This window comes from Xiphophorus couchianus, chromosome 18, assembly GCF_001444195.1.
Source record: "Xiphophorus couchianus chromosome 18, X_couchianus-1.0, whole genome shotgun sequence".
NCBI classification, from domain to species: domain Eukaryota; kingdom Metazoa; phylum Chordata; class Actinopteri; order Cyprinodontiformes; family Poeciliidae; genus Xiphophorus; species Xiphophorus couchianus.
The window spans coordinates 8,563,683-9,140,398 of record NC_040245.1 but is presented as its reverse complement, the minus strand read 5'-3'; the positions used below and the strand labels follow the sequence as shown (position 1 = coordinate 9,140,398).

The 576,716-nt window shown below is 38.2% G+C and overlaps 9 protein-coding genes and 1 long non-coding RNA gene across 15 annotated transcripts; 6 read left to right on the top strand and 4 right to left on the bottom strand.

Annotated features, from left to right (window-relative positions):
- Positions 1–37,061: 37,061 nt before the first annotated feature.
- On the bottom strand, positions 37,062–53,068 carry pxylp1 (2-phosphoxylose phosphatase 1). Of its 4 annotated transcripts, none has more exons than XM_027998886.1 (6): positions 52,916–53,068; positions 51,021–51,155; positions 45,979–46,167; positions 44,529–44,655; positions 39,468–39,607; positions 37,062–38,831 (listed from the first exon to the last, which is right to left on the bottom strand). In XM_027998886.1, exons 2-6 carry the CDS (start codon positions 51,100–51,102, stop codon positions 37,798–37,800), a joined length of 1,572 nt encoding a protein of 523 aa, XP_027854687.1. In that variant the 5' UTR covers positions 51,103–51,155; positions 52,916–53,068; the 3' UTR covers positions 37,062–37,797. The 4 variants fall into 4 exon arrangements, with proteins under 4 accessions (XP_027854687.1, XP_027854688.1, XP_027854690.1 ...); XM_027998887.1 differs by lacking the exon at positions 52,916–53,068 and adding an exon at positions 52,672–52,869; XM_027998889.1 differs by lacking the exon at positions 52,916–53,068 and adding an exon at positions 49,415–49,615.
- A 9,680-nt stretch (positions 53,069–62,748) lies between these two features.
- LOC114161599 (solute carrier family 25 member 36-A) lies at positions 62,749–76,884 on the top strand. The gene is made up of 7 exons (XM_028044964.1): positions 62,749–63,197; positions 65,065–65,229; positions 66,873–66,950; positions 68,493–68,593; positions 70,367–70,433; positions 71,599–71,888; positions 71,976–76,884. The coding sequence occupies exons 1-7, from the start codon at positions 63,157–63,159 to the stop codon at positions 72,167–72,169; spliced, it is 936 nt and encodes a 311-aa protein (XP_027900765.1). The 5' UTR covers positions 62,749–63,156; the 3' UTR covers positions 72,170–76,884.
- An 8,725-nt stretch (positions 76,885–85,609) lies between these two features.
- On the top strand, positions 85,610–119,610 carry LOC114133372 (SPRY domain-containing SOCS box protein 4). 2 transcript variants are annotated; one of them, XM_027999211.1, is made up of 3 exons: positions 85,610–85,917; positions 105,522–106,407; positions 118,383–119,610. In XM_027999211.1, exons 2-3 carry the CDS (start codon positions 105,699–105,701, stop codon positions 118,508–118,510), a joined length of 837 nt encoding a protein of 278 aa, XP_027855012.1. In that variant the 5' UTR covers positions 85,610–85,917; positions 105,522–105,698; the 3' UTR covers positions 118,511–119,610. The 2 variants fall into 2 exon arrangements, with proteins under 2 accessions (XP_027855012.1, XP_027855013.1); XM_027999212.1 differs by lacking the exon at positions 85,610–85,917 and adding an exon at positions 98,491–98,652.
- Positions 119,611–134,224: 14,614 nt separating this feature from the next.
- LOC114133258 (calsyntenin-2) lies at positions 134,225–419,378 on the bottom strand. 2 transcript variants are annotated; one of them, XM_027999001.1, is made up of 17 exons: positions 418,901–419,378; positions 306,204–306,326; positions 248,815–249,010; positions 231,783–231,991; positions 226,096–226,245; positions 201,820–202,005; positions 193,293–193,550; positions 192,422–192,543; positions 168,150–168,312; positions 162,560–162,726; positions 157,866–158,014; positions 150,237–150,448; positions 145,823–145,993; positions 145,592–145,737; positions 143,621–143,744; positions 138,800–138,984; positions 134,225–137,646 (listed from the first exon to the last, which is right to left on the bottom strand). In XM_027999001.1, exons 1-17 carry the CDS (start codon positions 418,962–418,964, stop codon positions 137,437–137,439), a joined length of 2,835 nt encoding a protein of 944 aa, XP_027854802.1. In that variant the 5' UTR covers positions 418,965–419,378; the 3' UTR covers positions 134,225–137,436. The 2 variants fall into 2 exon arrangements, with proteins under 2 accessions (XP_027854802.1, XP_027854803.1); XM_027999002.1 differs by lacking the exons at positions 248,815–249,010; positions 306,204–306,326; positions 418,901–419,378 and adding an exon at positions 236,207–236,349.
- Positions 419,379–434,403: 15,025 nt separating this feature from the next.
- On the bottom strand, positions 434,404–436,553 carry LOC114161323 (lysophosphatidic acid receptor 4-like). Its single transcript, XM_028044542.1, has one exon. The coding sequence runs from the start codon at positions 436,380–436,382 to the stop codon at positions 435,528–435,530; it is 855 nt and encodes a 284-aa protein (XP_027900343.1). The 5' UTR covers positions 436,383–436,553; the 3' UTR covers positions 434,404–435,527.
- A 46,099-nt stretch (positions 436,554–482,652) lies between these two features.
- Positions 482,653–484,491, top strand: LOC114161396 (retinol-binding protein 2). Its single transcript, XM_028044649.1, has 4 exons — positions 482,653–482,808; positions 483,710–483,888; positions 483,979–484,080; positions 484,340–484,491. The coding sequence occupies exons 1-4, from the start codon at positions 482,736–482,738 to the stop codon at positions 484,391–484,393; spliced, it is 408 nt and encodes a 135-aa protein (XP_027900450.1). The 5' UTR covers positions 482,653–482,735; the 3' UTR covers positions 484,394–484,491.
- A 2,727-nt stretch (positions 484,492–487,218) lies between these two features.
- On the top strand, positions 487,219–497,694 carry LOC114133199 (COPI coat complex subunit beta 2). Its single transcript, XM_027998912.1, has 22 exons — positions 487,219–487,337; positions 487,766–487,903; positions 488,821–488,907; positions 489,041–489,167; positions 489,265–489,413; positions 489,511–489,657; positions 490,009–490,108; positions 490,183–490,325; positions 490,411–490,610; positions 490,910–491,020; positions 491,679–491,767; positions 492,029–492,135; positions 492,232–492,375; positions 492,493–492,623; positions 492,701–492,908; positions 493,155–493,265; positions 494,224–494,438; positions 494,522–494,614; positions 494,812–494,992; positions 495,322–495,393; positions 496,097–497,035; positions 497,127–497,694. Exons 1-22 carry the CDS (start codon positions 487,335–487,337, stop codon positions 497,202–497,204), a joined length of 3,573 nt encoding a protein of 1,190 aa, XP_027854713.1. The 5' UTR covers positions 487,219–487,334; the 3' UTR covers positions 497,205–497,694.
- Positions 497,695–497,725: 31 nt separating this feature from the next.
- On the bottom strand, positions 497,726–502,797 carry mrps22 (mitochondrial ribosomal protein S22). The gene is made up of 8 exons (XM_027998913.1): positions 502,665–502,797; positions 502,203–502,360; positions 501,966–502,130; positions 501,714–501,857; positions 501,338–501,421; positions 500,771–500,916; positions 499,849–499,957; positions 497,726–498,127 (listed from the first exon to the last, which is right to left on the bottom strand). The coding sequence occupies exons 1-8, from the start codon at positions 502,789–502,791 to the stop codon at positions 498,035–498,037; spliced, it is 1,026 nt and encodes a 341-aa protein (XP_027854714.1). The 5' UTR covers positions 502,792–502,797; the 3' UTR covers positions 497,726–498,034.
- Positions 502,798–502,803: 6 nt separating this feature from the next.
- On the top strand, positions 502,804–550,691 carry LOC114133201 (uncharacterized). The gene is made up of 3 exons (XR_003593120.1): positions 502,804–503,433; positions 512,208–512,433; positions 550,459–550,691. It is a non-coding gene; the product is annotated as an uncharacterized LOC114133201 (long non-coding RNA).
- Positions 550,692–564,703: 14,012 nt separating this feature from the next.
- Positions 564,704–566,566, top strand: foxl2a (forkhead box L2a). The gene has a single exon (XM_028044635.1). It carries the CDS (start codon positions 564,863–564,865, stop codon positions 565,772–565,774), a length of 912 nt encoding a protein of 303 aa, XP_027900436.1. The 5' UTR covers positions 564,704–564,862; the 3' UTR covers positions 565,775–566,566.
- The last annotated feature ends 10,150 nt before the right edge of the window (positions 566,567–576,716 follow it).

Below are 576,716 nucleotides of genomic sequence, written 5' to 3'. Positions count from 1 at the left end.
TATTCCTTAAAATTTATGCTAACATAAGTTTTCTTTTCCATCTTCATACCGGCAAACACTTTTCCACTCATGAAATATTTATTTTTTAAAGCTTGCATTTTAGTATCAAGCATGTATTTATTATAGCATAAATCTGATTACATCTCCTTTCCTCCCTTAGTGTCATCCCAACTATCTGGATCCGTATGTTTTCTTTACCTGTAGCCTTGATACAGATGCTGACATCTGTAGTATCCATACTTATTTCTGTAAGCACAGCTATAATTTACACATCACTTCTTCTGAGTAGGGAATGGTTTACTCTGGAGTCTGACGGAGATGGCACTGAATTCAAAAAATGAAAAATCACCCTCAAAAATTAGAACTCGGCAAGGAAATCAAAACTGAGCATCAAAACTTGGTAGTGTAAATGTACCACAAGGTACAATCCTCACTGCTGGCACTCTAGTACAACATTTATTTACAAGTGATGTGAGCTGAAATGCTGTGATGGCTTCTTAAATACTTCTGCAGGTATTCTCAGGCAGCCCTTCTTAGTGCTTATTCAACACCACAAGGCAACTCAAAAGTTACTTCCTTTATTTTCTCAAAATGAAAATGTAAAATCTAGATAGAAGTTCTCAACCTTGAAGGACCTGCCTTCAAATCCATTAACAGCTGACACGTCCTTATCTTACACCAACAGTCCCTGCAAGCCTACATGTTCTCCCTCTGCTATTTTCTTGTAGGTTTACTGTCAGTGAGTCCCGCCACCTCCTGCATTTATGTTGCAACAATGTTACTGTGTCCGAATAATGTCAGGCACACTGGACTCATTATATTTAATATGATTACGTTTGAAAATACACAAACAGTCAACCCTTGACAATCAGGCAGGCCCACTCGAAACAATCTGAGCGTTTATTTTTTTTTTTCCCAAAGCAGTGTTGGTGGATTTGACGTTTTCCACATGTGCCTGCCTGGAACACTGTTCCCAGCTCTGTGAAAAGTGGAAAAAACTTTGGATCACACCATGCATAGTAGCTGCTTCCAACTTTTCCTCCCCAGGCCTCTTCTCAGGAGACTGGAGCAAATCTCCACTCCCCCTAAAGCATGCACACACACACGCACACACACACAGTTAGACATGATGAAGGAGAAATCACTGCACATTTGTCTTGTTTGACGTCCAGCAGTGACTTAGTGAGCCATTCACAGTGTTTAGGTGTGACCGCATCACCATGACACCAATTCAAATCTTTATTCTTTTTTTATTTCTTCTCCTTTTCTTACCTCCTGCCCTCCTCTCACTTCATCCCTCACTTCAGCATGTCATAACTCCTACACTGTTATGTGGTAAGCTATGAAAAAAAAAAATCTTCTATTATCAGAGTGCCTGTTTCCTCTCATTTCCACACAAACGGCTTGTCGGCCAGTGGCGCAGTGCCGCGGCTAATGCCAGTCTTTGTCATTTTTTCCAGGTGGGTGATTTATGCGTGGCAATGAGCCCCCAAAGCGCCACCAAGCCGCTGTCGCCTCCTTTCTGCCAGGCTTGGCCTCCGCTGGGAAATAAATCCTCCTCAGACTCTGAGTCCGACGCCAGCAAACAAACTTTTACTCCACTTTTGTTCTCTTCACCACAAATAGAAATGGTGTTTTCCACTTTTACTTGAGCAATGGGTTTATTTCAGCTCGGTTATTTCATTTTAGTAAAGATAATTGAATGAGAAAAAAAAATCAGTTCATAAAACAGTTGACTGTCTTTTAAATTTGGTAGCTGGGACGAAGATTTATTCCAGAATTAAAACGGTGTTGGATGATGCTTCATGTCACTAACCCTATTAAATGTTTATGAGTTGATATTCAAAACCTTTTTTCTCTCTTTGACATTTTATTAATCCGTAAACTGAAAACAAAAATAATTAATTAAAAACTTGATACACTAACATTAAAATGACAAACTTCATGCTCTTCATGCACAAAAAAATAATTTTTTGTGTATTATAAGGATGAAGGGGAAGTTAATCATTTGTCTTAGCAAGTCATTTATGACTCTTCTGCAATGAGAAAGTGACAAAAAACAGCTCAATACTTTTAATGTGTATTTTATGAATAACACGTAATATAGGAGTATATTTATTAATATGGAAAATACTTCAAGATCAATTGTAGCAAATGTCAGAGGTTAAAGCTCAACTCCCCAGTCTACATGCTGAGTGACAAACAAAATTATTTTTGCACCTAGCCCTGCATTAAACATTAAATAAACTACAAAATCTGTTCATTCAGATTTTTTTTTTTGTCATAAAACAATTTTAGAACAATCTTAATTTTTCCTTCCATTCCATTACGACTATGCATGACTGTGTTGATCTGTTTGTACAGCTCATGTGCCTTGAAATTGCTGCTCGGGAATAAATAAAGTTATTTGAATTGAATTGAATCTGTCATTTAAAATCCCAATAAAATATATTGAAGTTGTAAACGGTGTGAAAAGGTTCACATGGATGGGATAGTTTTGTGAGGCACTAAAACTGAGCATGATGATATCACCCTAGTAACTGGCAACCTGTTTGCACCTGTTCTCCAGTGACGTCTGAAGATAGACGCCAGCCCCTTTTGTGACCCTGTAAGGATTAAGTGGGTATAGAAACTGGATTGATAGACACACAAGTGCTTCGCTGGATCCCTCTGGTTTTAAAGAGTCGGCTCAGTACCCAGTGGTTCCAGTTCCAGTCAACGTCCTGTTTTAATACACACGAGTGTAACCACACTTGAAATAAAGTCGGGGGTTGAGTGTGATTTGGCTTTTGTTTGCATAGCCTAAGTGTACTCTGCAGAGTTGTACTGTAGTTTTATGAACAAGCACTTAAACATCCGTCTCCAGCTGGCACACACATGTGCAAACACTAGCTAACCAGCTTGTACAGTGACATACATCTCTGTGCATGCTTGCTCCCACTAGCCAATCATATAAGGCTGCAACACAATCAATGCATTATGCATTTAGGCATAATAAATTGAATTGGCAAGGTGCATTGGTGCAGAGAGGCTTTTTAAAAACAACAGAGAGCTAAGACAAAGCTTATAAACATGTTGCAACAGTGCAAAAGAGTGTTGTTTTTTTGCATAATTCTGTCTTAATAAAAATTAGGACAGAATGAAGACAGCAAAAACAAAAAAAAGATAAAGAATTAAGGAGATTATTTGGATTATAATAGAACAAAATAATAGATGAGAGTGTTTGCGTGTGTTTGCATTTCTCTCTGTGGGACCAGATGAAGTATTCCTCAGAGTCCGTGGCAATCGACCAAAGCAGCACAGCTCCAATGATGGATACCACTGCACTAATCGCTCTTCCAATGCCTTCTGTTTCTCTCACACATACTTTGGTTCACGCTCACTCATTCATTTATCTGCCTTCTTCTTTATTTCATCCCTCACTTTGTCCTCCCTCCTCCCAGATGCTGCAGCACCCAAACAGAAACAAATCACAGGTTTAATGAAATTGAACTGGTAGAGACGCAAATCAGAGGGCAGCTTGCTTCCCGTCTCCTGACAGTTGTAGTGTCAGTGGCTCACCTCAGCCACCTTACTGACTTGTCAGCCCCCCGATGATCCACATGATCAACATTGCATTTTTGGCATCTAAAACAACTGCATCCAGGAGTACAGCTTGCAGATTGTTCTTAAGGCAGAATAAATCACTGAGCCACTGGCCTTTGCCTCCTATTAAGTGTAAAATTGGCACATACTCTGTCTGCATCTGAAGAAATTTGAATTTAACTTTTAGTTCCAAAAGAGCTTGAAACATTTTGGAGAATCTTTTCCACTGGCGTGCAGAAGGCAACAGACTGTACTTACGCCAGGATGTTTTTGCAATCAGTCGGTTTCATAAGTGTTTCCTTGCTGCACAAAGGCCCATAGTTCCTGCTGGACCCCTGGGTGTGGATTGGACATGCATGCTGACAGCAGAAATGTGAAGGGGGTGGGAAGAGCAGGGACTGACAGCGGGTGGGGTGGCAGTGGACTCCCTTCTGATACCCCGCTTTGTTTTGGACCCATTCGAAAGCTCTCGCTAGAACAAATATACACTTCTCAGAGTGTCTTGCTTTTTAAGACACCTTCCCCCTTCCTCTTTCTTGTTTTCTTCCCTCTCCCTCATCCCTCAGTCCTGAAACCCCCACAGTGAGCCTGTCACAAGTGCTGTTTTGATTCTACTTTTTTCAGGCTCCTCTGTTTGTTTTTCAAAATAAAAGGCTTATTGAGTACCGTGGTGAGCGTATATGTGAGGATGATTGTTTCTGCGCTCGTTGATACTTTAATGACCTGAGTTCCACTCTGACCAGCTGTCTCCACTCTGCATCAGCATTTAATCTGCACAAAGGGAACAAGACCACCCCCAGTGGGCTGCACCACACTCTCTCATGCACACGCACTCACCAGGTAATTACGAACCAAGGGACATAAGAGAACAGTCATCCTTTCCTCTCTCCCACCCACCTCCTCCCCATCTTTACCTCCCCAAGTCAATTCCCATGGTTGAACAGAGAAGCAATATATGTATGTGCGCTAGCGAGGCAGAGCCCATGGTTTAAAGCTAACTTTCTAAATTATGCGGTGCTGTAGAAGCTGAGCTGCAACTTAAAGAGCTGAGTTAGCAGTTGGGAGACAATGCACCTGAGGGAGACGGTAGAGAGAGAGATAAAAAATCAACCTCAAGAATTTCTTACAGAGAGCAGAGGAACTTCACTGCATAAGCCGGAGCATAACTGGTAAACAAAGTGCATGCATGGAGCACCAGGGTGATTTTTCTTGTCCTTCAGAATTTGTTTAGAGGTAGTTTTTTTTTATAAATAAAGAGATTCTGTTGGCATTTATCCTTCTTTTAGGTTGAAACAAATCTCCAAAATAGTATTTAAGCATATAATATCACTGAAAATAGAGTGCACTTGTGTGCAATATTCTCAGCTGTTTTGTGAAGCCCTCAGGGGATTGTTAATGTGTTGGTGACTCCCAAGATTAAGACTTGATGTCACCAAAATGAAGACATCAATATACCAATGTCTACCATATTGTGCTGTCACCAGCCACTTTGTGAGGTACACCTGTTCAGCTGCTTATCACAGTAGTAATTCAAATAACTACACATTAGAAACAAAGATGACTAGCATCTCTGAACTCAAACCATGAATTAGATTGAGTTACACAAGCAGAAGGCTATACCTGGTGGCATCCTGGCAGCTGAGAGCAAGAAACACACATTTACAAACACAGGCTGATGTATAATAGACAATAACAGATCAGAAAAATGTTCCCTGATTCAATGAGCCACAATTGCAGCTGCACCATAAAGATGTTCAGATCCATTCTGCTGGTGATTAGTTTTTTTAAACTTTGGACACTTTGGCACACTTTGGACCATTTCAACCATGTCACCTTCCTTAGTAATGTTGCCAGGCAAATAAAAACTAAACTGTTAATTCCAATAATCAAGCAAAAACAATATTTGAGTCAAATTTCTCTATGAATCTAATGAAGACAGCCATGGTTCATGTAAGGTTAGATAGTACGTCATCTGTTTTACCAGGGCCAGCATATCTGGGCCTGTTTAAAGATATTTGATAAATACAGCATAACAGCTTACTTACATTTCTATCCTTCTCAGCTTAAGAAAAGAAAGAAGTTGCCCCATTTTTTTGGTTCAGTGAAGATTTTTTTTTTCATTATTGCATAGCAGAGCATCTTATTTTTATTGATGAAGTAATTTTGTATCGAGTTTCAACTTCATCCGGCATCTCATTCTCACAATATTTCACAGCAACATGTCCTGGATGACACCATCAGTTGTGGGCAAGAGCTGCTAATCCACCTCATTTGCTTTTGCTGTTCGTCTTTAAATCTCTGTCTGGTCATGAAGCAAAAAGCCAGGCAGAAAGCCTCGTTTTCAACTTGTCTGAGATTTGAGGTCATAGTTCAGCTATGTGGTGTGGCCAGAGAATAAAAGAAAGGGAGTGTCAAAAATAAACAAAAAAATCCCCTACGCTGCTACAATATTTATTCTTTCATTAAGTTCACAGAATAGTTCTGTTGGAGCAGTGAAAAAAACATCCATGTAAAGGATATTGTTGACCTTTGCTTGGTCAAGCAGAGACAGCTTAGCACCCCGGTCATGTGTGGTTTCAGATACCGAGCAGGTGCTGTGTCTTTAAACAACCGTGGCAACTTCATGAGTCTCCAGCCTAGGATAGGGAAAAACAGAGACCGAAAAGCATACAAACACCTAACTGTACCTATGGGCAATTTAGATGAGCAAATTATGCAAGTGTTGTGTTTTTGGAGCTGGGTTACCTAGAGAAAACACACCCAAGCATCAGTGAGAACATCCAAGCTCCATGTAGAAGGACAGCTTCATTTGATCCAAACCCAGAGTCCTTTAGATGCAACACCACACACAGTACAATCAACTGCAGCACTGAGCAGATTCAGAACATGTGGAAATATTAAGACGACTGTACCCTTGTGATTTGCACAATATCAGATGAAATAATTTCCATTGCACCCAAAAAAATGTTTCGCACATTCTGTGGACATTTTAGCATCTAATTAGACGTTTGACTCTAACTAGCACTTTATTTTCACTCTGCTACCTGAGGCAACACTTTAGTTTAAACACCAGACTGTTTCCGTCTACCTGCTATGTTCTAATTTGTAATGAGTGCATAAATTCTGCACCAGGATCTATTATTAAAGTGAAATCACTGTGGCTTATTGGCTGACACCATGTGGCTCATAGCACAGTGGGGTTATGGTTATATGATCAGGCAGGAAATGCTGCATTCCATACACACAGCATGCACATGCACACCCCTGCAGTCTGTGGGTAGGGTATACCAGCCCCTGCACTGTGATCAGTTGGTGGTTAACAGCAGAGAATTGATAGCTTCCATGTTGAATGGGGCAAGTGTGTGTGTTTGTGTGTGTTAGATTGAGTCATTATTGATATCATGTGGCCTCCTGCCGCCCAGATCAATAGCTGTTTCTCTTCATAAAGTTGTTTTGACTGCATGGGCTTTATGAAACCCATTTATACACCAAGCGGCCCTCAATCATGTGTTAGTACAGCAACTGTACTAACACATGGTACATCACAGAAGAGCAAGCACCTCAGGGTTTTGCTCAAGAGCTAAGGGCACATCTTTGATGATGACAATGTCCAGGTTCTGGACAGAGACAACGGATGGTTTGAAAGAGGGGTGAAGGTATCCGTCTTTGAAAAAGGGTAAAACCGACACCGAACTAAGGAGCAGGATTGTGGTTTCAGCTTTCAGGCATCTACAACCCTATTTTAAAACTCATTCCAAAGAAATTACATAACTTTTCCCATCACGATTCAGGTGGCCAAGCACACAACGCACTCCAAACAAAAGACCCAAACCAGCCAGGTGAAGAACGACTGGGTCATTGATTTACATCGAACTGTGAATGATTCAATGATGATGGGCCTCCATTTGCTCAAAAAAGCAGGTTTCAGCTTTAAGCTGCTTAACTATGAGCCTCCTGACAAACTCCCCTAGATAGGTGTCAAAACACAATTGTGCAATTATTCCCATAATAAGACCCATATGTCCATGTAAAACAATAAGCCCCTCATCAAAGTGGGACCTGAGAGCCTGAAACAGAGAGAATTTCACTTGTGTTATTTCTCTGGTCAGGTTGATAAATAATCAATTTCAGTAAAGACCTGTTTCACTAATATCACATGAGAATAATGACTGATTGCTGCAACATCTGAAAACTGTAGCTCTACAGCTAAAATAACACTAAATTGGATACAAAGTCTACTCATAGCATTATTTGAAAACAGAGGCTATGAAGGCAATTCTCTCTCTGTCTCTCTGTGTGTCGGTCCGCTGGGCATTTCCCAGTACGCCAAATGACTTGTCTCTTTTGTTGCCTACATAATGATGCTTAGTTAAAAAGCAGGATTGCTTGCAAGACTACAAATTGCACATCTAAGATCAAAACATGCAGGTACTTCATTTTTAAAGAAAGTAAAAAAGTTGCTGGTATCTCTCACACAAGGCCCCGATTCATAGCTACCATGTGATTTTGAATTGTGAGAGCAATGGTGAAATGTTGTCTGAGTGACTACATACACTCAGATAATTAACAAATAATTATTTGTTAATTATTAACAAATAATTAACAAATTATTTGTTAATAATTAACAAATGATAACATGTCCATTTTGTGCAAAACTTATGCTAAAGTGTAAAAGATTGATCCTATATCTGTTTTCTTGGTGCTCTGGTGTAAATATTTGGTGACATGACAGCAATAAAAGACTAAAATTGGGGTAAAGGTATCTGTTTGGCCATGAAAGCAACTACCACATCTGTCTGAGACATTAGACCATGCTGACCAGTCATTCAGCCAAAGTGAGGAGATGGATTACCTTTGGCTCGGCCAGACCCAGTGTTGTTCATTCTGATTGCACCACATCCACCCAAACATGTGGTGCATCCCAGGATGATAAATGGATCTCAAGCTTAGATGTAAAACATTCTCTGGTTAAAAAGTACCAGCATTGATGTAATCAAAAGGTGTTGGCATATGGTCTTAATTTCGCTTCTTATTGATTTCATGCATCTTTCATCCGTAGTGGATGATCACCAGCAGCTCCAGCTATGCCTTGTACAAACATGGTTCTGGAAAAACCATCCATCACCTCTGCAAGCCCCTCTTTCCTGTAGTTATGATTGGAACAAAACAGAAAACGCCTGGGGAGCAAGCAGCACGAGAGGAGACCGAAGAGTTTAATTTGAGAGGGTCTGCTTTCCTGTGTTTCCCCGTCTGAGTGGGAAACTTGTGAAGGTGTGAGGGTGAAATCTTTCCTGGTCAATAGAGGTTAAACTCGTGCATAATAGCAACTTTTATTCTCAAAATATATTTTTTCTCCATTTCGCCATCGTTGCTTGTAGTTTTTTTGTTTCATTTACTTTGTGTTTACCAGCTTTCAGGCTCATTAACATGGAAATGGTCATAATGATTTGCCATTTCACTTAATGTGTTTTTTAGCTATTTGTCCATCAGGGCTTTGACTGATAGAGATAGAGGGAGGACTGCTCGTCCCTGCAGCCAGAGGGGACAAACTCTGGTCGAGGTTGATTGATCAGTCTAACTGTGGGCAAGATGGGGGCGGTTGGGTTTGTTGTTTTCACGCTGGGCTTGTCAAACTGACTGCCTTCAGCTACAGCAACCCAGGCTCCTGTCAGACAGTAAGGAGGCCACAATCAGATATTCGACAACTGAGGATGACACTGGTTACAGGCGAGAGTTCTTATCAAACTCCGTTATAGTCACACAGTTGCATCTCTTCCTTTCATTTCTATGACATAAGAACAAACACTGCTTTCACTAAATATTATTACAACATCCTATTAAAAGTAGCATTTCCCTAGTGGCATTACTGTTCTAAAATACATGTAATATTTTAGAACAGTGTTTCTAATGTTGTAGAAAGCAGCTTAACTTAAAAATTATGTTACAATTTCAGGAACAATATTTTTGTATATTATTTATGACAACACTTAAAGCTGTGCCTGCAGCCTATAGATTGATTATTTTTTTGAGAACTCTAATTAAAATGTTCTTTTATTCTAGTTCAGCTGCCATTGATGGTCATTGATTATTAATGCTAGAAGCAGAGTTGACCTTATAAGAGAGCAAACAGGCTAAGACTCAAGTGATTACAGATTGACATTTAAACTATCTTTACCATCTCATGTTATTAGTTTAACTAGAAGGAGTTCCTGATTCTCAGAGCCATATCTTTGGTCGGAGCTTTCCAAAAGGCAGTCAGAAGCTGAAAGCTCAAAAAATAAATAAAATTGAGTAACTTTCTTCAACTCTGCTCACCTGGCTTTCATGTAATCCACTGAAGGTCTTGCACTCTTTTGCTCTGTTGGCTGAATGAACTGTGAACATGTCTCAAAATACCATAGATAATGCAACTGGCATTTACATAGCTTCTTACATTATCATGCCTTTCTGATTTTCTAAACAACTCACTCATACTAAAATACCATGATATTGTTACCACAGCGTTCTATGTACTATTATTCACTAGCTAAAGTTTGGATTTTAGACTTTTGGACTGGTCAGGGTCGACCGAGCTGAAAATCATCCGATTACGGCCACCTGCTGGTTTCTTCACCAAGTTTGTGCAAACAAACAACAAATTTGACTTCGGTTTTACTTTGCTCTCAGTGAAGAGCATATAAAATATATTAAAAAGGCAAAAATACATGATAAACGTCTTTTCTGTCTTGTAAATATGCAAATACAGTGCTTTTTGCAAAAAATAATCACCTTTATATATGGATGTCTGAAGTTTTTATCATGTAAAAGTCCATACTTCTACTAAATCCTAGATAGCTGAATTTTCTATATTTGTATTATATCTTATGCTAGACAGATTTAAGCTTTCACACATCCATTATTTCTACTCATTTGGTGCAGTTAATTTAAAAAAAATCAAATAATTCTATTCAGTAGCAAGATAAAGGACAAATGTAGCAACTTGTGTCTATTGAAAAAGTTAGAAACGGCTGTGAGTGCAAACAAAGGTGGCAACGTTAAATTATTGAACTCTTGAAGTATGAAGTAATTCACGTCACATGTATGCATGGAAATGCTTTAAAAAGCTCAAATATTAAACAATAACATGGAGTCAACTGTGGTCAGCTCATTTTATGGCTTATCTTAGTAAAACGGGGAACATTTCACTGCAGCTGGTAAACAAAAAGTTTTTCAATCAAAATTCTTGAAGCCAACATCCAATCCACCTGTAAAAAGCTGAAGATAACAAAAGGTTGCATTTTACAACGGCACAGAGATTCTCAGCACTATAACTGCCTCATGAAGTGAAATCTGAAGGTTTTACTGCAGCTCTCAAAGCCCTACAAGAAAAATATCACAATGAATATGTGGACTGACCTCAATAGACCAGTACCAACCAGACAGCTTATCAGTGTCTCAGATTTAGAAGCACTTAGCAGGAAGAAAGAAAATTAATACTCCAAGAAAATGATAATATTTCTGGAAATATTAAGCATTTAGACTCTGTCAAATGGGTTTCTACAAAATAACTTCCCTCTTCTTTACCTAAATTTAATTTGTTCACCATTATTGTTGAAATAGTTAAGTGTCAGGATCTGTGTTTTTCTGTGTTTATTTAGAGTTTTCTGTGTCCTTGAGTCTCTTCGTTGTCCTGTCCTCCCCTTGATTGTTCCCAGGTGTGTCTCGTCTCTGTGATTACCCTCCCATGTATTTAACTCCACCTGTGTTCTTTGTTCCTCGTCGGGTCCTCGTCAAGGTTAGCTTCTTCGTCGTCTGTGTTTCCACGTGCCTGCTGTTCGTTGTTACTGGACTTATTACTTATTAAATCATCATAATTCCTCTGACCTGGGTCTCTGCCTCACCACTCTCACCACCCGCACTTCATGACAGTAGGACCCGACCAGACCGAACGGTGAGGCTGCGCAAAATGGACGCAGCTGGAGTGAGGTTCCCTCCCGAAAGGCGGAGCGGACCGAGGCGGAGATCCGGCAGGGAGGAGAGGGAGCTGACTGAAGCCCTCGCCGACCTGCAGCGGGAGCTATTCCGGGGGACAAGACTGGTGTTGGCACCCCCCGGATTCGGCCCCCGTCGATTCCTCCATCCGGGAAGTCAGCGACGTGAGCCGCCGGTGGACCCGGCCCCTCGTCGCCTTCCGGAGCTGTCACCTCCGCTGTCTGCCCGGAGACAGCGACGTGAGCCGCCGGCAGACCCGGCCCCTCGTCGCTTTCCGGAGCTACCACCTCCGCTGCCAGCTCGGAGACAGCGACGTGAGCCGCCGGCAGACCCGGCCCCTCGTCGCTTTCCGGAGCTACCACCTCCGCTGCCAGCTCGGAGACAGCGACGTGAGCCGCCGGTGCACCCGGCCCCTCGTCGCTTTCCGGACCCGCAGCCGGTTCCCAGGCTTCGCTGCGGCTCGCCCCCGCAGCCGGTTCCCAGGCTTCGCTGCGGCTCGCCCCCGCAGCCGGTTCCCAGGCTTCGCTGCGGCTCGCCCCCGCAGCCGTTTCCAAGGCTTCGCTCCGCCTCACCTCCAGCCGGCGCACCGGAGGCCGAATCAGCCGGCGTTCCAGCCGGCGCACCGGAGGCCGAATCAGCCGGCGTTCCAGCCGGCGCACCGGAGGCCGAATCAGCCGGCGTTCCAGCCGGCGCACCGGAGGCCGAATCAGCCGGCGTTCCTACCGAGACTCCCTGCGTTCCTACCGAGACTCCCTGCGTTCCGACCGAGACCCTGACCTCCAGCGTTCCGACCGAGACCCTGACCTCCAGCGCTCCGACCGAGACCCTACCTCGGGGGGCTCGTCATCGCCGTCTGTGGGCGGCCCCCGGGACTCCCCATTGCCACCTCCAGCGCCGCGGACGGCCGCTGGACCGCCTCCGGGGGTCCCGCCTCTGTGGTTCCCGCCTCCAGCGCCGCGGACGGCCGCCGGATCGCCTCCGTGGTTCCCGCCTCCAGCGCCGCGGACGGCCGCCGGATCGCCTCCGTGGTTCCCGCCTCCAGCGCCGCGGACGGCCGCCGGACCGCCTCCGTGGTTCCCGCCTCCAGCGCCGCGGACGGCCGCCGGACCGCCTCCGTGGTTCCCGCGGACGACCGTCAGACCACCTCTGTGGTTCCCGCCTCCTTTGCCTCCGCCCACCCTGTGGGTAGTTTTTTGTTTGTTTATGGACTCTTGGCCCTTCTTGTGTTTCCGCCCACGATGGTGGGTTGTTTTTTGTTTTTCTGGACTCTGGCCCCCCGTCCAGCGCCTCTCCGCCCACCCTTGTGTTTTTTTTTTTTGTGGGCGTCTGGTAGCCGCCCTTGAGGGGGGGGTACTGTCAGGATCTGTGTTTTTCTGTGTTTATTTAGAGTTTTCTGTGTCCTTGAGTCTCTTCGTTGTCCTGTCCTCCCCTTGATTGTTCCCAGGTGTGTCTCGTCTCTGTGATTACCCTCCCATGTATTTAACTCCACCTGTGTTCTTTGTTCCTCGTCGGGTCCTCGTCAAGGTTAGCTTCTTCGTCGTCTGTGTTTCCACGTGCCTGCTGTTCGTTGTTACTGGACTTATTACTTATTAAATCATCATAATTCCTCTGACCTGGGTCTCAAGCGTCTGCCTCACCACTCTCACCACCCGCACTTCATGACATTAAGAGCTCTTGATTCCACCATAGTATTATATTGTAGAAGATTATTGTTACAGACAACAACCTGACATTGTTTTCCATAATAAACATAAATTTTTGTCAAAGGAAAAATTAACTGTACCTCAAAGAGTGTTTGAGCCACTAAAGTCCACCTATATTTGGTTAAAGGTCAGCAAGTTGCCATTTTTGTAGCCATCAACCAGCTTCTGGCGTAATTTTGGTTGGGGACTTGACCTCTCTTTAACTGATTTGAATTGGGTGGATCCCGGGACGAGGCTCGTCATGAAGATTCAGCTTTGGACTTTGGAATAGCCAAATCTCCAGCTTAATGTGTATTTGGCATCACTGTCTTGTTGGAACTCCCTCAGATTTATCAAAGACCCATCAAGGCTCAATTCTACCATAAACCAATGAAAGATATTGGGACACCAGAGGGACGTCCACAGCCAAATGACTGTAGCATGAACATGGACTGATAGGGTACAAACCAAGAAAGATCATCCATCCATCCGTTATAATTCATTTATCCTGGATCAGGTCATGTAGATTTCCCTTTCTCCAACCACTTGGATAGGCTCCTCTCCGGGGGAATCTGAAGGTGTTCCCAGGTCAGACAAGAAACATATCCCCTCCAGCATTGTCCTGTGTCTTCCTCTGGGTCTTGGTATAATTTTTAATCTTAAAAAATCAAAAATGTGTTACGTTTAAACTTGTAAACCTATTTTTTATTATCTAACATTGTGTATCGCACATTTATTCCTCCGTGAAGAAACAATGGCTTGAATACATAAAATGAAAGTGATATCTGCGCAGATAATTAGAATATTTAGAACTCTGACCAGCACTGTAACGCCTTATTTCTCATTATTAGATGTAAGTGATTATGACTTTTGATTTGATTGCAGTTTCTGTTAATAGCTGGAGACTCCCGGGTAGCTTACACAACGATGCATGCATAGCCTCAAAAGGAACTAGACCTGTAAAATGTTACACTCCTGTCGAACCTGGGGAATACTTGAGAGTATTTAGCTACAGCTCAATCAGTGTAGCAGACCTATTGGAGGGAAGCCATATGGTCAACCTTGAGGCTAGACCGTGCTGCGTATCTTTAAAAAACACAAGTGAAATCTATTCTTCTCTACGCCTGCGGAGCCACGCCAATGACCATCCTCTAAATATGAGCCATGAAAATCGGTAAAGCTCATAAAACCTCCTGCGGGATATGTTTTTAGCAGCGTTCCAGTCTGAACGGCAGCCACCGCGGACAGGTTATCCATCCTGTGTTTGCAGAGGCTGCATTAGTGTAACAGGAGATGGTCGCTATCGCATTCCCCGCAGTCAAATCCTCGTCTACGGCCAAGGAGGGACAGCTGCCAAAGCTTCTCATCCAACGGTTGCTCATGTGTCCCGGGCCACGCATGACCGAATCAGTTATAAAAACTCGTAGGTAGACTGAGTCACCAGGCTGAAAAGCATTCCCTGTTAAATCACAGCAGGTTTTTGAAGGTTTCGTGTTTATGTGTGTGTATCTCCAGAGATTGCGAGGGGGGAAGGAATGATGAAGTGTGTCTGGTGCATCCATCCATAGATCAATGTGTATGTTCAAAGCAGAGTGAGCTTTAAAGAACACACAAACACAATTTTTCAGACATACACACTTTCATCTCTGAATCCCATCTGGGCTCTCGTGTCGAGCCGGCTGACAGATAAGGTCAGACACTTTGGACTTCGTATTTCTCAAAAGAAAAAAAAGACAACTTAGCAAACTGCAGCACTTGAACATGACTTAGAAGAATGTGTAAAATAAAAATAAAAAAAATCACCTTTTAAAGCGTCACAATGTCTCACTTTGTCCAGTTTGCGGCCTCTTGTTCCATATTTCTGTCTTTTCTCCTCTTCTGGAGCTTAATGAGGTGAGGAAAAGACTGGACGTGTAAGCTGTGTTTAAGAGTGTGCACATGTAGGGTGAAATTCAGCAACAGAGTGCTTGTTATGACAGGGTAACGAGTGAAACAAGCCAGAAGCAACTGCTCACAGAGACAAAGAATCATATCTGAGGCACTCCACTGGCACAAACTCACACCTCTGGACAGAAGAGGACTGAATCACATTCATGCTAAAACCACACAAGCATTTTCACACAAAAAGTAGACAGAAGGAGGAAATTAGAGCGTTTAATAATGAGAAAGCCAATCCTCTGGCTCTGAGCCCAACGGGTGTTACTGAGCTTTCCAGAGGGAATAAAAGAATCAGTGGGTTCCCCCCAAAAGAGAAGGGGAAATCTAATAGTGCAGCAGAACGTCTAAGAAAAGAACTTGAACCATACATTTTTGCTAACCGCTCCATGAGGACATATTTGAGTCTACATATCAGCACCTTGATACTCCGTGTGAAGGCAGCTAATTGTGAGCGACAAGGAGTTCCACTCATGCTAAACGAAAGGCAAGTCAGCACTCAATATCAATTAGGGCAAACCCTAAACAGGAGCCGATGAAGACATCCGTGGGAGCAGTATCGACAGTAGTTCTGATGACTCGTTACAGGCCCCCATCTGCAGAACGATCCAAAATGGCTACTGCACGCAGTACAAAGCAGTGGTCTAATTAAAGGGGAAGGATAAATAAACTCCCTCTGAGGTGAGACAGGACAGACTAACCAGAGCAGAACCCAACCCCCAACTTCTAAGGGCATCTTACAAGTTCAGTCTGACATCTAACATAATAGCTTCCTGTAGATTGCTCTTTGCATACCAACAAGGTTGTTAAAACTAACTAAGATCCCATGATGGAAACAAGACTCAGACATTTAGTAGCACAGACAGTATTCCTACACCCCCAAGTGCTACAAACACAGCAGCTTCACAGAGGCATATACCGATAGATGCATTGGTACTGACAGGCTGATCGTGAGTCAGACTGAAACTCGGCAGGTCAGTCTTTCGGAGAGCACCGGAGGAATGTCAGGCTAAATAAACAGGGTGTCTGCTGGAGAACTGAGCCAGCCCTCCCAACTCCTCAACATTCCCCACTGAAATGGACTGATGAGGCTAGCAGAGAATTGCACTTTACACTAAACAGCACGTAATATTTAGAAGTACATGTCAATAATCAGTGCAGGAATACATGATGCTTTCATTTTTGTAATCTAGGAATAAAATGCGCAATGTTCAGTTCCAGAAAGGCAGGAATGCACTGCTTTGCTTGTCTCTGTATATAGTACAGTTTTGAAGGTTATTCTATATTTTTAAAAAAATCTAAAAAATACATTGAAGACATCAGAATATATTAAGCCCAAGGGTGCAAGTTCCCTTTCATAAAGACGTTTCATAAAGAAGTGCCAACAGACATCCAGGTGTTGGTTTCAGTTAACACAAAGCATCAAACACCTCAGATGGCATTTACTCCCACAATCTTTTTTCACACTTTGAGTACTTCTTTATCTCTTGTGTTCTATGCATAGACCAAATACACCGCACTTGGTTAAAACCAACTACCAAATCTGCACAAATACCTCATAGCACCTAGGTAATGGTGAGAGTCATGATTTGGGATGATTTCAAAGGTACAAGATGTAGGCACATTACAGTCAATAGGTTAACCCTTTCATACAAAGCAGCTACATTTTGGCTTAGTTATTGAATAAGGGTCCCATTGTCACATCTTGTTGGATTCAGGTCAAATGTACCCCATTGCAGGGTATTCTGAAGAAGGATATATTAATGTCATGACATGTAAAACTTAGATCTTAAAGTTGAACTTTTTGGGGTTTTTTTATTTTTTGTTGAATTGTAAGTATAGCTTACTTATTTCTCTAGGGTACTTGCTGTTGGAATAGCAGCTGTTTGCTTTCCTTCAAAGAACTATAAAATTAACCTTAAAAACCAAAAATATGTCTACTATACTTCATAAATGTAAGGAAAATGCATTTGAGTATTTTCACAATTTCTTCACCCAAATTTTACATATAAATATTACAACAAAACCTTAAATCATCCTGTGGTTTCATGAAGGAATACAGCAGCTGCCATGTGAAAATATACAGTGGTCCATATGAGACACAACTCTGATACGTGGTCTGCAGGATATCTTAAGCCAGCCCAATAGTGTGGAATGAACGTGGCTAAGGAAATATGCAAACTCATTGTTGTCTTTCTACAACCTCTGTCTGCACATGAATCCTCATGTAGTCATATTTCACACACTTGTGTAATAGTGCTGGAGGTATGCGCATTATGGGACGCAGGGGTTATTAGTGTGTGTGTACCCCCCTGGTCATGGGGATCTCCGACTTTTTCTAAAACTGACTCCTTCATGACTGACTGCCCCCTTTTATGCTTCTGCTTTATGTCTCCTTGCCTTCTACTGACATATTTATGTAAAGTCAAGATAGATTACTTTCTGGAAACTTTTAGCCAAAAGCATGTCGAAGCTCAGAGCCAATACACGAGGAAAAATGAGGGAATTTGCCCAAGCAGCTGTAACAAAGATTCAGATTTGGATGTAGCTTCCAAACATGGTGAGTATTGGTGTCCTTCCAGCTGTTAAGTGCTCTGTAGGTGTCTAAATATGAAAAAAGTTTTACAACTATAGCCATTTGTAAAACTTGTGTTTTAACAGACAATCCCTGTAAAGACTGATAATCTACTGCTAAATTTGGTTTAGATAGCTTTGCACATACATGAAACGGATGCTTCAATTTAACCGCCCCCATCGCAAGCTAATTAAAAGCATCACATAATTTAAAAACAGTTAAAGTGAACATTTAGGATGTTTTTCTCACCTAATAGTCTGATAGATGATGGATTACGGACCAAAATTGCAACATTGAACTTTGTTTTGGTTGAACTTACCCAGAATACCCTGCGCTGTAGTCCGCTCCCTGCTTTAGGAGAGGTCTCCAATCTGTTTGGCATTCGCATAGCACATTTGAACCACTCCAGAGTTCTCTTCAACCGAACCGAGACTTAGGTCTGTTAGCATTTTTGAGCGTTTGATTCCACATTCACACCTCCCAAAACAAATCAAACTTTCTAGACCAGCAGACAAGAGTTTGATTAAAGCGGACCAAACAGGGCTGGAGTGAATGCACCCTTAGAAGGAGCTACTGAAAACTGAAAGTGGACTAAAAACTGGTGACTTTTATCTTTATTCCGTATCTTTGTCATAAAGTACAATTTCTGTGTTCTGCATTTGTTTGACAAAAATGTTTTCCAACATGAAAAGCAAATATTTCTCAAAACAATTTTTGCAAACAGCATGGATTACCTGAAAAGCCCACTTTCTTTCTCAAAATTCTTAGTTCATCTCTCAAAATTAAATATCTGTATCAACAAACACATCAGTGCTATCAAACGTGTACTGTGGACAGATGTTGTGTTGTAACCTATGGTTAAAGTTTTGATAAGTATTGTAAATGGTAATTATGGGACATCAATGGCAAGAGACTGGACCAGATATACATTTATGCTTTATTGTAATTTGTTGGCAGACAATGTCATTGTGATACAGAAAGCAGAGCACAAAAAATACTAAAGTAGCAATAGGAACATAAAACCATTACAGTGCAGTCTTCAAGTACTTTCCATCTCTACGTTGAGAAAAAAGAAATCCTCAATGAGGTTAAAAAATGAAGAGTAGAATGAGAGGAACTCCATCAGAATCCAGTTGTGGGTTGCAAATCATATCCTGATGATGATGGAGTGAAGGAAGCTGGCATATGTCCTCAGCCTCTTGTGCCCCTTCCTCTGTCACGGCATCTCTCCTCTTTCCCTTGTCACTCCATCCAAGTCCTTGTCTTTCCACGTTGTCACAAATGTAACATTGTGTTGTTCTCTGGCTATATACAAATGCCAGCTGATGGCTCAAGAGATGTACCTTTGAGCTATTCCAAAACACTGGTGGATCTTTGGTTGATCTAATGTGTCACACATTTACCTACATTGGAGAAACTCAGGATTCACCTTGGAGCAATTGACTAATTCAAGACAGATTCAGAAAAAAATATGATTGACATTATGACAACCTGTTCAGGTATTTTGCATATTAAGACTTATATCATAAAGTTGTGCTTAAAGGTTATGGGGGTCAAGACAATTCAACAGAGATCCATAAAACACACTTTGATCAACATGACAAAAGCAGAGAATTGTACATAATCACTTGTATTGTGGACCAAATCATTTGGAACTTGCTCAAAGGAATCAGAAACTGCTTATTTATGAGTATCAGCAACACGATGATTTGAAAATTGAGCAAGCAGTTTTAAGAGTTTCAATTCTGCTCTGAGAAATTCACCAAAACAATGGAGAAAACCTGTAAAGAATCGACATGTTCTTGACTTATAATGGCATTAGAACAATCTCATGGTTGTGTGTTGTGGTGAAAGTTTAACAGTTGCTACATAATTTAGTCATTCTAATATGATATTTGTGCCCTGCGACAGACTGGCGACCTGTCCAGGGCGTACCCCGCCTCTCGCCCGGAACGTAGCTGGAGATAGGCACCAGCAACCCTCCCGACCCCATTAGGGACAAGGGTGATCAGACAATGGATGGATGGATAATATGATATTTGGCTGATATTTATGTCACATGAAGACAGATGGTCACACTTGTGTGAAGGAGGAGTCAAAGCACCTGGCTTGTTTTCCAAACAGTTGGGTGGTATTCTGATCTTTTTTTTCCGCACTGTTCCCTCTAATATTTTGGGTAGTTCATTGCTAAAACCTCAAGATTTTTTTTACTGCTGAGTCTTACATCTAACACCAAGGTCATAAGGTGAGGCTCTCCAGAGGAAAGGAAAAGTAAGGAAAAAGTATCGGAACTAGAACTTTGTTGAAGCTGGCTGAATGCAAATCACCCCAGATACCGACTTCCACATTGAGTCATCACCTCCTGTTTGGCGGTGACACATATTCATGACACTAAACCCCAATATGGGGCAAGGCGGGTTGGATGGAAACACCCTGGAAGCGCAGATTCAGCAGCCTGGAATGAGCAGATAAGGCAAGTAAGTCTGCTAAAAGTGAACTATGGGAAGAGCTGACATGTAACCCATGTGTGCCTCTCTCAAGAGCCCCTGCGGGATAACTGCCCCGGGCTGCATCCCTCAAGGTGAGAGGGAGAATCCTAATGAAGCTGTGAGGACTCAATCAGTACCTGCTCAGGATGGGGCTGAGGAACGGGCGGTGGTGATGGTGGGGGGTGAATGGAGGCTGACATGAAGGAGTTGGCAAGAAGAGAAGAACACAAACTGAAGGCAATGATGGAGGGAGAGGGATACAAAGAAAGCAAGGAGTTGAATAAAGATAGCCAAATAGTAAGAGAGCTAGATAGAGGAGCTTGAGTCTAAAGCATTGATCGTGGTCACGACTGGCTGTCCTATTTGGTTAATCATCTATTTCTTATGTATGCCGAGATCAAGCTTTCCTTTGCCTCCTCCTCCTCCTCTTTTTTTTCCATCAGTGATGACTGAACCAACTAGATCTGCAACTTTCCCACAGTTGCAAGGCCAAACTTATAATTCCTGCCTCCAACTTCCATTGAGCCATTCCCCTAAGATCCAGTGACGTGCAGTCAGGGGAGGCAGGTGAGGCAGTGCCTCACCAGCCATCATGGAAAGAAAGAAAATATATAATCATAAAGTAATTTAAATTGTTATATTCATCCGGTGGTTTGTACTAAAAAATATTTATTTTTCATGTAGCTTCACCAATTTCGATTTTTATTTGTTCAAAATCGCTGAATTTTCTTATTTTCCCATTCAAATGCTTGGAAGCGATGCCGGTGAGGCAGCAGCGAGCTCTGCCTCACCTTGGATTGCGCAACCCCTGGCTCTGCGCTGGCTGCTAAGCGGAGAGAGCATGTTGCTGTACGGCGTCAATAAAATGGTTTAAACAAATTTAATATGTGAACTTATTTCCATTAATTTAGCTTATGTATATAATGTACAGTGCTTTTTGTCACCAACTGTGTTTGTGTAACGTGTTTCGTGTAATGAGCGATTATAAACGGCAGAGAACAGGTTCGAGGTGAGGCAGGCAGTTCTCTTGCCTCATGGCAGGGGGCGCTCAAGATCCCAGACGTTCGTCTTGTTCACTCCTCAACTGCCGAGTAAGTGACAGCGAGCTAGGCTAAACGATTCGGGAAGCAAGTCAAGTGCAGCGATAGATTATAATAGAGATAGTGATTTTTTTTCCTCTCGCTTATCCCGACTTTCGACATGGATGACTACATTACAACACTAAAAAAGTTTTCTCAAGTGGACTTTCAATCGAAGCAGGAGATAATAACCTTTATAAGTAAAGGTAAGACAGTAATAACATTTATTTTGTTTTGTTTTTTAAGGAAATGTGTGTTTTGTGAGCTACAGTTTGTATGTGTAAGGATGCAGAAGTGAAACATAACTTGTAAACTGCTGTCAATCTATGCATCTATTTGCAAATCTGATTCTGATGACGTCAGTGCCTCACCAGCTATGAACCTCACCGCACGTCACTGCTAAGATCAGCAGGTCTTCCCAGAGTTAAAGCATCAAGTCAATCAAATACACTCTCGTTTACACTGGTAATCTCCTTATTGGGAAAACTTATTGGGATAAAAGTAGTCTTGGTTAGTTGTGCCTACTTCATGAATTGATAAAAATTGCACCATTTATTACAAATACTAGAGGGTTGGGATGTTGGAATGATATGAAGCTAGGTGAAGGAATGATGTGGGACAATATGACCTCACTGTAAATACAGCAACTGAACCGGCAGAACCTGTCAGCTCAGCCTCAGTGGTGGGACAAAGGGAGAGAGAAACTGAATGAGAACGCCAATCAATAGAGAAAGGAGCTGTGAGATTAGAGCACAGACTGGATAAGAGGCGAAGACTGGCAGCAAGGTTAACAAAGATCCAGACACAGCCTAAAATCTGAAACTGTATGAAGCCAGAATAAAAAACAGAAATCATATCAGTTTCTAGTGCATGAGAAAATTGAAGCGGCAGCTATCGGCCTCCATGAATAACAGATTCTATCAAGACTCGATTGGGCTGAGGTACCTTGGGTGCACAAACATAAGAGCACACTCACACCACCTCTCACCTTACTGCTGCCCCCTTCACTCGAATAAGCCTTTTGATCCCTGCTGAACAGATACAAGTCCATAAACCCATGATCCTGTGTCACATTGTTACCAAGGTACTTAACCATCTGAGCCAAAGATAAATTGGGTGCAGAAGGTCTCTCTCTTATATATATATATGTGTGTGTGTGTGTGTGTGTGTGTGCTGGCGTGCGGGGGGGGGGGTGGGTGTGTGTCGGGTGGTGGTGGACAGAAGCTTATGAAATCTTTTACCATGCCTTTTAAAGTACTCACACTGCCTGAACTTTTTGACATTACAAGCACAAATTCAATCTATTTTACTGAGATTTTGTAATGTGAGTGTCTTTCAGTATTTATTTATCTTCATCTATCTGTCCATCAGCTCTAGCCAGTTTCTGCTGCTCAAGAGAATCCCCACAGCATGATGCTGACCCCACCATGTCTCGTGATTGTCTCATCCAAGCATCCAATCCTCATGTTTGCTATGTCCCCTGGACGGATTGGGACAGTCGCCAAATAAAACTTCTTAAGACTTTTTTCCTTATATTCTCCCACCAAGGCCAGTTTTGTGGAGTTCAGAACATGAATTATTGCAGCTTCTCCTGAAATACCGCTGACCTCATGACTGTTTGCTCCTTTTGCGCTTGGTTTGTCAATTTTATCTGAAGTCGTAGTCCTGTTTGATTTTCTGTAAGGACATACTATTCATTTCCAGATAATCCATTGAACACAGTTTATAATCAAACCTTGCTTAAGATTTCTCCGCAGCCTCTCCTTGACCTGTCCACTGTATTCCTTTGAATTATTGAGTAATTGAATTAAAATTACACATCACCGTTTTCAAATTTTTGTTTGTAAAGCGAATTCAAAAATCATTCATTATTTTCCTTTCACTTATCAAATGCTCTACTTTGTGTGAGTCTGTCACATGAAATCTCTATAAAATACATTGGAGCTTGCAGTTCTAAGGTTGTGAATACTTTTGCAGGCATAGTGGCAAATTCTCCTTAAATAAAGCTTATGATTTGGCTCATTTCTTTGAGATGAGGCACACATTTCCTATGTTTTTATCCATTCTGCATGCGTCTACATGAATATAACCAGATGTGCACTAAGAGGTGCCACTTTAGACTGTACTGGTCACAGTGCTTTGGCATGGATTGCAGCCTGTTAACACCCGACGCTACGGCGTTAAGCTCTGATGAGAGATGACACAGCTAATACGTGTTTATGTTCTGTCAGACAGCTTGCTCCGCGAAGGAGAGCATGTGTGCAAAGGAGAGAGAGGGCGTCTGAGACAGTAAAAGAGTATAAACGTTCTCTGTCCAAAAAATGTCAACTATTTAATTCGGCTCTCCTGAGAGCCAGGACATCTGTCAAACTTAGACTTCAGCTGTCTTCTGCTTCTCAAGCTTTCCAGAGTCCCTGTCTGCGTCTCTATAGAGTCTGCCCAGAACTGGGAAGTATTGGCTTACTCACTAATGTGTTAGTGTAATAAATTTCTTCAATGACAGCATCATCCTAGTGATCAACAAGAAGCATACTGTATTACCATCAGCCAAGTAATTAAATGTTTTTTTTTCTGTACTTTCATTTAGACTCAAATCAGAATGTATTTTCACAATTCTCAATGTAAACCCCAGCTTTGCTCCATACTAGGTTCTTCTCTAGTTTGTACTTTAATAACAACCTAGTTGTGGGATTATCTTTTCTTACTGTTTCTTATGTTGCCATATATTCTGGTATATTAAAATACATGTATTATGTGGGTCTGAAAGTGAAGAAATTAAGAAAGGTTTTTGAGACATCAAGACCTATGACACATTTGAAGTATTTTTGGTATTTTTTAAGTGTTCTGAATAGTGCATGTGAATTGGGATCAAGGTTGTGGAATGTACTGTTCTACTGTGCAGTTTTTCATGTTTAAGTCATTTAGCTGTTTTGAACATTTCAGTACACAAGACATCATAAATGCTCTATGAGTCCCCATAGGGTTTGAATATTAACCAGATTAATCAAAAGATTGGTCAAGCTGTATTAAAGTGTAGTAGTTGCTGCGGTACTCAATACATTCTGTGTATCTTTTTGGACGATTAGAAAACAAATTTTAAATACATTACTGCCACCTACTGGGCTGGAGTGGGCATTTGTATAATTTTTGTGTTATTTAACACAAAATTTATGTTTTGTAAGGAAGTTCCAGCCCTAAATAGAATTGAATAGAATATGTAAGATGTCAAATTTAAAATGTATAAAAATGTGACAGTTAAAGCAAATGCAGTTTGCTTAATATGATTAATATGGTTAATAATTAGTTGACATATGTACTATGTCCCATTACTTCGGGTACTGTGAAATCAGTTAGTCTAATTTGTCATTAAGTAACATGTAATTGATTTGATATTTCCCTCCCTGCAGTGTGGTCATATACATTTTTAATCTACATCAAGCAGAGTACCACGATTCCTTTAACTCAGCTATGTTTACATAGAGTCCAAATAATGTCGTGTTTCCATTATGAAGGCACCACGTGTGCAATGCTAGCACCTTCTTGTGTTTGGACATTTGCATTCAGCGTCACCTTCCTGTGCTCTTAATTCATCCGCAATATTACTGTGGGGTGTATGTTTTGTTAATGGTGTTATGTCAAACACCAGGGAGTTGTTATGATGGAGATGTAAACAGTCGGGGGCATCAGGGAGGAGGGGAGGTCGAGCCAAAGTTTGAGTGTGTGCAGAGAAAAACCTACCTGCATGTCTGAGTGCGAGGCTTATGACAGGCAGCTGAGTCACCAAGAGGAGACGACAGGGTCAGAACATTTCTGCCGAGAGATGGTGACTTCATTACCTCCTAAAAGATAGATGGAAACATCTGTCTGTGTCCTCTGCCACTCTGAGAGCGAACGTCTCTGCGGAGCAAACAGAGGAAGAGCTATTGAATCATACTTATCATAATACAGCATTTTTTTTGGCCTGACCTATAGTTGGGGCTCTGCAGGGTGTGCTTTGTTTGCTGAAGATATTGATTTTTTTTCTCATTGTCTCAACAACATTCCCAACTCTTTTAGTAGGAGCAGAGAAAACAAGAATGGATTTGTAATAACAATTCAAAATAGTGCTATAGATTTCTGCTGCAAGGCCCAGCTCACGGGTAGAATTGAGTCATTGATCTCATGCCCACAGTCCTTCTCATTGGCTTCAAAAGGAGAAAAGAGCATCAGGATTTATTCCAAGCCATGCAGAGATGAGTCAATAGTAACTCTCAGTACTGCACAATCTGTTTTTGGAATTTTATCTTTCATTTTTCATCATCATATGTTTCTATGGCAAAACCAAAACTAATTTTATACATTTTAATCAACACAGACTAGACCTTTTGTCTATACTCATTTATCCCTGCAGAGTCACATCAGGGACAGGTGGCTATTGCAGATATCTGTTCCTAAGAGCATTTAGCCCAGCAGTCATGTTTTTGGACTGGGAAAAGGAGCCAGAGCACCCAGAAAGAACCCCCACATGCACAGGGAAAATATTCAAGTTCACTGCTGAAAGATCCCAGGCTGAGATTCAAACCCCAAACCATTTTGTTGCTTGGCAACAGTGCTAACCTAACAACTGTGCCAGTAAATAGTAAACTACTCAGCGGGTAACAGTGTACTCATCCAACTGTTTTGTATGCGAGGTTGAGAGTCGCCGCAAACAGTTGCAATGATTCTCAGCAGCTAGACTACCATGCTCTGTGGCGTACTGACAGGCTTGCAGTCGCTGCCCTGATGGAGAAGCACAGTGGCTTCTCCATCAGTGGCTTCTCCAAACTTGATCATCTGACTTGTTAGTACCTATTTTGTTTGTAGGAAATGAAGGAATTTGTCACGAGAAATGTAATCAATTGGTATGCTTGTGAAATCTCAACCATTCACTGACAATCTGTGCAGAGTCTGCAAAGTAATGCATCTGAATATTCTGGTATATAATAGGTATGTAATATGATACAAACTTTGAAAGATAAAGGAGCAACTATGACTATTTTATTTGGTTTAATGTGTAAAAGTTGATTTATCAGAATGTTTTTCACCCATATTTGCTCTGCAAGAGATTTTTTTGTTTTTTGTTGATTAGGAATCATGCCTATAGCCCATGCAAGTTATCTCTGTTTGTAGGAATAATGTGGATATGGCTGCAGACTCTCAATCTCAATCCTCAAACTCAACTGCTGCTCTTCAGCACCAGCTGAGTTCTTCACCAGAAGACATCTATGCTTACAATTAGCATCCCGCTTAATTCATACATTCTAGTCAACTTACAATCTGGTCAACTGTAAAGCTTGTGTAATGTAAATTTCATCTTCTTTATCTGCCTACTAGAGGTCTTTGAGGATGTCCACTGGCAAGCCTAGTCCTTTAGGGTTTAGGGTTAGATAAAGGGGGTTATGGTTAAGGGTTGGGCAGTGACAACATGTTAGAGCACAACTGAACCACAACCTGAGAGTAGCCAAGTATTAGAAGGGTGTTTGCATTGGATACTATTCAGCTTTTCTACATGCAACAAGGTTTACCATGTATCTGATCCCATTAAACTTGACTTGTGCAAAAACGTTCAATTATTCAGAACAAATTGATATCAACAACAATCAAACTACACTTGTTTTGTGACAATTACTGGCTATGCCGGGAACGTTTCACTTTTCTCTGATGTGGCTTTTGACATGCAATATGCATCCAAAACACAATGAACAAAGATTCTGACATGAGAGACCTTTTGTTCTGTTTTCACACCAAAGTGGTCACAGAAAAACACATTGGAAGAAACACACACCTTGGTGTGGAACAGCCTTCCCACAGATGACTTTCTCACCAAAGACGCACTGAAACAAAACTTCACTTCTGCCACTGTGGGTGGACTGAGAAGGACAAATGCATCAGCTTCACAGCAGAAGTCCTGGAAACAAAGTTTCAGAAGGTTAGGGAAAGGTAAACATAAATCTGAAATGAAAAAACGTAAATTTTCAAATTTTGATTAAACCATGATTAATTCATAAGGTCTAGGCTTCATTTTTGAAGAAAATCTAAAGGACACTATACGTCCATACATAATTTATAAACTCCAAACTTTATGGAGAATTGAAAAAGTGAAAGTCTAATAGAGAGCAAAGTTAGACTGAAAAACGATAATGTACCATAATGTACCAGGATGAAGTAAGTCCTGCAAACTGCCCCTGTTGTGGGGTAAATTGTGCCACTGGTAACAATACATTGGGCTAAAATGTGGAATTGATTATTTAAGTAAAAATGTATATTAAGTACTTTCATTTTGCTATAATGTGTATGTAGGGGTTATATTTTCTTATGTAATGCAACCAAATTGATCACACTATGCCTTTAGGTTTAAAAGCAGAGCAATAATGTTTTTCTTATTTTTATTCATACAAACATAAATAATAAGGGTCTTTATTCAAAGATGGCAACGTTTTTTGCGTCTGCAGTGGAAGAACAGCACTAAATATAGCCTGGCACACTTTACAGATGGATCATGGTATGTTGGCTCTTCTCAGCAACAGTCTCTGCATTAGGCAGCTAATGAACCAGCTATCATATTTTGGCAGCTAAAACAAAGTGATCTCTCAATAGTCGTCTACTATTTTATAACACAAATGCAAGTTCTTCAAAGATAACTTAAACTGCAATCATCTAAAATGTATTATGAAACCACTGATGAAAAACAAGAGTATCTCGAGTTCAGACGTGGAGGGAAAGGTTGTTATTTTCTACTGGCCAAGACTGAAAGTCTGATCAGTGAAAAGGAAGTTTCTAAAGCTTCACTCTAGGGACTGTTTGACCGTGCCATAGTGGGAGAGAGCAGGCACCATTGCAGTACTTGAAGTCTGTAAACAATAAGTATTGTTTGCGCTTTCTTACTTGTCGCAGACACCTAGCAACCGATAAGATCTTTCTTATATACAGTGAGAAAATACAGAATATTAGAAGTTTGTAACATCGCTATGAGCTTTAACTTGTCGATTTTTATCTAGCACACAATTTTTGTTAAGTGGGCAAGTAAAAAAAACTGCATAAAGGAATAAAGTAGTTCATCTTCAAACTGTTACCAAAGGGATAGTTTAAAAAAATTAAAACAACCATCTTCTTGGTAGGTCTATCTTCTGAATTAGATTTGGGGTTGCAAGCTTGTGGTGCCGGTGAAATGCTTAGACAAATTCATCATAGCATGAGTGGAAGTAAATTTGGGCCTTTAAAGATGCATATGAAACATTCTTTATATTTTGGCAGAGAAATTGGTTAGTTTAGTGATACTCCATATATTTTCAACAGGGGTGATGTTGAGGCTTTGGGAATCTTAAGTAATATTAACTTGCTTTATCTATTTCAAAACTTATTTTGATTGTGTTGGAACACCCTTTTTTATGGATTTCAAGTATTTCAGAATGTTGAGAACAACCCAGGAATCACCAAGGGTAAATCCAGAACTGCAAACTACAGGAAGACATGTGCATTTGTCCACAGAGAAGAAATATGTACATTGTCATGGACTAAGAGTTTGCTGATCAAGAAATTAATTTTTAGTCTGCATCTTTAAGCTTATGAAATTCGCAGCTGCGCACACAAAGAATCAAAATGATATTCAGAGAAAAGAATGGTGATGGTTCCGTCATACAGAAAATCAAAACTGATTTTGAATTGGAAGGTAAATATTAACCTTCTGGTGGCCTTTCTGAGTTGTACCTCATCTTTCAGTAAAACAATAGACTCCCAGGCAGTGACTGCAATTTAACAACGCAATAGATCTTAAAATAATTTTTAGGCTTTCTGTTAAGCAGGTAATAGATTTTCAATAAGGTTAGGTGACCACTTAACCCCAAATTCCCTACTCATCTGTGTATGAATGTGTTTGTGAGGCTGAATGTGGCTCTGGTGTAAAGTGGTGTGAGTGGAGTGGAATAGCTCTTCATAAATTCAGTCCATTTACCATTTAAGGCCAAAGCTTCCTTTATTAGTCATGGCAGAGAATGTCTTTCAGCTCAGTTAGGACAAAACTGACATTTTATTTCTTGGCAGAGAGACATAAAAAGCATTTTACTGATAGTATTTTTGGATGTTTACCGGGAAACGTTCCAAGTTTAGACACTCTGAATCTGCTGTAGTTGTTATGCCAGGCCACTATATGGCACTGTGATTGGCACTGTGTTGTAACGCATCATGCAAGTAACATGCAATTAACTAATCTCTTATGAACCAAGTGCTAATGTTTTAACACATCTATATTCCTTTTTAGAAGTTGTATTAAACTGAACAGGTTACAGAGCACACTGCAAGATGCTATATGCTATTGTTTTTGTTATCTATTGGCTGTTTATTTGTAGATCAAATCCTCCAGCCCCATGTTCTGAGCACTTGCGCTTTTACACCTGCGGAAGAGCGACTCAATCATGCCAGATGCAGTTAAAAGTAGTTTAGAAAGGTGTAAGGAGCAAGTAGTTATATTCTAAAATATTGTCTTTCTTAGTTACATGATGCATAGCAATACACATGTACACAGAAACACATAGTGCCCATATTGGCGCCAACCAGGGGTGTGGTGGAACAGGTAGCGTCGCCTAAGGGTTGTATGCTGAATCCTCTAGGGGCCAATAGGGGGATTTTCTCCTTTGGTCAGGAACCTGCCCACAAAGAAAGGAAGTGGCTTTCTTCCACTAGATACAGCAACTCTGGAAGGACCCAGGGGAGAAATCGTTCGGCTCAACACCAGTGATGGATTAACTGCTATTCCCAAATTGTGTTTACCTAGGCACATACAAACCATAAGGAGGTGCATAAAATAGAAACAAAGTAGGATGTGGCAAAGGCAGAACAACAAACAAACCGTACTTCAATAAAAAAGTGTCAGAAAGTCTGAAGATGTGGAAGGCAGTGAGTCTTTGGAGTCATTACTCACTGTTGACTGTTGTCAAATGAAATTAACCCTTTCATCTGTTCAAGCCAAGCAGCCATAGAACAGTTCTCACTCTAGTGACAGCCGGGCTCGTTACGCCTTTCTTCTCTCTCTTTTCTTTGATGCAGTTCCAGTTCAACGAACAAACTCTCTGCGTCCTTTCATCAGCCAGTAGCGCTCCATAAAAGATGACTGGTGTGGTCTGAACAACAGCCGGCTCAGGCACACTAAGTACTGGGTCAGAGTCTGACACAAGACCATACACTCCAAATATGTAAAAAAACCCAGCTTTTTCTTTTTTCTTCACTTTCTAGAGCTGCTACTCTGAGAAGTTATTGGAGAGCTAAGGATCAATAAGTTAATGAATCAATCACTCTGCCGTTACAGAACCATTTTATACACAAGGGAGTTTAAGTAAATTTTAAGTGTAGGAAAAAAGTGAATGAACAAAAGGCAAGGCAATGAAATACACGGCTCTTTAAAAAGATCATTTTTAATTGAGACATCTTAGCTGTTCATTCTGACTGCTACTTTTAAACAAGTGTTAGACTTAAAACAGGAATAAATAACAGAAAGCCGAATTTATTACAGATTGGCAGGTCAGAGCATTTTACCTAAGAAAGGCTCTACTTTGAGCTTTTCCAGGAGGTATTTAAAATCTCACAGCAAAGAAATCCAAAGCTTTTATAGCCTGTATATGTGCCTGAGGAGATAGGTAAGAACATTTGTCTGTGTAACTCAGCATGACCTGGCCTTATCACCTATATGTACTGACATCTACAATCATAAAGCTTTCTATCATCTTTTTGTTATTCTTTTTCACAAATCTCTCTTCTATCATAGTTAATTTTTCGGTTTGTTTACTGTAGAATCTTGTACATTTGGTGGCGCACACTGATGTAGCAGGGATCATAGACAGGCCTGACCTATTTACCAAGAGCATTTACTCCTCCCTTCCTGCTCCTTCTCTCACTCCTCTGGTGTTGAGTTGCTGTGCCTTTGATTGTGTCTCTAATACTCCATGGTCTGGTATCCATGGGTTGGTCTGACTTGTACGCTCTACTTTTTTGTTGTCTCTGGGATGAGTGGAGCTCCTTTGCAGTTTGCATTCAATGGGGATTTAAAAGGAATCTAAGTAGCAAATTTACCACTTTCTGCAACATAAGAAAATGTGCAAAAGTCATGTGAAAATAATTTGCCTGGAACCTGCTGCCGCAAAGCATCTTCAAATCTGGCCACTTCCAGGTCCATGCTTCACAGTTGCTTTGTGATTGGTCTCCTGTATTTGTTTCATGTCATGTATGTCCTCTTTCCAAAATACTTCAGTGTTAGACTCAGTTGTTTAAAGAACAACATTCTGGATATTGGAACAGAACAGAAAAACTGAAGTCTTTGGGACTTCTTTTAGCATCTTGCGGTCTGCCTTAAATGTTTGGAATCTTCTCCATTTGCTCCATGGCAAATTTGTTTGGATTATTGCAATTTATTCCTCACCAAATTGTTTACTATTCTGATTTTTTTCTGTACACTAATACTAATAGTCCATACAGCAGATTCTTGCATCCAAATATGTTGGAAAAACTAACAGGCCTCATTTTTTCACATGACTCTATACACTCAGACTCACGTTTCCTCCTGGACACACGAGTACTAAATGTGTGCAAATACTGAAGATAGAGGAGGCAGACAGGCTAAGTGAGCAGCCGAGATGAGTGAGGGTAATAACGTCAAAAACATTAGCGGAGACAGGTAGGATACATCAGGCTGTACATCAGTGTTTCACAGAGTGATACATTCCCCCTTTTAAAGAAAATGTGCCCAAGCGGAAGGCAGACACACCTTAAGAGAAAGGGTTTACTGTGTGCAGAAAAAGGAAAAGTAAAGCGAAAAGCCCAACGTAAAGGGTGTGCATGTGATTGACGATCAACCCGAGGAGCTCTTGGTGGAGAAATGAGGCACCAATCACTAAACTCAATTAGTCCAGCCGTGTGCGCCTGTGTGGGGCAGAGCCTCTAGCCAGTCGCTTAACAGCGCAAAGAGGCTCATAAATCCTGATTATTTCAGCTAACAAGAACTTTCTCCCATCTCAGTAAATCATAGACAGGTAAGTGCACACGCAAGGATCATCAAACAACAGGCGTATTTAAAATATTCAAAGTACACACTGCTTCCTCTAGATGTGTGTGTATGTGTGAGAGACAGCTGCTCTGTTTGCTTACCTAAAGGGTTTAATACTGCCCCACATCTGAGAAAACACAGCGTTGCTGCAGTCTAGACAGGACACACACATGCACCAAAACCCAATTAGTTGACCCTAAGCTTAACAAGGCCCGTCTTCTTGGTTTTTGCTCACATATGGCTTTTCTGAGACTCACCTTCACTCCTCACAGGCAAAGTATATAACTTTTCCTGCTTGTGTTTCATAAAAGACATCTTTACCTGCATTAGAATACACTGACACTGTTGGAACTCTTACTGCAGTCATTCGCTCATCTTGTGCTCGTCATCTCTAAACATTTTTTAAAAATACACTTTTTGCTCATTAATAACAGTCTCCAAACACATAATATGTTCTATGATTTCCACAGTAATACTAGAAGTTCAGTGATTTGTCCCTTACGGAGCCTCCTAGGCGAATTGGGGCATTTTTACTTCTTTTATGTTACCTCGCAAAGGTTTTGCATTCCCACACAATATGTTTAAGTTCTCTCACAATAATATATTTATACTAGTCAGTTCATGCAGCATTTTGAATACTGAAAGTCTTTATGCTCCAGTATAAGGTTTTTGTAAGGCATGTATGTTAATATATTGTTTGGGAAATATAGCTGAGGTTTTATATCTTTTTTTCTTAGGATACAAACATACCGCAAACTTATTGTATGTGCAAAATGCAAAAGCTTAACAAGTTAGCTTCTTGAAGACATAAACAGAAAATTTCTGTAAGATGGAATGAAAAAAAGAAAAACTATTTGGACTATCTCAACGTCCTCTCATAATGACAGTTTTAGATAAGCTCCTCTCATCTGGGCCTTGCTGAACTCACATACAAAAGTTGACATAATTTTATCGTCAGTTTCTAATTGCTACTCATGCTTCCCACTGGTCAGTATTTATACTTTCTTTATGCAGCAAGGGGTTACTTTCATTCTTTTGAAAACCTCCTTATTTAACAAAATTGAATATCTTAAGAAAAAAATCTAACCAGGGGCCATAAGTTGTGGTTTTGGAAGTGAAGAAGTTCTACGGCTGATTCCAGGTTGTCTAACTCTAACCACAAGTTCTTCCCTATTACCATCTTCTGGCTTCTTGGCATTGACCACAACATCCCTCTCCTGCTGTGTGAGTTGTCAGTCATCATTCCTCACATATTTTGTCAAAGCATCAGCCAAATCCACACATGGATTTGTTGGGGAAGTCTTTTCCTAAGATTTTAAAGGCAGACTGGGTCAAGTGGACATTGTTTCAACAATAATTTGAAGCTGTGCCCCTTAAATCCACCTTGAACTGCCCATTCTCTTGTTCTCACACGTATGTATTCGCATTAAAAGTCTGGTACATAAACCGAAGCTTGAGGCGCTGTAAGAAAATCAAAGTTTAGGCAACTTGAAGCAGGAGGAAATTGCAGCTCCATCTCACATCAGAGCTGTTAGTGTTAGAGGTGCGTCAGGGACTGCAGGGAAAGACGTTAGTGAGAGGTGATGGGACAAGAGGGGGAGGAATCAAGCTGCTTGCTCCAAGCCTTAACTGCCTTGATATCATGGCATAGAATTGGAAATAGATCGGAAGTACAATCTGATGTAACAAGGCAAAATTGGGAAATACATTTACATAGACTTACGTGGATTGCCTTAACTTTTTTTTTTTTTTTAAGTCTTAGTGTGTGACATGCAGGTAAAGAAAAAAAACCTTGTTCATTTCACAAGCTGTGGACATGTTAATTTTAAAGACAACACTTGTAACACAATAAAATTTGGTGGTTGTAAAAGTGGTTTCACTTAGCTGGGACAATTTCTGGAAATGCCATATGGCTGTCTCCAACTGAAGACATGCAGAATGAAAAGTCTTTGCCCTTCAAATCTCATTTGAGATGTCTGCAGCATCAATTGAGGATCCTTTCATTCACCAGCAAGTTGCACCATACTCCCATACTGCCAGGACAAATACAACATCCATATACTGGAAATGTAATTTATCGAGCTGGTCTTGTTATTGCATTATTTCAGTCAATACACTCCTGATATGGAGGATTCTAAAACAGAAAAACGGAGGCTGAGCAAGCTGAAGCACTTTTGAAAATGAGCTTTACAATGGATATCTTGTCAGCATTGTATTACGCCCCTAATGATGATGACACATGACTTGTGTAGTGGTGGGAAAAAGGCACTCGGGGTTTTTACATTTATATAAATTTACAGTGTGCTGTGCCCCAGGAGCAATGTTGACAAAGTGGATAACTGATTAAATTAGACCAGATTACTCAAGGACTGTGGAACTAGTGTGCCATCTAGTGGCTTTAAAATGTAATGAGCACCTTCCATGTCTCCTTACACTGGAACACATTGGCATAGTGAGCACATAAGCTAGAATACCATCAGAAGGTTAATTAATTTCCACAATATAGCTCAAGAACTGACAGTGATCTACAATAAAGATTCATTTCGCACCCTGGTTTATATTCCAATAATTTATTTCTGTTTATTTTTCGGATAATTTTGTGGCTTACAGCTAATGCAAATGTAAAATTCCATCCATCCATCCATTTTCTGTTCACCCTTGTCCCTAATGGGGTCGGGAGGGTTGCTGGTGCCCATCTCCAGCTACGTTCCGGGCGAGAGGCGGGGTACACCCTGGACAGGTCGCCAGTCTGTCGCAGGGCAACACAGAGACATACAGGACAAACAACCATGCACACACACACTCACACCTAGGGAGAATTTAGAGAAACCAATTGACCTGACAGTCATTTTTTTGGACTGTGGGAGGAAGCCGGAGTACCCGGAGAGAACCCACGCATGCACAGGGAGAACATGCAAACTCCATGCAGAAAGACCCCGGCCGGGAATCGAACCCAGGACCTTCTTGCTGCAAGGCAACAGTGCTACCAACTGCGCCACTGTGCAGCCCCAAATGTAAAATTCTTCTCAGAAAAGTGTAATATAACATGAGATCGATAGAAACTTATTTTATTTACTCTAAAACGTTGAACATACCACACAGTGCGAATTGTAATGTACAATCAATAAATGGTTGGGGATCCCTTTGCATAACTTACAGCATCAGTGCAAATTGTATGGAATAGGTCGACCTGTGGCTCCGCTGTGGTGTTAATTAAGCCCAAGTTGTTGCAGCTCTTCTGTCTGGGGTCTTTCAGCTTTCTTTTAAAAATGCCTTACAGGTTCTCGGTGGAGATTAGATGGGTTTGCTGGCTGATCGAGCACAGTAACACCATGGTAACTGAGCCAGCCTTTGGTTCCTTTGGCAGAGCCAAGTGCTGCTGGAAAATGAAATCTGCAACTTTCTTAAGCTTGTCAACAGAAGAAAACCACACCTTGGCACAGGTAAGATTCTTTTAACGTGTCTGGTGAAGGAGTGGCTTAAGCACAGAGAACGTAACTGTTTTAGTTTTGGACATGTCCACATGTGGTGACGAGAAGCATCGGCTGTAGATGGACAACACATTTTGTGGATCTTGTCTAAATTCTTGAATGGGCTTTGCCCAGCAACTGTTGAAATGAATTGAATTGAAATTATTTGACTTTTATGAGACAATGCATATTAATCAATAGTCAATATTGCTGTAAATACCCCAGATTTAGCAAAATGTAATTTTTCACTCATAGTCCCATAAAACACAGCATACAAAAATTTAATTTTTAAGATATATAAATCAATTGTGTCTGTTCCTTGCCTACATTTCCCACCACTTTTTCCTTCCACTCAATTTTATATTACATTAGGTAGAAAACAACACTATGGGAACAGCCTCTTTATAAATGATCCCCAGTGGCTTAGCTTGTCAGACTGCCAAGCATGTCAGCAGACCTACCTGTTGTGCAAGTTAAAACAAATTTCTGTTTTTAGAAAGCTTTTTCTTTTGTGGTATTATAATTTTCTCATAAACTGAGTGTTCAATAGTTCATAATCATCAAATTGAACAGATATGCAGCACTTATTGTCCCTTTACACAAAGGAAATGTCATGTTTTTTTTTCTTTTTAAACTATACTGCATTTGTAAGAAAAATATATTTGTGGGTCAACCAGCAGAGTTGAAAATGTGGGTTGCAACTATAAAAAAAACTTGTCCATTCCTTTCAGCCAGTACCAAATGGATTTGTAGAGACAGTATGATGGTGTGGTGCAGCCTCTTCCTCAATATTAAAACCAGATTTCAGATATAGTGAGACGAGATCAGTGACTAGAAACACTCCTAAAGTACACTCCTGATCAACATTTTAAGACCAGTTGAAAAATGGCAAGAATTTATGTTTTGATCTCAAGAAAATTCAAAGTAGAGCTTCAAAATGCAAAAGGAAGTAATGGAAGAGAGAGAAAAAGAAGAAAAATCTGAGTAAGCATTTCAACAGCTGATCAAAAGTTTAAGAACACAGCATTTAAAAGTCCAAATCTTTTCAAAAATGTGGATTCAGTATCGTTTTCTGTTAGGTATCCACACTGTCATGATCTTCTGGTGGTAAAAGGCACAAAAGCTTTTTGAACACCAGAGCTGTTGTGGTTTGATGCAGTAAGATAGTCATCTTAAACAAGAAAAATACTTGCTCTAAAAATCTAATCAAGAACAAGACCGCAGAGAAAATACAACATTAATTTTAATGTGTACAAATGTCTGATCATAATACACCAATGTTAGATTCACAAACAACAAAAGTTTAAATAATTTTGGAATTTTATTAAATGATTGAAAAAAAACCCACTGAAAATGTACCAGTTATTGTTTAGAAGAATAACAAGAGCCACACTGATGTTCAGTTAAAACCAGAAATAAAAAAAAAACAAACCTACCATGTGTATAAGTGACAGAAACAAAAAGTGAGAACAAAAAGTGACTTTAGCTTTAGCCTTACTAAGATGAATGTTCTTTAAAAAGATTATTCATACAAAATGTTCCCAAGTAATTATTATTCCAGCCCAGTATGTGTATTTTCAACATTCCCTTCTCACTAGCCTTTATTTGGCCATGAAAATGTACAAAACCCTTTAGTTACAGAATAAAGTGCCGATCAGTTGTCCTTGAGGTATTTATCTTTTAGAGAAGGTCTCAGTAAACAAAAACGACACAAGAGCTGGTTCAGCAAAGGTTATAGGATGTTCAGAAATTTATCTCTTCTCAAAAATATCTCAAGTAAATGATTGTGTATTTTTGTCTCTTGTGAGTGGGAATGTTGAGAATGTGAAGGACCATATTCTGAAACATGCCAGATATGACGAGTGGCATGAAAGAGCACCTTCTCTCAAACTTAAGAATCTGGGGAATCACAACCACCTGACAGCTGGGTGTCCGTACCCTGTGACCTTGCTCTCAATCTGTCACCCTGAGAGCTTGTAGCATGCCTCCTTGTAGGAAGTAGCATTGACAATACTGAATATATCCTTCCTGACAAAGGTTAGGAAGTTTTTTAGAGGGCAGAGTGGTTGGTTGGTGTGGTGGTCGCTGGGATGACAGAAAGCAGTATGAAATGTCACATCCTCACCGTTGTACAGCACTCTGATGAACACTTCCCCATCTTTCCGATCTGACTTTGACCTCTCACTTTTTCCTGCTTTGTTTTTTGCCTGGCCTTGTGTTGTAGGCGGGCTTTTCCACATTTCAAAGACTATTCTTGCTGCAAAGCGAGGAAACTTGGCCTCCTCCAGTCCCAGGGCGCTAAGCAACGGCGCAATGGTGACATCATGACCTGAGGAGAAGGTGAAGACTTCCTCCCCACCCAGACGTGGCTGCCGGCCTTCCTCGTTGGCCCTAGCGACCCGCTCCATCTTGTTAGCAGTTCTGTTGAGGTACGGGTACATGGCCAGGATAGCGTATTTACGATAGGCCCCAAATCTTCTCCGATCTACCTCATCGTCCAGCTGCTGTTGCCGAATTACCGCAAACTGTGCCATAGTCAGGCATCCACCAGTACCACCATCTCCACTGGAAACACACGGGAAAGAAAGGCCGTGACACAGGTGGCAAAGCAGCGAGTCAATAGGGTTTGCAGCTCGGAGCTGGCGAGTGAGAACACCTAAAGTGCGTGCCATGTTAATGTAAGTCCTCTCCAGGTTGGAATCGGCCACTCTGAGGCGATACTGCCTCCTCTGCTCTTCCTCCAGGTACTTGCTCCTGGCAGGGCACTCGCATGCCGAGCCGCAGAACAATGTGCTCCACTGATGACGCACGGTCACCTTAGTCCAGTCGAAATCTGGGAGGAAGCCATAGAGAAAGGCCATTCCGCTTTGGAGGGTTCGGCTTTTTCCTGTAGTCTCCATCCAAACCTGGCGAGGCGACCAATCAGAGGGGAGCAGACTGTGGTGCTTGTAGGCACGTTGGAGGAGCTGTCCATTGCGAAGGTGCTGAACGACACCTGTTGAGAACAGCAAAGATTTGGATTTTAAGGAGAAAAGATTTCTACGGCATAACCAAAGACATTTATCCAGTTATTAGAGCTGTCAACATTAATGCGTTAACACGTGACAAATCTAAAAAGTTTAACAAATTAATATTACATAATGCAGATCAATCGCATTACCTATTATTTTGAGTTAGAAGCCTCTCTTCTGGAGAGGGCTATCTAGTTCACAGCAGCGTGTTACATGGTCTTATGCTGCGGTCAACAACGGAGAGTTGTAGACGTGAGTGAAAAGATGAACTCTGATGTTCTTACTTTAACAAAACACCACGAGACAGATACTACGTACATACTGGAACTGTGAATTATCCTTCCACTGAAGCACAAGTAGCTCATAGTTAAATTTTCTAACTTAACATTTGAAACAAATTTACTAACCCTTCATTATTATGACGAGCTGGAAAATGAGAACACTCTCATTCTTTAACATTTTTCAAGCTTACAAAGTCAAGCACAGTGATTAATCACAGTGCTCGAGTGTGATTAATCTGATTACATTTTTTAATTGATTGACACCACTACTAATTATGAACAGCAGCACAGAGGAAGTAACACATTGTGCTGAGATTTATAGCTGTCTGGTTTGAACACCTGTCTGCGTGAGTTCTCCCATCTCACAGACACTGTGGTTGGGGAGACGTGAAATGGAGCCCAGCTGTGCCTCCCAGTGGCCCCTGGCCCCCTGGCCCATGTGATTAATGAAGGAGGTTAGCAGAGGGTGAGAAGGCTGCCTGGGAAGACAAAGAAAAAAATGGCATCAAACGTGATTACTGCGATTACTGTCAGTCGCATGTATGATGAGGTTTATTTCACATATAGGAGTTCTGCTGCATGGTTTACTGCAATTGGGTTGTATTGAAATAAGTGTAGGTATGCTGACACTGACCCATTGCTTTTTTCATTGTGGTTGTCAAATCATATGATTAGGTTGAAAGATGCTTTTTGCAGTAAATAACTAAATCTGAATTAGCATATTAATAAGAATTATTGGTGATTTTAGATAATCAGTAAACCAGGAAAAACAGTTGAATGATGATTTCCAAACAACCTGGCTCTGAGTGAAAGTAGAATTTGCCTTCATGAATTAATAACTTTGATTAGCCGCATTATTTGGAGATGTAAAAGACTGCCAGTCTTAAAAAATAAAATATTAGTTGTTGCTATTATTTATTTGCTTTAGGAGCCTGTTCCATTTTCCAAAGAAGGACTAGTTGGTTTGGATATCTTTTTTTCCTTTAATAAATGTTATGACTTGAAAATAGTGCAGTATTTTACTAAGGTTATCTTTTATATTAAGATCTAATTATCTGTATTACCTTTGTCTCATTCAAACTAACAAATTAAAAGTGTATTATCTTTCTTGGTTAGACTTTGAATTGCTGTCTTGGTGTTAAAATGTAAGCAAATTAATAAAACTAAAATAACAAATATTATTTTAATAATTACTTGCAATAATAAATGCAGTAAAAAAATATGTTAAGTGCATTAAAATGATTAGTAGGTGGGGGAATGTGACCAGTTCCTATACCTACCAGCAGGTGTCTCTTTAACACAAGGATGTGAACTTCAACGGGACAGCTCGATGTGTGTGGGATAAAAATAAAAAAACTAAACATGTAGATAAAACGATGAATTTGTTGTCTCAGGGCACATGACAATAAACAAACACACACACACAAATCCCAGGATACACACATCATCATCCAGGAATGAGGAAAGCAAGAAGAGCAGTCGATTGTCCAGAAGATTAAAGAGGATTGAAGATTATAGATTAATATGAAAGAATCCGTGGGAGCTGCAGCTCAAGTCAACCAGATTAAAGGTGGGTGAACGCGCACGCACAGTTTCCATAGTGATCACAGAGACATTCAGGAACAAGCCATAAAAATAGATCAAATAAAACCTGCCATCATGTCTGACCTTACACAGTAAAGCCTAATCTGTCATCTACAGCCACCTGCTACATCAAAAAAGGACAATGAAAGCCTTTTTCTGCCGCCAGGTCATGTCAGTCATCACGTCACCACTCTGCATTGTTTGCATCATCATACTCTTATTCATTAGCACTATAATAAACACACTGCGGGCTGAGTGTGGATGTGCTGAGAAGAGCGACTTTCTGCCCTGTCAGCAGCAGATCCGACTGGCTTGAGGAGAACCGAACAATTCAGATTTAATTGGCTGCTCCGGGAGACTGGATGTCCGAGGATGGAGACGCCACAGTGGACAAAAAGCCTCTATTAGGTTCATTGTTGCCAGCTGAAGATTAGAGAGCCCAATTACATTAAGCAGGGATTATTATCACTGGATAGGATGGGAATAGATTAGTGAAGAGGAAGGAAGGGATGGGTGGAGAGATAAAAAAACAATAATGTGAACGGTGGGATTAACAGAGAGAGGCTGTGCTGGAAACGCAGAAGAATGAAATAGAATGTAGAACATATGTAGAGAATTTATAAAAAGACAAAAACATTGAGAAACTGATGGGAAAGAAGGGAAGGAAAGAGAGGAGATGCTCCCTGCAGATGGAAAGAGCTCAGTTAACCGCAGATGGAGACAGTGGGTCGGCAGACTGGTGCCAGAGCATTCAAACACACAAAATGTACAGCAACACACACACATAAACACACACATCTCCTGCTCCCTGTGATGAGCTCTCTGAGAGCATATGCCAGCTTGTGTGCTTGTAAACAGTTTGGTCAAAGAAAACAGAAGGAACTACCTACAACATCAGTTCTAGTCATACAATCATATGCATACACACACATTACTCTTTGTATTGGAATTAGTTGGCTTCATTGTGATGAAGCAGAAATTTCACAGCTCCAACTCTCAACATCTGCTTGTGGTGAAGCTTAGGGCTAATAGCTTTGAGGGATTTGGAGAATGTTTGGAAGGGGGAAGACCTCCACCCTCTCAAAACTTCAGTCTTCTGATTAATTTAAGTGCAACCCATAGAAACAACACATCATAAGTCGCAGAGTCATTAGCAAAGGGGAAATACACAACTAGAAAGCCTAAAAATACCAAAAGTGTGTACGATAATATACGGAAAACGTGACCATTCCATTGTTTTTCTGAAGCAAAAAAATGCAGAAACGGTTAGTGAGATTCAACGACATGAGCCCTTCTAACCCACTAAAAATAGCATGACTACTAGAAATGATTCTGGAAGAAATGGAAACATGGCTTTAAGAAAAGCCACAACCTAAAGCTGAGGGATGGCAATGCAACACAGGTTACTCCACAGCTACAGCATATATCTCCAGCAAAGTCTGTAGCCAGAACCATGACAAGATCAGAAACGTTGTTTGTGAGCATAAAGTTCTTCAGATAAGAAGACCTAGTGTCTTACCATGGTTTTTTAATTTTATATCTACTTTGTCTGAAAAACACCTCTGCTGAAATCCACAGATTGTTTGGTATGTAGTCCTATAGATGATAATTAGTTTCAGTTGTGACTCAGCTTTCTTAGTGTATGAGCCAAAGGAATGGTAACTCGTACTTGACTTCCCTTCTGTCCACACCTTGTAAAACATTTGTTTGAATTAACAATTCATGGCCAGAGATGTTGTTGTAAAAACTAACTGTCGATTGAATTGAGTGACATATGGTGTACTCAGAATAACACTTTGTCTTTCTGAGGACACCATATGTCATTAATTATAACCTTCACAAGTATGAAACTGATGAAATGTGTGTAGAAAAGTGAGACTTTCAGCTGCTTCCACACATTGCGCCTGTTTTACACAACCACTCCACACCTCACAAGTAAAGTCTTCTGACAGAGGTGTCAATGAAAATGTGAGTGTTTATGGAAGTGTCCACCACAGCAACAATGTTGGTCAGAAATGGAGCAGAATTTACATTTAACCAAATTTTGCCAAAATCTTTGATATTTTCGTATCAGGAAAATCCACATTTTTTATCTTTAATTGGGGAAATAGTGGCTATTACAGTATAGCATATAGTAATAGCTCCCAACGTTTAACTTGTCACACACTTGAGAAAACAGCCTAACTTCTGCTCTTAGAGCTTTGTGCTCTGGATGCCTCTTGATGGGATTTAAGAGCTAGTGTGGTATTTTAGATTGCAGGATGCATTTCTTGCAGAATTCACAGTGCTCCCTCTTGCTTTTGATTTTCTCTGGCTGGAACTGGTTCTGTTAGACATCCGGTCTCCTGCGCTACTAAAAAGCAGATAAAAAGAGTTCCCTCCCTGTCCGATTTCAACAATGCTCATAGTTATAGAGATGTGAAGCTAAATCAACTGACTGACATACAAAACACAGCTTTTGAATTCTTTTACGACCCTCTCCATGTCAAGATGGAGCAGTAGAAAGTTAGATCAAGTGAATGCAGGTTGTAGCATTCTAGCCTTTGGATTTACAGATAAAAGTCTCCTTGTGATTTGTCCAGATGTGCTGCTTTGTGCAAAATTAAGTCGCTAGCTAAATCTGAGCTCAGGTACACAGCGTCAAAAGAGGATTTGTCTCAGACAATCTGGTGACCATATGGTCTGATTTTCTGGATTTAGTTTCCCTTGTTTATTTATTTATTTTTAAATCATAATGTGCCTACTCTCATGCAGAGTTTGCTTTATTTGAATTGAATGGATTCCGAAAAACTAGCTGATTCTAGATATTCTAAGCTCAAATAGAAAGCAGAGCCGGCTTTTAATAACTGCTCATTACGAAATCTTATCTGACCCTCTTGAACCAGCAGAGTGAGTGTGCGCAGACACAAAGCGCTGCAGATACAAAATGAGAGTAGAGCTCAGTGAGTGGAAAAAGATAAGGGATTTTTTTTTAGCACTTTTGCTGCTTCCACCCACTTTCCCTCTCTGGGAGGCAGAAAGTGTGCGTCAATGGCTACACAATGATGCATGACATGTTTCTTAGCCTTCGTTTGTGTTTTTCCAACTGTAAAAAAGCGCAGATGTGCCATACCAAACTGTACCCACCCGCTGTTGATGACACATGCATTACGGCTGAGAAGCCAAGCAACTGTTACCAGTGTTGTGAGCAGAAATCCAGTTAATGCACCTCATTCAGGTTGTGATTTCAACTAAATTCAGCTGGAGCTTTTTGACAGGAGTTTTTATGGGAGAATATTAAAAGCTCTGATATATATTTGTGCCTCATGCTCTGCTGCTTTCACATAAAAAATGAAATTAGAAAAAAAAACTGTGCCTGAGAGTTAATTTTACTCACCTGAAGTAAAAAAAAACAACAAAAAACAATTGTTTGGGTCCAACTCGGCTCCACTCTCTGTGACAATCCTGTCTACCAACAAGGGTCTTTTTGTGCATTACTGGCATAACAAAGGCATTCTATGACTGAAAAAAATTATTTATACATGCTCTGGTAAAAAGTATCCAAACTACTTAGGAAGTGACAAATCATAAAATTTTCCATCTGAACTGGCCTTAGCTTGGGCTACTTTGCAAAGAAGTAGCTTCAGCGTCTAGATGTGAAAAACTGGTGCAGGAGTCGTCTTTCACACAAACGTGGATCAAATACATCATTGTAATGTCACAATATGTGAAATAGTTCAAGGGATGCGAACACTCGTGCAAAGCCGTACTGTATATTTACTATGTTGTAAGAGACATCACATACAAATTGTGATTGTATTCACTGTTATTGTGTACCTGCTGGCAGACAGGGTGCAGTCGATGCTGGGACGTCTGGTCTTTGGGATGGCGTAGAGAGGGTACCGGTCTCCATGGCGAATCATCACATGAACAGATAGCAGCTTGTAGTCTACGGGGCTGTGACCTGTGACAACACAAGTAGACTTTTTTTCTGCTGTCATTTATTTTCCAACACATGTTTTATTGCTGTTTAAAAGAAATAAAAATAGAATAGTGCTCATAATCTGTTGATCCCTTTATTCTCAATGAATTACAGGCAAACTCAGCACATTTTCTACTCTTTAATCTCGAGAGAAATTTTCTTTCATTTTAAGTTTTACTTTGCTGATAGGACCAAAAGGCTGAATACATAAAATAAAGGATGCCAAAAAAGACATAGAAGGCCGAGATATCCGCTGAAATCTGTCTGTATTTGGACAGATTTTCTGCTGCTGTGTGACAATCAGCATCAGCTGATTTGATATTAATTGGTGGCCTATAAAAAAAATTATCAGAACTAAAGTATTGAAAAGAGTGGTATGATTATTTTTACTCAAACAAGGCCTACTTTGTTAACAGAAAAATGGATGAAAGGAGAAATATACCAGGAATCTGAAGATATGATAAATGAAAATTTCTGACAATATGACAATAGACCCTAAAAACAAGGTGAAGGAAACTTTAAATTCTGAGAAAAAGGGTTAAAATTGCTAAAATGACCAAGTCAAGAGAGATGGGAATCAGGTTCACTGCGAGGAAAAGGAGAGAGAGAGAAGAAAAGTATCTAATAAATCTCTTTGAATGTGTTCAATACTTATTCCGTTTCATTTCATTATTTCCCTTGCAAAGACATATGTGAAGTCATACTTCACATATAATTTCATCGAATGTGTGAATTACTCGGGTGGCTGCCCACATCTGGTATGAATTTTATAACAATGGTCTCATTAGAAATATCTTGTACACATAATCATACATCTAATGAATACTGAAGCAGCATCCTGACATACACTCACAGAGTTGTTCCTGTGTATGTGTGCGGGGGTGTGTGTGTGTCTGAGTTTACAAGAGATTGAGAAGATATATTAAAAAAAGAGATTGTGTAAACAAAAGCAACATGTAGTGGAAAACAATGTGAAGAGTTATTTGTAGCGCTTATGCAACTTGTCTCCAGCACTGCAGGATCTCTTTCACTGACCCCAACCTAGATAAAAATGTCTCCACAATGTAAAAATATGGATGATGCAATTACCAGGAATTGACTTTACCAAATTTAACACATCCCTGGAGTTCTGACACACTAAAAGTGTACTGTGGCTGAATTATATAAAGTTTCCATATGATCTAGTTCTAATTCTGGCTTTAAAAACTAGCTGGTCTCAAGACTGAACATAAAAAGGAGTTTGCATTTCTCGGCATTCGGTGGTCTTTCATAAATCCTATAGTTATTTTTTATTTATGCATTTACCTTCCCAGGCTTGTTCGGTGTGGTTTGGGGTGTTGCAGTAGCTGTAGGCCTCAAAAACAGGATCAGGCTCTTGGTTGTGATGCACAGGAAAGACTCGCTTTCTGCTTTTCGCCTGAAGACCTCGGAAACCTCCATCTGCAGCCTGGACTGTTTGCTCATCCAGCATGGGAGAGGTGGGAATCAGGTTCACTGTGAGGAAGATGAGAGAGGGAGAAATAACAACGATAGAGAGAAAGCAAGATCAGAACATTTTCAGTTCATGCAATAGTATACCAGCATCAATCTGTGGTAAAAAGCCTGACGTTAAACTTGGTGGTCAGTACAGAGATTTTCAGGTAATGGGACAAAGAAGAAGATGGAAAAATAGAGCAGAGTAGCAAGAATTTTAAAAAAAAAGATGGACAAAGTAGCAGACAAACACAACTTTGTCACAGTTCCACCACATTTCACGTCCATGACAACAGTTGTGTCCCTCTTAAGACCTCACTGTTACCATGGTGTAAGAAAGACAGAGCTGCTATGGGAACTTAAACCAGCTTTTCCAAAGATCCAAGAAAAAGAAGCACAGCCCCAATGTCCCCTTTCGGAGAGCCGGAGGTCTAAATCCCACTTACATCACACACTCACACACACTTTAGACATTCAAGTTTCAAAGTAAATTATACGAAACTTGAATGTCTAAGTTTCATTCAATGTTGCTTCCGGCTACAAAAAGAACAGACACATTCCTGCTTTGATGGTGACCTAAATAGATTATGTAGTTCTGATTATTGCAACATTCAGGCACAAATCAGACTCTGAAAGAATAAGAACATTGTGTATGCTGTCAGAAAACTCCTCTGTCTTCTCACGAGCTTATAAATCTCAAGGATTTTGTGCTAACATTAATTTCTCTCTTGCCCTCATTTCTAACCAGGCATGGTCAGTGGTCTGGCTGTTTGCCCACTGTGCCAAAAGGGTGGGAAAATACACATAAACACATACAAAATTGTCTTTCACAAAAGGGATAGTTGACATCAAAGCACCAGACTGAAGACCAGTTTTGGTGGAGAGAAAAGGGAAAAACGTTAAATCAAGAAAATTAAAATGATTGAGTTTCTTGTAATTTATTGTGCAATTAATTGATTTATTGTTTATTGTGACAGGCGAGGTTAACCGACAGCAGTAATTGCACCTGGAATGAATAAGCATTTATGTCTGAGTTGTGGATGTAAAGAGTATCCTTCTCCTTTCTAAAGGTAGGTCTGATTGGTGCATCTATGTTACAGAGTGACTGCTGACCTAAAACCTGTTCTCTCCTTATTTCATGTATCCAAATTGAAATAAAAAAATGTGTTTATAGCAATATATCTAATGGCAGCAGTAGTAAAGAATAAAGCACATAATGCTTTATTTTTGTCAAGCAAAAGAAAAATAGTGATTCTGATGTTTTTGCTAAAGATAAGCACAGTTTCATGTTGCCTTCTTTAGCTAGTTTTAAAATAAAACTGACAAAGTCTACAGTATAAAGTAACGTTAACACTTCAATCTTAAAAGTAGCTGATACACTGGTACATACTTGTATGAGTATCAGTTCCTCACTGGCTACCTAAATCAAGTTATTGTGGTATACCAGAGCGAATAAATTACACACCACTGAAAATGGTCATCTAGGCACAGAAGTTTACCAAAACCCTGGAGCTACGCCATAAGACTTACAACCATATAGTTGTGAAAGTCAGCAAACAATAAAAAAAAAAGAGAAAAACTCTGTTAGAACACATCTGTATAAACTCACCAGAAACGATGCAAAAGAAGAAAAGAAAGTGCCCAGTAACACTGGAGACCATGCTGATAGCTGACTGCTGCAGACACACTGGAGCTCATTCACTACCATAACCTGTTCCCCATACGCAGCCACCTCCCAAGCCACCGTCCAAACACAGACCTCTGCAGACTGGCCAAACTTCTCCAGACCAGCTCTGCTACAGTCCCATACACAATGGGGCTTTTGTGATCTCATTCTCAGTTCGAATGGGAGCACAGGAAAGCTGAACAGCGCTAGCTGGAATACATACACATTCATGGGTCTACACAAAGTTTGGCTGCGCTATTTAGAACATCTCCTTCCATCACATTAGAAATGAAAAGGGGCTTAATTAGAAGGTTTTATCCAAAGGAAAAACAGAATTTGGGTGATGAGGGAGGGCTGGTCATTAGCATGTGAATACTTTATAACTAAACATGGTGAAAAGCTTAGATCCTACTTTTGAATAGGATCGGGCATGAAAAAAAAAACAACACACCAACAGAAAACTACTTGCTTTCTAACTACACCACAGCTGTAATTAGAGGGTAGGAAAGCTCTTTGATAAATGATCCAAGTGCACACCCAAAAGCTGAAACACTAAAACTAAAGGAATTGCAGGTGCAATTAAAGATGACTGTTTTTCTTAAATAAACAGCTCTACCTAACCTCATGTCTAGGGGTTCGTCAGTAAGGAGTAATCATGATTCAGGGCAGCTTTTAGTTTCACTTCAGCAACGAAATAAGGACTTGGTAGAAAGCACAAACAGCAGTATTCCAGCACATTCTGGAAAACGATGGAATTTAAAGATGGTCTGGATGTGTGTTTTCAGACTATTCCCTGTCACACTGTCCAACTGAGAATCTATCAGTAGGTCTTTCCATCAATCCATGAAGCTGGTTTGTCCAACCAACTGTAAAGTTTGTCCATCCATCCAGATTCTGGCATGTGCTGGACTGCCCTGAATGCCTCCCTGAAGCTAATGTTGATTCAATAAATGACACCAACATTAGTGACTGTAAAGCCATTTGATGTAAAAGGCTGACAAAAGCTAGTGTTTCCTAAGGGGTAACCATGGCAAAAGGAGGATGGAGGCAAGCCTTATTGATCTTTAAAGTAACTATTCTGCTCTTTTCTTTTAATTAGAAAAGAGAATAAATCAGCTTTTTTACTAACACTTTTTCTTGGTTATGAATTAAATCAGTATAATTAATACTTTTTTGTAGTATATATTTTTATATATTATCCCTCAACATAACATCATTGAAAATTATCACAGTAAAATAAATGAAGCGGGACAGTTTGCAAAAGACAAAACAAATCTGTCATTCCCAAAAGGTTTAGCCAAAACTGCAGTCAAGGTTTTACAAAATTAAGGTATAAAGAATCAATCAACATTTAATTTCGAATCATGTATTTCAAGTTTCATCAGCGTCTACATTTGAGATTTTGAAACAGGAGAGAACAAATTTAGTCCACATTGCTTTGAAATCTGTGAAATACGCCTTTGGTTTATTTGCTGAAACGAAGATTCAAATTAGATGCTAACTTCAGGGTGCTGGGGTGTACAAACGTTTCTTACAGCGTTTATAAGAAAAAGAATAATCAAAGACATTTAAAGTACATCTGAATTGCTCCATGTGAAATACATTTGTGCTTGTTCTGATCCTCTTGAAATGCCTTGCTTATCTTTTATTCCTGCCCAACTCTTCTGCAGAACGCGGCTCTGATTCCCTTCTTTTACTGATTCACTTCTTTGTCTTTCTCTTGTCCTGTTTTAGCCACTTTAACCACTGTGTGCTGCACCACTCCTCTCTGAGATGTCCATGTCCTTTTGTCATCCTTGTTCCCTGGAGGCAGATGGACAATCTTTTGATAGTAAAGACCATCAATAAGCAATAAACAGGTGATCAGACTTTTCCATTAAGTGCAGCGAGTCAAAGAGGAAAGAGCAGTGAAGAACGAGACAGACTGACGACACAACAGTCATTTATTAAACATGAAGAGAAAATCCCCTGTTTCTCTCCTGGGCTATTCCTGGATAATGGTTCAATTCTTCCTCATGTATAAATAAATTATGGCAACTATTTTCTCCCCTACAAAACTACCAAAATGAAATACGCAACAGGCATGATTAGCATAAGCCAAATGCACTGCAGGTGGCTGCAGTAAAAAGTGAAATGAATAAATGTCATTTGGGGCCGTTTTATAGGCAATATGATATATGATTTTATGAGCAGCTGGTGTTTATAAACACCAATCAGAAGTTGTAAATGTTGGAAAAGACCTGTCAAGGATTAACAAAACAGCATTTATAAAATACACTTATTCTATGTTAAACAGAGATAATGTGACAAACATCACCTTCATTTGTGTGCTTAAACTGTCATACTGCACTGGGAACCTTCATAGGAATAAAATGGAGTGATACAAACACTTCATATAACATACATTTTCAGTTGTATTATGATTGATGACGAAGTGTCATTATTACACATCAATTATGTTGGTTCAAAAGCAACTCTAAAAAGGTAGGTTTTAGTCCAGATTTAAAGAAATTCAGTATTTCAGCTGTTTTGCAAAAAAGCTGAAAAACATAACTGAATTTACAACAGCTGAAGAACTCAAACTCAGATTCTGAAGTCTAAAACAGCAGCTCTGAGTCACTAGATTCCATTTTGGTACTTCAAATAAACATAAGTAGCATGTGCCTAATAGCACGTCTGCCCTGGGAAAACCGCACATTTACTTGAAAACTTTGCTGAACTCTGAAGTATATAGGAAGGACAAAAGGTGAATTTCAACACAGAATGAATCCAAGTAACAATCATGATCTCTAAACTTTCTCTGCATCAACCACTACTTTTGTTAGACCTGCACATTTCCACCAGTGCACAGCAGTTCATCTACTTTTCCTTAGTGTTGGAGGTTTCCCAGCATTCAGTCAGCTCTACATTCATGCACCTTCTGTACAAAAAGACATAATTCTGTGCACCTCAATGTGCAAATAACGGAGATGGTGGGAGGGGAACAAAGCATCCAGAGAGGCCCACTGCTGGTGCTGGGTATTTATAGGAATTCTACAGGGAATTCTGCTTTGTTTTTGCATGAATGGAATGTCTAAAATAAAACAGCAATGAGAGGATATACATGAATGGTTATTCCAAACTCCAATAAAAAAAAAACGGGTTTATGACCACGGCTCCTGAGTAACAGAAAATGTATATTTATATAATGGCACACGGGTCAACTTACAGAACTGAAGGCTGAAACTGAGGACGGCCAGCACCGCCCCGCCCACCACCACCAGGAAGAGGAAGCGGTTACGAGCCAGCATCTTGGAACCGGTCGGCGTTTCTGTCCATCAGCCATCCAGACTACATCTCATCCCTATAAACACACAAACATAAAAAAAGAAGCGATAAAACTACATTTGATTTACAGCAGCTGTTTTTTTGTTGCACATGTGATAAATATGTGCAACAAAATGACTGGAATCTAAGAGTAAAGCCCGACTCTTTCACTTCACAATCCTTACAGACTTTCTTAACACCGAAACCAGCGATCATGTTAATACTCACACTCCCAAGTTACAATCCTATAACAGGCAAACATGCTCTGAGAACACAGAGTAAAACAAAGATAAATAAAAAGGGTGCATGTTTTTAAATGATTAAAAATGTCTTCATAAAGCGAGAAACTATTACTCCTGCTAAATATCAACCACTTACATAAACAATCCAGATAGTTGTTCAACATTGTGTATCAGATTAATTCCAACCAACTCAAATGGGTTGCATAGTCCATGCAATAGGTTGCATTTCCAGACTACTAAAATTAAGGCTACATAAAATACATATAAAAATAAATGTGCTATTTTATTAAAGTAATCATAAATACTGTATATACATACATATATACACACACATATATATAATTAATGTGACTTGTACCATTTCTTTCCACTTTAACCATTTAGAAACGTCTGCAGAAAAGGGCTAAAATTAGAAGCAAGTCTGGACTGAACTAACGAAGCGAAAAAGCCAGTGAGAGGCCTAGACCTTAAAGCCTACCATTACAGTAGGTGGTGTAGAAATGTGCCCAGCACTCAGTAGTGAAGCTACACCACCACAGAAAACCATAAATATGACCTTCCTGATTGGTTCCCTGAACACACTCGTCCACAGATTCAGGATATCAATGATCAAAAGCAGAAATAAAAGTTAATTTGTTTTAAGTTTCTTCTGTATGACTTAATAAACTCGTTAATTAACGAGAGACTGTTAAATTAACTTTCTGAATCACGCACGATAACAATCACTAGAGCACAGTGAAAAGATTATTACGAATTTATAATGAAGCGTAATGAACGGTCTGCGCACGAGCAAGAGAAAAAAAAACGGCCATCTCTTGAGGCAAAAAAAGTCAGGGAATTTTTTTTATAGAAACTGGAAAATACATCAGTAGCTTTCACACAGAAAGCGCAGCATTTTATGCGGATAATGTAGGAATGTTCTCCCTCTCTAGGGAATTCAAACAGTCCTTCAGACTGCGTGGAGTCTTTCCTTCACTTAAAGAAACACTGAAACTCGATATGGTTAACTGAGTCGATAAGCTGCCCTGAGAGCAGTCAGCTGGTTAACTAGTTAGCTAGCAGTTAGCTAGCTGACGTTCACTATACTTTGCTACATTAAGCGTAATGAACGTCACCCTCCGCTAAGGACGTTATCTTACTGAGCCGCAACAACAGAAGTCACAGACTTCCTTTCATGGTGAATCTACATTGAAGGAATGAACTCAGATTCCATTCTGATGAAGCTTTTATGTTTATTATCATTCTCGTCTGTACAGTCAGATTTTACCCCGCATACCACACTGACGTAGTCGAGCGTCGGACTTTACTTACCTGAATTATTTTATCGCACACGAACATTTCCGCCAACTTTGCTCATCGCTACTTGTTGCTTCCACCTAATATAAGTAGAAACTCTGCACCGACAAAAAGGCTTTGTGTTGTGGAGGAACAGAGCCAATTAAAAAAAAAAAAAGCCACATCAACAACCGTGCACACTGCAGCAGAACATGGTCAAAACACCAGAAGATAATAAAGCTCGAAAACACAAACTGACATCAATAATGGGTCTCTTTACCTGCAGATTGCAGTGACGGATCCTCACATAGTTACTCGGATAAGCACGACTGCTACTCAAATCCAGCGCTCCGGTTTCTCTGTTACACCTGACTGCCTGCGGAGAGCGGACAGCAGAATCAAAGTACAATGGATGGATGTAATGCAAAATGAGACTTCCGGGGGCGTCCTTTCAAAAGAAAAGAAGAGGCTTCATACTTTGACTGCCAAGAAGGAAGAGCTAAGAGTCCACTCTTAGTCAGAAGTGATCATTAAAATAAATAAATAAATAAATAAATGTAGTAAAAATGTACAAAAAAACCAGATTGTTTCTGGGGCTTTTAACTTATATCAGATCTGCCTGAAATTTCTTGAGTCACATTTGAGGTTATTTTCTAGTGCTCTGTAAACAAGAAGTTTAGATTATTTATTTCCATTATAAAACTAAATGAAGCAGTGCCCTTGAATAATGATTGTATCTGCTTTTATTTATTTTGAAAGTCAAAACCAGAATGATTGAATGAAAAATGTATTTAACTCTGATGTGGCAGTTCTAGTTTTTAATGGGTAATAAAGCTCTGGGAACTGAAAAGGGAGAAACTGCTTCTGTCCAGAAACGTATTATGAAGTGTTTCTGAGGTATTCATAGTCCACTGCTTTTAATTGTCAGATATTTTAATGTTGACCTTGAAAGTGTCTCTCAAGAGTAAACCACAGTAGGGTACATGTAGAAAAAATAAGGCCAAAGGATATGAATTTTATGTTTTAACTCCTGATCCCTTTAATTGTGTAAAAATAAAATGACATTGGGTCTTGACATCCAACTAAACTTTGTAATTATAGTTTAAATATAAAAACTATAAACAGTGTGCAAGTAAAATCATGTGCTGTGATCATCTTAGCAGTAAAGGATGCAGCACAGTTGTAAATGAATGTAACTGAAAACTAAGACTTTGAGGCTGACTCTTAGCGTTTATTTTGAAACACATTTTTTGGTTCTCCAGAAAGGCTCTAACTCTTTCTCTTTCTAACTTGACAACAGAGAGAATGAGCTCTTTTTATATAGTCTGCGGACTCTTGGCCAAGGCAAAAGCCCAACCTAACTACCCCATCTGCTGGACTATCTACAGCGATACATGTGTTGTCTTTTTAGTATTAATGTTTCAGATACTTTAATTTATTATATTTCACAATGGAAATATTTAATTATTTTATATTATTTCAAGCATTTTTGTTAATAATATATCAGATAAATAGTTTATTTCCCTTAATATAGGATGTTTTTTTTTTTTAAAGTGAATGAAACATTTTGACATTCTGTGCACAAAAAGCACAAAAGATGATTCTTTTCGGTAGATATTGAAAATTGTTGACCCCATTAGCATCACAGATCATACTGAGAGTCTTACCATGGTCTAGAGGCATCAGAAAATGATCTTTTTGGTTGCTATGAGCAGAGTTTTGCCTCTGCTAATGCCTGACGTAAAATTGTTGTCAGGGTTATCTTCTTTTAACTTTGCATTTGTATTGTTTTCAGACGTCTCACTTGGTCATTATGTTTTCCAACCAGAGAAATCAGTTTGTCTTATTTCCTTGTGTTCGTAGTACAATTCTTGCTCCAAGCAATAGGTCATCAGTGTATTCTTTATAAAGCTTGTAAAGCTTCAAGTTTCCATCATTGCAACAATGGCATTAACCGAAACATGAATCAGACAGAAATTTGTAAAGTATCTTTAGGGACAAGGCAAGATCTTCTCTATCCCAAGCACAAATGCCAGGAAAGCATGCATCCACTTTTTTATATACTGATCTAAACCTTGATCAGTGTCACAGGGGGAATTGGGAGGGCTGGTGCCTTTCTCCAATGGTCAGTTGATAGAAACAGACAACATCCTACTACAGAATTCTATACCATCAGACTCAACACAGACAAATAACCTAACAGCCATGTTTTTCTACTGGTGATGACTATTCTTCATCTGTGCAGCAAATAATTTACCCCAGCTGTTTTGTATCTCTGAATATTGTTTTTCTGTGTGGAAGGCTACAACCTTGGTAAGCTGGCGGCAATGTCCATCCAACAAATATGCTACATTGCCAGAAGAATTTGCTCTGCCATCCAAATCATTGAATTCAGACTGTGCAATCTCTGACGCCTAGGGATGCAGACTGCTTCTGTAACATTTGTTAAAGGATGGAGTGATCTAAGGAGCTCAGTAAATTCTGGCATGACACTAATAGAATTTAGCCAGCGCAAAAAGAAAATGTTGGGGATAAAAGCAACGTAACCCTGAAGAGGTGGGTCACATTAACAGCACAGACCGAGGTCAGTAGTGGTGGTATAAAGCACATTTCCACCATATGAGTGGAGCAGTGTTTATTGGATTGAATACTAATCTCTCACTGTCTGGCAGTCCAACAAAGAAGCCAGTTTGGCAGCTGCCAGGGAAATAACACTCGCCATACTGTATTTTGTCAAGATTAAAGTTCGTTGCAGAGAGGATTACAGTTTAGAGCTCTTTTTTTAGGCCCTAAATACATGAGAAAGTAACTATTAATGCTCCAGCTCATTTAGACATTTATGAAATGGTCAAACACACTCTAAAACTTAAAGCTTTTATAGCTGCAGAGGATGGGTCAGTATCACATTAAACCATATGGATTATGAGTGAGATGTCACTTCCAAAGTGAATACTTTGGGCAATAAAATGTTGATCAGATTTCCATTCATCTTTAGCCATTGAAGTCAATGTTAATTTAGAAATAAAATTCACACTGGATACAATTGTAAAAAATTAAACTCAGTGGTGTTTGCTGGAAAAACAAAAGTTGATAGTAGGCTACAATCATCAACGTAAAGCCGTGTTTGTAAATTTCATGTCATTTGGATGTTTTTTGGGCACAGCATGAGGGTGTTCATGTCTGCTCATGTTTGAATGAACACACACAACATATGTATCTTTATGTGGCTTTCTACCACAACAAACCAATGGAACATACATTTTCAATGCTGTCTTGTTGACATCCTGCATGTGTTTGCCTCTTTTGCCATTTTTATAATTGAAGGTATGGCCTATAACTTTCTTTAAAATATGTTTTGGCTTGTTGGAATGGGAATAAGTCTTGTGTTTGCATATGAGAGGGCCTGCCCTCAGTTCCAAGTTGATTTTTTTAATACTCTTTAAAATGTTATTCACACTTGTAATGTGGAGGTAATGAAACAGTAAGACTGTAACTGACTGTGTGCTACCATGATGTCTATTGTAGCTAACACACAAACCAAACTCCTTATACAATTGGGGCATTGATAAAGACTTGTCTCACGTGGAAAATGTTTGTATTCTTGGGTCATTGTTCAGGACATATGGTTCCTGCTTAAAATGGATAATGTCCCAGGCAAAAATTCCAGATGATTATTCAAAGAGCTGAGCTGTGTTTGCTTAGTATAGAAATGGGGGATGAGTGAAAAAAAAATGAACTCCTTGGCCTTAGCTGTAAGATAAGCACATGCACATGCTCCTCCAGAATTGATTATACAATGACTTTATGTTGCTTAACGGTTTCAGTTAGGGAGCCATTCCCAGGTGAATCTAAAAGAAACTGCATTTAAGACACCAGGTTCTTATGGGCAGATGAAAGAAATGGCTGTAAAATTAAAGTATCATTGAAATAAACTTAGTAGCTACTGCTGTATTTCTATTGTCTATAGAAAAGTAATTTAACAGCATGGACTTAGAGTGTGACCATCACAGTGTGAATCAGACTGAGGAATCTCCTGGGCTTTCAGTGGGTCATTGTCAACAGGCATCTTCCTTCTCTTCCACAGTAATATCTAGGGGTATGTCAGTCATGAGTGGAACTGCTTGAACGTGCAACCACTTATCTTGCCGTGCTCCCTTTAAATTCTACTCAGCACCAATGCAAGTCATGGGATAGAGATGAGGATGATGGCAACCTTGATTGGGAATAACATGCATGTGCTTGGGAGTGAGTCACTATTTTGCCACGTGAAAGTCTATAAAGTTAAGTATAGGAGACATGTCTGACTGTGTCTTTTATATAGTAAGACAGTAAGTGTGATCTGATGCTAATGTTTTGTTGATATATGATAGTCAGATAATATTTGATCATACTCAAGCCTTTGAACATAATAACCAACTTGAATATTGAGGATGGTTGAAGTTGGTGCATTTAACTGTGACCGATTCAGAATAGTTGAAAATAAAATACAAAGATTCTTTGGTGAAACTTATTTTATTGGAATTGGTAGGGAGGACTGCAAGGTAGCGCAGTTTGAAGTTATTGCCTTCCGCGAAGAAGATCATGGGTTCAAATCCAGGCCTGGGGTCCTTGTGCATAGAGTTTGCATGTTCTCTCTGTTCAGGCCTGACTTTTCTCCAGCACCACTATGTAAAAACATACCTGCTAGGTCAGTTAAACTCTGCAAGGTATGAGGTATGAGTGTGTGCATTCATGGGTGTTTGTCTTGTGTTGCTCTGTGATGGATGGGTAACCTGAGACAAACAGATAAAGACAAGAAAGGGAATTGTTAGGGACACCAATGATTGTGACACTGATCACTTTTAAAAATAAAACAATTTCTTAGCTTGGGACTTTTTAAAACAGAATAAATCCAATTAAATTAGAGTTGGATTTTTACTAGATTCATAAGTGTGATATTCTTCCATTTATGTAAAATATACATTAACTGATGTATTTTCACACTTCTAGGAGTGCAAATATTTATGAAGGCCATTGTTTAAGTTAGTGCAGATGTGAATCACAAGCCAGGCAAGCTGCAGAGCACATGCAATCACTTTCAGTTTACAAAATAAGGAATTCTGCATTTAACATGGTTTTCTTACTACTACTTTACATGAAGATTACATATGTTATAACTGTAACAAATGATTTTTCTCTAAATAAAAAATGGACATGGAAATATCTGTGAATCTAAATCTATTGTATAAAATAGTATTATATGCTTTTGTTTATTGTTGTTTTGTTTTACAATATGTTCCTAATATGAGTGAAAGAACAACCAATGTAGTCAACAAAAGGTAGAATTTCAGAAAAGCTGGAGAAATCTGACTCTAAACAGAAGCAAGCTGTGTCTCCTTAAAAGAAAAATATACAGTTTAAAAAGAAATGAGGAAGGATTTAAGACTTTTGCACAGTATTGCACATCCCAGTGCAATATTGCGAAGCAATGACTAAATGCCAGAGAACATGTGAGCACCTCTGTAATGACTGACCACTCTGTGGTCACATGTGTTAAACTTAAAGCTCTGAAAATACCAAAAAGACATTTTCCGAAGGGTTGATGGTGTCATGTTGGTTAGCAGTGTTGTCTCAAAGGTACAGGGTCTTTTTCTGGGTATTCGAACTTCCTACCACAGTCCATGTTCATGTCAGGTAAATTGCGTTTCCAAATTGTCCTCAAATGTGTGTTTGTGTTTGCACAGCTGTATGGGTTGTACCTCTCTCCTGTCCTGTCCTGTGCTGGCTCCACGCTCCAGCCTGCAGTTTTGAAAATTATTACCCAGCAACTGAAAATGAATGGGTGGGTGTTTCCTGAACCGATTGCACCTTATTGTTTTAATGTACTTAACAACAAAGTTAAAAGTTCAGTAGCCCAGACGGTCAAACAGTGGTTAATTATTGATATTGTGTTGACTGGATATACATGTTTCCAGAAACACTTCAGAGTCATGGAGAAGAGATTTTGCATTTGTAACCGACAGGATTAGCCAGGACAAGATAATCACAAAGGAAACACATTATAAATTGGTTGTGTAGTACCCATTAATTATTTTAGCTGTTAGATCAATTTGCTGCAGTTAAAAATCCTAAGTCTGAGTTAATATGTTTGCAAAATACCAAACTATACCTTGCATACTTTTATGGTGACACAGAGTTTGCATGGGATTACTTTAAACTAAGGGATTCCCCAAATCAGTTTGCTTTATAAGGCAGCACCATAATATGGATGTCACTCTGTTACCGGGTTTCTGAATGTCTGTTACAAATGTACAATTTTCCACATTTCTTTAAACAGCAGGAAAATCTTCTCAACAAAATCATGATGGCTGGTCTTTTATTTTAAAATAACAATAATAATAATAATAAAATAATAATAAAAACCCTTGTGACTTTACATATGCAAAGCCTTGGAAAAACTGTCCACAAAAATACATCTAAAAAGTGTGGTGTGAATTTGCGTTCACTTCCTTTTTACTCACTAATATACAGTATGTCCCAAGAGCCAGTTTCTCAGAGTAGAGCCGCTGCTCCTTCACATCGAGAGGAGCCAGTTGAGGTGGCTTGGGCATCTGGTCAGGATGCCTCCTGGACGCCTCCCTGGTGAGGTGTTCCGGGCACGTCCCACCGGGAGGAGGCCCCGGGGAAGACCCAGGACACGCTGGAGGGACTATGTCTCTCGGCTGGCCTGGGAACGCCTCGGGATTCCCCCGGAAGAGCTGGAAGAAGTGGCCGGGGAGAGGGAAGTCTGGGCCTCCCTTCTGAAGCTGCTACCCCCGCGACCCGACCTCGGATAAGCGGAAGAAGATGGATGGATGGATGGATATACAGTATGTCCATAAATACAATTTTATGTAATCAACTCTCTTTTCTATCCTTGAATGTAATTTAATCTCAGTATAACTACAGATGTAATCTTAGATTTTTTTTAGGGTATATTCTCATGAAAACCAAGGATCAGAGCAGACTGGGCAGAAATAGGGCTGTGAATAATAAAGCAGGATTAAGTTCTACATTTATATTTCAGGCTTTACATATTACACAGTTCTGTTCAGTCCATCATCTGGAAATAGAAAGAGGGTGACAGAACAACAAACCTACCAAGCCATGAATTTCCACAGCTCATGCCGGTAATTCTGTTGACAAGACAATTTCAGTATTGTCTTTGTAACGTGTAGTTCTGTGATGGACACAGCAAGTGTATGGAAGAAAATGCTCTGGTTGGATAACACCAAACCCTAACTTTTTGGCATACATACAAAATATGCCAAATATAATAGTGTGTTGTCTCCTATGAGGACAACACTAACCTCATGAGGGAACCTTGGTGGAATTATCATGTGGATGATTTTTCAGCAGAGACAGTCAAGCAGGAGTTAAGGGGAAGATGAATGAAGCAAAATCCAGGACAATCTTGGAGTAAATCGCTGCAAAAAACTTGAGATTGAGGGAAGTGGTTCATCTTCCAACAATACAACAGCTCTAAACATACAACAAGAGCTACAGTAGAATAAATTAGATGTATATGTTCAGAAAGTCCCAATCAATGTCTAATTCTTTCACTTCGGCAAAAAGGATTGTTTAAAGACACTTTTTGCTGAAATCAGCAGCAGCTTATTTGCTTAATACTGACATAACCCTAAAACAGCGTATTCTAGAAGCTCATTTTGGCAGAACTGATCAGGTGATTTCTCATCTGCAAATGATTGTTTGCAAAAAATGTAGTGAACATGTTCAGTGTAGCCCATGGACTTATTCTAACATGTACAAGAAAGCATAAAAGGTCATTTAAATCAGCATTTGTTCTTTTAGATTAATTCCTTCTTGTTCATAAACACATATTCTTTTTTGTGCACAAATGTTGGCTGCAAATCTTTTTAGCTGTGACTGCATTTGTCCTCAGAGGCCAACTAAAAGCCACAGAAGAATGTTTGCAGTCAAAGTTCAGACTAACATTTTATTTGTCCAGACCGTGGTAACCAAGATGATGGCCTCTGCATCAACAGCCAAAACAAACAGAACAAAAATACATTTTCTTCACATACGACCCTAGATCATGTTTGGGATATTTATTTTTGCTGCAGAAAGAAAAAAAAAGAGGTAAGAACAAACTGAAAAACAACTTTCACAATTTTAAAGGATTGTTTCCTGCAGTTCTTCACAGGTAGTATGAGAGAATACATTAAGCTTGGCACAAAAACCCACAGCAATGGTTGAATGGACATTTGATTCATAATGGACAAGGTAAACTGCAAGTACTTTAAATGAATAGTACTTTAAGTGAAACGTACTACAGACTTTAATGGTGGTCACAAGTATTTCAGTGGGCTGGACCGTTTTTTTTTTAACAATACCCTTGTTGAAGGGACTTTTACCTCAATATTAAGACTCCAATGCAATTTCTAACCATGTACCTAAGAAGACCCAGTCTGAAAACAAAGTAGATTATGTAATGATATTAATGGGGACCCACATGTACAGGATTCAATTTAATTAGCTTACTGTGAATTAGCATTACTAGAGCAGAGGTCATGCACTATAGAGTTTAGGAGATATGTAGAGGATATTGTTCAACATTGGGTAACATTGGATGTCCAGAAAACATAAAGGTCAGTAAGAAAATAAGAATGCAATTTTGTAGTAAAACTGACCACTCAAAGTAATTCTACAATAGCCCATATTCAAGCAGCACCCTCAGCAAAATGACATGGCGATAGGGTTGTAAGGCTACCTCCAAACAACCACTCTCCTACAGCACGACTCCGTCTCTAACTCTGCAAGGGTAAAGATTTGAGACCGTGCTTTGAAGGGGAAAATAAAATCTATTTAAAGACAATAGATTTTATATCTATAACAACAGTTATAGTTATATTGTTGTTTTTTTATTTACTGTATTAAACTGTTTAATAGAAATGCCTCATTTGGCCTATAAACTATATAAAAGACAGACAATGTTGTAAAAATAGAAAATGTATTGGTACTAAGTCTGTACTAAGTCTCGCAGTGCTTCCCTAACAAAATGAAGATAACCTGTAGATTATAAACTTTCCCCAGCAGCACCTTGTGCTGCTTCTGACTTCCATATTGTCTGGAAGTAATGTGATTACATGGGAAGTAGCAGCACATGATCTTAAGCAGTTAAAAGGCGTCTGTAATTATAAAATTAAAGGCAGTATGAGTTTTATTTTCCTGTCCCACTTTGGAAACCTCATGTTAAATGTGGAGTATACTTTAGTTGTCTTCTCTTTTTTCTCTCACAGTTGTCACCACAACCAGGATACACTGTCTAAAAAGAGCTACTGTATCAAAAATTTAGATCATGAACTCTATCTGGCAGTTGCAACCAATAGTTCCTTTCTTTCAGAAGAAAAATCATAACATGCAACCCATTTGAGTTATGTAACACATATGAGACCATATGAGTCCAGGGTGTACCTCGCCTCTCGCTCGTTGACCACTGGAAAAAGGCACCAGCACCCTGGCAATCCTACTAGGGATAAGAGTGTAAAGATAATGGATGGATGGATGAATGGAACATATTTGATGAATAATGAATTGCCAACTCAAACTGCATAAGGATTTTGTATCAGTTCTCTTCAGGAACTCAGATGAGAGTTCTGCATTTTATCTGAAAGTCCAAGGTTCAAATGTCTGATCATGCCAGTAATTAGTTGGCTATAAAAGGGTCACTATGCAAATATGTAAGATGTGTTTTACCGTGATTGTTAAAGAAATAGAGCAAAATGAATTCAAAGAATGGATATGTCTGCTTCAAGTCTGAGTAAAAGAGAGTAGAGCAAAACAATTTGTACAACTATTACAAATTACAGCATAAGAGATAATTTTGGCAAAATATTAAAACTCATCTTTAAAATATCATTAATCCAAAACCAGTGAAACGGTCAGATTTCCTGACTTAGATCTTTTCACCCAGTCTCTGGTCTCACCGCCTCTACAGCTCTGATGATCTCTGCCCTTCAAAATAAAGGTGGCTATCACGTGAAGGAGTAGTGACGGGGCGGGCCTTAGGCACCCCTCAGCCAATCACGTTCACTGTTTTGCGGCTTGCAATTCGATGATAAACATTGCGACCTGACCCGCTGAGCACACAGTCAGGCAAAACACGTCAACGTGGGGAGGTCAGACAGAGCGAATCCTCCCCTTTCTGCAAGTTGCAGTGTTAGACTTTAATTAATAGGCTACTTTACAGATATGAACACTTTGATGAAGTAGTGTCCTGTTTCGGAAGGTGGAGACGCTAAGCTTGTGCTCCGACATCCACCTTTATCACAGGAAACCTGTTAGCTTCGTTAGCTAACGCGAGCTAGCTCAGTTAGCTGTTACCTACTCTCGTTTTCTTGTACGCAGCTGACCTCGAACATAAGACAGGCGGACAGTGTAGCTGTTTTGTCATTTCGGGGTCGCTTACCCCGTGGCTTGACATCCGTGGCTCCCTTCGTTGCTGTGTGGCTCTCCGCGGACGGTTCTCGAATATGATACACAATGAGTCAAAGAGATACTTTAGTTCATCTGTTTGCTGGGGGGTGAGTATGTTCTACAGTCGTGTACGCCAGAAGCTAAGCTAGTTAGCTCTGTGCTAGCAGCTACCAGCTAGATGAAGCTTTTCAATAATTACGGTGGTATATAAATGTAAGTGGAATGTTATTAAAGGTAGTCCTGTAATTGTGTAGCTTAAACATCAGCCTGACAGATATGGGCTACAAAGGCTTGTCCCTGATCGTGTACCCGTACGAGCTGACACTTCAATGACAGTTACATATATGAATGAAATGGCTAGCTTGTGGTCACGCCTTCCGTTTTTGTTAACAATCAGTAAAAGCAATACTATTTCCTATGTTTTTTTGGTTTTTTTGACGTCACAATTTTTTCAGGTTTAATGTGCAGGTTTTGACACATCATACAGATGTGTCAAAACCTCTGCGTATTAGCCCTAATTGCATAAAAATATAAGAAAAATGGCATATAGAAGCCACATACCAACAGGAGTTGTGAGATATAAAGCAATATCTGAATGTCTCATTCTTTGCTAGATCCAGTTTAAGCATGGTAATGAAGATTTATTTACTTTGAGTTATTTAACCCCACTTTACATATTTTAGAAAATGTATAATATCGACATTTTGTTTGCGTATAGGCCGATAATTCAGCTCAGCTTGCTTTTACATATCGCAATTTCACAAGAAATATTCCAAAGTACGTTTGCAAAACAATAGGATTTAAACCATGTACAACTACAAAGACATATGTTATTAAATGCCATCTAATACAATTCACTCATATAGGCTAATTCAAATTCAGTTCGATGCTGTCAAATTTAATTCTACTTTTAATACAATCCAACTATATGCAGTTCATAATGCTACTGGTAATCTCTCAAAAGGAACCCAACTGTTTGCATATAACCACTGATATTGCAAAAGTCCCTTCGCCTAAGCAAGAACAGATCTTTTCAGGAAGAGACCTTTAGCAGAACCTGGTTCAGTGTGAACTTGTATGCAAATGCCATGACTTACTGGGAGTTGAGTCCAAAACAAAAAAGATGAGAGTAGAAAGTAACTTTGAGCACTTTGCCGTGCTTTCACTGCAGTTTTTTTCTGCTACTTTGTGGTTTTATTGTTATTTTATAAGCCTAGACCTCCTTTTTGATGTTAAACAGCTTTTCCCTTTAAATAAAATCTGCTTTGATTAAATCAAACCAGGAAAATTTGAGTAGTGAGATTGCAGTCATCTATGTTGTGTATATGCTAAATAACTCAATCTTGAGCTCATCCCCATATGCTTTCACTAGTGAGAAGTTGTACATCTTCAGTTTTCTACAGTAGTTTTATGTCCTTTGCCTGCCAAAGAGCTCTCTAACCGGACCCCCTCCGGCTGGTTTGTTACGGATTGAAAATTAACCAGTAATGAGAGATAACCCCACTTGATATTCCCTACTCTGGTCCTGCTTTGATTAGCTCAATCGTGTAGCACATGTACATATTGTTTTTGTCTTTTGTTATCAGTGTGTCTGAGATTAGGCTTTTTAGAAACAACTGAGCTGTTTTTTATGAATGCTTTGGTCCTGGTAGGAGATTCACTGAAAAAGAAAGTTAAGGGAGGGAATGTGAAGTAAGATTGTTTTCATACACGTGTAGATTCCTTTTTTTGCGTAGGCTTTATAAAGCTTTGCTTTTAAAAAATATGGGAATAACTAATTTATCATTTCATGTCTTTGTGTCTTGCTGACCTATCTGAATTTATTTTTCTATTTTAAACACAAATTTACAGTATTGTAAGATTATGTTTTTAGCAGAAAAACACTTGAAAAGGTGAATTTCAGAGTTTAAAAACGTGTGCATTTGATGTCATGATTTTTTTATATCTTGCTTGTCTTCTTTATTTTTGTACCAGATGTGGGGGCACTGTAGGAGCCATATTGACGTGTCCACTGGAAGTGGTGAAGACTCGTCTGCAGTCTTCCTCCATCACTCTCTATGTGTCTGAGGTCCAACTAAGTACCGTCAATGGGCCCAGCGTGACCCGTGTGTCTCCACCAGGCCCCCTGCACTGTCTAAAGTGAGTAGTCGAATAGTTTCTTTCCTTTTAGATTCATAAGTACAGAATATACTTTGTCTTCAAATGGAGATACCAAGTCTTTCAAATGCATTCTTCTCCTCTGATCAGTTTTATCAGGATACAACCACACATAATCATTTTGTAAGGATTTTATGTTATAGACCAGCACAATCTAGAGCACATTTGTAAAGAGGAATACAAATTAAAATCTGGAAGGTGTATTGTCCTCAGTCCTTTTTGAGTTAATATTTGGTAGACCCACCTTTTGGTTAAAACTAAATTTGCAAATCTTTTGGTTTATGTCTCTCAGCTTTGCACATTTACAGACTGAAACTTTTACCCATTGTTGGTTGCTGAATAGCTCAAACTCAATCAGATTGGACAGAGAGCAACTCATGAATTTTTTAATCTTTGTGTACATTCTCAAGCAGATGCGCATTATGCCACTTTAATTTTTTCTGAACTATAACTCTGGTTGTATAATTAGGGTTATTGTCCTAATGGAAAGTCAGTCTTGCTCCATTCTCAAGTCTTGCAGCATCTAACAGATTTTTTTTCAGAAATGCCCTTAGCAACATGCCAGAACAGCATCACCACATAATGATACAGCCACCACAATGCTTCTCTGTTGAGATGAGATGATCAGGGTGATGATAGAACTTCACGTTTCTTTAGTAAAAATATTTGTGTATAATTTTCTGTGGTTTAAAACTATGCTCTGCTTTGTGTTTTTCTATCAGCTAAAATCCCAGCAAACTATTGTTTGTTGTCATAGTGTAGAATGTGAAATGATGAAAGACCTATGAATCTTGCACCCATTAATGTGTACCTGCCTCTGCTATATTCGTAGGCCTTTTTTAGTCGGTAACCAAGCTTAAAGTGAGATGAATGCAACTTTTGTTATGTGAAACATTTGGCTCCGGCTTTTTCTTTACTCGCTCCTTGCACCACATTGTGGCTTTTGTTTTTGTTTACTGTGTCCAGGGTCCCCCAGGAAGTGGCCACAGTAACCACTTCCTGAAACCAAATGTTATGATCTCAGTGATTGGACAAACTGTTTAAAAAAACAAAAAAAACTGCTTAAGCTAGACGACAACAGAAACTATCATAAATTGAAAGTTGTTTACTGGAATCCTGAGATTACTGACAGAGCATGACTCAGCATGGCTGTTAAAGGGAAATAAGATCCAACATGTGTGAACAGAAACAACTCAAGTTCAGGGCAGAGCATAATGTTGGAGCTTATATTTGATAAATTATTGTCAGTTTATTATTGTATGTCCAAATGACCTTGACTGAGAATCCAAAAATGTCAGACTATTTTTATAATTGTGTTCCACTGACACATCTTAGGCTTTGCATGTAGGTCAAAGTTCCTCTGCCACTTGAATAGAGTTTGGTTTGGTGTCATGGCGGTGTGACAGCGGTAGCAAAAATAGCTTCAACGAATGCTATCACCAACATCGAACAACAAAATGTTCAACGTCATGAGTCAAAATGAAATATTTTAGACCAAAAACTGACTGTAACAGAATAGACTGGTTTTAATTTAGATTGTGCATAGTTGTTGGGAAATTTGTTCATTCTTTAACAATTATGTGATTGTAGAGATAAATATGTGTGTTTGTGTGTTTTGTACTCAGACTGATTTTGGAGAAAGAGGGACCTCGATCTCTCTTCAGAGGCTTGGGGCCAAACTTAGTGGGCGTGGCACCTTCCAGGTGAGCTCTCTTCTACTTTAATGGTCAACACAGCATCTATCTGAATAAATACCCTCAACAACATCAATTATTGCCCATCTTAAATTAAGACATGGAAACATTTTCTTTCAATATATTGCTTTGACAAATCCTGTTAGTATTATAATTCTGCCAGTACTTTCTTTCTTTTATTTCTTTGCCGTTTCGGTAGTTAAAGGAGTTCCATACGGTTCTGTGTTGGGAACTGTGATGTTTTGGAGTACAAAACTTCAGTCAAATATGACATGACTGAAGTTTTGTACTCCAAAACTTTGAGTGCAAATCTCAATCTTTCCTGTAGAAGCTCACTGTTGGTCAGTTACGTCCATTGGCACTGTTGGATTTGCTCATGTTAAGCTAACGCCTGTGTAAGCGCTGCATCACACAGAAAAATAAAAAAAACAAGTATGTTTCAATCACCATCTGTCCACTGTAACCCTTTGATTGGTTTATGATATATAGCAGAAATATATGTTAAACATTGTAAAACTTTTTAACAAATGTTTTCAAACACTGAAATATTAGATTAGCTGGAGGAGTTACTCCCACTCCCCTGATGGCTGAAAATAAAAGTCCATCAGTTGAATAAAACCAGAAAAAAATGCTTAATGACAAAGGTTTAATACATGAAGATAAATCAGACAGATAAAAATATCTTTTTTATTAGAAACTGCTTTATTATTTCTAGTTTGTAGCATGTAGTAGGCATGCACAGTTTTTCGTTAACGTGGACGGGTTTTGTACATTAGCTGTCATTATGAGCCACTCATAATGAGTGGTTACTTGTGTTGAGGTTACTCAACACAAGTAACCTTAAAAAACAAGATTTTTTAAGGTTACTTGGCAACAGAGACGCATTAACAGAGCATGGTCATTAAGGTGCCGTTCACCTTAATGGCTTTCTCAGCAGTTTGCGCATTGGAGACATGGCAACAACAGCTGGTGCGTAATTAGGAAACTCACAGACGGCGATTTACAGTGCGTTTCTCCACATTAATGAGAAGAGAAAAGTGAGGACTAATAACACAGAGCTGATGCTGAGGGGAACAGGTGGCACTGTTCGGAGTACATAGTGTTTGATTACATGAATGAATTCTGCTATCACTGCAAAAAAAAAAGTGAAGACACCTCCAAAGCAATACTTTAGATTATAACATGATGAATATGCATTGTTATTGATGTTGCAACGCACACAAACAGTTGTACTGAAAATGAAAAAACAAAAATAAGTGTGTGCCTTATTTTCTGAATGGCACACACTTATGCCTTATTTTCTGAATGGCATTTGTCTGAAGAGACGGTGAAAATTAATTCTGCTGTTGGTGTTTCATCTCATGAATTATTAAAAGTCACTAAGCAGATCCTGTCTGTGTATAATTAGGAACCTGACTTGCAGTTGGAGGCTTAAAGTAATTTGTTTTGTAGAGAAATAAAAAAAGGGAAAAAAAAGTGTCCTACTTAGCTTGTTTGACCTCATTCAGGTAAAACACCCACTGATCCAATTGTTGCTTTTCCTTCAAACAGAGCAATCTACTTTGCTGCTTACTCCACCGCCAAAGAGAAGCTGAACGCTGTGTTGGAACCGGACTCTACGCAAGTGCACATGCTGTCGGCTGGAATGGCAGGTAACCATGAGATCAGACTGACAGGGCAGTGCCGTGTCAAATTCAGCAACCAAGTGAGCAGCTTTTTTTTCAGCAAATGATTTCTGTGTGGTTTAGTGTCGGGTTGCTGTTAGTTACTATGGTGCTGCAAGATCAGACTTGAGTGCAGTTGCGGGGGTTGTGCTGCTATGTAGAGCTATAGAAGTAGTTTTCTGCTTTGGTTTTATAGTGCCTGAAGTAAAAGTAAGTTAAACAGCCAGATAATGACTTATGGAGAATATTCTGAATTCTTTTTCATGTTTTGTCATGTTACAAATTCAAACTTTTATTTTGGTGGATTTTATCAGATAGACCAACACAAAATTGTGTTGGTTTGTGATGTGAAAGGAAAATTGGAAATGGTTTTCAAAACAAATCAGAGTTGGGAGATCCAGCTACTTGGTAAACAACTTTGTGTTGGTCTTCTACGTAAAATACCTGAAAAATACAATAAAAGTTGTTGGGTGTACCAGAAGAAGAAGCACTGTATTTACTAAAACAATTTCTATTTCAACGGATAAAATAAAAAAATCGATACAGTAATACAGTTGTGTTTTGTCGGTTTCTGCTCTGAAGGACTCTAATCCTTCTGTAGAAAACAGATCTGTCAGTCACACAGTCAGACAGCTACAGCTTTGTGTGTGATACTGGGTGAAACAGAGAGTGGACTCCACTGATGCTTTTAGTGGACCGTAACTTTGGCCTTTTAAAAGGCTAGTCAAGGTCGGCATGTGTCAGTGGGTCTCCCTTTCAGTTTCACTCAACACATTCTTTAGTGTTTGCACTGTGAGAGCAGAACTGGATGAGGTGTCAGCAGTCTCAGCACAGTGCTTTCCTATGACATGGTCCATGAAAAGCTGCTTTAGATTAATAAAATTTAATTTATTTTTTTGACTCTGCTTCACATTTAGCTTAATCCGTACAGAACAGAACAGCATGACATTAAAGATGTACTGCAAAATTATTTTGATGGTAATAGAAATGTATGAACAAAGATTTCCAGAATAAACAAATGGCACCTAAATGATGGAGAAATATATTAGAGGGCTGAAAATTCAGAAGGTGACTTACACTGTTCAGCTGTCCCTGTTCCTCTCGTGTGATCTGTTTGAGGATGATAATTTTTTCTTAGTTGTTTTTTTTTCGGTTTGTGGTGGATTAATTCCTGTGTTTTTGTGGGGAATGGGGAGTCAAATGGTTGCATGCCGGTCATGTTGCTACACACAAGCCTGTGTCTGTTTTAGGCTTTTACTCTACCGTAGCTCTCCTCTCGCAAGGGCATGAGACCCCCGTACCACCAGGGGTCTCTAGCTGCATCTGTGAGGAGTTACTTGGGTCTGCGTGAGTACTCACCACAGATCTGTGCCTCTCTTTTTGTACCTGGTTCTTCTCTTTCTCTTTCAGTATTTTTGTCCTCTCCTCCCTTACTATGTTTTTATTTTTTTTGTTTCATTTGTAAAAGCTATTACAGCTAAATACAGCCTCCCTGACATGCTGTTACTCACACCTGATGGTCTATAAACAGGCTATATTTCCTTCTATAAGCTGCCTTTATAGAGCTTAGATTTATGTAGTTTTAAAACTAGTTTTCACCATTTTATTCTATTGCTGACATGGACACAGCTACAAGAACATTTACATATTGCTGTGATTTTACAGTATTGCTAAATATCACAAATGGCAGCTTAAAACATAGCTTATTGTATTTTAGAAGTTTCTGGTTGTGTAATCCTCCTGTTTTTTCTCCTTCCTTAGGTTTTACAGCCATCACTGCAACAAATCCAATATGGCTCATAAAAACGCGCTTACAGTTGGATGCAAGGTAAACATTATACTGAGATGGCAGATGTAGAAACTGCAGAATGACTTTGGTAGGAACACTAGCTGCTTTGATTTTGACTTGTGGGAATTCTCTGAATTGTTTTATTGATTTTAAGGAATGTAAAATTCTTTAAGGCTTTGCTGATTCTTGTTGGGGACAGCATTTGACTTATAAAACATGAGTGCGAAAAATATTTTTTCCTCTTTATGATTGTTTAAAATATTCAGGTTTTTTGTTCAAAATGACTATGCAAATCCTTAAACCACAAGTTTATTTACCATTTATAATAATCACTTCTGTGATTTAGGGCTGCACAGTGGCGCAGTTGGTAGCACTGTTGCCTTGCAGCAAGAAGGTCCTGGGTTCGATTCCCGGCCGGGGTCTTTCTGCATGGAGTTTGCATGTTCTCCCTGTGCATGCGTGGGTTCTCTCCGGGTTCTCCGGCTTCCTCCCACAGTCCAAAAACATGACTGTCAGGTTAATTGGTCTATCTAAATTCTCCCTAGGTGTGAGTGTGTGTGTGGTTGTTTGTCCTGTATGTCTCTGTGTTGCCCTGCGACAGACTGGCGACCTGTCCAGGGTGTACCCCGCCTCTCGCCTGGAACGTAGCTGGAGATAGGCACCAGCAACCCTCCCGACCCCATTAGGGACAAAGGGTGAACAGAAAATGGATGGATGGATGGACCTCTGTGATTTGTCACTTGTATATTGGGAACTGATTGTACCATGTTAAAAGAAGCTCATTAACAAGCATTAAACTTGCGTCTGTAATGGTACTTAATTAAACAAAATCTAATAGTAAGAGGAAAAGATCCTGGGGCTGAAATGATTAAGGCGATTTAGTAAATTGATAATTGAAATAATCATCAACTAATTTAGCAATCATTAACTAGAGTATACAGATTTAAAAATGGCCATTTGCTGGAAGAACACACTCACGGCAGTTTTTAATCAAAAACTGAACAAAAAATAAATGCATGCTTTTAAGATGGAGAAAAACCCAACTTTGTCTGTAAATATGTTAAGTCTGCTTGAAGTGATGCTCTCAGTATTTGCTTGTGCTTATTTTTGAGTCGCCTCTGCTGCCATATGCAAATCAAATGCCAGAGGATGCTTTGTGCTTTTCACATCATTCCACATCCCTCCTTTTTTATTATTATTTCAGGAATCGAGGGGAGCGGAGGATGAGTGCGTTGGAGTGCGTTCGTCGGGTGTACAAAGCAGACGGCTTTCGTGGATTCTACAGGGGAATGTCTGCATCCTATGCCGGCATCTCAGAGACTGTGATCCACTTTGTTATCTATGAAAACATTAAGCGGCGCCTCTTGGAGGCCAAAACGCCGCAGAACATGGACGAAGAAGAAGAGGCATCAAAAGATGCTTCGGACTTTGTCGGGATGATGCTTGCTGCTGCCACATCCAAGACTTGTGCCACAACTATTGCTTATCCTCATGGTGAGAGTTGGAGATCAATTATAAGCAGCTAAAGCTAAATTACGATCTTTTTTAAATTTTTACTTACCCAAATCATTTAATTTGCAGAGGTAATCCGCACCAGGCTACGAGAAGAGGGCACCAAATATCGTTCCTTCTTCCAGACTCTAGCCACAGTACCCAGAGAGGAGGGCTACCGCGCCCTGTATCGCGGCCTCGCCACCCACCTGGTACGCCAGATTCCTAACACCGCCATCATGATGTGCACCTATGAGCTGACTGTCTACCTCCTGAACGGTTAAAACCTCCCTACCCCTAAGAGAGTTTGTGTAACCCTAGCCCTGATCAGACATGGAGAGGAGAAAACAGCAGCACCTGCACATTAGTTAGCACTGCTAACAATCTGCTTGATGGAAATGGTTAGAGAAAGCACCTCGGTCTTTGTCTCAAAAGCAAGGCCTTGGAGTTTTGTTTTACAACCAAAGGAAAGGCACAAGGATACTCGCATTCACTCTGGAAGTTATTGTTTTGATTTCTGTTCTGCCCCTTGTTCAGGTTCAGAGTTCTGAAGTAGGAACCCGACAAGTTGTTGGCAACTCCTTTATAAATGTGAAAAAATAGCCTTAAAATGCATGTTTTATTGCAGCAACATAATCTCACTGAAAATGTGAACATTTTTAACCTGTCATGCGACTCCTTTTATTGATCTTCATAATTATTTTGAATAAAATCACTGGTGGCCCAATTATTGCCATTGCTGTTGGTAGCAAATAATCCAAATGTCTGTTTTGCCAGTAGGTGAGCATTTGGAGGTTAAATGTTGGAGCATACAAACAAAAAGTTGTTGGACCATTTCTGTTTTCACAATTACTGAAAATTGTCTAAGACCCTGTTCTCCTTTCAACTCACCCCAGCCTTTTCTATTGGGTTACATTTGAGGACAGGGGTGACATGGGAAAATATTTTTGTGTAAATTTGGTCATATGTTTTTGATCATTATTTTTCTCAGTGTTGTCAGCTTCTGATACAATGGACTCATTATTCCCAGTTCCTTTGGAGGAGAAATGAATCCTCATCACCTCATCAGATTCTCTTGTGTGCTTAACATTGGGCATAAAGTGCTCTCCTTCCTATTCATCTGTTCTTTTATGATACACAAATCTAACTCAGTCCAAACCAGAGAGTTCAAGTTCAGCAAACTCCCCATGTTTACATTTGTGATGGTATAACACAAATGGCTTTTTCCTTACATCGGCCCAAACAAATGGAGATCGGATCTAATGGCTGTTTTTGTGATCTGTTGACTTCCAACATCCAATTGTCAGAGATATTTTTAACATCCAGCTCACTGTGTGGTGTAGAAAAGCCAATTGTGACTCCTCGACCAGCCTATCTGCCAGAAGAGGTGTACCATGTCAGTAAAACATGTGATTGCATTATTGTTACTTACGTTAGTAGTGAAGTACCACAGGGTTCAGTGCTCGGACCAATTATTTTTACTATGGCATGGGATCATTTTCTTCTGTAATGATGATGATATTCGGCTATATTTATCCCAGGACAGTCTCCTTGTAAAGGAGATTTTGTTTTATCCTGGGTAAATTAAGGTTAAATAAAAATAAAATAAATCCCTCAGCTTTTAGTCACTAAAATATACACCAGATGTTGGCATCTGGGGCAGTAAAAGGCTTTTCAACTCACCAGATGTTTCACTGGCATCCAGAGTGAGAATCCACTGTGCCTGAACCATAATATCCTACCAAATATAAAGTAGAAGAATTCTTTCCAATTTTGATATTGGAAATAGTAAAATTGTATTGTGCAGCTCAGTTGTTGTGCCATCCGTGATTTTGTTCAGTTATTCCCTTGTGTGATTTTTTTATTTTATTTTTTGTCAACTGAATAAATTACAAGTTTATTTTTCATAGCAAGATTATGTTGCTGCAGTAAAATGATTTTACTCGCATATTTCTCACACCTCTTTACCAGGCAAGCCATCCAATTGACCTGCAGCCTTTAAATCAGTTCAAACTGCATAAAATGGAGTACAAAAAAATTGTTCAAAACCTGTTGTAGTTCTCGCGATGATTAAAGTAGCACATAGTACTCCCTGTATCCTTCAGAATCAAAGTGAGGTGGAACGACGAGAAAGAAAGATTGCCTGAGGGGCAAAGGAGGGAAAAGATGATGTGCCTCGTGTAAAATCGACCCGCAGACGGAGATGCACAGCAAACAAGTCGCACAAGTTTTCATTTGAAAGGTTTTCTGCGTTTCCAGTATTGGAGTTTCTATCAGAACAGACACGTTTACAGAGTTCATACAGTTTAAAATCAGCCGGTGCTTGGCAATGAAGTCTGTAGGCGCGGCTGACTTCTGAACCAGTGGGTGTTTGTGTTTTAAGTGAAAAGTCATCTGGCTACCGCAGAACTGAATCCAGTTCTCAAACTAACTGAATGTACATAAAGAAGAACCAAGAAAGGATATTATACTCACCCATGTTGTGAATTAAAAAGTTAATATAATTAACAAATTCTAACAAAATTTGTGATTTTTTATATATATATATATATATATATATATATATATACCCGCTTAGAAAAATATATATTACCTCTAAAATGTGATTGTGTTGCAGTTTTGAGCCCGTTGTTGGAACTTTTTAGTGCATTTTATCTAGGGGAGAGCAGACTTATCCCATTACTAGTTACAGTTATCTACATAGAAGGTATTGTTCAAATTGCACTTTTCCAGAACTTTCTCCAGAAGTCATAATTTTTATTTTTCCCCCCCTCAACTTTGTGGTGGAGACAGGCTTGTTTTACAGGTGAGGACAATCCTCTTGTGTTTACACCTGGACACCCATAGTGTTTAGCCAGCTAAGTGGAAGAAGTGGACAATAAAATGCTCGTCATAAACGCACATTCATTAAACTTTCTCATCTCTGTGTATGTTTTACTATTTATATGTGAAGCATTTCACTTTTATTTTTTGTTGTTTTCTGTGCATAAATGTTGTTTGCAGAGATCAAATTTATCTTCGTAGGAAAAACCAGATTTCTGATCTGACTTCATTTGTAATAATTAACCCCAAAGCGAACACCTGAGTGCAGCCTTCAACTTGGTCACCCATTGTTTTTCTGAGACTGTGAGAAATCATTTTAATACTATTTCCTTAAAAAAAATAATAAAAATTTATGTTGTACAAGGTAACTAATAACAAAAAAAAAATGTTGAAAGGAAATCCCTGCTATGGCCTACTTGCAGTAGTGTGCACACCATCACTAATGCCTCCTTTAGATCAGTTTCTGCATTTAGTTTTCTTTGGAGTTTGTCGGAAACTCACTCTTGTCTTCAGGTGACCGTGCGGTTCTCTGGACACTGCCTAAGGTGTCCAGAGGTTTGGTATGTTTCCAAACTTTGTCCTCAGATTTCTAGCAGTCACCTAAGGATTTTACATCTGAACTTGCTTTTTGAAATGTTCACAAATTTTCTCACCTTAACACAAACTGTTGTTGCATCTGAAGATGAGGTGCTCCTTACCATGATGCTCCCACCACCATGTTAGGGTGTAAATACGATGTTCTCTCGCTGACATACCGCATTTCTTCAAGAAGTAGGCTCAACTGGATAACAACACATTGGCCCACAAGGTTTTAGGAGACTCTAGGTAGGTCTGGGTGTTTTTTTAGGACAAAATAGTTCTGTCTTGCAGGGAAATACCACATGTAGAACACAACCAGTTGGTACTTCCTGTAGCTCTTTTACTATCACTTCAACCTCTCTCCAGCTTTCCTGGCCCATTTCTTTTCCTCAATTTTCTTAAAACATAAAGTTTTTTCAACCTCCCTGTTGTGCTTTATTTTTCTTAGTAATCGGGACTGTTCCCCCCCCCCCCCCCTTTTTGTTTCACATCTAATACCGTAGAACTAATTGTATGTGCTTCTCCTGACTGATACATTTATTCACTGAGATTATTGGTAATGTCTATGCAAGAGAAGCAAATGTCAGTAAAAATCTGCTGATAGAGCTGAACTTTATTTCAGGTCCTTCAGATAGAATGGGTGTCAGATGTGAACTGAAGAAGACTAAATGCTGGAACTGGAACTGAAATGTTGCCAACAGATGTGCAAAAGGGTCACTGCTGATTTGTACTCTCATTTCTCCCCCTGATTGTTTCCAGGTGAATAGTGTAGAGTAAAGTCAAGATATGTGGAAAACGTTTTAAAAATGATTTCTCAGTCTCAATTTTTTTTACATAGAAATACCTGGCTTTTTACACAGTAGTTTTGAGAGTTTCTCTATGTTCCAGACTCTGGTTTCCAGCTTCAGAACTGACCCTTGATATGACCCCACCCTGTTTTGTTCACTTTTATGATGAAAACAGCAAGGGGAAACCCTCTGTGTTCCTACGGTGAAGGACCATCAGTTAATGATTCCAGTTCCCAGGCCCCAGTTGCTGCTGGTCGTCAACATGTATCTATGGGACCCCCAGCCCTAACCAGAAATGATCCTTCCATTCAAATATGAAGTCAAATCTCAAGATCTTGACACTTTGTAATCCAATTTTTTTTCTTTTTCCGACATTTCAAGCTGTTCTATTAGGTATCTGTTGCCAACTTGTCATGTAGATACCAGTGAAGAGTTGTAGTTGGATGAACAGACCCCTTAAGTGTTCATAAGTAGACATTTCCTCCCTTGTGTCATTGTCTGTCTGAAGGATTTATTCAGCCCTCCTACTTGCCTTTGTGTGTCAGTGAGTTTGCCTCTGTGTATTTCTACATGAGTTACATAACAGTTCTCATTGGCTTGTATTTTGTATGGAAGAGACCATATAGAAGTGTGTGTTGAAAACCTGAAGATAGTGTTTTGTTGTTTCTGTTTTTGTTTTTTTTAAATAATTTGCTCTCACCCTTTAGTGTTTTTTCCATGTCAAAGATGAGCCTGCTGAGGCTCAGTCTATGCATTCTGGTTTTACCTGTTTTTGTAAGAGAAAATGACAATAAAATGAAAGAAGTGTATGTAACTTGTTTTTTTCTTCTTCTTCTTCCTCTTCCTGTTTGTTTTGCTTATGTTTTCAGTATTTTGACCTATGTACACTTGTAAAAATATCTGTAGGGTTTTAAAATAACTTTTTGGCATTTTTGTCAAATTATAAGCATACAAATAAGGATATGATTTAATTGACCAAGACAAAGTTGCATGAAAAGATCAACTTTTTTTTTTTTTATTGCGGTATTTGAGTCATTGAAGTAATGCTACTGTTGCTTGAGTATAATTTTTGTCTGCTCTGCCTCTGATTAAGAGTCAGAAAAGCAAAAATACACAACAACCCTACTGAATGAGTACCTGAAGAACAAACAAGGTAGTTTTGAGTAATTTGCTTCATCTGTTTCCAGGGCTGTTTTAATAACCATAGATCAAACCTTTATCAATGAGCTGATTTTCATCTCTCCTTTAACATCCACTAAAATGTTTTGTGAGAGTAAAGAGATGATGCAAATATTTCAAAAACCAAGGTAAACTGGATTTTATTGGACTCTGCCAAGGTACACTGAATGCAGCATGATTTGATGTTGGATTTAGGTTTGTTTGGCTTTACTTAGCTGGTGGGGATTTTAGACAAAAATAACTTCGGGAAGTTTCTTAAGAAATCAAAAGGAGCAAAACCAACAAATATTCACTTTCTCCCAAACCAAAGCACACTGGACCTTTTTAGGGAGCCTCCTCCGCTGACCAGTACAATGTAAATTACGGTTTAGCCCATCATTTCATTGGATATGACTAATAAAGTATTGATCCATCCATCCATTTTCTGTACACCCTTGTCCCTAGTGGGGTTGGGAGGAGTTCTGGTGCCTCTCTCCAGTTAACGTTCCGGGCGAGAGGCGGGGTTCACCCTGGACAGGTTGCCAGTCTGTCGAAGAATAATACATTGACTTGTAAACATAAATAGCCATTCAAAAAAATTTATAAGCCTTCTCCAGTATTGAGTAACCGTTTTATCAAAACAATCATTCTAAATATTTAAACAAACATACACTCAGGCTGATCTAAAGTTATGGGCAAACTTTGGTAATTTACAGACTAAAATTCCAAAATTAGAAATAAACCAGGCAGGAGAAACACTTTTTCAAAAAAAAAATATTTTTAACATAGGACTGTTTTTGTTTTACATCATTGTTCTACGTGCAGTAAAATAAAGGCTGTACTTACTCAATAAGTACTTCAAAAATAATAGTAAAAACTATGGTGTAGTAAAAATACTCTCTCAAATACCTTTTTACCAAAAATAGTTACTAAATGAAATATAACTTGTTACTACACATCTCTGCTTATTAGACTAGAAAAAAAGCTCAGATAGTTTTGGGTTAGTTTTTGTTTTCATGTTTTGTGTGATAGTTGTAAACACATTTCCTGCCAGCAGGTGGCAGTGTGGTCGGGCCCAGATGGCCTCTGTGACCTTCTCCAGTGAGACATTGGAGCTGGAACTGCAAAAAGACACCCTGCTGCTGTTGAAGTCCAAAACACATAAAATATCCATATAAAATACAACCACATCAAGCATTTTTTACTGTTACATACAAACATCGGAATCTTTCCACAAAAAAGGAGTAGCATGCTCTAACTGGGAATAAATACGGGTAAAAAGATACCAAAGGGAAGGTGAGATGGCTGAGAAACACACTTCCCTAATTCACAGCTTATTTCCTGGACCTGAACAGCAGCACCTTAGTGTCACATTTGCAGTTACAGAAGCAGACTGACTCACGCACCGCCTGGGTTTATTTTGTATGTGACTCAAAAGGGAGGAGTGTGCTTTCCCGAAAGTTTCTGCCATGAATGGCAGTATTCTTGGCATAACCGGAAGAGCCCAAGGGTGCTGGTGGTGTCTCACTTGTAAACCTAAAACTGGGGACAACATTGTAGGATGAAGCAAGAAGTGGGGAAGCCAGTGGATTTATTGCCAGTGGATTTATTGTCTTCCAAATGAAAAGTAAAAGATTAAACATGGTTTTCTGTGTTTAGTCTCTGATTTAGTCCTGAATGCAGCATCTTTAACATGATTTCAGGGTTTTTTTTCATGTTTTTTTGTGCGTAAGGACACAAATTGGTGCAGTATAAATAAAAAAAAGCACAATTATACCATCCATCTATACCTGCTCGTCATTGCAAGGTCATGAAGAAGCTAGTGCCTATTTCTAGGGACCATGGGATAAGAGGTGGGGTATAAACCCAGGACCTTCTTGCTGCAAGGCAATAGTGCTACCAATTCCATCACTGTGCAGCTACACAGTTGTACCAGGTTCTCAAAATTCTTATATAAATAGCAACTAGGAAACAAAGGCATGCATTTCTATTCAGCCTGCTGAGTCAATATAACAGCTGCACTTACAGCTGCAAGTCTTTGGGGTATGATTCTAGCAGGGTTGTTTTTCCCATTCTCTGTAAAACACCTCATACTCAGTCAGACCGGGCAGAGAGCATCTGGAAACATGAGTTTTCATGCCAACTCATGAACATGCTTTGATCTAAACCGGTGATCCAAAGCTGTCCTTGGGGGTCAATATCCAGCATGTTTGAGACCCGCAGAGTTAAGTGCACCTAAATTTAATAGTGTTATTTCTTGCACCACTGGGAGAGAGAACAAATTTCTATCTTTTTCTGTGCAGGCAGGCATTTAAACAGAAATCTAAACAAGTACAAGTACTGTACAGACCAAAATGATCCAACTACAAAACCAACTGACTACCAAAACACAAGTACCCACAATGGCACGGTTTTCCACAATGGCTTACATCCTTCCACTTTTTCATAAAAAACTGATTTTTAGATTGCATGTCTCATGGTACAGATTCGTCTACCTGCACCGTGGATCAAATAGAGTATGTTGAAGTTTTTGGGTTTGACACAACAGAACGTGGAGAGTTGAACCATGCAGATTAGGTACTAGTGGAAAAGGGTCATGCAGTACTTTTTCTAGGTACTTGATGAAAATGTGGGTATTCAGCTGAATCAGGTAATTTTTAAAGTCTTCCAGTCCTTTTAAACTTTTATTGCATCAAAAAGACTTTTTGCTTCATTTCCAGAGCCTGATAGCCTATGGGAATCATTTTTTGCTAAGATCCAGGCTTAAGAAGAAATCTCACTGGTCCTTAAAGGGACACTCAGAAGATTTATGAATGGCATTTTGAACGGCCCTTCACATAGAAGCACTTGGCAAAGTGTAGGACAAGAAATCCCCTCTAATAAAAGCTTTAAAAGTGAAGAAAATGCTACTCTTTCCTTCCTGCAAGTCAGCAGCAATCTCTGCTTATGCTGAGCTCCAGTTTCCTCAGAGGTCAGCGAACACATTCAAATAGCCTACAACCGTTTTTGGATAAGCAAGCACTTTAGCAATATTATATACTGGACAATACCGTATGTATTGTTTTTAATGAGACAAACTTACAGAAGTGCTAATAAAACATTTTTTACTCTGGAATATTCATAGTCCTGGATTGTCTCTTATACACTTGTCTGTTCATCTTAATATATGTACATGGTTTGGGATAAATTTAATCCTGTATTTGTTTCAAATTAAATGGTAAACATTACATATATTGCATGTATGAATAACCATTTGTAAAAATATAGTGATTACATTGTTGTATTTAAGACTTGCCATAAATATGAAGCCAGGACAAACTTTGTTCTGTGATATGGTTAGCTCTGCTGTCGGCTTGCTAAAATCATCTCTTTGCCAAAGCAAAGAGAGAATTTACTGGCACACTGGTGAACCATGACATCAGAGGTGTAAATTGCCCAACTAAACAATATTAGTGGTGTTGAGTGATGGAACTGGAAGTTGGCCCACTCAAACCAAACTCTGCTTTGTGTCCTGCATAATCTTGGGCTACCTCCAATAGCATCTTATATGGACAAGGATTTTGCTGAGAATCATCCTACTATCTACAAGTATTGTTTCTTTTAGTAGGAAAGTTATTTCTATAACTTATCTTCTGCAGCGCTGCAGGAAGAAGAACCCTGGTGTTACACTGACTGACGGCACTCCAGAATGCCTCCGGGAGGTACGGGCTGCAAAAAGGCAGCCCCTACCTCCTCTGTCTCCTCTGAAATAGCTCTTTCTTTTTTTTGGAGAGCAAATTATTTTTATTATTTTGGCCTTTTCTAACTGTACTGCTATGAACTTTAATATAAGGCATTCAGTCTGTTGAGGTTCTTCCGCTGCAGATTCTTTTTCTGTTCATTTCTGACATTTAATGACTTCGGCAGTTTTTGCACTACTTCACCCATTCAAATCTAAATCAGAATTGGCTGCTCTTTCAGGACATGATGCCTATGAATTCTTCTGTTTATATCTTTTAAAAAAGAAAACATTTTAAAGTAATTTATTCCTATAGAGTAGAAATAGAAAAGCTTTCAAATCATCAAACAGCTTGTGCTCTTTGAAGGCTCATTTCTTCCCCTTACATTCACCTAAAAGTGCCATTCAGTCTTTAAATAGGTCACAAGACAATGCTCTGTCATCACGTACTTGAGCTTTCAAATATATTTCACCATTTTTACGAGATCAAAGTTTAAATATCATGAGGCTTTTGATCAAATTCTGCCTAATGCTCATGACATCACAGACACGCCATTCAACTGAGGCTGTGCAACTCAAAATTACTGCAAACTAATTATGCCTGCTGCCAATTCTTTAACATTAGGTCAAATTTTCATAGATCAGAATGATTTAACTGTTGTCCTTTCCAATATACTGAGACTTTCAGCTAGCAGAGTCTTAAAGAATTTAAACTTCATAGCTCAAAAACAAGAAAATCTCATCCACTTCTTCAAGGACAACAATGTAAAAATCAGAGCAGGTACAGCAAGAACAAATGCATCATTGCTTTTAACTCACACCTGTGTCCACATTTCTGACCCTTTAATACAATAAAATCTGAGTTTGATCTATAATTAACCCAAAAAAGTATGGTCATTTTGGTTTAGTGGGTTTATCTATTTATTTTTTGCTTTGTACTTTGTAATTTTTCTAAGCAAAAAATTTTTTATCATTCCAAAGTCTGATTATTTTACCTCAAGTAGTTCCAAAATTGTGAAGATTTTTAGCAGAAAGCTAAAATTTTTCTAGCGTATGCACCCTCTAGGTCAGGGGTGGGCAACTCCAGGCCTCGAGGGCCGGCCTCCTGCAACTTTTAGATGTACCTCTACTTCAACACACCTGAGTCAAATAATGAGGTCATTAGCAGGACTCTGGAGAACTTGACTGCACTTAGGAGGTGATTCAGCTGTTGGATTCAAGCGTGTTGGATCAGGGAGACATCTAAGAGTTGCAGGACACCAGCCCTCGAGGACCAGGATTGCCCAAACCCTGCTCTAGATTTATGCCGCTCTGGACATATCGCCTATCTAAAACAAGGTGTTTATTTCAGCTTCATATAAAAACCAATAATCTATTCCACACTGTAAACAGTTCCCTTTCGTTAGAGACCCTCTGTGGAACATAAACAGGACTTTTCCTGTTAGCTGGCCTCTAATCAATTTATAGGAGACCCGTGGACTGGACTGGACGGTGATGGCCTTAACCCTCTGATGCATGACAAATTACAGTCTGCCATGAGTGGGACTTTTTGGACCCGTGTTTCAATCAATGTGTTTTTATGCTACTTTTGTCATTTTGATTCAAAATAATGTTTTGTATAATGCGTTGTGCTGTGTTTTATTTCACACAAGAATTATTTCATGTTTGAAATATTTTCATTTTTCACTTTTTTAAGCATTTTTAGAACAATTGGTAGAACATTTTAAAAACGAAATGACAACAGCAATTTTACCACAGTAAAGTTGGAACAATGTCAACGTTCATTGTGTGTGTGTGTGTGGGGGGGGAAGGGGTGTAGGTGTGTGTGTGTGTGTGTGTGTGTGTGTGTGTGTGTGTGTGTGTGTGTGCATGGGCGTGTGCGTGTGTGTGTTGATGAGAAACAAAGATTCCCATTAAATTCCATAGGAAATGAATGTGGGTCATTTTGGACCCACTTATGGAAGAATGGGGTAGTAATATAAAACATATTTCTTAAAATGTATAAAAGGTAAATAAAAAATTTGAATTGCATGATGTCAATAACATGTTTGTTGAGGAATACCTGGAATATGAAGTGATGAAAATTTTAATTACAAAGCTATTGCAAAAAGATAACATCACTGGGTCCAAAAGGACCCACTTATGCCGGGTGGAGGGTTAACATATCCAGCATCACGAGACCATAAGTCCAAAACAGAAAGCTGCTTTTTCAAGCCATTCTGCAGTGAGTCATTAAAAGTCTGGTTCGACATTTCGACATAAACTCACTTGCCAAGAGTTGTTGCAAAAGATCAATAGCACTCTTATTCCTGTCCATTAGGAGTGACCCTGCAGCCAGGAGATGCTTGGCTCAACACTGGAAGGACAAGGGGGGGAAGATGTATCTATCTATAAACTGTCACCACAAGCAGTAAAATGTTTGTTGCTCACTTTGAAACCATGTCTCAGTAAGATGGAGGCAGCTTCAGCTGCATATGACTAAGAGCTACAATGGAGTGCAGAATTTCTCAAGTTGTGTAAGGGCAAGTCTCATGCATATCTGTTGTGTGCTGAACAAAGCTCTGAGACGGTGAGGCAGCATGTATCTGCCTGCCTGTCAGCTTTTTGGGGGGGCGACTTCAAGGAAACTTGCCTCTGCTGTTCCTTACAGATTCCTCCCCACGTCCTCTGGCAGGCCTCTTTACATCAGATGTTTTCATTCCCTATCTTTCATTATGTCTTCTCTCTCACCGGCTGCTCCCATATCCCTCCCCTTCCTTGTCTTTTTCACAAAGTAACCCTGTTTGCCTGTTTCCTCACAGTTCCCACGTGTCTCTTCTGTATTTGTCTTTGGACTTCGTACAGAGTCTTTAAATGGTGAAGCAGAGGACCATCAGTATATCAGAATCACTCAGCCAATGAGTATATGCAAAGGAGTGATTGGTGGGATATTCTCTTGTGGATTTGTACGTGAAGAGATGTGAGTGAACAGAAATCTGAAAAAAGATAGCATTTTCTGCCAAGTAATGCTTTAGAAACTACAAAAATGAAATAAAAATGCTATGAGCTGAAAGACAAAAAATCTAATCTAATGTATAAATCAAATACAATATTCTTAAAGAAAGAAAAGTTGGGTTTAGTTGACAATTTAGTGGTGCCAAAATTGTAATAAAAAATAAATAAATAAAGAATGTGTGGGTTTCGCTGCTAAGCTTAGTAGGTGGGTAGCAACTATGATGAACTTGCCAAATCCTCTTTTTGCCAAAGCTAAACAGCTAATAGTGCTAATGGTATTTATTGGTTTGGAACTTCAAAGAAGCAAGGCATATCAGCGGTTTAATAATTTCTGCTTTTAAAAATCAGGGACTATTACGACTAACTATTAGATTCTCTCCACTCCAAAACTCCTGAATTGGTCTCTGTGAAATCCTGCTCTACTGGGATGAGCATTGACCTCTTAGGCGATAGTATGTACTTCCTAAAAGTGATATGAGATTTCTTCTAGTTGCAGATTCTCATCTGCTTTGATATTGCTTTATTGATGACAAGCCTTGAAAAACATGCTGCTTGACACAATCATAATGGCTCCACTAAAAACTGTGGGACATTGGTTGCAAATCTGCTCAACTCAGCTGTTCAGCCCAATTATCTGCATATTTGCTCATTGGCTAATGAATGCTCCCTGCAGAGATTAACAACTTTAAGTTAACATTGATATAAACTGCAGCTGTTTAATAAAGTTAAAACCTGAGCTCCCTATTTGGGTTTTAAATTAAATTGCTACTTCAAAGCATTTTTAAATTAATTTAGTCTGCATTTGATCACCTTTAGGTAAAAATTATGACATGCTCAGACTGATCAAATGTATAACTGAATACTCTACACTGAACATAGATTGCTAAAACTCTGCTTTAGATTAATGAAACTATTACTCCACTTGTAAGAACAGAATTGGATAGCCTTTTGCATCATTTCATGTCATTTTCACCACACTGACCACTTTAGACAAAGCCAAGCATGAAATAACACAAATACAGCCTGATCCAAGTTAGGCTGGACATATGCGCATAGATATAAAATAAAATGACAGTCCGTAGGAAGTTGTGTGTATTTATAGTGGCGGAAGACGTTGTGATTGATGGTTGGTAGTGTACTGCTAATAAATAAATAAACATTATATTTCGTTTAACTGAATTTAAATGAGGTGATTTTTAAGTTTAAAATTTTAGATTCACACATGAAAACCGAAGGAAAATATGGAAAAACGATCATAACAGATAAATTTCATAGGCAAGAATTTCATAAGCGCCAGAATATCTTGATTAGGCTCAGTATAAAACTATGTAAAGCATGAAAGCGCCTCCACCCTACCGCAGGTTAAACGCTAGCATCAAACAGGAAGCACTATAAACACTATACAAAAATAAAATCACCAAGTAATCATGTTTAAAAAGTACAGCACTTTTGAAAGTACAAACCATAAACACTACATAAAATTAATTTAAAAAATTACTATTTTAGCTTTATTCCTTTAAATTGCGAAACAATATTCTCTTTACTAAGCAGTATTCTTGCTACATCTATTTTGTCTGGAGGCATCGTGACCGGAAATGCATCATTATTGTGGCGAAATTAACGTCACTCACCTTTGCTTGATCCCGTGGCTCCAGCCAATCAGCGGCTGTCTGGGACACATGAGCGGCTATAATATATCCACAGAACAAGCTGCAGCCAGAAGGAAGAAAGAAAGAAAGCCGCTCTGTTCCCTCTTCACAGTCCTTTCACCTTCCCTGCCCCCTCCAAGAAACTGGACTACATTCAGCCATTTTTCACCGCTGTTTGTTACACTTTCCCGACATTTTGCGTGTTTGTGTCGAGTGCTCAGATTGTCTGAGGAGAGACGAAGTCGTGAGAGGGGATTTCTTCTGTCTCGACTCGCTTTTCTCGGAGACTCGTGTGGATGCGTTCGTTGGAAGGCTGCTCTATGGTAAGTTTGTGTTTCTCTTTTCTTCTCGGACGTTGTTAGTAAAGTCTAAAAGAGCTGTATATAACTGTAGCCGCTTGGCTTCACTTTGTGGACAACACAAATCTCTTCAAACACAAACTTTCCTCCGAGTGCCGATAAACTCTCTTCGCGTTCAACAATCAGTTCGATTCCCAAACCGTTTAGCTACAATAATGTGTCGTTGTGTTACTTCGTTGCTCTGTTACAGTGACTACAAGAAGAAACCAAGACATGGATATTTTTTTTTTGTAAGAGTTGGACAAGTTTTTCTATTGAAAGTGCGGTTCTGTTACGAATCTTACTTTAAAAACCGTCTAACCTGTTGAACTGTTGGCTCCGAAGGTGTCTGTCACTTTTACTTGAGTTGCTTGTTTCATGACCCAAACTGTCTGTAAAATATTTAATGTAATCGGAAAGAAGAAGAAAAAAAAAAAAATCAGCCGCATAAAGTTGATAACGGTGACAACTTCTCAAATGTCTGCAGAGAGATGGCGTCAGCATCAGACTACTGGAATTGACTCTGCTCCTCTTTTATGACTCCCATCTTACCACATCCATGCATTAACAACCCTTAGTCACTCGTGCATCGCACCACACTGCTGGGAACGTGTTTCAGTTTGTACAGCAGTAAGGCTGCGGGTCTCCGTTCACAGTCTGTCTGATTTAAGGCATGCCTGTTAGTGGAGGCTAAGTGCTCAGCCTTTGCCCACACCATCTGCTTTGCCCTGCTGGGCCCTGGCAGGCTGCTGTCCAGATCAAGTGTGATAAAGGATCGTGTGGGCCGACCAGCAGCAGATGGACTACATAGTTGGCTGATGTGGCAGCTTGGCTGACTGTTGTCATTGTTTGGTTTATTTTCATTTGGGGTTGTTGTAATAAACAAAAACTCCTCTCCTATAGCAAATTGTATGGAATGTTATTTACTGAGTCATGTTGTCATCACAGTTTGGACCAATAATATCATCAAAACTGAAAAAGACTGAATTTTTAACTCAAACTGTCTTGCCAGTGTAACATGGTAGCAGCGCATATGAATAATCAGGCCAACAATGTGTGCAAAAAATAATCATTTGACTTATGTATCAAGTTTTCAGTGTACAGACATAAAGCAGAAATGTATAAACTATGGAGGAAATAAAATTATCAAAGGAACAATACGTATATGTTTGCAGCCACATGTCCTTTCTTCTTCTTTTTTTTAAAGATAGGTAACTAGTTATTTTGACAGTGCAGAAGTGCTTTTCTTGTTTCACATCAGAACAGTTGACTACTCAAGCTGTAGTGTGTTCATCAGAGAGTCTGGGGGAAGAAATTGTCTGTGGTGACTGGTTTTTACATATAGTGCCGATCTGAGAATAAACATCTGTATCCAGGATGTGTGGGGTGTGCAGATAAGTTTGCTGCCCTTTTCCTGACCCCTGGACCTGTGCAAGTCCTGGATGGAGGGAAGGTCAGCCCTGACGATCTTGCATAATCTGAAGATGACCAGCAGCTCCAGTAGAAGGTTATACTTGTTTAGTTGTCGTAGGAAGTCTGGTCTTTGCTGGACCTTCTGCTGAACAATGTCTTGGTGAGGGCTAACTCAGATCACAAGATGAAGGGCTTCCTATGATCTGCTAGTGATCAATTTTAACAAAATGGATTTGATTTAGGAGTTTGAAACTGGTCATAACAAAGTAAAATTCAGATTCTGGTCACAAAGTGAAATGTTGGGTTATTGTTTTCTCTCATATTAACGGATCCTTTCTGTATTCCTTTCTAACCCTCATATTAATAAAAAAGTACAGCCAAGTAAGTATTGGCCATTAGCACCTCTTTTTTATATCTGCTCTGCCAGCAGGAACTCGGTATTGGTTAACCTCAGGCGTTAAACGCTGTGAAACTGGAGTTATTCAAAAGTTAGTTTGTGGTTTCTAACACCAAAATAGTGTAAGACGATGAACCATGTGTTTTACATATTTTAGCGAGTTTTGAATAATGCCAAATTCTTGCAATATTAAACCTTAATGTATTTATCTTCTTGCTGCTAAATCTCAGATGAATTAAACATTTTGCTCCTTTTACTACGTCCGCACGAACCTGAGCAACATTAACATGAGTGTGATCATTGACTTTGTTGTTGTAGATTGGTAAAGCTTCTGCCACTTATCTCGTATCTGAAAGTGATGCACAAGTTTTCAGTCGTTCCCTAATAATATTTCCCGCATGCACAATAATAGAGATGTACAGTTAAGAGCCCAGGCTGTACTCGGCACATCAGCTACTGCAGGCACAGAGTCCGATGCTGACTCAGTAGAATGTTAATGTTGTCAAATCCCATTAAGAGCAATGTGGTGCTGAGCAAAGCCCTGCGCTGGCTCTGCTGGACAGCAGGCCATTTAAACGGCCTCATGTTTGTTTTTGTATGAGAGAATTGAAACACTCCAGTGCCTCACCGTACACAAAACTGCTTTTATATCTCTGCCAAACACTTTTCATTGCTCATCAAAGTAGCTTCAACTAGTTTTTGTTTGTCTTTTAACAAACCAAAGTTTTTACTTGCTGATAGTTTACTGAGAGGCTTTGATACGATGCATGACTTTAACCTTTGACTTCTGCACAAAGGAATAGATTTTTGGTCTTTCATCGATGAATGCAAGTTAGGACACAGTACAAAACTTTAACACATTTATGGTAAAATGTTTCCTAACCTAAATGAGATGATGTCTGAAATAGGTTTGCACAAACTGCAATCACATGCAATTGAAACTGAATCAGTATCTGCAGAAGAACTGTTTGTCTACAGTCCAGAACCACTTTGGACAAAGCTAAGCTCGGCGTTGGGAACATATCGGGCTGTAGTAAAGGAGAGGTTCGCTGAGTGTCTTTACACACTGATTTTAATCTTTTAAGCAGATTAGTTTTCACAGAACTACTGTGAAAACATAAAGAAAAAGTTAGACATTTATTGGACTTTTTTGTTCAATAAATGTTTTAATTTCTCCTTGTAGCAAAGAAAACAAAAACTTGACAAGGTCTCGCAAACATTCTGGCATCTCTGCGGAAATGTTTGCAAAATGTCTAGTCTATTCCATCTATGACACTGATAAACAATCAAAATCCAGTTCTCCCTATACTCCACCAGGTAAGTTGCATAGAGTAAAAAGCTTGGTTGATCTACAACGCCTGGTGTCAAACTCCAGGCCTCAAGGGCCTGTGTCCTGCAGTTTTTAGATGTGCCACAAGTACAAGACACTGGAATGAAATGGCTTAATTACCTCTTCCTTGTGTAGATCAGTTCTCCAGAGTCCTGCTAATGACCTAATTATTCTATTCAGGTGTGGTGCAGCAGAGGCACATCTAAAAGTTGCAGGACACCGGCCCTTGAGGACTGGAGTTTGACACCCCTGATGCAGTATATGTGATCCCTGTTGCTGCTGTTGACTGAATTCTTAAGTTCTTTAGCAGATCGTGGAGGTTTGCTACAGTTTTAATGCTCACCAGAGAGAGAGAGAGAAGTTGAGGTTACTTTCATCTTTTAACTGTGAGAAGGATGTGGTGTAAAGTGCTCCTCCTGGAAGAATCTTCCACCCACATGTTTCTATACTCGTACACTAAAGGTTTACAGCATGGAGCTGGAAAATACTTTGAATGAAAATTACTCCTGACAATAATTCCCTCCTGTTTATTCCCAAATTGCTTTTTGTGTTCAGTAGCTGCGAAACGCTGTAATTTCCAGCCTCAGAGGCAGTAACGCACAACTCCTGTTGAGATGTTAATAATCCAATCCACTCTTTTGTTTTACTACGGTCTGCACAGTGTAAAGAATGTGACTATCTCATCACTTAACTCGTATCCCCATCATCCTTATTTTGTTTCCTGGCACAAAAGAAAGCCATGCAAAAAGATGTACCCAAACCTGGGGGTTAGCGTAAGGACAGTGTCTGCATGCACACCATTTAGAGCAGGGGTGCCCAAAGTTGGTACTCGAGGGCCGGCATCCTGCGTGTTTTAGTTCTCTCCATGGTTTCACACACCTGCATCAAATGATGGCTCGTTAGAAGGCCTAAGAAGAACATTGACATGCTGAAAAGATTGTTACTACCACCCGGGAGAGAACTAACGCACGCAGGATGCCCGCCCTCGAGGACCGACTTTGGGCACTCCTGATTTAGAGAATCAGCACAACTCCGCTGGTCCAGTATGCAGCTTTTTATTTCTGTGTATGCTTAAATATAGACTACACCTCAGTCGAACGTTGAAGCAGCTGTAAAATGACTATTGTTGAATCAAGTTTTTATTATGGCTGTCTCTGGTTTGTGGAGTAGCATTCATGGCGCAAACTTTCTTCTTCCTTTAGTCTGAAACTGAACCACAGAAGAATTGCTGAACACTGTAATTTTCCCTAAGTTAGTGCATTAAAGGTGTTTGTTCTGTGTGAGCTAAGGATTGGAAACTGCAACAAGATTTTTTTTTATACTGATAAGATGGAACTGATAAATGCATAGGGTTTGATTCAAAACACTTTATCTCAAAGGAAAATTAAATGTTTCAGCTCATGTCAAAGAGTCGTTGTGGATGCTAATGCGGTGGGCAGAGATGTGTTGGAGTCAGGGATGTTGCACCCCTTTGACTGATTCTGTCTGTGGTGTTCATGGAGGAGAGGGCCTCTACTTTGTAGTTTGGACATTTCTGGGTCGTATCTTTGCTGTTTTGGAGGTATTGTGGTTCTGTTGGCATCTTAAAGCCAGAGTCTTGAGTGTGCATTGGTGCGGTTTCCAGTCCAGGGGTGGAAACTTGCTGTTCTAAGTTCCTCCATGACAAATCTTCAGCTAAAATATGAAATATTTTTACATATTACATAGTAGTAGCTCAACAAATGTGAAAATATTAAAATGGATTTGTGTGCACAGAATTTGTTTTTCCCTTTTTGTTAGTTCGCAGAGATGTATGCACTCAAATCAGTCTTAACTACACAGCATTAAGTCTAAAACTGGGAGAAAGGTGAAGTGTCTATGTCACTAGGAAAAATATTTGCATTTTAACATCCTGTTGACTTAAGTATTTGTTGGATCAAGGTGTCATCTGCAGACATGTTTCAATCTCTAGGAGTGAAGAAAGATCTGAACCTGAAAGCTTCTGATCTATTGCTCACTTGGTTTTGACTCATCTCTAGTCAGTGGATACCGATCAGATGATTGTCTCAAATGTCCTTTGTCGGGTGGGTGGACTCTGTGTTAGAGATGTGATGAGGAGCTTTGTTATACAAGGTTGAGCTGAAAATACAGCTGCTACTCCTTCACATTGATAGGAGTCATAAGAGCAGCTCCCTCTGGAGGTCTACCTCTGAGAGAGAGACAGACTTCCAAACTCGCTGGAGGAACTGTATATCCCTTTTGGACTTGCCATCTCCTCAGGCAGATCTCTTACAAGCTGAAGACGATGGCTAGATCTATAAGGGCTGTTGTCTTGTCTTCGCTCTACTGGATATATTGGTTGGCAGTTTTTGAAAAAGAGTTTCAAAGATTTGGAGTTGATGCAGTGTACCTGAGGAGTTTCTCATCTTGGGATATCTTCATAGAAATATTTCCAAATAAAGTGGTTTTGTGAATTGTAGTAAATTAGCTCTGGTCTTTTGGTCCTCCTTTCATATTTGAAAAGTTCTTGACCTACCTCATGTCAATTTCTATGAACTAATACTCAAATTAGTACTTTTTATGTAACTGATGTTTCAAAGAAATTCTTTTGGTTCGATATGGCATTGTAGTAAATGTTGGCACAAAAAGATTGAATAAACTTTGACTCTTTTTAAGCCCAATTCTTTTCATAGTTTCACTTAGTCCCCTGCCAAGACCGTCTTCCTGTTACCTTGATGTAACTTGACCCATACACTTAGCTTTCCTCTTATTACAACTATCCATTCAGCCGAGCCATTGTTTCCCCATGCTGTAATGGCATGAATAATTGAATTGTCCCCTGTTCTGGTAGACGTCCACCACTGGGATCTTGTTGCTGCAGTGGCGTACAGCATCCTTCCCGTTTTCTTTCCAAGGTGTCGGTCGGTTCTTTCCAATGTGCTAAGGGTCATGTTGGTCATGTCCTCTACCGAGGGTGTCGAAAAAGAAAAAGATATTTGGAGATTTCTTGCACTGCCAGTTACCTAACTGTTCAGTTAGGGGTAGTACTAATGCTGTTGGGACTACTGGAGTTTGAAGAAGAGCATCTTTGTGAGATCAAAGCAACATGGAAAGCTAAAGACACTTTTCACTACAGTGGTTTCGTCTGATCCTTTATAAATTAGCTTCTTTAATTAAAAATCCATGAAGGTGACGACAGCAGCTGATTAGTTGCCCCTGTTCCTTCATGGCATGTTTGATCGTAGTTCATGATTTTTATTTTCTTAACGAGGCCACAAGCTTAAATATGAGGGTATACTAATTTAACTCCATCAATGACATGACATCCAAATTGCCTCTCGGGCAAGCTCCTTGTCATCAGAGCGTTTCTAGGCTGTTGTGCAGAATGTGTCAAGTCGTCTTTGACCGTGTCTGGATTGGCTGGTAGGTTCTGCTTTTAATTCACTGACTTTGAGATCAGACCACTATCTCCACACTTGGTCATACACAAAGCAATTTCATTTGCTGCCTGAATCTCTAAAAAAAAAAAAAAAAAGAAACTTGAATTTTGACTTCCTTATTTTTTTCATATCTTAAAAAATGTGATCTGTTTGCCAGAAGGGTGAAAGGAATTAATCTGTTGTCCTGCTAACTAAGTCAGCAGAAACTGTTTTGCATTCATCTGATCATTGCGAATACATGATCAGATGAGCTGATTACATTTGTGTCCCTTTTGAGTAATTTTTGGAACTGATGTCAAAGGATTGATCACCTTGCTTACAAAGAACAGTACTTCTATAGATGCATCAATCAAATGCGCAAACATTTTTCCTTTGCTGTAGAGCTGTAGCTTACGATTATTTCAGTAATCAATTATTTTGATGTTGGATCAAAACAATTGGCATGTTCTGCAAATGTATTTAATCACTTATGCTATATATATATTTATGTATATTTCTACACAAATATTTAAATTCCCTTTAGAAAAAAAACCCCAAACATTTTATGCCTAAAATGTAATGACATTCCTTTAGTGTACTATTGGTCATTTGTGGCAGAATGCATCTGCAGCTAAAACAATACTTCTAACATGTCTCAAGCTCAGCTGCTGTAGTCATGTGGTGATATCTTTTTTCTTTTTTATTTAATAATTGGACAGCAAAAGGTGTTTTGGCTTAATTGTTGCTTAAGCTATAAGAGTATGTAGCAATGTCGCATTTCATGATAAATTTGTGCACAATTGTGATGCAGAATTTTGATATTGCTGTCTTATCTAAGCTACTTTTACACCCTGTTAAAGAGGAAAAAAATTTGAGTAAAGGTCAAAACCTGAACAAAACAAATCTATTAAATCAATCACAGATCTGATTGGATCATGGCTAGTACAAAGGAAGTTGCAAGTAGATTTATTGCTTCCTTGTCTTTATAGAGAGTTTTAATCTCTTCAAAGCTTCTTTAGAAGAGTAAAAAGTTGTTTAACACAATTGTTTTACTGAATGGCTTTAGGAAACATTCAGAGCCATGTTCCAGTCGAGGTGTTTCTATTCTTGGTCATGTGACTAAGAATGTTTTTATAAGGTAATTTCACACCTCGCATTAAAAATAGGGGCATTATCAGGGGACACCCAGCATGGCTCTTTATTGGGATATTTAATGACCGTTATTTCAACCTAAACCCATTCAAAAGTGCCACTGACCACAGAAGCAATCAGTCACTAGAGACCGTGTTTGAATTGAAACGCATTGGGTCTGAAACGGTTGGCTGTCTGTGCCTTCCCTGAGGCTGTCTGCTGATAAATGGTTCACTCTCACTTCCCTCTAGCCTTCATCAACAACATTGGATCATTAAAAGCCACAGTTTTCCATATTCGCTAACCTCTGCTGTGCTTCCTCTTGGGAGCATCTTGATATGCAATACAAAATGCTTGTGAACCAAATTGGATTTGTGCCTTAGTTACTGCAAACTAATTGTCCTGTTAATGAGAAGTAGATGATAAAATGGCAAGGACATGAAAGAGATTTCACAAGAGATTCTCAGCAGAGGTAAACTTGTTTAGAAAGGATTGCTGTGCAGTTGGGGCATTAGGAAAAGAGGAGTTTAAATCTAGCAGCAATCTAACACTGGTTTAGAGCCAAAGCCAGACCCTTATTCAGAGGGTCCACGGCGTCCTGACATGAGTTTCTAAAGTTCATGCAGTCAAAAAATTCTAACTTTGTTCACCGTCAGGCATTACAATTATAACTGAACTGCTTTTCATTGTCACATTATAACATCCAAAGAAGTGCTCTTGTATTTTATGGCAAAACCTCAATTAGCACAAAATTGTGAGGAATAAAAACGACCGAAGGTTTCAACAAGTCTTAGTATGGCTGGTCACAGCTTGTGAACTTCATTAGAACAAGTTGGTACTTACTGCAGTCACAGCTCAAAGACTTTTGGGTTATGTCCATACACTCTTATGTTTATGGATTTATGGGGGATTTGGTAGACTTAAATCTGGATACTCAATCTCATCTTTACAGACTCAAACATAATGTTAACTATTCAGTTTAGCCAAATATTAATTGTGTCTACATTATGGATTTTCTTCTTTTTTTTTTTTTTTTTTTTTTACACATGGGCAACATTTCGATTGTGGTACTTCAGTCAAAAATGTACATAGATATCCACATATAAACTTTATTGAAAAGAAAACCCCAAATAAAGAATAAAATGCATTACGTCAACCTAATCTTTTGCAGTGTCAGTGTTTCCCATCATCAAACCAACAAAACATTGAGCTGCAATGTTTCTTGCTTCCTCATTGCTGCATCTATGGCTGCTAAATCACGGTTGTTCCACTTCAAAAGTTGACGTATGCATTCCTGACTGGGCTCAAGCTTAAACTCTACCCTTTGCTCATGTAATGACAACACAATCTGGTGTCAATGTTTTGCCCCTCAAGTGAGCATGAAAAACAGGGAAGACCTGCGCAGTGTTAGCCAACAAAGTTTAATAAGGCCAGGGCAGAACTGGTTTTTAAAGCCACTCCAGCAAAGAAGCAGCTTTAGGTTTAACAGGTGTGAGTACTTCTGCAAGGCACTGCACCCAGTACATAACTCCAATTTTAGGCATTTACTTCAGGCTTGTTGAGGATGTCTACATGCTTGTTCCCCTACTTTTTCATACCCGAATAGTTGAACCAACAGTATGAAAGCTTGGAATGTGTAGCTTCATATATCTGGTTAACTGACATAATTCACCACCCCCATCTTGTTGGACTATCAATCAATTTTACTTGATTGAATCTCGTGATTAAACACAACATTCTACTCGGGTATCATTAACATTTCCCTTCATTTCTTAACATTCCAGATATCACGAGCAACCTCCTTTACCTTGTGACTGACTAGCATAATCAAATGGATTCAGAAAATGACGTGTAATATTATTCTCCACCAACATTCAGTACACAAAGATCTATAGAGCTGCATCGTTGGTCAAAAAGTCACAAGCTCTTCTCTTTTCAGCTCAGGTCGTTCAAATGTAATCCGTCTCAAACATTCTGTGGCTGCCGATGTTCTGCAGAACTCCCACATAAGTAGTTTGGATTTTGTAACAGGGTGGACTTTCTCATCACCTCCTTGGTTTATGGTTAAAACATGCTAAAGAGAGTGCTTTACTTCATGTAATCTATTGGTCTTTGTAATCATATTTGTATCATTTGTGTCTCAACAAGGAGGTTAGTAGCTTCTAATCCATGTTTTTTGCAATGTGGCTCTTCGTAAAGAGATGAGCTGAGTTAGCCCCACTTCACCAGGTAATGACAGAAGAGCTGCAGCGAGCTGAAACTTTTCTTGTCTACCAATATCAGTAAACACTATTATAAATTCCATTTTGTTTGTTAAATTCTGCAATTCTGCCCTACAAGATTGGCAACCTGTCCAGGGTGTACCCTGCCTCTCACCCAAAACGTTCGCTGGATAGGCACCAGCACCCCTCTTGACCCCTCTTAGAGACAAGGGTGTATAGAAATGGATGGATGGAAATTCTGCAATTCTGTCTGCAAATCATTGGGCCCTAAGTTAGTGAAATGCCAGGATAAATTAGAAACTAGTCAATAACTAGTGTGGTCAGGTTTCAACATGTGCTTTCAAAGATTAGAATTTTTTTTTACATTTCACCAAAAATTGCTAGGAGTGGGATCCAAAGTTTTCAGGAATAAATTTAGGAAAATATGTTCTTTACATCATCAAAAAGATAAATACCACAAATTTCAGACTGATTTTTAGTTTGAAATTGAATCAAACAATTGAACCAAACAACAACAACCAACCAACAAAAATGTTCAATTCCTGTTTCAAACATTATGAAAACAGGAAATGAAGGTTGACAAACATCCTAATCCATCTACAGCTGACATACTACATTGCATATATCGGATTCACACCATCTGGGTCACATTACCAAATTTCAGGTTATTGTCTTATAAAAAAAACTACATAGTTTAATCAAGATGCCACAATAAAACTATATTTTATGGGTCACCTTGTGCCTCTTCATTTACAGGCACTGAGGAAATGGTACCATTAACATAATAAATGATATTTGGCAGAACATGTTAATGAGCTCAAGCAGAGGCAATGCTCCGACACAATGTCATGCATTATAAATGCAGTAAGCACTAAAGAACTGGTGGTTGTTCTAGGAAAACTGGGATTGTTTGGACCAAACTAAAATAGAGGCCAGGTTTCAGTGTTTCAAAAGTACTGCAGCATGGCAAAAAGATGAGATGCAAGAAGAGATGGACATTACTACAACCACAATACTGTTATAGAGATGCTGAGAAACATGCTGTTCTTAAAAGATTAAGTGTCTGCATTCAAAAATATTTTTACTGGAAATACAAGTTTTGTTTCAAAAAGTTTTATTTTTCATATGCAAGAATCAGTCGCTAAACCAGTGTTAGAAATACCACAGTCTTGCTGAAAAGCTAGCACTGGCTTCTAGTTTTAACACATAGTTGCCAAAGTTATTCTTCCTGGGTAAACTGAGATGCATAGACTGTAAACGGCCTCTTATCCTTTGCTAATGGGTGTGTCTGAGGAGCAGGAAGTAATTTGGACAAATGGGTCCATTATTGACCTTCGTCTGCCCTGACAACAGCAATCAGCCAGATGTATAAAGGGAGAATTTAATGTGCAATGACTGTGAAAATTATGTTTTTTCTTTTAAATGTCAGTTGTGATCCCATTATTTTTCCTGCTAAAGTTTACTAACCCTCACAATGATGGCTATTATAAAGCACTTTTTATGCTAAATGAATCTGATGTTTGTGTCAATCACAACCCCAATTTTTTTATTTGAGATCTATTAACAGATTCTGTCATGATAATGCAAACTCTTATTTTTCTATGTGACACTTGGTTTTATCTCTTACTATGTAAAACACAGTTTGCTATGTTTGAAGTTTCTCCTAATTGAGGAAATTCAGTGAAATAAACATGTCTTCACATTTCACAAAGCTGATGGAGATTTTAATTTTGTAAAGTCTAGTTTTTGATCAGTCCCATGCGGAAATGCAATAATGGTTTATAATTTGATTATTTATCACAGCATTCAGCAGTATTGGTGTATATTGCATGTCTTCCTAATTATAAGCAAGTGTAAGTGCTTCTATAAAGAAGGTTGTGCTGTTTAGTGCCAGACTTTGCTTGCACCCCGTTAAGCCAAGGCTAGGTTTATTGTTTACACTCTACACTTGCAGCTCTGGTGTGCAGATGTGAAACCCTTTGGGTATTTATTTTTAAACAGATCAATATCTTTGAAGATTTTTTTTTCTTGTTTGCTATACCAAAGTATTATTTTGACAACCCTAGGTCAGTATCTCATGTCAGACTCTTTTTAATTCTATAACCATAGGTGTAAAATAATGGCTCCATAATGACACTGAATGTAGCATTTTGTTCTGTTGTGATATCAAACACTGTTTATGGAACGATGTCAATTGCTCTCACATCACATGCTGCTATGATAGGTGTTCTCTCGCTGATTTCACTGCCTCAGAGGTGCTGGTGAGTTTTGATGGGTCTGCACTTTGTTGGACCTAATCCTGAGCAGCCCTGTGGGCTTTGTCCAGTTCAGCAAGTTGAGCTGAGCATTAATTAGCCAATCCTGGACAGCTCTGTGTGTGTGTTCACATGGTCTTCTCTTCTGAAGGAGCTCACTCAGGGTATCTGTGAGAGTGGGTGGTTTTTGGACCGCTTCGGTAAGACTTTGAGCGTGCTTCACACTAAGCCCTGCCTCTCTGTGTTTTCCAGCCCCCCTCCATTTCCTCCAGCAGCTGTTTCCCTCTTAGCTGGGAACTGAAGCCAAGGTTTTTTTTGTAGTTTTTTTTTTTTTTCTCCTTCCGTTCCTGCTAGTGACTCGCGTCACTCGCAGGAACTTGCTGTCTTCCCCACACAAACACACTCTTCTTGTCTGTCTCTGTCTTGTCCCACACTGTCCTGGCTGATGAGTGTGTTCTGACCTCCTTTTGGATGACACATTGAAGAGCAAGTATTCTCACTATTCTACTTGGCTGCTGTGATTACATTTGCATCGCTGTGTGAAAATCGCCTGACTTAAAGCGATGTCTTTATGGTAAGATGCCACTTCTGTGTCTTGTCCCTTTGTGTTTCTAGCAGATCTTTCTTTAAGAAGTGACAGGTTTCAAGATGTCTCGACAGTTGCGGCGTAATTGGTGTATGTCAGCTCTGAATAAGCGTTTTCTTGGACGTCAAGTCATGTGGTGGTTTTTAAATTTTGTATCACGACTTTTATCTCTCCTATTTTGGTCATTGGGTGACTGTTTGGTTTCTCCTCAACAGAACTTTTGATTGTTTTTGATTTCGGCACAATGTTTCACACACTCGTGTGTTGGTGTAGCTGGAGTTAACTATTTTTTTTTTTTTGGTTACGCTCTTGAGATAGAAACCTTTTTTCCCAGCCCTGGAACACCTGTGAGACTGAGTATAAGCTTCTAAGTTCTCACTGGAGGTTTGAGATTTAGTTGACTCACTTAAATTGGTCAATCCGATCAAATTATTGTAAGTCATTGTTTTTGCTCCCAGATACAATAACAAATTGAAGATTTAAATATCTGATCATGCCAAGTCTCATTTGCTACTTCATTGCTCTTAATAAAAAACTAGTCCCTGTCTATACTTTGTATCGTTAATCGCCAGTGAAAATAACATGCTACATTTAGTCTCTTGCACATTCTCCAAAAAATGGCTAACTCTGTTAGGAAAGCTGTATCTGACGTGAAACATTTAGCTACAGTTTTCAGTAAACTCTATCCTTTCTCCTGCAGAAGAGAATGCAGAACAGTCAGCTAAATCGTTTAACATCAGGATGCTTACTCTGTTTTGATATGACTTGTTCATTCAGCTCAGAATATTTCAATGTGGTTCAAATTGGAAAAGTTAGTCTTCTGCTTTATAAACTTGTGGCTTTGTTTTTGAAAAGCGTAAAATGCGATGAGTTTCTTGGCTGCTCTTTTTGCACCCTTTACTCACAAAAAGCTCTCTGTGGACATGAGCCTGGGCAGCATGTTGCATCAGACAGAGAGGGAGCAGCAGAGGCCAATACAGCCTCTTTTTCAATGTGAGCATTGTAAATGGTAAAGAACACCAAGCAATGGAAAAACCAACGCTCAATAGGTTACCTAACTGTTCATAACACATTCAAGTCAAACCAACCACAGAGATCTGGAGTTGAGTTTCATAGTGAACACAGATCAGACCTTGATTTGCTCCTCTGACATGTTGGCATAAAGTATTGAAAGACAGAGGGGGCTGATGGTGATTATATATAGTAAAATCCTTCCTGACCTGGAGTGTTTTACTTCAGCCACCTGAAGTGATTTTTGTAAATGACTCCATTTTTAAAAATGCCTCTTAGTTGATTATCTCTTGATTTAAAATCTTATTGCATATAAAGAATCTGGAAGTATGCCTTGGTTTTTCACTTTTTATTTGCAGCTGATTTGCCTTCCCACTTTGTGTCTCCACAAATTTGTATCTGAGAAACATCACCTGTTTTCGATTTGGTTTCCACAGACTCCCTCTCAGACTCGATGCTCTGTGTGAAGGCCATGTACTGCAATCTGCCAAATTCATTGCATACCCATTTCTGAGTGCTTCTCTGAGGGTTTAGTTGCAGTCAAACAGAATAAATAAGAGACGGAAAAACAGAAATTTCATTTTGCATCATCCACACCTGTGCTGCTCTGCTATTTTGAAAGTGTAGCAAAGCAGTATCATGCAGTGACTGCTGCATCTGAAAACCTTAAGCATAATGTTAGCTGGGATCCCTGCAGAAGATGGTTAATAAATATATTTGTTTTCTGTGTCCTGCCACTTTTAAAATATATCTAATATTAAATATACTATTAATAACCTCCTAGAGAGTTCTCTCAATTTCTATTCGTCTTTTGTTGTCTTTAAGGTTACCTTGGGCAAGAAGCAGGGTATTTACTGGCCAAGTGGCCAGTCCAACGGGGATCAAAAAGTCAAATCTATGCATGCACACACAGCAGCTTTGAAGTAAACAGTTTAACTTTCATGCATGATTCTGCTAATTGAAACGGAACTGCAGCACCCAGGAAAAACCCATATGTTCTCATTAGAACATTTCAACTCCATATAGAAGGAACCTTCATATTTAAAATAAAGACCTTCTTGATGGGAGCCGCAATCTTCATCACGTTAATTTTGCACCTGTAGATTAAATAAGTTCAGAAGAAACAACCGTTCCAGTCAACTATGAAGGTATTCAGACTGAAAATGCAAGTTGGGATAGATTTTTTTGTATAAGTGGTCTGTTTGGTTCATACTGGTGACATCTGCTTTTACTTGATAGCTCCCAGTTAGTGTTGAAAGGCAACATACAGAAATTTAATAAGCTCTCACTGAGTTCATGTTTCTGTCTAACCTCAACAATTTTACTGTTCTTACTTTAGTAATGTCTAATTTTATTCTGTAAAACTTTTAAGTTTGAATACAACTAAGAAATTTTTTATTCCAAACATAAATGAGTCATTATTCCCCCAAATTTGATTTTAAGTGTAGGACCTTGTTGGTAAGTATGTGAACCGGAGCACTCTGTGCCTCTCATGACCTTGGCTTTGCTGTTCAACTATAACTCAATGCCTTGCTACTGCATATGAACTCTTTGAGTTGTTTTCCTGTCTGTAATGCAATGCAGCCAGCTGTAGTGGTGTGCTCATTTCTTTTAGACTGGGAATTCAGAATTTCTGAGGTCCAACTACAAATAAAATGCACCATTAGACCCCAAATCTCAGAGGAGTTCAAAAGAAAGTTTCATGGATGCAAAGCAGGAAGAGCACAGGGAGGGTAGAAAGAAGTCCAAAACATTCCTTCCATCGACCATAATGTGCAAGGATCAGCTCCCCATCTCAGTCTCTCTGACCCGCTTTCTAAACATGCAACCAAGCAAAGATTTTAAAGTGTGGCAAAACAAAATTGGGTGAATTAGCAGTGCTTGCCAGGTGCTGTCATGAATGACATGTTACTGAGGAAAATAGTTTCTTGTCCTTGGATATTGAGCTCTCAGTAGGAATCCTAGTACAGCAACACTCTCCAGTCAGAGACTTCCTCAGATTTGTTGCAAGACTGACTGCTGCCAGCATCACCATCCGTAACTCTCTAAAGATACATGGATATGAGATACGACAGTTTCCCTTTGGGAGCAAGTATCTTTGAATTGCAATATTTTTGCACAGGACTGATTACTCCACAAATTTGGAAATGAGTAATTATTGGTATTCAGCATGTCGTGGGTGGTTGGTTAACAAATTATTTTAATTTCTAGTAATTTCAGTGGGGAAACATTTAACAATTGCTAATTGTAAAGGTCCAAACTGCCTGTAGCGGCAAATAAAATTTTTCTGCAGAGGTTCCACTCTGTTAATCATCATGGTAAACTGGCAGATATTTTAGGTTGAAGCAGCTGTATTTGTTTCGGAGTATGAACTCTGAAAACATTTCAGCTGGAGAGCTGAATTTTGTCTCTTCACATGCCACATGGTATTTCCTCATTCCATTTTTTTTTTTTTACTTTTCCTGTCGGGGCTTCTGCATCACCTATCCATCACCTGTCCAATCAGTGTATTTAGTTGACAAAATGCTCTAACTTTGGGGAATTTCACTTCCCTTTGAACACATTTGAAACAATATTCACCACCTTTGATCCCTCACAAGTTGACAGTTCAAACATGTGTAAAAATGATTCTGAGGTCTTTTATAATGTAGTGTACCTCGACCTGCTGTCTCAATTAATAGCAATTATAGTTACAACCAGGCTCTGAATGAAACCTTGTACCCATGTAGAAAAGAACTGATTAAATGAAGGTCACTGATTTAACAGATTCAGACACATAATGTAAAGTATAACATGTGATTATAGGCTTGAGGTTGGAGAGATGGAGGTTAAGTGAGCTTTCTAAGATACCTACACTGATTAAACCTGGCATGGTGAACATTGTTTTTGCTAATGGGTTATAATTAAAGTAACTTAATACTTTAATTATAATTAACATAATGTTATGTTATTGTTAACATATTGTTTAACAAAGTTGTAGTATTGTGTTTTTAAAAACTACTCTAGAAGTTTTCTCCACAGATGATGATGATCATATAGTCATTGCGTCTGTGTGCTTATGAGACGGGACTAGGCATGAGCAGAAACTGTGCTGTCCATCAAACAAGGATGATGTTGCTTTGATGGTTGACATTCACCAGCTGGAAAACCTGGTTTTTCTTTAAATGTCAGCATGTCAACATAGATGCCATCTAGTATCCCCAAAGAGTCCCCTGAGAGACTATCCACTTCTCTCTTCAATTTTACAACCTGTCTATATTGCAGGGTGAAAAAAAGTTTGATTCAAGGTTGATGTTGTGCTCTTTAATTTTTCTAGATTTTTAGTTTTTGTCCTTAGCCTAGGCTGAAAGTGAACAAATGCGCATTGACACAATAAGCTGCTTAAAATAACGGTGCATTTGAAAGGAGGCAACTCACACTTGGACAGTAAATACCCTCTACTGTAATGAGTAAGAACCACATAAGGCAAACTCTGAATACCCAACATAAGAATAGCTGTATGGACTGTCAGTCCTGACAGAAAAAAACTCTGACATGGTCTTCTGCAGTGTAAAGACATTTATAACCATGTTACAGGCTTGTTACATTTTTCAAAATGCCACGTTGGTTGTCTAATAACTGTGGTTGATTAGTTTCTGAATTATCGGTTGAGAAACTGAATATTTGATTTGTGTTCACTATGCATTTCTCTCTTCAGTAGAGAGAAATGCAGAAGTCGCTCTATGTGTTGCAGTCCAGTCATGAGACAAGGTCCAACAAATGATCCTCAGAGATTGTGATGTCTGAATATTCTGACTGCTGTTGTCCATTTGTCATAGTGGATTTCTTTTCTCTTTCCTGAATTGCTCTTCTGGTTTCACCTCTAAATTTTGAGATATCCTCAACCTAAAAGTTTTAATGTTTCAAAGCCTAGGGTATGGCCAATAAAGCTAGAAACTGTATTAATACTAGGGATTGATTGGGGATTTTCCCTAGCATTCAATTTCTATTTTGGGTTGACTTTTTTTATATATAGACAAGTTTATGGAATTCTGGGTGTTTTAGGAATGCTCTCTTTTTTTCTTTTTTTAAAGAAATGTCAAATCATCTTGGATAAAATGCTAAGTCTTTAATCTTGTTCTTTTCTGAGCATTTCAAGCAGTTGTGAAATGTCTTAACCTATTTAAATATTCTGCCATGGAGCTGTACACTGTCTATGGGAAAAGACTCAATCTTTTGAGAAAAGACTCAATCAAATCTGTTTATTCTACATTTCCTTTCTGCATTTTCCCCCACAGCCATGTCAAATTGAGGGTAGCGCTCAGCCCTACTTATAGCAGCATTTGCGAAAACCTTTGAGCTAAGTCTGCCAAACTGGGAGACGTGGGACTGTCTTAGGCAGGACATTTTTTGAAAGAGCAATGAATTTGCGTGCCACAGATTTTCCTGTTCAAAAGTAAATATCCTAATCTTAGGATCACTGTACTTTAAGCATGGTAGAAAATAATTTTATAAATGCAATACATTTTGGTTACAGATTTTCATAGTTTGAACCAAATTTAGCCCCTGGCTTTTTCATATCTGTGACTGCAAGTGGAAATCATTCACCATTTTAGTTTTTTAAGCAGAGCCATCAATAAATGTTAACTTTGAGGGATTTAAAATGATTGGGTTAATTCCAGTCACTGTACTTTCCCTGGAAGAACCATGTGGAGTTTCCTCTGAAACAGCAGGGGATTGTGAAACCCTAGAATGTTTGCAGAGCGGACAAGGAGTTCTGTTGGTGTAGCAGGTTTTAAGCAGCTTCATCTTATTAAACCACACTGCACTCTGCACGTTTGAAAGTACTCAGTGGCCTTTAGTCTTTTCTTAAAACTCAGCTTGATGTCTTTTTCTTATACAACATGTCTTAGCATTTGAAGTTCAAAGCTGTGCAGAGGCCTTAATGTTTAGATGAATTTGAAGCAATCGGTGTACAACCTAGTAGCTGAATAGTAACCAGGTATTTGCTGGTTTGAGAAAATTATACCAGCCTCGACTAAAAGTACTACTGCTTGTCTATTAATTATTCATTAATTGTGTCCCTCGTCAGCAAAGAAACAATTAATCCTAAAGTATTTTTTACTTATAACAATGATGTTTAATATTTTTAATTTAAAATGTATACTAATTGTTTTTGTTTTGCCTTTTGAGCAATTTCAGATATCCTGTCACTCTTGGGAAAAATTTTACTAAACACAAAGCAATGCCTAGGAACAGAGAGGATGTTGGCAGTAGGCTTTACATGGTCCAACAAATAAACATTAAATTAGTAGCTTCTGTTTAAGTCATTATTGCAAAAAATGTATCTTTTTGTTGTTTTGATTGTTATAGAGCAATATGTGTAACACAGATTTACTGGTTAGTCAGTAAATCTGAGAAGCCCTGTCTTCTCCAGTAAAGCTTGGAGTCAGATGCTCAACAGACAGACAACCTGACAGCTTATCAGTTGAAGTTTTAATGTGCTGTTACCTGAGCAAGAAAGACAAGTGGCGCTCCTTCAGTTTCCACGCCGTGACTGTGCAAAAATGTTTTTAAACAACCACAATGTTTTGTCTTGTAAACAAAGGTAAGTTAGACTAGTCAACTGACATTGTGCAACAGGAGGTGATGAAGGGTTGAAGCCAAGTTAGTATGTCAGTTAGCCTGCACAAACCCTAGCCACTCTATCACATTGTCAGTTATTAAAATTACTTAAAACTGTCTGAAGGAACATTTTCATTTTAGGCTAAAAACAATGCCTCTTTTAAGGGGAAACAACAAACTGTTTATTCTTGACTTACCAATTCAGAACAAAAAATTAGAATCATGTCTCTGTGTGTTTGCAGGGTTGTGGTCCCCTCAGGCTGAAGACTGTGTGTGCCTAGCAACATCTTTCCACACTGACCTCGCATCATCTCTGTGTGCCCATGAGGTAACGTACGGACCTACTGGCCCCTCATCACCACCCTTTGTCCATCCTTTTCCCTCCCCTCTTTTCCCTCCTCCCTTGAATCCCCTAAACCATGGGCCAGAAGATCTCTGGCAGCATCAAGTCAGTGGATGTACGTGGGGAGCCTTCGTATCGACCAGTCCGTCGTGAACTACGGGGTCCGGATTTCTGTCGGCCCCCCAGACTGGATTTGCTACTCGACATGCCACCAGCCACTGCTGAGACACAACTTCGCCATGCCTGGAACTCTGATGACCGATCGCTCAATGTCTTCGTCAAGGAGGACGACAAGCTGACTTTTCACAGGCACCCCGTGGCTCAGAGCACAGACTGCATTCGAGGAAAAGTTGGCTACACCCGTGGCCTACACGTGTGGAGGATTCACTGGCCGGCCAGACAGAGAGGCACCCATGCTGTAGTAGGGGTGGCTACTGCTGAAGCACCTTTACACTCTGTTGGTTACACGGCCCTAGTAGGCTCAGACTCTGAGTCCTGGGGGTGGGACCTCGGCCGAAACAGACTTTATCATGATGGAAAGAACAGACCTGGTAACTCTTCTGCACCCACGTACCCCAGTTTTCTGGAGCCAGATGAGTCGTTTGTTCTCCCAGACTGCCTCACAGTAATATTGGACATGGACGAAGGGACGCTAAGCTTTATGGTGGATGGACAATATCTAGGAGTGGCCTTCAGGGGCCTAAAGGGAAAGAGACTGTATCCTATCGTCAGTGCAGTCTGGGGGCACTGTGAAGTATCAATCCGCTACGTCAATGGACTAGATCGTAAGTAAAAGTGTTAACTGGATAAAGGTGTTTTTTTGTTGTAGTTTTTTTTTTATATACTGTATATTATTATTATTATTTATTTTTATTTTTTTATTACTGTTTTGGCAGTAAGTCGGACTCGTTTCCGGTGAGAGTTGGACTCCACCAGTGCTGCCCTTTGTCACCGATTCTATTCATTACTTTTATGGATGGAATTTCTAGGCGCAGCCAAGGTGCCTCAACACAGTTTTGGTGGCCTTAGGATAGCATCTCTGCTTTTTGCGGATGATGTGGTCCTGTTGGCTTCATCAGGTCGTGATGTACAGCTCTCGCTGGAGCTATTTGCAGATGAGTGTGAAGTGGCCGGGATGAGGATCAGTGCCTCCAAATCCAAGGCTTTTTCTTGAGCCGCAAAAGGGTAGAGTGGGGGTGTCCTGCCCCAAGTGGAGGAGTTCAAGTATCTCGGGATCTTGTTCACAAATGAGGGAAGAAGAGAGCGGCACATCGACAGGCGGATTGGCGCAGTGTCTGCAGTGAAGCAGGCACTGTACCGGTTCGTCGTGGTGAAGAGAGAGCCAAGTCAAAAAGCGAAGCTCTCGATTTACCGGTCGATCTACGTTCCCACCCTCATTTATGGTCATGAGCTTTCTTTTTTTAAACAGACATAAATGAATTACAAATTTATTTACTAATTCTGCACTAGTACAGCACACTTAAATCCACCAATAGTTTCACAAGCTTGTCAAACATGTAAAAACACAACTTTAATTTGTTCAGTCAGTTCAATTATGGTATCGCAACTTTAAAAGTAATCTAAACTCAAAATGACGAAGACAGTTGGTTGACTAACTTGGTCAAACATATAAAACAAACTGCAACAAATTTTCTTATGATCCAGAAAGTGCCATTAGAAATTCTAGGTATGATGTAAAATGAATAAAGCATGATGTCGCTCAGAGCAGAAAGTATAGAATTAGACTGATTAGATCTGCCTCATGGATTTAGCACATTTTCACTAATGCCTGATCTGCGTCAAGATCAATGCAGATGTTATTGGATCGGTGCTTCTTTAATTTATTTAAATTACATTTTTATTGTCACTTTTTAGCACCTTTTTTGCCAACACCTGATAACTTTAAGGCATGTATATTTCAGTTTCATATGTGACTCAGTGTAGTCACTCCACAAAAGAATGCATTACATCACATTGCACTTGTTTTCCTAATCTTTACTCCAAATAAGAAGTCCTGGGCCTTTTCCCATTTATAATTTCCCATACTTAAAGAGTTGAGCTAAAAAATGAATGATCTCAGATATCTGGCATTAGTGCTAGTTGTGAATCTGTATCTGGGCACTGCTCAAGTGCTGTTCTGTACTAGTACATGGTCACCCTGAACAGTCTGCATTAAGTTGGATGACTCACTGGAATCCAGCCTTGTACAGATCAACTGCAGTTGTTTCTTTTGCCTCATTGAACCTTCTTGTTCAGATTTACAGCCACCTGCTAAATAGCCTCCAGTGCCTTGCATGTTTTGTGTGGAAAGGAAATTCTTCTTGCATTGCAGAAAGTCTGTGTCAGCTTGACCTTTTCTGTGTTTTTCTTTCCCATGCTGCTCTTTTTCTCCCATTTTGTTTGCTCCAACTAGTGGAATTGTCAAAGTTTCGCAAGAGCAATCATTGTAAGTCTTGCCTCGCTGCATGGCTGTGCGCCACAAACCTGTGGTGGAGACGGCAGACAGTTAAGTACTGGAGGATGTCCTAGTGTGTCACTAAGATTAACGTCTGGAGTTGTTTGGCGGGAAGCCCTACATTGTAGGTTTACTCCCCCTCTTTTGCATATCGGCCAAACTCTTGTATTTGGTATTTCTGTTGACAGTGCTTTGCAAAGGTTTTCCTACCCTCTTTTGTGATGTTACAATCACAAACTTCAGTGCAATTTATATATTTTTGTGAGATCAACACAAAATAGTGGGGTTGTTGTAAACAAATATTTTAATAGAGTAATCCATCGATTATCCTTACGATTAAATGAGTAATCGGGGGAGGGGGGAAGATAAAATAAAACATTGGTAAATCGCCAGTCCAATTTTTCACATTTGAGCTAACAATAACTTTTCTGTAGTTTAGAAAATTAACCTGTAACAATAATGGCTCACTTTCCAAGTTGACCTGAAGAAAGTTATATAAAAATCTGAAATTATATTCAATTTAATAATAAAGAGGCAGGCTCACAAATGTGCTTAATAAAAAAAAAGGTCTATACTCCAGCTTTTGGTTTATGTATTCCTCTTCAGTGAGTTTAACAGACTATCACCTTGCCCAAACATTTATAGCTTTTTTATCCACATTAGCGACGGGATTTGACACCTTTGTCACACACAGAAACATCTACCAGCTACGTGCTGCCACGACGTTCTCCGCCACCCATTTGTTGAGACCGGGATGATATGAAATACATTTTCCAGTTAGTCCGTAAAGGTACAGCTACGTTAATTATCTAATGCGCAGCCGCCTGCAGTGTACAGTCTATCCACTCACCTGTATAAATACACCTGCAGTGCTCTTCACCGCCGTTCACTTTGAACCGCCACCAGGAAGCAGCTCCTGGAGGAGAAAAGACTACCGTACTCCAGGCATCGCGCCACTTATTTTAAGGATGCTTATTGGTCCCCTGAAAAACGACAAAGACCTGGACATTATGTTCAATCAATAAAATCCTCCCAGGCCGAACTTGAAAACTGGATGTTATGCTGCTAACACTTAGCTTTCGTCAACAACTCAGAAGGAAGTGAGAGCGCTGTGCAGCGCAAGTAATAACCCGGCCGGAACATGGTGCGCTAAATAATAAAACATAACTTAACGAAGCTTAGAGGCAGATAAATTTTCCTCGAGGAATTTTAATAATCGAGGTACCCGAATCACTCGAGGAATCGTTTCAGCCCATTTAATAGTCCCAACTATTAAATGAAACACGTTTTTCAAAGTTGTAGAAATAAAATGTAAAGTGCAAAATAATCAGCAGATGTAGTTTCCCTGTGTGGAAAGCCTCAGATGTTTTTAGAGAAAATTAGTGAACTAAATGAAATAGTATGGCACAGTATTGGAGATTGCACTGTTGAAGTCCATGGAGGCCTCTGCTGGTGTAATGGTGGCAGGCTGGGTCAAACCGGTTTACACCTGATTAAGGAGCGGGGACATCCTTGTCCTCCTTTTGCAAATGAATCCTGTTTGACCCAACTGTCATTGTGTTTTCTATCCTCCCACCTGCATTTTAACAATCTCTTTTCTTCCTTTTCAACACTAATCCTTTCTTTCAGTAATTAAAAAGCTAGTTGTGGTGGCAGGTTGCTGTGGAAACGGTTTAGCTGACTTTTGTGGCTTGATGGGCCTTTTAATTGATCTTTGGAAACCTGCTTTGTAGCTTTTTCAGCTACAAAGCAGGTCTTTGGATCACTACTGTTCACAACACATGATCATGATGGACTTGATCTAAAGGCATGCAGTACATGCCTTTAGATCAACTACTAAAACACTCATGCATGGCATGAGTGTTTTAGTAGTTGCCTCTGAAATTGTGGAGGTGTGCTGGATATGATTGTCATGGCAACTACAGACAGTTGTATTACTAAAAAAGATTCTATTCAGATTTTTCTTGGGTATTGAGTACTGTAGGTACTTCTGTTTTCTCAATATGACTTCATATGGAGCCATAATGCAGTCTGCAAAGTCAGACTTATTTTGAGTTTTTATCTTTACTTCAGGAGAGCAGTAATATTGCAGAATGGACATGTTTTGACAACAGTTTGGACCAGTAGCAGAATGTGTTGCAAGACCTTGACAGTGCTTGTTGGCAAACCTTTTCTTGCCAAATAGCCAGACATGTTTAAAGCCCACAGAATGAAGAAAAGTGTCATAATGAAAGCTTCGTGGTATAATGGAATTCAAAGTTGCCTCATCAAAACTTTCTGAAAAGATCAAAATTAGTTAACATTGTCTTGAAATGATTCAACATTCTTGGAGGATCCTCATGCTGAACAAAAGCCCCATCTGTCACAATTCAAAATTACTTCATCTCTCATTTCAGTAATTTTTGTAAAGGTCAGATGGCGGGAACAAACACTTTGCAATTTGATTTTCTTACACAATTAGCTGTAAAAATAATAATTTCATGGTAGATATTTGCATCTTTGAAGTGTAGTTTACTAGTTTTGCTGGGCAATAAAAAGATTACATTGAAGAACAGAAAACAGAAAATGTAAAAAAAAAAAGATAAAGCTGAAGTTTATAATTCAGACTGCCGATCCATGCAGTGTGATGGGGAGTTGGTGTCACTATTTTTTATAACATAAAGAAGATATTTGGTGTAAACTTGTTTTTTCTTCTTCTGGTTGACCAGGAAAAAAAAAGCAAGTATAAGTTAAGTTCTGCAGATGTGACTATTACATCATGATGCTAATTCAGAAAGTGACATTATTAATCCATGATGTCCTGTTGTTCTGTGATTTATTTTTTCAGTAATGGCTATAATTAACACTACAGTTTTTTAACTTGTTCAAGTTTGTGTTGAAACAGATGTTGCCCTATAAACAAGACTTTAAATTTTAAACAATTTTGTTATAATTTGTGGCGGTGGTGGGAGGAGTTCCTCCTGTAATTGGTGGGTTACTAGTCAGAGCCCCTCTCTGTTGTATTCTTGGGCAAGACATTTCACCTGCCTTGCCTGATGGTGGTGGTCAGTGTTTCACTTGTGGTGCCGGTGCATGACAGTCTCACCTCTGTTAGACTACCCCTGGGCAGCTGTGGCTACAGTGCAGCAGCTTACCAGCACTGTGTGAATGATTGAATGCATTGTGAAGAATTTTAGGGTCCTTTGGACTTAATCAAGCACTGTGGAAGTAATGGCTAGTTACCATTTTTACGATAATTAATTTCCAGTACAGGAAGAAAAATCCACTTTCTATCAGCTTGCAGCTACATCAGTGTGTGATTGGCATTGCTTTCTACCTTAGTCTTTCCCTAGTTGATATTCCAGCTCTGTGTGTTGGTGTTTCTCCGTCCCTCCTGGTTCTCTTATTTCCAACATCAGTGATCTGATTCTGTCAATTCCTGAATATATCTGGCATTCATTGTCCCCCTTTGACTAATTTGTGAAGAATTTTTTTTCATCTTAGGCGTTCCCACACCTTAAGGGTGATGCGTACACCTGAGATCTTAAAACTGGGTCAGATGGTCCCAATAGTGTTGCATTAATATAATGCATAAGCATGCCTGAAGGTCTGTACCTGACACTGCTGCCTCAGTGCATCTGTCTTAATGAGTTGAGACAGAAACACTGGGTAGGAGTTCTAAGTTGGATGTAACTGGGTTGTGCTGTCTCACACATTGAGCTACTGTCTGAGCGACGCCCACCTGACCTCTGTGACTCACTGAGCTCCATTTGTGAAAGTGAGAGGAATTGGAAGGAACTCTCACTACTCGGCTGCAAGTAATCTCACCTGACTGAGGACAGACAGACTGACGTCCCGCCATCACAGAGTCTATACTCCGTTCTTCTGCTTTGTTCTCAACGAGGTGCTAGGTGTGCTCGCCCACCAGCCTGCCTGGTCCAGTAGTGCATCAGACGTGCACCATCTCTTTTCTTAAAGCGCACTTTCCCACACTCAATCGTGTCTTTGGTGCCATAAAGCTGTCAGAAAGTCTCTCTGGCTGCTTCGGAAAAGATGTGAAGAGATGTGAGAAAGGGAAGCTTACAGATATTGACAGCCGCATGATGGATTGGTGGAAAGAGAGGGATGAAGGTGTGAAAAGGCCCACCAGTCAACCTAAGAATGAGCAAGGAGGAATTGTTAAGCCTGCCTTTTCGTTCTGCGTCAGGCAGGGGCTTCAGGTATAGAGAGAAAGTAAGTGGCTGAGAACGGATGATCTTCATTTCAATGTTCATCATGATATGGGCCCCAAAGAATAAGCTGTGATTAACATCCAGTTGCATCTGATTTAGAATATTATTGCAGCAATGATCTGTGGTGTGTGAAGTTGGAGTACATCAGAAATGTCAAATGCTTCCAGTTGACATTTCTATGTGGCATGTGCTTTATCTGCTCTGACATGTCTCGATTAAAAGCTTGTGGTCCAAACTGAGCCCAACGGAAATGACTTGTTAGCCACAACAGAGACCACTCACAGCACCACTACTCCGTCAGACCATTTGATGGAGCGTGCACCTCCCGTCGGTGCTCATCAATTTGTCTGACAGGGCCATTTGTCGCCCTAGGCAACCCTTACCATGGAGACCAGCTTGTGGTGGAGGCAGCAGTGATTGGATGGTTTTCAGTCTGTAGGATCATCACCACTCTGCCGCCCTCACGAGATCGCTGCCAAGTGACGCGAGTGTTTGTGGTAGCATCACCGCAAGCAACAATGATTCACCCCCAACGAGGAGACTGTGCATGGAGCGATAATTAACTTTGTTTCAACAGAGCAGGCATATGCAGCACTTCAGCTGTGCTACGTTAGTCAGAAACTTGTCCTATGCGAACAGAAATGTATCTGTTCCACTAGCAGAATGGAGAACGTCTCATCATTGGTGTCATATTTAACCACATATCTAAGACAGTTCTCAGATCTCTAGATTTCTAATGAACATGTGCATCTGTGACTTAACACAATTTTCTCATGAGGATGTGGTTGTCATGGAAACTTTCCATACGTTAGAGTTGTTTTAGCGATATTAACTTCCCAAACAGGATGACAGGGGGACAGTGTTCTCAGGATCTATTTGAGGACAAACTTGAGCCAGTTAATAGGTGTTAGCTGGAGTCTGAGTGATGGAGTTCTGCTTGTTCTTTTAGATTTTTGTAAAGATTTGGAGCAAAAATTGGGAAACCAGTTTTATCTGCTGTAACTGTATCCATTTATGGCTTCACCTACAGGGTGTCTGCACATCCTTAAAATGTCTCAAAAAAATTTATCTGAAAAATAAGAACTTAAAATGCCCTAAATGTTTTAAAAAAATATAAGTTGGCCTTAAATATGTTGGTCACAGGTCTTGTCATGGCAATACTCTTTAATCTCCCATTCTATGCAGGTTTTTCCCTGTGGGACATTCCATGCCATGTGAGAAGCATTGCCAAGAGCCACAAAAAGATCCCAGAAATTTATTTTGTCCATCTGTCGTGATATAGGTCTTAAATTGTATTTATAATGGTCCTGAAAAGGTCCTAAAGTCTAAAGTTTTCAGTTTCAATTTGTGATACCTGCATAAACCCTCACTTAATCTTTGTTCTTAAATCACATCCACGTGACTATTAATAATTACATTATCTTCAACACGTTCCTTCATGTTCATTGTGTAAATCTAAGCGTAATGAATCGAAATCCTTGCCTTCAAAGTTCCGTTAAACAAAGCGTGGCAAAAAGTTACTGAGTTCATCAGTGTGTACAAAGAAAACAACAAGGTTAAGCACAAAAACGATCAGAAATCAGCTTCTAGAGTCCTGTTCAGACTAGATTCCTGTCTAAACGTGGCCTTGAGAGAAGCTGCTGATCCCTCTCTGCTGACTGCAGCGTCCAGAGTTCCTGTAACAGGGACAGCAGTGATGGCTGAGGTCTCTTATTCCAGTCGGCTTCTATGCACTCTCCAGTTTGTGGTCGTCTTTCGGCCTTTTTATAGACTGTGGAGAGAAATAGTTTAGTCAGTCACAGAGGACTCGTGTTTGTGCTCATATTTTTAATTTTGTTTATAAAATATTTCTGCCTTAAACATTTAACTGTGCAGATGGACCTTTCTTAGGGCGCACATTTTGACTTGTCGCAGTAAGTGAAGCATGGATGCATTAATAATTTGCATCCTTCGTAATGGAGCATTTGCACATGTGGTTTCATGACTAACTGGGAAATGAAAGGACAGCTTAACAGCATGACGAACCGACTCATCCTTAATGTTACTGTTGTCACAAGGCAAAGCTATGTGCTGGAGTGAGAAGTTGCTATGGGGATGAAGTCAATCATGATGAGATGAAGTTAAAATGAAGGTCAGTTTCACAAAAAGGCAGCAAACCAGGCTTGCTTGGTTAAAATTCTCCAATTTAGATTTACTCTCAGGCTCTTATCCTTTGGAATAGTTAAAGAAACATGTTGCTCTGCTGCCTAAAGGCCAAAAGAGCCTTGTGGAGTTCAGTTCCCTGAAGGTTAACAAGCTTTTTTCAGTGGGCACTCACTTGGTCAGGTGTGTATTAACGTTTTCATGCATGTGTGATAGCCTGACCATGTCCTTCAAACTGTTTGTGAAACCGGTGCATCGGGGCTCTCCTCAGCCAGATGGTGCATCTAGGTGGTGACACTTGTTGCCGGTAAATGGGCAGCAGTTACAAGTCTGACATCCTGACATCACTTTCCTTTCAGATCCCGCTGGCACACATTATCCACGGCCGTGACGTTTTGATATGCTAGATATCGGAGCTTATTAGACAGAAAATGGTTCGCAAAGACGTGTTTTATTTTGTCACCAATCTTGCAACATCTCTATCATTTGACGCCATAAGTTCATTCAACACCAATTTTTTTTTCCATAGTTAACAATTGTTGAATTGTATTTTGCAACGGCACATTTCTATGTGTTATTTCTTATCAGTGTGTATCTGTGCTCTTCCGTTTGCCTGTCACTTTGCTGCTGATGCACTGACATTCCCCTACTGAGGGAAAAATAGATTATTCTGTTTGTATTTCATGCATGTATATTTTAATAGGATGCAGTATATTGTAGGGGGATTTTGGGAGATGGAGCGACACAAAGTAGTGCTTAGATGTAAAATGTAGCGTTGCCCAGTTAAAATCTGAAAAGTATTAGTAAGTATTCATCCCCCGAGTCAGCAGTTTGTAGAATATTTTGCTGCAATTACAGCTGTAAGCATTTAAGTCTACATCAGTGTTGAATATTTATATTCAAAGCTTCACAGAATAGTTTTATCTCAGTCGGATTGGATAGACTGTCTCTGAATATTCTACCCACAGATTTTCAGTTGGAATATATACGTGTATATATATATATACATATATATATATACAGTGGTGTGAAAAAGTGTTTGCCCCCTTCCTCATTTCCTGTTTTTCTGCATGTTTGTCACACTTAAGTGTTTCTGAACATCAAACCAATTTAAAAAATAGTCAAGGACAACACAAGTAAACACAAAATGCAATTTGTAAATGAAGGTGTTTAGTATTAAAGGAGAAAAACAATCCAAACCATCATGGCCCTGTGTGAAAAAGTGATTGCCCCCTACACCTAATAACTGGTTGGGCCACCTTTAGCAGCAACAACTGCAACCAAGCGTTTGCGATAACTTGCAATGAGTCTTTTACAGCGTTCTGCAGGAATTTTGGCCCACTCATCTTTGCAGAATTGTTCTAATTCAGTTACATTACAGGGTTTTCGAGCATGAACAGCCTTTTTAAGGTCATACCACAACATCTCAATAGGATTCAGGTCAGGACTTTGGCTAGGCCACTCCAAAGTCTTCATTTTGTTTTTCTTCAGCCATTCAGTGGTGGACTTGCTGGTGTGTTTAGGATCATTGTCCTGCTGCAGAACCCAAGTTCGTTTCAGCTTGAGTTCACGAACAGATGGTCGGACATTCTCCTTCAGGATCCTTTGGTAGACGGCAGAATTCATAGTTCCATTTATCACAGCAAGTCTTCCAGGTCCTGACGCAGCAAAACAGCCCCAGACCATCACACTACCACCACCATATTTTACTGTTGGTATAATGTTCTTTTACTGAAATGCAGTGTTCCTTTTACGCCAGACGTAATGGGACACACACCTTCCAAAGAGTTCCACTTTTGTCTCATCGGTCCACAGAATATTTTCCCAAAAGACTTGGGGATCATCAAGATGTGTTTTGGAAAAATTGAGACGAGCTCTAATGTTTTTTTTTTGCTCAGCAGTGGTTTTCTTCTTGGAACTCTGCCATGCAGGCCATTTTTGCCCAGTCTTTTTCTGATGGTGGAGGCATGGACGCTGACCTTAACTGAGGCAAGTGAGGCCTGCAGTTCTTTGGACGTTGTTGTGGGGTCTTTTGTGACCTCTTGGATGAGTCGTCGCTGCGCTCTTGGGGTGATTTTGGGCAGCCGGCCACTACTGGGAAGGTTCACCACTGTTCCATGTCTTCGCCATTTGTGGATAATGGCTCTCACTGTGGTTCGTTGGATTCCCAAAGCTTTGGAAATGGCTTTATAACCCTTTCCAGACTGATAGATCTTAATTACTGTCTTTCTCAATTGTTCCTGAATTTCTTTGAATCTCGGCATGATGTGTAGCTTTTAAGGATCTTTTGGTGGACTTTACTGTGTCAGGCAGCTCTTATTTAAGTAATGTCTTGATTGAAAACAGGTGTGGCAATAATCAGGCCTGGGTGTGGCTAGAGAAATTGAACTCGGGTGTTAAAAACCACAGTTATAATCTATTTTAACGAGGGGGGCAATCACTTTTTCACACAGGGCCATGATGGTTTGGATTGTTTTTCTCCTTTAATACTAAACACCTTCATTTACAAATTGCATTTTGTGTTTACTTGTGTTGTCCTTGACTATTTTTTAAATTGGTTTGATGTTCCGAAACACTTAAGTGTGACAAACATGCAAAAAAACAGGAAATGAGGAAGGGGGCAAACACTTTTTCACACCACTGTATATATATATATGTTTTTTGTTTTTTTTTGTAGTTTCCAGCAGGTTTTCTCTCAGGATTGCCTTGGATTCCCTCTCCAGTTACTCTCTTCCTGCTGCAGAAAAAAGCATGATGCTGCCACTTCCGTACATGAGTCTTGATGGTGTCTTTGGAGCGACTCAAACTGATTAGTGTTTTTCATGCGGGCTAAATATTCAGCTTCAGAGCATCTTCCGCCATTTGTTTGCATCGTCCCGTACCATGCATGGTTTGTGGTTAGCTGCAGATAAATATCTTTCTATAGATTTTTTTTTTCTTACCATTCTTCCAGAGATAAAAAAGGATTTTTGAACAGCATAACTGATTGCTGTCCTGTCGGCAGATTCTCTGACCTGAGCTGTGGATCTCTACAGCTCCTCCAATTACCACAGGCCTCTTGTGCGTTTCTAAAATAATTCTCTCCTTGCCCAGCCTGCCTGTCTGTAAGACTGAGTGATGGATTGATCAACACTCTGAGACAATCAGAGTTCAAGATTCTTTTAGAACCTGATATGCTTTCAATTTTTCCAGAACATTCCGCTTCACTATACAGTAAGGAGTGCCAAATTATAATAAATAAACTTATAAATTATTTCAGTTATTCCTGCATTTTCCAGCAAAAATATTAACCTTATTCGTAGCAAACAAACACTGTTTGAAGCAGCCAATCAGACACGCATGTCTATAATTTGATGAGTTTGATGGGTGGAGTTGACATTTAATTAAATCATGATATACTTCAGCACAGATTATTTACTAAAGCATAAATAAAAAAAAAATAATTAATACATTTATTTTAGGCACATAATACATTTAATAAACTATTTCTGCACTCTTCAGTCTCCATAGCTGTTCTCTTTGCTGTTTTGTTGTCTTTGCGTTTTGTTCGCTAACAAACCTTTTAGGTCTCTGAAGGACATCTGAATTTATACTGGGATTAAATTACACAGTAATGAACTCTTTGGTTTACCTGTGAAAAATGTTTACATTTATGGTTGTCATATATTTTTGCGAGGTTCCGTCTCATTTTTGTCATCTTACTTGATTAGATTTTTGTCCCTACATCTTGGTGGTTGAAGCTCCCTCTGTGAGCCATATGATGAACTCTCTGCATGGGTCCAGATCTCATTATGTAAATGTCTGAATGAGGCACTGTGGTGTGTGTGTGTGTGTGTAGGAAGTGTGTTATGTAGTCTAGCTGTGATCAGGGCTTTGTGGTACTGAACTGGACCCAGAGGGGGCTTCCAGTTCTGTTTGGACCCTAACTGCTGCTCTCTCCTGTCCCTCACAGCGGAGCCCCTTCCCCTCATGGACCTGTGCAGACGAGTAGCTCGACTCGCTCTGGGTCGGGAACGCATCCATCACATCGAGACGCTTCCGCTGCCGCAGACCCTGAAAAACTACCTCCAGTACCAGTGACTGCTCTCCTCTACATGCACATGAAGGATGCGGGGATCCAGGCGGCGAAACTCAGAGGCCCACCTGCTGCCTCCAAACTGGACTTAAGAAATCTGCTGATGTAACACAGCGACGTTGACCCGAAACAGGTGGTTAGGAAGTGCTAGAAGCGGGGGATTGTTTACACCTTTAGGATGTTTTCAGTATGGATGCCATCTCTTGGTTTTTAAGCTCTTTTTTTTCTTTTTAGTGGTTATATTCTCTGCCTTTTTTCACTTAGACATTACTAACGGAGCTGAGATGATTTGATTTGCATCAAGCTGACATAAAGAAGTCGAGCCCCAGTCGGCGCGGCCTTATGCAGTGTGGTTTACACCGGCAGTCTGCTCTGCACAGCCTCTTTGAGGACGCTTCCTCTCAGACATGTTGATATTTATATTTATGTTCCCAACAACACAGTGGGCTCCTGTGGGGACAAAACACTCCCTGCAAGCCATAGGAGAGAAAGAGAGAGAGAAGGTAAGGGAGAGTGCATTTTCACACATACTGTTCTATTTTTGTTAATGCACACACACAGATCACATATATACACATACAGCGTAGGGAAACGCAGCCTGCACTGTCTGTAGCAAGAACACCATGGCGTAGAACGTGGCACCTCCAAAGTGGTCTGAATGTTTAAAATCTGCTCTCCTGTCGGCGGTTCTCTCTCCATGCATCTCTGCCACTTCCTGCTAGTTTGAGATTTTTAGGTTTATTGAACTGGAAGGGCTGCAGATGCAGTTATCCTGCTCTCTCGCTCTTAAGCAGGAGATGAAGCTGTGTCTTCAACTGCTAATGTGCCTGCTCCGCCACAGTAAGCATTCAGATAAAAAGCACACTACATTCTGTCACAACACGACTTTTTTTTCTGCCACAAAGTTGGAAATGCTGCTTTTTTTTTTTTTTAACCCATATGTTTCACCATCTTACTGTTAGTTTTTTATCTCAGATTTACTTCTTTTTTTTTTAAATGAATTTTTAAATATGTCTGTGGGACATATCTCGCATGCATAGGTTTGAAGAATGTGCTACCATGAAAATGTTTTTAAATGTAAATAAAAATAAAACTGCTAAACAAACACTGGCTCTGTGGGATTTTATGTTGAATATTAGGGTTGGAGAAGATTTCTCTTTTTTGCAGCTGCTTTATTGCAGTCATTCTTCTGAACCCCAGCAATGATTAATATTGAAGCTTTGTGACATTGAAATTGATCTACTGGGAATGTTGTGCACTTGACGAGATGGATGTCATCATGAGAAAAAGACGATGTGGAAATGTTGAAGCAATATCTCGACAAATGAGCCAGAAATATGAAGCTGAGTAAAAACGAGTCTTTCAGGAATACGGCCACATTTTTTCTTTTTCTTTTTTTGCAGCGGCCATCACAATAAATTGTGGTCACGGGTATAAAGTTGTCATTATCCAAGGTGGTCTGTCAGCCTGACTTGCACAGCCGTTCTATCAGGAGGGATGGTCCAAAATTCAAACTGGACTAAGGTCATGCAGTTTAAAAGGCATATTCTACCAAATACAAAGGAAACATTATTAAAAAATATAAAAAGGCTCATTCTGGCCTTGAGCAAAAGAGTTTTAAAATGGGAATTCTACTGCAGCAAGAAGTTATTCAGCCTCAGTTGTAGTTAACTGCTGATGGAGAAATCATTGCTGCTGATCCTGGCTGTTTTGAGGCAGCATCAGAATCTACTGTCTGCATGACAGAAACAAAGATGAGCTCAGAACCTCCAGCACAAAATCCATAAATGTTAAAGTGCAGCTTCTGTTGGTAACACCTAATCACCCTGAGAGGCATCCTCTGCTTTTAGCTGAATGGGAGAGAATGGCAACTGCTAATGCAAGACAACTGATGGATGTGCATATTTAATGCTTCAATAAAAATGTCTAAAATGTGTTGAGGCAGACTTGAGTGATAACTGACTTGAGAAAGTGGTCATTAACACTCAGATGGAAGCGAAGGAATGAAATACAAGTTTCAGCAGACTAGATCAGCTTAAAACTCTCTTCTCCCATTGATCCTCAGCTGTAGAATGTCTCCCTCAGCATGCAGAGCTGCTCAATAATGCAAGTACCGGCCCTTTAAAGGATTATTGAACAGAGTCTGAAAGGTGAAGCGCACAACTTGTCTGATTTAGTTCGAAGTGACTCGACTTAATCCATATTTAGGTTCCTCCTGACATTGAACTTTCACTTTAAATTTACCATGCTGTCTTTCCTTCTGCCTCCACTTATTTTATTTTCTCCCACCACATAAGCTGCATCAGCACTCCTGTGATAGTTTTCTTAGGATTTGGCCTTTGCAGAAATCAAAAAATTTTCAAAAACAAAGGAAATAAAAAAAAAAGTATATTTTTAAGTTTTGATTCAATTAAGTGAAACATGCTCAGGATATCATTGATCAACATTTATTTGATGAAAACAAAAAAAAAGGGCAATGTTTTACAGCGCTGTATATGGACATGGTGATGAGGCTGTGGATGGAAACCGGCTGAGTGCTCCGAAAGAGGCAGAAATCCTAAATTTGAACTGGGAAATTCTGTCTGCTTTGCTTGGAAGCCCATTTAAAAGCTGGCATTTCCCATTTATTCACAGCATGTGGAATCCTCAGAGGACAAATAATCCTCAGAGTGTAAGTTATGCCTCTGATCCACTTCATGATCTGCAAAAGCTACAGATAAGCCCAGTAACATCAAAAATACATGATCTGTTCTTGTTCCTGGGATTTTATTTTTATGTTTTTGCTTCCACTTGTTCAACTTTAGAGACAGAATGATTGATTGGGGAGTTTGAACAACTTAATGCAACATTTTTCGCAGCGTGAAAACACTGCAAGAGATTATGGTAGAGTGTGGAATTGGGGAGATTTATTTACAGCAGCAAAGAGAGGATGTAAAACTGTCTTCCTGTGGTATCAAGGAGATGGATGGCTGGTGAGCTGCTCCAGCCCTGCAAGTCTGTCCTCAGGAAAGAATTAATGAAGTGGAAGCAACACGCAGGACGTAGTTCTCACTAGTATTGCTTCAACAAGCCTTACCACAAAAATCATCGATACACCAGTTAATTATATAGCTGCTAAACACAGAAGCAAAGTCCATGTAAATAAGTTGATCTTGCCTCTGTAATGTGCTGCAAACAATTTATATACGCTGGTTTGCTGGCACACACTATGTGTAGATATTCATAATATGTCAAAAGTGAAGAGACAACTTGTTTTCAGTTCAGTAAGTTTGGAATGTGGCAACAGCTTTAAACATCTGTAGTAGAAGTGATTGAACTAGATGGCAAAATATCAACAAAATCTGGCTCATTAAAAACCCTTATATATTTTTTCCTGCGAAGAGTTTTTGCGGCACTAGTGGCTCGTATTGTTTCTACAGTAGACAGACAGGAAGGAGGGTGAGGAGAAGACATGCGGCAAAGGTCGTCAGGACCGGGAGTCGAACCCGCGACGTCCACATCGAGGACTAAGGCCTCCAAACGTGGGGCGTGCTAACCCCCTGCGCCACCACAGCCACTGTGTAGTATGCAGGTTATTCAGTGCTGCATTCACTTGCAGTCAGACATTTGTTAATGAATTATTTAAACACTTGTTCAGACGGCACATGTGTTGTTTACATTAAACAGTGTAATTAAACGTGTTGATTTTTTTAACTCGTTTTTTCTGCAGTTTTCTTCAATGCAGGTCTTATTTCAAACTGGCGCAGAAAAGTGGCAATTTGATTAGTTGAAAGAACTGGCAAATAAAAATAAGGTGGAAAATCAGCCTTTCACATTTATCTGTATGGTTTTGCTTTCAGTCTCTGTTTTACAATTTTATTATTTTAACTTTTTCACACTGTTTATCTCCGTAAACATAAACTCTTCTGGCAAAAGCAAGGTGAAGAGTTATTTATTATATTTTGACAGTGCAACCACTTGTCTGAAGTCATGTTGGAAAGTCTCACAAGAACAAGTTTGTAAATGAAACATTCAGTATCAGCTGAAGTGGGATCCTGCTGGCCTGGATCCTTTGTGTGCCAGCTGAAACAATTGTGGGCTCTGACAGACAAATATAGCCATACATGTTCTAAAACAAGAACAGTGCATAGATCAGCAGAGCGCCTCATGGCAATCTGAATTTTCTCCAAACTATAATTTTAAGCTAAATTCCTTAGAGAGTGTCCTGTCTGTGGTGTCTCAGCTCAGGTGTCTCTGTTATCAGTGCTTTGCTGCTTTGTAATCGCAACTCGGTGAGAGTTTTCCTTAAAATGTGTCTGTAAACTTGATAAATCTTCTTTTACAGCTCAGACTTACCTCAGTCCAAACCTAAGAGCGGATGCAATCAAATACTTTAGACCTAAACAAAGTGTGGTTACAAGACTTCCATAATACGACCCCGAGTTTAGGAAATTCATTCAATATAAATCAGACATGATGAATCAGAGAATAAATGTGCTTGATCAGATTTAAAGTCAAAGATTTAAAGTTTGTTTACTTTTCATGCTTATGATTCTGATAAATAAAACAACATAAAGTGACATGTCACTGCCTGTCATTATTTTTATGGTTGTAAGAGTTTTGCCAGAGGTTATATTAAAGTGTCTGGAGTTAAAATGCTGATCCATTATGTATGTATAAGGTTACTGCTTCTCAAAGCAACATTTTAAGCATTTTAAGTAAAAGAATCACTACAGGAAACATCTGATTCTGACAACATTGATGTATTGTTATTGCCTCCCTATTAGATTCAGCGGCTCAGCCTCAGTGACGGCGCTCGCTGCAGCCAGCTTTCACAGCGCAGCTCCCAACATTCCTCGCATGGTTCTTGAACAGCCTGTTCCTCCAGTCTGGACACAGTGCTGATAACCAGACGAAAGTTGGCTCAAAATGAACAGAGATAGGAAAAGGGAAAGGAGGAGAGATGGCAGGTAGCCACTGAGTGGAGAGAAGATAGCGAAAAGAGAAAAAAAAAAAACAACCATCACAACATGATGGCGCAGAGAACAGAAACATGGGTAGCAGGGCTTTTTTTTCTGTTTTCCAAACAGCAGCCTAATGAGCTAATACGCAGTCTGAGCGTTCAATTCTAATTTCAGCAGCCCTGCTCCAGCATCTTAACGTCTATATTTAAGTGAGCATATGCATGAGTCACACTCACCTCAGCACCACACACCCCCAGCAGGAGAACTCAGTGCAAAGCCAAACAGCAACTGTTTCTTATCATCCCTTCATCTTTTCTCCCTCTGCTCTCTGCCATCACCACCCCCCTCTCTTCATCTTCTTCGTGTGTGTGTGTCTCTCGTTTTCTGTCAAACAAGCAGAGTATTGACTCCAGCAGGGTCACTTTTTCTTTCTTTTTTTTTTTCTTAAAAAAGAAAAAAGTAAACGAGAAGCAGAGCATGCTGCTGCAGAGTTCCCCGGTTTGAACTTGCTAACATGTTTCAGTCGGACCACCCGTGTGCCGTCTCAACCTTTCCTAAATGTTAACTGCTGCCTGCAAAGACAAAACACCTTTCTGCATCTGAGATGAAAAAAAAAAAAAAAAAAAAAGCCGATCCCCGGGTTCAGACACGCACAGAGATTTAATTGCAAGCCGCAGCCTTCAGGCACTATTATATTTGTGCATAGAAATCCGGTGTTTGTTCAGTGGTAGATTGATGATGAAATGCTAAAAACCAGAGGGTGACCTCATTGTTTCATCTGAACAAACACTGCAGCCCTTGTTGTCACTGACTGTGAGCCAAGGCTGTTTAATTCCTCTGTAGCTACACGTGCCCCAATGACGTCAAGCCACAAAGTGGTCTGCGCCCATCGGCCAGCGCTGGCTGCCCTGCACTGTGCCCTTTGCTTGTTGTGTAAATAGGAAAGCAGCCAATGAAAGCCAGGGATTTAGGTTTGAGGCCTTTCATGCTTCATCATCCTGATTTAGGTGACCATATCAAAAAAAACTAACTTTTCCACAATAAATTAAACATTGTTAAATGGAATTCAGTGGGTGTGAAGAACCACAAATGAATTGAATTGAAACGAACTGAAGGCTTTTCCCTCAGCAGGAAATTATTTTATATTTTATTTGAATCAAAGAAGGTGAGCATCAAGAAAGAATGCTTTTTTTTTTAACAAAATACAGTGACTTCGCTGCAAAATACACAAAATACAAAGTATTTTTGGTCTATTTTCTTGTGAAAATATTTCAATTCACTTGAAATAAGACAAAACTAACTTATAAGTAACTTTTAAGCAAAAACGGATCTTGAATTTTGAATTATTTGAAATAAATAATTCCTTTATGTTGATGAAAAAGTTCTAGTTTCATCGACAGATTGTTTCACTTATAAAATGGGAGAAATGTCTTGTAAGTGACATAATTTGCCAGCTGTACTACAGTATATTTTTTAAATCAATATTAAAGAATCACATACTTGAAACAGGCGGCTATATCTTACTGAAAAGTTAGTTTTGTCTTATTTCAAGTGTTTAATAGGTGTCTTATTTAGTGTTTTTGCAGTATTAAACTACACTTTGCCACATTTAAACTTTAGTTTATTTTTTTGTATGTTTAATGTGCCATAGCAACACAAATTAATGCAGGATTATAAATTGGCAGGAAAATGACGCATGGTTTTCATTAGAGAACAAGCAGCATCATGAAGACCAAGAAACAGGTCAGGGAGAAAAATGTTGCGAAATAAAAAGCAGGGTTGGGTTGTAAAACAAAATCCCAAGCTTAAGAACATCAATGCTCTTTTTAGTCAGCAGATGAATGGAAAGAGGACGACAGCACTTCTTTTTATTTCATTGAAAATGTTACCACATCACTTATTTTCACATATTACTTGGAGTTTCAAGGTCAATTAATTACAGAGAAAAAATGAGTTAAAAAAAAATCAACACATTTAATTGTACTGTTTAATGAAAGCTCTTCACTTTTAGATATTCCTTTGTGAATAAAACAGAGGAAACTATCTGACATTTTCTGGTTAGTTTGTCCCAAAATTCCAATAAAATACATTGACGTTTGTGGCTGTGATGTGACAATACATGAAACAGTAGGAATATGAATACTGCTGCAATGCACTCAATATTTGCTATACTGTTCATGCAGCAAGATTAAAACAAGTGAGCTATATTCCTTTATTTGTTTTATTCATTTTTTAAATGAACTATAGCAAGTAGTCAAATACACAGTTAAGCAGACAGAATGAATGTCAAAAGTGTTTTGTGTTTTCCTGATTTTGTACTGAAGTGTCACAGCTGCCACCATCTGGTTGAGTATTAGTACTGCAACATTCGGGATGGTCAAAACAACTGAAAAGTGAATCTTTTAATATAATAGTACGGATTCTGAGGCACTTTAACACTAAATCCATCTGTGTAATAGAATAAGCTCTCCAAGTCCTAAAACCGATTATTCAGGAAAGTTATTTTAATTGTGAGAATTTCCAAATTTCTTGAAAAAGAAAAAGAGAAATAATACTTTCAGTAAGTATAATACTTATACTTTCACTGCATTTATATTTAGGATATCTTACACAGTAACCCGATGACTTCTAAGGGTATTGAAGTAAAGGGGGCTGGAATATAAACGAATGCCTCACTTTTCAGACTTTTGTTTATTTTAAAAAATTGGTCAAAGCCACATTTCATTTTCCTTACACTTTTATTAGAATTCACTTTGCGACAATTGAAGAGGGATGGAAACTTTTGAAAGGCATTGTAAATCGCTTCTACGTATTAAACTGTTTATTTCATAGAAGCTTAAAATGAAACCATAGATGATCCAAACTAAATCTACCAATTTCCATTTCTCTCTTCTTTTCTGTTTTTTTTTCTCTTCTGTCTTCAGTTCTGCAGCCGGATGCATGTAAATAGATCCCTGTAAGAGTCCTCCGGGATGTCTCAGTTCCAAACATCGACGCCAAAATCTGAGGCGTATAAAAGAGGTGAGACACGCAGCTCCGACCAGACCTTTTCTCCAGGAGGAAAAGCGCAGCTGGAGTAACATTAATAATGCCTCAGTTAGCTGTAAATCTCTCAGTGAGGCATGGCAGTGAAGCAGCATGCACAACAGCAGGAGCCTCAGCCATCTGTACAAAAACTCATGCAAAAGGATGTGAAATCTTCCACTCTTGGAAACGTCTCCACCTCGGAAAGCAGTGATGTTTCAGTACGTTAAAGGCCGAGTACCTCTTCTTCTGTTCAGTGTCTTTCTCTTATTCCCATTTCAATTAGTTAAAAATGAAAAGTTGGATTTTATTTGTATATACAGTACAGACCAAAAGTTTGGACACACCTTTTAATTCAATGAGTTTCCTTTATTTTTATGACTATTGACATTGTAGATTCACACTGAAGGCATCAAAACTATGAATAACACATGTGGAAATATGAACTAAACAAAAAAATGTAAAACAACTGAAAATACCCCTTATATTCTAGTTTCTTCAAAGTAGCAACCTTTTGCTGTGATTACTGCTTTGCACACACTCTGCATTTTCTTGATGAGCTTCAAGAGGTAGTCACCTGAAATGGTTTTCACTTCATAGGTGTGCCCTGTCAGGTTAATAAGTGGGATTTATTGCCTTATAAATAGTCATGAACATAAAGAAAACCCATTGAATTAGAAGGTGTGTCCAAACTTTTGGTCTGTACTGTATATATACAGTATATATATATTTTTAACAAGTGTGCTGAAGTTGAAGCAGCCACCATATAACCTGTATGTGACGACCTTCCTTTTTGAGAGGCTCAGCTTGTTTTTCAGGCCCGACTCCCATGTTATCCCTGTAATTAGAGCAAAGTGGATTAAAGTGTACTTGACTGTGAAATGGCGTGTTGCTGCTGCCCACTGGAGTGTGAGGAACTGTAATTGTCGGACAGTACGCACCAGATGTGTGGAATCCCTTGTTTGAGTTTAAGAAGTGATTATGAAATCAAGTTTACATGCTGAATTTAGACTCATTCAGGAACGAGAGACAAACCATGTTCAGCAGACCAAGTGAAGCTCTGTGGCCATGAAAATATACAGTGGTGTGAAAAAGTGTTTACTTTCTTCTTGATTTGTTTTGCATAGTTTTACAGTTCAGTGTTTCAGAACATCAAACTACTTTAAATTCAAAGACAACACAACTAAATATTTTTTTTTTAAATGAAAGTGTCTATTGAGAGAGAAAAAAAATCCAAACCTACATGTCCTGTGTAAAATAAAGTGTACGTTAAAAGGCCTGGTACCTCTTCTTCTGTTCAGCATCCTGAACCCAATAACTGGTGGGTTGCTGTGGAGGAATTTTGGCCCACTCATCTTTACAGAATTGTTGTAATTTAGCTTTTTTAAAGCCATGCCACACCATAACAATAGGATTCAGGACATGAGTTTGACTAGGCCACTCCAATTTTGTCATTTTTCAGCCATTCAGATGTGGATTTACTGGTGTATTTTGGATCACTGTTCCGCTGCAGAAACCCAGTTGGTTTGAGCTTATTTTAGGATCTACTACAAGCCAGTAACAAGTACTACCATTTACATTATCACCATGACATACATGCTGTTTCAAAGCATCAAAGCATAAAGTAATAAAATCAGCTAGTAGATCATGACTCACTGTCAAACACAACTGTAATTAACAAAACTCTTGTCACGGTCTTTCAGCACCGCCATTAGTTCACCTTGTGTCACTTGCTTTATCAGTTTAGACTCTTGCTGGAAGTCATTCCAAGAAGAGGGGGCGGCAAATTTTAATGATCTCTTATCCAGATCTGTTCTAACTCTGGGAACACAAACGAAGAAAGGCCTGAGAATGTAGTATATATCTGTTGTGGGATCCAATCATAAAAGTATGTCAGGAAAGAGAGAACTAGTCCCAGTATGCATTTGTGCACAAAAGGAACATATGTGGTGTCTACAAACAGAAAGAGGAGATCGGCCGGTGGCTGCATGCACAATATATCTTGAGATATTGTTCAGGTGAATTCACACTCAACATTTCATCATAAGCCAAAAGAGGAAGGAATGTTATTGATCAGATTTGCCTGTAAAACAGGCCTTTTTTTTCCTGTAAAAGAAACCTGGTTAAGGTTTTATTTAGACAGAAGATTATTTATGTGGGCTGCACAGTGGCGCAGTTGGTAGCTGTTGCCTTGCAGCAAGAAGGTCCTGGGTTCGATTCCCGGCCGGGGTCTTTCTGCATGGAGTTTGCATGTTCTCCCTGTGCATGCGTGGGTTCTCTCCGGGTACTCCGGCTTCCTCCCACAGTCCAAAAACATGACTGTTAGGTTAATTGGTTTCTCTAAATTCTCCCTAGGGGTGAGTGTTGTGTGTGAATGGTTGTTTGTCCTGTATGTCTCTGTGTTGCCCTGCGACAGACTGGCGACCTGTCCAGGGTGTACCCCGCCTCCCGCCTGGAACGTAGCTGGAGATAGGCACCAGCAACCCTCCCGACCCCATTAGGGACAAGGGTGAACAGACAATGGATGGATGGATGGATGGATTATTTATGTGCTCCTTGGGACTCAGTGGTATCATTCACCACCTTGACAGCAGCTGCAGTTGTATTGTGCTGCTTCCTGACACCAGACTGACAGTCTGACAAAACATCCTTCAAATCTGAAAAAATCTATAACGGGGGTCTTCAGATCCAGCCCTCGAGGGCCGGTGTCCTGCAACTTTTAGATGCGTCCAGCTTCAACATGTCCGAGTCAAGTAATGAGGTCTCTGGAGAACTTGACTCCATACTGGGAAAGTAATTCAGCCATTTGATTCAGGTGTGTTAGACCAGTGACAACTGACTGCAAATGGCTTCCTCTAGTCCTCTGTCAAGCCACATTACTTCCCTGCATATTTTAAATACAGGGAATAAAACGAATCCTTGTGCTGAGGAGTTAACTCTCCTGTGGTGTCCCATGCAGATCTGAGGAAGAAGTATACATCTTCATGTCTGTGCTCTGCTGCAGTGTATTGACAATGAAAAAAAAAGGAAAAAGTTTCCCCTAATGAACCGTCACTCTCAGTTACCAAGCAGAGGTTGGTTATTTCTACTCAAACAGCACTTTATTAATCTTTTCAATGAGAAAATGAGAACAGCTGACACGTGTCACAAACGCTCATTGTCTGATTATTCCAGATTCATAGAGTCACTACTTTCTTATTCTTGAGATTTCTCACAAGCATTGGCTCGGCATTGTAGTTCAAAATTAGGATGATCAAACCTTGCATATATAGAAGCGTTCCACCCTAAACTATCTGGTACCTCTCGCATCTGTGAACTTTCCTTGAGTTCCAGCGTGAAAAAAATGCAATGAGCTTCACATGAATCCAACTACAGCTGCAAAAAGCAAAGTGAATATTCTTTTTAGGTTGTACAACCAAAGAGAAGCTACTTCCAAAGTTCCACAAACAGCATCCAAATGCGTTGGACCAGTAACTGTGTAACATTTCAAGTGAAAAGTAATGGTTCTTTTGCAAAAAATATGGTCTATTATTTGTTTTGAACTGCAATGTTGTTTTGGACAGTACTTTTTAACTCCTTTATGAATTTTAGTAAACAAAAGTGAACCAAAAGAAAAATAAAAAAATAGATGAGTAATACAATTACCTAAAGAGATCAGTTGATAATGAGAGCCAAATCTGCAGCTGTGTCGGAAGTGTTTTTCCATACTTTCACTTCTATTCACAGTGTATCTGTGGACAAAAAGCATCTCATTCACACTTTTAACTAAAACTACCCAGAAAAGAACAGCGGCTCTAATCATTCCCAAGCAGGACAGTACTACATGTACTCAGTAGGAACTGGAAGGATTTTCACAGATTATGATAATGTTGGAGGATCAAGCTAAGCTCTTGGCTGTTTACACAGAACAGTATTTTCTGTTCTCCACTGTGGATTTGTGTGAAGTGCTGGTTTGTGCTGCTTCTTCAAAGTGAGCTTCCACACACTCCAGTTTATCTGGCTACCAAGCTAAAAACTTAAGGATAAGAATAAAAAAGAAGTAGTTCTTTTTAAGCTATAATTTAGCAGTCCAGCGATGCGCATTATCCAGCCTCCTGGGTTTACGGACCCATTACCCGCTTCAGTTAGGATTTTTTTGAAAACACTATTTTTTGATTGGGTTGCAATTTTAAAAATTTTAGTCAGTTAATAAGATAAAATTAAATAAAAAGTACCAGCACCAGCTCATTCAAGTAGATTAATTAGTATTGTAAATTTATTAGTATCAAAGCAATTATGATACTGAGATCTGGTGAAACTCGCACAGTCAAACCTTTTTCCAGTCATTGCTAAAGATGCATTGATTACAAATAAATTCCTTCGAACAGCATTATGGAAACACCATTGTTATCACAATATCTAAAAATATTTGCTCAACTCACTTCAAAAGCTTAGTGTCAAAATAGAGCTGCACAATTTAAGGAAAGCATAACTTTACAATATTTGTTAATTTTGCAAAGAGAGTTCTGTGATGACTAATGAATGTTTCCCTCTGTACTGTTTGTGTTCCACCATCAAAGTCTCTTCTTCACGCTCCGCAAAACATACAATTCTCAATTCTCACTAAGATTTCTATTAGTTGTGGGAATAAAGGTCAGTTGAAGCTAATTTTAGTGGCCAAATGTATTATGGGAAAGCAGAATTTAATTGAGTCTGACTATAGCCTTCCAAATATTGTATCCCTTTGTCATTCTGGAACATCCTGACATTGTGATAATGATTGTAAATCAATATACAGTATATATATCAAATGATACCCCATCCTTTTCCAGAGGGTTAATATTGGACACATTAAACCAAGAAGTTGAATAGTAAAACTTTTTTGCCATAGTTATTGGTGGATAATTTGATTATCATGTGAGCCAGATTTGAATCATATTAATTTTCTTGTAACAATGATTTATATAGTACGTTTCCAGTCATAGTAACCTTAGCTCAATCAATACCCAGCTTGCATGGGGTCAGAAAATACAGAGTATAAGCAGTTTTGAAGCGTTCTCTGCTTTGCTACTAGAGTTGTGCTGCAGGACACTGTCTGGCCGGCATGAGGGCCATCGCTCACCGTGGGAACCAAACAGTGTTGCATCAACTTCACATTTTCCACAGTGAAGGAATTCAGAATTTTTCAAATTCCCTGCACACCTCAGAGATCCCTCTGCTGTTGCATTAAACTATCAGCTTGACCCTTTCTCTGGCTCAAAATGTTTGTTCTGGTCATGATTAAATTTTTGTTTTCAGTTAACTTCTTGTGTTAAATTATGTGTGCCTCTCTTTGTTTAAAAGAGATGTGCTTTATAATCTATTTCTCTGTTCAGGGTTACAGTGAAGGCTATATGCTGGACTGAAAAGCTACATAATGAATAATACATAAGAGAATGAGGCTCCGTTTGAGGCAAGTTGAGCTTCATTATTCATGTTCATGTGTCAACCTTCACTGGCATGATGCCTCAGTCATGCTCTGATTTCACAGCCTTTGCTGCAGAATACTCTAATGTGAGCTTTGAAGGCAGCAAAATGGCCACTAGGTTACAGAATTACAAATTATTTCACAACAATGAGTAGGAGGATCTCCTCGGCTTTTTTCTAACAGTGTAATTCTGATTGGTTTAAATAGGAGAGAGGTCTTGAAAGAGTGTTTCTCTGTACTGTACTTTTTAACCACTAGATGGAAACATTCCATTAGATATTGATGGAAGTTATTCCAGCATTGAGGCTCAAGAGATGAATAATGATAGGCTTTACTGTATGTGTACATTTGATTGTAAGCAAAATGAGAAAAAAGGGAAACAGAACTGATATTAAAACTGTTTCTTGTTCAGCCAATAAGTCAATCCTATTCATGTTTTCATTATGCTTGTTCCTATACCAGCTTTCTTACACATTATGACCAAACACAGTCAACTGGAGTATCATTAACAAGTTTGATTCAAAAAGTCAATTCAGCAAAGGCAAATTAACAAATCATATTGATTTATTCTGCACAGAAGAATATATTTCTGGCAAAAGATGACTAATTGTACAGCTAATGGAAACATAAAATTCAGCTTCTCTTTAAAATTCAATGTTATGTAAATTACATATATAATAGTTTTGCTTCCTGAATAAAATTACTGAAATAAATTGACTTCTTAGATGCTGTATGTGACACAGTTGCCTCATAGCAAGAAGTTGCTGGGTTCAAATCATTTTTCAAGGACTTCACATGTTCTCCCTGCACATTTTCTTTAGGTGTGTGGGGGTGTGCATGTGTGTGTGTGCACATGGTTATTTGTTCCATATGTCTCCGTGTTGCCCTGCGATGGACTGGCGATGTATACAGGTTGTATGGGTAATTTCAAAATATAAAATAATTTCAGAACTGAAACAATTACTAATTTCACCTCTGAATTCTAATTCATTTCAAAACTAAAGCTGGGATGGAGATCCTCCAGGCTAATTTAAGTGAGGCAAAATTTACTGTTTGCCATCAAACTTCAAGGTTTAGATGCAGGTTATTATTTTCCAGATGATAGAAACTTTAGGCTGTCATAACCAGCTTGGGAGAAACTTTCACCCACATCATTATGTGTTGTATGTCCGTAGTTATGCAGTGACGTAATTTGTTCACCCTGCGTCTGGAGAGTGCACGGATCACGAGGAGCTTATCGAGTTGATCACACTTGAACCCTCTAGACATGGAACTAGTGATGTGTTTTTTTTACCTTTGTAAAGAGTTTAGTTTTGTTATTTTATCATTCACTTAGTGATCTCAGGCGGTTTCGCATTTCAACAAAATGACAATCATGTCAGTGTTCAATATATGCCATTCTTAACTGTGTTGGTCCCAAGATGTTCTATAAAATCAGTGTTTGCTTTAATTGTTTCACGTTGCCAAAAGTTCTGTCTGGTGCTGGGAGCAAAAATCCACCTTTCTGAATTCATTAAGAAGGTGTTACTGTGATTAATTTGGCAATCCCAAGCTAATAACAAAACTGCCTGCTGCAGCGAAAGCAAAGCCAGTCAGCCAGAACTAAAACAAACACCCAACAAAAATACCCAGACTGTTTGCTATGGGGAGAGCAGCCAGGTTTATAGGCTGGGAACATTGGCCCAGCTGCTCCCAGTCTGCAGCTGGTTCCAGGTTTTCAATTTACGTACATAAATAGAGAATCCCAATTAAAACCTTTTTAAATAATCCAAATTGAAGTCCCTGTCTAAACTTAACTACAAACTTCTGTTTATATCTGTAGTTCTAATGACTAAACCTTTAATTACACAGGCCAACATCACCAAGGACGTCCATGTCTTAAAGTTGTATTTTCAAGAACTACAATTAGATTTTTTTTTTAACTTTTAGTAGCTCAAAACAAACAAAGCAAAGCACTGTGTAAATCATCTAAAATAATTGCTAATATTTTGAAATAGATGTTTTCTATTCCATTGGCCTAAATACAATAATTCCTTCTCAGCAGCTCGAACACAAAAATTGTTGCTATATTTAGGTGTAACGGTGTACTGGTAAAATGGCAGGCAAAAAATAACTACTTAAGAATTATGCAATTTGCAGCAAGGCTTTAAAAGTTACACAATGGAATTTGAGCACTAATTATGCTCCATATAGCAACTTTTACAATAACTCAGAATCCACTGCACAGTGAACCTTATGGATGGTGTTTTCCATCCATAATGCAGAAACACTCACTCACTACACACACCAGAAAAAGTTCCCACAAATGATTCAAAAACAAGTTTTTATTGGCCAATTTACAGAAAGTGCTGTAGTGACCATTCCAAAGAAAAAACGAACAAAGAGTCCAAAAAACAAAACCAAAAACAAAAAAAAATTTACACGTTGTACAAGGTTTCAATGTTAATTCCAATGTCCTCTTCTAAAACAAACGTCAGGACAACACTGAGGATCGGGCCGATGCAAAATCCACCAAAGCTTTAAATTGGGGGTGCGGGAGGGGAGGTGATATCACAAGACCAGGTTTCAAGGCAGATGAGGAAAATTCCTAAACAACATATGAGAGCTTTACATGGAGATACAATAGAGCTTACGGTACACACATACAGTAGATTTGCCCTCAAGAACTTGAGGCTCACCAGAGGCCTCTTTCCAGCAAAAAAACTTTAATTTTTCCTCATAGGACTGGTTTATCTGCTATCAAACGGTACAACCAGACTGGGTCAGGATGCCCACAGTCAGAGATTAATGCCCTTTCACTTTGATATGAAACAACTTTCATCTGAGGTCTTTGAGTAAGTGAAAAGTGACTCATGAAATGTGTATTCATTTTGTTTCCACTTCTGCACCAGACTATTTCTCCATTTTGTAAGTGGAGGCAAATGCAATAGCATTGCATACTCCTGCAGTATATTTATAGACCTACTGCAAATATTTATGACAATAGCACACAAGAAAATGACAACCTTTTGTTTAAATGACTAAATTGACTTTAAATGACTTTGGACAATGTGCAGTTGATTTGATAAACGATTTAGAAATAGAACAGTTACTTGACAAGTTTAGAATTTCTCTCTCTGGTGTCATTTTATTGCAGCTATAATTTAATGTCATGTGTTATATTTTTGTATTTAAGTTTGTGATTTGGTAAGGAAATGTGTAGTGAAATAGGCTTCTTCAGTTGGACAATTATTTTTATGGCCACTAGGTGTCATACTAGAGCTGCAGATCTTCGGTTCAGAAACAAGAGTCAAAACTAACACAATTCGGACAATTCAAGGTTGTAAAATTTTTTTCACAACAAGACTGACTCAAATTGAATCTTATTCAGCTTCCCAACCTCTGAAAGAACATGTGTTTCGTCACCCTATACTTACAGAGGCAGTCACAGATGCCCTGCAATGACCCCAAGTCAACATCAGCTTACAAGTAAAGTTTTTTAACACCAAACAATTCTACTCAAAATGTTCTACCCTTTATAATCAGTTACTGGATCATATCTAAGTATTCCCTGATCATGCTAATCTCAAGTGGAAGTTAATGGAAAGAAGACTCAGAGTTAACTATTTTAAGTATCGCTAAGACGTTAGAAACGTAACAGGCAGCAAAATAATTAGTAAGAAGCTATTAGAAAGGCAACTGTATGTTCAGCCGACATTTCCAAGCCTTTTCTTCAAACTTTATCAACAGAGAGTTAGACTGCTGGTTGTTTCCTTTCTTTTGATGTTTTGTACTTAATCAGTTTTAGGAATCAACTTTTTTGGGGGTGCAAAAACCGGAGCTGCCTACCACGGTATGTCATTTTTACAGCAGTGGAATCTTTTTTAAAATGGCAAATAGAGCCAACTTTAGATATCAGCAAGGCTTAAGTTGATAATTTAACTTCTGACCTTTCAACCTCTGTCTCTATGGTGAATATGTTAAAGACAGCTTAAAACGTCAACTTCAAATCCTTTTGCTTGGGATGTCACCTAATATAATTCAAGAAGACTCAAAGCTGTAAGATAAAACATTTTCAGTGAAAGTTGTTGATAATGGCGGCTATAATCTGTATTTTTGAGAGAAAGTTTCATAAAACGACAGCTTGAAATTGAAGTATCTACAGAGACAGTCGCACATACATTTGAATTAAAGTCAATGTCAGCTGCAATGACCTTGTCCTGGAGCTAAACCACAAAAAGTATAAAAGGCCTTAGCATTCTGCAAAAAGCAGGATTTGTAAAGACCAGTTGGTGACAATTTATTTATATCAGTGAGTAAATGGCATTAAGTGAAATGGGATTTAAATTTGCAATACCGAGTCCAACTGCAAAGCCTTGACACACATTACTTACTGGTGATACTAAGACAGCAGGAAGAGGATAGATAATAATATTGTGTCATTCTAGTTCTAATCTGATTTCTTAATACTGGTGACGCTTGGTGTTTTGTTGCTTTTGTCTTGAATTAAGGAGATGTGAGAAAAACTTTCAGACAAAATGATCACTTTATTTCACTTGTTTCTCTGAGGTCTCTCCATCTTAGGCCAGTAAAGAGGTTTTGAGATGCTTCACCATTTCAAACATAAAGAAATTCTGTTGTGGATCCCAGTTAGTCTTGGAACCAGTTTGGTTGGGGAAAAAAAGCAACCTTTGGGTTGTATTCTTGCAGGCTAAGGGATCAGAGTGTGTCCGTACATTTGAACAGGTGACGTGTGCTGTGTACAGGTGAAGAGAGGAGGGTTGTTGAACATTTCAGGACGGTGATAAAGGAGAAGGATGAGGAGGGGTGTCACTTACTATACTTGATATTTACAAGAAGGGAGCGTATAAAAATGTACAAGGAGACTCCTCTTCTATTCTCAAAAACCCAGAACGTAGAGCTGGCTGCTAATTCGACATGACATCTGAAACAGCACATTGATCTTTTTTTTTCTTTGTTTTTTTAAAATACCATTGAAAATATGCTTTTTCTGTAAAATCACCTGGCTTTGCCATATTGGCTAGAATAAAGACAAATAATAAGTATACAAACCAAAAAATAGTCTCATTTTCTTTACTTTTGCAACTCATCTTTTTCTTAAATAAAGGCTGTTTTGCATTTTTAATGTGGGGACATCAGAAATCTTACTGTGGAATTTTACACATCAAACTGGATAGATGGGACCGAGTCGACAAAAAATGGGTTTCTTACAACTTGTTCTCACAGAAGACAGTAGAAATGAGGGAGAGCTATCATCTCTCCGAGAATGACCCAGATTTGCAGAGCTTTGTTGTTTGAGAAGCAGTTCTAGCGCCCCATTGTTTCTCTGATCTGCATTTGTTTGTGTTTTCATACAATCTTCCACTAGGGGGCAACAATACTTTATTTTTCAAGCACTTGAAGTCCCTTTTTGTTGTTGTTTACAGCCATCTGATGTGGGATTTCATCGAGGATGTGTTACAGAATGCGTGTGTGTGCGCGTGTGTGTGTCAGAGGGCGTGTGTGTGAATGTGTGTTTTCAATAGCATATTGTTGGTTTGTCCCATCTTTGGGGCTTCTCACTTGAGCGTTGCATCCTGGGTAGCTGGACGTCCACTTCCTCCTCACTGTCATCTGATTCATCGCTGGTGACCTCTTCGTCCTCTTCATCCTCATCATCTTCCTCCTCCTCTTCATCCTCTTCCTCCTCACTGGCCTCTTCCTCTCCTGCAGTGTGGTTCTTCAAATTCTGTGGTGACAAAAAGACAACCCTTTTTTTTCTTATTGTCCCAGATTGAAGAACACTAAACTTCTTTCTTTAGCTTTAGGTGAGAGTCATATAAATTATTATATCAGAATAATGATATATATATAGATATATATATATATATATATATATGTATGTAAACCTGGTCTTTTTTCTTCAAATGGCCATTATGGCCAAAAAACACAATTTTAGTTTCATTGGACCATAGTACATGTCAAAATTAACATCCTGGTCCTTTATTGCCTTTCTAATTAACTGACAAATTTCCCCCTGATATTTTTTGATGTCATTTTACTTTTGCATGATTTGACGCAACGAAGCAGTGCACTTATTTTAAATAAATCAATCAGAACTTCAGACTTTAAAAATAGAAAACTCTTCTGACAAATATTGTGCTTATAATTCTTGCATTTTGCAAGAACAACAGAAGTGGCAAAGACAACACCATCAGCAGAAATCACCCCAATAAACCACTTATCCATTTAGCCTTCCTGCTGTATGCTGAAGTTAACTAGCTTTGCTAGCTCTGACTGCTAGGAAGGAAAAAATAACATTTTTGCAATCAATAAACACTTTAGTTAAGTGCTAACTGTGACAACAAACTTGTTGGTGTGGAAGTTGTTAATGAGAGAAGAGGACAAAAAATTTGCTATTTTCAATGTTGGTTTTAAAACTAAAAGTAAAAGAAACACAAATACAGAAAGATGCAATTAACAGACAACAGCATGTTTTCTAGGAAACATGCATTGATACTGATATCCATAGTTAATAATAATAACTGTGCTTACTGTATCGCTAATGTGCAATAGACAGTCTAAAAGGTCAACTCTGTAATCATTATGTTTTTGTTATAAAATATTTAAAAAAACATGCTGTACTAAGGAAATTAACAACTTACTGCTGGAAGGCTTCAAATAAATATTTTGAGCACTGCAAATCAAAATCGTCCAAACTTCAATCAGCAGGTCAAAATTTTATGAAAACTGAAGAATCTCTGATTGGTGCATCTTGGCTCAGCAACATACACCAAAGGACTAATGCTGGAGTTAAATTTCACTAATTTACAGCTATAGCCTGGAGAAAGTCTTATTTATCTTGCAGACATTCTGATCATCGACATTCTCTTCACTCCTACCTCCATGGGGTTGACTGTAATCGTCAGAGCAGAGTCGTCCCAGTTTGTTTCTGCCTCCTTAGCCGTTTCCCCCTGCTTCACCTCCTGCTGGTGGGTCATGTGGATGTGGTATATGCCCAACACCACCACTGCCACCAGGGCGGCGATGCACATGACGATCACCACCGTGGCAGCGCTTGGGACACCTGAGGACAGAAGGAGAGGAAGCAGATTCCCTTTCTCATTTTGTACTATTTATTTCTTTATCTTTTTTATGTAGGTATGTACTGTATATGTACAGTATATTGTATATACACATAACCTGCATTTTAACTCGAGTAGAGCAAATCTCAATCTCGTAATCTGTTGATGACAATGACAAATAAATCTTATCTTATCTTATCAGATGAGGTTGATGGAATGCAGAAGCAGCATGCTTCTCTGTTATAGTTGGACATAATTTAGTCTGGATTTATTTTGCTGCTAGTTAAGAAGAATAGTAGCTTAGTTGGAGATTTTTATGAGTAATTAAAAACACAGAGAAAATCAAGACACAAGTCTCAAGTTCTCTCCCCCTGCCATCCCTCTAAGTCTTAAATCAAATCCCAAGTTAACACATGAAGGTTCCGAACTGAGTCCAAAGTCCAAAGACATGCAAGTTCTGGGTCAACTCCAAGTCATAAACTTCAAGTTTATAAAGAAGAACATTGATGTCACACAGCAGTGGAAGTAATAATGGATGTCCCCCTCTATGGATCAATTTAAGGTTATTCAGGAATGGGACTCAACAGTATTGTCACAAGATCATAACCACATGAAGGAAGATAATAAAAAATACAGCACAACAAATAGCGACAGCCTTTTGCAGAGCACTGACTGCAACTCCTGTAGAAAAGTCCCTTTGGATGTGTAATCAGACTTCTTTCATAATTTCATACTTGTAATTTTCAGTTATTGTCTACATCTGGATTTACGATTTGACTTCTTCTTGTGCAGAGTTACGCCGCGTGCCTCATGTCAATGCTGGAAAAGTCAGACAAAATGCAACATGACCATTCAGCCTGTAGATGCTTTGAAACAATTTGAAACGTATCCAATTTAGTACCACACATGGATGTGGCAAAACATTGTGGGGGTGAAAAGTTTGGCATTCTGCTACTGTTTTTTTGGGTTTGCATCTAAGTTAGAACCTTTCTAGGCTCCAGGATTAGAAGTTGTTAAAAAAACATTTCCCATACGTTAGTCACTTTATGACCTTTGACTCACCAAGTCAAAGGTCATAAAGTTGCTTTCACTTTCTCTACAACTTCTGATGTTGCAGAGAAACAACATCAGAAGTTGTTGCCTCTCTACTGTGGTTGGCAGTCTACATGTTTAGCAAACTGACATTCATTAATTCATCATTTAGAATAGTTATTTTCTGTCTAGTGTTATATATGGGGTTATGGTAAATTATCATAAACTGCCTGGCAATTAATAAAGCTATCCTTAACGGATTCTAAAAAAATGTGATAGAGGATCCTCTTTATTAGTGACATATTAATTACAGAACCTTTCCACCACTGTGAGTGTCTCTGTTTCATCATAGGGTGCAGAAGAAAAGCAGGTACAACAACAGCATGCAGGATGAAGAAACACTAACAAATGGTCAGAACTGCATAGCGGTACTATTGAAATAGTTCAAGCTCAAAATAAATAATAAATCACATGTGTGAAAGTCCAAGACAAGCCCAAAGGGTTTAATGCTTTTATCAAGGCGAGTCTTGAGTCATTAAATTTGTCACTTGAGTCCACACCTCTTATCTTAAGATATTTTGTTTCAGGTTATGCAGCCATTACTCTGTGACTGTTAATTGTCTCCCTAAATCAGATTAGATCTTTATATGTCAGAATAGGCTGCTTTTATAATTTTGATTTTTTTTCTCTACTTTTTTTCGATAAATTTTAGGCTCTTCCTGAAACAAATCTGTCAAAACTAATCGTATTTTTTGCTTTATAATTGCATTTGCCTGTGAACTCTTCATAAACTCCCTCAGGTGAGTTAAAATATTTATTGCTCTTGTCAGAACTGGGTTGGTGTGTGAATCTTCAGTAATCAGTATTCTCTCCTAATTATCCACGTTCAAACTGTAAGCAGCACAAGCAGGTACTTCTTTTTCTCTTTTTTAAATCCATGCCTGAAATGAAGAGTGACGGTAAATGAATCATAAGAAAACCTTAATTTCCTACCTGGGCTCACACTGTCCCCTAATCCTGACCTTTACTGCTTTGGTTGACTCTCATTATAGACATTATGAGATGAACGTCAGTGAAAAACCTCAGAGAGATGGAAACCATAATGTAACGCATCCATATATCAGCTGAAAATATCTTTCAATTGTGACTTTTTATATATATTTAAATTGTTCAGCTTGAAAGTCTGCCTTGAAATTTTATTTTTGAGAACTATTATTCACTATTATTGATATGATCAATATCAGTATCAGTTGGCCAAGCAAACTGTGGTAAAAAAATACATATTTACAAGCAGAAGAAATCATAGGCTCTTACATTTTTTCCTTTTGCATCACATCATTATAAACTACAAACACACAATACTGGGATTTCATGTAAAAGACAAGGTAGTACTTAAATGTGAAATGCAAGTAAAAAGATTTATAACAATTTAAGTTGTCATGAATCAAATTGTTTCAATTTGTTCTCACATCATTATTTTGCACTTTGCAATTGTTTGTGTTATTTTTTGCTTTTTCTATTGTTAATTTTTTAATATATCAGCATGTTATTAAGGTCTAAATTCTGTCCTAGATTTGAACAAAACAACTGAAAGAAAAACAAAAGAAAACAAAGAGCACCTAAAAGCCAAAAGTTTGATGATATGTCAAGCTTAAACTAAAAATATCTTTATTAGCATCGGCAATAATGTCCATGTTTAATTGGTATTAGATCAATACCAAAATATGCCGTATCGCATACCTCTACTGATAACCCTTTTAGAAAAGCTTGTTGAATCAGATTTTAAGGTTAAAGTCTAGAATTAAACATTCTGAATGACGTGTGTACAGTCCTCACGGTGAGCATGCCAGTACAACTCACCATGTTTGATTTTAATGAGGTGACATAATGAATAACTCAGAGCAAAATATTTTATTCTGAAAATAGAGCAGATGCTGCTTAGCATTTTTGCATTGTGAAAAAACAAAACACAAATACTTTTGTTAAAGCAGTACAGGCTGTACCCAAATCTAAACACTGCAAATGGGTTTACTATCTAGAAGAGTTGCTTTTTGCCTCATACAAAAACAATCATATTTAAGCTACATTAGCCCTCTGATGCATGAATTATGATCCTTTGTGTCAGAATTTTTTTTCCATTTTTTAAAATTCTTTTCTTAAGGCATAAAAAAGGTAGGAAAATCTTTTTGTAAAAATAATTTATTTTTTATTTTTATGTGATCAATTGTAATTTTGTCCAAATACAAAGTTGTTATTTGAAAAATACATCAGTAGTATTGTTCCTTAGGGGTTATCTGATGTCACAATATTTTTTTTACTTGCAAGAGTCGTCTACAGTAGAAGGAGGGACCGGGTCGGTTCTCATGCTTTTTTGTCTGTCGGCCATATTGTATTATCCAAAAATAATTTCTTGCATTTGCAGCTGATGACCAGTGGTTGATGGTATATTTTATGATGCATTAGTGTCCACTTCAGTGGTCTGTGTGCATTTATAACATAAAAATCCACAGTAAGCACAAGAAAATGGCTTTTAGATAGCTGACCACTGTAGTGACCACTATGCATGAAAGTGTTAGACTTATCTCTACTTATGGAAAGCCTGTGACGAAGGGTTACAAAGGCATATCATAATGTTGCAGCACATGCTGAAGCACGACTCTGGTACTGAAGTTGTTTATTTGGTTCACTCTGATCTCCAGCCGCCTGGAAGATGCGTAACTACTCTGTGCCGGCCCTCTCTCCAGCAGTCCTTCCTGGTGAGTGGAAGCGTGTGGTTAATGAGACTACGGCTCACAGAGCACTCTTCAACTGATCATTTGATTCAGTCTAGTTTGTAGATTTTCACACCAAATTCAGGGCCTTTGATCTTCTAAGTAGCTCTTCATGCAGTAACTCAAAAGTCTCCGTTCGCACAAGTGCATCACCACCGCTCCAAGTACTCAACAGATGGCGAGTCTACAGCAGCAGGCACATGTGCCTAAAGAATTGGGAATCTCTCTTTGTTGAGTATTTAGTTTTTTGCCATACGCTGATTGCTCAGCCGCTCTCTGCCCTCTTTGTTCTTCTGACCTCCTCCACGGACACACACACAAACTCAAGCTATCTGCTCCCTTAACAGCCTCAGCCACTGAACTCTCCAGGACTCTAAGTCTGATGAATAATTAAATCACATGGGGTAGATTAAGATCGGCTCCCCTCTGCCAACCAGCGCTCTTTTTACCTCGGATCACTCGGATGCTCAGAGGGAAGAGCAAGAGTGGCGTTCGAAAGCAGCCCCTTGAGCAACAGAGTCATAAACAAACCTAGAAAAAGGAATTGAGCATTCTCTTGGATCTCTACATTTTTACCCCACAACAGATAGCTTACATGATTTTTGATTTCTTTGCCTTTTTAGTCAGGCTTTCAGAATTACTTTGATTTCAATTTTCTGAAGATCAAGTGTGGTTTTCCCGCCCATTTCATAGCAATGCAGTGCTTTGTGTTGCTCACACAAATCCCAATAAAATACATTGAAATTTGTGGTCGGAACAAAACGGAACTCTGTGTGCTGCAGTCGGCGCTTGCTTTGCTGTTTGGTACTGAAATCTTACAAACGTGTTTTCCTACCTGAAGCATGGTTGGGGTAAAGGTCGCTGATCATGGATGGGTGGTGGACCACCTGCATGTACTGAGGCGGGGCCACCATGTGACTGATGTGTTCCTCTGTTTCTGAGCTGTGCCAGACGCTCACCTGGTGGAAGGACAAACAAAATCGGGTTTGAACCAGGACTCCTGGCTTTAAATGTTTAAGCCATTCAATCCAAACAGAAGTTTCCTCCAGGTAAACTAGAAGAAAGTGAATTTTTGTTCCAGTCAGGAAGACAAACTATGACTCACTCATCAGATAAGAGCCAGCAGTTATCATGTGCAAATGTTTTTGCTGCTAGAAAAGGCTGCTTGAGCACCTAAGTGCAGCATTTGTGCACCTTGAGCTTTTGAAAACGTGTTATATAACTGAATTTGATCTTGACCTGGTGTAGAATGCTTCAGAGGAAAAAGAAATTCAAGTTGATTCTCTGTTTCCTTTCTTCATAATGTGAAACAACTGTCTGACTTCTGTTGAATGTGTACGTGTGCAACAAATTCATTTTCTCTTTTTCTCTTGAACTGCCATTTTTCCCAGTTTATGTGACAAAGAAAATGGTTGGTGTGGGTGCCCTTTAGTGCAGTTTGCAAGAAAAGTGACACATGTGAGAACTTGCTGTTACTAATAATTTTACATTTACTATTTCAAATTTTAGGATAATACCTTTTTTTTTTTACCATAAAGTTTTCTTCACTATATCATGTCATAAGAAAATGTGTGGATTCTAATGTTTACTCTCAATGACAAAAAAGTTAAAAACTCAGAACGAATGGCTTGATTTAGATCTCCAGTAATTTGGTTCACATATTAATCAGTGATCTGTATGTTAACAGTTCAATTTGCAAGAAGCTGTGACCTCCTAAGAAAACATCAGTGGATGAATCAGGAATATATCATATGGTCAATGCAGTATCCGAAGCATCAGTGAAAACAGTGAGCGAAGGGTGTGAGGATGGTTTATGATATATTTTGTTTTTACTTGGATATTGTTTCCCTCCTGAGTTCCCAAGTTCAAATTACAAGACGAATGGCCCCAGAAATTGAAAAGTCGGACCTCTCCAAACAGCTCCAACCTTTATTTCCAACATGGCAACCATAGGTAGAAACGTAGTGAAGGTTGCAGACAGTGCTCTTTGTGAGAATGTTACTTTAGTTTTCCGTTCTCTGCATGTGCACCACATTACATCTATGCTGGAACATTGACTTAAGGTGTTTGACTTATCCACAGGGACTATGTTATTATCCTTATATGGTGGCTAAAACCAAAGCACTCAGTAAAATTGTAATAATGCTGGTCTGGAGATGACAAATTTTTATTTTGATTAAGAATTACTTGTACCAACAGATTATCGAACATTGACCTTTTTGCTTTCTGGCTTAGTTGCAGATGTCAAACAATGTGATGAAAAGAGAAAACAACTATTTGGTTTCTTGTTATTTTTGCAAATGGCAATCAGCAGTAATTCTGAAAATCTGTTTTGCTGCAGCTGGTGAAAGTCATGTTCATGTTCTATTTGATGCTTGTGTAACTGCCATTATTGAGCCTATTATAATGCAGCGAGCCATTCAGACTTGCACTCTTTTTGCCTCAGCTATAGAGATTCAAAAGAAGCAGGGAATGAAGCAGTCCTCTAAAAGTGGATTTTTAAAATCCTCATTGTAGTCCTCAAAATGTCTGCCGCAAGCAGCTTCATTTCTGAGGCTATTTTCATTTAGACCTAAAGCAAACATTTAGTCGTATTTATGTTAAATTAGATTCAAACTATGTACGCCATTTTTGCTGCTTGTTATTGCCTGAGCTATCAACAAATTGATGATTTCAAGTCAAAATGACCCACAGGGGCACAATAACGGCAGGTGAAAAGCATATAAACAATAAAAAGTCTAACAAGCTACAAAGAAAACAAAAATAATATAGAAAGAAAACTCTATTAAGCTGCTGGATGGCTGACCTCAAGGGTAAACTCGTTGCTGGTGTAGCGGCCGTTGAGCTCTGAGCAGGTCAGGCGAAACCTCCTCTCTGTCAGCTGTCCGGGCTGCAGGTGGTAGTAATGTACCTGTCTGATCACCTGCTCATAGTTTGTCATGGAGTCCACGCCTACAGGGACAGTAAAGGTGCTGTTACTACAGATATTCTATACATGCAGCAGACGCAACAGAGTGGTTTTGATGTCGTCACCTACCATATATGGACATGCCGGACGTGGAGTTGGTTGCATCGAGGTGTTTTCCCAGAAGCGAGCTCAGCTGCAGCTGGAGAGATTCTTGCTTTGGATTTAGCTCCTCCCCCAACACAAGAATATCACAGTAGTCCAAGTTATGAATGATCTCCTCCAGGACGCCGGGTTGATGAGCTTTGCAAACAGAAACATTATGGTACAGTTTTACTGTCTGCCGGTTAAGCATGCAGAAGAGATATTACGCTGGCAGATACCTTTGCTATAAATTATTCCTTTACAAAGTCGGTTAAAAATATTCGGTTAGGATTCTTAAAGATTGTTTTGAACCATTTTTCAAAGGTGGAGAGATTATACATTATCTTTTGAATTTCTTTTGGAATAGTCCACAAAAGGTCAAAATCATACATAAAAGTTCAGATATGTATACTCACTAAAGTTGCATAATATGTTATGCAACTTTACACTTAATAAAGCATTACACTTCAGAATTACAGGAAAATGTATCTGCCTCGAAGCTTTGTTAAATTATATTTTATTATTTAGCCTGAGTTGTTGATGAAAGCTAAGTATTAGCAGCATAACGTCCAGTTTTCAAGTTCGGCCTGTGAGGATTTTATTGATTGATGATAATGTCCGAGTTTTTGTCATTTTACGGGGGACCAATAAGCATCCTTAAAATAAGTGGCGCGATGCCTGGAGTACGGTAGTCTTTTCTCCTCCAGGAGCTGCTTCCTGGTGGCGGTTCAAAGCGAACGGCGGGAAGAGCGCTGCAGGTGTATTTATACAGGTGAGTGGATAGACTGAACACTGCGGGCGGCTGCGCATTAGATAATTAACGTAAGTGTAGCTTTAACTTGGAAAGTGAGCTATTACTGTTACAAGTTAATTTTCTAAACTACAGAAAAGATATTGTTAGGGAAGCTCAAATGTGAAAAATTGGACTGATGTTGATATGTGATAGTAATACTACTATTTACCAATGTTTTACTTTATCTTTTTTTTTTATCTGATTACTCTATTAATCGTAAGAATAATCGATAGATTACTCGATTACTAAAATATTTGTTTACAACAGCCCTAAAGCAAATGATATTGCACAGTCAAAGAGGGACTCGGAGCACAAAGAAGAGAATAAGAATAAAAAAAATCTATCCTCCATGTCTAATCCACATTACATTTAGAGAAATTCCCCATCTTCAAACACAACTTTCATACACATTTAAATTCAGGTGTTTTTAGCTATTGGACAGTCTTTGTACACTGAAAAAAGAAAGAGCTGAGCTCCAACTTAAAAAAAAACTGTGATAATTTGTTGATTAGAGCCAAATTAAGTTTGTCAAACTTACTTTACTTGTGTTTGTTAAGCATGAAAACTAAATAAAGTCAATAAATCTGGTGGACAAACTTAGAATTTTTATTAAGTTTGAGCTCCATTTTTTTCAGTGTAGTTATTTAATGAAGCAGCCTACAAACGTACTTTAAGGATCTTATTTTAATCTATACATTTTGGAAACAGATTTCCTTTTGATATTTTGATTCATAAGTGAAAAATAAACATATAGTTTAGGATTTATTGATTCTGAACAAGAGCCTCTTGTGAAAAACTGATTCACTTACTGCCATAAAAATACACGGAAAACCTGCTAAAGTTAGCAGTTATTCTAGAAGAAAAGTCAATGTTCTACAGTATAAGCACCTGAAAATTACTACTGACTACTACAAACCGCAATTTAGGACTGAAAATAAAACTGTAGGGATTTCTCAGACTAAACCTGAGAGAAAAAATGTGGAAACAAAATGTAATGCTGGGAATGTAGAAGCAAAAATATGCATCATTACACCCAACAATTATTCCTTTAATAAAAAAAGTGAAACAAAATAAACTTGGTCAATCAAAATTCCAACAGGACATGACTCCATCTTCCACACACCCTTTAACAGTGGAATCTAGCATAATATAAAGCTGATTTATAAAGGATCACAAAGAAAAGAGTTCAGATAAAAGGAGCCTGAGAGAGCAACTGAACGCCAAAGGAACAAGGACACAGTGACCTCTATAGTAAAGCAGGACATTTGAGACGAGACAGATGGCTGGGGAAAATGTGCCAAAGTATCGAGCATAAAAGACAGTGACTTTCAGAATCATCTGAATCAGTTTGGAAAAAGACATCTTGGGGAATTAGTGGGCGGAAGACGCCAGGAAGTGCTGTGTCAGGTCAAGTAGAAGACAAACCAATGGGAAAGAGACAAAGTGTCATAAACAACCGCAGAAAAGAAACTTATAGCATGTCTCGCAAAAGAGATCTGCAGTTTATCTTAAGTCCTTTAGGCTTTGACAGAGCACAAAATCTATCCATTGTGACACTTTAATGTAACTCCTCCCTGACAAATTCCTATAAACTCTTCCCATCCATCTGTCTCCCATTCTTTCCATTCTCTGGTTTGCTGCTAATCTTTCCCTCCCAGCCGTAGTTTCCATTTCACTTGCAAAAAGAGTTCCTCTGACTCCCTGAAAGCAATGCCACTTTCCGCTCCTCTTCCTTCACACATTACGCACAATGGAGGGATAAAACTTCCCTCCCGCCCCGCTTATCTGTTTCTAATTGACTGCCAGCGGCAGGGCTGCGAGGCGAGGCGGGCGGTTTCTTGCCTCTGTGGTCTGATCGTTGGACAGAACAGGAGCTGGTGAGATTTAACAGTCGCACTCATTTGCCACCGGTCAAGGCAGTGCAACAGAAAGAGTCAGCCCTCGGGCAGGTACAGGCCGTATTTAGCAACAGGAGGTCTGCAGTTGCTGAGTGATAAAGAGGAACTGGAGGGACTAATACCTGCAGACTGGTGTAGAGAGGGATGGACTCTGCTGCAGGTGAATGACTCAACATGGTGGGGAGTAATCAGAACAAAAGGCTCTCGCTTTCACTGCAGCTACTGCTGCTGAGAAGAGCTGCTCACCATTAAAGGGGCATCGTTTAGTTTACAGCTCTCTCAGGCTTGTGTTTGGATGTCATTGTGTTTCCATTTGATGCAGGTGTAAGCCTCTGTGAGCGATCGCAGTGGGACTTTAACGGGAGATAAATTGTTTCGGGTTAATTATGTTTGACTTGCAGAAGAGGTGGAATCAAATAGGTTGTACTTCTTTCCACTTTCCACTTCTTTTTTGCTTTTTATATTTGTCCTTATTACTTTAACATTTGCATTATAATAACCAATTTGCTGGATCCAGTACTAAGAAATGGATCTTCATATTTGGAGTAAAGTTTACAACAACCACTACTAACGGTAGTAACTCCCACCCATACTTCTTATTGTCAAAAGGTATGTTTACAAAGACGTAATCTCAGTATAAATCCAGCTGTTCTCTAAAGGCCTCTGTGGTTTGTTAGAGAACAACAGAAAACAAATGGCACCATGGAGATCAAGTATCATAGCAGACAAGTCAGTGAGAAAGTTATGAAGAAGTTTACAGCTAGGTTTGGTTAGAACATAATATTCCAAGCTTTAATCGTCTCACAGCGCTCCTAGATAACACAGTCTCTCTCCAGACAATCTGAGCTTGAGTTATTCTGCAAACAACTAGCAGAACATTTTGTCTCTAGATGTACTAAACTGGTAGTTACACATCTCCAAAGTCAAAGTTGGTTTTATATTAACTCAGAGAGTCTAAATATGAATGTATACAAAACATTTCACATTTTATTTCCAAATACCATGTATCTAGAAATCAAACAAAGTCAAATGTTTTTTTTTCCTCATCTCAAAAAACATGCAGCCTGGTCTATTAGAGTAAAAGGCTTAATAAAAACCATTAAAGTTTGTGTTTGTAGCATAATGCAGAAAAGTTCAAGGGGTGTGAATATTTGTACAAAGTACCGTACATGAACAGATGGTAACTGTTTTTGAAAACAATTTACCATGAAGGACTATCCTCATTACATGTTTAAGAAAAAAAACTTATATCCCAAGTTGGAGAATTTGCCATTGTGAGAGTGAGAGCACAATGGTTTGATGCTTTGACTTGACGGATTGTGCACATGCGGCGGATGAAAGCAGCATCTGCTTATCCACGGTCTCAGGAGGTGTTATGAAATGTTTATCTTTCTCTGAAGGTTTGCTTAGCGAGACAGGTGATATGTGAATGTGCTGGTGGGCTTCATGAATGAGTGAACACACCATGAATATGAAAAACACTTGCTGAAATATTTACCCAAGACAGATTTCCACCTATGGGGAGGTACATACTCAAACTAAAAACTTTGTGAGATAGTCAGACTTTCTTCCCTGTTGGATGAGAGATTGGAACGCTTGTGTTCACAATGTGGACTCCAGGGGCTTACAAAGTAGGAAATGTAACCTTAAGAAGTCATAAAAATCTCCACCGGTTATTCCCAGGTGTTGTGAGTGTGTGTAAAAGTCCTACCTGTGTGACGGGGGGCGGCGTCTGCCCTGGTGACTGTGCTGATAATGTGGAGGTCCTGAAATAGAGAGATGCCTCCCGCCGCTCTGAAGTCAGAGGCCGACTGGCTGAGTCTCTCCACCCCACTGATGGTGATCCTGGGCTCACTGGGCTGCAGCACCATCACCACCGCCTCAATGCTGGGGATCGTGATGCACGTGTCTTCACCAAAACACCTAGACCAAACAGAAGGGAACAAAGAAGTGAGAAGAAGAAGAAAAGAACAGCTGGCTGAATCACCAAGCACAGGTTGGTTGAAATGACATGAAAACTGCATTTCTTTGTGCTGTGTCACAGTAAGGTTTTGATTTGTGACCATTATTTGATAAGCAACAGGGGTTCAGGGCCACAGACACTTCAACAAAGCTTGGACCACAGGCAGAGTAAAAAGTGGGATGCTCCATTTCTTTTTTCCCCAAATGAAAACAGTAGAGTTAAAAATCAGAGCTGAAGGAAATGATTTTGAACTAATATTAGCAATCGCTTTGAGAATAGAAATATTCTTTATTGTCCCCAAATGGGGTCAATAAAGACACATTTTTTGTCCCCCAAATTCAGTTGTGGCAGCAGCTTTGGAGCTTTCAGGTTCACACAAGATAAAGAAGAAGCAGCATCCATAAAACCCTTTCAGTGTTCTGGTCATTAAAACCTTTTACTGGGTTATTTTCAGACTTCAGATTTGGGAAGTTGTTCACTACAAATTGTCTCCCTCTTTTGGATTTTGCAAAACCAAGGGGGGGAAAATTCACAATCAATAATGGCAGCAAGAGAACAAACCAAAACAAACACAATTATGGCACCAAATTATACAACTCCTTGCAAAAGTATGAAATCACAGGTCATAGAGATCGCACAGTGAGAAGTGTCCTATGGGAAACAAAAAAAGTTAACATTTGACAGAAGACTGTTTATTATTCTAGCTTTGTCAAACATTCCACTAAAAAAATTATGATATTGTTGTACTAATTGGCACATCATTTTTCAGATTGTGTGCGTGAACAAACAACAACAAAAAAGAAACAAATATATTAGTACTTCATCTGAGTTTTACATCAGCTTGAATTTTTGGATTTTCAATTTCACCAAAGACAAACAATATTCTCCATGGTTTTGTTTTTTGTGCTTCATTTTTTTACCATTCCACATGTTAATTTGCCCTCCTAAAGGAGCTTTGTAACCTTTCCACTGTGTAAACTGTTGAGGGCTTGTTTCCTGTCAATCATCTCAGAGTCACAGCTCAATAAGATTCACAAATTACAGGATGATGATAATTAATGTGAATAAATATTTGCAATTGATTTCCACATTAAGGGATTTAATTTTTATGAACAGTGTTGCCCACATTTGCTGTGTGGGCAACTCATTTCTTAGCCAGAAAGGTGTTGCCCACATTTCTGGTTAAAAATTGTAAATGCATTGAAATGAGTTATTCTCTCATTGCCATTTTGAATAGTTTTGGTAAAACTAAAATAGATCAATATTTATATCCCTAAAAATCTCTTTCAGATAGATAAAACTGAAGCAGTTTCTCGAATTCAGACTTTCCTTCTTTGCTTTTAAGAACTTCTAATAAGTAATCTTCAACTTCCTGTTTGTCTTGAGTGTATGACATAAAACAGAGGCCTGTTTCTTTCTGGGTCTGGCCACTAGCCTGGATGACAACCCATCAGTATCTTATCATGTTCATATTTAATATGGTGGGGGATCTGTCATGCTGTGGGCCTGCTACTTGAAAAGTTAAGGGAATCTTGAGTCCATGGATTCTTAGAAATCTGGTAGCTTATACCAAATCAGGATAATGATCCACAAAAAATGGAAAAAGCAACCCAAACGTGGTTCATCAGGTACACAACTAAATCATCTTTTACAGCAATCTATGACTCAAAACTCCACAGATCCATCTCTGAATGCTCTAACATTTTGAAGTGTTCTGTGAGAACAGTGAGAGCTCTACCAGTGGGGTTACTACTAGTTGCGTAATCTTAAATTTAGCTAAATACATATCTTAATATTGTAATGTCTTTGCTTGTTGAATAAATATACTCAATGTTTGAGTTTATTAGTGTTTCAGAGCATGCTGCTGAAGTAAAATTATGAATATATTTCAATTCTTTAAACCCATCTTTGCCAGGGGTGCCAATAAACGTTGCCTACACATTATATTTTATATTTTACAAACCCAGAAGATAATTTGCAGTCATATTTCAAAGGGTTATTTTGTTACAACAGACTAAATATCATCCAAGAGCTGTTCTCAAGAGCTTTTTTTGCCAGAGGGTGTAGTAAACCTCCTATCAAACCTCTGATAGTTCACAGAAAATAAAAAACTCCTAGAAAGGTCTATGCAGTAATTACTACAGTTATTTAGAGGGTAATACATTCTGTCATGTTCGTTTTCATTGAGTAGAATCAGAGCTGCAGGACTATACTTGTTTTTGATACCCGTCTCATAAACACACAGCTTCCACTGGCAACATATAATGGGTGGGAGCTCAGTGAGAGCTTAGAATTAGCTGTGATCTTACAATGAAGCCTGGGTAAGCAATATCCATAACCCACACACAGACATACTGTACATCTGCCATGTTCACACATGTATGCGTACAGAAATGATGCAAAAGCCTAACAGATGCACTGGTGGAAGACTGCAGGTTGAAAATCAATCACCTGGAAAACAGGAGCTATTAAAATGAGAATGGAAGCTGGCGGGCGGGGTGAGGGATTGATGCTGCAGCTGGTGGTGATGCTGTGGTGGGAGCTGAACAAACATGCCGGATTTTTGTTTTTACATTTCACCAAAGGCCTTTCAAGCACACAAAGGTGTCGGTGGGAGGGACATCAGAGCATTCCCTCCATAGTGTGCGGCGGCTACAGGAAATGATAACATGTTTTCTTTCCTGGATTGGAAACCTGGAACGTACAGTTTACGCTGCAAGGCATTATCTGTCTTTTCCCACCTACGTCCTGATGTAAATTATGCTGCAATACACCAATCCATGACACACATCAGCAAACTGTTTTCCCATCTTAAGCTGGGATGTTTCTTAGTTGTTTTTTAAATTCTTTTTAATTAGCATTTAAACTCAAAAATGATTTACAAGAAGTTCAAAGCTTTACTTTTTATTTCATCATTCAGAGTTCAGTCAGTTTTAAAAAAAAAAAATTATATAAATTAAACCCGTAGGTTCAAATTTTACATGTAAAATGCCCCAATGTTCAGATTTTTGAAGAAAGACATCTCATATTGATCCCACCTTTACCTCAGAACAGAAATGAAAAGTTGGGAGAAGGAGTAAATGCCTGGATTATTTGAGTTATGTTTAATTTTCTCTTTGAATAAACAAAATATTTTTGAATTGTATTTGAAATTTGCTGAAATTGAGAGGGCGGTAAAGCCTTTATAAAATCACTGAGTGACTTTTAAAAGGACAGCCAGCCTTGTACGGAATGACTGTCGCAATAATTTAGAAATTTTAATCCTGCATTGCAACCTTCCTTCTTTCAGTTAAACGTTATTATCCAGCAAACATATTTAATAAATTGCATAAACAAGAATTGGGTGACCAACTCTGAATTAATTTTATTTATTAATTTTAAATAATACATAAATGACGTGTCACCAACTATATCAATTTCACAGTAAAAACAGTGAAATGAGAAAATATTATTGTCATATCTTTATTATAGTTGTGTGTTTCAACATATGAGAAAATACATTACTGCTTAAATGAGCTGTATTAATCCCAAATCCATTGAAGTAGCAAAAAGTAAAACTAGATACAGTGACATCAAAACTTACAGAAATGAGTAACTATATAAAACTTTGAAACAAAGTGTGCCAACACAAACTTTCAAGTTTATTCATGTTTGAAGCAGAGCATAGACAGCTGCTGCAGGGTGTTTCCTTCTTTCAAAACTGAAACTGGTTTAAGATCCACAATTAGTAGTTTCTGTAATCTCTTTAGATGTTTTCTCTGCTTGGTGCTTGGCAATGATTTGACCCTTCCTACCATAATAACATCTTTTCCACAACTACATGATGTCTCTTTCCACATGGTTGTTTAAGAAATAAGAAGCTACTCATCTCATCAGTTGGGGTTAAATAACTTGCTGCCAGCTGAAAGACAGTCGGCCATGCAGTAATTATCCAATAGGATGCTTCGTTAAATCCAGGTGGCAAGGCAATGCATTACATATAAGATTTCTTTAAAAAAAAAAACTATTCAAGAAAGAACAGAATATGTAATAAAATTTAAATCTGGTGGAAACTTAAGTTTGTGCTGATATTGCAGAGGACAAACAGAAAACCCCACAAAAATAACAAAATTTTATGTTGCTTTTTGCTGCTCTTTCTGTTCCTTTATGCCTTTCTTGACAAGAAATTAATTAATGTGTGTTGTTAGGTTTTGAGTCGTGCAAACCTTAGAATACTTTGGAGTGACACATCAGTCAGAAAGCTTCTGTGCGTCCATCATCCTCACCAGGTACGCTCGCTCACACTACTCTCTATTACAAACAAGCAGAGCATTGAAGCAGCTTGAAGGCAGTTGGGGCATCAGTTTGGGAATGGAACAGGAAAGCTGTGCTGGACCCACTGAGTCATAATTTGATGTGTGCTGTTGCTCTGCAGCTCCATCAGGTCCATCTGCATGTACAGGCACCTCTCTGCATCAGAAGCGAACGGATTATGAAAGAGTTCCAGATTAAGTTTTGCTCATGTTATCTTTAAAATGTGCACAAGCCAAGGCTGACTGAGTTTTTCCATTGCTTGACTATATAGAAAGTTTATCAAGTTTCCTTGCTGCATCTGATTTTCACACAAGCTTGTTTGGACCCATGGCTGGCGTGGTGAGCAGCTATTCTGTGCATTATGGGATATGTAGTGTGAATAGATTGAGCACTATAGAACTAATTGGTAGGCCGATACAAAATGAAATTAACTGCACTGAGGGGTGAAAGCATACATTCTTTAAAAAGTATTATTTCCTCAATTTCCAATTGTTGTAAATATTCAAAGAAGCTGTGTTTTGTATGACTATTTTGTGTGGCAGAAGGAAAGGTTGAAATGCATTATTAAAAGAAGGATGTCCATGGGACATCATGCCCATAGTGAGTAAACGTTTTACTGTCATAGAATATTAAAAAGAAGCTAAGTGATTTTACTGAGAGTTGGATAAAAACTATTGTATTTAATCCTGCAAAATTAATTGTTTGGATTTACAGCAGAGGTGTCCAAAGTGCAGACCATGGACACTTCTGGAATAGTCTTGTCTTTTGTTAAATGTAAAACCTCTTTCAATGGAAAATGTTTGGTACAATGAAATGTTCTTTTTTCAATAAAGCATTTGAGATTAAAGAATGATCCATACCTGCCATACTGTTGATGAGAATTGACTAAAACCATTTCTAGGCCAACAATGTAGAAAACAGCTCACTCAAAAACATGCCTTTCTTTTAATTAGACACACATTAAGAACCATTTTTTGTTTCAGATCTATAATGATTTACAAGTCCCCTTTTTTATAAAAAAAAAATCAAAGTACTTTGCTTTATTAAAATATTCAGTTTTGTTTATAGAGAAGTTCTTTTTTATTGCTTTTTTATTTTTAAATAAAAAAGATGGAGTGCAAGTACTTAAACTTTGCAGTTTAGTTCGGACACAACTGATTCACAGCCAGTAATCTTATTTCATGGTCAGCCTATTTCCAAATTCAATTGTGTTTACAGTTATTTTGTTTACCTGATGCCTCTAATACTTAGTGACAATAAATGGTAGGGGCCAGTGTTTCTGCTGGTCGTTCTTCTGGATGGAGCCGTAAAACCACTAGCTAAAAATTAGATCAACAGAAGGATCCAGAACACACTTAACACACATTTGCTGTTGTTTACTCAAAGTAGATGAAACAGTAACAACTATGGTGAGAGGTAAACTGTTTAGTGGTTTAAGGTTGATAAATGTGTAGAATTAAAGGTCATTAGCAAAGGCCCCCTAGGTTTATTAAATACTCAATACAGATTAAATGTAAGAGCAAAAAAAAGAAGTTCGCCAAATGATGGTAAACCATTTCATTAAAATATTCACTGCTGTTAATAAGTTAAGAGTTTATGCATTTGTGGGCAGAATAATTTTTCTATCTATCCTAAGGTTCTAATTTCATCATCTTCAGCAGAAAAATTGCAACTGGAGCAGAAGAATATCAGAGGCAGTCTATTCTTATCAAGACATTAAACCCTAAGGCCATGATTACATGAGGCTGCTGTCTGGAAACTGCTGGTATTTCCAGATCCTGACCACTAAGACATTTTAAATCCAATGTAGTTGTCATGCCAGGCACTATAAGGCGCAGTGCGAAGAATGTCGTTGGAACACATATGCACTTTTGACCCATAGCTTCCACCTCATTTAGAAAGCAGTTGACAGGCCTTATTATGGGACACTCACATATTAGCTAGTTCATTTTTATTGGATAGACACTGGTCAAGTCTGGTCAAGATAGAAAAAAGTCCTCGTATTTTGGTCACCAACTGATTTTCTTATGTTTCTCTAATATCAGCAACAAAGTTGATAGCATTTCCATGCTTGTGTGCATTTTTAGAAAAACCTATCAAGTCAAAAGAACTTTAATTAGGAATTAGTGCCACTTGCTTATTTTTACAATGTATTATTGCAATTATGAAACATCAGCAAGAAACCTGCTTAATTGCCAAAATTCATTCAGCATCTCAACTTATTTCTGCAAAACAATCCTCACCAGACAGGCTTTGTCATGAAGTTGCCAAGATTTTCTGGTAGGAAGCCAAGTTTCAAGTTTAAATTTGCATAATTTTAGAGCCATTGCAGCTTTGTCCAGGATCTGCAAGCAAAATTTCATTTGAGCAAAATTTACCAATGCAATGATGCAAGCTTATTTGCGTTTGCATAATGTATTCTTTAACAACTGCTATGCCTCCTGCTTCAATGGCTTTGGTTTATCACCAGCCACCCGTGCAGCGTGCACACACAGTCCTCGGGTCCATGTACGTGCAAAGACCCTGACGGGAGGGAAGAGAGATGGAACCCAGGGCTGTGCTGCAGGGGTCTACATATATTTAAAACAATCATGAATTTTAATAGTTACCCGCTGAGGGAGACTGTTTTACAAGCCACTCGCTCTTTCTCTCCCTCCCTCCCTTGCACATACAGATTCACGTTCAGTTTTTTCATCTTTATTTCCTGACTCCTCCAGCAAAACCCGCCTGGAATTATTAATACATGACATGAGGATGTTAAAACTAGCCCCCGGTGGCGACAGCAAACTCAATTTGGTGTGTTAACAGGAAGTGACAGCCAAAGAAATGGAAGCACGGGGACAGGACTGAGAGAAAGACGTGTGGAAATCGATGTGTGAAAAGAGAGTTACATTAGTTAAGGCCGTCTTCTGTGTTGTTGTTACACTTAACAGAAGTGTTGAGGTGGAATAACATTCACAAGAAAGCCACAGAGACCCAGAAACAATACGAGGCATGCTAAATATGAAGGAATTCACAGGGAAGACGGGGACAAGTTGGATGGAAGTCAAAATAATTGCAAGAAGAAGTCGGCGACACACTTACTGGACGGTGGTGGAGATCTGCAGGCGGCGGATGCCCGGTGTGGGAAACTGGCGGGAGTTTATGTAGGAAACTTTCCTCACAGCTGTGTTAATGTTCTCCAGATTCTCTCCCTCCATCACCAAAATGGACTGAGCTGGGTTGAAGTGGAACTGGGAAATGGAAGAAATGAGAAGCAAGTAGATGTTAAATGAACTGATGGACATTTATACAGTGGATCACTTTGGTTTCTGTTTTGGAAACCATCACTATCCTCTGTTAGCCATGAACAGGCCAATCTGAAGGAGGACAAAGAGTGATCTGAGTGTCCTGTTCTCCTAAAGCTAACTGGCCTGTCATTTTCTGAGTTCAAAACTGATTTCAGGTCAGAATCTCCTGGATCAATCAATAAAACAAAAAGCAGGCTAAAATTTTAATACTTTGAACACCAGGGGGATGTGTAGCGAGTTGGGAGAACTACGAACCTTGAGTAAAACTGTTGGTGAACATGTTTACGGTCAATTACAAATTCAGCAGGTGCAGAGCAGCATCATTAATCACTTGGAGAGGTATCTGTGGCCACTTTGTACAGGAGAGTCCGATAATCACTCTCCTCTTAACTGTGCAGCAACTCCGGTGGGAAATTTGTGGCTATTTAACAGCTAAGTGCTCCACTTTGTTCACCAAATAGCTTTGTCTGTCAGTTATCTGATTGCAGCACCGTTAGTGTACAGATGTTTGTCTTCTCTTGCAGAATAACAACTTTTTGAGGCTGCAGAAAAGCAGACTGAAGTTATTTAACAACCTTAAAAAAGCTTGTACTGGTAATTTGTATGTTCCAGAGTTCTGTAAACTATTTATGAGCATAAGGTAGTACCTACAGATAATGCATTTAGTTGGTATTGACAATGTAGTCTTTCGAACTCTAACAGCTAGGAGCAGCTCAGTTGCAATAAATGGATAGACTGTATATTCAAATGATGAAAGTAGCATTTAGATGGCATATGTATGAATTTTGGAAAATGTTTGGAGTCAGGATTTGGATTTAAAGTTACAATTCAGCTTTTATAGTAATAATGCTTGTCTGATCAGTGTCATTAGTCAGGTCATTTTCATTTAGCCAAGTAGAAAAATATGAAATGAAAAAAACAAAACAAAACAAAAAACAATCCTGCCTGTATAAAAAGTACAGGCACTCCTGATCTAATAAATTTTGGTTTGTTCTACAAAGTCTCCTAATTTTTTTTTTTTACAGCAACTCTCAATGAGAAGGTGAAAAACCATCTATCAGGGATAATGTTTTGGTACAATTGTATGTGTATCAATATGGATACAGAAAAAACAGAAAAAAAATCTATACAATCTGATTCTACTTGTGTAGTCCTTTGATATTTGATGACAGGACTTTCTTGCCCCAAGATGCTTTTGTGTGTTCCTACTGCAACAGCACTGATTGCTACCTATTCCTTCAAACTGGGTCCTGGCAACAAGGTGACACTCCCCAGAGTTCTCCCCTGTCATCTCCCCATCCACATTACCCTTTTTCTTGCTGACTCCACTCAACATCCTGTTTTCTGTCACCACTCTTACTGCCTACCTCCCTCAGACTCTCCCTCTAAGCAGGATATTCTCTTCTGATTGCAAAGCGCCAGCCCTCCACCTCCCTGGATAAACTCTTTTCCTAAGTTCCTGCACTCTTATTGGAGCCACATGAGTGTGGCTAAGAAGAAGATATAATGGTACTCTAAAGATAAACTGCACTGGCCCTTAAGAGGATATCTTCCCCAGCTCTCTCATATCCCAGCACCTCGTTCCACCAAGTCGTCTCAAAAGGTTGCCAAGCATCTCTTCACTGCATCGCAGCACAAGGAGACCTATGCAAAGAGTGGGCTTTAGGAGAGAGCAAGAGTGAAGAGGGAAGATGAAAAAGAGTGTTAAAGGAGCTGATGGTGGGTGGTTAAGGGGGGGACAGCTTCAGGTGTGCGCAAACCCCCATTTATCTTGTCTGCCCCCTGTCTTCCACAGCACAGGGAGATGGATTAGCCAGGTCGGTGCAAAGGTAAATGTGGGGGGAGAGAAAGAGAAAAGCAGATAAGTTTCATGAAAACCAGCTAGTGATTCTGCTGGTGATTTAAAGCAAAACATTTCTCTCAACGCAGAGATCAAAAATGTGTGCTTCTCCTTGTACACATTCAAGAAGAATGTATGCAAAACGTTGTCTCCGTGTAGACAGGATAAGTTCTGAGCGGGAACAAGCTGTAAAGAATCCACGGCTGCAGAAAAAGCTCAAGTTAAAGAAGCAGTTTTTTTTTTTTTTTTTACAAAAGAGAAGGAGGGGGAAGATGAGTGATGCGACTCTCAGGTCTGCTCGCCGCTGGTTCTTTGTGTGTGTGAGTGTGAAAAATAGAAACAGTAGCAGCAACTACAAAATGATGAATGAGGCCCAGTCGACACAAGCCATTAAAAACAGAGATTCACTATGCATGTTTCAATTACATTTACACTTGTTGCATGTATATCTTGTAGGTACTGTCTTTTTTACAACTGGGAGCAGCTGATAAGCATCTCAAAAGCTCAAATAACAACTGAATTATGACCCCAAGTCTCAGAGAGGTAAAAACAGAGGCCATACTGTCAGACAGAGATTTAAAAATTATAAAAGTAAATGAGATTGACCTGCGACAGACTGGCGACCTGTCCAGGGTGTACCCCGCCTCTCGCCCGGAACGTAGCTGGAGATGGGCACCAGCAACCCTCCCGACCCCATTAGGGACAAGGGTGAACAGAAAATGGATGGATGGATGGAAATGAGATTGATTAGCGGTGCTTGCTAACAACTGAGTGTGTCATCCAAGACATTTTACTATGGAATATTGTCTCTGCTTCTTGGAAACTGAGCTTTTAGCATGCCATGTCAGTCATAAAACATTACATTTTCAACTGGATACAATATCATCTATTGAACGCCTTTTTTAAATGATCAGATGTTTATTGATAGTTTTAATGAAATGTCATCAGCAATTCTAAAATACTGAAACATACCAAACATAATCTCTACAATAATTATAAAACATTTAGCCATGGCAAAAACAAAACAGCATTTCATAAGATAAAAATCACACAAATTTTACAATAACTAATACTATTTTTAAAGAGCTTCTCATTTTCTGTAGCAGTTTCAGAACAGCAGTGCTAGTGCTTGTACATACCTCATATATTGTTGTCATGTGTACCTTTTTAGCATTTGGAACTTCATTCTAAACTAGTATTTATTTACTGAATGCCACAAAACCTACTCTGATTTATGGAAATAAGGTAAAATTTTACTTCTACTAACCCAGTAATGTTTACTCACTACACTTTGCATTTATAACATGATTAGATGGAGCCATGTGAAGTCTGCATTCAACAAATCAGACAGTTACAAGATTATTACCATATTTGAAGGGATCATAGTTTTCAATATTGGATCTGCTAATCATTGGATCTGCTAGTCGATCAATGGAAAATTGGCGAGTTTCCCCCTCTATTCAATTGTCAGATTATACAGTCTCCTTTTTATAGTCTGGGTTAAAACTGGAAGTGGAGAGAACTTAAAAATAAATATGTTCGATTGTTTTAGATCACGTAGCTTTTCAACATCAACATATGAATTTAACTTATCTCCTACTTGGTATCTAAGACTTAACATGTGCTATGAAATATTTCTGATTATCTGACTTATGAGTCATAAAGCTTTAATACTGTATTTGTCCCTCATGACAATAATTCTGTGGCACAACAACAGTAAAAACTACCACAACAAACAAGAGCCTACAGTTTTGATTGTCCTTAATGTCCATTAGTTTCTGTTTCAGACACTAGAAAGGCTTTAACGTAAGTAAAAGTGCCTTTGTGAAGCTGTGCAAGGTATAAAACCCCTGAAGGATCTAGGAAACTGAAATTGATGGTTCTAAAGTTTCAGACAGGTTCAGTTGGGTCGGTTTATAGGGGAAGGACACAGTAAAAGTCCCATCATTCTTATTCTCATCCAACCATTCTGTGACTGCTAATGTTCGACAGACAAAGGCACCTTTAAGACACAAGGTCTAATTACAGAATAAGATTTAATACTGTAATTCAGAATAACTTTGTGTTGATTTGTATTGGTTCAGTTGTGAAAAAGACAAATGCAGTATCAAACATTTATTTAAAATTAATCTATGCTATAATATTTCTGACAAAAAATTATTATTTCAATCCATCCATCCATTTTCTGTTCACCCTTTGTCCCTAATGGGGTTGGGAGGGTTGCCGGTGCCTATCTCCAGCTACGTTCCGGGCGAGAGGCGAGGTACACCCTGGACAGGTCGCCAGTCTGTCGCAGGGCAACACAGAGACATACAGGACAAACAACCATGCACTCACACCTAGGGAGAATTTAGAGAGACCAATCAACCTGACAGTCATGTTTTTGGACTGTGGGAAGAAGCCGGAGAATCCAGAGAGAACCCACGCATGGACAGGGAGAACATGCAAACTCCATGCAGAAAGACCCCGGGCCGGGAATCGAACCCAGGACCTTCTTGCTGCAAGGCAACAGTGCTACCAACTGCACCACTCTGCAGCCCCTATTCTTTCAATCCATTTTTTAAACATTTTTATACTATATTATTCCCTCTAAATTACTATTGGCTTCTTTTTCTTTATTGTCAGCGTGTTAGAGTGTTTCTGTGTACCTTTATACTCTTATCCAAGCTCTCAAGGGAGTTAATGTCCAGTCCCTCTTTGCAGGCCTGCAGACAGGAAATGACTTTCTGACTCTCAATCTTCCCTGGGCGGATGGTCAGTCCCGATAAGCTTCCCCGGAAGTACTGAGTGAACCGGGGCTTGGTAACTTCTCCACCTACAAGCACAAAAATAAACAGAAGTATCCACATAATGACTTTTTGTATTAGGAAAACCCTAATATTCACTTTGTTTTGAAGAAACGCTACTAAAGACAAAGTCCAACTAGGTTTGCTAGTTTTGCAGTGAAGTTTACGGAAACTTCATTAGAGTCTATCAATGGAGTCAATGGGCAAAATGTGGGCTGCACAGACCTGCAATGCAACACAGTGTCGTTTTGGAATAACTAGTCAGTGTAAGACTTTTATTTTCAGACTGTAGGAAGTGTGAATGTACCACAAGTAAGTTCAATCTGAAAGTCAGACCACAAGGCACAGTTCTTGCTACTGTTGACATGAAAGTTCATGCTTGTTCAATCAGAATGAGACAACAGAAGTTTATCTTTAATGGAAGGTGTGCATGGAGGGAACCTTTGCTCCCTAAAAAACATGAGTCAGAATAAAATTTATCAGAAAGAATCTAAGACCAGAGCTTCTGAAAAAAGCTTCTTTGTATTGATGAGTATAAAATCTAATTGTCTGAGCAACACAGTAGAGGATATGCATGTTCTCTTATCAGGTAAATGTGTGGATGTTTCCTACAGAAGGAGCTGCTGCCCATAAAATCCTCCTTAAATTCCACCTTGTATCAAATTGTGCTGGAAGTAAATCTACAACATTTACAAGACTCTTGGTAAGAATACAAGGAAAATGATGTTGTGTCAGTAAATTTATGGCAAATATTTAACTGATTTTAGTGAGTTAACCTTAATAGTAGCACAGTGATTGTTAACCCTAAACAAGATGTTGGTATGCATAAACACATTTGATTCCCTTTTGTCCTTTTCCACAGGTGACATTTATACAAAAAACATCAATTTAAAATTATGAGAACAAGATAACAGGGTTAGGCACAAGAAGAAATGAGCAAAACTACCAGTTGTGTTTTTGAGCCTTTAGATCCCAAAGACCAAATAGCAGTTATGCCTCTCCATGTGGTGATAAAGCAGCAGGGCACTGCAGTTAGTGATATTCAGTCTCCCTATTCAGGCTAAATAAAGGGAAGGAAAAAGTCAATACATTTAAAGTCTGTCCTCTGAACCCCATAAAGGCCAGAACCAGCAATAAGGGCCTCCAAACCATTCATTAGCTAAAAGGTTACTGTAGCTATGCCTATCAAACTTCACCTTTGCATTCCTTTCATTTATTTCCTCAGCTTTTCTCTGCTGTTCTTTAATTCTGTAAGTAATCCAATGGAGATCTACAAATAAAGAACATTTCTTTCATTCGTTATCTGCCTGGCAAAAGGCAGATAATGAATCCTGTCTTATGCATCAAAATTAAATAAGGAAATAAATTAATTAATTAAACAAAGGGAAGATGAAGTGAAACAATGACTGATAAGCTAGGTGAAACCAACTTCCTGTATTGTATCTTATGGCTTGTCTCCAAACAAATCTTTGTGATCTTCAGTCTCATGGCCCTCTTCCCCCCAAATGGATTGTTGGTTGAATTTGTTTGTGATTAGTTTGTAAGTTTAGATGTGCAAAATCAGAGAATATAATGGGCCAGTCAGTGTACATGACTTATAGATTTGTCTGTTTTATAAGACTTTATTTCTAAAATAATGTGTGATGACCACAGATTATGTATGTGTTTTATGTGATAATGTTGATTCAAAACTACTATTATCAGCTATTTGGGGTTTTTTTTATACAATGTGTAAAAGAGATATTGTTTTAGAATCCAATCTTCGTGGCTTAAGTTTATAATTTAATACATACTGCTCAGTCCTATTTGGGTCATAAATTATGACCTGGGTGTAAAACAATAAAAAAGCTGAACACTATCCAGCTTTTTCACTTTTTCCAAATCTATCATGCATAGAAACATTGCACAGAATTGGAAACTGTAGTGTGAATATCCATTTCGTGCAGCTGAAACCCAGCAACTCTGGCAATTGCTTCCTGAATTCAAAACATTAGTCTCTACACTACAGTCACTGGGATCCTGTATTGTATGGCTATTTGCAGAGCCATGTGTGTTTCTGCTGTTCATGCTTGCTGCAATAGAGGAAGAATTGTTTTCCATTTGAGCAGCTACATGAAAACATGACTATCTCTATCTTTCCTGTGAAGCGGCTGCTGATATCCCACCTCGGTGCTTATGGGAACGTGGGAAGAATAGTTTTCATCCACATGTTTACAAAATCCCATGACCACATATTGAATCCCATATATTAAACACATTCTTTCTGTTATTGTCACGCTTCACCTGCTTCCTCTTCTAGACTCACTTTTTAGCAGTCCTTTATCTTAAGACATCCAACTGTCCCTCAGTCCCTCCCTGACAGATGTTATCAATTTACGATGCAGTCAGGGAAGCTATTAAGGTCCCCAACAGCAGATTAAAAGACAGAAAGTTGAGGTGAGGGTATTAGTAAGACACTGCAGAGCGAGAGGGAGCACGATAAAGATGATGAAGGTGATGATTATTCCACTTGAGTGAGAGCTATTTTATTGCTCTACAGATCTTCACTCTATTATTTTTATTCATCTCCAAAACAGAAACAGATAAGAGTGAAAAGGCACTGCAGAGCTGGAAACAGGACTGTTACTTAGGTAAGTGAGAAATGTGAGTTCACACTCAGTGTGATTTAGAGTATGTGGATAAATGCATCCTTGGCTGTGGGCCTATATTTATTCAATTTACTTTGTATAAAGGTATATCAGTTTCAATTTGTGCTCTAGTGCAATCACGAACAGATCTCGGCTGCATGCTTGCTGCTGGCGGCAGGCAGTTAGGAGGCCAGACAGCGGCGTGTGATTTCACACCCTAAGGAAGCAAAGAAGGTGGTGCTACTCTAAATATCAAACAATTCTGAGAAAGAACTGGTCAGAGAATAAATATAGGCGAGAGAGTGTGAGATTGTGAGAGAAGAGCTCAGCCAGCACTTGCTCTGTGGTTTTAGAGAAGACCCAAGTGGGAGGAAGAAACTTTTCATATAAATAGAAACAAGTTTAGGAGTGAAAGTGCCTTTTTAGAAGGATTTTTAGTTGTACAAGATAAATTAAAACTTTGCGAGGGAAAGCGTTAAATCAAATTTGTGGCAATTAAAGTTTGTCGAAGTAATATGACTATGTTTATACATGAACACGTTTCAAATATATAGTTATGTAAAACAATTAGCACACCCTGTGACAGCCTGTGTGTTTTCTAACATATTCGAGCATAATGCGAATATTTAACATCACTTTTACAATTACTGAGAAATTTAAGTAAAGTGAAGAAAATAACTTTTGAGTGAAATAAAAACAAATTTTTGGCAAGGAATAAATTACCATGTGAAATACAAAAAATCACCATAAGAACCTAGTCACCATTTTTCAGGATATTTGTCCTGTTTAAACCTCAAAGATTTAGTCTGATGTGCTCCTGACTGTTGAAATAAAAGTAAACACCATGGTGAGATTAAAAAAGTATCTGAGGCCTTCAGAAAGAAGATTATAGCAGCTCATGAGTCTGGTATGGGACTTAAAGAATATGAAATCAGCTATTCCACTATAGGGAAAAGAGTCCACAGGGGAAGGACATTTAAAACCACTGCCAACATACTGATGTATGACCAATCCATGCAAGTTCAATCCTGAAAGCAAGCTTCAAGATTATAACAGTCTCCAAAACGCCCAGAAATGTCTAATAAATCCTTATTCCAACCTCAGGAATATTGTTATCTAGACATATTAATCTAAAGCTGAACACCAGAGCTAGGGACATGATTGGTGTAAACCAAATTCAGTATACCAAGAAAGAGAACCTCATACCAACAATGGAGCAAAAATGAGAAAGTGTTATGTTTTAGGGAAGCCCTATTGCAACAAGACCTGATCAGCTCACCATTAATAATCCCAGAATGCTTTAACGGGTGATTGCACAAAATATGAGCACAATCCATACAAAAATTTAAATAAATAAAAAGCTCAAGACAAATCAAAAAGGAACCCTGCAGACCCAGAACATACCAGCAAATCCACCAAGAACTGACTGAGAATAAAAAAATGCCTGGGCTTTCTTTGCTCACACATGCTTCATTCTGTCTATCTATGTTAATGAATTATAGGCTTTAATTGTGAGAATGCAAATAAAATTCAATTTTTTTTAGGTCAGAAAATACTTTTTTATCATATTTTATTATCATAGTGCTAAACATAAAATCCCACATGTTAGCATCTGCTAATATTGTCAACAGCAGGCTTAATTACAAACACTCAGAACCTGGTCACAATAAACCAGAATGGCTCCTTTGGGTAAACACATGAAATACAATAATTCCACATGAAATTTATTTGCTATGGTCCAAACAGAATCTGTTCTCATTAGACAATGCTCACTCGCCATTTGTGTGTTATGAACCATGAAATTAAATCATTAAATTGAATTAAATACAGCAGACTATCACGGAACTGTTTAGAGCTGACAAATCTTTTATTTACTCCGCCATCACACTCCATCAAGCCGTTTACCGAGAGAACTTTATATCAGTCTCTGAATCCTTTAAAAAAAAAAAAAAATATATATATATAAACCCAACCAGTAAGCTAGAAAATGCAGATAATCACTCCAGCAATTCTACTCTGAAAATGGGTTCAGAGCAGAAGCTTCAGAAGTCAGTCAGACAACAGATGAGCTCATCTTTGCAATCAATATGGCAGATACTAACAGCTTAGTGCTTTGAAAAGGCAATCTGCTGTGGCTAATGTCTTATGTTAAGATTTTGGTAGCGCCTTTATGACTCTTAACTGAGGCTTAGCCTCAATTGTGAAACAGCTGCAATACTCTTTTAACTCGCTTTTCAATTCAAGCCCTTTTTAATCCTCCCAAAAGCACGTCGTGCTGTGTTCACTTAAAGAAAGGGGAGGGGATGAAGGAGGAAGAGAAGGAAGGTGCGGTGGGGCGGTCTCTGCCACAGATGAACGTGACAAAAGATGACCCTCTCTCGCTCTCACATAAAGAGATATCTTCATCTAAGGCAGAGCATCGCTGAGCAGCTCTTTGGTCTGTTAGATCAATGGTGGGGTGCACCAGGGGTAAAAAGTCCCTTTTCTTCTTCTGTGTCCAATTAGCGGCAGCTATCAGTTTAGAGGACACTTTAATTCGGGGCCTTCATTCAGACTGGGTCAGTCGTTTGTCAAAGACAGACTAAGGGTTCTTCTTAATTACATTGTGCATTCAAGGCCAAAGAGCATGTTCGGCACTCAGTGTCTCCCTGAAAGTAATACTTATTCTGGAATTTCAATATGAGGAAGCAGCAGATTCCTTAAAGCCCAAATAATGACTTTGACTTTTACTGTATGTCCAAACTTTTCTTCCAGTTGAACTCTTCCAGTTTCTAGGCGATTAGATTCAACGACTGAATACCTCTTAAAACTTCTAACAGCATCACCTTGCCAGCAGGCACCAACTGTGAGCTGCACATCAATCTGCGATGGATGGATGGGCCAGTCATCCGTCACCAGGTAGGGATCGTAAGTGACTCCATCCACGTAGAGCGCCACCACCGGGAACTCCACGTTGATGACGTAGTAATGCCACTCCTTGTCACATATCTGAAAAGAAGGAAGAACATGAAAAGGGTCTATTATTGTGTGGACTTTGTACTCTAAAGATGTAATTCATGAAAGTGCCACAAATACACTCTGTACTGTATATTTCATGTGCAAATATCAGCCACTTTTTAGGAAACTAACTTTTTTCCTGAAATAAATCGCTAGATGTATTAACTTTAACTCGACTGTGACTTTATTGTCTTCAAGGGGGATTCATTTTCATTTTCAAGCTACCACATGTTTAAGAACAACAATATTGTGCAAACAGATGTTACCTCTTTTTCCTTCAATAAAATAGAGATGAACTGAATATCCTTTAGGTTTCTGAATGGAAATGAATGTTCTTTCTGTGCTGGAGTTGGTTTGGAAAATCCCTTCACTGTATTTAACCATTGGTTCACAAAAAACAAGTTCTACTAGTGTATGTACTTATGTACATATACATACAGTTGTGAGAAATAAAACTTATACTCAATCAGACCTGTTAATGAAAGAGCTTGTTTTCCTGATGTTTTATGGTTGTTTTTACTGTGTCTATTAGTTTTCAAGAAGTTTTCTTTGCATGTTCACAAAACAACAATTTTATTTCTCTTTAACGTTGACTGTTAATGAATAAAAATCTAGATAAATATAAACCGATCAAAGGCTGTACTGGCCATATGCTTTTTGATATCGTTAAACTTTCAAACCGTTTAAACATAAATAAATTGGATGAGCTTTGAAGCTTCTCTCAGCAGGCTTTCGCTTTTCATGTTTAAATTGCTAAGCTACGACTTTACTATTCACCCAGAAATCCTTCAAAGTTGAAAAAAATAAAATCAGAGGCTTTTGCCAAGATTGTTTTCGGACAGTGTAGTTTCCTCTGTGTGAAATGCTCACATATAAAAAAAAAAACATTAATACGTCAGTGGTTACACGTTCTAGAAGAAATACAACACTGAATGGTTCTCCAGCATGTTTAACCGTTTACCCGGCCTTGCTCTAGATTTTAATTGCAGCGGCTTGGAGACGCCTCCTTCCTCTCTTTTCTACTTATGGAGCTGTACTTCAGCTGTGGCAACACTTATCAGGGTGTGCCTCTCCTCTTTCAGCGCCTCTGATATAACCTGGGACAGCCTTTGAACACACAGCCTTGGGTAACCTCGCTCTCTAATGAGGAGCGCTCGGCAGCCTGCTTATTAACACCATGCTAGCACGGCAGATGGGAGTTCTAATCAATGCGGTTGATTTTCTCAGTTATGGAGGAGTGAGGTACAACATCTGGCCTATTGATAATCATTCTGCACAGCTGCTTCACACACTCGCAGTGTGTGGATCTGATAAGACGGTTGTGAGGGTAGTCAAGAGGGATAATCCTGTTAAGGTTTTGATGGTGCTGCAGATGTGATCGAGACTAATGGGATTGAATTTAAGTAGCTATTTAGGATGTTACGATACCATCTAATACAGAGAAAGCACAACACATACAATTTGTTCACTTCGTTTCACCGTGACAATAGTCTTTTTCAAATTCTTTTGATATGGAGCACGTTCTGCATACAGGTAATTCTTTTTAATCCTCAACGTTTCCATAATAAGGATCTTCGTGCCCTTTTCTTTAAATCTGGAAAATCCTATTACTCAGCTCCCGGGTGTAATGCAACTATGTACACTGACATGCACAAATACTAATTCCTCTGACATTTAGACTATCCTATCCTCATGCGTTAACACTTTTAGCTGCTCAGCATTTCAAAGAGATCTCGAACCCATCTGGGACGCGAGGCCCTAGCGGGTGACTTCTTCTTGAAGGCTTCAAAGGAGAAATGGTGCAGCAATATTGCCCAAGAGGCTGTTGCCTGAGTAGGCTTTTGATGACAGTTTGGAGAGCTCTCTCTAGAAGGAGGAAGAGAATAGTACGGTCGCATGTGTCAACAGAAAGCAGAAGACCCAAGGGCAAAATAAAAACTAAAATTGAAGAAGCTAAGAAAAATAATCTCACTATCCAAATATTGCTGATTTTCTGTTCAGACAACTATTTGCAAGTTGGTTAGTGAAATAGGCTTTAAGAAATTTCGACTACTGTATCAATCAATCAATCAATCAATCAAATTTTATTTGTATAGCACATTTCAGCAGCAAGACATTTCAAAGTGCTTCATTTCAAAGTGTATGCAATCAGACCATCATTTGCCGATTAGTTTTTGCATGAAAACTGGAAAATATAATCTTAACTTGTACAATACTGTCTAACTTCCTCAGACAAGGATCCTGAGTACCTCTTATGTAAGAAATTAGTAGAATGTCGGAAACTGTTTGTAGACATACCTTAGGATGTCTTAGGATAACCTAAGTAATGATGTCATGGTATTACATTCTTCCTGTTTCACCTGTGGATGTGTTTTAACACGACACATGAAACAAACTGCTTCTTTAAATGACATGATGTTAAAAATAAGAAATCAACAAATACTCCAGGGAGAGAATTGTGAATCTTCACAACTTTGGTTCATCTTTGATTACACCTCACAGCTGCCTGAAGGTGCCACATTTATCTGTTCAAACAATTATACACAGGCATAAACACCATGAGACGGTTCTTCCATCATGGTGTTCAGCAAATGTGAAAATGTGTGTCAATGCCAGAACAAAAGCAAATGATGTTGTGAAGATTTTTCTAAAGCTGGTAGGAGAATGTTATTCCCTCAGTGAAACATTTCCTGTTACAATGGGTTGAAAGGCCACATAGTGAGAAAGAAGCCATTACTCCCAAGGCAATATAAAAAGAAAGCTTAATGTTTTCAAACTAACAAAGAATGGTCTAGAGCAGGGGTGCCCAAAACTTCTTGAGACCAAGATCTACTTTTTCTGTAACCAGCCAGCTGAGATTTACCTCAGGACAAGAAGATATAAAAATTGTAAATTAAACTTTATTGACTTATTTTATATGCAAATATCCATCAGTTATAGCAGAAATATTAAAGTGACAGAAAACCTAATGCAGTTTCTTCCTCAGTGAGATTCTGACACTGGGAGGAAGTTACTGGTTTCTGAAGCTGGTTGCAAACCTGAGGCCAGCAGGTAATAATTGGTTACGGTAGATCTGAACTTTGGTTTGATGACCTCAATATGAGGAATTTCGGACTAACAGGAGGAACCACGCAGCTCTGTTAGGTTAAAGCTACATCTTCTGAAGTTAGGATATTTTTCCTCCAACAGGTTCCAGAAGAATCACCTCAAACCAGATGTTGGACTGGAATTAATTTTAATGTCATTTGTGAATGTCAGCTCCTCATTTTTAACAGTGGACCTATAAAGGTTGAAAAATATCATCATTTTGGATAAAGTTTCATCAACATCAATATTTCCACTAATTAAAAAACAAAAATAAATAGCATGTTTGAAAGAGCAAAAGCCTTTCGGACTCTGAGCTCAAACTAAGATGCCAGAGAGCTCCAAACTATTTTTTTTTGTAAATAATAGACAATTTATTTTCATATAATTATCTGGGTAGAAACCATTTGTTTGCTACTTAATGAAATATATTTGTCCTATTTGATGTTTGTTGTGAATGACATAGACTCCCAGACGACCGAGGGAATTAGTCTAAGTCTGTCGTTTATTGAACGTTCAGAAACTACAGCAGCTGTAATGCGCCACAGCAAAGGTAAAATAACCCAAACAGTTGATCAATTTAAAACCACTCGTACCCTTTTAGTCTCTCTTTGTCGTTTAAGCAATAGCCGTTGCCGTGGCAACTGCCTGCGCCCAGCAAGCCAAGCAGAGATTACGTTAAAAACATAACATTCAGTTTGTTACAATATCAGGTTTTCAGGCTTGATATTCATTTTGTGATTATTAATAAGTGCTCCCCTGAACACAGCGGTGGTTGATTAGCTAATTTAAACTTCTGCTATGCTCGTCAGAGTCGATCTTTGAGTCGCCTTTTTAAAAAAATTTTGTTAATTGAACTGAAACGCACTGAATTGCGCAACACCTTGTTGAAACAATAATTACTGAGATTATTAACTTTAACAAGTTTTGTTGATTTATTTTTATTCTTTAAGAAAGTTACAAACGTTTTGGATCTTTGAATATTTTGATAAGCGCGTTTGAAGAGGACGCGCTTGTTTCGGCCTCTTGGCAGTGTTCGATTTGTCACCTGCTGCCAAGATCGACTCAAAACCTTGTATTGTATCGATGTATTGAGCACCCCTGGTCTAGAGAAACGCAGAAATGTTTGGCCATAATGGTCCTCATTTTCTTTGAAGGAAAAATGTAAAACCTGAAAACACAATCCCACAACTGTGAAACACAGGGGTGGCAGCATCATGCTGTGGGACTGTTTTGGTTCTGGAGGAACTGGTACACGTTATAATATACATGGTGTGATAATTAAACAATATATGGAAATATTGAAGCAAAATCTAAAGAATTCAGCCAGGAAGTTAAAGCTCAGAAGCATGAGTACTTTTTATCCCCCACCCCAAATATTCCTTAGATGGTCCCGTAAAACTGCTAACCTGTCAAATAAAACTGGAAACAGTACTTAGCCCATTAAAATTGGCATTTTGTAATCCTTAAAAGATTAAATCATATTTTGCATTCTGAAGTTTTCCTGTTTAAAGAACTGAAGATTTTTATTGCTTATGTGTGAAAGAAATTGCGATAATAATTGCAACCTCAAAGCTACTGTCCATTTGTGCATGTACACATGCATCCTGTCCTCATCCAACTGCAAAATGTAGTAGAAATGCAGAGAGAATACTTCTAGGGACATCAATCTGCTAACACATTAGTCCAACTCTATTAAGTGTTAGCTTCAAAAACCTAAAAGGTGAAGCTCAGTTTCAGTAGAGCACTCCTCGCTCTGCCTGCTGGTGGAAAAAACCCAAAGAAATTTCCTGTTCCCCAAGGCCTCCACTTCCCCATGTCTCTGTTTGATGCAAATTGACAGATGGAAGAAATGAATGAAAAGAAAATAACCACACAAACATGGGAGCGAGAGAACTCGAAGCAACCAGAAGACAATGAATAGATGTGATAGAGGTGGAGAATGAAGACAGCACACATCAAAGGACCCTCCATCATCTCTTGGGGCACTTGTCGTGCGAGACGAAAACAAAAGTTCTATTGCCTCTCTCTATCTCAGTCTTTCTCTCTGTGGTTTGTTTGCACTCCTCTTTGTTGCCTGTCTCTCCATCAGAACCTGACTGTGGGAGTTGTTGCCTCAAGTTCTTTGGAGTTGAAAGGCTCTTGGAGATCTGTCGCCCAAACCATCGTCTTAACTTCAAACAGGAGATGGAAAATGAGATAATAGGATGAAGATAAGGTGGTGTGAGATAGGAAACTGACCCATGGATGAAGGTGGTGGAATCACAGCTGGAGCAAAAGAGAAGGATGAAAAAATAAAATCAAGAAAAGCTTACAGCAAAAAGAAAAGGCGAGAAAAAAGAAATGCTTCATTCTAATAAAAGTTCTATGCAACTCATAATAAAAAAGAATGACATTTTAAGCTTAATTGTCATTTTTAGAATGCACAAAACAGAAAAAATATGTTGAAATATGTAGTAGGAAAATGAGAAAAGAACTGCATTGCTAAGACCTCTGCAGCTCATAACAGCCTTTAAAAAAAGAAACCATTCCTGTCCTTCATAAGATAAACGTTTGCTAGCGATGCAACTGTGAATTCATGTCTTGATATTGGGTTTAACAGATTGATGATTGATGCAGGAAAAGATTTCAGAAAAATGTTTCAAAACACTAGAAGTGTGTTCCCTTCAAAAACATTTTAACACCATAGCTTAAACCTGGAGACCAACTATTTGATTGGCTGCAATACTGGCTAAAATATAATATAATATAATATATGAACCAATATTTTATTTGTTGTTGACTTGCTACCTCTATATTTGATGAGGCCATTTATCTTACCAGTCAAGTATCTTGAGATAAAAATGTCTGTCACTCTCATCCTTAGTAGAGCTTTTAGAGCTTCATTTCCTACCCAATAAAAAAGCAATCTAAAAGCCATTCTAATAAAAAGAATCAAATTTATAAACAACATCTGTCTCCAGGAATTCATATTTATTTCTTTGCTGTAAACAAGAACAAAATAATAAAGAATAATGGTGCTGAAGGATGATTTGGTTTCAGAATGAGAAAAATTACATCCCTATATAAGACTACAAAGATTAGTTCACCAGAAGAATTTGATAAAAAAGATGAATAATTTGTGATTTATTTCTTTAAATGTGAGCTCACTTTTAGAAACTGAGAAAAAGGATGGAGGAAATAGAGGTAAAAGAGAAGTACGGACAGAGCTAAGAGGGGAGTTGGGCCTGTGGGGTGTGCTGCAGAAGAGAGCCACAACAGAGATTGATGAGCATTAGAAACAAGGTGACTTTACTCAGAGGGGGAAAGGAAAAGGAAAAAAAGTGCATTTTTTAGGTTACAGGCGAAATGGAAGCAGAAATTTAAAGCTGAGTGCCAAATTAATTTAAAAACACACAAAAAAATCTAAAATAAATAGACCTTATTTTTGACTGGATCACGCTAAATGTACATTTTAGAGTCATCTACAATTTTATTGCCTTTATCAGTCTTTTCACTGGCTCTTGGTGAGCACTATATTTTTGCTTAATGAATTAGAAATAATAATTCAGAACAGTTAAAAATTATTTGCAAAAGCAATGTAGTTTTTCATATTGACAATACAGCTTCCCACTCAAAGTGATTTTGCCAAAAGACAAAAAAATATGTGTTTGTTATGAATGAGTGTTCTATGATTTATTTTAATATCCACCTGTCTGGTTTTGAAAATGCTGCTGTCCATTGCAGATGACTAATTCACAGCTGGTCAGATCTCCACCAGTTTATTCTACACTGAATACAGATTTGCTAAAACATCATTACAAAAATGTTCTTGGTATTGGAAATGTAGGTCCACCCATCAGTCCTTCACATTTTTAATTTATGTTTTTATTTATTTTTGAAGAATCTACTGTGTCAGGAAAGTGCGTGTGAGTGTGTATGTATTTTTGGCACTAAAAGGAACAGTTTGCACAGGGCATTATCAATGCAAGAACTGTCACCAAGAATAAAAGTTATTTTGAGACCAAATTATTCCATCAAAATCAGTGTCGGTACAACATGCACAATCTCTCTGGTGTCAGACATACTATTCTAAATTAATTAAATGTATTGTTTGTTAACACCAAAGTGTCATAAATCATTGCAAGTTCAGTGACAATGTCAACACCATTATCATGTTAAAACACTGGAAGCTTGAGAAATCAGAGGTTTAAGAGTCTATAATTACAAAAATAGAAGGAACAACTAAAATAGAAGAGTGATAATGGTTTCTGATCAGTGTGTATAAAGTGTGCACAACATGATTGTCTATGTGTTAAATGAGGACTATCCTTGAAGGTGACTATGAATTACTGGCTGGCTAAAGTGACTAATTAGAGAAGCAATTATTCAAGCACTCCAGGCAGAAACCCAGAGTCAACAGCAAAATGACCTCTCTACAAGCTCTTAATGGGCCACACATAAATAGACACACTCATACACTGTACGCATGATACAGTAAGTCCAACACACTGATGTACTCCATGGTTTCGATTTATGCAAAGCACAGTAGCTTAAATAATGTGACATGTTGGAGTTTTGAGTTTTTTTGTTATTAGTTTTGGTTGTTTGCAAAATTCTGTGATAAGTAGGTGGCATGCATTAGCCTTACATCCAGAAACATCAAATAAAGAACCTTTTTGTTTCAGTGAATTAATGTGTCTGATCCTGGAAAATTTACTAGGGAGCAGCATGGAGCATGGAAGAAACATGAAAATCATGGCCAACCTTGCCTAAATTAGAAACTATTGCTGCATTCTAGTTGTACTGAGAACTAGGAATTTCTGACTTCCCAATTGAAAAAAATCAACTGGAACACAAGGTTGTTCTGACTTTTCTGAAGTTTACAGGAAAGGCGTCTTCATTTTTTCCGTGAATATTTTTATACATCTCAGAATAAGCCAGAGAAATCAAAAAAATAAATAAATAAAAATAAAATCACTCATTCTCGTGTAACCAAGAAGCAAAATCTGTATTTAAATTTGAACTGGGTTATAGCTAATCATGATTTCACTTTGCTTAAAATGAGTAGCAAGTCTTATTTTGCACAAGTTTGTCTAACCGCATTTAGGGAAAATTTTATGTGTCTGAAAATGTTTAAATGATTGTCGAGAACAACAGTTGGCAGTTTGACTCCCAGCTTCAGCAGCTGATATGTGAGATTGTAGAGATAAATGGTTCTTCCTAAAGCACCCTACATTCCTGGTAAAGATGTGTACAAAACGCTAAAAGTAATTGAAAAGATAGCACTCTATGCTGCACATCTCTAACAGTGAGCTTTTGAGGTTTTTTTGTCCTTTTGTTGCCTCATTAGCATCCTATTAATGTTGATTTCTGGGAAGAAATACGTCTTCATCCATACATCGGTTTTAGTTATTTTAAACACTTCAATTGTTGCTCGGACTGTAGACATGTTTATCCAAAATTTTATTTCTTCTTGTAGCCATTTTTTTGACTTATGGCCAGTGGACTAGTAGACTTCTATTGCACTTTTCTCACTCCAAGTATTTTAACCTACATATCACATTCACCCTCCATAATCATAAATGTTCCAACATTCTTACACCTGAGAAGATCAAAATTAATTGGTAATCTACTACTCTTACTACTATGCCTGCTCTTTTGCTTCTCCTATCATAGAGTTTGCCTAAAAGCTACAGGGCAATGCCATAATAATAGCCTGAATAACCTAAAAGAAAAAAAAAAGCTTTGTGGTTACCCTTACTTAATAAAATCATGTTGGCATGTTTTCTCCACTAGCTGAAATTAGAAGCACATTTTATTCAGTTATTTCTGTTGGGTATTTTGCACTCAGAATGAATGGTTAATTTATTTTAAGAGCTTTAATATATAAAAAATATTTAATACTGTTGGGGTCAATGAACTTGGAGTGTGCTTTGCAAAACTTCAGAGAAACACTCCTACACCAGCCAATGGTTTAATATAAATTAGATGTTGTAGAGCACTTCGACATTGATTTTATGACCACAGATTATATTTATGTGTACATAAGTATTTATAGATTATTTTTCAGTATTCTAGACCAAAAAGAGCAAACATCCAGCTCTAAGGTCAATGAGAAGAGAACAAATTCCAAGGGCCCTAAAAAGAAAGAAACATTTGAGAGATTTCTATTTCTCCTTAGCAGCATGCATGTTCTTAACAGTCTCATAGGAATACCTCAAGTTTATTCTAGCTGGGAAATGAGAGGCAACTAAGATGGAAGTAACAAGCCAATTAGATGGCAATAACAAAAATCAAGGACCATAAGGTTTATGTACAAGACAGATGAAAGAGGAAATATTGTGTAGGGAATCTTAAAAACAACACACCACTATCAAAGAAGACATTTCACTTTCACCTACAATGTTTTAGATAGAAAATAAAATGATTCACACAGCAAATATACAAAGCTCTTTTCCTTTAAGTCGCTACTTCTCTAAACACCCACTCCCGCTCCCGTGTTTTAGAAACACTTTGGCCCACTTTTGATTCCAGCTCTCCCCAAAGCATTTTGCGTTGGCTCAGCGAGCAAAGAAAGAACATTCAGTTGCAGAAACTGGGACTGCCTTATTTCACCCCGGTGGGAAACCCTGGGTTTTTGGCGGCTAAAGCGCAACCTCATGCTGTGCTGCAGCTTTAGCTGCAAATTGCAATGCTCCGCATCAGTATCCACCAATTCAGCCATTATAAAGATGTTTTTGGGAAGCAGATTGCGAAAAGATTATATCCTGGATTTGGACTCAGTTTTAGATTTGCGTCTTAATGTGTTGCATGAAGGACTTCCTGACTCATAGCAGAGCTTGAAGGATTTGAACCAGACACCATGCAGCCAATAATATGTTAAATATGTCTCTGCCCTCACAGTATCGCACTTCCTTTTATCTCCTTCTTCTTCTGTTCTCAAATCTGAGTGATATGCAAACACAGTAAAACACTTAAATCAACTTCAAATTCAAACGAGGCAGAAGCTTTCTGATCTGAGATTGGAGCAAGAGGAGAAGGAAAAAGCTAAAATGAGCATCAGAGGCTCAGTGTGAATTTATAGTGTGCTCAGGTTTAAATGGGATTTAAAAAGAGGGAGAATTTAAGCCTGGAAGGTTCAGAACGCAGATACCACATCCGAATTAAATGCACCTTTAGCTTCCATTTAGAGCAAACTACTTAACATGTGGTTAGGTTCAAAAATGAAGGAGAGGCTACTTCAGTCCACCAACATACACTCACTAGCCACTTTATTAGGTACACTCGATCAGCTGCCTGTTATATTGGTGAATCAGCCAAACCATGGCACCAACTAAAGTTTATACTGAATGCCAGAATGGGATGGAGAGTAGGTAATTAAGAAATTAAATGAGAAAATGTGGCATTGTTGTTGTGTAAATATTGTGATTTTCACACACAACTGTCTGTCATGTTTACCGAGTGGTAAAAAAAAAAAAAAAAAGATAAAATAGTTCCTAGTTCCAGATGAGAGAACCAGCCTGTCCAAAGGTTACAAATCTGCATCAACTGTGTGATGCAGATTTGTCAGATTCAAATACTCTGTTGAAATTCCACCCTTTGGAATTAAGGCGATTCTGAAGGCAAAGGGTGTCGGATGTTACTAGCAAAGTATTTACATAAGAAGCGTTTATATAAAAAAGAGCCCAGTGAAAGCATTTCCACTGGTGATGTAAATGTGTTTCCTCATTCTGAGGATAATCGGGACATAAAATCCCCAGTAATTTTGGGAATGGTTCTGAGTGGCTCATTATTTAACACCTGGCCACATATGACATGTTCCTAATTTAAATCTAAAAAGTGAGATATGCACATTTATTTAGTGCTATTCTGACAGTCTCACCTGCTCTGGTGTTTTGTCTCTACCACTCCCTACATAGAAGGACTGACATTTCTGCCCATTCTTTCCAAGAGGTCAAATTCAGTCAGATTCAATGACTGAGCCTATTAAAATTTACCACAGATGTAGGGTGTTTTTAGGTCACATAAATATAATTTAATTTAAACTATTTCATCATACATCTGACTTATCCTTATTTTCTTGCTAGAAAATATAGACTTCTCATTAGTCATTGCTTTAGTCTTTGAATCTTCACATTATGTGGAAACAGACCTGTGTGCTCCACACCAAAACAATTGCTAACACTGCTTATCATTTTACTTACAGCATCTTAATTTTGCCTTCTTAAGTTGATAAACAATAAACAGTTGGAATGAGATATCTGGTTCAAATACTTTAGGTCAAATCCGAATAATTTTATCATTGAGTAACCGGTCACATATTTTATGCTATATTTTAAAGCATTAAAACCCTGAAATGAAAAGACTATATATGCAAATATTAGTGCAACTGGTGAATGGTTTTTCCATAAGGTTGGATGGCGGTTCATCTGTCACGCTGTCTGGTGATTTTGATGAATTTATTAGCAAAGTAACAGAAACTGGAAGCATCACAGTATGCTAGAGTTAAAATTACATTTTCTGCAAGGCAGGAATTCATTATTAATGAAAGCATGATTTTAGACTTGGTAATGTCTCTTTCTGGCCGACATACTGAGCGGTGCATGCTGATGCAACGTGTTGGCTGCTGTTTACTTTGAGTAACTGTGAGGTAAAGCCGATGTCTGAATACAGGAGTAAGACGGGTCAAGTCACAAAGCAGAGAGATTGTGAAAGAACTGTGGATAGAGAAAACAGAGAGTATGGTCAGTATGAACCGAGCGCTGCGGAACCGTAGCAAAGAGATGTGCTGGGAGAAGAATCCTCATGCCATCTCTCCTTCTGCCACACCGCATTCATCACACGCCCCCTTTTGATTATTTAGATCCGCACAACAAGTGCATTACTATTACTCCTACAACAAATTTACCTGTCTTCCACCAGACTCCCTCACTCTTCTCTGCCTCTCTGTCTTGTCGCTCCTTCAATTCATCTTTTCTCTCCCATACCTTTCTCCTGTAACACTTAAGGTCAGGATGGGATGTAAACAATAAATCTTTGGTGCACGCTCTGACAGGAGCTCTCAATCCAGGAAGTGCTTTGGCTCGTTGGACACAAGAGCAGCACTTCACCTAAACACTCCCCTCTTAAAAATAATTTGAGTAGGCAGAAAGTCAGGATGGAAAGTTTGGAGAGTGCCATTTGGTGTGAAAGTAAGACAAATTGGTGGAGGGAAGAAATGAGGAGAGGAATAAGTGCAGGGGGGCGAAGGGTAAAGGGACAGATTTTCTGTAAGAGGAGTGGATCCGGTGGGCCCAAGTTGTCGAGATTAATATGACGAATGGCACAGAACAGCAGCTCTAACTGCACTATTATTTTCTTTTATTTGGCTTAGGTGCTCCCTTTTTACCAGAAAACGATATTAAAGGTCTTCGATTTCTCACCCTCAAACTCATAAACACCTACACATACTGGAGGCATGACAATGTGCGAACAGAAGCTGTTGTATAGGTGCAGATGGTGCTGTTATAAGGCACTAGAAACACTCGACAATACTTATCAGTATAGTACCGGTTTTGTTTTGCACATCTTCAAACATAAATGAAGACTTACCTATCACATTTTCCACATTCACATTACTTATGCATGGAAATATGTCTGTCTAAATACTTAATTTTAACAAAAGGTCCTGTAGAACTGAATCTTTTTGTGATCCAAGATACACAGCTTGGATTAAGAAATACAATGTATCTCAGAAAAATCACATGTATACAACAATGTAAAGCTGTATATATGTTATCTAAAATTATGTATATCTTTGTCTAAAATTATGATAAAGGAAAAGCCTGTTAATACAATTATTTTCATCTCAGCCATTTTCAAGTCATACAAGGTTTTTGGGTGTTCTTGTTAAACACCTGAATCTTTTTAGGAACGCCAGGTGATTAAGTCTTAGTTCTGCTCATTTCTGCTGTATTTATAAACAAACACTTTCAAAAACTCTTCTTGCCATGAGCAGGCTCCTGGTTGGTGCAAAAGAACCAAGCATGCATACATAACTTGGCCCATTTGTTCAGCTCTGATGGAAAAGTTATAGAACTTCATTTGTTAATGTGAAGATTAAAGCAATTGAGAAGAATGTTTTCGTAAAAGTGAATCCATTGGTGACAGCTATGATTCTGATATCAATATAATAACTCGCTACATAAATACACATAGTTAAAGTTCCAGTTCTTGTAGGTAAATATTGATTCTTCCCACTGTAAAGACGTTACAGCTGTTCACTGACAAATAGAAACCTTTTTAATATTACTATCAGAAACGGAGTGCAGTTTCATTTTGTCAGGCAACAAAGATGGTCAAGCTCAGAATAGCCCAAAAGGTTTTCTATCACAGGTTACTAGTTTTTACAAAACTACATGGACTTTATGCTTCATCTCAAAATTGTGTCAGAATGTACTTCTGCATAAATCTGTAATTTCTGTATTAGCTTCGTATTTTACCTTCACCAATGAGTTGACCCAGGAAGTAAATGGCTCTGTACATATACATTCTCCGAATGCATAGGACATGCTCTTATAGCCCTGTGCACAACAACAAAAATGCACACCCACCTTACTCTGAGATCACTGCCTCTCAGTCACCCACACACACCGGGTGAGAACGGGCGACATAATAAAAGCTATTTCTCCTCTGCTCTGTCATTTAGTGGCCTCTCCAGCACCATTTCCGCCCATCTAAGACCCACAGTACGTCCCACTCTCATAAAGGGGAGAGTAATATCATCCTGGGATGCCTGTGTGTGATGGAAATAAAAATAATGGAAAAGGGCATGGATCTGGCTTTCGGAATATGCTTTTGTAATAAAGGTTGATTTCATTTGTGAAAGAGGCTGTGGTTGCAAAGGTTGAGAGATGCCTCAGCACACTACGATAATGCTGACTGATGAATGCGTGATATCTTATGATGAAGTGTGCTGCAAAAACACATGCTAGTTACAAATACATTTATAAAATTATCACTGCATAATTTTGCCTCTTCATCTAATTTGTTATGATTTTATATTGATGTAATGAATATCCATCTACCTTTTGTACATAATATTGTGGTCATTACAAAATTTAAAGGGCACATTTTGTAAGTAGCATATCAGGCCCTGTTCATACATGGTATATTTTTAGAAACACAATTAAGAAAAATGTGCGTCCACATGACAGGCGGCAGCACCACTGAAATGGTGTAGTAGGTATGCCAGGCTGATTGGTGGCGCTGTACCACTGCCAGATATCAACACAAAAAGCACCAAACTGCACCTTGTTTACCATTTGTGAAAGTGAGGCAAGATATAGAGAGGGAGTTTTAACGTCATGGTTTTAACCTGGAACCCGGTTTCAAAAGTTTGTTTCTAGTATTCCAAAACGCTGAATCCGTGTGGCCTAAAAGACGAAAAGCTTTTGCAGATACATCTAAAATTGTCTCTGAGTGGACGAGGCCTCGAGTGATGGCTGGGTTCTGTTTTCCAACCTGCTAATATTTCAATGTTTCAGTCCTGCTTAGCTGGCATTTCTGATGTCTCCTAGATATATCACCTTTTCTTTCTCTTAAGCAGTTTTTCTCTTTTAACCTTCATCCCCTGAGGTTTTCCTTTTCTCCACTTACCTTTTGTCTATCTTTTATTGTTTCTTTCTTCTGTTCTCTGTCTCTCTCCCCTCATCTCCCATGCTTATTGATTGCTGTGTCAATAGAAAACTAAACCTGAATTCAAAAAAGGCCATCTACATGCCTAACAAACAATCTCCAAAATCCAGCAGTGGGCACTCTTTATTTAAAAGCAGATCTAATGTTTTATTTTTTGGTGCTACTTGACTATTAAAGAGAGGATGGAGATTGCTGTGACAAGTACATTTCAGGGGGATTTTTGCTCTACGTGGTGAAATTTTACAGACAGAGTGGCGTGGTCTGTAAGCTAATGAATTAATTCCCTGCCTCACTTCTAAGGAGATTCCAAACAGGGTTTTTTAGTAAATAAAGTTTGTCTTGCGGGGTAAATGGATCCCTGTCCTACCCATTGAGCAAACAGATGGCTGTAAATGCACAGGCAAACACATTTTAGAGTGACAGTTAAAGATTTTCTGAAGAGCAGTTGTGTTAAAACCTCTAGTGATTAACTCTCTTGGCATCTTCATTAGAATAAATCCAGGCAGGTTGCTCCCGGAGGGCGGAGATAAGAGCTAATCAGAGAGGGGCAAAGACAAAGCGGGCTTCTACTCTCTTGAAGAACCTATTTTATCTGCTATTTCATTAACCTTTAAACTGTTTCCACATTTGTATTGGGTTGCAATGCATGGGATATGGAGGGTGGTGGTGGCATGGTATATTTTATGCTACATGAGTCACAAACTGGACTGGATTCCTGCACATTTTAGATGTGCCATGGCTCAACACACCTGAAATAAAAGGCCAAATTATCCCTACAGCATTCAGTCACTGCACTGCTGATGTCCTAATATTCGGTTTAAGTGTTGAAGCAGAGGCAGAGTTTAGATCAGGCTTTAAAAAATGCAGCCAAATTAACTTCTGCTCTTCCCTTTCTTTCTATACTCAACAGGGTAAGCTGCCAACTCTTCCATTTATACTATGATAAGTTTATATTTCACATTCTCGTTTACTTTTCTCTGTGCTGCATTTATTGCAGGTTTACTAAATGCACAATACAAGCTCAGGCCAACCTGACCCGATCATCAAGAAAATAATTTTGGCTCGATCTGGCCTGAAATCTAAACTCTAAGCAGAGACACATTTAATAGCAGGACACAGGCGCGGAGTTTAAGATCCCTGTGGTAAAAAAGGACTGAAATGAAAGTGGGACAGAAAAATACGCATTATAGTGTCCAAGTGAATGCTTATTGATTTTTACAGCACTTACCCTTCATATTAGACAATTACTCTTACTTGATATGCATTAAAATCTCTGTTCTCATTATCTATGTCACACAAAAAGAATCCTGGTGGTGCGCTTCCTTCTACCTCCAATTTCTATTGCAAATCAGCTTCCCTGCCAATGACTGCCCAAAGCAAACATGGCATTAATATATAACAAATAAATACTATGACAGAAATAAAAAAAATAAAATAAAGTTGTATTAAGACAGTAAAAGTGTGCTTGGGTCTGTGGTTTTTCCCAGACTAGACTTTAGGTCGCAGGTGTCAAACTCCAGTCGTCAAGGGCCAATGTCCTGCAGTTTTTAGATGTGCCACAGGTACAAAACACTGGAATGAAATGGCTTAATTACCTCCTTCTTGTGTAAATAAGTTCTCCAGAGCCTTGCACATGACCTAATTATTCTATTCAGGTGTGGTGCAGCAGAGACACATCTAAAAGTTGCAGGATACCGGCCTTTGAGGACTGGAGTTTGACACCCCTGCTTAGGTCTACCTAAAGAGATAAATCAAGATGCAAAGAGGGTTACATACTGTTGGAAAGATATTAACTACTTACAATGAGCTTATAACGAAACTCTGACTTCGAAAGCCATGAAACTGTATCCCTTTAAAGTGTTTCTGCTTTAGAAAAATAAGGAGCAGCAGCTCTACATACACATGGCGACTAAGGTTTGCAGACAGAAGCAGAATTGGGGCTTAAACTACCTGGTTCAAAATGCTTCAAGACAGTCAAAAGATGCTTCAAATGTATGTGTGAATCTCTGCGTGCATGAGTGCGTGCGTGGGTGGGCACGTGTGTGTGTGTGTGTGTGTCCATCAAGCTCGTTGGAGACAGTTGGTGCAATGGAGCTCTAAATTTAGCAGGCCCTTTAGAAGGAGTCATCTATCATTCAACATTACTCCTCCCAGGAGGAGTGAGGTGCTGTGTGAGTGTGTGCATGTCTCACACACTAAGAGATACACATAGAAACAGTAAGATATTTCAAGGCCTGCTGAAAGCTGGAAATAAAGGTTCTGTTATTTTTTTGTATAAATTCTGCTTAAATGAAATACCATGAGATTTTGTGCTCACAAATTAGGTGAAAAAATTTTATTTATCCTTTACCAAACTATTACTGGAAAATATGTTTTTAAACATCTGTCTGCCCACGATTGTGAATTTTATTCTCATAACTTCAAATTAAAGTCCTCAGCATAAAATGATGCATATGGAACAAAAATGCAGAACACCCTTCAATGCAGATGGGCTTAGTAAAAAACAGAGGCCAGCTGCATGGGCTGTTCTTGGAGCCTTTGGTAATGGTCTGTGCACCTCACACAGGATCTGAGCCTGAGGGTGAGCCATGGTGGAAGAAAGCTGGATGCCTTTCTTTTCCTGCTTGTAATCTCCTTCTTGTCTGAGCCCCACAGATGGCTCCACTTCTTGCAACTTTTGGGGCTTTTTTTGTGCTCTATGACTTTCACTGTGAAAAACAGCATCATTTCACAACCTTATCAGGTAGGGTGGTCCCATTGCAGCCCATAATTTGTTAACAAGCTGTTTCAAATGATAGCAGTCAACGGTAACACAAAAAGTACCAGATGCTGCGCATTCAAATAGCACTCAGGAGATCCCTGTTTTGACAAACAGTATGAACTACTTTGTGGGAAACTGTGGGGAGAGATAATGGCAAATGGGTTAAGACTTTTCCCAGTTTTCCATGCTCCATTCTTTAGACTATTTGGCTAGTAACCAGGTTTTAACAGTTTCGTAGACCAATATATTTATATTATTTTTGTCATTAGGCATGTAAAACCCCCTTTTGGTGATTTAAATATAAAATAAGTTAACCTCTCAACTGTCACCCCCAAAACGCTTAGATCCCCACGGTGTCCCTGAGGACACCGGTGCCCTCATGAATCAAGATCAGCAATGAGTACGTCAGTGGGGCAACTGATGTACTCATCGTCCAACAAAGCCAGGTTGGGATTGTTTGGACATGTTCAGAGGAGAGAAAATTGTCAAATCGTATAAGAATGCTGAGATTGGAGCCACAGGGCAGGAGGATATGACTGAGACCAAAACATAGATTTATGGATGTGATGAAAGAGGACAGAAAGTTAGTCAGGGTGGGGGTAGAGGATGCAGAGGACATGAGTAAATGGAGACAGATGATTTTCTGTGGTGACCCCTGAAGGGAAAAGCTAGAGGAGAAGAAGAAGAAGAAGAAGAAGAAAAAAAGGTTGAGTCAAATTTCAGACCTAACTGTAATGAAAAATATGTGGCAAGACCTAAAAACTGATATTCACAAAGTCACTGAAGTTGAGTGAATTGGAAATAAGAATCTAGAGCCATCCTGCAAAAGACTAGTAACTGGCATAGCAGAAAATGAGGGTTCTACACAGAATTGCATTTGGGGACTGAGGTCAAATGTAGGCAACACTTTTCACACTTCCTGGTCTGTCACATAAAATATTTGTAAACTGCATTATGGCTGTAATGTTGCAAATGTGAAAAATGCACAGTAGTCACTGAAGTAGTGAGTAGTCAGTACACAAACTTTGCTTCAAATATTAGTTACCAAGAGCAATGTTTAATGGGCATCAGGGACACCACATAACCATTTAATTTGTATCCAAACATACAAATGTCATGATGCAATTAGTTTTATTCTGCAAAAATACAAAAATTATAGTTATGAGGAACAATAGAGCTGTGCTACTATTGCACAACAGGACTTGTTTCTTATTGAATTTGAATATTTTCCACTGCTGTTCAGAGATGAAGTCTGAGAATATCCCCCCTGGAGTGTTTTTCTGATTGCTTTTGGTTTCTATGGGAGTAGTTGACTGTAATGATATCCTTACCACATTCAATTTAGACTCCTGTTGCAAACATCATTGAGATCTCAGTTATACCAGTTGTCTTTTTGTGTTCGGTTTTTCCATCTGAGCGGGTTGAGGTGACTTGTTATAGATTTCTGCTTTGTGCTGAAAGTACACTAAAGAGACAAATGATGATAATGCTCCAATTATCTAACTTGAAAACAAAGACTTCCACTTGTCTTTCTACTTGGTTTGCATTATTCTACTCAAACAAATTTGCAGCAAAGGAAGAGTATTTATTGTAAAATAAGATTGTTGGATGTTTTTGCAACATGTAGCTTAACAGATGAACATAACATGCAGATAACTGCAATTTTTTTCCAACAGTATTTAAGGAGTCTCAGAGATGGTAATAGTACTGGACTGGTATGGACTGGTAACCTACTGGTTTTCACCCAATGTTTCCTCTCATAAGTTCGGATTACCCTCCGTCCTCCACAGGCTACCCATCGGTCCTGGGGGTCAACTCAGTGCCAGCTTCCCTTCTAATGCATAGCTCAGATTGTGTTGGTACTAAATTATACATTGTTCTGGTTTTGGAAACAGAATTTATTGAATGTTTGAAATTTCAAGTGTTTTTGCTGTAACCTTACAACAAAGAAGGCACTGCAGCTTTAAATGAATCGTATATCTAAGATATTCATGATAACTGCTTTTAAGATATCAAAGAGAATTAAATTCAAATGACTTTTGTTTTTCCAAGTGAATAGAATAATAATACAGTATATCAAAAGCTCTTACAATGTGGATGAACTAAAACATGAATCTGGCGTGGTTTCAGGCAATGCATTTCTGTTGCTATTGTGCTTTCCAAATTTAAATTCCCTTTGAGGCTGAAAAACTTGCAGGGCCTATAATTGCTTATGCAGGAAACATTTGAAGACAGACAGCCTTCTTCTTTGAAATGCTTGAGATTGGATCTGCGCAGAAAGAATATGGAACTCTGCACAAAAGTGATGCTGAATGCCACCTCAGTGCAACAATTGTCAGTGATGTCAATTAAAACTTCAGGCGCCAGCTGCTAACAATGCAGACGACAGAGATAAAACTAGTGAAAATATGGACCAACATTGAACACAATGGACCAGTGCGCAGAAAGCCACCCTGCCTCTGTTATTAAGAAACTGAACTCTCATTTTGTCAGTAGGTAAAATTAACATCTATAATCCTCTCTCTCCAGTTCCACTCATTATGTACCAGCTCACTGTGCCTGATTGCATTGTAAGAAAAATTAATTGGGCCTTTGTGATAAAACAATATAGCGAAAGATTCTTTAGTGGAAGACTTCGCTGAGTTTGAGGTATTCAGATGTTGTTAAAAAGACATTAGAGGCACAGGAAGTAAAGAAGCCATTAAGGCAAAGGGAGATATCAACTTAATGGAAATCTTCTCCTACACCTCCATGTTTGAGAAAACCTTTAACAAAAGAGAAAAAGATGGAAGCACATAAATTATAAAAACTAAAAAGGAATGCAGATGTTCTCTCAGCAATTGCTGTAGAGGTTATTACGATATAAGCATGTTATTTACGAATGTTTTGTTGATTGCAGATAAGAGAATACAGTTTGAGATAAAACTATTGGCCAATAAAATACTGGTAATTTGCTGTACAAAGGATTTTATTTATATTACATTAAAGATATAATTATGTTTAAGGAGAATGCAAGTTCAGGAAATACCATACTTTCATACATATCTCGCCAATTAAAAAAAGAAAAGTTAAATAGATATTGAAAAGTTCATGGTTTACGACAAAATGTAGTTGAACCTCAAAAGATGAAAAAATGTCTACACAAACACGTCCATTATTGTTGTAAATTGGTGCTCAGGTCGTTAAGGCAAATCGAATGCTCTAAATAGGTCTGCATCTCAAAATCATTCTTCTTGACAAAATTAGGAAGAGATCTACAAGGCTATAGATCTAAAAGTCTACAACATATTTTTCTGTTGTAATAAAGAAAATCGCTGGGCAACCTTAAATAGCCATAAAAATTTCCATAGGTACCCAGTTTCTGCTGGGATATCTGTTTTTATTATAGTTCAAATGTTACTTCATAAAATTAGAATGAAATATTACTTTCCAAAAGTTTCAAGACCTAAGAAGCTTGTCATAATTAATGCATGTCTCTCTATCTTTATACTCTGATTTGTATCTTTGTTCATTGTTTAATTATTTTTAATACTTCTTAATGTATCTAAGCAGACAAAATTTTATTCAGTGTGTTCTGTTATCTTTCTTATAATTAAGCTCATTCAACTCATTGTCATCAGCAGTTGCAATAGTTGTTGCTTATAAGTTAAAGCAGGTCGACCATGTGACACATTAAGTTTTTTGCAGAGGAAACAGAGGTTATCATACATTGAGAAACTTTTACAAAGTAGCTTTTTGCAGTGTCAGTATTTGACAAAATCAGAAATAACCATATTGTGTTTTGTTCTATGTGTAAGATTTATCCGCTGTAGTAAATTTGGATGATATCAGATGAGCAAAATCTCTCAGTTTATTTGGTGGTTGTTTGCAACAGTCATTGTATGCATTTCTTTTTGTTAAGATTGCAATATCAGCACAGTCTTAACAAAAAGAACCTTTATTTCAGAGGAAATAATTTTCTTACAACTGTTGAAGGTTGTTGTTGAAGACGTCCTCTCAGAGAGAAAATGTGGAGTCAGAATACAAAAACGCCGTTAATCTGAGCTCTTTGTCTAAAAATCCAAAATATGACTCATACACACTTTACTGTCTGTCAGGTGGGTGATGGATGACCTCGTTCATGCTTTCTCCCAAATCAAGACCAGTGATCCGTCTGATCAAATTAGCCTGCGGTTCTCCATCTGGATGTCCAGGCTCAGCTGTGTGTCTCTAGTCTGAATCCAATGTCCTTGTTGGGTGCAAGTGTGAGGTCTGTGGAGTCGAGGTCACCTGTCTTACATTTGGACAGCCTCCTTGAGCAAAAGACAGCTGCTGCTGTTAATACACAACACACACACACACCCCTACAAGCCTCTGAAGTGACCAGGTCTACTTCTGCAGTGCCACCCTGTTAAATATTCATCACTTAAAAGCAGAAGAATGTTAAACAAAATGATGAAAAGTAAGTGTTGAAATTGGTTATATGGTTTCCCTGAAAAAAGGCATATATTTTATCAGCATTTAATTAGCTGTCTTGTAAATCATTCATTCCTTATTTTCAATCACATATAAGTTGACATGTAGCTTCAGTTCAGGGCATACAGCAGCTGTTTAAAAATGGATGGAATGGCAGAGGCAACAGAGAACTACAAAATAATGCAAGACGTATGGGAAAAGTCCTTACCACCTCCCAGTGAATGAATCCCAACTAACTTTACCCTTAACAAAATCTTGCTCAAAGTTCAGTTCATAGAAATTTATTAACCCTTTATCTCTCTGCCATGCTAACAGCAGTGAGATAAATTTACACTCCAATCATTTACTAATTTAGGTTCATTTACTAGTTTTTACAACATGGAGTCTTCTTAAGGTAGCTGTATTTGAAATTATGTTTTTTTTCTAGAGTTTCTCAGTTCATACATGTTGTATTTTACTATAGCAACAATTATACTAGACCAAAGCTAATTTTCTTGTCTTGCTTTGTCATGACAAAGCAAAGAGATCAGAGCTCAAGACTAAAAGACTTATCTCCTCGTTAGTACAGTGGTGAGTATCCCCGCCTGTCACGTGGGAGATCGGGGTTCGATTCCCCGACAGGGAGTGAAGTTTGTTTCAGGTCCCTCTTGAAAATGAGATCTAGATCTCAACGGGGTTTACCTGATTAAATAAAGGAATATTAAAAAAATAGGTTCCTTGATGTTATATTAGCAATAGTGAGACACAGAATTGTTTTTTGGACCTAGCAGCTCTTTCTATACCCATAAATCCCCTATTATGAAAATATTTGTTCTTTCATATCTCACAAGTTCATTTGCCAGGACCACAAGCAGTAGGATTGTGGAGTCAAGATTGTCGGGATAATAGCTCAGCATTCACTTGAGCAAACTGAATGAGATATATGTGGGGGATTTCTCCTTTCTGGCTGAGTTCTGTCATAGGCCTCAATGTCTTAAATTAAAAAAAAGAAACTTGTCAATCATCCTCCAAATTTTACAATTGCCAAATGACTTTCTGTCATTTGGTGTGAGTTGTAGGTCCATAGGACAATGATACAGTATGATTATGGTAGAGGTGCAGGATCACACAACACAACTCATTGATTGAGGTGCAGAAAAACGTCACTTCCTCCCCAGTGAGAGTCCAACTGGTGGTGGAAACATTCTTCATTATAAAATAATGTACCAAACTGCACCAACCCATGTTGTACCATTCAGAGGAAATTAGTCATATGTGTATCAGGGTCTGCTAGATCCGCAGACAACGATGAATGTTGTCTGCCAGTGTGTTGGTGAATAGCTGCAGTTTTTGCCTTTGCCTTATGAAATAATCACATCATTAGTCAGAAATGGTTTTAGATTTCACACCTTAAGACATGAGTTTGGAACACTGCTATCTGAAAGTGATGGGGAATAAAAAATGTTATCAATTAAAGGCTCTCACAAACAGAGCTAGATAGATGTGTCACAGTGAAACTTCGCAGCAAGCAACCAAATTCTTCCCTTAAAGAAAAGTTTGCCATCTTTTGCTGAACAACAATAACCAAGGTTTGACCTGAAGGTTTTCTAGTTTATTGCAGCCATCCATTCTGCTATAGGAAATAAACTTAAATATAGAATACTGCAATAAGTCATAACACACCAGAAAGCAAGTATGTTTTATGTCCTATGTCATTCTGAAACAGCACAATCACATTTTCACATGACTATTAACGGACAGCAGTGCAATACAGCAGGGGTTGAGGATATTTACCTTGTCTTTCAAGAGGTTTAATGGTCTGAAACTTTGAAAAAACAAGAGACTAATTTTTGCTTGTCACATTTTAGCAAATTAAATTTTGGTTTTGTTCAAAAAACTGAAAAAAGAAAGAAAATAAAAGCTTTTTCCTAACATCAATACAGATTGAGTGATTTCTTTAGTGTTAAACACAGACAAAGATGGATTAAGTGAAAAAAATAAATAAAACCCCAAAGATTGTCTAGTAAACTACATGCTTAATCCAGGATAGAAGCTTCACATCTCTGTGACAGCACCCTGTGACCTACTTATTTAATCCACAAAGGGTCAATGAGAACACAGGTTCTTCTGTCTGTTCTTTAAATCTTAACATCAGCTTCTTACCTGCTCCAATTTCCAGTGGAACTCTGCTGGTCTGAAGGTGTCCACCTGCGTAAAGTCCCTCCTCAGCAGGAATACCAGCCGGCAATTATGGACATACAGCGAGTAGTGATGACGATTCATCTCTGTAGGAGAAAGACAGATGAGTAGGCACCAGGGAGCAAAACTCACCACACCTACTCACAACTGTCAGGTAAAGTCAGTCTGACATCTGGCTTCCTGAATCCACAGGAAACTGGGACAGTGGCGCTTCCTCTGACTGAGACCAGCTGTCAGATATTTATCCCCACTTTCAGTGCAAATATTAAGATGGAACTAATGCCAATTGCATTGCTGTATAAAAGTATTACTAAAAATGAAATAATAATTTTTAAAAAACATTTCTCATTTGCTGGTTAGACAAAAACTGCAAATGAAAAGAAAATAGCAGTGAAGTATCAAAAATGTAGTTGCTATTTGAAAATCATCATTTTTTGTAGAATCTTGGTATAAAACCATCTACACAATGGGTCATATCTACACTACTTCACCATATGAAGCTTAATGGCTCTGAGAATGACGTACTAAATGCGAGGTAAGCAAGAAACGTTAGTCTTTGCACAGGAAAATTAAAATAGATGGGTTTTATAGTAAAAGTCTATTTAGTGTTCATTTTATTTCCAAATTAGAGCGACAAATTCTTGCTGCTGTAACTAAAATCTGGAGTCCGCTAAGGCTGAATATAGGTTTCCTGGAGATGGCCCCTGACTTTAGATCACAGAGCAGATCTTTGACACAGGCACCTGAGCGAGATGGGCACAATCAATTTGTTGTCTATCCCTGTCTCTTCCAGGCATTTGCCAGGAAGAAACTTCAGAAAAGACAAATGACTCACCGGTTTTGTCAGAGTTACAGAGCAGTGTCTCCTTCTCAGCTCTGAGCCCAGGGCTCGGTCCGTGCTTCATCCACGTTGCGATTGTGAACTGGTCGGTCAGATTCTGGGGAACCACCCAGTCAGGGATTTTGGCCGCCTGATGCCCGTCAAACCTGAAGATCAGGTCGCTGTCCCGTCCATTGTCAGACACAAGGGAGGCTGTCCAGTTGGTGGCGGTGCTGGGGGCCGGGAGGAGGTCGGTGCTACCCGATGAGGCGCCTGGAGGTCACAGCAGTGGGAATGAAGAAAGAGAGCAACACAAGATGTGTCAATAACAATCATGGAAGATATGTGGTGTATATTGCCTTAACCTTGGGTACGATTACTTATGAGTAAGGAAGATGACATAGCTTAATATGTAATCAATACAGCAAGATGGATAGAGGATGCAAGTATTGATTCATGGCAGATGAAACTAACTTTAAAAAGAAGAGAGATGTGAGTCATTGTCCATAAATTTGGAGCATAGCTCAGAGCTGAATTGTGCCTCTATGGAAACTAGAAAGGACACCAACTGAGCACTGTGGTTACACAATGAGAGAAGATGCAGCAGGCACTTGCTGAGGAGGACAAAAGTGTGGTATGAATTGTTTATAGCTGACACTTATGGTATATGATCCCCACAAGTCCTGACAAAATACACCAATCGTCACTGCACAGCATTAAGTCATTCCATTCCTTTTCCCTCTGCGAACAGCTCCATCATTCCTTTTACACAATAACCTCAGTGTCTTGAGATCAGAGAGGCCTTTCTTTCTAAGCTGTCACCTAGATAAATAATATTTTGCCACATTGCTCATCTTGTGCCTTGACATATTTGACATTCTCTTCAGTGATCTGTCATTTCCTTTCAAGATGTTGCCCTCAATAAATGCTGCTTTCAATAAATGTTCTGAAGATTTCTTTTTTAAAATTGTCAATAATGATAGTGGTTCCTGTTGCCTTTCTTTCTGCTGTTCTAATGTTGATAATTGGTTGATATCATAGTGTTTGCTGGATCAGAACAAGGAGAAGCTGAAGCTCATGTGCTTCAGCTTTCAATATCTGTAAGATTTTGCAGATGCCTGTGGAGTGATTTCAGCAGAATGAAGTCCTTTGGATTTCTGGGTTAACTTTATTTGTAGTAATGATTATTTCATAGTAATTTAGTTCAATAAAGTAGGAAGGCCTGCACTGTCTGTCTTGATTCTCAAAAATTAAGCTTTGACAGAATATTGTTAAACTTCTAGGGATAGGCATTCATACATTAGCTTGGTATTTTTCACAGTTTTGAGTGTAATTCAGAGTGAATTATTGAGGAAGATTAAACGATTGAATACTGTACATCTTGAACAGATTTTTAACTTTTAGCTAATTTTTTTTTTTTTTTATTAAATCTTTATTCATTTCATTCAATACAAATTAAAAAAAAATTTAATACAAAGAAAAAAAATAAAATAATTTAAAAATGAAATGAAAGGTAGCAGAAAGAAGAAAATAATCTTATAATATCTGCCCCTTTTTCTCAACTATGGATCAAAACAACAAAAAACAAACAAACAAAACAAAAAAAAACAAACAAAAAAAAAAAAAAAAAAAAAACTAAAATTTTTTTGATTTGTCTTATGTGACAAAAAAAAGAAAACAAAGGAAGAACAAAGAAACAAGGTCAATCATCAATCTCAACTGAACAATACTATACTTTGACTTTATACTATTTCATACTTCTTCAAAAAAACAATCTTTAACATTCTTTTAAACATGTGTAATGATTTAACATTTTTAACATCGTTTTGCAGGTCGTTCCACAGTTTGACTCCTTGTATCGAAGTACATCGTTCTTTCAAACAAGTTCTGAATTTAGGTTTCTTAAAAATCTGTGTCCCCTTAAGGTTATAACCACTCTCTCTCTTTTCAAAATTTTTTTGGATGTTTAAGGGTAATGTTTTTAGGTGTGCCTTATACATAACCAACAAAATATTATAATCAACTAAATCATTGAATTTCAAAAACCTCAAATTACAAAATAATGTATTTGTTGGATATTTACCATGCTTTCGAGCAATAACTCTTATTGCCCTTTTTTGCAAAACAAAAACAGATTTTGTACTAGTATAACATGCCTTTCCCCATACCTCAACACAATAAACCAAGTGTGGAACAATTAGTGCATTATACAACATAAATAGTGCATGATCATTCAGAAAATCCCGTACTTTATAAAGCACTGCAATTGATTTTGCTAATTTTGTTCTTAAATAATTCAAATGGGATTTCCATGATAATTTCTCGTCAATGATCACACCCAAAAATTTCACCTCACTAACTCTACAAATCTCTACACCATCAACTTTAAATGGAGTGTTTACAGTTCTTTGTCTCCTTGTAAATAACATATAATTTGTTTTGTCCAAATTTAAATTTAATTTATTAAGTTTGAACCATTTATGTATTTGCATAAATTCTATTTTCATTTCTTTTAACATCCCTTTTATATCATTGCCCTGACAAAAAAAAGTGGTATCATCCGCAAATAGAATACATTTGAAAAACCCTGATACATTTACCAAATCATTTACATATAAGATGAACAACTTTGGTCCAAGTACTGAGCCCTGTGGAACTCCACATGTAATTTCACAAAATTCGGATCTAGTATCATGTACTTGTACAAACTGTTTTCTATTCTCCAGGTAGCTCGAAATCCACTGTAATGCCGGCCCTCTAATCCCATATTTAATAAGTTTAGCGCTTCGTTATCTTGTTGTATGAAGAATGTTGTGTACAGCTCAACCAAAATTTTTTTGTCACCAGCCACCACTTCATCTTAGAGTCTTCTTTTGAAATGAGGAAGGATATAGATTTGTTTTGACAGTTTGCTAATAAAGACTTCTAGACAGTCACCAAAAAGCACTGAAAAAGCTCACAACTCTCTTATATCCTGACAGAAATTGTATAAATGATTTGTAGAACTGTGAGCATACCACAACTGGCTAACCAATAGCCAATAACAATGCTAAAGTAGGCAGAAGCTTCAAAGCTTTCTATATCCACCTATTTTTCCACTCATTTTTAATGAGTCTGTCTGTTTTGCCAGTACCAAGCGGTTTGCACACATAAAGCGACATTCGCTGAGCTTGCTGGATTCTGTGATGAACTGAAAACATCGCTTATGGTGCTGCATCCAGTTCACTCAGAGCAAAAAAAGGAGCAAATTATATTTCCTGTGTTTAACCAACATTAGTATGTGACATAGTGAGGCAAGCAAGAGAAAAGAAGTGGAGAAGCTAATTTTCTTCTCTGCCCAGTCTGGAGCAGTCTGATTTATTCTGTTTCTATTGGCTTTCAGGGTGAATGTGTGCATGAATGGGTGAATGACTGAATGACCAAATGTAGTGTGAAGTGCTTTGGGGTCCTCTGAACCCCAAAGCACTGGCTTGTACTTGCACTATACAAGTACAAGCCATTTACCATTTACCATATGTGACTCAGCACACTGAAGTTCAACGTGTCTATTGTGGGCACACAAGTTATATCATTGTATTACAATACTGTATTAAGATTAAAAAAAATATGTACCCTCCTGATTTTTTAGCCTGTGTACTCTGTCTCATCTCAAGTGTCACTGTTCAATTACATATTTTAATACAAAAACAACATAATTCATGATTCTAACCAAAAAAGGAATGAGAGTCATCAATTAATCCGTCAGTTTAACAAAGAAACACATTTCTGTTGAGCTATCAGTATTTAATATTCTCTTTATTTTTCCTTGCGATCTGTCAGGTGGCAAACCCCCGTGTTCCTCAGCATCTGTAGCTACTTCTGCATTCTTATCTCCATGGACACTACAACAAATGTACCACAGTCCTTCAGTCCCTCAGGAACGTCCGCATGCACTGTCGCTCAACAGTGCTCAACTGACTACATATCAGATTCCCTACACTGTTTAGGTCTTTGCACACTTTCTCTAAACAAAAGAAAAAAGTTCCTACCTGTTACTGATGCAATTTATTTAACTTCCAATAATTTTCATAAAAGAAATCTGAGGTATTTTCAAGAATAGTTTATTACAGGAGGACTTATTAGAATTTCTTCCCCACATTAGACCAATTCTCCCAAATGTTAAATAATACACAAGACCTTAATTGTTAATTGATGTTAACTGATGGCCTCTGAAAGAATTTGGCAAGTTATTTCAGAGGTGTTCAGCATTTTGGGTGACTGCCAGCCATGTGTGTTTGAAGATTGTATGCACTTACACTGGTAGATGGCAGTGTTTGGAGTGGCATACGCTAAAACCAATCAAGATTGACGAGCTGCCCACCCGGCATGAAAGGGACACCAAGTGAGTTATGCACTGCAGGTAAGATATTAACTACTTACAACATTTTTAACAGGACCTCACTTGAAAAATCCTGGATAGTCCCTTTAAAGCAAATTTCGAAATGTTTCTCTACTGATGAATGCTAATGAAGCCCAATGATACAGAAACCACAGAACTGTTTAGAGATTATATTGGACACTGTTGTCCAAATGCCACAGGCATCTGCTCATTTCTGCTAAAAGCACATTAGCACATTAATTGGTATTTTTCCTCCATCTCTAAAGGTCTGATTTTCCTCCCCTGCCTTCTTATGGCACCAGCAATGTTTCAACTCAACTAATTAAATTCCCTCAGTAAATAAAAACTGATCGACTTCTCCAACACCCAGCTGCAAATGCCGCTTTGCCCAATGTCTCTGTACATTATCTGAAATTGATTGTGCTTTAAAAAAGCAATTACAATTTATTCTATTTGCTATCAGATAACGATTATGAGGTGCCAGAAAAGAGCTCTTTAGTGGTAAACCATGCATGGACCGGGAGCCAGGGGTAAAGGGGGGAGGCAGGAAAAGCAGGGGTGGGGATTATGCATTCAGATGAGCTGGAGTGTGAGGCTTGTGTGAAGGCCGTTAGTCAACGATGATGACTCCTGCCCCCCTGGGCAGGTGTGGGCGGGGCAGAGGGGACGGGGGACCTGGCTGCTTTGTTTGGACTCTTGGGACTGACATGGCGACTCTGCTGCTCATCAGTCACTGAGGAGGGAGCGTGGCTGCATCTGGGCGGCTAATGCCCTCGCTCCGTCACATCATTAGTGACAAAGCTTTAAGTTGCCATTCTGGTGCCTTCATTTAGCACAGGGGTTTACCAGGGACATAAGAGGAGATAAGACTGTAACCCGGGCTGAGAGCTTTTAGATGTTAATTTAAAGGAAGGCGCCTCAGGCCCTGTCTGACCCTGCTTCTCTGAGTGTTGACTTTAAGCAGAAAGCATAATCCTGATTTCATGCTCTCACTTTTAGTCTGCTGCTTCGCTTCTCACTATCAGCAGACATACACAACAAAACTTTCTGTCAAAATAATTTGAAATCTCCAGATGATGTGCACATAAGGTCTTGCTGAAGGACTCGGACTTTGAACCTTTGCATTTTTAGTCACATTTCAACCACAAAGTTGTGCAAGATTGTGAAGTGGAAGGAAACGGATGGAAAGTTTTCCACAATTGCTACCAACCCAAATCTGAAAAGTGTGGTGTGAATTTGAATTTAAACCACCTTAGTCGGATCCACTATAATGAAATTATGTACAACCAACAGTTTTCAGAATAATCTACTTTTACAAATAGAGCCTACATGTGTGAAATTTAGGGTGCTTCAGGTTGACCAGAGTATGTTTTCTCAGATAGTCCACATCAGTTGGGGAGGCGTGCAAGCTTTTTAATTCATATTTTGACAAATCAAGCAAACTGCCTGAAGACATGGCTCATTTATAAAGAGTCTGTTGACATACAGAGGGGGCTGCACAGTGGTGCAGTTGGTAGCAAAAGGAAGGGTTCAATTCCCGGCCTGGGGTCTTTCTGCATGGAGTTTGCATGTTCTCCCTGTGCATGCGTGGGTTGTCTCCGGGTACTCTGGCTTCCTCCCACAGTCCAGAAACATGACTGTCAGATTAATTGGTCTCTCTAAATTCTCCCTAGGTGTGAGTGTGTGTGTGTGTGCATGGTTGTTTGTCCTGTTTGTCTCTGTGTTGCCCTGCGACAAACTGGCGACCTGTCCAGTGTGTACCCTGCCTCTCGCCTGAAATGTCTTGCTGGAGATAGGCCCTAGCACGCCTCCTGACCCCACTAGGGACAAGGGTGTTAGAAAATGGATGGATGGATGGAATGGTTGGAAAACCAGAAGAGAAGTAAACAAACTATCTAGTGAACTAATAAGAGGAACTGAACCAAAGACAGTTATGCATATGATTTACAAACAATCGTAATGTGGAGACATTTTAATCTTATTTTAACTTCTGCACCTGTGCAAACATGTTAAAACCCTCTCACTTTCTACAGTTTGTCCTAGACTGTTGCATTTGTTTCGTATATAGCATTGTGCAGTAGCATGTAGTACAAAATATGGAGTCAACAGCGGATGGAGTCAACATTTTTCACTTACAGTCTTAGGAAAGTTGGGCATAGGCCCACCTGCTTTCAGCTACTTTGGGTACAAACACAATCAAAATATGCTTCTAAAACTGCTACACATTTTTATATACTATATAAAAATAAATTATTTATATTTCATTTAATAGCATGTAGTACATAAAATATGCTTTGTAAATTGGTTTTGGTACATTCTTAGTTCATATTAGCTGATGCATCAAGGTGTAGCTACCGCCTGACCTGGCTGAAATTTTTATTGAAAACACCAGAGCACCTGCTAAAAGTGCTTGGCATTTATTTAAATGCAGAGAATCTAGTGCAAAGTGGAGGTGCCTTCTCCTCACCCTAAAATATCATTATATATTTATGAATTGATTATTTAATTCAGGGGTTTGCGTGTGGCTCCAGAGACCAGTGTGGCTTGTTGCGCCCTACACTGTGGTTGTTAAAAAACCAAATAAGAAATGTTTTTAATTATAAAGGCAATTAGAAAGGGTGATATTAGCAGTTCTTCTGTGTGTTTATATGCACTACCAACATATAATAGCTACACCAAAATGTTCAAGGCTTGTAAAATTAACTATTTTTTTGCTTCAGACACTTTTATTTTTTATTTGCGCTACCAATTTTCTTTATTTTCCTCGTTCTGCAAAATTTGTTCTTGTTTATTTGTAAAACTTGGATCTTTTGTTTCATTCTGAAATCTGAAAATATTGTTTAATTTTCTTAGTTTTCAAAATAGAACATTCCATTTAGTACATATTTATAAAAGGCATCTTTTTTCACAGCTCTAGACAAATTTTATTGTATAGCAAAGGGGTTAAGTGGCTCTTTGAATGAAAAATGTTGCTGTCCTATGATTTAGCTTGTAGGGATTGTAAACTAATTTTGTTAAAGACAGTGGGCAGTTTCTGTCATCTAAGCTAAAATAAACATAATATTCTCAAGAAACTGTTGGGGTTTAAAATTGTTATTGATTTTTGCAGATTTTGTGTAATCCAGATCTATACAGCAAACATGTCCTGCAGTTTTCAGGGCTGTTCCAGTGTTGGAACACTTACTCATGAGAAAATGTTTCTTTGCCAATTATCTTTCCTATTTGATGAGAAATATTTGCATTGCTTTGTGTGTAAAGTCGCAGTGTTGAGGCAGAGGGGTCCAGAAAATACATTTAAACCTTTTTAGCATAAAAAATTTTAAAGACAACTTCCACTTTCAGAATGAGATGGATATTCAGTATTGGCTCACTATGTGTTTTTGACGGTACGAAATTATCGGGACAATGATAAGATGGTTATTTAAACTTCAGACGGCATGTGTGTGTGTGTTTGTGGCCTCGTATTTGATACATTATGAGACCCATTTTTCTAAAAAATATAATAGTTCTTATGGGGCCCCATAAGAAGAAGTGCTGTTTTGTGTTATGGGTTAAATTTGGGACTAAGGCGTGAATTGGGTTAAGATCAAGTTTACTGTTAGGCATGTACTGGTAATAGTTATGCTAAGGGTAAGTAATAGGGCTAGGCTATAGAAATGAATTAAAAATTAATAGAATTCAATGCAAAGTCCTTGTGAAGACAGAAAAACAGACTATGTGTGTGTATGTAGGCGTGTTCATGTGTAGCACTCAAAGTTTAAATGTTACCAGTATTTTAAGTGTTCTGTTCAAAAATAAGATAGGTTTAGTAACCTGTACATTATGAATTTTGAAGTAAACTCCTGGCAGCCACTAACAGTTGTGTTCATTAAAAAGGGAGATGCTGCTGTCAACTGGCATGGTTAGCTGGCCTCTCTGTTGGACATGTTACCAAAGGAAGCAGGATAACCAATTTAAAATGCCAAATACAAATTATTTTGGCTTTGTTTGAGGCCCTATCCACACAGAAAAGCTTTCTTTTTTTTCCAAAACAGGAATGTTTTTTGCACTGCATCCACACTGAAACAGTGTTTTATGGGATCCAAAAAGTTGACCAGGTGATTTGTGAGCTTTGTCAGATGGAAATGATAAAACACAAACAGCCAGGCAAAAGAAGAAGCCAACCACAAAGTTTCTGTAGAGATTTCTCTGAGTAGGTCTCTCGGTCGCAGCCCTTCCCAATGTGGCTGGTCTGCAGCTCCACGGTGACCCTCAACGAAGACAGCGGCTCACCACAGGTCTCAAGGTGCATCTTGGGAAACAGCTGCTTACTGCCTGTTCCTGGCTCATAGTCCACTCGTTTATTCCACCCTGAGAGAAGGAAGAAATGGAAGGAGAGAGTTGTAAATAAAACGGACGGTCTGCTCTTAAGTGGTAAATTATCAATAATCACAATGGTATGCTGTGCTTTTGCTATGGCACATTTTATGACTCCTCTTGATTTTAGAAGCCCGTCAGAAAACAAAACAAAACATGATGTTCAATTTTTCTTGTTTGTGGTTGTTTTGTTGTGACAAGTCAGTATCTTCCTAGGACAAAATAGCTGGCTTATGAAATTGTGCCTCTATTTTTGGATTGCAGTGCCTGTCTCAGCGGCAACAGTCATTACGCTGTCACTATCCTGTCAGATGTGAAGATATCATTCTGGTTTGGAAATTATTTTTCATCTTTGATGTCCAATCTTTTCCTCCAGTCTTTGTGGTGTGCATTTGTGTTCAGTCTCCAGCTTATACTGAAATTAACACCAGTTCTGTGTTAAAGGGAAAGGGACAAAATTCCAGCATTTTACCCACATCATTGAGCTAACTAACAAATATTGGAAAAATGCATGCAAACCTTTGAATTAGAGGAAGGTGAAAAAAAGATCTCTAAATAATTTAGTATTTTTGGTCATTCTAACTGACCTTAAACAGAATAAATTTTTTTGCAAGAGAAAATAAGTTTGTATTTTTTATTAAACGCATTGAAACACCCTTTATCACCTCCATGAGTTATATAATCACTGATGAAAGTTTTTCTTTACAATCCTTTCATTTGCAAATCAGAATATAAAATAAAAATAAAAAAAACTTTCAACTATTTAAAACCATTGGTGTTGCTTGTGGAAGTGAATGACTGCCAATTCACCAACCAGTATGAACAAAACATGTATGGAGCTTAAGGCAAACACATGGAGTCTAGATAAAAGCAGCAGGAGGGGATGAAACAAATTCTGTTGTTCAGCAGCCTGTTAAATCTGCCATGTTCGCTTCCTCACACAATCACCATGTCATGCTCAAACACATAGGAACACACTGCATCTGTTTTGTTACTGATTTACCTCCTCGAGTCTGCAACCGCAGTGGGCTGCTGCAGCACTGTTACGACGGGATTGTCTGTTATTGTGATAAAAATGTGCACACACCGTGGGGCATGCTTAACAAGAACAAAAAAACTAAAAAATAAGTGAAAAACAGACCAAAGGCATAAACAGGCTTTATTGATTTACTATGGTTACCTTTCTCTCCCACATATGTCTTTCTCGCCACAGTGGCAGTGTTGTTCTTGGATTTATGGCCCAGCTTCTCACCTTTAGATCACTTCTTTATGTGTCATCTCTTTCTGTAGTCTGCTCTGGGAATTCACAGCTCAAAGGTGGTCAGGTACCGAGAGTAACAATAGGGACGCTGCTAGTATGCCGTAGTGTGAAGAAGAAACATCAGGGCAACTGACCTTGGTTTAATGAGATACCAAAACGGATGCACCTAACACTTGCCATGTAACAAGTCAAATTATATTTTTGATTGTTTTCCATAAAATATCTGATTATTACATCAACAAGTATGTGTAACAGGCTTCTTCAACTAGGTTTACTCTTGTACGATTCAGGGAATTTTACAAACAAAAGTTTTGTGCGTAAGCTGGACTTTATTGCGGATTTGCTCCAACAGTGCACACATTTTTACATACAAATCAGATTTACATATAAACCACCATTACCATTTGGCTAAATGTATCTTAACCCCACACATTTGCAATTGTCCACAAGCTTCATGCATAGTTATGGCTGAATATTTTTGTCTATTCCAGAATAAAATAAAATAAATAATCGACAGACAAGACAAAAATATATAAAAATATATACAGGAATATGCCAATGGCTCCAATAGCTTAGCCTACATATTGGTAAGGAGGGTCATCCTCTCTGTTAATAGCAACCAATAAACAACAATTATTTTTATGTTTGCCATCAACATAAGATGAGGTAAAAATGCTTAAAAAGTTCATGTTCTGAGTGGCACCAGTCATTTAAATGTTGCCCCTAAATTGTGTTTTTACACTTAGCTTAGCTCAGTATAATAACTTAAAAAGTGGTTAAAAACAGTTTTAAAAATTGCCTTTACCAGTGTTGAATAAGTACTTAAAGGAAATGTCTTTAAGCTAATCCACTGTGCAATATTAATCCCTAAATTAAAAGGAAAATAAAAAGATTAGATTAAAAAGCATGGTTTTGCTATAGTTTTCTGCCCTATATATACGTGTGTATATATATATATATATATATATAAAATATATATATATTTTTTGCTGTTTCATACTGGGACTGGGACTGCATCATTAAGCAGTTTCAAGATGGAGTAAGGGCATAGCAGGTTATTTAGCAATAACTTACTCGCCAGAAAACAGAGAAATGACCTGTCTGTGACTCGGCTTTAACTCAATATGGGGCCGACTTTACATCGTGAGAAATGGAGGAGAATGAGGCAGCACCTGGTTAAGGATTCATGGTGAGGAGTCGGTGAAGGTGGAAGGAAATATGAGCTGTAATGAGCTCAGGATGGAGGCTGCATATAGAAAGCCAAGAAAGGCTTGGGGTGCACTTGAACATGAATCATTTAAGGTTTCTGGGTTAGAGAGCAGTGGACAAACATGAGGTAAGGTCTGCAAAGATAGATAAAGATTATTTTATACCTGTTTGAGTGCCATTGTCATTACAGAGTTGGCTTATTATTAACAGCTAATTTAACTGTCTTGAATTATTCTTGAAAGTGATTTCTTATTATTGTTATAGGAACCTGAGATAAATACAAAGTTTGTCAAATGGTTTCTTGATGCAAGATTCTAATACCTTCATCACACTATTGTTCATCTACTGTATGTTTCATTAATTTATGGAAATATACTGCATATAGCACTTCATTATGGCTTTTCCAAGAATCTGATACTGCACTAGACATTTTTTGATCTCCAGCTAAATCAAGCGGCCACAAATGTTTTTTTGTGGTCCCTGTGTTTGGTGATGTCACACAAACATCACAAAACATAAGAAAACATAAAAAAAACTCTTTAGTTGTTTATAAATGAACAAAGCCATAAGCCAATCACATGCAAATTTGTAGGTTACCCCTAGGAAATACTGCTTGAGTTGAAATTAAAAACAATCGTTCATAAGAAAACATTTTTTAGAATTTTTTTTGTAACTTTCCTCAAAGTCAGAAGTTTACATATATTTGATTTAGCAAAAAGGAATAATTTTGGTAATTCAAACTAAGCTACAACAAGAAAAGCCTTATCTGATTTAACTTCAGGTAGTGAGAAAAATTTTTTGTCTTTTTTTTTATTCATGTATATAAATATCTGGTTTAAACTGTATGCAAAAGCCTGAGCCACAAGAGAGCAGAGAGCAGGCTATGTGAGAATTGTCAGAATTGAGCGCATGCCAGAGCACTATTGAGCAAGCGTTTGTGTAATTTAAATGCACACAAATCAAATTATTGTTTGTTCACATATATACGCTGAGATCACTCTCACTGCGTGCACAGATTGTTCATACTGATTGGCTGCTGCTTGCTCAACTTGGAGACACAAAAATCGCACCATACTGTATATTCCTACTCTGAAACCATCTCATGACAAATATTCACCTTCAGATTTTTCCAGAATTATGCTTATATAAACAGGGGATGGGTCCAAAACAAACCCGAAGGGCCAAGTTGTACGGTAGATTGCACTGATTTCCAGTGAGTTAGAAGTCAAATGATGAATTGTGTGCACAGGGTGTGATGTGAACTGCTATCCGATGCGTTGAAGACGTTAACTCAACATTAAGAGAACAAAGGAGCAACAGTCACGGTAGCATGGACAGCAGTGGATCAGCAGATGTTCTCCCACACTAAAGGGCACATCACTTTCTGAGGGACCAGAGTCAGTGAGTTAGAAAGCAAAACAATGTTTTCTGTCATAAGAAAGAAAAGGGAGAGGCATTTTCTGCACAAAGAAAAAAGCTATTTATTCTTTCACACAAAACAACCTTGTATCAGTGACTAACATTTAGCTGTGACATTTAACTTTAATAAAGGAGACATTGCTGTAATAAAAAAAAAATGATTTTTTTGCCAAGAAATCAGTGGGGAAAAATAAACTAATTTCCCTTAAACATATTTACTTTAAAACACTACTGTGTTTACCCTCCACCGAAGTGGAAGGTAAAACCAAGTCAAACAAAATGAACAAAAAAAACCATATTGAAGTTGGTATTAAAATGCAGAAACCTGTGGTAAGTTGTCATTATGCACTTGTAGAATTTTCTAACTTCCACCCTCACTGTATTAAACAGTGGTTTAATTATCTACTCACATTTTTTATATTAGTCAAAATTACATGCTTGTTTGCAAAAAAAAAAAGGGTAAAAATATGTAAATACTCTACTTTGTTCAACAGTAGTAAAATGAAGTTTGCTGTGTTGTCAAGGAATAATAGTGGAAGCCGTAACCTGAATCAAAGAACAAGACAGGAGCTCTGACTTTGAGCTGTCATGGATTTCTTTACCATGTCCTCTGACCGGAAAAATGTAGACACAAAGTCAAGTAACAGATCTTGAAGTGTCCATGTTGACCTGTTTCCTTGGATCAACCTTCCACATAACTCAGGTTCTTTGGTTCAAGTTTACTCTGCATCACCAAAATCAGAACCAAACATAGAGAAGCAGCATTCAGTTTCAATGCTCCAAAAATCTAGAAGAAATTTTCAGAAGACAGCAGAACAGCCGAAACACTGAGTTTCAAGACTATTCCTTGCTGTGAAATGTAACCCTGTGTGCTATGGTTAATCACATAAATTTGAAAGGCTTTGCAGTCAACACTCACTCATCTAGTCACAGATATTCTAGACTTACACAAGAAGGGCATCAATTTTAAAAAAAAGCTCCCTGGAACAGGTGGGATTCATTATCAATACAAGGCTACTCAACGGCTTTTGACCCTTTAATGTACGAGGAAAATTGGAATGAAAGTTTAATAATGACTCAGTCAGAAACTTGCATTGTAAATTGAAGGACAGTTACCACGCAAAAACTCTCAGATGAAAGGATGTGTGGTTATAAAAAGACAAATGAAAAAAAAATGTATTAAAAGTTTAAAAAAAGTCACAGGTTCAAATATCTCAAGAAAATCCATTCAGAAAAACTTTCCATGACATCCAAAAATCTTCTAACAGACATCCTGCAGCATCAAATAGAAAACCAAATGACACCAAAAATCCTAGCTGAAAAGGACTGAGTGAACATTAATGTTTTAATCTTTTGTATGAGTAAATATGCATGATTAACATGAAAAGGGGTTACAGAGAATTGTAAGAAACTGAGAACAGTCTCTGACTAGAATAAGATATGAGTTTCTGTCCGGATCCACTGCATGCCTTATATGGAGTTCCTTTCCATCTCTTCTGGCTGTAGGTCACTTTTACACATCTCCTTGGAGTTGTGGGAAGCTCCTCCATCAACGACTCCACCGCATGTTCAACCTTGACAGTGTCAGTCAAATCCCTTTCTGTGGCTTCTGCTTGAACTGAAATAGCTGCATCAAATGGTCTGAAGGACACCTTTGGATCCCAGGTCGGACTGCCTTGTCAGTTCGGACAGAGGGGTGACCTCACTTCTGTGTGTCTTTGTGTGTGGGAATTAACACAAGCATTTCAACCAATGTTTGTAATAAAATGGCCAGTGAATGTAGTCTCTGAGGAGGAAAATTAGCTCAACAATCTCATTCTCTAGTGAGTTCTTCCTTACACCAACTATTTTTTCACAAAGCAAAAACATATATGATCTTAAATTGATATTAAAGATATTGCGCATCTTGTCTAGCTTGTCACTTTGGGGGTACTGTGCTGTCAGCTGTGTAAACTTTCCTTCCAGTGCAAGGCATATTAAACATTTAAAAAGATCTCACATTTAAATGTTGATCTATTCTTTTTTAAAGATGTTTCATCAGTTGCTTTTAGACATTAATTTCTGTTCAACTCTTTCAATAAATTTAGCTAATTGAATTGACACAGTGTAAATTTACATTAAAATGTCTTAAATTGAAACAGGTAAAATGAACAAGACGTATAACATTCTGCCTTTAGTCATAAAAAGGGATTTGTTTTGATCGCTTATCTATAGAACTGTGATTCTTTTCATCCAGATCAACTGCTGATTTGTTTTTATGTGGTCTCTGAATTATTTAGTCCTATCCAAGTCTCTGAAGGAAGATGCTGATATCAGGAGAAACAGGTACGTTATGCGCAAAAAACAAACAAAATGCTACAAACAGCAGAAGTACAAATACTATAGAGACATACATCTAAAAGTAACGTAGGAAGTACTTTAAAAACGCAAATTTGAAGCATAGATGGCATACCACAGAGCTCTGAGCTACAGCTCAGCTCCCTTTAAAATTGTGTGGGTTTATTATGAAGCTATTAGGTCTCTATTGAGATGTGTGCATGAACACAGCACAGAACTCACATGGTGGGCCCAAGAGCTCTGCTCTTTGTAAATCTAAGACGAAGATGAGAGAGAGAAGCAGGGAAAAATGAAACAACCATGTGGAGTCATTTTATTATTGCAGGAGAACACAGTCCTCACTGGAGTTGTAATGGTACAAAAAATGTACTTTGTGTGTCTACCAGTTTTCTCAATACAGTTTTTGTTGAATCTTGCATATGGCAAAAGAGAAAGATCTATCATAGTTAGTTTTGAAGAATGGGTTGTGTTGAATGGAGGACTGAAACTAAAATGGTTGAAAACAAAAGCACATATGTAAATGGCCTAACAAAGAAATCAATGCACTTAAAAAAAAGAACTTTTCCTAAAATGTTATAATTTAATAGACCTTCATAATTGTTTTTTCAGTTTAGTCTTAGGACCTTGAAGCTCAAGGTATAAATTTTACTGTTTAATTTTTTTTTTCTTAATAGTGTAGTTATCAGCCCAGCTAAATCAATATATCAACTTATATCAAATGGCAATAGCACTTGTGGTTGAGAAAGCTTAAGCTTTAAAGCAAGAATCTTAGTTTGCATCTAGATTAGCTAGTGTAGCATTAGCGTTTCTGCTAACGCTAAATGTTCTTGGTAGCTGAGCTACAGCGTCCCAAGGCAGATGATGGCTATTAACAGCACAACTTGGTTGTGGTTATTAAAGAAAAGGCTTACATCATCAATTAGATTTGATTTAATTTCTGTTAAATTTTATGCATATCCACTAACAATGTTTGTTAAATTATAATAGTTTGTATCATACAGTACAAGCAGTACAAATTTGAAACATCTTCCTTCTTCAAAAAAAACAAACAAAAAAAACTTTGTTTCAAGATACTGACTCAAAGTGAAGCTGCACAGTAGAATGTAAATCTTGTGGAGTGCCCTGTACAAAGTGCTCTCACTTCTTTGCCTGCTTAAATTAGGGAAAGTGACAGATGTTCACATGAGAAAATACACAGGTGGATTTATGATGGCTGTGTTCCACATTGGGGAGCACCTGCTGCTGTTCATGCTGGTTGGTTCCCGTGGTAAACTGGAACACCACAGGGAACAGAACTCTCATTAATTTTATTAATTCAACTCGGGATGTTCCTGCTGTGGCGTGTTAAAAGTTCTGCTCTGAAAAAGGTCTGTAAGCTTGCAACTGAGTGCCTTAAATTGGGAAATGTGACTAATGCCATTGATAAAACATTATTTTTTGAACTTTAATAAATTATCTCATAAATATAACATAGTAAGACTTGCTTTTCTGGAAATTTGAACATTTTATTTATTTCTAAAACACCTTAAATATGTACCAAATCATGGTTGCTACTTCCCATGACATAATGTAGAAGTAAAGTATTATCATACCACAAATCAAAAGGTAAAAACCAGTCACATTATTAAAAAAAAATATGAGCAACTGCTTCTTGAAAGCCAATGGTGTCCTTGCATTTCAAAATACAAAATTCCAAATGCATGCTGTGTTCCTGTCATCACAATGTGAATACCTTCCCAAAACCCAAAAGAAGAGACTAAAACTTGTCTGCAAATTAGATTTAAGTTTCAAAAACAAAGAGGTGTCATGCTTTTTGACAAAAAAAATTATATAGTTACAGATATAATTAAATTAAATGTAGGAATACCACCAGTGGATCAGAGTTTGTTCACTGTTTGACCTATTTATCTCTACCGTTATCTCTAAAGACTAATTTTTAGTTAGCCACTCCCTCGGTCAATGCTACATCTGTACCATATATATACAAGTTTGTGCAAGAGTGGGATTTCAAATAAATCCGTAATTATAATACACTTATGATATATATATATATATATATATATATATATATATACTGTATATACATATGAAAACAAACAAAATAAAAACCTTATCAACTTTCCCAATTCCCATTAAAATGCTCGGCTTCTGAATCAAAGCAAATCAGTTTTTTACTTGGCTGTATGACAACAAAATTACATAAATAATCCAATTGACTAACACAAAACTCCCTAAAACATCTAAAAATACAAGATGGATAAAACAAATTAACTCCAATGGCATAAAGTGCACAATCTTAACAGCAGTTCAGGATTCGAACAACTTGAGGCTAAAAGTGTATTAGTGCGGTGGATAAGGACTGCTCAGATTTTACCTTTCATATATTTTATATGTTTTCCTTTCGGTCATTTTCAAAATGTCCTCAATTAGACTCCAGATCTATTCAAAACAGTTATAAACGTGACCATGAAGTTATGTAATCTTCAGCGTTCAAGAGCATAAAACTTTGGGTATGATAGGATTAAAGAAGGACAAAATCATGCCTCCAGTTAATTTTGATTTATTTTAACTGAGTAATTTGATATTATATGAGACTAATCCACATTGATCCAGCTTAACATAGCATAATTTCCCCAATAACACATGGGGTTTGTTTGATGGAAATAGCTCAAAAGGTTTCTGAAGGTGGAAACAGTCTTAAATGTTCTCACCTCTGTTCTTGCAACACTTTCTATACACACACTGCACTGACCCACTCAGCTCCTTTCACTATCTGTCTGCAGGGCCCTCTTGTTTGTCATATTGCAACAATGGTACCATGCTAAAACAGAAGTCACTCTGTAGCATGACGGGAGTATACAGTGAGGTAAGATGGTTTGTTTCAATTTCTTCAGAAAATGCTGTCTCTGAATAGCACATTTAATGATCTCTGTTGTGTTCCTGAACTCATTTATTATCCACTCTCTTTATTTATCATGAATGTGGCATGATTGTTGATGCTAAACGATGTGTGTTCAGGTTGTGACCTCCATGATGCTGCTATATTGAGTAATGACATATCTATTACAAAATTGGTACCAGGAAGGGGTACATTTCTTTTTATCTTATTTTGCAAATCGTTTTGGAAAATAAAGAGAATGGTCGGCAGATGTGACTGGAATACTGGTATGTTGGTTATCTCAGGGAATATTTTCTTGTGTGCACACAATTCAAACGCCCCGATTGTTTCAAAGCACATCTGCTCCTGTAGACACAAACTTTGAACTAAGGTGAGCTGCCATCATCCTCCTTAAACTTAAGGATGTTAAGTAGAGACAGAGTTTCATGGTGAGGAAGAGAAGATGGATAGAAGTGCTTAAGAAAATGATGCATCATCACACTTTCACACAGTTCCTCTTCTCTGGATGCTTTGGACGGATGTGTGCGTCAGTGTATCATCAGTTAGTTTTTGCAGACCTTTAAATGTGTATGTAGATGTGTGGAGGTCTGGCATGATGGTTGTGTGAGTATTGCAAGTGTATCTGTGTGGAGTCCATGTAAAAATGCTGACACCACATTTAAGTTCGGGGGTGTCATCATTACTCATCCCTACCATCGGTGGAGAGAGCCAATTTCGACTCTTCTCCTCTTTTCCCTCCTTTCCTCTGCACCTCATCCTCCTTCATCTCCCTCCACTTCAGAGTGCCATCTCTCTGATTTCTCCTGCTCCAAATTGCCCCTAAAACATTCATTCTAATGCTTTCATGCTCTCTGAGAGCCTTACAGCCCACTTTGTTTCCCTTCTTGAGTTCATTTAACCAGCTCTTCCTTGCTGAGCTGGAGGACTTGCAAAAGATTAAAAAAAGTAAGGCTTTGCTAGAAGGGGGTGCTAGAAGACAAACATTTTAAGCAAGATAATAGAATACATGAATTTTCTTTCGTGAAGGTACAATAACAGAAGATTTTATGTACCCACCTCATACAGTGCATGAATAAAATGATCATAAAGATGGCATAAAGTGGAGCTTGTGTACAATAACAAGTTTACCCATTACTGCTGTTGAGATATGTGTAGTTTATTGCAGAAGATCGACCGTCAATCAGCTTAACCATCAACATGTATTCCTTCTTTTTATTAAAACAGTAAGATGCCAAAAGACCAGTTTGGTAAGCAGCTGATCATAAGAATGTCTGTGGCTTAGTTTATTCTCCCCTTCCCCTCCCATTTCACTTTGTCAGTCTATTTTACTTTGTAGATTAGTTTTTAATTATTAATGAAGAAACATTACAGGTTAATACAAGCCAAACATCCTGATCCTTTTTGATTTGGATTTTTGGATGTGTTATTTGCAAGACCAGAGTTTGCTTTTACTAGCCACTTTCAGATCAAATGGATCGGTGCTGCATGAACACATGAGGTGACAAAAACATTTTTATTACAATGTTGTCATTTTGTGAAGATAGTTAAGCCAAATGTCACAAAATAGCGCCACCCATCATTTGATAGAATTGCCTTCTGATTCATGACCGAAGAATATTGTTGCTTTTTTTGAGGAACAGATGTAGACGGATAAACTTTTCAATAAAAACATGCTAATGTTCAACTATCTACTTTCCTGTCTTTTTACCTCTTCAGTGTAGTTAATTTTAAGTTCTTTAGCTTAAGAACTAAAGTTCAAAAGCTGCCTAAAAATTATATGTAAACTTTCAGATATGAGTGCTGACAAACTTAAAAACAAAACAACTTACAAGTATTGAAAAACCAGAAATATTCAAAAGTTCTGTGTAAAAAAATTCATAATAAACAGAGTTTAGACATGAAATTAGTGTATTTAAACTTAACGGGGTGTCAGTTTTTACAGCGTTCTTGTCTTCTTTGCCCACACCCCTATAATAGTACACTAAACAGACTATTCCATGCGTTCTACACACTCTGTCTCCTCCAGGGGGTCCCGAGGGAACCCAAAGCTTTTTGGGATATACGCTGTGATCTTTGCAGCATATCTGCCTCAGGGTCTAATCTCTCCAGAATGAGGCGTTCCAGCCTATGGCTTTTTAGCTGCTATCCAAGCCTAAATGTGTACAAGACAGAGTCAGAATTCAACATAGTGGTGAAGGAAAAGGTAAAAGGATTTCACAGCTTGCTACTAGATTCACTGTTTTATCTCATCTGTTAATGGTAGACATTTTTTGGTTCCCCTTGTCATCACTCTGTGTGTTTTTAGCCAATATCCCCCTCTTTCTCTAAGTGCATTTGTAAGACTGAATGCTGAATGTTGTCTTGACACTGAATTGCCACAATAAAGAAAACAACAGTCTAAATAGGGAAGAGACAAGGACTTAGGCAAAACCTCAGAAAATGATTATTGGAAAAAATAAGTGCTGCCCAATTGTCCAAAAAAGGATGTACAAGGTTTTGACAGTTGGGGTATTTACTATTCCTCTGTTGGTGTTTTCGTTTGTTTTCCACAGTAAACAAAAGGTTGGCTTTTCTTTTATATTTACAGAGTGAGATAATACAATTCATTATTAATTTCTTTTGGCTTTTCATACATATTTAAAAGGGGAGCCAATAACGTAACTATGACTACAGTATATGGTGTTTGCTTCTAGATCAAAATAAATCATCTTTATCAATACAACTTTATCACATTACCCGCAAAGCAGAATCAAGTCTATGATGTAGCAAGGCTGGATGTCTGATTTGAGAATTTAATTCAAAAATCTCTATTTAGTACAAATTCCTACATTGGACATACTTAAAAATGTATGAGGCCAGTTTTATGGTCTTCTGATTGATGATTTTACTGATCAACAAACTGTTTACAAGAGTTGAAACCAAAAGAATCAGTTTGATCATAAAGTCGTTTTGATTCTCAGAAACTTAACTTGAACTTTACAGTTTTCTGTAGGTCATCATTTCATATACTTTCCTAAAGCTTTGCATGAGGCCATTTATTTTCAGAATGTGGTCTATTAATTGGTGGGACTAGCTTTTAAACTTAATTAATGATAACTAAAGGAGTTACAGCCCAAAACGTAGCTTGGCCTGTAACTCATTAGTTAAGATACCACAGGTTAACTGTGATGTCTTAATTAACCACGTCTTTACAATGTGCTCCTCTCCTATTTTCAATCTAACTCTAATAAGGCTATGCTACAATTAAAAAACACTTCCAAATGTAATCTAATTATAAAGTAGTGGAACAAATAGAGGTCATCAAAGGCTTAATTTGGAAGAGAATTCTACTCTTGTTTGTTGTGGCATTTAGCAGTAAATATGCCAGCCTATTAGGGTGTCAACTGGGTGAGTATTTTCACAAAAAAATAATAAAAATATTTTGAATAAATTATGAAGTTTGTCCTGACAACAGAGTCTAGGTTAGGGGTCTGCAAAAGTGCACAGAAGCAGCGTCACAAAAACAGCAGTTACATTTACCGAATGTGAAACCCTTTAAGAGAAATAAACAGGCTATTCGTTTTATTACCAAGCATCTTTACAACTAAGAAAAAAATGTCCTTGTGTTCTTTGCTCGGTTTGTTTTTTTTTCTCTGCCAGTCTTGGATATGAGCTTTTACCAGTATTGCATTAGTCAAAGGATTTGTTGTACTGATGGATAACAACATATACAATGCTTAGATGTAACTAAAGATTCCATGTTGTAGTCCTCAACAAGCAGAACTTGTGTAGCTGATGCAGACAAGGGATCACTTTTTTAATGACATGTAACTTATGTTTGAAATATCATCTCTTCCAAAGCTGCTAAATGGAATATATCTGTTGTCCTAGCTACAGACTATATGCATTTGTACCAAAGATCCAAGAAGAATACTATATATGCTGCTATAAGTAGACTGCAGAGATTTTATTCAACACCCTCATTAGGGCCTTGAGGTCCCATGATCAAGATCTGTGATTGCCTCCATACAAAACTAAAAACTAAAGGAGACAGAGATTGTTCTTCTGCGGCTACAAAACTTTGGAACTCCCTTCCTCCAACTCTCAGATCAGTGGACTCAGTGGCTTCCCTTAAAGGAAAGGAAAACATATCTTTTTAAAACAGTTTTTGCTTAAATTTGTTGTGTGTATTTGCTATTTTGTTTGTTGAACCACTTTGTGATTTTTATCTTGAAAGGTGCCATATAAATAAAGTTTAACTTATTTTAAGGTCTTTTGTATGCAGGTGTTCCAATGGACAGCTCTCAAAGCTGCTGGTTTCAACATTAACATATGAGAGCATAATAAAACAAAATAAAAGAAATAAAAGTAGCCTGACTTCTCTACTATTGTTAATACAGAATGTAGAAGTATGTCATAAATTAACAATATGCTGGAATCAAGACTTTGCTTACAGTGATTGTGCTCAGTCTAAAAGTAAAATCAAAGATTTAGTAACATATAACATTTTCCATAACTTGTTTTCACTTTTAAAGTGCTGCCTTAATTGTTTTTGGGTGGTTTCACTAAAAGTTACAATGCCCTAAAAGCATCTTGTCACAGTTTGAGAGTTTGGTACGATTGTCATAAGATCACCAGTCACTATGAGACATCTTAAAAGGATGTGTTCAGACAAAGTTCGACAAACCTTCACAGCCATAAAGTGCTTTCTATTTTCTCTCTTTTCTTGGGTCTGTTTTTGATGTCAGTCACTCTCACAGTTAAACACCATACTTTAAAAAATTTTTCCCATTGAATGCAAACTTTTCTATATCCTACTACAAAGATCACATAGCAAACCCACAAAAATACATTTTATTGTTGTTTGAGGCTTTTAAATTTCATAAACTCTTAAACTAAAGAAATATTTTAAATGATGAATTACTTTATTTTGTTACTGGATTATTTTTGATAAAAATATGTCAGATGGAAAATAACAGAAAGGAAGAAAGAAAAGGAAACATAGAAAAGTGGGATCAGTCCCGCAAAGGTAAGCAAGATGCAAGACAGACATCCCTGCAAAAACGGATGGAGGAAGTAACGATTGTAGTAAGGGAAAACAAGCTAATAGCAGAGCGGGGATGAAAAGTGCTAAAACAGCATTCAGACTGAGATTAGAGTACAAGCCAGAGAGGAGGAAATGGGAAAGGGAAGTGCCAAGCCATTTATTTTTCTTCTCTCTTCATTCATTCCTCTACTTTTTCTTCTTATCGCAGATCGGGCTGCTGACTGCCAATACGCACACACACAGACACGCACACACCTTTGTACTTCTACCCATATTAAGACTTCCATTAATTTTAGTAAATGCATTCAAGCCTAACCCAGACATTTTCCCTAAACCTAACCAGTACTATTATTTTCCTAATTAATCATAGCCTAACCCGTACGCATGTACGTTTGCATGTGCCACATGCAAACATACACACACACCCAAGATTTGCTGGGGTATGCCAATTGGCGGCAGTTTTCAAGCATGCAGTACATCCACATCCAAGTTTCCCATGATGAGATCACACAAACGAGAATGTGAAAATATCGTAATAAATTAGAAAAACATTGCAAATACATAAATTGGCTTAAATAAAAACCAGAAGCAAGTCTGATAAATTGAGGGTTTTCTGCAGCTTCTGTCAGACTGCCCCAGAGCAGCTGGAGCTACAATCCAATAGCTTGCCATCATCAGTGTGTGAATGTGCCCATTGAGATTTCAATTTGAGATATAAAGGGTATTATAAATAAAATTGATTATTTTTATTATTATAAATTCAGTCATGAGAAGTCAGTCTGGACCAACTCAAAAGATTTTGATGCAGTTCCTTCACCTCCTTTATACTCCAATGCAATTCACACAGAAACAGCACCCTAAGTGGTTGTAGAAGTAGGAAATATGATTTGTGTTTGGTGTTGTCTAAAATATAGGTTCCCATTGGTTCTTTGACCTCTAATATAGTATGCTCTGTCATTGCTTTAGGTGTTAAAGTAAAGGTGTAAATCACAACTGACAAAACACAGGAGGGCTCACTTTGTTACATTTATAAGAAACGCTAACTGTTGTAGGAGCTGCCACACACTACTTGTTTGGTGGTAAAGGTTTAAGCTTCAGGTATAGCTGAGCTGTCAGATAGACAAGTCCTTCAGACGGAGGAGTGCTGTGTACCACTGTGCTAACACAGCACTGCGTGTTCAGATGTGAAGGATGAAAGGCAAATACCTACCTTTACATTTACAGTTTAATGCAACTTTCACCAATCTTCTTACTAGGCATGGATCAGCTTGCAAATAAAATGTATAACCCAGTTTTTAAAAGTTGCAGTTTCAATGCAGATACCATTGAAACTGCTTTACATTTAGATACAGTTAAGGTGGCTTTATAATGAATATTTGTTATGATGCTCAGAGACAGCGTTAACGATTGCCTTTTCATAGAGAACCTTTGCTGTGAGTCTGCGGTCACTTGTGTATGATAATCAAAGATTGGAAATTTCCCGAAACAGTTCCTCTTTTAAAAAAGAAAAGTCAAAAGAAAAGTCACATAAGGAGGCCTTAGTCCTCCACATGGCTGTCGCAGGTTCGATTCCCAGCCTGGTGGCCTTTGCCACATATCTTCCTCCTTCCCTCATTACACACCGTTTTGTCAATTCACTATCAAATAAAGGCCAATAGAGCCAATAAAACAAACAAAAAAAGGCAACATTAAATGTTTCAATTCGTAAAGAAATGAATCATAGAGTCGTATGCCATTTGGTTTTTAAAAAGGAGCATTGGCCATTACTTTTTAAGGTAATACTGTTTTGAAACATTTACATGCTCTGAGAGTTACAATGTCTGCTGGCATAATAAATAGCCACTAGTTGACTCCCAGGCATTTATTTTTTAAAGAGTACTGTCGAAACATTCATTCTGCTTTTGTGTATCTGGCATTTATACAAGATGTGCCCGGACAACCTCCAAAGCCCGGGTCTGTTCAGATGGGCAAACCATTTTAGCGGCTTGTGTCCAGGATATTGTGCTTTGAGTTTTAATTGATAAGTTATGAACGTAGGTGACGAACATTGACTCTCACCTACAGTGCAATTGTCATACAGTGCAGCTGAGTGTTCTCTGTATGACTCAGCTCTCTCTACACCACGGCAGACCTCCAGACGACATCCCATTCAATCGATCCATCTCCCGCTAAATCCAAGAAGCCGCGTCTCACCCCACCACTTAACACTACAAAATATACCTTTGGACATATCACAAATCAACAACTTTCATAGAAGACAGGTTCAAAGTCATTTTATAGTTCCCCGTTTTATGAAATTACAGTCCTGACATGCGCTCCATGCATTTTTAATACGCAGTCACAGATACACTGCATGTAAAAAGGATGGACATTTTTCATACAGTTTATTTTTAGAATCATTTCTGCAGTGAACATTTATGCTACTATGCTATGCTACTCAATCAGCAGGTGCTGCAGCGGAAATACAAAACACTTAAATACAAAAATGACAGCCCCAGATGAATACTGTTATCTTTTTCCACGAACTTCATCTTTTGGGTTCAATGAAGCATTGCTAATACAATAATTAATAGAGTAATAGGCCCAAAAAACCAAAAGAAAATTGTTCTTTAAAAACAACCAGTGAAGACCATCGCCTATTGTCAATAAATGCGACCAAACGCCCAACTTTAATAAATGATGCTGTCAAAAGCTGAACAGAATCTAGTCAAAATCTGTAGCAACCTACCCTGAAACAAAAAAGGGCGGCTGCTGAATATATTTTCATGGACCAGATTCTTGTTCACATTGGTAAAAATCCTGTTATGCAATCACCTGCTCAACAGAATCCAATTTGCATACTCAAATTAAAGGATATTAGCACTGTTTACAGTTTGCAGTGCTGAAGCAAAACTGTCTAAATAGCTGCTGAATTCCCTATATCTCAGTGGTTCTATGCTTATCAAGACAATGAAAATTCATAATGTTATTGATTGTGTTTTTCAAATCTTAAGTATGGAGTTACACTGAGTTCTGGACTAAGTCCTTCTGTTTCTTGGGGACAAGAGGTGTAACAGTTGGTGTTTCCCTCCAAAGTATTGTCAGCTCTCCTAATCCTATACTATAGAATAAGAAATTACTTCAAAGGTATAATTGCAAATCATTTTATATTTTAACATATGAAGTAAAAATAAATTAATTGCTATTTAAAAAAAAGCATTAATCACTCAAGAGTCTTGAAATTATATGTCTTTTCTATCGTAGCTCTAAGGGCACTAGTGGTCTTTATTTCACAGTGGATTGACAGGAAAGTGGGTTGTTAGAGAGGGGAAAGACAAATGTCAAAGGTCAATGGGGAGGGACTCGAACACATACCGGTCATAAGAACGACTAAGGGCTCTATATATAGGCCAGTTGCTCGATCACTGCGCCCCATTTTTGAACTTTTATTTATTTATTTTTAGAAATCGCAAGTTTCCAAGTGTAGTTACTACAATGGAGATTTGGTTGTTTCTGTTATTTTATATTTGAATAACCAGAAGTTGTTGTATGGACTGATATTTTGGATTAAATGTAAATCAATAAGGCCTCAGGCTTTAAAACCAAAACATATTCTTCAAATTTGATGAAATGTGAAGTGGCCACAAGAAAAAACTAAATGCAGCAACAAGATTTAAAACATTGGAAGACCTTGAGGTTCGAGGGCTGCTGAGGTGGATGAATGCAGTTCATTTTCTTGGTATGAAAGAGACATTTTTTCCCTCTATAGCTTTAGTAGTTGGTATAGAGGATAATTAAATAGACTGCAACTTAATAAAGTGAGGCAAAGAACAGTTTGATTTCCTTCAGATTTTTGAACATTTGCTTATTCACAGATAAATTCACAATATCTGAATTTTGTGGTAATGTAAATGTGGAAAGACATAATATGAATGAAATTTAAGTAAATGTAAAAAAAAAGGCCATATATGCCATTGGGTAAATGCTTTATTCTCTAAATTTACAACTAGAGTTATGCATGCTACACACAATTTGATCAGATTATTATTTACAGATACTCCTGACCTACCTAACCATGCTCACCATGTTAAAAGGACTGCCAAAGAATGTCAGGATCAAAATAGCAGGAATTCATAAAGGTGTTGGAGAGATCATTAGGAAAAGACGCATAAAATGGTCATCAGTTGCCCTCAGTTTAGCCCCTCACAAAGTCTGTTAGAATGATCATTGGAAAGATGAACAACTTGATCAATGCCAGCGTATGGCATTGATCAAAAGATAGTTGGACAACAATCATCACAAACACCCTTTATAATAGTTATAATTATAATAGTATTTATAATAGTAATCCATTATAATAGTAATGGAATAAAATTTTTATTCTCTTTCTTTGGACAGGTCTGTATTAGGTTTTTCAGTGAACTTCTAAATCAGAGGTATCCAAGTCTTAAAAAGCCACAGAGACATTTTAACTAAGTCAAAATCAACCTATTATAGTCTGTCAAGTCACATAGCATAATACAGTTACAAACAAAATAACTCAACCAGCTCAGGAATTTAAAAAATAAAATAAAATCACAAAATATGTCATTTTCAGCATAACAAAAATAACTGACCCTTGGACAGAATTCTTGGATAAATAAAAATGTCAAGATTTCAGGAAACAAGACACAATGAAAAACAATTTTCCATTCCATACCACTCTGAATGATTTTTGCTTCAACTAATCCACTTCAGCTATCTGTGTTTTGTAGCTGCATGCCTTTATCAGACATAGTGAGAAATTATGTGCACTTGTGGGATTATGTATAGGTCTAAATAAAGGTGTAAATAAATAAGTAATATACGTATTGCAAGATTAGTAAGAAAGAGCAATGATTGCAATGCAATTTAGTGTTACCAATGCCCACTTTCCATGGAAAAGCTGTGTTCACACTGTTGTATGAAATCTTACTGTACATACCTACACCTGTCACAAGTAATGATGCCAAAGATGGGAAAGGTTAAACAGATGGTTGGAAATAACAACAAATATAGGAATATAGGAAAATGTAGATTTCCCACAATCCTCATCTTACTATTTAAAAATAAAATCTAATAATTTTCCAGCATTGTTTAGCCGTTTAATCCAATATCCTGCGTAAAAATAATATTGGGTTAAACCAACACTGTTTTCCAGTACTGTATTTTCAGACCAATTTAGGGTGGAGAACAAAAAGCTCTCCTTCAAAGTATCACTCCAAATAACACTGATAACTGTTACAATGGATGAAATGAGGATTCTCAATAGAAACTCATGCCATTATGAATTGTTGTTTTTTTTTCTTTCTTTTTTTTTGCATATTTGTATGCGTCTGTGCCTCTTTGTGGACAATAGAGACAAGGAAGATGAAGAACCAACATATAAGATGCGAAATTGTAGTCAGAAGGGCTTTAAATTGTTTCCAGCAAACAGAGAGAAAAAAACAAAGGTTGAGTCCATGTGATTTTCTGTTGCTGTAGCAAAAATACAGGTTTCAATCAAATGTACCCATGATTAATAATATCAAATAGAAAAGGAGAAAAGAATAAAAAAATAGTCCTTAGAACATTTAACCATGAAAACAACCAAGAAAAAAGAAAGGAGTCAAGTGGTCCTGGAACAAACACAACAATGGATAGCATGAATTACTACTTCATAAATCATTACAGTACTTCATGGAGTGGTGCTGCCACCTTGATAAGGTCATGATGACAAGAATCCACTCAACCTAAAGAGTGGGTTTTAAAAGCAAAAAAAAAATAAAAAATTGCCAATGAGGAGGGCAGCTAGTTTTCTAATAAAAAACTCAGAATTTCTCCAGGGAGAAGAAAATTTACAGGCATGTTTACACTCATCTGAATGATTTATCATCTGGCCCTCTCAGGGGTCCAATGAATTTAATAATCAACATTAAATCAGCATTTTGTTGAACAGAGAGATAGAAAGAATGGTTTGTTTTGCATTGCAAATAAAATCGTAAGTCAACCTTGTCTTCATTTTTACTAAAAAGCACTAAACATATTCACAAGAAAAAAAAACTTCACTTTGTCTTTTTTACATTTATATTTTAAATGTAGTTACTGAGAGCTCAATGAATTCTTACAGTTTCCCCTTGAGGGCAAAAGCTTGGATGGAATATGCACAGTTGTGTCAGGTGAGTTTGCATATCTGTCATCATGTGTATCCTGTGTATCCTGTCTATATCTCAGATGTTTGGAGCGGCTCAAAATGATAATCACACTTACGTTCTGATATATTTAACCACTTGGGATATATTATACACTGTGTTTGAAGAAATGAATGGTCAAAAAAGAAATATTCCTGACACAGCAAACCACTATGTATTGCACCTCTTGTGAACTCTACAGCAGGAGTCAAAAGTTGCAAGTACCCCTAGCCACCTTTTTTCAATAAACAATGTAAAAGAAAATGGTGTGATTTTTTTAATCTGCTGATAAATAAAATAATTTTTTAATGGTAGAAATAAATTTGCCAAAAAAGGCATATGTAAAGCAGGAACATTAAAAGAGTTACTCATGTTTAGCTTTAAAAGAAAGCCAATTTGAACAATCTTTGGGGAATTCCTATTGTCTGTTTGGTGATCTCTAAAAAAAGAATATGGCTAATCTCTCTATTATCTGATTTTTAAAAAATTGGAGCTCCATTCCCTTTTTCAGTGAGTTGGAGCCTGATAAAGGTAGGGAGTGAATCAAGGTGTCGGCTTATAGGCCCTACACAGAGAAGCAAAGGATTATCTTAAAAACTTCAAGCTTTTCTCGCTGACTATTTAGCAGTTAGGTATCACTGAAATAAGATGTAGAGATGCTGTGTTTAATTTGCATTAGTGAGGGATTTGATGGTTAAAAGTTTTTATAGGAATCGCTATCTTATCAAAAAGATAAGATGCTGTAAAAGGGATTGCAGTTCAGCTATTGAATCTCATAATATTGTATTCATTAAATACAATTTAACTAAATGTAATCCTGTATGCATCTTCTCAGCATAAGTTAGGGCTTTAAGACTTGTAATTAAATATTTAAACGCATGAATATACATAAAAAACAACAGGCTTCAAAGGTATTACAGCTGAAAGAACATTAGAATTGTCCAGATGCTTCTTGCACATTGGCCTCAAAACTTTCACATCACCTACAGTGATGCAGGACTTTACTAAAAGAAAAAGAATTTTGCACGCGAAATAAATATATAATAATAAAAAAAACAACATAAAGTGCAAGTCCTGTATCCAAAACTAGTGCGGTTACACTTACTGAAGTTAGTGTTCAAGGTGGATTGTAAGCTAATTTCAAGAGCTGATGGACAGTTTTGTAGATGGTGTGGAACCATTATTTTAAATTGAAAAATACTACACAAGGACTCCACAAATGAAGGGAAGAGCTCCAGCATTTCAAACACTGACGGAAAGCTGCAGACATATTACTGGAGAACGAATTGGACAGAAAACGTGACACTGAGAATGTTTTCTATTAAGAACTGACGGAGTAGATTAAATTTTTGATTAAAAAGTTTATGTAATTTCCTCATGTTGTAGCATAACCTCTGGAGGTTTATGGTGGACCAGGTTACACCACTGAATGTCAGAGAGGGATACGTGTAAATAAAAACATAATAAACTCTCCAATATGCTTGTGAAAACATATTTTTTTCTGTATTATATTTATGACCCTCACTTTAACAGCATCATCCATGCAATTGAGTTGGAGGTTACAAGTTCTGCCTCTTCTTTGGAGCTTTATTTGCTGAAGTCAGGGGCTCTTGAAAAGTTCAGCTAGTTCATGATGTAAAGGTGCAACAAGAGGGTCCAATATTATTGTAGTACCCAAATAAATAAAGTCTGCCTTACATAGATTGTCCGTCTGCTATCAGCATGTCTTAATATGGTGATATGTGTGAACCCTTTATTAGAGAGTGAATGCTTTAGTTTCAAAAAAAGTTTCAAACTCTGTATCTATGGTTGCGGCTGACATTTTGCGCTGGTTATTGAGTTCCATGAAAATATTTGTCACATGTTTTTTACCTTAAATAGGCAGCTAATATTGGTAGCTTACTATAGATAAAATGTCATCAAACTGCTAATGGTTTTTTTTATTATTATTTTGGTTGTTGAGCTTTAGAAAGTAATGAACCTTTTTATTTGAACTCGCTCTTTTACAGGAAGTAATCAACCCACTGCATAACTTATAAGGTACTGTACTTGTTGCCACGGTGACATTGGCAAGAACAAAAGTGTAATAAAAGTTTTGTGGGACATTTGAATTGAACTGATTTGAATTTATTTGGTAATAGCCCAAATGAGTGTAGTATTCATACTTCATGACCAAAGTCAAGAATCATCACTGAGCACAAAAACATGAGAAAGTTAAGATCTTATTTCAGTCGTGGTCCTCCAGATACCAACATACAATACAAACATAAAACAAGAGAAAAACAAGCAATATGGGAAAAAAAGCAAGGACCCTGCAATTAAATTTATGTACAAATTGGTAACCATGTTACCGGTAAGTTATTTTAAAAGACTCAAAAAAGTTACTGTTATTATTTGTTTTAACAATTTATTTCACTGCACAGCTGCAGTATACAAGACACTGCTCTTATATAAAGACTTAAATTTGTAAGGAACACAATCTGTTAAACTTCCTTGAATGGAATAATAGCGAATATGACTTACAAATGAAAAATCATTCATCAAAGGTTACGTTAACACAGCAGGTCCTTACGCTCAATTAGGATTGAGCATGAGAGCAATCAGGCTTCTGTGTGAACAGTTTGTGATCCAAAATCGACAAGCATCCGCAGAAGAAGACGTCACACAGCAGTGAACTATTTACAGAAGTAATAATGAGTGCTGTCACCTATGGGTCAATTTTAAAGTTATTCAGCAATGGGAGCTGATAGTGTCGTCATAAGAAAAAAAGTGAGCAACATTTGAGGTAGACTGCAGGTTTTCCTACCGTTAAATAATGTTAATGTATTGTATGATCTAAGTGTGAACATAATGAAATTTTTTACAAATATTTAAATTATTTTCCTAAATCATGTACAGTATTTTCTACTTGAAAAATGAATTTGATACACGTTTTATGTTGTTTTCTTTGTAACTGATAATTCCTTTATGAAATCAAAAACACTTTGATCCATTGCAAATTTTTCCAAATCCAAATGCCGTTTGTCCAGAAAAAACAGATTGAACAACTGATTAGGGAGCAAGAAAGGTTTAGGGGTATCAGTAAATGACATCAAACTGCTGCCAAGATCCTGATTTAGCACCATTTAACATAGACTCCTATGGGACAATGGAGGGCTGGATGCCAAATATAGAAGATGTGACTTGGTTACCAATGCACTCTGCGCATGGTTCGGCTTGAAGATGCATATACTGTAAAGTGTTTGTATATAATTACTTCTGCTCTGTCCTCTGACAATTGTCCTCATATGCAGTCATCCTGAGTAACATTTGTTGTTGCGGCACCAGACTGCTGCCAGGGGGCTTTTCTAATGTGTTGGGAGCAACACTGTTGAGTTGTGAGGCGGTAAGTAAAGAGTCAGTTATTACACCATCCTATCTTGACAAGCCAACTCCTCAGGGAGGGCAGAAGACAGGGGTGGCAAAAAAGAGAATTTTTATTCTCTCTTTTCTTACCTTTGCATAAGGTAAGAGAGAGAATAAAAGAGAAAAAACATGAGCAGGAATTTGAAAACATGTCAGAAATTCTCAGGGTGTAAGCTAAATCTGTGGAAAAATAATCTTGCTGGGAGCCGCACTTTGGTGGACTGGGGCAAGACGCAGCGAAGTACTACAAATAAGAGAGCAACTGTGCAATCTCCAGTAATCAGGCACACACAAACATTACTGCATTCTTGGATGATTAAACACTGCACAGTTTGCTCACACATGTCTGACAAAGACCAACCTTGCCAGCCAGGTTTGCAGACCGGCTTGACATCAATGTGAACCGGGACACTTTGCAAGGCTCTCTTCTGGCCACAATCCCAAGCCGTCACCTGGATCTCATAGTGTTGCTGTCGGTCAAAACTCAGCTTCTCTGTGTTTCGGATGTTTCCTAATGGGAAGAAAAGGTCAAAGTCAAGGTCAACCAAAAGAGCTTTTTAACAGGGTGCAAATATAATTGACATGGACAAATCATGAGGGAACTGTTTTAAGCAAGAAATATGGAAAAAGATGCAGCTGTGGCAGTGTCAGTCTAATGCAGGGGTGTCCAAACTTTTTGCAAAGAGGGCCAGATTTGATCAAGTGAAGATGCCCGGGGGCCAATAGTTTGTTCGGACATTTTTTGATTTTTTTTTTTTACCCCTCCAGGGGGTCTTTTGTGGGCTCTAGTGTCCCTTATGTGACAGCAGGCTGACAGGAAACAGGGAAGGAGAGGGGGGAAGACATGCGGCAAATGTCATCGGGTCCGGGAATCGAACCTGCGACGGCCGCGTCGAGGACTCAAGGCCTCCAAATACGGGTCGCCCTACGCCACCACGGCACGCCCTGGACATTTTTTAACTACAAAAGTTTCATGCAAATACACAATTTTCATTGTCACAATTATCTTTATTTTTCAAATGACAAAAAAACAAATATAAGCCACTCAGGCAAATGAGAACAACTCTAAAAACCCAAATTCTGCCTTTCTTTCATATCTGGAGAGTCAGATAACATTGAACAAACTGTATAAAATACCTTAAATTTACATGAGTTTAAAAATATCTTTGCCTCAAGAACATTTTAAACAGGAGTTATAAGTAATGCAAAGTTGTCTGTTATTATTAAATCTTAAAACAAGTGAATTTTGCTCGTCATTTACTATATCTACAGGTTCATAACCAAATCTTACTCAAGAGTTTAATAAAAATAAGTGCCATAAATCCAGGTGCATAAATGTTCTTTTGGCTCTTCACTGCTGATAATGACAGACGTTGCCGTTCAAAACACTCAGTTTCATGTCCTCAACTCTCTGTGCCACACTGTTATGTGCCAGGCAAACATTTTTCTCAAATTCTTGCTTCTTCTCAGGGCAAAATGTTCTCCACCATTTTCATAACACAGTCTTTGATAAATGTAAAAGGTTTGCCATGTTTAGCTATTAACATGGCCACTTCGTAGCTTGCTTTGGTGGTATTTTCTTTTGACTCACAGGCCCGCGTGAAGAATCGCTGTTGTGATGCCAGTGCAGCTTGGCGTTGCTTCACTTTTTCAGCACGGTCACCTCCTGTTAGCTTGTTGTATGTGTTAGCATGTTTAGTCTGGTAGTGTCCTTTTACGTTGAAATCCTTAAACAAGGCAACCGTCTCACAAATTAGACAAGCACAATTGCCTTGATTTTCAGAAAAGAAGTATTGTAATTCCCATCTCTCTTGAAAGCGGCGGCCCTCACTGTCAACTTTCCTCGTTTTCTTTGCAGTGGCCATGGCAGAAATGAGTGGAAAGCGGTTCGCTGCACGGAGGCAGACTGATAGTATTAAAGTGGTGCTGCCACCATTTGGTGAAAGGAGGAATTACAGTTTCAAGTTTTATGATTTATTTATTCTGTTTCACAGTGCAGGCGGGCCATAAATAATACATTATAAAACCGAAGCTGCGGGCCGTATGAAATCTGACCGCGGGCCGTGATTGGCCCCCGGGCCGGACTTTGGACATGCCTGGTCTAATGTATTCATGTCATTAAAATGGTAAATGGATTGAACTTATATAGCGCTTTTCCAGTCATTTTGACCACTCAAAGCACTTTACACTAGAGTCACATTCACCCAGTCGCACTCACAAACACACAAACACATACAATATATACACCGATACGCAGATCTGTAGGCAATTTGGGGTTAAGTGCCTTGCCCAGAGGCACATCGACATGTGGCAGGAGGAAGCTGGAATCGGACCTACAACCTTGCAATCGCAAGATGACTACTCTACCATAGAGCCACAGTCGCCCCAAAAAAGACACTTGAAACAAGAATGTGTTGTACTTTGTGTGTTTACTGAATAAGGATTCAGGTCAGTTTGCCCTTTGTCAATGCACTCTCCTGTTTCATACAGTTGAAACCACATAGAAACATGCAGATTTTTTTCCTCAGTCTGAAAGTAATCAGACCAAACTCGTCTAAAAGCGAGTTAACCTTGTCATTGAGATGTAAATGAACCTTGACCGGATGAGTTTGCTCGTCTGTGTAGGGCCATTTGTTTTTGTAGCTGCCATTTAGTTTCTCCAAACTCCTTCCTGCCGTGAGAATCTTATGACTTTTCTTGGTTGTTTCAAATGATTAAACTTCACTCCATAAGGCATCAACCCATAGCTTTCCTGAAGTGTGAAAAATAATTAAAATGCTTAAAGAAAACTTAGAGTTGTTCATTCAGGGTGAACACCCAGCTATTTTCAGTATCAATTAGTTGTTTAAGATGAACAAAAGAAATTGAATGATGTACAAAGCTAATTAAAAACAGCTTTATTTTCTATGACAAAGAATGCCAGTCATCAGCTTTCACAGGAGTTCACAGGTCTGCGATTGATATGTGATATCAGATGCCCATCTAACACAATTATATATATATATATATATATATATATATATATATATATATAACTTTATTTCTAGGTATTTATAGGAATAACCCATTTAAATAAAATAAGCAATTTTTCTTAATTCACATAAACATAAAAATAGTTCATCTGTACAATACAGTCTCACATTTTTCTTGTTTAAGTTCATCTTTTTAACCAGTTAACTTAAAAGTTTCTTTCAGTGAGGTTTAATAAATTCACATAAAACATTGACAGTTTTAAGTCCTGTTTATATATATATTAAGGCAGACTTTAAGCTTAATGTATATACCTTATACTTTTTATCTAATTCTTTCTTAATGGGACTGTTTTTATCCTGATTCTGAAACCTTATCAACAGTATTCATATTACATTAGATCATGATAAAACTATAAAACAGCAAGGGTTGCTCTCTATTCTGTTTTGGATACTGCAAAGAAGTCAATCTAAATAGTTCTTTGTCACCTATACCATACTTTATGTATGCGCTCCTACTTATTTACAAAGGCAGTGTGTGAGTGTTTGCTTCAAGGAGTAATGGTTATTTAATCTTACATCATCATTATGTATCATTGTCAAATTAACTTTAATGACTTAACGTAATCACTGTAACAAATGAGATCACAGTGGAGATGACAGGTACCTTCTATCTCCTTAAGGGGTCTGATTAACTGTAATGCTTCCCAAAATTGGGTACATGTTTCCATTAAATACTTGCCGCCTCCTCGTGTAAAGACATTGCTGCTTGTTGGCCCCCTGTTCACCTCTCAGTGGTTACTTTTCCGAAAGCAGTAATTACTCATGCCCACCGGCATCAACATTAAATCTCTGATTTTATCAACATTCAGCAGAAGTGGGATTGCTGTTGTCCTGAAGATTTGTAAGCTCATTATATTAAGCACAACCATGACTCAGTGACTAATTCTGCTTAATTCAACATTTGCTACAGCACACCTCTGGGAGAATGGGTGATTGTTTCGTATTTGAAAATGACATTTAGGAGTTATGTAGAGGTTCAACAAGATATTGTATATTCTCTTTAAAGGGAAGTGTGTCTCGCAGCTGCTGACAGCATGACCTTGTCCATAAAAAATAGCTGTTAGGCAGTGATTCCTTTGGACCCACACTGGCGTCATGTCAGGAAAGTGTGGTGATGATGATGAAGTATTCTCTATGTTTTATACAAGAGTGGATTATGTGTAGTCTTTCTGCAACCAGAGATTGCTTCTAGAAGACTCCACTTATGCTTTGAGAAACCAAAGCAAGAAGAAATTTTAATGTTTTTTTGGCATCACCACCATGATGGATTTAGACAAGTACAAACACATCAACTGTGGCTAAACATGACCTGATCACATATTCTTTCATGTACAAATTGTGATTTAGAAAACATTTATTTGCAAAAGAATAATGATTTTAAGTTTTATTCAAAATATTGAATAACCCAGCTGATTGTATCCTGTCATCTTGTGAGCTGGCTGTAGCTTTGGTAACATGCTTTATTTTTCCCCAACTCTTCCAGGTGTATTTATAAAACTATAGCACAACAAGCCTTGTTTTTGCAGCTTAAATGGTGTTTAAATCACTTGAAATTGCATCTATTTCTAGATGTGCAATAAACTGCACAGCAAAAATCAATGTTGTTGAAAATTAAGTTGTGAGTCTTGATATTCCTCCAGCTCAAAGTGATCCACTTCATTAAAATTCTGAGCAATATGCTACAATTAGAAATGCTGCATTCAGGCACATAAATCAATCTAAGTTTGACATAATAGTCTGGCAGCTTTGCTTAAATGTATTTTATATATGCTGGCAGGTTAAAACTAACAAACTAAAGGTCTTTCTACATGCCTGTTTACTAAGGGAATTAGTTTAGTGTTTTGTTGCCAAGCAAGAATATATGTCATTTTAGTTTTTTGAGTGAAACAGAGATTTTTTTTCATTCTGTTCAAGTGCTGATATGATAAAAACACTGCACATGGTCTTTATTTGCCGTTTTTTGCATAGCACCAAATAAAGATATAATGAACACTTAAAAGAAATTCAAAAATCCATCTTTGTCAGAAACAAATTACACTGGTCCTCATTTTTTCTCAGAACAAAGGAAAAGAAATACAGCTGCAAGTGTTTGTATTACAGATGGAAATAATTCAAGTGGCGTTTGTAAGTGCTACAATTTTGATGAGAATCTGGCACAAAGCAATATGTGTCCATGTTGGTTTTCTGAGAAGAAAAAACAAAAAAACTATACTATATATTTATTTAAAAGCGACTGTCTGCAAAATTCAAGAGAAACATTCATACAAATTTCTGTCTATTGTGATTCTATGGACTTTAATTATCCAAGTAAAAACTTTAGCTGACCAGAGTGCAAGAACAAAGCACTGCAGTCCTAATTTGACTGCTAATAATGAAATACTCTGCCCATAAAGAGAGCTGGGAATGCTATTCACTTATTTAGGAGAAATTACAGACTGAAAACAACAGCTAAGTAAAAGTATACACACCATTCTCTTAAAGCTGCAGTAGGTAACTTGAGTTAAGATAAGGTTCTGCACTATGTACAATCATAGCCCTAACCCTGTATACAGTGACAGTTTTACTTTTTGGAAATGTTCCGTCCTTTTATAATTGTGGTCCAGTTTTATAACAGAACTAGTCACATAAAAGTATTTAATCCTCATTTTTCAATGTCCTCTGAATAGTCTTTACATTATTAATCGATTTAGTTTATACTGCATATTGCATACAAAGAAAAAAAACTTACATTAAATATTCAGCACAAGCATGAGTCTGACAAGTTGTGATCATCCTAGATTTCTTAGCATATCAAAACTGATAAGTTTGTTTAAAAATCTAGATAGAAATAGAAAATGATTAGATACTGCGCCTTTTTTTTCTCCAGTAACTTCTGTCTCCAGTCGTAATGTTGTTTTCTTTTTAAGTCTTGAAGACTTATAAGATGTTAGCATAATGTGTTTTACTACTTCACTTTTTGCAGCATGTACTAAGGCGTCATGCAATGCTGTATATATTTATTCTCATCTTTACTCACCATTTCGATCTATAGCAAAAGGCGTGTTAGTGGTGGTGATCTGGTAGTTGCAGATCTGACTGTACTGTGGTGAACAGTCCTGATCTGTGGCCTCGACTTGCAGGATGCTGTCATAAATCTTTCCTTCTGTCACAGCAGCTCTGTACTGTGGCTCTCGAAACACGGGAGCAAACTCATTCACATCATTGACCTGGATGTGTACCACTGCCCTGCAGACAACACACAGACACAGGGGAGGGGAAAGTTCAAACCAAAGTATCATCTGCATAGAGTATTATACAAGTTAAAACAGTTTTTATTCCAGCTTTTGGAAATAAAGGCATTCTACTTGTTCTGTTTACATTTTAGCAAAGAAGTTACTTCCCTTTCATATAAATTATTATAGCTTTTTCAGTTAAAGTGCAAGAAACCGACATTCGAGAACTTGTTAATCTGAAAGGATGAAGCAAACAGTCATGTTCCCTTCATCCACAGTTAATTTCAAGTTTTGTGTTTCACTTAACCTCATCACTGGTCAGTCATCTCCGTGTATAAATCTACAATGGGTTTAAACATGAATATTGTACATTATTTCAGTAGAATACTGAAGTATTAAAGTAAGATGTAATGCGTGCATTATTTTTCTCTATGTCACCTTTGACAAGCTATTAGTCTTAATAATTTGAATAGATTTAGCTACTGCTTGTCATGCTTTTCTGGCAAACCAGAGATGAGGTTACAGAAAGCAAAACCAATAGATTATGAAAGTGTCCAAAAGACTGAGCCCTCTGGTACCTCACTGGTAACTGTCAAATGGTTTAACTAAAAATATTTCAGTTCTTCAAACTGAGTGCAGTCAGAATGCTTGAAAAATAATTGAGAAAAATGTTGCTGATCACAACAGCAAGATGATAACTGTGAAATATTTAAAATAAAAGGGTACTGAAAGCAGTGAGCATCACTATGAGTTTGGTTTCAATGTAAAATTTTGACCAAAGATAAAACAGATATTCAAGATTTTGCTGTTCAATTATTGACCTTTTGTTTTATAATACTAAGGAAATATTGCATGGTTCTTGAGATGTTTTTCAAAATTCATTGTTGCCTGTAAATAAATGAATTCAGCTGTATTTCAGCATCAAATAACAGCAATTTCAACCCATAATACAATTTTCTTTCTTAGTAACTGTCAGTCAAGAAAATAGTGTTTAATAAAGGTTCGCTGTTTGTTTTCTTCCCCCTGCAACAGCAGATAAAAAAGACAAGAGACTAAATAAGCAGACCAACAATATGCAACTGATAAAAGGTCATGAGTTAGTTGCATTTCATTTAACCTCATCCCTGCTCAGTCATGCCTTGAAAAGCTTAGCCATAGCTTTTACTCATTCTATAAAGCAATATCTAAACCAACAAAGAGGATACATTTTTATTTGTATTAAAGGTGTAATAGCAGGTTAATTTGTATTAAATATTCATTTGTGATTTCCTTAATTAAATCAGACATAAACAAATTTATTTCTTTTAAAAAATGAACTTGCAAAAATAGTCCCTTGTTTAAATAAATTACAGGCAGAGATGACTGACAATTAACTACTCGAAAGCAAAAGTAGTGTGTTGCTTTAAGACGAAGGGATACAGATTAACATGTACCTTTGAGGATTAGCAGCTGAGCACTACAAAATCATTTGACTAAAAAGATCTGTATAAAACAATCCCCGGTGTTGTAGCAGACTAGAACACCGGGAGGATGGAGACATTTTCATTCTGTCTTATCATCTTTGTCCAGCATACACAAACAAAGAACAGTTTTTAAGCCTCAATACACACATAATTTAATATAAATCCATCCAACAATGGCAAACCAGTACTATAAAGAAATAAATATGTCAGGAAAAGGCAGTGTTGCTGGAAACAAAAAGAATTTAGTCACATATTTAAAGCTGGATTCAGTCTAATATGTTCAGTTAGTTAATTTTTACTTATTACACATGCAGACACACCTTTGATCAGGGCATCAATGCTATCTCAGCTGAAACTCATCACTGTCATTAACAGTTATGTTGATCTACATTAATGCTTCAGTTGTTTCTTTGCTCTTGTGGCTAGAAGACAGACATCAATTTTTATAGCAACGTATTGATTTAAGAAATAAAACTTCTTTTAATAATAATGATTTCTGTTTATTTTCCTCACTGTACTTGTGCTTTTATGGCTTGTCCTTTAGTTTACCTTTTCTACTCACCTTTACTGTGTTTAAACCTGTATTTTAAAAAAGATTAGCAAAAGGATCATGCAGTGGCTTTTTTAGGGTGACTGTGGCTCTGTGGGTAGAGTGGTCTTGTGACCAGAAGGTTGTGGGTCGATTTCAGCTTCCTCAGCCACATGTTGAGGTGCCCCTGTGCAGGGCACTTTGCGGCAAGTTGCCCACCGACCTGCATGTCGGTGTAAATGTGTGTCGGGGTGAATGTGACTGTAGTGTGAAGCGCTTTGCGTGGTCAACATGACTAGCAAGGCACTACATAAGTTCAGTCCATTTACATCTTTGATAAATCCGGTTTTTCTTTTTATACCAAATATAAAAAAGCTGATTTAACAAGTTTGTACTTCTTCAGGTCCCAGGGTGTTAAATTAAGATTAGAATTAAATCTGTACATAATATTAGATAATAATTGTAATCATAATTTAATACTCTGGACCATAAAGAAGCAAAAACTTGTTATATCTGGTTTGTTTGTTATAAGAAAAACACAGGTTTTATCAAAAATAAAAGGAACTGTGTGATCTTGATGTTAGTCTTTATTTAAAATAACAGATTAAATATAGTATAACAAACTTAACAAAAAAGTGCAATTTAACATAAAAACCATGTAAAAAAGGAAAAAAGAACAATCCATGAAAGTACTAAAACTAGAGAACTTAATCAGAAATCATATCCATTACAGGAAGAAATCAATTCTTAGATGAATACTTTGTAATAAATATGAACGTTTGTGTTGTTGAGCTTATGTGCTGTCTGCTTGTCTAAAAGAGAAGAAAAAGGGGCTAAGAAATGCCTAATCCAGTAATTTTTTAAACAGTTTTACAATAAGACTGCAACGTATGTTTTGTTTAGGATGTTACTTATAGGTTTTGTTTGTCAAACTGGATTTAATTCCCAGTCTTGGGGAATCTGCTCCATGTCATTCCCTTCTCTCTCCTCCCAATTTCCCGTTCAACCAATGTTAAATGACAGCCACTAGAACCTAAAAAACTTTATTAGAGCCTAAAAAACTTTAAAAAACTAAAAAATACATTTCACCTCACAAGTGGAGGAGCTTGCAAAGTTCCTCCACTTGTGAGGAACTTTGCAAGCTCCTTCCAAAGTTTCCAAAGTTTTGTCAACTCAATTTTCTCAAATAAATACTATGAATATTTCTTTACTGTTAGGTAAAACGTTTTATGACATTTAGTTTAATTATTCCAAAAGTGTGCTGTCAGCACCTATGATGCCTATAAAATTGTATGAGCTTGCATCTATGTGGATTTTCAATCAAAAATGTTAAACTTTATCTTAATATAGCACTGATACAAACACAATTTACATCAAATAAAGATCTTTATCATAATCAACTTTGCATTAAAAGGTCCTTATATAAATATTACAGATACCGAGTGTCAGGACTGCTATAACAGTGATGAGCACAATCTAAAGGATAATAAAATAGAAGTCCACAATGACGACCGAAGCGCTGCCTTTAGCATCCAGATTGCGTTTTTCTTTGTTAACAAACCTTTTACAGTGTAAAGTATGAACATTTTAGATAACCACTGTCTTATAAAACTTGTTTATTTTCCTCACAGGTAATAATTGACTTCACACATTACCCTTTCCACATTTCTATCCTTCACTTAGATGAAGACAACCAAGTTATAGTGTATCAAACAGGATCAATCAACTGTTTCAAAGCTCCTCGCCTTTAGCTGTATATTAACTGGCATAAGCATAAAAATGTACACTGACTTTAACTGAACACCAATCAAAATTAGAATTACAAGACTTACAAAGAAAAACACAGAATTTAACTTTGTTTCCATTGTAACCTGAATTCCCACACTTCATGAACAAAGAATAGTTTCTCTACCTTTAACTTCGGCTGGACTCACTTTTCTCTCATGCTCTGAGCTACTTTATAAGTCAACAAGCAACTTGCACTAAATATTACTCAAACAAACGCTAAATAAAACTCCTAAAATCCCGAGTTAGTGCGATATCACGGCCTTTTAATCGCCTTCCCCCGTGGGACTTTCCCAGTGCGGGTTGGCATCCTGCCAAATTTACCCTAGCCTGATACTGGCAGCTATTGACAAAACAGTGCACAGAAACCGTAGCACAGTGCTACATACTGGTCAAATAAGAAGTAAACAACTTACAGAGTAGTTTTGGTATGTTTTCACCGTGTACTGACCTGAAGGATAATAAAATGGAAGTCAGCAATGACGACCAAAGCGCTGCCTTTAGCATCCAGATTGCGTTTGAGGTAAACCGGAACTCCGCCCCAAAACCAACCCGGAAGCAACGACCCCCACACATAGGTTCCGCTTTGCCACTACTGCTCCCATCCCAAACCCCAGGAAAGCTCTATACAGTACATGCAGGCAGATTAACATGCCGAATTGCAAATAAAATCTAATTTGTTAAATTATACATGAAAATATTTCAAAATTATAAAACAGCCAAAATAACATGGTGGCATTTTTAGGTGCAAAACATAAACATAAAAAATGACAATAAGTCAGTGATTACAAAACATTATGGACCAGAACAGCAGTCAAGACTAACCTGTTTCAGGGCTTGATAAAACAAAAATGTACTTGTTTATAATTGAACTTCAAGTAGAAATAAATTATTTTACCACAACCTCTTCAAGTTCTGGTACATAATACACAAATGAATATATGGGTGACAGTGATGAATTGCTGAGCTTTAGGAAAGGTGGGATGTTAATGGTGATGCTAACAGCAGCAGAAGATGGTAATAAGATGCTCTGACAGATGATAGCAGTACCAGTGTGCACAGTAAATCCCTCAGCCAGCCTTGTTTTGTCATATTAATGCAGTTCTCACATAAACATTTTCCCCCTAGCTTTGCCTCTCTCCCTAAATAGTGAGTGAGCAAGCATATGCTCTGCTCCTCTGGGACTCACATTTGTGAGCATCATTATGTATTCATGCACACAAATGAATAGAATATAACTAAATGCAGTAATTGTGAACATGTCTGCGTCCATGTGAGAGAGTGTTCTCTGCTGATGGTGCACATCTGGCTGGAATAGACACCTCATACTCTGGGGTACGAGTACACACAGATGTTTGTGTAGTGTGAGTGTAGGAGTTTGTGTGTGTGTGTCTGTGGCTTCATAGTCCTGAAAGGTTGCCAAGGTGGGCCCAAGGCCGCTGTCGCTCCCCATGACAGGTGTCAGTCTGCTGGTAGGAGTTCACAAAAAGTCAGAGAGACACAGAAAACAGCGAGGGCATATGTGACCCCAAGGGTGAGAGAATGATTACGACAACAAAATGGATAAAAAGTATAGTCAGGGAAATGATTAGTCAAATAGTGTCAAGCTACATCACATAGTTAATGATAAAGCAACATCGAGAGCCTTCTTTTTATTTAGTATCATTTATTAACAGGACAGTCTCAGTAAAACTTTTTTAAAAATATTAGTTGGAAATTACCTATACTCTGCATGTATCATGTACTGTGTTTAGCCTATGTTATTTAGCGTGATCTGCCTCTAAAATGCTCCCTCAACACATTGATTTAGAAGACATGCAATGTAGGCCCCCTGGTGTTTCACTAGTTGAAAGATAATGACAATAAAGCATATTTATATTACCTGGGATGCATTATCAGTCAAGAACTGGAACATTAAACCCCCGTTTGGCATCAAGCTGTGTGCTACATCAATTTAAAGACAGTTATCATGGAAAATGATCTTGCAGACTGTGGATGAAAGGCACATTACATTTTTTTTCTTTGTAAATGCAGTACCTGACTTGGTTTCAAACTCAGTTTATGAGTAACTTGCAAGAAAAATGGTAGCAGTCCCAGCCAGAGACTTCAATCTGCAATATATAATCACATACTTCAGTGTTAACATGAATTCAGTGGTTTAAGTCTGCATTAACCTTTCTGTGACCTATAGACATGGGTAAAAATTCTGAAACTGAAAAATAATCGCATTTGTTACAAACGCAAGTGTAATTTTTTTTGACGGTGGCAATTTGTAGTTGCTATGAAAACATATTGAAATAACTGTATAAAAAGTTAATAAAATTAACTTAATCGGAAAAGTTTTGCTCTGCCACAAAACAACCATTTCAGTGAGGTCAGGAGAAAGTGTTAGTGTGGGTACGGCAGCTCATATCACCCTGTCAGTCTGATTGAATTAGAAGAGCAGAGTGGTTGCTCTAAAAGGGAGTGGAGCCTAAAATCATCCTTCTTTTGTCAACCATGGTTACCTCTAAGGAAACTCATGCTGTCTACATTGCTTTACATCAAAACGGCTTCATGGACGAACAGACTATGCTAGTAAAATTTGATCCAAATCAACAATTTATCATATTGAACAGCAAGGAGAGAGGTTCCCATGCAGTGAAGTAAAATTAAGACATCCCCAAAAAAGTACAAGTGCCAGGACAGTCTCCTGAATAGAATTTATCTAAGGTAATGTGTTGCCACCATTGCAGAGCTTGATCACCAATGGGAGCAGAAAAGGAACACAGGCCCACTCACTATTTTGACTAAAAACATGGCCATAAAAAAGAACGGGGTAAAAACATTATGATCTTTTGGACTTTGGATGTTTTGAAACCTGATAGTTCGGAAGGCTTAGTTTGAATGAGGACCAAAATTGCCACTTTTATTAATTTTTCAGCTGGTGTAGTTCACTATTATTTGATGTTTTGACTGTGAGGTGGAGCTGTTTGTTAATACCTTCTCAGACTTAGAGACAGTTGTGTCTGTGGTCATGGCTTGTTTTTGTGAGGAGTTTCTGCATTGAATTCACTCCTTCATGAGAGACTAACAAGCTTTTCTTATGATTTCAGATTCTGAAATCATAAGTCTCGATTCAACTAAAGAAACTCATTTTATAATTTAATTAAAAATGAATTATTTCTCAAAGTTATTGACAACTACATAGGCAAAACATTGATGTAAATTGTGATTCCCAGCATTTCTGCTTCCTTGCGGTCTACAACCTTACACTCATTCAGATCCTCAGGCTTTGTTTCAATCTTCTCTTTTTTCTGCTTTTAGATCATTCTCTCTTTGCAGACCTATCTGGTGGTCAATCTGTGACTGAAGATAACATTTAGCTTACAATGTGGAAGCTAAAAGACAATAGATTAGAGGCATCCAAAGTCAGTCCTTAAGAGCTGGTATCCTACATGATTTAGTTCTCTTTGTGGTTCAACACCCTAGTAGTAACTTCCTCCTCAGCATGACAATGTTCTTCTGCAGAGGCCTGCTAGCAAGTCATCAATTTGATTCAGTTGTGTTGAACCAGGGAGAGAACTAAACATATAGGATACCGACTGTTTAGGAATCACTTTGGACATCGCTAATCTATGGTCTTAATTATGTCTTTTCTTGGGGGTTCGGCCAATCATTGCCAAGGAAAATGAATACCACTCCTGGATTGGCTGCTTTGCAAATGCCAGCCAACATTGCACTTAGATATTTCAGCTTCCCAATCTGCATTTTCTTTCCAACGTTGTAGATATACAAAAATATCTGCAAATATTTTAGTTACGCTCCACAAAAAAAAAAAAAAAAAATCTGCAAACACTGAACTGCAGAAAAATGGGGTTCACTGTACTAGTAAACAGTGTAGAGTTATAATACACTGATTTATCTTTTGCTTCTTCAAGTCTAATTTAACCTGCTAATATGAATATAAAAGGAATAATTTATTAGAGATGTTAAATTTTTTTGTGACACTAGTCGCCTTTATTTACAGTAATCAGACAATAAATGGGCAGGCAGAGTATAGGGGGAAGGCATGCAGCCAATATCCCAATGTCAGAAATCATAACACAGATGGCTGCATCTGTATTAATAGCCTCTGTATATGAGGCATCTGCTCTGTGCTTATTACAGGCACCTCCCTGTTATAAAATGTGTTTGTAAGACGCCTCAAAATACAATGGTCCACCATGTCTGTTTATAACTGACACATTTCCAAGTAGTCTCGCTTGAGACATGTCCAAATCAGACAGAGACAGTAGTTAGCATAACTATGATCAGCAGTTTTAACTAAACCTGTACCGTCTTCCTCGTGTTTCAGTCAAAGCAACTTTGATTTCCATCAAAGAAAAGCAGCTTTTTAAAAGTCAATCACTAATCAGAGAACTTTGAGAGGTTCTAACAAGAGATTTGATTGCTTCATTGTACCGAATTAATCAAACTGTTTTAACCCACATGCTCCAAATATTCAAATATAGCAGAGAAATAATAAACAATAATTTTCTTTTGTTCTTTTAATAAGCTCAGCTCGTTGATTACTGTGGAAATATATATTTTGTAAGAGTTATTTTCTTAGCTCTAAGAAAACAATACCATTCCATTTATCTCCCATAATCCACAAGAAATGGGTCATAACCACTTGGCCAAAGGCAATGATAGTGTAAAAACACCAAACAGGTTAATCACTGGTAGCCTCATTCCCCTCACACTGTTGACATAAAGACTTTCAGAAGACATGAGATTCAGTACATGCAGTATCTAACACTCATTTAGCATAGGACAGCAACTAAATTTAACATGTTTCCTAATGCTCAAAACTCAAATGACTGATGTTTGTGAGGTAAAAAAAATATACCTCAAACAAGCATATCAAACTTATTTTCCTTCTGGGCCATATCAAGATTACCTCAAATGTCCTCAAAAGACTGGTTGTGGCAGAATGTATTGATAAAATACCCATTACCAGACTGTTAAACTTTTAATAAATAGCTGTCTCTGCAATTGTTGAATACTTCTTAAAATTAAATAATATTGAACATCTTGTCAAATTGATGTGATTTGAGACATTACAGATAACAGCTGCTTTGATTTGATTGATAAAATTATATTTAAGCACACAACTCTCATCTTGAAGGTTCTATTTATGTGTCCCTCCGGAGTTTAAAGGGCTGTATAAAAAGTTATGGTGAATCGGATTTGTCCTTCTGGTCTCCAGTTTGACATATGTGACCTAAAGGATTTGCTGTTTACATATCACTTTGCAAACACTTAAAAAATTATCCAGTATATTTTGTAAAGATTTAAATATCTCATCAGGGATGTTTAATAAAGGACCTTTGAAACAGGGAAGATCTATTCAAGAGCCAGGTGCTGTATCAACCCAATCAAATCATATGCAGAGATATTAAATCTAGGTGATGCATGTTAATGCCAGGCTGGTATTGTTCCCAGCTTATTTCATATTTATCTGTACTCATTATCTATCAACACACACAACTACTCAAACTAAGTCCTCTCTGAAAACCTCTAACACACACCTCCACAGATAACAGAAAGTCAAGGGACTCAATTAATCATTGTCAAAAATTAGCCTGGGGGTTTAATCAATGCTTCTCTTGCAGAACTGGAATGGAAATAAACTACCTCAGCTACAGCAGAGGGATCAAAAACACGACACGGGATGGGGATCCCACTGACGTGAAGGAAAATTCCACTTACCTTGAAACTAAGGTAAAACAATTTCAATATTTTTCTTACTCATATGTCAGAACAGTTTTAAATGCACGGTATCATGCAAAATCCACTTTAGTATTATATAATGTCACAATTTTATCCATTCATCAAAAACATAACCAAAGTGTTGCTTTAATTCATTCATGCATGTTTGAGAAATAATTGAGTCTGTAACATTGAGCCACCATCACCCACAAATCATGTTGCATTTGATTTGTTTCTGATGTGATCTCAGTTTGAATGCTGCATACTGAAATCACAGGTGTGGAATTTACAATTTTTAACTATGTCTGAAGGGGATGCCTTACTTTTTTTTTTTTTTTTAAATTAAGACTCAACTGACAATATGGGATTACATTTCAAATGTCTGAGTCCCTCCAAGGGTTCAGGTAAATGTTAGGCAAGTTATTCAGAAAGAACATTATGAAATTGAAAGCAGGTTACTTTTAGTTTTAAGTATACTGCATTCTAATGTGAATGGAAATTTCATCACCAGAGATCAAGGAATATTGCTTCATTGTTCTGCTATTTGAGTAGCAGTAGTGGTGTTAATGCTGCATCAGTGGCTTTAATGTACAAAATAAAATAAATGATGCAGGCTGTGCTGTTGCACATAAGAAGGTGGTGTTGTAGCATTATTTAACCAACATAATTTATCTTCCTACAAGACTGAAACACATGTATGTTTATGTATTTTGTACTTTTGTTGTATATTCATTTGCTGTGGTCGGGGTTGATACAATGGCAGTTTATTCAACAACATTGGACAAGCTGCAAGAATAAAGAAACACAAATTGCAAAAACCTGGAGACATCTGGTTGTGATCTGAAATTGGAATGGAAGCAGCTATTGCTTCCTGTTGTTTGGTAACTGAAGCAGACAGAGACATATGTTCCTGTTCTTGGCATGTTATAGTTTGAACATGTTAACTTTGCTCTCTCAAATGCATTCTGTTAGGTGGAGATAAACAACAGAGTCCTAAACTATTTTTTTTCCAATTTTATGGCTTGTCTGCAGCAACAGTCACATCAGCTTACAGGTTTTGACAGAATGAGGTTTCACTCAAATTAGCATGAAGTGTGACAAGCGTGAAGCTAAGATTCTTGGTAGAATAAAGAGTCGACACCTTGGCAAGATCACTGTCTGTGTGGAGCCCCCTGGTCTTCTTACTTCAGAAATTTATCATGACAGCTTATGCTAATGAGGCATAGCTTTTTGGCCCATTTCCTTTTTTTTTTTTTTATAAATTTCTCTTACTTCAAGTATGTTTAGGTCTTTATGTTTTGCATTTGCATGCATGGTTGTTATGAATTCCTGAAATCAGCCTATGTCTTGCTTGCTATAGTGTTTGTCTTATTTATATGGTAATGCATATTTATTGGTGCGGATTGACTCGGCAGTGTGTTTGTGCGTCTGTGGGTAAACATGACTCTCCTTCAGCTCGTTTCATGGAAATGTAATTAGCCTCTCCAAACTGCAGTGGGGTTCGAACATACAGGTCTCTAAGATTTGCTAATGATGTCTTTAATAACTCCCTTGTTGTCAAGCATGAAGTGTCTGCACGTGCTGCTGTTTGGAGAAGCCCATTTTTGGGAATTACATCTTATAGCAAGTCCACTGTCATGCTCTCCTGGAACCCTGGGTAAGTATTAACCCATTGGACTGCTGCCAGACACTAAACCTAATCAGGGTGGTGTTACATACACATGTCACGGTTTATATGTGGATCCTGGGAGGACTTTTTATATGTGCCTTGCTTTGCAGAGTAACTGAATTAGATGTCCCTTGCATTATAACATGAATATTTAGGTATTTATTAGAAAGATAACTTGGTTGTATGTAGGAAGCATTAATCCAAAAGGATCATGGCTGATGATTCTTTTTCATTAAAAAAAAAAAACATCTCCTTTAAATGATGCTATAGTCAACTGATTGGTCTTGGGAATTTTTCTGTCAAGCTCTTTAGAAAAGCTATTTATGCATAAAGCAACAAATGTTGGAATTTTTTCAGTTCTTACAAAGATTCTTTTTTTTTTCTCCGAAGAGTTTTTGCGGCTCTAGTGGCTTGTATTTCTTTTGCAACAGTAGGCAGACGGGAAAGACATGCGGCAAAGGTCGCCGGGACCAGGATTTGAACCCACGACGTCGAGGACTAAGGCCTCCAAACGTGGGCCGTGCGCCACCACAGCACGCCCCACAAAGATTCTTTTTATTGATTTTACACATGCCATTATAATTTGTCAATTTGTGTTTCTGACTTATTTTATGTAATGCTTGATCTGAATTATTATCACTTCAGATGTTTTCCAACATTTATCCATTCTTTTTCTATATCAGCTCCATCTAGCCAGGGGTGTGAGGTGGTTAGTGCCTATTGACAGAAAACATTGGGCGAGGGCTGAAGTACACCCAGGAAAGGTTGCTAATCATTTCCCAGCATATGCTTTATATAAATCTTTGACAGGTAACCTTGGATTTTACTGCACATTATTGGCAGTTGGCAGGTGTTTTTTAATAAGACCTTTCTGCCTTTATTTAACAAGACTGCAATTTTCCATTAACACCATCCTCTGAGAAAAAAATCTAAAATTAATTTCAACCCTTGATTCCAAATTTATATATCAATCATCCACAACTACCATTGTATGTTCAAAATTATGTGCATAATGACATGACCTAAAAAGAAAAACATAATATCACTCTTGCTGATAGTACAGAAAAAGGAAGAGAGACATTAACTGGTGGGTCAAAAATATCTAATATTTGTTTTTTTCCCACCATACCTACATCAAAACAAAGATGAATGGGTGAATAGTCGTGTCTTTAAACAAGACACAGAGTTCATCTGCAATTAATGTCATGACTTCAGTTCAGTTTTTAGGTTGTAGTTTGCTAATCTGACACACACTATGAAGCAGTCTGATAATGGTATCAAGTTGATCTCTTATGCAACATAATAGTTTTAATCTTCCACAGGCTGATACATTCACTAGTACAATATGTTGGTTCTAATTGATCCAATTGATTTTCTCAAAAATGAATAAACCTTGGCTTTCTACAGCTGCTTTTGTAGTTCAGCCTCATGCAAAACCCTGAAATGAATAAAGGTGTAACGATTCAATTATTCAAATTTTGTCCTAATAATTCTGCTCTCTGCTGTGCAATTATTATTATTGTATGTGTACAGAAACACTGAGTAGCTCCACTCAAGCATATCATCAGTGGCCATTATACAGTTAGGTTTTATTACCATGAAACACATTCTCAGCTCTATATAGTGGTTCACTATGAGTGTCCACTTTTGTAAATCTACTGACTTCATATGTTCATACTATACTTGGTACTTGGTTCTTTGTAACTAGTCCCATTATCTGATAGCTTCACCTTGGCATTGAACAAGAGGCATAGTTCTGATCACGTTATGCAAAAAATGACTCATTTTTCATTACATTATATTTATCATAAAAATCTACAAAACTATACACCAAGAATATGCATAACCAAAGGGAGAAAATTTTCAGGAATGGAAGTGTTCTTAGTCATGGATTCACTTATTTACAGATTTTTCTGTAGAATGTAATTCCAAACTGTTCACAGTATACTGACCTATTTTCAGATATTTTTTCATAGAGCATAATCTTAAATATTTGATAGAATATGCACCTTGGGAAGCTGAAATTTCTGTAGGCGCTACTTGATGGACTGTACCACTAACAGCGATGATAAGGAAGAGCTTGAGTTAGTGCTAATATGCATTCCACTGTGGTCATTAATGCATATTAAGTTATATTTGGCATCTGAACTATATTTGGCATCTGAACTATTAAATAGGCACTTATAAAATTTTTCAGAGGGGGTTTGAAGTACCTGCAGATTTCAGCTATTCATGTGTTCCCTAACTCCTTCCAGCCTCTTTTTGTATTGCAACTTGTACACGCATTCGAACCCTAGCTCCTGTCTATTGCTGATATGCTGAATGTTCATTTTATGTTACATCATATCATTAGATATAAGTGTTATCCTTTAAAGTCATTGCAATGGAGTTGAATCATAGTGCACAACTGTGCTTTTGTTTACATATTTTGCATAAGTTGAAAAATATGTAAATAAGTCTTGAAAAATGCACCTACCTAGGAGAAAGTGTTCTGTGGTTTGACCAAAATACTGTACTGATTGATTCAATGTTTGTTCACAAATTAAGGCTTCAGGTTTAGATAATGGGGCTTAATGTTTTAACAACTTTGAAGACTGTAAAGTCCAAAGAATTGGATTATATGCAAGCTAAGTGTACCAACAACATCTACCCATATAAGAAAACAGCTTCTACATAGCTGTCGTCTGTGTGCTAAGGAGTTAATACACTCAAAATTGACATTTATTACCCCTTTTACAGGTAGGAAACATTCCACTTCATTTGACAGAGGTCAGTCCAACATTATGGAGAATTAATTTATGTTTCATTTAAAGCTGACCTTAGCAGAAGCAGCCTCAAGGAGTTTAAGGTGAATTCATTTGAGCTTTACATTTTGCTGACAGGTGAATAAATCTTTCTCTGGCAGGTGTATAAAACATATCAAAGAAAAATGTAAAACAGTTTGACTCCAAAAGGCAAATTTGAATGCAGAGAGTCCCAACCGTAAGTGTTTATAAAGCCGCCCGTTGTGGTGGTTACCGATTCGGCCACCAAAAGAGCAGCAATGCAACACTTTATTGTCTCTTAAGGAAGATGCATATGTCCAAAGTTTGACATGGCATTTTGAAAATAAAAACATCTCATTTGTTTGTAGAAAAAAGGCAGCTCTGACAGAAAGATTTGTACAGCCATGGTAGAGAGAGCATCCATTTGTGAATACAGAAACAGCCTGACAACACACATCAATGCTGAAGGTGGGAGAAGATGCAGAATGCCTGGCAGACAGAAGGACAGAATTGAACAGAGAGAATCCACTGAGCTTTCGGAAAGGGAATAAGTGGGTTGTCAGCTATTGGTAAGCAGTGCAGTAGAACAAGCAGGATAAAGAGAGAATTTTAAACTCATCTCGTGTCACTCCTGATCCTCTACCCTGTCCTCTTTAGCTGCCAAATTTCTGGACTGCCTTCTTTCATGCCTGTTGACGTGTCATGCGTAATTTGAGCACAGCCTTAGGCAGAGATTCTTCTTTCTCCCTATTAGCTTCTTTATAAATTCGAGCAAGCGGGCTGGTAGTGCAGTGAAAGGCGAGTGTCATCCTTTGAGATTTTCCAGCTGAAGGACAAGCCATTTAAGTGTTCCCAAATCCACTTAACCTCCAACGTCTACCTGTCTGTACCAACAGATCCAGGTTCGTCTTATAGCAGACCTAAGTGGTGTTCAGTCAAAAAAGTCAGATTCTCAAAATTGATATAAAACATAATTAACAAAAATTGAGGTGGAACAATATAGGAAATTCCTCATATTCCACCTCCAACTGGTACCAGAAGTCCTGAGTGTTCTTTTTAAAAGTTTTTAGTGTCCTTTATTTGACCGTTCTCAGAAAGGAAAACGGGTGGTGAGAGAGGGGGAAGACATGTGGCAAAGGTCAACGGGCCAGGATTTGAACCTGTGACAACAGGACTAAGGCCTGGGTCACGCCCTTCACCCCATGACATGACCTTTTGTCATGTCATTGCGCCTATGACAAAAGGTCTTCCATGTATGTTGGTGCTAAACCTTTTAATGATTTGTAAACAAACAAATTTGACCTTTTGCACGGGAGCTGCAATGGAAATTTCGTTGAATTCTGTTCAATGACAATAAATGCTATCTATCTATCTATCTATCTATCTATCTATCTATCTATCTATCTATCTATCTATCTATCTATCTATCTATCTATCTATCTATCTATCTATCTATCTATCTATCTATCTATCTATCTATCTATCTATCTATCTATCTATCTATCTATCTATCTATCTATCTATCTATCTATCTATCTATCTAAAAAGTATTTTAAAGTCCATTATCTCAGCTACAGGGAGCCAGTGTAAGGACTTTAGAACTAGGCTGATGTGCTATTTGTTCTTAGCTTTAGTGAGAATATGTTTAGCACCATTCAGGATCAGCTGTAACTGTCTGACTTTTTCTAGAAGGCACTGTTGCAGTAATTACTTCAAGTCCTAAAATCCTGGAAATGTTCTTTAGGTGACAAAAGGCCAACTTTATGCCATAAAGAGAGGGTAGGAAGATGAGTGGCAAACAAAAAGCCTGTTAGGAGGGAGGATGAGAATGAAAGGGATTGTCAGAATATATTTGTATTGGAAAAAAGTACAATGGTGTATATACTAGCCAAAATGATTCATATCTTTACTTCTTTGCAGAAGTGAGGGTAAGAGCAACTAAACAAGACTGAACTCCATGTTCTGAACAGGGAGTTGTTCCGACACATTAAAACTATTTCAGACAGAAGTCACTTCAATGGAGACTAATGAGCGTAACAAACTGCTTTTATCAGTAAATCTCTTTAAACTAGTCCACTGGTGTCCTTGGAGGTAGTGAGAAGAGTAGCTGAAATAGGAACTTAAAGAATACCATGAATGTTTTTTGACAAATCCTTCAAGGGGAGTTTTTTTCTGTTCATACAGACTTTCAAACTACTTGCAGTCTGCATAATCTTGCTGGTCATGTTTATTGTTCTTGATGGATTTTCATGCTGCTGTGTGTGTCGTACAAGTAACTCTGCAGGCAATTTTACCTCCTCAGCATTCTCCACAGACTCAGCACACACAAAAGCTCCCCCATATCCGTGACAGACGGTGCTCTTTGTGGCAAATTACAAGCAATTTTCTATCATTTAGTGTCAGGTTTCTATCAAGACAAACAAGAATGACTTTTGGTGTGTTTTCTGCAGAACTTTAAATTCATTGATTCATAGCTGTCAAAATAAAAATACCCCCACCTATACTTATTTTTTGTTGATTTTTGCATGCTAGACTTGAATGTTGGTTGTGATCTCTTTTGTTTCTTGAACCATTCATATAGCTTGATTGAATTATTGACAGAGACTGATTATGCTGGCATCTTTGTAACACTTATTTTTACCATTTTATCTTTTAAGGTGAACAGAGGCACAACCTCAAACACCCACAATTTCCCTCATTGTGTCCCATACATAATTAAACATCTGGCTTCATACAGCTCATCCTTTCAAAAGTGTAAGTTGATTGCTGGAGATTACATATTTAAAACCATTTGTGGAGAGAGATTATTGTGTGCTCTGACAAAATTTCTGTGAATTGTGTCTGTTCTTGTGTGGTCTCATGTTCACCAAGCCTGTTGTCAGATTTACTCACTTGTGAGACTTCTTGCCCTCCATACCCCCAGGGCCTGAACCGCAGTCATGAGCTTGGATGATAAAGGTGTACTCCTTTTGCAACTCGCAGTCCACCAGGCCGCGTGCCCTCAGCTGACCCTCGCCAGACGTTCCGTTCAGCACCACTGCCTCAAACGGAGCCTCCAGCCCATGGATGTTGAACGCACAGATCTCCCCTAGAGAGCAGAGAGAGACAGAGAAAGAGAACAAAAGTGAAAGACCGAGAGAGAACAGATAAACGGATGAGTTGAGAGTTTATCACAGTCTGTCAGCTTGAGAGGGGTTGAGGAAGTTTAAGAAAACCATACAGCCACTTCTTAGCTCAAACCCAAGCTTTTAAAGCCATGGGCTATTGGATCTGTGGTGATGAGGACTCTTGACAACCAATTACTGATTGACCTACTGTTCAGATTAATTTATTGATATGACAGTTAGTTGCTGTCCAGAGTGATGAATAACATTCTGGACACTTGGTGCCACTTTGGTGCCTCCGTTTATTTGCTGAACCCATTTATCCTTGCAGGGTTGTTTATCAATCATAAGGCAACACAGAGATGCAAATAAAAAAACAATCATGCACACACAAACTCATACCTAAAAACCAACCTGTTAGGCATCTGTTAACCAACCTGGTAGGTTGGTTTTTTTGGAAAAAACAAACAAACAAACAAACAAAAAGATGTGGGAGGAAGTCGGTGTACCTGGAGACAACCCACCCATATGTTGGGAGAACATGCAAACTCCTGTGTTCGAATCGGGGCTGGAACACAGGAACCTCTTGCAGCAATTCAAGAGTGCTACCAAATGCGGCGGAGCTGTGGTACAGTGAAAATAAAACTTACACTCATACACTCCTGATGAGAGTATCTATCTATGTACCTATCTATGTATCTATATCGCTATAGTTGAGCTCATCATTGGTTTAACAAAGTTACTGACCTGTAATTTGTGATATTCTGCTGCTGTTGGTTTAGCTGATAAACAAACAATGAGCACAACAGAGTGGGCTCAAAGGAGATTTAGAGGATGGAAATCTCTTTAAATTCAATTTGAGGAACTGAAAATAGAAAAACAAAGGAGAAAAACAAAAGTGCATCTGACATTTATTAGCAGAGACATAATATAAAGAAGTGGCATATTTTGCTAGGCTCCGGCAGGAGTTTAATTATTATTTTTTTGTTTGCTAAGAAAATTGACATCGCCCTTGTGATTCTGCTCACAGCATTTCAGGAAATCACTTAACACGCCAAGCTCACACTCTGACCTGTGACAGCTAATTGCACTGATTTTACTTGAACTAACAGCGAGGACTAAATTGGATTCCCAAGAAGCTTTGTGCGTGCTTTGCTCCTGGCAAGTTCTGATAAGAGGAACTTTATTTCCAATCCTTTCATCCTGTTCCTGTCATAATCCCCACCACCTCAACCCCAACCTCCCTCTTCCTCTCCCCTGCTTTCAGGACAAGGCCCCTGGAACGATAATTTGCCTGCAGAGGAGCTCTAAGCAGGAGGTAGTAAAACTGGAACAGAAAGGTAGAGAACTGGCACATCCTACCCCCTCCCTTATGCACTTCTATCCTGGCTATGCTACTTGAACAATGTTGTATCAGAACTAAATGGGCCCCGGCGCTATGGAAAAACATGGCTCAGCGCTGTGAGCATATTCATAAAATGGCAATGAGCAAACAGTGTGCGATGGCGAGTGACAGAAGATGCAGCGGTCTCTCTGTGCTGCTTCTTTTAATAGCGCGTTGCCGCACAAAACAGGTGAACACAAAATCCATCACCACTGGAGCGAGAAATAAATCCAATATACCCAGGCCAGTGTAGAAGCTTCCCATCAGGATGAATATGCCTAGGATATGCTGATGACGCACCCCTACTGTTGAGGCTCGGTGGTCCAATGTGATAAATAAAATAATAAATGCAAACTAAAAGCAGTTTGAAGAACCAACTAAGTACACTCTACAATTAAATAGCCAAAATAAGAGCCTTTAGCAGAAATACCAATAGATAAAGCTTATGTGATCATAAGCTTTATCTATCATACAGATGGCTTCATGTTTGACCCTTCAATGCTTTGATGCACAGAAGGTTTCCGTTCCCTCTCTTAAGGCTGATAGAAACATAGTCTAAAATGTTTTATTTAAGCATTGATTAATTTCACTAAAGATAAGTACATATTAGGCATGAATGTTTTAGTAGGCTTGAAGATGTGCTACCACAGTGTTTTAGAGGTATGAGGATTTTTTCAAACATGCCATACTTGTTCAATCCTTTTTTTGATTGCCTTGTAATGAACTTGAATCTTTAATATCTGAGATATAATATTTGAGAAGTAATGGCCAGTAGTAGAGTAAACATTGCATGGTCTTTCTGTATTGGCCTTATGGTAACACACATATATGTGCTCCAGAGAACCAAAATCTTTGTGCCAAAATACTTTATTTTATAGCAATGGTGAGAGTATCAACGAGTTCAAACAGTTAAACAAATGTATTTATTAGCAGTAACCGTGTTAAGTTCCTTTTTTCACTACAAAGAAACAACAAGTTCTTCCCAAAAGGTCTTTCCATTTTTGTCCTGGTTTTATTTATAAGCTACATACATATGTGCACTTGTACATATTCTTGAATTTAGGTCTGAGCAATTTCACATCCTGGCAGACAACAGATTGATTTTATTGTCTTAATATGTAAAATTCTTAGACCTAAACAGGACATCTATGCCTTGTTGACATGCCTTTATAGTAAAGATTTTAATCTAACTTAATTGAATAAAACAAGTAAAACTTTTTGCAAAAGTTTTATTTGTCACATTCCTCTCTCCACATTCTGTTGCTGTGGTTGCAAAGTCTCACCCTGGATGAGTGTCTTTTATTCATTTAATCAGGTCCAAATGAATGGCTGTCTATAAGGCAGAGGGAAGCTTGATAGTACCTGAGCTGCTGTCCTGTTTGGAAATAGAAGTCATGCAGCACTAAAAACCTCTAGGGAATCTGGCACTTGTCCACAGAAGACTATCTTTGAGGACACAGAACTCATTATCAGTGAATTCAGTGAAGGCAGAGCTGTTTTGCTGGCAGTGGTGGCCGATGTTTGCTAAGCTGGAGGAGTGTGGCAGAATATTGTGGGCCATTCACGTTGCCTTGGGCTCCACATTATTATCAAAGCTGACACAACCATGTTGATGAGCTTTCTGTGTCTGAATGGGTATGCACATGCACATATGCATGGTGGGGAAAAAACAGGGTTTTCACACATAAGCGTGGAGATATTTGCAGCAGATGTTAAGTGAGCAAGAGGTAGAGTAGAGATATCAGTCGAGCACGAGTGATAGAGCCTGAAAGAGGAGGAAGATATAGAGACAGATGAAAAGAAGATCCAAGAAAGACGGGAACCGGGCCACTGTCTAGGGCCAGCTCCGATCTCAGCACTGGAGAGTGACCAAAGCACAGGTGTGAACACGCACTCAGATTAACTGAAACGTAGCCAGTTTGGAAGCTCTAATCAGAGCCAATGTGCCTTTCATCCTCCTACTGTTGGAGCCCACATGGCAGACAGACAAAAACTAAATCAGATTACTGGCTATCATACTGTCAGTGAGCAGATTCTACCCCAAACACCCATCTGTATGAACTGAAATGTGTTCACACACATGTTCCCTCCGCATTGTAAGTAAATCAACCCTGTTTCCACAAGAGTAATGCTCGACTATGAGGCTTACGCAGTTGTCGTGATTTCTGCTGCTTTTCCAATTCGGGTTTGGCATCAAATTATCTCTTGTGTTAGTCAACCCCATAACCTGCTAATTCTCCCTCTCATTTTGCTCCTGAAAACACAATTACCCATCCACAAGCACTCCAGGATGCCTGGATTCACTCCCCCACAAACCCCCACACAACCCTCTCAGCTGCGGCTCAGAGATAGAAAGTCTGCCTCATAACTCTGCGGAGGGCTGAAATTGAAAATGCTGTAATTATGCTCTTCATGAAATTAGCCAGGCGAGGAAAAAACACAATTGAGAAGCTGTCCATTTTGAAGATAAGGATTAATACTAATCAAGCTTGTGTGTTAGGAGTCGAGCAAATGAATCCTCGAGTAGTTTTTGTGTAAAGTCCGAGTGTGTGACCATGTAGAGTGATGGGATTTAATTAAAGACGCACTTTTTGGGGAAGGATTTAGAAGCGGGGGAGTCATAAGGGTAGAGGTGTGTTTATGGTTGTTGCAAAGGAATCCTGCAGATGATTTACCCGACCTCTCGGTTGCCTCTTCTCTGTTAATTACATTGACATCTCCTCTCACCGAGTTAATGACATCCCACTGTCCTTTAACAAAGTGACCACCCGCCTTTGCCCTGTGTGTGTACTGCCCCAACTGTGTGACAAACTGGTGTCAGAAAGAAGGATTTAACCACCATCAATGCTCTTATGTCAAGGAATCTATAGGTTGGCGAAAGCATAAACCCTGAAAATACTGTAGCTCCTGCTGTTATTATGCAGGTAATGGGTTGAGTATTTCAAACTGGTGGAAGGGAGGAAAGATAAAAAATAGAATCTAAAGAAACTTGAGGCTTTGTCTAAATGTTCATGTGCCCGTATTCTCCCAATCTGGACTAAAGAGAATTTTGCGAATATTTTTACTGACAGTGCGATTAAAAAATGGTTTGGGAGATGTACTTGTGGGTTGCCAAGATCTTTTCACAGAAACGTTTCATGTTTTTTTTCCCCTTTTCATCAAGATGGAGACTGGAGACCGGTCGCTACACTGCTTTTCTTCTACTCTTTTACATAAAGAGTATGTTGAAGCATAACTTCAAAGGGGAAACAGTTGGCACAGTATTAAAAACATAGGTGGGCAGAAAGAAAAGCTTTGATATTTGCATTTACTTTGACTTGTGATAATAATCCTGCAGCATGAATCCATGTTAAGCCATGTATTATTAGGTTGACAAATTATTCTATAACACTCCTGTCACACTGTGGTGTGGTGACATTCAATCTAATGCTGTATGAAGACATACTGCAGCAAAAAACTAAATGCTGTGGCAACAGACTAATAAGTTTGGGGCTCAAACGCTAGGTGCAGAAAGGGCAGAGTTTTTATAGGGCCAGCAGGTAATGTACTTATAATAGGAAACATAGTTACAGCCTATCCTTTTTATATTTGTCATGTCTTACCATAGAAAAACACTGCATGAGGCGACATGAAGTCCACCAAGACAGAACAGATGACTGGACTTCAATCGTGGTAGTTAGTTGTGGTCAGAAGTCAGATGTGGATTGTTAGCAACAATTATATCTGTTGCTGCCAAAATTATAAATGAAAAGTTAGTGGTCAATTAAGATTACAATTTTTATATATTCATTTTCTTTGTATGCATGCGCTTAAGCAAAAAATACAGCATAGACATCTGCTAAATTTTGTATTCTAGTAGCTTTTAATTGCTTATTGCTCAAAGCATTACATCTTATTACCATTCTGCTCTTTAAAGAGAAACACAACTATAACTAGCTGATATTAGCTTTTAATTGGTCTCACTATCTGCTGGTGTATCCAGCCTGCAGTCAGTGGCTTAAAATACATTAAAAAAAAAAAGCCTACCAGTTCTGTGACAAGGGATGGCTGGGCAAAAGCCACCCCGCTGGCACCCCCAGCTAGACAATATATACATAATACATTTTTGATAATGACTTTAAATAAGGAGAGTACATGTTAACGTAAGTTGCAACATTTGTTTTTATTTATTTGTGTTTTTATTTTTGGAGCTCTGCTGTGTGACTCTTATTTGTTGCTTATTCTCTGCCCCTTTCCAGACTCTTTATTCATGGCAATAACACAGTAATATTAATATTATTATAGTAATAGTAACATTAGTAATATAATAGTGTACTACCCTAAGGTTAACAGTAGCCTCCATCTGGACCGTGCTTTAAAAACATTTTACATAGACGCGGCTGCATATTTAATCACTAGTAGATTAATAGGGGGAAATCAGCATCCACTTAATTTCCACATAATGACTTTTAACTTTTTCCATGACCTGAAATATATTAAGCAACACATGGAGGAGGAGCAGTAATGCATTAGTCTATGCACCATACAGATGGTGAAAAGTCCAGTCACTCCAGAACTTTGACAACACATTAAAATTACTTTTAAAAGCAGGAATGGTGATTTTCACATTGTTACTTTTTTACAACCTATGCATGCCTTGTTACCCACACCTTATAGTGATTTATTAATGCAGCTAAGAGATTAAAAGTAAGCTTGTGGCTTCATCAAAAAGTGTAGGAGTGGTGAATATCATGTCACCCTCATTCTAAAACAACTTCTTTGTGGATCTGAATAAAAAATAGTTGGAATTATCTCAACTAGTTAAACTAAGCTTCACATTTCTTGGTGAATAAACAGTAAATCTTGGCTCCCTAAGAGAACAATTCTATTTTCTCTTAGTAGCTGGAAAGAACTGTTAGATTTGCCAGCAGTGTGTGACACCAGTCACACACACACCCTAAAATATCAATAAAGTTAATCACAAATCTCACCAGGCGACGTGTCAATTATGTGGACTTGGAGCAGGGCCAAAAGAACTACTGAGCAAGAGTCAAGCTGTCAATAACCAACTGGCATCCAATGCAGCGGCAGATGATACCTAACAATAAACACCAACATCTCAATTTTATCTGCTGTCTGCGAGATGGTTCCATCCACTGAAACACAATTCACTCAATACTTTTTTCTCTGTCAAGATTAATGAAGTCAGACGGCGGTGACATGAAAACTAACAGAATTTCTCAATAAATTCAGGCTTAAAACAATTATAAGCCAACACATCCCAAACCATCAATATTGTATGTAGCTATGCTGGATATAAAATTTTATGTTGAATCCATCTTATATTCACAGGTTTGAAGAAAGACATCATGTAAAGATGAGAAAACCAAACAAAAGTGGAAGCCTGAAGGGAAACCAAATAAACCTGAGAAGCATTAAGGCAATCACATTAAACACAGTGTGAAATCAATACTTTCTATTTTCCAATGCTGTTCATGGAAATGGCCTCGGGAGTGAACATGTGTGCTCGTCAGAGAAAGGCCAGTTAGAGTTCAATATGCTCAAACAGCCGCATCAGAGTTTATGACCTCTATTTAAGCCCCCTGAGGATGTTCTGTACAGCTGAGCAGCATGATGAAATAAAGACCATCACCTCCCTAAATAGTCTCTTTCATCAAAGACAGGTTTTATTAGATTGTTTCCTAACAAAACAAGAACTTGGTTTTCTAATCAGTTCCAAGGTTTCACTTTCATTTGCTGTGCCACATATCACAATCAGTGTTTCAAGAGGCTTAAACGGCACAAATCTGTATCAGAGGAATTACAGTTGGAGCTAGACATAAAGTTTAAAGCTAAATCTGAATCCTTTCTGTGCAGCTAAACAAAAGCAAGATGTGGGGCATTAAAAGAGGATTAAAGGGTAGGGTGCAGCAGATAAAATATAAAATATGCACAAACCCTACACATACATGCTTGACTTAATATTCCCTCTTAATTGATCCCTAATTCAAAGTCACTAAGAGTAGAGGCAAAGATCTGCTGGTGATGTGATTCCTGAAAAAATCAAACATGACTACAAATGTAGAGCAACAATGCATGAAATGTAGGCCTGTCACGATAGCAAATTTTGCTGAGCGATTAATTGTCTCAAAAAATTATTGCGATAAACGATAATATTGTCTGAAGATCTTTTTACACCGATTTAATGGAAATGACGTAATAATGCATGTGATTTCCTGCCAAAGATAGATGCACTTTATTTTCAAAAGAATATTTAACACTGGAACTGATAAACAAAATAAACAAAACAACCAAAAACAAAATGGATTCTCAGTCTCCATTAACAAAAAATGTACTTGATAAAAACTAAACAACATAAAGCCAAAGTGGAAATAAATACTGCATTCAACCAAAAGAGTGCAGATTATGAAGTCTGTATATTATGTTGCCCTTCAGTAATAATTAGATTTAAATAGAGAAGATGGGCACATCGACTACCTGATGCAATAGTTCACACTACAAGATTTTTTGCTCCTATTTTTCCCCTTATGACAATCTTAGATCGTTGGTCTTTCTAAGATTGTGTGGTGTGTTATGGTAGATCGTCGTTGCGGCTCCGATCCAAATCAGGGTTTTTCCTCGACTGGGAGCTTAAAGCAGCCTGTTGAATGTGACAGGTAGCCAATCAGAAAGCGCGGATTCTCCTTAGTGTTTTCTGAGGGGAAATTACGTCGGGGAATCCCAAACAGCTGACACGGCGCAACCCGAAGTCCAGCCGACTGGAAACAACATTAATGTTTATTCAACATGCAAAGAACATAGAAGTGACAAGGGGAGGAGTTGGAGCGAAATTGCTACCGCAGTTGATAAACCCGGTAACTTTTCAGCTGTTCTTCGTTAACGTGACGTAAACAGGTTCTAATGATTTTCATTCAGCCAGGACTTTACACTGACACTAGTTACATGCATTGCAGGTAGATTGTAGTAAAGCATTGATTAATGCCTGGTTTTAAAATTAGTTCACTGGACTTGTAGCCATTATTTTGTGGCCATTGTTGGACACCACACGGCAGGACCGAACCCGATCGAACCGTTATACCTAGGATTTCTGTCAGGTAATGTGTGGTCTGTCAGGTTTTGAAAATGGGCCGACAATCGGTCGACAGCTCTAAGATGTGTCGTGTGCGCTGGGCTTTACACTAAGGAAACGAGGAAGGGAGGAGTCAGTGGAGAGCACCGGAGTTGAGCCTTTTTCATTCGGTGTCATCAACAGAAAGAGAAAAAGGCCGGAAGAGACGATAATGCCCATAATTGAAATGAAGTCGATAGTTTTAATTTATCGTACGATTAATCGATTTATCGTTTATCGCGACAGGCCTAATGAAATGTGACATTACCATGGTTACTGTAGCAATAAAGTATTTCTAACACATACATTTCTAATTAAGCTATTTTCTGACACTTTATACAAGACTGAGAAAAAGTCCCGGGTCATGTGAAATGTTCATGGCGGAAACTGGTATAAAACCAGCCTAGTTTCACACATATGGAAGTATGAAGGCCACTGAGGCTCAGTACATAGAATAGTTGTCTCACAATCTGAAAGTGACAGATTTGATTCTAGGTCCTGCCACATGTCAATGTGCAATTTGACACAAAGTTGCCCACCAATATACATATGAATGTGTGGCGTTTTAGAATGTGATTAGGTGAATATGTCTCTATGGTGAAATGTATTGAGTAGCTTGGAAGATTACGAAAGCTCTACACAAATTCAGACCATTTATCACATATTGGGCTAATAAATAAGACAGAAAGCCCTCTGGAAAGTTTTTTTATGGTGGCATGAAAAGAAAATCTAAAAGTCCCTATGGTTCTAATTCACAGCAGGTGAATAAACTTCAGTCAGAGGATGGTCAGAGAAGCGTTAGTATATCTGACAATAAAATTATTAATTTTAATATGGCTTCTGACATCTTGTTCTTTTTTCACAGCAGGCATCACTTTCTGGTCATCATAGAAACTATCAATCATTTAATCATTCCCTGTGGCAAAATGATTCTTAAATCTGCAGCGTAACCGGACACTGCCCAAATACAGAGTGTTGCTCTTATACTGTGATACTGATCATCGCAGTGCATGTTGACGCCTCTGGCTGTGAGGTTCAGCTGTCTACCAACATCAGCTCTGAATACTACTGACTCTGCACCCTCTGGATATGACTCCATTCAGCTTTTGTTATAATGCCCATGGCTCAAACTAAACCAAAGGCTATTGGCATGGTATAAAGGTTTTATTCATGCATTAAAGGCATTAATCAAACACATAAAAACAGAAAAAAAGACATTGGGTTATCACAAAACATTTGTTAATATTACAGAGAATTGGTTGGAGACAAAAATATTAATGTCAAGGAAACAGAAGTGTTATATTTGCAGTGAACAAACAAAAAGACTTTTTGGATTCTGTATTCTGGTCATGTTTATGATTTATTGATAGAGGGAAGGAAAAGCCCCTATAAAAATGCTAGCTTGAAATGGCCCGCAGTTGCCCCTGTGTACAGATTGCCCTTAGTTACATCATCCAGCTAACTCCTAAGAGACAAGAACCAATCCTTTTTAGGTGAGTCTGCTGAAATGAACTTGTTCGCCTCTTAGCAACCATGGAGAGTATGACTGATGGACTCTATGCACAGCAGTTTCTGCAGTTTGTGAAATACAGAGTCTTCTAGCAAAATCACAATAGCAAATATCTTTACATGTGATGTCCCAGAGTTATTACTTTGAGAACTAAGCAGTACAGTTTGATGTAGATGTTAATAATGAAGAACCACATCTAAATCAGCCTCAAATCAGAATCTCAAGTATTACCTATAGCACCTTTAAGTAGAACTGTAGTGAAGAAAATCCAGCCAGTCAGCAAGTCAGTTTGTGCACACAAACAGTAAACCAGACATACCTCCTGAGAAACACTTAGGCATAAGAACAACTTGTGCTGCCAGATCATGCTACACTTTACCTGTAACATGTTTTAAATGTTTTCATTGGAACTGATCACATCCTACCATGTGACAGTACTTGCAAATTGAAGTGTTTGAATTTGATCAACTTTTTTTCAAAAGACTTTTTCAAACTGATACTGTAAAAAGTAAAAGTACATTAGTCTCATTTTGGATAACAAGCTTTGAGGAAAAGTACAATGGGATTTCACTTTGGAAAGAACCATCTCAACATTGCGTATTCTATCATAACCATTGGATGTCAGGAACAAGCTCAGCCAATGAATGCAATAACAGGCCAGCTATTTTCGTAACCAAAACATTTCCATTCCATCATAAGATGAAGATGCCAGTTGAAATGGCATAAAGACACTTAGCTAAGATCAGACATTTCAGTCTGGGAAGGAAATAGTGAAATTCTGGATTTATTTATTTGTCCATTTGGTAACATATGTAGTGTCTAGTGGTTGACACTACCTTTAACACCATGACCTTAGGCTAATGGTGTTGGTTGCAGGTGTATCACAGTGCTGTGTCACTGCTTCAAATTACTTCACTCTCTGCATGCACTGGTTTTGAAAATTAATTCATCAATGTGATTTTAGGAGAATTTTTGTCAGAGATAACACAGTCGACAACCCTTCCAATCTGAAAGGACATTAGGAAGAAGAAACAAATGTTTAAGACATCCAAATATAAGGTGTAAGGTTAATGTATACTTAAGAGGTGTGCATAGGAATTAAGAGCTCTGTATCACTACAAAACCAAAAGCTTGTCATCATCTGCAATATACACATACTTCACTTCCTTGGACAGAAGTATGGCAGATCAAGATTATGGAAAAATTTTCCTTTGGGTTGTAGCAAACATGAAAAGACTACAGCTTTCCTATTTCAGCAAGTATAAGATTCTTAGAGAATAAAGAAGAAGCATTACTTGTTTCTACCAAATTCAAAGTAAAATTGCTTAAAGGTAACATTTTGACTTAATTCCTTTGGGCACTGTTTGTATCAGGGCACAATGCAAAAAAATGACATAACTTTTTAACCTGGGTGTGCCAGCACCAGTGTACCACCATCTCTCAATAATGCAGTTCAAATTGGGCCAGGGACCAGGCAGCACAAAGGCAAACTCTCTGCCAAGAACGACTGTGAGTGAGTGGTGTGTTTTAGAGTGTGAACACAAAAACTAGGAGATTTAAAGGACATCACAAAATCCCCAGTAGTCTTCATCTCTTGAAGTCTGTCAGTTTTATATGTATGTTTGTCTTGGTAAAGTTCTTAGTCCCATATTTTCTGAAAAGAACTGCAGTGTTCTGTACATTTTCTGTTTGTTTTCTGCTGTCACTGCTTTCCACACCTGCTTTCCAACATGTTCGGTAGAACTACTCCATTCTTCCCTTTATTTATGTCCTTAATTTAAATTCCGTTATTGCTGTCAATCATCTACAGTTGTTTATCATAACATAACATCTAAAGTCATTGGGGGTTTCATTGTGATAATGATCCAAAATACTTAGCCAGATCAGTCTTCTCAAATCACTATCTCAGTACCCAGAGCCAAATCTGGCTAAAAAACAAACAAACAAAAAAAAAAAAACATGGAACGAACTAAAGAAATAAGAACATAAAAAGATAAGCCATTACACAGAACCACCATGAGCAGACCTTTCTATCTTGAGTCCTTGAGAGCTGTCGTCTTCCAAATTTTAAATACTTCCATTTGCCAACATACCTAAAACAATTTGCTGGTATGGCTTCTCAGCATGTCACGTTCTGCAAATGCCTGGTAATGAGCTTCTTCGTTATATTCACTTGAGATGGAAGAGAAATTCACCTAAATGTTGTAAGACAGTGGCTCTCAAGGACTGGACTTGAAGACCTTTCTATGCTTTGTCGTTGTTACATTTTGTTAGAGAAGATGTGACATTGTTCTCTTGACACAAAGGGGGCTCTAGTATTGACACCAGTATAGATACAGTATATGTCTATATCTATATATTGACATATAGACAGATCCTTTAAGATCCCTTATCCATCTGTACGGCTTTGCCAATAAATATTTCTGTGTCTATTAACTGACTGTCCTTTTAACTTCCCAGTCTAAGGAGTTATGAATCACTCTTACTCATGTCTGTTTCCTCTCCTTTGATTCCTCACATTGGAGTTAAGGAAAGCCAATGGGACCTGAGAAGTCAAACTGCACTTTGTCACAATGAATGAAAATTGATAAAAGTTGGCAACACAAGAACAGTCCTTTTCCTTATAGATTTCAACTGATTTTTGCTTAAGCGTTTTTATTGATAAATCAGCAATCTTCTATTCCACAGCGCCACTTTTCCTGATGCTGCTCTACTTGACACATTTGATTACCAATGCCAATCAGCACAACACAATGAAAGCACAACGACGTGCTTACTTTGTGTGCAAAATAAGTGTTAAAGTGATACATATGTCTGGTTTCAGTTCAGTCGGACTTGATTACATAATCTGTTATTTTTAAAATCAACAGAATCTGTAGTGGAAGCTTGTGGATTTCTCATTGATTTGCCATGAAAAGACATTAATACTTCAAATACAGCAAAATTATTTTTTTAAAGGTTCACTTTCTGTACATGTACACTTCCTGCACAAAATATTACTGTACAATATAATAATTTTATTTCCTGGACACTAATGTAATTCAGGTCCACAATCGCCTATGAAGGAGACGACTTTCATCTGGAAGCCCCTAGTGGACCACTAAATCTGCTCACTGTGTGGGTTCTTTCAGGTACTTTTATTCCCACAATGCAACATTATCTACAATCAGATCAGCATGTCTCCAAGTTACTGAAATTATACAGGCCCAAAGATAAAGATGACCTGATGGGACAAATAACAGGTCATTCACTAACAGATTACTTTAACTATAAAAGCTACATAAATGTTCTCTTGAAATGACTGTCATAAAAACTTCAGCAACTACCTGTGATCAAGTAGGTGGTAGGGGAGCCACATATAGGTCTACTGTAAGAGGGTTATAATGAGGGAACAATGGCTAAGCTATTATAGATGACAACAAAGTGACCTCACTGTGCCATTATCAGACTTTCTTTTTTCTATACGCAGTGAGGAAAAGGAGCTATTGAACCTCTTAACACCGTTAAATAAGACAAAATATGGGAAATAGTTCAGCACTAAAAAATTAAACTTTATGTTAAACCATGAAGTTATACTTTCTTCCTTTGTTCCAAGAAGAATAATCTTATATTCTGTCAAAAGCAGTTTTACATAATCAGATAACACATTAACTAAAAGGTAGTTTTCTATAGTAAGCACTGTTATATAATGTTTTGTAACAAATATGACAGCTAGTGTGTTTTGCTCTTTTATGATGAGTTGAAATGTATCACCCTCATGCTTTAAGGTATTTTACATTCTTCCCACGAACAGCTGCTTCTGTTAGGGTTTACCCACAGATTTCCAGAGATGTTCAGCTTAACCTTTACTTTGGTAGTAATTTACTGTGGATTTGGAAGTTAGGAGGAGACAGTCCTCCTTATTCATCTTCATTTATTTTTATTAAAAGAGGTTTTCTGTTTGCATTCAGAATTAGTTCCAGAGACCATTTATTATTATTATTTAGAGTTTTCTGTAATAATGCTTTCTTTTAAAACGAAGGTCATGAACACAGTGCCTGAGGGCAACAAGTTGCCCTCTGGGAACACATGAGTCGGTTGCAAGGCATGTTTTATAAGAAATAGGAAATAGCAATTATGATACATTTATTTAATTGTTTTGCTTTTATTTTAATGCAATAAGCTTAAAATTCGCTAAGATTTGAAGATTACTATATTAAATCGAATAATAATTTGAAAAAAAATAATTAAAAAGTTTTACAAGTAAAAGCTCCACAGGTAAAAATGGATTCCAAAAACTTCAATAATAGTTAAGATAAATCCTAAAGGCCCAACATTTCAATTTTTAGAAATAGGAGACAGTAGAGAGTACTATTATGTGTTTTCTTACAGAAAGAAAGTGGGAAATAGGAAACATCAACATGTTCACAGCCTTTGGACAGAATAGTCCTAAGTACAAAGGACAGCTTAGTTTACTGGGATTAATTTGTTGCCAAGCAATCTGTACTTGTCAATATTCATAACAAATATTGTCTGACAGCACTTAAAGACAGAAAAATGAAAAATGTATTCCAGTTCAATAATATATGAATGTTTAACTTTTAAACTAAATTGTTTTAAATTAATATCCACATTGTGCAGTGCTACCAAATGCACAGTGGTTCAGTTGGAAACACTGTTGCACTGCAACAAGAAGATCCTGGGTTTGAATCCCAGCCTGGGGTCATGTTCTCTCTGTGCGTGTATATTCTGTGCATGGATGGGTTCTCTTCTGGTATTCTGGTTTCCTCCCACAGGTCAGAAACATGACTGTTTGATTAATTGGTCTCTCAAAGGGTGTGAGTATGCACCTACATGGTTGTTTGTCTTTTCTGTTTCTGTGTTGCCCTGAAAAGGACTGGTGACCTGTCCAGGGTGACCTGTTCTGACCACCCAATGACTGCTGGAGACAGGCACCAGCCCCCATCACGGCCATGCAAGGATAAGATTGTAAGTCACATGTCTCCATCAAACCTCATTGTGTTTACCAGATTGGTGTTTTGATGGTATCTACCATCAGAACCACTCACTTCACAGATCCCAAAGTTTTTACATTTCAACTTGCAGACAACAGGCAGGTTGTGCAAAAGGGACCCACTTTGATCATGCCATGACTGAAGTCATGATCATAAATGGAACCCACTCAAATGACAAGCAAAACAGAATATTGATTGTGTCGTTGAGGATTGGTCAGCTGAATAGGGTGATCTGTCACTGAACACAGAAATAGGGTGCTTCAGCTGGGCACATTATCTCCTACAAGCTCAAGCAATCTAAAAGGCCCTTTAGATTGGAAAAACTTCTCTTCCTCCTTGAGGATAAAGTGTGGATACTTGACTGCACAACAGCTTTTAAAGCAACTGACTTGTGAGCCACATAGCTAAGGCAAGAGGTGGGATGTCAGATGCTATAAACACATTTAAAGCTTTCATATGCTACAGCATTGAATGTAAGGCTACCCAAAAGAGATTTACAGACAAAGAATTAACAAAAAGCTTAGGTACTGTGTAATATATACATATTTATATTAATGTTTCATATTTGGTCATTTATATAAGCATGTGATCCTGACAAGTTGTTGTAGTAATTCTGATTCTGTTATTTTTTTGCAGACATGGGCTGATTTGAAATAAGAGACTTCATTTCCATAAAATGTCACAGAAGTAGGAATAGTTTGCAAAAAAAGAGCAAGTGCAACTTTGAAGAAAATTTGCTTTTCAATCAAAATTGTTAATAATTATTGTTGCGATAGCTCACTTTTTCATGTTAAAACAGATTAATTTCAGTCTTAAAAGAAATAACAGTAGGTTAAAATACTTGTCTATGGGGGAAAATAATTGTGATTATTGTGTAAGAACATGATCTAATAGGCTTTTCTATAGGATAAAATATGCTGATAAAATATTGACCATAGTACTTGATGTATTTTTTAAAAGTTTCAGCTATGCAACGTAACTTAAAAAGCTGTAGTAACTCTCTCAATTTGAGTATTTAAAAACAATCTGACTTTTTGACTGTCATATGATCTTTCTAATTATATAAACATGCTGTAAAAGTAACATGGTAATTAAAGTTTAAAAGCCTTTCATTGCCATGGCAGGTAGAAGAACATAAAAAATGACATAAATAAATGAATAAAGCTTAAATATTATATTGAATTTTTTAACTTCATGTGAAATTTTCTTTAAAAAACTTGAAAGGACCTTTTACTAATAAGTTAGCGCCATTTCAGATTTGTATTCTTCCCACAGATGTGTTTGCTTCAATGCCAGTTTCTTAATTAAAAGAGAGCTCATGTTGTGGTCTGGATATATATGTAAGTTACATGACTAATGGGATCAACCAAGCTAAATTAAGAACCTGAGTTAGCTCACCTGAAGTCTAATCAATCAAATAGATTGGAGGTGTGGTTTCTGCTTCCTTGTCTTGTAAAACAAAAACACAATTTGCAGTCACATTTACATTTCACTAAAGGCAGCTGCTAATGTGAACTAGCCTTGAATAACAATTGAAATTTGCTGCCCTGTGCAAAGTAAGAAATTGTGGAATCATTAAAGAATATAAACATGATCAGCCCACAGCGGACAGAGAAGACAAACTGTATACAAATGCAAAGCATCTAATACTGCAGCAATTCTTTTTTGATTTGGGTGCATGTACACCATAGAATATTAAGTGAGGTTTAGGAGAGTCCAGATTAACAGCTGAAGGCCTAAAAGATTAGAGCTGATTAAATTTATCTGCACATGCACCTCCCCGGACATGAATGTCCGCCCATTTCAAGGACACCACCAGGGTTCCCCTCTAAATGTGCAGTGGTGGATGCCGCATTACTGTACAAAGAGGATAAAAAAGTGTTTTTGTAAAACCCCAGAATATGTAATGCGGCAAGGGGAGAGGGAATAGTTACTGAGCTGAGCTCATTCAAAAAGATTTTGCCACATTTCTCCTAATAACGCTCTGTTAGATGACACTAGTTCAAGCTTCTGCTTTATAGTGATAAAAAAAATTTGATCAATATAGAAACCTTTCTTTTTTTAATACCATACACGATTGATTGAGTTTATCAATTAATTTTTTGGATAGTAGCAACCACAACCTCCAAAGATTGTTTTAAAGTGGATTGTTTTTAGTCATAATTCTCCTAAGGACCCATAAATTCTTAACAGGGGCTAAGCCAGGTGATCAAGAAGGGGCATGCCATTATTCTTTCATCTTTAAGGAGAGCCATGCAGTAGAGTAATTTAGTGCACTTGAAGCATTGTCATGCATAAAAATCACTGCCTTTTTAAAAAATGTAGATTATTTTTCGGTGGCACTAATTGAAAAGAATTTTTTCCAATACCTGGCAATAGGTTTGGAGGTTGATTTTGACAGCTTTTTCAAACTTGTCTTCAATAATTGATGAGTTACCAGTACCCCACTTTCACCTGGCCTGTTTCTAAGTTGAAGTGGAGCTCTGTGCTTGATAATGATCAAGTCATTGGCCTTTCTATCTAGTCTATTATGAGTCACTAATCTCGTCAAGTACGAGTTAATGGTAATTTAGATTTTTCTGAAATCATAGTTAACTTGTGACTTTTTTTTTTCCCAATGTGCTTTTCATGTTTCTGTTGACTATTTGTAAACTATCAGATGGTTCTCTGATATCCCAGATATTTTGGAAATGTTGAAAATACTGTAACCTTCTGAAGATTTTATTTTTTTTAGTTTTTTGAGTTTTTATATTCGGTTCTGCTCGTTTGTGCCAGATGACTCTTATTAAACATGACCTCTGATCAAAGCATAACATTAAGAGACCTCATGCTGGCTAAATATGCAGTTGTCAAGGTGAGTGCAAAATATCCCCTTTGAGCTATACATTGATGCATGGTCAGTATAAAGTGTTGGCAGTAAATGACAAAATTACATACAGTATCTAAATTCGTTGGGTATGACACTACCAGAAATGCAAATGTATGAAATGACAAAAGGGCGAAAAGATCAACAGTCATTCGTCCACTCTAATTAGCATACTAAAGTAAGCCCCAATCCTTCACTCAACTTATCTGTATCATATAAATATTAATATTTGCAAAATCTATATTATTGTGTTGAAGATCCAGGACGGTTTAACCTTCCGTCTTTCATCTTGGTTGTAGATGATTACCGTACTTTTTACTGAAACCCTCTCTCAACCCCCCAAAAAAACCTATTCATCATGCCTGTCTGAATCTCCAACAGCTCCTTTCACCTGGTGAGCATCTGCCAGCCAGCTAATTAGCTTCAGCACTTGTACAACTCTTACATTATCTTTACTGCAGCTTACCAGCTCACCACATTAGCTGCAGAATAGAAGCTGTCAGCTCCTGTACAAACAGCCCCAGCTAAATCTTAGCCTCAGGACCCGAGCCACTCAATGTAAGAACAAATGTATGAGGTAATGTCAGACAAAGCATTAGTCAGTGAAGTAAGGAAAAGTGCTAATTACCCACTTACAGCAACAAAACATCTATTACCAAACCAGGTAATATGGACTATTTAGCGAATAACACAGTAAACAAACAAATCTATTACTCTAAAGTGTTTTTCACCACTTTGTGCTTGAATTATTTAAGCCTTTATAAAACTTTTAAGAAGTTGACTTTACTTTTACCACATTTATGTTTCTTTTTAACCTGCAGGGAATATAGATTTTTATGCCATTACACTCCTTTTCACAATGAGGCATTTGAGGCACTTAAAGAAATGTCTGTGATGTACTTTATCTCAAAATACAAAAGAACTACAGTGTTGCAAAAAATATAAAATCTTTTACTTAAAAAAATCATCTTTGTATCTTAGTGGGCATGGTGACAAATGAAACTGAACCTGAGCTGTGTGTTCTTTGATATGGTGACAAACACAATCTAATCTATGAGCAGTGTTCTTTGAAACAATCCTATAAAATGTTCCATCAGTTTTTGCAGAGGTTGTGGGCAACAGCCTAAAATCTGCAAATACTTGAAACTCCTCCTAAAAACTCTCATAGCTGCCTATTTTAATAGTTCTGCATTAATAAAGACACCAGAAACGTCTCAGGACTTTCACCGGCCTGACTGTATCGCCCAAGATCTTGTTGAGGAGAATGTGGTACTGAAACCTTTGGGTCAAATTTCTAAAAAGTATGATTGACAAAGAATAAGCAAACTTGAGCATTCCCAGAAAGAACACTGTACCATGAGTAAAACACGGTGGTGGCCGCATCATGTTTTGAGGTCACTGTTCTTCACTTGCAGCAGGAAGGTTTGACCAGATGGATGGAGTTGTGAGCGATTCCTATTTCAAGTTAGTTTTGACACGGCCCAGGAAGAGGAATTACATTTTTCAGCTTTACATTGAGTCCAATTCAACAGGACAAAACTAAAACTGTTATTTGATCTAATACTGGTTGATAACTAAATCCAATACAAAATCTGAACAATAAAGGCTACAGTTAAGAAATGTCCCCTCAATCATTTTGCAGTGTGCAAACTGGAAGAGAAATTTCATGTGATTTATTTGTTTACATCTGGTGAGAAAGTAGAAACCAATGGTATCTTTTATATACTGAAACAGTCAAGCACTGACTTTAGTATTAGGTGTGATTTAGCATGTTATTTCCAAAAGGCACAAAAAAAAATCTTTCTTCAAATTCTGGGACTTTTAAGGTCCAAGATAACTTAAAGGTTCACACCAATAACAAGTTTGCAATTAAAAATCTATAGCTTTTTAAAAGTAATTCCATCCATCCATTTTCTAACACCTTTGTCCCTAGTGGGGTCGGGAGGTGCTGGTGCCTGTCTCCAGCGAACGTTCCGGGCAAGAGGCAAAGTACACCCTGGACAGATCACCAGTCTGTCACAGGGCAACACATACAGGACAAACAACCATGCACACACACACACACACACACACACACACACACACACACACACACACACACACACACACACACACACACACACACACACACTCACACCTAGGGAGAATTTAAAGAGACCAATTAACCAGGCAGTCATGTTTTTGGACTGTGGGAGGAAGCCAGAGTACCCAGAGAGAACCCACGCATGCACAGGGAGAACATGCAAACTCCGTGCAGAAAGACCCCGGGCCGGGAATCAAACCCAGGACCTTCTTGCCGCAAGGCAACAGTGCTACCAGCGGCACCACTGTGCAGCCTTGTTTTTTAAAGTAATTAAGCTTAAAAGTATTTTTATTGCAGGTTTAAACGTAACAAGAACTGAATGTTAAACACAGTATGCTTTTTGAAACCTGTGTTCTGACATATTAATTAAAGACAAAAAATGTATTTACACCATCTTTTGTGTAGATTTGCAAATGTTTCATTTTTAGATTGTATCATTCAGTCCCAAGCAATTTACAGAGTGCATGTGTAATTTAGGACGTCAGATCAAAGGTAAATGTCACAGGGAGTATTAGAAGCCAAAAAGGCAATATTGTGTGAGAGTGCCTGAAGATATATTTTCCCTGGTTTATTCAGAATTGTGAGCTCAAAACAAAAACAAACAACAACCCCAGAACAGTCTGTGATATGAAAGTTGTGATTTTCTCCTTATTACAGCTGACTGAGATGAGAATAAGCTGATAAAGATCCAAAAAATCTCATGACAGAAACACAAATCAAGTACCAGCATGTAAAATGGAAGAAATGCAGTAAAAATATTTTAAGCATCTCTGTAATTTGTCCTAGACCTCAGAATGTGATTGCTTCATATAAACATCTAAATTCTCTTTAGCATAACAGATGTCAAAGTGGAGAAGATTCAGTAATTCCATAAAAGAGCTTAATTAATATTAATAGGTAAAGTCCAAACATTGATTCACTGGAATGAGTCATGAGGCACTTTAAAGTATTTATGACAACAACAGCCCATGTGTCAAGAGGGGATTAATTATGGATTATTCCCTGTCTACAGCAGATGATAGACAGTGGATAAAGCCTTAGCCTCTTGCTTGATAGTTGATCTTTTGATGCCTTGTCAATATTATAAAAGATAATGGGAAATGCCTGTTGCATTTCAATGCTCCCTCAGAGTGGACATGATGAATTTACACCATCTTTTGTGTGGGAGTGGAGATTCAAGTTGTGAATAAATCCAAAGGTTGGTCTTCACAATGAGAGCATAAAAGTTATTCATGTTCATTAATTTGCCACTACAGGTAACTCTGAAACAGTCAAAAGACTCAGGACCCAGTGCTCTTCGTACGCATCAGCAGCGTCTTTGTGGGTTAAGTCCCACAAACACGGTTCTACACTTCAAAGCCTGTCTCCGAAAACCTCTGGGCGTCACTGTGCCATGTGTAGGTCTGAGCCTGCTGAGCAAACTGTCACTGCTCGGGGATTCTTGCTGATGCGTAAGTCCGCCGTCACGCTGATGAGAGCAGCTCAAAGACGTCAGCGTTGCGGCAAATGTCAGCTTGTCAGCCAGGAGTGACACAAAGATATCCCCGCATGGAACGTGGCATACTTTTGCCTTGACGCGTCACACACACACGACAAGTTGATACAGGGAAAATCCAAAACCCCACAGGAGCACATGAAGAGATGGGAGTGGAAAACTAATGCATACAAGGATGTTTATATAAACATGCTACAACCAAGAAAAACTTTGACTGTACAATGCCTTGTAAAAACATTGTTATAGTCTTAGCCCAACACATTTTGTCACATTGCAGCTGTAATTTTCAATGTATTTTATAGGGAATGCATTTAATTAGTAACTTTTGGCAGGTTAGCTGAAGCATTTGAGTTAACTGGAGGAACACCATCTGTAAAAGCATCTGTGAGCCTACAAACCTGACTCCACTCCACCAGTTCTATCAGGAGGAATATTGTGAAAAGCTTGAGGAAGGAAACCCAAAGAGGTTTGGTCCAAATCATAGAGTTCAAGGGCTCTTGGCAGTCATAGTAAACACCTTTCTTTCTCTTTACTGATACATTTAAACAAAAAGATCCTTTTTAACTTTTCTGTAAACTATTGCTTTAGCTAAAGGACGGATATAAGCAAATAGAAAAATCTAAAACAGCTGAACTCTGGTTAAGGCAAATCAGATCCAATGAAATTAATGGATGTTGAGGATCCAAGAAGGCAAATGTTGAAGTAAATCTTAAAACCTACTGTCTTTTTTTTTTCTCTCTGACAAGCTGTAGTCTGGTATTCAAGTTTTTGAGGGCAAAGGTTTCCTGTAGAAGGTAAATTTGAACAGGATGTACAGATATGCAATTTCATACAGACTTCTGCCACCAGGTTTTTGCTGTTTATCGCCTACATTTCCCCCCCAATCAGATGTGTTGCAGTTTATGATACTGAAAGAAAAACTACTGAGATGAGTTGTCTTGGTTTCACTTTTACAACACAAAAACTTGGCATTTTAAACAGGATCTGAACACTTTTTCTATCTGTTGTATGTCTGCATCACGACATCTGCCTTTTCCACACAAACACATTCCTATTCAAACCAAAGTCTCTGCTTTTTCCACACATCACAAATCTACAGAACGCTCCCAAAGGACTCTTTAGGAAACTCGGTGTCAACTCCCTGGATGGAACATGATAACAGCCGTGTCTCTTAGTGCGAAAAAAGGGTTAGATGAATGAGAAGAAGCAGGGAACAGATTCTTTCATAAGTCATTGAAAAGACAGTTATTGCTTTCTCGGCTGCGTACGGGGGAATTTAGATTTAGAAAGTGTGATGCTGGCATATCCTTTCCAAGAGGGTGGCACAAAAAGGAAATAAATATGTTAAGTACATTTGACAACTTTTTATTGAGTTTCCGTTGCAAAATATTCTGCTTTTCAATTTGTGATCATACATTTCTCTTTTATTTATATGAGAATAATTACCTCTCATTCACTTCTGAAATGATGGATGCCTGCTTTTTGATTTATGACCTATTCAGTAAATTATTGATTTAATGTCCTGAGGTAACATGGCAGATAGAAATCAGTCATGCTCCCATCAAATTTAAGCTGATCCTTGAAGGCAGGGCACTTCATCAAAATGCATCTCATTTGTTTAAGTAATTTTTCTCATCCTCTCAAATTTTAATTGTTGGGGATAAGAGGCATTTTAACTAACCAGTATTGCAATATACAGTTGAAACCATAAGTTTACATACACCAAATAAAAGTAACTTTTTTTCCTTCACTGTCTGAAGTCAAATTAGACCACACTTCTCTTGGAAACGTCAGACATTATAATATGTCAGACATTTATTTATTAATGTCTTAATTTATTAATTTACTGATGCTAGAAGATTACATAGAGAATGATTACTGTCGTTTTAAGCAATGAGAACAGCCCAGATGATAATGTGATGGTTTTCTGGTTTGACATGACTAGAAAGACAAAAGAAATCAGCTAAAATATCAGGAAGAAAACTATGAAGCTGCACAAGACTGATTCATCCTTGGGAACAATTTCCAGATGCCACTTTCATCTGTTTAAACAATCACACTCAACTATAGGCATGATGGGAATGTCCAATCATCATGCCGCTCAGAAAGGAGACAAGTTGTAGCTAAAAAAAAATGTCAATGACATTATGAAGATGCCAATCGTAGCTTTTTGGAGACATGTCCTGTAGTCTGATAAAACAGAAGTGTAATTGTTTGGCCATAATGACACCTGTTACATTTGGAGGAAAAAGGGGGAAGAACAAAAATATGGGTGGTAATATTGAAGTAACATCTAAAGTCATCAACCAAGAAATTAAAGCTTGAGTCCAAATTGGTCTTCCAAATTAATAATTACCCTAAGCATACAGTACAGACATGGTGGTTACCACCTTCCTCAAGGACAGCAAAGGCTATATTTTTGGTGTGGCCATCAAAAAAACTTAAATCTTAATCCTATATGGAATTTGTGGGTTGCTCTGAAGAGGTGTATATGACCAAACTGGCCTGCAAACCTTATTGAGCTACGTCAGTTCTGTAAGTAGGAATGGGTCAGAACTCCAGCAAACTATTGTGAGAAACTTGAAGACAAAAAAAACCCCACAAAACATTTGATCCAAGTCATACAATTCAAAGACACTGATACCAACTGACAAAATGAGTGGAAAGTTAAAAGAAATCAGCGAAGTTAAAAGGAAAGAGTGTGGCACAATGGCATACACTTCTGATTTGTAAGACAGATAAATACATCCGATATATTCTTTCTCCCATTATTGGCAAAAAGAAACTATTTTGGTAATTCATACTAAAACAAATGGTGTATTGTCGGATTTAACTTCAGACAGTGAGAAAACAAGATGTATGTCTTTTTATTGGGTGTATATAAGGTTCTGGTTTCAACTGTTTGTTATTAAATGGGAGGTGAGGTGTGTTGTGATTGTGATGTCCTGAAAATAATATTTAAAAATCTTTATGGCAGGCTTTAGATTAATTTAAAGCTGATTTGTAAGATATTTTACATCCACAAATGATCCCAATTGAAACACTTGTAGCAAAGGGTGACTGACAGTATCAATAAACCAAGAGGTCTGGTGATTAAAGAAAAGGGTGAAAGAGAAGGAGAGGAGCAGAATCTCAATAACTGAGGGAGGATGAGGCCGAAATAAATTGGGAGAATGATGGAGGGGGAGACAGATAATGCAAACAAATCAGAAAGAAGGAGAGAGATGCGAGTGGACTACAGTGAAAACCAAGCCTCTCTTAATGCGCTCTTATTAGATTAGAGCAGAGTGAGAAACATGGCGCCACAGGCTGACCTTCTTTAACACCATTTCATTCCTCTGGATCAGACTAAATGATTCGATTGGAGCTGGAGTGCCCTCAGAGAGGAAAGCTAGCTGGCTCTAAGAGCCACCGTTGTGACACTACCATCACCACATAAACATGCCTAAAAGTCCAATATCAAGCATTCCTGTTTATTACCATACCATATCTGAGAATGGGAAATATAAATATATTTTACTCTATGGAGGTCTCAGAGGTCTGTTGCAGAAAATTAAAGAATAAACTGCTTTATGAAGACCGAGGGACACAGCAGACTGGTTAGGAAGAAAGCTCTGGAGAAGTTTAAAGCAGGATTAGGTTATAAAACATCACACGATTTGAAGATATCACTAAGTTCTGTTCAATTCATCCTCTAAAAATAGAGTGTGGCACAATGTCATGCTTCATAAGACATGGCCATAATCAGAAACTATCAGATTGGTTAAAGAAAGCTTTAATCAGAGAAGAGAATTGACAAAAAATGTCCATCTAGATGTGCAAAGTTGATAAAAAATACCTTGAAACAAAGTTGATTCTACAAAGAATTGCCCGAGGGGAGATAAATCCAGTTACATGCTACTATTTTAAAATTGTATTGGTAAAAACATAAAAATAAAAACCAGGCTTTCTTTTTCCATTCTCATCACATTATTCCCTGAACCTGTGACATGAATTCCAAATAACAAATGTTGATATTTATAGTTGCAAATTCATATAACATCCAAGTATTCATGCAGTTTGAATACTTTTGCAAGGCTTTATATGTACTCATATATCAAGTTCTGCTGAATTGTTAATCTATGCAGCCATACCTTTACATTTGTGTACAAACTGCTGGAAAACAGTGGGATTGGATATTTCTGCTTTATGCTTGACACTATACACACTTTGATACAATTTGATACATTAACTACATGAACAGGACACAGCTGTTTGACACGATTCATCTCTCAGCCATCATTCAGTCTTATTCATGTTTTGATTCAGCATGAAACACTCTAGTATTATCCAGCAGAATATCAGAAAGAAAAAAAAATGCATCGAAACATGTTGTCCTTTGTTTTTGTTATTTTTTTCATTCCTATATAATAATGTGTGAGAGATTGTGTCAGTGGCATTCATTAACTTGAAAGACTTTGCAGAATGGCACTCTACGAAGTTCGGTCCATTTACTTGTATTAGCTTGCTGGTAGATAAGCCACTTTCAATATGGTGGACATTATAACGTATTGCAACAATGGGCCAACCCTCTCAAGCGATAAGCACTGTCGTCCAATCAGCGGTCTCTCAGGTCTCCAACTGGGACATACCGTTTCCATTTTGTTATGTAGTGCTTTCGTAATTTATAATTGTGCTTTGTTAATGTTGTAGTGCTTTTGTAATTTGTAATTGTGCTTTCAATTTGCTGACGTGGTTTGCACCTCAGGGCCACCGTATGATTCAGACAACTGTACAACAAATCAAATGTTTTCATGTCTCTGACAATGACACATTCACAATGACAAAACTCAAGGTTCTGCTCAAGTACTGATGCATATTGATGCAGTTTTTTGTAATACATGGCTGAAGGTGATGACCACCAAATACTTTGACTAGCCGCAGGAGACAATAAAAAAACCCATAAAAATAATTACGCTTGCTTTTTCTTCTTTTGCATAAACAGCTGATCAACCTGGATATCACTGCCACCTTCTGGCAAGAATGTGGAACTCTAGTCTCATACATTGAAATTTATGATGCAGAGTAGCCAAACATATGATTGACGTGTTTGTCCGATGTGCATATTTTCTGTGAAAGCTGAAATCTAAGCATGAGTTTCATGAAGGTTTTATGGGTACTGTTGTATTTTTTGGAAGAAGAGTTTTACTGCTTAACAGGTGCGAGAAGTGAAGGCTATGCGGCTGGAATGTATTTCAAATGTCTCCTCTGTCACAGTGCGTGATGTAGAACAGAAAAGATTAACCGACAGAGTTTTTAAAGGGGTTTTCTAGAATAGTAAAGATCTACCTCTACAATCAGCAAGCTCACATGAACGAGAGCTCAGAGTTTGCTCCAGACAGAACTCTTCAGTAACTGATCTGCATGATCCCCCAAAGATGAGTCCAACAGCCAATCAATGGATCCTCAATTAGTGTTGTTCTAATTAGAAACTATTGTTCTGAGCAGCAGCACAGACAGTTCATTCATCAATATGAAATTAAACAGCAGCCACTTAGCATGGGATCATTCATTTGAAATGGAATAAATTCATTTGCATAGTTTTCTGCAATCAAGCCTCCAGGCAGAGCATAGAGTTTCTGAGATGGGTTCAAATGTGTCATACGTGGATAGTGGACACCGACAGAAAAAGACGGAAAGCACAAACTGTGAAATTAGTATTGAGTTCTTCCACAGGAGAAAGTCACTTATCACAAATTAGAGTGAGCAAATGAAAGAAAGGCTGCAAATCAAGTTCATATTTTAACTACCTGGACAATTTTCAACAGCTAATAAAACATCCTGCTCAGAGATTTTCAATTTCACTTCCTGTCTTGTATGGCTTCAGCAGCAGGGGAGGCATTTGAAATTACAGCAAGAGACATCAACGCTGCAAATGGATCAAAACATCGCTGGGAAAACAAGAGAACTGTTGGATATTTAGTTTGTGTTCCTGTCTGAAGTTTTGACATTTGCTCTCTTTTAATTGTGTATTTCTTAAAAACACACTGTTACAACTATTGTAGCATTGTCAAAGTGAACAGAACATTTGAGTACACAAACTCCTAGTCAATTTACCTCTGAATGGGGTATGTTTATGAATAACTTAGGATGGGAGTTGCACATTTATGATGGCAATCTGTTTGACAGCATTAATCTTGAAAAATCTAAAATCAATTCAGTTTCATTGATTGTATCTCATTCTTAACTCTCAGCTCTATCACAGGCTGGGTAAAAAAATCTATTTAGTTGATTTAGAATCAGTTACATTTCAAATTAGCAATATTGATTTATAGGACGTCAATAGTCTTGTGTTAACATTCAAACACACATATGTGCATACAGGAAGTGGCCAACAAAGGCAACAAACAGCAAGTTCTCCCAGTTAAGATCTGACATCTGGAACCATTTTGGATTTGAACCATAAAATGAAAAAGAGTTGGATAAACTCTTGTTTCCAAGAGTTTGGATAAAACTGCAACCTCTGCTTGCAAGATCTGCCAAGCAGAGGTTACTTATTGTAGCAATATTACAAATCTCAGAAACCATTTGACAAGGTATTACGTCATACTAACATCTTTATCTGACATTAAAGGAGATGTACTATAAACTATGTTGAGGTAATGTTTTGTTAAATGTCATAAAAATAAAATGTGCAGATGGACATTTTGTGTGCAGCTTTAGCTGGATCCTCACCTTAAGCGACCCAGCCCTGTCTGCTAAAGATGAATACTAAACTGCAAAACCATTGAATCTTACCAAGTAATTTTGGTCTAGTTTTTAGTGCAAATATCTTAGTCCCCTTGAAATAAGACAAAGGTAACTTACAAATAAATTTTACAGCAAGATAAAGGAGCTTGTTTTAAGTAAACAATTCCTTATTATAGATGACAATGTACTATTTCGACTGGAAGATTATTTCACTTAGAACGAAATATGTTTCCTGCTAAGTGGCATTGCTTTTGAGTCTTGGAAAACTGAGTTTTTAGAAAGTACACATGAAACAAAGGGGTAAAAGGTTGGTTTACAAATGCATTCATATTGTGTTAAATGTCATTGGCATGATAACCACTGTATTGTTCTGCTGGAGAACAAAAATGCTACATTCAAAGACAAAGTGTTTACCCCTCCATGCAGTGTGACTGTGCTAAAGCACCACATTGACTATTTTTTTTTGCTCAGGTTTGTATTAAAATTTACCTAGTTGTGGCTTTGTGAAAAGCTACAGTCATTACTCAGCTGCAGCATTTCATTTGTGCTTTATTGCTCCCAAAATTGGCGTAACTGAAAGGCAGATATAGGAAAGAGAAGTGCTTACACTAAACAGACTATGTCGAGGAAAGAACTGGCTAATGTGGACCACTACAGAGAACAAATGCACTTCTTGTAATGTTCAAATAAAAAGGAAAAATATATATATTTCATTCAATCATAGGCTGTTTAAATTATCTGTCAGTCTACTGAACAGTTAAAACCTAAATCCAAAATAAATTGGTACAAAAAATTGTGAAATTTGTGATTGGTGATTTCTTTATTGTAACCCTGAAGCTTGTTTATTTTCCTTTAAATACTTCTGAATCTATATTAAAAAAATAAAATGAAAAGTATTGGCGAGTTAATGACGAGAGTTGAGTTTATAGGCTACACCCTTGAGAAAACTTGCAGATTTCTTGCAGCAAGTAGTACCAAGACAAGCCAATATCAGTGTACTTACAATGCACCCCAGCCTGTTTATGGTTCAGTGTTTGCAACTCCACCTATTTGTTGATTTTTTTAATAGAGCCTATCGAAAATATTTAAAAGAAAATTCAGATTGGAAAGCTGAAATACATAGGCACAATGCTACTTGATATGCTACTGGCATAGCCATGTACCAATGGAACAAACCATGAAGTCCAGATCTAAGTTTATCAGTAGCAGAAGATGAAAGAGGAACATAAAAAGCCTGCAGCTTCTTTTAGACTGTTGCAACAAGCAATTATAGATGAATTACAATTATTTAGAGTAAAGGTTATATCAGTAGCGGTCTTGTCAACAGGCGTGCCTGAATAAAACCTGGATATTTATTACAGTACTTTGGAAGTGGCTGTACCCATTACGAGTCACCTGTCAGAAGAAATGTTTTAGGTTTTGATAAACACAAATCTAAACATGTAGTCTTTGTTGTTGTTTTCTTTTTTGGAAATGAAAGAGTTTATATGGTCACAGGAAATAGGACAGAGTAAAGTAAATGTAGAATGCAAATACTTAGCAATGGCAGAACTAATATGCCATTTTTTATGGGACATTCATAGAGCTGTTCTAAAAAAAAAAGCAAAGGTACCAAAGAAATTAATTTCCAGATTACAAGTGGAGAGTGCTTATTCATCTTTATTGTTTAGACTGCTTCACCGAGAGTCAAATTTAAGAGCTCAAGGCAGCAACCTTCATGCCTCATCTTTATTAATGACAGCCCTCAAAATCAATGCTACTTACCTGTAAAAAGAGCAGCAATTCAAGAAAATTGTTACAGCAGTTGAACATTTGTTTAGTACAAGGGAATACCAACAGACTTAGAAGTTGGATGCATACTAGTGAATTGTTAACGTTTTGCAACATCAGTACACTCTCAATCTCTAGTTGAATCTTTTCTAAGTCAGTCTGAACAGAAGCAAGTCAATTCAATCTTCACCAACCAGAAACTCTGGGTCTCACACAGAGCCACCCAGCTTAGCATGGTATTGATCAGACACACAGATACAGTCATACTCCTCATTAAACAGAGCAATTACCTCTGTTGCCCATGCTGAATTTCAAGGCAATTATCTGATCTTATCAAATGTGTGATAAAGAGTTGCCTCATCCCTTTTTCTTTGTGTATTTCACTCCAACAGTAGCACATCTCCATTTGGAAACGAAGCTATTACAACCGCATGCCCAGTGAAAGTCGTAAACGAAATCAGGGCTCACAAAATTTAAAAGCACAAGTCCACCCACGTTCAAAATTACCTGAGGCCTAATCAACCCCGTGTAAATCTATGAAGCCTCCAAGATCTTGTAGAACTAATGAGTTATTTCAAACTTTGATAGTAACAGTTTCTAGAAGCCCAATTGTGTGAACTTTAAAGCACACTAACACCCTTGTAATGTTCTGCCTGTCACCATTAGGGGCTGTGAGTACTAATTAAACATATTAATGCACGTTGCAAACTTCGCAGCCAAAAATGTGTTTTTTTACAGTATGTTTTTTTTTTTTTACAATAAAATAAGGAGCAATTGAGAAAAAAAGAAATTGAGAAAAAAAGAGATAAAAAACACTTATGTCTGAGGGATTTTTGTTTTATTGGAAAATAAATCAGTAGAAGTCATGAAGAAATTACCCAAAGCTTTAAGTTTCAGAGGTTTTCCAAATGGTAAACTTTGTGTTTGAAATCGGAGGTGTTTTTGAGTGTGGTGGAAACTCACAGCTGATTAACATACTGGAGTTTATTGGTTATTCAAACACTTTTGTTATTGGTTTTGTCCAAGAGGATAAAAGTTTGAAAGGAGCACTTGGCCAGTAAAGAAACACAGTCCTTCCAACATGGGGATGGTTTAACTCCTCTACCCTTCTGGGATCACAGATGACTGCATAACAAAAGCTCACAAGACAGAAGGTCATGACTTTATAGAAAATTGGAACAAAAGCTGAACATTTCTGAAGATAGATATTCAGAAATAACTCAAAATACCCCAGAAGAGACTTGTTCCTGGTTTTGTGGTGGACAGTCACAACTGTCAGTCAAAAATGTTAATGTACATTGTAAAATCAACTGCTGCAGCCCACATTGTTTTCAGTATACTTCACATAGTGATTAAATGCCTATTAAATCAACAAAGAGTTGTATTGCCTCAAAATTTACTTTTTGAAAAAAGCACATTTTACTATAATTAGACAATCACAGAAAACAATCAGCAAACATATAAAACCAACATCAAACTAATTAATAATAAAAGTTTTTTTAAAGACTGAAGACTATCAAGAAGACAATCTTCCCTCAACCAATAGTGTTGTGCTGTGCCAACAGTGAAGCATCTTCATACAGCCTGGGTATGAGGTCCATTCACATCTCTGGGTTTATCGCCAAATCTGCTATGAATATTAGAAGTATCTTTCAGCAATTTAGATACAGTTTGAGGTGATTTGACATGGGAAAACCTTTAGCACTGTGTAAAACAACCTCATCTTACAGGATTGATTGGTGGGTCACTTTGAGTCTAATAGTTTCCAAGGTAACTCCAGACATCCTGGTTCTCATACAAGTCTGCTTGAATGTTTGAAGGTCACAAAAATCCAACAGCACTTACTGGGCTTTGGCCTTTACACAGTGAGATTTCATCAGACACCGTGAATCATTCCCCAAAATTACACTCTGCACCTGTTCAATGTCCATCTATTACTATTTTGCATTAAGAAACATTTATTAAGGCATTGTCTTGACTTCAGCCCAGGCCTATCTTAACTTCTAAGGGTTTATGGCTGCACCGTAGTGTTTCTTTTGGTGATAATCAGATCTAAAAAAAATATGCCAAAGCAGAATGATCATTTTGATATTGGTCATTGTAAGCATGTTTTGATATATCTGCAGTGAAATTGCAAATGTGGGAGTTGGGCCACAGGCACTGACATCTCCACATAAATATGAGAAGATCATCTTTCTGCGGTCAAAGAGAATAAAAACACGATAAGTCTTTGAAAATGGCGATCTTGTCCTTGCATTCAAACTCTCTTGTAAGAGAACTTGTTTTCCTTATTTTAGTTATTTCTGTGACAACGGGCTTTATTCCATCACAGACACAGATCACATAATCCCTCTGTTGCTGAGAATGTAATACTGCTTTAAGGAGATGTGTAATCTGCTCTTCAGACTACAGATTAAATGAAGAAAAACATAACCCATGAGTGGGTATACATCACTCTTTTGGATAACCCAAAACAAAGATTTAGTAATTGACAGCAAATTAACATCTTAAATCATCCACAGAGCTGAACTTCTTTGACTCCACTTGTACGTGAAGAATCGCTCCTTCACCATCCCCATGTGATGCTGTGGGGAGGCTTTTAATCAGTAGGTAGAGAAAATCTGATGAGAATTGATGGAGACATGGACAACGCAAAACACAAAAAGATCCAGTAGAGCCTGCAAAACACTTGAGATTCACCTTCTAAGTAAAAATTAAATTCAATGTCAATATCTCTGTTAAAACCCAGACCATTACATTTCGCCAGTCTGTGGTAGTGCTGTTCACATCGCTGTGCACAAGTGCTTTGCATCAAATCTGATTGAGGACGTTTCACAAAGAAAAAGAGGAGAAACTTGTCAGTCTACAGACGTGCGGAAGCATATCCTAAATATTTGCAGCTGTAATTGCAGCAAAAGATGATTTTACAAAGTTTTGACTGAAGGGACTGACTTTTGCTTGTGTTGTGTGTCTATAATATAGAATCATAACAATATGCACTCAAGTTTGTGGTGATATGAGATGAAAAAGTTAAACAAGTCTGAATACTTTCACTATATCAAAGAAAGCCATACTTTGATTTCAAATGCTTTGAAAAATAATTACAAATTTACCTTATAATCCTCTTATTGATTTGCTTGCATTTGTTTTGCCTTTGTTGTTTTTCTTATTATGTTTTTTTTCACCTCTTATGTCCGAGATGCCGGATTTAAAGGCTGTCATTGCTGAGGCTCTTCTATAATCATCTCCTCAGATTTTAATTACTTTGGGGCTTCACACAAATGTGTCTGCAGCTAAATGGCGCTTTTCATCCAGAAAATTAGGAAAAATTCTTCACAGTGTTATTAGTGCTTCAACTCGACTCCCCCAGGCAAGCCTCTATTCTTCCTTGGTTTATTGTTTTTATCCACTCCCCAAGTGCATACAAATCCTCACCGGCCCATGACAGACACTGTGCGCAGTTGGTGGTTCCCGATTTCAATAAAACCCCCAGCCTTTAAGCATGTCTATCACAATTATTATTAATAAGCGTAAAGAAGCATGAAAACAACTTTGTATTTCCGAAAGCATTAATCTGTTGTTTGAAAAGATGAAATAAACATGTTCTTTGATAGCAAAAAGAAGAATTCTACAGAGAGCATCCACTAACTGGATCTCTGACTGTAGTGATCAAGACAAATGACAATGAAAATGTAACTTATTGTCTAAATACTTCTTGCATACTGATGTTCTTCTTATAAACATTTCAGTGTCAAGCTGTATTCAAAGTTTACACAACCTGTTGCACCGATTTATGATTGATAACCCAGAATACTAACACCACTGAATAAAAAGATTTAAATATCTGGTGATTATATTGTTTTTGTTATAATTTCTTCATCATATGAAAGGTGCATTTTAACTACGAAATTCATACCTATTCTTCCCAAAATAGGGTTAGTGTCAAATCATTGGCAGGTATTAAGCCGAGAAAACGTCTAAATATACTACAGAAGCTAATAAAATCTGGTTAAAAACTGTGCAACTCTTTATTAAAGAAAGAAAAAATGTGAAATCCAATCAAAGAAAGCTAAGTTCAAAATAGTAACAGGCCAGTAACTTGATGGGTTATGAGCAGAGCAGAGAATCTGTTGTACAGAAAGACCTCAGCAGGTCAGCTGTTAAAGGATGACACTTTTTCATGTAAAATACAAGGCATTTATGAATATATGATATTTCTGAAATTGCTTCAAAGACAACCATGCATTCTAAGAAGACATCCGTTGATTAAACTAAACTTTAGTCTGTCACCCATAGCTAATTTACACATGCAAATACTTGTCCACCTGTATTTTCACATAGCATATCCAGTTGACCAATATGGTTAGATGCATATAAAAAGATTTACTTTGCAATTGAATTCAAAGAAAATGCTGAGATCTTTGAACCAATTAGGGACCTAACCTTCAATGGGATCCATGCCTTTATAAACCACAGAGCAGGCGGGAGGAGATTTTATCATTACCACTACAGGCACTCTCTTTCTATCCCTCTCTCTTTTTCTCTCTCTCTCGACTTCTTGCCGTCCAGCTGTGTCCAGGCCTGCCAGCTGCTGGCTCAGCTCCAGGCTGTCTGTCACAGGGTCAGCTCAGAAAAACGACCACTCATGGCCTGTAAAACACTGCTGATAGCTAAAACACTCACATCATCCATCATGGAGGTGCAAAGACTGTACTTATCCCAGAGGGTGGGGTTCTATACACACACACACACACGCACGCACACACACAGGAAGAGCCAAACACACTTACCTTTGATCCATTGCTTAGCGGAAGGTATCGATCAGTTCTCTGTAATTAACAAGTACTCCCACAGGGAATAAATCCGTACTAATGAATCACTTATTGTGGTGCTTTGGTGGCAGAGGCCCACGTGTGTGTGTGTGTTAGGGTGTTCAGGGTTATTCGGTCATTAGACTTGAGTGAGTGATAGCCAGGCTCTGGGGTACACTGAAATAAAAATGCCCCGCTGGCCAGTAGAACAAAGCTTCTCTTCACTGGAGGCATCAACAGATGACTAAGAGCCATTTAAAGAGCAGGAATAACACAAGTCACAATGTAAATCCTCCATCATTCACTCAGACATTAGGTACAATATTTTGTGGTCATTATAAATATGATTAAATTCTCATACTCATGCTCATAGTTTAATTTATGAAGGTTTTGATTATACAAAAAAAACGATCTGAAAAAAAACATACATTGTTAAACCTTGAAAAGGTTTCTCACTTTAAGCTTTGTCTATGCCACAATAATACTATTTAGTCTTCTAGTAATGGATTACTACTAATGGATTACTACTCTTTTCTATCTGTAAAAGCATAGAAAAGAGTAGCTGAAATTTGTAAGGTGTTGAAAACGTTTACTTTTGAAGTAATTTTTTTTAATGTTTTCTATTAAAAAACGCTACTGCCTCCTCAGCGTCTTCTTTTGTCACTTTTCACAAACTAACACAGCTTTAATTTTTTATTTATTATGCCGATATTCAAGATATAAGATTTTTTTTACATCATTGTTTTGTATGGCTTTGTCTGCCATACACTTACATTGGATGCATAATCCTCCTATCAGTTTCTCTTGTTCTTGAGCTCTTTGCCATTTTTAGTGCACTTTCAATTCTTGATACACTATTGCAAAATGTTGGGTAACATCTCCAAATCATTGAATCCAGGTGTTCTAACAACTTCTACCGTTACAAGTGCATAAAATTCAGTACTTAGGGAGTTCAACTCCTTCTACACATATTCATGAATTAATCTGATAAATCTTAGAAGACCAGTAATTTAAAATGTGGTGCACAGTTTGTGTTCAAAATCATTGGGAAGAGATTTCCAATGATAGTCACCCAGCCACAGACTGGTAAACCACATACAATCGTAGGGTCTGCAACCGCAGTCCTCGAGAGCTACTGCCCTGTTGGTTTTGGATGCATCTCTGCTCTATCACAGCTGTATCAAATGATTAAATCACCTCTACATCATCAGGCAACAAGTTATTCATTTGATTTAGGTGTGTGAGAACTCTTGAGGACTAGGACTGGAGATTTTTGCTTAAACACAGACCTCTATTGGACTCAAGAGCACTGGAGACATTTTCTCTGGAGTCGTACATCATACCTCTGTATCTTGAAATCCAATGAGTAAGCAGAAGAAAGCTCCACAAGTTTTACATTTTACACTTTTGTAAACATCATAGAAAGCCTTCCTAAAGTAGTAAGAAGCTGCTAACGGTTGGCCAACATCATATTGTATGCTGTGGATCTGTCACTCAGTTTCATATGTGTGGGAAGGAAAGTGACCCAACTTTTTGCAATATGGTGTATCAGATCTGTCACATTAGTTAGGTACCTTTATACTCTCATGACACTATTATGTGTCAAAAATGTTTGCATGAGTGTTGCAGCTCATATGTACTCCATATCTGCGCCTTTTCTGTGGCATTAAAAAAACTGCCAGTCCAAAATTGCACCAGCTACCAAAAAATAACTTTACTCACACTATTCATACACTGCGCTGAAAAAGATTTCCTTGCCTCAGTGTGCAGCATGCCTGAAACTGAGACCCTGCAAATAACTATACTGCCACTTTCTAGCACTCATACACTCATACTCATTTAAAAATTACTTTTCATGATGATTTAAAAATAATTGCATGGGGCAAATGTTTACTATGTTTATTGCTAAAGGGCAATAATGGTGGGTTCTGACAGCAAGAGAAAACATCCCAAAGGAAAATGCCAGTGCACAAATTTTTAACCAGCTTGCTTGGCTGTTTGCAGTTAATAAAATAACCAAAAATCACCACATATGTTAAAGGCATAGTTTGAACTAGTAACTTTCAGAAAAATATGCTAGAATATTTCAACCACTGCTGAGTTGGCTCTAAAAACAGATTCGATCTTCTACAAGGCATTTCAGTTTCCAAGGTTCAGTAAATCATTACTAATCCAGTGAACTTAACATTGAAGTGTACAGTACGTTGGAGTGATTTAAAAAAAATCATTTAATGCTGCATATTATATCTTTGATAAGCTAGCTGTGATGTAAACTATCAAGAGTGACTTTAAAAACTCCTAAAAGCCCAAGCACATTTTGTTTACACTTGTTGCTGTGCTCCTGTTTGGTTGGTAAACATGAATTGAAGGCTGAAACCTCCACAAAATACCATGTGGGTGCTGGAGCGCATAGTGAACAACCTGTATGTCTCAATTCATTTTCTGACTCCTGTGCGGTGGTCCCAACTCCTAATTCTGCCTGTCAGTAGAACCCTACAAGCTTTCAGCTCCATACGGAAAAAAAAGAAGGGCAGCAAAGAAAGTAAGTCTTGAATAGATTGTTTCATTATACCCACTCTAGCCTTATTTTAGTCCATAGGCTAGAATCCAATTACCCTTTTAATTTAATCAGCTATGCTTTTATTAGCTAACTCATATTTTTTTCTTTTCTTTTGACAAAGGGTTCTAACCTCATGTCTTTCTGTAGGTCTTAAACCGACTAGGAATTTGACCAAAAAGAAAGAATTTGAGTCTTTTATTATCTTGGTAATGAGCTTCAAAGTTTCTGTAAAATACTGAGGCTGAGATATTGTGAGCCACAAATTAACATGTGATTTGCAATGCAGCATAAAATTTTAGATGCTGCAACGACATAATAAACTTTTGATTGCAATGATGTTTTATTGTTCTGCATCCTAAACATCTGAAACAAAACACAGTTAAAAAGACAAAGAAAAGATGGCTTATTTTGCATATAGCTTTAAATGACTTTAAACGTCTTGTGTCACATCTTTAAACATACATTGAAAAGGTGTAATAACTTGCTTTAAAAATGATCTAAACATAAAACACAAATTGCTCCGGTTGTTTGGACTGGTGCTTGACAGGTTGCTAGACGTTGTTTTTGACTTTTGACAGCATGTAAACGAGGCTAAATGAAGTAGTTTTCATAGATGCAACACATCCTTCACAGAAATTTCACCAACTTTTTCCTAACAAGCATATTAAATTCAAGCATCTGGTGTGAAAGTGTTGACTGAAAGTTTTATTTAAAGGTTGTCCTCCTCTATAGCATTGCAGTGTAAACGGTGTGGTTTATGATGCTTTTCTGACTATTAAGCCTGAGACATTCAGTTAAAAGCAATAGAATCTTTTAGTGTGGAAATCCAGTAAAAAAAATTTTTATCTAGTGACAAAAGAAATTATTTGAGTGTCTCTTCCTTTCTTGAGTTTCATCAAATATTTATAAACTAATCCATCACAAGAAGTTGTGATCCATCCAGCTCAAAAAACAAAATGAAATACAACACTGAGTTAAAGATGAGATGAGACTTTGGAAATTTTTGGGGAAACTGAGGGTCCTGTAAAGATTCTGTAATCAATGTAGAATAAGCCAAAGTCAATAAATGGCAGTTTTTATGATCATCTCCAAAGATGGCTCTAAATTGTCCCAAAAATAATAATAATAATAAAAATTCTACTTTCATGTTGATTAAGAATAGCATCAAGGTTTGATTAATCTCAATAAGGGTTTTGAAAAAAAACAAAAAAACTATTCAGTGCAGGATTATCCAGCTCAAGTTTGATCAGTCAAGATATCTTAGATTTTGATCTGGGGATCATCAAATACAATTAAAATTCCTTAAAAACAGTGGAATAATGTTATAATCAATTTACAATTGAAATATATCTATTCTTATTCTGAATTTGATTCTAGTTAAAATACAGCTGTCCAATTCTCTTCAAAACTCCAACTGGTAAAAAGTTATCCATCATATATAACAGAGGTCTTCTATTCCAGGCCTCAAGAACTGATGTCCTGCAACTTACTCCAACAAACCTGAGTCAAATGGTGAAATTACCACTTTAGCATGCAGTCAAATTGCCCAAAGTCTTGCTAACGACTTCGCTCCTTAACTCAGGTGTACTGAAGCAGAGACACCTGAAAGTTGCAGAGTACCAGGCCTCAAGGTCTAAAGATGAAGACCCCTAATCTGAAAGATGCTCTTGATAGCAGTAAAAATGAGCAACTCTATTTTAAAAGGGAAGAAATCTCAAGGAGAACTCAATATGAACAACCATCTGCTGCAACCCACAAGGAATTTGTGTCAACAGGCAGCTATGAAGCAGACAGATTTTGCAGTCAGTCCCACAGTGCTGACATATATAATTTGTCGCTTGTTTGTCACTGATTTCTTTTTGTTCCAGGTACCCAAACTGTGTCCTGACATCTTGAGATCTGTTTCACATCATTAATAGTTTTTTAGAAATAAAAGCATGGGGTCAAGAACTGCAGTTCCTTTCATGACCTAGAGTCAAACAGCCTTTAATCAAAGTCCCTGATTTTATAGTGAGGATCTGCTTACTTGAAATAAAATAAAATATGCGGTCTTGTCAGGCATTGGAGATAATCTGTCTCCACTCCTGCCACTAGCCTGGGAAGTGAATGCATGAGGTTACTGAATAACCTTCTAACTATACCCAAACAGGCAACAATGTGTGTCCATCCATGTCTTCTTTACCAATGCCCTGTTGTGAAGCCAGAGGGATTTGGGGAAGTGACACAGGGGCAAGTAGAACATGCTTTAATATGTGCAATAAAAGCTGCCATCCTAATACTCTCTGTGTCAGAAGTGCTGCATAACCCTGCCAATCAGTATTATTGTACTTCATTACAGTCCTTCCTGACAGCTCTAGGGAAAATTTGCCGGTTTTTGTACTTGGTGCTTCTGTTGTTACTCAAATGTGTCATTTCATGTTCCATACTCATCCCTGTCATTTCCCCTTGTTTGACATTTTTTTAGATACTGAAGGTTGTGCACAGACTAAGGGAAATGGAGAAACACACACTTTCATTAGAAATGGCAAACTTCATTGGAAAGGAAAGTGAGAAGGATAAAAAGCTGAACCAGAGAGAGAAAGAGAGACAGAGAGAGGGGAAAAGATGGTAAAACATTCAGGCAAGAGAAATGAAAGGCTGAGGCATTTATCATCATCCACTTTAAGCACAGAAAAGGCGACAAGCAGACGCAATAAAAGAGACATGGAAAATCATAAATCTGGTGAGTGTGTAAACTTTAATGGGCCGTCTGTGGTTGAGAAAAGTTTGCCAATATTTAATTAACTGTAATGTGATCAAGCAGATTGTTAAAGGATGGAGCTGTTCCGATGGGGCACATTGCCAGAAGCACTCAAGCTATAGCCCATTTAACCTCGAGAAAGCTCAAAGCAATCAGAAGCATTTCTTGGGGTATTTGTATTCCTCTACCACTAGTCCCATAATGAATCAACCCATCTTTGTCACTGGCACAACTTATTTTATTAGACGTGCACATCTTCGCTTTTCACTCATGGTCTTTGCATTTCTGAGTCTGATGGTAGTTATAGTATGCATACATTCAATGTGTTGGGCTTCTGCTATTTCTTTCTCACTGAGCTATTGCTCAGTGCAGCAGGAAAGTGATAATCACTCAAATTAATTTACTACCGCGAGTTGGAACTGTGGCTTTGCATAGTTGTTAAAAGGTCAGCAGCAAATCACTACAGTGCTTCACAAAAATATTCATACCTCATGAACTGTTTCACAATCTGTCACATTGCAGCCACAAACTTGAATGTATTTTACTTTCTAACTCTATGCTAACAATGCTGGGTTTAATTGCAAGATGGTGGCAAATAATAAATGCTACAGCAGACTATCAGGATCATTGTAGGTAAAAGGAAAACATAATGTAACAATGGAGAATAAATTTCAGTCAAATAACTCCAGGTCTTCTGATTAATTCCACATATGTAAAACAAAAATCCATAGATAACCTCTGATATCAAAAAGTTGAGTTTTCATGAGAAAAAAAATATAGTTTTCCATGAATAAAGGTATTAATTTATAATGTTAAGACTAAAATATTCTCTGACATCGTAAAGTCAGAAATTTGCATGAAAAAACCTCCCAAATAATAACTGTGTAAAATATTTTAGATTCAATGGGTAAATTTCACATATGAGCATCAAGATGTTTTTAAAAGTATAAGAGTACAATATGAAAATAAAGAATTCATATTTGTAAAGCATTTCTTTTCTTTATTGTCCTTCCACTCCTTACACAGTTGCATGATAAAATCTGGATAAAACACATTAAAGTTTGTGGCTGTAACACAACAAAAGTTTAAAAAGTTAATGTGTTACAAATGCTGCTGTAAATATTTTTGTCAGTGGAAGTGATACTACCATCCAATTATCACCCTACATTGTCCAATCAAAACATGGGGATTAGGCTCACATTTATAAGCCAGTATGTATTGGATGTTTATAAGAAACACTCTTTGTTCATAAAGTAACATGAACAAGGCTCATATTGAAAATCAATCTAAGTGCACACTGGAAGAAAAGAAATAGAAGAAAATTATACATTAAAGGTTACATCATAGCAAAAGAAAAAAAAGACAGGCATGACTGATGATTCAATTTATTTGGCCTGAAATAAAGTATATTGAATACACTGTCAGCTTTTACTTTTCACATCTACTGGTTTTATATTCAAAGATCTTTTATTTCCAGTGACCTCCAAGGTCAGCTTGTAATTCAAAGAGGCGTCTGCTTCTGGGGCTGATCACAAAGATCGGGGGAATGTGTTAAGTTACTAGGAGAGTGACCTTCTTAGTTTATGGACAACTGTCACTGCAGTCTGGGGATATGGTGATATATTACTTATTTGGTTCTTTATTTCCTTACAAGTGTTTTTGCACTCAAAAGGTTTTCAAAACAAAAATGTTTAGGTTAATCTCATTTTATTTTTGCACGCTCTGACACACTCTGTCGCTTATTTAAATGCTTTTAACATGCTTTTATCATGTCTGACTCAAGTATTCCTGAGACAAAACGTAATGTTTATGCTGAATTCCTTTTTAGATTAAAATCTGCATATCGTTCATATATAAGTCTACATCCCAAAGTGCATTGTGCCTTTTGTTTGTGTTTTTGTGCAAAGATATTTTCCCCATTAGAGATTTATTTTGTTTTTGCCTTTACCTCAATAAGTTATTTAAATAGAACATTTCTGACAACATAAAGTAGGCTAAAAGATGTTAAAAGCAGCACATCATGGGATGGTCCAAATACATTTGAGAATAAATGTAAAACAAATTCATCAATCTGGAAAAGGTTACAAACTCCTTTCTTGAAGGTTTCAGAAAACCACACTGACAACTTTTATTTAACAAAAAATAAAAGCCAAAAAAAACTGCAAGGTAAACACTTTTCACTGCACTGTAGAACAAACTTTTTAAAATAAGACCTCTATCTGAGTCCTGTATCTCATTTACTCATTTGCTACAACTTCACTCCAATTATTTAGCTTCTTCTCTTTGATATGATAATGCTTAGTCCTCTGGCACCAATTTAGAGTCAACTTTCAATACAACTGAAGAAACTCTGCGCTCTCAGTACCAAGAAAGGTTCTTAATTGTTGGGCCTTTAAGGTAAAATTCATGAGCATGTTGTTAAATTTCATCTGCTGTAGTTTGCGAGCGACAAGCAAGAGCCTGCGGATAGCAATGTGATATGACAAGTCTGAACACACAGTGGGTTTTTGCCACTTGAATGATAGAGAAGTAAAATACTCTGCAGTTGTATAAATAAGAGAGTTTCATTGTCATAATAGCAAAAAAGGGTAACTTTAATAAACTGTACAGGCTTCATATAAAAATTGTCCAAAAGCCTTGAACATGTGACTCATCATCATGTCTTTTCTTAAAGTTTGAGTTCCTTCAGAGAGATGAAATATGACAAGTACCTTAGTCATATAAACCCCACATCTTCCGCAACAATATTTTCAATTAACAAACATCTAAATGTTTTAATTTACAGTTGTACACCATCTCACATTTCCCTTAGAGCCAACTGAAAAAGTGGACATTTTTTTCTCACGTCATTGTAGTGTCGGTGAGTAACCCCTGAGCTCTTTGTAGACGAGTCAACATGTATTCTTTGGCTTCCGTCAACAGTCCAAAAATATAGTTGTTAGAAAAAAAATGGATGGACACACGGATGAAAGGGAAGCATTTCTTCATGCTCCCCTCTTGTTCACAAGTCCTTTATGATTTCTTAATCTAACTGCTCCAGAACAATAAAGGTAAAATAGTCTCATAAGAGACAAAGATGACATGGCAGGGGGACAAAGGGTTGCTTTGTCCAAAACAGATAAAATAATGGGAGCTGATGATGTGGAAAGCCAATTACATCTGTTTCAGAGGGGAAGTGGTGTATGCTCCCTTCACCCTGCACTCTACTTCACCTTTGATGATGTAAACCTCTGCAACTAAAGAGTCACAGTGGACATCAAATAACTTGGAGCATGAGCAGCTATTGTTTCTTCTGTATGTGCTGTAACTACACTTAAGTCAAGCCTTTTCCTGCTTCACCAAACCTTATGTTTTCAGCTTTTATTATCAAAATACAAATGGTATTCTATCTGTTAACAAATGGCCAGTACTGGCCAGATGTGATGAAATCGAACCCCAAATATGCAGCTCTGTTCAAAGGCAAAGCATTGCAAGCAAAGGCAGATTTATAGGCTATTACTACAAACAGACCAAGGAAAATGCAAAACCAAAGCCACAGCTTATATGGTCTGTGCATACAGCCTAGAGACATTCCTTGTAAGGTCTTGCTTCTCTTGTCTCACACTTGACAGGTACCTTTACTTGTGCCGCATCTCTTGGTGGTTATGCCTTCATGACATAAGACTGTAACCATACACATGCCCCGGGCAAAGATGGGTGAAGACTGAGATGGATAAACAACAGTTTTATGGAGCAGAGCAGAGGGAGTTCACTGTTTGGGGCTAAAAACAAAACACTTTCACTGACTGTAATGGATCATTTTACAGCTACAACCTACATCCCTCCCATTTATTCAGTTAACTAGAAAACAAGAGTTTAAGAACAGTTAAACGCTGCTCTGCTTTTAACAATTTAAAACTTTAGTAATGGTGCTTGAAAATGGAGGTTGTAAAATTCAGGGATTTAGCAGGATAAAGAAACCAAGAGCTTATTGGGAAGATGCGGTCTTCGAATGACAGCAAGACAAATCAGACTGATTTTAACTGTTATATGATTTTGTGTGAAAGTGTTTATGCTCCTTGATGATTTCCAAATATTGTAATGGTGCAGCTACACACTTCAATGTATTTTGGGGGGATTTAATATGATGAGATAAAACAAAGCAGTCAAGATTTTCAGCTATGTTTCAAGCTGCTCCTCTGCTCTGCCCTTCCAGTTCCTGCTGGTTGCTGATCGCCGATTTCTCCCACCTGTGCTGCCTTTCTGAGACTCGCTTGAACCGAGTCTACACTGACTTGTGTATTTGGAGTTAAACATTTTCCCCAGTCTCAAGTCAAATATTTTCTGTCTTTATTCACATCCACTCATCAATGACTGACTATTGGCTCTCTGCTGAGGAAGATAATGACCTCAACAGATGTTCAAAGATAATTCTGCCATGATCATATGTCATTGTGAGGACGATGGTGTAGTTAGTCTTTAACCACACATAGCAACTTAGATGTAGGTAAAAAACTTCAATTTTGGTCTCACCTGAGCCAGTGGGTCTTCATTAATTTGTCGATCCATTCGTACAAATGCTGACATTAAATTGCACATAGGCTAACTCTAATTACTATTTGATTTCTGATGGTCATAAGACTAAAGGAAGCAGAAGGGGGAAAAAAACATGCGTTTTTTTCCTGTGTGGTTGTGACACGACAAAATACGGAAAAGTTTATGGGGTATTAAACATTTTTGCAACACCGTTTAGAAAAAGAGACTGTTTTCTGTTTCTATTGTTTACAAGTGCAGATCACCACAGCCTCCTCTTGAGTTGCACCTCTATTTTATACTCCAGCAGATGAGAATAATTTAAGCCTCTCGATATGCAAATGTATTTAATTGGACTGTCACAAGCAGCCTGGCATCGTCAACCTCATGGAACGACTAGAGCTACAAAGCAGATTAAATTTTGGTGACCAATTTTGTACTTATAATTTTCAGCGATCTTGCAAACACTTCACTTCATGTTCCACCTATCGCAGCATCTATATGTACTGCCACCGAGGACCACCCTAATTTTCAGATCAACACTTAAGTTATTTTTTTCTTTGCATACCTAATAACTTCCTTTTCTTCCAGATCACTAAACTGCCAAGCGACTCATCTTGTTTGTACCTTCTTTAAGTCTGTATGATCATAAGGGTGGAGCTGGCATTGTCTGTCCCTCAAGAGCTTCTATGTCCCCATTCTGTCAGATAGGTATATTTTGTCATGGTTTATCATGTTACAAGAATATATCTTTTTCATCATGGAAGAGAGTTTTGTTTATCCATGCTGTGTGTCCAAATGCAAGCCTATGTTTGAGACTCTGCACAGATAAATTGTAATTCATGATCATTACATTAGTCCTAATACATCAATATTCCATGAATCTGTGTGAATGTGTTTTCTGAAAGAGCAGAGCCTTGTTGAACTATGAAGGTCCATATTTTAGTGAGAGTGCTTTATCGGGGAATGGAAAATGAAACCTGCTCATGTAATATGAACCAGGCATATTTAATGTATTCTCCTTTCAGCTAACAAACCTTGATATGAAGCCTCCTGGATATTGTTGGTCATCCCAATTGAGTTAATTACACCTGATGCTTCCTGGTCATGTCTTTGCATAATATTAACTTATTTAAAAACATCAGATCATTTCAATTAATTATACGACCTCGATCAATTTTTTACAATCTAACTTTTACATTCAATAAAAGTAATATCAGCACACAGAGAAATGTTCCTGTTTGGAAAGATGGTAGGTGAAATTATTTGATTTGAATGATGCAGGTGTGTGCAGTGCAGGAGTCGTTAACCTGCAGTGGCATGTTTGCTTTAGTCCCTTTGCACTTAACTACGTACATCTTAACTTTAAAATGTAAATGCATCTAAAGAATTTTTAGCTTTTTGCCGTTTTTCTTAGGCATTTTCATCCAGGCATTTTCTTCCCTTGGATCTGTAGGTTTTCTCTAGGTACACCAGTTTGCTCCCACAGTCCAAAAAAAAAAAAAAAAAAAAAAAAAAAAGAGTGTCAGGTTAACTGGTCTCTATAAATTCTTCTTAGGTGGGATTATGTGTGAGTGGAATAGAATGTGGGCTAAGGGTGTTTTGACAACACAATTAGGAATAAGTCATAATGTTATGTCTGATCAATGTTATGCATACATTGATTTAAAAGCTAATTTTAAAATAAATCCACATCTGTTCCAATGAATATCCCTTCCATGCCTTCCTGACATAAGTGTCTGTAAGCTTTTCTATTCATCGTCATCTCTTTCATATTTTCTTAAGCAATCATTTTTTGTACCCCACAGCCTCCCCCCACTCACTTAATGGAGTCTTTGATTCGCATGCGTATGAACATGCTGAGATGATATTAGAGAAGATGGCACGTAGGAGAAAGAAGATAAAACACGGATACAGAGATGAAACCCTGAGCCGCAACAGGATAATGTTGGCCTCAAAGTTTGTGCCGCTGCTCCCTCACATGTCAAGGGTGCATAAATTCTCAATTCTTCATCTTGACTTTAAAAATTCATGCCGTTCATTTAGTTTGAAAGAATGGTGTACAAGGGAGTAATTGATTTCTGGGCTGATCATGCAACCTCGTGATTAATGGTACACAACATTTTGTGAAATGACAATCTGCCAAACTTTGTTCACTGATACAGAATGCTCCCGGACCAAGAACATAAAGAATTATTACATATATGTGGAAGGGGATTTATTATTGCACTCATAGCACCGACTTTCTGTTATATTTCCATCACCAGCACATTTTCCATTTGGTTCTGAAGTTTATTTTTCTGTGATCTCTTAGGTAATGTTTAATAGTGACATTTCGCTGCTTTTTTATTCAGTGTGACTCACAACATCTTGCTCTTGTGTGTAAACAATGTAATAAATCTCTGAAGGCAATGAAAGTGTTTGGAAAATTAAATTAGGAGAAAGGTAAATCAACTGATTGTAAAAAAAAAAACTAAACAAAACTGTGCCCTGATGATGATTGCCTCAAATTTTCCACATTCCTCCACAAAAATCTAAAGCCGGACTATGTGGCTGAGTGCAAGTAAATCTGACTAAAATTTTTCATAGAGCTTTGTAAGGAACAATGTATTTATCTTTAATTGTCACTGCTGAATGATAAAATTAAACTTGATATGAAAAAAATTACACACTGAAGTACAAAGATGTGTCAACTGACTGAAAACTAGATTATTGAATGATGAGATGAGACAAATCTGAATAAATGTATAAATATGTAGACGGTATGCATAACATTTCCTTTGTATAACTTATTTTTTGCCTATATTTGATTTCACACTTCAGCAAGAAATGGCACATCTTATAATTTCAGCTGATGCACAAGACTTTAACATTTCTGATAGATGAAGGATAAAAAAAACCCTCACAATTAAATTTTATCCACATGAATATAATATTTTTGCTATTTTACTGTGTTTTGTTGTCCACATTTCTTCATTAGACATTATGTACTTTTGTTTACTCCGAAAAACATTGCAACAGATGTACAAAGATGTAATACATACTTCATGTGGGACACACGTACAACCCCTACATGAGTGTTCATAAAGCTATTCAGAGATAATTAGTTGTCTTTTGATTTGATTTAAATCTTTGAAAATGTTCTTGTGTACATAGAGATTGTACATTTTCAGTTAAAACTTTAATGTAATATTGTTATTGAGTGTCCTGTAAATGAACCGTAGGAGATGAAAAACTGAAACTATTTTTTCAGTCTGTGTACCCATCAACAGATGGTTTGTTAAAGATAGAAACAGCTCTCTATTAGTTTTGATATTTTAAACATTTGTAGCTATGGTTATACCCTATTGAAATGCCAACCCTGCATGCTACATTATTTAGGTCATACAAGCTGCAGTATGACCACATATCTTCAGTGTGATAGGAATCACCCAGTAAAACTAAAGCAATCACACATTTAACCAAATGTGGAAGTTATTTGTCAGTTTCTATGAAACTACAGCGTGGGTGTATGAAACATTTTCTAGTCTTGAACAAGAGGCTAAATTGCTATATTTATTGCTTACTAGACGTAGTTTTAGCAGAGTAGACTGTTTACAAAATTCACACCAAATGTTCATGTGTTCTTTTTCTCCTTGAAGTGTTGATCATTAGAATCCCACTTAATTTCACAGTTTCCATTAGAGTCTCATAAAGCTATTTAGTCTAGACAGTTTCTTTTAGCTCTTCTTCAAAATGAGCAGTATGAGTATATCAACTAATTCAGCTCACTAACAGAGGAACAATTTTATAAATATTTTTGGAGTAAAACTAAGAAGCCCTTGTCTTATGTTGTTTTCACAAAGGTGTTAGTCAATAAAAACAGTATTTGGAAGATTAATTAAGTTCAGACTTGAGTGTGCCATTTGTATGGAAGAAGATCACGGCCACTGGGGGAAAAAAATAATTCTGATTATTTGAATATATATATATATATATATATAAAAATCTGAAAAATAAGACAAAAAAACTAAAATTAATTAGAAATGTTCAAAATTTTGAATATTTTTCTCAGAATTCTGACTTTAATGGGCACCTGGCAGCAACCAGCAGAACTAAAAGATTTTTTTGTGGTTATGATTATTTCATACAAGCTGTCAACAACAATATACAATTGAATGTGTAAAAAAAAAAGGGCACACGACTGATGAAAACATGTTTGTTGACTTTTTTTTTACTAATTTTTTGAACTGGTGGGCTTTATTAGCAAGGCTTAGATAGAAAAGGTGCAAAGAGAGAAAGAGTTATGCATGCAGGGAACATTCTGATGTCTGGAACCAAGCCCCATATGGAGGACCATTATCCTTCATTTAAGTCATTGCCATAAAAGATGGATAGTAGATATTTTGGTGATCCAGTTATTACAAGAGCTTGTTCATGACATACACTTCTACATTCTATAAAAGTAAATCAGGATCCATATTTGAAGTTTTAGAGCAGTTCTCATCAGCACGGTACCTCAATAGAGCCAATATCCTGCTCCAGAAACAAGGGCGGATCAGAGCAAAGTTTCAATATAATCATGTGAAGACAACAATGCTACTGTTTTGAAAAGCCAGCCTATTGCGTAACAACTTTGGATGAGGAGAATGTGAGCTGGAAACTAAAAATGGTATTCAAGAAAACTGAAAGCAAGCTTTTTTTGCCATCTTTTGAAGGAACAAAGAATTTGCTGCGAGTCAGCATGACCGCTGTGAAACTCATCAAAAGACAAAAAACGTAAAAAGCATGAAAAAAGCCTAACTCATTACAAAGACTATTTCCCTCATCTGCGTGGTTCACTGAAGGAGCAGATTGCAATTCAGTACTTCATTAATAATTGAGCATGTGAACAATGGCAGAGTGATAGTTCCATTGTGTTCAAGTCAAAGAATAAGGCACTCTCAATGCCAGAAGGAAAATAGTCATTATGCTGTCTGCGCTTATCAGCTCAAAAGTCTGCTGAAAACAAATTTGCATGAATAGCAGCGTCACTGAATAATACTGTGCTTGAGTCTGACTAAACAGGGATGTTGTGTTTGCAGTTACTATCCCCTTGTTGTCAGAGTCATCGGTTTGCTCCTGATTTCTCATAAAAACATTCAAAAATAGATCTAATAAGATTTTATTCTGTGAATAAAAATATCAGCCTTTTGCAGAAACACGATGCAACACCTCGAACAGTGTGCAGTGTTATGAAAGGTGAAGAATGTCACTCGTGTCTCTGAACTCAAACGATCTGGATAAAATCTGACAGGCGGAAATTATCTGAGAGAGATAGGAGAGGAGTGTGAGCACACAGGAAGGAGGATGGAAAAAAAAGAAGTGAGGGCTTGTTCCAGGTCAAACCGAAAGCAAAACAGCTGAAACAGGAGAAGGGAGCGGTGCTGAGGTTGACTAGGGCAAATCAAAGAACACATGGATTAAGGGCATTTGCCTGACTTGTGGTTAAACCAACTTATATACGGAACATCGCTTTGCAAACACACCACAGCCTGCTCAGTTTTAGTCACAATATCTGCCACTTTCAACTGGGAGAATATTTTTTTAAGAAACTGAGAGGGAAAGGGCAAAAATATTGCCCTTTTAAAATCAACTGCTTGTTCTAATAACTTTTTTAAAAATAATGTTCTGAAGCCCAAAGCAAAAGGCTTTATTTTGGCTTCATATATACCCAATGCAGAAATAGGTTTGAATAAAAAGTCAACTAAATAGCTTAGTTATTACAGAACTAAGCTGTTCTATAGAACATGATTAAAGAATCTTCAGATTTTACATGATTAAATTGAAACATGATTTTCACCTATTGTTTTACAAAAAAAATGAAAAAGAGAGTGGAATGCATTTATATATACCCTTATAGTCTTAAACGGTAACCCTATGTCAGCTAATTGCCTTCAGTATTCCTCTTATGATGAAGTCATTGACCTGGGGCCAGCTGACCCTTCCAACCCAACTATGAACACTCGCTACACTGCTGCACTTCGGCTACAATTTACTTCTCACAGTATACAATCAAAAAATCCCACTGCACTTTTTACTACCTATGTACTGTATATACAGTATGTGTTTATTATGTGTGAATTGTATTAATTTTATTTTATGAGCTTTCACTTCTGAGTCCATTTGTACTACTCAAGTGCCTTGAAATTGCCCCTCAGGGACAAATTATCAATTGAGTCTACACATATCGTCTGTGTAAATAAAGCTGTTCTGTTAAAGCAAGAAGGTTTTTTTAGGGAACAAACAAGATCACCAAGTACAAGGAACATAGAAGACAGGTCAGGAAGAAAGATGTTGGGGAACTTTAAAGAAGGGATTATATTTTCTGAGAAAACCTAAGTTTTGAACATCTCATTGAGCAATGTCTAATCCATCTTTTGAAAACGGAAAGAGTATGACACAACTGCAAGCCAACAAATACACAGCTGTCCACCTAAACTGACAGGTCAGGCAAAGAGCATTAACCAGAAAGGGAGTTAAATGGTCCATAATAGCCCAAATATTCAATTCAAAAATACTTTATTTATCCCAAAGGGGAATTAACTGTTGTCATAGCTAGAATTATCAAAGTATCTTCAAAGACTTGCTGTGGATAGTGATGCTGTGGGCAGGAAGGATCTCCAGTAGCAGTCAGTCTTTCATCGAATCCGAAGAGGCCCCTGACTGTATAACAACCTCATGAGTGTCATGACAATCCTGACAGCTGATATGTCACAGTAGCATATGGACTAATCACCTTCACAGGGTGTACCCCGCCTATCACCCATTGACAACTGGGAAGAGACACCAGCACCCCTTGCAACCTCATTATGGATAAGCGTGTAAGATTATGGATGGATGGATGGATGGATGGATGGATGTCCTATTTGACAGCGTCAGTTATTGGCAAGCATTGCTGATCCATCTCAATTTCTTTTGTTGTTCCTTTTAAAATCTGTCTGGCTATTTCATGAGAAAGCCAGGCAGACAGATGATCCATGCCCATCAGTACTAATTGAAGATATGGTTTGGACTTCCTTCTTTTCTCTGCTCTTTAGTCCTACGCTTTAGCCATGGAGATTAGGGGTTGTAATTAAGGCATTAATTGGACTTTTCAGAAGATCATCAGCTACTCCCACTTGTAAAAGCAACTCATTGTTGTCACGGTTACACATAATAACAATTGTCCTAAAGTAAAAAAAAATAGCAAGCTCAAAAATCCAGAGGGATTAATTGTCCAAACATGCAATGCCTCAACCCAAAAAATAATGACTAAAAGTCTACAAAAACAACAAATCAGAACTAACAGAGCGACTCCAACATTCTGCCACCATCAGCAGCGCAACTCTAGAAACATAAGAAGCTTGAGAAAGAAACTTAACAAATAGATTTTAAAGGCAATTTTGAGTATTGTTGCACTAAACCATATTTTAATTTTAGGAAATACAGCTCTAGATTGTGACTAACAGCATTTCTAATTATAGATGTATTGCCCCCAAATATATAATCAAGATTTAACCTTTAGAACCTCTTTTTTCTTTTCTGAATAATCTTTATTTTGTGCTTTTGTATTTTGTGAGAGACAACATGTCACAACTCCCAGACAGGCCTATTTCACTCTCCTTTTGCCATTAATCCCACTTTGGTTCTACATCAACATATTGTGTGGAGCTCATTGACATTGTGTGAATGATACAGCATACTTTTTATAATTACCTTGACATGTCTCTCCCAATTACACAGTAACATCTATTTAATCACAGCAATATTATGATGCCCTGTGCTTACCTGTACTGAATATTTATATATTTAGTTAGAGACAGGAGATCATGACCAACAGCTTGCTGGATTCTCCAAAGACAAGAGATAATTGATTTCTTTGTCTTCAGAGGTGCATTTTAGTAAAGCAGATAAGACTGAAATTAGAGACTGTTTTTTGTTTTCATATGCAATCTCACAAGAACAGCTCTGATTATTAAAAAGCAAGGGACAGAATGCATCTCAGTATCCTATTTAGGATCATTTCTGGCATATTTACTAACATTGTGCCTTATACTGACCAAAGCCCAGTCCTAAAACTGTTGACCCCCTTGTTTAGAGTTCAGGGTTAGGTTTAGAGATAAAACTGTCTGGGTTAGGCATAAATTTAGTTACTGAAATGAATTTAAACTTTAAAACGGGTCAATTTGACCCGGAACATAACAGGAGGGTTTAGTCAATACAAAGTCTTAATATGGGTAGAAATACAAACTTGTGTGTGTGTGTGGGTGATTTGGGGACTTTGAATCTTTCCAAGCATTGCTGATAGAGCATAGAGTATGCAGTTTGTGGGTCAGTGGTGAGACATTTGCTTGCTTGTCCAAGCAAAAACCACAGGGCTCTGGGGACCGGTGAAACTGAGGGATTGACACATTAACAATAAGTTTCCCTGCAAGAAAATGAAAAGCTGTCAGTGTCAATAGGCATGTTGGCAATAGAATATTAGAAGTGACTGACAATCATTTGACCTGTGCCAAATACCAGCACTTAGCAAAACTCTTGCCGATTAACCTGGCAAACCCAGCACTTTTCAAGCTTTCTCTGAACAGTGACACTCCACAAATCATCTAAGCAAAACCAGTTCAAATCAATCAACTGCATGGTCGGTCTTGCATATTATCAAACTAAATAACTCAGAATATTTATATTTATAGATTTAAATGTACTTACAGCCAGAACGTACAGTAAAAATGCAGATCAAAACACCAAACGCATTATTAATCTTTCTAGAACATTGGATATTCAGCACTTCGACTACTAGCGTTTTTGTCCCTTGTACAAAACGTCTCATTACCTCGTTCTCCCTAACGCAAATGTTTTGTAATCAAGATTTTTTCCTAGGTTTGCATATATTATTCAAATGAAAGCTATGTCTTTGGTAGATATGTCAGGGATATGAATAATTTGGTGCTGAGCTTTTCTTTAGAATCATCTTTCTTTGTATTTTTATGTGTCCTAACATAGATCCATTACCATCTACTGGCTCATGTTCCATTTAAAATTTTGTGAATTTATCTATTCTATTCTAAATTTAGATTTTTAGGAAAAATGTAAACTTAAAAGTATCAAAATGAGACTGAACGAGTCCTGCACTGACTTGAGCTAATAGGCCACTCAGAGAAGAGACACAAAGAAATAAAGATTTCAATTTAGAAATGTGCTCAGAGACAAAGAAAAATAATTTTGGAGACATGTCCTGTGGTGTTGTTAAGTTACAATTGAAGTGTTCAAACATAATATCTTGTTATATTTGGAGGAAAAGCTTGCAAGCCTGAGACAACCATCCCAAATGTAAAGGGGTGTAGATGCAAATAAGAATAATATTAATAATATTAATGGAAAGTCTTCTATTGCAAAAAACAAAACAAAGCAACAACAAAAAAAACAATGTTGTAAAAACGATTTAAAACAATACTTTTGATGAAGAATGATCAGCAATAAAGCTTTGGGTCTGTTTAAAAAATGTCCAAGTAACTGACATTTATGGCATGGGAATTTGAAGATATATAAATACTCAGAATCATCCAGACAAACAGGTTTTATCTTATCTGCTGTTTACCAATAATAAAAATGTTTCTGTCAACCAAAGGTAATATCTTCTAGCAAATGGTAGTAACTCTTTCTGCCTACAAGTAAGGCAGAAAGAGTTGGGCATGCACCACTGACAACCGGCATGACATTTATTTAAGTCAGATCGAGCATGAAAACGAGAAGCTAAGACTGAATCACAGCATGAAGAGGGGGCCGAGGTACTGAGATAATTGGTTGAGCTGAACTGATTCAGAGCCCATATTTTTGTTCAGTGCAGCCTTCCCTGACTTGTTTCTGCACATTATTACAGAGAGTGTTTGCCCGGTTCTTTTCACCTTTCAGAGGCTTCAGCATCACCCTCATGTACACTTGTCACTGAGGTGGAAAAAAGGTGCTTGTCAACTAATAAAATTATGGAAATCTTTAGTCTAGACAGAAGCTGTGAAGGGTTTCTGTTGCTTGTAAAAACCACAACCTAACTGAAAACAAGCTACTCTTTCAGTTTAACATAAAGAATATACATCCAATCTCTAAACTCTTGTTTTTTAAAGCTATTTACTTTTGTTTGTTAGTGCAAACTGACAGCACATTGTCAGACACAGACATGCATAAAAGAAGTCTTTAGAGCAGACAGGTGCCCTTCACTCTTCCTGAAGTCCTGAGGAGGTAATTCTGAAGGTGGAGAGTTGATTTGAGGCCATAGTCAAGGTGGGTGTCAGTTTTTGTCAAGTTTCAGACACAACTCTGCCACAATTTCTGTTGTTCCAGATCAGTGACTGCCCAGCAGCCCCAGAGGAATGTTGGACAGTTTCAGAGTGATGTAAAAGAAGAACAGGGAAACTCTGACTTAGTGGGATTTTCTCTCTGAATTAATCTGAACTGCCTGTTGATCTTACAGTCAATGTGTCTAAAGTTACAGGATTTTTTTTTTTCAGAATAAATGCAGTGTCTCCCAAAAGCATTCATAAATTTTTTGATATGGCACATAATTACACACACCAGTGCATTTGATAAAGTCGTGACAGACCAAAAAAATAAAGTACCACAAGCAGTCATTGTGAGGTGAAATGAAAGTAATGCATAGTATTTAATATTTTTTACAAAGAAAATCCCCTTTATTTGGATACCTCTAAAAAGATGAGTGCAACCAACTGTCTTAAAGCTTGTAAATACAGTATGCCTGTGTATGTTATTACTATTAATACACCTTTATACACCTTTACAACACCTGGAGCTCCTTAAAGCTCCAGATGTTGTTGGGTTGTGTTGGTTGACCCGCCTCTGCAGCATCACATTGACATTGGGGTAGTCCCCCAAGAAAGGAAGCTGTAACTGCAATGAGAGTTTATTGGATTTTTGGGAGGAATGGTCTATTTTGAAAAAATAATTTAAAAAAAGCAAATATATTTGTAAAACATAAAACAAAAAAAAACAAACACAGAGAGTAATTTTTCTGCTTTAAAATCTTTTGTAGTGGTCTATCACATAAAATTCCCCCAAAATCTCTGGGATTTGTGATTGTAAGGTCACAAAATTTGAGAGGTTGGAAGCAGTGTGAATACTTTTGTAAGACACAGATCAGAATAAAGCAGAGAAATGTGATTGACACACTATCTGGAATATTATACATTTTAATAGCTTACAGCATTAGGGAGAGTTTGCAGGCTTTTTTTGTCCACCAATGATGCACGGCCCGGTGCTTCATACAAATTGTTATAAGTCCGGCTTTATATCCCCATGTTGGAGCATTACCCTAATAAAAATCTGTCTGACCTAATTAAAAAGGCTCAAATACTACCTGTACACAAAAACAGATGGACTTTATCCAGCTAATTACTGGGTAACTCTGTCCATCCAATTCAGAACTGTATTAGCTCAAAAAAAAAAAGCTGCAAAAGCAAAATTGTTTGGGTTTCTTGGGGTTGCTGGGAAATATACAAAGAGGTAGGTGAAACATTTGGGAAGTTATTATGCGATGAAACCAAGAGAGTGGAAAGAGATATACCTAATTACCATAGCAAGAAAGAAAGAAGAGAGACTCAGTGCTAAGCAACAGGTAACCCTGGTCTGTGCCTATTAATATTTCAGTGATGTATCTCTCCCGGTGCTTTCACTTTGGAATTCCAGGAATGTCTATATGCAAAGCATGATCTGAGTGTGTTGTGTAGGAAAATGCTTGTGTGAAGCCATGCATGCAGGTGCACGTACCATCTCCATGTGTAGCCATCAGTCTATTGAGAGCTAGAGGGCATGTACTGGTCCGCCAGCTACTCCCACCGACCTCATCATTCTCTCTCTTTCTCCCTGTGGGGTGGCTATGCCAGCAAGCCCCTCCGGCAACAATGCACACACAATCACACTCACATACATATGTATATGCATGTGCACATTTGTAACCAATGCTAAACATGTTCTCACAAGCATGCACACATTCATATTTGCGTGCGCAGTGCACACTCTCCTCCACTTCAACCATTAATCCGTCCTTCCAGCCAGCTAAGCTTGAGGGTCTCTGTGAGTGGGCAGCAGCCCCCTGCCGTGGCCCTGGCCACATTAGCTGCTTGGCGGGAGAAGGGAACGACTGGGCAAGCCAGTAGCCTCCAGCAGGCGTCCCCCCGCAAAAGTTGGCACCCTTTAGATGAGCTGGAATGGCCACAAAGTGAGAAGAATCTAATCCGGTTATACAAGGGTTTTTTTTCCCTCACAGCTTCCTCAGTCACCAGAGGGGCTTATATGGGCAACATTACATAGGAAAAAAAAAAAAAAAAAGAGTCCTGCATGTGGTGTTTACTCAGAACTATTGGATTAAAATTAAATCAGTACAGTCCAGTGTAAAACAAACAAAAAGTATATGAGGATGCAACGTATCTATTCAGGCTGATTCAGGGATATCACAAGACAGCTTCATGGGGCTTTTATCTCTGGTGTAAATAAATCCTGCAGCGATGCTTCAGTGTGAGGATTAATTTTTCAGTCATTGTTGACTGGCCTCTAGTGGAGACCAGTTAGTCCATGTTACCGAGTGGATGGTGAAATGTAGCCTACCTGCATAAGGGATGGGGGCGTCTTTATCCAGGGCAACCAGTGGAGGGTCCAACAGAACAACATCAGTGTTTTCAGTTATCACTCCATGGTATGATGTCTCTATCCAGGGCTTGTGTTTGTTCACTGTGGACACAGAAAGCAACAAATGAGCCTTAAGAAAACACACCTTAACACAGATAAATAGTTTCATTGCACTCAACTTATCTCAGCTTCTTTGACCTTAGAAAGACATAATTTTTTGTCTCTCTTTAGTGCTCCTTAGCTGTTTTAAATGAAAATTTTGTAATATTTCAAAGTAATTAATTCCAGAGTTGAAGGACATAAAGTAGTATAAATACTAAAAGGCTTAGGGCACTTTATCAGTCTTTGGAGTGTGCGGTGTTGTACAAACAGTAGCCACTTCTCCACCATCTTTCATTCAATGCAGAAAGAAACATAAAGAGAACAAACAGGGAATATTTTCACTTCTATGATGTTATTATACTTGACCAGAAAAGAAGAAATAGAAAAAACAAATTGCAGCAAATTGTTTGACTCTGTAAATGTCAGGTGAGTTGAAGGATCAGAAATGACAAGGCAAAGCTGTAATTTTGGTTCCCCTGAGATTCAGGACTAAAGCACAAAAACAATAATTACTCCCCATTCAACAACAGGAAAAAATAAGAAGTGGACTCTCTCTAGGTTTAAATCAAGCAGCAATTGTTACAGACCACTTCAGCTATGCCCTGGATGTCAGTAAAATCAACGGAAGTGCTAAAATGTGCGGTTTCGAATAATTTAGAAGAACAAAAGTCACAAAATATCCTTCACTTGCAATGTGACAATGAAAGTATCAAAATATCAATTTGCTGCTGCACAATACCTGCTAATGCATGTTATCCCTGAATTATGCTACTTTAGTTTAGCTTAAATATCTGCACCAAGTCACTGCCCAGATACCAGTCGGATCACAAAACCTTTTCATAAATATATGGTTAAAGTCTTATTTGTATTTAACTAAGAACACTTCCTTCTGTGATTTAGTTCTGTGAAGACAAATATAAAAGAAAGCAAACAAATTTTATTCAACTTAACAGATTTCAGTTTCTATAATTATTGTGGTCAGTTCAAATGGAAATAAGTGTGATTTTTCTTTGTTTTGCTGTGGGCAAGTAGCTATATAGAATTGAGAATTGATTCAGGTAACTGCAGCTGTCAAATGAGGAAATATACTGTATATAGTAATCAAATTGGTAAAAATCATGACTACTCAAAGCTCAGAAGTACCATTTAATGGAATGAAACCTGTTGAACTTTCTACTGGGGGAAAAAAGATGGGCCAATTGTCAGAAACCAAGTACTGTCTTGAGGCAGTCTAGCAAATTCAACCTAATATTTATCCCTAAGCAATTGTATAAAACCCATCTTAGATTTAATAGACATTAGTTAGCAAGTCAGAACCTTGTACAAATAGGAAAATATTAGGTAAGGGGTTAACAAAAAAATATGACGGTAGTATAACTGGTTTCCAAAAATGTTAATTGGTCACAAGATTATTTTCAATGAACCCAAAGCAGAGCTGTTTGACAATGATGCATTGTACCATAAGTGTAAACCAAACACATAATATTTTTACACATAAGTCAAGCATGGTAGTGGATGGCTCATGATTTGAACTTTGCTTAAGCTGGTTTTACCATCCGAAGATGGTAAATTCAAGCTATCCATAAAATCAACAATTCTAGATGCACATTTCCCAACAGCAAAGGCTTAGCTGAAACGGGTTCATGAAAAATAAAATGATCCCAAGCACAGAAGCAAAACTACAACAAAATGGCTGCAAAAGAACCAAGGTGCTGCAATGGAATAGTTAAAGTCCAGACCTCAGTCAAATTAAAATGCTAAAAGTAAAACCTCAGGAGAACTGTGTAAAAACATATATCAGCAACTCTCAATGAGTTAAGGCAATATTGATTATATTATAATATTGATACCATGATTGATTAAGATTTCTTCCACAGTTATGTGAGAGGCTGTGGAAGTCAGAAAGTAAAAGAAAAACCTACTTTTAAGGGTTAGATTATTCATTTTAGTTTTTCCAAAGATTGCATTGACAATAAATGAAACTTTCGCCAATGACAATAGTAATCACAAAAAGCTGATAAGCCTGTGAGTTACTGATGTCAACTGAATGTTTTCTGTGTTACCCAGTATCTGATAGCACTGCTTACACAAATTATCTTATATCCATTGTAAGCACAATAGATCACCACTCTGTAGACTTTAGAAAGATGTTTTATGACAGTGATTTCATGACATTTCATGAAATGTGTTTCTCAGGGAAACCTGAGAAACACATTTTCTCACATGAACACCGGAAGACTCCATATTCATGAGGGGCAGCCAAGAAAGCGTGACTAACAGCACTGATACAGTCAGAGGAGATCATTCACTAGAATATTAGGAAGTGATTAATATTCATTAGTTTGATAAAACAGTGAGGATAATCATGAGTTTTGAGTGTGTAATGATGGGAAATATCTTGGTGATAAAGTTACGGTGCAAAAGACAGCATGTTTTGTTTGATACTAAACAGGGTGGATGTTTTTACATTTACACAACGAACCTTATAGTCTGAATGCTTTAGCTGAAATTAAGGCTGTATTTTCACAGCAGATCTTAATGCTCAAATCTGACTTCTAGTTAAATCCGACTTTTTTTGCATGATTGTTATTACCACCAGTTAAATATGACCAAAGACTTCTGTGTGAGTGGTTAACAATCCTAAAGAAAATTGCATGCATTGAAGAGCACTGTTGATATTACACAGCATCGCACTGTTTATTGACGTTAGAATGGGTGCCGATGTCTATGGATCAGGTTAAAGTTTTTCAGTATTGTCACAAGATCATAACAACCCAAAGAAGCTAACTAAAAGAAAGTACAAATTAAAATAATGCCCTTTAGTGGAGAATTGACTTTTCATTATAAAAGTCTGTTTTGATGTGTAGTCAGAGTCAGGATGGTTGGGATTGTGATGTGTCGCACTGTAAGTTAATAATTTTCATACCACTGTTTAAGTCAGGATTTACAGTGTCTGCCTCCTGCTACCATATACATACCACATATGTATCCGAATCACTACCACATTTGAAGGTGGCACAAATGAGAATTTTTATGGAGGTGAAAAGATCGGGATTAAGATCAAAATCGGGCAATTCAGACTGTCGTGAAAAAGTCGGATATAGGTCACATATGGGCAAAAAAGACGCTTTGAGTTACATTCGCCTGCTGTGTGAACATAGCCTGGTGAACCTGTGTACACTGTAGCCCCAGTTTTTACAATATTCTGTGGCTGTCGCTCACCTTCTTCAGAAATCACAATGTAGTCCATTCAGAGTTTTCTGTAGCTGTAATAACTACTTATTTGGCATTTATTTAATCTCAAGCCTGGACAGCATGGTTACAATTATAGTGTTTCCATCCACACAAGTGCTCCTCACCGGCTATTTTCTCTTTTCAGGATTGTTCCTGAAATAAAATAAGGATAAGATTAAGTTAAGGCGAGGAATGTAAATACCACATCAGTCTGTCTAACAAACAACATGCCACATTCAAAATTCTTGAATCTGAATTTCAGCAAGTTGGCTTTATTATGAATAATGCATTTGTTCTGATGTGATTGGCAACAACCTAAGAAAGTGGCCATTGAGTGTTGATCAAAATACAAAAAAATTTGAAAAAGCCCATCATGAACTGAAATTCTCATTTGTGACAATAGCAAAGTTCCACTAAATCTGAAAAACACACCATGAGACTGAGCACTATTAGTACTTCGGAGTCATGAGGACTGAAGAGCCTTTTCAGCATAGTCAGCCAAGGATTCCTGCTGGCCTTGTAATCTGTGATGCTTAATGTGCCTCTCATTCTCTCTACTTAGCTGTGTCAGACAGACCTGAAGGTTGTGTTCTGAATTATGAAATAAATTCTGAAAGCAATTCCACCTTCAATACAACAAAGAATATCTGAAGACCTGCTTTCTTAGATGTCATAAGAGAAAGATCACCAACAGAAAACTCAACATCACTAATTAGCACCCCCTTTTGCGAGGCCATCAGTCAGCATGACCAAGTTGCTTTCAACTGCAAGCTAATCACAACTTAAAGCCTTGCTGCTCTCTATGTGTGTGGGATAAAATGGTTTTTCGTCAGGAGTGATGAGAGCAATAAAGCAGTCTGCCTCCGGTAATCGCCACGGCATCAAGATGAGGTCCCACCCACATGTGAACCCTACCCCCACACCCACAGCTCAACCAGTCACCGGGAAGACGTACGTAGTGGAACCTCGAGAACAGAATTGGGTTCATGCACTGACAGCCGGAGACCTGGCCCTGAGTCATTACGGAAAAATGGATGATCTGTTCTTTCGTCTTAGAATAATGTCTGGCCGTTGGAGGTCGAGGAGGCAAGAATGAGAGGGTGGGATGATGGGTGGAGACCATCAGTTGCCGAGATTCCCAGTGGAAGCGTCGCTGCAGCTTATCACGTTTGAACCCGAAGCTAATGCCCTGACATTAAGTGATTAGCTACATGGAAAACTATGGCAACTTGAATCAAAACTGAACTTGATAAATCCTCTAATCAATACCAAAGTAACATCACTCTCTGCTGTTAAACTCAAAGGAACTCCACTTCTCAGCTTTGCTTTCTTTGCTAAATGTCTTTAGCACACTAAATGTAAAGTAAACATTTACAATGTGGTAAATATTTGGACTCTACATTCCAGGCTGAAATGAACTGATAAAAACATTTTCATTTTCTTATCTGTTTTTTATTTTTCTCTTCTGACAATTGTTTCTCACATGATTAAAATAAAGATTTTTATCATTTTATAGTTGCCCTTTACATGTTTTGATTTATACCTGTGATGCTCATCTATTGTTTTACCTTCAAGAAAGACTCTAATGGAATGAATGCTTAAAAGAAAAACTCAGTCCAAGACAAGTGACCCCAATTTCAAAAAGTACACAACCTGTACAGCTGCTAAAAGCAGTCAGTAAATGGCATGCGATAACCTACGAATGGAGGGAGGTCAATTTGCTGCCGTCTTGAGAAACCTCACATCTGTCTGGGTGAATGTGGCCTGCTAAGGTGTTAAACGATTTTTGCATGTTCATGCCAGAACTTGAATTAAACATAAAATTGTGTGCAACAAGTCGGGGGGATGGGAGCATGGGGTTAAATATACTGAACTAAGTTGCTGTGTTTGCTTATTGACTGCACATAGTTAAAGCTTCCATGCCAACATTGTCTAGTTTTTTTCACATTACAACCATAAATATCCACGTGTTTTACTAGACAATTATGTGCCAGGCTACCAAAAGTAATGCGTGTTTTTAAAATCAAAGTAATAATAATAATAATAATAATAATAATAATAATAATTTTTTTAAATACTAAAAACTTCTTTTCACTATTACAGTTAGAAGTTGCACTAGATTTAATTTATGAGTGTAGGAGCAAAACATGGGAATAGAAATGTACACCACAATTTCTTCATATTTTAATTTGTAAGTGTTTTAGAACCACATATAATTTCATTCCACTTCACAATTATTATCTCCTCGTTAGTATAGTAGTGAGTATCCCCGCCTGTCACGCGGGAGACCGGGTTCAATTCCACGACGGGGAGTGAAGTTTGTTTCAGGTCCCTCTTGAAAATGAGATCTAGATCTCAACGGGGTTTACCTGATTAAATAAAGGAATATACACTACTTCATGTTGGTCTTTTGTATAATAATCCAAATAAAATTAATTAAATTTTGGGATTGTAACTTCTTAATCTATTCATATATTCAGAGGGTATGAATTATTTTACAAGGCTCTGTTGAGCTGAGCCAGTACTGAAATACCAAGACTTTCATATTTAAAGAATTCCTGGATATTCCTAGGTAATTGTCTTAATTTTCAGAATAAAGACGCTGTGTTTCCCACTCTAACCCCTTCAACTGTTCCATATTATCCAACATGTGGCTGCCAAATTAATAAATTGCATCATTCATGCATTTTAGTATCTGCCTATTTTTGCATTTTCACAAACGAGCAGAGTCACAAGCCAGAGAATAATTTCTGTGCCTCAAATCACATTAATCACAGGAATATAGTTATTACCCCCTGTCCAGGCTAATATAATCAGTTTGTGTGACAGCTGAAAAGAGAATTCTGGAGCTGCGATGCCCTTTACAGCAAGCTGCAGGTCAGTGGGCCTATCCCCCGCCATTTCATTGCCAATTAAGCTGAGAGGCGTGGATTTGATTTGAGGTTCTGAGCATGGCAGAGGCGCTATAACGGTGGATTAATCTCTGACCAGGCGACAATGTGCCACCGTGGCGGTGCTGGTGAGAGCCACCTCTAACCAGGCTTATGCTGCAATATGAACAGACCTCCGGAGGGGATACAGGGAGGAAGAGAAACAGTTGTAATTAAAAAGAAGTCTGTAGGAAATTAAACTCTGATTGATAAGGTCAAGAAAAAGGGGCTGCGATGAATACATCAGCATAATGAAAAGTAAATGTAGCAGAGACAGCTAGGCATTACTGCTAGCAGCACGCAATTACAGCCAAACTGGAAGCTGGGAGCTCATCACAGCTCAAAGTGCCACAGAGACGTTCGTCAGTGGGTAACTGCGAATCAACCAGAAACATCTCCGCTCTGCCCTGTACTAGGGGGGTGGGCTCGTCTCTGCTTTTGCTTTGCTCTCCACCACTCCATCATTGCACTGATCCCTGTCTTCTTTAAACCCTGGAGATCTTTGCAAATGCTAATCTTGTATTCTCTGTATGTCCTGGCTTTGTGCCTATGAGAGCAGGCTGACAGGAACCATCTGCAGGGAGACAACTTTATCACATTTAAAAGCTTCCAAGTAGATCACTTCTCCAGACAGGTAGCATCCCCAAGTTTGGTCTTGAAATCTGTTTAACTACAGGCTGATGCATTTAATATAAAATGTAGCTGACACTAGCAGTAATGCATTTTTAAAAAATAAAAAGAATGTTGTAGACTCCTAACTCCCATCATTCAAGTATCTTTAAAAAGTCATAGGGGAGGTGATGCTGTGGGCAGGAACGATCTCCAGTAGCAGTCAGTCTTACAACAAGAATGAAGAGGCCTCTGACTGAAGACTCCTGAGTGACAGTAACATAAACGTCATGACATACTAACAGCTCAATATCTAGGCAGTATAGATGATGTTTCACAGCAACATGTCCTGGATGACACGGTCGCTCCTCACTAAATCTGTCTGGACGTACAGTTAGAAAGCCATAAAGAGAGCTCTTGGTATCTGGGATATAATCAAAAACTGGTTTGTATAAAAACAAGTAATAATTCAATAATATTATCTGTGATGCTCTAGACATTTTTGGGAGGCTGTGCAGGAGCACATTACTTCAAACAGCCTCAAGGAATCTATGAAAGGGATATTTGCAAATCTCTCCCACTGCCACACCTCAGTCACATTTAAGGCCAGGCTTTGATTAAGCCACACCAAAATCTTCAATTTATTTGTGTCATTCTGCTTCATTACCCAAATGTTAGACTGCTGAAATTAAGGTGTCATAAACAGATCCTGGCAATACAAGGCAGCTCCAGGTCATCTACCGTCGTCATGTTTGGATCCTTTATCTGAATCGCTGTTTGAGTTTGATAATAGATTAAACTGAATAAACAGCTCCTAAAATATTCCCATTATTTTGTCATTGTAGAATATCTTCCAAAAAGTCTCGGGGATCACCAAGATCTATTTTTGACATATGGGCGACAATGTTTTCTGGTTTTTTGAGCGGGGCTTTTTGCCTTGAAATTCTTTGTCTCGTTTTTGTCCTGTCCCTTTCCTCATTGTTTATTCATATATATTGTACAGTATTTATCTGAGGTAAACTAGGGCTGTGATGCAGGGCAGCTTAAATATGCTTACAGTATGACATGTTTAAGACCCTACCTGATTTGTCTTTCTCTTTAATAAACTGACAGTCTTTGTTTGAACATCATAAAAGTGTTTCAGTCGCTTTTCTTACAACTCTCTCCAAACCAGGAAGACAAATAGCAACAATGCTTTTCTTGGTATCCCTAATTGCATGATTATGTTTTCAATCACATATTTGCGGAAATTTATTTAAGCAGGTGTAGAGGGAATTTCAGTTTGTTTATCCACTAAATCATCAGCAAAGTTAAATGCAACGATTAAGTCAATAGAAGACACACTTAAATGCTCCTCAAGGTGACTAAATAAATCTGAGAAAGACTTGAGCTGAATATAAGCAGGGTTATTAGCCTGAGCACAGAGCAAAGCAAAATGTGTTCCTGCCAAACCTCCTGGGTCACATTGAGCCCATCGTAGCTCCTCTCAGACAACGACACCCTGACCTGTTTTGTGTCTGCTTCTGTAGTCCTTTCAGCTCTGAGCTGTGTTTGGAGGACATTCAGTGGAAAGTAAACTCCAAACTATAAAAGTCATCTAAGTATAGTTGAAATTTAATTATATACACACACAGACCAAAAAAAATTAATACTCACATTATTTATGACTAAATTTTTGTATTTTAGGCCATTCGGGTGAATATTTTTTTCCTTTTTGCTAAATGCCAGAAGAATAAAAGATAGCTTAAAATTATTACTTTGTTTAATTTTAAATTCAGCTTAGTAATTTTACTAAGGTACAATTTTCATGTGCTTGAAAATGCCATATCCAAATGTTTTAACAATAATTAGAACATTTGGTATTAAGTATCAACAGCATGACAATGTCCAGCCAAGACACAGGAAGAAGACTTACTGTATGTGTCCCACAGAAAATATTTAGGTAAAACTGTGTGTTTTAAGCTCAACAAAAGCAAAGCATTTTGTAGATGCTGGCTAATGGTGATGATAGTGTGCCATCATCCATACAAGAAAAATCTGAGGTGCACTTCACCAAATAAATTAGTTACAGAGTAGTTTAAGTTCAATAAAGTCGATATGTTGGCGTGGCCATCAAAAAGTTCCCCTCTCAATCCTATAGCATATGTATAGGCGGAGCTAAAATGTGTATGAGAGAAGTGTAGGTTACTAATCTGACTCAGTTGCACTATTTTTATTTGGAGGAAGAGGTCCAAATTCTAGCAAGCTATTGTAATAAAGAAAATACTTGATCAAAGTCCTACAGGCTATTATGCAATTGTACCAAACACTAAAAAAAACACAAAAAATGTTGTGAATTTTAGTACAAATAAGTACTTTTTACTGGAAACAAAAGTGCTTTGTCTGGTTTAGCATAAAACAATGATAAAAAAAACCATTCTAATTGTTTTTATACAGCAGATGTATCTGTTTTCAACTCAATATACAGAATTGTACTTATATAAGGTAGCTTTGCAGTAAAAATGCTAGTAAGATGGCCACGATTTGACCTTTTTGTATCTGCTGTGTTTGAATTTAGGTTTTTGAAACGATGAGCTGATTGTAACTCTTGGCTGAGTGAGATAAAGCTGGATCTCCTCATCCTTTTTAACATCAAAGACTGCGCTGCAAGTCTCTAGGTGTATGTGAATGTGTAAAGTTGTGTTGGTGTGTCTTCGTTTGTGTGGTATACATGCTGCTTCTGTGGCCATTTGTGCATTTAGGCCATGATCTTAGTGCCTTGTGTCTTGATGACTGTGTGCGTGTGTTCAACATAACACTCCATTTGGGAGGTTCACTTGTGTCGATAACGTCAGGCCCTTGCAGCTTCTTTACCTAACAGATCCAAAACAACAAGTGCACCAGTGTCCTGTAAAGAAACAGGGTGAGTACTGTGGCTGTGGTAAACAGAAGACCTCAGAGCAAACATCCCTCACCTCCTGGCACAAGCAGACATAAACTTTCAAGAATTTGTTCTTCACAGACAAAAACAAACACTCACAGGAGGCAAAGGGCTGGCACACGTGTAAAAATCCTTTCTTTATTTGCACCGCAGCATGCAATGGCCTTTTGTCAGAGCAGTTTTTTCCTATCTCCCCCTCTCCAATCCTCCAGCAATATGAAAGCTGTGAGACAAAAGGTCAGACTTTTATTACAAGTTTGTTTTTTACCTTCGCTGGCTGAAATCCAAACCTCCTCAACCTCACCTCCCTTTGGATTCAAAGCACACAATTACAGATGGGTCGCTGAAACTGAGACAAATGCAAAAATAAAGGCAATCTGTTTGAGTTTGTTCCTTTGATTTAATCAGTGTGCTGTCATGTTACTGCGAGTTTTGCTCTTCTTCCAGAGAGAAGGGAAAAAGAGTCAGTGCCCCACCAACCTTCCTGCTGTCCTCAGGGATGAGTTAGAAAAACAAAAAGAGAGATGAAGGCGTTTTCCTGCATTAAGGCTCACGCTCGCACAAAGCTAAAAGCATCCATCCAAATGTCCAGGAGTGGATGTTTGGGAGCTGCATATGCACTTTGGAGCCATCGCCCCCAGCCATCATTACCCCTCTTTATCAAACGGCTACATAGTCACAAATGTGCTCTCTCTGGATCATTTGAGGGCCATTATCCCAGTCCATTATTGTATGTGCAGTTCGAGACGCAGCATTTGCAGCTTTCAGTTTTTCTCGTATACATGTAGACTCGGAAAATGAAATTGTTAGGTGGGAAGAACTGAAGAGTCTGAAGAGTTTGAGATTTCAAAATGGTAGGTAAGTGCAAAGCATCAAATGAGTGGGTAAGGACCTAATAATACCTAATGGAGAAATGTATTGGGTTACTTAATTACGTAAATGGCTCAATAGTTTTAAACTATGCAGGAAACGTCTTCAGTCTGCTTTTAGTCCAATATTTCTGATCAGTGTCCATACTTAGATTGACCAACCTACATACAGAGATTTCTTAATACAGGGGGTGACTATGTTCAGTCCTCAAGATCTACTATCCTACAACCTTTGGATGCATCCCTGCTTCTACACACATGAATCAAATGAATGGCTCATTACCAGGCCTCTACAGAGCTAAAAGATGTTGAGGAACCATTTGATTCATTTGTGTTGGAGAAAAGAGGCATTGAAAAGTTGCAGGATAGCTCTCAGGGACTAGACTTAGACAAATCTACCTTGATATACAAAGAAACTGACTTGTATTTCTTTTCTATTTCTTTACTATTCAAAGAAATATTGATTGATCTTTGCTATGATACTTTTGACATAAACTGCTCACACCACGTTTAGCAATTTGATTCAGAAGATGTGCAATCACGATTTGCTTTTCCTTTTTTACACAGGGTATAAAGCAAGCCATGGCCTCTCTAAACTGGAACAATTTTGCAAGATCACTGTGAACCAGAACAATGTGCATTGTGCTTTTGTCCTCACTTCAGTCTGTGAAATATCACACAGTATTTTTTCCTTTTGTTTCACATATTCTTTAATACACATAAGTTATGCAATGGAATGGGAAGAAATTGTATGCATTGGCAGAAAACTTAGGGTGCTGATATATGATACTATGGGTATCATACATGTGGGGGGTTTCTGCGCTATTGCCTTCATCTTTACTGAGGAGTACACATCATAAGAACTTTCACTAATTCATTAGGAGCATGAGAAGATGCAAATGAACAGGTCGGGTAGAGATCGGGTTTCAGAATGATGTACCCCAACATTAGCCTATCTAATGGACATCCTAAAGTATAAACAGACATTTGTACCTGCTGCATTTTTAACTACTGTAGTGAAAGGAAAAAACATCCATCCATCACTCTAAAGTTCACAGGCTTGAGATGTTTTATTATGAATTGTTCTGCTACTGTTGTATTACACAGGAAACCCCATAAGTCTATGTTTTTGTTTTGTCCTCCTCCTTCTCCACCACCAGCCTCATTACTAAATATGACAACACCAATTGTTCTTGACAACCAAACAGGTACAAAAAATAGCTTGTTTTGGACAAAACAGCTTGTGGTGCAATTTGGAGGTACTTCTCTACAGCTGTGAGGCCTATTCTAACACAGGCCTACCACATGCCCATCACTCTAGGCAGTGGCCTGCTAGTGACACTGTATGTAGTGGTGTAGAAATTGTGGATTATGTTATTCTGTTGTTGCTGAGATGCTCTGGGTTGCAGCTTGGACACAATGCACATAGCACATAGCATAGTAGAGAATTTTGTTCTGTTTTTGTTAGTACTGAGAGAGACTAGTGAGAGTGCAGTTAAATTAACATTGGTAGTTCTCTCTTAAATTGACCAATCCATGTAGGTGTGCGCATAGAAAACATCAAGGATAAACAACCACAAAAATGCATTAAGATTCCTACTTCAAACAGGTGCTAATAAAAAGAAATAACTAATTCATATAACATATAATGACTCATTTGGTGGAATTTGAAGTTTAATTTAAAGTAATATAATTAACTTTGTTACACCATCATGACAGCATCACATAGTTTTCTGGATGCTTTTTAAATATTCAAAAATAACAGATTTTCTTACTCCTCGAATATGCAATCGTTTGGTTAAAATCCTGAAATATATGTAAATATATAGAACAAGTGCACATATTGCTAGGGCAAAATTATATGTCTAAAATGAGATTGCATTGCATGTGAGGGTCTTGCCTCTGTTTAACTGAACTTTGAAGTAATCAGACAGTTAAAGGAGTTTTCAGAAATAATTACAGCACAGATTCTTTTCCAGTCACTACTGTGTGGGTTTTATCAGATGGGATCATTGTCCAGCTCAGCAACACCAATGTGACTTTATTAGTGGCTTATAGCCACTAATAACATTTCTTTCAAAAACAGACCAATTAATTAACAGCTTTTGGTCATTAATATTACATATTTTGCTTTTATGATTTTGCTTGATGTACTTTAGTGTTTTGTAACTTTGTCATGTTGTTTGTTTCCCATAAAGTGTCTTTGGGTGTCTAGTATAGCGCTATACAAAAAAATGATCAGTTGTGAAACGGGCACTTTGACAGAGGTCATGTCCCGTGAACTATAGCTGCTTTGTAAAATCACTGTGAACCAGAACAATAATGTGTTTAAACTGCATGAATTCAAAAAAGTAAAACTTCCTAATCTTTAAGCTTCTAGCATTACCATTCTTTTATTCCGCTTCTGTTTATTTTGACCTCACAAACAAATTACACAGGGTGGGAAGAAATTTTATGTATTTGGGGAAAACTAATGATGTAGAAAATCCTGTATATAAATTGGCCACAGACAAGCACTCCTGCTGACTCAAACCACTCCGGCTCTGTATTGCGGCCCAGTAAGAGCCTCTTATGTGCAGATGGCCCCCGGCATAAGCTGTCGGTGAGAGTGTGTGTGTTACAGGACATGTTTCCAGGTCTTTTTGATCCCCACAGAATTTTGTGCCAACCAGTTAATGTGACACCTGCAGCCAGCTGTGAAGTAAGGGGGGTGAAAACACATTGAGTCAATAAAAGTTTCCTCTGTGTAATCCTTTTAGAGTGGCAAGGTGTTTGAAGTGAAGGCCACCGTCTTATGGAACATGAGGTGCACTATGCACTATAATCTGGTTAAAGAAAAGCCAGTGTGTGGCTCCGGCTGTGTGGAAACACAGACAGGAAAGCTGGACTGTGGAAATCTAAGTGACTGCCCTTTACTTGTCAATTTAAAGGGTGAAAAAGGCGAAGAAAACTGATTTTATTGGAAGAAATGAGTCAAAGTGACATAATGTTGAAAAACTGTTTGTTCAGGGGTTAAATCTGAGTGTGCTGATACTTATCAAAAAGAGCAAACCTGGGATATAGAACTTCACTGGACATTTTTTGGGAGATAAATCAAAACTGTCTCTTGAATAAAGCTGCTCTTTTAAACACACAACACCATTTGTCCTGGCCCTTTGAAGTTTTAGAAATTTTTTTCTTGTGGTTCTTCAATGCTCTTAATCATGGTGGAGATGCAGTACCAAATTGACTGGAGATGAGAATTGGACGCTGGTCACCTTGACTTGCCTGACCAATGATCTGCTAGTTAGAAACTCCAATGAATAATCAACAGTGAACTAGAACTACCAGCTAGTAGGAAGTTACTTGGTCTAGCTAAAAAAAACACAGTTTGGTGCTGAAGTTGTTACTGAAAGAAGACTCAAATGTAAGTATTTTTTGCACCTGGAAAAAGTACAAAATTAAGTTAGCAGAAAAGAGTTTCTAATTTAAATAAGAACTGTTCAATGAGGAGATTATTTTTTTAAAAATAGTTCTGATTGGCAAAAACAGTGTGACATGTATCTGTGTTTACAAAACAGATGAATACAGTGGACCTCCAGTTTTCGCAGAGGTTAGGTACTGCAGCCTACAGTGAATGAATTAAAATCTAGAAATGCATTAGACCCCTTCTAAAAATGCTTATGGGTGCCAATTTTAATAATTCAAGCACTAAATGTGCCTTAATATGCTCAGATGAACCTGCTGGATGCTAACCTTATCTCTGCTCTTTGGGTCACTGCCAATCAGCACTAAAAAAAACAGAACAACTGATTTGGAAATACCATGTCAAGTAGAATTGCACCTAGAAATTTTATTTCAAATATTTTAGAATTTCTCTACAAGAAATATCTTGAATAGTTTTCAATGAATAACTTGAAGATGTTTTCGACAGAAAAATACCCAAATAAGTGAATCCCCAAATACTGAAATGTGAATAGGTGGAAGTTCAGTGTGAGTTGAAGTTATAAAGCTGGCATAAAAAATGAATAATGCTGTATTTCTGTTCAGAGTGTACTAATAAATGCCCTTTTCTTCACCTGTCCTGTGTCTTTTCTTTTGTTTTCCCATGGTTGAACTGCAGAGCAGCAGGGCCTGACTGTGAAGCTTCGACTGTAGACTGGGAGAACAGAAAGGCGTGATATACTCAAAAACAGAAAATGACTTCAGCTTCCTCTATGCAGCAATGTGAAAGTGATGATACATTAAATTAATTTGTACTTCAGCTGTGTCTTAAACAGCAAAGCAACAGCAACTAAAACTTGTGTGAGGGAACATTTGTGTGATTAAAGAAATACTTTCAGATTTCCCATGATTTTGCTTTTTAATCACACTTAAATTTTTCAGATCATAAAACAAATTTCAATATCAGACAGAGCTACATAAAGAAATTCAAAAATCCATTTAGAAGTTATGAATTTTTTCAGGGAAAGGGCTATTCACACCAACATGATCTTCTGTGGAAATAAAATCGCCAATAGTTTTATCATAATCTACCGTGATGTAACATTTTTACTAGATGCACTCATCTAGTAAAAACTGCTAGTCCAGTCAGAATTCAAAATGGCTGAGACAGAAACTGTCTAACAACATGAAATAGACTTAAAAAATATCAAAATGCAACACATCATGTCCAGATTGTTAAAATGTCAAGGTCAGGTGTGAAACAAATTTACTTACATCTACCAGTCTGAACAATGTCATAAAGTCAACTATAGTTGATCTACATCAACAGTAGACATTCACAAATAGAGTTAACATGATATGGTGGTTATTATCCTCAGGTAGCCTACCAAAACTACTCAAAGAGCTTACTGACAAATCATCCAAGTGGACACCAAAGAACCAAGCTTCATTCGCCTCAATTGAGGTAAAAGTTTCTAATACAAGACTGGCCAAAAAGATCCATTCATTCAAGAGTTGAAAAGCAAGAACTTTTGTTGACCAAAAGAGAAACACAGGCTTGTCTCATTTTTGTGAGGTAACATTTTGGTGGATGAACATTGTGGTTTAATTTCCTTTACAGTGATGGAAAAAGTAATTTATAAGATTGTAAATGCTTGATGGCAACGGTTTCCATCAAGTTTTTGGATTTATATCAATTATTTTTCTTTCTAAAGAGTTTAGATAGCTCTTTTTTCTTAAAAAATTAAATCAACATTCTTGTATTTGCTTGGGTTATCTTTCATATTTCTTTGTATGTTCATAAAAACAAAAGAAATCTGTAAAGCGGGAATTTTAAAGTGCTGTGCATACGTGTTGCAAAATCTGAAATTGCCATTCAAGGCAAGGTAACACTTCAGTATTTAAGTGAAGTGAATGCCATCCTGGTTAAAACAAAGAATCACCCCTCCATACTGCCATCCCCAATTCAGCATTCAGCAGTCACCACAGACACCCACAATTTCCACTCATAAATTGGAGCATGTACTTATGTCCATTCAGCTATTCCACCCACTGACCAGGACTTTTTATTGTACAATCTTCGTCTGAAGCCTCAGCCCACCCTACTCTAATTGAGCACTCGCTAAAGAACCAAAGCAATCAGTCACTGCCTACAAAAAAGGTGTCCGTGTGTGTTTTTTCACAAGCCAACGATCAAGCGGTTCGTTTAATTTCCATTATACTGACAAGTGGGAGTGTGGGAGAGAGGAATAACATGCTGTTAGTTTGTGGTGCATACAGTTGATCTCTGAAAACTTCCACTTCATTGTTTAGTACAGGAAATGAATTCAGGTGGAAGACTCATGGGGCAGGGGTTCAGTGGAATAAAGCCCAGCATCTGTTTGCGTCGCATTGTTTTCTGGGTGCTTTTAAAAGGAACCTGCCTCATAACACAACATGAAAACAGGCTCTGAGCCGCATTGAGGCAAAAGCCTGTTAGCGAAGTGTTGGTAGATTATCCCTCTGACCAGCATTTCTGGCTTATTGAGCTCTGAGATTTGTGTGTTTGTGTGTCTTATTTCCCTTTGTTTAGTTTAACTGATCCAGCCAGTAGATTAAAATAAATTGCTGGTAGCCAGAAATAAAACAGCAGCTCTTAAAATAGGAAAGCTTGTATGTATGTATAAGGGAGGAAAATATAGATGTCCTTGTATGTCTATGCTGTATTGATACAACTTGAAAAGAGTTTTAGTCTCAATAGGAAATCAATCGTGTAATCCCTTACATCTGATGTTGATACACACATCTATACAGTTTGGTCTAAGTGGAGTTATTTCAATAACATTCCTGTGGTATAGTATATTCATTATACACTGTAAGCACATGAGCTAAAACATTTAAAGCTCTTCTGGGTTTTCAAGTGGTGGGTTTTTCTTTCAACTTTTGTCAAACTGTCTGAGGTGGTATGGAATTTAATCAGTTCTTTCTCTTCCCGATGTGATATGCATTCAAGTTCATTTTTGGTGGACTTCATGGTCAGTTGGACCTGTATGATTGTTTGGAAAATCAACCAGTTGTTTGAAGATGTCAACCCTATTGTTTGATCCCGACTATCCAGCAGAGACACAGTCTTTGCTTTGCAGTTAAAATTTGGAGTCAGTCTCCCCTCAGCAGACAAAATGTGGCCTGAACTGCTGCACACCTGTGATAGAGAAGTACACTGTGACTGAACCACTGGAAGGCTGATAAACCATGTCACTTTCATTTGCCTCTGGCCAGATGACAGCTTATTGCGAAATCCCAAAGTTCTGGATTTAGAGAAGAATGATGGATTGCAAGTGATTTGACAGAAACAGCCAGTAATGTTCACCAGCGTAACATTAATATCAGTTTTTAAAAAATACATGTTAAATTTAGATTCACCGGGGAAGTTGATTAACTTTCACAGCCCTGAGGATTTCACGACTCTTCTAAAAAAACATGTTTACGACAACTGGCTTCTCCACAGCTAAGTGACGATGCAACTTATAATAATTTCACAGAACCTTGTTTCAAAATATCAGAACTGTTGCTTTAATATCTCATGACTCTTGAGAGAATTTGGAGTTGCAGAATGTTTAGCAAGTGAAGGTCAGAGACTTGGAAAAATGTTTACTTTCTGTGACTAGTCCCACACAGCATGTGGCTCTTTTTCTCACATGAGCAGTTGGATTACTCCGGCCTGACTCGTTCTGACCCAGAGCTACAGATGGCAAAGAGGCTGCAGCAGGCAGAAAGACAGATGGGCGCACAAACAGAAATGTGTGCGACTCTCAGCTTTTAGAGGAATTACAGATTTCACCAGTAACCAATGAAAAACAACATATTGGCTTTGGCAAAAAAAAAAAAAAAAAAAAGAATTACATTTAGACACAGAACAGAGAGATTGTTTCTTCCAACACATCTCTCTGTTGCATCGTTCACTGATGGCCACGTGACACTGATATGTAAATAGGCTGTTACTGTACCTTCGAACGCTATGGGGGAGCTACAGAGAATCTATCCTAGTGTGATTTCAGAGAAATGAACACAGTCAAACAAAGAAAAGCCTGAGCACGCTTAATAAGTTTGCATAACATCTCGGAGGGAGATAATATGCCAAACATAGTTCTACAAAGTTCTACAAAAAGAAACAGGCATCTGCCCCATCTATTTCAAGCTGTGGTAAAGACAGAATTACCAAATCTGTTTGGAGGTTCATTATTATACCAAAGCTAATCAATAAAAAATCATTATACTTATTTCCAAATAGAGCTTCAAAGAGAAACCCCAAAACCTTTTTCAAATAGATGTGAACATGAAAAAAACAGCAAATATACAAATATTGCACATTTTGCTCTGTAATTATGGTGTTTACAATTATTCAAATTAAAGGGTTTTATGTATGCAGATAAATGAGTTCATTTTTTACCAGTTCCTGAAATTATTTAACTCTATTATGAATGGTCAAAGGAGTAGACAACATGGAAATGCCATGTGTGAAAGAGAACGGCATTTTCATGCTTTTTAACACACCCTTTCCTGCTAAAGGGGGATTGCTTGACAATGTTTTGTATGGCTTTTTTAGTCACTTAGTCTTTAGAGATCATTATGGAGAACTTTTCACAAAATGGCATCAATCTATTGAGATTAGGAGACATTAATCTCTGCACAAGATGTTTAAAGTCCCACAGTAGCATTTCAATTTTGTTCAGGTCTGGACTTTGACTTGGTCATTGCCACACCTTGATTGGTTTCTTTTCAGTCATTCTGTTCTAGATCAGCTATTGTTTTTAGGGTCATTGTTCTGATTTAACCCCACTTTAGACAAAAGGCCTCTAATTTTTCTTTAAAATACTTTTGGATATAGAGGAGTTCATAGTCAATGTGCCCTCATGCTCTGGCCGCAAGACAAGCCCAAAGAATGACCCTTCAGCCACCGTGGCACTGTGTACATAATGGCCAAACATCATTTTAACTTGATCTTTCCAAGTGCTGTTGTGCTTTGGATGCATTTAGTTGTAAGTTTGCAACCTTCCAACCAACTTGTTCAATCTGTTTTTTTCTAGTTGTCCTGTTAAGAGCTTCAGTTTTTAACATGTTAACTGAAATCTGGAGCTTTTGTGTTATATAGCATAGAAAGCTCTGATCCTGAAGGAAATTTGAGGGGACATTAGAACAAAGGGAAGTGTCTAAATGATTTTCACTTCTAAAAATGAACTGATTTCTATTTTTTAAACAAACTTATAACCTCAAGAAGGGCAAACCCCCAGAACTCCTGCTTTTACAGAGGTGGTCACACTCATGAAATAGTATTTGACTAGCAGAGCCTTCCTGGCATGTTCCCTTTTAAATTCTACAGAAGGAGCAAGGCTGTACTTTTTCACACAATCTCCACTTTGGCTTCATCTTTGTTCAATGTGGCTCAGTTTGACGTTACCTATGTAGGCCTCAGTTTCAGACCCTTTCACGCTGTCATGACATATCCGTCAATTAAAGTCACCTGGAGATTGGAACGTTGGAACTATTAATTACCTACTATTTCTATCAGCAGTAGCTGTCATTCAGACATTATTTATTCAAAGAAATCTACATTTTTCTGGAATCACAGAGCCATTTATTTAGTAATTACAGTGAGAACTGAGTCAGACACCAAACAAGGCAGCTTGAAATGTTAAATCTAACCTACTGCCACAAAGTTTATAAAATCTGGCGATTGTATGATTTAGCAACTAAACAGCTTGTTATTAGGAACCCTTGTTCCTGATAAACAAAAAGCTTTAAGCACCCATTCAATCACTGTCAGTTTTCTTTTTTTCCCTTTGTATCATTTTGTTCTGTCTGATCCTAATGGATTGTGCTTTATTCAGCTCTATTCAGCTCTGCAGTGCCATTACAGCATCCCTGCCTGCAATCTAAATGCTGTTGATTTTAATAGCTTTTATTTGTTTCACACCCATCTCAACTCAAGTCCACTTATTTTGTCAAAGTGATCACAGGTCAACAGAGGGAATTTTGTTGCAATGACTTCAGTGAACAATTTTCATCTCAGAATAAGAAGTTGTTTAATTTTAATTGCTATATTGGTTTCAAAGTTCTTTATTGGCAGTTGAAACAATTTAAATGATAGTTTTTCTGACAGCCTTGATTAATTTGCCAAATAACACGCTGAAACCACTAGGTTCACATTTGGAGCAAAACAGAAGACAAATAGATGAAAATGCTTTCAAAATTCAAATGAACAAAGTCAGACTGGGTGAGTTTACGGATCCTTCCCCACACATCTGTAGAAAAGGGAAATCATACTTTAAACACAAAGATTAATCACATCATTAGATTCTTGTAGTGTCAGTGTGATGACAGCTGTATAGAAATTCAATATAACAGCTCGAAGACACACATTAGGTGCAAAAGCTTATGTTTGAAATTCAGCTGAGGAATGCCTCTGTTTTGATCTGTGTGATGAATTAAGCCAAACCCCACAAGAGAGAAGTAACTTGTTGTTCTATAATCAGCCCAAATGATATTTAGTTATGAAAAATTACTTTAATCTACAGTCAGAGTCTGCATAATGAAGCACAACCATGCATAGCATGAGGGTTTGGTTTGGGGAGCCTACCATTATTTGCTAGCATTGTGGCTGCTGAAAAAGATAAATGCTTTGCAGGATTAATTACAGGATTGCCTCACAGTTTGGGAGCTTTTTTTCTCAAAAGTTTAGCTGAAACAGTTTTTTTATGTGTTTCAGTCAGTCATAATTGTTCTTGTTTAAACAGGATGTTTTATTATAACATCATAAACAATCCTGTATCAACTGATTGCTGGATATTAAATTTGATCATTTTATAAAGTAGCTTTGACTCATAAACAGCAAGTCAAATACTTGAATGAAACAATGGTTTCCTGATGAATAAATGTCTTAAAATTGAAAATGTCTTATTTGATTTTGGTTGCATAAATCAGGCTTGTATAATAGCTGATTGCAAAGAACGTTTACATACAATAGTTTGTTGAATGCAGCCATTGAAAAACAAAAGTAGTAATAATACCACACTTCCAAAGTTAGAATGGGTTCCCGATCAAAACGTTTAGTCTCCCAATACTGATACAAATCATTCAATTGTTTTGCCTAATCCTGAATCTCAGTCAGACACTTTATTAAAAAACTGCCAAGCTTACAAAAATGATGCATTTGGTAAGATGAAGTTCTTGAAAGTTGGTCAATGTGCTGCTCCAAGATTTGATTAAGACAAACAACTTTAATGGTCTCAAATATCATAATCTTAAATGATTGTAGCTTTAACTTTTTCCCCAAAACTTTTCTAGTTTCAGAATATTGAAAAGTTAAGGTCTAGTGTTTCAGCTGAACTCTGCATGGCTCGCCTGAACAGGAGGGGATACCTGATCACAAAGCAGTACAGGTCACATGATGCAGATAGACTGGTAGCCACAGCAGCCAATACAGTCTTTCTTTGACTGTAATGGAAAACATATATGAAAGTAGGTCAGGATTTTTGAAAACTGGTAAAGCAAACCATCAAGACTAAATCCAGCACATAGTTAGGACTATAAAACAAAATATTTAAACAGGTCCTTGTACCTATTCAGCCAGTAAATCCCTTATTTTAAATATAACTGAATAGCTGAAGCAGAGTGAGAAATAGCTCAAATATTCCTGAGGAATATATGGATCAAAGATGTTCAAGAAATCACAGGAACAGTACTGTATTCTAAATAAGTTAAGTAATCATTGATTGTTGGTCGCCACCACAACACAGAGACAAAAAGAACTTCCAAGGAGACACAGAGGTTCCATACTAAAGAGTGAATTAAAGACTCTTTTAAAACACCAAGATGTTAGTATTTCATCAAATCAGGGTCTTAATTAGCATAATGTCAAGTCAGGTAGAAAACAGCACATACAACATGATGGACTTACTGTTGATATATGATCTAACCATGAACTTTACTGCAAACCTCTACATGACCCCCATTAAAATGTTTGCAGTCACCCCCATATCGAGACAGAGAGAGAGAGAGCAAGATAAACTACACTTACGACCTTTGGGAAAATCAAAGAAAGTCCTTGCGCCTTGCAGTGTACTATCCATCACACATAGCAATGGACCGACAAAGCCCATTGTGCTGTGAGGTATGTAGCCATTTTTACAGCCTGGTACTGTAACACTGTTCACAGCCCAATTCCGGCCCATTGTGGTCAGAGCTGATCAGAGTGCAGAATAATGTCCATTGGTATTCCAGGTGAGGTCTGGTCCCTATGAATATTTGAGCTGTTCGTGGACTTGCTATCGAGCTGAGGCGTAAAGATGCTGGCTACAGTTCAAAGTGCTTTCAGCATCAAAAGGAGCACAAGGCCGAAGCAATTTCTGGGTGAGACTGCGACGATACAAGAGGGTTCAATGGCAGGCCGTAGATGGAAAAGCTCCATTAAGATTAGTTATAAACCATTAAAATAAAATAAAAGGGATTCTAATCTTTCTCTGTATGGGTTTCCATCTGATCTCCACATGAAACATGGCAGAGCTCATAACGTACAGATAGAGCATCCATTGTATTGGCAGATGATAAAGATTTACCAGACGCCGGCCCAGTAAATCCTGCAGTCGCATTCAATAGTTGGTGTTAATCAATCATCTTCGAGCTGAAGTACTGATCCGTAGTCAGTTCAGGTCATTCCGGTTAATGTGAATACGATGATCAAAGGCAGGCAGTTGGTGATTCCAGTTCAGCAGTCCTCATCTGAAAAACTGGATAAATATGAGCTAATGTGCTCATAGTAACTGCCTGGCAGCACAGGCTCATCAGAATTGTGTAGTGGTGCATCTCGGAGTGCTAGTATCGGATGTGCACACACAATGTGCACATCTGCAGTTGATTAGAGAAAGGTCAGTGTACCGTCTGTCTCCTTTACTGTTCATATAGTCACATTCAATCTACGGATAAACCCCATGTCTTAAAAACGAATGTGGAGATTGTGTTGAGATTTTGGGCATACGTAGGAACAAATAAGTCTACAAATCCAAATATGATCCAAGCAATTCAGGAGTTGAAGTACAAAGGCTATGAAAAGCAAAAGATGTTAACATGCAGATTAAAGGACAAATATTACATTTTAGGACTCTAACACATGAAATCACCACATAAAGAAAGTCTAATAGGTTTCCATTGTTCATATGACTTCACAGTTTTATAGTCATGTTTGACTTAAAAAAGAAAAAAAAAAACACTGAGTAGCAAATATGAATGATAATGAACCATCTACGTAAACCCACAGTGTCCAATGGAATATTGACCTGCAATGCCGAGGAAAGATATTTGCCACCTTAGAGTTTTCTTCTATTTTTTCTTTTTTGGTCACAGTGAAATGTTTCAGATCATCAAACCAATTTTACTACAAGAAAAACATGACCAGAGTGAACACAAAATTAATTTTCAAATGATAATTTTATTGATTAAAGAAAAAAAGAGGTTCTCCAAGTCAACCTGCCCCTACATAAAAATATAATTTTCCCCATCCACGTGTAGATGTAAGTAATCAAGAGATTAAGTAGAGCCTGCCAGACTAAACAAACATAACCCGATCAAAAAAACAAGAGAAAAAAAAAAAAGAACAGATGAGATGCAAAGTCACTGACATGCAACTGTGCATTTCAAAACCCTCCCCAAGGCTTTACAAGCCTCTTTCCACAGTGAATGTTTCACTAGTGACTGTCCACATTTACATTTGGAACACAATGATGTCTCATCCAGAAGTACACAAAAGAACCCAGAACAAATAAAGCACTCAGTGGCCTCACATAAGGTCAGTTATTCAACAACAGGAAAGAGACTGGGCAAAAATTGACTCAATGGAGGAGGTCAAAGATACCAACCACTGCAGACCAACAAGAACACAAGGACCTACAGCACTCCACGTCTAACAAAACATTTCGATACTTACCGAGATGCTTTAAAAATATATCTAAAAGATTCACAAGATAAGTGTGGAACATTTTGGAAGGTTTGTCCCATTACATCTAAAGTAAAACTAATACAGCATTTCAGAAAATTAGCTTCATACCATCAGTCAAACATTGTCATTGTCAGGTTGTTTTGCTTCTTTAACTCTTGAATCAAGATTTGGGAGTCGCTTATAGTTAAAAGCTGGACTAAAATCTGCTTCAAATTATGTGACATAGTCTTTAATCATTCTTAAAAACCTTCCGATATGGGAAGGAGGATGAGCCAATATTATTATTCACAGCAATGTAAAAAAACATCTTGGGAGTTAGGGGCGAGGTACAAGAAGACATTTCGTAAGGTGGAAAATACGTTTTTAGAGAGCTGAATGTAGGGCAATGTGTATTTTCTTGATATTTAAAAAATCAATTTGAAATAGAGCTGGAGATTTTTTTCATCCACAGTTTTAGGTGCAATGTCAGAATTCAACATTCCACTTAGAGCATCATCACTCTTTAGCAACTTTTCAGTGAATTCCGGTCATAGAAATGACTACAACTACCTTGAGCTGTATGACCAGAGAAGTTGGAAGAGTATGGAAGCATACATTTAAAAAATATTAATGTATGCTCATCAAAAGAGTTTGTCCTGTGAATATTAATGTCGTGTGAAATATTAAAACTTTGATTAACTCGTCTTGAACTTTACATTACTTGCTCAGGCTTTGGTCATCCACCTAGATAGTTTCATTGTGGGATATGGTATACATGATCAGACAGCAGGGAGAGAAAGAATCAAAGCATGAGTGAAAATAAAATAATAGAGAAAAACACGCTCATTTATTTTTCACGGCTGCTTTCTCGAGTTAAGCCTGCAGCAGTCAACAGAAATACAAATGAAGCTTTTTTTTTCATGGAAGCAAATCTCTGGGTTTGCGATACTTCACAAACCCAGAGATTCAAAAAAGGACTGCTGCAGTTCTTTCAGGCTGTTTGTCTTCAAGTTACAATCCTGTAGTTTGCTATCATCAGTGTGTGAAGGTATGTGTGAAAGGGAATGACATCTTTGAATGAAGAAACTGGGGGTCCTGAAAAGGGCTGCACAAGTCTTATGTCATTTCATTGCTGTGATCTGATCAAGTCAACAAGGGTTGCAATCAGTGTTTTATTGTTGTTTGTAATTCTGTAAATTCTATGAAAACATTTCATAAAAGATTGAAGGCTAATAAGTTTATGTGCATGACTTAGCATGTAAATTTTACCCACCAAGTCAACATTCCTGGAATTTAAGCATGCGTTATTCAGTCCGTTGACTTCACTATGTCAGCAAAAAGTCAATCATCAGGGAGAGACTGAAACAATGACAGCAGAAAATGTTATGAGGGAGAAAGATGAAATCTAAATATCAGTCATCAGATGGAAGGAAAAAGAGGAGGGAAGATAAAATACAAACACAAACACACAGTGAGCTAGTTTACAAAAACAAAGAGCTGGCACAGAAACAAAACACAGAGCACAAAAATCCAGCTGCTGAACAGTGAAGCATAAAGAGTCTTTGATAGGAATAACCAACAAGGAGCATAGGTGTAAGTGATCAAAAATATCTGACAGACTGGAAAACCAGCTGAAGCAGAGAGACGCATATACCCACAAAACAAGACAAACTGCGAAATCGAAACACTGACCCTGAAATCCGACATTTTCTCACAGAACCTAAATCTCTATAGAATTTTATATGATAGAGCAACACAATGCGAAGAGAAAAAAATAGCACCACAAAGACCAAAAAATTTCAGAAAGAAGGTTAGCTTAATTTAAGAGTTTAATTTAAGAGATAACTGCAAACCTATAAGGACATATTCTGGTGGGAGAACTATTTGCTATGCATTTACCGGTAGTTAAGATAGCCTTCATGTGGAGGCATCGAGAAACAATTGCAAATAAAAAAGGTATTATAAGACCAGGTTGCTTTTTGACACAAGTCACGTACAATGCACACATCCAGAAGAAGGTGCTGTGGTCAGATGAGAGCACCTTTTTTATTTTCTGATCAGCATGCCAAGTACTGTGATAGATTAATGTACACTGTACATCAAACCTGTTAGAGACTGAAAAAGGGCTGAGACTTGGACATAAGTTCAGCCTCTAGCAGGACAACAACCCTAAATATCTGGTCAGAGCTGCAGTGGAATAGCTTTGATCAAAGTAATTTGTGAGAAGAGTTATAAAATGTTGTTCAGGGTCAACAATCCAACTATGTTGAGTGAGCTTAAACTGTTTTATAAAGAAGAAAAGTCAAACATGTCTGTCTCTGTATGTTCAAAGCTGGTAAATAGCCACCCTTCAAGACTTGAAGCTGTAATTATAGCAAATAATAGTGTGCATGATTTGTCGTTTTGACTGAATATGAGATTAGTAGCAACAGAAAGGAACACCACCCAATTAATCAAACTGTTGCAGTAGTCATCTACTTGTAATTTTACCATATTTTCTTATCTTTTACAGGTTAATCCTATCATTTCCTGTTGCTAAGGGTGTGTGTGTTTCACTGAAAATCCAGATAACCTTTCAGACGATAAACTTTTCCCCCATGACTCACACATTTCCTGTGCTAAATTATGTTAATGCAGCATTTGAACCATGAACAGTCAATGAGGAAAAAGAGAGAGCGAAAGAGAGGCTTATTTTTTAAAATGACGCAGAATCCAACTTATGCAAAATGAAAAGAGAGTGGAATTTAAATTTGTTTATGTTTTAATAGCCAGAGGCATAAGGTGCAGAAAAGACTTGGTATTGTTTGGAGAATCACATAAAGACAGAGGAAGCAACACCTTGAATTACTGTGCCTCAGGCAACGGGTCTCTGTGAACCTTTTAATGCCTGACTGAGGTTGACATTTGTTCAACATATATTGGATAGGTTGTTTTTAATTCCATTTTACCTAGATGCAATGCTACTGGACATGCTATTGGCTGGAGTTTGCATGTCAACCAATCCAGTAGCGCCTTTAGCTTTTACAGTGTTACTTGACTGTACTTAGATGTAAGCTTCTGCTGAAGTTCTAAGATGGTTTCCTTAATGCATATTAAGGAATACTTGCTGCTTGAACAATTAAAATTGACATTTGTAAGAGGGCTTTTCAAGTACTTTTGGTTTTATATAATCACAAATGGCTGTTGTCCCCAACACCAGCAAATATATAATATTATGGTTGTTTATTATTATTATTATTATTAACATATGGGATGTTTTTCAATCAATTTGTGGAAATTTTATTGATCCACTTCTTAATTAGATGCATTTTACATGAGACAATAAAAAGGAAAAAGAAAAGTGAAAATAATCATTTATAAAAATCAAACGAAAGGAATTATGAAAATTCTAGAAAAAGCAGGGCACTCAGTTTTTTGTTGTTTTTTTTAAGGAAAAACTAGAACAGAGTGCTCTAACAAAAAATGCTTAAATAGGTTTTCTTTGACTTGCTCATGTAACTTTTCTGGTCCTAACAGCATGTCTGATAATAGGTTTCTAAACAATCTGACTGTAATGCTTTGATTTGTGCAAAAGCATTTAACGTTGTGTATGTGTAGGAGCCTTTTCAAATTCGTAAATATTACATTTGTGAGGCTGAAGGTAAGAAATGTGGGTGTTAAATTTTAATGTTTGTGCAATTTCTAATTGCACATCTGTACACATATTTCACACTCAATTTCCTCGCTTTTGTGTATTTTAACGTACATTGCAAGAATCGAAAGTTACATACAAAATGTTTTTTATGGCTTACAAATCATGTTTTACACATGCAAGTACCCAAAACTACATAAACAGACTTACATGGATTACAAGCCAAGCATTGCATATGCAGACATACAGTCAATTTTCTCCCCACATGCACATCCCTCAGACTGAATGACTCTGAAATGCCATAAAATCCTTCGTCCTTGTCCATTTGACCATAGCAAAATCTATTACTAAATTAATATTTTAATTTTTAATGACATGCACTAAAGAAGAATACAGTACCATCCCCTTTTATGCAATAGTATTATACTTCATTTAAAGATACAAAACTGAACTCATTCGCGACGAGATAACATGTCAGTATATTGTCATCTACTTAATATTCTGGAAGCATTGCTCCGTTGAACATCCACACAACTCTGCATACGGCTCCCTGGGGAGGCTAAGCGGTCGATTGGATGAAGGTTACCCTCTGTGGTTTAAAATTTAAGCAGTCTGATTACCTCTAAAGTTATTAAAACAAAGGTTTAAAGTGAAATCAGACACTAATATTAGGCAGAAGCAATCTTAACAGGTCAAGAAGACCAGTTACCTGTACAGGAGATTAAATAGCAGGTTGTCCAGTTGTTTTTGCAAAACTTCAGTACTTATTCACCATTTCATTGGATTTACGTAATGCTCAACAATCGTCAGACTGAGAGAACTTTCCATGACACACGATGAAAAACCTATCTATCTTTGCACAGCTAACTTCTGTTGACAGTGCTCCCACTATTTACCTAATTACCTTGTGGTTGCCAATACCAGGAGCCCAAGCTCATAAAACCCAACAGTATTTACCTTAGAAGAGATGAAGTAGGCTGGGCGAAGATTGTCAGCTTCCTGCTGATTAGCTGCAACGTGATCTTACTGTCAAAGGAGCTCAAACATAATTAACTTGTGTGTGATGTTACAAAACACATGTTGTTTGAACTGAATTCAGAAAAGTTAGGAAGATGCTGGCGCGGCAAGGTTCCCTGAAAGTCAAACATAAATCCCAGCCTGTTGGTATTTGAAGATGGCACCGGAGATATGCTACGGTACGCAAAAGACAGAGTGTATACGATGTTGTGATTGGGAGAAAAAGTTCTTATCTTATCTGCAGGTGGTTTTCTTAGGATAAAACAAACACTCCATCTATTTTTTCTCCGATTAGTTATTGCTCCTCATCCTCCATGTTTCATCCTTTGGCTTGGAAACCCTCATCTTTAATATCTCTCTTCCTCTGTGCCGCTTCCATTACTGTCAGCCAGTTCCTGCCTATCTGCGGACTAAAAGTGGCTGTGCTTGGCTGATTCCTCAGATAACTGACTGAATGCTCGCTGTCCACAGAGGAAGAGGATGTGGGGAGGGAGGAAGGGATAGATGTAGAGATGGAAAAACTGAGAAGGGATGAGAAGGACAAGTACCTTTTTGGCAGATTTGCAAAATCCACCACAGTTTATGTACCTTTAACTGTTACATATCACTATCACTATAAGCACATTTATTTGTAAAAGCATTTGAATTCGTTTTACTTTTTCATATTTTGTCACATTACAGTCACAAATTTCAATGTGTTTTCTTTTATTGGGATTTTATGTTGCAGAAATGTTTGCAAAAAATGTGGAAAGAGTAATATGCAATTGTTTTCAGCCCCTCAGACAATATTTTGTAGAACCACTCTGTAATGCAGTTACAGCTGCAAGTCTTTTCACATAATTTATGCATCACAGTAAAAGATTTGCCAAATAGCTGAACCTCTCTTGAGTTAGAGATTTGTGAACATCTTTTTTCCAAGTCATTTCAGAGATTCTCAGTTAGATTTACTTTGATTAGGCCATTTTAACACAAAGAATCTGCACCTTTCCTTCATACATTATTCTGTTTGTAGGCTAGTAATTTCCATTCTGATTAGAGTAGCTTTACTCTGCACATTTACAATTTCTGCAACCGCTCCAGTTTTTCCATGGGCCTCTTGACTACATAATGCTCTCCTTCTTCAACCTATCAGTTCAGTTCTTAGAGTTCTGTTACATTCAAAGGTTTGGATGATGCCTTAGATTTCTCCACAACTTTCTCCTCTACCCGTCTGCTATGTTCCGTTGTCTCCATGATGCTAATTTTCTCTAACAAAGCTTTTGAGGCATTCATTGTGAGATTAAATTAAACACAGGTTAACCCTGTTTAAAAATTAAGGAACTTCTGAAGGCAATTAGTTTCACTGGGACTTCATTAATATAGGGCATCATAGTAAAAGGGGCAGAATGCAAAGATTTGACATACCTTTCATATCTTAACATGAAGAAAGAGGGTAACTGATTTTTTTTCCTCTTAGTTTATCACATGAAATCCCAATAGAAGACAAGCAAAGCCTAGTACTGTATGTATATAGAAAATTATGTTTCAGCACTGAATAAAACAGACCGTATTACTTGACTTGTAACAGAAAAAACTGCTACATGAAAGGATTTTCTTTTTTTCCACCAGTCATGGACGGATGGTACTGTATCAGCGGAGGATGATGAATCATTTGCATTTACATCAAATGGTGATGAGGGGAGTTGTGAGGGAAATGTGGGGAAGAATGAAGAAGGGTTGAGGTCAAGCTGCACTTTACAGAGGAGACACTAATTTCCTGCAGAGGAAAGAAAGCCACCAGCTCTGCAAAGGATGCAGATGGAACGGGGTGAGGACGGAGGAAGATGAACACAGTGGAACATCACTTACTAACTGCTGACAGAGGTGTAGCACTTGAGGTGATGTGGGAAATGAATGCATTTCAGTCAGCACACACTGCTCCAAGCCTTTCTTTGTTCAGCACACTGATGCTTTGTGAAATAGACAAGCTGAGATAATGTAGGTTGTACGGTTAAAAAAAAAAAAAAAAGAAAATCTGGGGGAAATTAAAATTCACAAAGAAGAGAAGGAAGTGTGCGCATGAATTCAGAATTATACATGTTTCCACTCACCACTACTGGTCTGATATCTCGCTGCCGATCCATCTACAAGACAGTAGCTCTCCTGTGGACTGGCCTCCGCAGCCTCTTTATCTCCTTCTGTGTTACTGCTGTAAGCCTTGTGAGAAACTGAGCTCAGCCTGATTACAGCAGGGGTTTAGCCATTATCACCATTAATCATGAGTCCATTCCACCATCAGTTACCCAGCATGTCTTCAGTAAAGGACAGTTTCCTGCAACGGACAGCCAGATGAACCTGGAATGTCAATTTTATGGAGATATTCTGAACTTTAACCGGAACACATTACAGTTTTCATTTGACTAGTAACCCTTAAATGCTTTTGACCTTCAGCTACCAGGGGTCAGCATATAACTGAGCTTGAAAGGGTGAGCAGCCCCGTGTGAGAAAATATTAAGTATTCCCTAAAAGGGTTTTTCACTAAGAGCTGATAACTTTCTGTTCATGGTAAAATTGTGTTTTATTTTATTTTTGATTGACTGCTAGTAAATAAAAACTGCAGTGAAACTGTGCTGAAAATGTTTGGTCAAAACTTGGCACATGTTAAATGAAAGACAAGTTGTTGTAAACAAAGGAAAACAGAATGTTTTGTGCTGAATTTCCAAAACATAGCACATAAAACAGCAATAAAAAACAGCATTGCAAGCAGAGATAACCTAGATCATTAAAATCTGCTGTTTATCAGGTTTTTACAGAGACAATAGAGAAAAGTAGGTGGATTGAATACAAGCTGTAATTTGGCTTAGTTCAACAATGATAAGGTAACTAGCTAGCTCTATGCCAAACTTAATTCCTCACTTGAAACATCATCACCAACTGCTGTGGAGAAAAAGCCAACTAAAGTGCAACTGCAGCTGGTTGAAGCATTCAAACAGTAAATCGTGTGGAACTCAGATCAAACCAAAGCTTTAAGATGTTAGAAATATTGTTGGCAACAGACTTAAAGCCGGAAACTGTCAATTTGAACTCTTAAGTTTTTTTTTTTTCTTTTCTTGTTTCGTTGTTAAGACATATACTGCATTTTAATAGATCAAATGAATAACCAAAAGCTGCTAATCTGAATGCAAGTATGATACTGGTCGGGTAAAGTTGATGATGTGTATTTTAATATTTATCCTATTATATATTTTTTAAATAATCTCCAACAAGTGTGTTTTCAGCCAGTGAGAACACCTTTATGCTATGTTAGGGTGACCAGACGTCAGTGACGTGCGGTCAGGGGAGGCAGGTGAGGCAGTGCCTCACCAGCCATCATGGAAAGAAAGAAAATATATAATCATAAAGTAATTTAAATTGTTATATTCATCCGGTGGTTTGTACTAAAAAATATTTATTTTTCATGTAGCTTCACCAATTTCGATTTTTATTTGTTCAAAATCGCTGAATTTTCTTATTTTCCCATTCAAATGCTTGGAAGCGATGCCGGTGAGGCAGCAGCGAGCTCTGCCTCACCTTGGATTGCGCAACCCCTGGCTCTGCGCTGGCTGCTAAGCGGAGAGAGCATGTTGCTGTACGGCGTCAATAAAATGGTTTAAACAAATTTAATATGTGAACTTATTTCCAATAATTTAGCTTATGTATATAATGTACAGTGCTTTTTGTCACCAACTGTGTTTGTGTAACGTGTTTCGTGTAATGAGCGATTATAAACGGCAGAGAACAGGTTCGAGGTGAGGCAGGCAGTTCTCTTGCCTCATGGCAGGGGGCGCTCAAGATCCCAGACGTTCGTCTTGTTCACTCCTCAACTGCCGAGTAAGTGACAGCGAGCTAGGCTAAACGATTCGGGAAGCAAGTCAAGTGCAGCGATAGATTATAATAGAGATAGTGATTTTTTTTCCTCTCGCTTATCCCGACTTTCGACATGGATGACTACATTACAACACTAAAAAGTTTTCTCAAGTGGACTTTCAATCGAAGCAGGAGATAATAACCTTTATAAGTAAAGGTAAGGTTAATAACATTTATTTTGTTTTGTTTTTTAAGGAAATGTGTGTTTTGTGAGCTACAGTTTGTATGTGTAAGGATGCAGAAGTGAAACATAACCTGTAAACTGCTGTCAGTCTATGCATCTATTTGCAAATCTGATTCTGATGACGTCAGTGCCTCACCAGCTATGAACCTCACCGCACGTCACTGCCAGACGTCCTCTTTTACCCGGACATGTCCTACTTTTCAGACCTAAAAAGATGTCCGGGGGGAATTTAAAAATCGTCCGGGATTTTGGTCAACTGCCTCAAAACACATTACATAGCTTACAGTTCATTATGGGGCACTGCGCACGGCGCTGAGTGTTGCGTCAGTGCGGGCAGCCCTGTTCTTAATCAGAAGATGGCTGTCAGTACGCCAATAACATGCGAAAGCGCAAATGTATGTAGTTTTCCCGCTTTTAGACTTTCTCTCCAGCACCCCCCCACCGACGCTCAATGGTGTTCTGGTTCACCCCCCGCCCCCTGCAGGTTGTCCGGGTTTTCCCAAAGTAAAATATGGTCACCCTATGCTATGTAAGCTGATGAATCAATGATGACTCAATTGAATCAATGAATGTGAAGTACTTGACTTGTAACCGAAAAAATGCTACATGAAAGGATTATTTTTTAAATTTAGAACAAGAAGTAACAATTATGCACTCCTCCAGCTAAAATATTATGGTTACCATAATGCTATGGTATTCATGTATGGTTATTTTGATATTGCAACGGGCTAACATAGAGAGAAAAAGAGAATACATAAAAGAGTGTTGCTCTTTGTGTTAGGATTTTTACGTTAACAGATGAACAGTGATGGCATTAACACCCACTGACTTCCATAGAAGCTTAAAAGTGAAAAGCTTGTTGAGTGGAACATTATAATTACTTGTTCTTTGTTTTTAGAAAAACACTGACTGCCTGACCATTTGCATTAGCTGGTCAAATGGTCTATTAGCTAACCTACAGTCTGTGACTTCACAAACATGTCTGTTAGCATGCTAACAGTACTTTCAAAAACTCTAATGTGAGGAAAGAGCAGTCCTTCATTCATTTATAACCAACTGCAATTTGTGTACAATTGAACCCTTAATGTTGACTTCTATAGAACTATTAGTTTAAATTATAAATAATAATTAACTGATTTATGAAATGCTTCAGTTAGTTGTTATTTGGTTTAATTTATTAGGTTTCTGTAAAGCAAGAAAGTCCATTTGACAGGACAGGGAGTCTGATATTTTGATTATTTGGTGAGAAACAGCAGAAACAGAACATCTTATTATTCCCAGGTGTGTTTCTTGCTCTTGAAGCTCATCATTTTGTTGAGAGCCTGCATTATAATAATGACTGCAAGGCATCAGGAACAACCACTGTGTATTTGCAGTTGGAATTGACAGTGCAAGTTTCCCTGATGATTTATGCTTTGTAGACAAAAGTTGAAATATAGAAGCAAAGTTACTCAGTGAGGTTTTCTTTCTGGCAAAATTCTGTTTTTTTAATTTTTTTACTGGTCTGCCTCCGATAACTTACTCTTTATGCTGATCAGTTTTGAATGGTAAAAAAAATTAAAATTAGATTTGCAAAGTCTCCTGCCAAATAAACATGGGGAATTTACCTAATTTTGTTGAAACATATAATTAAATAAAGAATTATAATATCAGACTTTTTTTTTCTTTAATGTAAACATGAGAGTTATTCTTCCTTATAGACTATTTTGTATTCGTCTTGAGTTTCTACAGTCAATGAATATGTTTTACTTTTTAACAGACACACACAATGATTTTAGACTGGATGAGGCTCATAGTATGTTGGATTTCCATTGATCAATGGAAAAGCTGTCAAATCAGACTGACTACTACACTCTTTGGCTTGAAAATCTGAAGAACAGGGATGTAAAAAGATATTTCAAAGGAAATTGTATTTCCCTCAACATGTCAGGACAGATCAAGATATGTCTGTAGTTAACTTTGGTCACAACAGAGTGACACACATTCAGCAGATAAAAGTATAGCTGCATAGCTGCTCTTTTTTCCCCTCTTTTGAGCTCTCAGTTTCTGTCACTGAACATGGTGATTTGGAAATTTGGGAAACCAAATGAGTATCAGATTGATACTCATAATCGGAGTATCAATCTGTACTCTGTAAGAAAGCACAGAGAGGTTCCTGTTTTAATGACACTACACACACTTAAGAAACAAAAGTTTACCTCTAAAGACTGTGCTTTTATTTTTCCAATTGTTTTCGAGCAGTTTTCCTTTTTTTTCGAGCAAATACTTTCTCACATCAGAAAGCATCTTGTGAATCTCTAGAAATGTAATACTTTTAGGTGTGTGGGATGATTTTCCCTTCCAATTTGAGGTGGTTCAGCCAAAAACCTATTTAGGAACAATAAAATGGAAACAAATCAAAATGACATATGAACATGTATTCACATGAGCTCATAAAATGAAATGTGCTATACAAATAAAATGTGATTGATTGATTGATTGATTGATAAAACTACTAATTACATAATAATAAAACTTAACGGTATATTAAACACTTACACTTTCCTCACACAAGCGCAGAGTAAAAAACATGTACTTAGATTATTCATAGTAAAAAAGCAAGAAACATACGGACAACAGCTTTACCAATATGTCTGTTTTGTTCAAAAAGGTCTGCAATTACATATATATTTTCATCTTAAAGTGAAAACCACCAGCTCGGTGTTGATGGAAACACAAGCTGAACATTTGTGTGCCTTACTGCAAACATCGAGAACATTTTAATGATGATTGTGATTTCTGTTTGAAATTGAGCCCTGTTTTTTTTCTCCAGTGCGTTGGATGTGGAAACAGGGTTTACAGAAAGCTCCGAACAAAACCAGTGCAGTAGGAGAGATCAAAGCAGCATCCATTCACACATGCACACCCTCCAACACAGAACAGTGTGCATGCTGTGAGCAGACTGTGCCCTTTGCCGCAGGTCCCCCACTGTGCTACAGAGACCAGTGCTCTTTTCCCTCTCCATATTCCCAATGAACACACATGGTGATCCCTTTAATGACCGCCAAGAGATCAAATCTTTATTTATCAGACCGGCTGCTGAATAAACCACACTGGCTGGCTTGGCTGAGTGTTTGAGAATCAAATCCTCTGCCCATAGTGACAGATTTCTGGATGCTTTAATCTCTTAATGAACATGTCCCTGATGAGAAATCATTTATCAAGTTAAGCTTTGGCAGCGGCCTAGATACAGTCTTTCATCCTTTAAGGTATTTTTGAGCGGAACTATGATGGAAAGTTTGCTTGAATCAGATGTTCCTCCTCATGCAGGAGCTCTCATGTTTGTCTTAAGGACTTCTTAAATATTGCCCATGCCGAAATTCCAGATTCTTGTCAACTTTAGGCCATTTTGATGGTTAAGATAAATGGATTCGAGAGCAATGGGAAAATAGAGCAATGGGATCTGTGTGCCCATTGTGAACAAAATCTGTTCTGCTTAAAATAGAGCGAACAAAGAAAGTATCCGTTCGACTTTAGCTTCAATTAAAGAAGAAAATAATGGGTGAGGTTCCTCATTCGTGGATGCACCCTCCTCTGCTTTGCCTGTATGTGCACTGTGGTACAAACAGCAGTTGTAGTGCACTATGAACTCCATTTTTAATCAATACTAATGTCATTTTAGGATGTACAAATACAACATCCACTTTCTGGAGCACATAGATGACAATGATAAGAGTGTGATTCTATTTTCTTATATTTGCCAGGAAGTCAAGTAGCTTTCAAGTGGTTGCTGGGCTCCATCAGTGTTATCCTCCATCACAAATACTGTTTTTTCTTCTTTCTTTCCTTATGGATTAGATCTGAAGATGCAGCCAGAGTGTCAAGATATCTCATCCGGCTTTAGGATCCCTGAGGAAGGGCTACACAATTTTGCTCGGAAAAGGATTGTTGGGTCTGCTTCACTTAACCCACCTCCATTCCCCCATCAAGCAACGGAAAATAACTAGATGGATAAGAGAAGGTCCCCTCAGTGTGCCATTCACCAGCACTCAGCTGACTTAAACCTTCTCATTTTCATTAAGCTTGTGCCTACCAGTCAATTACTTTGTAACTAATCAATTAAAATCCAATCATTGTCATGCACCATGACCAATCAGCTTCATGAAATAAGGTCTAAACATCAGCCTGATGGCTCGGTCTGTTTTTGTCAAGATAAAACCGAGGGCACCAAAGGAGAGAGGTTGCGCTCAAGAGCTTTGACACAAACGGAAGATTAGACAAAAAGCAGACATTCTATACAACATGTGACTTTTTGAGAGCTTGAAGGTATGTGTTTGTGTATCAAAAGACCAGCAAAAGCCTTGCACTGTTTTTGGGTCAAGACAGTCAATAAAATTGTAGTCAGTACACGGTTTATATTTTCAAAAAAGAATACAAGTTCTTCAGAACTTTAGCTAGATGTCTTTATTCAGCATCTTTTCCCCACCAGATGTCAAGTTATCTAGAGGTAGCAATGAAATGTTTCCCATTGTATTTCTAGCAAAAAAAGCAATTTACTTTTTAAAAATATAAAAACTGTGTCAGCATTTAAAAGGTGAAGATGATGTATTTTTTATGTCCCATTGTTTTCAAAGACCCAACAAACATTATGTACTGAGCAACACAGAGGAAATATTTTTAAAACCATTGTAAAACTCTACGGCAGTCAGATTAAACACCATGTGCTGAGAAATACATTCGCTAAAAGTCTCAAATCTAACATTTACCACAGAGACATTAAGAAAAGATCAAATAAATTAGCAGTAGTGGTTAAAATCCCTGAAATAGAAGCAGCTTTGCCAATGTTCCCAAGTCATTGTGTAGAGGCCGAGCTTTGATTGTTCTTAACGAGATTACAATTTTGAACAAGTCTAACAAGGCTGCGGCACTAATAAAGGCACATGAGATAAGCCTAACGTAGGATGATAAAAAAGGGAGAAAAAAAACAAGAAACAAAAACAAAACTAATGAACATCCTGAGTTTTAGCAGAACTTTTGCTCTAGTCTCTGAGCAGAAAGAAATGTGTTTGATGATTGTAATATTACAGCAAAACGTGGCGTTACCTTGGAGGATGCTCTGTTTTGGCTTTCATAACCCTCAGTTACACTGAGAATATGTGGGATGCTATAAAGCATTAATTTTTAAGAAAGACCTTGTGTGTGTGTATGTGGACGAGTGTGTGTTGGTGAGAAAGAGAGCATGCAAGCATTTCATTAGACCTGGCGAGAAACTATTAGGTAGGTGGGAGTTGCAAAGGTAATCCCTTGATACCTCTGCTGCAGAAACACATCACCTTCTCTTTCTGTCTCTCCCCTCATCCCTCTATCACTTTGTCTTATCACTGCGGCTGCCTAATGATGATGAAGCTGTGGACTCAGCAAAGGAGTCAGAGGAGCGTTACCAATGTTGCTCACATAGATGTGCAGTGTAATGGTTCGGAGGTGAGCCAGTGGGTTTATCCTTTAGATATCAGCAACCTGCAAAAATTGCAGACACAACAAGGGTTCATTGGGGTTGATGCTCAGTCCATGTAGATTACAAATGAAACTATTAAAAATTGAAATCATTTATTGTTTTTTATGTGATAATATTGAACAAAAAGCTTATATGTTTTGGAGTTTTACTCCTTAGCATTTACAGTCTGCTTTCTCATAAAAGTAAAGATGCAGTGACTTGAAATGAGGCAGAATTTAGCTCATTTGGCCCTAACTGGTGGCATCCTGTTTGGAAACTTAGCTGTAATCTGTGTTTCAGTGAAAACACCATAAACACCTCTGGATGGTGCTAACAATACTCTTCACTGTGGCTATGTGAAGAAGACAAAACATGTTTAAAACAGAAAGGCAGAGGCAGCACAGTGAAATAAGAAGCTTTTTGAAAAGAAACAGAATATTTATGGATATCTCAAGACGATTCAGGCTACAAGAGCAAAGGAGAACATGACTTACAGTAGATAACAGGAAGTCACTATTAAATAGAGACAGAAGCTGCTGTTTAAGTAATGGTAATGCACTAACTAGGGTTATCACTGATAAAAGATGATAAAGATACTTTAAATGTCAACTCAGTTTGTTTCAGAGAGAAAGAGAGTTCCTCCAATTGATAATTCCTGAGACTTTATGAAAGGAAAGCTATGAAAATATGCTTCAGTTCTTGTTTCTTCATAGCTTGGAGAATGAAAATTGGAAAAATTGGTATCAGCAAATGTAAGTTTTACAAAAATCAAAGGCGATTAGGGTATCTCCACGTTAAAGCTTTGTATAGCCTATCCTCTGCTTTTGTAAAATTCATATTTTTTAAAAGAAAAAACCCTATACATAGAAATTTTACTTGTATGCATAGGTATCAGATAGAAAGCTAGAAGTGATGAGAATTTCTTAAGCTGTCTGCTTCTCATTCCTCCTCCTTGCTGTCTGCATGCTGTTATCACTCTACGGCTGAAGCAAAGTCTCATGGTATGCTTCTGAATCCAGCCAAGTAAGCACATCTTGGTTTGGGGTTTCTGGTTTTGATGATGAATGCAGTAACATTAAGTGAGGGATAGAAGTACAGCAGTATACCCGTCTGACCCGACTGTGCTGCAAGGAGAAAGTTCAGTCTTTTCTTATGCCTCATTCTCTGAAATCCCCTTTTTTCTGCTAGTGTGAACTGGTTTACTTTGTATACTGTAGTAGTTGTTTTACCTATTCTTAGTTCACTCGTTTCAGTTCAAATGAGAAATATAAAGACTTGTTTTCAAGCATCTACATGTGAAAAATCAAGAAACAAATTTAAACCCAAAAGCTGGGCTCTATATTAGTCTGGACAAAGAATGATCATCATCATGTGATTTGCAAAATTTGTCTTAAATCCCTGTGTGGCTTGATAAAAGATTATCCTGAGAGCAGATTGTGATTATTTGGTATATTTAAACATATTTCTACCACTCCATTTCTGTATCAGGGCAAACAATAACTATTTAACTCACCTTCACAATATCTCTTAATTTTTCACACATTTTTTTATCGTGTAGAATTGACATTTTTCTGCATATCATAGCCTAACCTTACCCCTAAGCACAGAAGTAAAACTTTTTAAATGTACAATTGAAAACCTTTCAGATACAAGCTCAGAAAAATTGAATCTTCCTAAAAACTCATAAGAATTTGTGTTAGCCTTTAACCCAAGAGCAAAATGTCACACATTCTTAGCGCCCCATCTCTCGTTGCAGTTCTCTGATTGGTTACAGACAGCGCTATCCAAACCTTGGCAGGCGGATCTTTGGCTCTACCTGTTTGTAATACTGCCTGAAAGCTGAAAATTAAATCAGACACCACACTGATTTACCTCTGTGCATTTGTCTTCCACTATAACGAATTAGTTTTAAATTAGTCTGCCTAACTGTAACCCTCCCATGACAGAAGACTTTTCTTTATAAACAAAAACAAAGGAAGCGCATTAGAGGTGTTTCTGTAGATACAACCAAGACACACGATGAAAAACGTATGAAACCCAGTCTAGAAGTCGCTCACTGCTGTTTGTGCTGCTATTGGTCTAAATATCACCCAGAGGGTGTGAGTCCATGATTCCTCCTGCACTTCTATCCCCCGCAGCAGATGGATAACTGTGCCCATGCAATAGTTAATGAAAGCAGATTTAGAGCAGGCAGACACCACACGTGCACACATCCGATAAACTCAAAAGGCACAAACGACCAGGCGCAGTAAAAGACTGCACAGACGTCGCCATTGTCTCCCATTAAGAGCTATGAAATCTCATTAATGTGCATTAGTGTGTTTGGGTGGGGATTTAGGTGCTGAGAAGATTGAATTAGTTCTGAGCTCGGGTCGCCTCAAAACAATTATTTGTCCTCTGTCATCCTATTAAAAAGCAACTTCCAGTAAAGATTACAGCTCAAAGAAAACACTGACGGCAGCGTTTCACTCCGGCTATTGGCAGAAGGCGTTTCCAGTGATTGGCATCGTGGAGACTCTTAATGACTGGTGTCGAGATGATCCACTGGAAGATCGTTGGGCTCAGAGTGAAAGTTTGATCACTTTAGAGATGTGAAGTCAGCAGCAAACTGCACCTTTGGACAACAATTAAGAGCAGTTTTTTTTTTTTTTTACATTTTTGTGAATGTGCTTGGTGTCGATGTATTTGCTTTGAACTCAATTATTTCAAGGCAGGCCATGCATGCTTAGCTCTGCTGTTTTGGTCAAAGTATTCTGTAGAACCAACAGTGAAAGCCAGCTTGTGTGTCTAAGGGGAACAAAAACGGATGACTAAAATACAGTATATATCAGAGCACACATAGATCTAATACTACAAACATACATTTTTATTTTATTTTTTTTAATTAGACCATAGTTTATGAATTTCTAATTATTAATCGATTACTTTCTGTTTCCCTGGAGTAGAAATATGTGATATAGAGATCTCTCTGTTTTCCACTGGCCACTAAACTGGATGTGGATTTATATTTACCTTGGCTACAGCACACAGGGATTAAGATGGCAATGAAGGCAACACAGTCCCCCACGCTAACTGTTAGAGAACTGAAGTAAAGATAATTTTTTTTTCAATACATTTGATATTAAACAATGTCAGACTACCAGTCTGTTTCTTTGACATAATTATCTGACTATTCTCACTTGTAGATGGTTGACTGAGACATATTTGATGTAGATATAAATATATGACAATGATATGGGGCCATTATGGCTTAGGTAGTATCCCCTGTCTAAACAAATACAGAACTTTATCATTTCAAAGCCTTTGGTCCCAGTACATTTGAACTCCTCAGAACATGAGCTCATCAAAACACAGTTCACACACACAGCTAAGGTGAAAAGATTATGACAGATTATTCAGGACTCTGGACCATCTACAGCAGTGATATCCTAAGCTGGTCCTCAAATGTTTGTCTCCTGCGTAGTTTAGGTATTTCCCTCTTGCAACAGACCTGAACCAAATGAATGGGTCATTTGCAGGGAATTGCAAACTTTAATAACTTTATTCATGAGACACATCAAAAACATGCAAGACATGGTCTTGATCAAAGACCGTTCCCATTATATAAACCTTATTAAATGTTCTAGGAGAGCATGGAGAGGTGTTCTGTAATAGCAGCGGTGCCAGTAATTGTGCCACCAGTTATTTGTTAACATTGGATTTCTTCCCCCTGCTGGATATATGTTCTTGAGTTAAAGGCTGGATTTTAGTGAGGTTAAGTTACAGCAATAGAAGATAATAAAATGTATTCTCTTGTTATATTTTCACATCATTTCCAGGCCCTATTATGCTTTCCACTGTTTCAGTTACTGTGTGGGTTTGTACCTCTTAATATCAATAGAACTACGTCATATACCACATCTCTTAAAATGTCACCCGAAGGATCTTCTGTCACACAGTTAAATCTTCTCCTGTTCCCAGAATCCAAGACACACACACACACCCCATCCCTTCCTTCAGATAAGAGGTATCATCTGGGTGTAAGTTAAGATGGTAAACCAAGAGAGGAAGGAGGCTACCGTCAGTAGATGCAGCAAAAATAGAGAAGGCAGTAAGAGTTAATAGACAAAAATGGTGCAGGAAAAAGAATAAGAAGTTAAGCCAGCCTGGAAAAACTGCTAGAGAGCAAGAAATAGGAGATGACATACACATGTTTAGACGTGAGCACAATAGAGATGGTGGATCTCTCTGGCAGAAAGACAGAGTGCCTTGTATGCAAAAGCCCTGATAGAACTTAATTCAGGTTTAGAAATTTGCAAACAAATATTTACACGTGTGCCACTGCCGTGCATCTCTTGCTTTTAAAGCCATTCAGTGCAAATTGGAATGACTAAGAAAGACACACATATAGTATTAAGAGCCCCACCATTGAGTGACTCAGAAGAAAGAAAAGATTTTAAAAGAATAAAAATATGATTCTATAATTAAGTGAGCTATAGTGCTGTATGAAGTCTCTATGTGTCTGAAATAGCAAACAGAAATAGTATGGACTAATTTTAAATCCATACAATGCCTTGCAAAAACAGTCAGTTCATTTTAACTTATTCCCATTTAGCCAGAATAAATGTCGTTAATTAGGTTTTCGTAATATACAAAACACTACGCAAGGCAACATTGTGAAGTGGAATCAAAAAAGTAGAGTGTAAATTTTTATTGAGTCCTTTAGTCTGACACCCCTAAATAAATAAAGTGTTACCAATTAAATTCAGACCTTGCCCAATTAGTAAATATATTCCAGATTTGTTTTGTTTAAATAGTCAAGAGTTCCAATGGAAATTCTGGAGGAGCTGTGGTGGGAGATTATGTTGAGAATTCAACCATTAGTCATGTTTATAGCAAAGCTGCCCTTTATGAAAGAACATTATCAAGAAAAAGCCATTGCAGAATGAAGGTCACATAGAAGACCCATTTGCAGTATGCTACAATCCATGAAGTGGACATGGCAACATGTGCAAAAAGATGCCCTGGTCAGATAAGAGGCAGTATCATGCTGTGGGGAGATAAATGCAGAGTAACTCTGAAAGAAATACGCTTGGTCAGGGGTGTCCATGTTTTTTACATTAGTTTTCTTGAAAAGAAGGACAAGGACAAACCCTGCAATTAACTTGATTGAAACATTTTAATCAAGTTAAACTGTTGGACATTTTATTTCTTCCTTTATGCTTAAGAATCATGTGGGATGCTCTAACAGGACAACAACCCTGCAACAACAGCTGCAATGCTCTAGTCAAAGTCCAAAAGGAAGTCAAAGTCCAAAACTAAATCTGACCATCTGTGTGGCAAGACTTCAAAAAATATTCTCTACATCAAATCCAAATGAGCTGGCTTAAATTTCGATGAGAAGCAGCAGAAGCTCAGGTATAAAGTTTGTTTTAATTTCTTCCCAGGCGTTGAACTGAGTCAAGATGTGAAGGTTGTGCAGAACTTTGCATTACTGTGGCACCTCTGATGCCGAAGTGTGTTTCACCACTGAATTAAAAATTACTCATTCAGAAAAGAGGAAAACAATAACCGGAGTGCACATGACAAAGATGATAAGACTTTTCTAAGAAATAGGAGTTTAATCAATGAGGACTTGTAGGTGTTTTTGTTTTCTTTTGCTTTTGGTGCATATCTATTGATTTCAGCTGCGGACATCCAGGAAAAATAAGCGCGTCTTACAAAAATATTCAGTGAAACATTTTGCATGGCAGGGAAAGAAAGTATCACAATCAATACAAAAGTTTTGATTTCACAAAAACTGCCAACAGGACTGCCGTTCATCTCTGGTGATTACTTTACATAATTAGCTAAAATCTCACACAAGAGCAATCGAATCCTTTCCCAGATAAAATGATCATTTTGTGCTTTTACGAGGCATGGAACCTCCATGCCAGTGCGTGTAATTATTGTTTCTCTTATGAGTCTTAGACAGCTATTGTTATTCACACTCGCACACACTAAATTCTACTGTACCCTCTCCGCATCACTGAGTCGTGAAATCGACTCATCAGTAATAACAGATACAGAGACAGAGAGCTGGGGAGGATAGAGGAGGGAAGGGACTTTGAGGTGAAATCTCTCACAGAAGGGCAGAAGAGTTAGAAAAATAAAAGAAAAAAGAAAGCAGGGGGAGATGCGCCGGACAAATTCGCTGTGAGCTGCCTGATAATACACCCTATCATGATGCTCAGTTCCCTTTATGAAACAGAGCTGTGTTACAGGCTAAGGAATAAAGACTGAGGTACAAAAAGAAATCAAGTGCCCAGATGTTGCTCAGTGTATGAAGGATGCTATAGAGGCCAGGTATTGATTGTGGAATGCATCAACTTAGCTCTGAAGAGTTGATCAGAAGCCTTGGAAGAGGCTCAGCAGTCAAGTACTGACACATCAAGTTGGCAGGAGTCAATGTTGGGGTAGCCTATGTTCATTTTATAGAATTTGTTAAAGGAGTGCAGAAGTTGCTATGGTCAAGTCAGAAGCACGGCAGCATTTTATTAACATTTTTCAGTTCATTACAAAAGCATTTTTGCTCTTAAACAAAATGATTAACAGTGACATACTGAAAAAATCATGGCACTGCACTGCTGGAGAGACATACTGTACAGTCATGGCCAAAAGTATTGAGAATAACACAAATATTATATTTTCACATGATCTGCTGCCCTCTGGTTTTCATGTGTGTATGTCAGATGTTGTCATCACATACAGAAATACAATTGCAATCATATTATGAGTAACAAAAGCTTTTAATGACAGTTAGAATGAATTAATGCAGCAAGTCAATATTTGCAGTGTTGACCCCTCTTCTTCAGGACCTCTGCAATTCTCCCTGGCATGCTCTCAATCAATTTCTGGACCAAATCCTGACTGATAGCAGTCCATTCTTGCACAATCAATGCTTGCATTTTGTCAGAATTCCTAGGTTTTCGTTTGTCCACCCGTCTCTTGATGATTGACCACAAGTTTTCAATGGGATTAAGATCAGGGGAGCTTCCAGGCCATGGACCCAAAATCTCTATGTTTTGTTCCCTGAGCCAGTTAGATATCACCTTTGCTTTATGGCAAGATGCTCCATCATGCTGGAAAAGGCATTGTTTATCACCAAACTGCTCTTGGACGGTTGGGAGAAGTTGCTCTCGGAGGACATTCTGGTACCATTCTTTATTCATGGCTGTGTTTTTAGGTAAGATTGTGAGAGAGCTGCCTCCCTTGGCTGAGAAGCAACCCCACACATGAATGGTTTCAGGATGCTTTACAGTTGGCATGAGACAAGACTGGTGGTAGCGCTCACCTCATCTTCTCCGAACAAGCTGTTTTCCAGATGTCCCAAACAATCGGAAAGGGGATTCATCAGAGAAAATTACTTTACCCCAGTCCTCAGCACTCCCTGTACCTTTTGCAGAATATCAGTCTGTCCCTGATGTTTTTCCTGGAGAGAAGTGGCTTCTTTGCTGCCCTCCTTGAGACCAGGCCTTGCTCCAAGAGTCTCCGCCTCACAGTGCGTGCAGAAGCACTCACACCTGCCTGCTGCCATTCCTGAGCAAGCTCTGCACTGCTGGTAGCCCGATCCCGCAGCTGATACACTTTTAAGAGACGGTCCTGGCGCTTGCTGGTCTTTCTTGGGCGCCCTGGAGCCTTTTTGGCAACAATGGAACCTCTCTCCTTGAAGTTCTTGATGATGCGATAGATTGTTGACTGAGGTGCAATCTTTCTAGCTGCGATTTTCTTTCCTGTTAGGCCATTTTTGTGCAGTGCAATGATGACTGCACGTGTTTCTTTCGAGGTAATCATGGTTCACAGAAGAGAAACAATGATGCCAAGCACCAGCCTCTTTTTAAAGTGTCCAGTGGTGTCATTCTTACTTAATCGTGACAGATTGATCTCCAGCCCTGTCCTCATCACCACCCACACCTGTGTTAATGGAGCAATCACTGAAACAATGTTAGCTGGTCCTTTTAAGGCAGGGCTGCAATGAAGTTGAAATGTGTTTTGGGGGATAAAGTTCATTTTCTAGGCAAATATTGACTTTGCAATTAATTGCTGTTACGCTGATCACTCTTTATAACATTCTGGAGTATATGCAAATTGCTGTTATAAAAACTGAAGCAGTAGACTTTGTAAATATTAACATTTGAATCATTCTCAAAACATTTGGCCATGACTGTACATAAGCAATGTTATCATATATCTTTGCCAAACTGCATTCAAGAAAAAAAATTAGTAAGAGCACATTTCCTTCCTCAAATGTTGCAAATATCACTAAATTAAGTTTATTTAAGCAAAGGAAATGAAATTAAAGATCCCTTATGGTACTTTAATTTGAGGCAGAAAGAGCATCGAGTTTCTCTTGTACCATTTTTCATAATCATTTGTAAATTCTTCGCCTCGTCTATTACAAACAGATGTTGCAGACACTGCATTATATAAAAAAACATTACCATGCAAATGAAATCTAAAATCTCTTTTCTCCCTACAGATGACGTGTTCTTGGTTTGTGGTCTCAAATTTCTTCTCATGTGACCTCAGTTGCCAGAGTTCCTGTTGATCTCAGTGAATGCTTTGTAATTGAAGTGATGTAATCAACTCAAGAAATGGTGATTGGGCTCATTCTCTGCCCGTCCCCATTACCAACACAGAGTAATTAAGAGTTTAGATGTTGAAATGTAAAATTGCTGCTTTTGAAAATGCCACTGATTCCACTTAGCCTCTATTTAGCACAGGTCTTTAGACAGATGACTGATAAGTAGCATGTGATGACTGATGCAGATTGAACCTTTGAAACACGTATAAATAACCTTTTTTTCTAAATCATGAGATTTAACTTGTTTTTGTATAGATGAAAAAATTTTAATCAATCAAGTTTTTGTGATGCTTTGACCTGCCAATAACATTTTTTTTTATCAATTTCAGTTGTAGAAATAGAAATAGCAGTGCTTCTTCCCAGCCTTCTTGTTGTAAGTGCTTGCCACATTATGTGTTGTGTCTGTAAGAACTAGTTTTATTATAGTTTAAAATAGTTGTAAATAGTTCCATTATTTTAAAACAAGAAAATAATCAAACTTCAAGTATCTAGAATCATGAGGTGAGTTTAGCGACTAGTATATAGGACGGGTCACTACTGAGATATTGGTGTAGCAGTTGTGGTGGTTCTGTTGCAGTGGTACATTTGTGCAATAAATTTAATGACGCGGAATTTCCTCAACGTTTTTTAAAGTCTATGATTGACTTTCTTTGCTAGTGGACCATAATTTTCCTCTTACATCATGTTGTCGTACAATACTGAAACGGCAGGTAGTTTGTGTAATAGAATATAATTGTGAGAATTATGACAGGCTGACACCATTTGCAAATCTGAAAGCTCTGTCATGGAACAGAGCACCTTTATTGTAATAAATCTAACTTTGTGCACTAGCACATTGACTAACTGCTCTAAAAGTGTAGCTCTGATGTAACAGCCGGAATAAATCGCCAACATGCCTCTGGGAAGTTTCTTTTCAATTAGTTTTTATTTCATAGAACTTTTGTGCGTTGTCTGGCTTAAATTTTAAATGTCTCACTAATTACATAAATGGCAAACTTGAGGTTCATTTCGTCAGCAACAACCTCGTCACTGAAGAGTGTTGTGGTTGGTGAAACTTGATAGTTCTTTGGTATGATGCAGACAAAAAAATCTGTTGAGTTTTCCACCATTCTTCAATGGACATTGACCAGCTAAACCACTGTCAATTTCTCAGTGCCCCATTAGCTTTTTGTTTTTTGTACTTGTTATACATTCTACTAGGTTTTGTGGTTTGAACAGCAGTGCATGTGATGGCTGAAGGAAAATGTCTTTGAACAGGCAGGGCATAGTAGAAACCATTCTGAATTCAGATGAGGGGAAATACTTGTGAAATAATTCATACATGACGCACACAAAGTGCCAAAAAGCCACAGCACAAAAGCCTAACATCCAGCTTTTGAGCACATTTACTATACACATGAAAACAGCTAAAGACGGCGGTGAAAAGCCAGAAATTAAATCCTACAGGATTCTCCATGGATAGTGTTGTGGAAAATGTTGCATATCCATGACAAAGGCCGTCTTAGGAAGTGACCAGCAGAGTTGTCTGAGTCCTCTTGATTCGCAGGTAACCATGCATGTGTGTGAGTGCCTCTGCATGACAGAGAAAAGGTGGGCTAGAAAGGGGCCATCAATCAACCCCAGGACAGGACTGGATGGTGATTACAGCAGGGGTTCGAGATCAGACTGATTTACTTCTTTCCTTCCTGGGTCATAGTTCAAGAATGGCCATTTCACACTTTTCCTTGGAAAACAAATCTACACCCAGGGTCATAAATCTACCCTCTATTTTGTTTGTGTGCATTTAGTTGTGTTTGTATGAGCGTGTCAGGATCTCCTCACCCAGATTTCCAGTGCTGATAAATAATTCAGAAACCCCTGCACCCCACCACATCATCCTCCCACCCCTCTTTCTGCTGTGGTATTATTAGATAAAATGGCTGAAAATGCTGAAGAAAAAAGTAAAATAATGACTGAAACCGAATAAGAAACAAAAATAAAACAGGGAAAAAACAAATATTTACTCTGTCAACTCTCATTTTTTAAATCTTATGAAAAAATTATCAACCAATCAAAAATAAATTGGCAGTTTATTGCTTTTGTTGCTGATTTGTTTGGTGTTGATTTGTAACTTTAATATGCAGACATGCGACTAGTGTTTACCATATGTCCTCATTTGGGGGAGCCAGAGAAAATGAGATGATTATATATGAATAAGCTGCCACTGCACATAAATGAGTACGATGCGTGCAGCTGTTAATTCTTATAATTGGATATTACGTTGTTCATTGTACACTCTTATGGATGTTCACTTCAATATTGTGCTGGCTTCAGAATTTAATTTCCCGTGCCATAATAAATGTAATCACAGTGTGTGTTACAGTGTTGTTATCCCTTCTGGGTTGATGCCCGAGTCAGCAGGCCCTAAATGTTTTTTTTCTCTCTTTGTCATGTAACACTTGTCAGGACTCCTCTTCCAGCTTATCTCAGCCCTGTAAGTCAGAAATGGGGGATTTCGAAACGATTTGGGTAAAACTGTGAAGCAGCTCAGACTTTTGATCAGTGCTCTGTCCTCTGTTTATCCCCATCTAAATCAGCTTCTGCTCCCCTTGTCTGCTGTCCCCCTTCCTTTATCCATCTCTATCTCGCTTTCAAGTAGGGTCTTGGATTGGGCTCCCTTGGCTGAGGATGCTGCCAGAAAACTAGGTGTCCTCTAGGCCTTGCCTGCCATCATCATTTTTGCTTTTGACACTTTCAACCTCAGGCAACAGCACTCACTCCATGCCACTTCCCTTCTCTTAATCTATCTCTGTCTCCAGGCCGGTAGAAATCTCTTTCTTTTTCCTGCTCTGTCGCTCCTCTTCACCTGCTTTCTTCTCCGGTTGGCAGCTCCTGGGCTTTGCATTTCTGACTGATCTTCTCCCTCTCACTACCTTTATAACTTTCTTCCTAACTATCATATTTTCTTTCCACTTGAGATGGAAAGCTGCTTTGGAATAACTGCACCTCTTCCCTACCTGGTCTTCCAACCATTACCTTTTCTCTCCTACCATGACTCACAAATACAATGATCAATAACACACAAACAAATAGCAGCAAGCCAAACTAACAACTGGGAGGCGCAGCAATGCTTTCCTCTCACAATATACCGCAATGACTAATTGGATATAAAAATTGATTTGAGAATGGAAAGAAGATTTGTCAAACACCTTAGTTAAGGAGGAGAAAACCTGTGAGGGATGTGAGCAGCTCATACTATGTGGTAACTTACAACAGTGTTTTCATTCATCATTGATTATAAGCCCCGCCTCTTGCCCAGCATCCACCTGTAAATTGGGTGGATGTAGCTTGTTAGTTTTATGCAACCCACATTGTTGTGTTGGGAAAAACCTGATACCTTCTTCAAGTGTCGCCTGGCAGACAACCAAGAATGAGTTATGGGTTTAATGTGCTTTAGTTGTTCTTAATCAGCAATAGGGAAAATGGAAAATTGACGAGTTGACCAAATCTGTTTTAAGATAAACTACATTACAAATATTAGAGATGTAAAAAAGCTTATGTAAACAGATTTAGGAATTTAAGGCCACGGTATTTCTTATCAAATTTATGTCTGTGTCTCAAAGTGCTGTTCAGTTGATTTTGGCATCTGCTTTGTACTAATACTACAAATGTAAGCAGTTAGTAAGGGCCTCGGATGAATAGAGAGAGCTTTAAATTAGATATCCCTTTGTACTTGTTTGACAAATTTATTTTGAAATAAGAAAGGGAGTAAATTTCCTGTTGTGAAGACATGCATTGGGAGAATAAACAAACTTCATTCAGGGCATGCAAACATGCAAACCCAATGGCCTTCTTGCTACAAGACAACTTACAACCCTCACTGTGCAGCCCACATGATTGTTAGGAATATCCTAAGCTTTATAGCAATACACAATGTTAGTGTTGAGCTATTTTAAAAAGCAAATGAAAACTTTGGTGGAAACCCAAATGGCTAACTAACTATGAAACTTATAAAGCTAACTACAGGGATCGCCAAACATTTCATTCTAAGCCACAAATGTCAAGTTACATCTGGACACATCAATATCTAAGGAAAGCTGATTATTTTTGTGGAAGTGGATTTCAAACGGCATGATAATTTCTTGTCAGAAAATGTACTGCAACCGCATAACAGTTAATGAGAAAAAAAAGTATTAATATGGTGACAAAACCAAGCTGAGACAATAAGCTTGCAGACCATTTTTAGAATATTTATCTCTGCATCTGCAATGTCTGCATGTGTCTAGGAGATGGTGTGGAGGCAGAGCTGAGGTTATTGCCAAAAGGATGAGTTTGTGAGCAAGCTTATTACAGTGATGGGCTGAAACCATGGATTTAGATTACAGTTATTGTCAAGGTGAACAATCTCCTCTTGGACAACACATTTCGGCTAACAATAGCCATGGATTATACCCGACACTTATCTCTGCAGAGGCTGAGTCCCTCTCACTACAAAGGTGTTTGTGGGGATGTGTGCGAGACACGTAAATTGAGAAAATGTATGTTTTTCAGTGTATGAAACAGCAGTTACATGCATGTGTGGGTGTGTGTATGAGAGAGAGAGAACACGACAAAATACAAAACCACCTGCATGTCTCTAGGCTGGTGTCCTGTGGGTTTAAAATGTTCCTGACAGAACAAGGACACAATGCCTGACCTTTAACTGTTGCTGTGTTACAGGATAGCGACTTAGTGGGAGGATGGTGCCATTTGGCCATGACGATGTGTCGGTCACAGCTATCTGTGGATGCCCAGATCCAAGCCGCCCGCCGAGGGGCAAGGGACTTGGCACGGCATGCCAAGGAGGCAGTCGGACGGTCATGGCATGCATTGCAGGGCCAAAGAAGCTTAAGCTGCTTGTATTCAGAGCTTTGAATAGAGAACCTTCACAGCTTTAGCCTCCCAGCAGAGATCATGAAAAGCATGTGCATGATGGCTCATTATGAAGAAACCAGACAATTTGGGGGAAATTAAAACTTCAAACAGAGTTTGATGTTTGATTTATGAGACAACACTGAAAAGGTCAATTTTATGTTCAACAAACCCAAGCTATTTTACATCTCTATGGATATGACCCAAAAGCACTTCTCAGTTCTTTTTCCTTACACTTTTAGAACAAGCTTAATCTCCTCTGACTGACCACCTTGTGTTTATTTGTCAGCCTGACATCATCATGTTGGTTCAATCCTTCTGTTTACAATGGAGGAATGAGGTGCTTTTACCTCTGTGCTTGAAGGGACTGAACTGTGGCTCTGTTACTTCTGCAGTCAAGATGCACTTAGCATCTTGACTGCAGAAGAGGGCTCTCTCTTCATTGCTATTTAGCATAAATCCAGTGTAGTGAAACCTAAACTAAGAGGAACCAGAACCACTCAAGGCAGACTCAAAAGGGTTAACTTTTCTGGCCATGCACGCATACTTGGTGTCACATAGTAAGCTGTTTGGAGGGAAACAGTATTCACATTGAAATATTTCATATGTGACACCAAGCTCGTAAAGTTGAGACTTCTGCTCTCTGTGCCTGATGGACAGGTGTCTCCTCCAGAAAAGAAAAGCTAAGCGTTCAGCTAGCTCATCAAACTGGATACTATCCATGTGGATTGCAGGAATTGAAGGAATTTATCACGAGAAATGTAGGCTATCAATATGCATCAACTGGCACTCTCCAAACAGTGCCCATTTGGGGATTTCAAATTTCAGGCGACACACAGAATATGCACAATATGCCCAAGTACATGGTAAGCCTCAACTCCTTTCTGGTATGGGAATGTCTTAACATCCCTCAGAGTAAGCTGAAAGTGTCACTGTGGGAAGGAATATCTGGGTGTACCTGCTGGAAATGTTACCCCCACAACCAAATCTTGGAAATAGAGAACAAAATGGACGGATAGATAGATTGAGTTACTCTGAGAAATGCTTTATGTTCTCTGGTGGTGAATAAACTTTTAGCTCCATTTTATGTATAAATGGTAACCTGTGTCTGTGTAAATAACAACCCATTGCCACTGTCACCGCAGATTGGCCCCTGCTGGACTAGACTTAGGTTAAATTAAATCAAAATTGAATTTAAAATAAATGGCGTTACCAAGTAAGTACAGCAGGGACAAAATTAGCTTCCTTTTAACAGAACCTTAGTTCAAAAACCCTACATTACTTTTTAAGGTAAATTTTCCAGAGTCTATCTTAGTGTTTTCAGACTCATCTATCATTGCCTGCTTACTCAAGGCAAACACATTCAGTGTCCTCAGGTTCAACAAGTTATTGACCATCAGGCTGCCATTCACTGCAAAGGAATCTTTCAGAAAACCAACAAACTTGTGTCGGGGAAGTGTTCACCAATCCCTTTGAGTGAACATTTGACTACAATGAAATCAGAGCAAGATCCCATACAAAGCAAGCTATCAATCTTTATCACCTGGAAGAGAAATAGGAATCTCTTTGCTCTCACTTGTACATAAACAAGAAAACACACTTTCGAGCAGTGGGAGAAGAGATAAATAAATCCTGGTGTAAACTGAAGTGAACAACATGCTGATATGTCTAACTACTCGCTCCTTATCAAAACCTCTGCCTGTACAGCAACACATCTGGACTTGAAATGCCTTAACAACAAGGATAAGTAAGGAGAAATCAGGAGAGCAAGGGGAGTTGAGAGGAAAAGATATGGATTTACATTGAGGAGCTCATGTTGTTTACATTACACTCACTTTTCCTTGTGGGTCATAGTAAAGTTGCAGTTTTCCCCTGAATGTTTTCCTCCCTTCACCTCAATCTCCAATCAAAAGTGGGTGGTGGGGGATTCTGTATTTACAGCAAAATTGCAGCCCCGTTGATGGGATGCTGGATAAATCGGTGTATCAGCAGTGTGCTGTCATCCACCCTTCATTCGGCAGCCAATAACAAACAATACATGGGTGCGTTTGTTTTGTTGGCTTGATGGAAAAAGCCGAGAAGTTAATTGTGATTGTTTGAAGAGGGGCATTATGTGACACAGAGGGAGGCTGAGGAAAGATAACTGTTGGTTCTCCAGAGTGAACAGCTAGAAAGACAAGGAATATTTATTGTATATTCACTCATTCTCAGACACTGCAATGAAATGATAGTAGAACTAAACTACTGGATGGAGAATGTTTATGCACGAGTTTCTGTAGTGATGACTGTTCATTGTCAAGGACAAATGTAAGCTCTGTAAAATAACAGTGAATCAACCAACAGACACTCTTTAAGTCACTGGATGTTAAATAATGTACATCACAAGGAGATTAAGGCAGCCTTGAACAGGTAGCGCTAACACTGCTCAAAGTGCTAGATGTGCTTTGATTCCCAAAAGACCGCTGGGGCAAGCAATCAATGCCAGTTTGCCTCTAAAACGTAAAGGGATCCACCATTTGACCTTTTCCTATGATGTAGCTTTATTAACATTTACAGTACAGAAAGAAATCTTTATGTTTGAAAATGACTGATCTTTGGATCTTTGCACACACAGCAGGAAGGACTGATCAGTGTGCGAGTTCAAAACACATTTTTAAGCCTGAAATTTTCTTTACAATGTTGTAAGTGCATCTCATTTCAAATATATTAGTTTTCCAGAATGACTGACCTATAAATACTAGGAATTAGCTCCATCTGGGACTGAAGTATGTAGCTAATGTATTGGTTAAAAAAGTGTAATTTCTCAAAAGGAAATTTAAAGCTGGCTACTGCCTTTCTATACAGCTTGATTCTCATCTCCCTTCATGCACAAGTTTCTGTAGTGCATAAAGGGATTTCTTCCATTGAGCTCACTCTCTCGGGATTAATTTTATCCGGGCCAATCAGTGACCAAAAGATGGAATTTTGAATGATTACATACATTTTCTGTGATGTTTTAGAATTGTAGTCTGCTGATAGTTGTACTTTGGTCATTGTTTAAAATAATGCTGCAAAAATACAGATATTGTTTTTTATGGATGCATGTACTTTGAGACACCAACTGCATATATCGTTAGGTTAACAGATAACTTCTTCCATTAGATGTAACATATAGTTAAGAATTTAAAATCCTAAATTAAAACTTGCAGTTTTAGATTTGTAGTCCAAAAACCTATTGTTTATACAGTATAGTTAGGTAGCATAATCTAGGTTCACACTATTCCATCAAAGCCATCTGTTGGATCATATGGAGCTTATTGAGTCTGATATAAAGTCCATTAGTGTTTTTGAAAAAGCATAGTGTGTGCTGGACCCTTTAGCTGATTGTCTTCACTGCTGTTTACATTTGTATATTGCCTAAGTGGAAATTATGAGCATTAGTTTAGTTTTCCGTGTTGAATAAGAATGAAATGCATACAATTAAGCCCAAATGTATTTATATTCCTGGCAGATTTAGATAGAAAATGCTTTTGTTACTGATAAGAAATTAAACAGGCATCTATCAAAAGCCAACGATAAAACAATATGAAATAATTATTAATTTGGAAAAAAATCGGTTTGTATTGTTTAGGTTTTAATTTTTTTTTTTTATTATCTTACACCTTTCTCAATAATTAATAGAAAACTGAAAACAATGAGAGCAACCCTTCTTATTATTACTGAGCTTTTTGAATGTCTTCATTTAAGTTAGAATTCCTACTTGTCATCACTTCCATTCTGGAATCTGAGAGGATTCCATCTTGGAATTCCCTCAGATTCCAGAATCTGAAAAGATTCCATTCTGGACTCTGGCTGTGCCACTCCAGCACATTATTATTATTTGTAGCGGGAAGAAGCAAGTTAGTAACTTTAAATGATTTCTTTAAACCATTGGTATGAATTATTCTGGGTTTAAATATATAGCATGCAAGTGCAATTCCGTGTTAAATTCAACTCGATATTTCATCTCAGACACATTGTGTCATCTTCACTGCTGGGTAAGCTTGCAAGCTTCACGTGAACCAATTCTGAACTCATCTGTTGCACTCTTAACCTCGCCAAGCTTTGATAGAGTGCAGCGCCTGAATCTGATGGCATCACTGCAACTGTGCACAGAAATCCTAATCAAATAGGGTTTCCTGCGGACAGCGTTAAAATGACTGCAATCATGTGACCTTCTGAAAGACAGTTTTGGGTAGAAAAGACAGATAAAATATATAAAATAAACAACATTAGAGGTTTAAAATTATAATACAAGCAACTTCATGAATACATTTTTAGGAAATGACCCACACAACTGTTTTGTAGACATTTGCCATTGTAGACATGTTGATAGAACATGTCACATTGACAATTATAATGTCCCTTCAATTCAAGTTATTCATAATGTTGCACTTAAAGAATTCTTTACATTTGAAGCTCTAAGTCACAAACTTTGTAGACCTAAATATCTTCAGATTTCAAATCTTTAGGTGCTATTCTGTCGCGAGCACTTTCAGAAAGTTGTGTTATAAAAGACTGCCATGGTTATAAATGATTGGTATGTAACATTTTTTTTATTAAAACAGTAAGATATATTTGAATGACTTCTTAGAATTTTGATTTCTCAAAGACAGAAGCGGCGCTGGAATTGTGGTTGCTCAGAGCTGTGAACTTAGTACTTTTTAAAAGAACGTCCTCACAAAAAGTGCCTGAGGATTTTTCTTCGAGTTAACCTTTTCAGCATCAGCTTTGTTGAGCTAAAATACAAGCCTCTGGATCATGGAGCTGGCATTTTTATTCTTCTTGCCATGAATAATGTAAAGAAATACTTGAACAACGCGATTCTGCCTAATGTGAGCAACTTCAAAGAAGTTTAAAAAGCTCAGTGGGTTGATATTACAAAGCTCTGAACATAAGGTCTGACAATTACACATCCTTCTATGCTGCTTCGCAAAGCTATTCCAACCCTTTGAACTATTCACAATTTTATTGAGATTTTATGTGACAGAGCAAAAACAAGCAGTGGCTGATTGTTAGGTGGGATGGAAAATGACATATGGTTAGAATTAGAATCTGAGAAGTGTAACCCCCCTCTACTTTAAAATCCCCAAATAAAATCAATTTAACCATTGATAGTACATTCAAGAAATTTAGCATTTATGGAAAACTGGCAAGAAGAAAGCAACTTTTAACTGAATTTTTCCTGAAACAGGCAGGACATCATCATTATGTTTTTTTTGTTTGTTTGCTTGCTTTATGAAGTCCATTGCTATCACTTTTGTTGTGAAAGGCCACTATATAAATAAATGGAACTGAACAATCCTAAGACTCGGAGGTGAAGTGGAATGCCTTAGATAAAAGCATAGTCATGTGTTAGAATGGCCTAATTAAAGTCTAGACCAAAATTCTATTTAGAATCCTTGGTAAGACTTCAAAAGTGTAGAGCAAATACAATCTCAGTCTAATCTGAGCTTTAGCTGTCCTTCATAGACGAATGGTAAACATTTCAGTCTGTAGATGTGCAAAGCAGGAGACCTGCAGCTGTAAAAGCACTGACTCAGAAAACTGAAGATAAATGCGTGCTATATTTTTCACAGTATTATTTGAAGGACATTTGGATAATGCATCCTTTTTATTTCCATCTCCCAATTAAGCTCGACCTTGAAACATGGCATGTGACAACATTAAAGGGTTATGAAAAGTTTGAACAGAAGCTGTTTTGAGATTAAACCTTTGGTATAATCCCATGAAGATTAAAAACTGCAGTTGGTTGTTTTTTCTCTTACAGTATGCCCCTGTCTCTTTTTCTAGCCTCCCTAACTTAAATCAAATTTGAGGAACACAGCGCTAACAAAGATCCAACCACGGAAGGTAATTAGCGCTGCCCGAAGGAGGCTTAAAGGTGGCTGAATTTCTTCGTCATTCAAACAAAGTGTTATCACTCTTGTTCAGCTGCAGCTTTACTTGCTTTACAACTATCTGAGGAGGGGAGAAGATTATTCTAACATCCAAACACCTCCAAAAGAAAACCAGTTTCAATCGCATGAAGCTGTGCAGATTTTCTTGTATTTAACAACAGGTCCACGCAGACGTACACACACCATAGCCAGTGGGGAGACAATTCTAATTAGCGTTTAGACTGATGACCCAACTGAATAATAAGCCAACTGCTGGGTGCCGGCCTCCCAGCCATAAACAGCAGTGCCAGCTGGGGGTTAAAAACAAATCGACCGTCTTGTTATTTTCCTAACTGGGCACAATTGGCAGTGCTTTCTGACGCCAGTCATCTTGGCATGTGTTAAATTAGCCCTATTGACAGGATGCTTGCCCCTCTAATTCTAATCACCACAGGCACAACTTCAGAGCTGAGGCTTGGAGTTGTGATTACATGTGAAATAAAAATTGCAGCAAACAGCAGTCATGGGGGGGGGGATGTGGCAGCTTTGAAATGACACCAGCATAACGGTCCCTGCTTTTGCTGCTTCTTTAATTTGAGTTAGATGCATTTGCCTTGTCTTCCTTCTAATGGCCACAGGCACTTTTGGTCATTGAATTCAAGTAAAAATTGCAGCTTTCACACAAATCAGAAACCGTACCCCGCTGTGGGGACAAATCATGCAAATGAACCTCTAGGAAAAAGTTTGTTTCTCAAAACTCCAAATGGAAGTAATAACACCCTAAGAGCCAAGCTAATGCACTGTAATTGGTCTAGAGAAGGTTTTCAGTTTCTCTGATTTGTGTGACAGTTACCTTCACTCATTTCAACATGGCTGACCATAACCAAAGTAGAAAGGCTTAGGCAAGAGAGTGCCAAGTTGCCAAGTGCAAACACTTCATTTCACACCTCTGTCGGCGTGATTAACAAACCGCGGGTGGTCGGCTTTGATAATGCTGCGATGCGCGGTGGAAAAGAGACCCTCCAACATGGTTAAAAGGTGTAAAGTGGGAAGGAAATAGAGACTAAAGTGGCTGTAAGAGGAAAGGCTTCTAAAGGTAAAACGTAAGCTGTAAAAGCTGTCCTCCAAGCTTTTAGAGCCGTGTTATTTGGACTACTTAGCCCAAAATGTTCTACACAGGGAAAGTAGCGGATGGATGGAAAGACATTCCTTCCACCGCAGCCAAGGGAAAGTGGTGGACTGCATTAACACAAGAGACCCTTAAGGTTTTCAAGGTTGTTAGAAGGGAAAGACGAGAAAGCATGTCCCAAAAACTATTTCACGGTATACATATGCATGTGGGTGTTCCAACCTGTGTGTGCGGTCATGGAAGAACCTCTTTGGTCTGTTGCTCACCTTGAGGATATACAATAAGTCTAGTCTAGTTTCCATTCCCTACTGTGTTTTATTCATACATGCCCGCACACACACCCCCACACGCACATATGTACATCTTTGATGCACATCCATAAATACAGAAGCTCACACTTAAAAATCAGGCTGCATTCGCACACAATACGGCTGCTTCACGAGCATCCCACAAGGCAGTCTGTGATTTTGAAGTGAGAGTCTGTTTGAGCTGGAAGAAAGCCAGAAAACTGCATAATGTTTGGAGATGAAGAGAAAACATGTGTATTGAAAGGCAGGCAGCCTATTCCTCTCCGTTTTCTTCCTCCCCCCCCCTCGGTCGTTTAAGGCTGGCGGTATTTTTATCCCTCTTGTTTACAGCCGTCTAGGTGCAGTTCGGTCTCGACACCATCCATGTTTAGACTGATGCTCCGCTAGGCCTTGTAGCTACACAGCACTGCCTTCATGTGTCACTTTTCCGACTTGAGGTGAGTCATGAAGGTGTTGCTTGTTAGTTTAAGATCTGAACCAGGACTGAACATCAAAAGCAGATCCTCTGTTCAAATCAACTTGATATTTGAAATCTTTTTTGATGCAATAAAAATAAATAGAAGTCAGAGTCAGAAGGTAAAATGAATGCAGCAATATAGAGGTAAATCCTGGAGGACAGTTTGTTTGAATGAGAACTACGAAGTAAATTTATTTTCAAGCAAGATCTCAACCCAAAGCATCCCATTAAAGCTACACAGAAGTGTTTTGAAAACTACAAGGTGGATGTTTTGGAGTGGTCCAGTTCAAGTCCAGACATCAATCCATTGCATCCATGCAGTGTCCAGATGTGCAGCCTGACTGAGATCTGTCCACACACACTCCATGCTGTAATTGCAGCCAAAGGTGCATCTAGTAAAAACAGTCTTGAAGGAGAAGAATACTTCTACAATCACTTATTTTATTTTAAATATATTTTATGTCATAATTTAGTAAATTAGTTTTCACTTTGTCAATTAAGTTGTTGTTTTTCTTTGTAATTCCATTTGTCAAACAAGCCAAATTATGTTAATTATCATAACAGGTAAGAAATCCAGACAAGGTTGTTTTTAGATACTTTAGGTAATGATTGTTCACTTGTTTCCTGAATCTTCAGCCTTGGTGCTCTTTGTACCTCACAATTTAGCTTTGTGTTTCCTCTTTTATTGTAGACTAATAATATGACTACATATAGTATATGTTTGTGAAGAAATAGTAATGTGGAACATCTGGTTGAAATCAAATATTTACACAGAATACACTGTGGGTAACAATACAAATCGTATTTTCTCCTCACCGTCTAATATAAAATGATATTAAACTTTACGTGTTTCAGGTTAGTTAGGATTGCCAGAGTGATTTTCATTCGCTAAATGCCTAAATTTAACCAGGAGATTTTACCTATCTATATTTTCTTAGGTCAGGATTTGATATGAGATTATTTTGCATTTAGATGGTGTGCAAAAGGATGTCATGACTTTGTAGGTTTCTGATAGCGTAATTAAACACATTTGAGTTAATAGACACGAGTGCTTCATCACCGGAAAATAAAAATAAATCAGCTAGAGCTATAAGGAAGAATGTGGTTGACCTTCATACATCTGATTCACTTTTAGGTACAATTATCAGATGCTTGAAGGAGTTACATTCATCTGCTCAAACAACATGCAGGTGTAAACAGTAAGGGAATGTCAAAACATGATATGTTTCAGATGGTAGGCAGGTTCTGTGTCCCAGAGAAATGTGCAAAATGTTCATCAGAGCTGGTAAGAAAGTAGAAGAAGTTCTGTATCAATAAGAGTTGAAAGGTCACTCTCAAAAGAAGAAGACATTACACTTTCTTTATTATAATTTTGCGTGTCTTATCAAAGTACAGTACAGACCAAAAGTTTGGACACACCTTTCTAATTCAATGGGTTTTCTTTATTTTCATGACTATTTATAAGGCAAGAAATCCCACTTATTAACCTGACAAGGCACACCTATGAAGTGAAAACCATTTCAGGTGACTACCTCTTGAAGCTCATCAAGAAAATGCAGAGTGTGTGCAAAGCAGTAATCACAGCATAAGGTTGCTACTTTGAAGAAACTAGAATATAAGGGGTATTTTCAGTTGTTTTACACTTTTTTGTTTAGTGCATATTTCCACATGTGTTATTCATAGTTTTGATGCCTTCAGTGTGAATCTACAATGTCAATAGTCATGAAAATAAAGGAAACTCATTGAATTTAAAGGTGTGTCCAAACTTTTGGTCTGTACTGTAGGTCTCGTAAAAGAGGTATTGATCTCAATGAGATAACTTGTATAAATAAAGGTCAAATAAAATAAACATTTTTGCAAAAGCATCATAAAAAGCCAGGATAAAGTTGAAAAGTGCTTGCCATCTTCCAAATGAAATAAAGTCAAATATGCTAAATGAATCTCGCTAAAGGTATTGTCTAAGACAAAAATTCATAAAAGGTGTTGAAGCAGATCAAGTGAACTGTATTTTCTTTCATTTGTCATTACATTAATCTTTCCTCATAACTGCTGTCACATGAGCAACTTACTCCACTACACATGTCTGATGATTGGACAGCATTGGATGTATGTTTAAAGCAAGTCACACCCTTTTGTGACTTTAAAAGTTGATAAAATAGTGTTGGTGTGAACGATATAATATTTGGAGATTAGTGTTTCCTTAAGATGCTAGCTTTATTTTGGCCTTGGCCCTACAAAATCTGAGTAATAGCTTTAGCTTTCCAGGTAAGCAAATCTGTTTTAAGAAAATTAAAGTCATTGTTTTATAATGTGCATCCAATAATATCCGACCCGAATTCCAAACCATTCTTCAATGACTTGTGAATTGTACAGTTACCTAGAACATCTTAAGATCCAAGTATCAAATGGATGGCTTTTCCAGCAAAGCATTTATTTGAATTTTACATGATGGTTGTTTAAGAGTGACTGGATTATATTAGCATTTCTGCAGAGAGTTTTGAAAAAACAAAAAAAGGAAAAAAAAAGAGCTTAAAAAATTACTCCTGTCTAAACTACCTTTTCTTCCCCAGAGCAACTGACTCAAAACTTCTGCTTTTTTATGGAATAGGAACCATCACAAGTACAACAAATACTCTAGAGTCATAATTATAGTTGTTGCTGAGTCCAGGTGCAGCTCTGTACTACATTGTTGTACAAAAGCATTGTTGGCTCATTAGATGTAAACTCCTACATATCTGATTTGGCCAGAGTGTAAACACTGGCATGTTATCATGCTTAAATCGTTCTTTTTTTTTCTTATTGTATTTCACCGTTGCATTCATTGACTTATTACATGAGACAATAAGTTCTACACGAAAGTGGTTCATCCTAATGTAAAATAGTACTGTAAAACTATTTAACTGTAATTCAGTCCCAGACCTTGAACATTATTACAGTTAGATAATCAAAGCAGAGTGCACATTTCTTTCCAGGAGGCCGGTGCCTTTTGCTTTACTTACTCTGTAGAGAACTATGATTACAAAAACTCCACATTTCATAGCAAATGCATATAAACATACAGTATAGTGTAAGATATCATGGATGTTGAGAAGCATGTCCTCAGTGGGATAGCTGTGTGTTAAAGCAGGGCTGTGAGATGTGTTTTTTCACCCCAGCTTTCTGCAAGCTCCAGACATGCAAAGAAAATTTATGGCCACCTGACACTCGGCATCGTAAAACATTAAGAAACACTCCTGTTTTCTCATTTGAAACCTTGCCCTGGATCGATGTTTTGTTAAATCTGATTAGATAAAAGAACATTTGTCCTCGCTGTCTAGGTCCTAAAAATTACTGCCATGTTTTTGTTCGAGTTAAACAAAAGGCAAATTCAAGAGGTGACTGATTCGTACAATAAAGCCCCACAGACCCTGAAGTCTGGATCCTATGTAGGCTGCAGCAGGTGTAGCCTTTATCTTCTCACATTTTGGCATTATGGTTGTAATAGTTTTTCTGTCTCTCCAGGATGATCCCACAGCTTATCCTTCTAACTGCTTCTGCTTCTTTATCGTCCTTGAGGGAGTTGCAGCATTACATGCAGTTTATTGCAAATAAAAAATCCCAGACATCGCTGTTACATGACAAACAGCTCTGAAGCCAAAAAACATGTCCAGGTATTCAGTCCCCAATTCCTTGAAATAAAACTCCTTACTTTGGAAACGCAGTACTCTTACAGCTGATTAAAACAATTTTTTTTTACTTAGAAAGCAATTGTCTAATGTATAACTGCATGCCTTCAGTATGTGATAGATTGAAACAAATAGAACAATAAAACAAAACTTGTTTATTTGCAAAATCTATGCAAATAAAATCAAATGTTGTAGCTCCTAAACACATGATTATTTTATGTGTATACAAGTATATAACCTTTAATGGGGACACTTGCGTAAGATATGCATCAGAAAGAACCCCCCCATTATTTCAGCTAATACAATTTCCACAGGCAGAAGCTGACTTACTGATGCTACCAGTATCTATTTTGAACCTGTTCCAATCAGTTCTGATATAAAGCTTTCCGTGACAGAAGTCCATTAAACCCATTTCAACACAATGTGTCTTAAAAGTCACAATTGATTAGTCTCAGTTTATGTGCATTCTGTGAGTGCCTTGCAGCCTTTTGTCAGTCAACCTACTTAATCAAAGGGAACAGAGATGCTATTGGCTTGATATACTTACATCCACCACACTGAAAGTGAACTAGACCATAATTGTCAAACTTCAGTTGACAACTATCCAACATATCTGATTAAAATAATTAGGTCATTAGCAAAACTCTGAAGAAATTGACTGCATTTGATTCAGGTGTGTCGGACATCTAAAAACAAACATCTAAAAGCTGCAGGACACCGACCTGTGAGGACTGAAGTTTGACACCATTAGACTAGAGAAAGCACAGGCAAAAGCTACTCAAGACACCAAGAATGAAGATTATAGATATCAATGTTAAAATAAAGACTACAAAACTCTTTCCAAGTAGCTTCATGTTCATATGACCATGGTTCTTTTCAGGGAAAGTGTAATGTTGAAGGTACTGTAGTCAACCCCACAAGATATGGATCCCAGTCAAAACCCAAACCCAAACCCAAAAAAGAGCCAATCAAGCTAAACCAATCAAGCTGAACTCCAAGTGATCTATCTGATCCCAGAATGATGAAGAAGAATGATGCAGAAGATGCAAATGTACTCAAAGTTGCCAATATGTGCAACAATAGGAGTGTATGCACAATGGATAGGTGAATGGATATGTTGACAAGGAAAATGTCTGCTTTTGAAGAAAAAGTGCACAATGCCTATTATGAAACATGCAGTGTGCTTTGTGCCTGTGTTGTTTTGGTCAGGTGAGTCCATCCCCTCAGTCAATAGGCAGTGATGAGGAGGAGCATGAGTTGCAAAAAACCATAAATATAAGTTTTACCTGTAAGCAAAACAGCATTTGGCTGTACTTTAAAAATATTATATGATATAATAATAAATTATTACTATGGGTCTTTTTAGTAGATGGCAGATTTTCATTCGTTTGTTTTGTGTTACATAAAAAGTAAAAGTTTTAAATCCAGATACATAAGTAATAATGCCTGCTTTCATAACAGAATAAATACAGAACATTAAGCAAGTAAAAGGCGTAAAAGGCTTCTTGTGTAGGGAACAATGAATGCTAAAGGATTTATTATTCAAAACATTCATATTTGTCAAGTCAAGCTAAAATGTGAGGCTGCAGCTGATAATAAATTGACAATAAATTGTTTGGGACCCGAAAGAGCCGGCTCTTCTTTGGGAGCTGACCCAGAACTGAAAAGAGCAGAACTTCCCATCACTAACACCCATCTCATTGTCAAGGATGGCGATCAATTCAAAGTATTATGTTATTGTTCATAGCATTTAAATTTGTTATTTATAAGAAAAATACCCTGAATAACATGGCAAAGGTATATTATGTCTAACAAGTAAAAATACTGCTTTTAAAAGTGAGTCATGACAAACCACAGAGAAAATGACATCTGCAGCTTTCTGTAGTTCCGCCATGACTTCGGTTGACTTTCAGTCAACTCTCCTGATTTTTGTGCCCACAATTTGCTGTTCTGGTACAGAGTGTTTTTTTTTCTTTCTTTTTTATCATGCCAGGTTTACCAGTAAAAAAAAAGGACAATTGTGAGCCTGATTTAATGCTCCCTGCCCAGTCGTAAACAATATTACAGAGTAGCTGGCGAACATGGGGGCTCACTTATCAGTTAATGAGACAGATATTGCTCAAAGGAGCTGGGGAGATGATAAACAGATAAAAAGGAAGTGAATATTGGACTTCATCAGGTGGCTAGAAATATGACACCAAATGAATGCTAATGTTGCTTGGTTTCTAATGAGTGTGTGTATATATGCAACTGACAACTTGCTTCTTTTAACCTTGAAAGTGGAGCAAACTGCCAGGAACTCTTCCATTAGTTACAAGCTGAGATCAACCATTGATGATGGTGAGAGCAAAGAAATGACAACATTGTCTGGAATACACCAAACAAGATAAATACGCAAGTGTATTATCTTTATGAGTAAATGATAAATGTTTGTTTTGTGGGAGCTTTGCCTCAAAGGATGCGTGTGGAACTAAACTATGAAGTCTGAGAGGAAGCCATTTGCATAGTTACATTATCATTCGTTAGGTCCATTTACAGCTGACATTTTTCTAATGCTTTTCTTCTAATACTATATCCTAAAGTGGATTTTCAGGGACAGATTGATGACAATTTATCAAATGGCAGGCTTTACAACTTAAAGAGCACCCTGAAGAATATATCTCATTTCCTTTGTGGTGACAAATGTAAAATATAAGCAATCAGATGCAATTTGCCTCAGATGATCTGTTAAATAGATGACAAAACAAACTCTAATGCCAGCTAATTAGAAGCAAGTTGGATCGTTTTCTATGTTTTCTGAAAAAAAGTCCTCACTGCCAAATGTTCTTGGTTTTCTCTCTAATTAAAGTGGCTTAAGAGTCCTTTAAATGGGAAATGGAGTCATATATATACAAACGAAATTACCTTAGAATTGAATTACTGCTTTCACTTCTTTATTTAAAATGTGCAAAGACGAACTTCTGCCTCCCCCTTCTAGCAGTAACACAAATAACACAATTGCTGTCCACAAGCACAGTGGATAAAAAAAGACGTTAGTGATATGCACCAATGTTTGCTAAGTTTTGTATATTAATTGGATCATCAGATACCTTTTAAGTTTAAAATAAAGGCTTGCTATTTCCACCATAGACTCAACTAAGTACTCTCTAAACTGCCTCATTTTTCAAAAGTGGCAAAAAAAATGAATCAATGAAGGAGCTCCATGACTGTCATATAAAAAAGCTGTAAAACATGTGCAGTCTAGTGTGCACTTCAATAGACTAAGCAGACCTTCCCATTAGATAGGTACACAGAAGTCTGCTACCTCAACTGGCTCCCCTTGATGTGGAGAAGCAGCAGCTCTGAGCCTCTCCTGGATCACCGATCTTCTCACTTCATCTCTATTGGTGCATTCAGACTGAATGTATAGGACACTTGTGCACATGATGTTTGACACTGAGGTCAAAATAGAAGAGCATCTGAACAAAGGGTGGAAAGACCCACATTGGGAGGAGCCTCTTGACTTTTGGTTGTTTTCCTCTGCTGGTCTGTTTGTATGATGGTGCATGAGATTGAGTGAATGACTTGGTTTTAATTATGGAAAGCAAGAGAACATCGTCATTGGGCGCCTGGTGTTCTGAGTATACTTGTGCTCAAATGCTCAAAATCTGAAAATGTGCAGTGCTAGATGTGCAAGAGTTCTCGCCCCCCCTAGACATGCGTCCACTATAGATTTTTCTTGTAAACCAGACATCCCTAATGCTTAAACAGAGAGAGGGGACATCCATCCTGTGGAGGAAATTCACTTTGGCCGCTTGTATCAATGATCACGTTTTTCGTTCTCTGCCCAGAGGTCCTGACCATGGATGAGAGAAGGAAGATCAACTGGTAAATTGAGAGTTTTGCCTTTCTTCTCTGCTCTCTTTCCACCACAACAGACCAGTACTAGACAGTCTGCCAATTAATCTCTGCAATTTTTCCTAATTTGTAAACAAGACTCCAAGATTCCTACACTCCTCCACTTGGGACGGGACCTTGTACCGAAACCTAAAGCTAAACTATATTTGTCACTTATAGAAGTATCAGTGTTCTCTTTTGTTATTTCAGACAAACAAAAAACAAAGAAAATACACCAAGTCACATATCTTTACAGAATGCCTAAAGGATTGACTTTCTATACACTCCCAAGCTAGCAATGGACTGGAAATGTGTTTTTTCCCCTTTACTGCACTTTGGTGAAAGGTAAGGTCTCAAAGCAAAACATACCAAGTTGAAATAAATACTCAAACCTTCAAAAACAGGGAATCAGAGCCTCCAGCTGTAGCAGGAAATGGATGGATGCCAAAAGATGGAGTTACAGACCTGAGGATAATCCAGACGCCGCAATAGTTGTTCTCCCCAGCGAAGGAGTGCAGAAGAGAAAGAAGTGTGAAAAGTCAAATAAACCCCTCTTTCTGTACTTTTTTTGTCATCTGTCTTTTCTTTTATCACCACCTGCCTGCCATCGCATTGTCAATCCACAATACGGGGAAGAAACAGATTAACTTGTTCAATAAAGCAGGATTACGTTTCTTTTGTCAGAAAAAGCTGAAGCCAGATGAAAATGTTGCTGCGTTCAAAAACTTTCTGACAAATTCTGACAACTGAGGTTTTGAGAGTAAAAAAATACTTTTCACTGAGTGAAGAGTCAGATCTGCCTATGCTGAACAAATCTCTGTAGCCTGGTGGTAAATGCATTCCCTGATCCTTTCTCATGCTGCATTGGTATAATCTTCACAATAAAACAGATTCAACACAAAAACTTATCTTGATTAAATTTTATAAGTGATGTGCAGTCAAATGGCAGTACAGAGTTGATTACATCTAACTGCATAATGTAATGCAGTTTTTGGGCCCCAATCAAGGCTAATGATCACTCAAGTAAAACACTTTTTTTCACATCTATACTTTCTGGTCTAAGATCAAGTGCATTTAAAAAACCAGACTTTCAATCCAAAGCCAGCCTCTTTATGAGCTTACTGCATTTCGTCTGCCTCTGGTCTTTTCCTGCCTTTGATGTTAATAAGCCTCGTTAATTGTCACATTGGAAAAAATGGGCTCCTATTCCTACTATAATAATTATCTTCTTCTCTCAACATTTCCCACCCTCCTCATTAAAAAAACACAGAGCTCATTTTTATGATAACCTGTTTGATGCAGACAAAATCTCAGAGTGGGAAACTAAGAGGCTTAGTGGTGTTTTTTGGAGCAGGCACTTTCTGAATACATGTACTGCGTTGTGGAGTTCTGATAGTGACTGAAATGAAAAATATTGTTACTGTTTGGATTTCATTGGTTTGTGACATAACTGTCCAGAAGACCTAATTATATCAGAATGTGACGCTTTTAAAAAGCAAACTGCTGCAGCCATTTGCAAGAAAGAGCAAAGGTGGATTACCTGTAAGCAAAAGAAAAGCATAATGGCCTTCTTTCAGCCAGCTGACAGGCAGGTAAAGCAGCATGAGGGGGAGGGGCAGTGCTATATTGCTCATAGGTCTACATCAGCAGAGAAAGCCATGGTCACTCTAAAGCTAAAGAGAAAATATTAGCAGTTTTGAAACCATAACAACATCTCAAATACTACTTAGTTAGTGAACTTTGATGTTAGTGGACTTGGTGGAAAGTCTGCTGTCAACAAAGCACTGAATACTTTTTATGTGATTTTCCTGTGATCACGATTATCAGTTTACTTTAAGGTTGTTTCTATGGTAACTATTTTGAAACTAATATTTGTTTGGAAAGTTTGAAGTTTTCTTCCATTTTTAATTTGATCTCAAACTAAAAGTCGCAGAGAACATTGTTTGTTTTGTTTTGCAGAGTACGCTCAGAGAAATGCAGCTTCGCCTGACATCAAAACCTAATGTCTCCCAACATCGGGAGGACAGATCTCAAATCCACTGATCTCCAGGACCAAGTAAATTAGGCATAGAGGGAGATGAAGGGAAACAACAACCTGCTGTGGTAATAACTCAAAGAATGGGTGGGGGACACAAATGGAAGCAGATGAAAGTGAGCTTTTTTTGTCATTACGCAGACTGACATCTTGCACACCGTGCATTTTGATGTCACGGCTTTCTTTGAAATGTGACCTTTAAATGCAGTCAGGAGTCAATTTTCTTCTATTTTATCCCTGCAATGTAATTTTTCGTTGGTGCTGGTCTAAAATACCATCTCCCCACAATCTCAACACCGACTGGGATAAAAGCGATAAAGACTCAATAACACAGAGCATCTGTAGGTTTTAAAGCCGTCAAAGCTTCTTCAAAACATCTGTGACGGTAGATGCAAGAAAATTATCCCAGAAGTAAAAATAAAAACGTATTTTAATTTCCAGGAAAATGTGACGGAGATTTAAAATATTACTTCTGTAGCATTTTAGAACACAAAACCAGCTCAGTGTTGACCCCTGGGTTAATAGAGTTCTTTGTACATTTAAGTGCACAACAAATATATGAAAAGGTTTGGGTTATTTGACTTCAATGAATAAGAGGTAGAATCACTTAACTTTGTGTTGTTATTGCTTTCTAGTTTGATGAATGACCAAGGCCAATGTACAAAACTGAAAAATTAAGAAGCAAGGTATTTTCCTTCAGTTTTTCAGATGGTTACAAAGCAGAAACATTTATCCTTTCTTGAGTTTTGAGACAAATCCTTTTGTTTACTGTAGGTTGTGGTATTACCATGGTTTATTATTTATACCTGAAAACAGCGATCTTTCTTTGTAAAACATTAACCTGTAAAACTAAACCCTGTTACGAGCAACACGACTCATTGTGAAGTGCAGCGTCCAAGTGTACTTGAAGTTACAATGCTACCAACTGCGCCACTGTGCAGCCCCTTTAAACAGTTTTCTGTTTAAAATGTGGTATTTTTACAAGGGGTCAGCTGATACATTGTCCTCTGACTGGGTCTAGAATCCCAGACACAGCCACCTAAGTACATTACAGGCAAGCACTGTAACAATTCTACATCAGATGAAACAATATTTTCAGAATAGCTCAAAATCACAGAGTAAATTGCACCTACATTTTCTCATAAAAATATTTCTCTCCCTTAGGTTATCTACATAAGCTACATAATGCGTCTGTGCAGCTTTGACTAATGTGTGCCACAAGATGAAGTTTCATTTGTATTACCGTTTTTAATCAAAAACCACACTGGTGTTGCATTCCCTGAGGCTCTCGACAATATTTTCTCAGCTAAATTTAAGTAAAATGAAAGAAAGAAGAAATTGTTTTTAACAAACTACGTGCATCTGCAATGAAGCTCCAAATATATTTTCAGGGACAAGGCCATGTCCTGTCTGAGTCGAAGTCCCATTTTTGTTAACACATAAAGTCCTTGTACTGCTGTCAGCAGTCTGAGAGGGAGCTTTAAAGGGATAGCTGGGACTCATTCACCAGTACCGTCAACCACAGAATGCTTCGCTATACTTCTTTGCCTTCCCTATATCACTGTCAAGAGAGACAGTGATATAAAACTCAGAAAGTAAAGGTGAGTCTACAAAAGTGTTTTAAGTAAACAACGCAGCCCAGTTCCAGGATGCCTTTTCTCCTTTCACACTGCTGCTTACTCAGACTAAATGCTTTGATTTTTGTTCTCCAGTCTTTTACATCATTATCCTGCACCTTTTTCAGAAACCTTTATGAAAAAAAAACACTTCCTCAGGTTTTTCCAACAGAGGTTTGCTTCCACTAGAGGATAAGTGGCTAGGTCACTTGCTGAAATTGCTGCAGTTGGAAGCTGTAAAGCACAGATTGGCAGTGTGGCCTGTGTGGTCAGGATTAAAATGACACTTATAGTATAACAAAAGCTAAAAGTCTTACACACTGATCTAGGATATATCAATTAAGCTGTTGAGAATGTCTTTACCGAGTAGCCACATCACACAAACCCTGTTCAAAACCATGAACTTTTTAATTTTCTTCCTCAACTATTCTTTTTTTTAATCTTTCATGTTTCTCTCCTTAGCTAAACTCCAGTCCTGAACCTGATGTTGGTTTACTATCTCATGTCTATCTCTGTCAGTAATCTGGATGCAACCAAAAGTGTATTATATGCAGAGAACAATATTTAGTTGACTTAAAAATAATAATAATAATAATAATAATAATAATAATAATAATAATAATAATAATAATAATTCCTTTTCAACAACACCCAAAGTACATCAGAGCCTGTTTTGGCTGCTGTTTTTTGTCAGCATGATGGAAATTGTTGCAGAAAGCAGCAGAACCACAAGACAATCAATTTTACGATGTTGAAAGCCCTTTTTTGTGTTAGTTTTGCTTATGGGCAGTCAATTGGAACTGAACTGAGCTTTTTATAAGTCATATTATAATTCATAATTATAAATATCAATATATCATAAAGACAGTTTACATGCTACCAATTAGCTACAAAACAATTAAACGTGTTGCTTTGTTGACATGCTTCACAAAGATAGAATAAAGTAAATGCAGCGCTGCCTCTTTTGCATCTGTTGCTGTGCACTGTGGATCAGCTTACTGAAATAATAAAAAAATTCTTACAAATAAGACAAAATCCAGTGGTTCGGAATCACTTTTCAAGAAAAACATGGACATTCATGTTGTAGAAATTAAAAGAGGCATCCATCACTGCTGTTAGGTTTGCATAAATATAGTTAAGAGAAACATGGCAAGCTAAGAGCAGCACATCTGTTAATGGTGAGCTAGCTGCTGGTGTAGATAGAGCACCATATAGAATAGTTATTATTAACTTTTATTGCTACTACTATGAATCTACTACTACATTTAACAGCACAGAAGGTTGAATAAATAATTGTATATGTTATTAAAGTGATATTCACTATGTGGAAATAAAGAACTGATTTTCTGTTTCAAATAAAAACATTTAATTACTCTTGTAAATTTTTCCTTTAAATCATAACAGACTGTTTAACGTCTCTGCAACAAACACAATCCTGATCTAGATAGAGAATAGATTTAAATTTACAATACAGCCAAGTCTTTTTTCACAGCAACACTAAGCCGGTGATTGACAGTAAAATAGAAGTGAACTATATCTTCAAATATAGGACCAAGATTCTTTGATTGACATTGCTAAAACACTGAATGTTTTGAGTTACTGAGAGACACTGTCAGGGCTAAGGATTCTGAATTGCTATGATTTATGAAAGACAATTATGTGTGAAACAAAACAAAGCCCAGCATTGTCATTTAAACAAGACTTTTAAAACATAGGTTGTAAAGTGGGGAGTGGCAACCGACTTCAGCCACAGCACAGTCCACTTGTGATCTAACACTCTCCAGAAAACAAGGCAAACTTTAATCTCTAACAGTGATTGTCGATTGCAATCTTAATTGAAAAGCCCCTCTCTCTCTTGGCCTGTCCATGTCTCCTTGTGTATACATCTCCCTCTTGCTGTCTTTAGCAGCATCGGCAGCATTTGCGAACAAGTTGTGATGATTGATGGCTGAGATACAGGGAAATGAATTGCTGATAAAAGCCCCAGGGCAAGAAAAGGTGGCAGCTAAGCGATACGTGTGTGAGTGCGTGTGTGTGTATGTAATTTTTTGTGGGTTACTTGTGTATGCACAAGAGACAACAGCTGAAGGCAATGACATGATGACACGAGAAGCCAAGCATTATCTGTGGCACCGCACATTCACCTCTCACCACAAGACATTCACACATAGACGCACAGCTTCTTCCACGTGTACATGTCTGGAGGACTGACAGGGGGGATAACATGACAGATCATGGTGGGATGAAATGTCATCGACTCACACTCGCAAGTCCACCTACTCGCTTCCAGCAGGTTTGCACGCATTTCTGTGAGCAATAACAGCAATTATTCAGTCAGCCAATTTAACAAGCTGATTAAATACTATTTTGAGGTAATCGCCACCGGCTTGTTTTTAAATGAGATGTGTAAACAAAAAAGTAAATGCGGGAATACACATCCACAGGGTAGGGGAGCTGCGACAACTGTGGGAGTCCTGCCCTATGTTGAAAGAATAAAAACATGCTGCAAACATCAGGAAGAAAAGTCTAAACTCAGGCTATAGCATACCATGCCACATATACTATTTTACTTATAAAGCACATAAAAAATCCCCACAAAGATACTGTACTAAAACACGGGCCAGAAAATAAAAGATCAACCCATAAGAGATTAAAAAAGAGGATAAGAGAAAATTCAAAATCCATTCCTGGGAGGAAACACTAAGTGAAGGTGTTAGCCTATTATGCAGTAGCATAATATTCCAGAGTTTTGTATAGATACAACAGCAAGAGCTCTTGCTTCCCTTCCCTGCAAAAACAAAACAAAACAAAAAAAACAGGAGAGATCAGCTAAGAAAAACTATTGATATTGACACAAAAACTAACAAGCTGTAAGTCCCCAACAACCAGAGAATAAAACCTGTTATGCACCAGCCAAGAGTATCTTGTGATTCCTTTCAGAGGTTACATTTGGATACCAAAGTCTGAGCAGCTTACAGTGACAGTTTAGAGTCTGTTGCATCTGTTAAAGGTAGGATGGATCATCTGGTAGCACAGATAGTCAAAACAGTGAATTTTTCAGTCTGAGAGCAGTTCCACATTTCAGCCTCGGTCTGATCATGCTGGGCCCTTTACTCACAAATTACAATTCAAGAGTTTTTAGTTTTATTCACTTTTAATCAATGCCACACATGCTTGTATTTATCCAGATGAAGCCTCCAAAAAATGAGTTTATTGCTCTTATTAGACAGCGACCAGTCAGAGACGTCAGGAAATCAGGGTTTAATGTAACTTGAAATCTCTCTATTTTTTTCTGTTTGAGGAAGTATTAACTGGCACACATTTAAGGCCTTTCAAATGCATGCTATTGGATTTCAATCTTCTCTATTTGCATTGTAAGAATCCCATTTGTGCAGAATTGACTGAGCGCTTTGGTTCACACCAGATGAGAGCGAGAGCAAAGAACCAAGGAAAAGAAAAGAAAAGCCAAAGAGCAGAGACATGTGGGCAGAGTACATCTTTGTATGCAGAAGTTAGTCAGATTTAATAGTGTGTAATATAACATGCATGCATATAAATATATATATATATGGAAATGAAAATGCAAAAGGAAAACCATAAATTCAGACAGCAGCAAGAAGGTTCCAACACAAACACAATATATGTACTGTTTCCTTTTATTTCAGTGTGAGGGCCATTCAGCCGCTGCTCATGGAAAGGCGGAAAAATGAGGGACAGTGATAGAATGGAGAGAAAATTAGAGAAGGACTGAGAGATAACAAGGTGTTTATGGAAGACGCCGCTCGGCTATTTTCCCCCCAGCTCACATTAGGGTAAACAGAGCGCTGAGCTGAAAGGAGTGCACGGGGAAAAGCTCGGCTGGTAATGGCCATGATGGGAGACAATGATAGCAATCACACTAGCCACAATAATCACCGTCAATTCTCCAGGGACTTTTAAAGCATCTCACAGAGGCATGTGTGTGCAAAGATGGGCGTGCATGTGTGTGAGTTTTTTTCTTTTCCACCTGGGTCCATAGCTTGGAGCATGCAGTGGACTCAACTGACACATTGTTGCATACTTCTGCAAACCTTTGATGAATTAGTAGGATCACTTCCAATGGAATTTCATGCGATGAGGTGAGTCAATCACAACAGACAGACTTGTGACAGACAAGATGTAAAATATAGTATATCTGTGCAATCAATGTTTAAGGCTAGCAGTCAGGTATTTATAATTCAAGACATGACCAATACAATATCTTGAACTGCAGCAGGTAAAAACCCAGTATTTCATATAAACAACAGGAGAGAGAGCGTACTTTTTTCTGTTTAGAGGATTACGGTTGCATCGCATCAGAACTAAGGTCCCAATAAGACGGAGGGGTGCTAAGTCTTAAGCAGGTATAAAACACAATCAGCTGTAAATCTGGAAAAGAACATTTGCTTGGGACCCCCCTTGCTTAGTATTACAGCATGTGCAACACATCCTTCATGCTGATAACGGAGTCCATTGGGAGAAGTCTCATATCTGCTGGATAGCAAAACAGCTGGGAATATCTTTTGTGTGATTATCCCAAAATTTCCATCCCCTATGCTGTCCCCTGGATGGGTTAGGGAAAGCTTCAGGCTATACAGCAATAAATATGATAGTTGCTATGAGCATTTCTTTTCTGCATTTCTATGAAGTCATAGCAACTAGTCAAAGTCGACTGGACTTTAATCATGTTGACATCTATTTAAAAAAATATTAAGTTGTGCAACTCCTATTCACCACCTAAAGAACTTTACCTCCTCAATATTAATTGACTTTGGACTTTTACAGGCAAGAAAAAACATTGCTTTAATGTTGCCATCAACAAACATGGATGAAGGAAATGCCCTTCATTGGTATGTTTTAAAAACTAACCTATATTATCAAAGGAAACACAAAGGATTTTGAAAACATGAATTTCTTGAGAATATAATATTAAGGTTTGCCTCTCTGTACATGTTTGTACATCTAGGGGGGTTTGCTTTTTTCTTGTTTGTCTAATAATGTTCAAAACGATAAAATGTTTCAGCAAAAAACCAAAATATGTATGTAAATCCCTGAACACAGAGGAGCTTACCTCTCTGTAGCAGTCTACTCAAGTCAGTCACTCCCATGGGAGCAATATGCATAAAATGGCTCAATGTACAATACAAGTAAGATAGGTAAGACTCTGTGTTATTTTATGCTGCTTTATATACCATTACAAATAGGCAAATATCTTTTTATATTCAAACCCCTACCTCTTCCCTTTAAAGTACCTTCATCTCATTATATCCATCTGAGGCACATTCAAAATACCTTTTCCTGTTGGTTTCTAGCAGTCTGCAGTGACATCTGCATAAGAAAGCGATTGGGCTCTTATTTTTCTTAACAGCCTCGTCCATCTTCTGCTTCCTAATGACCCGCTTGCCATCAATAATCTAACAGCTACAAGTCATGGGGCCTGGGAATTAAAACAGCCCCCAGGTCTGTTCTACGGCAGTAATGGTTAGGACATGTTTGATCTGATAGGTGATTGGGCGGGCGTGTCCACGAGTCCCACTGGGTGTCACGGACCCAGGCACAAAAGCCCCCATCTGTGCAAAGATGAGGTAAACACCATCCTGCTCTCCTGACAGTCGTGATGAACACGTGAGAAGTGTGATGGAACACTGAACAGGGCACACATCAGGCCAAAGTTATCACTTGAGACACTGCGGCAGGCTTTACCCAGGCCTAATATCTCCCCGCTTGGAGTTACAGGTAATGGCTGATGGAAGCAAAAAGGGAGGTAAAGCAGCGGTAGAGTGCTGCTGTGACCACTCTGACAGGTACCAGCTTTGCCGCACCAAGCTGTTCTTCAGTGTTTTTTAAAGGACTTAATTAGAACTGATAAAGTCTCTAAAAGTGTGTTCTGGGTAGTGTACTGGGTCGTGAATTGGATGTCGCTCCAAGCAGAGACTTAAGTGTTCAATTGAAAATGTCACATTACATCACAGGCCATTCCAATAAGGAACACTCCTACAGTGAAAGCCCCTTAATAAAAGCAAGAGAGGCATGGGGAAAAAACATAAAGTGGAAAACAATTCACTTGATTGAAACAGTCATTACTTCTAATTCTGAACTCATCAGCATAATCAACACCTGTTGGCAGCCATGTAGGTCTCCTTACTCAGGGCCCGGTAACAAAGTGACAAACCTATACATGTACATGCAGGATTTTATAACACTTGTTAGCATCCTGTAGAAAGGTGTAATCTAGATAATTGAGAATAAAGGTAGATATGTCAAGTTATATCACACTCAGCCACATGGTGATACATTTAGACCATTTTAAAATCTGTCATATATGCAGTTAATGGGTTAATCCAAACAGTGTGTTTAGACAGAAAGAAAAATCCAATAAAAGAGTTGGGAGCAAATGATATAATTACAATGTTTCTCCAAATTGGATATGACTTTTTTCTGATTCAGAGTAAACACAGCATCAAATAAAAAGAAAGAAAAAATGTGTTGGAGATTTCCAATTTGCAATCAAATAAACAAACCAAGAGCCACTGAATAATAATCAGGAAGGGCTCCATCATAAAGTGGAGTCCGAAATTTTGACTGCTTTTTTGATCTGTGATTCTTCTAGCAACACAAAATCAAAATCTGTCATATATACTTGTTATAACCATATTAATATAGAATTACCTTAGCAAAGTTAATACCACATTACTGTATGTTGCATAACACAACTGATTTGTGGTCTCGTTTCCAGTTAAAGTGGGCATGTCACCAGTTTGCATCATTAAGTAATATAGAAACAAGTTACTCTTCTCACAACCTTACTCAATGCAACAAATAGGAAGCAGTTGGAAAACTTTAATATGTGTGTTCAGACAACCAGGCTGTGTATCTTATATGCACATTATTACAAAGGCTCATAATTTAGTCTCAGACCAAGACATTATGGAAAATGTTCAGCTCTTTCCTTGCAATAACACAATGACAACTATTAGTTTTGCTTTTCATTTATCTTTGTATGGATTATTTATGTGTTCGTCATCATTAAAGAACTTCAGAAGTACACAAACAGACACCTGCAGCCATACTCCAGCTTAATTTTTTCCTGCAGTGGCACAGACCCTGTTCCTCATCATCCTGGTGTGTAATTACCGTTCAGGCAATCGATCAGTTCAATAATGCAATTTATTCAGCGACATATATCAGCACTAATATACATTCATTTGGAAAACTTTTTGAGAGCCCTGCCGACAGCAGCGATAGTCTCTTATGAAAGAGGCACAGGCAGACTCTATTATGGATTCTGTGTAATAGCGCTTGGCACTATAATAAACTTTGTAAACGCTGTTCCAGTCCAGATGTTCAGTAGCCTGCTGGCACAACCTAGCCGTCTGCTGCCCTCGCTTCTCCCCTGTGCAGATGAAGTAGGTTATCTGTAGTGCAGTTTATCAAGCGCTAGAGCCTGAGTTTAGCTAACAGCGCAGAATAGGGCTTTTTAGGTACAGTGTTTCACACACACAATGCGTTTGCAACCTTTCATAGGTTTTCTTCTGCCTTTGCAATGTTTTCAACTCCATCCATTCTTGTATCACCGTTGAACAGCTTCCATTTCTCTGTTAAATGAAAACCACCGTTTATGCATGATGCTGACATGACGTTGATTTATCACAGGGGTGTTACATTTAAGGTTTTGTGCACTATTAGTTTTACATAACACTTAGTGTCTGCTTGTAGGTCAAAAGATTCGGCTTTGGTCTGAGAGAGCATCTTCCTCCACTTCTTATCTGTGTCTGCTTTGAGGGTTTCGCGCAAACTTTGAACAGGCTTTCTTGTATGGCATTGTTTCAATAATGGGGCCCTTCTTGCCACTCATTACATCACGGATCATCAAGCACTAGAACCTTACAGCAGAGTTGTATGGTGAATGACAAAAGTTACCCTGTCAACTAATTCTTCCACCTGAGCTCATATATAAGAGTAAAGGCAGATACCAATTAACATCACACTTGTGCACCAATTGAAAACCATTTGTCATTTAACAAATGTGGTTTGTTTTTTGGTTTTATGTCACAGGAATTCCAATCAAGTCCATTACCTTTGAGATAAGATTATTCTGAATTTTATTTCTTTTATGGCCCTGGAGTTACAAATTGACCAGATTAGAACACATTTCCCTAAATAGGCATCTCAGCAGGAAATGCCACATCCCATAGGAGAGTGCAAGCTGTCGACCTCATGCAGATTGCAGCAATGCAGACTTGCTCAGATGCACACAAACCAACACACTGCAAAATCTTTACTAAAAGCTCAGCAGAAATGGCACAATGTGCAGCTGTCGCGTTCCAAACAGCGCCGACTCCAACTGTGGAGCTCTTCTCTGGCGATCACAATACGGCAACAAAAAAGAAACTGTTACATGTTTCCATGTGTGGAGTTAAAGGCAGTCTGTGCAAGGAGAAGGAGGAAAGACCAAAAGTGGGAGAATGATAGTGTTGCACTGAGATGTAATGAAAGGCGACAGTTTTTAGAATGAATCCTTTCATCAGCCAACGCTGATCCCTTCTTTTTCATTCATTTTTTATAAATCTGTGAAAGAATAAACCCTTTTCATCAGAGTGAGGAAGAAATCCCATTGTAATTAGGGCTGGCCAACATGGGAGTCACCTCGCGCTAAGCGCTCACACTCTTCCCTCTGTTGGCCCTAATTATTATAGACCACATATCACATTTCCTTAATTCTCCTACCATGCCGTTTTCTTTTGTCTTTCTTTAATTCTCTTTAAAAAGCAGGGCTTCTGTCTTTGCAAATTTAACCAAGGAAAAGGAAGAGAACCGTATAGTTTTACATTAACACTTCCATCTGTCCAATTACCCCAGCGGTTGTTTTAGCAGTGCTGGTCAAAAGAATTAGCAGAAGCACATTTTGGCTGTTTTGTCCCTCCCTGCAGAAGAATAGGAGCAAGGATGGGACCCTTGTTAGCCAGATTTCATGAGTCCGCTCATTGCAGAAAACCAGCTACAGTGCAAGAACAAAATGACAGTCCGGAGAGTTACACTCAAATCGTTTTAAACAATTCTCTCTTTCGCTAAATAGAGATGTTTTTTCCGCTCAGAGAGCCGTTTCATCTTTAATGCGAGATTACTCCTGATTTTCCACATATGTCAAAACGAGAGCTGGAGCATTGCTCGGCCCGTGATGTGTCGAGTCAACGTGTTACTGGAGTGGAAATGATGTGACTGAAAGGAGTTGGGGAGTATGATAATTGTGTTACTGGTTGTCAGGGTGTCGCCAAAATCCAAACATGTTTTTCCGCATTGTTGTCATGTGGTGCCGGGTGTACATTATTAAAAATGACAAGAGCCTTGTTAGTTTAATTTGGAAGATACCATTGTTGAGGCATTCACAAACACAATCAGGCATCCATCAGTGCCACGTCTGCTCACAAACAGAGCAGGAAGGGACTCCAGTGAATATTTCTGATGATAATGAAATGCTATAAAACTTTAACCAACATCTGTAATGCCATAGTAAACACCGACATGGCGAGTTTATTTCAGAACTGCCAAAGAAAAGAGACAGATGACATCATTACAGACCTCTAAGCTGCAAAATGCTCCCGTTGTATTTGACTTTAAAGACTGCTTTCCCCACAAATGGGTGAGAGAGCCAAGAAAAGAAAACAAAGTATCCACAGTTTGTTACATAAAAAAGGATGTGAGAAGCACATTCGCCGCTGATGTATTTCTCCTGTTATTGAAAAGATTTCACATACCCACACTCTTCTTACAAACGTATTTTACTTAGATTCCCTTGCTGGCTTTTGTGTATGTCCTCCGGCACTGTCAGTCAAGCTTTAAATAGCAGTTGTACCTTCCTTCCTATGCTCCCTGTCCTGTATATTGCCTCGAAGACAAGTACAGACTGTATGGGCCTTTGTGCATTAGCAGAGCAGAGGCATCAGCATTTTAGAGTCTATTTGAATGTGATCTCTGTAGCCCTGCATACTAGACAAGCTGGGTGTATCGCTTTCATCTGTCTACCATTAGACTCCTGGGACTGGCATGAAATTAGTTGTAAAATGTTGAGCTTAGAATCAAATTCACAGTGAAGTGATGCAAAAGGATAAAAATCATTAACAAATGTTATAATTTACAAATATATGCTAACAGTTTTTCTTGATACCAATGTCTGCATAATGTCCGTTTGACCTTCATCTCAATATCTGTGTTCTCAAACACATAAATAGATAAGCAGGAGAATAAATCAATTATATTTAGAAAGATAAGACTTTATGATTCATGCAGAAGATATGTGAACACAAACAAGCTTAATACAGTCATAGTTCCATTAAAAACATCAACATAGGAACTCCAATTTTGCTACCAATACACATCCACTCACTTTTGCTTTTTCACTTTTCTTGTCTTGTCCGCGACTATTGATGCATTAGTCATTTTTGTGGGACTGAGATAAACCCTTTTCAGGTTTTAGTTTGTACTGTTTCCTGCACAGGAAGTACTTCTTTGCTGTGCAGATAGCAGTGTAACACTCCCAACCATATAGAGGAAGTATGACCTGGTCTAGGTTTTCTTAATATGGAAGAACAGTAGTATTGGAAAGTAGAAAGCAATGAGTGAGATGCACCATACGACAAACAATACAGGACTTCATCAGATGTTGCTTGCAAGATTTCAGTGAGGCATAACAGGTGTAGCACTACATCCAGTTTGACATGACAAGATAATACACAATGCTATTTCCATCATAAGGATGGGACAGGCACAGTTGTCATATATAAATCTTTTATGAGTTAAAAATTTTGTTCAATGAAATGTGTCATCAATGTAGAATATGTCAGTCCATGGTTTTTCAATATTTTGTGGATTTCATTCATGTTTTATTCTAAAGTGATCCTGAGGGTCTCATATGTTTTCTCCAAGGTTTCATTGATCAAACTGTCAAATGTTAGTGTGCTATAGTTAGCTGGTTTAAGCTGGTTTATTCTCATAATGCTCACAAATAGTTTTTATCTTGCCTTCTTGTTTCTTCCAAACACCCAAAATTCTTGCCACACAAATTAATTAAAATGACTGAAGGTTTCTTTAATGAGTCCTAAACATTTATGCAGGCATCTGTAGGCACTCATTTTCATATCATAACTATTATTTAATAATTATATCACAATATCTACCCATTATCTAACAGTTATTATCGTTGCGGGGTTGTGAAAGGGGCTGGTGCCTATTTCCAGCAGTCAACAGGCGAGAGGCGAGGTACACCCTGGACAGGTCACCAGTCCATCACATGGCAACACAGACACGTCAACAACCAAGCACACACACACTCTCACCAAATGATCTCTCTTAATTTAGAAAGACTAATTATCCTGTCATGTTAGGTTGTATCACAATATATTTGGTTGTTTTTATGTGTTGAGAGTAATAATATATTAATCATAAGAGAATCTGTACAGTAATCATATCTAACAGTGTGGGTATTTCACCGTGTGTTTTGCCTTAAAAAATGAGCTATATTAATGGTACATATGAGAGGAGTAAAATAAATTTAATAGAGGTGGCTGAAAACAGTTAGCACTTTGAAATTACCCATCATAAAAAAACGACCTATAATGTGTGATTTAATGTATTCCTATTCCGAAGCAGAAAAAGCAGAAGCTCGAAAAGTAAATCTGTTTTTAAATTTAGCCCAATAATTCTGAGCAGCAAATGGAAAAAATTTTTTATTATTATTTTAATGATGTCAAATACCCATAAGCTCTTATCCTATTTCGAACTTTTCCACGCTTTCATTAATCCTCAATTTTTTTTTCTGATACCACATCTAATGCTTACTCTGACAAAATTCCTGTCTCAATTCCTCTAAATCTCTGCCTCACTGTCAAACACACATACACACACACATCGAAACAATCTCACTCATCACCTCTCTTCCCCCCTCTGTCATCAGTGGCCAGTCAAGGTCAGAGGTTTTTATTTTTAGTCATCCAATAGCAAAACTGCTTATCTTAGCCAGCCCAGAAAGACACTCTGAACGTGAGCATCCATTCCCCCCCCCCCCCCCCCCCCCCCCCCCCCCGGGGCCACTGCAGCATTTAAACTGAGAGCACGACAGCCACTCCCCAGACACCCTTACAATCCTCATCACGTCACTGCTGCCACGGACACAGCAGCCGCAGCAACATCAACATGGCAGCAGTGGCCCAGCACTGCCTCATTTTAAAAAAAAAAGAAAAAAAAAAAGACCACAGCTTCATCTTATCAGGTGAAAAAAGTATTTGTCACACTTCAAATTCAGCTGCGCTCGCAAGATTTGCCTGTGTGAAGAAGTTAATTTTTGCTCATTTACAGTGAAATGACACATTTGTTACACTGAGAGGTGAGGAAAAATAATAGATGAGGTAAAGGTGGAAAGGTAGACTACTGCAATAAGTTAGAGAAAATGTGTCCATTTTGTTCCAATTTGGAGCAACTTCAGAAAGGTTTAGGAGATGTAATCGTTTCTATTCATGAGACATAGAAATCGAGGATATTACTGAGTGAGATGACGTGGATTAAAGTGGATGGGAAGTATATACCAGAGCATTCGTTCAGGTGTGACGGGCATTTAACAATAAGAAACAGCTCAGAGTATGTGACATTCTGAAAAAATATTGGACTATGTTTTGATTCAAAATATAGCCAATTCGATCCAATATCATGTTGGACGTGATATGGTTGTCATCCTTGTATCAAATAACAATCTAAAAGAAGTAAAAAAATAAAGTGTTGTCCTACCAACAAAGAATGTTTACAACAAAGCAATATAATGTAAGTCACATTGTTTTTATTTGGTAGGTTATCTCTAGTTAGCACTCTCCTTTTCAGGCCTTTCTATGACTGATCACAGAAAGGCTAATTTAAATAGTGTTGCACAGATATTCTTTAAGTAAACTTTCTTATGTCTGTTGTGCTTTCTCCTTCTCTCAGTAGTCTACTCACATTTAGCCTGTCTGCAGCTGACAAGGATATCAATATAGGACAATCTTGTACGATTGGCACAAACAGAACCAGTATTTCTGAAATAGCTTTTGTGGTTTATTCATATTTACTTCTATAGGATTTCAAGAAAGTGTCACACCTAAATATCTCAGATCATTAAACAAATGCTGATATCAGAGAAAGGTAACCCTAGTAAATACAAAAAGTCTATTTTTAGTGATTCTATATAGTAAAAAGAGTTCAAACCTTTCAGATTGAGTGAATGCATCAGGATTCTACTCAAACATTTTTTTCTCCCTTTTAGCATAATGGGTAGCAACTGGTGGGATTCATTCAGCATGTGTCACTAACAATCCTAAACAAACAATCTGGTAATTATTACCGCTTGCGCAGCTATTAGCACTGATGAGAATATCAGAATGGCTCAGAATTCACTTTATTACTCTATTTATTTAGCTTTTTACTACCATCTGTCAGCAAGACCATGTAAAAACCACTAAATGGAAAGGAATGACATTTGGCAGAGAAGAGGGCCAGGTGCTTTTTAAATTGTGATGCAATCGGATCTGCTTCTATATCAGAGAAAAAGAAGGATACGGCTTTGGCCAAATAAAAAAATGGTCCATTGTCTGATTTTCCACCCAACAGCTCAATGTAATAATCAGTCAGTAAGCCTGTTTAAATGAATAAAGGCCTTTGTTGAGCTTTTTGATACTGTGTTCCATACTAAATCTGGACAAGAGAAAGAAGATGTTTGAGCTGATAAGAACTTAATGCTAAGTGATATCAAAGTAATTGCTATAGTCTCATATTTCTTGCAATGGTTACAGTGTTTGCTAATAAGCTCCATCAGCTTCTGGCTGTTGTTACTGGATTTGGCTGCCAAAAGAAAAGACAAGCAAGACTGAAAGCGAACACAGACTGACCAATCAGATTAACGTCTGCCAGGATCTGACTGGACCAGATCTCCCTTTTCAGTGTTAAGCTATTAAGGAGGAAATTGCAAATGTGTGAGTAAAATGAAAAGTCTTAGTTGTCGTTGCAAAAGTCCATCTGTACGAATCCCAGAGATATGTAGGAGGACTTGCAGTGTCTAGCACAGCATGCCTTGAAACTGTTTGAAGCCATGAATAACAGGAAACAATGGATTTGAAAGATTATTGATGAACAGTGGTGTTAAACTTTAGTCTGAAAAAGATCTGTCCTAGAAAACTAGAACTGAGGGGGAAAAGTACTACCACAATTCTTTTTAGTTTAAATGTATAAATAATTTCCTAATTTTACCCAACTGTGACTACTTTTTTTAATGTCTTCTGACATATATGGTACAAATATGAGAAAAGCACATCTAAAATGTAATTTAATTGTTTCAGGACCCAACGACCACCTCTTGTTGTCATAATGATCTATCAATCACAAGCATTTCCATTTTTATTTGATCTATTTAATGAATGACGATATTTAGTCTGCACTTTTCTGCACCTGAGGCTACATTTAAATCATTTTAGAATCCATTTATTCCCCAGAATAAACAGAGAATGTGATTTCTTTTCACCTTTACTGCAAATGTCTGTCATCATAAAACTAACATACTCTAAGCTTTATTGAGCCTGGAAATGGAATTTTTAGAAATAATAATAAAAAAAACCCTGACCATTCCCTCAGAGAGCTTTGACACCACTGGAGACGATGGAATTGCATGTCCAAGTAAACATGGGATTTTCCCCCCCATCGAGGATTTGTTCATATTGCACTTGCCAAGGGGATTATTTTATCTCTTAGTCCTACCCGCGAGCTGGTAGCTGAGAAAATCCCTCATACTCTTCACATTCTGCTGCAATTCATCCTTACTCCAACTGCAAATAATACCTCAATCAAACAGCCTGTAGCTAGTGGTCTGGGCCGACAGCCAGAAACTCTTAAACACTTTTCTTCTTCTACCTTCCTCTTCCTCTGAAAAGACTGGAGAAATTAAACTGCATTTAATCAAGACCCATCCAACTCACTCTATCAGTGTATGGTGGAGACGCTGGGAGGAGGCCGAAAAATCTCCTGATTTAAAAGTGTGTTACAAAAGCCCTCCTAGTTTTTTATCTACTATTGTGTTTTAAATAACAGAAGTGTGTCAGAAAAATCTGTAAAGCTTAAAATCCTTATGACCGGTTTGATTCCCAACATTCTTTTAAAAACTAAGCATCAGGAAAACATGCATTTGCAATACCATTGTCAATTATATTATGAATTACGATTTACCCATATTTTCTTTTTTTTAAATCTTCCTGTTTTATCATCACAATCTCCCCACTACTGCTTATGAACATTATCATCTCGGCCAATAAAAATATGCATTAAATGCAGCCATCTGGTGCAGTTAACATCTATCTAGAAGCTAAACGTATTGGGATATAATATCCAACTAAATTCCACATCCAAACACTACTTTTTATTATAGTATGGGCCGATACAATATTGTATTGATATTGTACTGATGTCACAACTTGATGTATTGTGCAGATCTACTTATTTGCCACTGAAAAAATAAATTTCTATTAGTGATTGAACTGTCAAATCAAAAACAGTGACTAATGTGGTTTGAAATGCTGGTCTGCTACTTAGAACACAGTTGCATTTCAACACACCATCAGCAACACAGCAGCTAGAGTGTATGTCACAAGTACTAACATTTGAAAACTGTGTAGTTCCGCCGTATGAAGAAAAAAGATCAGAATGTATGAAGCTGTGCATTTTTGGTAACAGGAGAATGAGGTGAGTGCATAACTAAGGATTCCTGTGTCATTATGGAAAAAAGAAAGTCGGAGTCAGCTGCTGAAAGATTAATAAATGCAGCGGAGAACACTGTTCCAGCAATCCAGCCCAATGGGGATGGAAAGAAATTGATTTTGTAGTTGGAGCTACTGCTGTCGTTTGGCAAGACAGTGATCCGTAAGCAAAGCAGGTTTTCTGTGATAACAGTTGTGGCCTCTCGGTGACCTGGGAAAGTGCTTGTAAAAGAAGAATGGGAAAGTTTGGCTGCCTGAACCAAAATGCTGGATCTGTCTCTGCCTTAATTTCAGCTGTTGTTATTGCTGGTCATTGCCCAGATTTGATATGGAGAAATCGATGGTGGGAGAAGTGACACCTAAGTGATAGATCGATAAGATGGGTGGTGTCTCCAGGCAGCCAAGAGGAAAAGATTGTCCTCAGGTCCATGTGTCGTCCTGTGACATCACCACAATGATAGGAGCATCACGCCTTCCATTACGCAGATCGATTCCGTTTTCACTCTTGCATCCTCTCGAAGTTTTAAAGATAAGAAGAGTGGGAGTGATCCAGCATTTATTCACTGAGGGAGCCCGTGGAAAGCAGCTACACTGTGTCGCATTGTGATTTATAGCAGCCTTCGCATTTAGCAAGGCAAGAATAGGAACCAAAAGAGAAAAGCAGATGTAATCCAAGCTGCAAAGAGATGATCATGGACAGGCACAGATAAAGATTTACAGCACCCAGAGATTGGCATATAATGTGTAAACAAGCGACAGATTGCCTGCCATCCAACCACCCACACACACACACCCCAACACACGGCTGCATTCCAATCCCAGGGAGCCGGCCCGTTGCCCCTGGCAGCCGGTGATAGTAATGGCACTGCACCGGCTCAAAGGGAGCGAAGCATGGTGGGCGCCAAGCAATACGACATACGGACAGCCGAGCCGAATGTGGCAGAGCTCGGCTGTAAAGATGAGAAATTATTAGGATGAAACCAGGGGACCAACATCAAACCCAACAGCACAAACTGCATTAAACACATTTTCATTACAATTGTCCAAAGAAATGGAATAAAGCACTGGGCAGCCATGACAGGATGGTTTGGGTAGGGATTACTGATAAATCTGAAGCTCCCCCTGTATAAATAAAATACAGTTTTCAGGTAAGTTTTACAATTTGAGAACTAGCTTCCCATATCACTTTACATTCACCACAGTTTTTTAATCATACTCGGAAGTGTACCTCAAAACTACAACTAGGAAAATTTTAAGTACCGTTTTGTTATTGCACATTTGAAGATATTTTGGTGTAACAACAGAAGTATTTCTTGAGTTGTTACTCTGTTGTGATGACAGTCAGTTACCTTTAAGTCATTTTGGTGGCAGCACTTTGGGTACCCCTAAATACCATGTTAGGGGTGACAATGTAGCTCAGTGGTTAGTGGGTGCATATTGTAGTACTTGTATGTTTCTGCTTATGCCAACACTATTTTCCATGCTTGCTAGGTCGATCTGAGTTTAGGTGCATTACTGTGCATTTTTCTCGTTAACGGAACTCTACATGCAGTGGGTGTGTGTTCCAGGGGAATGTTTTGGTAGTGGGACTGTTTTTTTCTGTTGGATGCTCGCTGACTCTAGTGTGGACATATAAAGTTCGTCTGCATCGGCGTTAGAGCACATAAACCACCCAGCTGTACTCCTGTTCGGTTATCTTCATTAAAGAAGGATTAACATTATTCCCTCCTGGAGTGGTTATTATCCTGCACCTTTACAATCCATCCACGGTCCCCGTTAACAATATGGAGGCAACAAAACTTGCCGCAGTTGTTCCAGGTTTAATTTTCTGATCTGGGCAGTCTGCTGTATGTCAAACCTTTTTCCTGTCAAGTTGCTGATCAATAAAGCCACAAGTCTTTCCAAAACACATTGTCATAACTTGCCATTTACTCATTAGTCAAGCATGGATTAAAACACACTCTCATATGATAAACATAGTTTGTTGTGTGTGATTTTTGACCTTCCTCGGATGAAGAGTCACCACTCAGATAGACGTGGCATAGTCTTAGACAAACTGTGCTTTCTTTTTCTGCTTACCCCACCGAAAGGATACATAGACATAACTTTTAGTGAACAGTTGGCATGAAATATCTGCTTTCCAGTCACACATAAAGATGGACCATTAGTATCAGCCTTGAAAGACCTCCACATCCATCCAAGCCATCCTCCTGCTCACAGACTCACACTTCTATCCTACATCCACTGACCCATGGAACTTAATGGATGCCTCCCTGTCCATAACATATACATACTGTATCTGCATTTTTTGAATCTTTGCAAGGACTGCTCCAAGTTGCTTTTATATTGACAGCATGTTATATTTTATTTTTATTTTGTCTACAATTGCTACTCAGTGGTGGTTGTTGTGTGTCTTGTCTCTATGCTGCTGTAACTGCGAAATAATTTCCCTGCTGGGATGAATAAAGTAATTCTATTCTATTCTATTCTATTCTATAAACCCAGGAGTGGAAATGGAAAGGAGGGAAAACGACTCTGGTGGAGTTTGCCCAGTAAAACAGTGAACCCTGTTCTCTCACATCCAGCTGAAATCCTTTTGCCATTATATTCAGTCTTTGCCCCTCTTTGTGGAGTTTTATGAACTCCCTTTGCTGCATAGGACCTTGCGTTCTTTGCCACATTTCTTGTGAAGAAGTGAAAAAAACTGTATGATGAAGAATAAATCATTGAAATGGGCATAAGTGGTTGAAGCTTTAGCAAACTAAAAAAATAATTGTCAGCTTGACTTCTGTGGTTACCCTATATTCTTTACAACTACAAGAGATACATCTGTGTATAAATTCCAATTTAAATTTAGAGGAAGGTTATCGGCATGGTAATATATCTGTGTTTAGGAGTGTTTTATAGATACAGTTTATATAGTGAGTGCCGTTGCATCAGGCTGTAAGACTTTGTAAGGCTGATTAACGCCTCACCCGTTTTGCATGTAATAATCCACTTTCTTTCACATCAAAAGACATTTGCTTTAAACAGTGCCACAGGACAATGGTTTTAATCCCTGCTCAGCTCTGATAACTGTACCTCCATGTTTCATCATGCAGCCTCAGGAACTCAGGAGGATACAGACAAAAATAAGTTTAAAAGTAACAAGAACTAAGATCTCTTTTTTGTTTTGCAGACCCTGTGCATTAACCAGAAGGTCATTCCAAGTGATGTGTAGAAGATTTATAGTTATACAGTGGATCCCCTCCCATTTACAGTTCTATATCCGCAGATTCACCTAAACCATATCTAATATATTTGAAAGACAATGCAGTTTCAGATGGTGAAATACCTAGGCCCAGTGCTACTTAGCACACTACTGGCTGGCATTTGAAATGCAGTCAATGCCGGAGTGCAATTTATTTTTCTTGGCGCTGATTGGCTGCACACCCAAGAGCGGAAGTAAAAAAGACTGTGAAAGACTTCAGCTCTAGTGCAACAATGGTTTCCAAGTTTGCATTAATGCATATCAAGGCATATTTGGTGTTTGGACTATTAAAAGAGACCATTTTAAGCCTTTTAGGAGCGGGTGTCATGTATTCATAAATTATAGCTATTTGCATGTTGTTCCTAACTCCCTTGAATACTGAGGGTAAACTGTACATACTGACAAATCTTACCCTGTTTGGGGATTGTATTCTACAAACCTTTCTGCAAGAAAATATACATTTCAGCTCTTTCCAGTATGGTTTCTACTATCACAAAACTCTTTGCACTTTATATGTAAATTCTTGGAGTAGGAGTAAGAAACTGTGGTAAAGTTTCTTACTTCTTAAAGAGTGTCCCAACCATTTAGATTAATATATAGGTCTTGATTAAACAAAACACTTACTCAGGTTAGTAGGAAATACATAATTTATGGCTATGTATTTTAACAATGATGGGCTGTGGCTATATGTGTGATGGATGATGTTCTTTATCAGTTAGGTTAGACCACAGGCGACAAGGTTGCTAGAAGCCCAACCTGATTTTTTCTGATGCCAAACTAAAAAGAATTATTTGTTCTCCACACAAATGTTCAAAATCACTTTCAAGATATTTTATCCTTTTATGACACTGAAGGGGGTATAGAAATAAAAGAAATGGTAGAAGAATGCTTCCATATGTCTCATTATAGGAAGACTCTGTTGATGTTTCCAGTATCTTGACTATTGTATGACACTTGTGGGAAAATACACTGCCTACCACCTGGTTTGGAACTGACTGGCTGACTGCATGTTTAGAGCCATTGTTCTGGTGGAAAGTGAATTTTTACTCCTGCCCAAACCTCAAGTATTTTACAACCTGTACAAGTTTCCTTCCTGGAATGCCATGTACTTTGCTCCGTCTCTCTGGCTATCAGTAAATGGTAAGTGCACTGAACTTATGCAGCTTTTCCAATCATTTTTGACCACACAAAGCACTTTACACTACAGTCACATTCACCCATTCACACAATTGTGGTAAATTTCAGAAAATATTTTTTATTGCTTTCTTCAGCAATAGCTTTGTTCTCCTACATGACTAAGTTTAGACTTCTGTGGTTACCCTGTATTCCCCTACCTGGGCCTTAGATATCTGTGCAGCTCCTCCAGAGGAACAAAGTGGCACCAATAGTTACAGATGGTAGATGTCAAGAGAGGAGAAACAAATAAATGCTGTATATTCAAAACAAGTCAAACACTGCAATATTTTTTTACAGAAATTCAAGAGATAAATGCCATCATCGTCTACATTTCTCTAACCTAGTCTTTCTGTTTATTGCGTATCATTCTTTGACATGCCTGCCAAGATTCTCACCTTTTCGCTGTTGTCACTTCGCACTCACTCTGCCAACACTGTCACACATTTCCATTATTTCTTTCAAAATGTGTTTGAATATATAGCCAAAATCCTCCCGATGTGTTGGAAATGGAAGTGGCGAAGGTGTGATTAGGATGATGGTTCATAAATACAGCAACAAGAAAATTCTCTTCACAGCTGGAGGAGGGTTGTTTGTTGCACAGCAGAGCAGCACAACCATCAGGAAATGCACTAAAGGCATAAGCTGGAGTTGGTTAAATACAGTGAATTTCAGAATTTTAAGGCAAAGAAGGGAATCAGCAGTTGAGTGTGTGTGAAAGTGTGTGTCTGTTCCGCACAAGTGTTCCTGCCTCTTGGCAATAAGCAACAGGGATCAGCTGTCTGTATCCAAACACGTGAAGGAAGTTCCACCCAAGCAGACAAGGACTCAAATGCCACGTAATAGCTGACCAACACACTTAAGCAAACAGACACAAACACACTCATGCCCTCACACACCAGCGACCATTTCATAAAACCCTGAGCATCAGGTGGTCTGCACTGGAGAGGCTCAAAATGCCACCTGGGAAATGGCACACAGCCAGATCTAATCTATTTGTTGTTTTGGTGGGCGATTATGGGGGGTCACTGCATAAAAGGAGATGACTCACTGATATTTAAATAATGCATTTGCGTGCAGAGGTATGTGCATGTGTGCAAATAAGTGGGGGTGAAAGGCAGCAGCTGTGTTTAGTCAGACAACATGAAAGTGTAATCTTGAGATAAAATATTTCTTTGTATTTATGAGACAAAGATGGATGGTTTCATATCTGTGTGGTTCGCAGAATTACAAGAGTCTGATGAGCTAAGAAGGATGATTGCAAAAACTTAAAGGAGATTACTCACATGAGTTAGATTGTGAAGATCAGCCACATATGTTGACTCCTGCGAAGTATTTACACCCTATGAAAGTTTTTTGACATTTTGTCACAATACAACCACAAACTTTGAAAGCATTTTATGAGATTTATGAAGATTGAAAATAAACCATCCATCTATCATCTATGCCCATTTATCCAGGGTATGCAGGGTCAACTTGCATACAGTATTTTTGAAATGTTAGGGGAAGTTGGTATACCAGGAGAGGTAACATAATTTCTGATTTTTCAAAGGTTTTCTGCTTTAAAACATAGTTCAAGCTCAGTCATAGTGGATAGTGAGCATCCATGTACATCAACTTTCAAGTCTTGTAACAGACTGTAAATTGGATTTCATCCGAGACTTTAACCAAGTTATTCCAATACTTAAATATGCTTCAAATGTAACCATTCCTTTGTAACTCTTGCAGTAAGTTTAAGGTTGTTCTACTGCTGGAATGTGAACCTCATCCTTGGTCTAAAATCTTTTGCAGCCTTTAGCACATTTTCCTACAGGATGTATTCTGATCTGCTGAAGAAAAGAATCCCAAACCAGGTGCTGCCATTTCACTGTTTTGGTGGATGGCCATTTATTGGTTGGTTTGTAGTTGTGTCATACACCTTTCATTTTATGAGCATAAGATTTATAGACACATTAAAGGCACAGTCACAATGGAGTCAGATGGGGGCGGGGCACCAGTGGAGTTGTTCACCCAGGGCGCCAAACAGGCTAGAACCGCCTCTGCACATGCAACATCTGCAAACAAACTCAATAGACGACAAAGCTTCTTCTCTTGGGTCACTTGGGGTTAATTTTTGCTTTAAAAAATTATCTAATGGGACCCAGGAAAAAAAAACTACTGATGTATGTCAATGTGCAAAAAGGAGTTGGCCTATTACTAAAGCTTTTCAAGCATAAAATACCACCTCAGCAATTGGATGGATGAATAAGCAAAATATCAAAGAGCTTATGTGTCTATAAATTTAATCGTTCTGCAGCAAAAAAGGGGGTTTTAAACTGAAAATGTTGCATATTTTTTGAGATGTGGCTTTCAATTAAAATGTAATAACTTTATCATAGACCTTGCAATAAACTCAATTTAAAATTTCAATAAAGTTCCACTAATACTTTCTCCATGGCCATCGAAAAAAATTGTAAGTTTGTAATTGTAGAGTGACAAATGCAAAAGTCAGGATGGATGTCTTCACCAGATAGTTAGATTCCTCTTAGAGTCTAGACAGCAAACAAACAGCTAGTGGTGAATCATCAGCAAAGGAGACAGACATAATGTATTGGTATTAGTCATAATTTATTACCTGATCGGCAAAAAATAACAAGATAACTGGAGGAGCAGTTAGTTTCTAATGACAATAGGATCCTGTAGTTTAATATCAGTTTCTGTCCTGAAATCCTCAGAGGGAGAGCGCCTGTGTTGCCAAGTAAATTTACTGCAAGTCAGGATAATTTAATCCAGTTCCAAAAAGGACATGGAACATGAAGTGAAAGGCTACGCTGTACCTGCAGTAGCTACAAACACAAGCTCTGCTCAGAAATCGAAGCAAGTCTTGTAAGTCTCTCTCTGCTTTCCCATAATCAGCTTCTGCTCTTCACAAGTAGTTGTCTGAACCCGGGGTGACTCTAAGGTCACAGAGCTGACCTGCATCTCCTTGGAGATGTCACTTTATGCAAGCCTGTCTCATAAAGAAAACTAAAATAGGGATAAAACACAACTGATGAACGCAAATTATGCTTTTTCTTCATGGCATGCATGAAGCCGTTGCTCAGCTGTGCTTCCAAGTTTTAGCCTTTGTTTGATCAAAATTAGAAACTTTCATTTTACACATGCTATATTTCTTTTTATATATAGATTTAATCCAACAGAGCATCCCTTTCCAACTAATCAAAATCTCAAATTATAATACAATATTTGACAGTACTACTCAGTCTACATAGCATTTATTTCCTCGGTAGAAAAAAGAAGAGTCCAGTATTGCATTCTGTTCTCTTTTGCAGCTACTGTCAGTGTAATCTTGGGCATGAAATAAGTCCTCAACCAGCCTTCTTTAAGTTCTTATTGAGCAACACTCCTGCACTCAAGAGACTGGTGAGACATAAACATCTAAAACAGTGAGTCTGCAACATCATAAAATATGAATAATCACAGTATCCTAGAGAGCAATAGATTTCTGTTGCGAATAAATGAATGGAGGAGGAGGAACTCACAAGGATATTATTTTATTGTAAGTAGAAAAAAACATGTAAGAGAAAAGAAGACTTAAATCTCACTCGAAGACATCTAAGTGTTCCCCTATGCAGACCTGTCATATTATTTTATTGTGTTTTTTTATATATATATATATGAAAGTCCCTGTGCATAGTAGTTTGCATTCTTCTAAAGTTCAACAACTTCATGCTTCTTGCTGAGATGACTTATTTGAAACTCATGTAAGCTTTCTCTTATAAGAAAAACATGTAGGAAGTTTGTTTCTTTATCAACATTCTTCAGCAATGTGTTCAGAGAACATCTGATAGCTTTGGATATAGAATGTACGTATTTTTGAAAATTTTCCACTTTAAAAAGTAAAAAACTATAGCGTTTAAGTAATATCTCCAAACACATATGGAACATTCTGTAAAGACAATAATAATAATAATAATAATAATAATAATAATAATAATAATTGCAAAACAGCTCCACAGAAAAGCACAATATTAAACTCCCAACAGTTTAGCCCTACTAGCCTCAGCTGTACATTTCGTATTAACCGATGGAAAATTCTAAAAATCATGCAAAAATACTAAAATCCACAAGCTGAAGCTAATACACATTTTGATGTTTTATTTTAAAATGTGAATATCCAAGAGCTAATATTGCATTAAAATATGGATGAGTGAAAATAATTGTGGTAATAAAGAGCCAGTACTTATATTCATCTTAGTAATATCATGGGAACAATAAGCTGTAAAACTTGAGCAAAACCAATAAGGTTAATGTGGATATCATGAAGAACAATGCTGGGCTAGTATTTTTTTTTCCCTTTTTGAAAGCAATATTTTAGCACAAATTAGTGTAACAAATAACGAATAAGTCTGATCAGACTTATTTCCCTGTCTGAGCTTATCTTACGTGCCTTTAATACAAATCTCATTCAAAGGTCTAAAGAAATTTCTGTCGGTGTGTTAAAGCAATTACACTTATACCACCTCTTGCCTAACTTAAAGTTTTAAGATACACTGGCTGATTAGATGGTTAGAAATTCAATCTTTTTCCAATCAGTGAATGCGGCATTTTGCGGTAACAAGGAAAAAATCCTTGCAGTTAACTATTTTGAGTGTCAGGTGTTTATGTTGTCAGAGCAACAAGAGCTGAAGGAAGCCATACATTTGTCTGCTGTCTCCAGATTGTTACCTTTAACAGAGAGGAAGAGCTCAGTAGACAAAAGGAAAGCTACATTTATTACAGCAAAGTTGGTGTGTTTGATCCTTTCAAACATTCAACTTCTGTATGAAACAGGATGTTGAAAAGTTAACAGCCGTTAGATAATCTCAGTCTTAAGGTAAGGCTCTGAATTATCTAATGAATACACAAGGAGGCTGCTGACTGCAGTTGCTAATGCTAGACATGCTAATTGCTAAATTAAGCTGCTTGAGCAGAGTTAAAATACCAGCTCTGGAATCATGTTGTCTTTGTTTTGAAATAAAAGTGAAAATGATTTGACTCTGCTTCTACAGTAACTAATGACCATAAATACTTTGAATGCTGTTTATATCAGTTCTTAAACAGTCAACTAGAAATGTTTAGAAATTGATCAGCAACTCAACACTAAGAATCAGTCATGACCCTGTAAACTTTAGAAACAACAAAGCTAAACTCTGAAAACAGAACTGGAGAAAAACGTTAAGCCAGTTTCATTTTATCAGTTTAAGATTTGCTATTGCTACACTGAACCTGCCCAACTATAAGACTTACTGAAAAGATGGCTCATAAATAGTTTATAAAGCGCCAACAGCTGTTGCAGATTCTTTTTAGTATTTACGTTCAGAACTTAGTCTTGCTAATTAAAACTATCAATACAGACAACTGATGTGCATAGAGGTCTGTGGAGTTTTGCCTCAAGCGCCGAGCATTTCACAGATTTGCATTTACGATCCAATTCACAGGAACAGGAGTCAACTTTTCTGCAGAGGAAGTTGCTGCGGTGAGGCTCGTTATTCAGCAGAACGCCGCCTCACCTCTCTGGATGCTGCCTAGCTGCCCCGGCGAGGGGCCCTCTGCTCTCACAGACAGATGTTAGGTCTGCGCTCAGCCATCCACCCTTACCTTAATGAGAACTCAAGGGGGAGGTGGGTGGGCTACAGCGGCCAGTACACACACCCAGACACCCAGATGCAGATACACAAACACCCCACAAAACCACCTGATCTTCCACATTCAGGTGTTATATATATATATATATACACAGTAAAAGCAAAGAAATGATGAGTGAGGCAGTCTGGACTCATGACTTAATAATGATGTGCTCCTGAGAGAAGTGAGTGACCTTCACACACACCAATACCAAGTCTAAAGCCTCTATGTTGGCATGCAGTGTTTCCACAATCAGATGTTTAAACACAAAGAATAAGAGTTGTGGGACTTTATAGACAGCTTGTGTCTCTTATAGCAGTTTTGTCTCCATTTGTTGTACACATATAACCATTTATTTGCATATAGTAGCAATTTATTTTTTTATATTCATTAATAGCATTCTGATTTAAATAGATATATCACAGCAATATGTTAAAACATGGTATAGTCAGTGCAATTCATTGGAAAAAATTAACTGAAAATTATAACTGAAAATATGGGGAAATGGTAACAACAACACGTTAGAAGCATCCTTCAAATGATGCCCTCTAAAAGCCTTAAAAGGTGTTTATAATTGTACAGCTAAATAAAGACTAGCTGAACACCTTCAAGTCCAGTTGTAGCTCGTTCCACAGTGGGAAAGAGCCTCTTTTCCTCAAGTTCTGAAAATACCAAAGGAATGTAATAAACATATGCAAGCCAATTACATATGTTTCTTGAGAAGTTCAATGCAGGATTGGGTTATAAAACAATATCTGATGCTTTGCAAGTGTTGCACCTATTGAGAAATGGTTCCACATAAACCTGACTTTTTCATAGAAGCAGCCAAGAGACCTGTGGTAACTCTGGAGGAGCTGCAGAGATCCCCAGCTGAGAAGGATGACCATGTTAATGGACAAGTTGTTAGATCTGCTCTACACAACTCTGGCCATCACCTTAATCACACTATGTCCATAGTGACGTACAGTACAGACCAAAAGTTTGGACCCACCTTTTAATTCAATGAGTTTCCTTTATTTTCATGAGTATTGACATTAGTAGATTCGCACTGAAGGCATCAAAACTATGAATAACACATGTGGAAATATGCACTAAATAAAAAAGTGTAAAACAACTGAAAATACCCCTTATAATCTAGTTTCTTCAAAGTAGCAACCTTTTGCTGTGATTACTGCTTTGCACACACTCTGCATTTTCTTGATGAGCTTCAAGAGGTCGTCACCTGAAATGGTTTTCACTTCATAGCTGTGCTCTGTCAGGTTAAGAAGTGGGATTTCTTACCTTATAAATAGTCATGAAAATAAAAAATAAAAAACATTGAATTAGAAGGTGTGCCCAAACCTTTGGTCTGTACTGTATGCTGATGCTGCAGGGATTTGTTTCTACAGGGAAGCTGGTCAGAGTTTACAGGAACATGGATGACTCTACATAAAAAAGAATGCTGGAGGAAAACATGTTAGAGGCAGCAATGGACCTCAGACTGGTCAGGGAGACAACAACCCAAAACGTGCAGCCAGAGCTACAAAGGTATAGCTTGGATCAAATAATAGTCATGTGTTAGAATGAATATTAGTCAGTTAAACTCCAATACTTTTCACTCCACAAATATGTGATACTTTGTATTTGTCTATTGGATAAAATCCCAACAAAATGCAGTTAAGTTTGAGATTGTGGCATAACAAATCCTGAAACTCAATACTGGTACACTGTAAGTATGCACATAATCAATGAACACACAAATTGATTTCCATGGTTTTATGTTTTTAGGACAGAAACAATAAACAGCCGTATTAACACTGACCCTGTCTGCATGCCAGCATGTGTGTTTTTCCTGCACGAGTTTGCGTCTCTGCCTCTTCAGGGTATGTTTGGCCCTGATAAAACACAGCTCAACTAAAGTCAACACAAGCTTCTCAGAGAGCAGAATTTAAAGAGGGTCTGGATTAAAGAATTCAGCTTTTAAATGTCCCTAACCCAATGCCCTTCTAAAAGGAGAATCTCTGAGGAGGTTCTTGTTCAAGAAGAAAAAAAAAACAGAGAGAGGACTGAGTGTGAATCAGAAACAGAAAAAGACAGAGAAAGATCCAGAGGGAAGGAGAGAGTAGAATGATCAGCTCTGGCCAAGCTTCGTCATCAGTAATTACCTCTATGCTAATACTGCACCAGAAAAAAATAAATAAATCACAGTGGGAGCATGAAGAAAGATGAGGGTTATAGATTGAAGGAACATAAAACAGAAAAATAGGAGATAGAATTTCTGATATTACTGGCTCCGAGATTAGACAAATGCAGACAGGGGAAAAGACACAGATTAGGACAAGATAAAGGCAGATACAGAACAGAACAGGAGACAGACAAGACGGAACAGAGAGGATGCAAAGCAGTGGGAGGAGGAGGAGGAGGAGGCACACAGTGACCCAGATCTTCCTCCTGGTAACACAATCGGAGCTGCTTCCACTAGGCTGCTGTCTGCAGCAGAGCTAAAGCACAAAATGAAGAGATATAGAGCAACATTGTGAGTCAAAGCTGTGTCTAAAATGTGCTATCTGGTCCAAAGTATTGTAAAAATAAAAAGACTTGCAGTTTATTTGTTGTTCTGCCCTATCAAGATTTCTCTCCAAACACACAGGAACAAATGAGGCCCAGAGCATCCTGTTAAAGCCTGATCCGAGAGTTCACATCCCTCAGGGTATGACCTCGACACCTAAATGCGCTCACACGCGCATTTGAGCATGCAATTATCGAGTCTGTGCAACAGCCAAAGGGAACCTGGGATGCACCTTTGCAGATCTTTATGTGTGTATGTGTGTTTCCACCTGGAGGTGTGTGTTAGTGGCCCAGTTACAGCACAGGATGAAAATTGTTGCATCCATGACAGACCTTCTTTATATAGATGGTCACACCTGCTCAGAACCTCCATCCCTGCATGTGTTTGGGCATCCGTATGTCCACGTGAGCGAGTGATTCATCCTGGAATGAAGGTCTTTATCTTAAATGGGCGCATTACAAGTTATCAGTTATTGTCTCTCGTGCATTGTGGTACACACACTCACTGTGCGTGCAATACACATAGCTCCCCATAAACACTTCATAAAGCTGTATGATTCATGGTCATTCTGGCCGGAGATTTCTATTGCAGCTTGAAAAATAAAACCTGCTTGAGAGAATCACCAAGGAACTGGCCAAGGAAACTCAGACTGAACACTTTATTTTGAGATTCTATGTGCTGCGGTTTGATGCAACTGAGTAAATACCCACAGGGCACAGACGCAGTACCCAGCCAAAGCTTTTTCCACTCTTTGTCCCTTTATAATCACAGAGCTCTATGCATTTTACAGAATTATTTTTGTGCTAAACCAAAATATCTGGAAGAGTGTGGTGTCTATTTCTATTTAGCAAACAATATTCTGATAGCCCTAAAAAAATACTGTATCAAAATAGCATACAGCACCAAGGAATACCAAGGATTACATCAGACAGGTCAGGAATAAAGTTGTGAAAATTATTAAAGCAAAGTTAAGTCATACAAACATTTTGGACAGACCACTATTGGTGCTCCAAATGTGGACAAACAGGCATAGGCATTGAATAGATGGATGGGAAGGTATAAAAAAAACTATATTTGTATCTAGCCTAATCAAAGTTCAGACCTAAATCCAAATTTAAATTCCTTGCAAGACCTAAAAATATGCAAAAATGTCAGTCTCTAGCACCATTCATACCCAAACAGATTTGCAGGCATCAATGCAGAGGAAGTTTGTTTTACAATGCAGGAGGTTACAAGATAAGTGCATGCCAAACTGCTTAGATTTTCATTTGTAAAAATAACTTTTCTAATTCTTTTTCAACTTCACAATTATGTGCAATTTTGCCATGATTTGTCACATAAATGACAGGAATGATTTCATGTCTGTGGGACACAATTTTGCTAAATGTATGAAAGTATGAGGGTTGTGAAACCAACCAAAACCAGGTTGTTAGGCTGAGCAAATTTGTCTGCGCTTTACTGACTTTGGAAAACCCAGGGCTATTCTAAGTACATTTAAGAACAATGACACCACCTTGAATCATTAAGTATGTAAATACTGAATGCCATAAATTGAAACTCTGATGAAAGCCTTATTTTTACTCTAACATCAGAATCGCAGTCAGGCAGTAAGTTTCCCACACACTGTACAGAAACATGTGAGCAGTTGCTGGAAGCTGCAAGGTCATCTGTCCATAATGAGAGATTGAGACAGTTTGTTTTGGTACTAATATGTTTGAAAATCTGTTGATTCAGTCTCACAATCATTTCTCACCTTTTTCCAGACTACATGTTATAAACACTGAATATATGCATGCTGCAGAACATTCTGTTATTTCTACCCATCCATCTGTCACTCATTCATCTGTGTTCCACCACATCCTGACCACAACACGCTGTGGGGTCCCTGTAGCCTTCCCATACAGCTCCATCCCTCCAATAATGCAAATTTCCACTCACACTGTCTGGCATGAAGACAAAGACACCAGTGCACAATGGATAGCTCCACTCAAGCAGTGCCTTGCTGAGTGTCATTGGCTTGCTCCAGGACCAAGGACAGCACATAGCATTGGCTTAGTGTGGGCCTATTATCCGCCTGTTGCAAGTGATTCCCTGTAAATGTGCAGTGTTTCAAAAGGAGGATAAAAGCAACACTCTGCTGTCAAAAACAATAGCAGAGATGCCTCTTGCAAAGCTTTTCAACAACCCCAACCTGCATCATCTCATCTAAAATCTTGCCTTCAGAGCCTTGATAATACAATGTGTAAATCTAAATGTTTCCTAAGTGTTTGGCACCCTGCTCTTTTAGCTTTTGAGCTAAATATTTATATTTATTTCAGTGACTATAAAAAGACAGCATCAGGTCTTTGATGTGAGCGTAAAAGAACAGTTAAGTATAACAGGTGAAAGCTCATTAGAGCTCCTCTCCAGTGGCCTCTCTGCAGAAGAGTGGCAGACATTGCAGCATTTGCGTGCAAGCTGGACTGACACCAGGGATGCTGACAAAACTCACAAAACCCTCCACTGAATACCACAGACGAATCATGTCACATGTAGAAAAAAAACTTCAGCACTAAGTGCATACATCTGGAATTGTACAATTATTTTTATCTTGGCAAGAGGTTTATATGTGTAAGAAAGCATTCAAGTTAGAATGAGCCAATGAATGGTGTGATTTCACAGGTAAGCTCTTCCAGTAAACTCCCGCTCAGCCTGTAAATGACTAGCATATGGACGGGCAACTGTTGCCTTCCTGGGGAAATGGATGGATTAATTGAAATTGAGCCCAGTGACAGACTAGCATTTAATAGGACCATGGTGCTTGTATCAGACCTCAAACCTTTGTCGAATACATGGTGCTCATGCTTCTAATGGTGTTATACATTCTTACTTGGAAATGTGTGATGCTGTTAAAAGTGCTAAAGAAGAGAAGTGATGCTTATGTCACGCTGACCTGAATACATAGCTGCCTTTAGTACTGACACTGCATTAGCATTTCCCAGATCCATTCAGTGTAAGTCTGTGGATAAGTGTTCATTAAGTATGCAACTTTAGTCTTTCTGTCTAATTTTGCAAGTTTAATTTTTATCTGTTACAATCAACACTTTCTTTAAGGAATACATTCTGTATTACTTTCTTACGAATCCTTCCCCTATTCTGAGAATGGGTCTGGGGGATAACAGGTCCAGGAGGGAAACACAGACAACCTTTGCATAAATTCAATCAATATTTGGCTTCCTGTACAACATAAGAGGTTATACATGTTTGTTTTTAGTAACCAAAGAAGTACTAGAACTTTGTGGCCCTTTTCTAATCTTTGATTTTTGTAAAGCTCTAAACTGTCAACACCAACTTCAGTAAATCCAAAGATGTCTTTAATAAAAAAACATTCAACATTTGTCTCCAACATTAGTCCTGTGAGTTTTAATTATTTATAGTAGCAGCAAAACAACAACAAAAAATCTAAAGTTTGACAGAACCCCAACACAGGATCTTACCAATCACAAACAGGAGGAACCAACAAGGAGTGACTGAAAACTCCTGACGTTTTGATTGGAGGAGCCAGGGACAGGTATTTGTTCAATCCCAGAATGAACCACAACTCTGGGCAGTAGAAGGGATAATATGTGGACTTGAGAAAAGATGGGGCAACAGATATGTATAAGACTATTGTACAGGACTGAAAACAATTTATAATTCACATTACAGTTAAAATGGTGAAAAATAATGCTATGTTCCTCAGCTGAAGATAAGCAACCAAAACAAAAAACATGAATACATTGTAGAAAAACAAAATAGAAAGTTGAACATTAGAGGACTTAAGGAAGACAGAAAATATGACATTAAAGTCACTTTATGTTCAAAGGAATATAGTTGTTAGTAGTTAACCTTTAGCCTGGAGCAATACTCTTAAGTACGCTTACAAGCCATTATTAAATTGTCCAAAACAAACTATAAAAGTATGTTAGTCTATTCTTTTGGCACAGCAATGCTACTTAGAAGCCTATAGCGCTCACCTTGGTATCCATGAGTCTATTACTAATTAGCCAACACTTACTTCACCAGACAAAGTCACATCCTCATCGCCACTGGGCAGCAAGATATGAGTCAGACTTAACTCCTATGAGAAATATCGTGCCCATTTAAAAGTGCGAGATCTTGTTACTCCCATATTCCCTGTGTGAAAAAAAAATGAAAATATATTTTTCTTATATAGAATTATCAGTAATAAATACAGATGTTCTCTTAATTGATCGTGCAAAAGGCGTATCTCCAACATGTCAGAAACCCAAGATTTGATCAAATTTGTAAAAGTGATTCTCCAAAGAACACATAGAGCATTTTTAATGCTTATTTGATATGATATTTTACTCGTTCAGTCAATAAAATATTCACCATAAAACTATGAGTTATTGTTTCTGTACAACCTTTTGTATTGTTTCTGTACAACCTTTTGTCTTGCCAAGATCAATGGCATCCTTAAATTTCTACTTGTTTCCTGGCAACAAGTCTAGGCCAAAGAGCGCATCAAGCAGCTTCCAAAAATTTAACTCTTACTTTAACAAGATATATGACAATACATATGCTGTCATATCCAGCAATTCATAACATATGTTTTATAATATGTTACAGGCAAAACAGCCATAAACAAGAGCAAAAATTGCTACATCTACATTCGTCGCCCACTCTTGTTCTGTCCACTCAAAGAGCCTGCTCTCGACTCAGTGTGCCCCACTTGTTAAGTCTGAAGATTTATGAGTCACCGAGACAAAGATCTTCAGCTCTCTCTCCCTGACCCTCCTCTCACAGCACCTGCAATTCTCTCCATCTTGTCCCAGTGATCATTTTCTCGGAGGTCAGCCACGCCCGGCTGTTGTACAGCGACAGGTCAGACGCTATCCGTCAGAGTAAACCCTCTGCTAGTCATCAGCGAATGTGTGTGTGTGCGTTTCATGTGCGTTGTTCTTCATGTGTCATCACAGCACATTGAATAACAGAGGACAGTTCGCTGGTGAGATTGCACCCGAGTTAAGTGATTGGAGCGCGGGAACAAATGGATTAAAGAAGCGCTGAAGAAGGTGGCAGAAGGAGTCTCTTGTATGTCTGGCAGAGCTCTTACGAGTGCATTCAGTATGGTTAGAGAGCGGGAAGGCACTTCTACCAACTTTACAGAGCTGATTAATGTGGAGAAGCGGAGATTAAGAGTGGCAGTGAAGTGATAACATAACATATACATATTTATACATGCTGCAGTGAAAACAAGTGATTAAACTAAAGTCACTGAGCTGAGAGTAGCTACTTACACATAATTATCTATTCTTTTTGTTATAGTTTTTTGACTTTCACTTTAAAGCTAAACAGTGTAAGAAAACTTAACTGTCAAGAGAATTTGGTTATGTGAAGACATGCCATACTGAATATCCAAGACAAGATGGCAAATTATACTTCAGTCCACTGCAAAAGTCTACTGTTGCAAATTTGTACTTTTAAAAACACAACCAGTTTTATCGATCACACACTGTTTTTTTTTTTTTCAAGAATATCTGTTTACAATAAAATTATTCAGCTTCATGCTGGTTTGATTAATCAAAGTATTTTAGATTTTGAGATGCTTAAATGTAGCCAAGATTGATTTTAAAACTGTGAGGTACAACGTACAAAGTGGGCCCACCGTAAAAGAGCAGCAATCTCCTCAGATATATCAAATTTTCACAACAGCCTCAGAGGAGCAAATAGGTCTGAAGAGAATAAAAAGAAATTGCAATATTTCCCAAAAAAATCAGTGAAGAATTGTGTCTTTTTGGTTATGCATGTAGGAAAAAACCCAGATCTTCCCTCTTTCATTGATGTTTAAATAACATATTGAGCAGACTGGGATGTAGAATTTAGGCCTTGAGCTTCTCTTACTGTTCTGTTGTGTTTTATTAAAATCATGGAAACAAACATTTAAAAAAACTAAAACTGCTCTATAGTTTGGCACCAGGAGAAGGATGTTATCAGTTAATGATTACACCATTTCTTAAACAGTGCTTACAAACCTTTATTATTTTATCATCATGACTATATTAGAAGTAATGATCAGGCTTTCTTAGTTGGTTCTGCAATTCAACAGCTACTCACTGTTTTTAACTCCTCAGCAAGTTAAATATGACTTGCTCTTCTCAAAATTGATTGGTGATGTAATTTCCTAATTTGCATATTTGGTCATATTTGATCCTGGTTGTAGAAGAAAGGAATTTCACTGCCGGTAAGACAAAATTTGATTAAAAATACTCTGTCTAGAATTACAAATTAACTTTATAAAATGATGTATAAGGTAAATATTTTACCTGAACCTAATGTACATAAATCAATATCAAATAAGACACTTATCGGAAGCACACAGTGGAGGAGATAAATCGTTGACTGAGGTCACATAAATCAAATCTAGAGTTTTATTTTAGTGCAGCAGTTTCAGAGAATAAAAACATTGCGTAACATTATACATACATCCTTTGTAATCCTTAATTGAAGTGGGTCTCCTCTCTGCTCTGACTACAGGCTGGGTTTGCTGTATGACAAGGCTGCCATCGGTCAGACTGACCCAATGTAAGTTCTTCAGAATCACAGCAACACTAACTGATCCGCTGTAACTGCAGGACGATTGGTGCTTTCAGGTGCTGTCACTAAAGTCTCCAATAACACAGAAAAAGTTGCTAGATTTATTGGTAGTCACTTTTTTGAAAAGGAGTCGCTTAATACAATTTGGCAACAATGTATTTCAAAATAAGAGCTTAGAAGGACTCACTATCTGTAGGCTGGTAATAGTGGTCTACATTTATTTCACCAGACAAAAGTCACATTCTAACCACTGACAGCACTATGCGAAATATTTCGTCAATTTAATATTGTGGGATCTTGATCCATGACATCTCATTAATCCTGTGGTCTTAGTGTACAAAGTTTTGCAATGGTCAATATTTGCAAACAACAATATCCTACATTCATCATTTTATTAATATATCTGTGCATAGAGCTTTGAAATACCATAAAGACTTATTTGAATTACAACACAGATAAGAAACACTGCAGTTTTGATCATGTGATATTCTCTCAAGCAAAATTCCTGTAATATGATTTTTTTCTGCTTTAGAACTGACCTTTCAACCTGATCTCATCTCTCCATTCCCTGATCTGCCAATTATCCCAACCTCTCTGATTCCCTAAAGGACACTTGAGATTCCAACATGATACTGTGAATACAAAAAAAAAGAAAAAAAATCCTGTCTTGTCTGTGATCAAATGTTCCCACTCTCATTCTCTCTCTGTCTGTGGGCCAAATCAATGGGGCTTGGCAGCCTGAACATTTGGTGCCAAGTATGGTCAGCTGTGACCACTCAAAGGAAGCAAAGGAAGAAAAAGAAGTGAAGGAAAGATGAGACACCTACTTACTGCAAGGTGCACCCTGTTCTGTCAGCAGCTGAACTAGATGCTCTCACACACTGTGACTCCCTTCTCTCCCACTTTCCACATCTGAGGATGTAGTAGTTAAAATGCAAGAAGCACAAAAAATATATCCACAAGAGGAATATCTTAGATACTACAGACCACAAAGCAAATGTCAATGAGAGGCTTTCAGAAAAATGAAACTGTATTTGTGGTTCACTGTGAATATTATATTTTCTAATCTTGTGATGGTAGAGTACAATAATATTTTTAGTCAGCCATGGATTTAATGCTATGTTTAATTTATATGACTATGCACTGCTCTGTAATCTCTGTATTTCACACAGCTTGCAGTCGGAAAAAAGGCTCATAACCACTTATTAGCATTTTTTTCCCCATGTACAAACCACTGTTCCTATACAGAGAACCAAATATTTACAACTATTTGTAGCCTAGATTCACATTAGAAGGTAAAACTGGAATACAAAGTGATAAAAGAAATTATTTTTAATATTCAGTTAAAAATAATCATTTTTAACTGATAAGACATTGGCAAGCTGTAAGGTATAACAAGATTTAATCTTTTACTAATGTTTAATGTTGTGCCATCTTCAGGCTAAAAAGTCATTTTAATGAGATGACAGAGAAAGTAATATCAGCATTAGAATTTTTTCTAGTTATATCTGGATTGTGTCCTTCATAAACCAGGCCTTATCACGCGCTAATTTCACTAAATCTAAACAGCCAAACTAATAAGTAATGTTTTATATTAGAATTTAGCACACATTAGTATAACAACCTGTGGAAATATCTAGAGGTTAGCAAAAATCCTAAATTTAGAATGGTTGAAATTGCATAGCAATTATCTACACAATTATCTACACATTCAAAATAAGAGCTTAGAAGGACTCACTATCTGTAGGCTGGTAATGGTGGTCTACATTTAACTACTATTTAAAACTGATGTCTTAAATAGATTCAGTTGCACAACAAATATATCACTATGAAGCAGATGGTCATCTCACCTACCATAAAAGCAGCATAAATGTGTTTTCCAGCTAAGCAAATTGTTAGGACGCCCTACACTTTCTCCAAGCATCCTCGGATACACAGTAAGATTTAGGGTGGATTGTATGACGGTAAGTTAGCCAGCTGCAGGAAAGCATTCCCAAACCATTACACTTCCACCTCCATGCTTCACAGCTGGCCTGAGGTTCATTTCCTGGACTGCTGTATTTGATTTATGCAAACATATCCTCTGTTCTCAGGTCCAAATGGTTTAATTTTAGATTATTATACCAGAAGTCCTGGTCTCTGTCTATTGTCTTCCTGGCACACTTGAGTCTGGCCTTCGTATTTTTTGTACAGAGCAAATATTTCCTTATTTCACACCACAAATGGAGGTTAAACCTAAACAGTTACTGCTTGTATAGGTATGAACTTTCATACAAACACTACCAGGTTGGTCCCATTTTATGGCTTTCGGAGACTCCTTTTAGCATGTTCTCACCTGCTCTCAGAGTGGACTTGGTGTGACAAGTAGATTTGGTTATGCTCATACATCTTCTGAATGTCTTCCACCTACAGATTTGTGTTCTGTACAGGAAAGGAGGTGATTTCAGATTGCTCTGAGACCTTACCAGACACACAACCTGCTAAAACATTCTTTTTGAAAGCCTGAGACAGCTCTTTGGATCTCACCATGGTGTTAACACTCATTGCAAGTGCCACACAGTAGCACAGCGGACTAAATATCTGAAGTTTAATCAGATTTAATTGTTCTTCTCATGTGAACCTCATGTGAATCACAGTGAATAACGTTTCCCCCTATTCTGTTGCTATAAGTATAAAAACAGATTTAGCATCAGCTCTCAGAGGATTAAGCAAGCCCTCCATCTTCTGCTTTGACTCATCCACCCTGGGTCTACTTTTTGTTGCAGATCTGTGAGGGGATCACCAGCCTGAAGCGGCTCCGACGCGGCAGCCGCAAAGCTCTCCTTCCCCTGAAAAGGCAGAAGGCTGTTCAGGGCTTTGTCAAAGGAGGAGAAAGCAAGTGCTTGTAAATAAATCTGTGTTGTTTCACCGTTCCGCTGAGCACCGCATCCCCTGGTCGGGATGAGCAGGACGAGATTTGTGCCACGTCCCGTGTCACAGCCTCGTCGGAGGATTTATAGCAGGGGTGGGCAATCCTGGTCCTCGAGGGCCGGTGTCCTGCAAATCTTAGATGTCTCCCTGGTCCAACACACTTGAATCCAATAACTGAATCACCTCCTAAGTGCAGTCAAGTTCTCCAGAGTCCTGCTAATGACCTCATCATTTGACTCAGGTGTGTTGAAGTAGAGATGCATCTAAAAGTTGCAGGAGACCGGCCCTCGAGGCCTGGAGTTGCCCACCCCTGATTTATAGAGTGCCTCCATAATGCACTTTCTCCCGACAAAGAGGGGGCATAAATCTACCTCTTTTTGCCCCCCCTCCTTTTTTATTTGCTAATGGGAACCTCGAAAGCCCCCTTGACTTGCTTTATCTCTCTCACACACAGTCACAATAGCACCGCCTTACACACCATGCAACATGTACAATACCGTATGGAGAGGTATAAATTATAAAGCCTGCCTCAATCCATCCTAGAACTTTTACTGTGGTACGTCAGAGTCCCAGCAGCTTGCTACCAACAGGCCTGGAAATAAAATCCTAGCCATTTCCATGCTTGGCAACAAGATAAAATGTAAAGTGTGTTCATCTGGATATAACAAAGCAGCAAAAAGAAGTCTCACTAACAAAGAGTCTTATGGTGGGAAGCTGAATTAAAATACACTGCTGGTAATGAGCTATCTAAATTCAGAGGTCATATTGCCTGGAATTACACAAAAGCTAGACTCTGGGCAGCACTGACAGGAGACACAAGAGACAAGAAAACTTTCTGCTACGTGGCCAAAAGAGTCTGCCTGCCGCGCGGCGACACGCTCAGTCCCGGCAAAATCGTTTGAGCCGCAGCATGCATCTGTGGAGGCAATAATTCCTTTTTAAACGACATCACCTCCTCGCCCAATTCTGCATACTTGGCGGCTGTCACCAAGTTGGATGCACTCTATCACTCACACACACACTCACACGGAGGGATGTTAAAGCTTCAAGCTCTGATTACCGACAACACATACTCAGAGTGGGCGAACACGCATATCTAGACACACACATGAATGCTCTGCCTGTGAGCAATAAAAAGGTTATGGAGGGACTCCACGGCGACGGTGATTAAAGAAACGTGCACATCCGCTCCGTGCTTTCCTGGAATGAGACGGTGGCTAAACAGGAGTGGCGGCGCTTCAAAGTTATCTGGAGAACAGCTTCGCTTATTGGCACCACACAGTCAGATTTCTCTCCTGCACATGACATGAATGTTCTATTTCAGTCCGTGTTTAAAAAAAAAAAAAAAAAAATTGGAATGCAGAAACAGTTCCAGTGGGAGGAAATGGGAAATGACTTGTTTCTGTCAGCTGTAACAGGACTGGAGGAAGATTGCAAGAACCAACGTAGCCACAGATAGACAGTCTGGAGACATCGGGCTCATGTTTTTGTTGTTTTGTTTTGCTTTTTTTTAAACTGCTCTGTACAGTGGCCCTGGGGAATCAATTAGAACTGTGGCGCGCCTGGTTTTTCCACCTTCATTGGCTCAGGAGTAATTTGTTTACTTCACAGTCAAGCACTGGATGGAAAACATAATAAATCCTTCCACAATATGAACCGTTGTGGTTAGACAGTAGCTAGTGAGGTTCTCATGGTATGAGATCCTCCAGTAACCATACCACACTTTCATGGTATTGGTAAATTTAGTAAAAATTTTAAACAAAAACATGAAACTTCTAATTACAAAAAAAAAAAAAAAAAGAATTCTCCTACTCTGAAAATATGTATATGCAATATTTTAATACATAGAAAAAATTAGCAAATATAAAATAATCTTAACATGTTTATTGTACAGAATATTACATTTTAGTTGTTCTGCTCTTTATAGAATAACAAGTACTTTGAGCTGATATTAGCTGATCTCTTAGTCAGGCAATCTGTTCTGGTATCGAGGAAGTGGCAGAGCATGCTAATGCTCTTCTCTGCTGCTCATTGCTGTTTTTAAGACTTGCTGGGAATACTTTTAATTTCCTGCCCAAATCAAGAAATCTCACATTACAGTTAAGAAAAACAAAATCAATCCATAAAACCTTGTATTTTTTCAAAACAAAGAGGCAACAATTATCCTTACTGCTGCTTATATAATAATAAGCTGCTATACACCTCCTTAAGTAATGCCTGAGAGCCTGAGAATATGACAGGACTATTTAGAGTTCTACTGTTTTAATCCCTACTTTCATTATTGTGTGGTCTTCATTTCAAATCCAATTCCATAAAAATAAAATAATTATTTTTATTAGCACCCTACATAGATTACTTTTTGTTTTGCTCTGTGAACCTGCATTCAGCTACATTTATCTGAGGAAAAGCTGTAGTAACCTTCTTTCCTTATTTTTTTTTTCTAATCTGGTTTTTATATATAGCTTTTAACACTTTAAAGACTTTTTGTGTGGATCTAGACAACTAATGCTGCTGTTACACTTGAATTTCCTCTTTGCTGGACAGAAAGGCTGTTTCTACTTTATTTTGGTTTTATTCTTTCAGCCAGCTGACTGGCAGTGTGCAGCAACTGTTTTGCTCTGCAGGGAATACAAATCTGAGTATTTCAGGACTTTTTAATTTTTTTAAGGAATTGAAAACAGTGAGAAAGGTATGATGGAAAATGTAGTCTAGAAGCTGTGGTATACCTTGACATCGGTAACTAGACATAGCCTCATTCTACTATTCCAAGCCAAACAGTTTGCAAACAGTTACCTGGGTAACTCCATCGGTTTCCTAACAGGCAGCAGCCAGCCGATGCATCAATTTATTCCCGAGCACAGCACATTATAGTCATCCTGTTGGGTGTCTGCAAGTGGGCGTGGGGCAAAATTCTGACCTCTTGTCCAGGTCACACAGCCTGCAGTGGCTCTATTTCCATCTGTTTTTCCTCCACACACAGACAATAAACCCAGGGAGGCTGGCTGTTGTGTCAGGGAAGATGAGCAGCTTATTGCAGCTGCAGAGTCTCCTGTGCCTGCCAGACGAAACTGACAGATGTCAACTTGTTATTTCACAGCAGAAGAAGAGCTCATCCGGCGTCCAAGGGGAGCTGATTAGCACAAACCTGTTGCCACGTGTAGCAGATTTACCCACGACACACGCTACTCTCGCTGGAGAACTGAGCAGCGGGTGGGTGAGGACTAAAATTAGTTCAGCAAGTGAAGCAAGAAACTGCCAACAGTGAGGCGCACAGTTGTGACATCTGGATGTTGTCTTGCTGTATGACTGTGGCTTTGTGGAGGGGGCGGGGGGGGGGCTACTCTTCTCATGTTTTGACATTTGTGTGAGCTAATCGGATTAGTCGGCCGTTAATAATTCATGTCATATTAAAGTTTAAGCACCAGCTATTGCACAACAAGGAAAAAATGGGAATCTTTAAGTTCACTCTGTGTGCTTGTCACAGACATTTTGATCAGCACTACTTTTAGGGAAGAGATTTCCTAACATTTCCTGATCTGGACTGTCCCGACGACCAAGAGGTATCTAGCTCATCACATCTACATCATCACCATTGATGTTCCAAATTTTAAATATAAAAGCTTGCATATTCAAAAAAAAAAAAAAAAACTCAATTCAGCATATTTGCAGTTTTATCAGAACTTGCCTTGCACCCTCTCCTTTCCTCCTACATAACTCCACCTATCAGTCTCAAACAACAGGGAAGCCCTGCAGGCGTGCACTTACTGAGCTGAATAACAACGTTTCTCCCACATCCAGCTCTTACTTACAGAAATGTGAGCTGTAAATGTATCAAAGATAGCAGATCTGGACCAAAACAGGTCACCTTGTTAAGCAGCACGGACAAGCTGCAGGAGATAAAGCAAACACCTTGAAATGCCATTGGTGATCAGGGATAGAGCAGAGATGTTATCGAGAATCGGAGAGCAATCAGCGACGATCAGCAGGGAGTTATCAGTGTCAGAAGGACATTTCTTTTTTTTTTTTTTCCTGCACACATCCATACCAACAGCTGCTGAGCCCGGAGCAGGCTGCCCTTCACCTACCGTACCTTTGGTGTGAGCGGCGCTCAGCCCCGCAGCCAGAACTGCCAACATGCACACTATCCTCGGCATCTTCTCGGTGGGAGATTCAGCAACTGCTGAAAGGAGAAGGACCACAGCGACCTCTTTCCTCCTCCTTCTTCTCTGCCTCCCTCCTTTCTTCTTTTTATCTTCTTGCCACCTTTTGTTTTCTAATTTAGTGACCGGTTCCTGTCCTTGCTCTCTTCACGCAGTGTGGAAACAGTTCACTGACAATGTGGGACAAGACGAGTGGCGTGGAGTAGTAGTAGGGAGATGGGGAGGGGGGGGGGAAAGAAAGCCGGGTTTTCGGAGCAGCAGCCCGACTCTGACGCGCGTCTCCCCCGCAGCTTTGAGAGGCGGCAGGTGAGGTGGACTGAGCGGAGCTGAGACGGGACCAGAGAGCGGCGTACCCCGGGTCCACACCGAGCGACGTCACAGGGAGGAGAGAGGTGGATTCAGTCACTTTTTTTACCCCTCCCCTCCCGTTCCTGTTTTGTAGAGCATCCCAACCCACTCCAAAGATTGGACCGCTTTCCATGCACCAACCTATAACAGCTGTCTCGGATAAGCGGGGCATGAGGAGATGCGGTGAATACTTCAAAAACAGCCCTGGGCTTTCTCACTTAAATATCCCAACTCTGGATATGGAGGCAATGTTGCACTAATGAGCTCTACTTTACAATATCACAGTCATAAGACCTAAAGTATGCGTTTTAGGTAACATTAAAAAACGCAAAGCTGATACCTGAATCAGTATTAAAGTAAACAGACTTGAAATTAGAACTGGCCCAAGGCATAAACGAAAGAAGCTTAGATCTCCCAAACCATTAGAAACCTCCCATAAATGCTTGAGGTTTTGATACAGTCCACATCTAAAATGTTTGTCTGCTTTTGAAGGATGACAATGCTAGTTTATTTTGTGGATAGTTTTAAACTGTCTACAAAATATTTTAACAAAGGGGATTTTTGCAAGTTTTGTCTTTTTTTTTTTTTTTACAAATTCTTATTGTTACCATAGTTACAACATGATGCTTCAAGTTCAGCTGTTTGTGTTTGAGTTCAATTTGTTCACAAATAACATCTCAGAAAATAATAACCATGCGTCTGTGATTGATTTTAAGCTCGTTCAATCAAACTTCGTTTAGGAAAGGAATGAGGTGATCTTCTTCAAGTTGGCCCCACAAACCAAATTCTACTAATTCATGCAGATTGTATGCTGGGGTTTTGTTGTTTCAACCAATTTAACCAGCAAACAAGACAGTAAACACATTGCCAAATTAAACATCTGATCCTCATATGCGTAACATGACTTATTTTCAGCCTCACCTGACAGGCTACGCTGCTTTTGTCACAGATATCTGATTTGATGCCGCTTTTAAATTAACTCTCCTTTCAAAATGGGGAATGTTGTTGCAGTTATTCGTTATGTACAAAATGTTTTTAATTGGTCATCTAATCTGCTGTGAAAAGGTTTTTGTCCCATGATTTTTTCCGTTTTCTTTCCTTTTAGTTATTTTCATAACTAAATGTATTAGGTCACTGCACGCATTTTATTATCCATCAAGAATAACCTGAGCCTAAATGATGACTTCATTTATTAGAGAGGGAGAAAAAAAAACTATCCAAACCAACCTGAACATATGTCACATTAACTGAGATGTACTACCTTACCTTTATGCTAATCTGGTTTTCATTTAGTCTAAAGGTGTCCAAAGTCAAACCTCAAGAGAAAGTATCCTGCATGTTTTTGTTCTCTGGTGGTAGGTACTACCTCCTCAGCATGTCAATGTTCTGCAGAGGCCTACTAATGAGCTATTATTTGATCCAGGCATGTTGAACCGGGGAGAGAACAAAGAAAGACATGCCAGGATACTGCCCTGGTCCGCTTGCTTGAGGAGTGACTTTGGACATCCCTGATTTAGTCATTTTTTAGCCATTCAGAAGTGGACTTGCAGCTATGCTTTGGATCCTGCTTCTGCCATGTAACTGAAGTTCATTTGAGTTTAAGGTCACAAAATGATGGCTCTGCATTTTCCTTCAGGGTTTTCTGCTAGATAGCAGAATTCATTATGCAAATTTTTCAACAAATCGTCCAGATGCTGATGCAGCAAAGTAACTCCAGACCATCACACTGCCGGCACCATGTTTAGCTGCAGGAATGATGTTCCTTTTCTGAAATGCTAAGTTAGTTTTACAACAGACAAGACTTCCAAGAAATTCAACATTTGTCTTGTTAGACCAAAGAAATATTTTCTCAAAGGTGACTCGTAGTCTTTTACCAACGACAAAAGAGAACTTCTACAACTGCTAAAATCTGAGGCTACTCCATTTTTGTTTACATTTTCTGAAGAAAAAAGTTGCGCTCATGTCTTCTTTAGAGGTTTTAATGTTTCCTTCAGTGGTTCTTGATCCAGTGTTACCACAGGCAAGGGGGTAGGAATAGGTTTTTCAAAGGATTTGGTTCATTTAACATAGTGCTGTGTGAAAGCTAAGTGTACCAGAAGAAAATGTAGCAAATGTTGCAATTCTGGTCCCCAAACGAACCAAGTTTACCAGATTCTCAGGTGTGAAAACACCTAGGTGTAAGAGAAAAACAGAAGAATAATGTAAGTAGGCAAACTCTTTTTCACAGCAATTCTTGCACGAGAATGTTCTTTCACAGCAATACAGACGGTTTGGGAGAGATGTGGGGACATAAAACCAGAATCTTAGAAGGCAACTAACTTCTTTTTTTTTTTTTAAACATATGCATCTGAAATTAAATAATTGAATTCATAGTTAGTTGGCTCGTTCAAGTTTTCTAAATGTAAAAGAGACCTCCTTAAATTTCTTGGCACCAGAAGCTTTCTAATTAATCAGTGGTATAATTATACTGCCCCTGAAAAGTAGATCAGCTGCATGAGGTAAACAAAATGGAAAAAGAAAATCAAGCACAAAATGCATCAAAATTGTTATGACATGCAACAGGATAGATATACTTTCCACTGCTGGTACATCCAAGCTATCTTGCAACAACTCATCCATGACCAATAGCAATTCCACTTGACCAATTTAAATTAAATACAAATAAATTGCACTCTGCTTGTTCCATCCTGAAGAAACTATTTACCATGCTTCTTACATTTTATATATTGTTACTACTTTCAGAAACACCCAATAAAATGTAAAAGTCCCAGTGGGACATAGCTTATTGTTTTGTTCTGTTTTCCGAAAACAGAACAATATTGTTTACCAAGATTCAGAATAAAAAAAAAAACATTCTTGTTTTTTCTCTACGCGTGTGTTGGTTTATGTGCAAGCTGGGGCTGGGCAGTGGGATTAATAATAACTTTTTCAATTTTCCTGAGGAGCCTATCTCAAAAGAACTTTTCTTTTTCCTCTTATGGATTATCTCTACTGGTTTAGAATTATTCTGGGAGACAGAGAAAAAATATTGCCTCCGTTATCTCAGGAGAGGAATGGGAAAAAAAATAGCGCAACTGATAACAATGCAGTGATTTAATTTACACTACCCACTGATTAAATTAATTTTGGTCTGGATTTCTTTTTTTCTTGCAAATGATTTAGGTGAGATACAATTTCTGAAAAGGATTCCTCAGGCTAATATAATCAAAAGGTGATTGAAAAAAAAATAGTTTTGGATCTTAAAGTGTAGTTTTGAGTTGTTGAGGGTGTTCAGAAATGTACACTCCTAAGGTCCATAAGGGAAATTCGCATGTTATCCAACTGAATATTGATCTTATTTGGTCCAGTTTATAATCAGTGGTCCTTCTCCAGATATTTAGCTTTTTAGAACAGATAGAATACCTCAGTATATTTCACAAACACAAAATGATCCACAATTCATAATTTCTTAAATCTCTTTCTGGTCACATAAGGGAATGTGCAGCATTGCTGATAATGACACTGAAATTTTGCTCTACACTATTCATCTAAAATACTTAAACTGTTCAAAACCTGAAAATATTTTACACAGAAATGCTTTAAAATATAGTTATTATAATCAGACCTTTGTTCTATACTTGTAAAAACATAAACAGTCCATTTGATAAATTTTTGGCATCAGGATAAGTGTCAAAATTCCAATCTATAGACATTGTTAAATAGATTCTCGATTTGTAAAACCATTGATGTGAACATTTTGGATGATGTATGCCTGTGCACGTATTGACTCTCCATATTTGTAGCCAGATATGTAAAACCCTTAAAATAAATGAATTTTAAACTGGTACATCTAAAATCTGTCATATTTATACTCCAGAGATATCAACCAAAACAAACATAAACTATTTAACAGAAATGCTTCAGATAAATTTGCTTCAATGGATTGTCAGATGTATTCTGAAAACAATTTCTTAACATTTGCTTTTAAAACAGATACATTAAAATAAAATTATACAAGAGCAGAAGGAGGGGCTCACAGTGTGACATCAATGCAAGAACAGCCCCCGCTAGTTCCTAAACCAAATGTAGGTCTCCTATTTCAATGAGTAAGCTTGATCTGGAAAAATATTACACGTTTCCCCTTAAGGCTATTTTCCAATTTAAAACTCTATAGTTTGCTTTTTTGTTGTTGACACACCTTAGGATCCCATTTGTGTAGAGAGATGTAAGCTGTGACACTAATGACATCACTGTACTTCACCCAAGTGCCAGTTCAGAGTCCAAAAGAAGGTTCCTCCTATTATTTCTGTGTATGAAATCAAATCTGGTCTGCTTGCCTCTTGTGTTTCCTACATGACTGACAACCATCTGCTGTGCGGGTTGCTAAACATTCATGGAAACAACGACAAGGGGATGAGAATATGGGATTCAAATTCATGGCACAAGGTTTTGTGATAAATATTCAATGTGTATGCTGTCAGTTTAGTTGCTCTGCGAAGAAATAAAACCAATAAAAGCCTTTAGAAGACATTTATTTTGGTGTGAAAAGCTTGCAGAAGCCTGGATCATTTAAGGCTGCACATAACCTTACAATGACAGCAGCCACAAAACCCTACAGAACGTAAAACCAGAGATACACAGGGAGAGAAATGTCTTATTATAAATTCAAGAAGATCTGATGCTTTTGTATTGATTTCTACTCTTTAAGGCTAAATCTCAAGGCTGCTCAGGGCTCACTTCACATTCATTGATGATGCACTGCAGCAGAGCACAACGGGTGCTAATGAGTTGCCCTGACTGCCACAGGGTGACATTCAGCATGGTGGAACGTATAGGAGCCCTGTCACTAGGCAGGCTTAGTCAGCATTAGGAGGATTTTGAGGCACCCAAACATGTGTATGAGTTACACTGTAATACACACTGAGTTAGACTTCAATAAGACTGAAGACAGAATGTTGCTGCTTCAACACTGTGCAAAAGCATTTAGATGTTCACATTTTCTCTATGTTATACCCCAAAATTTTCTTTGGGATTTTATGGAATAGACCAAAACAACATTGTGCATAAAATGAAGTAGAGGCAAAATGATACTTGATAGTTTTTTTTAAAAATGTGTCAGATACTTGAGTTAATTCCTTGCTCTGACGCCCTAAAAAAATTGAGAGTAGCCAGTTGCCCGCTTCTGTGTCAGAAGACACACAGGGAAAATTCACAGACAGAACAAGCAACATGAAGACTAAGGAACACGGGACACATGCAGTATAAAGTTGTAGTGACATTTAAAGCAGAGTTGTAAAATATAAGAAGCTTAGATATCATGGAGAGTTGGTCAAGATATCATTTAAAATGGGAGAGAGTGCAGCACAACTGAAAACCTACCAAGACATAGCTAAATTACCTGAACAATCAGGCTGGGCAAGGAGCACTTTCTTCAGGGAAGCAGTCAAGAGGCTCCTGGTAACTCTGGAGGAGCTTCAGAGATTCACAACTCAGGAAATAGAATCTAACAGCATAGCTTTTAGACAAGCACTCAGGAATCTGACCGTCATGGGATTGTGGCACAAAGAAAGTCATTGTCAAAAGTAAGCCTAAAGAATATTTGTTTGCATCTTGCTACAATTCTACATGTGGAAAAAGAGACCAAAATTAAACTTCTTGGCCAATGCAAAATGGAAGCTTGGCATGTGAATAGTACTGCTATTAAGCATGCTATCTCCACTGTAAAACATGTTGGTGGCTGAATCATAATGTGAAGATGCTTTTGTTCCGCATCAGTGGGGGGGCAGGTCAGAGATAATGGTAAGATGGAGGAAGACAAATATTAAGCAATCCTAAAAAAAATCTGTTAGGGGGCACAAAAGACTTAAAACAGAAATACAGATTCATCTTCCAGGAATATTGTCACACAAACATACAGCCCGAGTTACAAAAGTTACAATGGAATAGTTCAGATTAAATCATACTCATCTTACAGTGGCTCAGCCAAAGTCATGTCACAAAATCACCAAGTACAATTGAATACCTGCAGCAATGCTGAATTCCGACTATGATTCAGCTTAGAAAAATGGGAGATATATGTGCAAAAGTGCCAGATACACACCTTAAAACACAAGTCTTCAACAATGGTCCTCAGGGTCCAATATTTTAAATATTTCCCACTACATCCCAACTGATTCAAATGATTGCGATACTTGATTAACATCCCTTTAATTGCTGCAGCAGCCAGTTAATCACCCATTCAAGTGTGAAGCAGCAGGGCAGCTCCTAAAATATGCAGGACAGTGGGCCTTGAGGACCAGGATTGAAGACCTCTGCCATAGAAGACTTGCAGATGTTCTTGCAAGCCTTTGTGTTTTTATGATGTAAAGCATAAAAACACAACAAGGTACAGGAGCCGTCTGACTTGGTTAGTCTGCAATATCAATTTTAAATTCATTCACTATACAGTGAATACATTTGCTTGAACTGTGTTGTTGTTGAAATGTGCTATACGAATAAACGTGAAACAGGAAACTTGCAGCAAAAGGTGGTCTTACAGAGTGTTGACTCAGCAGATAGAAACGAATGTCACATTATGTACACATAATGTAATATGTGTACATTAAAATGTTTTTGAACCCAAGTCTAATTTTTCTTCCACTTCACAAATACTAACATGTGTTATGCTTCAACATAAAATAAAACACACTGTAGTCTGAAAGTGTGTTTTCAGTGGTAGTGGTGTGTTAATAAGTAGCAGTTCAAACGGTATGAATGCCTTTGCAAGGCAATGCATGTGTTCATTCCACCCTGTTGTGTTCTCACCACTGCTGTTTCCATCAAAATGGAAAATCTTTCGAAATTCCATGGAAAATGCAAGAAGAAAACACAGTTTAAAGGCTGTTTCCACATCTATGGCGGACCCATTCAGAAATGCTGTCCCACGGACTCTCAGCTTTCTCTACCCAGCAGTCAGGCTGGAGATCCCTCTGTGCACAGCAAGTGTGACAGATAGAAAAGCACACTCATGCATCTTAATTTGATAATTTGCCGAACACATGGAGAGAACAGAAACTCCATCTTCTTCATTGCTGAACCTAATGGTCCATTGTGTAGCTATTTGGAATATAATCATAGAGAAAAGCGAACTCCTTTATTGTATATGTGCAACATTTTATGAGTCAATCTGAAGTGGTAGTTAAACTAAAATAAGTATTTTCCTTTTTCCTACTCTACAGTGAATAAATTTAAACTTGATATTGCAGACTAACCAAGCCAGACAGCTCCTGGATCTTGTTGTTGTCATTCTGTTTCCTGTCGCTACACCCCCCTACACCCCATTTTCCCATCTTGTGCCTCTGGGCAATCTAGCAGCGTCTTCCTCCTTCTCTTATCTGTCCCTCAACTCCTAGGTCATTTTGTCTCAAGCAATCACCCTCCCATGTTTCTATTTGTCCCATCTTTCATCCCATATCTCTTCCCGCACCCTGCCCTTGTTTCTCCTGATGCCTCCTACCCGGCTCTATACATGGTCTAATCACTCCACTGTCACCGCATTCAGATCTCTCTATCCGCCCGTCGGTTCCCTCGCTCTCCAGTTAGTGTGTGTGACAGAGTGCAGTGCCTCAGCATACTCCCACTGACAGCTGGCTGGAGCTGGAGCGGCAGCAGGAGCAGGGGGAGGAGGTGAGCGGGGAAGATGAGAGGAGGAAGAGAAAGGCAGGGAGACGGAGCGTCATCCCCCTGGCGGTCCCCCCATCCCCACCTCTCCAACCCTGAGCTCTCTCCGAGGAAGTGTTGGTGGTGGTGCTTTGATGCCGCCTACATCACGCAGAGGTCTGATGCTGAGAGGATGCCTCCTGGCCCTGCTTTGCCTCGCCTCACTGCCAGGAACTGGGCCACAAGTTGTCATCTGCTAAAAAGCCTTGCAAATTTCTCAATCCCATTACCAAGCACTACAAAAGCAAATATTTCTTCTCCAGTCTAGAAAAAAAACACATTTCAAAAACCTCTGCATCCACTTAATTCATTTCTCTGCTTTCTTCTTTCATCCTCTCTTTCCAATTACACACTATAAGGCTAAACTAGCAGTTCTGCATGAGAATAAGTCTGAATAAATTCGAAATGCTGTGCTGCAAGTATTTGCAAAAATGTATCTGCGTTCACAGCAATAGCATTGTTGACACTGACAACCAGATTAACTGCTGTTTAATGTACAAATTATATCACTAAAACCAAATATTTTTCTAGTAGTTGTAGTAGAGTAACAGGCCCAACAGACAGGTGAGCCTTATTGAAGTACAAAAGATAAAATGCTCAATGTGTCTTCCTGAAAACCTGAATAAAGCAAGTCACTATTCAATGAAACAGTGTATAGAGAATCCCCACCTATTGCTGATTTAGTATTCATAGATCTTTCTTTGGAATGTAACTACAAATTATTTGCGGAAAATTTGCCTCTTCACTGATTTTGTTTCGTCCTGCATACCTGAAATATTTGAAGAAAAAGTTTAAATACTTAAGCACCAAGATGTTTACTTCTGCTGTAATGCCAAGATGACTTTCACAGTGTATAGTAATAATAACCTTGATTTTATTCATGCATAAAATTATTTAGGCATATTAAGGTATATTTGGCATTTGCTCTATTAATATTGCCGATTACAAGCATTTTTAGAGGGGTCTCAAATAACTGAGGTCCACTATACTTTGACTAAAGTATTGTATGGAAAGCTTTGATTTGTCTTTGTAAAGCACCGAGTAAGTTAATTAAAAGCACCTCATTTGATGGAGTGCAATTTTTTAGAAAACTGGTGCTTTTATGGTCATAAATGAAAAACAAATTAATGAATAAAACACTCCTGTATTTGTGTGGATTATATGAAGGTACAGTTTGTTTGTCTGTCTGCTGCTGAGCACAGCTTGCTGAGACTCCATATCGACTTTGTGTCCAGATTGAACAAACAGTTTTCAAGACAAAGGTACTTCCTGCTTCTCTAATCTCAAAGCAGGCTACAGGAAGCTCTTTTCTCTAAATATTTTATAATGCCAAAATTAGATTAATAACTTTATTCTGTCTTGGAGCTTTCCTTCTGACAAAAAAAAAACAAGTTATTTAACAAGAGGCTGACAAAAATACAATGAAAATTAATATTTTGTTCAAATCAAACTTACTACTCTCTCTAATGTTGCTTCTCAACTGATGATGACTGACTCTCCACTTCCAATTTATGGAGGATTTTTGTCAATTTATGACCACAAATCTCAGTAATCCCTGATTATGAAGCACAAATCATACTCTCTAGATATGCAGAGATATGCAGCTGTAATTGCAGCATCAGATAGTTCAAGTATTGGCTTAGCTAATTATCTGCTAATGTGGTAAATAACCCATGAAAACCACCAGCATTTTCATTAGCTTACAGCTAATCTGCTAAAGCACTCATTTAGGACAACCACACATTTCTCAATAGATTATAATATTCAAAATCAACTCACCTCGTTCAGCAATATTGAAGAATCTGTGTGATAAGTAATTTTTAAGGTTAATTTAGCTTGTTTGCGTCATCTGACGGTGGCATAAACTACTTCTGGCCCGGTCAAGTTACTTCCGGTTTACCGTCAAAGTCTTCAAAAACAAAGTAAATAAACTGTAGAGCCCCCTAGTGGAACAGGAGAAGCGAATCCAACACCTGAGGATGCAGAGTGGACTAAAACCAGAAGTGAGAAAGGTTTATACAGCAGGAATTTAATGGTACCGTAGCAGTTTGCATGTGGGACAAAATGTTCAGTTCTAGTTTAATGTCATCAGAGCATCTTTCTCCTAATGTTTCCTGGTACTTCGCAAACTATTAAAAGGACTTCTGATGAATTATTTTCAATTCTTTGTCCTTCGCTGCTCTTCCAGTAAGGCCAGATTTGTGGCTTCCACAGTATTTATTCTATGATTATTCTATGATCAAATAACACATATGGACTCTAAAACGGTGGCATCAGAAGAAAATCTGTTACACTACATTTTTTATGGTATCAGAGTAAATGGGGCTGAGTACATGCACACACCATTTTTATTTGCTAAAATGTGCAGAAGATTTTTTTATTATTTTTATTCCACAGTTAACGGTCGTTTTTTTTTTAGACATGGAATCTTAAGGACTAATGCTTTTAATCAAAATACAAGGAGATTATAGCACATGGCTTGTCTTTAAAACTCAGCTTTCAGCTGAATCGAGAGGCTCGACTCCACTCCTCCCTTCTCGTCCATGGGGCATACATCTGTTGGGACCTCTGTGCAGACTGAAGAGACAGAAACTGAGCCTTGTTGAGAAGCTACAATTCCCAACCTTAGAGCTTGAAATAGAACACACAGTTCAGACTGGCACTGAAACACACACAAAAAAAAATTCCAACAGTCACACACACTTTCATCAGCAACAGGTTTTAGTATTGTAATACTTTAATGAACAGTTAAGGTAAGCCTTATTGATGCACTTTATTATTTAAAAGTAAAAGTTCCTACATTTCTTACATTTTTGTCATAGTTGAACTATATATTTAATGTAGCTACCACAACATTCATAGTGTATGTTTTCAATTTTTATTAAACAGAAGCTTTACAAACATTTGTAAGTGGTAATGTACACTTGTCAGGACTGTTTCATCAAGGCAAGAAAGTATTTTTTGCATAAAATTTTAAAGAAAGCATTTTCAAAGGTTTTTACTTTATTCTCCCACAGTGCAAAAACATACACCAATGGGTTAAAGTGGTGACTCAACTGCCCTGGACTTGTGACATCTGCCAAGTCCAGGACAGTTCAACCAGTTTGACTGCGGGGAACAAGTCCAACTCATTCTTACTTCCCACAGAGTTAACCAATATTAAGTTCAGATCAGGATTCGTGGGTAGACAGAAAAAGTCATTATTTCAAGATAATTTAATCAGACTCCAAAACAACCTACTTCCTACTGAAGTATGCAGCAAGATGTGGAAAAGTTTATTCCTCTGGCTACACTTCAATTTTTTTTTCATTTGCCTTGTGGCTAAATAAAGAGCAAAGGAAATCATGAATAGTAAGGTAAATGAAAATGGCCAAGTATTAATGGAAAAAGAGCACCAGAAAGAAAAGGTATACAGCTCGAGATAAAGACAGTAAAAAGGCCAAAACGGCTTCCATTCAGTCAACAAGGATTTCATTGATTACCTGGCAGCATGTTTATAATAATGCTGCAAACCCTGGGGACTGTTAGGGACATTTGTTTTCTTCTTTCAGTTTACACACATTTAAAATGATGTCTTTATATCTGGGGATAACACCCTTTATGTACAGGAACATTTTCTTTCTTCACATCTTAATGAAGAACATTTCTAACCTACGCCCTGCGACAGACTGGCGACCTGTCCAGGGTGTACCCCGCCTCTCGCCCGGAACGTAGCTGGAGATAGGCACCAGCAACCCTCCCGACCCCATTAGGGACAAGGGTGAACAGAAAATGGATGGATGGATGGATTTCTAACCTACCTGCTAAAAGGTTTTAGTTGTGATGGGTAAGTGGTTTTCATATGCTTTATAAATCAAAATCTGAAAGAATCACATATGTAATCTACTGAATAAATACTTTGTAGGTCATTTCAGGCCATGAGGTATGACTATCATCTTTACACATTTCAAAACGTAGATTTCGTCCACCTGTTTTTTACCGTTTTTAAGTATTCCTGCAGATCCTGCCGTTCCAACATATGTTATGCATAGATTTGTTGTTCAGCTGGGACATGAACCTCTTTCCTAGTCTCAAGTCTTGTGCAGCCTCTAACAGTATTTTCTTTTTTCAGAATTCCCCTGTATTTACCTTGAGTCCATCAACCGTAACGATCTTCCCTTCCCCCACTGAAGAAAAAGACACCTACAGTACGATGCTTTCACCGCCATGTTTCACATTTGGGATATTAGTCATCTGGTACGCATTGCATCTTACATGTGTCTTTTGGGCCTAATAATAGCACCACCGCAAGTGTGGGGGTAATGTGTTGCGGCAAAACTAGTTCCCTTTTAGTTTCACTCAGGATTGCTCAGTTCTGCTTTTGGTTGTATAAAAAACTTTAAGCAATGACTTTGTTACATGAACGCAGAGCACAGCCCTTAATCTTAATTTTATGTTCTAAAGATTATGAAATATCTATTGTACCCATAAATAATCAAGGTAGTTTTAGAGTATCTTGAGAAAACAAAGCTTATGTTCTTGAAATCAGGAATGCAATGTTTGTTTTTATGAGCTCACAAGAGGATTATAGTATGAAAACAAAGTGTTTAATGTTACATCAAGTTGCATCATTAAATAGTGCAGAAGTATTGCAAAAGTATTCTTGTGCTGAAGTGTCTGCATCTTGTCAGACTGCAGACTTCACTATAACTTATTGACATTTTTTTTATATATACAAACACTAAATAGTGGCTGACTGACATGGACAAAAAAAGTATGCATAGTTTTTTTTCAATGTCCAGCAGTAGTATTTACAACTGTTCCATGAGTGCCAAGGTGAAGTCCAATAGATTTACTTTCACAATTACAACTTTCACTATGATGCACCCCTACAGTCTGAAAAGTATGTGTGGAAATTTATTCATCCCTATTTACTGAGACCCTTAAATAATCAAAGTGTGCATTTTGGGCACACAAAGAAACTGGCATTTTTGTCCATTATTTTTCGCAAAATAATTTAAGATCTATCAGGTTGGATGGAGAGCCGAGGGTCTGTGTCCACTAATATTCAAGTTTTTCCAATGATTCTCATTCACATTTAGGTAGAGTTGACTGTCTGAACCTGGTTCACCTCATTTGTTCTATGGACGGACTTTCACATTTCATCTTTGGATCAGTTCCCTATAAATTGCAGAAAAATTTGTTGTAAAGTGAAATAAATGGAGCAAGGGGTGTGAAAACTTTTACCGCTGACTGTATATCAGAAATGCAGTTATTAGTAATGAATGCTTCTTTATGAAACAACTTCAGATCGAATCAGCCACTTTCATATTTGTCATGTTTTCTGATGAAGAAGATGCACATGTTTTTGTTAAAATTTTCTTTTTGGAATGTGTATGTGTTTTGTTAGATGTAAGCCTCAGTTAAACCGGGGGTTTGTGGTTAGCCACATCACAAATGTAGAGGTAGAAAATCTTGGTTGTTTGATTTTCTGAGCAGATAACAAGCATGACACACCACTTTGCAGAAACAGTATTGTTAGGATTAGTTACTGATCTAAAGAAATTGTGGATCTGACAAGCTTGGTTTATGTAAAAAAATAAAGAAAGAAAGAAGAAAGAGCCCTGAAGGACTTTTTTAGATGTTGCATCTGCTTGGCTTTTACTTACTTATTAGATCAAATATATTTCGTGGCTATTTCAAAATCAGCATCTTGGCTTCTTGTTTAGTTTTTATTCATTTGTGACATGGAAGAGTATTAGTAATGATACAGGAAACTGCCAAAACAGCTCATCATCTTGCTGACTGAGGTATGCAGAGGCTCATGAAGGGTGCTATCACTTCCACTTGCAACTCTGATTTTTGGGTACGGTATTTAGAGAAACCAGAATTTAGAAATTTCTTAAAGCTATGGCTCATAAACTGACATCAATATCCTGGGGTTATCTGTTTTTTGTCTCTAAAGTAGCAACACAAAACCTGGCTACTAATATGTAATGATTGCCTGAACAAAGACAAATATTTTCCAGCACAAAGAAAAAAAACAATAACAGGAAACTATGTACTGTTTGTTAGTCTGTCGATTAGTGTTCTTTTTTCTTTCCTTTTTTTTTTTTACATGGGAGGAGTTACTTTTCTGGCTGTGAAGCAATAACTTAGGATAGCAAGTGGTTTCCGTTTCTAAATGTGTGAAAGTGTAAATGTAAACAGCTCCTCACAGCTTTTTGTACTTGCTACATTGTTTTTATAAGCGGTCTATAAAAATGACCTGTTTTATAAGAGGTCATTTGTCAACTTAAGGTTTTTTTTCTGTTTTAAATATTTTATTTTTCTAAAACTCAGGCTCATTAACAGGCTTCTGTCGCAGCCCACCAAACTGGAATGTGAAATAAATTGGTTCTCATCAGGGAGCCTCTACTTTTCAAAAGCCATTTTTGAGTGCAGAGAGTGTAAAACTTAATTTATTTCATTTGTTTATGGGTTTATTTATTGGTGGATGAACCTTAATTGATGAAAATGTGGGCTGAGAAAGCATTCTGGCTTCTGCCTCGCTCTGTTTAGTCACGACCTAAAGCACAATACACATGCACTCTTAATCACATTGTCAAACTACACACATGTTCCTAAGAATCAATTTATGTTCACAATTTGAATTTCACTTACATGCAACTGACATAGAGTTTTGGTTTTGTCAAATAAATTTTTTGGCAGTAGGCCTTGTGGTTGTTGATCATTGTCCTTTGCACTCGTTGATGTCAATTTCTGTCTTTCTCTCTCTTTGTTCCCTTTTTTAACCACCAGACTCTCCATAGTGACCAAAGCTGCTGGTTTCTTTGAATAGTACTCATCCTTTGGTGAAAGGCCTACCAGACTGCAGCACAAGACAGGAATAGAGGCGTTTGTGACCACACAGAGCAGAGCAGAATGTGTCTGCCTCATGTCTTTTTTTCATGTTAAAGCTTGTGTGTAGGGGTGTCCATGCAAGTGTGCATGCTTGACGAAGAAGCATACAGGGCAGGAGGCTTTTTGTGTATTTTCTGCTTTTATCCCAAACTAAACAGATCATAAGCTTCACATGCGGCATTAGATATAAAAGATAGAACCGTAACAACTTGACCTCTTTCATAATCAACAGAATCTTTAAAGATCTCACCCCGTTTCAGCCATGAGCAATAATCTGATACACACACAGTGCACCGAATTAAAGCTGTCATACATGATGGTGTGAAAACACATGGCCAGGGTTGAGTGAGTACAGACTGCGGTACAGATGTGAGTCAGATTGTACTTATTTTTTTCCTTCCGACTCTTGTTGTTGAGTTTCAGCCTGCAGAGGGCACAGGTAGGTCACATTAAACATATATGGAGCAGCTCGAGGCAGAAGAGCGCCTCCACACAAGACTCCAATTTAAGAAGGGTGACACTCAAGCAATATCTGGCCAGCCACAGCCTTATGGACCGACGACCTTACTTTATTTACAAGAGGCAACATTTTATGCATACAGATTATTCCAAAGCAACAGATCTCATGTGCTCAGAATGAAAACTCTAAATGCAGTTATGAGTGCAGGAGCGGGAAAGAAAATGTTTTGTTCTTATGTTTGCTGTGGTTTGCTTTGTTTTGCAAGTGGCATATTTAAAAAGAAAGACCAGAGGATGAATAAATAGGAGCAATTCTTAAAAAAGACAAGTCTATCGTTCTGATGGGCAAGAATAACTCATCACCGCAACATAGACCTTACATTTAATTTTTTCTATAACATGCAGTGCCTTGGCAAAGTGTTCATAGCTTATGAACAATTCAAGATTTATCATGTTGCAATTGCACACTTTAAAGTTTTTTATAGGTATCTCGTGATAGTCCAAAAAAGAAGAAAAAGAAAATAGGATGTTCAATATATAAAAATTTTTTTTAAAAAATCTGAAATTACTTACAAATTTTTAAGAGGTTTTATTCAGGAAAATTTTGAAAATGTTTATTCTGATCTATTTGTTGTGTTCTTCTATATTTCTCTATTTATTGTCTTCATTTACTAATCAGACAACTTCTAAAGGTAGGTTATTGCTCAGGATTTGAATTAAAATTGTCAGAGTAAAATCGACAGGATACTCTGTTTTGCTTGTGAAACACTCTTCCCTGTTGCTTCATTCCTCTGTACTACATCAGATAAAATCATGATAAAATACGTCAGGTTATACCAAATATCTATTTGCAAATATGATTTCAACTCATTTTACCATAAAAGATGCTCTTTAAAACAAATTAATGCATTCCTTGACAACTTTCTAGAAACTAGCAGCTACTTAGTTTAATGTGAAATTAGCAATAAAACTTAAAATAATTCGATGAGTTTATTCAAGTAATGTACCAATCTAGCAATCTTATTTTTATTATAATTTCAAAAGTCAATCAAAACATTTTCTGGTTCAATTTTTTTAATATATATTTTTACTAGATAGAACAAGAAACACACTGATACAAGCATAATTTGTTGTAAAAAAAAAAAAAAGAAAAGATTTCATCTTATCTCTGCCACATTGCTGTCAGTCTGTTCATGTTCCGCGACTTGCAAGAGATGTTTCCACATCCTCCTTTCTTTTCCAGAACCCGTCAAAAGAAAAGTAATACAACAGAGGGTCCAGGCAGCAGTTCACACTTGCAAGGCAGTTCAGAACAGGCCTCAAGTGATCAAAGAACACAAACAAAGACACCGGCAAGAAGAAAACGATGACCATCATCAGGTTTATGGCGAAAATCAGCATGACGTTCAGTTTGTTATTGACCTTTGCAGACTCACTTAGATGTCTTTGGAGAGTACAGGACACCATAACTGTGGAGATGATGTTAACTATCAGCATGGTCAGCAATAACACAAGCTGGAAATAACCAATTGTGAGTTCCAGTATCTCGTCCTTTCTTCTGCTGGCTTGGGTCATATTTGCTGTGTCAGAATCAAAACATGTTTGATTCTGAAAATTTCTCAGAAAGCCCACACTCTCTGGGATATTCACCAACACTACAATCGCCCAGACGAAAACAGAGCCCTTCACGGCGTTGACTGGTGTCCGAATAAGCCTCGACCTCAATGGATAAACCACAGCCAGCAGCCGGTCCACACTGATAAAGGTGATGAAGATGGCACTCGTGCGGATGTTGTTGCGAAAGAGCATGGTGAACCAGACGCACCACATCTCACCCAGATGCCAGCTGTCCGTAGCATAAAAGTAGACCCTCATGGACAGAGAGAGGATGAGCAGCAGGTCTGATATCACCAGGTTGCCCATGAAGACGGCGCTGGGCGACTTTCGTCCATGGTGACGAAGCAGAATCCACAGAGATACAATATTGAGTGGCAAACCAAGCGCAATAATGGATCCATAAATAATCACATACACAAGGTTCTTCATGTCTTGCTCTGTTCCATTTGCTCTCTTGCTCTTGCTGATGAAGAGATTTGGCTTCTGAATGAAAAGCAGAAATGCACGAGAGTGTAGCTGTGACACAAACCACAAACGTCTTGTTACAGCACACCACAAGATTTGTGACAGTGAAGTAGAGGGGCATTGCGTGCTAACAAGTTTGAGCGCAGTGAAACAGGAAGCAAGAGAGCAATTCTTTAGCAAGAGAGGAAGGTTTCAAGCATCACCGTGCAAAGGTGGTAGAAAGAGTGTGTGGGAGATCAAAGCCATGGAAGATTTCTGTGCTCTAAAATCTTTCACGTGGACAAGAAAGAGACAAGAATAGAACAAACTATTTTTTATTCCTTTCATGTTAGCTTACATGAACAAGCATTTAAAGTGAACAAGTTCAGTGTTATTTGAAAGGTTCTTGCACCTTTCCTCTATCAAAGCAAAGCCCAACACTTATATCACCTAAACATCTTTCAACTTCTTTTATTTATATGCTCTACATGTGGATAGAGAGTAGAATGAAACTTGCAAACACACAAACAGAATGGACATCCCCCAATCAGCACTTGTATATTCACGAGTGCAAGTATTGACAGATTTTTGGGCTGAGGGAGGAAATGAAAGAGCATGGGGGAACACAAATACCCGCAGGAAGAACGTGTATACTCAGCATTGATGCTGAAATGTAAAACCAGAGTCCTACCAGTTATGAGTCAACAATGCTAACTGCAGGAAACGCATCGCTGCTGAGCTCCTGGTATTCAAGCGTTTGATTTTAAAAAGTTTTACTGAGATGAATGTATTCATAACATTGACAGTAATATGTAGAATTTATACATTTTACACGTCAAAGCAAATATAAATGCAGATCAGCATTTTTTTCTTTTTCTTTACGATGACAGAAAAATGTAAATCTTGATCAACCACGATCAATCTTAAACAATCCCTTTAAATAGTTTGACAAAATCTTCACTAATGTAGAGATTGCAGAGAACATTTTTTCTGTTACTTGGTGATAAATCCCAGTGTGATGGTCAGTGACTTCAAAAGTGACAACATGCATGAGGCTGTAGCTTCATGTTTATCTCTGTCTCGGCTGAACCTGCAAACTAAGTAATTTTGAGTGGTTTTATTATGAAGTATTGCTACTCTTACTTGAGTAAAATTTCCGGATACTGTATCCACTTTGAGTAACTTCCATGAATGAAGAACAAGCTTGTTTTACCAAACAATTCACCGGACACAGACAAACACCTGCAAGTTTTGTTAGTTTTGTAAGTCTTATATCAAAAGAAGTTCATTTGGAAAAATGTTTCTTTCACCTAATTTTATTTGATAGCTATGCTATTCAAATAAATTGTTTTCATCTTGGTCTTTGAAATACCAAAACTTCCACATATTTTTTATATTATCATCCATCTTTTAATGTAATGTTTAAATATTAAGCAGTTGCTGTTTTGATCAGTAACTCACTACTTCTGCAGCCGTTTTATTAAATGCTTTTTCTACTCTTGCTTAAGAAAAATTTCTCAAGCAAGTAACTTTTTTCTTTGACTTGAGTAAAAATATTTTAAAATAGTGCTCCTCCCACCTGAATACAGGTGATACTTTTTTTTGATACTCACATCTGCTCCCCAGAAGTAACAACAAAAACCAGATGAAGACTTGACATAATGTACAAGCTCCAATAATTGTGATACGAGTCCAACCTATGGATAAATTTAAAAGTAAGGCAAAAAACAATCCCCAAACAGACAGATATGTGTGTGCAAACCTGAACCTTCCCAAATGCAAACAAACACACACACACACACACCAAAACACACTTGTCACCAAATCCTTACCTTAATGAGTAAAGTTGTGACTCGTTTTGTATGTAGTAGCTAAGGTTTGTGCTAAATTTTTATAAGAGCAAATCTTTTGTCAGTCCCGCAGGAGTGCTGATTACATCACCAGGGGAGATCCTTTGAAAAAATGAATTGATCAATTCTTCGCAACATTCATTTGAGCATGTTTGAGAACCACACTGAACAGGATGGCTGGAAAAAACAGCAAAGAAGTGTGAGAAGGAGCTCTCATCCCCTTCACACACTTCTTTGCTGAAAACCACAGCAAAAATGCTGCTGCTGTGGGTTTCTTTTATGTATCTCACTCTGTCCTGAATCTGTTTCAGACACATTTCCAGTCAAAACTAAAAAAAAAATGTAAAAAAAAGTCATACGACTTATGGGAAAGGGTCAACGGTGTCACAGAAAACATGAGAGATTTTTTTTCTTTCCAGGATAGTGTCATCTTTATAGCAGGTTTTTTGAATTTGAAGGTTGATATGGTCAATGCCGTTGCTATCTACTGGTGAGGAATGGTATTACAATGCTTTGATTAGACTTGCATAAATTATATGAAAGCACAGTTTTTGAAACAGAGAAATCTGTTTAAAAAAACCCTTCTGAATTAGGTTTTTCAAAAAGTGAGTTCTATGATATCTGTTTTTCAGACTGTTCAGTTTTTCAGCCTCTGTTGCAGCTTATGAAATAACACAGCATGCCTACTACACCTGTGGACTTGTAGAGACAATTCTGCCAGTATTTTAGATCATTCAGTGTACTTTTTTCTGTAAAACTCTCCATACATAATATACTGATTTTCAGTGAGCTAGTTCTCATCTATTTGAGAACTAGCTCACTGTTCTAGTTCACTGTTCTTTGCTAGATGCAGCATCGTACAGGTGCTTTGCTGCCAGTTCACTTAACAACAACAGTCGTCAAATCAGCTCACTCTTCTGCGCACAGAAGAGGGAGCGCAGTTGCAGCAAGAATTTTATCACGGGATCTGATCTTGCTACATGGAGGGGGGGGGGGGGGGGGGGGGGGTGTTTGTGTATGCATGTGTGGTACCTCTTGAGGCACTCCAGGCTCCTCCCACAGGTTGCTTGCTCTGTGTGTTTCTCTGTTGGCCTGTGAGTGATTGTCCATTTGACCCTGGAAATAGGCACCAGCACCCCCTGCAAGGATAAGTTAGTTAAGACTATTGATGGATATTGACAAAATACATAAAGTAACACCTAACCTTGCAAACAATTTACAAGAACTGTACATTAGTCTGACTTTATTCACCCAAACTGAAGATTTACATGAATTGAAGTGTTTGTTGATAAAATATGTGATAAAGAATATAAAATTTCACATCTCAGTTGAAGGCCACAATGTGAATGCATTTCTTCTTTTGCAGTCTGGTTAACAGGTTAACTTGAATTTGTAATATTAAACACAAGGTCATCCAAGTGCAAGTATATAGATTTTTACCTATATCTGTAGTTACCAACAGCCTCATAACTGTCATGTATCATCAGTTCCTGCCAAATTTGTGGTTACAAACAAAGCGTAACGCTGCAAGCACAAATCAGGGGAAATGTTTAAAGTGAGTTCTAAGAAGAGGTGTTCGAAGAAAAGGAAGACAGGCAAAGGAAGAAAAGGGCAGACAAGTTGTCGCCAAATGACTGAAACTGTTAGCCACAAAAGACCTTTTTTTGTCCTATTCACCATTGTAAGAGATAAGACATTACAAGAAATGTATGTAAATTTTATGTTTCTAGTTTTTAACTTCATCCTTTTTGGGAATCAAATTCTAATATTTTAATGACAACAAAAAGGTATCATGATTTTAGTCACTGAGAAGAACGCAGCCACTCAGGCAGCCAGCTTAGATGAGAAACTCAACTTCTTTAATTACTTCATGTGGGATCATGAACTGACACAGACTTGTCAACTGGTAGCTCAGGGAAACTCAAATGACAAACTGAATCAACAAGGAACCCACGGCCCAGGACACAAAACCAAAAGACTAAATACCTACGGAACATAATCGTAGACCGAGGCACAGCTGGTACAATCAGCAAGACTACAGGGGAACCAGTTAACCAATAAATGGGAAAAACAGCACAGAAGAGGTCTAAAAGTAACATACAAGCAGTAGAAAATCCCAAATCCCCAGCAAAAGCTCAACATTAGAGGTGAAGTTCATATTCATTCTACACTGTTTCTCTTACACCTCTGTTTAGATCTTGAAACAAGCGCAAGCTAACATGCAACCTTACAGAGGGAGTGCTAGACTAGAGTCTTCGGTATTCTGAGAAAGTTGATTTTCACATAGATAGAAGTTGATTTTTCAGTCTCCAGCTTCACTTTGTTGGCAATTAGAAGAGAAGAAATCTTGGAAGTTTTACACTAGAGCATTGCAGTGATATTTATTCCAGTACACTATAAAAAAAGAGTATCAAAACTAACTGAATTATATACCTAAATTAATGTAAGCCTTCACATTTGTTAAATACATAATTGTCGAATTAACCAACATAAACTCACTTTTCAAACATAAGGTTTGTCTCGGTCTAAACACAGGGCAACATTTTGCTAGGCGCTGCTTTCTTCCTGCCTGCCCCAGTTAGTTTTCTTTGTTCTACTTGCTAAGTTCCACAGCTGTTGCTGATTTGCATAGTTACCCAAGTTTTCTCTGAAGCCCAACCACCCGAACGCATCACATCACCTACACATTTTATATTAGTGCCCATTTTCTTTTGTGAGGACAGAATGCACACATCCAATGTGTGTTAGTGGGCTGTTAGTGAGTTGCATGATTATATAATGTGAGCAGACAACAAACATGAGGAAGTAACAAGATAGTTTGTTGTCTTTGTAATAAATAAGACAAAAGTATTTTAGGCATCAGTTCTTCAAAATTGAGGCAGTCATTACTGCAAATTTATTCCAAATTTATTTAGAATAAACATAATGCACCTGTATGGTATTTCTTTTCTTTACATCTAGATTGTCAATGTTTATGGAAATGTGGAACTTGAAGACTCAGACAGTGAAACCTGACCGGATATGTAGCAACTGACCTCAGACAGAGATCAATTTCAAGGTGTCAGGATGCATTTTTTTTATATCTGTTGAAGGTAACATTGTTACTTGATTGTGCTATAAAATGTGTGCCTCCAAAATATATAATACTGACCCTTTCTTTTAGTTAAAATGAGAAATAAATCTTTGAAGCTTTCCCTCACTATTCAGCCAGCTAACTAGGCAACATCTAATGATATGGGTGGCGTTAATGTTCACAAACACTTACACAGGTGCTGGCAGGTGAATAAAATAAAGAAACATGCAATAACTGTGCTAAATGAAAGCTATAGGTAGAGCCTGCCCAAGGCATATGGAGTTAGGCAACTGCTCAGGGACCCACACCACCAGGGGGCTCCCAAGAGCACCAAGTTAACATGACTTTATATCAAACCAATAACCATAAATTTAGTCTTTATCAGCTGATATTACTTTCAAATAACATCAAATAATACTAATCTGCATTTCAAAATCCAATAAGGCAGGTGGGAGTTTACACAACTCATGATTGTGATGCCAAACAGAGTCAAACATGTAGTTGTACCCAACAGAGGATGATGGTAGGGGTGAATGAGAACAAATATGCATACTTAAAAAGCATGTTAGATGAAGTAAAATTATATTTTTTGTTTTTAGGTGTTGCTTCTCTTCATTTTAGAGTTTCCTTGTTGAGTAATCTGGCATTTGTTTAAGTAACAGCGAAATAAAAACATATCACTCTCTGTGTGGGTGTGGTCGATTCTTGAAATTAAACTTGCATCAGTTTTCAGTATCAAAGATTACTGCTACTTGCTCAAAAAAATAAAAAATCCAAGAGCTTGCATGACAAATTAAATGACATGCCAACTGCATGAACCAAAAAATTGCAGATCTTAATCAACTTGTGAAAACCGAACCCAGTTCAGCAGGAAACTCAAAAACAAATCTGTTTGCTGTGATCATCAGTTTGAAGTGTAGAAATCATTAGAACTGAATAAGAGCAGGCCAACTTCTAACAATATTTTATTTTCAAGTATGTTGAATATTAGGGATATTGAATGTTTTCTTCAACTAAAGCTATGTACTGGGGAACCTTGCCTATTTGTTCAATATTGATGGAATTTTCCGTTGTGAATATCTAAAACATTTGAAAGAAAATGCAGATTGGGAGTCTGAGATAACTAGCTACCTGACATACTTTTGGCTGGGGTTTGCAAAACAGCCAATCTGGAAGTGCCTTTTATTTTTCTTGGGGCTGATCGGCTGTATTCTCAAGACTGGAGATAAGGAAGACAGATATTGGTTTTGCAGTGGTGCTAAGACGATTTCCACTGTGCATAATAAAGCATATTAAGGTATGTTTGGTATTTGAACTAAGATATGGAGCTACAGGTCTTTTTAGAGGGGGTGTCTAGTATTCTTGGTTCTATATTATGCAAATCCAACATCAGCGTGAACGTCATATTAAAATCATCCTTTTATAAAAATGTTCCTTTTTTCTGAGTAGACGAATAGTAAAATCGGTAACTTTAATATATTCTTTTAAAAACTTTGGTACATAACATTTTAAATTAGTGTAATTTTATATGATGATTTATCAATAATAATACAAATTCTTTAGCTTAGAGTGAAGAAGAGCCTCCACATCATATTTAATGCAATATATAGTGAAGGAGAGGACAATATGAAGACAGCGACAAACAAGTGTTAACTTAGTCATTACAAAGACATTAAAGACTATTTCATTTAGATCTTAGATGCATATTTATATTTCTAATGCAGTAGAGAGTTGATCAATTTTCAAAATATGAATAAGCCTATCGCAGTCTTTAGATGTTACATTAAAATGTAATTTGGTAAAAGATTGCTGATATTAAATAATAAAAGACTGAATGATATTATTCAAATTCCCATGTAGCACTTAGGAATAAGGACAAACAGTAAAAGTTTGGTTTGTAACCTAGAAGCTTAATGCTTTCCTGCTTTCTCCAGTCTATCCAGTTTTGATGTATTTTTTTAAATCACTCATTGTGTTCATGTTTCAACCAGTTAGCTTTTGATTTTTTTTAGATAAAATTAGAATTTTGGAAGCAGTTGTCCTACTTCATCCACTGTGCACAATGAACCAATATCACAGATAGGAAAACAGTCCCACGGCCTTAGAATACCACTACCATGTTTAAGACTGAAAGCCTCATTCAGACATACTTCTTGCCACTTAATTGAGCTTATTGATAGATGGAGCACCTGCTATTTTCTTTGGTCTGCATCTTTTCAGTTCATCTTGATGTTAAAATTAAATCCAGTGGAGAGTACCACTTTCCTCAGCAGTGGGAACATCTGTCCTGCAAAACTCCCAATGACAACAGTAGCAAAAACATTCTGAAGTCTAAATAATGATAATTTCACATTTTTAGAGTATGCAAGACAAATAAGTGACACTATCGCAACATAACTTATTAGCCTGTGATGATAACTAGAGAATATGCATTGGTCTTTACATGAGAGAGTATATTTAGTAGGGTTTTATAAGTTATAAGCGTTAGCTCTTTGTGATGCCAAAAAGATGGCTATGTATTTACACGGGAGGATGACCATGGCAACGTCTGATGTTATCCCAACCTGTACACCAAAGAGATCAAGTAAGACTGCCAACCAAACACAAGCAGGTGGTAACACATCAGTCTCTTAATTTACACTCTAATCTTGTTCTATGATGACATAGATCTCAGTTTCGATTTCTTAACATTTACCCCACAGTACTTTCCAAGGTGCAGTGGGGCACTTTGGAAAGTACCCCACCATTTCAAAATTGTCACGTTTTCACAAGATTTTAAAAGTTAATGTCATCATGTATGAAACTTCTTCATTTACAGACACAGCTGCAGAAATTCTCATTGGGTTGTGAAAAGTTGGCAGACGTGGACAAATGTTTCCACTAACTCGTTTTCTGATGAGATCAGGATCTTGATAATGTGTGTACATTTTTATTTTTATATTTTTTTTGTCTGGTGGAAGGCACATTTTCTTTATTACATTTTTTCAAATTTCTCACCACACAGATGGTACTCTGCGAATGTGCCATTTAGAGTATTTCCTGTCCAAAATGCTGACTTTTCAACAGGAACAATGATAAGATTTTATCTTTTAACAGTCTCAACTCACCCTCTTCCTTTTATGAGTGTGCTACAATGAGTATAAAGTGTCAACATTACCTCTTTTTTTTCTCAGATGCAGTAATTTTGTCATTTTTCTTTGAGAAAAGATGTTTGCCTTTGACTTTCCATCACTCTGTGTTTTAATAATTGTACTCAAGTTAAAAGCTTTAAAAGGAACAATAGCTTATAGTTCCGTGTAGTTTGTAATAAAAATCAATTTGACGGAGCTGTTGTCACACTTTTGGTTTTATTTTCAGTAAAGGTTGATTTGGTTTCACTGATTTATGGTCAAACGAAGTAAGACGTTTGCATTCTGTAATCTTCCTCAGAAAACTACAGCAAGCAAAAGAAATGAGTTAAAATTTGAATAAATTCATCATGTTTTATGTTTACTGACGGAGTCTATAAGCACAAATAGGTTGAAAGGGGGAGTTGTTGACAGGAGTTTTAGCTGCTATCTTTAATAAGATCACTGGACCGTTCTTGGACAGCGTGAATAAAGTGCCATTCTCCCACACCAGGCAGCGAGGGGCGGCCTCCATTGCTGTGCTCACTTCATTAAAATTTCCATTTCTGCAACAGCAGGACTCACAATGAACCGTGCTCCCCTGGCCTGTGAAGCTAATACATGTCTGTTTGCTGGCATCAGTATGCGGCTGGAGGTTTGAAAATGAATCAACATTGATTCACGAGGATGTGAATGTATGTTTGTGTGTATGGAGCAGGGTAGTAAACGTTTGAAGAGACGGGATTGCTATAAATATGGGCAAGTTCTTCCTTTTCCCCCCCTCATCTCCTGCTTCTGTCAGGTCTGGTGTAAACACAGCAGGTAAACATCGGTTGAATTGTGGGCCTGAATAGCATCTTTATCTGCCTCATGGCTCGGTGTGGGAAGAGCGAGAATTTGAACGATTATATGCTTTAGACCAATCCTCCACTATTACCAGCTGGGCCAAGGCAATTAACCCGCTTCATATGTCTCATCTGAGCCCAAAAAACAAAACAAGTTAATCTGTCCCAGTCTGTGAGGGCCCTCCCTGTTTCAGTCTTGTGCAAAAAGACAAAGCAAAACTCAACCTCTATTAGTTCCTTATTTACTCCTACTTTCCAATTAGCGGCTGCCATATTAAATCTTTACAGGTCTGCAAATTTAGGCCGATTACTTATGCAAATGAGTTTAAAGTTTTAATAATGCTGTCAACAGAAATAAATGAGTTAGACAAAGTAGAGTGTTGCAGTCCTTAAAATTACCTGCCGAGCTTAACAAAGAGTGACATTCATAAAATGTTTCAAGTTGGAACATGAAAGGTGAAGAGAAAACAAGAACGGGGTTTAGTCCCTGTTTGTTGGAATAATAAGTAAAGAAGAAGGTTTGGAGCAGGCCAGGATTGTTGGGTTTAGATCCGATCCCAAAAGACGTACCAATCCAGGAGGTTTGAATAGGAAAAAGCCAGAACAATTAGCAACACTGCAGCATGTTTTACACACACATTGAACTGCATTTGTATTAAAAAATATATATAATTATGTTCAATTATTTCTTTTTTTATAACTACTTTATTTTTAAATTAGGACATTTTATTTAAAGTTTTTTTAACTATGTAAGATTATTTATTTTTGCAATTAAGTTTGTTAATGTAGTTACATGCTAGGTCAGTCTAAAATGGAGGTATAATGTAAAATCAACTTTTTGGGATTTACAGTATGTTATAATGTTATGTCCTCATCAAAAGCATACCTGGAGTGATGCTTTGTGTTGCAAATCTGTTATTGCACCGAATTCATTTTAAACCTATTTATATACAGTACAGACCAATGGATTCAATGGATTCTTGCTTTCCAGTGGCTTTTCTCCTTGACTCACATTGGCTGCAAACCTTTAAACTCTGCAGAGTGCTCCAAACAGTCGACAGGGGCAACTTTAGTGTGTCTTTACCCAGTTTTATCCTTCAACGTTCTTGTCATCATTTTGACATTTCATGAGCAATAAACAGAACTGAGCAGGACTGAAAAACAGAATGATTCTCTCAGGGAGACAGAAAGCAGAGTTGAGGTCAGATATACTAGATTCACCTGATACTATCTCTTATCGAATTAATAAAAGAGCTACTTAGTAAACTCACAATAGAAGAGAAAACACACATGTCAACTCCACTCAGGGAAAGGCAAACCTTCACTCCAAACATGTCCTAATGGGGGTGAAGGAGAAGAAAGAAAAGGTCGAAAGAACAGTAGTTGTTTTTTTTTAAAAGTGCATTAACAGTAATAGTGCAATAATGGAAGATGGCATTCAATCACTCTTTAAAGGTAGTAGGCCTCATGGCCATTCACCTGGATATCATCAATAATCCAAAACCACAATATGTAGAGTATGCAAAACTGAAGAATGAAGTGAAGTCAACACCAGTGAACAGCACATACCTGGAATATTTGGAAGAGGAAAACCTTGAATAGAAAGAGTGGCAGACAAGAAAGTGAGAGATATACAAAAATCATATCAATATTTCCAAAACTTTGTGTTTCTTTTCTGATTACAGCTGCAGTGCATAACTTTTTTTAAATGAGTGTTTCTTCATATTTGTTAAAACTATTACTAAGTTGTGACAGTGTGGTGTGAGACAGATCATCTATGAAGAAAATTAAGCTCCTCTGTCTTCTCGCAATGCTCCCAGTGATAACTAGAAACAACCAATCAGAGCCTGCCAGAGCCTGCTAACCATCCGTCCTCCTGACTCTGATTGGTTGTTTTTGACCGGGAACGATGCATTTCTTCAGACGGCAATAGCAGCACAGGAAGGAGGTGGAGGAGTTAAATCTTTTCAAAGATTATCTGTTGCGACGTAATGATGGTTTAAACACATGTGAAAAACACACGTTTTAAAAAAATAAAATTTACATATTGTATCTTCAAGAAGACATGAGTCGACTGATTCCTCTCCAGACTTTTATAGGAACATCAGAGCTGAGGTCAAAAGCCCTGTCCCAGGCTGAAAACGGCAATGATCTCACACTCAAATCTGAGTTATATATCTTAGAATGGTGTCAAACAAGATAAACATAGTGTGTTTGTTTCATAGCTATTTCCTGGTCTGTCTATGATGCATAACATAATCCATGGTATTACCAAAGTGCCATATGTCCTAAATAGATCATTCTCTGATACGTAGCATGGTGTGATGTGTCCTAAATAGAAACCAATGATGCACCTTTACCTAAACCACAGAGTAACTGCTCATTTCCCACATAATACTGTTCTCTTAACTTATACTTAGAAAAACTATTCACACCCTTCTAATATGGAGTTATATTTTTTCTACCTTAACAGCTCCTCCTTTCACACTTTTTGAAGGTGTGAACAAAATGCACCATCAGGTCAAGAGTAAATGTAAAAAACCCACTATGTGTACAATATTAGAAATGTTGATCAGGCAATGTCCATGGTCTTGAATGCTTGTTAAAAAGAAAATTAAAGCAAAAACATATCATTGTAATAGTTGCATTATATTAAGTGTTCACATAATCATTCATTTAGTTATGAGGAGTCAGATGAATTGTATATACTGGTTGAAAAAATGCTGAATGACCCTTGGGTAATTGGAGGGCCATTAAATTTGAATACTATAGTTTTATATACAAATAACACATAACTTTACAGGATAATATTACTATGGATGTTTTTAATTCTGAATAAAATAAGTACTGTAAGAAATTCCTACGTGGAGGTATGTCCACACTTTTGGCTATAGTTTCATTAAATAAGGTTTGAAAGGTTTTCTTTCCTCACTCTAAGCTAGCGAGCTTTTAGCAAAATTGGTAAACTACTTTCTTACTCTATATTTAAAACCTTTGTTCTCAAATCCAAATAGTAAAATGTTTAAGGTATAAATTATAATATAATTAATGAGAAACTGTGGTAAACTTCTGAATAAACCGAGCAGGCATTGCATTTATTTGTAATGTTACAGCAAGAGAATAGAACAACACACAAACAAAAGTAGCTCCAATACTCACTCCAGTACATGAGCTAAAAACTGTTATTAAGACTTGAGTGTCAGACCAAGAGTCAAAGTCAGATTGGAAGACTTTAAGACACAAGTTTGAGTTGAGTTAGGGTAACACCTCATCCACATACACACTTTTATTTTTCCGACTTAAGAGTGACTGGAGTCAGCGTCTCAAATCTGAGTTGCTCTGTCTGTCTTGAGGCGTAGGTGTGTGCGAGGTCATTTGTTTTTTATGTTGCAGGAATTAAATAGATATATGGATACCGGGCATATTGACCACTTCAGGGATACTGAAAGAGGAGGACAGTTTCATTAGGTGTAAGGTTGTTTTCACCATCATGTCCTGTCCAGTTGATAAGGTAAAGAGATAGACCAAACTGTTTGTTGTCATATCAATATTATTATCAATATTAATGAAGATTATTCTGGAGTACTCTTGATCTCGAGGGAAACAAGAGCTGTGATTTGCACCATTGGAGTCTGCCTGGTTGTACCAATGGTGCTCTGTGTGGTTATGTGGTGCTTTCTTATTAAAACCATCATTGCTGCAGTCCCTTTATCTGCCCTTTTACACAGCAAAAGACTCGGGGAGACATCCACTTCTCTGCTAACTAAATAAAATAATTTTCTGGTTGTGTAAATTACTTTCTCCAGTCAAGCCGAACCAATCTCAGACTTTCAATGGATGACATGTTGTGAGAAAACAAGACAGAGCAATTGCTTGATTTTCAAAAATCAAATAACCATCTCCAGTCTGCCAGGGGGCAAGTTCTTTCACTTAAGGCAGAAAACTGAACATATTTGATTAAAATGTTGGCTTTTCATCAGGAATTTGTTTTGGTGCTCACACAGGCCAGCTCAAAAGAATCAAACTGTGTTTTTGTTGACTTACTGCTGTTGAGAAAATATTAGTATATTTATACAGCATCAGCTTTAACCTCAAAGGAAACCATATATACAGAATTCTGGAACACCTTCATATTGATAATAAAAGCAGCAGATTTATACATTTTTGTTTGCCCTCTTTTATAGCAAAAGAGAAATGATACTGTGAACTTGATAAATGGACAGGTTTATGAAAAACTATTTGGATGCTTATGGATTTGCTTTGTTTCTGTTGTGTTGTCAGAGTTCAAGCTTTCAGATAATCAACACAATTTAATTTCAGACAAATGCAATAGGCTCTTTTTTTTTAACCAAAAATACTCTAAAAAGAAGGCTTAAACATAGATTATTTAATAACAATAAGGCAAATATTTTTTCATGCATGATAAATTCTTGCATTTAAATTTGCATGATGTATCTTTCCACTTGCTCAGTTTTCTGAGTTTGCAGATAAGTGCTCCATTTCATGGGGGAGTTTTCCAAAGGTGTAAAGAATTCCAACACCTAATGAACGCAGTGGGACCGTGGGTGTAGAACAATCATAAATCATTAGAGCTCAGTTCTATAGTTAGACATCTGATGAGTTTAATGTGAGAAAGCTAAAACAGAGGGGGACAAGGGGGACAAGGCAGTGAAACCGGGAAATCAGGCAGCACTGATATAAAACAAGAAACAGATGATAGAAAAAATGTGCAAGATGTCACAGATAGGTAAAAAAAAAAGAGAGAAGAGAGACAATCCCCAATGTACTGAATTACAAAAACAGCAAAGTGAAAATAAAATGAAAAGTGGGTGAGAGGAGATGTGAGAAGAAGGTGTAGGCAAAGAGGTGCCGAAAAAGACAAAAGAATCTAATTAATCTACTTGATGGGTTTGGTGTAATTTGCCACTGAACTCTCAAATAAAGGCTGACAAATGGAAGACAGGTAGCTCAAATGCTTTAAGTTTCACAGTGTGGGGAACCTGAATGTGAAGTGTATTTCACTTAACTGCAGCGCCTTTAACAAATATTGGGCACCGTGTAAAGATGTGTAAAAAAAAAACATGCAGTAGTTTAATTTCACATTGACAATTTCAGAAATTGTACATTTTATTTAAGCATTCTTTTTACAGTTTTCCTCTGAAGAAGGAATACATTGTGTGTGGGAAACCATTTTTGTTTGATTTGGTCTTTTGTTTTAGATCGCTAACCTTCTGTCACACCGATATTCAGTTTTCTGATAAAGGTTATAGTTTTTTGTTTGTTTGTTTTATTTTCAAATTTTCTGATACTTGAAATATTTGCAGGTGCCATGCAAATAGTCATTGGAAAGGGAAACAATCCCACAGCATCACAGATGCCCAACCACGCCTAACATCCTTTGACTCACACAAGAGCTGCACATTCACTTGCAAAAAGCTGCATCTTAGCTAAAAAGAAAGTACTTTCCAAAAATATTTAGCAAAGTCCACATGATTACACTTGAAATGTAAAAACAAGAAAGGTCCTTTTTTTCCCTCAAGATCCCCCAGACAACCAGTTGTACTCACAACTGACGCAAAATGCAAACAGCTCAATATCCAGGCAGCAGAGACTGTACATTAAAGTAACGCGTCTTGGATGACACCATCAGTTGTTTGCAAACACTTAATCAACTTCTTCTGCTTTTTTTGCATCTCTTTTAATCTCTCTCTGGCTGCATGGTCACAAAGAGACAATGAAGTCAGGGACATAATCCTTGCCCATTATGATCAATGATCGATATCAAACTGCAGAAGGATCCTCTCATTGTTTTCTTCCTGCCAAACTCCTAAAACAGCCAAATTTGTGATGTGAAACAACCAATCATTTTCATAGATTCTCTCACTTAGGTTGTGGATCTTGGCAGCTACTCCAAAATTCCACTTGGGCTCTTGGCTACATCTCTGATCTTAATTAAAATACTCATGCAACACTTTTCAGGTGTTCATTTTCAAAGAGAATGTGAAAACCCTGCTTCCTTCTCTTCTGCGAGACTGCTACTTAAACTGATTAATCAGTTTACAAAGGTGTCAGTGTGTTGATGGGAATAGAACAAAAACACGAAGAAAATCCTTTCCTGACAAAACTGTAAAAAAAATTCTGTAATCAGACTAGAAAACATTCCAGTGGTACAAAGCTTTAGCATTGATCATATGCATTTGTGTCATAAAGGTTTGTGGTCAGGGCAAAACACCACGTTGACCTTTTTGTGTTGTTCACACTGGAACTTGCATGCAACAAAACATTCTACTCTGTTAAAGCATGCTTACTCAAAACAACAAGTCATTGATTTTTGGAAGCTCTTAGCAGACACAGAGGTCAAGATGTTCTGTTTAAAGGCACCTTTAATCAGAACATCTTGACCTATCAACAACAACCTATTGAACCCCTGAAGTTTGTTGCACATTGTCCAACATTTCTAACTTTTTCTTGAAACTGTCTTGTCATAGTGGAAAAACACCCAGGCCAAGAAAAAAGAACTTATTTTACTAAACATTTTATGTACCAATTATGACCTGTGAACATGAGAAGTGGATCGCAGCTGAAAAAATAAAAGATCTCAGTTATAAGAGACTGAAATGAGTCTCTTCAAAAGAGACAGGGCTTCTTGGCATCAAAAAGAGTCCCATGATTTGGATGCCTCTATTTGCATCTCTTTGCAAATAGAGGTGTAACGAATGATGTCAGTACACCCTTTGCACCTCGATTTGGAAGTTTTCCATGTATGTCCAGTTCACAATGCTTGTCAGACAAGAACTTCTTCCAGGAAAGTAGTGTCCCTCCTTTGAAGCTACTTTAGCTTTAAATCACCTCCTCTCTGGTTTGTATTTGTCTGTCTCACTTCCTTTTGCATTTTGAAAGTGAACTGAGAATCTGGCAGAGGTTAATCTTAATCAGGAGATTTCTTCCCTTGTGGCCTGGGAATGCCGTGGGACACCCCAGAATGAGCTGGAGTGTTTCTGGGGTGAAGTTATTTGTAAACCTGTGTGTATGCCTACTTCAGTTCTCCATAGGTTTTCTTCAACTCTTGTATTAAGCCAAAATAATTCTGAAATATGTTCACTTCCTTCTAATAGCTTTCTGAACTAAAACCTTTAAGGCAGTCAGACACCTGACAGTTTAACTTATTAGCTCCATCATACTTCTCTGCATCACTGGTTCTGGATCTTAGTAATTACTATAGTGGGCGAAATGCCTGTAAAGCAGATGCCCACCAATATTTTGTTTACAAACCCATACACTTCGATATCTATAATCTTCAGTGTTTGGTGCTGAGGTGGTGCATTCACTTTCCTCTTCCATCATTCATGCCAACAGAAATTTAGAACCCACCCACAACACTGAAACAAAACACCAGCAATGGTTTCTACTCAGCCCCATACCTAACATCCTTGCAGCCTTTATCAGTGACAGTCCTGCTCCTGCTAAAACTGTAACGCTGAAATAAAAAAAAAGAATGTCAAGGCTGCCTTGGCATTTTCTGCACTTCACGTTCTCCCTGCCAAACCTATTCTCCACTCTGCCATTTCCATCCCTGCAGTCGACTCACAGCCCCAGTCTGCTACCATCTTGTCTGCTGGCCAAGAAAGTAGATTACACAGGAAAAATGTCATAAACTCTATGGTGAGGAAGCACAGGCTGTCAATTATACATGTGCCACTCTGCTGCTATCTCCAATTCTCCTTCTCCACCCACTCCAAGTAACTCGGCCGAGACTGTCCTATTCTCCTCCTCTCCATTCTGTCTCTGTCAAACTTTGACATCTGTCTTTTATCGTGCTGCCACAAGAAAAACACACTTACAAACACACGCCCACACACCAATACACCCCTACACCCCCCCACACAGGGTAGGATGTATGTAAAACCAGAAAGGTAAAATCATAACAGCCTTTTAAATTGAAAACACACTTTCCAACATTTCTGTGATCCAATGCCACTCAGACATTTTTATAGTTAAGATCATAAAGTGTCTTAATCCAGTGCAAAGACGGCATTACATCACTGACCAGTTAATAATAACAATAACAATAATAATAATAGTAATAAATCAGCTTTTTAAGCTTATTCTTTTGTACAGAAGGCAGGATGAGAGCGATTTCTTTTGGAATAAATTTTCATCCGTTCCCAAATAACAAACTAACCCGGCTGGGAAGGTTTGCTCTGAACAAGCAAAGTTCCCCAAAAACTGATGACAAAGCTGATTTAATCTTTCACTATTTAATCTTTCGAGCCATGCTGAAATTGACTGTAAAGGTACAGAAACGACACACACACACACGCACATACAAATCATCCTACATAGATCTGTAGGAAGACAGGTCTTTGGAAAGAAGGCTACCTAGAAATCGTCCAGAACATTCTGATATACTAGGATCTATCATGAGGGAGATGATAAAGTGTTGTAAAAGATTGAAGCGTCCATGTCTACATGCAGATGCCTCTAAAAATAAACCACTTCAAAAGAGAAAACAGGAAAAGATAAAAATTAATGCAGAGATCAGGCCTTTGCTTATGACTAAAGAAAGATTCATAAGGAGCTTTTTGCCAAATCTCTCCGGGTTTCAGGTCTAGAATTTGGCCTCTGTGCCGCTTTGGGTTGGATTATCTATGTAGCATTGTTCCTCTTGTCCAATTAACAAAAGAAGGTCATTCCCATAGTGTAAAACCTTTTTACTGTGAGTCAAACAAGACGATAACAAGATGTGTTCAGCAAACACTCCCTTCATTAAAAGAGTGAAAGTGGTGGAAATCCTTTTTTTTTCTACATTAAATTTTTAGGAATGCATAAACATCTGCTCCCACAAAATCTGGCCAGGACATCGGAGTCACTCCACTTAAGAGCCAACCCAGAGCACCCCTGTAAGCTGCTAAGTTTAGAACCATGGCTCATTTTGTTTGTCAAAAATAAGACAGTCAGGGAAAAACAAATCAGACTGGGAAGAGTGAATTGAACAGTCTTAGCGTCCGTCCGTCTGTCTGTCTAACATGAAGGATTCAGTAAAACCTTCCTGGTGCAATACAACAGTACCAGCTGCAGTGCCACCATGCAGTCAAAACATATGAATTTTATTTCAATCTGGAGAGACTCACACAGAGAAGAAAATAGCAGTTAAAAGATTTAATGGTACAATTTCTTTGGCGCTCGGACCCGGCAGAAGACCGTGAGCCGAGGATCGCCGTGAGCAGGCGGTCTGCTCGGCGAGCTCGGGATAGTCTTCCCCCCGGGACCGAAACTGGTGGTGGAGCGGAGCTTGGAGAGGAAGAGCACAAGGGATCCTGGAGGACGACCCTCATGGTGAAGGTGGAGAAGGGGAGGAGGTGGGTCGAAGCACAGCTGACGAGCAGGAAGACCCCAGGGTAGCTTGGACTTTTGAAGGCGTCTTTGGACGACGATTGGCTGGAGAGGCGTGAAGCTCCGGTCCGGATTGGCTGCGGTCGGGCGTGGTGATTAGATGATGTGGTGAAGCTGGTTGAGTCTCCCAGTTTGAATTTTTGCTAAGGCTCCATTTTATAGACAGGACTTTATAATAATTCCTGTCTATTGATTTAAAGACCAAATATTGAGTTTTAAAATAAGCCCTTTACACTTGAAATATGCATAATTGTTAAAAATAATTAGCATGCTAGTTATATTATCATGTCTCAATATTCATGGATTCACCAATTCGCAGATTTTTCTGTGAATAAAAATTCCAAATTACTCTTGGAAAACATGCCTTTTCACAGATTTTATATATCTAACGTATTTTAGATTAGATTAGATAGCATTTATTGTCACTGAACAGAATTCAACGAAATTATTTGGGGCGGGGGTTGCATTTTAGGAAGCTAAAATATAAATGTAAGTTGATATAGATGTCTCCCTTAACTTTCACTGTTAACCGTAAATTAGGATTAAAAGTTGCAATTCATTGGCTGCAGTAAGGTAACGATAGTTGAATGTTTCCTGCTGCTTATATCCCCTCTTTAATGATTCCAGCCACATATGCAACACATGCAAAATTATGCTGAAAATATGAAAGACATCGCATCACATTAGTGTAAATGTAATGTTGAGTGTGTGATAGATAGTTTTTTTTATTATTTAGTTAATATGAATGTGACTGCTCTGATATTTTTGTTAGGTGAGTCTCAGTCAGAAAAGAAAAAAAAACTTACATACCATCTTTGTTATACATACTTCTGATGGTGATTTTAGACTTTTTTTAGACTCATCAAACACAAAGATATTCTGCTCCTAATTAGCAGCAAACTTTCTGCTCACCAGCCATCTGTGTGCTTCTGTTGGCTCCTCTCTGACCTAAATGCAGCAACATATTCACATGTAGGAAAAACAAATAGTTTCTTTTTATTAGTGTTAATAATCTTTGTTGTGACAAGACGTGCTCATACTTTGGGAGTAACTGTGTTACTTCTCACAGAAAGTTGAACTATCTTATTTGTATGTGTTGATGAAGTCAGTTGTCTTTATAAATAATTTACAGAAAAGGAATAAATGAAGCTCTCAACTCCCATGAGTCACAAAGTAAATGAGATAATTAAAGGGGGTGTATTATGTCATTTCCAGGCACAAAGTGCCTTTTCATTGCACAATCAACTAACTATACCTTCAACTGTTATAAAAATGTCTTACATCTAAAAGATAATTTAAAAAATGTACTATGTATCATATCTGTGTTTGACAACAGGTTTTTGCGGATTGCTGCTGGTAGTCTGCTGGCTCTGTCTGGGGGAGACTTTATGTCAAAGCAAAACACTTTCTTGATGAGGGAATGATATAACACAATTTTAAAAAAAAGTTTAATACCTCACTTTTAACATTCTTTTAAAAGAAATTCTACATGGTTTTCAGTTTAAAACATCATGTACGCTTTTGTCACATGCCTTTTCTCTTCCTGCCACATGTCAAAGAGTCTTTGACCTGTAAGGACTTCTTATTTTTGCTCTGGGACTTTTCCTAACTAAGTCTCTCTGCAGAGATCTTATTGTATCTTCATAATGGAGTGAAATGTTTCTGAGATTTGTTCCTATTTCAGAAAAGGCGTCCGCGTTAATGGGGAGAAAGGACAGAGATGTCTGTAATGGTAAAGACCAGGACAAGCTGAAAAGGGAAAGAAAACGTTGAAGAGAAGGGAATAGGAGGTGAGCAGGTCTGTCTATAACTCATCAGAGTGTTTATTTTTTCTTTTTATGATGTACTGTGAGTTCAGGATTCCCGCTGTCACTGAGTGGTGCCTGGCGCTATGTTGAGCTCTATCAATCTTCATTTTGTATCTTAGGGTCTGTGGCGTGTGGGGAGCTTCATAACCGGTGAGGCACTGACTCCTCTGGAGTTGATTGATCAGATATAGAAAACCAAAAACAGAAGCTTTTATTTCAATTTTGGCCTTAATTGAGACATTTAGTTTCTTTACAAGCTTTTGATTATGCTTTAATCAATTCCCTGCTGTTGACAGATATGATGGCATGAAAATCAAAATCAAAAATCGCATATCAATATGAAGTTCGTGCACCAAGAGAATGAAGAAAGCCAATAGAAACAAATCTTTATTACATTCATAATTCATCAGACGTCAGGATATGTAGGACTCATTCTCCACCTGCCGATGGCAGGGCTTGCTGCTAGAGGATTTGTTGCTAGGCACTTTCTTGAAAAGAGCTAGAATGTTTTGTATACTCACTAACAGCAAAGTTGCTAAATAAGCCGCACCAAACAGTTGACTCAAAATTTCAGCATGACTCATGACCACATGTTTTAGGTGGAGTCTAAAACATGTGGTACCAGATGCAGTGCCACATGTAGCTGGTACCACATGCTGCATGTGGTACCAAAATTATATAAAAATTGTCAGTATTTTATATAATCCAATGCAAGAACACAATAAACACCACTTGACAGGAACACTCAGAAATTTGATGTAAAAATGATGATTGGTCAAGTATGAACTAAATTACCCAGAAACAATAAGGCTGGGCCAACTGGATTGGGTCTGTGTTTGTGTTTGCCTAGATATACTGGATCTAGATTCACTCTGGATGATCTACTGGACCTTATGTCTCCAGGATAAGTACACACACACCAAGACACACACTTTTAAAATATTGGACTTCTTCCAATGACACAAAGGCTCAATGCTATAAGCATTGATTGTGCTGTTCACCTCATATCATTAATAGATTTACGACAGCTCTATGTCGTTGTTTCCTGGTTATGGCACTAAAGGGTCAGTTCAATACCAAGCAACAGAGATAAATCTTCACCACGCTATCTGCTGCTGGTTCCTGCTGGCGCCATGCTCCAGCTATGCCTCCATAATACCCTCCACACTGTCTGGAATGGATCCAGTTCCTAAAATAGTGACTTGGAAAATAGGTGCAGTGCACTTTATGAGAAAAGAAAAAGGGGAATATGAAAGGGAGTAAAAATGACTGTGCTTATGTGGGCAAAGAGGTCTCCTATTAGGGCAGTGGAGGGAGAAATATTGGTCAGAGCAGCCCAGTACCATTTGTCCTCGTCAGGATCTTAAATAGAATTGGGATCAATTATTCATGGGGTCCATAACTTGCAATAAATGTTAGCTGAGACACTGCAGTCTGTACCAGGAAGAGACAGAGGGCTGGGGTTTAGAGGCACTTATAGAGGGCCAAGTTTAAAAGTCAGAACAAAACAGCTGAATAACTAATTCTAGATCAATCCTGCCTGTGGCATTTAAAAGGCCTTTTGGTTTTTTGATGTTCCACTTTAACCACCTGATTATGTGGGAAAACACAATGCGGCCTTCAACCCAGCAGGGCAATGGCAATTTAAACTCAGCACAGTGCTGCTGAAGGACAAAAGGACTAAGCTACTAAATGTCCTAGGAAGTTATTTCTCTATTGCGTCCACAGGAATGCTCTGTGGTTCATATTTTCAAAATTTGCATATTTTTAAAAATATTTCTACTTAAATAGTGTATTCTTTTCTCATGCATTTTACATCATTACATCAAGTTTTTTAGAGTTAGACTTTATGCTTAAAGATCAGTAGTGGCAGGACATTTGCAGGATATCCAAACTTAGAACCGGTATTCAAATTAAGGATGTGTTTCAAACTGAGATGTTTGTTGAGTGTAACATGAAAAAAAGAAGAACTGGAACATTCCATACGTCACAGGCAAACGTTAACTATTGGGCAACATTTAAAAACTCAACATAGTTCACACCTAAAGGAAGCAAATGCTTCTCAACAGCCAAGAGCCCAGAGCCTCTGTATGAAGCAAAGTATGGCTTCGATAAAGTCCCATCTAACTCCTGCTGACAACGTTTTAGTAGTTTGGTAAAGTGCTAAGCTAATGCTAAGATATTTGCTCTCTGTTTTAATATGACTCAGTGATAATTCAGCTGATAACGTTTTGATTGTGCAGCTACAGTTAAACATCTGCAGACAAAGCTTAGAAAAATTTTGGTTTTTTGCTTCATATGTTTTGCTTTCACATAACAGAAAAATACGAAGCTACAGTAGCCAGCACAGTTTGGCTGTACGTCATTTTAAAGAGTGAAAACCACATACATTTTCAGAGAACAAATAGATACAGACACAAAAACGTAATGTGCTTAATCTATGATACAGGTATTTGCAGGGTGCTCACACAAAAAATTGCCCGTGATTTTTAAAACTGGCAAAGCAAAATATAACACACGGCTCACTAATAAGGGATCAGTTCAGATTATTTCAGCATGCTTTGATTGTGATAACAGATCACTTCTACAAAATTAGTTTGTGAAAGATAAGTGTTCCAGTTTGAACTCCAGCAGTGACTGGTTTCAAGGCTTGTTGATTATAAATCGATGAATTTAATCAGGTATGTTTACAACGAGCAAACGAGCAGGAGTGGGTTCCCTCTGGTTTTACCGCTCCTGATAGGAAGCATTCTGACCAAACAATGAAACAAAAAACTGGATGTTTACCTCAGACTGTGCACCTTACATGCAATAACAAGGCACCACAGCACAAAAGAGGACCAGGGACTACAAAGCACACTGAAAGATAAATAACTTATTTACAGCACAGCAGTATCTTCGTACTGCAAAAATATTTTCTCCTTGAATATTAGCCTCCAAAATATCACATATTAAATTTTTAACACCTATTCTGCCTGCAGTAGTTTTGTTGTATATTGAAGTGAAACTGCAGGTATTTTTTTAATATGGACGAAAATAGTATATTTCTTTAACTAATGTGCTTCACAGTTTACCTATATTAGCTATGTTAATAGCTTTTAAATATTTAAAAGTATACCATAAAAAAGAAATCCCATTAAGGACTAAATTTAATGTACTGTTTAGGCAACAGTAAATGCTTCTTTGACCTTTATTCAGTTGCTCTATTACTGTCTATCACAAAGACTTTGTAAACTGGCCAAGAACAACATATTACCCCAATTTCATGTATAGCAAACGTCAATTTTCTTTCATATTCACAAATAATATAATTCCTCAGCATTTATTGGGTTTAAATAAAACTAAGTAAATTGGTTTGGCCAAGTACCATTTTGGTAATTCAGAAGAGATTTTAATGCAAACTGCATCAACCTCAAATTATCTAATTACAATTTATATATGTGTCTTCTTGTTGTATTGAACTGTTTCATTAAAGAAATACTCCTTATCTTAACGGCTGAGCAACCTGAGTATCTTATCTAAATTACGAGATTTGACGAGAATGAGTAAAGGGAAACCATACTGGTGAAGTATGTTGTGTGCCAGTTTCAGTTTAAACAACCTACTTCTTCATTTATTCTGACAGTACAACGTAAAATGACTCAGCAAGGTAATTAATAAACACATCCCACACATTTCCGATTTTTATTTGCAAAAACTATTGAGACCATCAGACCCATTTCCTTCCACAGTTGTCACAATTGATGTTGTCACTAAGAATAAGTACTTGATACATTATACTAATTTTCAATACCACAGCAACTTTTTTAAGGCACAGGCTTCTTTAAAAAGCAGTATATATTAACAGTTACGTATCTTTTATAGATCAATGTGCCTTAGATTTTGTTCCATAATTATTTTATTATTATACCTTATTATTTTTAGCTATGTGCTTTCATTTGCCTGCAAATTTGCTGCTGATAAACATAAATGTTTCCCCTTAGGGACAAAAAATATTACTATTCTGTTCCTAAATAGATTTTTTGAGTAAATATGGATAAACATATATAGAAAGATTTTTACTGTGTAATTGCCATAAAGTCATACACTAGTGAGCATTTCATGCATTAATATGTAACCACAGTAGCACCACTGGGCCCTCTCACCCCCACCACCAGGTAAAGGCAAAGTGTCTTGCCCAGGAACACAACAGAGGAGGGAGGAGGGGGTATCTAACCAGCCGATTGTGGGGTGAACTCCTATCACCCTCACCACAATTCCCCCAACTTATACACTTGATGTTAGTTCATGTTGACTTACAGGTTTATTACTTCACCGTTGAAGTTACTCACCTACATCGGATTTTCAGCACAGACAGCATCTGGGCGTGTCGGTATCTTTCTAATCCTACATTTTAATCTGCCTCCTATAAGCAAGACTGAAAACAATGGCAAAGCCTCATCTTTGAACTTCCTTGCCATGTTAGTGGAGTTTAATACTTCCAGCAGCGGCTCACTGTTTCAAAATTTCCCCATAAGTGAGCCACTGCAAGAGGCGGGCGAGGGTGTTTTGAGTCTGTCTGCAGAGCTGCTGGGTGAAATCGTGTACCTGCTTGCGGAAATGAAAGTAGGTCAGTTTTCATCTATTAAGAAGCAAATGAGCATCATTGAGAATTTGTTTTTTATTAATAATAATTATATTGAAACATTGATTATTTTTTGACAACCCTTCATTCTGCACTTTTTTCATGACATGACAAATTCAAAAAGCATTGAAAGACCATAACTGGTTTTGCAAGGTAAAGTTTGTGGTACCATCTATGAGACATGATGTGTTTTTGGATTCATATTTTTCAAAGAAAATGAAATCTTGGAAATTTTGCAGTGGTTACAGAGTAGCTAAAACAACCCAACTGAATAAAAGACCCAATGTTAAACCTTGGTTTAGGGACTTTCCAAATAGACACTTACAACTAAACAAGCTATATTGCATAGATTATATATGTCAACGGCCATGTGCAGGGGTTAAAAGGTTACACACCTCCTCAGTAAGCTGTACTCACCCCAGAGAAATGACTAATTACAGGAATAAAGCAACAAAATGCTGTGAATGCATGTTGCTCATTGTTCCCATGTACAATAAACTGAAAGTGAGGTGAAATAATAAAAGGTAGCAAAGAAATCACTTGAAAAACAATTAGTCACAGTCCACAGAAAGTCTTAAAACAGGAAAGAGAGAGTCAAGAGTTAGAACCTGACACTGCAGTAGAGTTACTGGGAGAATCCGCACCAATGTATTAAAATGAACAAAGAGCACTCTTCATTCGCATGTGTAATGATTGCTGTCAAAAGCGTCCTTAGACCTGGGCTTCCAAACTTAACCCAGCAATACTTTGGTTACGATGTCAAACTTCATCTATCAGCTTTAGAGAAAATCAAGTAAGTTTGATTGTTTTTTGTTTTTTTTTAAAGTTTCATTTTTATGATATTGAAAGGAGAAGTTGCAACACTTTGATGGACCCATAAGATATAAATGGGATCTTTAGGTGGATTAGAATCACATTAATGAGACACTAAAGGGACATAATTTCTGTTCCACCTCCTATCATCAGAATAACGGGCAAACTCTGTTGCATTATTTTTAAAGATTATTACAAAACGCTGGAACAACTGAATTTAGCAAATTACTGTTTTTCTTACTTCGTTACTCAGGCTGCTAACAAAATTAAACAGGTTATGGAATTGTCCACATTTCTTATTTATTTATCACTCATTCAAAACCTCAGGCCAAAGACAATTACCTAAAATCTAAACTCTTGATATATGAAAATTCATCTGTTTCTGGACTGGGTTAAGCCCTCAATGTTTCAAGATCCTAGCAATAATTCTGATTGTAGTCCCTGCAGCGCCACTGCTACTTCCACAGAACTTGCAGCTGGTGGGAAAAAATTCAAAATAGAAGGCAATTTTAAGGTAAAAAAATTACGACTGGTAACACCTGCAGTAAGTCTGCAGAGAAAAGCTTTTAAACTAATGAAAGAACAGTTGGAAAGCTAAAGTGTAAAAATAAAATCTAAGATAAATAGCCATTTAAGAACACTTTTATGGGGATTGGACACTTTTACACTTTACCAATCTAAGCTCAAGAAAAGGTGCTGCATTCTTGGACAAGTATGACACTGTAGATGGAGCTCGTTTTGTAAACTTAGAAAGAAAAATATTAAAATAATTAAATTAAATTAAAATCTCTCCAAATAATCACCTGCATTTACAGAAATTTAACAATGAATATGATGATCATTAACAGGTGCTGTGAAGCTCCTTGTTGGCTCATACAACGCTTGCCTCCAAGGCATAAAGTTGCCAGATTTACTAAGCAGGAATGAAAGGAAATTAGTGCTGAACCACAACTAACAAACATCATTAAGAGAAGCCATTGTTGCTAATGAATTTCAATATCTGCAAATTGAATCTGAAAGATCATTTCTGTAATGACAAACAGTATTTAGTGAGAGACATGAAATCTGGGATTGCAAGGAAATTGGTCTGCTGAGTTCATAGCTTGTTTAATATGCCAAAGACGCTGATTGTTATCAATATAATGATCATAATAAAAGACTGAGAGCATAAAGAGGATGATGTTACTCTAAAGACATTTGATATTTTATAATGCCTGCTAAAGGAGCACCAATATAAGGTTCTTATCAGAAATAGAAACGTGTCTAATTAAAGGTAAACAATTTACTTCTTTACTGCCCACAAAATTGATCAACCACAAAATGGTTGAGCATGCTTATTACATTGCAAATGCACTCAAAACCTTTTTGATTTTCGGAAATGTGTGTGATATTCTGCAAAAAAAAATAATAATTTCACAATTGTGTTTCCATTAAATGAGAAATGTGATTAAAACCCCATGTGAGTAAATGCGTTCACTTGATAAGTATTTAAAAATCAGGGCAGCAACGGATGTAAAGACTTACATGAGACAGTTATACTTGAGCCATGGCACTAGTTGTTATGATTAGCCACCAGAGGAGACATCGGTATGTCAGCCAAGTGTTAGAGTGAGTATTATTTAGCTTGGGAACCACAGATAAATCTTTAAAAACAAAACAGGAAGCATGTGAATATCAAGAATCATTTATGTGAAAAAAGAAAATAAATAAATTTTATGTAGTTTTCCAATAGTTTGTCCTTTTCTATCAGAATCAATTCTTGGCTAATTGAAAGTAATTTCTCATCCAATTCTCCCATAATTCTGGGTTCATCTTTACAGTACATCATGGGTACTTAGCTTTTGCCACATTTATGAAAGGATCAATATTTCAGACATGAATAAAAGTAAATATGAATTTCAGTTTGAAGGAAAAAACTGCAACCTTGCTTTAAACTGATTGACTAAATTCTAAGCACAGAATCATTTATCCATAACAACTTGATGAAATGTTTCACTTTGCAGAGAACACATTGTTAACCTATCTTGAGATTTGTTTCAGTACGCTGTTTCTTTGGTTTTATTCTTAGTTTGGTTAAGGTAATATTAGAAAATGAAACTGTAAGGGTTAACACACCAAAAGCAGAAACGAGCTAGAAAACAGGTGTTATGGGGCACAGCGAATAGCTAAAATTCATAAATACTTGAGACCCTCAACAAAAATGCTTATAACTCCTCATTTTGATAGCATAAACACCAAATATACCTTTATACACATTAACAGGCACGGTGGAAACCACCTTAGCAGCACAACAACAGAAGCTAATATCTACAGTCTTCCTTATGTGCCCTATTGGGGGTATTTGACTGCTTTGTAAGCGTCAACCAAGTAGCATTGAGCCAAGTCAGCTTCCCAAGACGCATTTTGTTTTGAGTATTTTAAATACACTCTTAGAAAAAAATCTGTGAATAACTTGGAGTCACGCTCCACAGAAAAATCCACAAACACTAACTCCGACAAGACGAGGTCTAAAGAGTCCAGTCAGTAGAACAGATTACACAGAAGAACATACACTCAGCAGAAAATGTCATCTACTTTATGTAATGAGTCTTAAACATCAAACTTATGTTGTCACTGGTTGTATCATATCATCTAATCTCAAGAGCTCCTATAGACTAGTGGTGAGTGATTTCTAAGGAGGAACTTGGAATCTTTGCTTCAAACCACCATTAGCACGTCTCATGTAAATCTATCCCAGAACACACACACCGAACCCCGATTATCATACAGAGACAGTGCTCCTTATAATTGACTGAAGGAATGCCAGGCACTTACTGATGAACATGGAAACACTCCACTGTGCATCTCCAAATGGCTTTAGCAAGCTAATGGCAGTGTGGGAAAAAAATGAGCTCACACAAGGCAGAGGAGGTAATGTAGCTTCCAGCTCGGCTCATTTTCTCCGAACGAAAGAGATAATCTGGACCCCCCGAAGGCCTCAGAGATTGAAAGCCTCACAAGCGGAAACGGCAAATAACTAAGAGAAATTAGATATGAACCTGGGCCAAAGTTTTCTCATTCCACCCCCCCTCACCAGCCCCACCGACTCCCATCAGAGGCATGGACAATGTGCCTACAGTGTGGAATATATGTGAAATATTCTAAGTACTAATAAATTTCTCCTGCCTCCCTCCTTTGTATCGTCCCCGTCCTCTGCTCCTCATCTCTACTCTGGCTCACGTCCGTTTCTGTCTTCATTCACTCGTCTTGCTTCCTTTCCTCATTTTCTCTCCACACAGGCAGAAATGCATACCGTTAGTGACAAGCGGAGCACTTTTCTTGCCCAGATGTACTGGCAGCTGTCTGTCTCAGTGGAGCACCACAAGCTCCTCTCATTCCCTCCGCGCTCCAGACCTGCACAGCAAGTGTGTGAGCAAGGGTTTGATGGCAGGAACAAAGGCTGGAATTATGTGGATGCATTGTAGGGAAATGCAAGCAGGCAGCTAGAGATGGGGCTTGGGGCTGGAAGCTTTCCCTGACTGGCAGGTAAAAATGTGGACTGAGGCAGCGAACGACAAACACTGTCCCGCCCCATTATTCATGGCTGAAGTGCCCTGGAGCAAAGTACCTCCTATATGCTGTCAAGAAAATCCGAGCTCATCCCACTTCCCCATGCTGGAGATTTTAGTTTAACAGTAATAATAAATAAAGTTATCTTTAAAATGAATCACTCAAGTGACATCAAGGCCCAACAGTAGACTTAAGTGTCAATAAAGTTAGTTTAACAGTAATAATAAATAAAGTTATCTTTAAAATGAATCACTCAAGTGATATCAAGGCCCAACAGTAGACTTAAGTGTCAATAAAATAAATCTGGTTGTGTGTGTTGTTTTTGTCTCATGCAAACTTTGCTTTAATTCTACTTTTTTCTATCTAATCATAAGAAATCATAGTCAGTCAGAGAGATTCATGAAACAAGAAAAGCAGGTTTCCTGGAAAAAGAGGAAGTTTCCAGCCTGCAGATTTATAAAAATAGCTGAGACTATTCCTTAGTTTAAAGTATGAAAGTTTTAAAGAATGAAATCTAAACATTATTAGTAATTGGATAAGATTCAAAGTAAAATACTTATATGAATATTGGTTTACTTGTAATAATACACTTATATTTGTGGGAACTACAAGAAAAACAAGTAACTGTAACTTTAGTAGTAAATAATTAGAATCATGTATTATTCTTGGTTTCTTTTCAGAAAAACATCTGTAATAACTCACATTAAGATTATAATAAGAATAATTAATAAGTTATGGTTATAAAATCATAAATGAATGATAGATCAGAGAAGCTGAAGAAAATAAATGTGATATAAGTTATGGTTATAAAATTATAAATGAATGCTAAATCAGAGAAGCTAAAGAAAATAAATGTGATATAAATGTGATTTTGACATTAAACTTGAAATGGTGTAAGAAGGTGTAACTGCAATTAAACATCACTGATATGTTGGAGGTAGAGAGTAGGTGAAAGGTTGTGCAGGCAAGGGACACAGGAGGTTGAGCAACCCTGAGACATTGGCACAGACATCAGGAAATGTCTGTAAGACAGTGATGGATATGAGATCATCTGTCTAAGCAGACAGCAGGCGCACCAGGGGGGTGGATGAACCCTATATAAGGTGAGTGCAAAAGAGGAACCGTTCGTTGGATCCTCCGGGCAGCTTCGAGCCAAGATCGAGATGGACAAAGAACTCTGCAGCTGAAGAAGAGCCGGGGCCACGGAGCCGGAGACTGTCCTGCACATGGAGACCAACCCGTCTGGCCCACAATCTGTGGCTTCGAATCGCACTTCTCTCATCGGCTGGGTTCTGACCCCAAAGACAAAGATGAAGACAAAGACAAGGAAGAAGAACTGGTGCCTTTTTTCCTGCCAGCACCAAGTCCTGTGTGACCTCAGCATCCATGCGGAGAGGAGGCTCATCAGACCTGCGGAGATCCTGGCCTTCGCCGATCAACATCTTCCTCCTGCTGCCACACCTTCTTCATCATCAAGCCAGATCTGGGGTTCGAAACGCCAAACTCCGTCCGTCTCTCTCAAAGGTTCCCTTTTTTAGTTCTCAGTATCAGCAGTAGGGAAAGATAGACTAGATGACTGATTTTACTTATTTGATTATTTCTGCTACTGAATTAAGCTGTACTGACCCTTGCAAAAATGCCTTACTAATAAAATATTTAGCATAAAGAAAATCTAAAAGATGTTGTGGACATTCAGTTAATGAGTCACCTTAAAGTTCTTTGATGGTTGTAAAATAGCTGTGATGTTTGATTCTGGAGAGGAAGAGGTGGAAAATGTTTTTAGGTTGCTGGTAGCCCATATTTAAAACCTCATCCTTGGGACTCGCCCGAGTCACTAAAACCTACCTGGTTCAATAACAAATGCAAGTTGTAAAATAGAGAACGAGCGACCGTTAACAGGTGTGCTCTGTGAAACTAGTTGGCTGTAGGCTGCTCAGTCTGGCTAATTCACAGGGGGAAGAAGGGTGGGACACCTGGATGTAGGCCGTCAGATAACCAGGCGAATCGTTTCTCGAAACCAGCTTAAACAGAGTTTACTTCAGTTCTGGACAGGGTAAATCCCAGCAGATTTAGGAAACTCAACGGACCCGTTAGACGGAGAGCTGGTAGCACATCTCCCCTCTCAGAAGAGGAAGTACGAGAGTGAGAGAGTAGAGACAGAAAGGAGGGGGGGGGGGGGTGTTGCGCAACAACAAGTGGCGCCCAACGTGGGGCTCGATCCAACGGAGTAGGAGGGCCCCATAAACCAAGTCAGTAAAAACAGATGTGTGATTCTGAATAGCTCACTTGGATGGTTAACTCTTAGGGAATAGAGTTAATGGTGACTGATAAGGCCGTCAGTCACAACCCTTGCAGTAACTGTATAGCATACAGGTGAGGGAAAGCTTCTACTGAGGATAAATGACCGGATCCAGACAGTGAAGCTAGTAGCCAACATAGTCTAGACCCATCCCTGCTCGAAGGCTAAAGAGAGGCTTTGGGGGATAGACAACTCGAACCGACAGAGAGACGGAGTGATGGATGATCACTTCGAGGAGGAAAATCTGGGGAAGAAACCGGAGGAAGCCGGTCGTCCAGATCGTTTGGAAAAGGAGGAGACCTCAACAGAACTGCATCAGCTTCTACACAGCTACTGTGACTCAGACCTGAAGCAAGTGGGGAAGTTGGTTCCAAGAATGAGGAACTGAAACATCAACCCCTGACAAAGGAAAGCTGGCTCACTCTTGCTGGAGTGGTTCGTGATGTAATGCTGACCAGACCAGCCAGCAACCATGCAGAGGAGACGGAGAAAGGTGTCATCAGCCGACGATGGATGAGCAAGCACACCGCGTCCTCCACTGCAGCCATCGAGAAGACATCCGGCAACAGAGGAACAAACACCAGCAGCTGACATCATCACACAGACGCAGACATGGTTAAAGACATCCTGCTGGACCCGGAGCTTGAAATTGGGCCAGCACAACCCACCAGTAAGAAACGACCGCAAGAGACATCTGAGAAGCCAGAACAACCGGAATGGACAATCTACACCGATGGATCCAGAAAGGGGTCCGACCAGTCGGCATACTGGGGATTTATTCTGAAGCAGGATGGCAGAGAGAAATGCCGTCAGAAAGGAAAAGCTCCCGGTAGTGCTCAAGCCGGAGAAGTAACGGCAGTACTGGAAGGATTGCTGGAGCTGGTGAAAAGGAAAATCAAGAGTGCCAGGTTAGTAACTGACAGTTACTACTGTGCTCAGGCCCTTAGAGAGGACTTGGCCATTTGGGAAGAAAATGGTTTCGAGACTGCAAAGGGCAAGCCCGTGGCACACAAAGATTTGTGGAAAAAGATTGCTGAGCTAAAAATGCAGTTGGAGATAGAAGTTGAGCATCAAAGAGCACACACGCATGAGGGAGCTCATTGGCGTGGGAATGATGAAGTGGACTGTTATGTCCAACAAAGGAAGATCGTCTTTGTCGGTACCGAGAAGTGGGACAGTACTCCCAGAGGACGGGAGGTCCCAGAAGAGTACGTGGTCGAGGTCGTGCGGAGCGTGCATGAGGCCCTTGGACATGCAGGCGTGCGACCTACCCGTAAGGAGCTGGAGGAGCAAGATCTTTGGATCCCAGTGAAACAAGTCCAACGCGTGCTGAGGGACTGTGAAGTGTGTGGTCAATACAACGCAGGTCGCCGAGGGCAGCGGATGGAAGGTTTGTTCATCAAGAGCACAGTCCCATGGGGTTCAGTCTGCATGGATGTAGCAGAGCCAATGGGGATAACAGGAAAGAGAGGTGAGAAGTACCTCTTGGTGCTGATGGACACAGTGACAACTGCTAGAAGAGCAGGTCTTCCCCTGCAGAGGAACTCCGTTCACGTCACAGAAAGCAGGGAGGCGAAGACACTTCTCCTTTTTGCTTAGAGAAGGAAAAGGGAAGTTGCAGCTTGAAGTGTCACTGAAAACAGGGCAGAGAGTTTGGATTAAAGCTCAAGATCGGCCTGCATCTACGGTGATCAAGCTGAGATTCAACGCCCGAGATTTTGTAAAGTAAGTACTGAACTTCAACACAGTACTACTGATGAAGAAAGGGGTCCATGAGGAAGCAGTGCTCAAGCCAGTTCTTAGCTACAGCGAACCAGAACATTACAAGAAGATGGCCAGAGAATCAAGCACCATGCCATCCTACAGTAGACTGGTCACTATTACGGGAAGGTTGCCGTTCAAAGAACAACTTCAAGGCTTTGGACTGGGAGGGCCGTGAAGAAATTGGATTATGCTAAAGAAGAACTCCTGTCACAACCTGATGGATTAAAATGGAAAAGGATCATGATTACGGATAAAGCGTCATGATGCTTATGCTTTTTGCTTTGCTCTGCTGAACAGCCAGAAAAGTTTTTTTTTTGAGGCCTTCTGTCTCAGCCCATCTTCCCTAAAGAACCATTCCACATCCTGAAGAACCGACAGTTCATCCAGCGAAGGTTCCTGTAGAAGAATCAGAGCGATCCAAGTTTTCTTCGACATTCATCACCTCATGGGGGAAATCAAAACTCCAAAGAGGGGGTGTCAAGAGAAGTGGAGTTTTGATGACTACACTGAGCCCTCTGTGAAAACTGAGGATGAAGAATCTGCATCTTCACATCCCAGACGAACCTCTTCTCTTTCTAGTGGATGAGGACGGCGAACTGCAGGAGGGTGATGGACTCCCAGCATGTGAAAGGTCTGACCTCGTGGAGGGGGTGTCAAGAAAATCCGAGCTCATCCCACTTCCCCATGCTGGAGATTTTAGTTTAACAGTAATAATAAATAAAGTTATCTTTAAAATGAATCACTCAAGTGACATCAAGGCCCAACAGTAGACTTAAGTGTCAATAAAGTTAGTTTAACAGTAATAATAAATAAAGTTATCTTTAAAATGAATCACTCAAGTGATATCAAGGCCCAACAGTAGACTTAAGTGTCAATAAAATAAATCTGGTTGTGTGTGTTGTTTTTGTCTCATGCAAACTTTGCTTTAATTCTACTTTTTTCTATCTAATCATAAGAAATCATAGTCAGTCAGAGAGATTCATGAAACAAGAAAAGCAGGTTTCCTGGAAAAAGAGGAAGTTTCCAGCCTGCAGATTTATAAAAATAGCTGAGACTATTCCTTAGTTTAAAGTATGAAAGTTTTAAAGAATGAAATCTAAACATTATTAGTAATTGGATAAGATTCAAAGTAAAATACTTATATGAATATTGGTTTACTTGTAATAATACACTTATATTTGTGGGAACTACAAGAAAAACAAGTAACTGTAACTTTAGTAGTAAATAATTAGAATCATGTATTATTCTTGGTTTCTTTTCAGAAAAACATCTGTAATAACTCACATTAAGATTATAATAAGAATAATTAATAAGTTATGGTTATAAAATCATAAATGAATGATAGATCAGAGAAGCTGAAGAAAATAAATGTGATATAAGTTATGGTTATAAAATTATAAATGAATGCTAAATCAGAGAAGCTAAAGAAAATAAATGTGATATAAATGTGATTTTGACATTAAACTTGAAATGGTGTAAGAAGGTGTAACTGCAATTAAACATCACTGATATGTTGGAGGTAGAGAGTAGGTGAAAGGTTGTGCAGGCAAGGGACACAGGAGGTTGAGCAACCCTGAGACATTGGCACAGACATCAGGAAATGTCTGTAAGACAGTGATGGATATGAGATCATCTGTCTAAGCAGACAGCAGGCGCACCAGGGGGGTGGATGAACCCTATATAAGGTGAGTGCAAAAGAGGAACCGTTCGTTGGATCCTCCGGGCAGCTTCGAGCCAAGATCGAGATGGACAAAGAACTCTGCAGCTGAAGAAGAGCCGGGGCCACGGAGCCGGAGACTGTCCTGCACATGGAGACCAACCCGTCTGGCCCACAATCTGTGGCTTCGAATCGCACTTCTCTCATCGGCTGGGTTCTGACCCCAAAGACAAAGATGAAGACAAAGACAAGGAAGAAGAACTGGTGCCTTTTTTCCTGCCAGCACCAAGTCCTGTGTGACCTCAGCATCCATGCGGAGAGGAGGCTCATCAGACCTGCGGAGATCCTGGCCTTCGCCGATCAACATCTTCCTCCTGCTGCCACACCTTCTTCATCATCAAGCCAGATCTGGGGTTCGAAACGCCAAACTCCGTCCGTCTCTCTCAAAGGTTCCCTTTTTTAGTTCTCAGTATCAGCAGTAGGGAAAGATAGACTAGATGACTGATTTTACTTATTTGATTATTTCTGCTACTGAATTAAGCTGTACTGACCCTTGCAAAAATGCCTTACTAATAAAATATTTAGCATAAAGAAAATCTAAAAGATGTTGTGGACATTCAGTTAATGAGTCACCTTAAAGTTCTTTGATGGTTGTAAAATAGCTGTGATGTTTGATTCTGGAGAGGAAGAGGTGGAAAATGTTTTTAGGTTGCTGGTAGCCCATATTTAAAACCTCATCCTTGGGACTCGCCCGAGTCACTAAAACCTACCTGGTTCAATAACAAATGCAAGTTGTAAAATAGAGAACGAGCGACCGTTAACAGGTGTGCTCTGTGAAACTAGTTGGCTGTAGGCTGCTCAGTCTGGCTAATTCACAGGGGGAAGAAGGGTGGGACACCTGGATGTAGGCCGTCAGATAACCAGGCGAATCGTTTCTCGAAACCAGCTTAAACAGAGTTTACTTCAGTTCTGGACAGGGTAAATCCCAGCAGATTTAGGAAACTCAACGGACCCGTTAGACGGAGAGCTGGTAGCACATCTCCCCTCTCAGAAGAGGAAGTACGAGAGTGAGAGAGTAGAGACAGAAAGGAGGGGGGGGGGGGGTGTTGCGCAACAACAATGCTACACCAGATGCTGCCCACTGCCAGTATATGAAGCCTCTCGAGTCATTGTTTATTTGTTCAATACAGTACTAGTAATGTGTGTTCACAACCTATGGATTCGGTGCATAGTATATTGGAGAAGAAGCTAGACCGTCTTCAATTCATTCGGATTTCTTGCTTTATTTTGACAGGATGACCTCACAGATATTTCAATGATTTTGTTTAGTTGTTGAAAATGAGTTACAGTGTTTTATGGTTTGTGAGGTATTTTTAGGTCAGCATAGTACAAGGCCCCAAATTAGGCTGGGATTGTATGGATTAGTTTTCCCTTTATTTTTCTATTTCAACACCTTCCTATCTGTGTTTCACATATGGTGTTACTAATTTAGACTAATCCATTCTTCATATTTCCTTTGCTCCCTCAGCACATACAGTGTGCTGTGATAACTTAAATACTTTGAACTTCCATTTTACATTTTGCACATTACAGCTTAGACTACTTTTGTGAACTGGAAAGAAATAGATTGGTTTTGATGATTGGTTTTATGTGTCAATTGTATTTGAAATTAACCCCCTTTCCTAGAATCATTGTTAATAAATTACAATAAAAACTTCAAAAGTAATTTGTAAGAAGAGCTCTGTTTTGTGAAAAACTAACACTGCACTTCACTCTAAGTGTGCCAACGCCACGGTGTTGCCACCACAGCTTCATGCTGTTAACTATGTTACAAGCGACAACAAACCACATAACAGATTTACACAGACTTGTAGGTGACTTCTTAAGGCAGTTGGCTCTATTGGATTCAGAGTAAAGGGGGATGAATACAAATGTATACCTCACTTTTTAAGTTTTTAAAGGTAACAAAAAAACATAATTGTTGTGTTTATTTGTGCACACAACAATTATGCCCTACTTTGTGGTTTTCTATCCCATAAAATCTCAGTAAAATGTACTGTACACAAAAAATTTGGGTTGTTGCTCTTAGAGGTTCAATTTCCTGGATATCCACCTGGTTTCATTGCGTCAAGCTTAGAACTCTGCTTTTACTTTTTATGCAAATTTTCGTACAAGTGAATTCATAATCACTGGGCTACTTCTGATGGATGCAAGGCATGTCTTTAATTACTCGTTCTCAGGTATGTTTAAACATAAGGTAATTATAACTGCTAATTATGAGAGGGAGCTAAGATTCGGTTTTAGTAAAAATAGGACAATGCCAGCTTTATCTGTGAACTGTGAAAAGCCATGGCAGTTCTGCATAATGTATTTGGGAAGGCGCGGATAAGTAGCTGAATAGTTACCTTTCAACATTTTCTTTGTTTTACTTTTCCGTTTACTTTAGAAAAATCTAATTATCATAATTTTTCCTTGGCAAATATTAATTTTGCATCAAAAATCTGATGTGAAACATTTGTTTCAGACAGTAAAAAAATATATATATATCAACAAGTATAAAAATATTAAGTATTCAATTAAGTATTCAATTTCCAAACCAATCGGTCTCTGTGTGAAAATTAATTTAAACTTATCTGGTGTATCAAGTGTTGGTGATAACTGGCAGCCTTTACGTCACTGGGGAGTTTTGGCCCACTACTCCTTGCTGAATTGCTTTAACTCAGCCACACTGGAGGGATCTCAAGAATAAACAACCTGTTTAAACTGATGCCACTGTATCTCATCGGTCGCACTGGTGCTACAAGTTCTTTGCGACGCTGAAAATCTCCCTGAAGGTCAGCAATGTACAGACACACATTAAGTCCTTCGGAGAATTAACCAATATCCATCTATCCAGCCGTCATCCATTTTACTGTGGAATATCGTCTGTGTCCCTGGATATTTCGCAACTCAATAAAGACTTATGACTTATGACAGTCATAAGATTTTCATGGCAGTAACAGTCTGCAGTCAGAGGCCTCTTCAGATTCCTTTCAAGACTGGCTGCTACTGCATCACCATGTGCAATGAGTCTTTGACAATACTTTGACAAAAAATTATTTACAACAACATTTAGTTTTCCTGTTGTAAATTAATTATTATTGAATTGTATCGAATTTGAAAATTGCGATGGACTGGCGACCTGTCCAGTGTGTGCCCCGGCTCTCACCTGTTGACAGCTGGAGATATTCACCAGCACCCCTCAAGACCCCAATGAATGAATGAATGAATGGATGAATGGATGAATGGATGGATGGATGGATGGATGGATGGATGGATGGATGGATGGATTTGAAAATGTAACGTTTCAGCTAACATTAAAAAAACAGAGTGCGAAACATAGCTAACTTTGTACACACCATACATAAAAAACATGGTCTTTGCAGCATCATGCTGTGGGTATGATTTTTTTTATTTTGTCATACTTCAGAAGCTGGTTAGAAATGATCAGAAGATGAATGGAACTTACCAAAGCAAACCTGGAAAAGGCTTATTATGAAGCTAATTTATGGTATGGTACCAGGATTAACTTAAAGCATATTCAGGTGTCAGAATGGCCCCAGTTAAAGTCCAATTAGTTTTTATCAGATGTTTTCTATCCAATCTTACGCAATTTAAACTGTTTTCCGAACAAGATGTTTAATGTGAAAAGTTGGTAGAGATTTGAAACTGTAATTGCAGTAAAAAGAGGTTTTACAAAGTATTGACTCAGATAGGCTGCAGCACACTCCATGGTCATGTGCTACTTTATGAAAAACTAATGAAGCACATTGTAAAGCACAGGTCTGGTGCTGTAATGTAACAAATATGAAAAAGTTCAATGGATTTGAAAAGTTTTGCAAAGCACTATGAACGTATAAAGGATGTCAAGCACAGCAAGCTTTTAGTAAAATTCATATATATATACAGTACAGACCAAAGGTTTGGACACACCTTCTCATTGAATTCAATGGTAACTTATATATATATATATATATATATATACTGCTCAAACAAATAAAGGGAACACTCAAATAACACATCCTAGATCTGAATGAAAGAAATATTCTCATTGAATACTTTGTTCTGTACAAAGTTCCATTTGCACAATAGCAGGTGACATTGATTGTCAATCAGTGTTGCTTCCTAAGTGGACAGTTTGATTTCACAGAAGTTTGATTTACTTGGAGTTATATTGTGTTGTTTAAGTGTTCCCTTTATTTTTTTGAGCAGTGTATATATATATATATATATATATATACATCTTTAGAATTTTAGAACATTGTGAATCAAGGAGTGAGTGTGGCAAAAACTAATATTTCTCCTCTCTTTATTTCCAGCATACAAATCTGGACACCCTATCCCAGGCTGATCCCCCAGGACCCTCAGCCCTTTCCAGCTCCACAGAGGAAGCCACATGCATTATGTATCACCATCCAGGCCTATTTCAGAGCAGAAAAGCAAAAAATAGAGACGCAGAGAGCATCTCTGGCTCCAGCAATCAGTCCCACGGTTTCATATGTTTCTCTGGTAAACGAGGTCTTGTTCCTGCCGTGCGGAATTACCAAGAGGGATACATAAAATATTTAGCATTGTCATCCCCCTTCCTCGCTCTCCACTTTCCAGCTCAAACTTGCTGCGAGGTAAAAAGTAAAAGAAAATGCAGAGAGCCTGCAGTAGGAATTCTGATTATCTGGAAGGTTTGTAGATTTGTGAGTAAGGGAAGAAGAACCATGCAGATTGGAGGAAGCCTTCACTGCATGACTGTTGCCATCAGGGAGGAGGACGCCAGCAGAGGAGGAACACGAGATTTGATCTACAGCGAGAGGAAGAAGTCAGGAGTCAGGCTGGCAGAGGTCTGGTCCAAGCAGGCAGGAAGAGTGATGATGCTCAGGGAACATGAGGCTTTTAACAAAAAAAAAGACCGAACACCCATGCAGAAGAGTGGACACATGCATATATTTATGAGCGCACAGAAATACATGAGGCTCAGCAAGGTTTGCGCTTTACCCCTGGCAGCTTCTCCAAACCAGCACATGCCTACAGTTCTTATTGGTGACCTTGACATGGTGCACACCTCCACAGGTACCTTGCTGCAAGAATGTTTTTTGACACCTTAAAAGGTTCCCTCTATTGACTTTGAGGCTGGCCAACTGGCAGACCTGTTATTTTCTGCTCTCTGAAAGACTGCACACTATTTGTAAGTGTGCAGGAGCCATAAAAATTGACTGGCACTTGCGTAGCTTTTGTTCTTTCAATTGGAAACTGCAAAGCCTTTCCAGCAGGATTTATTTTGCATCTTTATCTGTTTGTGTGGAGACATAGAGTGTCTTTAAACGACTGCATCGCTGGAACTATTCACCATTTTTACGTTACAATCAGGCTGCCAATCATTCTTCAGCAGTCTGGGGGTGGAGACTGCTGTATGCTTTCAGTATTATAAAAGCGAACAAGCCTGTACTTCAGTAAACTCATGATTTACCATTTTCTGGAAATTTTCTTATTCTGGCTTTGGGGGACTGAGAAGGGAGACAACTGAGCTCCGCACAGTGACACCAGTTGACTAGGCAGGTGGTTCTGGCCTGAAGGTTTCGCAATTTCCTTCTTAGTGGCTAGCAGGTTGAAGAGCCTGTGAAATGGGTGTGTTTTGTCACCAGCAAATTTGAAGGGCTTTGTGGCTCCTGCTGCTGTTTTCAGAGGAAGTTGTGGACAGTGATGCAGTGTTGTTGCTCCATGACAGGTCTTCAAAGGAAATTGGTGCTGTTCACACTCTCTTTTTTTTTGTTGCAACAAAGGTTTGCTTATAATTTGCATGACAATTGAACAGAAACTTAGTTACCGAAACAGTAAGCAGAGCTCACACTTAGCAAACACCGAAGAAAATCCTTTCTCACAGATGAGGCTGTCACCACAATGTTTTAATGTTAACTGCAGCAACTTCTTCTATTTGAGTGTTGAATAAAGGTTTGTCTGCAACTAATAGTTACGCTTTCGGCAGAACTTTGCTGCGTTCTCAAAGTTACCATGAGACACCTGACTGCCTCTGTGATCCAAGCTCTTCCTGCCCAGTCTGTCAGTTTAGATGGTTGACTCTGTCTTGGTAGACTTGCAGTTGTATCATCCTGTTTCCATTTTTAGGTGTTGGATAGAACAGAACTCTGTTAGATGTTCAAAGAATTGTGATATAGTTTTACAACCTTTCTCTCTGAACCGTCGCCTGTGTTCCAACACAGCAGTGTTTGTTCACTGACATTATTTAACAAACCTCTGAGGCCTTCATAGAACAGTTGTATTCATACTGGAACTAGATTACACAGAGACCGACTCTGTTTGCTATGTAACTTTCATTATATATGAGAAAAGAGGGGAAAATGGCAATGCATCTCAGACTTTTGCAATTTTTGGGTATAAACAATTTTGAGACCCACGTATAATTTTCCTTCCACCTGCACTACTTTGTGTTTTTCTGTCATTGAAACTCCAGATGAAATACATTGAAGTTAGTGATTGTAAAGGCACAAAATATGAAACAAGTGTGAATACTTTTACACGGCACTCTATCTTGTTTTGATACGTGATATCTTCTTCTTCTCTGATGTGTGCATGCAATTTGTTGGTTTTAATTATGAATAAAGCCAGAATAATTCAACTGTGTGAGAACATTCGGGCCCTTTCAATACTCACTGGGACGCCAAAGCACACAGCAAGACGCAGCACTATTAAAATCCATGGGTGGGCTGAAAATATATCACAAACAAATCTACTCTTGGGGGTTCCATAGGCAAGAGCAGCCTTCTCTCAGTCATTTGTCTCCTCCGAGGATTGTGATTAATCTTAACTTTGATGTTCCTAAAGCAGCGGGGAGGGGGAAGATATTGGCGAGAAGAGAGAGCCACCGCTGGAGCTGCGAAGGGGATGTAAAGACAGAGCACTAAACCGCTGCTTTAAATGTCAAGTTAATGAAGCAAATTGAATTGAATCACACAGGATATTGAAATTGTATCGAGCGACACAGCACGCAAGCACGACGCTCAAGGTCTTACTGTTATAAGATTAGGCTGCCATAGAGGGATAAGAAACTCTGCTCTCAGAGGGAGAGGAGAAAAACCCAGCGACAAAGGAAACAAAATTATACCATTAGATCAAAGCCTGTCAACTGCTAAAAGATGTGAATTGGCACGAAGATTGTTTAAACACATTGCATATGCATGCAGGCAGGTGAAAATTACAGCTGGAATGGATTCAGAGCACACAGACACACACACGCCGTCTAAACAAGAAATATCTATGCATATGAGCACTTGGGGCCTTCAGGGTTATATGGGAAAACTGCATTTGGGGTGAGTTAAGATGCATTAATGATTCATGGCACAAATTTGCGCCTCTTCCTTTTGTTTCATAGTTAAACCAGTCAGCAAACAAGTAAAGCTGATCCTGCTCTGTCAACCTTTTTGTTTACCAGATGGCCCTGTTGAATCTGCATTTGGATCACAGTATAACTTGTGAGGATCTTATTTTGGCCTCAAGTTGTGCAGTTGATGTATAAGCACTGAAGCCTCCACTTATATGCACCAACATTGCCCCTTTGTGGCAGCATGCAAAAATGTGGAGAAGCTTGATAAATACCTAAAGATATAAATGCTTCACTTGAATCGTCGGGCTTTTAGGAAAATATAAGAATATTTCATTTATGCTGGTGAAAAAATGTCCGATTAGGAATTTTTTTTCTAATGTCAAAAGTCCACCAGAAAAACAAAACTTATATTACCAACCCACAACTCATCATCAGTGTAGGGTTTCTTTCACACTTTGCCTCAGATACAGTTCAAACTTGCAGAAACCTCAGACTACAGTGTATGCACAATAGAATAACCGGAAACGTGTGGCATTTGTGAAGTAATATATTACTCATGTTAGGTTATAAGTTTTTTTAAATTTGTTTGTTTCACTCTCTCTGTACCTACTTACTTTTCACAGCAACCCCAGGAAGTAAGGCTACAAAAGATTACGTAATACAGCCAGTGTAATACAGCCAGCCAATGAATTTTGGGCCCCATGACAAAAATTTAATGGGGCCCCTCGCCTCCATGCAGTTTCTTTCACCACAACTTTAAAATCTAAAGGTTTTTGAAATATATATAAAAAACAACACGCAAGTATAAATTTACATCTGTGTACAAATTACAACATGTATAACATTTAAATTAAAATACATAAACATCATTACCTCGAGTAGTGAAAACAGCAGATTTTTTAACAAGATCATAACAAATAAGTTCTGGAAACTCAGACTATTCCTTAAAGTATGCCATTAGACAACTATCTGACCCTCACTCAGCCTGACTCACCAAGTCTGTCCAACACTGTCACAGCTAATAAAATGTGTTAGCAACTCTGTTTATTAAAAGCATGATGTTCTTTGCTGCTGCTTGACCACGACTGCTGTTAAGTACTTCCGTCAGACTCGGTAGCCCATGGTGAAAGCTTTAGAGGAAAACACATTTACACAAGTATTCTTACTCTACAAGCAAGTTCCTGTTATGTTATATAAGTTCATTAGTGAGAATTCAATATATTCTACCACCATCTATTGGGGTAGCAGCATAACATCCACTGATTGAATAACAACCTAATAAAAGACGCTGGTTTTGTTCTGGTGCGATGAAGGATTCTTCGCACAATAAAGAACACAACTGACAACCCTGAACATTCTCTTCATGAACTTGTCTAACAGCAAATATGAAAACTACTGGAGATCCTTCCTGACCACATCCATCACCATCTACAACAACTGACGAAATTTAAATCATAGAAGTAACAGCAACATTCACTTTCCGTTTTAGATTAATACAGTTATTTTAATTGGTAGGAAATATGCATATTTCCATGGAAGTGAAAAGGTAATTTGAGTTTTAGTGGCTTTGTTCTATTGGAAAAATCCATTCACTGTGGATTTTGAAACTTGGCTGTGCAAATAACATCACAGTCTACTTATCTGTCTTTCAAGTGTAAATTAATTGCAAAACAAACAATGAGAAGTACAACTCCTTAACTATCATGATGACACAAGTGTCATCATGTACCCATTGACTTACGTGTAAGCATTTTGAAGGTGGCAGTTAAGGGATTAATATGGCAACTTGCACTATTGCATGGTAGCCATCTTGGATTTTTAAGTTAGAGTTAACTGGAAACATAGAAGAATCAAGAAAAAGTTAAAGGTAAAATTCAGTTGAACAATTTACTTTGATCCGTCAAGCATGATTTGAGGTGAGATGTTTCTGCACTTCTAATAATCTTATCAGTTCTGATAAACTTCCCATGCTGCTTCACCTTTAACCCTCCACATACAGGTCCTTCATCACAGGATCAATTCATCTCCAGATTAGAGCATTATCATAAAGTTGTTGTAAAACCATATCACCTAAGGTGATTTTTTCCCCACATTAAAGCACACGAGCAAGCACTAGATGTCAAACATTACTCTACACAATATTGTGTTGAAGTTTCTTAGATAAAGACCAGGAACAGATTAGATATTAGGTAGCAATTTGATCGAATTCTCATTGGAAGAATGACAAACCACTGTCAGAAACCTCAATAAAATCTAAGAACTTTTCATTATCCAGAGTTGTGCAGCTCAGAGATTTAACACACAAAACGTTGTCATGAATACTTTATCAAGGCAGACTCGCACACTTTGCCTGATAAAGAAGCTCCAGCAGACTGAAGCACAGGCGTCTTATCTTAAAGTGATTTAAAAAGAGAGCTTGAAGCATGGACTCTTAGGGAACACTTGTGCAACTATGTACTTGAACTTCCATCTAAGAAAACAGAATATGCTTTCTTTAGTAAAAGAAACTTTCTGTGAAAAAAAACACAGAGAAAAGAACATTTCTGCTCCAATAAAAAAATGCACTAAAGAAATGAGCTCCTGCCTATTGGTGGACATCTGTCTTAGAGCTTCTCTCCAACTCTCCCCACCCCCCATTCCAGTCCATTAGATGGAGTAAAAGCAGGCGCCAGCTTGATGGGAGGAAATGGAGATAGAAAAAAAACAACTGGAGATTCCTAGAGGACATATAATAAATGCATAGTAACACTGACAAAACAAGCTGTTAGAATTTAACCAATAAAACTGGTGATTTTAATTCTATTTCTTTGTACACATGACACATGTTTAACAGCAAAAAAAAAAACTCTTTAAAAAGCCTTTTGTCCAAAATGATTTGCTAAATTCAAAGCCTTTTTGGACTACATGGATGAATTTAATTAATCAAATAAATAATCTCTATAAAGTTGATACAAAGTTGTATTAAGTCAGTATTTATAGATTTCAAAAAGTAATATTTGTCTGTTTACGTTCCTTGTTCATATATCTTCATATATCAGGTCTCTTTCTCTCGTATCACAATAGAAACGTTTTCTAGGTCCTGTGCTGCAGAAAGACATGAAAGGACCATCACTGAAGTCATCTGGTTTGTCCTCCATGTTAAGACAAAAAACAGAAATAACTGGTTTGTGATTGAAGCATGAAAAGTTAATGAATTAGTAATAAGCAATCTATTCTTACAAGGTAGCATTTTAACTATTTTTACAACTGCAGCATCTAAGGAGCTTAGTGTGTTAGCAAGTTTAGCATTAACATTATGGCCAAATTAGCTAAAGCCGGAGAGAAACATACATTTTGCGCCATAACACCGAAATGTTCCTAACCACAGTTCTTATGGCATTTATTAACCTTTTCTAAGCTGATATACTTATTCATATTGCAACCCACATAAGCATATTAGCATAAGAAATCTCTGCTGGACACCAGCATAAATGAGAATAACTGCTAACTGGACCTGACCCATTGCACTGCCTCAAGGAATATCTTCTATACTCCGACAAGATAAATCTTGAGACAATCTACAAAAGAAACTAGATGAAAGAAAAATGCAAAGAAAATGGGAAAGGCACAAAAATTTGCTTATTATTCTTGCAGATAAGCTTCTGTTATGAAGCCTGTTGTACAAAGCTATGTGTGTTATTTTTTTGCCAATAATCTTTTGCAATTAGCTTCGAGTCTTTGTGGTTGGATGGCATTTTGCCATCTCTCTAATCTTTAGTTCCCTCCACAGATTCTCTCTTAGAATCAAATAAGGATTCTGGCTGGTATATATTGCATTTTTTATAGCTAAAGCTTACTATCGTTCAAAATGCATTTTTATAGTGCAGAGAGTTGTGTCCACTATCTACAAAACAATCTTCATATTATGATGTTCTGCCACAGAAAAACATGCTCTGTAAAGTGGTTACAATGCAGCGAAGGAAGCATGAACTTTATGCCACATACACACACTTCCAATGTCCTGAAGCAATTATCAGGCGGACCATGTCCTTTGGTCCGCATAGACTCACACGTTCATACACACACTTAAACACACACACAGAAACAAAGTGTATATAAAGGGCTGAGCCCTTGAGCTCTCTCCCTTTGTTGGAAAAACATATTTCAAGGCAGGCTTCTACCTCCTCTCACAAACTGCTGACAAAATGCCTGCAGACTACAATGGACGCTGGGAGATGGTGACCAATGAGAACTTCGAGGATGTCATGAAGGCTCTCGGTAAGTTCCACCCTGATGCAACGCATGTAATTTGTTCTTGTTCAATTGATCGTGAAAATTGTCTTGTTCAAATCAGAGTGCTACACTAAAAGACTGAGTCAGGAAGAAAAGAACGTCTGAGCAGAAAATGTAACACCAGTGTGACAGAGAGAACAAGAATGCTGGTAGGAAAGGGACAAAAGGGAAGAATAAAAGAGGTGTGATGTGCAACTGCTTCATTTCCTCATTGAGCTGCTGTCAGGCAAAGTTAACCTCCTCTCTATGAGCAGTTGCTATCTGTTGCTGCGCCAAATACGTATTGATTCAGTCCCTTCTGCATTTTCTTCGTTCCCCATCCAAGAAATAAAACACAGATTGTGACCCTGGATCAGCTGACGGGAGCTGGCTCTCCTCCTTGCGCGCCGTTGATCAGCCCCAGAAACACTTTCATTTTTCATGACGACTTTATCTGCAATTCACAAAAAAGCCAAGCCACAGTGCAGTGAGCTCAGTCAAGAAATCTGGGGTAATCCTTGAGTCCTCAGAGACATTTTCTTGGAGCAGATTGGAAAATGAGATCCTTATGGAAATGGGCCAGAAACTATCAGTAAGATGGGTAAATATGGTGCCCCATCTGTAAGAGTGATGGAAAGAAATTGAATTTCCACTTTAGGGCAAATAGGATATGAATATCTAAACGATTAGGATGGGTGGTTCACTGTGACAGAGCCTGATGGTAAAAGGGTCAGAGAAAGTCATTCAGATCTATTCTGACTGAATTCAAGGTGATTTTTGACAGGTTATTGTCACATCTCTGTTTTTATGAATGCCATCAACATCCAGCAGAAGTTTTCACAACTTTACAAAAACATATGCTAGAGTCTGTTTCCTGACCACATCTGACCTCTCTCCACAAATCCAGACATTGACTTTGCCACCAGGAAGATTGCTGCCCATCTGCACCAGACAAAAGTGATTGTGCAGAACGGAGACAAGTTTGAAACCAAGACCCTGAGTACCTTCAGAAACTATGAGGTCAACTTTACCGTGGGGGAGGAGTTTGAGGAGTACACAAAGGGACTGGACAACCGGAACGTAAAGGTGGGGCAACCAAAGGGTCAATGAAGGGAGGGCTGTTGGACTCTAAATGTCTTGGTCTTTGCTTTAAATGTCTGTGATGTGATATGTCAGAGCCTGGTTGTCTGGGATGGGGACAAGCTGGTCTGTGTACAGAAGGGGGAGAAAGAAAACCGTGGCTGGAAGCAGTGGATCGAGGGAGACCTGCTGCACCTGGTGAGAATAAGCATGACACATTGGGAACTGGTGTAAATTTATTCCCAGTTTCCTCATTGATAGAATAGATATAAGAACTCTACTTCATTTACTTGAACCAATAGTTCCCAGTTGCATCACAGAGTTGCCTCATGTCTCTGGGCAATAATAAAATGCTTTTGAAACATGCAGATGTAAGCTCTGCCTGCTTGTGCAACCAACAGACGCCCTTGTTGCATCACATTCCTCCAAGTCTGAAGGTCTGTGCCTTTTTTTACAGGAAATCACAGCCCTCGACAAAGTCTGCCACCAAGTGTTCAAGAAGAAGCAATAAAGGAGGAGGAAGATTGATTATGTGTGTAAAACCCTGACTGCTGTGTGTGTCATGTTGTGCTTAAATGTGAACTTTATTAAAACATTTTAATACAAACACTGTCTCGTTAACTGTCCTTTGGATGTGTTGTTTTTAAAAAGGCATCGCGTTCTTTCATATCACTTCATCTCAATTCCACTTTTCCTATTTTAGATCAGTTAGTATCACCGCAATTTTTTTTTTTTTGCCACCTCCCAGAATGGACCAATTTTTTTCAGTCAATTATTACTGCATTCTTTAAATTCAGAACTTTACATACTCCCAAAATCCTTTCTAAATTAATTGTAGGGCAACCCCTCCAACATTGGAGATTAAGATTTTTTTGTATGTTAGTTTCCCCTTTGCAATTTTAGGTGGTGTCATTTATTTGTTTTCTTTTTAACAAATAAAATATATAGCACATGGCAATATTGCTGTAACAATTATGCTGCTATAAATTCGGTAATTTCCCTCCCACCCTTCCTTCCTTCCTCACCCCATTCTGATCCCATTTGTCAGATATAGGCTAAAGGGTCAATAACAGGAAAGATCTTAGCCAGTCCTACTCTGGCCTTACCTGAAGCTTTATCTGACTGCAAGTATTATAAAAACAATCATAATCTAAATTTTAGAGTATTTGTATTTTTCTAAGATCCCTTCAGCAACCATCTACTAAGCTCTGTAAATGAGAAGTGAATGGACACTGTTATTTATGTGGTAAATAAGCAAAAACTAATGTACTGATATGTAATAAGAAGTCTTGTTTTTATTTTAAGTGTGATTTGAGAAATAGACTAAAAGGCAAAAAATATAGAAAATATTCTCCATTTCAGAGGGAAGTGGATGCGTGGATATGGCACCAAATTGATCTGGAACTCTGCTAGATCCACATTAAGGGCTCCATCAAAACAAAGAGAAGCAGTGATTGAGGACACAATCTGGCTGATCAATCTGTTCAGGTTTGTGTAAGAGGGGCAGTCGATGTCAAGGTTTTTGCGGCAGATATCATAGATTGCTTCATTGTCCACCATAAAGGCGCAATAATTTACTTACAGTGTGTGAAAAAGTTACACTCATAATCTACAATATTTATACATTTTTATGAATATATTTCTTGAGAAATTATGTAAAGGAAAATATATCGGTGACTCCTGAATTTAATCTGAAATACTCATTGGTGTTTCGACCCCAAATACCTTAACAATCGATCAGGAGTGAATTCAAAGTTCTGAAGTGGTTCAAGGTATTAACGATTTATGAATTAGTAAAACATTTTATTTCAAATTTAAATAATTAAATTTCAGACTAGGGTTTTTATATAAAATATATGCTTTCATTTGCCTTCTGATTTTTGTGTAGATTTCAAAGTTCACAATTCAAACGCCAGAGGGAGACAAAGTCGCTGTTTTTTTCCCTACCACCCTTTTTTTTCTAATTAAATGACTTGAAGTTGTATAACACATTTGAGGAACATGGCAGTTCAAAGTGCGTTACATCATAAAAACACATACACAAAAAAAATACAAAGTTGTAGAACACACAGTCAACAATTCTTGCGTCATTCCAAACATCCTCTCCATATTCTTAATTGATGGCACAGGCATCATTATGTTGTGGGAAAGTTTTTTTTTTTTTTTAGTAGGGACAGTGACATTGGTCAGACTTGAGGATAAGATAGATGCAGTCCTGGAAGACAATATTGTCATTATAGAGCCTTGTATTATAAAATTCTAATAAAATACATTGAAGTAGGCAGTTTCAAAGTGACAAAAAAACCCCCAAAAATAATTCAGTGGGTATTACCTTGGCAAACCACGGAGACAACTTAGATTTGTCTCAGTTGGCGCAAGTGAGACAAATCTAATCATTCCAAATTCCGCATGCTATCTGATTTAAACTAAACGTTTTGATGTACTGCCGACAAAATACCACATTCCTTTTTTTTAAAGGTTTTATTGGCTCTAGCGGCCTTTATTTGATAGTTACTTGACAGGAAAGTGGGTAATGAGAGAAGGGGGAAGACATGCGGCAAAGGTCGCCAGGCCGGGAATCGAACCTGCGACAGCCGCAACGAAGACTAAGGCCTCCTTATGTGGGTTGTGCTTAACCCCTGCGCCACCACAGCACATCCCAAAATACCACATTCCTAAAACAGAATAAGTTTTTCTTTATTGTCGTGCATCAGTATCTGTATGAGTTGTCAGGTATAACGTGTTCTCCTGAAAATACGGAAGAGGATTAGGGCAAAATAATAATTCTGACTTTAAAGTCAGAATCATTATTTTTATTTTTTCGGTGGTCCTAATCCTCTTCCGTATGAAAACTCTGAAAGATCCACGTTGCAAAAAAAAAAAAAAAAAAAAAAAAGTCTCAAGTTAAGTTTGCGTCGACACAGATAAACAGGAAGTTGAATTTCTCATCTTTAAAGTAAAAGCTTACAAAACAATTTGAAAGAGACAATAGAGAATCCAGAAACCCCTAACAAGCTGAAGCTACCAGAGGTTTTGGCAAAAATCATTACGAGTTAAACTTAAATAAATGTAGATTTAGTGACGTCTGTGCCATGTTCAAAATGAATATTCATGAATATGAATTTGGAGACACAGGTAAGACTGACAAACATTAGAACTGCTTCACCATATTAGCTTATAAAACTTAATCTTAACATAGTTATTCATGCGCAACACCTCCTAGTTTATAGTTTTGTTTATGTTTTGTCTTCTCATTTTTTGCTAAAGGCGTTATTGTCACTCGTCACCTCGGGCAAAGTATTTACTTTGAAAAGCATCACTGGAAGTTGTTTAGGTATTGTCTTTAGCATGATAATCAAACTTTTCTCTGCTTAACTGGAAGGACCTGAAGCAGCAGGATGGTAGGTGGGTTTTCCCTGGACTGTAACTGAGACACTCGCTGACGTGGAGACATGGTAGGTGTCCCAAACAAAGTTTTTATCACGTCGCAATTAAAAAATGTGTGATTAGCAGAACTTACTTGCCACCCTGTTATACTTTAATGGCACTTAGAAAAAAGTACGGTAAACTCTCACAGCTCAAAATAAGCAAAGGACCAATATATACATTGAACCTTCATAATAAGCATTTAATTTGAAAGGACTAAACAAACTCAACGTGTTAGAATGTATTTTAGTCGTTCATCTGTCGTGCGATCAGTGAGAAATCATCGATGTGAATGAAAATTTAGGCAGGCATGCATGCAAAATGTGGTATGTTAGAACAGACACACCCATTCCCTTACTAAAGCCAGAAAGTGATTTAAAGCTGCAGAGGAGCATCCTCCACCCCAGCTGATGCACAATGTTGACCCCGTTCGTTTTTATTGTCTCTTATTAACCAGCCTCTGAGGTTGGACATCCAGCGGAGGCTGACAGCTCGTTCAGAAAGAGTGAAGAGCGCGGACCTGCACCCCACTGAGCCGTGGATGGTGCTCAGCCTCTACACCGGCACCGTTGTGGTCTGGAACCATGAAACACAGGTGTCTATGAACCACTTCCGTCATTTCACACTCACTCTCTCCTAATTTTATTCCAACATTTCACTCAAAAATGCTATTTTCAGTAAAACAAATGCCTTGCAAAAGGATTCACTTGTCGCCCAAAGTTCAAATTTCCAGTCTTGACACAAATTATCAATTGGACTTGAGTCTAGACTTTAAATAGACTGTTCTACCAAATAAATAAGCATTGACCTAATCTATTTTATTGTAGCTCTGGCTGTGTATTTAGGGTCCCTCTCCTGCTGGTTGGTGATCTTTGGCCTTAGTCTTGTATCTTATTTCTGCATCCAACAAGTCTATTTCTCTGTATTTAGTGCCAACCAAATACAAATTTGGTTGATTTTCACAGAACAGCTTCATTTACATACAGGTGGACTCTATTTAGCATTGAGATCATTCATAAAGGTAGTTGGTTGCACTGAATTTTATACTGGGGTGTCAGAGTAAAGGGAACTGAATATAAATACATGCCATACTTTTCAGATTTTTTTATATGTAAGACAGTAAATGAAAACCTGTATCATTTTCTCAGTATCTTTTGGGCTTTCACATCAAATCAGAATCAGAACTACTTTATGGATCCCCAAGTGAAAATTACGTATTTGTTGACAGTTACTCAAATTCAAGAGCGTTAAAATATTACATAATACAACTACAGGCACACATGTTAAAAAGATTAAGTATATTAAAAATGCCAAATTACAGGCAATTTAATTAACCTAAATATAGATAATATAAGGATAAAATAAAATAAGTATGTACATGGAATATTGAAATATTTGTCCATAGTACATCTCTTCAAAAAATCCTTACAATGATAAACTTTGCAAAGTTTCTGTGGCATGAACTCTTTAGTAATACTGTCATACTGTCTGACCTTCCTTCTCTGTTCTTAGGCAATTGTTAAATCCTTTGAGCTGTGCGGTCTGCCTGTTAGAGTGGCCAAGTTTGTAGCCAGGAAACACTGGATCATTACTGGAGCAGTAAGTTGTTTCTGGATAAAACTTTGTGTACACATTTTTCTATGACTCTAATTTGGCAGAACAAAAGCAGCTATTCTGGTGCTGTGGACTGAATTGGGATCATGGTTTGATAAATCTGTTCGCTTGCCCACAGGATGACATGCAGATCCGTGTGTTCAACTACAACACGCTAGACAGGGTCTTCATGTTTGAAGCCCACTGTGACTACATCCGCTGCGTCGCTGTGCACCCCACGCAGCCCTTTGTCCTCACCAGCAGCGGTAGGAAATGCCTACCTAGAGTCATGCAAAATACAGTCGTCCAAAGGCAACATGTTAACATTTATTGAGTTGTCTGATGAGCGGTGTGTGTTTCCAGATGACATGCTGATCAAACTGTGGGACTGGGACAGAAAGTGGACGTGCTGTCAAGTGTTTGAGGGACATGCACACTATGTCATGCAGGTCGTCTTCAACCCTAAAGACAACAACCAGTTTGCCAGTGCCTCTCTAGACAGAACCATTAAGGTACACAACAGGCAGACATAGGTGATCATAGACTAATGCTATAATACAACTATACTTCTGTAATACTAATGCTACAACTCATCTTGCTGTACCGTAGGTGTGGCAGTTGGGCTCCAAGTCTCCCAATTTCACTCTTGAAGGTCACGAGAAAGGAGTGAACTGCATTGATTACTATAATGGAGGAGACAAGCCCTACCTTATATCAGGAGCAGATGATAATCTTGTGAAGATCTGGGATTATCAGGTAATCCAACACACACTGGATGCATATAAACATGGATCCTCAGGTAGTACACCTAAAAAAAGAGCAGCTATTATAAGATTAACAGCAAGTATGATAAAAAAAAAAGTTTATTCAGCTTCAAATAAAATCTATATTAAACCAGTGCTACAAAAGGCATCAATCTTTTGACCAAGAGCAAAAGTGTCTCAAGCACATTTTTAAAGTATATATTTATTGAGATCCAGCTGTGTTTATATTAGTTGACTAACATTCCTCTTTTGTGCTTTTTTTTTTTAAAGCAACATATTCTGCAGGTGGTTTGTATTAATACCACAAGGTAAAGCCTTCATCTCTTCTGATTTTATTTACCAGAACAAAACGTGTGTTCAGACCCTGGAGAGTCATGTGCAGAATGTGACCTGTGTCTGCTTCCACCCTGAACTGCCTGTCATTCTCACAGGATCTGAGGATGGTGAGTAAAACCTGTCTCTTATTACATGGTCCCAAACAGAACACTAACCCGGTTCCACTTTACCACATCCACAGGCACTGTCAGAGTTTGGCACTCTAACACCTACAGACTTGAAAACACACTTAATTACGGGATGGAACGAGTGTGGTGTATATGTGGGCAGTCTGGCTCCAACAATATAGCTCTGGGCTATGATGAAGGCAGCATCATCATTAAGGTTTGTCCACCGTCAGAGCTTTAAATGAGTGCACTATTACATTTTCATGAACATATATTTATATTTATCCCTCACCTTGTTTCAGCTGGGTCGGGAGGAGCCGGCCATGTCCATGGACTCCAGTGGGAAAATCATGTGGGCCCGTCACTCTGAGGTGCAGCAGGCCAACCTGAAGACGCTGGGAGAGTCGGAGATTCAGGACGGAGAGAAGCTCCCACTTGGTGCCAAAGACATAGGCAGCTGTGAGATTTACCCACAAACCATTCAACACAGCCCCAATGGCAGGTGAGCCATTGCAGAGTGGGAATTTGACAAAAGCAGTCATCATATGTGACCCAACCAGGAGACTTTTTAAATTTGACATTAAGTGTCATCATCTTCATTTCGCATGGAAAGGCAAGCTTGTGTAAACTGGAATGCTTGACATTAGTGTTTGTAGAGTAATCGCTGTGTCTATACATGTTAATGGTTTGAGTGAAACCTCATATCTGTTATAGTCAATTTCATTTTAACAAAAGCTGATAGGTATTCTGTCTGAGATTTCTAAATTGATATTTTATGTGGTGTGTGTTTCATTCTGGCAGATTTGTAGTGGTGTGTGGAGATGGGGAATATATCATCTACACTGCGATGGCCTTGAGGAACAAAAGCTTTGGCTCTGCTCAGGAGTTTGTCTGGGCACACGACTCCTCACAGTAAGTCCTATCAATTAAAGGAAGTCTTTTATTGTTAAGCATTTAAAAATATATATTTGTTCCCTTTCTAAAATATAAAAATATATTAATTATATAAATATTGTAAAAGAAAGGAAACTTATGAGTAAAGTTTGTACTTTTTCTTAGTTATAGTTCCTATGCCGTTTCCACTGTTTAATCACTGAAATCTCTTAACTCACCTTTTCATATTTTTCAGAATTACAACTTTGGATTTCAGAGGAAGTAATGAAAATGAATAACTTTAGTTGTCTTTTTTAAGATGTCAGAACTGTACCACAGATAATAAACAGATAATATTACCATTAGATGCTTGCGTTAAAACAAGGCTTGACTTCCTGTTTATACTTTCTGTTTGAGTGACGTCCTGGTGTGAAGTCATGAAAACATCCTATTGATATTAGCCTTGTTATACACCATGATTTTACCATCTGAGCTTTTCTTAATTATACCCAGTTGAAGAGGTTCAGTGAGGTCTGAATGGATCATTAGGAAGATCAAAATGTCAGTTTTTGAAAAATGTTGAGGCTCCCTTTAGCTCTTTTCTCATTCAACTCACTGGGTTTAAATTGTCCACAGTTCTGTCCCAACAGCATAAAACCAGTATTTAAAATTACATGCCATTTTTGTTTCTATGCAGGTATGCCACGAGGGAGGGCATTAGCGTGGTGAAAATATTTAAAAACTTTAAAGAGAAGAAGACTTTCAACCCTGATTTTGGGGCTGATGGTATGTTTCTTTTTCCATTTAAATCACTTTTTTCTACATTCAAATAGTAAAATGAACTGAATCTATGTGCTACTGTACTGACCAATCAAAGTGCTTTATCTGTGCTTAAAAGTATAAACATACTTATGTTTTTTTTAAATGTGGTGCCTTTAAAGGTCACCACATTTATGAGAAAATTTCCTTGCAAATATGGTAAAAAAAAATTATCTTCCACATTTCCCTACTTTAATTGATATGTTAATTTTTATCCCTTCCCATCAGGCATCTTTGGTGGCTTCTTACTGGGAGTGAGGTCAACCAGCGGACTGGCTTTCTATGACTGGGAAAGCTCCAGTTTGATCCGCCGTGTTGAGATCCTGCCTAAGCATGTCTGTCACATTCTCCTTAGTGCTAGTCCGAATGCTATAACTTTATGTTATAGGATGTTTATAACTTTTTCATAAGCCTTTCATTGGTGCCTGCAGATGTTCTGGTCTGACTCTGGGGAGCTGGTGTGTATTGCTACAGAAGAGTCCTTCTTTGTGTTGCGCTACCTGACAGAGCGAGTGTCAGCAGCACAGGAGTCTAAAGAAACGCTGACAGAGGATGGGATAGAAGATGCTTTTGAGGTCAGAGCTGTTTCGGTGGTTTGTTGTGAAATTGTATCATAAAATACTGATATAAAAAAGAAAACTTCATTGCTTTTCCTTTCAGTTTTCATTTGTTGCGGTTCTTCTGTTTCCCAGGTACTGGGTGAGGTCCAGGAGGTTGTAAAGACAGGTCTGTGGGTCGGAGACTGCTTCATCTATACCAGCTCCATGAACAGACTCAACTACTATGTTGGAGGAGAGATCATAACTATTGCTCACCTGGACAGGTATCATATTTTCATTTGCTTTTATAGGCTAACGAAAGGTGCATTAGCATGCCATTCATTGTAAAAACTCTGAATAGGACCATGTATCTGCTGGGCTACATCCCAAAAGACGACCGACTCTATCTAGGAGACAAGGAGCTCAACATCATCAGTTACTCCCTGCTGCTGTCTGTTCTGGAATATGAGACAGCTGTCATGAGGAAAGATTTCACCACGGCTGACAGGGTCCTTCCCACAATACCAATGGAGCAGAGGACCAGGGTCGCCCACTTCCTGGAGAAACAGGTATCCCTGTCCTCCCAGCTTTTGACGTTTACTGCCAACCTAGTAATGTTGTACTTGCATCTAAGATTTAGAAAAGACAAGGAAGCCAGATGCAGTCAGACCTCTGGTTAAAATGTTTTGTTTTATTCACAATGGCAAGGTCCTTATACTCACCTCACATTTAACTGTGGCCATATGACAGCTGTGTTTCAGTGTTAATGAAGAAAAAAAAATTTTTTTTTTCATGTATTTTCTTTTGTTGTGTAGGGTTTCAGACAGCAGGCGCTGGCTGTGTCCACTGACCTGGATCACAAGTTTGAGCTTGCTCTGCAGCTGGGGGAGCTGAGGATGGCGCATGAACTGGCACTAGAGGCAGAGGTCAGAGAAAGCCTCATGCTAGTGTATGTTGATGTATGGCTGCAGTTAGGCACCGCTTTAAAATCTTGATAAGAGAGAACAAAATTCAACCAGAATTTGAAAACCTGGTTTTAGATTTGTCTGACCAGTCATTTTTCTTCTAAACAAAATCTTTTGATAATGGTAATCTGAAAAATCTATATTAATTTAAGCCTGTACAGATTTTGTTTAAAGGTGATCTTAGTTGAACGTGTTAGGATAGGTCTATGTGCTATATAAAATATGCTCATTATATTTTTTGCACAACATCATTGTTAGCTAATGAGATTTTAGTCTGGTCAATTCCATTTGGGCCCCTTTCAAAATGAGCTGTTTCAAGGCTTCTTGTCACTTTAAATCCAAATAAGCTGCTGCTGGAAGAGCTCTCCCAAATCAGCATTCACACTCACTTGAAAATGGCTGCAAACAGATGAGCAATTATACAATCGTACATCTTTGACAAGCATTAGTAGAACTTCTTGCTTGCACAACCAGTAAGAATGCAGCAAGTGGCATCTGGATAGTAAGTCCACAACAAAATGCTTGCCTTTTCCAGCAGCCATTGTACAGCGCATACAGTGGTGAAACTAGTTGATCAAATGTGCTTTTGCTCTACTGGGGTTGCTAGGTAACGGGCTGGGCTCCACTGAGGTTGCTAGGTTAGGGGCACTGCCTGCTGATTTGTGACATTACATTCAAAAGGTTTTTGAAATTTTCTAGTCACACCATTAACTTATTGTAAAAAAATATATATATTAAAATAAAAAAAGGCAGGGTGTTTTTTTAAGTGCTTGGGAAGTACCCAGACAGAAGTACAAAAACGTGTAAAATGTGAATTTTGCCACATCTGTGTACTCTCTAAGAGAAAGAGAGTTATTATTTAGGTTCAAGGTGGTCAACAATCTTTTCTGTTGTCTCTTTGACTCCTCTGGGGCTTCAGTCTGAGCATAAATGGAAGCAGTTGGCCGAAGTCGCCTCTACAAAGGGGCAGTTCAGCCTGGCTCAGGAATGTCTGCACCAAGCTCAGGATTACGGTGGATTACTTCTGCTGGCAACCGCCTCAGGCAGCGCAGACATGGTAGGGAAACTGGCTGAGGGAGCGGAGAAGGATGGGAAGACCAATGTGGCTTTCCTCACCTACTTCATGCAAGGAAGGTTGGTGTTTCTGGAACAGTTTGTCCTGTTTTTGTTGTTTTTAACATTTGGTGTGTTGTTACTCTTATATTTTGTTTTGCCAGAACTGACAAATGTTTGGAGCTGCTTATTAAAACTGATCGATTGCCAGAGGCTGCTTTCCTGGCAAGAACATACATGCCCAGCCAAGTCTCAAGGTAAAGGTGGTTCTAATCGGTTTTCCCCATGTTGTTGAATGGCTAACCTCCAAACCCTGTTTCTGCCGAACGCCTGCATAAACTACTTTGTAATTGTCACTTTTAATTTCCCAAGGTCAGAGTGCAAATAAAGTTGAAAAGCTCTCCTGTTCCTTAAGGTTTACTCATGCGAGCTGGGTCTGTCTCTCTTCCTCCAGGGTGGTGAAGCTGTGGAAGGAGAACATGTCCAAGGTTAACCAGAAGGCAGCAGATGCACTGGCTGACCCAGATCAGTACAGCAACCTGTTCCCTGGCCTCCAGCAAACTCTGCTGGCTGAGCAGTACCTGAAGGAGACTCATGTTGGGGTCAGACCTGCTGCAGAATACCCCCTCATCATGGTCAGTGATCTGTTTTAAGGTCAAACATTGTCAGAAAAAAACTTTAAAATGAGACATGTAGGCTTTAACTGGAGACGTTTTAGTACTGTTGCTTCAGAATGGTAAGGTTTTTGGTTCTAGGGTCTCTTACTTCATCTATGAGTTATTCCTCTTAAGACCAAAGCTGCCAACTTAGGTTAGGTTAACTGTTTTATTTAATCCAAGTAGGGAGCATGTCTTTTTTGTCCACCTTGCACCCAATGACTGTGGAGATGCACTTAAACAGGTGTAGAAAAGGCATTGATGGATTGCTAGAAATAAATTTTGCTTGTTTTTTTTCTGTTCTCAAGTCAAACAAGGACCGTGATGTTCTGGAGGAGTCCAAAGGTTTTATCACCAAAGGAAAGATTACTGAGCCAGGGGTGAGGAGAAAACTCTGTGCATCTTTGCAGTGTCTTTTAGACACTAACCAGGCAATCTGCGGATAGATCTTTAAGCTATGTTTGCAACTCTTGTTTATGTGTAAATTGAGTTTGTGATTGGAGCAGATTGTAATAAACTGTCTGTGAGGACTGAATTTCCTTTTATATATTGAAAGAAATCACAATAGTGTCTTTTATATAGTAACTGTTTTGCTGTTGTAACCAAGTTTTTCAAGCATGAACTCAAATAGCTCTTGACTGACAACAAAGCAATAGCTGTTAAAGCAGTGGTCCCCAAAGTCGGTCCTCGAGGGCCGGCATCCTGCATGTTTTAGTTCTCTCCCTGGTTTAACACACCTGGATCAAATAATGGCCCCTTAGAAGGAAAAGAAGAACATTGACATGCTGAAAAGATTGTTACTACTACCAGGGAGAAAACTATAACATGCAGGATGCCGGCCCTCGAGGACCAACTTTGGGCACCCCTGTGTTAAAGAAAACACCTAAACCCTGTGCAATCATCGCCACCTAGTGGCCATCCATGATATTTCAGGATCTGTTACAGGGATTCCTGTAAATGCCTGTTGTTCCAAATGGGAAAAAAAAATAATAATCTTTTTCACAAAGTTGTGTAGGAGCCATGATTTCATTCAGAGAAGTTATACAGGAGTATTTTAACTGCTGTGTGATGTTTGTTTTGCAGGAGGCAGAGGGAAGCATGAATGAAAGCCCTGCTGTTGCTTCAGAAGCAACGGTAATGGAAGAACCCATTCCAATAAAACATGAGCCTCCTGCTGATCCTGTTCCAGTGACAGAGAAAATATTTAGTTTTCCAGAGGAAGCTCCTCTGTCTGTCTTTGCCACTAAAGACCATGTTGAGCCAAAGCAAGCACAGTTTGAGTGTCGAGTTAAAGGGGAAAACATTATGAAATCAGAGACTTTACTTATTGCAGAGGAACGCTTGATCCAGAAACCATGCACTGAGGTTCCTGCCAAAGACTCGGAGGCCGTACAGTCCAGTCCAGTGGAAGGTGTACGTTTATCTAATGAGGTGGCTGATCAGGGCGTAGCTTCAGCAGCTGAAGCTCAGCCAGCTATCACGGTATCTGAAGAGGAAGAAACACAAACAGCAGATGATGTGCTAATTAGCACAGATCTAAAAGCCAATTCTGTAATTGCATCAGAATCTGCAGCATTAGAGGAAACATCCAGGCCTGATCAACAGGAAACAGACACCATTCCCTTGGTTGCTATAGCAACAGAAGAAACTCCAATTGCGAAGCTACCTGTAGCAGTAGAGGAGCTCGTCTCTTTAGAACCAACAGAACGTTCCCTGCTGGATGTTCTGTCAGGCACAGGCCAGGCTATTTCAGATCTGATCCTCGATTCATCGCTAGACTCAGATGAAGATGCATCAGCGGCGTTGAAGCCTGTCACTGTGTGGGAGGATGAGCAAGAACAAGAGGAGAAAACTGCAGAACCTCCAGCAGAGACGGAGGATGGGTGGGAAGTGGGCAGTCTTCCTGAGGCTGAACCAGAAGGATCACACGACACAGCAGAGGCGAACGTGGCAGAGCAGGAAGCAGGCTCTGAGGCATCACAGGACCTATCAGAAGAACTCGAGGAAACAATCAACCATGAGGTAAACTGTGGGTTTATTTATTAGAAATTAAATTAGGGGAATTTCAGTAAGGTCCTTAATGTAACCTAACATTTCTCTTATCATTCTCTAGGACCTTGATGATCTGGATCTGGACAGTTTTGAACTGGAGGACATCGACACATTAGACGTGAATCTGCTGGATGAATAGTGGAAGCAACATTATTCTGGACATTTTCTCGAGACCAAATAACTAGAACTACTTAATGTTAAAAGTAAAATTTTTAAAGCAAACCAACCAAAGTGTTCTTTTACTTAAAAGGAGCTAAAATATGGGTCAAATACAGACTAGTTCTATATTTTAAAGGCTAAAGGGAAAGCTGGAAAATTCAGGGCTGCATCTTAATGTAGTTAGAACTCTTACCTCTTCTTCTCAGACATTACTGTTGATCAGTGTTATGAACAACTTAACAGGCAGGACAGTTTTAACTTAGTACAAAATGTGTTCAGAAATGTTAAAAAAGCATAATTCACTTCTGCCTCTTAATGTTTGGGTTTGAAAACACATTTACACCTCAAAGCCAGTACCAAAATAATTTGTTATAAACAAAGAACAGTATTGATGTTATTTCTATCTTTCAGTTACTAGATTTATTGCTTGTCTTTTTTTTTTTTCAATAAAATAAATGAATGTCAAAGTGTTTCTGGACTGGAAAGATGATTTTAATAAACTTTTCCTCATGAATTTCTCTTTATTTTTCAGGATAGCTTGAGGTTACCATAACATAATATTAATCATATGTTGCTCATTTTAATTCCAGTGATGAAAATGAAATACATATATGAACAAAGTCTCTGCAAATATAACAAAGTTTTGGAGGTGAGTCCTTAGATCGAAGCTTTCCTTTCAGTGAAGATGGACCCAGGGAGGCAAAGAACAGTAGCAGTCATGTTTCATGTGGAACATAACTTCAGCTCTGGCTTTTTGTAACATTTTACTTCTGAAGTAAAAGTTCAGGCTGTTACTAGGATGTAGGGACGTTAGGAAGCCGAGCCTTCAGCGGCTTTCTCTTCGTAGGCCTGCAGAGCCAGATCGATGTAGCCCGACCTCTGAGACTCCTTTAGAGAATAGATCTGCAGGGACAAACACCACAGGACAGCATGACAAATAAACTCCAGTCCAGGTATATTGTTTATACAACCAGGATGATCTTCTAAGATACATGTGCATTACAGTAAATCATAACATTACTTAAGAGTGCATTTCTGCCAGAAATTAATTTCTATAAGAAAAGTGTATTGATTCATTCCAAGCATTATTTTTCTTAAACGTTCGTCTTAACCGGTTTATGGTGGAAATATTTTGCAGTAGAGGATTTTGATCATGGCTTACAGCAAATACAAACTCCAAGATCCGTTTGTCAGTAAACTACAATGTTACATCATCTAACAGAAATATGATAGCTTACATAATCACAATGAAGAGTGAAGACTCAACAGTTGCAAAGTAGACACTCACATCCTCCTTCAGGGGGATAAATCACTAAAGGTCACTGCTGAATTAGTTGGCCGTTTACAATGTACTGTATTTAAGCATATCAATGGAAGGTTGAGTGGGAGGAAAAAGTTTAGTAGAATAGAAACACCTGTTATTGTCTCACAGTGGGAAAATGCTGGTGCAACAGCAGCACATTTTAAAGGACTTCTACATCAACTGTTCTCTGCAACACTTTCTCTTGTAAAAAAGATATAATAGTAGTTTGTCATCATCAGCGTATGAAAGTGTGTGTGAATGGAAATGAATGAGTTTATGTAAAGCATCTTTGAGTGTCCTAATAATGCACTATATCTGTGATGCCATTTCATTTCATAAGCTACCTCAATAAACAGATACAATGACGACTAGTGGTCCTTATATGTAACCAAGTATATTTCTGCAGACAAACACTTCTGAGAATGATGTGGTGAGGAGGATAAGGAAGTGTAGCTCGTGTGTGGAATCTGCATCTCGGAGCGCCTTTATGACTTTGGGAGTGGCAACTCAAGGCCAGCATTCCTTATCCGTGTCTTTAAAGACAGGCGAGGATGGGAGGAAAGACAGACAGATGGTCAGAGAAGCAGGGAGACGAGGAGCGAGGAGGAGACGAGGAAGAGAAACAGAGGAGCTTATCTAAATGCTTCCTCTCAGCTGACAACTCCAACATAGTTGATGCCACCAAGGAGTAAAAAAAAACAGAGAAGTTTTAAAAAAAGAATGTGCAATGTGAAGCAGAGTTCAAGAGCCACTGCACACAGACATGAGCTATGACTGCTCCCTTCATGTTGCTGAGCCACTCCTGAATCAGAAAGTGTCAGAAGCATCTTAGCTGTACCTGTCGATGCTCCCCAAAATACCAACACGTGCTTTAATGGCCATAGTATCACAGTCTTTAACAGGCCTGACCTGAACCCTGCAGTCTGAACTATGGAAACCCAAAGAGTGGGTCCAGAATTTCCTGCAATTAGACCTCCAAAAACATAAAAAATAATGTATTTCTTAGCCCTAATAATGGAAATAATTTAACTTTTAAAAGCTATACTAACTTATCAGAATCCACCTGTACAAAGATACCATTTTGACCATCTTCAATAATAAACAGTTCTGAGAAAAAAAAAAATATTTCTCATGGACTCTGGAAAAGTCCCCACCACTCTAATCGTAGAATAAAACCCAAACCTCTGACAGGAGGCCTTTGACGCAGCCCTGACATGAACTATTCCAACTCCTGCTTTAAATCTGAGATTTCACATCGCAAAGTCAGTGGTGGTGTGAAATGGAGAGCAGATATTTCTCATCCTGGCTGAGTTGTCCTCACCTTCAGTAGGTCAGTACCAGTGGCCTGTTGGCCGGCAGCTTCCTGAGCCGATTCACTGTGTGGATGGACCATATAGAACAGAGACACAAGGCTGATGGCATCTTGTAGCCTGCAGACACAAACCCAGACTGAAAACACTGCTACTCCCCCGCAGGTGCAATATCTACAGTCATATTCAATAAATTAGAATACATATCCTGACGAGTCTCATTTGCCAAATTTGAAGCATCTTTTGAAAATAACTTTTGAGCAGGTCTTAAATATACTTTTTATTAAGGCTGTGTGTCTATTTTTAATCAGTTTGATGTAATATTCTAATTACTTTTAAGGCTTTTTGAAACCATTCTAAATGAAATTTAAGATCTGTATACCAACATAAATGTACAAAAGAAAATTCCATATTTTACATAGTAGTGCCAAGCTTTTATTCACATAAGGCATTGTATGGGTTGGCAACAGAAGTGAACCACTGCCAAAGATGAACGTTGTCTAGCCAACTGGTAATAAATTTAAACCTACCCATGAAAGATGCAAAAAAGAAAACCTAGCCAGCTAGGTTTGACATATTTGCAGCTAATTAGCAGTAGTCTCAATCACTTCACACCACAGAATGGAATGAATGTGACTTTAAATTGAAGACAAATTAAGATCTTAATTTTAGATAAATAAGTTAAGACTTTTCAACATGTGTGGATACCTTATAATTTTAAATGTCATTTTTTCATTAGCTGTAAATGGAAAATCATCATAACCAACAGAAATAAATGCTTTCAAGTATCCATCTGTGTGTAATTAATCTATATAACTTGCTTCACTTACAAAATAAAGTTCCTAAAATAAATTGAGTTTTCAATAATATTCTAATATATTGAATGGGTGTGTATTTATATTATTATTATTTATATTATATGAAAACCCCCACATGTCTCTCCTCAGCATGTCCACTATAAGTCCGTCCACTCTGCGAGCGTTGACCAGGTACCAAGCCAGGCCTCCAAAGTGCCTGGTGGATCGCAGAAGATTGTATTTGCCGTTTTTTTCCAGGTCCTCATATGTGGCTTCATGCACCTACACAGAACATGAAGTCAGTGAATATTGCTCGTGTTAGATCAGGAAAATTCTCTTCACATCAAACATTCAACTGTAAAAACCAAGATCCTGGAAAAGGTGCTTGGCTTGTCAGACCAATGGATACTTTTAATACTTTCTTGGTTCCGAATCATAGTGACCAACTCTTTAAAAGCATTTTGGTACTCTGGAGCGTTTAGCTGTGACTCAGCACTAAACCATGTGGTTAATAGATTGTTTATGGGCTATTCACAAGTTAAAAAAAGAGAAAGGTTTAACACAGTTCTCTTTTTTTATGAAGGAATGCAAAAATAATATCTATCCATACTTCAGACTCTCTCTTGTTTATCTGTTAAAATAGAATTTCCTATTTTCCAGCTTTTGGTTTGTTTAGTTAGGATAAAGACCGGTGTAAACTTACTCTTATGTAATCTGCAGAATCTGGCTCAAACTGGACCAGACACAGGTTCAACACATCCTCATGACGGTCCTGGGAGAACACAGTCTGCAACAGACAAAGATGTAACTTGATTAAAAAAAGGATTTGATGTCTTGTTGCACACATGAAGAAATGTGCAAGCAGAAATTTGGAAAAGATTCACATGACATTATGGCCTCATGTATACTGACCACAAGATGTTTAGAAAACACACTGAAATATTAACATTTCTAACACAGTCTAGGAAAAGGATAATCAGAACTTCATACAGCAACAGAATTTGAAGGTTAAACTAGTCAAGCACAGAGAGCCAGAGGGGAAAAAAATACTTGGTTAAATCAATTAGGCTGCTGCCCACCTTCAGGTTCTCTTCTTTGAAGAGGACATGTGGCGTCAGCTTCCGGCCCTGCTTGGGGAAATAGACCTGAACGAAACGATCTCTCTCCTCCCAAGTTGCCTTCCTAAGAGTCCCATCAGGCTCTCGTACAACTATGAACCTCTCCTGAACAAAGAGTAAAAAAGCAATCAAGAATTTGTTATGTGTCATTTGTACTTATTTTAACCCCACTTAGTAAAATACCCGCACAAAGAGGAAACGTGAAGCGTGTACCCTGTGTGGGATGTTGTAGGTGATGTCAGTGAAAACATATTTGGCTGTGTCCATGCCATCCAGGATCTTATCCACAGCCAGGACGTCGTTGATGGGCTTCCTCTCTGGAAGGACGGGGGGCATCTGTAGCTGCTTCTTTGCTTCTTCTGTGGCAACCTGAATAGCCTGAAAGCACACACGGGGAATTAAAATGATGAAATTGATGAGGTGTGTGCGATACTGACCTGTAATGTTTACCTGTTCCAGCTGTTCATCCGTCATAAGTTTATAGGTGGGCGGTTTCAGTTCTTGTTTAATGGGTCTGAAGACTTTCTGCAGGTCCAGTCCAGTTATCCTGCTGAGGACGTCCTGCACAGCTGCATCTGTGAACCGGGGCTTTGCACCAGCTCTTGGTGCTGTAGATTATAACAGATGATCACATTTTAAAATAAGGACTTAAAGAACCCAAAACAGCATTATAAAGTGTTTTAAGATATACATCTAGCTTCAATAGATTTAAACAATGTCTCACGTTCAGCCTCTTTACATTGAAATAAAATACAAATTTCGGAAAATAATTTTGCAAAGTGTCATCTCTACAGATAGATAATCTCCCCACATTTAACCCCACTGTAGCCTGTAGAAGGGGTTAACGAAGGTCATCATTAAAAAAAATAACATTATTCAACCATAATAGCCGTATTAAATAATAAAAGGTACCATTTTCACTTGTTTCATCACAAAACGTTCTCGCGCTGCATCTGAGCAATGTTTTCTTGATCCTCTGTACATCTTTAACCCGATAGAAGCTCTGAAATAAGCAACGCGCTGTGCCGAGCGCCGCCATCTTTGTTATTACCTCATCCACGCAGCTGCGCAGTGACGTCTGGCTTGTCTCTGGGTGCGCACCATTTGTAGCCCGGGAGAGCAAGGCGGTGCAGATATAGTGATACATTGTCAAACGGCGCGTCAGCAGGGCCTAGAATAGATGCCTTGCTTAAATCAATCGGTGACGGCAGAGAATAGAATTGTATAATTGTTTAGGTGCCATTGCGGTTTTCTTTCTTAAACAAACAATGAAGTCAATGTGTCTGCAGTATAAGGATATGTATTGGGATACATTTGGCTTTACAGCGGGAATGTAATAGGGCAAGAAAAGTACCTGGTTCTTAGAAAACGAAACACTCCTCACGATAAATCTCAGGCTGTAAAATGCAGCGCGTGATCTTTGTTAAATGACTTTGTCGGCCTGCCACAGCAATACACAGATGAGCAGTGCCTCCTATGCATTGAATAGAAGGCACTTTTCTTCACTTAAAAAAAACCCCCGCCGCTTTCTTTCGAGCAGCACGTTTTTATATATATTATCGAAATGTGCGGCTCGATCCCGTGAAGTGAACGATTACTTCTGTTGCCATAGCGAGTAACCATGGAGCCGTAATTAGCGAAAACCTAAATTTGTTTGCCATCGTGAATGGAGCGAGTCAAAGTAAGTCATACTAGTGACACCTCACATGCCACTGACAGCATTTAAGCTTACCTTAGCATTTTTGCTTATTTTAACTCACACACCACTGTTTGCACACTGAATGAAGCCGTTTTATGACAGTCAACATGATAGTTGTAACCCCCATCTTACTGGTAGCATCAACATGCTAGTGATAGTCCTCATGCTAACATTAGCCTTACAGCAATGAGCATTTTTAGCTCATTTTTGATGTGTTGGTTAGGTTTAGCATACTGAATGGATTACGTCCACGTTAGCCAACATTCTTGTGATATTACAGATTCTAATGACTACATTTCTAATTTTAACTTATACTCTACTGTTTGCAAACTGAATGAAATAGTTTTAAGTCAGTCAATGTGATAGTTATGATCTTGAACTTTCTCTGTAACCATGTCCTAATCCTCTTCCGTACATGTGCCTCAAAACATGATGAAAGAAAACTCCAACTTTGGCCCAGTTATCCACCTGGATCAGCCACGGGTTAATTGTTAGGAAAGATACCTTTTAGTCTGGAACAGAGAAGCTGTGGGAAATGTAGGAATTATCTGAAAAAAAGAAGAAAATCCCACATAATCACCAGATGGCACTGTGCTACCACATCTGACAGCATTTAAATGTCTATCACCAGTATAACGTTTGCCTCCATGTAGAAGAGCAGCAGAAGTCCCACATTCATTTGTACTATAAATTTAAATCAGAAACTGGCTGCCTTTACAATTTATCTTCTTTGCGTCTCCTCTCTGCCTAGCCTACACACATTCCTGACTCGCCATTACAGTGTGTTCTTGGATCGACTGATAATCTGTCTGGGTGAGAAGTCAAACACTGCTTGCAGGGAAGAAAAAAATAACACAAGCCAGACTTTTTATTTAGAGATAGGTCTTTGCAATTTTGTTTTTATTTAACTTTACCCCCTTTCCCTAAGTATGTATAAATGGTGCAGGAAAAAAACTACGACGTATGACGTAAGAAGTATGTGTTTCAACTGATTTTAAATATCTGTTATTTTGATAAAAAAATATTTTTCTGAAAAACAAGAAATTCAATTATTATTATTAATATTCCAGTAAATAAATACCCATGTTGATTCTTAAAATGTAATCGATTTGGTGATCAATTAAATTCATTTTGCCTATTTCAAGATCAAGCAGCGGTATTGCATATTTCATTTTTAAAGTCACAAACCAAAATATTTTATTGCATCTTTACATATGACTTACATGATAAAAACCAGTATATTTTGTGACCAGAGGAACTGGACTTGGTCACCGATGAATAGGAGAAGAAAACTGGTATTACAAAATTTAGCTGGTACTTAGTCTATGTTTTTGCACAGGTTCAACTATCACAATTAAAATGACAATGAATAGATGTTTTAAATAACATTATTATTACAACAATAACCAGGAATATTATGTAACACATAATAGAAGAAGCAGCAGGAATATTTCTTGCGTTTCTGATTTAAGTAAAAGCTTTTTTCTTTTTCATTTTCATGTAAACTTCATAACTACTATTGTTACTCAGGACTATCATTTAATATTTATGGCTGCAGTGCAAATACATGTGACTTACAAAAAAGCTAGTAAAATACTTTAAAGGAAAATGACCAAGTTGAAATGTAAATAACGTGAGTATATAGTTGTGCAGAATGATATTTTATAAGGAACAGAGTCCAACGTCCTGTCCTGTTATGACACTAATTGGTCATGTGGCTATGGTGTGAGGTATGTTTTTTCTTTCTGTGGAGGTTTGTGGTTTGAAAAACATCTCTGCATAGATGTATGAAGAGATGCAATAGAAATATTATTGACTGAAAATTTATGTCACTTCCCTTTGTCTTTGCTTTTTTTTTCTCGCTCTCTCTCTCTCTTGAGAAAACACACATACACATAATTTACAGTAGCCACAAGCTTTCCACATGCCTCCACAATCCCCCCCCCAAAAAAACATCTCTTCACCACACAACCCAGGCAGTTATTAATTCAACCACATGTGCCACGCACCAACCCGTCCTCCAGGATCCTGTTTCCCCTCTCCTCCCTAGTGCCCCAGTCGCCCACCTCCCCTGTCCTCCCCAACTGGCTCCGTGAGGAACCCGATGATCTGCAGTCAGATTTAGATATTAGGTAGACGGGTGGAGGTGTAGCTCGCTCGGTAATGAGGTGAGCGGTGGCAGCGAGTCCGGAGGCCCAGACACCGGCGAAACGACGTGTGGATTGAGATGTAGGAGGCCCCTACACGACCAGATGTACCCAGCTGTCACTCTGCTGACAGAAAGTAATCCTGCAGCCGCAGAGGCTGAACACAGGATTAGAGGCTCTTCTCTGGAGTTTGAGCTCCGTGCAAAAGTCTATTTTGGAATCAAGTCATGTAACTTTTCAGCCTTTCCTCCCAGCAGCTTTAATATTTAATGCACCAACTTTACTTTTAATGAAAGAAAGTCTCTCACATTCTCACGGCCGTGAAAAAAGTGCTTTTTGTTCCATTGCTTCAGTTTCCATCAATAGGCTGAGTGTGTGTCAGTGCGACTGGGAGCAGCAGGAAGCTGGGAGTTGAAACCTGAGTGTAGAAGAGGGCCAGGATGGAGGTGGAGGAGTGCGAGGGGGGAGGTGGTTGTAGAGGTGATGCAGGGGGTGAGGAGCCAGGCAGGGTGGTTGAGGAGCGGGGCACACTGGGAATGACTCGCCACACATGTTTATTTAGCTTTCTGCACGGTCAATGAAGAGCAGGTTCAGAGCGGGGTGAAACGGAAAGGTGTGTGTGTGAGAGAGTGCGGACACACGGCAAGAAAATGTGAAGAGGATGTCTGTCCTCAAACAACTGGTGAATCAAAAATACAGAACAGTGAAGGAGGATGACAGATATTCTTTGACTTGGAAACTGTTGAACGTGTTACAGATAGTTTGACAAGTTATTCCAAGTCCGAGTCCTGGCAATTAGAAAGTGATGCGTGCGTGTGTGTGTGTGTGCGCGCGCGTATCACTATGCAAACCTTGAGGAGATATTTTAGCGCTGTATTAAAGTTAAGAATAGCTTTTTAATGTGTAGAAAATTTGATTTCTTCCCTGCAAAAATTTGACTTTTGAAGACAATTCACCTTTCATTTCTCAGAATAAAATTAAATCATTTCAAGTTCACTGACTTTTTTTTAATGTGTTTTTGCTTATCTACCTTATTGTATTTAGAAAGTATAAACTAATTTAGCATATGAGTTTTGCTGAATTTTGAAGACATCTGATTCCTTCTCAAATTAGTAAGAAGTTCTACACTTTTAGAAACATAACGTCTCATGTGTCTTCAGACCTCTGTTATGATTGTGAAATCTGTTATTTATTTAGATAAGGTTCAAATCAGATAAGGTTTTTGTCTAAATCACAATTTGAATAACAAGCAAAATTTAGAAAATAATATAATAATATAGGGGGAAAAAATTGCAAAACATACCACCTAGTGGTATAGTTTTTTAAATGTTTTTTCTAATACAATATACATATAATCACAGGAACAATAGTGAAGACAAAATAACTATTAATTCAAGCTTTAAATCTAACATTTTATTTTAGAAATGTATTAGTCATATTCAAAAAATAAATTTAATTTACATTTTTCCAATTAACACAATTAATTTCAGGGTTTTACTATTTTATTTTATTATTCCTGATATGCATGTTTCATAAATGCTTATATTTCGAAGCCAACATTTTTTGCAGTAGAAATGTCATATTTGTTAATGGCCAGACATCTCAATATTATTCTTCTCAAATTTTCCCCTTTTTCTATCTCTATTATTTTTAAATATCAATAAACAATGATTTTTTTTTCTACTTGGCAATTTAGGCTGAAAACAAATTCCCTTTCAGATCTTTTTAAGAAAAGCAATCAATTTTTTATTTACTCTAATATGAAATGTGACATATATGGCAAATACAAACATAAAAACAGTAATAAATATCAAGTACTTCACAGAAATACGAGTGAGAAGGCAGAACTAACAGATAAAAGAGCAAACAGATAAAATCATGAGGAGTGGATCTTATATGCAGCTAAGTATATTTGTGCAGACAAAGACCTTTAGTGTGATGTGGTGAGGGGGATATGATAGTGTAGCTTGTGTGTGTGAGCTGCACCTGTGTGAGAGCTGTTGTGGCTTTAGGAGTGGGCACTCAAGGCCAGTGTTCCTCTCCTACGCCTCCTTATCCGTGTCTTTGAAGATGGTCTAGGATGGGAGAAAAGGCAGACAGAAGGTCAGAGAAGACGCAGCGATATGAGGAGTGAGGGGGAGACGAGGAAGAGAACAGAGGAGGCGTGAGGGTGGAGGAGAGCATGGTGACATTACCTTCAAGGACCTCGGCAGCTTCTCTGTGAAGCTCGCTCTGTATCAGAAAATAGTCCAGACAGCGTTGGTTGTTTAACAGTTACAAAACAACAAGAAAAGTATTTTCATCTCTTCTTCAGCACTTTACATTCAGGTCAAATTAACAAGTGCCACGCTGAAGTAAATGTATATGCTGCCATCTTTACCTATGTTTACAGATAATTTTCTTTATAGATATATATGTATTTTAATAAGACTATTGTTTGACATTTACAGCTGCTTGAGTTTGGTACAACTACTGAAGAAAATCTGATAGCGTGTGTGGGGGTGCGCGTGTGTAGCCGTGTACAGCTGAGGTCAAAGGGGTCAGTCAGGGAGGGCTGGATGTATGAATGTTGATGGCTGTAAGGTTCACCTGCACCTCCACTGACCTCCATCCATCTGTTTATGTTCACTGATTCTGGCTTCTCAGAAAGGATCTATGCATATACACACACACACACGCCGTCGTGTTTTCAGCACTTGTGGGGACTTCACATTGACTTCATTTAATTTCTACAACCTAACCCTTACTATAATCCTAACCCTAACCATCATATACCTAACCCTTACCTTAACCTTTACCTTAAACCTAACCATCACAGACCTAACCACTAACCCAAAAACAACAATTTAACTCATGGGGACCAAGAAAATGTCCCCACAAGGAGTAATGGTCCCCATAACCTCAGATTGTAGACAGAAATATTTTCCCATAAGGATATGAAAACTTGGTACACACTTTGACAACACACACGCACACACACCCCCACACCCCTGCACACGCATGGGTGTAAAACACTATAGATGTTTTACAAAAAAGACTGATGTAAAGTTTGAATGTGAAATTTAAAAAATGTATTTGAAGCAGTGAGAGAGTTTATTTTAATAAGAAGACCCCGACATGGAGTGCTGTTGTTTTCCCATAACGGGAACAAAATGATTCAGGTGAATAGCAATACATTTCTTTCTCTGTACCTCATAGATGAATACTTTTTTCACATTCACTTTCCACATAAATTTTTTGGGTCATAAAAAACATTTACTTATGTACAAATTATTAATTGTTGTTAATAGTTAGATGAGTTCATAATAGATTTCCCTTGCAGAGTGACAACATGAGCACTACGCTTCACCTTTGGTTTTCCTCTGTTTTACGAAAGAGCTGTAATCCTGAATTAGAGTGCCGTCAAACAAAATCTAAAAAGTAGAAATATCAAACTGTTTTATGCATGAATACAAGGTAAGGTAGCACATGCTCACATGTGCTATCTACTTTTTACTAAAGCCATATTTATTTTGTTCAATAATTGCAATTAATTGTGTACTTTATCTGTTTTGCTAACTATATAAGCTCTGTAGTTCTCTGTGGTCCTGCTACCACCTGAAGAAATGCGCCATTCCTGGTCAGAAACAATCAGAGTCGAGAGGAATATCCCAGCTCTGTCAATCATCCTTATATATGTGCTTCTCACACCCTCCCTCACATAGAGTGTACAAGCTCAGGACTGTTGGTTTGTTCCAGCTGTTCTAATGATGGAGAAGCAACCTAACATTACAGAAAAAAACTTCTCCCCTCAACAACCCCCTACATCTATTTGCTCTGTCTTGATACTACAGAAGCAGCTTTCTACTTCATTTATTGTATGTAAGAGAACCATGATGGTCGGATATTGGTGGATTCAAGGGAGTAAAAACAAAGGCTATAAAACAATAAAAAGAAGTTTTAATTACATCCAATGAAGGAAAATAGGCAGTAGTATCAGCAAAGACCCCAATAGTAACTGTATTACAATAAATACAGTTCTAAAATTAAAGTCAGAGTTATAACATATGTATACTACACTGCTGAGAAAATGCTTTTCACCAATAAATACTTTTAAAAATAAAAGCTTACTATTTACGTTCTAGTGTGACTATAATCCCATCTTAATTGCTCCTGTGAAGCCCCAACTCTAGCATATGAAAAATATACTAAACCTGGAGCTGTTTGAGCTAAATGGAATGTGAGCACACACTACCACACCACCTCTGTCACTGTCTTGTTATTTTTATAATTCAAGATCAGTGTGGAGAGTAGACGAGGTGACAGGGGGAGCGTGGCACTGATAAGGTAGCTAATGCCCAGCTTTTGATGAGGTCAGAGGTCGACTCCGCCTTACTGCTGGTATTTAGGGTGTCATGTTATCTGGGGAGGGAGTGTAAGGATTTGGGGGTATCAATTTGTAGATGGTGACTTATATAATCTTATATTTGGTATTATTTTTGTTTAAATCTGCAGAAGAAAAAGAAAAAAGTTCTCACCACTGATGAGGAACAGAATCAGCATCCCACAGGAACAGGAAATCCAGAGGGATCAGTCTTCTGATCCGCCCCAGCAGTCAGACAGTCCAGCACACATGTTAACACACACATTTGCTCCCACTAAATCAGCCTGTTGATTGAAAGGGCTGCTAATTTTAGCAGCGGAGCGTCCTCCCGGCTGCAGACTGCCAGCCCCTTTTTTTGCATGTTCGGGTCCAGTTAGGAGGAGGCGGAAGAGAAGGCGATTAATAACTGTCATGTCTGTCACGACAGAGCAACGCACAACAGAGGGGAGGGTCCGGGGCACTGACGCTACTGGGGAAATGGAGTTACACGCGAGATGCTAACAGCTCCTGCTGTTGTTGATGTTGTTCAGGGGCTTATACATGCTAATGTAACTGTTAGAAGAAATGAACTGTTGAACTGCCAAGATCAAAAGTTTGTCTCAGGACACGATTACAAATTATTTACAGCTAGAAACATGCATTATTTATAGTGTATGTGTGATTAAATGAGATATATTTATATTGCAGATTATTTACAAACAACATCTTCACATGTTTCAATTGAACATACTTTAGAGCTGGGGTTCTTCAACTTTGGGATTTACAACCAATAACATAAACACCCCATAACATATTTAAAACCAATAATACAATAACTCTTATAACTAATATAAGAATGTGTTCATAATATTTGCACAACACAGGTAGGTCACATGAGCATTGTTCTCTGTTTGAATACATCACTAAGTGATCCAATTGCTAAAATAATTTCACAGTAATTAATTAAATAATATTTCTTCCTACATGAAATTCTTTTCCACTTACATTGATAAGAATGTTAAAATATGGGAAAGCATTGTGTCATTGGCTATTATTTGATTTTTTTTTTTTTTTTGCTTGCACAAAAGTTTATAATGCATGGCAGCCATATTGGATTTTAATATTGGGGATGGAGAAAAACCTTCAAGTTTCTATCAGAATTTCAACTTCTTATTTTTTCCAACTTCTGACTTGAAATTTTATATTTCTGAGTTAAAATTAAACACATGACCCCATGTATTTTTTTGTATTTGCTAGGTTTTCAGAAGAAACTTAAGTTCTGTTGTGTCACTGTTTTAAAATGCCTGTTATCAGACAATCAGACATTTTCTGGAAAGGCATATTTTTTAAAAAGCTTAAGAAGTGGAGTTGTAGAAAACTGACACAACATTACGCTCTGTTGTGCATTCTGACCTTTCCTGCTGTGTTGTCTCCAGCAGGGAGCTGCATTGGAAGTCTCACCACTAGAGGGAGTCAGGTCAAAGTGTTTTCTTTCCTTATTTCTACAAAAAGCAACAAACTACTTCCAAGAATGATTGGAAATATCAATCATATCAATCGAAATATATTATTGTAAAATTATAATTGCTAACATTTACATGATGCCTGATTTTTCATTTTAACTCCTAAACAACTCGCCTCAGAGTTATTAATCAAAATCTCTCTTTTAAGATAGTTAAAGAAGTAAATTCATCGGATTACTCATTGTGTTTATCGGGTTTTAGCTGAAATAAATGCATGCTTTCTGGTATTTTGGGAATTTCTCTTTTGTTATATTTTTCAGAATTTCTGAAGAATTGTTATGAGATGATGCAATTTTTTTCTCTTAGTGGTTTTGTGTAAAACATGTTTATATCAGTTAATAAATCATTTTATTGTAAACATACCCAGACACTTTACACCCATGTGTTTATTGGTTGTCAGTGCCATGTAGAGCAGAGGACTCAATCTTATCTGGCAGCCAATTTTAGAGATATTTAGACATGTATGTCAGCACTAATTGCTTGGCTGCAGTTGACCTTGTTCTTTTTGATGATTTCCTCATCAGCGTCTCTTCAACCTGCAGCAGGTAAACTCTAAGATTGGAAAAGGTGTTGAGGTGTGCATGATAGAAGCATGCTTCTATCATGCTTCTATCAACAGCTTTTAAGTGACCTCAGTTTGCCTACAGCACTGTGTGTTTTCAGGCTGTTCATCCCAGCCCAAGTGGGAGACTCCGGGTGTTTGATGTGGCTGACACTTGCCTCCTTTTCTCTGTCTGGCTACAGATCAGTGGCCAGGGCTTGGCTGGGACGACCCGGTTGAGGTGACCGTTGTAGATGACGATCAGCTGCCAAACCACCAGCTCGGGTTCCCTTTGGTCACATGAGCTGGGTCACGTGAGCCATTGGGGGCAACCAGTGGTGCTGCTGGCCTTGCCTCTTCATGCGGTGGGAAAACATTCCAACAGCTGGCCTCGGACTGTTTCAGAAACATCTGCAATGTTCGCCACTGGTGAGAATCCCTAACTCCCGCTGCTCCAGAACATGACCTTATGATAATAAGTTGGTAGGTAAAAAACTGCAAGACCCATAAGTCATTCTGAAAATTCATTTGATAGTGTGAAGATTTTAGAGTTACATTGTTTTAGCAGGGTTAAAGGAGCAAGGTTTCTCCCTTATCTGACACCTGGGTGTATGTGTTTTTGTTTGTGTGTTTCTTTTGGATCTTTTTCAACATTGCCACATAACCTGAAACCTAGCCATAAGTTTACATACAAAAAGAAGACTCTGATTTTAAATCATTTGGAAAAGCCCAGATTATGACTTTAGGCTCATTCACAAACATTTAAACAATTAAGGTTAACATAAACTCGAGGTGACAAAAACAGGAACTCTTGGCATGTCATCAAACTCCAACATTTGTTTCTTTCTGAACATTCACGCAATAGTCGTCGGACACCATACAGGAAAAAAGTTTTGCCCTGAAGATGTGCTTAGACCAAGTTGCAGAAATTTTCAAAGCAAGAACATAGTAATGTCACATAATTCTTGCCAAATCCGGTCCTAGACATTTGGGCACAAATTACCCCCTACCAATCACTGCTCACAACTAAGAATATTAAAGAAACCTCAGTATATTATACATCACATAGCATCGTTCTATAGCACAAATATGGAAATACTGCTTCATGATAGACTCAACAAAATACAAAACAGGAATTAATTTAATAAACAAGTGGGACCATTTAGTATCAATCCAACTGCATTTTATTTCACACTTAGATACCAAACATAGAAAATATTAAGACATTAACATTAAAAAATAATTACTATAAAATATAGAATAATTAAAACACATGCAACATTACACTAGAACCTGTTGTTATGTTTGTGGAGTCTGAGGTTTTGAAGATGCAGGTCTTAGATATTTGAAAAGGTCAACTGAGAAGGGATGGAGAGATATAAATATTACTGATAATGAGCTTACTCTGTTTCAGTTTAAATACAAACAGCAAAGAAAGACTGAGGTAAATTTTAACATCTGAAATTGCTTTTTAATTTTTAAATTTAAGTCTTTTTGTTTTCTATTAAAATTAGCACTCAGCAACGTTATATTGATTTTATGTTTTAAAGATTAGATGTAGTTTTAGATGTTGATTACAATAATATTGCTATACAGCAAAGGCCTAAGTGTTGTCGTTTCTTAGTTTTGAAGGCCATGTTAGATTACAGTGAAGTTGTGTCATTTTGTGAACTTGTCAAACTGTTCTAGCCGTTTCATTATTATTATTTACCTTATCCACTACAGTAGCCACATCTCTGATAAATATTTATCAAAAATCTCATCACTTAGATATGTTGCAAAATTCCCATGAGTCTGTTAACCTCACCTTGGTTTTATTAATTTTTATTTTGATCAAAGTCATATTTCAATAAAAATGGTTATGGCGTAATAAGAACAACCTCCTCCCCCCTCAGCCTCAAATGAGATCTGATTATGGATCATATCATCCAGTGCTGGTTCTTGCAGAAAAACAAATTACTCTGTTCTTACAGAGTATGGATTGGTCTTTAACAAAAGCGACATCTGTGGATGTTTTTTGAGCCAATGACTGAAATTCACTGCTTCTTTTCTTGCTGGGAAAGCAAGGAAGGAACCAATGGAAAAAACAAACGAAATCAGCCAAAATGAAATTTGTAGACCTTCATAATGGGTCTGTGTGGTGAATGAATGTATTTTGGTGCAAAATGTGTGTATTAATGTCAGAACTAAAGAAAAAGACATTGTCAAGATGCTGGCTGAACTTGAAATTTGTGTTTTTCATTCATGTTGACATAGACTAAAAGGGCAGTCAGAGAGAAAAAAGCCCTTACTCCAAAAGCAACATAAAAGAGTCAAATTACTGTTTGAAAATGTTCTCAGGAACAAGATTGTATTTTTTTAGGCACAATCTCTGGTCTCATGGAAGTAAAACTGACCATCAGTACATTTGAAAGAAAAAGCCTGGGAACACCATTTCAGCTGTTAAGCACAGAAGTGGCACCGTCATGTTGTGTGGGTGGCTTGTTGCATGAGAATCTAATGCACTTCACAAAGTAGATGACATCTATAAGAAAGACACAAGTGATTCTTCTAAATGGACAATAACTCCAAGGATGAAGGCATATTAGCTATAATTTGTCTTAAGAACAATATTTTGGAATGGCCATGACAAAACTCTGATTTCAGTCTCATGTATAACATTTTAACCAGAGTTGAGAAGGTGTGTGTGAGAGCAAAGTGGCCTAAAATCTGACTCAGTTAGAGGGACTGGACCAAAGTTCTATGAAACAGAAGCTCTTGAAAAATATTCTCTCTCGTTATTCTGACCGTTAGTGAATAAAGATCACTTAATCCTGCCTTACCTAAAAAAGACAGAAGTATTTCTTTTGTGATGTCAGACAGGTTGTATCTCTTTTCACACTGGGACTGTAGACAGCTGGTTGATAAGTACTGATAGTTAAAGCTTAGAGTTGGATACAAATGGAGAAACTAAAATGCTTGGCAGTCAAAGATATCATCCTAATAGGGATAGAAATCCAGACTGTGTGTGTATGCATGTCGATGTGCGTGTGTTGGCGTGCGTGGGCGTGTGTGGGGGTGTTTGCTTGTGCACACGCGCCCATAGCCTTTGACATATTGTTAATTTGAAGAATGTTTGAAGTATGATGCAACATCAGCTGCTCTCACTTAACTTTATAAGCCTATTCCTCTGAAAAGGACCTCCTTCTCGAATTACCAGGGAGAAAACCCAAGTACCACGCTGTGTGTCAGTTATTGAAGGGGGGGGGGGGAATCCTTTAAATGTTTTGTTAATGCATTTTAACTTGAAGCATTTGACAGTTTTCAAAGCAGTCATTAAACCGGCAATGATAACAATTTCGGGCCATTCCTAATGTGGAATAGATAATATCCATATCTGTTTTGGAAATTTGTGCATGGACAGTGAGGCAGTGTCTCCAGTCGGGGACTGTTTTAAATAATGTGGAACTTTGTACACGGTGTCTTTGTTGTGATCTGGATGTTAGTGTATAAGTGGATGGAATGGAACTGTTTTCAGAATATTCCAAAACCTTTTGCTGGAAATTTGAGGTGGAAATCATCTTGTTTCCTTCAAATTTTATTTGGTTTTATTTTTCAATGACCTGAAGGAGAGGATAAACGTTTTCATCTTCTTGTCATGATGCAATTTAAAGTTTGTTTTTCCTATAACACCCCATTTACTCCATTGTTAAGGGAATGCAATGAGAAGCTTAAATCCAGCATTGGGGAGTAAAAGAGAGGTGTGAGTGCATACTCTAGCCCTGACTCACTGAAGATTTTGCGTCACTCACCCTCTCTTCTTTTATTTGTTACGTGACCTGTTGTTGCTCATTTGTCTTTCAGGGTTGGTCTCTGATTATGCTCATCTTCCCACCAGTTCCTGTTGGTACTCTGCCAGTATCTCAGGCTTTAACACTTGACTTTCCGTTGGAGTTTTATGTGAGCTACTGGATTTACACTGATGCAACTGATAAACGAGAGGACAGGATTCATGGCGCCTAACGTGGCTGGTGCTGCACAAAGGCCAAGGCAGGTAGAACAGCTCCAAACAGTTGAGCTGCACGCTACGCTGGCGTAATCATGGCAGAACAGAAACACGGCATGTTAGATCAACTTACAAGTGCTATTTTTTTATGTGATGTTGGTTGCTGCATGGTAGCATTAATACATTCAATAAAGTAGCAGTTTGCATTTTTTGAACATTTGGTGATATCGGTACTAAATAAATACCTGCAGTGGCTTGCATAAAGAGGACAACAAAGGTTCAACTTGAAGATTTCTTTTAAAACGGGGATTAGTGGAGAAGCTGTGAGTATTTAGTAGGCAGCCTTCAGTCTCCAAAAACAGCAACTTGTTCTCAATGAAAGGTCTAGCCAACAATTAATCACAAAATCACTAGGTTTAAAGATTTCTTGGTTGTTTACACAAAACCTTTTCACAACCCTCTTTATGTCTGTTAATTTTAGGTCAGATAGCTATTTAACACAGAAGATAGTAATGGTTCCTGGTCTCTTATCAATATAGTTGCTGGTGGCCTACATGTTGCAATGTTTCAGTGATATGTGATAATTGAAAGTGTAAGTGATAAGGTATAAATCCCATAATATTATTGCAGTTATACCTACAGCATTGCTTTTTAATTACAGTACTCCCTTTCTTTTCCTTTTGCAAATTAGTCCAATTAGACTTAACACAATTCGAGGAATGTTACTGAGAATGTAGTGTGGGCCAACAAAGCATTTGGTGTAAATATCTGTCTTCAAACTTAATGATTGTCTAATGATATGCTTTGGCCTGGTACATTAAAGAAAAAAAATATGTACTGTATTTAGTCAAAATGAAGACATTGGGTGAGGTAACTATCCAACCGAAAGGCTGTGAGGCAGTTTCTACGGTAATTTCTAAGGTACAAAAAGAAAATTATATGTCAATGTTATATTTACTTTCTTTAGTAAAAATTGAAACGCAGTTGATAACAAGTATAATAAGACTGGAAAAAAATTTGTTTCAAAAGAACAGGAATGAAAAGTATTGCGATACCAATCTTATGAAAGTTAAAGGAAAAGACCTTAACTGACAAACATAATGTTTGTCAATTGTTTATTTTTTTTGTATTTTACCAATCTTGTTGTTATTATTTCAACATTTATGGGTTTTTTTTTTTCTTATTTTTAACACCTTTTAAAATAACTGGTGGTGTAAGATGCTTGTCAAAACCCCCCCCAAAAAACCCACAATGGATATTTTGAATTGATCAAATCCCAACTGATTTTGTTTGGTCACCAGATTTTAGGTTGTGATGTCCACATTTTTTATAAACCTGATCTCAGCTGGAATCCAGCAATACCTCCAGGCATTTCTGCATGACACCCCGAGTGTGTTTTAAAGAAGGCGACAGATGCACAACTATCAAAGTGATGCACTGTGGTTTGCTATGCTATGACATTTTAATATCTGAAGACAGCCTTAGCTATATCGCTGCATCCTTTAAAGATGAAAAGTTTCCTAAATAGTAGTATTAAAATCTTTTAAAATATTTTGAAGAAAACTGGAGCTATGTGGTGAAATCAAATTAAATTTAAATTCTTCCTGTGGATTTTCTGCTTGGAGCAAGCAGGACATTTGTAGGTTCTCGTCAGTAAACTGGGCTTCGTCCCATATTTCAAAGACTCTGTCTGGTTTAATTAGACTTACCGTACTAAAGCCATGAGTGTATGTGTGTGCATGGTTGGTCCCCAGGGTCTCTGTGATGAACAGGGAGCCTGTCCAGGGTGTATCCCACCTGTCATCCCGACTGAACCAGGCCTTCACAACTCTAAAATTATTAAATGAAATGAATAGATAGTATTAATAGTAGAGAAATAAATGTTTAGCATCCACATTGCTATTTGTACTATACAGATTGCCAATTGCTGACCAGTTTCTTAGCATTATTCTGTGTGCAGTATTATTTAATTTTAATGTTTTTATCTATGACCTCTCACCTAATTTAAGTAACCTAGGCTTCCAGCTTTTTCCTTGAACTCTGAGCACAAGCCTTTAGCCTCTGGATAAGCTTGGATGAAAGCTCTGTGATATAGGAAAAGGAAACAGCACATGTTTAGTTTGTTTTACATGAAGCTTAATGGATTCCCGCCTATACATGCATGTGTGAACGTCCGCTTCCCTTAGCCGCTGCATTGGCAGCTCTGACACGCGTGACCACACACAGGCACCCTGCCTGGGGACAGGATGGGCACCTACACAGATGCCCCCCAGCATTAAGGCCGAGGCGGTCCAAAGTGTGGGATGATGTGGGCACTCCAGGCACAATGGAAGGATGTGGTGTATTGTTCAAGTTCATGGGGAAACTGAAAAAAGCCTGCTTGGGTGTGAAAGTCAGGATTTGACACATGTGACATGTCTGTTGAGTTTTACAGTAGTAAAACTACAGAACATAGAACCTAAACTGTGAAAGTATAGCTTATTTAGCAGCATTTTAGTATAACATAAATAAAATATGGTAATTTTAAAAAAGATTATTGTGGATATTTTAAAGAAGAAAACATCAGCTTCTGTGCTAAAATCATTGGATTCTTTGAGAACCCGTACTTGCGACCGGTTGAGCATATTTGAACTCTTTTTTTTTTTTTTTTTAGCAACCATGCATAATTGGCCAGGGGAATAGTAATAAGAATGTAAGCTGGAGTGGATCACAATGCAGAATATGTCACAGCCAATCAGGCGCCTCAGTCTCAGGAAGACAGCCAATCAGGTCATGGCACTTCAGGTTCCCAAGAGACCACTGAACTCCTTCCAGAGGACGTTTCTGAGGAGATCGTGAACTTTTCACTCCAGCAGTTGTCTTTGCATATAGAGTATTTTCTCTTTTAGGCAAGTATGTCTCTCTGCCAATTTTATTTTGCATTGTGTCAAAGAAATGTTTCCTCTGATATAGACTCTCATTTCTTTCCTTGTCTCTCTGTCTCTCACTCATTATGTTTCTATCAGTCTTCACTCATCCCCTGCTCCCCCTGCCCCCACTGCAGTGATGGGAAAAGAGCAGGAGCAGGAATTTCTGTCTATGAGTGCTGTTTAGTTAGACAGGTCATATAACATGACAACGGTGCATTCACATGTGTCTAAGAGCTCAGCCAGTTACAGCTATTTACATTAAAGACGCCGAAATGAGCAGCGCTGGAGCTTTGAGCCTCCATGGTTGCATTAAGTGAAATAGAATCACCCTTTTCCTTGCCACTCAGCGCTCTTTGTTTCTGCCCATTCACTCTATTCTCACTCTTTTCACCATTTGCCCTTGACATGCACTAAAATCCAATGCAACTTGGTCATTTAAACACACTTTTTCCTATTTCCTTCTTTCATCGTCCATTTGCCGTTTTTGAACTTTTACTTGGATGAAACTACATTTTTTTTGTCACTTGGAACGTCAAAGCAGACAGTAGCATCTACTCCAAGACAAACTTGTGCGCTCAAGAGCTGCCAGTTGTCAACAGGGCCAGGTGTTTTAACATCACTATGAACACCTGTGACAGCAAATATGCGTTGCCTCGTTCTTGCCTCATCTTGCAGAAGTGGAGAGAACATCTTACCATCCCTGTTCAGCCAACATCTGCTCATTCATTTTACTTATAATTACATACAATTATAATTTACCATTTAGATGAACCATTACATTAATGAAAAATGGACAAGTGAACAAACAGTTCGACTTCATTTGATGCAGTCGTGTTTTTATCCCTTCACAAATCGGGGGGGGATACCCTCCAGCCGTCATCTGACTGCATTAGATGAACGTTAAAACTGAGTATCCTTAGAAACTTTCACCAATGCTTGTCAGATTGGTGAACAGAGTTCAGGTTCTGATTTGGATTCCACCCCCAAAATGAAACAGCATTAACTTATAGCAATGGATTTGACATAAAGCTGTACCAAATAAAATCACTTATGGTCAACTTTTTCTAATGGAGCGCAATGTTCATTCAAATTTAGCCCGTCCTGGTCACTAAAATCCAGAGTACACACTATTGGCAATACAGACCTGCATGAAAAGTTTTTTTAAGATCACACGCACAACAACTGAGTAATTACTGGCTAGCTTATAAATCAGAACTGTATAAGTGTTTTACACCAACAAAAGCAATATCCATGGTCTCTTTCATCTTAAAGAGCTGGCCATGGCTCATTGAAAGTTTGAGAAGAAAGAGCAGGCATACAAAAATCTGACACACTGGTCCATCAGCTCTAGCACTGAAGTAAGCAGAATTTGTGACAGCTATTTCATTGGGTTTGCTGAAATTGTGCCAGTGGCTAAACATATACAATCTGAGCCACTGGCACAATCTATTGGATTGCAGTCAGAAGACATACTTTACTTTCTGGCAGCAGAAGCTTCTTCAGTGTTTTTGTTCAGTTGAGAGAGAGTTATACGTTAAAAAGAAACACATAAACATATTTACGACTAAGTTGTTATGATATGCGGTCCCAAGTGAATCCTATTGTCTCATTCTATCCCAGTATCCAAGTTGCAACAAGCCTTACACTCATCCCTGCATGACAACATTTTCTCACATTTCTTCATCTGTCTCTGTACTGTACGCCTTAAAATGCTCCCTCACCTCCGTACCCTGTGCGGAGCTCGGTGCGTGCAACTTTTGGTCCGAAAGCCGCATCACAGTGTCAGTCTTGTGCTAATTCATTTTGTCTGTGTTTATACCTGCTCCACTTTAGGTCATTTGGAGAATAACTGCAGTTGCTTAGTTCATGTCAGATGGTTTTTTTTTTAATCTCACACCAACACTGACAAACTGACACAGACACACATGCATGCAATCACAAACGTACCTTATATTCCTTTCACACACAGATACTGAGTTACCGTGACTAATACCGTACCTCTTGGCAGGCACAAGCCGAGTTCAGAGGTCACCTCTGTGTCAATAAACAAGGGAGCATGTGAGTTGCTCTGCTGTGCCTGAAAGCATCAATGCAGCCATCTTTGATTGGTTTAAACTCCACCTAGCATCTCTGTCCTATCTCTTACAGGATGAACTTTGCAAGAAAAAAAGGCAAACTTTCATAATAATGGTAATCTTTTGTAATTTAGAGCAATGGTGTTGAAATATATTTTGCCTGAGTATGAGCCATCAAATCAGCCTTTATTTGAAAATGAAAAGAAAAACGTAAAACTCTCTATCTTAATCCAGCATTACTTGGATTTGTCCCCTGATGCGAGCCAAGTCCCCACTCTGACCCTGCTGAGATCAAATCCTTTCCCTTTTAACCTGATGATGACTCTACCTCCAGCCTGCTCCAAAAAGACAGGTATAGTGTTTCTCCCTGAGCCTCACACTGCGCTTGACCCTGCCACATAGAAAACATGTTAGATAATGAGCCTCGGCCGGTCGCTGGGGCCAAGTCGCAGCATTTGATCGGGAAATCCCGCATGAGGCCAAGCAAGATGGAAATCTGATTAGTATCCTTGGTGACAAAGCAATAAGATCCACGAGGCTTTACTTCAATCAGATGTGACAGGCTAAGATTTTGTCCACGGCTCGAGTGCAGCAGGATCAGCCCAGGCTTTAGGGCTGAGTTAGAGCATTAGATAAAGTGCCATAGAGTAATTGAATGTATCAGCCAAGGGTGGTGGATAGACCTCTGATTCTGGACCGATAACCTGAACCACTTACCTAATTCAAATGTTCCTTATGCTTAGATGCCTTATTGACTGCATTTTTTGAAGCACACTAAATGATCTGCAATAGAGCTTGTAAATTTTACAGTGGTTTTGAGATGTTTGTTTATATTTTAAAGTTTAGGGCAAGGTCAGGCGGTGGCCAGGAACATCAGCAGTTTGAAAGGGTGAAAGTAGATTCCAGTAGTCAGGAATTTCTAAGCATAACAAACATGTCAGACCTATTTAGCAGGCAACGGCAGGTCACAAGCCAGAGCTGTGAGGTGTATATTGTTTCTGATTAAGCTTTTCTTCGCTCATGGAGCCGCACTTTATAACAATTTACTTTACATCATTAGAGCTAAAAAACATTTGGCTTTGCTATCGCCTTAAAAAATAAATCAGGCACTTAGAAGCAAAGAAAGAGAGAGCGCTTCCAGTCTGCTGTACTGTATCTGATGTATCACTCTAAAACCTGCACAGAATGACCAATGCTAGGTGGATAGTTATTGTTTCTTTTTTTTTCTAGTTTACTGTTTTAAACGAATCATGTCAAATGGAAACATTTTACACCAAAACACCTCATCTGCTCTCCTGACTTGAGCGTCCACAAAAAAGAAAAAAGGAGTCATTCCATTGATAATTTTCCAGCCATCTGCAAAAAATGTAACCTTTCTGTCGCTCTCATGATGTCAGCAGGCTGTTGTGTTCAGCGGGGGATTGGGCTAAAACGCTTGTGGCGGAGCCAAGGTAAACCGTTCCAAATGGAGGAGCGGCGCGGGAAAAGGGACACCATCGCAACAAAAGGAGTTAGATATGGATCATTGGGCCTGTGCACTGGCCACAGCTTGAGCCAATTATCAGTGTCATCTTGATCCAATTTAATCAATCTGAGGGGGAGACTGCGAGAGGTGCGGGAGGGTGATGGACAGGGTGCAAACGTTGGTCAGATAGCCTGAGCTGACTAAGGACATTTCTTGCCCTGCACCAACCAGTCATCCTCCTATCAGCAACTCAAGGGAGGTATTGATTAGGATATTCTTGTCCCCAATACCAGTTCTTCTCACTTTAGGATTATTTCACACCAGAGCTCTTGGATCTACAGTATATCAAATGAACTATAGTTTTTTTTTTTTTTTTGTAAAGTCTACTTTGTTTAGGTATGTGTTAAAGTTTACCAGAACTCTAGTGTAGGACCAAACAAGCAAACTCTGGTTCACCTGAAAACGTGGGTGGGTTTCTGTTCGCAAGTGAACTCTAGTATAGTTCGCTTACAGTTGGAAATCAAATACTCCATTTGGAACCAAACAAAGTGGCACAAAGAGAGGAAGTGTTGTCTCTGTTTCATATGTTTTAATAAACATGTATGTGATCTGAAAACATAACTGTGACCAAACTGTGTTTTATCCTTTCTTTCTAATCATATCACTGATTCAGCACAAAGCATCTGCTTGAGTTGCTAGGCTGCATAATGTTTACCTCTGTATTTTGATAGGACTTGTTGAACATTTCACTTGTAAAATATTCCAATGTTGAGAGGTCTAGTTAGTAATGAGTGGACAGAATAACTTTCCAACTAACTCTGGACTATGTCACAGGAAGAACGAGATAAATGTTTTATTTAGTTTCTTAGCTGTAAGTCGTTGCTGTTTGCGCATGCGGTATTCAGCTAGATGTGCCTTCAATTTGCCACTTTGCTTTGTGCAGGAGACTAGATTTGTAGAAAGAGATGACTTCAGGAATATGTGTTAGTCATTGTCACTATGTTTGAACATGAAGTCTAGCATGTGCAGTAAGTCAGGAAAGGAGAGAAGTGGAGCCAGTTTTGTGAAAGTGTATATGTTTTATCAGGGTTCACTGCTCAGTACACAACCACAATGACCGCATGCTTCAGGTCATGTTTACACAGAGTGCTTTGTGACAGTATTCATGCTCTTTGTCACATATTGTTGTCTAACAGCCACAGATATCACAGTATATTACCAGAAAAATTTGGTGGTAGTCCAACACAAACTATCTTCCGCCATATATTTTCAATGGGAATTAGGTCTGAACTTTGACTGGACCATTTTCTACATGCCATTCTAATGTTTCTCTGGCTCTTTTTTTTACCTTCATTGACCTGCAGGAAGCTGCACCTTTGCCACCCTCTACATATTTGACTACCATCAACTCTAGCCAGCCTTACTGTCCCTGCGGAAGAAGTCATCCCAACAGCATGATGCAGCGTCACCATGGGGAGTGTATGTTCAGGGTGATGTGCAGTGTTTACCCCATATGTAACATTTTGCATGTAGGCCAAAATATCCCAAAGGTTTGGTCTTATCTGACCAAATATATGACGAGAGCGTCTTCTTGGAAGTGTTTTGCTCCAACGTGGCTTGTTGAGAACGTCTATTCAAGTAACCTGATAATATGTTGTCTGATAATTTGTTGTTATACATTTTAACTCAAGACTAGGAAGCAAGAGATCAACACATATCAACAGATTAGAATATATGTGCAGCACAACAATGTGTTAGACAGTTAAAGGACCCAAAAATGGACAGGAAGCAAAAGGTTGGCATATTTACCCATAGATTGTCCAGCAGATTGTCAGCATGAGTGTTTGCCTAAGTTGGAGACTTTTGCATCTAACCTAGACATCTGTTTGGGGCGTCCGCATTTGCACAAAGACCAGCTTTATAACTATGCCCCCATAATAACTTATGTGCACACAAATGTCTGTAAGAACATAACGACTTCCATTTTACATGTGATCTACTTAATTTGCCTTATCTACACAATTTTCCATAAGTAGCTTTTATGCAAACGCAAACAAAATGGACTTTTACTTCCTTGTTTATTAAGCTCTCTAAGTCTCAGCCTATTTGGCTAAAAGACAGCAACAATCCAGGCACTGTCATCTAACAGCTCACCTTCCGTATGCCACAACATTGCTCTTCATCAATAGACAAACAAATAAATAAAATGCACAGCCACAGAAACACAGACACACTCGCTGACTTGTAGAATGTGTCAAGTCGCATCTAATCACGGTTTCAATCTCCAGGAGTCGGCTGGAATAATTAGGGCTTGGAAAAAACAATACACAGAACTGGATGTTACTTTTCATCTAAAGCAGGGTCATGTTCTCAATTACACTAAAATGTTGTCATGACATGCTCTCTGTTTTTAATAATATTTATATTATTTCAGGTAATAGTTCTAAGCAGAAGAAGAGAAGTCGATGGTCGCTCTGAACAGCAGTTGACATTAAAGTACCGAAACAATTCAAGCAAAACATACACAGAAAATACCTTTTTAGAACTCAGTTGCAAGCTACATACCATTGCTAAAAATCTTTATCCTTTGCAACCTACATTATTTATTCATAAGCCTGTAGTTTGTTTACACATCCCTATCACCATCTGTTGTCGGCTCTTTTAACAGTTGTTGCAGTAATTTAGTTCATCCCCTCCCCTGTGATGTCGTGGCAACCCTGGAAGCTGATGTGTGCGTTCACAGGATAGTAGCCAATTATCTGGAACCCTCTCCAGTTTTCTAAATTAAAAATGGCCTCCCTCCACTGTTGACCTTGGATCGGCTTTCCCTTTTTTATTATTATTAGGTTATTAACACAAACCCCTGAAAGTATCTTTTAAAAGTCTAAAACAAATTTGATTAGGGCTCTTTACTCGCACTGGTGCAGACTTACCTATCGCTGTCTAACTCCTGTCTGCTCCCTATTACATTCGACACTGAAGTCAGTGAGAGAGCCTGGACCTGAAAGCCTATATCCCTCTGTACACTGGACAAAGCAGGGGGGTACCAGGTTTGCAGCACATTACCGCTTTATTGAATTAATTGCGATAAGGATCATAACTTTAAACGCAGGGTGAGGCACGGGGCGTTCTTCAGCATGGATTGCTCGGAGCAATTTCTCTCCCGAACGGCGGTGGAGGGGTTATTGGATCTGTCAGGTCTGAACTCTGTGGCATGGTAACGAGGTCCATAAGGTAAGCCAAGGCCGGGCACAGTTCGCTGCACTGATCTCTACATGCCTGCAACACAGGGAAATTTGTAGTACATACTGAACAAATAGCATGCGAGGCGAGGCAGACTGAGGCGGCTGGTTAGGCCTTGTTTTCATGGCGCCTTAGTCCGAAAGCCCAGAGGGTCATTTGGGGTTACACCCTGGTCTCGCACCATATACAGCTCCGGTAGATGCAATGAAGCGTATCATTATATTATGATGCTCTTTGAATGTTGCAAAGATTTTCTTTTTTCTGTTCACTATGCTCTTAATAGCTTTAAAGGATTGTGGTTAAAATAAGAATTATATTATCCCTCCTGGGTCAGGGGGTTCTAAATTTATCAGTTAGCTGCCAAGACCAGTTCAGTCAAGGAGCTATTTTGGAGTATGGCAGCTGTATTCAGGCTCAAGTAAGGTAAAAGACAGGCTGTTATTTGAAGTGAAGATGCTAAAGAGATGGTATATTTCAACAGAATCACCAACAATAAGACCTGTTAATGCGTGTGTGGTTTTGTATTTGCTGCATTGTAAGATCCATTTTTCCAGCACATACTACATTGTGAGGATCCTCTGTGCCTTATGGAGTCCAAAACCCAGACCCCATAAGAAAAAGTGCTGTTTTTGGGTTACAAGTTAAGTTTAGCATTAAGTTGTGAATTGAATTAAGGCTATGTTCAGGGTATGTAATGGTTAGGATTAGGCTGTAGAAATTAATAAAAAATGAATGGAAGTCAATGCAAAGTCACTGTAAAGAGAGAAAGACCAAGTCTGTGTTTGTGGTTGTGTGTATGAGAGAGACCCTGATCTCATACCAATAACTTCACCTCATTCCAGATCCATTGAGATTCTTCTTTTTTAACTGTAAGTAAAGATGATCAGGTCTAAAAATGGATATAAGTGACAGAGAAACATTTCTGTTTAGATTTATTTGTGACAAAAAAGGCTAAAAATGGATAGTTCAAGATATTGGTTTATAAATATTTAATTTCTAACCTGCCATAGATAAACTAAGTCTGCAACATGTGCTAGTGGAATATGTAACATTTTTACAAAAACATTATAGTGGTTCATGTAAGAGCTATTTTACTGATGTTTACATTGTCTCACTATTCCATTAGATTTACATGTCCTATTTCTATTATGTTTCTCAGAGATAGATCATTGGTGGTGCACCGCTTCCTACTTTTTAACTGAACGTCAGCTAAAAAATCAATTGCTATTTCTTTATATTCACTACATTATTTTAATGAAGAAAGAACTGAGTTTGGGGCTGGTTACTATGCTGATCAAAAAGGCAGGTGTGATTGTGTTTTCTTGTTTTCAATGACCACCAACACTACCTTTCAGTCATGCACCGGTCATTGGCTGCAGGCTTGTGTGTGCAAGTAGGGTTGGGAGTTAAATATGTGCAGATGTATCATAATATTTTCACTGCAAAAAAAGCGTCTTTGAGGCCCAATAACCTGCAGCTGAATCAGCGTGCTGCCCCACCACGCTAGGACCTTTCTGAGCAACACAAGTATCCAGAGAATGTGTAGAACTGTTCAGAGTAAAGGCTGGAGCGCTCTTTCCTTCTATGCTTTTTCATAGTTTGAGATATGAGTATTAATCCTCCCAATCATCTTACACGTTTTTTTTTTGTTTGTTTTTTTGTTTCATTCTACTGTTGTGACGGATCCATTCCGTCACAACAGTAGAATGCATGTTTTCTATTATTTCCAACAGACGCATCGGCGGACTACTGATTTGAGAGAACAATGCTGCCAGCAGCTCCATTCATACTTACAGACAAAGTGAGAATCAAGACTGCCAATAGAACAAACAGAGAGTAGATGAGTTGCAGCCACAGGTTTATACAGCTGGCCTTTGTTTAGATGGTTGACACTGCCGGGGGGGACTAATTCCTAATCAAAATACACTGACATGAAAGGACCACTAATAAAACTTCACAATGAATGAATCTGTTTTAGACGCGTTGGGATATAGTCCGCAGGGTTTGATTATTAATTTGCATGATCATATTGTCAAAGCTCCGATGTTGCCAATGAAAGCAGTATGAGTGCAAATGAATATGAATCAAAATAAAGTGGAAATTTGTTTAGCTGTGTTTTTACGATAACTGTATACCTGTGGAGGGGAACAGGAAAAGACATCAGTTCACATCCTATCATGTCGTGGCAGTGAATACAGTTATATGAGCTTAGTCATGACAGCAGAGACAGAGCAGATCTGCAAGGTTTTTCCTTTTCTGCTGACCTATAAGAACCACAGAGATGTATCCTAAATTAGCAACAGCCAGTAGTAAGTATTCCTGCTTTTATGATGTCAGAGAAAAAATCGATGCTTTTCACTTTTCTTGCAATTGTTTTAGATGAATATTTAACTGCCATAACACACTAGTTATCCAGACAACTCAGTATACTCGTGGATCATGACTTAAATTTATTTCACTTTACATTAGTTACAGGCCGTGAGTATGCAGGAGCTGTGGTTGACACTTCGATTATGTCATTTTGCACGTCCTTTGGTGGCGGCTAGTTTCTCCACAATCTACGTGGCCATAGTGAGGTAAGGCAATGACATTGAATTCAGATGAGAATTCAGATCAGGGGAAGGTGGAACAGCTGTAAGATGAGAGTGCTAAACCGGGGAACTAATGGGAGGAGACTAATTAACAAAGAAAACACAAAGAGACCATAACTAAACACAAAGGAAAACAAACTGAACACAGCATGAAGAAATATCTAAAATCACAATAATAGGATTGCATGTTGGATGTAAGAGCTCAAGTACAGAAGACAAACACACCCAAGCCAAAACACAAATACAGATCAGCCAAAGTCTAAACCTAACCTGAGTTGAGAATGCAGAGGAAGACTAGATATGTGACGTTCAAAGATGATCCAATTCTTTTGAACGGCTCTTACCAACAACGATAGGACTCGTGTCTCAGTTTTGCTTGCTAACAATCCTCTGTACACACTGCGGTAGCTACTATACTTCTCTTTCATTTAAGAATATATTTATTTAATCTGCGAATAAATAATATGAGTACACAGAGTGTATTCTCCTTGCTCACTCTTTGTTTTTGTCACGTTATAGTTACGGCTACGACCTCGGCCAAAGTTACTCACATTTGCTGATGACAATGCTGTTGAAAACAAACATGCTTTAGATATACAAAAAAAATTATTTTCTGAGACACTGAGGACTACTATTTTGGCATTTTCTAATAAAATAATAAGCTGTAGGGTAGACTCTCGGATTAAACTCCTTAGAAAAGCCTCTGTCTTTCTGAGTCTGGGCCTCGGTATCTAAGTAATCTCTCTGTCTTTAGTCCAGCTGATTGCTTTTCCTCTCATTTGCATATTTCTGCATCTATACCTTCTGATCTCTATATAATATATATTTTTTTATTTTAAGACCGTCTTCTTCTCCTCTTGGTCTTTTCTGAAAATAAATATTGTTGTACTGCCAGTTGTCCTGATTTCATAAGCCCGTCTTTTTATCACTGGGTTCTTCTGCCTTCTTGTCACTGTTTTGTTGTCAGTGCCTTGATCTTCCACGTGGCTTCTCGGTGATATTTATATTTTCGCTCACTTGTCACCTCATTATTTGTTGTGCCACGGTACAGTTAATGTTTCTGATAGAGATAGGATCTGCAAGAAAAGCACTCCTTCAAATGTTTTGTGTTTATTTTGTTATCCTTCCCTCACCGTCTTTCTCTTCATCTGCAAGAGGCGAGCGGAGCTTAGTCTTTATCTGCTGGCCAAGTTTACACATTGTGAGGAGAGAGAGGCTTCAGACAAACAGCTTTGCTGTCCTTAACGTAAACACCAGCACTTAAACTAGACCAAATATTTACCTTCTGCCCCTGTTCATCCCTCTGTTCAGATCCACCGAGCCACACGCCAGCTGATGTATATCGCAGCTAGTTGTATCAATAAGTTACTGTAAATACAAGAACTTTTACATGTGTTTTATCGTGGCAGCACAAAATCCTGAAAGCATCCATTAATTTTAAAAATATCAGGGACTGAGTGAATTATGAATACTATCTATATACTACTTAATTTTTATTTTCAAAATAATGACTTAACTCTCTTACACATACTCCCTCACACACTTGTTTTTAAAATGGTCATAGATACACATACACGCACATGCCCACACAAATCTCAGTGGGAGCTTGGCTGTTTGTTTTCATACTCTTTTCAAAAATAATAAAACTGTCTCTGTTGCACTCGGTCTGAGCACACACACACACCTCCACGCCCACACACACACTCTGAACAGACTGCCTTAAAAAGCTTCTTACGTGGAAGGATATGGTTGGGTTTAAATAGCCAATGGACTGATTTACACTTCAACACTTTTGCAGATAAGATGACTTTTTTGCATGAGCTACTTATAGTTCTTCCACATGAGCGCGTGTGTGTTGAGCTCTCAATGCTCATTGTGTTTGTGTGTTTGTACAGGGGCACAGCTTTTGTTTGTCGCTATCAGTCACCACATCATTTTCTTCCGGTGCCTTGTGCGTAATATGGGTCTATGTCCAGACGATTTGAGTTAGTCACTTTGTCGGTGTCCGCCTAAGTGAATCTGCCTGGGCTCTATCATCGAGGTTATCACACACTAGCTGTACTGGGGTCTGATCGACTAATCTTCATGAGTCAGACCATAAAGCCTAAGCCAGGCTGATGATGAAACATGTTAGGAAAACATATAAAATATGTAGTGTAGACACAAAGCTGCCTCTTACGCTGTATCATCAGCTTTTATTTTTATACTTGCAGTTCAAAAGTTTATCTGCAGTCATCTGCATGGATATCATGATAACTTTGTGCTTTGAGTGATCTAACCAGTCTTTTCTAGTTGGAATTATTATGCAACATAAACTGGAACGTTTGAGCACATAATTTGGGTGCACAAGTTTGAACTGATTGTCTCACATAAGCAGAGTCTTTCCTGTCGGTTGTCATGATTAACTGTGGCTGATAATCTCTACAGTGAACTAAATAAAAAATATTTAGTTCCCTGGATTCTTTGGATTGACCAAAACTCAAAACAATGAGAAGCCTAAGGGACTCTAAGTTCCAAAAAAGAGAACTTAGATTTACGCAAGTCCTTTGGATCCATTTCCACATAACTACTAATTCCATCTTTTTTTTTTTTTTATTGTTTTTTTTTCTGGCTCTAGTGGCCTTTATTTGACAATGGTCACACAGGAAAGCAGATTGTGAACGAGGGTGAAGACAACATTTTCATTTTTGTATGAATATAATCACACATTGCTTAATTGTTCTATGGATTTTCTTGCTGTTATTTTTGTGGCACTGGTTTTATATTCTTGAAAGACAGTTCACTGAACACAAATAAATGGTAACTTTAGAAATGCATTAAAAAAAGTTATTTTTATATTTGAAATACAATTTATTTTTTTTGTTAACATTTTTCCTCATTAGGTTGTGTTTCTTGTCTGAATTTTTTTTACTATTATTTATTTATGTTAATTAGGTTTATTTTTTTATTTTTATTTTTTAATGGCTGAGTCAGCAAACAACAACATTGAGAAAATGAACATTTTCCAACAGCAGAAAGCATGAAAATGACATCATAGGAAAAATGCATTATAATCAGGAGGTACACTTCTAATGACCTGATCTTCAGGCAGTAAAACACAGCATGGGAACAGGTTTTCTTTGATAACCGTCATTTCTTCTGACAAATGCTGAGCACACTGGAATCATTCCATGTTCAAATAAATAGCCAATTCATATCTCTGACATCAGCTCTTATTTATTTATTTTGCATGGATAGAAGGATGCGATCAAAAGGTGCTATCCCAGTGAGCAATATGAAACTCGGAAACGTAGTGTGCTGTTTGTATATGATATTGTGTTTTTCTGCAATGACTTCTGGCAGATTTAAAGAAGCAGAATTTGGGCATTTCTCTGCCGCGTTAAACTGCCACATCCCATGAACTCCCTCATCCCATCCTGCCTCAGCGCCTCTCACGAATACCAGCATGGATGAGCGTGTCCTACCACTGAACCCCGTCACACCTCCCTGGTGACACACATACACACAATCACATGCACCCACCCTTATCGCCACCATCTTGTGCAGAAGTCTTCGCTTCCTGCTTTGTTCAGAAACAGATACCTACATGCACTTGCAGACCGCAGACACACAAGGCACAGTCTTCCCACAAACTACATCATCACAGGACCGGTCTTATCTCATTTTTTTTTTCAGATTAAATCAGACATAACTTCATGTGTATTCTTGTGCACAAACTTCTGACAGAGGTGTACACTCACTTGTTCTGTGGTATTTGATGGTGGTGGGGGTGCTGTGTGTGGGTTCTGTCTCAGATTTGGGGGGAGAGATGCCTATCTGGACCCTACGGGAAGAGTGAAGCACAAAACTGATTGAGAAAAGGAATGAGATAGATGGACAGTAGAGGGACGTGGGGGGTTCACAGATGGGCACAGAGGTGTTTTATCTTCTGCTTCCAAATTTACATGCTTATCATGTTGGTATGGTGGCAATAACTCACCAAAGACATCAAAAACAGCAGGAAAATCCACATGCTGCTTCTTGTTTTGCCGCTGTTTACACCTGTGTTGCTGCATTACCCGCACAAACACAGTCTGGCATAAGACAGAATTGAATGTTCTTCTTATTTTGCCCGTTTCTCAGTTTGCAAATACAGTACCTATAAAAAGCATTCACCCCTTCTGATGTTTTTCACTTTTATTGATTTTAGAAATCAGTCTTGCTTACTTTTTGGATTCTTGCTATGATGACATCACCCACCATTGAAGTGCGCCTGACATTGTCACAAATACATTTTTGGGATCTACAAATAATTGTTGAAAGTGTAAACAGTTCTAAGCAGAAAACCAACTTTATAATTAGAGAAAATTCAAACAGTCTTTGCTTTAGATTGAGAGGTATATAAGCATAAATTATGGTGATTTTACACTTAGCAGTTAAGTAGACCAAAATCACAATATTTGTTAAATTTTCAGCTGGTGCGGTTTGCTTGTGACACATTGCATTGTGCCACAACAACCAAACCCTTTCAAAAACCTTTTCATCCCCTCACCTGTGGTGGCGCTGGACCAAGAACCACTGAAGGGAAACAAGATGAAAACCTCTGAAGAAGACATGAGAGCAACTTCCTTCTTCACAAAATGTAAACAAAAATGGAGTGGTGTGAGTTTTTAACGGTTGCAGAGCCATTTCTCTCGTTAGCTCTAGATACGCACATTTGTTTTTGTTAGATTTAACCAGACTGGGGTGGGGTGAAAATGTTGAATTACAATCATTAAACAATTTAACACTTTGCATTTATCCTATATGCAAATAGAATAACGTAGTATAGTTTTATGTGCAGTTTTTTCTTTCGAGTGATTTTAAAAAAATCTAAAGCTGTGAAGAAAAAAAACTGTGTATCTGCTCATCCTTTTTTTCTCAGAAACATGCATAAACTGCAATTAGCACTGGCTCTGCCCAGAGGCTATGAGTGTTGCTAATAAGTGATTGTTGATGTTTTCCTTAATCTGCTTAATGGAAAGAATAAACATGGCCTAACCTTTTAATTGAGTGATGACATGACAGGGATGGAAAGACTGTTATGCATTTGGGGTTGAGCCAAAAGGGAATGTTCTGTTTTCCCTCCTTTAATTGCACTCCTCGGTTCCTCCATTCATCTGTCTAATTCCTGTTTATGCTGATTAGTGCTGATCACAACGTCAGGATGACCCAGGAGACTCTGCTGTATGAGTCGTCTGAGTAGTATATCCCTGCTGTTTTCCCTCTCACGATCTTTCAAGTAGGAGTGTTACATACTGGGAATCCTCGTCATTTCCTCTTTCTTTCTGGTATGATGTCCAGCAGCATACTGATGTCCTTTTCCTTTGTCTGATTTCTTCTTGGACATTTTCTTTATTCATATCACAAAGTTTGATGTACATAAAAAAAGATTTCTTATTTTCTAAAGGTTTCAGAGTATCCCACCTATTTTTCAGCTTTAAGCTTCCATTGCTGTGGAAAGTATTTGTAGACTTAAGGGCCATAATGCTCCTATCAAACAATCCACACCAACTGTTTCTGGGTGGCAGCCAATGCTCCGGCAAGAGGTGGCAGTAACCTTTTTGACCATGTTCTTTTCAGAAGCGTAAATGCTTTTGATAAAATTATCCAAGCCTGGAGTTAAAAAAATGTGGCCCATCTTTAATGTTCTCTAAAAACATTTAAACAGATATGAGTATTTTACCAAGGCATGGTATTCACGTAAAGGTATTGCAGAACACTGGGATGCTCTTAAAGTCTTTAATGACAATGCTGTCATTATGTGCTGTTAATGTTTCACTTTTCCATCACCTCTTTTGCACTTTGCATTCCTCTTTGCCTGAATGACTTAAAATGAACAAGTTTTCTCACTTTGATTTATGTGTTTTTCTTGCTACTGTACTCACCAAAGGGAATTTCAGGCTCTGATTTCTTGTAAGCATCTCGAGAAAGCCTTATAAGTTAATGTTGCCATGGTGATTGAAAATCTGTGTATGGGTTTTAACACAAGAAAGTACTCCACACTGGCTCCTCTCCAGGATTCCTCCCATACAGACAGTCTTAAGTGCAGTGTCTGCATCTGTCTGAGCATGGGGGGGGGTGAGTCCTGCACCCCAATCCCCCATCTCCCTCCCTCCCTCCACGCTCCCTCGGGAACCAATTGTAGGACCGCTCTGTGAGGGCCGTCACTCTATTAGAGAGCCACAGAGGAATTCTGTGTGAAACAGAGCCTGTTCAACTAGCAGAGACGCCACACAGCTGCACCGACGCTGACAGGTTGCATTCACTGCCCTTGTTAGACTTGTTTTCTCCACATCCATTTGTCCCGTTGTCAGTCCTGTGCACTTCCTCAAACTCAACGTTCTTACTTGCTCAGGTGGTGAGAGAGGACAGCGAAAAACCTGATTCAGTGCTTTAGAGCGTGCAAGGTTAAACAAGCAGTATTTCAGAATAGTTAATCAATTGGACACATTTAAACGTGAAAATGATCTTCAGATTTTCTGCTCGTTAGATGCAACAGCTATATTGAAGGATCTGTGTTTCCTGGATATGATACAAATTGCAGCACATTCAGTGCACACCATTTAGTCCGAGTAACAACATCTGGGGATTTGGAATGGTGGGAGGTGTGTGTGTTGAGATATGAGTGTATCACACACACACAATGTTTGCCTTGGCCTCAGAGACAGAGTCTGCGAGAGAAGAAGGTGGGAATGAAGAATCGTGGCCCTCGGTGTTTAGATAACGAACAGTGTGTGTGTGTGCGTCAGGATTGAAGGAGCTTGCGAGTTCTCTTCCCAGCAGATAAATGATTTTCATTCTTTCAGCGTGTGAATTGAGACTGGGCATTATCACACATGCCAGTCAGCCCTGCCTGCAACAAGGCAAAATGCCCCAGAAGAACTACGAGCAACAGATTTCTGCAATTAGCATGCACTTTAATCTCATTATCTGCAAGGGTTTCACGTAGAGTTCAGAGTGCTTGCTAAGAATATTCACAGCCATTGAACCTTTTCGCATTTTGTCACAATATGAATTTCATATAAAAGCCCAAAGCTTTTATACGCTGTTGTTTTTCTATTTTCTTTTTTACAAATAAAAAATGTCTTGACGAAAAATTTTGTCTTTTGCAAAATATATCAAGCTAGGTCATACTGGATAGAGAGCATCAGTGAACACCAGGTTTCAAACCTTCTAACAGGTTCTCAGTTAGACTTAGGTCTGGACTATGACTAGGCCATTCTAACACATGGATAAGCTTTGATCTAAACAGTTCCATTGTATCTCTGGCTGTATGTTTAGAGTCGTTGTTCTTCTGGAAGATGAACCTGTTGAACTCCATTTACTTGCTGACTTCTAAAGGAGCAGACTTTACTGGGTATCAGCGTAGAGAGGGGTGCAGATTACAAATGAACACCAATCTGATGCTCATGCATAGTTTGTTTCTAACAAAATATAGAAAACCTCAAGAGGAAGTAAATCTTACACTGCGGTGTCACTTCAGCTCAGTCGTTATTTGGATGTGATGAAAAGAGAGAGATTTTCTTTTTCGCCTGACTGAAAAAAATCTTCACTTGCATGAGCAATCACACACATGCCACAGGTGCGGGTTTTGCAGCGCGGCAGGTTGATTGGCAGGTGGTAGAAAGAAGAGGAAGTGAGCCTGACAGGACACTCAGGTGGTGTTAACTCCTGACTGACAGCCATACAGAGAGGGAGCGTTAACTCTTTCCTTCCCAGATTCTCTGCAATCTTCGGGAGTTGCTTGTACATGTCAACTTTTGACAGTTTTAGTCTACTAATAAGCATAAATGAGATCTGTTTTGTTAGTTATTTTATTTTAGTTTATTTTATTTGCCAAGTTTTACAATGCATTACACAGTTTGACATCTTTCAATCTTTGCCCCATGTCTTTCCTTCAGTCTCACTTTGTTTCACCCCCCTTTCACCCTCCACCTCTTTCTTTTGTTGACTACCATCTTGCATCTGGTCCCTTCTGTCTTCTCCTGTTTCTCCAGAGTGTTTCTGCTGATCCCTGACTTTCCCCGAGCATCCCCAGGGTGTGTGCATGTGTATGTGCGCAAAGCCAGGTGTCTGCTCTTTGGGCTGTGTCTGTCAGTGGTGTTGGGGTTAGGGCGGGAGGGGAGCATTTGGGAGAGGCAAAGGAACTCTCTGTGTGCATGTTTTAGCATTTATCACCTTATAAGGCCCATTTTCCCAACAAATACTGTATTGTGAGGACTTACTGCCATATTTGCTGTTAGTGTGTTAGGGGTTATTTTTAGAACTAAAGTATGAATTGAGTTTAGATCCCATGTAGTTTAAGGGTCCTGGTTAAGTTATGGAAATGAATGAAAAATGAATGAAAGTCAGTGAACGTCCTTGTGAAAATAGAAATAAATACTGTGTGTGTTTGCATCTGTGGCCGTGCGGGCGTGTGCGTGTGGGGGTGTGTGTGTGAGAGCGAGTAGGAGCTGCTGGGGCACTGTGACCAGGAGAGTCTGGGAGGCATTCTCTGCATTCCCAGGGATCGGCTTGGGATAAAAGCTCTGTAAAGCTGCCATGCACCTGGTTGACAGTGAGGGAGGCAGAGATATGACCCAAAACCGACACACACACACACACACGCACGGAAGCACACAAGGAGAGACATCATCATCATCTCTTGCACCAATTAACCTGAAATGTAAAACTACACCAATAGGTACAGAGGTCAAATAAAATGAACCAGAGGAACCCTCCAATCTCCCGTTTCCATCTCCTGAACACACAAAAACTGATACTTCTCTCTGTCATTGCGGGTCTGTACCTCTAAATGCCTTAAAAAAAACAGCACACTAAAACATAACATGTGAACAGATTTTGGCACAAAAACAAACTATGTAAATCATTTTGGGATGTTGTTTTCTCTTTGTCTGGTTTATAGAAGTGCCAGTGATGCTGTGTGTTTTAGTCAATGAAAGTGTTCTTAGAACATGTTTGTGTGATCAGAGGCTCTTGACAGTCTGTCATCTGTCAGCACCTGTCACTGAGAGGGTTGAGCAAATAAGCAAAGGCAGGGAAAAACTTGATGTAGAGGAAGACCGGCTGTTGGAGAGAACAAAACTCCTGTAAAACGTAATGTTTGTTCAACAAGATAATCAATTAGCCTGCAGAGCCTTTCTCTGGGAGCTGCTGCAGGCACCCGGTAGATAGTTGCAGCAAAATGTCCAGTAACTAAAGGGTTGTAAAAAGGCAAATCCTGACAAGATGATTACAAATGATCAGCTTGCAAAAACGTGTTATAAACAATGTACATTGAGTTGATCTAGTTAACCTGCTTCCACATGCTTTTCACATATTAGAAAGACTTTTATATTGAGAGAGAGACTGTACTACCTGCTGCAGTTACGTGTCTATGTATGTCACGTGACTTGCTCTACGTCTTAGATAAGCTCAGTTCCCCAGGAAAGCTGAAACCTGAAACCCTTCTTAGTAATTTCTGTTGTGGGTTTCAAAGTAAAACCCAAAGATTATTTCATATCAAAACAAGAAGTAAATAAATATTTTTGAATGCAGTCGTATTCAAAAACTTAGATGGTGTTCTGATAAGGCTTGTTTTTTAGATTAAAAGTACATTTTTAAACAACTTTTAAGCAAGTATCAATCATACCTTTAATTAAGTCCACATTTCTGTATTAAAATGTTTTTTATTGGCTTAATGTAACAGTCTAATCTTAAATGCCATGTTTGTATTAGCTGTAAGCAAAATGTAATTATTAACAGAAATACAAGCTTGAAAACATCAATCTCTGAAAATTATCAATATGATGGGTTTAGCATAGTGAATCGAGTTATTGAAATCTATGAACTGCTGAAGATTATTGTGTTTTATTGACTATGAACATATAGTGAGTGACAGAGATTATTTGGAAGAAATTAGATGTTTTTTTTTCATCTACTACTCTGGACTTTTTTCACATGATAAAGTAGAAATTTTATAAAAGAAAAAATAAGTTGTGCACCACATTCTTCTAATACTCCATTAAAGCATGCTAACATGCTAACACCCAGATATTTAAACTGTTAAAACTCCAACCATGACAATGACATTAATCAGCTTGAGAAATTAATAGAATCTGTTTATGCTTGCATTGATCTGCTGTTTGGCTCCCTACAGGTTACCCTCCTTCGACTTGGCTTTAAGTTGATCCCTTTGATGCAGAGCAAGTGTTTACTTGTACTTCACTTCCCTCTTGTTCTTTTGTTATTCCTCCCTTCCCCTCTCCCTTTTACTCCTCATCCTCTCCTCTCTTCTGTGTTTTTCTCTGTGTGCCTATGCACAGGTGTGTTTTCATATGTGCATGCGTAAAGAGTGTGTACGGCTGGAATGTTGACCCGCTCACAAAAAGGGCGAGAGTCTTCGCAGACATCAAAGAGCAGGTAGCTGACAGGGAGGAGAGGGGCCAATAAGTCCAGTTGCATGACAATAGACCCCCCGATGAACACCTGGACTGCATGGAGAGGCAGCGACGTGAAGACAACACACACATGTGACTTTCCTTGCAGCTCAACACATGCTCCCTCATTTTCCTCTATAGCTCTCCACCAAAAACACACACACCCTCTTGAGGGCCTTCAAGCACTTACCTCATCATGCATGTCTCCGTAATCTTCATACCCTCCTCTCAGCCTCCCTGCTCTCCACACACAGAGGACCCTCTTTTATCCCCCCGCCGACCTCTCACTTCCGACCTGCTCCCACAGGTGTTAGGGTCTTTGTCCTTGGACATGTGCGAGCAGCCCGGTGTTGTGACGCGCCCTCAGACCCTCAACTACTTCTTCTCTCATGTGCAGCAGGGTCTCAGGTAATCTTGTGGGGGTTGGGGAGGAAGATCAAGAGAACTTCACACCTCACAAGGCAAATCGTTCAAGATTTATAACACAGTGGCATCTATGTTTATTTGCGGAAAAGGATGAGGGAAACGTCCTTTAAATAAATTCCTCTTTGCAGTGACTTTATCGCACAACGGAAAATATTATTTGCTGCAGCTCTCTGCCATAATTTGACCTTCCTCAGCAAAACCCCTCTGTGTGTGTTGCTAAATGTCCTCATCCAGACTTGTAACACTCACAATCACAGTGCGGTTTATTGCTCTGCCTGCACTGCAAAAACACAAAATCTTCCCAAGTATTTTTGGTGTAGTTTCTAGTGCAAATATCTAAGTACACCTGAAATAAAACAAAACTAACTTACTAGTAATTTTTAGCAAAGATATAGGAGCTTGTGCGCGCGCAGTACTCCGATGTTGTTTTGTTACTCATTCTGCTGCAAACTGGCTCAATTTTGACGCGCAAGACGTAACCGGTAAAATCCGGTTTAGGATTTTCAAAATAAAAGATCCGGAAGTAGTTCATTATTTCTTGCGCGGCCCGGTACCAATTGGTCTGGGGTGGTTGGGGACCACTGCTCTACATGTTCCTTTACAACTTGATTGGAGCCCACCAAGAAAGAAAATTCATTATTAAATATCTATTCTTATTTTAAAGTGCAATGTTGCATTATATAATTTAGCGTCTTTGCATGCGTCACATTGCAGTGTTTGGATTCCACAGACCTGGTAAAGCAGACGTGCAGGTGTTTTTTTCTGATACCATCCCAAGGACTTGATAGGGAGGACTAGACCATGATAAAGTGAAGAACGGAGGTGGTTTATTAACAGTGACCTTCTCTGGCATTGCAGACTATCATTTAATGGTTCAGTGGTGTGGCTGGAGATAAAGGATGTTGAGTTGTTTCATGCTAGCATGAAAAGACCTAGAATGTTGGAAGTATTTTTACATTTTAAGTCATTTTAAGAGACTTGAAATGTGGGTTGTCATATAGATACCATTTATTTACACAAGTGATGGTCCTATTTATGTTATATCATTATAGAAAGAGGGGGAAAAGGCTGGCCATTTTTCTTATCTCACTGCACGCGAACAAGGAGGGGTCTAATCAGCTCACCCCTTACCCTCACTTCCTGTTTTTCCTGCCAGGATGTCCCGTTACCTTGGCAACCCAGTGCCACACGCAGCCTCTTACTATTCCCATTCTTCAAAGGAGTATGAGGGCCTCAGGAAATTGGTTTAAGGTTTCTGAGAAGAAATCAGTTAATTTCCTAAAGGGCGCTCATTAGAACAGTGGCCATTCGCCAGGTCCACCCAGTGACATGTTTTCTTTTATACCATTAATTGTATTTCTTAGTTTCCTTAAAAACGTATCTGTTCATTTTTTATACCAACATCCTAATTAAGATTAAGATAAGTCCAACACACAAGTATTCAGTCTGTGAAGCTTGAAATAAACAATGTTTGACAAAAAGGTCAGATATTAGATCTATTGTAGGTCAGGTTTTCACAGCATTGGTGCAACTTCTTTGCTGCAACAGCAAACAATCAGTTACAAGGCAGGAATAGAACTTAATAGTGAACTTAAACCTTGAGTAGAGTAAAGAATCTAAGAGTATATTTCAATAGGCACCTTAGGAAGTATTGTATACATTTTATGTAAATTTGAACTTAATGATACTCTTTAATCAAGAAATGTGAACTGAGTGCAGTTTACCCTGTTGACAATAAGCATAAATTTAGTTAGGGAGGAATGGCTGCTGTGAACTAGAAGACATTTTAGTACAAATCTTATCTCCCTGAGCAGCTCAATTTATTTCATTTTCAATTTATTATATCTTTATAAAGCGCCAATTCACAATAAATGTCATCTCAAGACACTTAACAAAAAATGTATTTAATGCAATCATGCATAAATTACAGCAGATCCTAATAATCTGAATTAATTATTCAAAAGTAATTTCAAAATGTTTCTAAGAAAACCCACAGCTTTATTTCTGAACTGTCTGCTGTGTTTCTTGTTCTTCATGATACTGTTTTGCTTTTTCACATAACGTCTGGATTTATAATGAGACCAGTCAATTAAATTGGTGGCATCAACACAACTATAGACCAGCAAAATACTTACCTGCCTGGTCTGTCATCACATATTGCAGCCACATGCTCTTTGCCCTGTTAGTAGAAGCATGATTGGCTTTTCGTTACATGTCTGTCACTAACTTGGTCAGAGTGTCTCACATGTGTCGATCACAAGGTTTATTCAGGTTTTCTCAGGTTCAGTCTAAGACATTACTAAGGAAGAATACGTGCATGTATCCCGGCTGGTCTATTCTCTGCGTGCGTCTTGTTTCAGGTTGTTAAAAGGTCAAGCTAAACCTCGGGGACACGTCTTGGCACACGTTCACCTTTCACACTCTGGTACTGATTTCCGTCTTTCGTTCAGAATAGAGTTAATGAGATCTGTCACCACCTCACCCAATGCTTGTTATGAGTGGGTTCTTTCCTGTGTCAGATAAAAATAATCCAACTGGCCCGCAGACCTGTCCAGCCACTGGGGTCATCCAGGGTCTGAGATGGCTGATTTGTTTTTATTGGCTTCTCCAGCGGGATGCGTAGGATGAACTGGACGAAAGAAAGGAAGTTACTTTAGACTTCAGCTTTAGTGTCAGAAATATGTGCTGAATATCTGTAGCATTTTTACATGAAGTGTTTCATATCCTCCATCACTAATGGAGACTTCAACCAAGGCATTGAAGCTTCTGCTCCCATTTTACCTCGTGTGAACTCAATTTATTGCCACAAACCCTCACACCAATATCTGTATTATCAAAAATGCTTGAGTCGATTATTTAATGCACCTGTCAGCAAATACAGACACCCACAGGCATTTGCAAACACACACACACACCCCTGCATGAACACACACACACACACAGCACAGGAGCTGTTTTTCCTGAAGGGGGTAGAGATGTCATCCCATGTAGGCCAATGTCAGTGTTAGGAGAAGCAAAATATTTTGATTGCAAGGGTATCTGTTCATGTCAACAATCTGATAGTGCACCGGGTGGAGATAGGCGGTTCCCATGAGGCCGGCGTCCTCGGCAGCGGTGGGGAAGGGGAGGGGCCAGGGGGTGAGGAGAAGGTTGTGGGATTGGCTGTTCCCACATATCAGGAACATGGTGAGTGTCAACACATCCAGTCGGACAGATAGAGAGAGGTCAGGCTGTGACAGACGAGTGATAGTGGCTGATGATTCTGTGATCGAAGCATTTATTTTTTTGTTTTTCTCTTTGCCACCGCTGTGTTGTGTTGCTTCATTCATTTGTACAGAATCATTCTAGAACTCACTATTATCCTGAAACAAGCAGAAAAATATTTCCAGAAAAACACAAATTAGAAAGAACACTAGAAATAATACATGTACATAATAATACTAATACATTTTAGCAGCAAAAGAATTTTATTGAAAACAGACGTTACAGCAGGTAAGATTAAATTTATTGGTTAAAAAAGGCTTAAAATTAGGAATGCCCCTATCAAATCCTAGGTCCCACTTATAGTTTTTAAAATTGGTTGATGAAATAACCAGATACCTCCAGATACTTTGCCAGCCAACAAGATATGCCCATACATAGCCTTTTAAAAACTTTTCCTATTTTCTTGTGCTCAGCCTTGAAAACTGAATTACAGGCTATTGTTTTTTAAATCTCTATTGCTCTTAAGAATCTAAGTGATCTATGCAATGATAATGACTGAGAAAGAGAGACTGCATTGGCTGTTGCAGCTCCATTTCTGTTTGTGTCATGTGACTGTGGTTCCAGATGTTGGTGTTGGGGAGAGCTAAACAGAGAGCAGCTAAAAAACTAGCAAAGTGCTAAGTTTATGAAGCAACAAAACATCCGTCTGTCTGTTTGTCTCCACTACTACACCTGAAGATTCTGTCCATGAACACCACAAACAGGATTGGGGGACATGGAGGAACCTTTCACTAGGATAAAAGCTCAACTTTGCACCATGAATGCGGTGACAACTCTTGATTTGGCTGTGCAAGGCCCATAAAGCACTTACTCACACAGTAACATCCATAATGTGTTTTGATATGGTCATACATCGTCTGCGTACCCGGTACACATGAACAGGAGAAAATGAAAATCGCACAGCGAATTAAAGCTAAAACATGGTTGAAATATTAAATGTCAGAGACCTGATTGAAGCTTTTATCTTCCTTTTGGACTCATTTTTTTAGGTTCATCTAGCAATCCAGAAAGTTTTTAAGCTTTTTAAATAAAAGAAAAAAGTATAAAACAACATGGTGCATCCCTGCTCTGATTTCTGTCCTCTTCTAAACATGTTTACCATTTTGTTAGTGTTTGCCAGACCTTTGATAAGTGTTCCTGCTGAAAGCCTCTTGTTTAATGTTAGCTAACATTGCTATCTTATTCTGTCCTTCACTGCTGAAAGTTTTTAGTTTTCTGTGCCCCCTTCCATTGCAAAATGTCTCTTTTCTCTACCATCTCTGAACTTGAGTCATGAACACATGAAAGACAACTGGGACATCCTCTTTTATTTGACTGCTTTCCATCCGTCTGGCAGCCATCTCCAGGTGTGCGGTTTTCACTGCAGTACTGTTAACTGTAACTGTGGCTGCGTATTGCTCCATGAGAATCTGTCAGAATCTGATAGATTTCTGCTGATGATATAACAAACTCATCTCTGCTCATCAGCCCATGAAAGGCTGACACATTGTAACTGGTTGGACCTGCAGAAGTACTTTCCCTATCCTATTACTGTTAAATCATCTTTTAAACACTTAGTGTTGCTGTCATAATATTAGTGTTTCATCTGTCATAACATACAGTGGCTCACTGTCTGTACAGTGGGGATTTTTTTTGTAAACAGATTAACTTGGCAATAAGCCTGTCAACATTTCTGCATTAGGCTGTATTTCTTGCTAAATCAGGGATTGGAGTTGAAAATAAAAACAACAAAGAATTACTATGTGTTCACACACAGCAATTATTAGTTCCATAAACCTTGGCAATTTTCAAACAAAGAAATAAATAAATAAAACATTGATTAAAATCTCATCCAAGTATGATTCCAGCAGACAGAAACAGCTGAGGCTTTGTCCTTGAGGAGTTTTTGGAGAACCTCTTGTTCCTCATCGATCTGAGCTGCAGCGCCTGGAAGAGGACACGCTGACACGGCGGAAGATGGCCTTCTAGGAATGTTTACTCCAATTCCAGAAGCGGCAACTTGGGAGCAATATTTATGCTTTTAAAAAAAAATAGTGCTACTGTAATCAAGGGTGAAATATGTGAGTGGCTAAAATACAGAGTTTGACACACCAGCTGTAGTCAAGTCAAGTTTATTTGTATAACATATTAACTTTCAGCAACAAGGCAGTTCAAAGTGATTTACAGCATAAAAACATCATAATGTCACCAATTGTGGAACAAGCAATAAACATTAGATTTTGTCCAATTCTAGCATCAAAATCATCAATACACATCAAACATGATATATATAAAAGGCAACTATAAATAAGCGAGGTTTTAGTCTTAATTTAAATGAACTGTGTTTTAGATGTTTTGCTGTTTTTCTGGAGGTTTGTTACAGATTTGTGGTGCAGGGAAACTGAATGCTGCTTCTCTATGTTTGGTTCTGGTTCTAAGAAATTGGTGAGCTGGAACGTTGATACAGCGTCAAAAGATCATTTATGTATTCTGGTGCTAAGTCATTCAGTGAATTATAAACTAATAAAAGTATTTTAAAGTCTATTTTTTGAGTTACAGGGAGCCATTGTAAGGACCTTAGAACTGGGGTGATGTGCTCTATCTTCCTGGTTTTAGTGAGAACACCAGCAGCAGCTTTCTTGATCAGCTGCAGCAGTCTGATTTTTTTTTAAGGCAGACCTGGGAGGACACTGTTGCAGTAATCAATGTGACTAAAGATAAACAGATGGTTGAGTTTCTCTATAACTTGGTGATAGATTAGTCCTTCAATCCTGGAAATGTTCTTTATGTGATGGAAGCCCGACTTTCTGATTAATTGTCTTTATGTGTCTCTGAAAGCTCATTTAAGTGGAATCAGACTCACAAATGTACAACTGTAAGCTGCCTACTACATCATCAACCAGGTAGAATGTGACCAAGACTAAACTCAAAGCTGGTGTGTGTGGTGCAGACAGCCAAACTAAACCAAATACTTTTACTTGGTTAGTTTGTGAAATAATAAAATTAGACCAAAGACCCAGAAATCCAATACGAAGTTAACAGAATTATAACAATACTCAAACACCATGACACTAACTGGGTATTAGACTGTTATTCACAGAAGAGATTGAGAAGTTCTCTGATAATCACTTTTGGGTAAATTGACAGTATTTCTCACAACAGTAATTTCAATGAACTGCCAAAAACCATCAAATAAGTGAGGGTCTTAATGACATCACCATTAAAACCAAACATGCTGAGTCATGTGGCACGGTGCTGTACCAGTGCTGTGTAGACAACATGTGATTTCATTCTCAATCTCCGGGTCATGGTTTATCAAAACTACAGGATTTTCTTTTTATTCCAGTTTTTTTTTAGTTTGAAAAAAAAAGTGTTGATGCTGAATAGCAACACAAAAGCAGCTCAACAGACAGAAGGGCAGAGAGAGAAGGGCGTAGACATGAAGCAAACAACTCAGATGTGGAACCAAACATTGGACAGTTGCATCATGGATCATCGGTTCCGAACATGGCACACCCATTCTGACACAAAAGTGAGATTCAAACATAAAAATATATTAGATAAGAAAGCAGTGCATTGGGGGGAAGGTGGGTTGGTAAATTATTTTGTCAAAAAAAACAATTTTGTTGATCATGATTGATTCGTAATAGCAATTAAAGGATAAATCATCGAAGGGATTGAATACTTTTTATAGACCCTGTGTAGGGTGCACAAAAAGGTGAAGTTTTCTTCTCTCAAAAGTTTTCAAAGACATGAAAAGGATTCAAACCAGACTTTCTGGGTCACAGAAGCTGTTGTACGCAAACCTTAAAAAAAAAAAAACTAACTAATTCTTCTACCATGGAAATTCAAGGATAATGTTTCACTTCACACATTTCTTCCTAATAGAGCTTAAAAAACGAGCAGCTGAAACTATCCTAATTCATTACTCACTGGAGATGTATGATTACACATATGTGTACGCAACTGGAGGTTATTTCTTTCTTGTCGTTCCACTTTTCACAATAGCCTGAGCCAGAGTACAGCAAGACGAGCGTGTCAAGGGGGGAGAAAAGGGAAGACTCTGACAAAGAGGGAAAGAAAGAAGAGGTTAAGGAAGGGTTAGCTAAGAGGTAGACAGAGAAAGAAGGAAGTTCATCCACCTGTGTCTGATTTACAGCAGTCGGATATAATCTCCCTGACCAGAAAGAGATACAACTCTTTTTTCAGATCGATGGACTCAAACAGCACCAAAGCATATGAGGTCTGTTCTTGATATCCGACCACAGATATGAAACAAAGGAGGTAATGGCATTGTATATGCAGAGCGTATGGCACCGTCATTCTGGATCCATGAAGTTTGGAATTCAGTTTCTCCTGGGGTTTCTGTTTGCATCACACCCAGGTTAAATAGGTTCAATTCTGCAATGTTACACAAGTCACGGTTATTCACCGAATGGAAACACGGATCTAACGGAATGAAGTCAAATAGTTGAAGAAAAAAAATCTTATTATTTAGTGAGTCCAACTGAAACCAGAATTTTTACACAAACATGTAAATGACGGAACTGTTTCACTAAAGACCTTGCTGCCAGAGAAACCTTCTATTTGAATTTTATATAATAATCTTATCTTCATACAGTAATCTGTGCTTCTCAGTAGTGCATCTCTGTACTTATTTGATGTTTATTTGAATAATCTTATTTTTTCATCTTTCATTATTCTTTCCCAGTAGTTCCGAATGCTTCACAAGAGTCTGCATTTTACCATTCTTTAATTTCATTTTACTATGTTGTATTCAAAAAGCATTAGGTTATTTTTTTAGTATTAGATGGAAAATACGCAAAGATACTTTGCACCAGATTTAGATTAAGCTAGCTTTCATCTGTAGTCGTCTCAATTTAGGAATGGTTAAAAAAAAATGGTTTTCCACCACAGGCATTTGATGCAGATGTATTCTCTTTGTAATTTTTAGGGTGAAATTTTAACTGATATTTTGACTCCAGTGCCTTAAAACGTAGAGACTTTTTGCGACCCCAGTGTGGCCTCCAGTATGCCACTTTTTGCTGCAGATCTCTATCAGATAAAGGGAAATTAAATAAATCTGGATTTTCATTCAGCCTTTTTGTTTCCTTTCCACTCTTTTAAACTTTTACAATTTTCATCCAACTGCAAACGTAGGCAGGTTTTTGATGAGAGGAAATACAAATGAGTCAACATAAAAAAATGAAGTAGAAATGATAAAAGTGGCAGTTTGTGGTTGTTGTTAAAAATTCTTGATGTCTCACTTCAATGTTTTTTAATCTAAAAATGAACTGCAATAAAACATTGGATTTTTTTTTCTTACATTTTTCAGTGTTATGCTGTTGTCATAAATAATGAATGTACTTCATCTGTTTCTTATACATCATTACCACAGGAACTTTGTTGTTCCATAAAGCTCAAAGAAATTATCAAAAGTTTCTCATGTATTTCCCAATGAGCTTTGGTATAATTTGTTTTTCTGACCTTTATTTGCATTAGATATGACAGGAAACAGACAGGAGGATTAATGCCCTCCATGTACAAAGGAGTGACTGCCTTCTTTCTACACCACACACTGCATCAACTGTATGATTTGTGACAGATTTTTATATTGCATCATTAATTGTTCAGACTGTTTCTGAGCTCAAACCGCATCCCACCACAGAACATGTAATCGGCCTTTAGTGATTAGTTGTGTCGTGCCACCGTCGTAACCCCGCCACACTGACATTTCCTGGTGGCCAGGCCTCTGCTGACTGACCCCCTCCGGTTCTTTCACCGTCACAGAAAGCATCTGACGATTCTTATGTCGCCCACACGGCCACAGCCTTCTCTTCCTCCACTGTGTTCTCTAATCATGGATGATATGGACCCAGGCCCGCAGAACAAAGGGCAGTGTTTGTTTTTATGCAGGCCCTTTCACGTTTCAGCCGTACTCCCTCGGTGAGCGCGTGCAGGCCTTTGATGTGTAACACTCCGGCGTTCGCCCGATGAACAATCGGGGGCCTCGACAAAAGCAAGTCTAGAGGGGGGAGATGGGAGGAACATATAACAGAGAAATGTTCCCCTTCCTTCTCAATCACTAATTGACTTTTCATAGTGTAATGGAGGGCTGCACAGTGGCGCAGTTGGTAGCACTGTTGCCTTGCAGCAAGAAGGTCCTGGGTTCGATTCCCGGCCGGGGTCTTTCTGCATGGAGTTTGCATGTTCTCCCTGTGCGTGCGTGGGTTCTCTCCGGGTACTCCGGCTTCCTCCCACAGTCCAAAAACATGACTGTCAGGTCAATTGGTTTCTCTAAATTCTCCCTAGGTGTGAGTGTGTGTGTGCATGGTTGTTTGTCCTGTATGTCTCTGTGTTGCCCTGCGACAGGCTGGCGACCTGTCCAGGGTGTACCCCGCCTCTCGCCCGGAACGTAGCTGGAGATGGGCACCAGCAACCCTCCCGACCCCATTAGGGACAAGGGTGAACGGAAAATGGATGGATGGATGGATGGATAGTGTAATGGTTCATCCACAGGCCTTTCATTTAGCTCAACTCAGATCTGAACTCTTCATAATTACTGTGAACTTTTCACCTTTATAAAGTTGCACGTAAAATTACTCAATCTTCACTTACTTCTGGTTCACTGACAATATTTAAAAACTAGCATCTTTTGTGCAACAAACAAATCATATAAGACCACTTTTGTTAGCAAAAAGCTTCTAAAAATTAACTGGTTTCTTTAAAAAAAAAGACACTTTTGTTTTATTGTATTAATATTTTTCAACCCCTTCATGATGAGCCTTTTTCAACACTTCCTAGAGCATCCTTGTCAATCCCTCCAAGAAGTTGTGATTTTACAACCATAACTATTAATGTAAATTCCCTCATCATTTGCAAATGTTGTGTGTACTTGTAAATTTAACAGTTACAAGTACAAAATGTAATTTGCACTTTAAATATTACCTTTCAAAATCCTTTTTGGAAAGGTGATGTTCAGCAATTTCAATTTTTTGTAAGACCATGTTATGGCAAAAGTAAAGCTTAAAAAAATCCCAACCTTAACTGCAACCTCCTGAAAAAGTTGCCACAAACTCATTGACTTTAGGCTTCAACAATCGCAAAAAAACTTTGTAAACGTCTCCTTTTTAAAATTCCACCAAGATTTATTAATAGAGTTCAAGTCAGATGAGTCTATTGATCAAATTAGTATTTTCCAGAATTTGTCTTGGTGGTCATTTGGGATATTTTTGGGATTAATGACTCCAAAAATTAATTCCTAAGCCTCAGCTTCCTCACAGATTGCATGACATTTTTACCAAATATAACTAGATACTTCATGAATGTAGTTTCCCACATGCTGCAGGTTTCCAGGAGAAAGCAACACAGTCCTAAAACATTGTTGAGTCATGCCTCATTCTTCCTCTTCTACAACTGATCCATAAGTCTGAATAGTTCTTGTTGACTTCTCAGAATATAATCCCAAATCCTCTTATTATACTTATATAGCTGTGAGAAGGTCGGAGTCAACTTTTGTTGTACTTTTGGGTCAGCAGTAGTGTGGTTCTTATAATTCAGGTGTGGATAAAGTCAAACATTATGTGCCACTGCTGTGTTGTTTCCAATGTTTTTTTTTTGGTTGTTGTTGTTGTTTCGTCTCTACTCTAAGCTTTTTTTTTACTAGTTTATTGACTTAGCCGATATTTTTACTGGATTTCACACCAGATGAAACTGATGAAGTCCATTAAACAACACTTGATTTGCTAAAGTTTAGAAAGAACTTTATTCAGGGGGTTTAACTTTTTTAGAATTAGAATTTAATGTTCAATTCAGATTAAATTATTGTAAAATATAGATAATTTATATAGATGTGCAAACTGTTGTCATGTTTTTATTGCTGCTCCTAATGAACCTCATTTATAAAGACCATTAAATCATTTTAGCTACAGATCAGATTGTGATCCAGACTGTACAAAGCTCTAAATTTGAACTGGATGCTTCATGTCTGTCATATTTGTCTAGACGACTTCTGAATCATAGAAAAATCTCTGACCACATAAACTGAGCCGGTTTCTAAAAGTCTGATCATTTGATAGGAGGAAGTCCCGTCTCTGCAAGAAGGAGCCTGTTAGACAGCTGACGATGAAGAGACACAAGACCATAAGTTGGTGTTGCATGATGAATCCTCCCGGCCCCCAAAAGTGAACACACACATTCACACACTTCTCCATCGTCTACTGAAAAGTACGCTTGAGCTCCGAGGAAGAATGCCATAGCTTATGTTGTGTGTGTGTATGTGTGTAAAGCAGAGAAGGTGTGAAAAGTCTGACTTGTAATTCACCTCTTTTTGCATACGGGTTTATTATTCCTCTCCATCCGGCTTACTGAGGATTTAAGAAAGAGGGTGAGGAGACTGGGGTCGGGGGGGGTCTGAAGTGGCAACAGATGCACAAATGAACCTGTGTGCCCTCTATTAGAAGGGAGAATCATTCTCAGATCCCAATGTCTCAATAAAGACCTGGCCAAGATCCATGGACAGCCTAATGATTTTAACTCCTACAATCTCAGAGAATCTTTTTCTCCTCCCAGCTCCCGTGTTTTTACAGTGTTTCTGAAGAGGCCCGGAGCTGTTCGGGATAACACATCAGTAAAACAAACAAAACACACTCTTATCAGTCCTAGATCAGTGGGTCCGGCAGACACACGGCCAGGCAAAGGGTTCCTGTGTGTGTTTATTCCCAGCAGAGGTCCACAAGGGGGCAACGTTTGTAGGAGATACATCCAGAGAGCTTCACTTTTGTTGGCACCCATTGTAAAGATGTGCAAAAAGTCTCTGACATAAATTATTTCTTTTTAAGTTGATCAGAGTATATAGGAAATTATAATTAACAATCTACAATCTTCTGCTTACCTGGGATATAAATATGACAGGGCTCTGCTCATCCTTTGCAATTATTCTTAATTATTTGTGTATTCTGCCACTCTTCAGAAAGGGTTTAAATGACATTCATGTAAGCTGACCTTAGTGTATCTGAAAATGACTCAAAGGACATATTTACTCACCTAAAGCTTTTCTGCAATAAGACCAGTAACGAAAAGTTCAAAACAGAGTGAACTGTGATGTGTATGATGGAGGGACTGCATATAGATCTGAAATACCCAAGCAAACACAAAACACATGATCATCACAGATACAAATTCATCATACTACTAATGTATTCTTTTATTTCATAAAACGATAAAGTTTCCAAACATGTTGGAGAATGTCCAGGATAAAAAAGAACTCAGCAGATTGTTTAAGAAGAACCAGAAACTGTGACCTAATAAAAAGGAGATGTAGGAAACTGCCTGCATGGATAAAGTTGGTCTTTGCAGGATGGAGCCTCGCGTGTTTTGTTTTCTTCTCCACTTCATATTCTTCAAGAAATAAGAAGGATGGTTTATTTAGTCACTTTAATTATCTTTAGTCTTCCTCACACCTCTTCATGTTATTAGAAGTGTGCTTAGTTTTTCTTTGTAAGCTGTAGAACAATAAACTGTGGCTCGTATTAAAGTCGATCAGCTGAGTTTTGCTCCCAGTCTCTGCTTTTTACCATCACCTTGTGGTTTCTCATATCTTGATGCAAGGATGAATAATTCAGTGAAGGGTGCAAATGCAAATTATTATTATTATTTTATTTATTTATTTATTTTCTTCTATATATTACAATAGTTGCAACATTTGTCATCACGTCATTTATATCTTTGCCTCAAACAAGTCAACTAAGTGTTCAAACTGTTCTAATTTAAAAACACATTACATGAAAAACAAAGAAAATGAAGGAATAATCTGAAAGACCAATTTAAAGGCATTTTTTTTATTTTTTTTTAGTTTGAGACTGTTTTTTTAGCACTATCATAGTTTAATTTGCATGTCAGACAAGACATGAATGTATTCCTTCTTAAATAAGATTCAAAAAAATGACAAAAATGAAAACATATTTATGCAAATTCCCATTCCACTTTATTCCCAGCCTTCCTTGTGTCAGATTCATTCTACAATCACTGGTAGCAGGCCTGATGATACTATATGGCCTGGAAAGGCTCATAATTGCCAAGTCCTATTTAATTGCCAAATGGGATTATTGCTTCAAAAGAAACATTAGCTGCCTTTAGGAAGGAGTGTGAGGGATTGAGACACCCCTTTCTCCTCCTCCCTAATCTGGCAGGAGACCCCTACAGTCACACTCTTCCACCTGGCTCCCATTACCCCTCCACAAATCCCTAATCCCTCCGTTTGTTTTCCCGGATAGAGACCAAGAATGGAGGAGGAAGAGGAAGGCGGGATTTGGAGTTGTGTATGAGGGTGATAATAGGAATCTGAAAACTATTTGCCAGAAGTTATTTAAAGTAACTTTGTGTTAATAAACCTGGAACGTTCTCAATTTTAGGTTTACCTTGAGGAAAAAGGTGTTTCTCTTTTACTTTTGTGCGTGTGGCCGCCTTCAGCGGCCTCCTTTCTTTAATAAAAGTATTGTTTGTGTTTCTCCTGATTGGGAACACATTGGGCCTGGGTCGGGCCCTGATGGGGCCGGGGTTTAGGGTCTGGGGGCAGACCGGGGGTCCTGTTCTCCGGGGGTCTCTCCTCTGGTCCTTCCTCTTCTCTCCTCAGAAGTCCCGTCTGCTCAGGAGGCCACGAGGGGTGGCAGGGTCGCCCCTGAGAAGTGTCCCGCCGCGGCGTGACCCCTCGCTGCCTCCATAGAGGGTAACCTTAGTCCTCCCTCTTAATGCTCCCCCACCTGCCCTCCCCGCAGGGATGAAATATACACACACAGACACAAGACAGTCACCAAACAGCCACACAGGATGATGAAATACACGTGCACATATGCACAAAAAATGAAATACTCATGCATTGTTCTCTTAAGCTACGTTCACACTGCAGATTTCTATTTTATGTTTTTTGCTTTTATGCGACTCTATCTGATGTCCTGACAGTCTGAATTACACAGACCCAATCTTTTGCAAAGGTGGCCTGGGACACTTGGATATGTCATTCTAATCCAATGTTTGGTTGGATTAGAACCATGGCAGACCATAATGAGAATTAAGGCGTTAATGTGCTGGCTCCGGTTCGACAATAACTTTCAAATCGCAACATATGCGTCACCATTACTGCCATGTTTACTTTTGCAAACATTGAGCACACTCGTAACATTACTGCATCCTTTACTGTACATGCAGGACACAATTTTTGTTGAAATCTGATTTGTTTTTTTTGTTGAATGGTCATTCATACTACTAATTAAACCTGACCTCAATCAGACTTCTGTGAGAACTGTTTACATGCCCAAAGCTACCCTCAAGTGCAGAAGAAGAACTCTGATGACACAGAGCAGCACACTGTTTATGGAAGTAATAATGGATGCCTCTATGGATTGCTTTCAGCCTTTATTCAGCAATGGGAGCCAGCAGTACCATCACAAGATGATAACAACCCAAAGGAAGCTAATGAAAAGAAAGCAACACTAGAGCAATGGTCTTTTGTGGAGCATTGACTGCAACTTCTGGAGAGAAGTTTGTTAGTGGGGATTGTGATGTGATGTGCTTCAGTGACACATACGTCTTCCATAACTTCATAATGATGATTTTTAGTAATTGTTTACCTCGTTTGGCGTTTGCAGAATTATGACACGTCTCACATCGATGACATAAAAGCCGGATAAAATGCAACATCACCATTCAGACAGCAGACGCTTTGAAAACAATCGGATACATATCCAAATTAATTCCACATATGGAAGTGGCACTGATCTGATTTTTGGGGGATGAAAGATTGGAATTGGGAAATTCAGACTGAAAAACCTGTACATGTGTTGCATATAGGCAAAAAAAATAACAAAAAAAACAGATTTGGATGGCATTTGTCTGCTGTGTGAACTAACATCATGCAGGTTGAGCCTGGCTCCTCCTGTGTGGCTTTAGCTTTGTTGTCCTGATGAAGACTCTTGTTTAAGTTCCCCATATCTGATGGTGTTAACATGATCATTTTGAGGCTGGACATAAAGGAAGGGGGAAGAGAAGATTACACAACTATCCAAATTAAGAGCTGCAACGGCAAAAAAGGAAATCACAGAATGAGAAAATGATTGGAATTTGAGATGGAGTGAAAAACAGCCCACCACATCTCCAAACAGAGCGAACCATGAACACATGGGCCCTATATTAGATCATGGAGTTAACAAGCAGCAGCAGCGCTCTGACATGAGCTCATGTGTTTGGACAGATCTGCTGAAGGTCTAAGACCAGTACCGAAGTTCCTTATCTGATCCAGAGATAAAGCCTCGCGCTAAGAATGAGAGGAAAACACGTGCACAGAGGCAGGCGGTGTGAACGAGTGGTCAGAAGAGAAGGAGAGAGGAGGGAAAGCTGAAGAGATGAAGCAAGAAGTCAGTCCTGGGAGTCCCTCAGGCCGCAGAGAGAGAGAGGGTGTGTAGGGGTGCGTGTGTGTGTGTGTGTGTGTTTGCTATTGGTGATGTCACTGTGAATTACCAAAGTGTGGACAGACATGAGAACACAATGCTCCTCAGTAGGTGTGTGTGAAATAGAGTGTAAGAGTTTGACTTTTCTATCTTCAGTCATTCTTGCTGAAATTCATGAATGGTTATGTTTTTCTCACTGTGTGTGTTGAAGGTACTGAAATAAAAGAAGCTCTGTTTGAGAGTGTTTCACTCTCAAATTGTTGTTTTTTTAAAGAACCCATACATTTTCATCTCATTATTGAACATTGGATTTTGTTTGTATTTAAACGATAGAAAGTATTTTCTTCCACTTCTTTGAACTGACAACTTGCGTCTTACATCCTGGCAGTAAAAAATTATTTCATTTCAATTATTCATACACTCCACCTAATCCTAGTTATCAAGCAGTTTAGTAAGTTCACTTAATTATTTAAAGTAGTTTAAGAAAACCTTGCATAGAGTCATTGACGTCCAGCATTCACTCCTGGAGCAACTTATCATAACAACAACCCTAAACATAAAGCAGGAGCCACAATGTTTCGTGTACCAATTGACAAGATGTGGCAGGACTTAAAACTTGATGTTCTCCATCCAGTCTGACTGAGGCTGGGCTATTTTGTCAAGAAGAATGTGGAGAAATTTAAATGTACAAAGCTGACAGAGAAATCCCCCAAAAGACATGAAGCTGAAACTGCAATAAAATGTGGTTCTACCAAGACTTTGGGGAACTAAATTCATGCTCGTTCCACATTTTTTTTCATAGTTTTGTGTGTTTGAGTTGTAACACGCTTCCCAGACGCAGCATTGTGATCTTTCCGCGTAAACACTTTCAACTACTTGCAGGCCTTCCTCAACTTCTCACGCCAATCACTTCTGACTTGTTGCACATCTGTCTGTCGACCTATTAGCAGCACATTACCCCTGTAGACGGCGCACATCAGTACCAGACCTCGACGGCCAGAGCTTGCCAAGACTTTGGTGCCCAGCATGATGTTGCTTCCTGCAGGAAGAGGGAGAGCTGAGCGAAAGCAAAACAGGACATCTTCAGATCTGTCAGGGGAGCAGCCCCTCTCCTCCTCTCTTGCCCTCGGGGGGAAACCCACCAAAGGAAGCGCTCGTTCTCCCTCCTTTTATCCCCCCTGCTTTGCCCTGGCCCTGCTCTGCTCTCTCTGGGGCATGTTCTCCTCTTCTAATCCTCCTCTTTTCCTCCGTCACTCTGAATCAAACAGTGATGGATATCACCTTGTCAAACTGGAAACTCTGACAACCACCCATTTCACACTGGCAGAGAGTAATTCTTTATTATAGTCGGTGTATTATGTTGGTTTACTTTGCTTTTGCAACAGATCCCGGGCAATTATAAGAAAAATAAATATTGTTATTCAGACAAACTTTCCAAAGGAATTTGTGCTGGAAACATGAACCTTAAAATTCTTGCGTTTCCTTTTATTCAACTGTCACGTAGGGCTAAAACAATTAATCGCATTAATTGGGATACCTCGACTACTGAAAAATTGCTAACCAATGCAATAATCGATTAATTTTTAACTGGCGTATGCAGACAAAATTTTAAAAAGGCCATTCGCTGAAAGAACAACACACTCAGAGTAACAACTAAGCCAAAATTGTACACAAAATATAGGAAAACTTGCAAACCTTTGACTGTAAATCACACAGAACTCCTCAAGTGGCAGTTTTAGCTTCTCCTGGTTCAAATTCTGTAAATAATCTCTTATTAAGCACATTTTGCTATCCAATTATTAATTAGTTAATCCCAAAAATAGTCAACAGATCATCCCTACTATGTATTGATTCTAAATCAAGCTGAAACAGCAGAGTTGAAAACATGTTAATGTTGGAAGTTTTTGGGGGATCTACAAATGATCAAGCGTTCACGAGAGGAATGCTGTTATTGTATTTTAGGCAACAAAATGTTTATTTTCTTATTTAAAAGAGGAATTTAATTATTAATGTATTTCTAATATATTAGAAAAATCTGACGAATGTGACAATGTTTTCAATCTGATTAATTGATTAACCATCAGAATAATCAATAAATTGACAACTAAAATAATCATTAGCTGCAAATGTACTGTCAAGCTTTGTGGCAGCCCCATTTTCTGTTGTCTGTGCGGTTCATAAGTATTTCTTTTCGATTTGATTGATTTTGTCTCCGTGTGCGTGTGCCTCCCATTGAATGGATTTCCTGTTTGTTATTGTGGTCAAAGCAGAAGCAGGGGAGCTGTAATCGGAGAGGTTCTTGCGGTGCGCTCTCTCTAAGCAGATCCTGCAGGGTGACACTGCTGGCTGAGCACACTGTGTTTTTGGTGGCGTGTGTGGTTTCCAGATACCATCTTCAAAGGCTGTTTATTGCATCTGTATGGGGTTAACAGCAGTGGCTTCAAATATCGTCTATGAGAATCTGACCATGGATACACAAAAAAATGATGACCGTAAACAACATGTGGGAGTGGAGGGTTTTTTTTGTTTGCTTGTTTGTTTGTTTTTATGATAGTTGCTTTACTCACCAGACAAAGTGGAAAATACAAGTTTGCAATTATATTGAAACATTGGATTATGTAGACATTTTCATGTTTATTATTCCAGTTTATGTCTTATAATTTTGGGGGTGGGGGTTTATCCAATTATGAGCTATAAACAGCAGTTACTGCATGTGGAATGAGTCCCGTATTGGCATTTCTGACTTACATCCAAAGCAGTGTGTGTAGTGCAAAATTAGCAGTTGTAGCAGTTTTTTTCTTGCAGTACAAGCGGATTACAATAAAACTATCAGTATTTCTTGTAATTAGTTTATAATATGTGTTTTTTAATCATTTTTGATCTCACAGAAAAAAAATATCCATCCTCTTTCTGCAAAATTGTATGTTTATCTTAAAGATAAACATTGAATGGATATTCTCCAAAAGAGTTGCATTAGCAATTGTAGTAGGAGGCACCAAATACATATGTTAATGTTTATCCACTTTACAATTATACATTACTTTGAGGTAGTTTATTAAACTCCCAATAAAGTTCATCAATGTTTGTGGCTGAACCAGTTCAAGAGGTCTGAACACTTTTTCAGACATTTTTTAAATTATTATTTGTATTTAACCTTTATTTATACAGGATGTTATATTTAAAATGTAGACCTGGTTTGATCCCACAAAATAATTACAAAAACAGCAAAAATACAAGTAATTTGTATTTGACTCATTTAATTAGCTAATAAAATATGACCTAAAATTGAAAGCAATTTTTATAAGAGTTCTCTTTTTTTATCTTAAAACAGAAAAGAAATTGTCCAAGAGGAATGAATCTACTTGTGTCTTAGATCCTGAAGTCTATTGATTCTATGTTTTGTGCCAGCTCTTCCAGTTTAAGGCCAACATGCACATTTGTACATGTGTAACTACCTTCTCATGCAACAGTGCCTCTCTCACAGGCAAGAACAATGTCCATTTAGCAGAGTGGCATTGTGTGGACCCTTAGCTATATCTGCTTTTTATGAATAATAAGAAGATGAAGAGATAACAAAGACACACAAGAGCAACACAAAGCAGAGATGAGAGTGATGGGGAAAACAGGTAGTAAGGTCACAATGAAAAGCTGGCGCTCAGAGAGCTCTATCTGGCTTCCCATTTCTCACTGTCCATGTGGTCATGAGATAACATCTCTTACCTTTATTCTGCAGCCCACATAGGCTCCGCTTTATAGTGCATGGGTAGGGTGGCGCTTTGTGGAAAGCTGGAATAACCTTGCCTGGTTGCCCTGGCAACATTAGGGTTCAAATGAAGGTTGTGAAGCGGAAAAAAGAGAAACTGAAAGAGCAGAAGTGCTTCTGCTATACCAACGGTTAGCTTGAGAAATTGGCCTGCATGTGTTTTGTGAGATGTTAATCATGGAGCATTTTAATCTAGAGAAATATTTTTTTTAAATAACTTTTACAAGGAATCCTAAGCTTTAACAGGCTATGATGATATATGACACATGAAATATGAGGAACAAAGCATTAAACGGCCCATTAACGTAGACTTGTCATTACAAGAGTCAGGATGACAGGTACCACATCTACCCCATCCAGGCGGGTTCACATACGGACCACCAGACCACAGCAGCCCCCTTACAACAGCATGTACAGCAAGTCTCTGTTTTTCTGCACCATTAACACAACACCGCTCTCACACGCAGCTCAACTGTAAAGGTCACTTTGCTTACCTCTGATTCCTTCACATCTTTCATCTGCAGAATCTCATCTCTGTGTCAAGGAACAGGGTGAGGACCAATCGCATGAGCGGAGGAGGACATAAAGAGTCTGTGAGCGCTCTGAATGCTCTCGTCCCATTGGCTTGTCAGATCCTCACTTTGATCTGTCTTCGGGGTGTCAGCTGGCAGCCATGTTTGTTTGCCCAATGAGGTAGGCTACCTGTGTAATTACCTCTAACGAAGTGACTTGTTTTGATTTGGGATGAAATCTAATCCCCAGCTGGGATCAGTATGACAGGAAGAGGTCTGGGGTTACGTTGGGATTGTGATGCAGGAGTTTGGCAGTGCCAAGCTGTTTCAGGGGTTAAATGTGTTTGGCCTTTGTGCTTTTAGGAAGTTTATTCTCCGAGAAGGGAAATGGAGGCTTGGTGTGTAATTTTTGTTCTTCTATTCAAATCAGCCAGGAGCTTTTAATTTATCTGTCAAACCCTGGCTCACCTTATTGTAACTCTTTCTCTCATACTCTATTCAGATGTATTTTGAGATCCATACAGGTTCTCTCTTGGCTTGAATATGCACACTTCAGCTCCTGTTAATCATTTCAGCTCTGGCAACGGTTCAGAAAAAACCTCAAAGAAAAGCTTGTTGGCAGGAGACGTCAGTGCTTCAGCTCCACAGAACACAACGAGGCTCTCCTCCACTTCGTCCTCTGCTTTTACCTTTCTAACCTCCTCCTACTCCACTTCCCTACAATAACTTTGCATTTGTAATAACTTATTTCAGTTTTTATCGCTCATGTTCTGACTTATACTATTTTTTCAATTTACAGCATGGAGTTTTTACATTGTGATTTACGTTTTGATTTATTATGAGCATGTCACAGGACCTGATCTGCAAACTTCTTATTGGCTTCCGGGAGGCGATAACAAATTTGAACATAGCAGGCTACTGAGTGACTAATCTAAAGGAGCTAATGGAAGCAACAGGAGGATATAGGTGAAGATAGAACAGCATGAATTGGAATACAACGAGTTGTATAGCTGAAGGAGAAGGGGGTGCACTGTACAACGTGAGGAAGTGTCACACAACCAACACCAACTGATGCAAACTCCATGATGAACCTTATTTTTACCTAACGACAGAACATACAAATACTAAGTACAAAGTTGCATGAAGTTGTCTCCGGTCTCTGAGAAAACAAGACCCGTATTAGGGACTCTGCATGAGAGCCAAGGGTTCATCCTTCTCCTTTCTCTTTGTCTCCTCCCATCAACTTCCCCTTTCCCTATCTTGTGCAGGGCCTCATAAAGATTCCAGTGAAGAGCAACGATGTGTTGTTGATGTTTATGATCATGTAGGCGCTCCAGATGCAAATGATCCAGAGACTAACCCAGTCTGAAAAACTATGACAAATCAAGAGGTGTCTTCCCTGTACAGTTATCACTACAATACTCCAACTTAAAAAAAAAGAATCATATTTATTCATACGATTTTGACCTTTTATATCTATATTATTATTATCTATATGTGATGAACACCAGTGAAATTAATCTAACGTGAAATTTTCACTTAGTTTACAAACATTTACAAAGACACTTAATAAGGACTGCTCCCTTTTATAGAGCTCTTAATTTGATTCATGTGCAATTTACGTTGCTTAAGCATAATGCAAATATATAAATTGAGTTAAACTAATTACTGTTTATCTGCCAGCTTTGATGGAAACATATAGCTGAAATAACATTATTATTAACAATACAGAGTTATTATCAAAAGTAGTTTTGTGTTTTATATTTATTTATTAGGCTTATTTACGCAAACAATGCTTACTAATATATGGATAATTAAAAAATACAAAATATAAAAATATATAATCGTAATAATCAACGCAGTTTTTGAAATACATTATTCTAACAACCCATAAGACATATTTCAATGAATAGTATGCCTATAACAAAATATAATATTTAAATATAATAATAATAATAATAATAATAATAATAATAATAGTAATTATTATTATTATTATTATTATTATTATTATTAGTGATCTTTCTCATTGGCTCATTGGCGGACTGGAGCCTCTGCAGTCTCAGTGGGTGTTCTCCGGTCCCGACCTGACCCAGTGGTTCCGTCTGCAGCATTCCACCCGCGCGCGCAATCATAAACATCCTTCTCATGGATCCACTCGGGCAGGAAGTGCGCGGCAACAGGAATTCCACTCTTTCAAACGCCATTATTCCACGGTTACAGTGATGGTTCAGGTCCCTCACCTCGGTGTCGCCTTTTAGGCCTGCACCACATGTATGCGCTCTCTCGCTCCAACATGTTTTGTCACCCTATCAAGGGGTTGAGAAAAGCTTTGAAATGTAGCTCCAGGCCTTCCAGCTCAGCTCCGGCTTGCTTCGATGTTGGTCTGACGTCAATAAATCGCTCTTTAGCACATAAAGTTGACAGAGGAGAAGCTAAACATCCTCTTACACTGTAAGCGGTGCGGTCATGTTGTTAGAAAATAGCTTAGGTGTCGCTGCTTTGCTTTAAGTAATATAAAAAATAGACTGGAATTGATAGAAACACCTGGGTGACCAAGCAGAAAGAGTCCTGGAAAAGCTACTAAAAACAGGCAAATTTAAGTTTTTGTTAACTTCCGCTCTATTGTCTTAAAATAATAGGTTACTTTACTCATCGGTTTTATTATTCGTGCAACAAAAACAGCCTCAATATTGAAGACGACTGGATTTCTTTTTGTTGGAGCGGTTATTCGAGAGGATATCACTTGAGACGACTTTTAAAGGATGTATATTTATTCAGACTGAAAACACAGTCTACTCTGACTAATACAGGGCTCACTGTGGAGAATGTGTAGACCTGCTGTCTCATTCATGTGCAGGCCAAAAAAAAAAAATCACTGTACAGCAAACGTATTTTAATCCTGTCGCTCAACAACAAAGAAAATATATCTAATAGAAAACGAGAGACATAAATTAAAATTCAAAAACAAAGGATACACATTTAATTTTCTTATTTCCCTATATGTAGCTGTTTTGGGCAAAAATGTGTCATATGTGATCGAAAATAAAAGAAAATGTAATTGTTGGCTGTTTGTTGCTTATTTTTGATAGTCTAGTTTATCAAAAGAGACATACTGAGAGGCGCGTGCATGCAGTTGCAAGTTATAACCAGGGTCCAAATACTGAAATCCCGCGAGAAAAGCATCTTGAGAGAGAAGTTCAGGAGGCTGGTTAGCAAGAGCAACACAAATGAAGAGGCTGCAAACCTTTACGTAAAATTAGTATAAAGTACGTCCAGGAACTTTTCTCTAACAGGCAAAATATCTGATAGACCCCAAAGATACGTTTAGCATCAAACAAATTTATCTGCTACTATCAAAAAACAAACTGCTGTCACGCTACATTAAACATGTCATTAAAACAGCGCGAACACGTTTTAAATAATAAACAGCGATAAATATCGCGGTTTATTTAACCAAACAAAAATCAATGACTACAATTTATTTGTATCATTCGTATATTGTCCTGTATTAGTTATGTTTTATTTACTTATTAAATCTTATTTATTTTTTTACTTATATATATATATATATATATATATATATACACATATATACACACACACACACACACACACACACACATATATATATATATATATATATATATATATATATATATATATATATATATATATATATATATATATATATATATAATTTGTGATGTCATTAACTGAATCAGTACTTTCTTGCACAGTGGAAGTCATTGTCACTTTTCACATCGACAGCAAAATATTTATATATCGAGACATTTATTACTAAGAAAACGAAAGTCTGGCAGAACAGGTGTGTTTTATGAAGTTATTTTCATTTCCTGAATTATTAGGTGTTATTCTTCTGCACATTTGTATCCCGTGTCATCTGGGAGATGGATTAATTAGCCGGACACACTGAATGATGTCTTATTTTAGGGCAAATGCTTACAAAACAGAGGCATTAATGGTGGTGTTAAGATGATCGGGAAATGCTCTCCATCTTAAACATGTGAGGGGGAAGGGGGGGCCTGGCTCGGAGCTGTGAGGTGGTGGTAATAGCACGTTGAGAGATGGTTGGCTCTCACCGCTGTTCAGCTGCCGCAGCCTGGCTGCAGCCTGGCTGCAGGGTGATGACACACATGCTAGTGCTGTTCCACCTGCACAGGCTTCCAGAGCACGGAAATCCTCTCACGAAGAAAGCCGAAGGGACCCTCATGGGTGGTCGGGGAAACGGATACCTCTGCACGCACTGCGACCTAATTAAGAAGCACCGACTATGTCGTGGTTTTCCAAGAAGCTGTGAACACGCCAAAGTTTGCTAATGTGCGTGGAATTGTTGCGGAGTACTGTCAATTTGGCATTTGGCCACAACTTGTGTTGGAAGTAGTTGCAAGAGTTCTGAAACAAAAATAGAAACAGCTAGTAAGGCAATTTCACAGAAGAAATACACTATAAAATGTCTTTTTTGTTGTTTTTTGTTTTGTTTGTGTGTTTGTTTCTTCTTCTTTTTTTTTTTGTTCTAGCAACAAGAATTTTATCTTGGTAACAAATCCTACCTCCCTATTTTCATAAGGATAATTAAGTATTACTCCCATTGCAGTATGAAGGCGATAACAGTGAGGTGGCTATGTTTATGTGAGTTGCATTGTGAATTAATATGTGAAAGCAATCATAATATTTGTTTTACAAGCTTCCTGTGATGTAGCAATAATTTAAGGCTGTATCCAGCTTTAACAAGATTAGCCTTAGCTCTCATGCTAAAGCCGAACTTGGAAGCAGGCTGAGCTTTTTAACCCTGAGGCAATCCCAGCTGTGGCTCTGGGGAAAATGTCCACATGCCTTGTTAGAATAATGTAAAAACTTGATGAGTCACATTTTATCCCTTAATCCCAAAGCAACTCTCATTTTTATTTTTATTTTTATTTTATTATTATTTTTGTTTCTTTTTAGCCTAAAAGACGAAGAAAAAACGAAATGATCCTAAATTATTAGTTGGTATACTGGCAAATTTAGTTAAGTAGTTAAAAAAAAAATCGGATGAAATGCTATTTATTTAGACGTGTTTTAGCTGCTAATCTTGGATGACCTCTAATCAGATATACTGATTTAAAAAAACTCATCAGATAAAATCTAATTGTTAAACCTATGTTGTTGATTAAATGTAAAAATTTGTTTTACCAATGTAAAACATATCAAAACCTGATTTGCTTAATTTATGTAATAGTATAAATAAAAATAAACCAGGATCCTCATTTAAACCACCAGAGTTTAACACTAGTACATTTTAGTATCAATATTTTTCTTTCAGAAGCACAATACATTTGACTCATTGGCTGTTTGTTTTCTCTCTGTTTGGATGCACTTAGTTTTTTATCCATGTTATTCTGTTTTGACTAACACAGCCAGATTTTAACGTGTGCTCAGGGGCTTATTATATTTTCATTGACTGTGACTGGTGGAGGCGGGAAAAGAATCCAGGCGCAAATCACAGAGCGCTACGTCGCTCCGCAGTCAGCATTGGAGCAAAATCAGCCGAGGAAGGGCTGGGCTTACGGGCTCGCAAACCTGAACCTGGGTTGCGCCTTTTGAAATCAGTCTACAACAATTTCCAGCGGAGGAAACAAGAAGGTGTCTTTGCGCTTTCAACTCGAAGTGCATCCTGCGCTTCTGCAAATAACACTTTCTGCGCAAAGAGGTCTGGCGTTTCTGCTCGTCGGGCTGGAGTTAATTTGCGTTGGTGTGCGCAATGATGGCCACTTACCAAAGTCCGGAGGAGGACCAGATAGCCTTATTGATCCATGACACGAACACGAGCAAGGAGAAGGAGCGACCCAAAGAGGAGCCGGACCAGGAAAAAGCCGCAGAAAAGCCCGATCCGTCCCAAAAACCGCCATACTCCTACGTCGCTCTCATCGCCATGGCCATCCGGGAGAGCTCAGAGAAGCGCCTCACTTTGTCCGGTATTTATCAGTATATCATCAGCAAGTTCCCATTCTACGAGAAGAACAAGAAAGGCTGGCAAAACAGCATCAGGCACAACCTGAGTCTCAACGAATGCTTCATCAAGGTTCCGCGGGAGGGCGGCGGCGAGAGGAAGGGGAACTATTGGACCCTGGACCCGGCCTGTGAGGACATGTTCGAGAAGGGGAACTACAGGAGACGGCGCAGGATGAAGCGGCCTTTCAGACCCCCGCCAGCCCACTTCCAGCCGGGGAAGGCCTTGTTCGGAGGGGACGGCTACGGCTACCTGACCCCACCCAAGTACCTGCAGTCCAGCTTCATGAACAACTCCTGGTCGTTAGGCCAGCCGCCCACCCCGATGCCCTACACGTCCTGTCAGATGGCCGGTGGCAACGTGAGTCCGGTGAACGTGAAGGGACTGACGGCCCCTTCGTCCTACAACCCCTACTCCCGGGTCCAGAGCATGGCGCTGCCCAGCATGGTAAACTCTTACAACGGCATGAGCCACCACCATCACCCCCACCACGCGCAGCAGCTGAGCCCGGCCACCGCAGCACCTCCTCCGGTCTCCTCCAGCAACGGAGCCGGCCTGCAGTTCGCCTGCTCCCGCCAGCCCGCGGAGCTCTCCATGATGCACTGCTCTTACTGGGAACACGAGACCAAACACTCGGCGTTACACACGAGGATTGATATTTAAACTCCACCCGCTGGGACTGTTCTCTGTACAAATGAAGACTCTAAGAGTTGATTCCTGTGATTTCAAAAACAGAACCAGCAGTATTCTTTAAAGAGACCGTTCTGATGAGCTGTTTGGGTCCAGCTGATGGGGAAAGCCGATGGAGAAACGCTAGCTCTAACTGAGGGGGAGCGTTTCACAAAATGGAAGAGATCAGCGCACATCAGGTAGCATGATCTTCGGACTGATGGCCATAACTCTGTTCTGGTCACTGTGACATGAAAAACAGGCTTTTGTTGCGGACATGCCGACACAACTCCAGCCGCAGCTGTTCGGTGTGCGTAAAAAGTTCTTAAACTTTTACGCACGGCTTCTCTCAGAGTTCCCTGATGAGAAGAGGGTATAAGATGCCCCTTTTGAACCGGTGCTTGAATCTGTAATTAGACCGGGATTGGTTCTGACTTAAATTAATCTGCACAGAGCGAGGCCTGCACAGACTTAGTCGGAAGCGGTTATTTTCAGAAGGTCTTGGTAAAATATTCATCAGACATTAAAAAAATAAAAGAAGAAAAACAATTCAGGGCTTTTCAAATTACTTCATTATTATGTTTTTGTAAAGATGTAAATTCTAGTATGACGCCAGTCGGTGCCAGGTTTTTGTTAATCTTTTTAATTATTATAGCTTTTTTTAAATAAATGTGATTAGCTATGTCTCATCCATGTCGGGGCCATGTTACATCTTAATTAGCACTTTGCCCTGTTTTTTTCTAGGTTTGTCAATTTCTTAATAAACTTGTATTTCTTAAAATAATACAGCGGTGGTGAAGAATTCTGTTCTGTGCTTTGTAAGCTGTGTGGACGGAATCCACGGAATATGTTTGGCAGCTCTTTTTTTTTTTTAGAAAAGAAAATAGTAATCTTAGCGGCACATGGATATGGAAATAAATAAGTAAATTAAGTGACTCATTTTTGAAATAAAAATGTGGTTTACATGCTTTATTGGTTATATAATGACCTCGTTAAATTTAAATACGTTTATTAGCCCAATAATAATAGCAATACAAATAATATATAATATTATTATGATTTTACCATTTCTGTCCAAAATGGTGATTTTCCTTCTGTATGAACTTCCAAAATATAGTTTTTGTCTATCTTATTTATGGTGTAATAGTTGTACGGGAATATAACTTTAAAAAAAAAAAAAACTTTATGAAAGATAGCGTAAGTGCTTTGAACATCGCTATGCAAATATATTTACCGTAATTTTCCTGGCGCAACATGAGACAAGAAACAAATGAAATGTATGCCGGTTAATTGGGATTATGGACATTTGAAAGGGAAAACATACTTTATCGACCCTTCTCATAAAAAATAGGAACAGTAACATTACCACTTCTACTAACAACAACAATAATGATAAAAAAAAAAAGTAATGTCGTTACTCGCCAGTCTAAGTTGCTAAATGAAAATGTCACAGTCATTATACGAAAAGGTCAATTTAATAGGAAAAGTTCAGAAAAAGTATAATTATAATAATATCATGACTTCAAAATGTTACGGATGCAAACATAAAAAGCAGTCAATTTCATAGATAAACATTCAATTTCATAGATAAAGTAAAGATGTTTTAATGATAATATATTATTATTAAACATTTATTATAATATGTCTCTAAGGTTTCCCTGAACAGGTCTGGTTTTCGCGGGTTGCCTTTTGATGAGGCACAATCTGGTAAGAAAAAATCGTCACGGGCCGAAGTCCTCTCTCTTTCGTTTACCAATAATTATTGTGGCCTCACTGTGAAATCGTCGCCCATTTTAATCATGTTTCCACGTCAATTTACAGCTATTCTCGACGATAAAATGCGCGTCAGTGCATCCTCACACCTCAAATCCCCGCTAATTTAGCTCTGGGATAACCTTTGCGACAGGACTCGACGGGCGCCAGGAGATGTATCCGCGCTTTCACCTCCATCCAACCCTTCTTCTCCACAGCGGCTGTCAAACACAAGCTCTTCATCCTGCATCGAAACAAAACACATACACACCCACGAAACAGAACGGACTTTGTTCTGCCGAGAGCATCAGCGGCTCGCGTTTACATGCGTTTTTTTTACAGAGTTTATAATACGGTCACAGTCACAGATCATATAAAACCAGAGGCTGATTAACGCGGGGCGGATGGTTTGTTATTCTGTCTCTCCTGCCTGTTAGTAAGAGAAAACAATACTGAGAGCTTTAATGCCTGTTTAAAATTGATCTGGAGGTTAATCTGAGCGAAAGCAGGCAGCAGAAAGAAGCAGTTTAGCCTCTGACTCAATGCATCGGTTTTGGAAAGTGAAACTTCTTTCTTAAATAATTCAAAAATAAATAAATTAGTAAACATGAGAGATTTGTGGTACATTGGTGAGTATTAACTTGTTAGGTGTAATAAAACTCAAATTATCTCTAACATTTTTTACAGCGGCTTCGTGATCTCGGCAAAAAAAAAAAAAATCACCTAAAACGTCCGAACTTCTGTTGAGCTTTCCACTGATCATTAACTTTAACCAAGAGTCGCTCCGAAATCCACTAAACCCACTTCGGATATTAAATCACGTAGATGATATGTAATGATCTTAATTATATAATAAGATGTGATTTCTTAATTTTATTTTATTCAAAATTTGGGAGGAGGGGGGATTGGGGTGATCTCTGTCAGTTTCTAAAACATTTCACTGCAAAAGCACACGTGATCAGAGACGAGCTTTATTTCTATTTCTTATTTAAAAAAGAGAGAGAGAGATTGAAGCGTCATCACGCAGAGGTTTGACTGACAGCCTCCGCGCCAGGCGGAGGAACAGCGACGTTTTTTCATCCTTCTGCGCGCACAGAGAGGAGCGTGGAAGCGAGCCTGAAATGTAGCTGTGTACGTCCCCGGCTTCCTCACATTAATGTTTTGTAAACAACAAAGAGATAAGGGTGCGTTTGAAAGGCGAGAGGATTCCAAACAAGCTCCCAAAAAAAAAAAAAAAAAAAAATTAAAAACTACTAAGAAAAGTTTCTTATGAGAAATAATATTTCGACGACTGTAACATTTGCTCAAACGCAAAAGAGATGCGAAGCGTTTCCTTTTCTTCATATTTCATTTATAGTCAGATGTCTGTCTGCTTTATTTATTATTATTATTATTATTATTATTATTATTATTATTATTATTATTATTATTATTATTATTATAGGTTTTTGCAGAAACGTCGAAAGCTGACGCACCACTATAGATGATAACACTACTCTTTCTGTGAAGCTTTCTGAGACGAAATATGTTTGCGCAAGCGCGCTGGAGAACGGATGGGCTTCATGCAGCAGGTGAGCGAATCCGCAGAGAGCCCCCCAGTTCATCCAGGCAACAGGGAACAATGGGCCTGCATGACTTACGGTGAGACAAACAAGGCCAGTAAAGGTTCATGGTGGAAGAAGCCAAGTTCCTCTTTTAGGGCTGATACTGTAGTGCTCCGATCCCACAAGTAATATTCACTTTCTGCTTTTCCAGAATATCTAAGAGAAGTTTCATATCAAAAGTTGTTGAATTAAAATGTGATAACTCCGAAAGTATTATACCGACATATTGGGTTAACATTTAGAGTTTAGAAAAGTTTAAAAAGAAACATACATTCTCTGATTTTTATTTTTTTATTTTTATTATTATTATTTTTTCTTTGCAGGGCATTAAGAAATTTGTAGGTCGGATGGGATGCCTGTGAATAAATATACCAATACAGTAATAGAAAAAGAATTGAGTTTGAGGGCGTAAAAAGAATAGTGTAAATGTTCTAAAGCTGGTTGATGCTATAGCAACATGTAGCCTGCCAATCAATCTGCTAAGATTCACATCATTGGTTCAGTAAGAGTGGAATAAATAGTTTGGCTTTTGTGTTGCTTTTGCAAATACACAGTAGATTTGTTAGATTTGCAGATCTTCTAGCTGTTTGGAAAGTGGGGCAGATTCCTCACGTTCAGCTAATCAGGTTGCAGAACGTTCTTTTGAAATTACAGTTGTTTATTAATTTAAGTTTGCAGCTTTAAGAGCTTGGTTTAGCAACGTTGATGCTAACAACATTTGTTACCAAAACATTTGTTACCAAAACATTTGTTACCAGTGAAGGGTCCATCTCTGCTGATTGTCAGGGCTTCAGTGTTTCCATTGTACCGTATTTGGGTGGATCGATTTAAACAGTTTCAGTAAGATTTTTTTTTTTTTTTTTTAATAATCTCAAAGTATTTTAACATGGAGGACAAACAAGATGACTTCATGAAAAAGAGACGATCCTCCACATTGTTTTTGCACATTAAAACTGGCTCCTAATTATTCAGCTGTTTTGGTATTGATTGAATTAATTTTTTTCTGATTTTTTTCTTAAGAAATAGTAACTATATGTCGTTATTATGAACTGATGATTGCACAGATATTTTGGAGGCTACGTCCACTAGATTAGGGGAGTCAAACAAATGTTCATTTTGGCCAGGTGAAGATCATGAATGTTCTCTGAATGCAGCGATAAAACCATCAATAAACTGTTAGAATATTAGCACAACCAACAGTAGTTTTTTTCTGCATTGGAAAAGTATTTCTTAAAATTATTAATATTGAACATATTCTCACATATAATTGGCTGTAGACAGATAAAAACATATTTGAATTGAATCGATAAATTAAGTTTTAAGTACATAACAGTTATCTTGAAGTTTTTGGGAGTTTTTTTTCTTTAGGTGGAACCACCTATATATGTCCCCCGGCCCAGGAGTTTGACACATGAAATTTGGTATCAGTTAATTCAAACTGAAACATTTTAAAGGAATATAAAGGAAGATTATTCTGGAGTAAGAATTTTTAAAGAGGTTACTTAATTTGGAGAAACAGAATATCCTATACATCGACCAATGTTGCGCAATGTGTCAAAGGTTTAACTCCATAAAAAGAATAAGGTGACATAATTAATAAGATATTAAATGAATTAATGTAATGATCTCACGTATTGGTTTTTTTAAGTATCTTAGATGAATACGGTTTTGTAAACTGTTGTAACGTTTATCCAACAAATGTATTTCAGCTGTTTTTACACAACTTATGCAAATCAAACGTGTGCAAGTTTTAATAATTAATACATTTTTTGCAGAGTTTTTTTTATATGTTTGTCTCTATATACATAATATGTCTTGTCTTTATAAAATGTGTGTCATTTCTTAAAGGATGACTGAGAAATATTCTCGACAGTTTCTGCGTCACGCCAGCGGACCTGTGCGGGCAGGTTCACAGTAACAGTCAGTCGCTGCTGTTTTCCTGCATGTCCCTGCGCAGAGGGTCATGCTGATAAAAGCTCATTTGCCCAAGGTGATGAATATATTTCTCAGAGTCCACTGTTATTTCTCCGTGAGGTGAAAAGGTTTAGCGCAATGTGCGGTTTGTTTTCCGCGTCTTTTCCGCAGAGCGCTCTCTGAATAACCATGATTGTATCCTTTGTTGCGCTCTCGGAGATGACAGATTATAATCAACAAGACGAATGAGGTCAACTTATTGTAGAGGCAACGCATTTGACCCTCGCTTTGTGTTCCCTCTCTTTCCCTTTCTGTGTGTCACACAAGAGCAGAGACGCAGCAGCGTTTATACCTGGACTCGTTCCGCGTTTGACAGCCCTGCATGCTCCACAGGACACCGGCGATGCGACCCGGCCGGTCAAGTCACACGCAGGTTGCAGGTTTCCCAACGCCTGCGCACAATTGAATTCCTAACATTCTGGCTGATGTTTGAGATCGAGGAGCAACTGTTTCCACCTAGAAGCGGCGCACATCACCCAGAACCCATTGAAAAGGAGAGTAGGGGGTCACGACTGTTTGGTATACATCTGCTCCAAACAGGAAAATATGCAGAGATTTGATTCGGAGAAAATCCGGCAATTGTTCAACACAACATGAGTTTTTTTCTTTCCTCTGTCATTTTAAGGAGAAGGAACACTGAAGGTTCAATTTGCCTGCCGCAGATCTACGCAACTCCAGGCTTAATTTAGCCCTATTTATTTTGTGAACGCGTCCTCTGGTGAATCTCCAACTGTCCACGGTGATCTACGTGATGTTTTCACTGACTGCTGATCTCTATCTTAATGACAACCCCAAGAAACAATGGCTTACATGTAATAATTCTTTAATAATCCCAAATACTTGCTGTGCTGTGTGTTGATTCACTGCTAGAGTTTATAAATAGGAACATCACGTTTGTTAACTGGACTTGTGGTCCACAAAAGGTCCATCCGATGTCCAGAAACCCCGTGTCTAAAAATACACCACAGTGTCATCTATTCTAGGGGTCCAGAGAAAATCATCACGCATTGACCTTTCATTGCCACTTAGACGCCACATGTGCCATGCTGACCAGTCTGACAGGTGGTCAGACCCTGGTAAAGGCTACGAAAGATTATAGCGATAAAAGAAATTGATGGAAATTAAATCTCAACCATTTCTTAACATGTATTCACTCAATAAAAGACAAATTTTGAAGTACAGTTACATATTTGTGAGCTTATCCATTCTGTTTTGTAATATACTGTCAGTATAAATGTATTATTCCAATGGAAGTAGAAAACTATTTTGTGTCGTTTCAACACAAAATAGTTTTGTACCCATAACTGTTATGGTTTTTCTTGGCTTTGGCAACCATATGAAACGGTGCACACGCTATGAGATTCTGAACGGATCTGCGCAGTTTGACCTCATGCAGTTGTTCATTCGTACCAGCAGGTGGCATACCCTACCATAACAAACATAAATTAAATACCAACTACACCAAAAAGGAATGTATTACAGTGGAACCCTGCACAATTCTGGCTTAATATTTGTAGATTTTTCTGTGGAATTAATTCAAAACTACTTGTGAAAATTCTCCTTTTTGCAAAGTTTTTTTCTGTGTAGCGTCTTGATATTTCATATGCTATTGGCTGGCAATTTCATAGTAGTGGTAAGATGTTTCCACTGTGTGTGACAATGCACATGAAAGTACAGTTGATGTTTGAACTACTAAAATATACAATTCTAATCCTTTTTAAGGGGAGTCTCAAGTATTCATGGATTTTTGCTTTAAACGGGGGGCGATGGTCCCTCACATCTGCAAACTCTGGGCGTCCACTGTACCTTAAAATACCCACCATGTAAATATTTTAAACAACTTCAGAATATTAGCTTAGCATTGCTTCATTATGACTTCACATAAATTAGACGATACTTGCTATTCTGCAACAGAATAGCACACGATAAATGAATTCAATCAATATTTTCATCATGATGTTGATCAAAACACTGAGGTCAAATTTGCTTTAAAAGTAAACTAATTTATGTTATATTTTAATGTTACTTTTACAAACTAATATGCATAAAAAACATTTTTTAAATAATAAAAAAACACCCAAAATTCATTTTTACAGTGTGCTAACAATTTGTCTGAATTAGGCAAAACATCTAAACATATATTTCTTAAAAGCTGGTTGAACCACCATCTTCAACTAGATTCTTACAATAATGTGTAATTGAGATTCAAAAAATTTTAATGTTAAGGGATTCTTTTGAAACTATTACATATTTAATGTGACGGTTGAAATTTAAATTACTTGTTAATATTTAATTCCCTTCTAGATTAATTTTAGAGTGTAAGAATTCACTCAAGATCTGGGAATTAACCCCCAAAATGACCAACTTTACTTTAAGTCCTTGTATAAAAGCTGAGTCACCTCTGAAGAATAACTTTGTGCCAATGAACCTGTATAAACAAACAAATGCAGCAGCAGCAGCAGCAGTCAGCCTGCATCAGCATCAGGCCCGTGGTCGTTCCTGCCGTGGATGTGGCGGAAAACTCATTAGTTTATACTGTAAAAGGGAAATACGATAAAATGCTTCCGTTCACTTGATTATGAGCAACAAACTGCTTTGTCGTGATCTAAATGACAGGAGTTTTTTTTCCCCCCATTGTGCCCTGATGGAGTCTATTTTTAAAGCCCCTTTCCTCTCTCGGGCCTCTAAACACTTCCGCAGGGCTGGCAACAAGAGGCTATTAGGATAACTCGTCTTTTGTTAACATTCCAATTAATCAAAGATGAAACCGAGTTCCCACTGGGATCATTAAGGGCCAGCACCTGTTCTTCTGATGCTGTTGGGTATATAATAAACCAGCTCAGGCTAATGGTCATTGTTCAGCCTCTGGGGAGGGTGTGAAAGATGTAATTACTGAAAGCCAATTATATATCAAGCCATTAAGAGTAATAGAAATCCAACCTCATTCGGAAATAAATGTCAAGCACTGAGCTTATTTATACCAAAACGTCTTTCAGGAAGTATTTGAATTTCACAACACGGCAAGAGAATGAGACAATATCCCCAAACTCAATGACATATTTTTTAGTCAGTCTGAAGGAATTATTATATTGAGTGTTTAGCTGTTAAAATGTCACATTCTATTACCCAAATTTTCTTTAAATAATAAGATTTGTGAAGTAAGCATCCCAACTGGCCACAGCACAGACATAGAAAACAGGAAGCTGGCCCTTAGGCCTGTCCCTGGTCCCTGCCTTCACGTGCATGCCGAATCCAGTCCCTTGTCAGATCTCAGACACTGCAATCCAACTCCACTCATACATCTTTGAAGCAATTACATACCTCTTGGCAAGGCTTAATGATTAAACAAATGATTATATTATGATATCCACAATTATACGCATTCGCCTAAGGTATCCTTTCAAGTCGAATGTGCTTTTTATTACATGCTTATCACTGGTGATGAGATTACGCACAGTGTGGGTTTGGAGCGAGTTAGGGTACATTTAATTGAATAAGAGGGGCAGTAATGGAAGCATGCTGGACCTAACCTACGCTGCACAGCCGGTTCCCTTTGAGCCCAGTTCATGTTTAGCAAATTTCAGACAATGAGAACATTATGAGGAGAGAGGGGAGAGTCTTGTAACCCTGCCCTCCGTAGGTCAGGGAAAATGGTACATGACTACTTTTAGTGAGGTCCATTAAACATGTTTCTTAAGTAGATGAGACCAAATCCAGACAAAATGAGCAGTAATTCCCGTTATGGTTGTTGGATCTGATCATGAATTTTCCATCAGGCAAGTTTTAACAGTATCAAATTCTACCATTTAATACTTGTTAAGTACGTGTTAATGACAGTCCTTGCACCTTGAAGTAATTCTTAAAAGTGTTGGACGACGTGAAGGTGTGCTGTGTAGCTCTTTGCTGCCCTCTTCTGGCAAGAAATCTGATAAAATATTGTCACTACTACTTTCACTTTCACTGGGATTTTCTATCGGCCGTTTTGCATTCATAAAGCACAGAACAAACAGCAGTACTTCTCTTTTTTTGTATATTTCTTTAACTTTGCTTTATATTGTAATAAAAGCAATCTGTGTGAGATGTTCAAAGTGTCTCTTTTTAGGTCAAATCTAAAGGAGGATATTGACAAAAAGGGTGGTGTTACAGTTTAATTGCAACTGACTGTACATTTCTGGATCAACACTGTTTGGCAAAATCTCTAATTATCTGCTGTATGTCTGTATGAAATTGTGTAAAAATATAGGTTTACTATTTACGTCGTCAAACATTACAAGTTCTATGCTAATGTAACAGTTTGCATTTCCTGGAAAGCATTAAATATTTATCATATAATCATATTAAAAGCTTGGAAGTACAATTTAATTGATTCTTTTAATAATTATGATGAAAAAATTATTTAGCTTAGGTCATTTAGCAGAATAAATGACCTAAGCTAAATCATTTTAGTTTAGGTTTTCTCTTTTTTTGTGTGTGCGACTGTGAAGAATGATTAAACTTACTTATAATTTAACCACTAGATGGCAGCAAAACACATCTTTTGCTGTTTTTTTTTGTTTTGCAATGTTTAATGAGGATTAACGCTCTCCTGAAAACAATCCATTCATTCTAACCAAACGACTTGCAATCTAATGCACAAACAACATGATTGTGGTCAATTCTGGACAAGCTTAAATATTCTAAAGAATGCAGCGAAAGGCTTTATATTAATAATATTATGTTATATTGAAGTTTTGAATTGCAGGAGTTTTCTCTTAAACTACTGCTGAACAATCAAGTATCCAGTAAGAGCTACATGTTGTTTTAAAGAGCTTTTGTGCTTTATGGAAGTGAGCAAAACTTGAATCTGAAATAAATCTTGAATTTAAATAAACAAATAATTGAAAACATACATGCGCGGTTTCTTTTTCCAAATTTCAAATTTAAGAACAAAAATCTTCCCCTCTTCCAAGTATGAGGAGGAAAAAAGTCCGTATGTGAACCAAAAGGATCAATAAAGCCAAACACGATGCTTTAAAAACATAATTCACCTTAAACTACTGCAGAAGTTTAGTTGGTTTAGTTGGTTTCTATTTGACACACACCAAGGCTAAAGTATTTTGCAAAGGCACATTTAAGAAACAAATTGTATAAATATGTAGCATGAAGCTGTAAGATTTTGTTTAAACCATGTGAGACATACAGTATATGTGCTGTATAATGCAGTTTCCCCTTTTCTTTTGACTTTATTGCTGGTGGACAAACTAATTGCATTAGCACCAGCTGCTACACAGGAGAGTGACTCTGGAGAATAAACAGGAAAAAGACAGTTTTTACTAAATAATCTAATTGCATTTAGAAAATAAATAATCTTGTTGCTTATAATTTCACCTTCATGAGCCCAGATAATGTGAAGTCATCATGTTCCTCAGTGGTTAGTAACTGAAAACGATGATTCCTGTGAATGTTGTATTTATTGCAGTGAAGCAATACCTGGTTCACTGTCTGGTTACACCATGTGCATGTTCCTGTTGGATGCTTTGTAGCTCTGGACTTTCTCTTGACACGTTATGTCAGTGTCTGCTATTTAATTTCCTTCCACATTACTGTGGAGTGCAATACTTTAAGAA

Bases quoted from the DNA above. Each gene is read 5' to 3' on its own strand.
- pxylp1 (XM_027998886.1), bottom strand. From the start codon at position 51,102: ATGCTGGCTCGTAACCGCTTCCTCTTCCTGGTGGTGGTGGGCGGGGCG. The intron at 46,168-51,020 runs GTAAGTTGACCC...TCTTCCTCACAG, and splicing joins CAGTTTCAGCCTTCAGTTCT to TGAACCTGATTCCCACCTCT. The intron at 44,656-45,978 runs GTAAATGCATAA...GTGTTGTCACAG, and splicing joins CACCGAACAAGCCTGGGAAG to GTCACAGCCCCGTAGACTAC.
- LOC114161599 (XM_028044964.1), top strand. From the start codon at position 63,157: ATGAGTCAAAGAGATACTTTAGTTCATCTGTTTGCTGGGGG. The intron at 68,594-70,366 runs GTAACCATGAGA...CTCCTTCCTTAG, and splicing joins GCTGTCGGCTGGAATGGCAG to GTTTTACAGCCATCACTGCA. The intron at 71,889-71,975 runs GTGAGAGTTGGA...TTTAATTTGCAG, and splicing joins AACTATTGCTTATCCTCATG to AGGTAATCCGCACCAGGCTA.
- LOC114133372 (XM_027999211.1), top strand. From the start codon at position 105,699: ATGGGCCAGAAGATCTCTGGCAGCATCAAGTCAGTGGATGTACGTGGG. The intron at 106,408-118,382 runs GTAAGTAAAAGT...TGTCCCTCACAG, and splicing joins CTACGTCAATGGACTAGATC to CGGAGCCCCTTCCCCTCATG.
- LOC114133258 (XM_027999001.1), bottom strand. From the start codon at position 418,964: ATGCCGAGGATAGTGTGCATGTTGGCAGTTCTGGCTGCGGGGCTGAGC. The intron at 306,327-418,900 runs GTACGGTAGGTG...CTGTGTCCACAG, and splicing joins GAGCGCCGCTCACACCAAAG to TGAACAAACACAAGCCCTGG. The intron at 231,992-248,814 runs GTGAGTAAATCT...TGTTGTCTGCAG, and splicing joins GAGGGCAAGAAGTCTCACAA to GGCAGTGGTACACATCCAGG.
- LOC114161323 (XM_028044542.1), bottom strand. From the start codon at position 436,382: ATGAAGAACCTTGTGTATGTGATTATTTATGGATCCATTATTGCGCTT.
- LOC114161396 (XM_028044649.1), top strand. From the start codon at position 482,736: ATGCCTGCAGACTACAATGGACGCTGGGAGATGGTGACCAATGAGAAC. The intron at 482,809-483,709 runs GTAAGTTCCACC...CCACAAATCCAG, and splicing joins GGATGTCATGAAGGCTCTCG to ACATTGACTTTGCCACCAGG. The intron at 483,889-483,978 runs GTGGGGCAACCA...GTGATATGTCAG, and splicing joins TGGACAACCGGAACGTAAAG to AGCCTGGTTGTCTGGGATGG.
- LOC114133199 (XM_027998912.1), top strand. The intron at 494,615-494,811 runs GTAAAGGTGGTT...CTCTTCCTCCAG, and splicing joins ATGCCCAGCCAAGTCTCAAG to GGTGGTGAAGCTGTGGAAGG. The intron at 495,394-496,096 runs GTGAGGAGAAAA...TTTGTTTTGCAG, and splicing joins GAAAGATTACTGAGCCAGGG to GAGGCAGAGGGAAGCATGAA.
- mrps22 (XM_027998913.1), bottom strand. From the start codon at position 502,791: ATGGCGGCGCTCGGCACAGCGCGTTGCTTATTTCAGAGCTTCTATCGG. The intron at 502,361-502,664 runs GTACCTTTTATT...TATAATCTACAG, and splicing joins TGATGAAACAAGTGAAAATG to CACCAAGAGCTGGTGCAAAG. The intron at 500,917-501,337 runs GTAAGTTTACAC...TGTTCTGTGTAG, and splicing joins ATTCTGCAGATTACATAAGA to GTGCATGAAGCCACATATGA.
- foxl2a (XM_028044635.1), top strand. From the start codon at position 564,863: ATGATGGCCACTTACCAAAGTCCGGAGGAGGACCAGATAGCCTTATTG.